Source organism: Danaus plexippus (genome assembly GCF_018135715.1).
Source record: "Danaus plexippus chromosome 3 unlocalized genomic scaffold, MEX_DaPlex mxdp_30, whole genome shotgun sequence".
In the NCBI taxonomy this organism is placed as follows: Eukaryota; Metazoa; Arthropoda; class Insecta; order Lepidoptera; family Nymphalidae; genus Danaus; species Danaus plexippus.
Window position 1 is genome coordinate 2104798 of NW_026869845.1, and position 493431 is coordinate 2598228.

Below are 493431 nucleotides of genomic sequence, written 5' to 3' on the forward strand. Positions count from 1 at the left end.
AAGCTCAAATTTTCTTTAACCAACCTTAAAATTTAATCTTGATTTTTTAAACAGTCATAAACACTTACATACCTATATTTAAAATAATAACTTTACTTACTTTGACTTCAAATGGTTGAAAATAAATAAAATTATTAAGAGTTTAAAAATGTATACGAGGCTATTTATTACTTAGCATGTAACGATTTGGTATTTCTTAATAAAATCGTTTCTTATAAAGAATATTCTTTTTCATTTTGTTTCTTGAAAATATCCTTAATTGTTATCCTTGACTGTGATTCGTCCGATGAGTGAGACATCCGGTTACCATTGCCTTGTTCCCACCCTTTCCTGTCATTCCTTATTCCCACACCTCCCTTTTCCTCAACAACTAAGGTTGGAAACGCATCCGCAACAACTATTTTGCGGATGTCCCTGGGCGACGGTCACTACTGCGCATCATGTAGGCCGTCGTTTGCCAACATTTACATAGAAAAAGAATATTTGGATCCCTATTGGATATTGCGATTTAAATAACTTTCATGAAGCGGTGATGAACAGACGTTTTAAGTTACTTTCGTGGCTCAGATGTAGTTGATAGATTTATAAAATATATAGATGTTAGTTGTGATTGCACTACTATAACTTTATCCGCGATTATTATCACTGTTTTAGAGGATGAAATTAAGGTGAAAATTTGCATTTTTTTTTCAAACATATTCTGTTTACCCTACCCCAAATCTCTGTGTATGCCCCTGCTGAAACCGTACTACCGTACTACTTATATATACAAAAATGAACTTTTCCCAGACCTACTCAGATTTCCCATCACCATCCTTTGAAATTTTATCCACCCCAAAAAGGCATTCATTCCCCCTTTATGTATGTATCTAACGTCAACAACCATCAGTAACTCAGCCCTTTGACTACTGCGAATTAAGCTAGGACTTTCTTGAAGGTTAATGCAATGGAAAAATAAAAGAATACCGCATCACTTCTCTTCTAATTTAATTTTAGTAAGTTTTACTTCTAGTGAAAAAAGTAAACTATGAACCCGTCATAATATCAACTCATGTTTCTGCCTCACTCTGTTACTAATTTTCTTCACAATAATTGCATTGATTTCATACCCTGATCGAAATTATAAAATAAATCTTTTCCTTTAGTCGTATCTTTAAAATTGCGAAACAGCTCGTGACGAAGTTCTTATCAATTGGACGAACAAATATAAGAAACTGCGTAGTATGACACGTCATCACTTCCATTTAAGGGTGAGGAGTTAAAGCGTAACGTATAAGAGAAAAAAAGATGTTATATATGTTCGTTTTGTGGGTAGGTGTAATTCATTACGTATAAAGTTTACAATATGTATAGTTTTTGTAAAAAATAAATTATTTTAATTTTTTTATAATACTTAAATTACAAAACAGTAGTGGGCCGCAAGCACATAGGTCTCGGCCTGAGAATTTCCGATAACTGATTTAAAGTAAACATTATACACGCTGCGGTGACTGAGAGACACATCTTATACGTGAACGCCTGAAGATTACTCAATTTAGGTATTTGAGTATTATCAGTAAATACTGAATAAAGGTATATGAGTATTATCAGTAAATGTCAAATATAAAGAAAACTATTCTATTCCAATGCGAATGAAACTAAGACATAAAATCAAGAGACATTTGTAGTATTCTATTTTAAATAAATATTAATAATATAGTTGGCATATCGCTAGTACTTTTAATGGAACATTTCTTTTTATTTAGCACGAATAAAGTAAAAAATATAATAAAATTATTACTTTACCCATTAGGTACGAAAAATAATAACTACTTCTAGCTCCTCCCGTGCTTCTTGTCAATCGCGCTTTTCCCTTCACATGCTGCAGAAGATAATTGATATAAACAAAAGGACTACAATAATTATATGTGTTTTCGGGAAATAATAATCCTAGATTCAAAACTGTTTGAACAGCGTACAGAAGAAACTATTAAGGTTAGAAATATATTGTAGCCTAAATAAAAACTACGCTTAAAACCAATATTTTATAAAATATTAATACCTTTTTTTATGTCAAAGGTGGCAAACGAGCAGACGGTCTACTTGGTGGTCAGTAGCCACCATCGCCTATGGATATCCGCAACATCTCTGTTGCGGATGCGTTGCCAGCCTTGGTTTTTTAGGAATAGGAAGAGATGGGAAAAAGGAAGTGTCAGGAAAAGGTGGGAATACTGTAAGGGCAACCGGCTCTCTCACTCATCGGACGAAACTCAGCCATTAAAGGCTACTTCACACCGATCTTCTGTGAGAGGGTGGTATTTCCCCGGTCGAGCCAGTCCATTTTCGATCTGTCTACAGCTAGGCTCAACCACCTCAAACTTAACCTAAATAATTTGCATTATTAACATCAATCAAACATTTTTATTTCCTTTACAAATTTATTAAATTGAAAGGGAGTAAGGTTCTGCAATGGTAGGTATGTCACTGAAGAATTAAAAATGTTGAGGTTCGTTCTTTGATACGAAAATACTGATAATTAATGACTAATATAACCTTGATTCACACTACTAAACATGAAAAGAACATCTAGTGAAGATCAATGCATAAAAACCTTATACGTAAATTTTTACCTAACTTAAGACATTTCATAATAATTTAGACGCAAAAATCTTATTTATTTGTTTCTTTTGATAGGTATTAAGAATTTAAAACGATCATTTATTATATAAAAATTAAGAATTAAAAAAATAAGGAAATAATATTTTAGAAAAGTACAAATATCAATCATTAAGATGTTTGATTAATTCCAATTTTCAATATTTCCAATTTCTCTCAATTATTGAAAAAAAAAAAGTAATAAAAACTTTACAAATCCGGAAATAACTGTTTAATTTTCCATTTTGTTCATTTTTATCAATAATCCTAACATTTATGGTGAAAGCGTTTGTTGTATAATACCTATTTTCTAACTGTCAACACTCACGACTTAAGTCTTAACTGTCACTACTCACTGCTGAATAATATAAACAAATAAAAAGAACAAATTTCAGGCAATTGACAATTAACGTTAATAATGTAAATAAAATCTCGTAATAAATGTCTATGTTTAAAAATCTATAATTTTTTTAACTATTTAATATTAAGAAGCCAATACGGAGGAATAAATGATTTTATTAACAATAGATTTTTAAGCTAGGCCAAAAGAACTGTTGGTTTTAGTCCCTTTTTTGTGAAATATTGTTTTAAATACACAAAATACTTAAATATAAAATAAAACATAAAAGTGGGCCAATCTTGAAGGCTATTGATTTTTGTGGGACTGTTCAAGTCAAAGCGTAGAAGAAAATCTCAAGTGGAAGAACTAAAACAGAAAACTACAAAACCGGGTAAAGAAAGGTTCCAGTCGCATCGTTTGGTAAATATTATTAAAAATAATCGTCATCTTTCAACTTAAATTTCTATAAATCCTTAGGCACTACCAGCTATACTTATGGTGTAACAGCATTTTAATTATTTTTTTAAAACCCAATTTACAAGTTAAGAATTACTTCTCTAAAACCTCTGTTACTGCAATTATGTTGATATATTTTCTTGTAATGTTAGTTAAGTTTTGCTTGAAAAACAAAATATTTTTATTTGTTTCATAGAAAAGATCATTATGAGAAAGCGAAAATCGGATCTTTCAAGACAAACAAGACAAGCTAGAAGAATTAAAAAAGTCCGCTCACTAGAAACAGAAGAACAGAGAATACATAGGTTAGAAGTTAATTCACAGCGTATTGCTGCTGTCCGTAAAAAAGTTGCTTGGCTGAAATCATTGGAAACATTTATTCAGCTTCAAGAAAATATGAAAGATGGTAGAGAACTAGAACCATCTTCGTCTAAAGAGGAGTTATCAATGCATAGTACCAATGACAACTTTTCGTCCTTAAAAGAAGATGATTTTTCTGAAATTAAAGAAAAAGTATTACAGAAACAGTTTGGGGTTGAAAATGATGATGATGAGAATCCCTCTGACCTTTTGAAAGTTCACCGAATCAGCCCATATAGGAAAAATATTTTGAAAGTATAAAGTAAATTTGTGAAGACAACATAATAAGAGACACTAGACTTATACTAACAATAGACTAACTTCATATGTGTTTTAACATAGCATCTATAAAAGTATTTAAATAATTTATCTTATATAGAATATACTCGTGTTATTGTGTAATATGATATGCATGTAATTAAAATTAAACTAAATACAATACATCATGTCTGGATGAACCATAATTATTGACCAAGTTGTCTTAATTAGATAAACCTTATAACTGTACCGTTATTGATAATAAAAAATCTGTTTGGTGGTAAATTATTTGGCATGCATTTTAAACCTTCCAGGTAAAGTTATAACAAATATTATCTTATTTTATACATTCTTAACCCCATATTTATATGAAGGGTAGGTTATCTTTAAAAAATACTATATTTAGGTATATGTTATTTCACGATAATATTTCGGTTTACGTTGCTTGAATTGAACAATCTTTAATTATGCATTGGATATAATATACCTGTTCTTCAATAACTGCAGGTAAATACTGTGTAGAATTATTTTAACACCAACGGTTGTAACCTTGTTCCTCGTCTAATGTAAGTCGTTTATTCTGACATATAAATCTGTAATATTCTTGTTATATTTATTAAATTGTTATTTTTTTGACATTAACTACTGTTTTTTTTATGCTATGCCTTCATTCGCACTGACTGGAAAATTATCGTAATGGATTGCTAAAAAATCGACTTCATAATGACGTGTTGTCAATAATCGCTGTCGTAATAATGGCATAGATTACCGCCAAAAGTTGGTAATTATATTAAATTAACATAACATATTTTTATGGATATTCTCTATTTAACCTAACTGAAAATACGATAAAAAGTGCACTATTACTTATATATTGAGTAAGTTATTAAAGTAAATATTTTAAGAGGCTATAAATTGGATTGATAAAAGATTTTTATGATGGACATTAAAAACTTATGTACAACTCCGATAAAAGCTTTCCTGTAGACTGTAAAGTGTTGTTAGTGATAAAAATAGGTTTCTTTTAATTTTTTTTTCATTTACTTATAAAACAGTGTCCGTCTAGGGTTTTATATTTAAATCTTACTTAAATAAATATATAGAATAATTCGAGACAACATTGTGTTTTATTATCGGATATAATAATTCCCATCACAAAAGTTATTAAATTTATTAACGGCTTTTTACTTTTTGACAAGCATTTGTATATATATCTAGTTGCAAAAGAATAAAATCTTACGTTTTATTTAAACAAAATATAAAGTGCCGTACTTTTTAAGTTCTTTATATTTGATTATACATATTTATTACGTATTGTAAAATATTAATTCAATAAATACTTTGAAAACAGATTTTGATCCCAGAAAATAATTTACGTGGTGTTGAAATAAAATATTTTAAAAGCCTGTTAAAAGCTATGTCCAGTTTTAAAACAGAATTTTGGTTTCCATTTCTAGTGTCTATTTCATGCTTATTCTGTTGGAAATTAAAGATACGAAATCCAGGCCACATACAGCAAAATTTGTCTCTTTTCTGTATCCCAAAACTGTTCATATGTGTATTGGAGATTTGATTTCTGAGCTTTAATATTTACGATAACTACGGTTTGTTAACTTCATGCTGCATACATTAATAGAAACTATTACATTTTACACTTTGTAATGATACAACATAGGTATATAACTTGTGACAATAACGGCAATAACAGAGATTACATACTTTATTGCGTAAATTGAGCCACAGTTTATAGAGCGTTATGATTGGAGTAATAGCCGTAGCATAAGATGTGAGCGAATATTAAATAAGCAGTAAATGAAACATAACTGTCTCTCTTGTATAATAATAAGTCAGTAGTAAGTAGTAGTATCTAAATATTAAAATATATTTTATGTCAGCAGAGAAACTTATCTGCGTATTGTAATTAATTTAATGTGGAATCAATATTTCCAATCGCATTTCTTTTATTGACATTAACAATTTTTATATAGTAAGTTGGTAAACTAAGTGATAGTTACGGCTTATCTTGGCTGTGATAGACCGATTATCAAAATTTATTGGCTCTGTATCAAAATATAGTGGGAGCCCTTCTTTCGTACTCTGCCGAAGACAAAGAGTATAAAATAATTAGTTTTATTAAAATTATAACATCAAACTCCCAGCCAGGCAAATTTAGCGCTTTTTTTTTTGATGACGCAGGGAAACTCTTTTTACGAGCCGTCTCACCGGCCTTGGTGGGGCCATGTGAGACTCGACCTGGGCAGATCCCTACTCACTACTCAGTGGTTTTACCACTGCGAAAGCCATCGGCCGCTATGTTGGTGCACCCCGGATCTCTCAGCGAGGCAAATTTAGCGCCTCAGTCAATAATTAATAATATTAGCTATACGCATTTATTTATTATTCATATGTGTGTAATATTTTTATTTTGTTCTGTGAAATTAACCATACCTACGGGCTAAGAGTCAAAACGAGATTTTTGATATTATTTTCCGAATTACGATGGCGAGTTTTCGTTAGCTACGCCCCTAGCAATAGACATTATTGATTAAATTAAAAACATTATTAATTAAATTAAATAATATAGTATATACTATAAAAAATTGATAATAAAACACTAGCAACATTTTGATACGAATGGTTCCCAATGTTTTATCAGAATTCGGAAAAAACATAACGTCTCCAAAAGATTACATAATTCTATTTATTCGGGATAAAGAAAATACGATATTGTATATGCGAAAAATTCCTACGCAAATGTTCAAAGCAATCAATCAAGATCATGTTATTGGAAGTTAGAATGTAATTTATGAATGGAATATTATTCCTCGTATCTGACTGTAGGTATAAGATAAACATGACTTAAAAAGCTTTTAGGGATTCAAATAACAGCAACGGCTTCAATCCCTTTACAATAATTTCCTGTTTTTAAATTTCAGGGTTATTGTTTAATACTTAAAAACGTTTGATAATTAATCTTATGCAATTGTTTGGATTTTTTTGTGTTTTGTTTTTCTTCCCACCAGTTATTACTTTATAATTACATTAAATTTTGGAACCTACATGTTAATACAAAGTTGGGCCAAACTGTAATGTCACAATAGCAGTCGACGCTAACGACCACTTCACACCGTGAGAAATAAAATTGTAGGTAATACGAGTAATAATAGTTGATGGTATTACCGTATTCTAATCGATTTGAGGTTATAATAGGTTTTTGCTAAAGTTACCAAAAATGTTCTTAAAACTCCGGTTTCTCGAATTTTTAGAAACTGCACTTAAGTTCGTACAGATATCAAGATTTTAAATTTTCCAAATTTATTTTTTTACTCTTCTATTCAATATATTATAATTTAAAATGGCAAGACAATAACATGAGATATCGACTTACCTTAAACTAGCCTGTTGAAAAACCAAAACCCGTACCTACTCAAATGAAGGTATGACACATGTTTATACATAAAGGATAATATGAAAATTGAATAACGAATAACGATTTCACTTGAGCGCATTTCTTGTTATGTTTTAAAAGGTTAAGCGACTAACTGAACTGAAAAACATAATTATCGTACCGGAGAAAATCATTTTTGGAAGACAACATTTGAATATTATATTTAAATTACAAATCATATGTTTAAATAGATAAATAAACCTTCCATTTAATGTAGAGTATTATAAAATATATAGTAAGAATGAATATTTTATTGTTGAAAATAGAAACTACGGCCATGGTTTTACGTACAGAATAAGATAAGTCCTTTTACCTTTACCTTAATTTTGATTGTAATGTGACTTTAATTAACTTTGAACTATATTCAGTGAACCATGAATAATTAAATTTTATGTCTAGAAACGTTAAATTTTGAACAATACTTATAAAAAGTTATAATTATATGTTTATTTAATAAAGATTGAGATAAACAATTATTTAAATGGCAACTCAAGAGTTCGTATTTTTTTCTTGTTACGACTTTAAATCTTGTTAATCCTATACTAAAATATAGAAAAGTCAAAAGAATTTTAAGTAATATTTAATTTTTAAACACAATAAACCTTTTTTAAGACGCTTAGATCTTTTCACTATGAATTAATCATATTTACAAAATTTATATTCTTTCGTTGGCCTTACCACAATATTATGTTGTGCTATCTTGAAGCCCACAGATTTGTGTGACATCACCCATGTCAAGACGTCATTGTTAGGTGGCATGTTACAAATGTCAAGCTCCAAATTAATGTATGCGTTGTCACTACATAAATGTTATTATTATAACACAAAAATGAGTTACAATATAATATTTCTTGCGATTTTTTAAGATACTTAAGATTTGAGCTTAATTTTAATTTCTTAACTTTATTTAATAAAATTTGTTATGAATCTTTCAAAAGATTTTTAAGATGTTTTTTTTGCAAACGTATATACATATTTTTCATTTGATTTGATATTTAGTAATGTTTAATAAAATATCCCTTTATGCAGTCTTTTTCAAAAGGTCCCTTTTTTTTATCACACTTGAAGGCCTTTATTCTTTGACAAAAGAAATTCAGTATATTATTTATTAAATGAGAATCAGAAGGGTCAGCGTCATGAGAATTGTGTTAGATTCAGAAATAATCAAGAGTTGTCACTCTCACTGCCAGGAAACAATTTTCTTGAGAGTCTTCTTGCGTTATTAAGAGCTAATGTCTGTAGTACAAATCCTTAGGCCAAGTTACAAGCCGTAAAGGTGAACTGAGACATGTAACAGTAGATGTTGAACAACATCACGCTATAATTAGTAATTTTCTCTCGTATCTTATATGTGACTAAGATATTTGGATAATTAAACTTCTCAAATAATCTTTTTCAAAGTGATTAAGTTAAATACTCAACCTAAAAAAAATATTAGGCTGTCATTAAGTATCACGTATTTCTCTTTGTTTGCTAAATTTGAAGATGTAACTTAATTTCAATATTGACAATAGATGAAACTTGTCTTCATATAATATAATAGCATAGTATATATGTGCAATAAACATAAACCTGGACTCTATAACACTTGTATAACATATACTTTCATCCTACTCAAAATAAATTGATAATATGATGATAAATGATGATGACTAGACTGTTTATATTAAAATTATACGTTTTCGTCTTCGTTTTGAACCAAATAAATCGTTAAATAAATTTCAAGTTTCTGTTTCTTTATAACTTACATAAAACTTCTATTGATTGGCTTCCCAGAAGCCTGTAAACTGTCTCATCAACATGAAATTGCAAGTTTTATAAAAAATATTTTATAGGTATCGCGTGCTCATTCAATCATTAATTAATGGAAAACATTATTTCTCATTTCTCTTTATTGACTAAAAGCCAAAAAAAAGTTTCATGTTACGAAAGAAAAAGTAATTAATTATCGATAAAAATAGTAAAATCGACATAATGCCTACCCTATTATTCAATAATTATTTTACGTAATGGAAATTTACATCACTTGTTTCAAGTTCTCGAGGGATTCTGTTTTTGTTAAATATGTTTTGGAACCACCGACGCAATTAATCACAAAAATAAATAAAAGGAAATCGTTATTAATATGTAATATAACCCTTAATATTTTTACTTATTATCTAATAATCTGTCCCCGATTTTATTAAAACAGTAAGAAAAGTTCGAAGATCAATTCGATGGAACATAATTTACATATAACGAGAGTTCAGGCCAAAACTTCTTAATTAGCAAGTTCTACAGAGATAAGCCGACAACATGACGCCGCAAATCTGAAACAGAGAACTTTAAAAATATTATATTATTACATTAATTCCTTTTTACTAAAAATGATGTAAGTATTTAAAGTAAATAGAATTAAATTATGATTGATGAACAATTTTTTATTTTCAAGGATATAACACATTAACATTTCGTTTTAAAAATTTTGTCATTGTTATATTTTAATCACCCAAAAATCATTATGGATGTGGATATAAACATATAATTACCATTGCTCTAGAACCTCAATTCGAAATTCCTTATCAATCAATGCCCAAAAATTTTATGTCCCTGTTGTCAACACGCTCATAGCTTCAGTTCCTTTTTGATTGACTCGAAGTTCAAATTAAAATGATTTTGTGAAATCCCGAAGATTGTAAATTTATAAATAGGATAACCATAATGAAAAGTTTATATGTAATTCATAAAACAAAAACCTAAAAGATTACATCACAGATAACTTTAATTATAGGAGTAGAACGAGGCTTTATAGAGCGTTATTTGTTTATGATATAAGTAATAACTACAACACAAGACCAAACGCGTTCATTAAATGAGCTGTAAATGAGGAATGACTGTCGTAGTGCGAATAGAGAATACCGAGCTTTATGTATATTACGGCGTGTTTCAAATTAAAACACGGTTTTAACAAAACATAATAAAAAACGAACGAAATAAAATAATATATATATGTAGGTATATATTTATATGTATATTGTATATATTTATATGTATATTGTATATATTTATATTATATACAATTGTAATACGTATGTATTAAGAAAAATGTTACATCTTTATATTCGGTAAATTAAAAACTTAAAAATTAAAATGTAAGGGTTTGTAAGAAATAACGTAGGTTTCATTTTCAAACTTATCAAATCTATCGCAACCCAGAAGATATTCTTAAAGTTCAAAAAAATATGCAATGATTAAAATAGTCCGACTATCCTTGAACATTCTAAAAAAAAAAAAAAAAAATATGAAATTGTATAACAAGAAATAAATATTCTAATCCGAAACAAACACACGTCAAAGGTATAAATTTATGTAACTAATATTTTTAATGACTTATTATTTCAAAGCGTTTTAATTTATAAATTATTTACTTTTATATTTTACTGATATTTTTCTGTAAATTCTATGCACAACAAGCATAAGGTAGTAAACGACAATGTCCTCCTTTTAAATTTAGCTAAGCGTTATAAAATCTTTGATTTTTTTAATAGAGTTCTGTATTTCAATGAGTAAAAAACCCTATTAGTATAGGCTTTGTTAACCCTTCGTTCGTTCATCTCTCTGAGTCATGACTATGGGTTAAATCCCGGTTTTTAGTAAAGTGTGGAAATACCAAGATGAACTTATTTGTAACTTTGAGTACCTAATGAAAGTTTCACTTTCATAAACGTTTCCGAAGTTCCCCGAACAAAAATTACCTATTTATTATTTGTATTGGTCAACAAGAAAAGCCTAGCATCATCACACAATAATTACTGTCTTGCAATTACAAAGCTGTTTATAGTTAGTAAACTCATCACGACGTAAGTCTTACTATGGGAACAACAGTTGTTGAACGAAAAAGTTTTGCTTACACTCAATAAAGTTTGTCTTGTTGTTAGGAGAATGCTTCGAACTCTCATTGCTTACCTGACGGTTTACCAAGAGGAATAGTGCCATCTGAGTATTTAGCACAGTGTTGTATATGACATGCACTGAACGACTGGCCATCTATTCTAGTTTATTAAACGTTTTTTATTATTTGTAATTTTATTAAACGTTTCTTGTAAATTCTATATTATCTTTACTTTTGGTGTTTCTAATCGATACAACTTAATGTCACGGAGGATGTCATTTGGGTATGTGGATTATTTTAATTATAATAATAATTAATATTGTAAGTTATAAACATATCATTTTACCAACTAACAATAATTACTTAACAATTATTGTAATACGAAAAGAAAAGAAATATTCAAATGAAAACTGATAACCAAGTTTCCCGGTGTTATTTTCTCGATAGAACCAACATTTCGAGGCGATTGTAGATTCAATTTATTTTAATTATGTACCTGACGTATTTCAAGTGTTTTCTTTGACCTCCATAAATGAAGAAAGGACCTTTTGACTTTGACTTTTTGACTTGAAAGCTGCGTTTAAATTATCATGGATTTATGATAATGTTATGCAAATAGCAGATCCTCGATATCAACGTTTAATTTCACTGTGGTTAGTATATTTTACATAGAACATTAAAAATTCTCACCTGCTCTACTTTGAGATTTAAAAATATTATACTCCTATGCCTATAAACAAAAAAATATTTATATACAACAATCTCTATTTCAATGACGACTTGTTCTATTTTCTAGGTTTATGAGGCCTTTACTTATGAAATAAACATTTGACAGAATAAGCGGTGGAAATTTACATGTTTGATACTCCTAATGTCGCTTCCATGTGTGGTGGGAGAGGTTTCTTATCTGTTGCAGGCTTATGCGTCTATAATGTAGCGACTTGTTTATGACAGTCACAAATTGGGTCATTAGGATTATTGTTTTGACGTATACAATTTGCATTGTATAAATTTGGAGAACCAATTTAATGTGTTATGAGAGTAAGATATTCGGACCTTTTAAACATTTTTTATATACTTTTCTGTTTTAATTATAGTAATTATCCAAATAGTTCTCTCAAAAGTTTTGGTATATATATATATATGTGTGTGTGTTTGTGTATATAATGAATAAGTAAAGTAATAGCTATTTAACGACTCCTTGCTGGGATCAGGCCTTGATTTAAGTTTTTGAAGTTTAATCTTCTAAGCTAACAAAATAGGTCTCTATGTCAGGGAATTACTACAAACTTTTTAATCTTGACTGTTAATATTTAATCTGTACCTAGTGACTCTCTTTAGATAGCTGTTCATGTTCATTTATGTCTACCGACCTCGAGTTCAAAGCAAACAAAATATACATATATTAAAATAATTTAAACGTAGACATAAAGAAATGAACCACAATTTGAAATAAAACCCCATTATACATTCCCTTGTCATCATAACCAGCAACGTTGATATAAAATTAAATTGCAGTTGAAAAACGACTTTGTAATTTTCTCTTCCGCAAATTACAATTATCAACTCTTCTTTTACTGCTATCGTTTGTAAAACTTTGGACGGATCTAAAACTTCTTTATTAGCGGGGACTCAAAAGAGCGACAGTTGAATAAAATCCTTCATTGTTAGATACTTTACAAATAATCTTTTGGGAATCTCGAGATTAAAACTTTCAAATTAAGTAGTCAAATGTAATCAATAAATCGTTGGCTGTGTTTACGTATAATGAATCTTAGTGAACCGTTTTATTTTTGACCGTTTTTTTAAATACATCATATTTATTGAAAACATAACAAATAGAATTAGAAATAAGTTATATAAGTAGATATATGTTTGTTAAATCCTTTAACAACTTTATGAATTTAATAAATAACTTGACAGGTAATAAAGCGAGGTACCTGGAGAAGACTATATTTTAAGCGCTTACTTTACTGCTAGGATCATATTACATTTATTCGACATCGATCATATCATATCAATACAATATCGTAACATGCAACCTCTCAAATAAAGAGAATCTGATATCAGTACCCAGAACCTTTTTTAATAGATATACGAAGTTATATGTATATTGTTAGAAGCTTGAATTTTGTAAACATTTTTCTTAACTGAAAAATTATTAATCGGGAGATTTTAATGTAAATATTATTCAGTACTTTAAACGTATAATTCCAATGTTTGATATATCTTCGTACTTTGTATAAACGTCTTTTTCTTGAACTTGCTTACAATTGTATGTTTTATATAAAACACCAGTTTTTGTTTAGATGCGTGTTCAGAGAGAAATATATAAATTTTGTAAAAGCAATAGATGGTAACCAATGCAATGGTAACCAACCGGCAACGATTATAGTCTGCGTCATGACTTTATACAAGATACAACTTGTTGTGCCGTGTTCCTACACAAACTATTTCGAGTTCCAGGTTTAAATGTAGCCTTTATGTTATTCTGACGTCTAAACTACAATATTATTCCTAAAGTTATTATTTTTCTTAAAATTTTCGTAGTCATTTCTTGTTAATAGTTAAATTAAAACAAAATGAAATAGTGCTTCTTTTTTTTAATATCACTGTATAGGATGAAACGTAATGTATACTATATATTTCTCGATACTCAAACTCATAAATTTTATTGGCATACGTCATCAACACACTTATATATCTGTCAAAATTTATGACAGTTCTGACGTCGCAGCTGACACACATCTGGATATTGAACTTTTATCAAAATGGCCACAGAATTGGTGACATGAGGAAAATTGAAACTCAAAATCAGAATATACTGAACCCGAATCTATGTCATGTTATTGAATACATTTTTTTGAAATTAAAGTTATATAGAAAGTACATATTGTAATTATATTTAATAAAAAATACTTTAATTAGTCGGATTTCAAGCAGACCATGCAAAGTCGGGCTATATATTGTTTTATATTGTCCTACTTTGCATCGAAATAAAAGAGTATAAATAAAATAGTGATAATGATGGACATAAAAATAAAATTAATAAAAGATAGAAGTTGAATCGTTTTACGATTACACAGTTCGTCTCTTACACGAAAGTAATTAATAAAAAGAAAGTAATAAATAAATTGCAGCGCGTACAGACTTACTGAATGTATGATTATTTAATATTAATACAAGCGTAAATAATTATTCCATATAAAGTTCCTCCTATTTGTATTCCAAGAACGGAACGGAAAACATCCCGTGATTCTAAAGCAATAAAGAATAGGATGAAGAAATAATGGACAATGAAATATCTATATTTTTACATTATAAAGGATGTATTTTAACGTCACGTTTTCTTATCTGTGTATTATAAGTAAGTTATTATGATTCAAATTGAAATATTGGTAACAAAAAAAGTTTATTAGAATATATAAATATTAGTTTAATTAGTTGTTATGCATATTATACACTAGTTACAAACATATTTTACCATCAGCTATTTTCTAAATTCTTCTATATTGTTAGTATTTATTAATAATAAAAAAATAAAGTAGTCTACTACTACGAGTAGTAATTACAATACTTTTATGTGGACTCAATAAATATTCGACAAACAAGCTTCCTGCACAAGCAACAACCTTTAAAGGCTTTATTTTCCGAAATGAAGCAAAATTTTGAACGGAAAATTGATGGTTTTTCAACTTAAAAGAGCAATCTTTCATTCACAGCATCATTGGTGGAGAGAATTTCGGATACGAGAGTGGCTTATATTTGGGAACGGCAGATTGAAATTACTCTTTAATCTCAAAGGAATCATGTGAGGAATAAATCAAAAATAATAACCAGAAATACTTTTAACGCGTAAAATGATAACGGACACTGAAGTCCATGTGTGAACTACAGTGGAAAATCAATATCTTTTAATTGTGCAGTCCGAGGATTTCATCGCGACGTGTAGGGAACTAATTGTGTCCGGGCCACGGCAATTACTGCGAGCTGATTGCCTATTAAGAGTAGTCCGTGTTGTAAATGAATGCCACTTACATGTAGTTTCATATTATATTTTGTAACATATAATAAACTCTCATAAATGTACATGTTATGTTTTTCCTTAAATTCTCTTTTAGGTATTATTTAATAAACCTAAGAGTTATTTAAGAACTTACTACCAAGAACAATCATCTTATTGAAAATTATTAAGAATAATATGCCTTTTTTATTTTCTTATTAGATTAATTAAACTCATTTCCGACAAATAATAATAATACCGTTTAGTTTTTTGAAAATGGAGAGGAAAAAAATTACTCATTTTGTTTGGTGATTAACACTTGCTCTTTTATAGTTCCAAAAACTTTTTTTGCAAATCCATTCAGTTATATCGTCATCAATTTAAACATCCAAATCACTGAGACAAGGTATTTATATCAAGAATCTCTTGATCCTAACAGTTTAAACGACTCTAGTACTCTGACATCTGACCTTAGATACCGGACACAACTAATCATCTTAAATTGGACTCTTAGACGTCCATAATAAAAAGAGTATTTTAGCTGTTCATACAACCAGAGTCGTGTCTACGAATCCGAATGAATTATCACAACTACAATTTTAAATATAAAATCTAACGCGAGCTTTAACATCTGCAATTCAAAAAGAACCGATAAAAATAAAAATGTATTTTCGGAAAAATTTCGAAAAATACAAGTTAAATAAATGTTACAAAGAGATAGCGAAACGAAAGCAAATATTTCGAGAGAGCATGATCTGGAATTTTGAATTTTATATGAAAAAACTTTAAAGTACCTACTATTCAGTTCCCCGTATGTTTTAAACTTGTGCCTTGTTTTAATATTCAGTATATCTTGTTTTCTTCACAGAGATAAATTTTATTTTTCTTTCAAAGTTTAGTTTTCTTTTATTCTTACTACAAATAATGAAGGTGAAAAGTATTATGATATTTAGGTACTTATATAACTTAAGATAGTTACAAATATCATCTATATCATGATCTTAAAATGTAATGATATATTGTTTCTTAATGAAAATTTAAAACATAAATATTTCACTGTCATTTATAATATTAATTTGAATTTAGTGACTTCTTAGTCTAAAATATTTATTTATTTATATATTTATGGGAGAAGATATAGCTCATATTACAATAAATTATTTCGGTAAGGTAAAAACCATTTGCCAGCACGGTATATACAAAAGTAACAAACACTAGTTATAATTATTCGTATCTTCAACTATGAAAAAAAATATATATTAGGATTTATTTTTTAGTTTTTGTTTTTTTTTATAATTACTATGTATTAGTTACGTCATATTTCTAATTACAGCTTCTTATATTATTGTAAATATAATTTACTAACTAATTAGTTTACATTATGCTATAACCATTGAATATTAGATTTGACTTGGAAACAAAAATATTATTCGCATTACATAAAATTTTCCACTTCAGTTAAATATAAGCGGACATATGTGTTACATTTGTATTAGAAGTGACACAAAATATATGTGATAATAATCATAGCTGGAAGTGAAACATCCAATATGTTGACGATTAAAAGGATATTATTCTTCGTCGTAACATTTTTTGCAAGTACACTTATATTGTAATATTCTATTGGGAAGTTTATTTAAATTTTTATCACTTATTACAGTAATTTAAATGAATATAGGAGATTTACAACGACTGTTATCTATCTGTTGATAATTGGTAGAATATCTATGGTTATTCTACCAATTATCCTGTTATATCCGTGAAAAATATTATATAAACTAAACAACAGCATCACATCGGTTTTAATTTATTCGAGAGAGTTGATAGGTCGTGATACTTTATTTTAGCGATTGTTTCCAGAAAGTTCTTTTTGCTAAAAAAAACCTAATTGTAATTGTATGTATAAAATCCGATATGATATTTATTTTTCCTTTCAGTTCAAGATAAAATCAATGTTAAACTTAAATTACAAAGCATAGACTGAAAAATTCCAAGGATTTTTCATTCTATATTTTTAAAATACAATTTTAATTTTATTTTTTAAGTGATATAATTTGCTAACAAATCCATCAAAATTGGTCATTGTAATCCATGCCCACCTACCATACGCATACATGGAAAGACATGTATAAACATGTGTTTGCATGTATGCGTATGTTTTTAAAATCTACCAATAATACGTTAAACTCTATTAACTCTATATGTTTGTTTTGCGGTACATCATGTTCTAGCTTCTTTCTTAAGAAAGTAATTAGTTACTATGTATGAGTTCTAGTCAATTTAAACTTCCCGTAATATCAAAAACAGGCCAAGTCAATACCTATTAGATTATCGGGTTGTGTTAATTCATACATTCATTAGCTTACAAGAACTGTTGTACAAAATAGCGTACGTAATTTTATGATACATAAAACATACTAACCTTGTGTACTAAAAAAAGAATTAAATGATAAAGTTTAAATGAAACTAATATATATCGAATATACTACGCAGATTTTATTATTTTAAAACAACATAATCCCGACGTTTCGGTTACTTTTCACCTACCGTGATCACGCAGCCACAGTTGAGCGACAACCTGCAATATCATCATATGTGAAGGGAGTTACTGACAGAATAGGCAACATCTTGAAGAAGGTTTCGATCAAGACTATTTACAAACCACATAAGAAAGTGAGCCAATTCTTGAGACCAATCAAGAGTACCATTTCTTTGTATCAAGCGGGTGTTTATAAACTCGATTGTGATTGCGAATTCTGCCGGTGTCCAGAGCGGTACGCCAGAAAATTAAGAAATCGATGGCGGTAGATGATAAATAACAAGGACCGACTGACAGACATTCACATCTTGTTTGCCCGTGATCACGGTTGCTGAAAAGTAACCGAAACGTCGGGATTATGTTGTTTTAAAATAATAAAATTCGCGTAGAATATCCGGAATATATTAGTTTCATTTAAATGAATAAAACTCGCGAAAGTCTTAGATCTCATTAAATGATAACGTTTTTTTCAGAGATTAACAAAATTTACTGCAGGTGATGATGCTAGTAAATTTGTTAAATATTACGACGAAAATCACCACATGCATTTGATCAACTTGGATGTACCGGAAGATTATGGGACTGAGCTTATTGAAACGCGTCTGTCGACAGAAGTCGAGGTGCAGTTTTGGCTCTACACCAAGTAAGAATTTGTCTTCAAAATTAATTAATTGATTCTTTAATATCTCCTAGAATTCCGGAGTTACATGGTTACTTATCAATAAAAATTTTCAGATGCAACAAAAACCATTTCGAGGAACTACACGTGAACCTAACGGAAGTCAAAAATTACAATCCTAGTAAACCGTTGGTAATGGTAACCCACGGGTGGCTCGGCTCTGGGTACAGTAATGGTACTCAGTTGATTAAAGACGCTTACTTAGCAACTAGGGATGTGAATGTTATTATAGTAGATTGGAAAGAGCCTGCCTCGTATACAAATTACATAACCTCCGCTTATTTGACGGATAGCGTCGCTGAAGAGGTATCATGCTTAGAAAGATATTTATATTTTGACTCTTTTTTATATTATCATTGCCAGATATTGATTGTGAAGGATATATGCTATGTATAATTAATAATATATAACACTTTACAAAACGCAGATCAGCGATTTTGTTTTGGCTTTATCTAAGAGATTTGAGCTGCACGGCACAGACATTCATTTGATTGGACACAGTTTGGGAGCACATGTTGTTGGGTTGACCGGAATGAAACTTAAAGATAAGAAATTTATTATAGATCGAGTCACCGGTAATAATAGGAACATAGTGAAATTGAAAATGATTAAACCTTCAGTCGTTCAGTGTAAATGTAGTTTTTTTTCAGGTTTGGATCCAGCTCGGCCTTTCTTCGAGTTTCCTCCATTTCTTTCAGGAATAACCAAAGACGCGGGTAGTTTTGTAAACATTATTCACACTAACTCGGGTGTCTTGGGATACGAATCGAGTATCGGTCACGCAGATTTTTATCCCAACGGAGGAGATTCCCAACCACATTGCTGCTCCGAGAGCGAAAGTGAGTTGACTAAAACATTTTTTTTTTCTTATTTTCTTAGAAAACGAATTATTTTTATAATAACACCTCCTGTTAATCTAAATGCAGTAGCAGATAGTTGTGAACATCGCTGCGCATTCGTATATTTTAAAGAAGCTGTTTATGGAAGAAAATATATATGTACGAAATGTGAGTCTTACCCCGACTATGTCGCTGGCTTTTGCTATTCAAATGATGAACAATTACTGGGTTTAACTACGGACACCGCCCGTGGTACCTATTATGTAACTATAATATATTAATCAAAAATTTATATGATGATTTCATATTTAGATTCAATATTAATAGAATTCTAAATCACAATTAAATACTTAGGTGCTTTACTAAACTTTAGAAAAATCAAAAAAATGTTTTCGTTAAAAATAAATGCAATACAGTTTAAAACGGAATTCATTCTGAGAATCAATAGCCTTATAAAATATGAACACTGAATGTGCTCAATATTCTCTGTAAAAGGTCAGTCAATAAATATCAATGAGCAGTTATATTATATTTCATTTAAGTACACAATCCTTGTAATAAATACTTGAAAGAACCATTACTACTACTTATTGTTCTTGTAAGTGTTTGTAAGATTGCATAAATTTTTCCCAATACCACATAGGCAACGAAGTTATTAATTTTCTTGTATCCTTTTAAGGTAAACACTTAAGTCTTTCTTGTTTATTGCCCACATTTATTATGAAACTTCGTCACAACGAAGAGCAATCACAGTGGCTATGAAATTTGACGTTTAATTTACGAAACGAATACTTCAAGAGAAAGTTACGATGAGCTCTTGAGGGAAACTTTTCTAAAGAAACTTGCTAACAGTTTGCGAAATATTACATAAAATGTAGTCAAAAAGTCAGATTTTTTTGGAATTTATTTAATTATAAGGCCCAATTCGGAAATAGAAATGGTAGAAATAAAAATTATATAAATACATCATAGAAAGGAATATTTATTGAGAAAAATATTGATTCATAATTTAATAAGGTTACGTATTAAATCATATTATATATAAGAAGATGTTAAATCTAAGAGGAACATTAGCGAACTTCCTGACTAAGACCCATCGTTAAAACTCCTAACTGCCGCTCCATATTCAAGAACAACTGCCCTTCTAAATCTTCATCATTTAAGTATGATCAACGCCTTTGCTTTGTGCATATTTTAACAGGACCGGGGCGGGTAAAGTTAAAGCGATTTTAATATAATAAATTGCCCCTAATGCTCAACGTACGGACAGTATATAATGTATTGTTTATACAATAAAGTCCCTTGCCAATTTTCCATATTCCATCAAAAATACTATAAATCGTAAAATTAATAAGCAAAAAGTTACAAAATTATTACTATTATAATAGCAATCTTTTATTCGAGAAACGAAACCATTTCTATAATTGTTTGAAGCAAAACTTTTCAACCACAATTTATTAAGGTGACAATCTTGATGACTGTGAACGGGATTTTGCGGCCAATTTTCTTGAGGGGCCATTGGGACGGTCCCTAATTGATATCAATTACTGCAGCTCCTTTATAACAGCGCAAACGACGTTGCCGATAACTTACAGAAACGAAATGCCCGTAAATATAAAAAATTCTCAGTATAAAATATGGCTAACATTTATTAGAACTTTAAATTATTTTTGCACAAAAATAAGGTTAAAATCAGACTTTTACACTTCAAATAACTACTTTATATTACAGTGTTGTATAAAATATTTTAGCAAATACAGCATTTTTAAATTAATCTTTGAGATTAAGAGTCGAGGAAGCTCAAACTAACAGTAAATCGTTTAATGCTGATAATCTTTTGATCTCTAGCTAATTGAAAGGATTACTCGTCTACCATTGAGACGTAGCCCGTCATTTATCTCACTCAACAGGAAATTCGAAATAAATATTAACAGGAGTAATAAAATATTTATTTAAAACAGTCTAATCATATCAACTCATTTATTTCATATATGCGATAGATATCGATAAATTATACATTATTATTACATCCTTTTAAAGCAATTTTGTCTACTTGAAGTGCATTATGTCCTTCAGCCTCCTCCTAAGTCCTCAAGTGCTCATTACTGGTGAAGGTTAATTGCTAAAAATCGATTAATATGTTCAGACGCGAAAACGTTATAGGCACAGAGACAATATTATTGTTGTATTTATAATATTGCTATGGATAAAAACTTGTGAACTTACCGACCACAATATTTGATTGGCACTCAATATTTTACTTAAATAATATAATTGGTAATAACAATAACCTTTTGTACTCAGTGTGCACTTAAGTACCTATCATATTTTCGGAAAGGCTTTTTAAATATGGGGATTTTAAAAAATAATTTGTAATTCCCGATGCCAAAAGAAGTAATCATGTGTGCCTGTGTGTGCGTGTAGGTGTGCCCGTGCGTAGCTTTCCAATGTACTGATTTCAATGCAATATTTTTCATTTTAAGTCCATTTTTCTTGTTGTGGTTTTTCGCTATTTTTGGTTAATATCTGGATTGGGTTTTCTAAATCTTTAATTTTATTGTGTTTATGTATTTATACGTATATTGATAGCTCTTAATTTACCTCCTGAAAGGTAGGTACCCCGGCACACATAACACGCCTGATCCTTTAGAACTATTTACGACATTATTTCGATTAATAAACCTTTTTGTATGAATGGTTATTATTTTAACATCTTCCCACAACAAACTATTACTGAGCAAATAAATTAACACCACTCATTGTTGTAATACGAATGAATCATTATATTAAGAGCACAGTTTTTCAATTCAAAGGGCACATTTTCATAAAAGATATCAATCGTCAAATTTCAATGATGTTATGAACCTCTCTGATCTTGTATTTAGACAGATTTTGAACAACTCAAGATCAAAGAACGCAATTATCTGATGAGGTCGGACTTTATGCCATCGTCATTGAAGTCTGAAACAAGGCTTATAATGAACAGGCGTTGCTTATCTTATTCTGAGCACGTAATTTGATGTTTTGGTCACTTTGATAACATTTCAACGAACATGGAGCATAACATTGCTTTGGAAATACAAATTGATAACTCATTTTTTTATATAGTATAGATAGTTTTAACTTGCTCGTGTTATGAATTTAGATTCCTAGATAATATATTAAACATACTTATACCTATTGAACATATAATGATAAATAGCTTATGATTTAAATGTGATTAAATAATGACAGGGCATATGATATATCTTAATATGAAACAGCCAAGGATCACGATTTTCCTCCATCAAGCAAAACACCTCCCGTGGGGGGGACCGTGGGCCCCACCTACTATTCATGAGGATTTTCTCAGCTTAGTTACAAAATAATACCCATACACTGATTAAATTAATTAAGTTTTTGATATGGGTATTTCTTGTTTACAACGAAATCAATTTCTGTATTTTTGCCGGGAATGCCTCGTTTGCAGTTATAGCAGGAAAAAACATAGGTACAATACTAGCTTTGTAAAATAAAAGGTTTTCGTAGAATTCAAAATTCACCTAAAAGGTTATCCAATAAATTTAATTAAAGCTAAAGAAAATATTTATAAGTAATTTTGTTTCACGAATAACAATGAAAGGGTAATAAAACATCGAATATATACAGACTTTAACAATACGGAAAGAAAATAAATATTGTTTTCAACTCTTAATAAGCCTGTTAGTTGTTACAAAGTCAAATTAAAATTTTCAGATTCTAATTAATAGCTACTTCTTTTGTTATCAACGCTAAAGAATTCACTCATGATTTAATGTTGTAGAAATAATTGGAAAGCAATCGTAGGTACAAGAACGACTTATTTTATCAATATATTTTTCCGTTCCACTAAACATCCTAACTCATGATACGTATCATAGAAATACCTTTTCGTACACATTCAAGAGTGAAAATGAAGTCCTTGGGCGTAATCATATAGATATGTTATTGATACGTTCCTTCGATTCAATTTCCTTTCCGCATTCGTTCCCATTTGATGTGAGACGCAGTGATTCGCAACGTCGAAAAATGATACAATAAAATACCTATAAAACCTTTTCATATTAAATTACATCTGAGAAAATAAAGATAGGTTTGCTCGATATAGATCGATAAAGCAATTTTTAGGATGTTTTTTTTTTTTAAATTCAATGTTACTTTGGGTAAAGCCAATTGTTAATAGTTATCTACTACAAAATTAATGATTGAATAGAATTTAATATTTTTTCCAAAATAACTTAAACATCATGTGTTTTATCTTACGTCTAAACAATGTATAAAGTAATGTGATGTAGTTTTAAAATAATAAAATCCGCGTAGTATATCCGTAATATATTAGTTTCATTTAAATGAATAAAACTCACGAAAGTCTTAGATCTCATTAAATCCACCTTCCGTCATTAAATAGATCAGACTTTTATCGGTGATAATTAGTACGTAACCTTCAACAGACCAACTCTTTATCAAGAAATATGCAAATACTGAAATATATTATTCATTACGTATTTCAGAACGCCGCTAAATAAAAATATCAGTTAACATTCTCGCAAATTAAAAATTTATCATGAGCTCCGTTGTGTAATTATTTCACCTTATTAATTTTCTTTTCATAAATTGCTTCATTAAGTTAAATTTGCAAGGACTCCGGCTACAAAAGAAATTTTATTATGTTCCTTACAAAACGAAAGTCTGTTTGAAGTTAGTGGTTCTTTCTCGTTGTGTTATTCGTTAGGTACAATGAGAAATTATTATAAATATTACACTGACATCCATTTTTCTGGCATTTATACTTTGCAAAGGACATTTATTTTTATTAAACTACTTACTCGAAATATCTCGTGTTTAAAGTTGAATACGAGTAAACCATATAAAAAAAGTAAGTTTTTAAATATTTAGAACGAAGAAACCCAAAGAGACATCTTCTGGCGATAAGATGTTTAAAGTAATCTTTAGTTTAGTACTTTATTTACCCAAAAACAACTCAATACTTAGGAATTTATTTACAGTATAGGTAAAAAAACACATAATATCGTGCTAATGTCGTGTATTTTATAATACGTGGAAAATAGTAACACTTGAACTACAAATTGAACAAGGATAATATAATTGAATATCAGTTTAACATTAAACGCAATTGATAGAGCACCATGTATATATTTTAAACATGTGACCACACACGAAAAATTATTTAATCACAGTGTAGGTACAAAGAAATGACACTTAATGGTCCCTCGCAGGCCTTACATTAAATATTAAAATAAATAATAATAACCTTACAACGAATACACTAAATATTTAAAACAATTACAAAACTGCACATTTTAGAAACAAAACACATATTTTCAACAACACAATAATTGTATTCATTCATTTAAACTTAAAAGAAATCGATTTCTTTATATTTCAATGTAAGATATTACATTTACAAAAACAAACTAAATTTATGGTTGTCTTTCATTTGTAAGTGCAATTAATATTCTTGTAAAATCACATCTTTAATATTTCAAAAAAGACATTGCAAGATCACCAAATATATTGATATGATCTTACAATTCACAGCCTTGTTGCTAATAGACAAATACTAAGAAAAATATGCTTAAAACAACACTCACGTGTAATTAAACAACATTCAAACAAATGTGTTGCTTAAAGCTCTTCAGTTTTATTTAAAATTTTGACTAGTTAATAAAAAAAAAACCAGAAGTTCAAACCAGAATTCCAATAATAAATATAATATTATTAACTGGGCAACTTGCAGTGTTATATAAATATATAGAAAACAGCTAATAAAAAGGATATGTGCAGAAAAATAATTTTAGGAAAGGATGACTTTAATTTTTCTCTCTATGTTTATTCTGCACATGGGACAGGTTTCTAACTCATTCTGTGAACAGGGCTGACAGCAACACATGTGACCGCATGGTACAAAAACTACCTCAGACTTTGAGTCCATACAAACAACACATTCACCCTCAACTACTGAGCTTTCAGTTTCATTAGTCTTAAGGACTTCCAAGGTTTTACTCTCCAAAACACCAGACAAACTTGCACCTTCTGTAGACGTAATTTGTTCTGGCTCATTCATAATGTCTGAACAAGATTCTACATACAACTTTAAAGCTCTCAAGATGCTTTCTCTATCTGATGTGAAGGAAACTCCATTTTCCTTTAAATTTTCGTTATTTATATCAAGTAAAGATATACCTGAAATTAACAGTTTAACCAAGAATGGCAAACAATGTATAACACCTTCTTGTAGCAAATGATTTGCAAAAAGAGGGTCCAACTTTCCCACATTCAACAATGACTTGGGTGCAGCATCTAACACTTTTTGATAACTTTTAAGCCAAAAGTCATGTGCATAGTTTCCTTCACTTTCTGCTTCCTTGAGGGTGTTTATTAATTGTTTCCTCCTCAAATTTTTCTGATCTAAAAGATCATCTAAGAGACCTACCAACTTCATCCGTTGCTGTAGGAACTCATTATAATTAAATGCCATATTTATTTTTTTCTTTTCTTGTTCTATAATGCTGAGTCTGGACAGATGCATAGAAATCAATGATATTTCCTGACTAAGGCTCCAACTTTTAGCATCGACCCTGTCCAACAAACTAGACACCATTGCTTGTTGGACATCTTGATCTTCCAATAACTGTTGCACCAAATCCGTGCGCATTTCATCTCTAGCATTCAAAAGTTCTTCCAATTTGAGTTCCCCTTCAGATTCCTGAATTAATAAATTCTGTTTAACATTATTTAAATTATCCTTATAGTGTCTTTTATAGTAATTAATAGAACAGTCTTTTTCTAACAACTCCTTCATCTTTGCTATGATGTCAGATCTTTTCACATTGTCATAATTTTGTCTGGCGATTTCAAGCAAACGATCATGTTCCAACTGCTCGTATACTAGTTGTTGTTGAATTACTTCTGGATTTTGTCTTTCTGATTGTAGGAAATTTCTTACTATACATTCTATCTCTTTTTCTTCTTTTTGTATAGTTTTCATCAAGTTTCGTCTTTCCGACTCCCTATTTTCTTGAATTTTAGATATTTCATCATCTAAATCTTTTTGCTCTTGTAATAATGTTGACAAAAATTTTTCCCTTTGCCTTTGATTTGCTAGATGAAGTTTGTTTTCTTGATCAATCATTGCTGTCTCTTGTTGTTCCCATGTAAGGCTTAATTGTTTACCAAAGGGATTATGAATTGCATTTGGTAACTGTGATTGCAGCTCAGTTGTTACTTGAGGAGGTCTATATTTAATATTCATTTCTGAACATAAATATTTCATTATATCTTCTGTAGTTTTGGTAGCTACCTCAACAGGAGGAAATATAAAATTTTCTCCATCTAATTCTATTGTCTGTAAATTGGTAGCAAAACATAATTCTTGACAGAGCCTATTTAAATCAATATTTCCAGTTATTTTGAAAACAGACAAGCATTTTAAATTACCAAGTGATGGATTGAGACTCTTTAACTTATTGTGGGATACATCTAAAATTTTTAAAAATTCCAGATACTTAAATCCTTCCGGTAGAGATTCCAGGTAATTATTTTGAAGATAAAGCTCAGTAAGACTTACCAAAAATCGTATGTTATTTGGCAGTCTATAAAATTTATTACAACTTAAATTGAAAACTTTAACAAGTTGAAGATCTGATAGTTGTCCTCCCTCTTCAAGTGATTGTAGTTGGTTATTGTGCAGGTATAAATTATCTTTTCTAAATACCTTACATATAGAAAATATACCGGCAGGCAAACGTTTAAGCTGACAGTCAGATAAATCAAACTCCGGATCAGGAGATTCTCGTGCGATGTACAGTTTCCTTTCTAACTTAGCGCGAACATCCTGGCCTTGAGATTGTCTCCCAAAAAGAGACATCGTACGTTGTACCCCTGATACAGCACAACCCATTAAATTTCTAGCAAATACTACTTCTACTGAGGATTACAAGTTCTAAGTCGTCACCGTCTTTGGATAATCATTGCGAATATATCTTTTGTTATCTCGTTATCATAATAAGACTTTAGATACTTGGGACGTCACATATAGTTTGAAAACAACATTTAACAATCGATACATAGAGATTTCACAACAAAGCACTATTATGATTCATTTAAATTACCTATAAACTAGAGCAATAAAAGTCGCTGTCAAATGTCATATTGAACTTTGAAGTCCAATAAAAATGACATATCACATAAAATGAAAAAAATGTGGCCTGTCAATAGGAACATAAACCATAATAATAATTAAACTGAAGCGTATATAAAAATTTAGGTTTTACATTTTTGCATGCATAATTCCAGGTGATAATTCTGAATAATTAAGATAGTTTTAAGAATGACATGGAATGAATAAAAAAAGGCACCAAATTTTTGAAATGAGATATGGTTATATTCTTCTTTTTCTCTACATTATGTTTAATCTTGATTTCTAATTGAGCGATAACCAAGTTTTATGTTATCTAAAAGCAAATTAAGTATCTGTGGTACAAAAAGCATTAAAGGAAGATATATTTTGCACTATTTGTTTTATACTATAATTGTTTTTATTGTATTTAAAAATTACCCGTTAGCTAAATGTGTACCTGGCAAAACATATGCTTTATAAAAAATAATAACAATTAAAACTAAAACAAAACAAAAAATAGAGCACCAATACAATAAAACAATTTTTTTTACAATTTAATGCCTTACCTATAAACAAAACAACAATATCTATAATATATTACAATAAAACAAAAATACACGTCTTTCATATAAACTGAAACGTAAACAAGACTTAATACAAAACGATATCAGAGCTGATACTCTTATATTATACTGATTAACACTGGTAAGTATCTCATTATACTAATTATGTTTTGTAATCTTCACTTTAGTTCCCATTAAGAAAAAACAAAACACTTAAACCATTATTTACACTATGGTTCACTTTAATTCCTGCAACGCTTTAAATGTTATTTACATTTATTGCAAAAAGAAAGTGAAGACTCTATATTCTGTAAACCATTCGTGACACATGGTTTATAGTACCTATGGTACTAGCTCGCTACGCTTTTATTGAAACAACTCATAATTATACCCTATTTTTGGTAAATCATATTTATCATGTTTAATTTGTCCGTCTTCTTGTATATAAAAATTAGGTTTATAATTTTCATTCAAATGCCATTCGCTGTCAGCAAACTCATTTGATGGATTATAAGGAAGAATTCGAGGTGAATCTTGTTTCGATTTTCCGTATAAAAAATCTGAATCCTTTTCAGAGAATCTATTGGGTTGAAAATTTAAGGTATCATAGTGAGGGTAAGCTAAATGTTTGGCATTTTTTGCTTTAATCTGTTGCTTTTCTATAATAGGTACGCTATGTGGTGACAAACTGTCACTTTGACCATAATAATATATTCGTGCTGAATCTTCAACTTCATCTTTATCCTCTTGAAGAACAGCTGGTAATTGTGAAAATCGTAAAACATCTCTGTTATCTGATTCACCTATTGAGCCTTCGTTTGAGAAGTAGGAATTTCTTTTGTCGTCATTATTCGCATCGATTATTTTTAATTCTTTATAGTCGTCTTGGTCTTCTTTCTTTTTCGGTAATAGTGACATATATTCATTTATATTATGTCCAGGAAACTGATAGTCATATAAAATTGTGTCTTCTTTAGGGCCAGTTTCTAGATTGAATGTTGGGTGTATGGTCTGCGTTGTTTCACTAAAATAACCACGTACGGGATTTTTGGGACTGTTCTGTTCATCGGCTTTAGGTAGTTTTATAATAACAGTTTTCCCCTTTTGATATCCTAGCCCTTGACCCACGAATGGTTTATTTTTAGCACCTTTCCTTTTCTTCTCCATATCGAACGATGAAATACTATCTTGAGATATAACGCCTGCATCTACATCGCAATACATTTTATTCAATTTAACAATATCCTTTTCCGAAAGACCGATTCTCTGTCCAATATCAGCGCCATTCTAAAACAAGTGCAGTAATGTTATTAACTGATACATTTAAAACTAATATGCATACATGTTGATTAATTGAATGGCAATGCCATGATCGGAATTACCTTAGGTACAAGCGTGTCTTGACCATTTGAAGAGAAAGCTTTACGGCTATAATGCAGAACGCTGTCATAGTCGTAGCCAACTCCAAAATCCGAAACCGAAAGTGAATCATACTTGCGGAAATTGTGCCGAGCCTCTAAAAAGAAAATATATATATGTTATGAATTCCACGTATGACACTATAGAAATAAGTTAGTCACTATAAAATCTTTGCAAAGTTATTCTTTGCAAAATATTGGTTGGCTTGTTGGTAAAGAGGAAACCATTTTGTATTCAGGACGTGCAGGGGATTAGAATGAAATTCTAACACAATACACTACTGAGGACTTAAATATTTGTGTTGACCTTAAAACTTGCAATATATGTAAATATATAGGTGTCATTTTATATATGGGTGTAATATAAAATTGTACCCATATTTTTATGCTCTTAATCATTTTAAGTGTACCAGTATTGGTGCAAAACTCACGTCTTATTATGTTATCCCATAATACGTCAATGAACTCGTCGCGGTCAGGACTACTCTGCATGTGGAAGAAGCCAAGAGTATGGAGTAGTTCATGGACTACAGTCCCAAGGCGGAAGCAACCTCGGTCGGCTGGATGGCGACGAGATAAGTTGAGAATTTGATAACCCCCTTGGTAACCCACTTGTGAGAAGCAACCACGCTTACTTCCCTGTACAAAAAATAGTGGAAAATCATAATTTTTTTTAAAGAATGTCACGAAAAAGATGCATTTCAATGTTTCATTAATACGGAGACGCACCGACTGTTTTATATAATTTTATTAACTAATCTTAATTAAATATTGATTGCTTGCCCACTTTTACTTTAATGAGAATCGTAACAATGTGGAAGTATAAATATTAATAGCACATTATGACATAAGGTCATAAAATCTCCGTTGGATAGATAACAATCAGTAATTACAGTGTCGATGTATTACCTGTATGACTACCGCATCAGCGTCTCCTTTCACGTAAGGTCTGAATTTAACACACGACGCTCTCGCCAAATCTTCGATACCATTTTGTATTGAACGTACTTGATCGTCGGCTGAAAACAATTAATATTTCCATATAATATTATCTCTAAGGAATATTAATTTGATTATACATATCACAAATAATTACATTACAATACATTTGAAAATGAATTTTATATTATTTATAATTTGCAATAATATATTATCGTACTCGGTAGACGTTGTCACAATTAGTAAAAAATACTTATTATTATAATAAAAATAAAAAGGGTAGTTAAAACTGGAGAGAAATATAACGATTATTTTAATACTTCAGCTATTAATTAAATGAAGAGCAAAAACTTGAACTTTTTCACCTTTTTAATTTAAATTCAAAAGAAAACAAAATCCGAAAAAAATCGCAAATTTTTATCACTTTTCAGAAATCAGAAGACTACTTTCATCAAAAATAAAGAAATTTAATATTTGCAGAATGTTATTCAAATTAGTTCCTTACAAAAGTGGTCAGGCTGTATAAAATAAATCACTTCGTTATTCGGCCAACGCTTAGTGCTGTCAGTTAGACCGTTCCGGGCAAGTCCTTCCACGACGTTGTTAACAATCATCCTTCTCTGACGTTCGTTTAGAATGAGGTCCCCTTCAAACTTTCCGCTCTTCTCCCAAGCGTGATGATCGTCGTCCAGAGATACATCTTCCTCATAATCTCCTTCTGGTAGACCTTCCAGAGATGTAGCAAATTAGTTTATTACAAATTTGAAGACAATAGAAAGTATAAACATATTTATGCATACAATACATTTTGATATACCTATGTAGTTAATTTTATTTTAGTTATTAAACCAAGAGCATACTGTTGCTTGTATTTTTTAAAATAAATCTTAAAAATGTTTAAGAAAAAAATAATTATCTTACTTTTTAAATTTTGATCCAGGCTTGATGTTTGTCTTAGAAAATTACTAAAATCTTCAATTTCGCTCTGCGACATAGCGAGACACCCCAGCGAACACAAGTGGCATATTACAGCATAACACAACCACTTCATATTTAAAATATTAATAAGAGAAAACAAAACATTAATTCATTAGTATTGACTGTTCGTAGAGTTAAAACAACATTCGACAAAAAGTGTGTCGTATTAACGGTATGACCACATTGCTATGTTTGGATACAGCCAGCGTGAATTCTTTAGGTACTTTGAGTTTTTGCACTATGTAGCAAAGTTTTTATGAAACAAAACCCACCGAGGCGGGCCGGGAATTAATATAGTCTTAGATACGACTATTTCACAAGGTGTTGACGCGGTACTGCAGAAGACTTACGACAGCGCTACAGCGGTAACGGCTCGAGCCAGTCGCCCCGTCTAACAAAGAATTGCTAAATTTACTACTCGATCTATTCTATCACCGAACAAAACCTTGGTTTCATTAATTGACCCACAATATCTGAGGCACGCAAACTTTGTAAAGTAATCTAATTAGCTGAAACTGTACCTGTTGCTTTCATAATATGAATCAAAGAAATTTTTTCACAAACGGTTTTTTAAAATGTCATTACAAAAATCAATAATGATAAGACGCTATTAGTTTAAACATGTTTGATCACAGCAAATACGTACGTAAAGATTGACTCATTTTTTTCCTTATGTATTTGCAATCCAGAGTGTATGTAAGTTAAAACTGATACCTACTTACTTCCATATATTTATATCTACATATATTTTAACCTAGTCAAGTACTTACAAAAACTCGCAATATAATCGAACTTGGTTACGCTTTCACGTTAAATTGGCAATGTAAAAAAAATGAACACAAGTGCACAATCACGGAGAACATAAAAGAAGGTTGCAGATAAATTTTTAAGACACTAACAGAAACGCCATAACTTTACTTGTAAATACATATATATTTTTTGCTGGAAGAAGTGTTGTCGTGTTCATACAATATTATTGGTAAGTAGTTGTTTCTAACAGCGGGTAATTAGATTTATTTAGAACTGGTTAATGATTAAAATTAGCAATATTCTATTATCTTATTTTAGACAGACGATCAATATCATAAATACTTTTACCGATTTCTGTGTACTGATATACAGACAAAAACTAGTGAAAATAAAATTCCTATCTTGTGACTTTTACCCCTTTTTTGTCGTCCATTTTATTACTAATATTATTTTTGTAAAATTTGCCATTGTCAATGTAGAGATGAAACAGTTTAATTTTTTTTAAGAAATGTATACAGAGTTGATGTATAGAAAAAAAGAAAAATATTCGTCATTGTATTTATTTGTCACTTAACCAATATTTTAGATCGATAGTATCATAAAGGTTATTCCATATAACTAACGGGAGCCGTTTCAGATTCTTCACAATACATTCTGTTGAGTTTTTGAATGTCGCTCTCCGATAATCCATTTCTTTGACCTATAGTAACACCCTCCTGTAAAAAAATATACACCTACTTATATTGCCTGAAGTGATAAGGATTATAACTATAGGTACTCTTACAAATTCCTTAGCCCTTTGATGTACATTATTAAAGATATCGTCATCGATTTTGAACATCAAAGAACTGTAATGCACGAGTTGCCGTAATTACATGCATTGCGTGACAGCGCTCATGATTTGAGATGACATGCGTCGGTGATCGAAGAATTGATTAAGGAATCACGTGACATAAAAACAAATTGTTTCGTGTCAAAGGCTTTTTTAAGAAATATTTTGTTACGGTAATTGTGACTTTTTTTACATATTACTTACCTTCAGTGGTATTATCGTTCTATTTCCATTCTTAGAAAATGCTTTTTCTGGATAGTGCATGACACTACCATAGTCGTAAGGCACGCCGAAATCTGTTACTGTGTCTACCGTGTACTTTGCAAAATTATGCTCGGTTCCTTAAATATGAAAATGTACATAAACTTAATAAGAATCTTTGTTAAAAAAAATTTAATCCCACAAGTAAATAAAACAAATCAGACAAGTAATAGATTTTTTTAAGTACACATATCGATTTTTACCTGATCGTATGTTTTCCCACACTATTTCCACGTACTCATCTCTATCAAAAGTGCTCTGCATATGATAGAAACCCAAAGTGTGGAGCATCTCGTGCACAACAGTTCCATGCTTAAAACAACCCTTGGAAAGATTTAGCACCTGAGTTATTTCTTCGTCACTATCATCGCTCGTTGTAGGACTGTACCCTACATTTGAAAAGCAGCCGTTGGCTGAGCCCTTTGCAATAACAAAGAGAATGATTAAAAAATGTATAGTAGGTAAATAAAAAAAATTCGCTGTTCTCGCACACATCATCCGACATGATATTTTTGGACTCTAAACGGGAATATTTTGAGAAAGTGGTTCATTAACTTTCATTATGTATATTGATCAAGTGCAGATTTTTGCGCTACTCTCAAAACTCGTTTTCAAAACAAGCTTTTACTACTAGAATATTTGTTTACATTTTATACCAAGGTTATGATTGTAAATATATTCATAACTCAAATAGTTTTACGAAGCAGTCTGAAAGTGTTAATTTAGACAATATAAAATTTTAGCTTAAGCATTGTACGATTTCGAGTTCTTTTGGTTAGAGATTTCACCTCCACATATGAAAAACAGCTCACACTACCTGAATTGTAACAGCATGTTCATCCTTTTCCTTCTTGCGAAATTTAAGACATGACTTATTCGCTATGTCCTTAATCGCCTCTTCGATCATCATGATTTCTTTATCATCTGGAAATGATATAAAAATTCAAATACTTAATCCTCACAATGCATTAATATGTATGATTTTTGAAATACTAGCCGAAGTCCTCTTCGACGATGTGATATAGAACAGTACGATTCGGCCAACGTTTGGTGCTCCCCTTTAAACCATTTCGCTCCAACTTTGCGTGTTGAATGGCTTGATGTTGAGCCGACGTTAACAACATGTCACCTTCGAAGAAACTTCCTTGTTCATCATCACCATTCACCGAGGGTAAGACAGTTGCAGGCACATCTATGTAATAAAATTTATATATACATAATTTCATTATTTATATTCTCGTAGGTTTCTTTGCAAATTCTGCAGACTTAATTGGGAACAAACACACTTCAGGATAACTTGAACAAAAAAGACGATGTAATACATATGGATTTAGAAAATTAGTATATTATATTTTTAGTTTACCGTTATATTCCTCTTCGATTTCAACCAAAATAGAGTTTTGGGCGACCGGCGCCGCAGAAACGAAAATAGCATAGACAACAACAATAACACCGCTGAGAATCATCTTTCCAAGCACTGGCTTCAGCTCTTGATTTTACCTTTTAACCGACATCCTTGCTTGTTGCCTTTATAAGTTCATCGGAACCTACTAGCTTATCAATTACCTAATTAGATAAGTTATCTAAATGCTTACTATTGAAAACAATTACATGTTTTGACATTACAGTTATCAGCGTGTGTTAAGAACCCCGCAGCGTAACAAGAGGCTGTCACTTCTAGTCAAAGAAAACTGATAGCATTGTTTTGAAATAAATATATTGATTGAGACGCTATTCTAAAAAAATATTATGGAATCATTATTGTAAATAAAATTCACACAGATAAGTGCTAAGATTTCCGTAACTTAAATATTAATATCGCCAGTTATATAGGACCATATGGTTTAGCCTTTAGGGAACTTCCTGCTCATCTACAAGAAACTTCTCAAACTAAATATAGCATATGTATAATTATCCCCATTTTTCTGTAGTAATCGTTTTGTTTCGAACCGATACAAATTCGTATTTTTTTGCGTTAGTTCAAACATTTTAGAACCCACTTCATGTATTATTTCAGTCCCCATATATCATCAAAAGGGTCGTATAACCATCAGCCATAAAATATACTAAGTATGAATTCCAAAATCAGAATCCATAAAAAGGTCTCCGATAAAGTAATCCTTAAGGTCAATCAATTAATTTAAAGGATTAATGTCATTAAAACTTACAACGACCCTGTCTTCAACTTGCATTTTTAAAGAAAGATAAACCCGAGCAATCAACCTATCAGTCCCTTATTATTACTACGAGCGGTTTGGAAAAGTAATAAAAAGGAACTTCTTTTTAGTATTCAATGTGTATGGCTGTCTTTTGCTCAATGACTAAGCCACCGATGACTAAAAATAAGTATTAAAGTTAAAGTGGAGCAAGTCTTCTAGGGGTATTCATATAAAAAAATGTATTGAAGAAATATTTACAGTATACTATTAAGTTTGCAGCTTCAAACAAACAAACAAACCAGTGACGAAGCTTTTTGTCGATTTTACTAAAGTTATCTAGAAAAAATAATTGTCCATCAATGTCCCAAAAACAACTGTTCCAATGGAATATGAAATATATACAAAATATCTCCGAAAAATTAAAGTCTCTTTTTTTATAAACTCTTGACATATTTTTATTGACACAACGTCTTATATGCAAATTATGTAAATTTCAGTAAAACCAATTTTGAAAAAGGAATTTTTCGTATTTAAATAGTCATGCCCACGATATTTTCTGTTTCAACTTAATCACACACTCTGAAATGAAAATATTTTCTTCCACAGGATCAGGATCAATCAACATTTTCAAAAATATAACTTTATAATGTCAAATATTTATTGAAGAATTTTATTCAATTTAAATTAAAGGATAAAATAAAACTAAAAAAATTATCAGATTGTAAATAACGTGCTATATTTATATTACAAAATAATTACAAAGAAAACTTGACACACAATGTAAACTGTACAATACGCATGCAATTCGAATACAGTGTTACATGAAACTAAAACAAATTTACAAATAATATGCATTAAAGTATAAAATACTAAATTGAAATTTAACATTACTGTATATAAAAAAAAAAAAAACAATCGCATATAAAACGAAATAATATAAATCCATTTGATACAGTATGGCATTTCATTTAACATAATACTGAACTTGCTAATACAACAGTACGCCGTTCACTAAAAGTGACATATTCATACAAAAAAAAAACTTAATAAATATAGAAAAACGCTAAGATACATTCCGTCACACCAGCGACAGTAGCGACACCGCGATGCAAGTGATCCAACTATAGATACTACACAGATACGATGAAAAAAACATATTGCAACTAATTTACATCAATTATAGTGAGTAATTAATTTAGGCAGTCTTTAATATATTTCAATTATATACCCAAAAAACATTTAGAGAAGATACGCTAAATAAATATAATACGATACCAGACAACAAAATGGTAACATACCTACAACTTTACTAGCAATAAAATTATTTTTACAATACAAATTACAATATCAGCCACATGTTATAAGTAAAGCACTGTAAAACATTCTAAATATATTGGTCTAGTTATTTATTGCGCGGGGGTTTAAGTCCCCGTTAAAACGTACACAAACTACCAGATCGTTGCAATTACTTTACAAACTACACTGTCATTGTTGTCAACTATTTATTAGCCTTTGAATATTATCATTTATATTCTGGCAAACCTTCAATTAAATTAAATATAAATGTGATTTATACTAATTAATATTTCAATAAAAATATTCACTTATCACAATCGCAAAATTAATGTACAAATCAAAATGACGTCATTATAGAATCGTCAGATATAAATTTCGAATAATTCGAACGTCTTAATGGAATATAACTCGAACCTGTCATTGTGATAGGCGAAAATTTAAATTTGGAAGGTTTGTCACAATATGAGGCCAGCTCATCACGATCCCATGATCAAAATTATTATTAATAATAACAACAGCGACTGCTTCCAACGTCAAGTACAATGGGGTTATGTACTCTTATACTAATATTCACCTAATATAATTTGTCTACGTATAGAGGACGTCAACCGTGTAGTAAGCGGCACTCTAGGGAGTGATCGTTATATCACAAGTGTGCAGCGATTCTACAATCAAAAAAATTATTGCTATTTCAAGAACCGTCAATCTTAAGGCAAATTAATTTAACCGTTTCTTATATAATTAATATTAAAATGTATGGTTGACAATATTTGGTACTATAAAAAACAAATTAGCCTTAACTTTAGATTACAATTCGCTACAATAGATCCCACTGCGTCTAAGCTTAAATTTAGTAAAGAGTAAAATGACACGTTAATAAACAAGTTTAGATCTCAAAAGTATGCATTATCGTAAACATTTGCCACCTTGTAGGTAGCAAATAATAAGAAAAATATAATTTCTGTTTATCAAAAATAATAATATTATGTATCAAATTTCATTAAAGAACACGCGTAAATTTTTGAGACGTTAGTTATGCATGAGATGTTGTTGAACACCGGCGCTATGTATCCGAGAATAGATTGCGCCGTCCGATCGAAGCACCCGAGAAATAGCGAAGATGAAACATGTCATAACTAAAGGAGCGTCCTAAATGATTATGATCCACAGCTTGTGTGGATTTTAGTACTTATTAAAATTTCGAAGTATTTCTTATAATGTACTATATTTATTTAGAACCACGCTAGTTTAAACACTAAGTTGATAGCTTACCGACGCTACCGACTGTTATAACCAAAGTGTAAAAGTAGACCGAAAATTAAGGAGTCTATAACTCCCTTATTACGTATGTTATTGTAGCATTAAAATTCAAGCCCGATGATTACATATAGAAGTTACGATAGTATGTCATATAAATCATTCCTATATAGAAAGCTGCTTAGTTAATCTTAGAAAATGTACTTCAGTACTACTTCAGTTATTAAATGTACTTAATTTACAAAGTCGAATTTATTTTACAATAATACAAGCAATTCCTTATTATTCTCATGGAACGGGACATTTTTGCATGATTATTATTTGGCACACAATATTTTATATTAATTTTTACTTCTGATAACCAATTCGTTACATCTGTTCGAACCGAGCCTCAATTGACTAGACGCATACAACAGTAAAGTTTCAATAACTACAATGTTCGTTGTGATGGCGTATAAATTTGTATAAAAAAATTACTAAAAATCTTATTCCTACAATACTAATCTATGTAGTGCATACAGTCGGTACATATTGGTGTTATATTACATAATGTTCAAATTTATAAAACATCATAGATTTTTATTTCTACCAATTTAATTCCAAACAACATGAAAAATGTCCCAATTCAATGTATTCAAAGCGGCCGTCGTTGGATTAAGCTAATATAACCGACATCACAACAGTTGTTACTCTGAATCAACTTATATTACTTGTAGCAGTTCATGATTGCGAATGAGCACATTAGTTGTAATTTTTAATTAATATTTCCATGTTTTATCACTCGATAGAGTGCGTTAGTAGTTGAACAAGTATTTCTTATTTAATTAACTTGTGTATTAATGTTTGTTGTGTGTCTAAATACGGCATGACTTCATTCACAAACAGTCAAAGACAATGAATCGGTCACTACCACTATTTTATAAGTGCTTTAGTGACTTGCTATGGTACAAGTGACTCACTAGTGTCGAAGTGATATCGAAGTTCAATTAATGTTCTAACATGTATCATTACCGGCGACTGGTATGTTTCACCACACACACTTAAAACTATAACTAGCTATAGCAAATCACCTACTTAAAACTCCAAAAGTACTCCCCTAATTCGATGTATCTAGCTTCAAAGTCGACTTATTATTATACAGACGTGAATGGCGAATCACAACAACTAGAAAAATATCAGAGTATCAGAAATAACATACAACTATGTCGTTTTGTTTGTAGTCTAAGAGTCACATGCTGATATGTATGACAGTTATAGTTAATAGTTTGACAGATTCTTTCGGGTTAACCTCTCTTTGTGTACACTTTCGAGAAATGTTGCACTCTGATTTTGTTTATTGACCTATTTGCTTATAAAACTCTAATAAAAAAATCGTTTACAAAAGGTACAAGTGTATACCAATTCACTGTTATAAATGTCAGCTCCCTGATTTAAATTTTTACGATGTATGATACAAGACAACAGATAAAACAGATCTCATAGCCGACTGCAAGCAAGCATAGTTATTTATCTGTCAAGCATACAATTCACAATCAGACCGATCACAGTTGAAACAGCAATATCCAATAAATATACTAAAAATAATTAGGCCATTTTAGGACAATCACAATATCTTAACATATTTAAACAATTCCTCGCAGTTAAACCTCACGTTCATGTCGATCGATTCTCTCTACTTCTTTGCCATCTTTCTTTGGATGTAGGACTCCCGCCGAGGTCCTGTTGAAATTTACATATATATTTATAAGTTATATCATCAAAATTTTCTCTATATTTTATATAAATATATAGCGTAAATTATAAATATTATGTACTTTAAGACAATAACCAGAATTTTTGAACAACAGAAACAGACATTTCAATTATATAGACAAAAAATTTAAAGTTAACCATAGCAATAAAAATATTTAACAATATAACTTAAAATATTTTTTATTTTACATAAGCATTTCTCGTAAGATGCTGTTAAACAAATGAGTATTTCTTCAATTTAATGGTATATCTTTCGCCGTACATTCATTCATTCCCATAAATGAATATCAATCAGCGAACGAATGAAAAACTATATATACCATGTGCTTGTTAGGTAGCTGCGGCTGCGGGCGGGTGGTGAGCGGGGGGCGGCGCGGGGGGTGAGGGCGCGGACGTGTTCCTCGACCGCCCTCCCCGCGGCTTGATCGTCTCCGATATCTGCCACATTGTCTCCTCGCTCAATACGTCATCGAACTCGTTGAACATCGCCTGGATGCGCTCGTTCTTCTTGAACTTGTACTGCCTGGAGATTTTACAATATAAATACAGATCAACATTCAACTCACTACAATTATAATAACACTTAACCCCACCCCTATCATAATATAAGGATGCATGACATTCTTTACTTTTGTTTGACAAGTCATCTATTGATATTTATATGAAAATTAATCGAGTAGGTATAGCAAAATATTTTTTAATTATTTGTGAACATACTCTTTGTGGAATCGCTTCATGTTTTCCATGATGTGGTACTGCTGCCACCTCTTTGTGAAGTTTATGGTGCCATCGGGTAATAAGTCAGGATTACCCTCGTGAACGAAAGTCAGGTCTTGGAGAACGAGACCACTGAAAACAAAATATGAAACGTTACAAATATATTCAACAATAATAAATAAAGTGTACTGTTTTCTTATACTCTCAAGACTCTTATTCTAGTTTCTAAAAACGGCAATTGGAAGGCGGCTTTTTTTAAAAAATATCCCTACCGTAATAGTATTTTTACTAACTTATATTTAAACGTTTATATGGATAAATTGATGACAGAGCTCAGCTATAGTAGTACATAGCAGCAAACCTAACGACCCCTAAAAAAATCAACGTTAAAAACTACCCCTGCATTTCGTTCTATGAGCTAATGTACTGGAACCGACACTCCGCCTTATTTACTTTATTTTAATTCAATTTTTTCCTTAAGTGGGAAGAAGCAAACTTAATGTAACTGCTACAGGTAGACTTGTGTCTCTCATATGCATTTGCTATATATATACATCTACTCACATATAAGGTATGCAAGGTGGCTGTGTATCCGCCAGTGCCTGTCTATATGACCGGAAGGAGTGTGACGAGTCGATGAGGGCGCAGTGGTCTCTAAGAGCGTCGGCGACCGCCCTCGGCCAGCCGAGTCGGCGGACGGGAGGACAATCCAAGGCGGACACCAGCGCCAGGTACGAATTGAAATTATTCAGTTTGCGGAGAGACTTCATCACTTTCAGCACTTTGCTAGCGTACTTCTCGCGCTCTCTAGCCTCGTACTGAAAATATTATATGGATTTAATTATTCGGACGTGTAAAATATTTTAACTTCCATTAGCGGTATTCAAATAGCTCAGCACAGGCTGAGGTGAAATACAGTTTTATTTTATTTCTTAAACATTATATCAAGAGTAAACTTGTGCTGTCCACGATTTTACAAGCAACATATACAGAAGCATTAGGCAAGTCTTAAGTACTACTTGGTCAGGAAAATAAAGTCCGACCCAATTATTTGACTAAAGTCAATAATTATTCATTACACAAAAAAAATTTTTAGATTTTTGTCTCTCAATATCGGTGTCAATCAAGTATTAAGATATATTAATTAAATCAGTACCTGTTCCAAAATTCTTGATCGTGCCCAATAGCTCATTTTATTGAAATGCTCAGTGAATCTTGTGAGGTTTGGCGAACTCTCCTCGGACTGATCACGTGGCCACGACAAAACCTCAGCGGTTGTTATACGAATAAACAAGGCCGAATCTAATAATGTCATCTGTTCCGCCAGATCACTGGCCTTGAAGTCGAGTAATGTGTCCCGTCGCAGAGAAACGCTGCCGTAACACGGAGTGTCGTATTCGTATCTATTATTTGTCTAAAAGTATAAATAATGTTAATAAAACCAAATTCATTCTATAAATAAATTTGCTATTTTGAGGAATAAATAGATTATATGCAGGGTGTACTTACGTTTTGGAAGTGCAATTGTTTCTGTTTATCAACTAATATTTGCCTTAAGGCTTTTGAGATGGGCAGCTCTTCTGCTTCCACTAACCAATAGATGAATTCCATTATTTCCTGCATAAGTGTTCGTTCCAGGTCAGTCATCCTAAAATATATAATTAATGTTTATTCATTAACAAACTGAGATACACCGTAACAAACTCAGAAACACGCAAAAATTGCAATATCTTTGCTATAAAGATAACAGACTTAATTATGGGATGAATTATCAACATAATATTGAACTACGTAACTGTTAAATTTGGTAAATTTTATGAATTTATGTTAGAAAACAAGACTCGCTATTGACTGTATAGTGTATCCATATATGTTTATAAGTGCAACTATATGTAATTGTATACTAACGTGAGATCAGCTACCACGCGTGTAAGGAGACTGAGTGTTGATCGCAGGTCGTGCGTCCTTGAGCGGAAATGTTGCGAGCGGCGCACCAACTTACGAACTAGCTCTCCTGGAGACACCCATGTACGGTACGTAGCCAGGAACGCTTCTTGGTATGCGAAATCTGTTTACAGATATACATTAATAATATACTACTCAATCAATCAGAATCAGTTTTAAACGAAACGTGACGCAGATTTTACATATCAAATTAGGAGTGAACGAACAAAAAGTAACCCTACCATTTAAATGAAACTAGTATTATTCGGATTTACTACGCGGATTTTATTATTTAAAAACTACATAATCCCGACGTTTCGGTTACTTTGCAGCAACCGTGATCACGGACACCTCGTCTGCCCGTGATCACGGTTGCTGCAAAGTAACCGAAACGTCGGGATTATGTAGTTTTTAAATAATAAAATCCGCGTAGTAAATCCGAATAATACTAGTTTCATTTAAATGAATACTCGGGAAAATCTTAGATCTCATTAAGTAACCCTACCAGTTTGCGTCGTGAAACTACATTAACAAGTTAATAGTTTTCCAATCATAAAACTACGTTGAAGATTTATGAATGGAAAACTGGAAAGTCTTCGTACGTAGCACGACGTTGCGAAGTTGGTAAGGTTACTGATGGTAAGTGATCATTATCGCCTAACGACATCTGTAAAGACGTGACATAAAGTGCAAAATCAAATCGTAGCGGTAACGTTTCGTTTAAAACTGTTGCTAAAGCGTCCATGCTCATTCCTTCAGCGATATTTTATATTTCTGTTTTGTGGCAGAAAGCAACTACAAAAATTTTTTTTGGTCATAGTGCCTTTTATCTATTCGCTAAGGACTAATCGCTAATGGTAATAAAATAAACTTACTACAGTTTCATTAAGAAAACCGTCCTGTTAAATAAAGAGTGTCAATTTATAAGCGTAAGCTCACTCGCATCGTGCGTTACAGTTGTCTATACTTAATATATATAGAAATAAACTAGACATTAGTTAGTTGCGTTTCATGCTATTCTCAAGTGTATATTCAAACGCGTGACTCCATACATATTAGTGATACCAAGTATAAAGTGATATATATTATAATGTATTTAACGTTAGGTGCCTGTAAACCATACGAAGCTATCTAATAATATTAGTAACAACCAGCTATTGTCTGTCAGCCCCAATCTAATGTTCACTTACACTCGTCCGTTTCTGTAAATTGAAAGCATTGAAGTTAAGAGGTTAGGAGTGTTAAGTTAAGATGTTCTCTCCTAGCTCGGTACAGCATGGACTTATGAGATATTTTTTAAAATGATAATAAGGGTTGATAAATTATGAATACACTTAATTAGAAATATGATTCAACATGCTTTAAGACTTGATAATCCCTTGTTCTTAATATGATAATAATGGAAATTGGTTAACTTTGAATAATATTACGTAGACATTATATTCTCATACCTTTGGTGGCTTTTGTGGCTAGTACGATCAACGCGTCAGGATGCCCGCCCCGTACTTCCGGTCCCTCCTTATTGGCTCCTTTGAGTGAGAGCCACCCAGCGACATCAGTCTGAAGTATTATATCATCAGGATCGGCTTCGCTCGTGTTATTTGCTTCAGTAGTGACCGCAGGTTCCGTACTACTTTCGCTTCGCTGGTGAATGATGTTTAAAAAATTATTACCCTTCGTACTACTTTACGTTATTACCCTTCGTACTACTTTACGATATAACACTATACCATTATAATTTAATATTTTTGCACAATACTTTGACAGAGGTGTGTTTCGTCGCATACAAACAACGTTATTTTTTTTGTACTGTTTTGTAATTACTGTGACATTGTGTTAATTAACTTATACTTCACATATAACTGTTAGAGCTACACACCTGTGAGGGCACAGGCGATGGTAGGGGCTGCACAAGTCTATCCAACTCCTCTTCGTCCACAGGAAACTTTCCAGGAGATGATAAACTTACGTACATCTCTTCCGAACTCTGCAATAATTTAAACATAACATATTAGTCCAAAATTTCGTTAAATGAAAAATAAAATATTTCTTAATAATTCGTTATATACATTATCTGTATAACTTACCACATTATTCAACATAGACTCATCAGCCAGCGAGCTGTTGTGTGAAGAGGGTCGCGGTGATGGTGGGGGTAAAAGTTCATTGCTTGAATTCATTATCTGAAACGAAATATAAGGACATTAAACAGGCTACAAAACCAATTAAAGAAATGTTTTAGGGGCCCTAAATTGTCTTACAGGAAGATTAAACACAAATAACTAATTGCTTTTTATAAGGAAAACACAATAATTATGGCATTTTTAAACATATAAAGTGATTTTGACAAGATTTTGTATGTATGTAGCTACTTATTTATAATGACATGTACACTCCTATGTAGTCTGTAAAAACTTCGTGCTTGATGGTAAATTTCAAACACTAAATGATAGAATTTCTACTTTATGTCCATAAAATATTAAGTTCAAATTCCACTACTTTACATTATATAATATACTTGTTTATAATATCATATAGTATATCTAGTAAGAGTACATTACTGTAGTACTAGTGTCGTGTCGTACCTGTTTACTTTTACTCATTTTGGGCGGTAGGGCGGGCGGCTCGGGCGGCACCGGACTGCTTCTACTAGACGTCTTCATGCTGACGCTGTCATCTGAACCACTGTAATAATAGAGTATAGAATATACGCTACACGTTTTTAAAATATATACATTTTCTAATACACAAGTAATGTTTATGAATTGGACAAATAAAAACGGGGAATAGGCTCGAAACTACCTATACGATTTATTTCTGTAATATATTAAGACTTAGATATCTATATATTTTTAATACAAATTAAGCTAATACCTTAACGGTGGCGTGCTTAAATGTTGTACGGTTAGCGATGAAGCCATGGTTCTTGAAACCTGATGATGGCCCACGCTTATAGTTCCCGAACTTGATTGTTGAGCACTGTAAAGATTTAGCCGTTGAAGTAATAACGACTTTAAGAGCGTCCTTTGATAATAGAAGTTCGCTTTGTTTATGTATACTAGTTAGTGCTTAATATTTACACACATTTTATTCTCTTTTCTATATCTTCATAATTTTTTTAATAATCATATCTCAATTTATACAATACACATTCACTAAAACATAATTTTCTAGAATTAATTAATATTCCCAGCGTTAGAACGACACTTTGAGAAAATTTCTTATTATAACATCATTGTCTGTGATTAAACGTTAACAATATATATCACCTGGTCAAATTATACGTATGTATGGAATGACGGAACATATCGGGTGGCGCCTCCGAATTGATGGCTGTGTGAGCGTTCAGAGTATGACTGCAGTTACCAAACATTTCCATGTAGGCCATTACTGAAATAACACAAATCACATTATATTATACAGTTCAAATACACGAGTAGCCAAGATACGAGAGCGTCTGAACAAAATGAAAAACAACGCGCTTTAATAAGCGCTAATTACATCTATGATCGTAAGTGATGATCAAACTATGCGAAATTCCATTTGTGTTATTTACTGACACGTAATGAAGCAAAGCCAATAAGCAAGCTGTTCCTAATGAAGCTATGCCGCGAGCTCCTCCAACCAGTCTGCCTCATGGAGTCCACGCAGACCTCATCCACGACTTAAACGAACCAGTTTCAAATACATCTATACTTAAGGTTTGAACAAAAATAAAAAGCTTGTAACGAACAGTTTGAATCATTATGTATAAAATCATTTTATGCTGTGATGTATGCACGCTTATATTTAAAGCTCATACCTGGTATCTATCTACAAGTTCAATGATTAGGTTATAGAATTTAAAAACATTAATAAATGACCTGACAAGGCTGTTCAACGTGAATTGAACTGAATGGGCGAGCAACACTACGGTTTATCGAATAAGCAATGAATCGGTAGACAAATGCCAGATATACGAGTTAATATGTATTGTTGCGTGAGTGGCTACTACCGTGTCATGCACACTCACCACTGTACGCGACGCTTTGAAACACTGCGGCGCCGCACCGACACAAACAAACATGCCATTATAACCCCCGATGTACAACCATGCAGTTTATCATAAGAAATTGCCTCCCTCATTACATGTGTTCAATTATATTTAAAATCATTACATCATCGAAATAACTGCAACCGATTATTTTTAATCCCCTTCAATCTTAATACTAACAGTCACATCCAAGTGAGTTATGACGTACTTATGTTTAAGAGTGCTTATAGGGCATGTTAAGGAACACTCGCACATTATGGACATAAAGGCTGAGATTTCTTTCATAAAATAGGACGATAACATGCTGTCAGGTTTTCAAAATAGTAATGTATGAAGAACGTTCCAGTAAGAAAAAGTTTATGTCGGTTATTGCGAAGGACGATACCAACATATAACAATGAATGTGTTAAACTAGATTTACGTATTATAATAATAATTAATTATTACAAGTGATAATATATGTGTATGTATTAGTAAATACTGACTATGTTTCTTCTTGAGAGGCAGCGGCGGCGGTCGCTGGTGGTTGTGCTCAGCGAGCGTGTGGGGACGCGTTTCGTGCAGGGAGAAAGGAGCTTTTCTGTGTATAAAAATATATATAAGTATAAAAAATTATAAAACCTATAACCAAAAAAGAGACACTGATGGTTTTTATTAGACTATAATAGAAAGAGGCAGAAGCTTCTATTTAATTACTGTTTTGTTCACTGCAGTATTGAAAAATTTTTATTTAAAAAAATATTACAGTTTAATATATCTGGTCTCATGTTTAGATTGGTTGTTATAATTGACCGAGATAGAATGACTAAAAATTCGATATTATGTATTATTCTCCTACCTAATCTCGACGTTTGGGAAGTACTGCTGCATATCAGCCCGAATATTCCGGCGAGTCTTCACTGGCAGCTCAGGCGGAGTCTCGGACTCGTCTGACGTGATGCTGGCTAATCTGTAAAACATTGTATAGGAATTAGTATTGAATAAAAAATAATTGTTTAAAAAATCTAATATTTCATATTTTTACTCCTTCAAGCATTATATATATATACAAAAGATCGACTTAAGATGACAAAATATTAGTTTTAAATAATAAATATTTTAGGCCGTACGATTATTTTGTCTAATACATATTAACACAGTACATAGAAAAAAATTAAACAATTACTGTATAACATGCAAAACATATAGTGCAATGAAGTATAAGTATTAGTGACACAAAAGGAATGTGTTCTCACTACCGTTTGAGATCTCTATATGATGCTTTCTATACTTTAACGTATGTAACAATTAAATATATTGTCTAATTCCCATGTACATAATAAGCGCATCCGCCATATCCCATAAACTGACTCACTTGTCTCCTCCACTGTTCACGTACATATTAACGCGCTCCTCAACGCTCTGTACTGTGCACTTCATTTCGCTCACATACTCTGTACTTTCAAAAGTACTGCAAACAATAACGTCAAGCATGACACAAACGAATGGAGTTAATAGTGTTCCGAAGTTAATGTGGGTAAACAAGAAACTCACGGGTACACATATTAATAAAACTATGTTTTTCTATATACTTTACAGTCACTAAAACGTAGAGTAAAATATACAATTAGGTATATTAAACGCGAAGTAAAGTTAAAAAACATAGTATTATTATAAGTTAACGGTGAGTTATACGAATCGATTTGACGGAGTGATTATTACCAAGTGTGGGAATGTTGGTAGTGCTAAATGTTTCATGCGATATATTTGTGTACTAGAGGCAAAACATCAAATCGACCGTATAACGTGTAACAACAACAAACAAACAGTGAGTGATCAACGAGAAATACGTATATTATTAAAGACGTTGCACCTATCAGTGTGGCTGGAGTAGTGGTGAGACGAGAACGTAGATACAAAACTGTGTTCTGTAGATATCTCGGAATGACCGACGGACACGAAGCCGGATTCGTTGGAGAAGCTGAAAGTAATATTGATCACTATCAAAATTAATTATAAACATAACTTACTCTATATTCTATATTCGGTTATTAAAATTCTATATAACAAAATTTACATACAATTGAATCCTGTTGAATATTAACGAGGAGTCATCTTAAGTTCGAAGAATCATATAATTAATTCCACTCATTAGAAGTGATGTAGTTTTATTTATAAATATGTAATATTAATAGTCATGAACACGAACCGGTTGTGGTTTGAATGACCGTGGATGTTGTTCATGTGAGACTCGTGGGACTCCACCGATGTTCGCATTTCGCTCATGTTATTACAGCTACATATGCCTGGAAATATATTCATCATTATCATAAATACTATTAGAAATACTCATGCCGTATTGCCAATTACAATTTTTCATGCTTTAGTATTCATTCATGGAAACATTTTGTTATTCACACACAAGTCTTATAAATAATATGTTGGAATCGTGAACAAAATAGTTTTAAAATCACCCGACGACATAACTATGTATGTAAGAAGATAACTATGAAAAGTAGTTTTTGTTATGACAATTACCCACCCATCAATTCTGAATTGTTTGGAGGCACGAACACGTCGTGGTTCAAGGAGTCGTGAGCGTCGTTAGACACGTTCAGCATAGAGTCCAAAGAACCGCTGCTATGGGATTGTAGGGAGAGTCTGAAATTTATTATAGAAATACAATTAAAAACACAACCATATACATGATTAATATAAAAAAAATATTATATTTCACAGTATATTTTATTAGATTTCTAAAGCAATGTTTGAAATTTTACATTCCATATTATGTATAAAATATTAAGTGTTTATATATACATATATATTTATTACACTGGTTTTATAAGTCTTAAAGGTCAACGACATCCAATTAACTGGATGCCGTGAATGAAAGTTGTGGTTATGGCAACATTATTAATAATGATACCTGTCTATGGAAAGTCCTAATAGGGAGTTGTCGTTCGCGGACTTGCGCTTGGGCGGTAACGGTGGGGCCAAGTCGATTTTCCTGCAAGTTGCCTTTCACTTTAACAAATCGTTATTTATTATAAAAGAAAGTGAATTTTTATTTTTCAAGGTCAACAACCTATGTTACGATATTCAAATATTATCATAACTAAATATTAATAATTAATTTTCAACACGACATTTGGAAAGTCATTTATCAGAACGTTTTCTAGTATTTTAATAAATTATGTTTATGGAACATATACACTGAGGTTGGTGATTGAGATGAATAAAAATCTTTGTAAATAGTTTATTTAAAATTTAAAACGCTCATTAATGACGTGAAAGTAATATATCGATATTATTTAAATTAAAAAAATTTCACTGAACTATAATCTTCCTACTATTTAATATATTCGTAATAACTTAATAAAATAGAAAACGTCAAGACGCCGTAGACGAATTTTATATTATATGAAATAATGTTAATTAAAATAAATGTCGATGTTTTTATCTAGGGTATTTGTAATGTAAAGTAAAAGGGCTGTGTGGATTTTTATAACATTCTATATATACATAGACTATGACAACTAATAGTATTGGTATAAATCCATGTTCCCAGGTATAGGAAGGTAATATAATTTACTATTAAGAATGCTTATCTAGTTCATTACTATCTATAGGTCGTAATCATGTGTGATATATAACCTGTTTGGTCGTGCTGGTTTAGGGGGCGGCGTGTCCGGCGCGTCCAATACAGACTCTGAGGAGTGTGAGGCGCGAACACCAGCCGCATCACCTCCCGGGGTACCCGTCAGTAAGGACAACTCCTTAGGAGTCAGGGGAATATCTGAAATAGATGCGTTTACTTTAATAAAACAATAAAATTTTACTTCATATATAAACCTTTTTGGTGATGTAAAATATATAGTGGTTTTCTTGATTAACATTTTGCATTAAAACTTAATGGAGACGAATGAACTAATAGAATATATAAACGGAACTCTAACCAGGCAAGGAGTTCCTTTGTGCGGATGCTCTTGGCGAAACGACGGCGGGTCGTGGTGACAGCGCTGGTCTGATCATGTGCTGCTGGGCGAGGCTGGCGACCTCCTCCACTGATGACGTCACACTCTTCACTACAGAGCTCACGTGTTCCGGTGAGAGGGCCGCCGTTGATGTCTCCATTTCCGTATCATTAGCGTCCGCCCTCAAACTGACAACGGTAACCTCGTCGCATAAACGTATGAGCATCGCCAGTGCCGTACATAGCCGCTTCACAGCACTCATAAGGGGTGGAGATCGGCTGCAGTATGGTTTTATCGCTGGAAATACATTTTATATAAGTATGTTATGTATTTGTAATACTATTATATTATGATTCTTGAATTATTAACAGTTATATGCATTTATCTGTACAGTAACCTATTGACACGCTTTTATTAGCACCCGCTTCCTAACGTTATAAACAAATCTCGCAAGTCATTTAACACGAAAATGTAACTGTACTATAGTTTCGAACAATAAGACTGCTTATTACCATTTATGTTGTCGTAATATTAAATTTCGGACATATGTATATATGTTCCTATATAAATTACTTTTTAAAAACAATATCCATGTGTCAGTCAACAGCATCGCCGAGAGATGTAGCTGATAATAACATTATAATGTCTACCTTTGTGTATATTCGCGATAGATTCGAACACAATGGTGCCGTTGTCCGGCAACATTTCCAGTTTCCTCTTTGTGATGACATCGGAGAAATGCTTCAAGCCGAATGTGACCTGGAACACAACGTATAATATAAAACATCGGCCGGACACCGCGCTGGCGCTCATTCCGTTCCACTTCCTGTGTAACCGGGCTCTATATTTTTAAATACTATCAAATCACTGTCATTTGTAAAGTTCCACATCGTAGATTACAAAGATGTGGTTTGTTATTCACGAGAGGTTATTTAGGACCGTATTCGAACAAAATGTTGCCAGTGAATTTTATTAATAATTAAATATTGGAGTAGGTTTTTCATTTAAAACATTTTATCGATTGAATCTATAAACATTTATATAAAATTAATTGTAGTCATTTAAAAATAATCTAAAACCAATTTCATTTTATTATAACCATTGAAACGTAGAAAACAGCCTCATATAAGGACTCCAAAGAGATGCATCTAACAAATTATACTTAGTCGACATACATACATTCTTACTTTTAGCAATGTAACTTTAAATTTGCTTCCAGACATACATACACACCGATATTAAGAAAACATAACCATCCTTTTTGCTCACCGTCATATGATTAATATTTTAGACAAATGAGTGATATATGCTAATGTGGGATAAAAAATCTTATTTACAATTATGTAAACAAAAGATAATAAACCTCTTTGACTAGCCGTTCGAGTTCTTTGGCAGGCGTAATCTCACTCTCGTCCGCAACCTTCGCCCCCATGTTACGAGGCTTCGGACTAAGTGGGGAATGCGATCTGTAACAATAACACACACAAATTAAATTATATTTATTAACAAATACCATCAACTAAGTGTTACTAAGAGCCCGGTTAAAGTATTCAAAATCATGTTGGTTACACAATATAGTTTGGTGAAATAATACTGAGCTGTAATTACGTAATGATGGCAACAACTTTTCATTACACACAAATTTTGTATAAACTTAGAAGTAAGACCAAGTAGGATTTATCACATACATTTGATTATAAATATATAACCAATTGCTGTGTTAATTCAACTTTATCTATTCCTAATAATACTGTTACTATATTACTATAAAAGAACCGAGAAACGAGCCGACGTTTATCGAGTTACGAACTGCCACTTTCACAACTGTGTAACTAAGCACGACACCGCTTAAACAATTAACTATTGGGAAATAAAGAAAAAAAATATATAAGGCAACGTTATATAAAAACTGTCACCGAATCGCTGTACTGAATGGAATACTATATTATTGCGATAGAATCCACTTTATATGCAAACCAGGTCTTTTAATAACAAACCTAAGCTATATTTCATATTCAAAGTCCCAGCTCCTAGTCTAATATACATATAATATGTGACATAACATTGGCGTAAATTATTTATACTATCATTGATACTAATATTATTAGCCTGCAAAACTTGAACTACTTATTTTAACTGTCCTAACCATTTGTTCAAACTTCTATAGGATATGGATTTTTTAGAAATACGTACATAGTACATTGTATATTATTATTAAAGTATATAATAATATCGTAGTATAACAAAAAAAACACCAATCGAACAGCAATACCGTTACAAGACTCGATCGACAGACGAATAAAAAGCAACTATTACAAATACATTTATTTAAAAGGCATACAAAAAAATCTTTTATGACCCACGACATAAAAATTATAAAATTACCGTTTTCCATTTGTAACGAGACGTCTTTGTAACTTCGAACGTTTTTTACCCCAGAAACCGACCGGGGATCTCAATGTATTAGACATATAGACAGCTATGTACTGCGACCGTGTAACGAAACACTTAAAACTTTTCACATCACATATTCACAAATACCAACACTATCAGAGATGATTACATGCGAGACGAGATACTTGGACGCGGTAAATAAAACAATTCACATAGCCACAGTTCCGCAGCTGACATTAAAATGTAATCACTTAACATCGCACGCACTCGACTAATGAGATTTCAGCGGACAATGTAATTAATGCGCGAGGGTCTAGTCGCACGTGACTCATAACTGCGACGTTTAACGCATCAGCAGTACTTCCAAAACTTTATTATATTTACAGTTTTTTTATTGTTTTAATTCTTTCAGTCACTTCGTTATACAATACTAACGCTTTCCACCCACTGTCCAAGATAATATTGTTAAAACGAGTGACACTTTCTTGAATCGCTGCCAGTTAGATAGCGGAATGATGTGTGTGTAATGCTATTATCAATTTTGATAACAACCAATATAAGACGTGTTTATTTCTTTGCTTTGTACAAAACCTGTGATAACAATCAGGTGACAGACAAATATTTATGAAAGCCATTTGAATAATGTCATAATGACAGTTCATAATGACACGTTAAATTAACGTAACCACGTCCTAAAACAATTATTTATTACAATGTATATGAGTATTTAAACAGAGTTTTGCGGTGGCAAGGATTAATGATTAATTAAGAATGTCGTCAAATTAACGCTCATAAACGTCCCCTATTAGATTATGAGTTAAATAAATTTACTAATCATTATAATGTGAATCACACAAGGTTATAATTACCGTCCAACTAACTACATTAATCGAAAACAGAACACAGAAATGTATGTAAAAGTATAACGGATGTGATAACGCTGACCTGATATTGGAGAGATGAGGAGGATGGGGAGGCTGCGCTGGAGACCTCATGTTAGAGATTCGCTCCAGTAGGTCGTCCTTGAAGGAGCGCGCCCGCCGTGCTAGTTTGTTGGCGCCGCGCAATGAACCGCGGTGCCCCGACCCCGCTTCACCGCAGACCTCGTTCTCTGTAAATGTTCATGAGCATATCACACATGTCCACTCACAACCCTGCCTAAACATAGACAACTATATATAGACAGTTATATACAATTGACATCTCATCTAGTTCCTATCCCAGGAAAAAATTCTATAATATATATATCAAATGTTCACGATCATCCCCATTTAGGAATCGGTAACATGCTGATATCACGTATATGGAATGTAGACAGCCATCCCCGTTTTAGGTTCGGTATCTTCATAGGTCGCTGGGTGACCTTACATCTAATTGGACGACTGATAATATATGTTTTGATTGTTTGCTTACAACAAGCTTAGTATCCTTGACGATATTATTTATAGAAACAAAATTTATTCTTATTACTTCTGATTATCGTTAATTTTTTAATAACATGTAAATAATGACCCCGAAGAGCTTTAACAGCTACCAGGAAAACATTATACTAATATTATAATTGTGGAAATTTGTGAGAATTTATATACGTTGCTCTTCCATGCATAAACTACTGAATGGATTTTGATTAGACTTCACTATAAAGCTTTCATATCAGAATAACACAGGCTATAATTGATCCCGGATTAACACACACCAGTTGTATTGTGTATGAAGTGACACGTGATTATAATATTTTGCTGACGTTTGGTTAACATATAATGTTTTAAAATATTTTCTCTTTGAGCGCAATTCGATGTTTGCAAACCTGCAAAGCAAGCATTGATTTGAAGTGACTCCTACTATTATTGTTAAAATTATTATGTTTTTATTACCTTAGTTCCTTTTATTACTGATACTGTTAGATAGTATCTTGTTTCATCGTTTTTGCTTACTAGACAGCTAATCACTTACTAATGTATTTGTAACTATTTCAATTAATTTAATCTATTGCTTTGGTTTGGGAATGTTTAGTTAACCAATAATTATTAACATTTATATGTTTGTGGATTAAAAATTCTTTGACTGTATTACATTATCATTTTAGAGCTGTATGTTTTTTTAATATGAACATTTAGGATATGAGACTCTTATTATATAGAATTAAAACTGCTATTATAATTATCTCTTCACTTGCGTCGTGCTTTTACAACAGTTTAAAGTTAAATATGCAATTCAAATCGAGTATCGGTTTGAAAGGACAAAACGAGAAAGATCATTCCCCTTTTTGAAACACAATTTTTTTTTATGTTAGTACAAATCAAAAAAGGTAGAAACGATGACAAAGACTCCAACTTTAAATTAACACCTAAATTGGTAACTCGAAAACGCATTACGCACTTTTATCATCCAGACTTCCTTAACAGCAACGTCAGTATATTATAAATATAAAGCAAAACTTTAAGCTTATTATTACTTTTACTGTAGTTATATACAGAAAATATTAAAAAATACTTAATATATGAAAAAATTATTGAATAAAAAATACCAAGTTATCTAAGTGAGACGGGAGATTCCAACTTACATAAGGCCGATGTCTAAATAGCAAGACCAATAAAACAATAACACTCCGTTAATGGCTTGGCGGATTGTTGACGTAATACAACCATGTACAAACAAGCCTTTGGAACTAAAACAATTTTAATACACAACACACACTCATATATCTACCCACTTTTTACTATATGTGTATTAAACACATACACGCGGCGCTTCTGCCGACTGAGGTTTCATTTGCGAAACGAGTACAAAATAATCACAATTACATATAAGGACATAACAAGCCCTAAGTACGTCATTATGTAGGGTTTACACTTAACTGGATATCATACGCAAAACATGCAATCCGTTTAAAATACCATGTACACCGAAACCACAAATAGATTTTCCTTATATGTACAAAAACAAAAATATTATTCAGCTCACCTAATACGCGTAACCTTTGGAACTCACTTCTATCACAAGTGAAAAAAAACACTACACTGATTTTGTGAGACTAAGTAACAATGATGTGAGTGATGACAGTGTGGTTTATAAATAAAAATAAATGGCGTCAGCGGGGCGCAAAGCGATAGTGAGTTCACTCTGACGGAGACACTCTACCGAGGACTGAGGACCGAGGACTGAGGATACCGTCCCGCGCCGGATGGACGGCGCGCGACGGGTCATTCGCGCTTCCTGGGCAACACTGCGAGTGCGTCATACGCATCGGAATCATAAAGACAAGATTACAAGAACAAACCGACTGGTTATATTATTTGTTTATATATAATATTATATCATTGACATATATTGTGTCATAATTTTGATTTAGCGACTAGAAACCTCATGTAATCCGTGTTAAAATATTAATCAAATACTTTAACATATGACACATCGTGTACATATGGCTTAAACAATATTTCGTATGCAGTTCTAACATAAATTCTTCACATAAAAATTCCGTCACAAAATGTTATAAATTTAAATAGCATTTCTTTAACTCAATCCTTATTTAGTCAAAATATAAAACATTTTAGTACAACAAATTAATATAATTGTATTGAGATAGAAAGATAACTATATCAGCAACATTCCTAAATAAAATATCATATAATAATGAACACGAGATAAAATTAAGATCGGAATGCGTTCTCGTATACGACCTTTGGCTAACATGATTAATTCATATCATTAATAAATAGTTAGCGTCAGAACAGACATCTGGTAACTTACAGAAGTAGTTAAATTAGATACATAGGATAAACTTAATTTTTCTTGCAGTTACAGAATTAAAATAAGTTTTTGGTGGTCCACCTTATCGGACTTCACGTAAATAGCATTTATAAAATAGTTATAGTCTCATTAACGGTCTTCGCTTAAAGTTTTTTTTTATGCAGGGTAGGTATATATATGTATATTTACATTTATATACCTATCACTATTATTTTCTATTCCGCTTGAGTAAGGAAATGCGCAATTTATAATGTCCCGTTCATTTATAACTCATAAATATTGACGTTCGAAAGAAAACTGACTATTATTTACGATCCGTTTGATTTGACCTTTAATAAATATTAGGTTAGCTATATAAAACATTTAACGAAATAGAATTTCTTGACCATGGTTAAAAATAAATTAGTGACTAGAGGAGATACGAAAATCTACATATAAATTATTTGTTCTAATTTAGTCTGTTTGTATATGTTGTGAACACACATGATCGTTTGATTTTAAGTCTGAGACGTGAGGTTTAATTCGCTAGATATTTTAAGCTATCGACCATACCTTTAACACATATCGGTCCATTGTTATCTCCGCAAATCTTCCTATAAACACCGACACCGGGTGCTGCGCTGCGCGAGACGCGCCGATGCACAGGTTTCAGTCGTGCCTCTATCACGGAATATGAATTTTTTAAATCGGCTTTTCGTGACAGGAAATAATCTTCAGCCGGTGAGACGTAATGTTTTATGCTTTCTTCACGCACTAGGTCTTGAAGGCTTTTACCATTTCTGATTTTATCCTTCACCACAACCTTTTTTCCATACCTCAGAGTTAAGTTATCGAAACTCTTACACGGTATTAATTGGGGTAAGTTATTATTGCGTATGTCATACAACTTCTTGGGATCGAATGCACTTATCCGAGGATAATTCGCAGTGAATCTGTCAGGAGTTTTACTTCTTAAAATCGGAACATAATGTGATGTCGTCGTATCGGGTCTGTACTTATTACCACGATATTTAATGTTCCTTATATTCCTTTTAATCACAGATGTCCCTCTATCATCCATTGTGTGTATGACGTCATTCGGTTCCAGGAAAGCGAGAGGGCTGTTGGATTTATAAACATGATAACTTCGTTTATTCCTTCTTTGATTCTGATTGTCATCATGAATAAAACTCTCGTCATAGTAAGGCATGTTGGAACAGTACATAATGATATCACAAGATTAGCTATTTGCTATTCTAAGCATTTCTACACATATTTCCACTTTTCACACATGTCCATTACACGGAGAGAAATGTTGATTGCAAGATTTTACAATTATTAGATATGCGGAGAAAGGGAGTGCCCTATAGAAATCTTCGAAAGTAAACAACACTCGCGACAAGTTTCTCTTCTGAATATTGATGAAATCCTGTGCTATCGATACGAGCTCTTGTAGGACACTGGTTGACATTAAAAATATCAAATCTCATATCATTAGTTACCAAAATAGCGAAGACGTAAGGTACAATTAGGTCATTATTTATTTACAGTGATCGTCGTAGCGAGCTTTATGTGCACATCCCTGGATGCTGTAGCGACATCTGTTTAATATTTATGACGACCTTGACAATGTAATATGTATAAACCAAAATTAACATAAGCAAAACTTTTCATTCTTTATATATTGTATAAAATATATTTCCTAAAATTTCCAAGTCCATTACTATATTATATATTCGGTTCACGAATATTACAACGGACTGTAAATACCAAACGATTTCTTCTCCGCAACTATTTACAAAGCCACTAAAAGAGGTTTCCTGTACTCAATACTTTCTCTATGATATAAAATGCAAAATTTTGGTCACCAAACTATTAATGAATACACACACTATCACTTAAAACGTTTTGACATTTGTAAACAACGAACGGGGACCATAAAACAATTTTTATTAGAATATTTTACCACAGATCCGAGATAATCCGGCGAGCGTCCATTTAATAAGATGTGTAACACACTGTTTGTTAAACACGATAATCTAAAAATAACTAAAAAAATATTTTTTTCACAACCAGATCTCGTTATTCACCAGAGCAACGAACAAATGAGCTGATGGTTAGCGGAGCGTGCTGTTCGCGGGATGTCTCGATAACGAACGGTGCGAACCTCAACAACGGCGCGGCGGCACTGGCCCTGCTGCCCTGGGACACTGCTGTCGGACCAACGAGAGTGAAAGTACTTGCTCCATGCATCTCCACGTCTTCGCCTGCGCCGGCGCACACCTGTGCCGACTAACGCTCCGTACTCTAATATAACATCACTAATATTATCTAAGACACGTAACTCTTAAACTCATATATTTATTGCAACATGGACGTTATTATTATAGATATTAGTATAACCGTTTTATTGCAAAACGTATATTTGCAATGTTTGCTGCCATTATTACACACTTACGTGATATTTGAGAGCGAGATATGGTTTATACAAAAATTTTGTAACAATTTTTTGCATCATGATTAAAAAATATTTTGCACTAATTTTAAAGACAGAATATAAAAAAATATAATGTTCAATGAGATTTAAAAATCTGTGTCAGAAGACCATTAACAGAGCGCCAGGGCTACACGCAAGGTAAACTGTAACTGCTTCAAACACGCTATTAAATTAATAGAATACGAATTTAGATATCAATTTAAATTAAGAATACTAATTTTCTTTTTACAATTTCGTCAGCAAGAAAAGGTCATCAGCCAAGGTCACAACTAAATAACAAAGACATGTCAAAATTAAGATCATAAAGGCAAATCAATTAAAGAGAGAGTCCCCTAGAGCAAGCAAAATTATTTAAATAAAAATCGGTGTTGGTATTTTTGGGACAATATTAGCTTGAATGTCACGTATCCATTCTATTTAATGCATTGCACCGCTATTTTAGAGAATTATTTTAAAACGGTCGTCTGAATTACAAACCAACAAGACAAATAAAGAATATCCAGTCACGAAAGCAATTATAGAATCATGGGCAGGATAATTTAATTAGGCATAAAAACGCATAATTGTCGTGTAAGTATCGGTGTAATGAATGTTAAAGGGAGGAATATATTACTTATTAATCGATGACTGCTATTAATTAATGTCGGTTGACTTTTTCTTCCAATAACTGGAATCCCACACAGACTCGGCCACCGGCCACGCTCTATGCAACTCACTTTCCAATAAACTAGCCCGATCGCGATACCTAGACTAACGGGATCGTGTCACTAGCCTCCTTATCACACCCAACTGTTATACCTGGATATCTAACAATTATTCAACCTGGACATTGGACTGGATATACAAGTTTAGGTACATGTTTTGTAAACAAAACATTTTCACTAAATTTTACGACTGATAACGCAAAATTAAGCTAATATATAATTTCAAACCTTGCACTGCTATTTGGATATCATTCGAGAACTTCTTTTCACCAAGAGTAGCGTGTCAATTTATCATATCAAATAGTTTAAGAGTTCATCTCTCAAGAAAAGCTAACAATAGCAGACGTCAGCTATCAATAACAGGAAGACAAAACGTGTGTGAAGGTCTTTCGAAACCTCTGCCGAACACCAATTAAAACACAATGTCCCATTCATTATAGTATCGAATTCTCTCTACGTCGATTTATTAATAGTAATTGGCAATGATCACAACAACTCATAGTAAAAATCATTTAGATATAACTCTCACGACATAACTAAAACGTTTCGTAAAAATGTTGATGGTGAGAGCCAACAGCTTTTCCTGTACATAATGAAAACATTAACCGAGCGCTACGCAATGATAAATCAATATTAGATGTATTAAAATCATTAAGTTCTTACGCAATATAATAAACAGCAGAAAGTGACAGGATAAACTCATTCTTAAGTCTAAATCCTTACGCAAGACGATGATGAGCTATGCCATAGACAATCAACAGGTGTTTTATGTAACTGCTAAACAAAATAATCCATTGGTTCCAGTGTTTAAAGACGAAAGAAAATCGATTCGAAAGAATATCGATTGTTTAAGACAAAATAAAATTTAGGAAATTTGTAATGAACAATATTACAAATAGCTTTATTATTAAATGAGAACAACACTAGAAAGAAAACAAAAACAGAACAATTAAACTCCTTTATTACTAGTAACACTGAATAATGCATGATCACATGAAATTTTTACACATGAGAACTGGTTACTTTGGTGATATGAATAAATTAAACATTATTTATGATATCAGTCTGATAAGTTTTTTTTTGTGCCTTTCACTTTCAACGGCAGGCCTTAACGCTAATAAAATTCTTATATCGTGTGTGATCATCGTGAGTACGATTTAAATTTGTAGGATTATGAAAACAACAATTTTGCAAAACGTTGCCTCGTAACGAGATGAAGGTAATGGTGGAATAACGACTATGTTGTGTGCAAATGTTTCCCCATAACGGAATATTCAGAAAGTTTCGATTTACAGACGTAATGTATGATTGCATTTGACAGAAGAAAATCTATAATAATAATAATAATATACAATTCACATAACAAAATGAATACATCTGTATACTCTATATAACCATAAGCTAAAAAAAAATTTAATCCGATAAAAATCTATGCATATATAGGGACAAATAAATTTCAAATGTTCGTTTACAATAAATACAAGCAAAATTCATCGCCAAGAATACAATCACACAATCAAGTATAATATTACACAATCTACAGATCAATTAACTGGTCAAATAAATTGGTTGCCTTGACTGAATATTTTTATAATATAATTCGGTCGTACTGGGTTTCGTGTGAATTTGTAACGTAGAAATCAAACATTTAATATGTGTTCAACAGATAAAAGCTTAGAATATAATAGCAACAGTACGGAAATTGAAGCTGGGATTTGAACTCTTGTCGGCAAATACAGTCCCGTTACATCGCCTTTGCAGATAGGCCAGAGCACGTCGAACTAAATGTATTTACTAGCATCGTATACGAAATTTAAGTGGCAACATTTAACAGAATACTTACCCGGAAAAACAATAAAAAATTTAATTTCGATTTAACATTGAATAATATTAATTTTGTAATAAATTCCGCCTGTCCATTTTCTTTCCTAGCAGTCATCGGCACGAGTTTCATTATATTTTATTGGTGGCGATAACATCTGAATGGTTATCTTACAACGGGGACCAGAGAAAAATAAAATTTAATGGTAAAAAACATTAGACGTAGAAGCTAAATAAAACCGCAATCACGTTTCGAGACGTTCGTGATTTTTGTTACCGACGATCTGTTAGAGACGATTTGAATTAGAAATAAATAAAATTGAAGAAATGGATTCTAAGTCCTTTTATATTATGTATAAAGAAACTTGCTTTGACTTGTAGACATCATACGGAAATAATTAAACGAAATGTCATAGCAAAACTAAGAATAATTAAAGCGAACCGTAGCATATAAATCATCTCATAACGAGAACATCTTTAACAGTATTATACAATCGTTTTCGTGGCACGGCGGTTGCGAAGCTCTAGCCACAGGAATATTAATAAAATAAGTCGGACAGTCTGCGCTCCGTTACGGACGGCATGGCATTCATAATATTACGTCCTGTAACAGCGTTGAACCAAGCCCTATATACAGAATACAGATATATACATATAATTATCCGTTATACATTACAACACGTCTATGACCTAGATACATGTTTTTGTTAATTTTTATTTTAAATCATGTAGACATACAGCATCATTGAATACCTATTATTAAATTTATTACTTATTAATGATGTTATAAAGTTACTATGGCAGTGTCTTACGATTTTGTTTCTTGTAAGTTGAATAGAAAATTTTGTCTTGTATTTTTACTATTCTATTATTGCTGTTTAATCATAAAAGTTACTTCCTGAGGTCACATTTTAATTCATATCAATAAACAATTAATGATGTTGGAAAGAGTTTCAATAAATTTTGCATGAAGAGGTCACAAAAAGATAAAATTAATTTTCACGTGTCTTACGCAATTTTCCTAGTTTGTAAAAAAATATAAAGGATAAGCAAATCTATTGACTGTTAAAATTATAGATAAATTTTTGTCCAAATAAATGTATCAGAACATATATGTATATGTTCTGATACATTTAACATGTGTTAACTCCCCATCAGTGACATATAGATTACGTTTTGTGTACTTAATACATAATATAACTATTGTGCCCCTCTAATTGTGGCCTATATCTTATTCTGATGTGTGGACTACATTACTGCTAATTTTCATTATAATCCATTTAGTACTTTTTGCATGAAAGAGCAACAAACATCCATGTATCCATATATCATCAAAAACTTTTCCATTCACATTATTAGAATGGTATTATAGGACAATGAAATTGGTTTAAAAATGTTGTATCCTAGAAATAGATTTGTACAAGAATTATGTACATATTGTTCTAAGTACACGAAAAATACCTATAAAATCAGTTTCACAAGTGTATAAGAAATAACTATCATTTATCCGACAAGCAGAATACATGTCCATTAAATTGTTACATCGAAATTATTCAACAAACAAAAACACTACTTTCTTGCCACTTCATAGTTTTCATTACAATATGTTTTTTTTTTCAATAACTACATGTTCTGTCTCAGGCCAAATCATAAGAATTTGTTAAGTTTTAATATTTTAGGCAGTGAAGTGAGAGACCCTAAATTAAAAAGAAGCAACCATTGATCCAACCAAATATAGTACAGCAATGATTAGTGTACCGTAATGACATCTATCTAAGACTTTCGCAAGTATTCCTTTAAATACAAATTATATTATTTGATTACTATGTGGTTTTTATTATTTTATACCATATATTCCCCATGTTCGGGTTACATTGCAGCAATTGTGATAATGGGCCGACAAGATGAAAATGTTTATTAATAATAGTTTTATTTTAGTGTAGCGTTATAAAACTATCAATTAGTCTAACAATATTGAATCAGATCTCAAATTCCAGTATATTCATGTAATCATTCAAATGTATTTTTCTCTAATTCAAAACCTTAAATTTAAAATATGTTTTCATATTTTTCGAATGTTGATTGTATAATCTTCTTATAACTTATTTTTAATGTAACATGTTCCATGAAATGTTTTAGTAGTATAAGTCGTCCAGGTTTGTTTACCATATCAAAAAAAAATTTAACAAAGTTACAGTTTGTAAATTATGTCAACTAAACTACCTATTTTGATGTATTAACTACATAGCCATGTATGGAAACCATTGTCATAAATTTTGTGATTAAATTAATTAAAGTTTTTTCAAATGAATCTTTCCCTCAATCACAAATATTTAATGTATTTTCATATTGTACTAAGGCAACGTCTAAGTAGTTTTTGACCCTTTAATTTGTTTAATTTCATGAATAATAATTAATATATTTAAAAAAGATAAAAACTTCACAAGAACAATTAAGCGGTACATTTTTTAAAAACGTTTAAATGTCATTAGACAATTATTTCAAACAATAAATAACGTCGTTACTGAAAAATTCCAATAATGCGATCATTAATTAGTTATTCCAAGATGAATACTTTGAATAAAGAACACACTTATAGCGTTACAATGATATATACTTTGATAAAACAAGGTATTTATTGTATATAATTTGAAAAATATTAAATAGTAAGAGAGTTTATAAAGAATAACAAGTAACACCGCAGCATAAATAATTCACTAGAATAAGAGATGGAATGTTAAAATACATATAGCTTACCTTGTATGCATTTCTCTGACTTTGGAGTCGAAGTCATCATTACTTGTAACTTAATTTAATGGCATATTAACACCAATATTGTGTATTTTTAATTATTTTAAAGATTTAAATAAAATGTTAATAAAATAAGAATCGACCGGCAGCCATATTAGATACCAAATTTTATTTTTATTCTGTCAAACTTTCTGTTTATGCTTTTCAACTAGGCTCAAAACTAGAAATAAAATAATTATATTAAATTGCTGTGCTTGAATTTTAGAAACATATTTTCATATTAGTTTAAATACACACTTATTATTTATAAAAAACTAACCTGCCATAGTCTTTTAATTTTATGTAGTCATTTTAAGCAAAACTGTTTTATTTATTTTAAGAATTATATTAATACGTAGTTAATCATATCCTTTCAAGCCATAATAATTTTATACTTTATATATATTCTTACGACAAAGCAACGAACTTATTACTGATGTCTAAAGACTAGTAGTTTCATTATATACATTGTTATAAATCCTTTTATTTATTAAGAAACCAAAACTGAGTTGCTATATTTAATCTGTACCCTATGACAGATACATTCAGCATTGACATTTGACAGTTAATATAAGGACTAGAACATGGAGAATTTGTGTGTTTGACACGGTGCCAGTATACATATATCCGAAATATAGATGCTTAGGGAGTAAAAATAATATTGTAAGAATTAAATAATGCAGTTGTAGCATTTATTATATACTCCAAATATTTAAAAGGTTTATAACAGTGATTATAAGTGCAAACACGACGTAATCATGGCGGATCCCCTTAGTTTACTTCGACAATATAATGTAAATAAAAAAGAAATTGTTGAACGTGATAACCAAGTGATATTTGGAGAGTTCTCTTGGCCAAAAAATGTTAAAACTAACTATATTATGTGGGGGTAAGTAAATTTGACATTAAGTAACCTTTTTATTTCATGTTAAGCATTTTGAAGCCTATGTGTACGATTTATTTAATAATAAAAAAACGTTATTTATAATAGGTCAGGGAAGGAAGGTAGTGACAAAGAATACTATACCCTGGAATGTTTATTATATATTCTTAAAAATATAACGCTTCCCCATCCTATGTATGTAAAGCAAGCAGCTGTAAGTAAATTTCTTGCATTATTCTATTTCAAGTGGGAGCAAATGTGACAGTGCTTATATTTTTCAGGCTGCTAACATTCCACCCGTACGACGTCCTGATCGAAAAGATCTTCTCGCATATTTAAATGGAGAAACAGCAACATGTACATCAATAGATAAAAGTGCACCTTTAGAAATACCAACACAGGTCATTGAGTAATACAATTCAATATGTTTCGTGTACTAAGTCTTTAATTATTTCCTTCAACAGAATGTAAAAATTGACAAGAATGCATAAAATTTCAGGTAAAACGCTCCCATGATCCAGATGGAGGGGAGTCAGCAGCCAAGAAACCTCGTATTGAGGAAACACATGTTCAGAAAGTTCGGGAACAACTTGCGGCTCGTCTGGATGCACCAAAAGAAGCTTCAGTTACTGTGGATAATATAAAGTATGATGCACATCTATATGATACTAACTGACTATCTAGATATGATGTGGAAAGTAACAATTTATGGTATTCTCTATTTTAGATCTCTCTCAGAAGCTATGTCAGTAGAAAAAATTGCTGCCATAAAAGCTAAGCGTCTTGCTAAGAAAAGGACTACCATAAAAAGTAATGATTATGCCGACACATTAGGAGTCGTCGGATCTGACTTAAGGGCTATTCTCGACTATGATGTAGATCTGACAAAAGATATTATTAGCAGAGAAAGACAATGGAGAACCAGGACGACAGTATTACAGAGCAATGGAAAGGTTAACAACCCCTATTGATTATTTCTTAAAATCTTATAAACATTATAAGTAGGATAACAGATTGGTTAATTAAGAAAAGATAAAATGTCCGTAGTTACGAATAACTCATATAAAAACTATAGAAGTATTATTCAAAATTCTTTAGCCAATAAATATAATAAAAGCATATTTATGTAACCATAGTTTTTGCACCAAGAGTGTATCATAAAAATATAAATTATCATTGCTTTTAGACTTTTGCCAAGAGCATTTTAGCACTGCTGGGAAGCATCAGAGCTAGAGAGGAAGGTAGGCCGGGAGCGATGAGACCCCAGCCAGTTGTGATGCCGCCACCTGCGAGTATACCAGCCCAGCAAACACAATACAACAGATACGACCAGGAAAGATTTATTAGGCAAAAAGAAGGTAATAAAAGATGCAACCATAACTGTTATTTAAATTTCATTTAACTGGATAGTTTATTAAATTATGTTTATTTTGTAGAAACTGAGGGCTTTAAAATTGACACTATGGGAACATACCACGGTATGACACTCAAGTCGGTGACAGAAGGTCCTAGTGTCCCTGTGTCGGCTCGCACACCACAAACACCAACTCACACTCGACCAGCTCAACGTAAGTAATTTAATGAATACTTATTAGACATAGAACTAAAATTTTTTTCTTTTAGAACTGCTAACTTTTACAGTATTAATAAAGTTGATGTTAGTGTAAAGAGGTTTTTACACATAAGTTAATCTGCCCATTGAATAAAATCACTTTTGGTGGTTTTGTTCCAATATTTTTTACTCTTTCATGTGACAGCTATCGAACCAATATTTATGTAAGCTAATATGAGCTATTCATTGGAAGAACATGTTTAAATTTATTGCTACAAGCAACTAGTAATTACATAATATCAAGTTTGACTTTATTGATAACTTTTTAATTAATTATCATAACCTCGAGGAAAGCAAAATAAATGTACATGTATGAACCTTACACATATATCTGAAAATTAGATCCAGGTTTAAAAGGCAAGTAGAAAAATCTATTTATATATTAAGTATTACAAAACTAAATAGCTAATAAGATTATTAACCAATTATCATATATGTACTTATTAAATATTGTTCAATGTGTTAGAGAACGGTTCCATCCCCGGTACTCCTGGTCGGCGTGAGCTGTTGCCGGCGGCTGCGGCTCGCACTCCGCCCTCGACCGGCAAGCGACCCTCGCGCACCCCCATCATCATCATCCCCGCCGCCGCCACCTCACTCATCACCATGTACAACGTCAAGGACATGTTGCAGGATCTCAAGTAATACGTCACTGAACCGTGAACAACCGTATACAATTTTCAAAGAAATTTAAACCTTGCAATAACTATTATATTCTGAGCTAAGGAGAGAATAATATTTTTATTTGGTTTTATGTTTTGATTAACTATTTGTGAATTAGTGAAGGTAAATAGTTATTGAAGGAGATATAATCATATCTTAATACAATAAGAATATAAAAGGATTACTCGATAGATTAATGTGAGAAGCATAAATATTGTAGGTGTCTTTTAAGTCAAAATTCTTGACCCTTTCAAAGAATCTCAAATCAATTGAAGACACCGGAGTTGGTAATAGATAAAATTATGTATATGACCTTATCCGTATAATTCATATTTTTTAGATTTGTACCAGTGGAGCAAAAGAAAGCGGAAGGTGCTGTCCGAGAAAATGAGGTGTTGCTTCAGAGGAGAAAAGGCCCAGCTGCGGATCAAGTTCCCAATAATGCTTCAACAATAACTGTAAGTCTAACACAATTATTATATATATATAAATCCTATACTGTGTATGAAGCTTACTTTAGAAGTTATATAACAGATGCAAAGTATCATACTACATTTACACTCTCGCCTCGTACCTCGTCTTGAGCTTCGTCTCTTATCACAGCTCGCACCTCGCTTGTTCGCTCCGGACGCGAGCGCTGCGAGGCGCGAGATAAGACGCGAGGCGAGCCGCGAGTGAATATTTACACTCTCACCTTGTGCTTCGGCTCGTGACTCGTCTCGCGACTCGCACGCGAGTCTAAATTTACACTCATTGATTACCCTACCCATAGGATAACTAAGTTATACATTGTTCAATTCTCGCACATACATTCACTCATACATCGTTCAATAAGAATGTTCACAAATGGTTTATATTTTTGTCTTAAAATCTATGGACATGTTAAATGGCAAAGCTCGCAAGTCGTAACCTGATTTATTTAATTTGTCATGAATACTGTATCGTTTATTCTAAAGGATCTATATTTTGGACGCTATACAATTTTTTTTTTCTAGAGAGTAATTTGTAAGGAGTGATTGTATTAACGAATTATTGAATCTTATAGCTGTGAGTTGTTGCTAGCGTATCACAATCATAATCATTTCACAAATAAGGAAATAAAGCTGTGTCCACATAAGAACCTTTTTGGAAAATCAGTGAAAACATTTATTAATTTTTGTTATTATCATTTAATGTATTGCTATGTGATAATGCACTTAATGTTTAATACTAATATTTAACAACTTTCTGTTTTAATATATATATATATATAATTTTAATATTTTTCAGGTACCATATCGCGTAGTTGATAATCCAGGAAGACTGTCAGCCGCTGAATGGGATCGTGTGGTGGCTGTGTTCGTCCAAGGTCCCGCTTGGCAGTTCAAGGGATGGCCGTGGGATGGAAACCCTGTTCAAATATTCGCTAACAGTAATAACTCATTACTACAAAATCATTATTGACGCGTGTCACACATTAAGTATCAACTGAACGCTATTGAACGCATAATGTTCTGACAATTTTAATACGAAATTTATCAATTGACCCATAGATTATTTAGGTAAATAAATTTGATAATTATATTAATTCCGAAAAACATCTAATAAAGAGTCCTCCATAAATAATTTACAATAATACTATCAAAGGACTTCAATATAATAACTGTGTCCTTAATGTTCATGTTGTTTTCTCTGATCAGTTTGCGCGTTTCATCTGAAGTTCGACGAGCTGAAGCTGGACGCGAACGTGGCTCGCTGGGCCGTCACAGTACTGAACCTTAGTCGCACCAAGCGCCATCTAGACCGGGCCGTGTTACTCGCTTTCTGGGAGACACTTGATAAGTATGTAAACCATATACAACCATAATGAGATCTAAGACTTTCGCGAGCATTCATTTAAATGTAACTAATATTTTTCGGATTACTACGCGTATTTTATTATTTTGAAAACTACATACTCCCGACGATCCGGTTACTATTCGGCAATCGTGATCACGGGCAGACGAGATGTGTTTGCTGCAAAGTAACCGAAATGTCGTGAGTATAAAGTTTTTAAAGTAATAAAATACGCGTAGTAATCCGAAAACTATAAGTTTCATTTTAATATAAACCATATAGAGAAACATAGACACACACGCAAACACGTAAGATTAAATGAAACTAAGTTTTTCGGATAAATACGCTTTATTTATTATATTTCTATATGTTTCCGACGTTTTGTATACTTTTCAGGACTGTGGTCACCAACAGACGAGATTAAAGTGTCATTCATTTGTCACAGATTCTTAATTACTATTACGCACACGTACACTCACCTATCCATACACATGCATATACACACACACGCACAGACACACAAACATATCTATAGCGAAAAGTCTTAGTATAGCTTACATCAATTAAGTAGACACAGTACATGAAAAGTGGTTACAATTATAGTACATATGAGCTCTTCAATAGATTATCATCATAATCTGGTGCTTTGTTATACTCTGTCGTATCTCGATCAAGCATTTCCATATGCAAGGCTGCTTTCAACTAGACCTCCTCCTGCAAATAATATCCCATACACACCCCAAACCAAACAATGGACATTAATTTAAATATATAGCTGTACTAAACATAAAGTCAATATTTATCAGTCTTAACATAACTGATGTTTAAAAAAAAATCTCAATCACGTTTCACATTACTGCTAAGTAGTTGAAACATTGGGTAAACTGTAAAATAATAAAGTAAGAGAAATAAAACCATATATCATAGTCATTTTGTATTTGTACTTCCAGAACTCAAACATTGCCTCATTATGTCTACATTTATATTTTGTACAAACACAAATAAATTACTGGTTAAAATATATATATATATATATATATATCTAATAAGATATAACACGTTATATGCGTTTTATTTGGTCTATTAAAAAAATATTACAATTGATTAAAATGACTTAATGCAACCTTAGTATATAATGATTTATATTTTTGTTTTGTTTCAGGCACATGATGAAGAATAAACCGCACCTTAGGTTCTAATACTGTTGTAGCATTATAGATTTTTATTCGATTATAATAGATTATTGTGTGAATATCTAAGACGCCTTAAAGCAAAGATAATCTAAGTCAATTCCTACCATTTAACAAATATTTTGGCTTCATCATACAATGTTTTGGTTATATTAATATCTAAATAACACTTTTCTTTTAAAGCAGTGACCTCAAGATATATAAATTACTTCTTTAATCTATTTTTAATTTCGACCTATTTGATTTTTTTTGACTGACCTTCAACTGTCTCTACTAATCCTTATACATAAATAAGAAATTGCTGGCCTGTGATATAAATACTAGATAATTAATAACATTTTGTATATAATTATCCTTCTTATACATATAATTCAGTTTCCATGTTTTATTTAATACTAAATCCCGTTGATAGTATATAAGATAAATCAGGGGCCTTATAGTCAGAATAAGGTTTCAGTCAAAATAATCAAAAATTATTTAAAAAAAAAAGTATATTTTTATACAAAAAAAAAAAATCTGAATCCATTCAAACCTTTTTTTGTAATAAATAACTTATTACAAAATCGCCTTTGTATAGGAAATTCTCTATAATCTTTACAATTTTATTACCCGACAACATGACAACTGTTCCTTTATAGTACAAGTAAGAATATTAATTTCAATTTGTGACACGCTCCGGTTAGCAACGGTCAATAGATGGGCAGCCTTACAAAATATCAATTGACAAAAGTTACATCCTTAACGAGAGTCAATCGATTTAATTACCTTACAATTTTTAATATAAGACATTTCATAATTTTATTGGCAATAAAAATAATTTAAATAGTTTTGAAGTTATATAATATATAATTTTGATTTTATATGTGAGCCAAAATCTTTATTAAATGGTAATGAAATGTTCAAAGATCTGTGATCTTTGTCTATAAACAACAATAAACTGTTGACCCTTTTGTTGTGTTTTATTTTTTAATAATATCTCTTATTTGCATGATTCTTATGAAAAAAAAAATTAAATGAATATAAATGAAACATTTGTAATTTTTAAATGTCTTTATTTAAAATTTTATTATATTGGTAGTGTATAACAATAAATAAATCTGTTTTCCATTTAAGATAAGTACATAGGTTATTTGTATAGGTATTCGATTTTTTTTTTATTATTTGTACACAAAATTAAACCATTTTAGTTTTACCCATAACAATATCACATCGTTACGTGTAAGTGTGCCCGAACGCTTAACATACAGCGAAAATTAAATTCATATGTAGTTTTAGATTATACCAAAATAGTTTGGATTTGGGGGCATTTATTATATCTAAAGGGCTTCACTACGATTTCCAGTTACAACTATTCTACAAGAAAAAACACTAGTGTTTCTCATGTTTGAAATAATTTACAACACTAAAAATATAAACAGATACATGTATAATCCATTAAACTACTGATATATTAATTTCACTCGTTTTAAAACAGTATAGAAATAAACGAAGCTTAATATTAAAAAAAATCAAATAAAAATGACGATTTAGGTTTGCCCCGGTAAGGAATGATAGGACCAATATTTACCGGTCGCAAACATCAGCAGACTTGGTAGAAATGTTAGTTTAAACTATACTTTAGTCTTTAAAAACAGATATTGTAACTCCGAGCAATTCAATCAATAATTAATTTAATTAACTAACTAATGAGCAAAATATATAATTTTCGTACAAAATAACACAATTTTTTTTTCTACTTTTTCCTAAATATCTCTTATGATCTGAAAGTATTGCAAAGAGTGAAAATATAAGATAAATCCTATACGTTTAATATTTTACAATTAAAGTTAAACTAAAAATGACGTGAACTATTTAAACCATGAGTTTAGCACAATAACTCATAGTGATGCGAAAGAGCTTCGCGCCGAGAGATTTGACACGAATCTACAAACGTCAAACGGATTTAAACAGTGACATAAATTGTAATACATTTCTGTTTCAACATAAAAAATATATATTTTTGTCAAAATCGAATATCCGTATATAAGTTTGATAATGGTCTTTCACGTAGTTTTGTTCGGTTTTATTTTCAAATTCTATCGCAAATATGCATTTTTAATTTCAAACACCTTCATCTTCATATATTGCTGTTTTTTAACAAAGTACTACATATTGCAAAACTCTGTTGAAATTTGCGTAGTATTTTGGCCAAACCTCGATGCACACGCTCTTCGGAATGATTCGTGCAATCTAATGAAATGGGAGATGTACGGCTTCCGCTAGGAACTATCTAAATTAAACGGCTTAACAGTAACAATAAGAAAAAAGGTTAAGCCAATCCTAAACATAAGGTTATGCGATATATTATTATTTTTCAAAACATTCATACTCCGATGAAAAAAATATATATAAAAACAACAACTGTATAAAGTATTTATATGTTAATTATATGATAATAATTTTAAAATATAAAAAGGAACCTGTTATATCAGTCAAAAAATAATTGATTTTACGACATGCTGAACGGTCCGAATATATTTTGTAAGGTTTAGATTACAATTTTATACAATTACAATCCATCACCGAATATTAAGAAAGAATCTCAAAGAAATAACAAGTACCCAAAATATTTCGTTTTAAAATGCCTTTTTAAAGTCCAGCGCGGACTATCAATATTCAAAAGTCGTCGACGTTGGCACCACTTCTAGAACCATCTGAAGAAACACTGTAATTTTATCTGAAAACAGAATTTTTTTTTAATGACAAGTCACAAAAATCCGTAACATTTATTTTTTACAAATTATTTTACGGATAGTAAGTAACGTTTTGTGTGTAATTGAATTTATATTTACTCTTGTCTATGGCTTAATATTACGAACAGTTTTGTGAATTTTATATATCTAATCTTTTATCTATAGTTAACTCACCCATGAAGGGAAGAGAGTATCCCCACTTGACGAACGGCAGGTAGACCAGCAGGCCGGCGAGGATGAAAGCTCCCGCGTACAAGTACTCCCACTGAGGGTTGTCTATGATCGGAGCGACCACCAAGTACGCGGACACAATCAGGACTATGTAGGGAATTATAATCGGCACCTACATAAAAAGCAAGTTATGTATGTTGAGGGTATAAAAGAAAGACAGTGTTTTTGGCGTACAATACTACTACGAGTTCGATCCGTAACTTACATTCATTACAACATATCTTTTAATAACGATCGTATTCCTTACTTTTTGTTTATATTAAAAGGTGTGATTAAATTATATATATTTACTCGTACCTTGTATGGTCTAGGCGCGTGAGGCTTGGTGTATCTCATCACAATCAACGCCAGCATTGCCCCACCGTAGAATATCCAGGCAGTGAACGAGAAGAAATCAATTAACGAATCTATGGTTCCGTACAGCACCATCGCCACCGCTATCAGAGACTATAGAGAACATGTGTTATTATCGCTAAGAAAATTTTAATATATTCATTAAAGTTAGATCCGATCTTACATGGAATATAAGTCCCGGGGCGGGTGTAAACCGACGTACATGGACATACGAAAGTATATCCAATAAATGTCCCTCCCGAGATGCTGCGAAGCACAACCTGGTAAGACATTTAAAATTAATATATATCTTGGAAATAAGTAATCCCAAAACAATAGATGACAGTCGATACTCAAAACTATACCTAAATCTATCGAATCATTAGCAAGTTGAACTGAATTTTGCAATACAATAGTATATAATAGATGGAAGTCGATTTACCTTCCCGCAACAAATAGAGTCCCATTCGCCGAGCCGAAAGTTGATATAGTAACAGCCAGCGGCATCAGCCACGCCATGGGGCCCAACAGTCTGTTCCCGAAGGTCACAGCGACCGCTTCACTGTCCGCCATCTCACTCACGGACATCACCGCCAAGTACGACACGTTCACCAAGGCGTAGCACAGCGTCACCAGCGGAATGCCGATTATTATGCTCAGAGGCAGATTCCTTACGTAACATACAAGGAACATAACAAACACCACATACGTATACATTTCCTATACCGTACGCTAACACTAACTTATTACAAGAAAGCCTAACGGTCTAATTTTTATGCCAGTATTATATAAGTGAAAAATCTCACTTACAAAACTACAGATTAAAATAATCGAGTTAATATTTTTCAAGCATTGCAGCTTTTTATGTTCGGCTTACAATATACATAGTTATAAATTATTTTTTTATTTAATATCTACATTGATAGTATGGTTACTATTATAACATATGCTACAAATAATGCTATACATATTTAAATAAACAATCGTCACTACACATGTCAGCCCACTCACTTGGAAGGATTTTTAATTTCCTCTGTAACATAATTAAGGTTATTCCATCCATCGTAGGCCCACAGCCCGGTGTAGAAGGCCGTGGCGATGTTGCCAAGCGTCGCGGTGCTACTTGCGAAGTTGGGCTCCTGTAAATGTCGCGTATTACCTGCACCATACGACACAACCTAATGTCAGTCTGTTCGCTGATTAGCCCCAAAGATTAGGATTATATGGACCATGATGTGTGAATGGGATGAATTTATGTATTTGACTTAAATAATATGATTTTTTTATATGGATCATGTCATATATATTGTATGTAATGTGGTTGTGTTGTAGTACTTGTATTGTTATATATATATATATACTTGTCGACTTAAACTATTACCTAAAATGAGTTTGTAAGCTCCTCCACAGACGATTATCGCGATGGCGACCAGTTTCGCAGCCGTAAAAATATTTTGGACGTTCGTCGCTAGATTGACACTGTAGCAGTTGACGGCAAGAATCATCACTAAAATATGTGGAAAAATATAATTTCATATGTATTTCTTTCAGTTTTTCATTCCCTGTAACCTTACTGTGGTTGGTATAGTAAAGTACACACAAATTTTAGGAATTTTTTTAGACGACGTAAACTAGTACTAAGGTTACTTCAATCTACATATAAATTTAAAATTAGGCTCGGTATGCTAAACAAATATTCATTTCCTCAGCTCACACATTAAAAGGTAATAACAATAGTACCGACAGTTTTGTAATCTAAAATTGTGCTTTATACAGGGACTCACATATTAGAAAAAATTAAGAAAAAAAATGAATAACTGTCTAGTTCTAGCATGTAAAAAAAATATAAATTCAAAAATATTTATGAATTATATAAAATTTTAAAAAAATGTCTACCAATAGATATAAGTGCCACAAGTTTGACGAGAGCGTCAGGCGGTTCGCACTCTGACACGAAGGGCTCCACCGCATATTTTGCGAAGCTCAAACAGATTATGGCCATCTGAGACGGCTTCAGCACCAGCGTTGACACCTGGTTGTGATATTAAAACATGCCTTAGGCTGTAATACATACTATATTAATAAACAGTCTATATACTATATGATTTTATTTTTACCCAAGAGAAGAGGAACGCCGGTGGTCCACCGAAAGCGTCCATGAAGTATGCGTACTCAGCTCCAGAGGAGGTGTTCATCGTTCCTAACTCCGCGTACGCGAGCGCTCCTTAATAACGACGAAATATATTTAAAAAAAAAAACACTTATAAAAAAAAACAATAAATGATTAATTTTATAAATACCAAGCAGCGAGAGCAGCCCACACGCCATCCATATAATGAAGCTTATGCCCACTGAGCCTGTACGCTCCAAAAGCCCAGAGGGCGACACGAATATTCCAGAACCTTAAACAAAGCATTGTTCGTTGTGATTGAAACGAATTTGTCTATTTTTATTAAACATTTTTTCTCTTTACTAATCAAACCCTAATATGAAAGACAAAATTATTCATTTTATTGAAATCATAAAAAAAAAAAAAAAATTCCTCTATCGAGTATCATACGTGTAACAATAGAAGTGCTATTGAACATAATTTACTGAGAATGACGTAGACCCGTGTGATTACACAGGTAAAGTGACACCAACGCATTGTGTCAGTCAATATTTTATAGATCTGTTAAGACAGTAGTGAATCATTTATACCTAATTCTAGGTCATATACATTTCAAATAGCAGAAGTAAATTGAATCGTCAATTACAAGTGTTAAAATATGACTGAGTACATCTAACAAGCCAAACAAAATATATGTATACGTTCTATAACTTTATATTATTCATAAAGAAAAACGGAAAAAAACCATTCTCATATTAATATTAATAACCATATTAATATTATTAAACATACTTATGTATAACCATATTAATATTAATAATCATATTAATATTATTAAACATGCTTATGTATACTTTGCGTAAGTTTTAATTGTGAATAAATAATACCAAAGACTCAATTGCTCATACTATTCATTTCAGCAGTATCTACAATGTGTATGAAGATTTATTTAATCCCCCGGGTATGTACATTGTTATATATAAAACGTAAATAAGAGATGACACATCTATTGTCCGCCAGAGTTATAAAATGTTAACCTTGCAAGTATAACTCATAAATATTATGTACATTATGTATAAATATTATAACAGTCAAGATTATATAAGACGATGGTGTTTTAATAAGTTTGTAAGTCAGATGTTAAGCAAATGTTATTTTTTACAATGTATATTTACTCAAAACACTTATTTATGGTTAAAATAAAAAACAGCAGATGTTTAAGACTTCATACATTTATTATGTGAAGTCCTTTATATTCAAACTTTTCTACACCAATATTATTAGTTTTTACTGTTTTTGTAAATTCTAATATATATATCGGCGCAAGCAGCTTCAATGACGGATGCAACATGGAAATAACTGGCATCAATTATTATAACAACTTATTGGTCGTCGTTACTATTGTTAAAAGTAAAACGAAATCAAAGAGAATAGAACTATGTTTGAATTCTGGTTTAAATATGACGTCTGGACGCACAACAGGGGACTGCAGAGTTCAGCGAGTGCGGAGCATAAAGAACCTTCGAGAAATACAAGAACATTTAGAAGAATTGAAGTTTCATTTTAAAATATCTGGAACTTACTGAAACAAGTGACATTAGAGACGTCAGCGAGGCTGGCGTCCTGTCTTTAAAATAATGAATTTATAATAAAATCCGATATATACTTGTTAAACATCCACTATTTTATCTGAAGTTTAAAAAAAAACTTTAATGATTATCTCATACTTAACTTTTTTAATTTGAATGTGAAAAGACATTGGCTATGATCGATATGTGTACATCCACTTGACATTTTATATTTATGAACATACATAAGTGTTCTGATTAGTAAAAATTATATAAGTACATAATATAAGTAAATAAATAAGTGCTAAAATTAACATATTAGGCACATTTACATGTCATCATGATTTAAATAAAATAAATTCGATATATTGTCCGGTTGAATTTAGGCATCGTGTGTCCTAGACTTTATTTATAATTATGGGACTCAGAATACTAAACTTGTTACATATATGATTTTATTTGTTTTTAAACGGAAACAATGAATACACAATCTATTTTATGTTATCCTACCTTTATATTATTTATTTTAGGTTTTCCCATATTTTTATTCATATAACATCTTCACCTATTTGTATTCGTAATGTTGAACGAAAATCTAAAATTATTCATTAACCTATTAAAGTTTTCGACGAACCAGACATGCACACAATAGCAGCATTAAGAAGATTCATCACCGCATCGTACACGAATATAAATTTTAAAGGTAATAAAAACTACAAAGAAAATTCTATTTTTATGTTATTAATGTCAATTTTCACATATTCCTAAAGAACCGATAGTATTTATAGAATTAGGTAATTACTAAATATCTTACAATGTTATATAAATAATAAGAAATGTGGTATTTTGACGGAATGTCGCATGGAAGCTGACATAAAGTTCCTTTGATTAACATATACATATTATAAACAATAATAATGTGTATGAGTTTATAATTCTCGCTTTTAAATTCTCGAAAAATACAAAGAAAATCCTAGTGTATAAACACCCATGAGAGCTGTTTAATATATGTGTGTACGTAAAATTCCCAGCATAAAAAAAAGATTAAAAAGTGTAGAAATTAATGTATTACTGAAATAGCTCCGACAACGCTGCTTTTTAAAATAAATGTATCTGTTATTATCTGTGACATCTGTCATCATGCATGTCTCGGCTCCATTCACTCGGAAGGATCGAAGTGATTTGTCAAAAAGTTGTAAATATATAATTATTTTACAAAGTAAATATTGTAACATTTAAACAAATTAATAAAAGTGTGTCAGATTGCTTAATATGAACACAACATATTTCGATAAGATTGTACCACTAAATATTTTGTCCTCCAAAGGTATTAAGGGATTTAGGGTTGAATGACAAGATGAATGGAGGATATATTAAGGAGTGAAGTTTTTTTAAATAATGGATTATTTTACTGCAGTATATAATATAAAAATATATTTTGAAATGTTTTTCATTCTTGTTATAAAAAAGATTATTGTCAACTTTTAATTGAATGTAAAACTACTATTAAATTTAACAGTTATTCTTTATTGAGGCACCGTAGTGTTAGGGGCTCCCCGTATTTGTTATCAATTGTATAGAAGTCGATATTCAAATGATTATAATTTCACGCATACAAATACTAGTGTAATGAATGTAGGCAAAATAACTCTTTCTTATATATATATATATATATATATATATGTGTGTGTGTGTGTGTACATTTGTGAGCATATTTAAGTGTATCTCATTCAGCAATTTACTCATTGAGTAAAAAACATTTATATATAAACTCACCGATCATAGTACCGACGATTAGAGCCACCCCACTGAAGAGTCCCACCCGTCTCTTGAGGTGAACAGGGTCGTCCGGAGCTGCGTCCGACCCCTCCAACTGTTTGACAAACACAATTAGGACCAAAACTAATATTCATATTAAATTTAAAGGAATATTGGTATTCCTTAAATGTTACGTTTGTAGATCGAAACTTTAACCTTGGTAAGTAGAACATGAAATTCCCGTTCAAGGGGACTTTAAATAATACCACCGTATATGAGAGCGGGCTCTAACATTGAAGAAGTTTTAATCCCTGCCTGTTATAAGTAGGTAGGTATACGCAGACGAGTCAGACAATTGACGACCTACATACTTCACTTATTGATTGAACAATTTAACGAGGGGGCCGTAATAAGCCTTTTGTTGATAGGAAAGTTAAGACTTTAGAGCTTTCAATTGTTTATAAAAAGAAGAAATTGTGAAATGAAACTATATAAATATATTTTTTATTCCAGATAATTTAATAAACCTACTTTCTATAATGTATTTTGATAGAGGCAAATAAATAAAGGGACAATTCTACCGCAGCTGATCTTTACAGCAGTATTTTATTCTTACACCTTGACCTGGAAAGATGGGGTCATGAACATGTGAGGGAAGATTCATAGTAATGTTAATTTAAATGAAATGATATTTACAATTATGTATGGATAGAGTTTGAAAACTATCCTCCTATTATATGTCTATCTTGAACATATTCCCAATATTATAAGGTACGTATGTTAAAAAAATACGTATTTTGCCTTTAACTTGTTGGCAATGAATCATCTCTTTTTGTTTAACAATATATATATTTAAAAATAGATTATAAAATATAAATATATTTCCAATAATCAATAAATATAATATAAGTATGTAAGGAAATCTTTTTTTGAAGCCGATTAATCCAATTTTTTTTATTGTTCAGGAACCCGCGTCTATATTTAAAATGAAAATCAATGTTTTCATGTAAAACTAAATTTTTCAATGAAATATATTACACTTATATATCAAAGAACGTATGTTAAATAATGTTTGATATGAAACATCTATCCACGTTATGATAATAGAACATTTAGCGACCTCTACCTTGTCTCCTGGGTTGGCGTTGCCATCGGCGAGCGTTCCCGCCGAGCCATCTTCCGCGTCGCAGTCCCCGGAACACCCGCGCCATACCAATCCGCCTTCGCGTGCGCTCCCTGAAGAAAACAGACTTTACAACAAAACTATCACGTAAATATAACATATGGATATCGATTTCCATTGAGTTTAAGCAATATATGATACTTCACACAACTAACAATAAGTAGAGCAAACAGTTATCAACAGAATAAAAATCTATTACCGAAAACCATAACGAACGACCAGGTTTCTAATAACAGCACCTTAATTATTGTTAATGATTGATATTTATGTTAAAAAAATTGTTCCGACGTATTCAGATATATAACTTTGCCGTATGTCGGAGACTCAACACCACTTAACTGTACCTACTCGCAGTCTGATACTGCTAATAAATAAATTACTCTTTATCTTCAACCTAAAATTGATAACAATAAAAAGTACATACGACTTTTCTCCAATGTCAGAAATAACACTTCATATATTATTCAGAAAGTCTATGTGTCTTTACTTAAAGCGTTTGTTGAAAATCTTAGTACCTAATCCAGAATATCACGTCCACAAAAGCAATATTATAATGGATTTAAACATAGAGTAATATACTTAAATGTATTTCAGAAGATTTTGATAAAGAAAATTAATGAATCTTGAAGTAATTTTAATAATTATTTTAGCTTTACAAGCATGCTCTTTTACTATCACGAAATCCAAGAATAGCAGTTATAAAGCATAAAATACAATAAGTACATACAATGCCCAATAAAAATAAATTATCACTAGATTGCACCTGTGACATCGCTTTTCTAATTATAATTTTGGTCTCGACTTCGGCCATTCACGAAAAACTATCTTATACTATAAGGCTACCTAAATACATATTTTCACTGATATCTGTTCGGTTATTGTGGTTTGATTTAATAACCATTCTAAATATACTAGCGTTACATTAAATTATGAGCATAATTAGAATTAAAGCGTTAGATTATTAGCGTTTGACCAGTTTTACCTGCAGTATCTAGCGTGTAGATGTGTGGTAAAAATTTTGTATTTTTTGAGGCTATAATAATTACATTCCCACTGTTATAACAAATACATTAAAACAAGTAAATACATTGTATATATTATAAATCTGTCCGATGATCATTGCATTGGCATTTGAATGGCATATAATCTTTTAATCTGTCCATTTAATCTAGCATTTTCTTAGCAAAATCATAAAAAACAATAGCAAATAAAAGCCATTTGAATTGTTTGCCTCTTCGTTACAAATATTTACAGTAAAACGCAATATTTATCCGTAAATATTTATAATGAATAATTATTTCATACAACAATCGCGCGAACAAAACCTTTTCTAGTTTTAATTAATAAAAATCACAAATTTTCCGTCACTATATTTGAAGGACAATTGTGTATCTAAATAAAATTCTACCTCAGACTGTGATATAAATAAAGTAAATTCTTTAGTAGGTGGAATTTCTTGTATTTTAGAATGATTCCTTTACATAAGAAATACGTGGCAAATAATGTACGAATTCCGTACTTTTGTTTGTACAAAGATAAAATTAAATTTAACGATTTCATAAATTAGAAAAGGTTATACGAAATAACGTTCCCGTTGAAATATTGAGATAATTTAAATGACAGTACGATATAAATTGTTTGTTAATGTTTTCACGTAATCCAGAAGCAACTATTGTTATATTAGTTACTTTGTTGTCTTGTGCCAAGCCGACATTATCTCAGAACATCAACAAGCGATACTTCTTACTTCTGATTTGTCAGTACAATGATCAGAGCAATCTCTTTTATAAACGGAACTACGTATAGACATTAACTTTGAATACAAACACAAATACATTATTAAAAATATTATTATTTGAAAAATCATTGAATATGAATGATTATTAATAAAAAAACGTGGTAAGTATATATTTAAATAAATTTTATTTAGTCAAATACGAATCACCCCAATTTGTTTGTTACCAGATAATGTGATTATTTTATCAAGTAGTAACTATAAATGGAAATTAAAAAAAATCATTACATTATTTAAAAAAAAAGTCGAAAATCATCATGTTGTCATATTGGCTTCAAAGTAATTTAAACGTCCGGTAAGAAATGAAAATATACGAATATAAAATTCACAGTACATAATTTTTTATTCCAAGCAACATAGACAGCTAATTGGAAGATAAAAACTATTTATTTAATTTACTCTTAAATTCAAAAATGAAATAATTCTTAAAAAGTGTAGAACCGTGTTGAAAATTCTAATTAGTAATTAGTAACTTTTAAATGAGACGTCTCAGTTCACTCATCTCAAATGAAGAAGCTCTTTCATTAAAATCGAGTCTAGGTAGAAATGTAATGTATTTTATTAAAATGTCATCACAGAGTCCTCTAACAAATTTACTCTGTATTATAAAAACAGAAAAAAAATATATCCTTTCAGAAATTTCTATTTTATAAGAAGAAAAATGAGAGAACATTATATCATTAAAGTAAAAAAAAGTTTATTACTTACATACTTATTTTTTTTACTGTACTTATTTTTTTATTATTTTACATTATAAATATAGAATGCTTAAGAGATCTAAGATTTTCGCGAGTTTTATTCATTTAAATGAAAATAATATTTTTCGGATAAACTACGCGTGATTTATTTTTGTAAAAAACTACATACTCCCGACGTTTCGGTTACTTTTCAGCAACCGTAATCACGGTTCCCGAAAAATATTAGTTTCATTTAAATATAGAATGCTTCATCCTTGTGTATTGCTATTTTTTATATATAAATCGAACATATAAACGCAAATAATAAGTAAATCTTTAAAAGAATCCTAATTTGGCTGGATAAACGGCGTATTTTCGCTTAAATTACAAATCAGATAGAAAATTTATATGGCATAATAATTTATTTTTAATCTTATATTAAATATAGGGTTTTAAAATAATCGCAAAAAAATTTAAAACTTCGTCTTCTTTATATATAGATAGTAATACTAGTGGGCTCTCATTACAGTCGTCAAGTTGCTTCATGGTGGAGGCATTAAAGTCACTCGACACCACAGCACTCCCGGACACGCAGCAAGCAAAACAATATCACACACGTCACAACCCAACATATAGATGCGGATTATTTGGAACGACTTCAACAATAGTAATTCGACTGTCTATGTACCTAGTGATGTTAATTTAATTTAATGTACAAGAATAACGCACGTAAATCACATAATAACAAAACGGTGTATAACATTGTAGTGTTTTAAATCACATAAATATAAACAATAATTATTACTAGCACTAATATTTACCTAACATTAACATAAAACAAGGTCATCGATGTTTCAGATACCATATGTTGTAATCTACCTATTATATGCACACAATTTTAGCAGGTTTTTAACAAGTATATTTTATTCTAAAACTAATAAACGGATTTACCGATTTCAAAACAAATGTTCATTACTAGATTTCTCGTAGGAGAGCAAGTAGGTGTGGCTATATTTTAAGCACAATAAAATACCCAAATAACAGTTTTTGTTGTTGTATTAGGACCATTAAAGTCACAAAATTAATGGCACACTTTATATATCTAACAATAATTATGAAAGTGTTGCAGTTACAAATAACACTGAAATTACACTTACAAATAAACCAGCAGTTTTTAAAAGTGTGCGTAATAAAATATTTATAAAATATAGATACTTCAGATAAGTTATTATTTTAACAGATAGGCTCTTTAACAAGAACACTTCATTCGTTTAATCTCCCTTTAATATGGAAAATATCATGCCAGTCTATACGATACTTAAAATGTATTTTTTTTTTTCATATCATCTTAATTCAGCAAATTAGAAATAAAGTTGAGAAATATAGTTTACGTAGTGAAAAAGTTTTTTATATAACTATTTCAATTTTGTTGATGCAGCTTTAGTTGAAAATTAACAAGGTCAGCCTAAAATATTCGTATGCTCCACTTTTGAAACGTGTAACATTTCAATAATGGCTGTGAAGACTTCATTCACATAAATCTTTACCAAAATAAACGGATGTCAATCAGCGTAGACAAATATAACTTCACACGAGAGGACTTTGATTTTATCAAAGCAGTCGTAAAATTATAAAACTGACGTAACAGTGGAATGAAATTCATAGGAAGTTTTCCCACATGACGCAATTGCACGAAGCTATGCCGTCACGTGCGGAAACAAAATAATATTGTACTAAGTTTAGAAATCGTATCTTTTGTGTATATAGAAATTTTTATTTATGACTATACCGCCAAATGAATCATTGAGTACTTGCGTCAAAAAAAACAGCAATAACCTACATGAGACAAAATAAATGCCTCCTTAAATTGGCCCGTAACCTACAAAATTTTTTCAAGCCCTTGATGATATTGATATGAACCCCAACATATATTTTATGTTACATGTATTTACTATGAATTTCACCACATGCAGGCTTTATAACAGTTATATTATATAACCTATTAGGTAGAAGTCTTGAATTGAATGTAATCAATAAATTTCTTTCAACGAAATTAATTAGCACAGCACTATCGGTGCTATAAAAATATTAATTTGCTCATTAAATTGTTACATTGAAGAAAAAAGGGTCTTTTATTTCTAGAAAGGTCTTTCAAGACTTAGATTAAAACTCTAGCGGAGTAGTGAATCCATTAAACCTATAAACATCAGCCACTGTGACAATGATAGTTTTTTCCGTCTCGAAGGAACAGGGCGCATTGGTGTCTATATGTTGTTATATTAAAAAAATTACAGATTGCTGTCGCATCAAAGGGCCCCGAAAAGATGCAATAATTTTCGGTTTTCATTACCCTTTGCTAGATATGGTGGTTAACTGGACGAAAATCAATAATAATAAATATAACTTTTTGCCTTTGCGGGTACTCAAACTAAAAACTTAACCTAAACCGGTTGCTATTTGATATGGTATTTTCATGCAAGAATTCATTGTGCTCTTACAGGATTACAAGTTATAGAGCATACAATATATACTTATCCTTAAAATGAATAAAGGCTTGAAACATAAATCTCAATAATAGACGTACGCACACTTGTGTGTGTATATAATATATTATAAGTGTGTGTCATATACCTATATGTTTTTTATTTGTCTTTGCTCTGAACGAAAATTTTTAGAAGGTTTTCTAAAATCTTCCTTACACATACATGTTTTGTAATAAAAAGTTATAAAATGATTTTAAAATATGTATTAAATATATAAGATAAACAAACTCCATGTGTTTATTTTTGCATATAAAAAATATAATTTAAATCGCCTAGCATGTAAAGAAACATATAGTTTTAATCTTGTCGTTAGGAGTATCCGACCACAAACTGATTTGTGGATATGGAAATGTACGTGACATTAACACTATTATACGCCCCACAATCGTAACACTTCATGAAACATACCCAACTCCTCGTGTTGACAGAAATGGTTGTGTGCCATATAAGTAGTAGGTAATTTTTAATTATACTAATTTAATATACAAATACCACAACAGAATCTAATTCAGTAGGTCTTCCTAAGACTATTTCGTCAGAAAATAGTCCTATTAAAACATTTATACAAAAATATTAACATTACTTATACAATTCAATTGTGGAACATAACTATACGAAAAGAATTATATACGTCCACAGGAAAATCCGTTTTTATTTAAGCTTTTAGTTTTCATTAAAAATGTGATGTGTATGTATATTGCTTCACTTTAATTATCCTATAACGAAATAATCAAATCAGAGACTAAATTTAATAATAGAAAATGTATGCAGAAGAAAACAAATTCTGAAAATCTTTTAGCAGTTATATTAATTTTTACTCAAACATATTTCAGACTTAATAAATATATTGGATAATAGAACAAAATTCTTAAACGTGAAATAATACAATCGTAGTTAGCCAAGATAAAAATATATTGTAATTTGTTCAAGCTATAAGCCAAAACAAATAATCCACATTTTACTATTCGTCACAGCGAGGTGTGAGGTCTTTAAAATAAGACAATTAAGATGTATGTTTGTTAGTTACTAATTTTATGATATAATCCTTTTGGATATTAACTACATCATAAAGTGAATAACTGGAAAGAAGCTAAATGTTTAAAAATTAAATAGTATTGCGAATTTTTTTTATTTATATAAACTCTTGAAAAGTGTATAAAATTTAAAAAAAAAAGGTTTTAAATTTAATTATACATTATTTATAAAAGTTATATTTATATAGTTATAAAATTTCAAACTAGTCTGAAAAATATTTAGGACAGACTTAAGTCGTAATGTCTCGAAAGAAAGCCGAGATTATCCTAGATACAAATTATATAATGAACCTAAATTCATGATTCATTTAACGTGTTTAGCTTCGTAATAATCAACTTGATAATTCTAAATGCCATTCCTTAATCTAAATATGATATAAGATCATATATACTGTAGATGCTATGAGGATATAGAACACGCTATGTTCACCTTCATCAGAATAAAGCAGTACAGGATGAGTGGTGCCGTTTTGAAATTTGTCCGTGGTGACTGTATGCGTCTGCGCAGCGATAGAGCCGCGAAGTAGTCTCGCGAGCTTTTCGCGCATCGCATCGCTCATACGTCGCAATGTGGCTACGGCGCCGGCGCCACAACCTTAACACTACGAGCCAAATGTCTTCTATTCTTGATATCAACGACTTTAACACAACGCCAGCGAATTGCACTACACAATCGAATTGCATGCACTGCACTTTAATTAACTATCGTTTTAAAGGTGGAATTTGAACCAAACTGCACTTTCTTGCAAGGATTTATACATTTATTTATCTTAATTTTATTATTATATATTTTGTCACAAATTAAAAGGCACTAATTGAAATAAGATAACAAGTCTGCTATGAGCTACGGCTCAGGGCGGACTGGCTATTTTGGGGTTCGAGCCAACACGTGGGCGGAACACGGAGCGCCCCCACCGCCGATCAATGGATGTGATTCGATACCTGACCCCTAAAATTCACTGAATACATCTAATATGGTCAAACGTTTTAATTGCAAACTATGCAAATACGAAAAAAATACTCATGATTTGAACACAAAAATATATATTACCATGACATCTGATATTGAATTAACTTATTAAGAAAATTCAAAGCAAAGGTAAATATATTTCAGTTATTCATTTAAGATTGTGTGATTTAAAAAAATATATGTTGCTATTGAAACAAAACGTATAAACACAGACTTAGAAATAGCTTTAGTTATGATTTAAAGTAAATATAAAAAAAATATATATACCATTTAAAAATCTTAATTAACATTTAAAGCATAATACCATTGACAGACAAATAGCACTCAAGTTTCAAGCGCTTATATATAATCATGAGTGATTGTCAATCGCAAAAGGTATTTTGTGCCAATAAATTAATTGATGTCACATTGCAAGACTGTTTCGTCTGATGATTTCGCGGTTACTGATCTTTGAGTTATATTTTTTTGTTATCTAGCGTAGTTTATTGATGGCTACTTAAAATAATATTTTAACGTTACGCATGTATCACTTTCTGTATCACTGTATCAACAGTTCTAGAAAGTTCATAACTGCAAAATTAAAACGAGTCGAAATATGCGATTAAATACTACTAAGTACCGACTCAGTAGATATTTGCAAGCAAAGTCATTAGACACGTATAATTTGATACGCATGGAGACTAGCTGAATTTGTAATTTGACGATAATATGATATGTTTTATTTTAGTTGGAAATAGCTGGCAAGACATTTATTCGTGAAAAACTTATAAAATGTTAGAAATTGTAAAATTATTATGCAATAAAAAATTCTCATATAATTTATTATGTAATAGCACCTTTCCAAATGAGGAAAATAGTTGGAAAATACTACGTAAACAATATAATGTTATAGGGTAAACGACCTTGTTTACTGATTCACCCCGACTCGTGGACTCCACTCTGTCTGAAATATCCTTTCTAACCTTCAAATGACCTTCAAGCTCACAAAAATCGTTTTCAATAGTAATGTTGTTTAAAGTTAATATATATTTAGTTTTATAATCAAATGCAAGACTTCAATTGCTAAAATGAATTTACTCATATGTTGGAAAGACCTTTCTTAGTACCTACTGTACTTTTATTTGCTAAAGCTATTTTCATATTAGGTTTGCTATTTTTAAATGTATATTTTTATCTCTTTTTATCGTTTTCATAGTTGAATGAATGGAAATGAGGACGAATATTAACAGGTACCTACTTAATTTCATTATCAAACATTACACCAATAAATTAGCTCTTTAATTCATTAAAATTCAATTCAAACATTCCTTTGCTTGAAATATAACAACGAGTAAATTACAAAAATAGAAGTTGTAAATGTGACATACCATTAAATTTAAACAGAGACAATATAACGTACTGTATGGTATCACTAAATTGATTATGTACGAACAGCATTTCAATCAGAGATCTTTCAATGTGGGACGACTTTGAAACACATTACACGTACGTAATACACACATACGTATAATTAGACGCGACCGTCGTTTATTCTGAGATCGTGTCGTCACAGGACCTCACATGACACGCTATCTACAGCCGAACGAAGTAATAATCAGAACAACGTTTCCTTGACGAACTATATTCTAATTAGCCACGGATAACAATGCGGTCTTGTTTCATACATACCTGCCTACATTAGAACAGCCAGTTAACAATACCTTGTCATCTGTACTTTATTTGTGAACCTTTAAAATGCCTTATGTATGATTTTTATTCAATAGTATAATTAAATGAGGATTTCAAGTGTTAAATAATGTTCATTATATCACGAGAACTAATTTAAATAAACTTTAGTTTCGTCATCCCGTGATTACTATTGACGTTGGGTAACCGACACCTCCGATTTTTACTTACTATTAAAATATTTATGTAAAAAACTCCTATCATATCTGAAAAATATAATTTTATTTTAAATAGATACCTACTTCTTTTAAAGTTATATTAAACCTTTTTTTTCATATCTACGTTAACCAGCTAAATTTCAGAGTAAACATTTTTTCAGATATTATGCATAACTAACAAAATATCAAAAATTTTGAAATTCGTTACTGTGAGTAAAACGTGTGCGTCATGTCCAATCTATATAGAAAATTTATTTTGACATTACAATGAGACACATTCAATTGATGTATTGATGTGTTAATGTTTCAGATACCTTATATATAATGTATTTTGTTAAGAATAGTTATTATTAAACAAGTAACATTTAACCAATGTAACGTAATATACAATACATAGTTCCGATAAAATATCTCCATTACTAAAAAAGAGAAAGATTCTCTACGGACGAATCGATATGGTTCACGCATGCGTCAAAACAGGTTTATATATTTTTCCGGCGTGAAAAACAAAAAAAAAATGATTTCTCTGTCTTGGACAATTGTTTTTTTTTTTTGTTTTGCAATTTAAGACAATTACTTTTTATAGATAGTATAGTTTTGTGACAGACCATAAACTTTGTTTCAATAGAACTGTTTAAATTCTTTTTGATTTCAGATATTTTAATAATAAAATATACCTAAACGGATATTGAAAATAAAACATTTTATTTTAATACGATCACAATTAAATATACAAACACAACGGCTTTTAATTTTTTAAATCATCAAAATAATTTGCTTCCATAGACTTTTATTGGCTGTAAAAAAACATAACATTTTAGAATATAAATAAATTAGGCAACAGGACAAGCTTCACGTTATACTTTTTCATGGATTAACTTTTTTACATCTCTTAGTCACGGTAATTGACAAGTCATTTTAGCGATAACACAAATCTTATCTAATCTTACCAATAAATGGGAAAAACATTTATTGCAATTTGTCCTTGTTAAATATTTGAGCTAATACTAACAATAAAAAAAATGAAAACCATATCTACACGGATCATGGCTACACGTCGCATAGAGTTCTTGTAACAAAAACTGACTAGTATGTAATACAAATCAAAACTTCAAATTGTTTAGTTGTTACTACGTCTTGTGTGATTAAATTCAAATCTATCTACGTAAATTTGTGTATACGTGCTGTGTGTATGTGCATACATCACACCAAAATAAAGACAATAAGTCATTCCAATTTATAGCCTTCGTAAATAAATTAGCTGGCTACAATTTATCCTTTTTTATGTTGCATATAATTTTAGTTGGAACAATTCTACAAATTATCTTAATTAATATAGATGACTCGTAATCATTACCATCTCTCAAGTGTCGGTATCATTTAAGCCTGTCACGTGTTGGCATAGTGAGTATTTTCAATACATCACATACAAATTGTAGGGCATCCCTACAATTTTTAATCACAGTAAGTATCAGAGGATTGATATTGTTATTGAGTCACATGAAAACTACTGAAGTTATTGTCATGGTATGTTAGTTTGATAAAAGTTCTAAATTCAAAAAAGCAACATAAAAAGAAAAAAATATAGAGAACAAATAAATAAAAATTTTAATTGACATAAGATAATGAGTGCAAGTTTTTAATTTCCAAAGAATACAGGTAGCTGTCTTCTAATAATTAATCAGCTGAAAGACCAATAATTGCAATAAAATATCTTTTAAATCTGATCATAAAACAATTCCTAAGCATTCTTATACATAAACCCTCTAATAATTATCTATTTGTGGAAGTAACAATCACTCGGAATCATTATAAAAATCGTAAATCATCAATCTCAACAACATAGCCTTACATTAAGGTAATGAAAATGTTTATGTTATTTAATGTACCGTAGAGGTATACATTTATAATTTATATACATAAACGCATTTTAGAAGCAGAATAATGAAATGGAAAAAAAAAATGTAAAGTTTTTCAGTTTAGTACCCTTCATCGTACCTTAACATTTCAGCAACAAAAAAAAAATTCCTAGCATTCAACAAAAGTATGACGCAACAACGTTTACAGTCTCGCAATACAAAATCAGTCTGAAATATTCTTAATGCAGTCCTATAAGGTCAATGACAGCTGTATTTTTTTATAACCAGGAATTCTAAGTAACTAATAAGTTTTAACTATTTAGCACACTTTATTAGACTAAAATATATTAGGATTGTGTGAACGAATTATTATTAGAATATTATATACACGAATACGAAATGTTGAGTTTATATTCCATTCTTGAATCAGTCACCAACATAGAACGTAAGTTGCAAAAAGTCTGAAAAACTCAGAGAAATAAATATTTAATAGAATATATAGTTATATCTATGACTATTACTCGCATATTCAAATTCTTTGAATATGATACTGTTGACAAATGATTTTGTTGTTAATTGGATATGATGACCGATGTTCACTCGTGAATACGTGACATAGATCAGGGAACCAAATACAAACCAATATTGCAGACTTAATAATAATATTGTTTGCTTTATTGAACTTTCTATATTTTCAGCGTAATCTGGTTTTAGGAACTGTTTGTTATCTTTTCAATTTACGTTTAAACATTGAAAAAAGCCTTGAGGTAATAAAAATCCATTTTTATCTTTCTTCATATCATAATCAATAAAAAATATTGAGAACTAACCAAACAAAATCTACGAACCAAACTTTACTAGTGTTAAATGAAATCAACCGCTATAAAACATTATATATAAGCATTAATTAAATTAATTCTATAAATTAATACTGCGAAGCTTATGAACTTTTACATAAAACCAATTGCTTACTTACATTATTTTGTTTTATAATTATTGTACATTGTTAAATTAAATAGTAATTTGAGAGGCACCTAAAAATTATGAAGATACTAAGACTCGAACTGAATTTAACATACTTTTTTTTTGTTTGTATTTCCCTAAGTGTTTATCTGCTAACTATCAAATTTTATTAACTGTGGAATCTAAAGGTTTAACTATAAATCTTTAGATTCCACAGAGATTTTTAGTATTTTAACCTTATAGCTTTAATGACTTAATTTATTTAATAGGAACTGTTCTTCCGTTCTCGACAGATATCCACAATTTTTTTCAGTATGAGCCTACAAGGGCTAGCTCCGGTAAGTGAGTAAATTTCCCTTAACATTCGCAAGGTCAATAAGGTCACTTTATTTTTAGTGTATTGATAATTTCAATTATTTATTTTTCATGAATAAATATTTTAAAATATGATTTCTTTTTCGATATACTTACATACAAAAACAATATAATATATATAAAAAAAATGTGTTTTTATTTTGTATCCTAAAAATCCGATTTATATTTTTACCAGTCTCATCTTTCACTGAATTTACCGGATTAAGATAAAGAGTCGTTTAAATTATAGAGTAAAATTCATTTGTACTCGTCGTTTCTTATAATCATAAAATAAGACGGAAATGGAAGAAATCACAAAATCAATAAAATATATTTTTTAATGGCGCAAATTGTGAAGGTTAAAAATATGGAATACATACCATTACATGCAATCCCAGGCGGCTGTTCATTGTGATGCATTTCTCGGAGCACCGTGATGCGTGTGAAGAATCGCGCCCTTTCATGTCACAAGCGAGACTGAACAAGTAACTGGTCTGCTGAAAGGATGAAGCTTTGTCCCTCGCCCCCTCTCCACCTCCGCACATGCGCAGACTGAAGATATTACAGATACTTCAGCAACTAGTACTTACTGACTGTGGCTTGTATATCAAATCATGATGAATGAGTTCAGTAATCAGCAGATCAGTTAAAGCAACGTTCATATAAGTAACTTATGGAATCAAAGAAATATAAAAAGTCACCATTTTAATTACTATTCTTAACCACAATAACAAATGCTAATTTACGAAACAAGTTGACGATACTAAGGTATATATTTTATTTTCTAGAAACTTAAATTATGTAACAAGTCGTTTATATTTTTGCCTCGCTTGTAAACTGATGTTATTTTTGTATTTAAAGATAAGAAGAATATTATTTTATGTAAAACTATGCTTTAGTAGGTATAGTTTGTCATTAATCTCATAAAAATATTCAAATTCATAAACGAACTAAAATATGGCGAGAGAAACTCATCATAAAAACTATACGGGGGACGTAATACTCCATGCGAATAAACGTCACTATTTCTTTCAAATCAGGTTTCCATTAAGAATAAGATATTTTCTAGGTACTTGTAAAATATTTTTTATACATTTATATAGAATGGTGTTATATAAAACAAGAATGTGATGATAGTTTTATTTATTAATAAAAAATTATAAGCAACCATTATTACAGCATGTCGTATTTTACCTTTTAGAGCTAGATCTTATAATTTATTCATAAAGACAAACCAATTAAAACACAATAACAAACCGAGAAACAGCAGTATGAGAAGCAATACATAGCATTTGATAGGTTAGATCTAGGATAAGAATAACCATAGCATTGTATATAGTAGGCCTTATTTGAAAACCAGCACTTCTAATGCTTAGAAGGCTGTTATGCGCTACTTTAATGTTTTACAAAGAGTATGAGCAATAATTATTATATATTTCTATCCTAAAGTGAGAGATGATACACTCAAGATATGCAGATTTTTTTCATTGAATCAACATATCAATACAAAATATGTCATAATCATTTCAACAATTCTACCAAACTAATTTAATTAAATGAGTAAATGGAGTATAAACCATTCAGTTTGATACTATGCATGAGTTATAACAAAACGCTGAGTTATCATATAGGTGTGTCCTTTTATATTTATTCTACTTACATCTAGAATATAAGTTCCAAATATATACAGAAATGTTTATACATATATATATTAATTGAAGGAGGAAGCATGCTATATGCTGCAAATTCATTGATAAGTATTCCAGGTATTTATTCATATTTTGACATTTAGATTCCTGAATAACTTGGAAAATTTATATAAAGATAAAATATGATATCACTGTAAAAGATCTACTGGGCTACTTGCAAATTTTATAATTTAAATAAATTTATATTATAAAAAAATTATGTGAAAATAATAAGAAGCTTGTAAAAATAACAAACAGAATCAGATCTGTTAATATTTCAATGTCTTTGTTATATTTAGATAACAATTTTCTGACCTATGATAGATTTTTGCCTAACATAGATCTATTTAATTCAACTAGAACAAAAATAAATATTGTAAATATATGTTTTTACCATTTTTATTACTCATATCCTTCAGACATTAATTTGAGGTTAAATATGATAATTAGTAATTGATTCTAAATCCTTACCAAATTAAATTTTACATTAAAATACATCACATGGAATACCACAGATACCAACATGAAAAAATATCAGAGAAAATGCATAATGTTTAATTAAATTAGCTACTTAATTCAATAACATTGAAATCAAGACTGATATAATCTCTTTATACAAAGCTGTTAATTGGTTATAAATTTAAATGAGACAGCCTAAAACATCTTTTGAATATTTCAATTCTATAAAAACCAGTTATAGACAATGTTCAATTTGTTCATTCAAATAATATATTGTACTTATATTTGTTTTTGTCTATTCAAATGAGAAACACATTTTAAAACTGAATCTTCTATGCATAATTTTCACAATCACAAGTGCAAGCCAAACAAATCACCAGATCAAAGGTGAGGGTTCCAGCTATACATTTTTTAACATATTGATAAAATATCAAATTATTAATTACTTATAAATAAATGTTATACTCTATTGTATTAAAACAAAAATCTTTATAAAATATGGAGACACTTATATATTGCCAATGAAGGTGGGTGGTACGAAGCTTAGCAAGCACAGTTATCTCCATCTCTGTTACGGCCGTTGTCATTAGCGTTTAGCTTGATTTGATCTGGGAATTCATTATACAGCTCAGCTTCAGTCTCTTGAGCTAAAGCATTACGTGCGATAGTTTGGAATGCGAGCTCAACGTTAACTGCTTCTTTGGCACTTGTTTCGAAGTATGGGATATCATTTTTGCTTTGACACCACTGTTGGGCTCTTTTAGCAGAAACAGCACGGTTCTCCAAATCGACCTTATTACCTAGTATAACAAACGGGAAATTGTCAGGATCTCGAGGTGAAGCCTGTATTAGAAATTCATCTCGCCAACTTTCCAAGGACTTAAACGTGTTAGGGGCAGTTACGTCAAAAACTAAGACGCAACAGTCCGCCCCACGGTAGAACGCCACCCCCAAAGATTGGAATCTCTCTTGCCCTGCCGTATCCCAAATTTGCATAGTGACGATTCTATCGTCAACTATTACTTCCTTCGTGAGGAAATCAGCACCTATTGTAGCCTTGTACTGATTGGAAAATTTCTTGTTGACAAACTGATTCATCAAGGATGTTTTACCGACACCGCTATCTCCTAGGATAATAACTTTTAAAAGAACCTTTTTTCTTGAAGACATTTTGCACGAAAATTTTCACAATTAGGACAAAAAATAAAAATAATAGTCACTCTTTGTCTGTAGGTACTTTTGACATAAAAACGAAATTGATAAATGCGTCACCTGTTTGTGATGTTACCATTTGAGAAATAGAACTAGTTTATTCAAACATGAACGGCAAGATTGAAAAAACGACGTTGATAAAAATAAAACGTAATCCTATTAACTTGTTAAGTAAAGTCTCAGTGATCCGTAAGAATTTAGAAAGATTTCATTATTCTATGGCATACAATAATGCTATTGTTACTTATAATGACATATATTTAATTGTACTTTAATATTACACGTATAACATTCTTAATTTCATAAAATATGTATATATATATATATATATATATAAATAAACAACTCATATTATAAAAATTCTTAAATCGTATACAAAATGTATACTCTTTCATTAATTAGTCGTATTAATGTTTAAACCAAAATAATGTTTAAACTATATTTGAATCTATTTAATAGGTAAAATTTAAACTGGTTCTTCAAGCCAAATTTATCGATTTACTTTACAAAAGTTATACCTATTTAGTTTTTATCTATAAATTATTCAAATTGTAAATTTGACTATGAATTGTAACCTCATAATCACATCCTTTATTTGTAAAAGTAAAAATTCTAATAAATTGTTTATTTTTTGGACTAATTTCTAACACATTCATATTTAAAGCATTGAATTATAACATAACTAAACTGTTAGTAATCTGTGGATAGGTCGCACAGTACGAAACCATTATTTTTTTTTACCTGTGAAGTGCGCTGATTTCCGCAGATTTCCGTGTTTCATGAAATACAATATTGCTTCAATACGACTAATAATATAACATATAAATATACGTAGTTTACAAAGTTGTATAAAATGCGATACTAGTAATAATGTATTCCAAAAAATAAGGCAATATTAAGTAGTTACTGTTAACCACAGGGAAACAGGAAGGTGAGGCTGATCTGATTCATGTTACTCTTGTCCGTTATCGAATTGTAACTTAATTGAAACTTTCTTATATTTACAGCATGGAGAATAATTTAAGCCGTAGTGGGAGCCACTCGAGCTCCGTTTGCGAGTTAGAGAAAGATCCTAGTGATATTGAAATTCTAAAATCTAGGACGAATCGACGCAACGTAATGATCCGGTCACAACCTGCACGGAAAGCGAAACGAATTAGGTTTTTCAGAAATGGTGATAAATTTTATTCAGGAGTAATAATTCCAGTCTTGCCAGAGAGATACAGGTAAGCACTTAATGTATAGAGATCTTATAAGACTTTTTGCAATGAACTTTCACTTTCTTGTTTCGAAAGTATTATTGTGTTCTTTGTAGACAAATGTTTGTTAATATTGTTTGTATATCGACTCTTTCAATAAAGTGAATCAAATTATAGGCTCAGATAAAAATCATATACTTATTAATTTAAATACCATTATTTTGATATTATTGCAATAGAAGTCTAAATTTACTAAACACTTAATACAAATTGATTTATGTTTTTTTATTTTATTTTATTTAAAGTGCTATAAAGTGAGAATAAAAAGCAAAGACAAGAAAATGAAAAAATGGGTCATTTCTTATAGTTTTTATTTAACAATCTATGATGAATATTTAATATTAATGGTATACAACACTGACTCTTTTTTGCAGATCTTTTGACAGTTTAACTGCAGATTTAACAAGAGTTTTAGTTGATAATGTGACATTGCCGAGCGGTGTTAGAACAATATACTCTCTAGAAGGTAGAAAAGTAAGTTAGTTTTAAAATAATAGACAAAGAAATGCTTGAGACAAACTATTTAGAATGTTTATAAATATAAGCTTTTGTTATAACAGATAGGAAAGCTTGATGATCTTGAAGATGGGCAGTCATATGTGTGTAGCGGTTTTGGAGAACCTTTTAAGAAATTGGATTATGAAGCTAGTGCAGTCACACCACAGTCCTTTAGATTAAGCGGTCCCGAGTCACTGAGTGATAGTTCAAGTCCTGCCCCTGCTAGAGCTAATAATCGTATTTCCCGCTACTTGCAGGTGATAATATTTTGATGAAATATGATATTTAGAATTAATTTTTCATTTTTGTATACTTATTTCAATATAAAAAGGTTATTAAAATAGAAGAATATATTTTAGACAAATGGCAGTAATTCAACAGGCAATGGTTCACCAAGAGTAAGTCCTGCTGGTGATAATGTAGTCAGGCCACATATAGTTACTATTATTAGAAATGGAGTAAAACCTCGCAAGGTATGTTGTATTTAATGTATAGGAATGGCCATAAACAATGAAAGTTATTCAAATTATATAGTAAAATGTAGTATGATAAATGAATTAAAAATAATTATAAACATTTTTTTTAGGTATGCAGGTTGCTATTGAATAAACGCAATAGTCCAACTCTAGAGCATGCTTTAGCGGCTATTACAGATTGCATAAAATTAGACACAGGATGTGTCCGGAAAGTGTTCACTCAGTCTGGCACTCCTGTCACCGCTTTGAATCAGTTTTTTGAAGAGGAAGATGTATTTTTTGCTTATGGCAATGAAAGGTATCATTCGTGTTATCTACCTTCAGTCTTTATGACTAATAAACAAAGGATTGTTGATGAGGTTTTAGGTGTAATACAAGCTAATCTTTTTCAGAGTAAACCAGGAAGACTTCGAACTCGAATTTGAGGAAAGCAAGGCTGTTTTGCAATGTAGAAAAATTAAATATAATCCAGTCACTCGAAATACAAGGTTCGTTACAGTCCACTAACATGTAGAATAGTTACGCAATATAACATTTATGCGTCCATTGTGTTTCTGATAGAGAAACTTTCTAATATTAGTATGTTTTGTATTACGAATATTATTTTTAACTAAATATTATTTTAAACTTAAAAAGAAAATAATTATGCCATATAAAATTCCTTTGCAAATATTATATTTCTATGTCTAATTTGTAACTTTCTAATGAGTTTATAGAAAAAATGCCTCAAGATATAGCTAGCCAAACTGTATTTTGAAGTTGATGTAATTTATTGTGTGATTAAAATCATAAATAAATATTAAATGAAGTCAAAGAAGGTTCTCTTTGTCTCATAAATATCACTCTTTTGTTCTATATATTATATTATATAAATGTTTGTTTCTAGGAATGGTCCTAAGCCTCGTATGCCAGTGAAGGCCAGTGGAGCCCGGGCAGAAGCTGCCGCCGTGGCGGCCGGTGCTGGTGACGGAGAAGCCGCTCTCGCCCTGGCCGCACTTTTACCACATCCTTTGAGACTCAAGTACAACGTCGGCAAGATTATAGGTACTTTATGTATTTTTATTAGACATATATAATAAGAAATGATATATATTGTATATAACCGAACATTCAATTGTACTAGGATTAATAATTACTTAAAACAATCTTATCCAATCATACTACCTGAAGTTGTATGTGAATTGCTGTTAAAGTATCTGCACTCAAAAAGTTTAATAATTTATACATAAATTTGTACACTTTTTAACATTGGTAGCATATATATCCTTATATTCTGTAAGACCACTAACATATTTCTAAATGAATTGCTAAGCTAATTATCATTATTCAACTGGTTGTTTAGTAAATTATTTATTCTATTTCTATAACCTCTCAAACAACTGACCATGTCTTGTTTATTTTTACATTGAATCCGATTTACTCATACCCCTAACTTTGTTGTATTGAACACCCTATATGTAGAATTCAATGATAATGTAAATAAAAAATAAAATAAATGCTATTTCCGACCTGCTTGTTTGGTCACAAAGTAACAAAAAAAAAACATTATTCATATGTCAACAGAAACATTAAAAGGATGTATGTACTATTGTTCATTGCATTGAGTGTGTTGATGATAAAATCAAGTGTTTGAATAAGTACAATGAAAGCTAGCAATTAACTTTGTATGTAGCCTTCAGTTATTGATTATTAGACATATATTCGTATTATAACATTTAAATTGCAAGTAAATTATTTCTTTTTTTAAAAAACATAAATTTGATTATGAAATAAACTAAATATAAATAAAATATATATACATTATTATTTTTATTATTAAATTTATAGGTGATGGCAACTTTGCTGTTGTACGGATATGTAAAGACAAAACAACTGGCAAAGAGTATGCTCTTAAAGTCATTGATAAAGCAAAATGTAAAGGGAAAGAACATTATGTTGAAGCGGAGGTAATTTAATTTAATAACTAAGTTCATTTTATTATTTGCTACTGCATTCATATTTTTTTTTAAATAATTTTTGTACAAAATTATTATAATTTTATAATCAGGTGCGTGTCATGAGAAAACTGTGTCATCCTCGCATCGTTTCCCTTATTGAAGATCAAGATAGCCCGGAATGGCTATTTCTCATTATGGAACTTGTCAGCGGTAATTATATAATTTTTTCCTTTTGTATCTTATTAATCATAACAAAAATCACAGAATTCATAGTAAGTCTGATCATGAATGAGGTTTTATAGAATTGTTGAACTGCTATGAAAGGTATTTTCAATTACGCAATAACTTAAGTATCTGAAAATATATGACTCTTAAGGAAACAAAAATTATATTACATTTTCTAAACATTTTTAGGTGGTGATCTATTTGATAGTATTGCAGTAGCTTCAAAGTTTTCCGAGCCTCAAGCCCGTTTGCTGATAGGTCACCTAACCTCAGCTATAGCGTACCTACACTCACTATCCATCGTACATAGAGACATCAAGCCTGAGAATTTATTGGTAAGCTAACAGAGATATGAAATAATAATTTATATACAATTTTAGTAATTTACTAATAATAAAAAAAAATTACGTCGACTTTGAAGGAAGCAATAGAGTTATAACTTTCCCCAAAATTAAAGTTTCACATCATTACTTATATAAATTATGAATTTCCATACTCTTGTAGGTGGAGGTAGGTCAAGATGGGAGTATACGTGGTCTAAAGCTGGCTGACTTCGGGCTAGCAGTTGAAGTGTGGCGGCCGCTTCACGCTGTCTGCGGAACACCTACATACGTCGCGCCCGAGATCCTACTGGAGACTGGATATGGGCTTAAGGTGAATTTGTATACTATTTTCTTTTATAAACAAATATTGCAAGTCACCATCGCACATTGCTCTTGATATTATATTTTATTTTATGCTTAGCTTTCACGCTGAATAAATGAATGAATGAATGATGAATAAAGTCCATTCTGAAAGCAGATGGATTAAGAAATAATATATTTTTAATAACAACAAAAATATATAATGTTTATAAAGTTATGTAAATGAATAGTTATCATTGTACTATACAAATAGCTGTTTTGAGTTTATTTAATTTACAAATAATGGTTTTATAATGAACAGATCGACGTGTGGGCGGCGGGTGTTATACTGTATATACTATTGTGTGGCTTCCCGCCATTCTCATCGCCGGACGGTGATCAAGAAAAGTTGTTTGACGCCATCTTGTCCGCACGGCTGGAGTTCCCCGCACCGCACTGGGAGCGAGTCTCGGCCGGGGCTATAGACCTCGTCGCCAACATGCTACGACCACAACCAGAACTACGCTTTGCCGCTGAGGACGTACTTGACCACGCTTGGATGTCGGTTAGTCTATTATCACATCTATTAATTATTAAAAAAAAAAACCAAAAAGTTTTTATTTTGGAACACTGAATTACACTTGTAGTTGTTTTTTTTTTATTGGTGATGTTAAAAAAAATACTATTGCTTAATCAGAAATTTGATTTCTATGTATAAACATGATTTGGTATGCTTTGTTAAAAAATCTCACAATTATAATATTTTAAATGAACAACAAATGATGCATTGCTTATTTCTATTTCATCAGGATGACTATGATGAAATGTGCGACTTTCGTACATGGTACGACGAGGACTCCTCATAGCCTTCCCACACATAAGCTTCACGACGACTCAGCGGCAGGCGCTATTATCGCTACTGAGTACTGCGTCCGCGCTCTAGCTATGCCTTCATATTGACACCAATACCAAAGTTATTCCATAATATGTAATATAAATATAAATACTGCACATGTGTTCAACTTTTTAAAAAAAAAATAACTATTTTCGATCAAATTAAAGTTGCAGTATCATTGTTGATGTTCCGGTTTTTATACAGACGTCCCGACGTAGATATGTTAATCATCAAATGAATTATCTATTTATTTTTCATTACTTATTATTTTGTTAAGATTTAGCCTTAATTAGTATTTATTTGGCTGTAAAATCAGTTCTTATTTAGTATTATTTAGGATAATATTTGATTGGCAGACAAATTTCATTGCATTTAAATTATAAATCATTGATTATTCTTTACTATCCAAGAACGATCTCCAATATTGCATTCTAAGGCTCTATATATTTATATCTTTATAAATAACATTCAGTATACATATTTGTAGAATTGGTAGGTTTTATATAATTTCCCTCATGTCCTGTCGATAGCAGGACTAAATTATGAAATTATATTGAAATCTATCAGAAACTCAATATTTAAGTTACTAATTTAATTAAGTCTATTATAATCTAGCTTTGGCTTTTCCATAGGTGCATTTATTTATTTACCAGAAATCACTTAGCAATTATAAATAATTTATTAAAAAATGAAAAAAAAAATGAATTCAAAAAATATGTATGCATGTTTTAAACACAAATATGTAGTTATTTTTGCCATTTAACTTTTTAGGCACAAGTAAGTTATGTTCAATGTATTTTTTTTATTGTTATTTGGTACCTGCATAGAACTATTACTATTGTGCCAAATTCATTTCATGTCACAGATTAGTTTTCCTCAGATGGTAAATAATTTCTTGCTATTGAAATGTATCACAGATAACATAATTAGACTGAAACACATTCCTTTATTCTTTTAAATATTCTCATACATACAACATTATAACCACACATGTATCTTTGTAGTGTTCCAATCCAATGTGGCCAAATGCAATATTTGAGTTGTCAAAATATTCTCACTACCTTGTGTTTAATAAAGCGATATGAAGATTTATTTGCTTACAAAATAAATTATTTATTTTAAAATATGCTGAATTTTGTACCTTTTATTTCTTTTTCATTTCGGTTGACTTAAATATCTATACAAACATGTCAAGCATAGCTGTAGTATAGATATTTGAAAAATTCAAACCAAAAACAAATTTATTTCCCACAAATCCTATACAATCTAAGGACAGTGAAATAGTTAACTTTTTTGTCCTCTTTTTTTAAGGTGGTGAATCAAGCTATATCAATAATATAATTTTTATTCTTTTTACACTCAAATAAGAAATCCATACATTCATTTCCTAGCTTTTACAAATTTTAAGTAACATTAATTGGTGTAAAATATGTTGTGTCGCCTATATACGATTTTATTGTTTATTAGTTATAAGACTGTTTTGATATACTGGATTTTTGCATGGGATTTTAGAGCAACCTGTGACAATATTTAATAACATGAATACAATTATTTTTACATGGTTTGTGAATTGTTTAAATAAATTGAAAAAAAGGCTTATTTACATGTCTTGTATGTTATATGATCTCTTTTTGGGATTACGTTATTGTAATACATATCCAGTCAAAAGAAATCCACTCGAAGAATTCATCATTACTTCAGGATGTGTTCTTTCAGGAAGAATCTGAAATTGATTTAAAAGTTTTAGTTAGGCAGTCTAAACTGTGTCATATCTCAACTTTGGTATATGGTAATTCTACACTCACCTGATAATTTCTCATCCAATTACAAGTTAATTTCAGTGCAGCGACATTACTTAAACATTTCAGAGTAATATAGAGACTTTGTAACGGTTCAGCTACACTATAATATATAACAAATGGCCTACCGGGCTTAACAAAAGGCAGGAGTTCTAAGAAAATATTTTGAGGATCTTCCTTTGAGGCAACAACTAAAGAATCTACTTTATTTGATAGTACTTCCGAGGCAGCTATATTATCAAAGTGCCATTTAGGTTTTTTAGGACTTAGTAGTTTATTTTCATCACCAGTATTCACAATATCAACATTAGATGTTGCATTCTCTGTATTTTCTAGCTTCGATACTTTAACATCATGTTCTAACTCATCTACAGCTTTCCTTTTCAGTGTGCTGTCTTCTTTTTCTACAGTATGTGTATCACAGCCTTGGTAGAGCTGTCTTAATACTGAATATACATTGACTGATATACATTTGTTATATTGTTCTGTCTCAAAGTTCATAGCTAACAATGCTTGCTTTTGTGACATATTGCCTGGGTGCATGTGTACTAATTTACCATTAGCCCGTGAACCCATTGCACCCAATAAAGCAGCAGCTAGAAGACCGTTTGATCCTGAATCATACAACAGATGATTACCTTCACAACTGACATTTGATAAGGTAATTATTTGAGACAAGGTATCCAAACGTATACCTTGTATTTTATTCGGCTCAAGCTTGTACATTATCTCACTTATATTTCTTAAATTAGGTTTTAATATTTGTACATATTCAAAATATTTCTTTTCTTTCTTTTTTAAGTATTTCTCTTGTGAAAATTCTGTTTTATTATGAAATGTTGTTGAATTTGTGATTATTGTTTCCACAATATCAGATGCTTTATTGGAGTCAAATTTAAGTTCATCAATTTCTACAGCAGACAATTTTTGTGATCTTCCATCATCATATATATTCCTATTGTCAGCTCCGCTCGCTTTTAATGTTATTTCTTGTTTTAAACTACAGGTTTCTTCAGCTAACTCTAGTCTATACTCTTTATTTCTTTTTGTGCCATGAGGTATCATTTTAAATATAGAAAAATATCTATTGCCCTCTATACCTTTCAAGTTAACAGCATCTTTTCCAATGTTAACCACAGAGTTAGGTTTATTAAATTTATGGAGCTTTTTGTAATTTTGTTTTTGAATAACTATATATTCTCCAAGTTTTATTGTATTATCTGCCATTTTATGGGATCTTATTATGCATACGTTGTGTGAAATGTGATTTAGGCCAAAATATACGATTTCATAAAATTTTTAAGGTTAAAAAATAACCAACTACAACTTTGTACCTCAGTATAATATCAACGCTCAACTCTGAAGTGACTAAATGTCAATGTTGAATGCAACCAAGGTGTTTGACAATTCTTTTGTCATAATTACTTTCCGTTCCGAAAAATTAAGAATAGCGGTTTTAAAATTTTAATAGGGTCCTTAAAAACCTAATTTATTCTGGAAGACACTTTTTGGACACCGTGTGCAGAATTTCCCAAAATATACATATTGTATATAGGGTTAATATGGTTCCAGTCAATTTACACGCTAGCTTTATTCTGATCTGTCATATCTGAAATTATTTTGTTTCATTAGTTTTGTATACCTATGAGGTTAATTCTTCGGTGGACCATTATGAAGATATATTTACTCGACTTACTCAAAACGGTACTATTAGTATTTCATATTTATTGTTTTGCGAAACCTGGTGTAATTTTTTTGTTTCTTTAGTTTTTGAACTGTCTTTTTTAATACTTTGATAGTATCTTGTTACACATAGGTGTATTAATGTACCTATGAATTTAAAATAAAAGTTTAGCACATAACCATATAGGTTGTTAAACTGATTGTCATAATATTTGCAACCGGCTTTAGAGTTGAGACTCGAGATAAAGTAAAAGGTACTAGACAGAACTGGGTTCGGTTTGCAGTAGATGAGTTCAGTGTAGCATTAATTATATTCTCTGTATTTTCAAAAAAAACCATTGTCCTCAATTTTAACATGTGTTAACTGTCTAAATTTATTATTGTAACATACAGTTTGAAATTTAATATATATCTTGTTAAAATTTTGTTAACTATACCATCTGATACTGCATTAATTAAACTAAAATTTAAAGCTCGAAATATTCACAAATATAATTATTTTCTGAAATTTAAAAAATCACCTACAATCTCAAAAACATCCGTCGTATCATTGTAATGTAAAATGCCAGCATATTTTTTTAATTGCTATTTTAGATTTGTCCTGGACAGAGGGATTCTGAGTTAATAACAATTAATATTCTGATGTTAATAACAATTATGATCAGAATTTTCAATTCTGTGAATTCGACGTCTGCCTAAATGTTATGTTACTGATATATCTTAAAAAAAGAAATTCAAAACTCGAGCGAAAATACTAAAATATTAGTTAATAATAATCTGTTAAACTCGACATATATTGATATATACCCATAAACAAAAAATATTGTTCTTAAATATTCTATGTCTCACAATCGCACAACACTAGTCAGTACTCATACCTAATAAGTGTTATCCTATATTATTTTATTTACAAGTGACTTTTGAACTCGTAGATTCTTTAGATAAATAAAAATATACATACTCTCACTTATTTTTACTAGTTTTAAGCTATAATTTAATTCACTTCAAAGTGAAACTTTGTTGAGTATCTGCTAAGATAAAACAATAAATTTAGAAATAGTACAGGTATAATTTAATCTTTAATGATGTCTGCGATAACCAAAACTAGTAAGATATTTCGTGTACTTATGCATCAATATTCACCACGTGTTACATGTAAAAGAAATTTAAATCTTCAAGAATATCATAGCAAAGACCTGTTAAAAAAGCACCAAGTTTCTATACAAAATTTTCGACTTTTGGATTCATCTTTGGACTCTAATGTGCTCTCCGACTTTAAGGCTGATGAATATGTAGTTAAGGCTCAAATATTGGCTGGTGGAAGAGGAAAAGGCCATTTTAACAATGGATTTAAAGGTGGTGTCCATTTAACAAAGAATCCTAATGAAATTGTAAACTTAGCAAGAAATATGATTGGACATAAACTTATCACAAAACAAACGCCTAAAGACGGCATATTGGTGGATAAAGTAATGATAGCAGAAAGTGTTAACATAAAGAGGGAAACATACTTGAGTATAGTGTTAGAAAGAGCATATAATGGTGCAGCTTTAGTAGCATCTCCAGCGGGAGGAATGGATATTGAAGCGGTGGCTGAAAAAACTCCTCATTTAATAAAAACTGTTCCTATTGACATATATGAGGGCATAACAGATAAAACTGCTAGAGAAGTTGCAGAGTTTCTAGAATTTAAAGGGCCTCTACTTAATAAATGTGCTGATGAAATTAAAAAGTTATGGCAGCTATTTTTAAAGGTAAATTATGAAGTAAAAATGTGTTTACATTTCTTAAGTTAATCTTAGAATGATAAGTTTTATATATTTCTTATTATAGGTAGATGCTACACAACTAGAAATTAATCCTCTAGTTGAAACTGATGATGGTAAAGTTGTAGCTGTTGATGCAAAGATCAATTTCGATGACAATGCTGAGTTTAGGCAGAAGGAAATCTTTGCACTTGATGACAAGTCTGAGACAGATCCTAGAGAGGTAGTGTCTTTAGTAAATTTTTTTTAAACACTAAATGTATGAGAGCTATTTTGTAGGATTATGAAATATTTATATATAAATAATCTTTATTTGGAAATTGACTAAATTTAATCATTCTATTTAGAGAGAGGCAGAGGCTCATAATCTTACATACATTGATATGGATGGTAGTATTGGTTGCATGGTCAATGGAGCCGGCTTGGCTATGGCCACAATGGATCTTATAGTGTTGAGTGGTGGGAGACCAGCTAATTTCCTGGATCTTGGAGGTGGTGTGGGACAAGCACAAGTTTCGACTGCTTTGAAGATACTGGAATCAGATCCTAAAGTAAAGGCAATATTTGTAAATGTCTTTGCCGGTGGGTTCTATTGTATACTAATTGGCATGATTTTACTAAAGCAGTACATACAATTACAAATAAACCTTAAATGAATATTAACTTTGCAATCATAATTTTTCAGGTATTGTAAATTGTGCTATGGTTGCAAAAGGTATTGTCGCTGTATGCAAAGAAAATCTACCAAAGCATCCAATAGTGATTCGTTTGGAAGGAACAAACGCATCTATAGCCAAAAAAATCCTGGAAGAATCTGGCCTGCCTTTGCACATAGTAAATGATGCTGATGAAGCAGCAAAAAAAGCTGTTGCATTGGCAGAATCAAAATAAATATTGATTATCAAGTAACAGATAATGAATTTATATTCATTGAATCAGGGAGAACATGCACAATGAAATAAACTTACATTTTGTAATCAGGGAAGGATGCACCATTTGTATGATAAATATTGACAATTTTAATTCTTATTAAATAAAAAAAATAGATGAAATATAACATGTATAAGATATAAGTGTATGACAAACAATTTTTATAGGAAGTATATATCAAACTATGTAAATTAATAAATACTAACATTTTAACCTTCTATCAAAGACTGAATCGTGACATTATCATTGGACAAATCCTTGCCTGCAACATTGTTAAAAATTGTTTTATAGAAATATAATTATGATTTTACTTATAAATTTTGTTAAATAAAAATGCTGTTGAGAATAAGCTAAAATATTTTTATTTAATACCGTTATAATAGACATATATTACAATTATGCGCGGAAGAAATTAAGCCGTCTACCGCTCGTGTCGTTTTTGACGGTCATGTTGGCTTGAATGTCTTCGAAGCTGGGAAGGTTTGAGAGTTTGCCTCTCGCAGCTACACATGGCTTCTTGCTGAGCATACGACGAGCGACGCGAATAATGTCTTCACCGGTTATTTTTTCTAAAATTATATAATGTTATTCAATATCTTCTTAAAAAAATATATAACCTTTGCTAGCGTATCAAGAATTATATTCATGACTTGATATATATATAAATGTATCGAAAAAACCTTATTCGAGAGTATTAAAAAAATAATTATCAATGTAAACATGTAATGTATAATAATGCTATGAACAGAAGCCCTTATGAACCGATAAAAAATACTTAGTGGGATTAGTTTAAAATGAATTTAATACAAATCAAACTTAAAGCAACACCAGTTAAAAATATTTCACATAGCGTTGTAATGATTTAACTTTAAAATTATTTTCAGTCTCTCGTTAACTTTAAAATAATTAATTTTGATAATATGGAATAGAGATATATAGTACCTATTTAGTGCTTCTGCCATTTTGATAAATTATTATATATTAAAATGTAATAAATGTGATGTTAAACATACGAAACTTGATGTTAAATTAATTTTATTCGTGAAGACTATTAATAATGTAGTAGAAGTCTTTAGAAAGAATGGAAACATCAAAGTATAGCTCACTTAATGTAAAATGATTTTAACAAAATTCTTCCATTGCTATTTCGTCACATAATTATAATTAAGAATACATTTTTGTTATATATACATACCAATTTCATTAATGAAGAATGATGGTGGTTTTCGTTTGCCGGTAGCCAGCACTTGTCTCCCGATGTCCTCAAACACGACCGGTCTTGCTTCGAGATTCATCAGTAACATCGATTGCAATTGCGTTTTGGCACGCTTTGGCAAAAAAAAAAAATCTTTAATATGACACAAATTATATGTATATATATGTTACACATGTATAATTTACATTAATTGTACATCTTACGCGTATACACAAGAATAAACAGAATTATAAATTTTACAAACAGGTGTATAGACTACGTTCAGGAATATATATTTTTTTCCGATTTGAAAGGATAAATAGTATGAAAATTGAAGAATATTATTAAATTTTATTAGATTTGAATCATCAAAATAAATAATTCTAGAGATTCTTTTATTCCGCTTGTCTTTTACATTTTATTAAATTGACGAAATTCTGTATTATATAGATGATAAGGTAGCAAGAAAAAATACTTTCTTTTATGGTTTATGATATCTTTAAAAGGGTTTTGCCATGCTAATGAAGTACGGGCAGGTTGTTGATAGTAAGCGGATGTTTTTCAAGCTGTAGTTTGAGGAGCTGCAGGAGTTTACAGAATAGGCAACTTCTTGGAAGAAGGGTTCCATCAGAACAATATATTAATCACATAAAAAAGTTATAAAATTCTTGGGAAAAATTAAGAGTATTTTTTCTTAAGAACAAACAGGTCTACAGGTCTACAATCTTGATTATGACTGTGCTTTCAATAACAAGTAACAATATTAACCACTATTACCTCCTCACAATAGAATAATACATCAAAACTGAATTCAAATCAAAGTAGTAAGATTATCAATTATTATTAATAACACACGTACTCTGAGTTCAGTCTCCCCGACGTGTCCAGCCATGTTTGCCAGTTCTCGGGCAATAACTAGCGCAGTGTCATGTAGTCTAGCGGGCGGTGAAGCGGAGTGCACACACATCAGACCAGTGTCGCCATATGCGTGGTTGTATGATGTTGCATTGAACATCCAGTGATAACTGGCAACACAAAATCAATTTTATTATTATCTTTTAATAACAACATGAAGATTCTATTTTTAAAAGCCAATTTATTACATTTTCTTGATGATTTAATATAAAATTGCAAATATTATATATTTGTATAAAAAAATTGATCCCTCAATAATTCATGATTGTGGTTATTATATAATATCGGTTTATTATACTATAAAAGATAACAAATTTTAGTAAACTATTAATATAAACTTCTCACCGATTCAATACATTGGTATAAAGGCGAGTGTACATTCCCTTGCCTGGACCACCAGCACTGAATGAACCGCCACCACCCATCATCATATTCAACACACAGGTTGCCACAAAGTCTGGATCGCTGTGAGAGCAACCTAAGAAACAAGTTAAGTACAAAGTTAAAGGTACTTATATAAATTTAATAATAAAAAATATATTACTTTAAGTATATACTCACTCTCCAATCCAATAACAACATGGGACAGTTCAGGTAAATCCGATCCTGGGTACAATGGAATTTCACATTCCTCCTAAAATGATAAAAACGATTACATCACAACTGTTACTTCAAATAATTTTACATATAAGCAATGATATAGCATAATTTCAGTAATACAAAAATTACCTTTTCCAATCCACCAGTGTATTGTGCAATGGATTTGTCGGTCTGTGCTTTGAATGTGTCACTGTCTTCTGAATGCCAAGTAGGCTTCATGTCTACAAAATACTTTTGAACATATTCCACAAAGGGCTCATGGTCTACCTACAATAACATTTGACAAATTAACAACTACATTTCATGTTATTTAACATTTTTTTTCATCTGATCACTCACTCCAACAGCTGCAACAACCATTCTGTCCGGTGTGTAATGATTCTTCAAATAGTTTAGAATAATGCCTTTATCAATTTTATAAACATTTTCCATGGGACAAATTTTTGGTAGACCTAATGTATTCCCCCTATAAGCAGCCTGTATAAACAAATAATAAGTTATTTCCGTTAACCTATAGAAAATCTTGCGAGTACCAACATATTATAAAACTGGAGTCACTATGTCAATTTGTTATTAAATCTCACATAAACAATAAATAGCATTTTGGTTAAAAACTTGTATGAATATTATTAGGCAAATTGTTGCCTAATGTCTTACAGAACAGTGTCTGATTAAAAAATTGTCACACTGTACTCTGAGAATAAGAATTCTTTGAGAAATTACCTCATATTATGAATAATTACCTATAAAAAGTAATGAAATATGGATTACATGTTGTACGAAAAATATATTTTTTTTTTAATTTAAGTCTGTCAGTATCTCTAACTGTTTTTGTGACTCTATGAAATGGTAGAACCAAATTTGACAGGAGTTATAATTTGAATAGCCAAAGTAACAAGAAGTGACTAAAGCTTTTTCCTTCTTAGAAATTTGATTTATTCTTATTAATATTTAAAAGTGAACGAGCAGCTGAATTGTTATATGATTAAAGTGATGCATAATAAAGGACTTACAAGAACTAATAACAAAACTTTTCTTTAATATACTTGTGAGCAAATACATTTGTCTAAAAATTCTTGACAAAGGATGTTCTGTATTAAGAAATAACTTCACTGAAGGAGTTCACTGTATATTATGATTGTTGTTAGCTATTTTATGTATGAGAATAACACAAAGCCCCATATTATCCCTATTATATCCTAAGGTAAGAAGGGAAGCCTCCAGTAAAATTAAATAAAACTACATACAGCATGTATCATATCCATCAATATTGTCTCTTGTTCTGGTCTCATGGAGAGTGTTTCCAATTCAAATGCAACAGCCTGTCTTGCTCCTTCTATTTCTTCACTTGAAAGCATGGGTCTTAATGTCACTTCAGCGAGCACCTTGAAATATATTATTGTAATATTAATTGTATTTATCAATAGAGCTCTAATCTATACAAACAAATAAAATACAAGTGTGAGTTTATCAATACAAACTAATAGGTTTTCACACCATGCATATCGTCGGGGATAATTCTATCTTCATTACAACCAGATTAACAGACGAAGGTTTAAATTTAATAATTTTCAAAATAAATAACTTTCAAGAATTTTTTTTTACAGTGAGTAATAAATTAAACTCATAAATAATTTTAAAACGTCATTATTTTCTTCTGGCTTATCTCTAGAGTCAACAGGCCCAGTTTATGGGTCTTTCATTTGGTGGTAAGTAATGTAACTTATAAGTTATAGGAATAATTTAGCTCTTTTATTAACCAAACTCAAAGTGAAGAAGTTCTGAATATGATTTATATTATACTTTTGCTTATACTCTTTTAATTTTAGGCTGATTTTGCAATATATATATATTTAAAGTTCATTGTGCTACGATATGGTGACAGAATTTTTTAAATACAACCAAAACTCATAAAGATGGTTTGTGTATCTCAAAGAACATGAGGTCAAAGCCATGAGCCATAGCTAGTTTAATAATATATATTTGTATTGTTTTCATTAGTCAAAATATCTTTATTACAATATATTTGTAAAACTTGAAAATATATCTAATTAAACTCGTTTATAGTACCCAAAAAAAGTATATATTTGTTATTTTCATCACTAATCATGTGTTTACCTGAGTAACAGCTTCCAAGCCTCGTGAATCAGCACTGGTTGCATACACTGTAGTATCTCTGGAGCCCTGACAGTCACATATACCTCCATGACGCTCCAATTCCCTCAACATCACATCACGGGTTGGATATTTGTGGGTAGCCTAAAATTTTATTAAAAAAATTATACTCATTTCAACTTATACTTATGTAATATGTATGATGACTTACCCCAAAACTTAATTTTTCAAGAAAATGGCAGATACCATTTGGATATGCAACTTCATATCTTGGGCCAGAGTCAATAACCACTTAAACAAAAGCATGACATATGTGAGTATAATCATGTGAATTAAAAAAAAAGTTATTTACTCTGTCATACAACATTCCTTAACTTACCACCAGCAGTACAAAATTGACCAAATTTTTTCTCAGAAGCCACTCTTAATCCATTGCTAAGAGTTGTTACCTCAGTTATATAGTTCTCTGATTTTGAAGAAGCATACACTACTGGAGGGAGATTTGACATTGGTTCAGATAATGGAGGTAAGGGTGTGACACTCTCTTTTGGTAATGGCTGAGGTGGTCTTTCGACATTCTGACTGAATGTTCTACCATGTTTAAATGTAGGTAACCTGAATAATATGAAAAAGCCGTATAAGCATCTCGTATTATAGCACTAAGTGTATATGTAATAATGATGTAAAATTGTTAATATCGGTAATAAGAACAATTTACATAATTTTAACAACAACATAATGGTAGTGTTAATAAAATGAAACAAACCCATTTTTAAACGAACACAACCTAGAAAATAAAATTTTCATGTCAGATACATGAGACATTTCTTAAAACTTAACAATGCTATGTAAATATTTTTTCTTTGGTAAATAATGAAACGATATATATTTAACAGAAACTCCTAATTTGCTAGTAGCACTTTTAAATGCAAAGGAACATAAATACGGACTTGCAATAAAATTGATGGATGGGTTCTTGACAAAAATTAATAATTATACAAGGAATTGACATACCATTTGACTTTGACAATGACGTTCTCTGATTCCTTTTTTTAATAATCCAGCAGTGCATGTCTTTATATATTAAAGTGATAAAGTCCATAAGTACTGAATAGAAATCACAATTCTCATCAATTTCTCAGTTTTATAATTAAATGAAGTATTAATTATAAATTATAATGTATTTAAATATTGATGTAAGTATCAAAATTAGTGTAATTTAAAATGATTTAAACAATGAACCAAATTTTATATAAAAACATTTTATATATATATATATATATAAACAAAATAATACCAATTTGGATGTACTTAATGTACAGACAGTTTATTCATTGAACTTTAATTAAAATTATAATAAAAATTTTAAATAACCAGTTGTTGGTGATAGTGAGTGATAAGTAAAACCGATATTTTTATAATCGATTATAAATATAGGAATATACCGTGTACATTTTTGATCAAACTTACTGAAAAGATTGAAAAAATAAGACGGTTTTGTACATTAAAAAACTTATCAATAAATTGTTTTTCAGTAATTTCTGAATAAATTTTAAACTAATCCCACTTTATGATCGAGATATTTTTATTTTTTACAAATGTGAAGTAACTCACAGCTAGTAAAAAGGAAAATTAGTAAATGCTGTACAATAATATTATTGTTAAAAATGCATTCGATTATTGTACTACTTATTAAGATTTTAAAATAATGAAAGAATCTTTTTGTACCTAATATGTAGACGGTATTAATTTACTGCATGCGATGCTTTAGTGTTAAAATATGTAAATAACAAAACAGTTTCTGTAAACTTGCTATATTTTTGCTTTACATATAATTAAGTACTGTTAAAGGAAAAACTGTTTAATATACAAGATTGAACAATATATTTCGTAGGCTCTTTTACAAAACAATGATCAAACGTGTATATTCAACTTATAAAAGAGTTCCTCAAGTATGTATAGTGGGAGCTGGGCCAGCTGGCTTTTATGCGGCGATGCATATAACCAAGCATTTCAGACCAGTCAAGATTGACATTCTAGAAAAACTTCCTGTACCCTTCGGGCTTGTAAGGTTAGAGAGATATGAATTGGGGGAGGTTTTTTTGAGCACCATATTCAAATGCTTATGCATTATGTTTTTTCTACAGGTATGGTGTGGCTCCTGATCATCCGGAAGTTAAAAATGTTATCAATCAATTTTCAAAATGTGCTCAACAAGATAATGTAAATTTTTATGGTAATATTACATTAGGAAAGGATATTAGTTTAAAACAAATAAGACAGCACTATGATGCTGTATTGCTGGTAATTGTTTTTTAATAATAAGTAGATCAAACAATCAGTAGGACAAGTAAACAAATAAACATTTATAAATATTTTTGTTACAAGACTTATGGGGCTGAGGAAGACAGGATTCTAGGTATAGATAATGAAGATGCTCATAATGTTATAGCAGCCAGGAATTTTGTTGGATGGTATAATGGACACCCCAGGGATAGAAATTTAAAGGTAATGACTATTTAAATTTGAACTTTTTATAGTATGGTTAGAACTAGGTTCTATGCTCATATATTTTGTTTTTTAGGTTGACTTATCTCAACCAACAGCAGCTATACTTGGTCAAGGCAATGTTGCTTTGGATGTGGCAAGAATACTTCTCTCACCTATTGATGAGTTAAAGAAAACAGACATCACCGAATATGCCCTTCAAGCATTGGCTGATTCAAGAGTCAAGGAATTATATCTTGTTGGCAGAAGAGGACCCTTACAAGTAGCATTTACTATAAAGGAACTTCGTGAACAAATCAAGTTAAGAAATTGTTCAACTTTATGGAGAGAAAATGATTTTCAAGGTGTAGCTGATGCAGTCAGTCAATTAGAAAGACCAAGGAAGAGGTTGACCGAACTAATGCTCAAATCATTAGCTGAAAATAGCATAAAAGAAGGTTATGAAAAATGCTTTAAACCGATTTTCTTCAGAAGTCCAAAAAGATTTTTAGTTGATGGTGATAAAAACCTTACTGGTATTGAATTAGTGTGTAATAATCTTGTAGGGGATAGTATAGAAAATCAGAAGTGTGTGCCAACACAAATTTAGAAATTTTAAAATGTAATCTTGCTTTTCGTAGCATAGGATATAAAAGTATTAAGGTTGATAATGATCTAACATTCAATTCATATGGGTATGTTCATAATTCTAAAGGTCGTATTGAAGATTTGGAGTGTAAAGGTTTGGCAAAAGTCTATGTCTCTGGTTGGCTAGGAACAGGCCCAGTCGGTGTTATTTTACACACAATGGGAAATGCATTTCAAGTTGCAAAAATGATTTGTGAAGATTTAAAACAGGATAAATTTGATATGGATAAAGGTGGGTTTAATGATGTTAAGATTCATCTAAATAATAGTGTTATAATAGATTGGCATGGTTGGGAGAAAATAAATAAATATGAAACAGAACAGGGACAGAAATGTGGTAAAATACGTGAAAAAATAACATCTGTTACAAAAATGATAGAGATTGCATGTCAATAGTGTTCCTAAATTTGTATATTTTGGTTTGAGTTATAAACCTTATTATATTTAAATAATGAACATTTAATTTATACTGGTTGTAAATTTGTTTATATAAATTGTCATATATTTAAGATAATCTAAGAACACATGTTTTGAAATATTTATAAAAATATATTTTTATACGCAATACAGTTTCTTAAAAGGTGTGTGTATAAGTATGCATTTGTTTTATTTCCAACCTATAATAAGAATTGCTACAACGAACAGAACATGACATTACGTTAATAATATGGAAACAATTTTTAAAGTCATTGAAGCCGCAAATGACTCCAAATCTCAATTCTATCGTATATAGCGGCATAAACAATCCGAACAGTTTGACAATAAACTGTCAAGAATCAAGACACTAATATTGATCTATCAACGCTTATAACTAAAAGAGATATCTGTAAATAATCAACTGTGCGTATAATAAAAAAAAACATTTAATTGTAAGTGTAAGTTTAATATTTGTGAAAATAAATTGCAATATTAAGAACGTATTTTTTTTTATTAACGTATTATTAAATTATTAATATATTTACTATATATTTCTTTAGGGTAACACTTTGATTATGGCAACACAGATGTTCTACGTAAAATTAACTTCCTTTTACTCGTGTTCTTTTGACAACACGAGGTTATAACTTGTTAATTCTTAAAAGGTTGGTTTATTTACGATAAAATTAATGTGTATTTTGTACAATTAAGTGAAATAAGTGTTATAATTACGATTACGTTAATATTTTAGGTGTTAACAATGGCCGAGGAAAATTGGACCGAAGATGGCGAGGCAGGCAGCATGGCTGTCGATGCCATGCCCCCGCCACAACCGGCAGATATCCCAGAGATCAAACTCTTTGGAAGATGGAGTTGTTATGATGTCCAAGTTTCGGACATGTCCCTACAGGATTATATTTCTGTGAAAGAAAAGTACGCCAAGTACTTACCTCACTCAGCGGGCAGGTATGCACACAAACGGTTCCGCAAAGCTCAGTGCCCAATTGTTGAGCGTCTGACCAATTCCCTGATGATGCACGGCAGAAACAACGGCAAAAAACTTATGGCTGTTCGTATTGTCAAACACGCATTCGAGATCATCCACCTTCTGACAGGTGAAAATCCCCTTCAGGTTCTTGTGACAGCTATCATTAACTCAGGCCCTCGTGAAGATTCCACTAGGATCGGTCGTGCTGGTACGGTGCGTCGTCAGGCCGTGGATGTTTCTCCCCTACGTCGTGTGAACCAGGCTATTTGGCTGTTATGCACTGGCGCTCGTGAAGCTGCCTTCAGGAACATCAAAACGATCGCTGAATGTGTTGCTGATGAGCTCATCAATGCCGCCAAAGGCTCATCCAACTCATATGCCATCAAGAAGAAAGATGAGCTGGAACGTGTTGCTAAATCCAACCGTTAAGTGTTTTTAAGAAAAGGACTAAATAAAAATGTAAGAAAAATGTTGTGTTTCATTTCAGCATAACACTAATAAACGTATCTTAATTATGTAAGCAGTGTAACTTTTCTTATTCTATGAAAATATTAATTATTGCATTGTATTGCTTTGCTTTGTTTTAATAACATTATTATGTGTACTAAAAATCAAGTTATAATTTTGTCATATGTATGAATCTTCTTATAACATAAAAAGACATTTAATTGGAAAACAAAGTATTGTATGTTGGGATGTAAAGAAAATCTTATTTTGACCACACTGTCCATTGTAAATCCTTTAACTATGTAAACCTATTTTAAATTTCTGATAAAAATTCATAACCAGGACTTATTTCCTAAATCTATTTGTTGTTTTTAATAAAATAGTTTTGTTAAGAAAACTATCTAGATTGAACCAGGAAGTAAAGTGGGTAAGTAAATACTTAGGCAGGTACAAAGTATGTATAACTACGAGCATACATATGATTAAATATAGGATTGGTTGTGACTTTAATCAAGTCTTATTAGATATCTAACTCAAATAGAAATTCAAAACAATATAAAGTAAAACTTTATTTTCTTCATAAAAATATTAATATTGAACAGAATTGTGTAAATCAACGAACTCATTTTAATAAATAAAAAATGAGGATTTATTCTTTTTCATTTGAGAATCGTTATTTCTATTAGACAATTTTTCGTTATGCTTAACCAGCATCACATAATTTGTATGCAAAAAAGTCGTTAAGCTAATAAGACAGTTACATTTTTTAAATTATAATATATTTTAGATGATTTTTTTCTTAAGAAAACTAACGTATTTAGTTAAACATAATACGTTTTTCTATTAATTTAATACCTTACTATAATATGGCTGTTTAGACAGTTTGTATTACTTTCTTTTATATTAAAAAATAAAAGCTAATTCTAGCAATTTTACTCTAGCACAATCAACTATTTTGAATGGACCTAGGGATCTTAAAACTTAATTATCTTATTTTATGGAATTATACTTTAACCTCTCAGATACCGAACGAACAGACATATCTTTTGACGTAACTAATAATTATTGACGGCTGTCACTCGACCAACAAAAATTGTATACACGACTCCTATTTGAGAAAAAAGATTTAACTTACTTTGTAATTAGTCTGTAAAAAGGATTCAGATTTTCAAACACTACTTGTAACTACTTTTTTTTGATTTTTATAAGCTGTATCATCCTGATAAGTGTTTTAGATCTTTTAATTCATCGTGTAGAATGATAAATAACTATTGAAATTCTGCAAGTAAACATACTTTCACTGTTTTAGATAGTCAAATATTTTTAAAAATGATTCACAGTTTATTTATTATAAATCCTGCTGGGTAAGAAGAAACTTTTAAACTTAACAGCTTAGGGGACAACTCAATATGATTAATTAATTTTCATTTCCAGGGATGTGTTTTTAGAAAAGCATTGGCGAAGTGTTATTCCTAGATCAGTATGTGATTATTACTTAGAAGCTCAGAGAGCTTCGCCTAATGTAAGTGCCGTTAAATATTTAAATTTGTAGTGTAATTGTTGAAATTTTGTTGATTACACAATTCTTTTTAAAATCGTCAGGATGTCCCTCCAGTGATAGCTGCCCCCCATCATTATTTAATTTCAATTCAGAGAGGAGGTGTTGCCCTAGTGGCTGTTAGCAAACAAGAGGTGCCTCCTCTTTTTGTTATTGAATTTCTACATAGAGTTGTGGATACATTCCAGGTAAAATGCAATATTAAAATTATACAAATTTTGTTTTAAAATGTATTTATATTTAAGTCACCACAAATTTATGTTTCTAATTAATAAAATTTCTTTTATAGGATTACTTTTCTGATTGCACCGAAACAATTATTAAGGAGAACTATGTTGTTGTTTATGAGGTAATAAGGACATGTTTCTCTTTTAGAATGAATAAAAGAAATCTTTTTGTTAGTTATTAATTATGTTTTAATTAAACTTATTTTTTTTTCATGTGCGTGACTTAAACATTATTTAATATTTCAGCTGTTGGATGAGATGTTAGACAATGGTTTTCCATTGGCCACCGAGAGCAACATTTTGAAGGAATTGATAAAACCGCCTAATATATTTAGGACAATAGCCAACACTGTGACAGGCAAATCAAAGTATGTATTTTAGTAATTGTATTATTTATTATAAATAAGTTGTGGTGGCCTGGAGGTTAAATACCCGGCTCTCATATTGAGGGTGCAGGTTCAAAACCTGGCAAGTACCTATGTGATCTTTTCCAAGTCATATGTACTGTTGGAGAGTATTTAGACATCACTGATGGATGGTGAAGGAAAACATCATGAGGAAACCTGGTCTTATAAATTCAAATCATAAGATTGAAATCGTCAAATCCGTTTTGATCATGTGTGGTGATTAATGCTCTAACCTCCTCCTTATGAGAAGAGGTCTTTGCTCAGCAGTGGGCTCCGATGATGATGATGAATTATAAAAAATACTTATTTGCTGCACATATGTGCATTGAAGTGTATTTGTCAAAATTATGTACTGCTTAGCGTCAAAGAAATAATCCAACATTGTTTTTACATTACAGAACATAATTGTTATTTAAAGTTAATGACCACCTTTCTAGTTTACTGTTACTCCCCAAGTAAGACGTTCTATGTATATTGATGTAAAATTTTAATGAATTCCAGTGTATCATCAATATTACCTGGTGGACAACTTTCTAATGTGCCATGGCGTAGAACAGGAGTGAAGTATGCTAATAACGAAGCGTACTTTGATGTTATTGAGGAAGTTGATGCAATTATAGATAAAAGTGGATCTACTGTATCTGCTGAAATACAGGGATATGTAAGTTTATTGCTAAAATTATATTCGTATATATATAATATGTTATTTGATTGAAATTAATAAATTTTTCTCTTAGATTGACTGCTGTATCAAGCTGAGTGGTAAGCCAGATCTGACCTTGTCATTCGTGAATCCAAGGCTGTTTGATGATGTATCTTTCCACCCTTGTGTGAGATTTAAAAGATGGGAGGTAACATCAGTTTTTAAGTAAACATTTTTAAGTCAGTCTATTAATTTATAGTTAAGTATGAAAGTATAGAATACAAAAATTTTCAAAGTAGTTACATAATTTCTCATTTGAAGCTTAGCTGAGAGTAATCTATATTTTTTCAGTCTGAAAGAATATTATCTTTCATACCACCGGATGGTAACTTCAGACTGATGTCATATCACATTGGTTCACAAAGTGTTGTGGCAATTCCTATCTATGTGAGACATAATCTATCATTACGAACCAATGGGGACCAAGGACGATTTGACATGACTGTTGGTCCTAAACAAACCATGGGCAGGACCTTGGAAAGTAAGTTATTTCATAGTATCAATATGGGTAATAATCAGGGCCGTGCACAGAGATTTAAGGGTTAGGTCAAGCAGAATATGTTTGAAAAAAAATACCAATTTTCATCATAATTTCCTCCTCTAAAACATTGATAATATTCGCTGATAAAGTTACAGCAGCGCGATCAGGACTAACATCTATATATCTTATAAATTTTTCAACTACCACAGATCCACGAAAGTACCTGAAAACGGTTACGAGCTGTTCGTGACCACTAACATCTGGGATTTTATCGACCATAATAGCGACAATATCGATTTCGCTTATTTACTTTTTATCTCGACGTACATTACTGACGCGACACTGGAAATTAAATCGTCGTTAGTTCTATTCCATAACCCTGTAAATGAGCTAGTCCATGTTGACTGCACATCGGACGCCATATTTATATCATACTTACCTAACAAATCCACAAGCTCAAGAAATTTGCCTTTTTTAAGGATGAAGTGGATTCGTCATGCCCGCCAAGTCTTGACAAATCTTTACCTGTTCGATAATGACTAATACGAACTTAAGAAACATATTGTATATTGTGAGTGTCTTTTGATACTATTTTAAGTCTCTTTGATTTCCTTTTATTTCAGATGTAGCCTTAGAGATCTGTATGCCAAAATGTGTTCTCAACTGTTCACTAACTGCTAATCAAGGAAAATATTCATATGATCCGGTTAGTAAAGTATTGTTGTGGGACATTGGACGTATTGAACTACCGAAGTTGCCGAACATACGAGGAACTGTAAGTTATTAAAGTTTAATATTGATAAATAGTTTTACAATAGAAATGTAGATGTTAAGAATTGATTGAAGATCATGTGTCCCTGATAATATATGTTTAATTGCACTAGTTATATAGTTTGGCAAAATTCATTGCAATTAAGAAACATTCCAAAAACTTTAATGTATCAATTCCTCTGGTGCTATTCTGAGGAAACTAATAGGAGTTAGAAGAAAAGGCAAATAAGGAAGTTCTAATATCTGATATTGTATAGCATATGTATAGATTTCTTATAAGTCACTAAAAATAACTCAATAATTGATCCAAGTCATATATGTTCCCCAGGTGTCCCTAGCATCAGGATCTGATACCTCTGGCGCTAATCCCAGTATCAACGTTCACTTTACTATACCCCAATTAGCGGTGAGCGGTTTGAGAGTCAGTCGGCTTGATATGTACGGCGCTAAATACAAGCCGTTCAAAGGTGTCAAATATGTCACCAAGGCTGGCAAGTTCCATGTTAGAATGTAAACTTACAAATATATCTGAAGCATAGAGTTAGCCTTAATTTTAAGTGACGTATTGAATACATTTTTATATATCCCTTATGTTGTAATATGAGTAATTTATCTGTAAATACTGAGAACAAAAAAAAACCTTAAAAATAAATAAATTACTATAAAGAAGTATTTCTTTGTCTGAAGGTGAACGATATGTCTTTTTGAATAAACTTACTTTTAAATGGAATACCAGGAAACTGCTTGCTTTTAGTTGCACATTTATTTCGATTATTGGCTCTAACATCTAATGTCACATTCCATGGCTACCTATAATAATACATAATAATATAGTGTCCTAATATGAGCCAAAAATGAAATATATTGATCGTTGAGTATTGATATACGTTATGCATGTTGCGTAGATCAGTACCTGAGTGAATACTTTATAAAAAAAATAGTAATAATTGTAATATTTTCTTATAATACTAGTATTGTAAGAAAATATTACAAGATAAAGTTTCACCTTGTGTCTATCGAGGACTTAAAAGTAACGGCTAATTTTAATGCTTTAGTTAGTTTCCCAGGGCGCTATAGATTAAGTGACAAATGACATTTGAATTTTGAAATGACAGCCAAGTGTATGGGAAAATTAAAATGTTATCTAACTTTTTATTCTTGTTAAAATATTTTAGTTACATTTTTTTTATATAAAAATAAGGCCCGTGCAATCAGAAACAAATTTTTTTATTGTACGAAAAATTTGTTGAGTTTTGATTTTATTTCAAAATAAGTATATTAAAATGATAAACATTTATGTACACTTTTTTATTATATATGTAAAGCATGACCTGTGGTATATTTTTTCACCCTATTTTTGCCATCTTAAAACGCACATATTTATAAGTAATAAGGAAATCTTAAGAGATTATTTCCTAGATATTTCAAAACCTCTTTATTTTATCAAGATCATTATTCTTATAAATTTTTAAAACTTTTTTTAAATTTGTAAAGAGATAAAGTCATATTACATTAACCGAAAGGAACAAAAATACAATGAATTGTATGATGAAATGGTTGTTTTAAAAATTATCATACTGCACTACTACTACAACTACTGCACCGATTACCAAACAGTTATCACCACTCGATAGCGTAATTCTTGAGGAAGGTTTAAGTATATAATTTGTTAAGTTTTTGTATTTACTCGTGTGCACATTAACGATATTTGTTTAAGATGTCGGGAAAACATGAGCCGCCTGAGAGCTTTTAACGAAAACGCTGGCTAAAGCCTTTGAGATATAACAAAATAATATATGGTGAAATTGTGTATCTTATATAGGTCTACAGAATTTAAAATGACATTTGATTCACGATTTGTTAAAAGTATCATCTATTAATGTAAAAAAGAAAGATTATCGATCGGCCGCAGCTAACTGCTAACGCCGCTATGCAGCTACAGCGGCGATATGCACAATTACTCAGTGCTTATTTTCCATAGAAAAATTTTCAAGGACGATCTACAAATCTCGTGTTGTATAAGAAAATGTTTGCATGTGTGAGTGCAAAAACCTATGCATGTGTTTTATTCGAGAAGCACTTCATCCTTTTTATCGTTTAAAATGTCGTAGAAAGTCCATTAATTGTCAAATGAAACGGAACTCTCTGATTGGTTGTTAAACTGTTCATATTTTTTTCGCCATTTTATTATTATTGAATATTGTCATTTGTCTTTCTAACCGCAAGTGAATAAGTATTTATCAGTTTATTAGTAAACAGTGCATTCATTTATTAACAAATGATGGCAAATTATAGCTGTGAGTTCTGTGCTGGTGATGTGTGTTTATCGAAATTAATTACGAGTAGATTTTCAATATTGTCGTTTGATAAAAAAATTAAGATAATTACAAAGGGAAGGTGTGTGACCGGTTGAGACTGAACTAAAAGAATGGTAATGTTATTCGTTTTAATAAATAGTATTATGATAGTTTTAATTAGCTAGCAGGTTGTGTAAACACAAATAAGTTATTTTGTTTTCCTTGTTTGTTGTTTTCAAATAATAATAATAAGAATCTTTGGATCTCCACTAGATATTCCGATTTAAATAACTTTTATAAAGCGGTCGTGAACAAATCGTAATCGTTTAAAGTACTTTCGTGTCTTAGAGGTAGTTGAGAGATTCATCAAATATATTGATGTTCGTTCTGATCGCACTGCTGTCACTTTATGCGCGAATATTATCAATTTTTAAATGAAACGAATATTTTAGGATTACTACGCGTATTTTATTATTTTAAAAACCACATACTCCCAACGTTTTGGTTACTTTGCAGCAATCGTGATCACGGCAGACATCTTGTCTGCCTCTTTAAAATAATAATTGTGAAAGATCTCATTATTATCATTGGTTTAGAGAAGGAAATTATGATGAAAATTGCTATTTTTTTTTCAAAGATATTCTGCTTACCCTATCCTAAATCTCTCTGCACGCCTCTCAAATTTAAACACGCCTCTCAAATCTCAAAATTAAATAGATTCCTAGTTTTGAAAATAAACTTTTAGTGAATAAGGTTTGTAGGAGAACCTAATTTAAAAATATTATTATTCTGAATAATCTCTTTGTAGTTGCATTATTTAGAAAAATATTAATGATAACGACTTTTTTGCGATTGCTAAAATCCATAGTGGATAAGTGACAATGAGACATAGATCTAATTTATGTAGTTTTTTTTAAATTTCGGTTGTACATTGCTTCACTTTCATTCCGCCTGTTGATAGGTGTAAATAAAGCCGTAGTTGAACGTTCTACCTCGGTAACAGCTTATAAACTTTAGATTTGAATAACTTTTCGGCTGTACTGAAGGCTGTCTAGACTGGATTTAAGCAAGTTGTGGCTGTCAAAAAGCCTTTTTGCATGGAATCCACAGCGGTGAGGTGACATTTGGCAGCGCTTATCCAGATGTAACAGCAATATTCCACAAGCGACTGGACCCGTGTTTTTTAAAGACATTGAGTTTTGTTGCAGATGTCCTAGCTTTGGACTCGGTGAGCCGACCGTGGATACTTCAATTCTTTGTGACCAAAGGTTGTTAGAGAGTTTTAAAGATACATTCTCTACAAATGGGGTTGAGTGAATAGACTTCTCTTGTTGGTGAAAAAATATGATTTAATTTTGATGACATTTTAGAAGATTTCCATAGCCCCATTTTTTTCTGAAGTGGGAAATAAGCACACTATATTATGGCCTCTGTTTCTAACTCTAATTAATCTCATGGCCCTCGTAGCTGGATTGATACAATTCACAACTATGCTGTCTTCTGCGTAACCCAAATCATCCGCTAATAGAAGATCGTTTTTGGGCAGCAAATATTGATTTGTGGAGAGATCAGCCCTTGAGGAATCTCTGCATTGGATGCTAATCATGGAGCTATTAACAACCAGTCAAAAAGCGTGGTCTACGAAGAAATTCAGGCAATCAGACCAAGGATTCTGCCATAACTTATAGAAAGTTTACGATTAGGCTATCATGCCAGACCCTGTCGAAAGCTATCGAAATGTCCAGTGAAACTGCAAGAACTTCATCGTTATTCTGTAGAGATTTCACCCATAAAAGCATATCATATAAAAAAAGATTTCCTGTTTAGTGATTTCCACTTTTGCAAGAATAGAAAGATAAGGAAAAATGTTGCATCTCATTTCAATCTGTGATTTGTATCGTAACATTTGCCTTTCATCGTGAAGCGAACTTAGGAAACGTCAATAACCACTAACCCAGACAGTGGTAAGGGATTACCATCGGAGATGAGACTTCAATGGTCCGTCTGTCTAGATATGTTGTCAGTAGGATATATAGGCAATTGCTTGTATTATTATCCACATCTTGACTTTACAGATGGGAAAAATTTAGCGTTATAGAAAAAATCCAAGCTTCTTAACCTCCGTGGTAAGTCAACTTTTATGAAAACAGAGAGTCTTGATGGTAGTCTCCTCAAAAGACCATTTTCTTTCTTCGACCTCAAATTTTAGTTTGAGTTCACCAATTTTCAAATGTGTTCGCTTAAAATGATGTAGATTTTCCTGCTTTTGCACCTTTAAAGTTACCTAGAGATGAAAAAAATGTTTTACAACTTTGTAACACTCCCCAGACTTGAAAACAAAGATTTAGGGTAAAATTGGCAAACGAAATATCCACGATAGAATCGCCGATATGCAATACGCACATTTTCCAAAGGTTCCTAAGGTTGAGATTTTTTTTCCTTCTTGTTAAAAAAGCCTTTTTCTAAAAAACTTACAAAGTTCTGATAATCATAACAACTACATTCATGAAAATGAAAACGACAATTTCATATCATCTCCATGTCTTCACGGATGCTGCAAAGAAACCGAGACATTGGGAGGATGCAGTTTAAAAAAAATTAAATAACGCGTAATGTATCCGAAAATCTTAGTTTTATTTAAAGAATCAGACAATGTCTCAGTCATTTTTGGTAAAAAAATTGGAAATCGCGATACATATATACATGAAAAAAGTACCTATAATGTAAAAACATGAGACGAAACCTTAAGTTATGCTCTTACGATTTTATCATGAACCTAATGCAGATGTTATATATCTTAAAATTTGCATAATAGATCGATGTTGCGAGATCAGAGGGTGTGAGGATATTGATCTTTATCAATGCAGTGAAGTTTGATCCTTATCTTATAATATTTTCAGCTCAACTTTTACCAAATAATGAATTTACATCTGCTGCTTGTTCATGAAAGCCTGGTACTCTGAAATAAACGTGATTTTCTCAACCACGAGAAAATTATTTTGCTATTTTGCTTATAACAATCGCCAAAACTTTGTGACTCCGTCGTATTCATCCGCCATCCTAGATTTTAATGGACATGAGGAAAAAATGATTTCTTTTGGTATAATTACTTCCCTAAGCATAAAAAAATGGAAATAATATATGACAGTATTAGTAGTCTATGTCATTATTAAATATGTAACTATATTATATATCAAATTTCATTAACTCCTTTATATAAAAACTAATTATCGGGTTTTTCATCTGACTAGTAGAATAAAACTATGAAATTAGATAATCACAAAGATACTTCAAATACATACTTACATATTATATAAAGAGAAAAGTGTGATGAAAGTTAAAAAATATTTGGTTAAAATCAACTTAAATCAAAATTTATTCAAAGTAAAAAAAAAACATAGAAGACTTTTGAAACCGTGCTCCATTTATTTTTTTACATTTAACAGTGTCTCAAGTTTAGAAACGTAACTTTTAACCTGTCACGCACGAGACTTGTAAAGTTATATCGCGGTCAGTGGTGGAATAACAAATGTGCGATTATTTTTATGCAAGTTGTGATTCTTATTCAAGCTTAACACTATTTAATTCAGGCAAATTGTAAGATAATTTCTATATAAAAATAACAACAATTATTTTAGACAAAAAGTATTTTTTTTTATTACCTATGTATGTGGATGGTAAAATGAGTAAATCGACGTAAATATGCATACAAAAATTAAATTATTTGAATAGCATTTTATGAGATAATAAAATGTATGCAGTCATTCACATTTTGCTCGTAGTTAATATTTAAGAAATATTTCGCAAGATAATCAGTTACACTTTGGATTAATTTAAAAAAACCACGTGAAAGTTGAAATGCGGTCATTTCCCAAATGTTTTAATACTGTTATCTCTGTTTTGTTAAAATGATGTGTCACATATTTCCTTTTTTGAATTTAACACCATCAGATTTTTTAAGGCACAGCCTATTACAGTCTACAGACCACATACAAAGGACTTAAGAACAGCCTTCGACAATGTTAGGTTACTTAACCTCCTATTTTGTTATTCGATAAATATAACGTTTTCTTACTCTCTATTAAATTTATCCGCTTTGTTCTCATTTTGGTGAAATTATCTCAGGACGTAGCGAAGACACGCGTTTTCAATAAGCAATTTATTTTTCTATCGGCTTTCACTCGCCACTGTAATTGTCTTTAGATCTTGAGTTAAATATTTTAGTAATTTATTATAATTTAACAATGCTATTATTTCATATTTTATATTTATTGAAAAATGTAAAAGAGATATACGTATGAATAAATGAATAAATTCATGAATATTATAAATTTCTAGCAGTATTGTGTTTCAACTTTGTCCACATTATGTTTTATTAAATATCTTCAACTCACTCTGATCATTTTTCCAAACATACACGAAATTTTAAGGTCACTTAAATGGTATTTGAGTTTATCCGTTACACACAAGAACACGAATTTCTTTTCATTATATTAAAATAGATGAATTGCTTCTTTTTTAAATAACTATTTACATCTGCAGCTTTAACTGTTTATATATAAAATGCAATCGCTTCTACATTTAATATTAATTTTCTTACTAAATATATTTTCTGTTTATGAGGAATTAATATTGAAATTTAAAATTGTAACGAAAAGTTCTCAAAAATAGAACATAAATTGTGAACGGATTTACGATTTTTTTAAAAATAACGGTAGACAAATATGTTTCTTTGTTTTTTTTTTAAATGTGAAAGTTTATAAGAGTCTATAAATATACTGAATTGCTTCCAATTAAAATAATAATAGTATCTTATTCATTGTGCAGTTTAACTCGGTGGATTAGATTTGTTTTAAGGTCAACTTTTTGGGTCAGCAATGATAAATATGTTCTATCGTTTTGTAATATAGTTAAGAATTGCTGATACGGCACTTCACTGATATATTGCAGTTACTCATATATAATTGTAATTTAAAGTAAAGACAACAATATTTAAATTGTTAATAAATAATTCGAACAAATAATTTAAACATTAAAATTACACTGAGTATTAAATAAAGTAAAAAAGTAGGGACAAAATATAATGGAGTTAGCAGTCGGAGGTATACTATCGCTCTTTTTATGTGCTCAAACTCAAACCTCCGTCAGCTAATTTTATTTGAACTGGTTTCGTTCACTTTTTCCCCCGTTTTTTAATTATAAAATTTATGTTTTATTTGCACTTGCAGATATTTTTTATTCACAAAGAAATTCATTTAAAATATAACAAGACACCAATGTACTTAGCACTCTTGCGACCAATGTATAGAAACTTTAAAATAGCCAAGCGATCCTCCTTATTTAATGCAAAATTCAACTTATTCTTGCAACAGGTGCATTTTGTGCAATTTTTTTTTATTTATTACATGGTCTGATATGAAATGTATTTATTAGACAAATCAAAGATACTTTTCTTAGTACACCGAATTTGATTTGTCTGACAGCTATCGATATTATACCTAACTTAACTAACTACTTATAAATTACTTTTTGTAAAGGAATGCAAGATCAAGAAGAAATTTAATACTTATAAGGTTTCACATGTTATAATATGATAATTGAAATGTAATGTTGAAATTTTGTTTTTTATTTGTTTCTCTATTCTAAGCTGATTTATCTGATGATTTATCATACCTTACTACAATGCTTTATTATATTATGTGGACATAAACATTACATATTCGTGCTTTTTAGTGACGCTTTAAAAAAAATATTTTTCAATACGAAAGCTACATTTTCCGACGGCTTTATATTTAAGTTTGATAGAAAATTTAATGTAGAGTCTAAAGTGATTATCAAATCTCAAATTTCAATGACGTCTTTTAGAATTGATCACAAATGAATTTTCATATGAATATATAGATACATACCTGCATATAAATTCACATAACTATTTCCCTCTAGTTTCATCACACTTGGGCATCCAAGGGAACAACTTGTGAACATTCATATATATAAATTAGGTACATTAAATTATCAATGCAAGTATTCTGTGAAAAATTTTCTTTTTTTTTGGTTAAAATAATTTGGATCTGTTCTGGGTCATGGGCTATTAAAAAAAAACAAACAATGACTATCAATAGATGAACTTTCGCAATTATAATGCGATGCGAATATTTGCGTTTGCGAGTTTAATTCGCTTTTTTTGTTTTATTTAACTGTCATTTCATTAAAATTGTATTTATTGCTATTCATTATTTCTAAAATGATATACACCGTGTTTTTTTTTATCTGTATTCTTGTTCTAAGTTTTCCAGTATGCTTATTCTAAGTTTGTCTAGGTCTAAGCCAGCCGTTGCTTGTGTGTGTGTGATATATGAATCTGAAACTGTTACGCTCCGTAAGAAGTTGCAAGCTTAACTAACACTAAGCATACTAGTTTGCCCAAAATTAATATTAACGTTATTTTTGTATTTTTTTCAGAATTTCCAAAGAGGTCATATCTTTGTGTCATTAAAATATTAAATGCTTTATTAATTAATTAATTTAATCTCTGGAGTTAACACAGTGTTTGGGAAATAGTTTACGGGTTCCATATCCTCCTAAAAGACAGCTTTGGTTGTGTCTATTTCATTAACTTTAAACCCAATGATCATACATAATAAATCTTATTAGAATATAGGCTACTCATTTCATTGGATAACTATTGCAAGAAAGCAATAAGCACGAGTTAAAAAATAAAGGTAAATGTATTTATTAATTTCACTAGTTGTACTCCAAAACTGTCAATCAAGAAATTACCAATCATAATAATGTGAACTGATTACTATCGAAAGTTGTTCATTGAGTAGCGAATGGGTGTTTGTTTTAAACACACAAGATGATAGTCGCCTCTGGGCCTTCCTTTCCGTTGTACTAAATAATCATAACAGTTTAACGTTGGCAACCCTTGCGTGGTTGTAATTGCTGCGATCTGTATTACTATAAATGTACATAATACATTTATAATAGCAAATTATTGTTGCCTGGATATGATTTAATGATCACTTTCAAATCCTATTTAGCATTAATAAAACTTTAAGTGAGTCAATTTATTGCTATTTTCAAAGCATTTCATATTTATGTCTTTCTTACATTGAAATTTGTGTGAGCTACTTTGATTGAGTAGAGGATATAAAGAAATTTAATGTTCGACCTTTTCAATTGCCTTAGGTATTTTTATAATTTAGTAATCTATGAAATACATACACACATATAGGTACAATATTTTTAAATACACATGTATGTCTTTTATTTATAAGTTTTAAAGAAAAATTCAATTCAATTATATTTGAAAACGAAAAACTCACTATTAATGAAACTTGTTGTTAAAAACAGCGAATATAAGAAAAATGGTAGGTAAAATAATTTATCGTGTTATTTAAGGTCGAGTGATGGAAGATGAAGGATAAGAAAACGGTTTATTTCGATTTTTCCTAAAATACAAATCCTAGCAAAAAAGTAAAATAGAAAAGATGTAGGTAATGAAAATGTATATCTATATATAAGTAATATGTATATATTTATTTTTCATTTTGTTCGAATCATGTGTTTTGAATGCCTACTTAAAGCCAAAGGAGTTCACCTTAGTATATTTTCTCATCATCTAAGGCTTCTGAACTTGTGTAAAATACCAAAAAATTTAAATAAATATATACATTAAAAATGTTAATATAAATAAAAATTCACCATGTCAATTCACAAAAACAAGTAGAGAGTATAAAAATATCAAGTACGAAATTAACAAAAAGTCCTTTATTAGTCAAAGGTGTTATTAAACTGAAGTCTTAATATTGATCACTGCCCTAAATATCACTGCCTCAAAGCATTAATAAAAAAAGGGAAAGAAATTTTTAAACATGGATTTTTAGTGAAAGTTAGAAAGATTCATTAAAGAATGTTTTTAATGTTATCAATACGACGAAAGGTTAATGCTTATCGATTTTTTTTGTTTGTTTATTTCTTAGTTATTTAATATTTTTATTCATTTAATCTTAGAAAAGCTTAGTAGATTTTTACAATTTGAAAGTGTTTTTATAAAAATATGTTCGTGTAGTTAGTACAAAACGGAGATTCGTAAGAATGGTTGATAAAAAAATTATTTCAAATATTAGAGTTACGTTTTAAATCACACTGAAAATTTAAAAAAGACTTTTTTACGGAACACAGAAGTATATTCATCACATATACCGTAATGAAATTAATTATATTTTACAAAGCATGACGCTATAAATTCTTTGTATTGTTATTTAAGAGATACAATGCATGAAACATGCACACGAATGATTTTAAATTTCCTATGAATTTGAGGGTCACAGCCTAGATCATTGCGAATCAATATGATTGATGTGAATACACTATCTGTGATTAGGGATTTATATGTGATTTAATATTATTTGACAAGCAGGTGCTTTCTAAATTAGTTACAAGTAATGTCCCGGTAAATTACATTTGATTTTGCATTCAAATAAATGTTTGTTTGAGACTACTTAATTTGTTTACCTTTAAACGGAAAATATTAAATAAGCATAACCGGCAAATTAAATTTGAGATTATTAACAAATTTTTAGTGTATATCATGAGATCCGTAATATTGGTATCTTTATTACAAGTTTTAGGTAACTTTACGAATGTAGAATTATTTAAGAATTTGCCGCTAGAGATGGCTGTGTTTCGGCAAATTTAGCACGCAGCCGCGGTCCATGGAGCGCTTTACAGTTGCCACCGTTACGCGATTAAGCGCACGCGCACCGTGGAAGGTACCGTCCCGATTGCAACTCCGTGCACATGTCACACAACGTCACCAGCCTACGAAAACACATAACAAAAACATATTTATTTGATTTCAGTTAAATGTGAACAAGTATTGCATCACTGCTACGAAAAAAACGCGGCCACACATTGCAACCTTGTTTGATGTTTATGGCAATGTCCGCAACTATAATGTCTAGTTAACTAATTTATACCATTGGCTGTTATTAATCGGAGCGTTTTTATAATATATTTATTACAGCGTTCGTCAAGATCTGTTTTTTTTTGGGATATTACTTATTTAATTTCTGAAAATATGTTAATAAGAAAACAAATCAAATAAACTAATTATAAGCGTCTTAATCAAAAGAACTGGCATGTTGATATTATTAAAGGTCTTAAATGAACTGGCAGCACACATTATTCTATATTAAAATTTACTCAACCGTAATTACTTTTTGGTTTATTAAAATCACGTCTTTAATTATAATATTCAATTCTATTATTTTGTCTGACAGAAATCGGTTAAGTGCATTGCAGACGTAAGTTCGGTTTAAAATAAAATTAATAATTGTCGATCTCTCTTAGTAAAAGTGCAAAGTATTATCAGTGTACGGAAGAGTGACCTAGATCTGTTCATTCACGCAGATTAAGAAAAAACGTCTCACCAAGAATGCAAAATAAAAGGTGTGAAAAGCAAGTGTTATAGATGATCTGATCGTGCATACTGTTAAAGGTCTATAAAAAATAATAACCAAAATAATTGTGAAAGTTAGAAAACAATGTCGAAATAGTTTAAAGACATGTGACATTAGTTGATTTATGGCCGAACTTAGATATAGCACTTGTATTTTGTACAATCCTTGGCAACGCTCTGCCATGTATTAGTGCGTACATTAACACGATAACCTACTTAATATTAATATCATTCAGTAAATTGCACCTCTGATATTGCTTACCAATTTACTTTCTTGATATCTTAGTGATGTTCGATATTAATGTTTGTGAGAGTTTGTAGTTTGTGAGCGTTTATTGAATAGGGGTAATCTCCAAATGGTCGTGAATAAGCAATTCAGAGTGCTTAATATGGACGGGTTTCATGGAAAAAAATATAGTCTTTGTAGCACGATATGTGTATAAATGTAAATAAATTGTACAAATGCTTTGGTTTTATTTGAATGAAATAAGAAATGTTGAAGTAACTAATAAGTTTAACACTTTGACATTTAGACTTCTTTAGATCTAACACAGTACTATAGTGACAATAGCTTAGCCCAAATTAATTAAAACGACTGATTTTAACAGTAAATCCAATTTATGAGACAAATAATATCTAACGGCGCAGTTTTTACAAAGTATCACTGCCTCTTTAGAAACAATATCACGCCCTAATTTGAGAAGATTAAAACTAGACAAAACAATTCACGAGCTTCTGTACTATTAAAGGTTTATTTCTTCTTATTACTTTTCAAAGAGAGAATGATTAAAGCTGCAATGAACTCCGTTCTTATTCAGTTACTAAGACTCATCGGCCAGGTGTAATTATTTTCAACAAGGTAATTGAATACCAAATAAAATAGAAAAAAAGATGAACGCTCCGTGAGCGATGTAATTTAAGATTTTCATCTCATAGATACGTGACAATGAGAAATATGCGAATACACACATTAACTTTCACTAGTGTATCGTTTTGAACTTGGCCTTTAATGTTTGGGAAACCGCATGATGCTTGTATAAAAATGGGATTGCGGCTATTTCAAATTAGAAGCATTAATATCGCACACTTGCACCGCTAATGATATTAACTACAAAGTCGTAAGCGGATTAACACAGAAAAGATCCTTTCTTTTGAGATACTTGTTAGTAAATGCTTTGTTGTTTCAACTTTTAGCATTTAACTTTTTACAAAGACTCTGAACTCTAAGGAGAAATACAGAGTGCATTCTTGTCGTTATAATGTTTTTTAAATAAAATTATTTAACACTCCAACTAAAGATACCTAAAATTTTTTGTCGTATAATATTTTTTGTTTCACATTACCAGTGCAGGAAGCAGCTAATTAGCATGTTCGAATTGATTTGCCCGTCTTTCTTAAACATACAGTTGCTAAAGAAAAAACCTTTAAGGACGTCATAGGTAGTTTTATTTTAATGATATATTCATATTAATCTTAAATTAACCCTCAATTCATAATTACAAATATTCATTATTGATATCTAGTAAAACAATCACGTTGTCTTAAGTAATTTTTCTTTGATCTAATTAAATATCAAGAAGCCAAACAAACATCTTACCAAAGTGAAAAAACGTTTTCTAATATCATTCATGGACGTCTTTCATAATAATTTGCAATAGCTTTGCCTTCCTTGTGAGGATTTGTTTAAACACGTACATATATATAAAATAAGACTGATACTAAAGGAAGTTCTTGGATGCCAGCTTTAAGCTTTCTTGGTCAAATGAAAGGTAGTTGCAATAGCTTTATTACTACGAAGAGAAATACTTATCTGGCCGATATTATTAATGAATGCGGATTAAGTTTGTTGAGCTGGACACTAAGATAAAAAATATATATTAATACAAACGGAAACTTTTCTATGTATGTGTTACAAAGGGATCGTCATATTTGTGACTGCATATTTTTTTTCGTTGTTGGCATTTTATTTATATTATTATTATTTAAAATAACTTTATTTTTATTTAAAATAACTGAATTTATTTTTATTATTTAAAACAACTTAATTTATTTTTATTATTTAAAATAACTTTACATTTTGCTTTTAGATATTATTTTATAAGGTAGGTATTAACTAGTTTAATAAATATTCTGAAACTATTAAAGCGTAACTGATCTACATCTTATATGTGAACAAACTCACATTTCCTTCGTTAGATCTGTTCATTAAAGTTATAGGGAAGAACATTTATAATTAAATGATCTATTTTACTATACCTTTAATGTGAAACTGCAGGTGTAAATGAATTACTAATGGCATATAAACGTTGAGAGTTAGATGAAATACAATTGATTCGGTATTATACTGCTTATATTAATGTCCATAAAAAAGCTTTATTACGTACGGATCTATCAGTTAACCTTCAATTAATTGTATTTTATTTTATATAAGGATTAATGCCAATCATGTACAAGATTTAATGAGGTGGTTTTATTTTCGTATTAGGATGCTAAAGATAATCTAAGGGTCTTTGTATCTAGAGAAAATCTTGACGATATTTAGAGTTCCGTTGTCCTGTGCCTTATTCAGACTTAGAATCAGCAAATTGCTGTGTTCAGCTTCGGGCGTTTTATTGAAAATTCGATCTTTCTGTTACAAAGGGTTCGGATAATAGTAAAATGTTTGTTGGTGCTCAGTTAGAAGAGCTATAGTCGCATGCCGCCTATGCCGGCTGGAATCCGTTATCCGGCGTCAGGTTACGGTCATGTCTATATAAGAGAGCGGCGACTTCTTCACCATTTCATTTCGTTTGAGACTGTTCGGTTGCGTACTGCTGTGCGCGCCGTTCTTCAAGTGTCGATCTCGTGAGCTGAACCGAAGCCTTCTTACCCGGCTAGGTTCCAAGCTCTAGTGTTCGCGGTTGAAGGACAGTATTGCGTGTTGAACTAGCGCTTGTTTTGGTGACCCTAAAGCTTAACAGGTATGTTTTGTGTTTTTTTTTTAAATATAATTAGTGTAGGTTGTATTATTTAAATTTAACGTTATTAGGGCCTGGTCTATGTGGGAATGACTTAGTTGCACTAATTAAGTTTATGAAGGTGAGCTTGATGGGATTTTATGTACGCTTTAAAAATTTATGAATAGATCATTAAATCCCTTGAGTTATAACTAACGAATTGGTATTAGAAGATTTTTATTCGAAAATTCGTTAAAAAAAAGGAATTAAGGCAATGATCTCGTTTTAAAATATTATTTAATTTTTGATTCGGGATATTTAAAATTTCATTAGAATATGAAAGACCTTTATACAAGTGTATAAGTGTGGTTTTTGAATGTTTATTAAGTATTAAGGAATAGTTAAAAATCCTTCTACTATAATAATAAATGACAAATCAGAGTTTTTAATTTTCCATCCAAGACTTTACCGTATCTAAAGCAATAAACTGCCTTAATTTTATACCTTTTTAAATTTTCATGGCTCTAATTTTACAGTTAAGCTCGCTGAATATCAGCGGATGAATTCAGATTTCACGTGTTTGATGGCTAGTGCTTGTCAAATGGGTTGTATTAAAAAATCTACTTAGGATTCCATTATAACTTTATGATGTAATTCTATAATGCTATAAAATTAAATATAACAGCTATGCGTTTTAAATTGTATTCGCACGGTGAGCGTTCTATCCGGGTAAGTGCACGTGCATTATTGGGACGAAGATGGTAAAATGATTACTGTCATTACAGTTGAATTACGTGACGTTGCCATTACATGCACTCCCGACTGTTACAGCGCCATTGTTGATTAGACTTTTTTTTTATAGAATACTACTAAATGGATTCGGAATTAGTTTTACGGAAAGTTACAGAAAATTCCCCACTAAATCTAATTCTAAATTTGATATAAAATTATAAACAAAGTAAATAAATAAATATATTTATATAATAATTTGAATGAATCTGTTTTATAATTTTCTTCTTAAATCATCACTTTCATGCCTTGGAAATATATGTATTGTGTTTATTTATTCAAAATTGCCAAAATGTTCATGTCGTGTAGTTAAGTAATATTTTATTTTCTAATTAATCCGAACGAAAATTTTGGCAGGAAGTATTGTAATCTTTACAAAAGTCTATAATGAATGTAAACTTTCACATATGCCTCTTTATATTTGTGAAAGATTTTGTATTATGGTTTGTGATTTCTTACTTGTTTTTTAAAAGATTTAAATGGACCTGTTAAATCTTGTATATTAAATGTATACGTGTATGTATTTGAAAAAAAGAATAATCATAATATATATGTTTAAAAAAACACTCAAAGTTTATTTGATATTTCTTAAGTCTGCCATGAAATAAAATGACACCAAACAAGTTTATCAAAATCGCTATACTGATTCGCTTATATCTAAGTTTGATAAAATAAAGAAAGACTGAGCGTAATATGAATAATAAGTTCAATGATCCCAGTTACGAAGGTAAGGTGTGGCAAAAACGTAACTATGATATGATTATAGTGTGTAGGCACACGGCACAACCAGTTGCTTTTTTGCGGACAAGTGCATGTGACCTTGACCGTGTGTGAGCCCGAAACTCGAAACGGCCCAGTTTTGATAATACGTACAGCAAAGACCAGTTTGAAGACAAATGATTCCATACAATTAAACCGTATGTAACTGATAACATTTAATGAATGAAGTAGTTAAAATAAAAGTTATGAAGTATCATTATAATATGTAAAATTTTTCATCCGAGAATCCAAAAGTTTTCAGTGTGGAATAATAATAAGGATACTCATAAAATTCCACTTATACACTGGAATTTTTAATATTCTGTCATTATTATTAAAAGACAGTTTTAAGGAGAATATGATGAATATATCCTTTGTATACCTGACAGATATCATATTCGAGGTTCAAAACCACTTCCTTAATCGGGTTTACACGAGTGATTGATGAGGTTGCGTACAATTTTCAGTTATATCTACAGTAGACACTTTACATGTCATCTACCTTACTGTAATTTATTGCTCCCTTGTTGTCGATCTTTGTTACCTTAACGGGCAAGTAGAAATTACTAGGAATATCAGGTTTTTACTATCATCATCAATGATTTAGACCCACATAAGGATATTTTAGTATTTTCTATTCATACAGGCTATCATTATTAAATTATACAGAATAGATTAACAATGCAAATAATGAGCCTAGCAAATACAGTTATAACGATGAAGAAGATTCAAGAGGATAATTGTCGAAATGATTTTTTCTGTCTTTTGTTCTGTATATAATACAGAAGTATTTATAGCAGTAGATTTTTATTAGGTAATAATTACGGTGGTCGACTGATAATTAAAATGTCTGCTATATTTTTATCAACAATATGTATGATATACCGAATTTATATAATGAAATACAATAAAACAATCTATAAATTACTTTAAATCTCATCTGTCTTATAGCATGACTTCCAAAGATTAGTCTAAATAAAAACGAGATATAATTTATTTGATATCAAATATTTGAATATTACGTGACAAAAAAAATACCTATTTTTAGTGCTTTCTCAGAGAAAACCGTATCAGAATCGCGTGGTTAAGAAGTAGGCGGAGAAATAAACGATCTTAAGGTGAACAGCGACTGTTTTATACAGTTTTCTTTTACCTATTTTATATTTCGGCACCAATTCCTAAATATAATGAACAATTCTATATCACTCATCCAAAAAAGGTTTTAGAAAGTGCTATCTAATATATAATTTTGATTATTTCGTACGATTTTCAGATTTTCGTAAGCTTTATTTTTTTGAGATTTATTCTTAATCTGGGCTTAATAATTTATATGGGAGTGATAAAATAGTAACAACTATATAAAAATCGTTATCGAAGTTTTGGTGAAGATATGAAATAAAGAAAATTCCATTATTGTTAAAGTTAACCAATAGTGTAAACATCAGAAAACCTCTTAAAATTAATTTCTCTCATCAGTTTTTTGCATATAAAACAAATTCACCACGAACTGGAGCTCAACTCCTAAAGTAATGTTGCGAGTGCACTTTCACGTTTATTCATTATTATATTAGTAGGTCGTGCAGAGACCAGGGACTCTGTAGCAAATCCATTATACTTTACAATACTAATGTTTCTGCCAGCTACGTGATCCGAACAGCCAGTGAAAGTTACATTGGTGTCGTTTTGTCAAATACAACTACCGTTATAGCATGCCAAAATATTTACCAGCTAATAATTCGGATATAAAAATGGAAATTACATTTATATACAGCCCTATAAATATTTATGGTAAAGGTAGGACTATAAGGCAAACTTGTTTATTATATGTTGTATATGAATAACGAATTGGAAACAATTCGTGTAGTTAGTTTGACCGTGCGCTTCATCACGAAGTCTTGCCCACGCGCCGGCGGTATTGTGTCGCTATCCAAAAGAGCGGAATGCTAAAAATCTTGTCTAACTGTACATTTTAAACGCAGCAAACGGAGATGTACATGATAAATTGTTGTAGCATTTACGCGTTTAATGTTTTACAAGTCAATAAGTGAAAATGAAATGTGTAATATTTGCGTCTCAACAACAATTTAACTGTTTTTGCTTTAAATTAAAGTGTTCTTGTATTCGTATCCATTTATTTTAACATTCTAATATGTTTTTTGGAACGGTTTATGAAAGAAAATTTCTTAACTATACTTCCAATACAAATTGGACATAACATTTCGAGTAAACTTTTTATAACAGTATTTTGTGAAAGTATGGTTTAATTTTTTTACTAATATGGAAGGGTCATTTTCGCTCAATCCACTCATAATCATTAAGATCTGGATAGTTGTTGGTTATGAATATGGTTCTTGTAGACTGTAAACGTAATCAATGTTTGGTAAAATTTTTTTCCTGAAATTTATTTTCATTTTAAGGACGGCCTGAAATTTACAACAATTTATAAACTAAGGAGCCTCACAACTATAATTTAAACTTAAAAACCAATATGAATTTAATACAAACTGTAATTTTAATAAACAAGAATTTTTATTCTCTTGTTATATTTCGCTTTCTCTGCACAAGAAAGGTTTATAGTCTTTATAGCCCTGAGCTTGTTGCAAATGCAACTAAAATACGTAGGAGTGCAAGGTGTGTGAAGGTTGTTTAAATGATACGTATTATTGAATAAGATTGTGGGTCGAGTAAGCCTGGTGCAGAGAGGGCACTGGGTCGAGGGAAAGTAGTGGGGACGTACGGTGCATGCCACAATTACATCCGTACATTACGTTGTTCGGATTAAGGTCGCTCTCGAATGACATGCTGCATTGCAGGCAATTTCAATATCGTATGTTTTGATGCTGCTAAATTTATCAACCAGTTCTACGCAACTAATGCCTAAGAAATTGTTATAAACGATTTTCAAGTGTGATGTGTACGGTGTTTTATTTTATTATAATAAAAAAACGACTGGTAGTTATTATCGTAGCTGTTTTATATTTTACAATGATAAAGGATAAGTCTTATAATGTAACAAGCATGACATGTTAATTATTATCATATTTATTAAGATATATTTTGTTTAGAAAACTCTCTCAATGTCGTTGACGTTTTATTTCGATTAATCATTTTTGATCATTAATAACAAAAAGCTTCGACTATTTTCATTTGAATATTTACACTATAATATTTATGGACGTTTTATATTGTTGTGAACACAATCACACTCAATCAGTAAGGTACTATTAAAGCGATGGCCTAACACACATCTTATATGTTAACAACTTCATAAACCTTTGAATAGCCGTCAAACAATAACATTGGAATGCATACAATGGACCACATGTAGACCGCTCTCACCTGAAAAGCCTTAGCAATCACATAGAGAATAAAAGACCCATTACATAGTAAGTAAACTTTCAACGAACTGCAAATAGTTTGTTTCGTATTCCTTCGGCATGGATGTTGCAACTATGTGTTTAGACAATAGGTCCATGAAGTGATAAGTAATTATTACAAAACATATAATTCTATATGAATAAAAAATATATAGCTGAGATAATCAGTAAATAATCACAGCTGTACTGGTGGTTATAGTTAAAGAGTACTCTCGGTAAGGAAGTGTGACGCTACGGTTGCATCGGCAGTGACGCGTAGCAAGGCCTGAGAATGGTGTCGTTGGATATATCAATACATCTTAAACCTTATATCCTTATAATAAGACCTAACATATACGTAATAAAAGTGTCTCTCATGGTAACCAGCTCGCAGCTAGAGCATGACCAGGTTGACCGACGGCCCTCCTGTAATTACGATTTCTGGGAAAATGTCGGACAGAACGTATTGTCATATCGATTAAAAAATATTAAAACTACACACGACTGTTCTAAAAACTCAACCATTTACCAATATTGTGATTAATCGTACAATGGTGATGGACTCTGAGCCTCGGGGCATCGATTATCGATTAGTGTGTTGTATAAACATGAGAATAAATTATGTAAAAGATGTAATACCCGTTGTCCGACGACCGGTAGCTTTCGTACATGACTCTCCATTAAAGACTTGTTTGAGTGATGAACGACTATGAAACTAAATGGATATATCTCACATACATGACGAGTTCTGTATTTAAAAGCTTCTTATTTAAAGTGGTACACATTTTGTTAAATAACTAATTAAATTGAAAGACACTGTTTATTATTGAAAAAAATCTCAATTACGATTTAACAAATAATTTCATAAGGTTATTAAAATGGCTTTATAACATCATCAGTGTGAATATAAAAAACTTGTCTGTTGAGATCTAGTTCGACCACAGGACTGCTCTCAATATTTTCTCACTCATCGAATATAGAAATCATAAAACATTTTTTTCTCTAGCAACATTTCTTCCTTGTAATACTAGACTATGTGGTTGGGATACCGCATTTAGTTTTAACTATAAATAATGAATAGCTATTACTATGACGTATCGGATTCCTCAATACCAATCAACAATTTTGATTCTCCACACATTAAAACTCATTACTCTACAAATTAAATCTTATTTAATTATCAAACATATAAGAAGTATCGATATTAAATGTAAGCGTCCGTTAATAAGATACCAATTTAAAATTCAATTATTTTTGGGACGGCATTAATAAAACCACGTACACATCGATGATATCTCCTAATGGGGAAAGCTATAATATGTTTATGACATAGTACATGTGAGGCGCAGGATGCTAGTTATGTAAGAGGTCAACGATCCCAGGATGTTCCAGCTCCAGCTTGGTTCATTATTTATTGATGCAATTAATGTTACGATAACACTGTCATATAAATATAGAACAGCTGTATGTGATATATCTTTACCTATAAATAGAATCGGAGTGTCTGTATGAAATATAATTATAACAGCTTTGTCTTAATTCACTGATGTATATGTACCAATATATATACATTTTATTTTATCGGTAAAATAATAACTATTATACAGAAGACGTTATGGTTACTGTCAGTATAATACAAGTATTTGTTAAAAATGAGATCACGACAAGGTTTTTTTGTATTTACTACAATTATAAGTATTTTTTTAAATTATCTGTATATGATTTTGTTGATAATAATAATAAATTTAATTTATTAAAATAACTAGGACTTATATTAACAATATTAGTATAAGTTACAAACTATGTTAAAAACGATCGTTTCTGAGTTATAAAGCCTTTAGTCATGATGCTCATTCGCTAAGTAATTGAGTAAATAACATTAGCCTCCTTAACTACGAAAGTCCATTTGACACTTTCCACTTATAATTTAATATAGAAAATTATAAAGGAGAGACATTATTTACAGTAATAATTTTTTTATTGAATTACGAATATAATAAAACGATAAATGTCTTAAAAACTTTTAATACCTAATAAAAAGACAATGAATGTTATACGGGATCTACAATTCATTAATATGCGACAATACACACTTAACACGTTAAATGTGATGGTATTTGAATTGGTAATACTATTATTTAAGTTATTAAATGTAATGAAATAGTCAATGTTTATAATTTCATATAAAAGACATCAACGAGATCGTTAACTAATAAAAATAATTTTCTTTCGAAATTAGCAGGTATTTTAAAGCGTATGAAGTAAATATAATAATAGTCACTGTCATTGATATCGTTGGTATATATATTAAATCAAAATAATTATAATTCATTGATCCGAGCACGAGTACCTGAGCACTATAGCTCACATGGTAAAGTACCCGCAGTTACGGCTTCGAATCCTGTTCGTCTGTGAATTTTAATTCATGTAATAGCTCAATATTGGTTCAATGTCAAAAAACTAATTACATATATTAATAAATATAAAAATATATATTTTAAACCTCGACATACTGGTCTAGTCGTATTTATTAAAAAAAAATTAAAAAAAAAAATCTTTACATTCTAATTATAAACGTAGAATCGATATACCGTGGCGAGACATGTCACCGCTCTAAGATACATTCTAACGGACCGCCTCCATACAGATAGTAATATTAATAAAACGGTGATTGTGTCAGTCATAATTAGTACATCGTGATAACAGTCAATATAATTGTGCGTGACGTGATTTAACACTAAGTTTTAAATAAACAAAGAAAGTGAAAAGTAAAAAAAAAATTTTGTTTATTTGGCGAAAGAAACTTTATATCATATGAACTGATAAATCAGAAAATCATCGTGTTTGTAATGAACCATTCAAGTATCGAGCTAAATAAATTGAAGTTACTCTAACATTTTATGTTAGTTGTGATTGAAACTCATTACTAATTACAGTAATTAGTGTTAGCAAGGTTACTTATAACTTCTAAACTTTATTCCATAGACTTAAGTCTATACACGGAGTTTCATTGAAAATAATTTGTTTTTTTTGTAGTACTTTTTAAGATTATTTTTATCTAAAGTTATAAAAATGATTTCATGTTTGTTCGTTTCTTTCTTTTCTGTTTTTCTCTATTCTTTTTAATTTTATCTGTATTGTTCTTTTTTGGATTTTTAAACTAAAGGTTTATCCTATTTCTCATCTTCAAAGTGAGTTATAAGATTTTATATCTTTACTCAATTACAAACATTTGTGTACTTATAACATTAACTCAACCTATAAACGTCGTAATCTATTTTTTCACTAAAAAGTGCCTTGAAAAGAATAAAGAAGAATGAAATAAAATCAAGAAATATTTTAACAATTTTCTATGTTAGAGAAAAAGCTGTGATACTTTTACAATATTGCCCGAGTCACGATGTTTCAATGTCAATGCTCTTTGAAATTGCAAGTACAGAAGTTTGAGATCTGATCGTGGATTGCTTTAGTCTTAATCTCTATGTAGATTATTTAATATTTATTGAAACTAACTGATATCTACCGACTGTTATACATACGAAAAATTATTGTATTTGTTACTTAATAACCAAATACTAAGGTATTTATTTAAATTAAAGTTTGTCTTAGAATAATAGAAAGACTGATTTTTGGTCATCAATGTTCGATAATAAAGTTTAAAATGTTGTCCAAAAGTAACCAAAATTCAGACATGCCAAAGCGTAAGGTAATAAAATTTTGTATGTGACGTTCGATACAATAGCTGGTTCGTTCCAAAAATTTCCCATAGCGTCTACGGCAACTATTCCATGTCTATGAAACGGTTCGCATTCTTCCGTGGTTTTGATGATTTTAGTGTAAACCGTTAGTTTCCGAGTAGGCGCTGTTTTACCTTTAATTCACCGGTGTAGGTGTGTCACGGGTGATTGGGCACGCACTAATACGGTTTCGTATAATGCTATTATACTGTATATTCGTGTTATCTAAATTAGTTTTACAAAGTTATAGATTTTTCACTTTTTATGACAGAAATGTTATTTAACTTAAAAGGTAATTTCCAGTGGTTCACTTCCTTATGTTAGAATTATTTTGTAATCAAAAATTTTGCAAGTTTGTTAATTTACTTTCTTTGTTGAAGTCTTGTGCTGCTATTAATATGTAAACTACGTTAAGCTGCACCCTCAAGACTTCGAGGCTTATTCGTTCTACTTTGACTGTATTTTTCTTATTTATTCAGTTCGTATGCTATACAATGCCTACGGAGGTTAATAACCCAGTTTTTCTTTCTCATCTATTGTTTGAATTTCATTCAAGAAATTTATATCTGGCGTGTTATCTAATGCTAGTTAGAAATACGAACTATAAAATTCAACTTAACCTAGAAAAAAAGGTAAAGATTTGCAAATGATTCTTATCTCCGGACTTATATATAGACTAGATAAGTCTGGAGAGTCGCGGGAGTCTTCCTAAGAGCGGAATGCACGCAAGGTCATTGCGCCCAGCGCGGTCATGCACATACCCTTCCCCTCCTTCCCCTCCTCCCCGGCCGCCCCGTCTGCCCAGTAACCCGCACCCCTCACCCCGCACCCTGAACCTACACCCCGCACCCCGCACTTCCTACCCACCATCATATTGTCTAGTGATCAGCTTCGGAATAAAAGGGAACGAGCTGAACACTGATAGGAAACGTTTCAATGCAAAACATCTTTTTTTATTTTCAGCCATCACGAACGCCGCCGGTGCTTATGTTCCCTTCTCTAATCTACTAAGCGGTACAAAAAGGCTATGCAAAATCCTCTGATTTATTTACAGTGCTTTCCTAACAACCATTTATGTCGAGCGTTGTGCTTTGAGTGCACTTTATGTTAGAACTCCACTAACATCTTTGCAAATATTAATAACAATTACCATCTAATACTTAATTTTCCCTAACAACACAGCACATTTAGTTTAACGACTTACTTAATTTATAACAGTGTAATCATAATATTTAGCATATTATAAGGACATGCAAATCGCTTTAAAATAAATTACAATAAATATTTAATCAGTCAAAAGCAGAAGTTAAATCCTTAATGGCCATGACTGCTGTGGATCTACGACTTATTAATATAAAGGAAAAAGCATTTTACGAATCATTTATTACTGTATATTCAATAAAAATGTTGATGGTTTCAATTAATGAGGTGCTAAACGGCGATGACGGGGCAGGCAGAGGGCGAGTCGTCGAGTCATTTGTTCGAACATCGGTGCTCGGGTACGCCACAAATAAATAACTCGAATACCTTCGTTTCTTATGTTTTCCTTATAACTATGGGATTATTTTAACTACCAGAAGAAATAGAACGTAGTCTCAAATGATTTATTAACATTTATATTTTTATGTTCGGCCTAAAAAAGTTCTTATCGGTCAATAGATAGAATAATAATTATAGAGATTCCTATATGATGTTTTTTTTAATCAAAATTATTTAAATTTAAAGCAACTTTCTATTTGTAATTGATATGTATGAATTGTTCTACATTTTGGTTCATCGAATATACATTCGTTTGTGGACCTGTGAAATTAGACTGTTTTACAATAAAGGAGAAAGTAGAGCTTTATTGACTTTTGCAACAGAGTAATGTAAACATGATCCACTTTTGTATGATGTTCTGTTTATTCAGTTTACAATTACTTATTTTTTATTGTAACAGTTGGATTAACACGTCTGTTTGATTTTAGAAAGTTTCGACAGATTTTTTATTACATTTTTTAATATTGTATGTCCATCGATCATCCATTATTGTCCATCCATTTATTCGTAAATTTTTTTTTCTCATTTGCAATCCTTATTTTGGGTTGGATGTCGCGATAAACCTGAACTGGTCTGCAAACTGTTCAATAACCTTTTAGTGTCCTAAAAGTTGAGGATATCACGGTTATTTAAATATATTTAGAATTTTGAAGTCACTTCCCTGCGAACAAAAAAGACTCCTTTGTTTAAAGGCAATTCACTTTTTTTATAAACGCTTTATACATTTTGGAAGATTGTTACAATTCCCTGAGTTCATTCGCTTTAAAACCATTAAAAATATAAAACAAGAATGGTTAATTTAAAGTATCTTGCACCTATTCTCTATAGAAATTTACAAACATCAGTGGGTTTATTGTTTGAATCTCAACTGTAGTCAGTATTTCAATACACTGATATAAATTTTCATGATTTTTCCATGAGTTATTACATCAATATTTCAAAACCAAAATTCGTATTGTATTTTTTTAAACTTCTAAATAATAATGACATTTGGAATTAGCTGCAAAAGATCAAAAAGGAAACCCGAGGCGAGCGTGACTATTCATAAGCCGTAATAATATATTAGAATAGACAACACCAATCCCACGTTTCTGTCTATCACAGTTGTGTAAGTACGGTAGTGTAGAGAGATATTTATACTGATAAAGTTGTTAAACATACCTTCAAGCTATAATATCATGAAGTATAAATTACGGCGCGAAATATAAAGACATTGTTACAATCAGGTCGTTAAAGCAAAACTGCATCATTTGTATTAAATTGGAAATAGTATTTTTTTAGTTTCTCCAGTGCTCAGGCACTGTTCATAATATTTAGCGGAATTTTTGAACGTCATATAATATTTTTTTAGAAAACTTATTAGATTAAGTAATACTTAACTTACAAAATTTACTGACGTATTAAGAACCTCCTTGTTAAAAAAAGAAAATTCTTATTGTTTCTAGTACTTTTAAAATTTTAATGCCGTTTTGTATCCTACAGTGATAAATAATTTGCTAAAAATAATTCACTATCTACGACGAAAAGAAAAACTGCTACAACCTTGTGGATATGTGCAATTAGGGGAAAATCTAAATATAACCCCTTTTACGTGTGAACAATTTTAAAAAGTTAGATAAATGATGGCTAGGAAAGGAAGCAAAGAGAAATGTTATATTATTATTATTATTATACATACATGCATATGAAATAACGTTTATAATAAAAATTGTAAGTAAAATATGAGTTATTTATTTCGTAAGCTAGTTTTTATTTTACTTGTTAACTATCTGTCTTCCAGGGATTCCAGCCGGTTATGCTCTTTTTGCAAGGGTCTAAAGATTTATGTATGTAAAATATTTTACCGATACTTTTATAACTTAAACCATAATAAAATCCATTCATCCATTGCTAACTTCATTTTATATTGCCTTATACGATCTGAGATAAAAAAAATATAGACGATTGTCAATATAAAATGATTTTTTATTTGTGATGCTTTTCCCTGCCTAAGTGTTTGCAATATAATTTAACTACCTAGAATGCAAAAAAAATCCATCAGTTGCTAACATCAATTCTGTAATTTATACCAGACTAAATATTATACTATAAATCTAAATATTATACTGTTCTTTCAATAATACTAGCGTTAAGACAATCTCTTGTTAACAGCTTGTGTAATAAATACATAATATGAAATCTGTATTCTCCTAAAAATACTTCTAACTTATAAGAGCCTAGAAAGAAGAGTTCTAAAGAGCTCTTCGAAAAGTACAAATAGAAAGTAATAAAAATAACAAAGGATATACATTGTTCCTTTCCCATTTATAAATGCCAACGCTATCCGTAAACTGGGCAGGCCACGTGTTAGATGTCAGCACGGGGCGAAGTACCAACATTCCTCGCAAGATAAACATCGGATCTCAATGCAAGCAAATAAGTGCAGGAACTTTATAATGTAGGCATGCTAAACAACGTACGCTTCAAGTGGAACTTACTGTTCTTGTTGAGCGTTTAATTCTTTTTGCGACGCTGTTTGAGAGGAGGTGCTTATTTGTCACTATTCAAATATCACTGTTGAACATTTTTAACTTCTTTTAAAGCAGGATAAATGAGCACGAAAGGTCCTGGATCTCAGTTTTCGAATTTAACATGAAAGAATTTTTGGAACTTACGTGACAACGCTGATTTAATACAGTCGAGTTAATGACCTACTTTAGAATTTCTGTCTAGATTCGTTTCTTGATACTTTCTTTTAAAAATGGTACTTGGCTTATTAAGTATATATCAAAAAGAATTTTTTTTCAATCAATGTTTTATGTAAAGAATTTGTTAGCTTTAGTATTATATAATATTTAAATTACAAAAAAATGCTACTTGCGACTTGAATGTCTTAAGGCTGTTATTATTGAAATGTGTGCCGCTTGAGATAATTAGGTCAGTCTGGCGACCCGTCTCATTGGTACCGTAATATACTATTCAGCTCTTTGTATGACCGCTATTGTTAGTTTTAATAGCGAATTGTGATGCTATTACCGTGGCTATTGACCGTAGGAATGCCTGAAATGGCAAAATGTAGTAAAATAAGTATGGGAAAATTTAAATATAAACGTTATTAGAAATCGAATCGTTATATCTTACCGCCCATAGCTAACCTGTACTCCTTGAATCTCTTGATGTATCTAATCGCGCTTCATCTGAACCGTCATTAAACACATATATACTATTCCTATATTACACGGGTCAACATGAAATTTGACTTTGATTGCAAAGCATTAAATTTCGGTAGTTTAGGTAGTAATAAGACGGAAAAAAAATATATGGCATGAAAAACTTTGCTTTTGTGCGTAGAAGACTGATTGTACGAAATTTTTAAAAATCTCGGATTTTAGTTTTTGATTGAAAATAAAACTATTGAAATAAAAATGTTTATTATTTTTATTAAGTTTTACTATCAAATTAGCTTACAGAAAAGTGGAAAATAACTTAAAAGTGCACACTTTTACTTTTTCTTTTATGTTCACAGCTACTTTCTCTCAATAAACCCCAAATATAGTCGCCCATCATGTTTTCATTGTATTGGCCTTGATAGCGTTGTTCAAAATTCTTGATGTCCTGATGGAAACGTTCTCCTTGCTCTTCGGAATAGGCTCCCATATTGTTTTTAAATTTATCCAAATGAGCATGCAGCATATGTACTTTTAATGACATCCTGCAGCCCATGGCCTTAAAATTTGTAAGCATATCCTCAACCAACTTTTCGTAGTTTTCAGCTTTATTATTTCCTAAAAATCCAGAAACTACTGCTTTAAAACTGTTCCAACTTGCTTTTTGAGTGCGATTCAGCAACGTTGGAAATTTTTCATCGGCGAAAATCTGTCTTATTTGCGGACCAACAAAAACCCCAGCTTTAACCTTTGCTTCCGATAACTTCGGAAAAAAATTTTTTAAGTATCCAAAAGCTTCTGAAGTTTCATCCAGTTTTTTAACAAATTGTTTCATCAACCCTAACTTAATGTGCAAAGGCGGCATTAACACTTTTTCCGCTTCAACAATCGGCTCAAATTTGACGTTCTGTTTTCCGACACACAATTCTGTTCTTACAGGCCATGACCGTTGAATATAGTGTTTAGAATCCGCTCTGCTATCCCACAAGCACAAATAACACGGATACTTTGTATATCCACCCTGTAGCCCCATTAAAAATCCCACCATTTTAAAATCTCCAATCAGCTCCCAGTTATACTCATGATACTTTACAGATTCAAGCAAAATTTTGACACTTTCATAATTTTCTTTAAGATGTACTGAGTGAGCAATTGGAAGAGACGGAAATTTATTTCCGTTGTGCAATAGAACTGCTTTTAAACTTTTTGTAGAGCTGTCAATGAATAAACGCCATTCGCTAGGGACACAGGGTATGCCAATTGCTTCAAACATACCTTTAATGTCATTACAAAAACAAAGTCCATCTTCCTTCGTGAAAAACGTTGCAAACATTTCATGCCTAGTCCGCTGATCCGTGATCTTAACATCATCAAGCAAATTCCACTGTTTTAACCTAGAGCCTAGAAGCTCTGCTTTATTTTTTGGCAAATTTAAATCTCTAATTAGATCGTTAAAATCTTCTGAAGTAATGAGATACTGTTTTGGTTGTTCAGGTGTAGGCAAAAACTCCTTATCGGAATTACTTTTATAAGAACTAAAAGATGAGCTACTTTTCGGCGATAATTTTTTTGGTGGCTCAGGTACTGGTCGTGTCAGGTCGTGAGCAATTGGAGCAGAAGAAGATTCGAGGTCAGGATATTCAATAAGTTTTGCATTTTTACCTACGTCTTTTACTCGGATTCACCATACAAAAGTAGCAGTCAGTAATATGGTCTTTTGGTTCTCGCCAAATCCTTGGTATTGCAAATTTCATAGACCTTTTCTCACCTCGATACCAACCTAAAAATATACGAATAAAAATTAACATGTCTATTATTTTGGATTCATCGCTTAATTAAATAAAAATTGCTTACCTTCCAAACACCTTTTACAATAACTACAAGCAACATGTGGAGCCCATGGCTTATCTTGATTCCGTACAGGACAGTCAAAATATGCTTCATAGGCTTCACAGAGAACGTGAGATGTCTTTAGTTCATATTTCACGTCTCGAACTTTAATAAATTGACCACATATAAAACAAAATGCATCAGCATCGTATTTGCACTTTCGTGACGACATTTTAAGTTATTCTGGGCTTGTAAATAACACCTGATGGTTGTTTATCACTCGGGTGCCATCTAGCGGCACAGTGTAAACGTTAATACCCCACTCTCAACGCACGATCTTTTTAAAAATATTAAAATCAATTAAAATTTATGAAAAAATTGAAAAATGAGTATTATTATTATAACTATCCCAAAAGCAAACATTATACCGAAAAAAGGTATTTTCTTTTCGTTTTTGTGCATAACTAACTGGAAAATAATAGTATAAACTTTAGGACAAAGAACGAAAATTTTTTTGTAGAGTCGTGTTATGATAGAGTTGCAGATAAGATTTGATATGAGACTCAAGTAGAATATTCATTACAAAACTTGAACAACAGTAAAGTTTTTGTTTTTAGAATACGAGAGTGTATATAACGAAAGGAATGCCCCATGTTCTAGAGAAATGATAAGACGTGCAATGAATAACTAAATACGATTAGCGTTGACCCTGTATTAAGATACATTTTTAACTCTGAGTTATGTTAAAAATATAAGAAATTAGAAAGGATTCTTTTTTAAGTTTTGGCGTACTATGTAGGAATATTTAACTACAGTTTTATTTTCAGACATCCAAATTATACAAAACTATCATGGAAGTTGTCTTAAATTAATCCTTTACAACCGAAAGTCGTATAATCCGACTTAATTGAATGGCCATGACCGCTACCGTTCGTTGTACTAGTAACTGGCCGACACACCAGCCGATAGGCCGACATGCCGACATACGACCATTGTTCTGAACCCAGCTGACGGTCACGGTCAGTAATTGAGCGATTTCATTTTGGGGTCAATTGTCAGTCTTTGCTGCCTATTCCAATTATATATGTTACTCGATTACAGCTTCTCGACTTAAGATTGAAAAGAGCATTTTAAAAGGAATTAAATATTAAATTTACTGCGAACTCGTCTTCACATAGCATTGATTCGACTTAACAGTAAAATGTTTAATTACAGACTGAGCAATAACCTTTATTTACTATAGTAGGTGTGATTAGATAGAACGGGACATGATTAATTTTATTGTTCTATAAAGCAACGAGGAACAAAGCATGTGTTACTAATTGGAATACACTCTTACAAGAACCGCCTGGGACTATGAAGTTTCTATTGTCTTATTTGTCAAAGAAAATAGTTCTGCTTTTCAGGTTTTTTATAATTAAGTGTGACTTTGCGAACAAAATTATTGATCTAAATAGGTTTAATGTCATGTTTTAAAACTTCAATTCCATTAATCGTAAAAACACTCTATTTATGTATATTTATAACAGAAAATAGAAATGGCCAGAAGTGTAATCATTATTTTATAGAGCTCAGGAAATGGTTTATGATAGAAGTGATCTCGAAATCAGTGCGACGGATTCACCGTTAAATTGGTCAATTTGGTAGAGCATCTACACGGTGGTTGCATATGCGTTACAGTGACTTTGGTCGGAACGTGACATAACTGTTACAACAATTAACTACGCACTATGGGTTTGTCATCAAGGACGACACCACGAGATCAATATTTAAGATTAACCAGACAGTTATTTGTCTACAGCTCTATTGTTTTTGCGAATGAAGATAACAGTTATAATTTCTGTCTTTTTTGAATAGAAATAAGGATTACTGAAAATTATTTTAAAGAAAAGTTTCAACCTCTAACCAAAGATTAATATCATTGATCGAGTGCATTGTTCTGTAAATGTCATAAAGTAATAAGTCCCTATTTATATAAAATTTTAACTAAAATTTACGAATATATTTTTTACGTAAAAATAAGTAAAAGCTTTAAAGTTTATCAATTTAAAGTAAATTAATGTTTTTGAAATGGATAATCTGTATTTATTATGTCATAATATGCGAAGTTAAAAAGTTTCAAAACCTCTCGTTGTCGTACCTAGTTCATAATATAAAGTAATGCCATTTGTACTGTTACCAACATTATAAGGTTCAGAGATGTCTCATAAGACTCGTCATACACTTATTGTAACAACGTTACGGCCTGTTTCCTTTTCTTAACGGTTTGCGATTGTTATAAAATTTTATTTCATAATACAATAGCTTGTTAATTTACTGTTTACTTTCTACATGGCTATAATAAAATAATTAATTTTATTGCACATTTACAACAATTAAGCACACAATAGCTTTAAGTCACTTAGAGCTCTTTTTTTTATAAATTAGTTAACACAAAAAAGAACTCGCTAAATTGATACGAATGATGATATCTATTACAAATTGTTCTTTATCTATTTGCCGTATGTATTTCGTTTTTAATAAAAGAATTCTATGAACCTAATGACAATGAAAATTGCTTTCACCAACCGTTTTCGTATCTCAGATCGCACCTAAATCTTTGTAACACTTCCAACTTTTAAAACAATGGCAATAAAATGATAAAAGTGCGAAGGTGCGGGAGATTGGGATCAGAGTTTCCAATGAAAGGATATCGCGGCTATTTCATTCATTTGTTATTTTAGTAATAACTGTTTATTTAAGTAAAAAATATTTAAGGATATAATTATAATCTACGGATTGTGTTGTTGGCGTGTAATTTTAGGTGTTACTACTATTTTCTTATTTACTGCTCATTGAGTTTATCTGTTAAATGCGTAACCTACTTCTTAATGTGTCTAAGTCTATTCTGCGTCATATCCAAGATTAAGCACGTGAGTAGAGACGTGCGAATGACTACAAATTGTCGTTACCTCAAGACCGTTCTATTTGCGGTTCGTTAGTCAGTTTTACCGCATTTCGCGGTCACTTCCGTTAAATTTTGAAACTCATGGTATATAATACGTGGTCTCTAGACTTGGGTACCGTTTCGAGAAGTGTGCATTAAACATGTGCCATGAAAGACATACCGAGCCGAATAAATGTTAGTCGTTAAACTAAATTGCTGTTATTTATATTATATTGAATTAAAATTGCATATTCTTCTGCATTACCTCAAAATTTTATAATTTTCTTTTAATGTCATCTTATAGAGATTACAAGCATAAATTTAATCTGATCTTTGAGTCGTACGTGCTAGTTATTTGGCACGTACCACGCTAATGTTATAAAATCTCTTGATAGAAATCGGCGGCGAGAACATAAAGGTCGCTATTTAAAAAGACTGTTATTAAATATGGTAGATGATGCAGAACATCGATAGCAATCGAAAGTAGCTCTATTCATTAAACATGCACAAGAATAGTTTTAGTTGTTCTCAGACTAAATAATACGATCTTACTTTCACGTTTGCTGATGGTCATTTTGTTTATAAAAAAGTTCAGTGAAAGCGTTATTGAAATGTAAAAAACGGAAATTCTTGCTAGGTGTATCTGACCTGTATTCGTCTCATGATTAACGTTGTATTTACCCCAGTAATAAAATTAATCGTACTTTCTATTCCGCAGAAGTGACGTTTAGTTTATATGATAAAATATTTTATGTTAATGTTATAATGACATCTACATGATGAAATTAAATTGTTCATTATAAAATTTAAACGAATACCTAACCTATATTGACACAATACAGGGATTTATAGAAATGAAAGATACAATATCAACGCGCAGGACGACCGAGTTTAAAAGTAAATATGTAGCATGCGTTGTCATGTCGCTGTATTTATTTTAATTAAATAGTTGAGTTTAAACACAAAATTTACTTAGAAACTTAGTAAATACTATAATTTTATAATTTTTTTTCTTATTGTTCTAGGTGGACAAGTCACTATGAGGGGGAAAATCTTGGGCTTGGCGCGGCTAGCAATTTTACTTCTTCAATCATCGTTAGTATTAAGTAAGTTTAAGCATTATATTATTTCTTTCTGATTCCTTCAGATTTAAAATTGAAGGGCCCTAATGAATATATTGGTGTATTATTCCATCACAAAAATTGAAACTAAGATTTTTATAATTCATAGTTTTTTAAAAAACACCTCAAACGTAGTTTAATTATTAACGATTCTAGTCTTTACTATACATATATGTAATATTCTTAAGTGTGGATCCTCAGGAATGTATCAATATCATTAACATGTTATACATAATTCCTTGCGAGTATCAGCAAGAAAATATGATATTACCACACAATGGATGGGATCACAAACCCGGGAGCTGTAAGCTAGTATTCCATTGTGAAATGTTTAGACAATTCAGTAGACACCACTTGTTCCCAGTGTCTGCTTCCGCAAATAGCGGTTCGGTTCGACTTATCAGCCTTATTTGTTTATAAAGATCATGCTTGACATACTTCGTTAAAAGCTTGTTAGGATTTCCATTTGAATTGCATATGCATAATTGATCACCGACTTGTTTACGCAAATATGGTTACAACGATCTGTTCTCATGAATGCTTTTACCTGTTAGCAAACTTTATCATAATAAATTTAGGGAAGTTCATATTTTATTATAGCCTTACAGTTAAACCAAAAGAAGTTTTTAGAGGAAGAATATTTTATTATGTAAATAAAATTACTGTATATATTTTTTCAACATTTATAATCCCAATAACATGACATTAAAATTAAATATTTTTTTCAGGTCGTAGCGCGTTTGAAAAACTGACTGATGTAGATTTTGCTGGCACCGCTTACTATACCGTCCGCAATCTATCGCTGTACGAATGTCAGGGTTGGTGTAGGGAGGAGCCCGATTGCCAAGCAGCCGCTTTCAGGTACAAAATATTCCATTACTAATATGAAATAATTTTTATAGGACATAAAAGATTCTTTTAGCGAGATTGCAAACGATAATGAGTACTAAATTGAAATTATTATAACCATCAAGTGGAGATCATCTCTAGATTTTCAATCAAGAACATGACTTGTCATTCTGAATGGTCATAAACATCAACTCTGGTCACGGTTAACCTAAATGTCTATGATAAGATCCGATTGACGTTAGTATTCACCGATCGACAGACATCAGGGAAATCGGCTCTGAAATTTTGCTACAAGGGTCAGGAGTTAGAACGTGTCTTACTTTAATATCCGATTTCAAATTTAAAATATAAAGATTCCATCTTCTCCGTCTACTAATCTATTTATTCATTTCTTACCAAAAACTGAACGAAATTTTAAACCGGTGGTCCGTCTAACTAGCCTGGTAATAAAAGTTACCATACACGTTCAAAAGACCATTGCCATTGAGGCATTTGGTCGCATATCGTGACTATTGCATGTTTAAATTCATATCCAATTCGGTATCTAATTTGACTTTGAAACAGACAACATGTAAATTTCTTTAGGTTAATTAAATGACAATTACCACTTCGCTATAAATATAAAATCTGATAACGAAAGCATAAACTAATATAACTAACGGGGATGTTCGTGACTAATTAATAAGTAGAAATGTGAAAAACGGACTAACATATGAGATAAAAATTATTTTTAATCATTGTTGATATCATTATTATCATCACTTGGTGATATTCTTTGTTGAATTCTGACTACAATTTTATTTTATTTTTTATCTAGATAACTAAAGAATTATTGGTAATGTTTACAGAATAAATTTGGAAGTTTAAAAAAAAAATATTTTCAGATTTAACTGGACCAATGTAAAATATTTTTGCTCATTAACATTATTGTAAAGTAATTAAGTCGTCTCGATAAAACTAAAATGCGCGCGCTAAACCGAGATGTGAAGATTTAACTGAATGTGTGTACTACATTTGAATAAAGCTATTACAGTAGCTACGAAAGCTTTAAAATCATGACTTATTCATATTACAACTAAATAGAAAATCTCTAAAATACACCATTGAAAGAAGCAAACAGTCCGCTTCAGCTTCGTCTAAGGATCATTGCACTCGTATCCAATTCAATTAAACTAGACGGAACTTTCCTGATACTAATTTAGTATTGTAAAATAACGTATCTCAAATCGACCTGAAGAAAAAGCGATCTGACAATGGAACGGGACGATGGTATTAACAATTGTTAACTGTTAGCCTCCGCTCGAAGTCTTATAGAGATAACTAGCTAGCGTTTACTGGAATAACATACCACCATTCTTATCTTGTATCAATAATCGCTTGTCATTTGTTTATCGTTTCTGAGTAAAAAAATACTTAATAGTGCTACAATATACTGAATTTTATTGTATTAAATGGTTATTTGGCGGTAGAAATTAGTCTTTGAAATAACAGTAAAATTTTAAGAGACATTTAGTTATTTTTATTTCTAATATCGTGATCTTTGTCTTCGTGCTGTCAATTCTGATAATATCTCATTGGAATCATAAGATCACTTTGATTTATGTTTGGAACGGACATATTAAATTGCCTTCATTACAATTTCTTTTTGAACTCAATTTAGTACTTAATTAATTTCATATTGATATGCATAAATACTGGAAAACGTCATGAAGTTTAATAATGATTATTTGATAGCGCCACTTTTGTCCATTCACAAGAAGCAGTAGTCATTTATTAGAGCACACAAGTCATTAATTCGTTTCAAGATTAAAACTTATTTGAGATTTTAGAGAGAAAGATATTCATCAATGCGAGCTATTTTACAATTTCAGTGATTGATGTGATGTTTAGACAAGATGAGGCGTAGTTATTATGGCCTACAATATCATAAAAGAAGCATAATTTGTTTTCAAGCTACTTCGTGTACTATTTATGCTGTTTTGTTTTTATTTAGCTGCATAAAATTATGGTAAAATGTCTCCTAACGGGGATATTTTACGTTAATTTGCTATCAACAGAATCTACAGAGAATCACTTTAAGAGTTTATCAAACTAAACGTCTATTGGCCCTAATAAAGTAACATTCATTTTATTAGCAATTTAAATAAACCTTATAGATTTGCATATAAATTTATATATACATAATTTTAATGAATAAACATAAATATATTATGAATAGACTATAAATTTTACCAAATGGCTTTCTTCGCACAGTGTGCTTAGTAGCTTAAGATTTATTACAGAAATTGCGAAACCACGGTCAAAAACGGTATCATTAGTTAAAGGGCTTTGGGCATTAATCATTTTATATTGACGCGTTGGTATTTTGTTCTTCCATATATAATGTACTTATATTGTTGATAGTTTAACAAATGAAAAAAATATCATGGAAATGAGCCAATAGACTTTTTATAAAAGCTTAACTAGAAGATACTGTAATAGCTAACGAAGTTTATATCAGTACATAAAGTTAATTAAAGGTTGTTGTTATTTATAAGAATGATATTTAAATTAACCGGTTAATTGATGATTATTTCAATTGGTCTAAATCTGGAAATATTTAACAGATTTCTTCATTATGATTTTCGATTGAAATTTAATAAGCCACAAACTAGCAGTTTCAAGGTTGATACATATATGCGTAAATAGGATTTTAATGAAAAAAAATTACAATTTTTAATGAATATTGAAATTATTTGATTTTACGATCAACTGAAAGTGTTGTTTCTATCTAACTCCGTTATCTTTAAATTCATCAGATATTTTATGACATATTATATGAGTCGTAATTTTCTATAGACATTAATTTGTAATCTCACTTTATGACTTTTATAAATATTAAATCAGTTTCCTTTAAATATATAACTAATGTACGTTGTATATATTTTATATACATTTATGTTTAATATTATCCTGTTAGTGGCATAAAATATTGAATATCAGCTTAGAACGGTAAACAGATCCGTTATATAGGTAAAGTGTAGCGCGGTGTCATTAACAAGAGTATAGTGGATTAATTCTAAAGAAAATACAGATTGTAATTGACTGAACGTCTTGTAGAAAACACTGTGTAAGATCATGTTTTGCTCGTCAATATACTTAAGTATTGTCTGCTATTTTTAATAAATGACAAATGGACAAGAAACACATTTGCTTTGTATGTCATTGATCAACTCAAAAAGTTTACAACAGAACGAAAGTAATTTTGAATTAATGTTGCGTCGAACAATTTTCGTTTTTACGAACTATCTGAAAAATTATTTAATCTTATATATTTCTGATTTTCATTAACGATATTACTTTATCGTGTTTATTTAATTATATTAAATTCAATCAACTCTAATATGCTTTAGAGGGGAAAATTAATAAATAATGAAATTTATGCTCTTACATACTTTTGCTACAATGTTTTAAACTAAGTGATTACTGCATTATAATAGAGACGAAATTTTTTTAACAAGAAACACAACACAATTTCTTGATACATATTACTATAACTGTAACAAGAAAAATATTTTTCCCGTTTATCCCAAAACTTAAATTTTTTTGCATACTTAAATATGTAAAATAGAAAATAGTTAATCATGTAGACCTAGGAGTTTATGCATTTAGTCCACTACGTATTATGTTTCTTGGATAACGTAAATAACATTAATTGCATCCGTTATTGACTATTGAAGTAGTATTTGCCTGCCTCTGAATAGATTAATGTTTTCTCGGTGTCTTAGTATCCCGGCGCATTGCTCTTCTGAGATGGAATGTTATGTTAAATGAATCTCCACAATATAATACGTAATTATATGTATATATATATATATATATATATATATATATATATATGCATATTATATTGTGGATATATATATGTATTACTCTAGAATGTTAACATTAAATAATCATTATATACTATAAAAAATAAATAAATAATTAAAAGATTATTTTCGGTAGACATTTTAATGTTACTTTTTGTTCCAGTTTCGTATTAAATCCGCTTACCCCGGTGCAGGAAACGCGTTGCTTGTTGCAGAATGATACCCAAGCAAATAATCCCATGGCAACTCCTCAGGTATGTTTGTATAATATATTTTGTTTAAGATTTCCTTTATCGTGCAATGCTTTAGGATATAATAGTTTAGTAGACCCTAGTTATTAGTATTTTAGTTGAACTGTAACCAATTAAATGATAGATTTTAATTTTATTAATAACAAAGAAACAGGCATTCTTTATGTGTTATTTTCAAATTGTGTAATAATTCACTCATCTATAAAAAAAAATTAAATATTTTGTATTGTTATATTTCTTAGATTTAAATTAAAATACACAACTTATGGCAACACTATAAAAAAGTAACCAACAAAAATATTTATAAGTTGTTTATAAAATACGCTCGCTTAAGATTCTGGTGTCCTTGTTAATGTTCTCGTTTTTGTGATTCAAGAGAAAGCGGAAGCACTCATTAAATCCCGTATCGAAGTAAATAGTAGCAGCATAATCCGTTACTCGCTTTCAGACCTAATGAGCGGTACGACAGTAAATTGTATGCTAACAGATGCATTGTAAAATTGCAACTTGTTTTCTATCTAGAATGAAAATAAAAGGACGCGTGGGTAAATTTATACAGCCGCGGTTTAATATATTACAATGCTGTTGACAGCTTGTTGTAGATGAGATGACAGATTAAATAAGTAATGGCCAGCATGTATGATGCTAATTGACTACCGCTAAATTATTAAAAAGTAGAAATTCTTATACTAGTTTGTTTTTAGTTGTTTTTTTATGCAATGAACTGTTAAATTTTATTTGCAGCGTTCTGTAAACACCTATTATATGGTTAAAATTCAAGTGAGGTCAGAGAATGTGTGTATGAGGCCCTGGGCGTTTGAACGTGTACCCGGCAAGGCTCTAAGAGGCCTCGACAACAGTATTATCTACACCACCACCAAGGAGGCTTGTCTTGCTGCTTGCCTTAATGAGGTAATAAAACCACTTACCTAAAATTACACTGTCATTTCCATGAGCATTCCGTTTCAGGCATTATGTTCTTCTATTTATAAGTGAAACGCCTTTTCAATGTTGTCTCTATACATAAATATATATTCAATTTATATTTATGGCCCTGTCCTAGTTCGCGAGATAAAAGGGAATGTTAAAAGTTCTCGGAGTACAAAGTAGACACTTTGTTTATGGTAAATCGATTACAGGTTTAAACGTATTGTTGTCTCGTAATATTTAAATAGATTTCATAGAATTTATATTGGCTGAAAGCTAAAAATACTTTTATTCTAAGAAAAACAGTTTATTTTTATAAATTTAAACTTAGAGATATATTTTAGTTCCAAATATGACTGGTAAGAAATTTTATGTTCACCCGACCCTTTATAACAAGGTTCTTTTGAAGAAATGGTATATTAAGAAGATATTAAATTATGCTTTTAACAAACAGAAAAAGTTTCCGTGCCGTTCAGCGGAGTACGAGTATGGCAGTATGAGATGTTCTTTGAGTGATTCAGATCGTCGCACCGGACAGCATTTTGTACAACTAGTCGACACACCCGGCACTGATTATTTCGAGGTAACGGTTACAACTACTAATAAGTTACTTAGTTAAAACGATTTGTAATGGATTTTAACATACATAGCTCTTTATTTTAATTCACCGTACAAAATGCTATCGAACTAGGAAGGAAAGGTGTCTTAGTATTGCAATGACCGTACGTAGTACAAGAAAATTATTCATTCCAGTAACAGCATTGGACACCGTTGTTGGTCTCATTTCGATAAATTGAATTCTGTGAACCTTAACATAATTTGTACTTGTAGTGTAAATAAACAGTGTGATTATCGGTGTTCCTCGCTTAAGTGATTTGTGTGTGGTCGTTAGAATCTATGCCTGAAGGCGTCCCAGGCGTGCAAAGGAGCGAGGGTATTCACGGCACCACGCGTGGGCGTTGCTGAAGACAAAGTGGCACAATATGCTGGCTTGCATTATTATACTGATAAGGAGCTACAGGTAACATTCAAGATTATAGGATAATGCTATATTCGTTCTAAGTGATCCATCGCTTTCTTTGTAATTATAAGAACATTTTACGAGTCTATAATATCATAAAGTGTTTTACCGAGAATTTCGTTACTGTAGTTATTTATGGGGTTCTGGACTTAATTGGATATCTATGGTATATGTAATTTAAACGAGCCATTTATTACTTATATCCTGTAGAGATATATTATTCATATACTATAGATCCTTAAAAACATCAAGCTGCAGTCGTAAAGGACTTTTTTTAAACCTAAGAATAGTTTTCGATATAAGAACATTATTAGATAATAAATGAATTGTTAAAATATAAGATAATTCTATGGTTCCATTACTTAGCCTACCGAAGAATTTAATATATATTTAATTGAATGTATGTATTATTTAGGTAACGTCGGAGTCAGGATGTCGACGTGCTTGTGAGATAGAATCAGAGTTCCTGTGCCGTTCCTTTTTGTACCTCGGAGCGCCGCATTCGTCCATCTACAACTGCAGGCTGTACCACCTCGATCACCACACGTTGCCTGATGGGCCTTCAGCTTACCTGAACGCTGAACGTCCGCTCATCGACGACGGCGAACCGATCGGCAAATACTTCGAGAACTTCTGTGAAAGTGAGTACCTATGACAAGTAATTCCTCGTTACCATTTAAAATATTAATTCAATGTATTAGATTTGATTTTATATTATTTGACATTGTCTCATGTGTTTAATTTCGGAGAGTTGAAAATACATTTTTATTCATATTTGATCATTACATTCTAAACAATATTGTGTGAGTTTCATTCTCAGTTTCATTGCATTACTTTGTGGATGAATATAATATCTTGGTGAGTTAATTAAAAAAACTGGTAGTGTTTTATAATGTCGGTAATTATACGACCGGCGCCTGCGCATCCGTAGTGAGTCGTTGGTAAGCTGGCCGCAGATTGGTATTAACGCGATTAGAGTTGAACATACATGCATTCGTAATATTAATTTAAAGGGAACATTGATGAGAAATGTCTTTCATAACTTTTTCTCGTTTATTTTGAGATACCTTGTTTTATTAGAATATAAAGAAATAAATCTCGTTACACGGACATTATATATTTATTAATTAATGTGTGTTTCTATTTTATGTATGTCTTTCTTACAAAAATCACCGTCTAGCGTCTTGCTTTATTATTCTACGTAGCACTTCAGCGAGACAGACCTAATCTACACCTCGTCAGAGATTTATGAGATTAATTAATATTATTAACACGCTTATCCCGGATGTGCAAGCTGAATCACAGATGAGACGTGAATAAAATTAATGTCAGCTGCGATTAGTATGAGTAGAAATGTTTTTGCAAACCAACAGAATCTAGGAACGAAACCTGTCTTATAACTTCCAATTCTTTATGACTTTCTTTCGAGGTTATATTTTTAACTGTTTAGAAACAAATAAAATGTTTAAAAATATTCATGTGTGTTACGTATTTATGAGGAATTGAAATTTATTTACATATATTATCACTACTGGAATAAAAAAAAATTGGTATGACATATTGCGAAGTTAATGTCTTACCTGGAATGCTGTCAACACAACGACCTGTACAGTTAAACTTACAGTGTTAGCGCACTTTAGATATTTAGAAAATAACTTAACTGACTTTACGTTCTATTCCACTGTCCAAAAAATAAATTAAAATAAGTAAATTATTGTGAAATAAAGATTTAGCAGACAAAATAGTGCTTTTAATCTTTAAAAACACGCTATAAAAGTGTTGTAGTGTCGTTTAGAATTTATATTTAATTGAAAATGTCTTCATGACAAAAAACGGTTCCATCCCGAACATTCAGCCTGACAATAGCGACCTCGGTGGTCTATTAACGGTTTACAAACTACAGAAATTGTCTTCAAACGGCATACAAAAAATATATCTCAAGCAATTGTGTAATACAGAAAGATTGTTCTGATGCTGTACATTGTATTGTACGATATACTTTATTCTGCCGAAATGAAATATCATTATAAAACTCACATTATAATTAATTTATTTTAATGTACCCGCCATACAAATAACTTTATTAATGCACCGTAAGCTTACGGAATTTACCTTTGAAATGAGAGCAATTATACAATACTTCTCACCTACAGTTCGTGGGAACGTTATGTAAAAATTGTTTTTATATGGTGTTCATATTAAAAATTGTGTGAGTGTTACTTTTTCTAATGGTTCTTAACAGCTACTGTGCTTTCTTTAAAGCACTAGATGTGAGAATAAAGTGTCAAAAGGATTTAATTGTTGTTAAAGTAATTTTATACTGTGTTTGATATTGAGATGTTTGCTAATTATTTACGAGCAAAATTGGATAACTTGGAAAAAACATAAACCTTTATATATATTTAGTTATATGTATGACGATAGACGGGGGTTAATCTTAAGATCAATGAGAGGTCTGGGTCAGCAGCAATCAAGTCATCAATTCCGATCGTAAAGCCAGGATAAATGGCGTGCAATATATTACATGTTACAAATACACGTTTTCTTATTTGTACAGCTTTGCTTAGTCCGTTGCAAACGGTTTACCTTATATGTTACATTATCAACTGTTACGGATGATTCTATGAAACATTTCTTTACTGTGAGGAGTTAAAAACATTGATGTCATATTAAGAATGATAAATACTAATTTAGGTTTATAGGAAAACAAGCGCTGATATAAATGTAGGCGGTAACTCTGTCTATTACAGTTAGGTTCCGCTATAGGAAAGTCTGGATAGCTACTCCATTACGTGGGCCTGCTTGTACGACATTTAGATTGCCATCTATTGCTAAAGGCCGAGTTCACTGCAATGTCAATAACATTATATAAAGATACAGATAATACCGTTACATTAAAATTCAAACCCCCACATCCAACGTAATAAGCAAAGTAATTGAACGCTGCTAGCTTATCTAATATTTGTAATCAATGTCTCGTAATCGAATAAAGTCCGTCTGTATTGCAAATTGATCGAATTAATCGAATAATGAATAGGCGCATCGATATCTATTACATGCCCACAAAATTTCGTTATGTTTACAATGTACAATGTGCTGAATCATCGCGCAGTTGCATTTTGGTGCAAAAAAAAAACGTGGCGCAATGGCGTCGCTCGTGCGTGCTTCATAACGGTGGTGTTACACGAAATTGAAAATTAGTTTTTTTAAAGTCGGCTCCGTTTTAGATGAGTCCTAATTCATCCGTAATTGAATCGAGATAGCATTGATTGCGAATTGAAGAATTATTAACAGAATACAAATTGAATACCTACTTACGAGATGGTATGCAATTGATTACCTACTAATTATTTACATAAAGCTTGGAAAATTAGGGATTATTTCACACTGCAACTAAATATCTTTGATACGTATGGCTCTGTTTCCTGTTTTCTATAATTAGGTATTTAAAATAAAAAAAATACTTAATACTTACTTCAATTAAAATCACAAACAGATCACACAAGAAAAACGTAATCTACGAATAGGAAGGAGGTTAGGAACTCGCAAGTTCGGGAATATTCTTGATATTACTTATGATTAATATTTAACTTGTTCAATATTTCTAATGCCACACTTTTTCGATCACTATTTTATTTAATGACTGAAATGGTTATCGCTATTAGCACATATAAAAAAAAATAAATAAACAAAAAAACATTTATTCTAACTCGATTTATGTCATGACATTATAATAAAGTAGCGTGTAATTGATTTATTAGGGTTTTGCTTAATGTGGTCTAAATTTAACGTAATACATTTGGGTAATCACAGAGGATTTAATCGATGATACTGTTGGCCTTGGTTAGCCTTGGCCTTACAGGTCAATGCCCGCTCTAACACGTTTCGTGACATTCGCGATTCAGAGAAAGTATACATTAACAATACACAGCGTATAAAATCACACAGGATGAAAAAAAAAAACGTTGATCTTTTTCTAATTATATATTATATCATATAAATCGCTATCTTGCTACTGAATAAAGAAGAGCAACAAAGGTATTAATCATTGAAAAATGTAAAATCGTATCACATACGATTCATTACGCAAGAAATTTAATGCGTTTTTAATACGCGTTGGTAATGAACCTCTGTGGCCTTGGTTATCCTTGTGTTCAAGTAATACAGGTTACCGCAGTTATTTTTATTACACGTAATACTTAATAATACTATCATCTGTAATAACGAACTAGAAACAGCGAACGTAATGGCCGCTTCGACAGGCCGGCGACTGAGTTAATTATTATATAGACGATATAATCTATGATTCTAAATATACTCTAAGATTAAATATTTTGCTGAGGTTGGTCGCGATAAACTTGGCGATGAGATTTATTTTTATTTATAATGTATGTAGTCGTAGTATCATGTTTTCAACTTATGGACAGACTACTCCGACATATGTTATATGTTGCGATAAAAATATGTGGATTGACATAGTTTTTAATATGGTTTCAGCATAAATATTCGTTGTAATCGGTCATTTAACTGTCAAGATTTTTCTCCATTTTTTATTTCATAAACATGGTTTAATGGAATTCTATGAAAATGCAACGGGAAATCATCTTTGGCCTCGTCAGTAGTCATTGGTAACCGTTACCGCATTCTGCGGTAAAGATAACAATATCTTAAGATTCATAAACATTGTGCTAGAGATAGAATAGGTATTATTTCATTAAAAAAATTATTACTGTATATAACAGTATTAATAGACTATTATATATTATGTATATTTGTATATATTATGTATAATTATGCCCATTTTCGTTTAAATTAATCCTCCGTGGAAGTTTCCATTCAACCTAGATAATACGTTTGAAACTTTTACAGTTGTTGTTGCTGTTTGGTACTTGAATTATTTTAATATATTCAAAAGGGACGCTGAATCAGATGCTAAGTCAAGTTAAAAAAATAATATTAAGGTCTAATAAATAAATCCCGTAATCTAGAATGTTAACACAGTTAATGGAAAGCCAATAGTTTTGGTTACAAAAAAGGAATTATCAATTGAGAACTGATCAATAAAAAACCACGATCAGCCAACTTTCTAAAAAAAAAATTCCAGTACGGGAACATTTCTTACAAAATATTGGATATTATAAATCGAATACGCTTTGATGGTGATACATATAAATAGTATGGAAAATGTTTCTAGTAAAAGAAAATTACTTTGTTCTCGAATAAGACAAAACAATATAAGTACTTTTTTTTTTTAATTTATGATTTCATTTTATATTCGCAATATCCTTTTTAAATACAAAGTCGAGAAATTCCAGCGTGGGAAAAATTCATTCTAGTTATTGAAGCGTTACTAATTGAAAACGTAGTTTCATCGACTTTATCTAGTAAATACAGGCATAGAATAAGTTCTACGTGCGCAACGCTTCAAGTAAAAAATTTATTGCCTTAGGTGACTATTATTTAGGAATCCATCTAACTTATTTGATGTTTAACAGACGCTCAAATAACCTGTAATTGCATTTTATTTTCTTTGTGATAATAGTTTTTTCTAGATAGGTACATGCCAAAGTATCTGATTTATATTCTTTATACAGCTAATAAGCAACAAGAACAACTTCTGTTTGATATTTCGTTATTTTCCTTTGTTCTCATTTCACTTATAATATTTATATCTATGAAGCTATATTTATTATATCGTTAATAAAACAAATATATTCTAGGCAAAGACTGAGAAGATTAAAGACGCCAAAAGATACGATGCTTTTCCTGTACGATCAAGTTTTATTTGAAATTTTGTCTTCCATAGTGCTTTAACTTGATTAGGGCGGGGGTAACAAACCATTGTTTGACCGGTCACTGACACAGAGTAGGTATTTGAGACACTGGAAGAGTGCTAACGAATCGATTCAGCACGGTGTACCGGTCGTTCCGGTAAAAGATTGTGTCATTAGCAACATTTTATGTAAACATTTAGTTTTAAACTTTATATAAGTTAGACAATATAAACATTGTTTTACGTGTTAATGCGACACGTTTGATACGTTTATTATCAATTTAATGAGTGTTAAACTCTTTCACACGCTATGCATCAGGCTGTTAGAATTTTAATATTTTCTATTGTGGCTTTCTATCTAGTAAGAAAAAGCCTTAAAGAAATCCAGTTTTAATAGTATGTTAATGTTCGTCTGTGTAATAACCCAATGCTAGTTACCAATTGCGTGTGAAAATATGGAATTGCGGCGGTCAGCTTTGCCTCGTCAGTAATTACAATGCCTACGTCACATTTGGTATCTTTATGATGCACATACAAGCCGATGCATCCGCTGCTAAATAGTAACTGTCTATAAATACATCTGCAGATTCTATGGAAGTATGTACCTAAGTTTATCCTCTTTTGTTTTAGAACCACCAGCCAATCCCAGTGGAGAGCTGCCTGTTACTATAGACCATCAACAGGATGTCAACATGTCCAGCAACTTAACAAGAAACGATGCGAACTGTGACAAGACCGGAACTTGCTATGACGGTACTATAAATATAAATTATATCATTGTTCCCAGGTTCTATACGATGCTAACTAATGATTGCTATTTCAGTATCCGTCCACTGCAAAGATACCAGGATCGCGGTACAAGTCCGTACGAACAAGCCTTTCAATGGAAGAATCTATGCACTAGGCCGCTCGGAGACATGTAACATAGACGTAGTTAATAGCGACCTATTCAGACTTGATCTTACAATGGCCGGTCAGGATTGTAATACCCAGAGCGTCGTAAGTTTAGATTTTCAATTATCATCGTAATTACAAACGGCATTCTTTCTGTATTGACGTTGTCTTTTGGTTGTAGACTGGCGTTTATTCAAACACTGTTGTATTGCAACATCACAGCGTTGTTATGACGAAAGCGGACAAAATCTACAAAGTGAAGTGCACATACGACATGAGTTCGAAGAACATTACATTTGGAATGGTGCCCATCAGGTTGGTAACAGTGAACTGACACGATAACGTTGAAAGCAATTGAAGATGTCCATATAAACTGTCTATGACTAAAGCGATTGTCTATGCAAGACAAACAACGGGAGACTTAGATAATGCTTCTGGGAAATGACCTTAACAGATTTATACATAACATTGTTGGTATTAGAATTTATAGTACCCTAGAGTTCTTGCTATACGTTATTTATAACAAGACAACATTTTTATTTTCTTTCATATTAAATTCTTTAACTATCTAAATGACTTAATAGCTTAAATACGGATATATATGAAATACAATATCAAACATTGATTTAATAAAAAAAATATTTAAAAAAAATCACTTTTCAAAACGACGGTACTTCCCCGCCTTAAGAATACATTCAATTCTATCGTGAAATACTTTTCACATACCAACACACGAGTTAAATTCTGATGACCTAAATCAGATTCTGAATTATACATAAAACAATTAGATTCAACTATACTAGCGGAATGTCTACGCGTCAGGAATTATAAATGACTTTTACCACCTTGTATGGATTTTTAAAAGCCTTTGAACAAATACAATAAAATCGTGAGTTGTTATCGATACGGATATGTAAATCACATGTAGTTCATTGATATTCCTGTGTATTGTTATATAGGTGTTGGGTTGCAAATTATATGTGCCCATAATAACAGTTTAAATTAAGAATAAATAAAACGGTCCACAGCTATTAGTTATTCCTCATTTATTTTAAGCCAAGCTGATCTAATTCAATATTCTTTCCAGGGATCCGGAGATGATCTCCATCACTGCAGCACCTGAGGCACCTCCACCGCGCATTCGCATTCTTGATAGCCGACAACGCGAGGTTGAAACTGTCCGTATTGGAGACAGACTCACCTTCCGTATCGAAATTCCCGAAGATAGTACGTAATGATTTAATACTATTTGATTAAATTTTTTTTATCTTTTGGGACATCAATAAAACGAGTTCTTAGTAATATAAATAACTTTGCTGTTCATAATACTAGAATGGGATACTTATTGACATCCGCTTGGAATGTTTTAGTGGAATTGATAAATGTATGTCGTTACAGCTCCATACGGCATTTTTGCACGCAGTTGTGTCGCTATGGCTAAGGATTCTAAGAGCACGTTCCAGATCATCGACGATGATGGGTTTGTATTAAAATATACTAAATAACTGCTATTTCTAAGTGTTTATACTAAATTATTATTTCTTGCCTTACAGATGTCCGGTTGATCCATCAATATTCCCAGCATTCAATCCCGACGGTAACGCATTGCAGTCCGTGTATGAAGCCTTCAGATTCACCGAATCTTACGGTGTTATATTCCAGTGCAATGTGAAATACTGTCTGGGACCATGTGAACCTGTAAGTACTTACGTGAGAATTAAAACCTATTAGGACTACTGATATAATTATGCCTTAATCGATTTTCTAAGCACGATAATTATACCTAATCATGTCATTCTTATAAAATTTTAGGCGGTTTGTGAATGGGGCAGAGAATCAATAGAGTCATGGGGCAGAAAGAGACGTTCTTTACCTAACAACGAAACCAGTGAAACTCATTCTCAAGAGGAAGACATGAATATTTCTCAAGAAATATTGGTTCTTGACTTTGGTGATGAAAGACAGAGTACTGACTTCCTCCGATCCGATAAACCTGGTGGCTCAGCATCTGAGACCAACTTTGGAGGTAAACATTTTTCATATGAAGTAATTAAGTTTTAATCTCAAAGTACATCGTTTGGAAGTACCTTGATTAATTCAATTCCACTGTATTTCAGAAAAAACAGTAACCATTGTGGAGCCATGTCCTAGCAAGTCATCCGTGCTGCTGCTAGGAGTTGCCTGTGCCTTACTGGTACTTTTGTACATCGCGACCATCTTCTGTTACTACATGCGTAAATGGCTGGCGCCACCTAAGCATTTGTCGTAATTCGTCCTAGAACTGTAGGACTAACATTACTATGCCGTCCATATTGAGGTTCGCCTGTTTATCAAACTTGTGATACGAATGACTGATTTCAAATTCCATACACTTCACGTCATTATATCCGTCCATTTAGATATAGAACGATTCGTGGTGACAGAATGTTCTTCAAGAAATGTAACCACCGCGTCTTTCGATTTACGTAATCGTAATTAATTGCGTTTAGAAGCATTTATTAAATGTAAGTAGGTATACGAATAGGTGAAATATGTGGCTTATTATTGATTATAATAATTACGATGCCGTATAACTTGTAGCTGTTATAAGTACTAATTAAAAGAATATAGTTTTAAGGATTTTCAATATTAAATTCAGAATATGCATTTATTACTAATAGTACTTTTAAGGAATAAAATATTATATTCTATACTTTTTGGAATAGTCCCTGAAAATTGAAAATGTGCATTGGTGATTCAATGGGATTATTCTGAATAAATATTTCAACTGGTATTTGATTGGCGAGTACAATTAACGTTAAAATACTAACATTCAAATTTCTAGAAGAAAATCTTGTAAATATACTGTTATTTGTCAGAGGCACTAACAGTTTTATTTGTCTCATCGCTTTTGAACTTTCAGTTGGGTTCCGTAGAAATATTATAATTGGTCATGAGACGTTGAACTGGTGTGAAACTGTTTCTCCTAACCCAACTTGAGATTTCTACTTTATTTATTTAGAAATACTATAACATCTATTTATTTTTTATACTGTATTAATACAAGAAATAAATTTTGTACAAATTAAAATATATTTTTTTATTTCATTGCATAACAAAGGTATAAATATTCAACAATTTTCTTTTTTAGGTAGACTTATGACATTAATTTGTTTCTACTAATAATTCACTACAGACGTCATTAAGGATTTCTTGTTGTATACTTTTGCTCAATTCCTCTGACTTGCATTGAAATACATCTTCAAAGTTGCGGAGAAATATTGGAGTTATTTTCTCTGTGGTACAGTTAATACCAGTTTCTTTGCTAAGAGAGGTAACACCCTTATCAGCTATACCACAAGGGTCAATGTGCTGGAACCATGACAAATCATTGTCACAATTTATAGATATTCCGTGTGTTGTGACATATCGAGATGCATGAATTCCAATTGCAGCTATTTTATTTTCTTCAACCCACACTCCTGTATGTGGAGATCGTTTTGCTTTTACACCTAAAATAATTAATCATAAGTTAGTAAGATAATTAATCATAAGTTAATTACATAATACTTAGTTTCTGTGTACAAACACACAATTCAACCACTCACCTAATTCTGCACACAGCCTTATAACAGTTTCTTCTAAGCTATTAACATACCATTTTACACTGGTTTTGTAATGTTTGAGGTTAATAATGGGGTATGCTATAAGTTGTCCTGGATTGTGAAAAGTGATTAGACCGCCTCGGTTAGTTTTCTTGAACTCTGCTCCAAGGTTTTTTAGTCTGAAGATTTCATCACTTGGTGTGTCATCCCTAATACCTGGAATCAATTCCATTCCATTTTTTCATATTACACACGTAAAACCAATAAAAAAAAGGATGAGGCAACTACTTATTATATTAAAAAAATATTGAAATCTTAGGTTATATTCTTACCCACAGTATAAACCGGTTTGTGTTCCACGAGCAGTAGAGTGTCATAGTTTGTAGTAGTTCCTTTCATCATTGCATCTAAATGCTTTCTTGCTATCGCTAATTGGATATTTAAAGCTGTATCATAATTCATAAGGCCCAATTTCCACACTTTTACCATATTTAGGTAATTAAAACGTTATAACAAAAACTTAAATATTTGATTAATTTACAGGAAATAATTAAAACATAGGTATATGTGACTTTTTTTATTATTTTTGTAATTATTTAAATTAAATAAAACAAAACAGTGAATGTGTCATGAAGACATTTTTTTGACAACTATTGAGTAAGCCCAATGTATACTGGCCCTTTGGATATTTAAAAAATATTATTAACTAAAATAATTAAATCTAAATTAAAGTATCCTGAAAACGAATGAACAAATATGCTATTTCCTTTAACATTTTTAAATTATAAATAAATACTTTTATTTAAAGGCTCTATGTGCTGTCATCCTGTCTACGAAACAACAATTACGTATTTGTTAAGTTTTGTTTCTAGTTCAGGACTCAAATGCTAGATGTCACTTTCGTAAAAACTGTTTATTTCTTTTACCTAAGATACTATTATGCTACTACACTTAACGCAGTAAGCGAATTTCAGTTGAAAGCAGGTTCAGTTTGTTACGAGTTTCTGCCTGTAGGGTGGTGTTTCTTCTGTTACATAAACCAGCTGATAATATAAACAGTGTGATCATAACAAAAATATTTAACCTATAACTTTTTTCACTTTTGAAGACCAAATAAGATCTTGGACTTTGGAGTGATATGCGAGATTTCGTTTGTTAAACTAAACGTTCTATTAGGATTAAACAAGATACGATTAGAGTGCGTAAATGATTCGCGGCAAAAGTGTTTTTATTTATTAACAGTTAAAAAAAAATATTTCATATGTCGTGTTTAGATAAAGTGCTAGTGCGATCAGAAATGTGGAATTCAATAAAACGATGACAACGGGGGTATGATTTTTATAAACTATATATATTAATATGATATGGTACATTATAATTATTATCTTTACATTAAATAGTATCTCCGTGATATTTTTTATTTAGGTAACTGCTGTTATTATACGTTTTTTGTTGTTTCCTAGAACATTTATAATTTTTTTCACAGGACATTTTACATTATAAAATAAAGAGTCGTAAAAAAGTCCTTAAGGCTAGTCACTTTCAAAAAGGTAATATATTATAATAAATAAAATTAAAAGTACTCTTTGCACCCTCAGACGCATCTTACAGAGCACTGACATGAATGTATTTTTAAAAGACCCTTGTTTACTTCAAGTACTATTGTGTTAGCATATTCTGTAAGGTCAGGTCTAAGATTTTTAATAACATTAGTTGTCCCTGTTTAAGACATTATTTTTTGGAGAGTATCTTTTTAAATTAAACGAGTAATGAACAAATCATTTTTCAGTGGCTAATTTTATGTTATGGAATTAATTTATTTTCAAGTGTTAACAGTATTTAAAAGATGTAGTAATAATAATTAACTACTTGTTTTGGAATTTCGAAACTGTGAAATATATTTCAGACGATGTTTTTGATAATATATTCCAGGCATTACTAAGTCATCATACTTCTTATATTTACTGTATGAAATTAAAAGCGATCCATTTATTATGAATATAAACAGCGTTTGGGAAAACAATATTTGTTTATTTTTAAAGTTTCGTTTCCTAAAAAAGTAGCCAAGGGATAACAGCTAGAAGTTTTCTTTTTCAGGAAACCTTATGAGATAAGCACAGCACATAATAAATTTGGCACAAAAAACACATTACACTCAATTTATTATGTATTTATTCTGTATACAAAAGCATTATAACTAAATATTTCAATAATACGTTATAGGTTAAGAATCAGAAAGAAAAGAAATTATAACTATGTAATATGTTGTGTGTTCTATAAAAATTTGAGAAAAGAATATTTAGCGGTGTTTTTTGGGTATGACTAAGTAGGCATCACATTAGATCTGAATACAAATATGACGTATTTTATGAAATTCAAACCTGATCATGTGATGAGTCACCTAAGCAGATGGGAACAAGATTGTCAAGTGGCTATAAAGTGCTAGAAGTTCCCTTGATTAGCAATATCTAATTTATCATTTTTATGTTATAATAACGAAGGAGTTATTTTCAGAAAATGAAAGATATTTCGTCTTAATATAATTACAACACAACAATTTTGTAAAGTAAATAAAACTTATACATTTTTAATAGTTTTTTTTTTTTAATATAATAAATAGCCAGGCCGTAACTAAGTTATGGGGTTTTCTCAAGGAGAAAAATGTTGAATGATATGTATATTGTATATGTGACGCAATATTAAATAGATATGAGACGAGATATTAATGAACGTAATTCCTAAATGAACTATAAGGTTCAATATTTCAGATATTGGAAATTCTACACAAAATATTAAACATTGCTATATTTTATTTTTACTGTAAAATAAATTCTAATTTATTCTATGAAATGTTAGACTTGTATAGTGGATATTCGAAGACAATTATTGTTATTTGAATGGGCACGGGGAACAAAAACTTTAAAGGTTTCGCTCGTTAGCAGTGTTCTTTAAATAAGCTTGTTTACTCGATTGAAGTAGAATAAGGGTTAAAAACCGCTAGAAAGGTAAACAAGTGTCTCATAGGTGATGCGGGAAGGCCGATGTTTCCGTCCGGAGTATTTTTAGGTGGGGTGTGCGCACGCGCAGCTACATGTGTTTAATGACTTCGAATCGTCAAACAGAACGCTGAAAGTTTTAATATAATTTTTTATACAAAATATTCCTTTTGTATTAAGCTGATAAATCATGAATCAAATATTTTAAAAATTTCGATATTAAAATTGTTGTATAAAATTTCGGCCTCGACACAGTGCAGACACAGTACAGTGTATTCATAACTAATGTACACTATTTTTATTAAGATATAAAACTATGATGTAAGGCGTCAACAAGCAAAATCAATTTAAGGTGAAATACCAAGTCTAGCTGGTTGAATTTTATTGAACTGTAATATGGAGTTTGTATACATAATTGATGATTCCTTTGTAAATTTCAATATTTTTCGGAATAGCTTAAGTAAAGTTAAACGGAACGTGATAAATGTTTGCTTAAAGCGAAAGCATGGGGCAAAGTTTGCGGAGTAACATTTGGTTAAGAACTTTAGACAGTCAGTAAAATAAAGGAGTAATATGGCTTTATTTATTAGTCTTAAATGTATTCTAAATAACAATTAATATAACTTAATCGAGTCCTTTAAGAATTATATCTGTTTTAGGTTGGAGGATGATAATTCATTGAAATATTTTCATTTTAATAATTTCTTTTTTTCTGGCGGTACCACCGTTGCCATGGCGACGGCGCAGTAGGCTGCAAACCGTGACGGGAATGACAACGCAGTGGATCGATGTCGGACCAGAGATTTTTTTATCACCCCACAGAGGCTGTGATCTCTTGTAAAGCCTTATTTGGCCAAATCTTTCCTACATTCCCCAATTTTTAGGGATTTATATAATACTATGTAAACAGAACGAGGTTCGTTGAGATCATAAAGTTATCCATAGGAGTAAACTCTGTTGACTTCAAATATTTTAGATTTAATCCAAGAAAATATATTTTATATTATCTATTTGAAAGATATGTCTTTTTCTACATATTGATTCTCGATTTCAAATAGCTGTAATGTTTTGCTTTATAAACACGTAAAAAGTTCCTTCTTAATTAATTAACTAAATTTTTTTTTTTTTTATTACTTGTAACACATCTAAGACACACATTTATAAGTGGTTTTTATTCTAATTCTGATGAATTTATCCACAAATGGGTTTGTTTGTTAGTTTGTGACTAATTGACAAAAACTTCCACAATTGTAGTAAGTACAATCATTCATATTGCTTGGACCAGTAATTAGCAATATTATCAATAGTAAGTACAGAAATACTGACTACCGAGAACTTGAAATAATAATCCTTTCAGACAGTGATTTAAAAATTAGATTGTCAAAATAACAATCTCACAATGTATGTAGGTAACCTTAAAGAAGTCTCAAGTCAAATGCTGTGTGGTAATAATCTAGATATAGATAAATAAACTTTCTATTAAGAATCTAAGTTAAAGGCTGTTGAGTGTTACCTAATATTCAGGATAAGATTACATGTTTTTAATGGATCATATCAGTTTTTGATAGCGCGAAAATATGTCGCAGCTATTTTGTTAGGACTCCAATTGAAGTTTAACTGATAAGGTGTTCCAGCAGTCATTTATTTGAAACCAGCCATATAAAAGAGATTGTGTTCTGTTATATTAAAATCTTAGAGATCATTTAATAACATGTTTTAAATTACCTTAATTTAATGTATATCACATTAACCTTCTTAACATCGCAGGCATGTTGGGATAATTATTTGGACAATAATCGTAAATCGTAAACTTCCTCTTGGGCTCTTGCGCTTACTCACATTTAACTTTACCATGTGTTTCTTGTTCTATTTATAATCAAGTAATTTTATGGAAAGATATTTTTTACACAAATAATTCAAGGTTTCTATTTTTAATTTTATTAATAGTTTACGTAAATAAAAACACATCATTTTTTTAAACAATACCATCATTAAAGGAATATTTTTTTGGATATAGTTGAAATTGATTTGCAAATGATAATAAAAAATAAAATAACTAAATGATATTTAAAACTGCGAATGGCAACACTCAGAGTTGTAACTAATTAAGTCATAAAAAACGTTTCGTCGAAGTGTTACTCCGCAGACCGCGACTCGCCCCGGCTGAGTTATCGCCTCGTTTTAATTATTCATGAGCCCTCCGACTTTCAGCAACTTTGAACTGACATCTGCCTCTGTTTAATTTGCACTCACTTGTATGGCTTCTAACCGTTCCTGTTGAGTTTTTTTTGTACAACTGTCAATAAAAGCAATTGTGTAATTTGTTTCTTGTTCAATTTCTATTCTAAATTTGTATTTCACCGAACTTTTTTTTTTGTTTTTAGTATTATTCAATATTATAACGAGCAAAATAATCCACGAAATTGATAAGAATATCAGTGCAATGGTAACACTTCGAAAAACAAAATATCGAAAAAATATTTAACCAACGCTATTGTATATTTAAGTTTGACATAAAAATGCTTATTAAGATAATAACAATTGAATAAATATATTCAATTATAAATTTTAGATGCAGTCGCCGCAAACGCGCAGGCGGCGGTGAGATGAGCTTTGCGGTGTCTGCCCGCAGCTTCTCCTATGATGAAACAATACAGGTATTTATTACATTTGCACTAATTGGTTTGCGTGATCCTCAATCATTGTTATATGGCATTTGTAATAATTCATACACTACAGATAGCTTTATACAAGGTGAACCCTCTGTATACACTACAAATAAGTCTTACCCTGGCATAGGACAAATGTTACACAGCATTCATTCTATAAATGTACATATATAGTTACGAAGTCGATTGTAATTTTATAAGTAATATTTATGTTCTAATACGAATTCTGTTTGGTTAACAAGATTTATCGGGACTTTTTAAATATTGGAATATTTACTACTTTTAATCATAATTTTGTTAAATATATTTAACCGCATAGTCATCACTTTCGCTACATCGCTGTACCAGTTGGTCGAAAGAGCGGTAAACTGAAAAATTATCTTAATATTATACAAATAGAGATCAAAATCAAAGAGAGGCTCGATAGATGAAACGACCTGAAACTTCAGGCTGTATAGTGCTATGCGTAATGCGATTTTGCGAAAGCGTGTATAGCGAGATTTATATGTTAACTCATTATATATAAGGCTGTTTTTCGTTTGGCAATAGCTTTATTGGGGTGAGACGAAATTTTTCAGGACGGCCCATAACGACACATTAGCCAACGCATTCACCTTTATTAATGTGGTACAGAGGTTCTCGCTTACTTCTCATGATGTTCTATTAAATTACCCTTTCAGGTCAATAGGAAGTGTCAAGTGTTTATCATTTACGTATATCAGACAAATATTTAGTAGCATTAATGAAATAATATTCTATTTATTTAAACTTCATAATAAACCTATTAAAAGCTGAAATCGTGTTTCACTGTTATTCAGGGAAAAAAACAATAACATATTGCTAAGTCCTATAGTTTTCATTTATAGCACTACGTTTGCGGGATTCATGCAGTATATACAAAGCCAATCCTTTATTTTGGAGATAGGAGGCCATTATTTCGTAGATACGATATTCCCCAGAGCTCGCTGCCATTTATCAGCCACGACCCACATTGCAACATCTGGAAAATGCCACCCCCACATTGGTGACTTTGAGATTATTGTGGAAAGAACTTCACTTATTGACTTTGTTTACCGGTTCAACGGCCTTTGTCTTGTTTTGATTTTGTGATCCTGTTGTGATTTCATCTTCCGTTTTTTGTTTGATGGAAAACAAAGTTATACGTATCTGGTAAACAGCAATATTATGCTTCTCTTGCTATTGACCCGTACTATAAATATATTTTCATTTACTATCAAATTAAAGTAAAACTCATTGACTTTGAAATACTGCTCTATGGTATTTTAAATAATGGATTTCTAAATATTAAACTTTCAGTATTTTTATTAAAGTTCAAAGACTTAAGTGAAACTCGAATTTTGTTCCGTGATATATTGTTCAGCACTACATTAGGGCCTGATAATATATGGTCGGTTTGTCTATGTGACGGAGATTGGCTTAGTTGATTTGATTAAGAGAAGGGTTGGGCGTGCGGACCGCGCATTAAGGAGGCGCGGGCCAGAAAATCGAATTTTCTGCTCTATGCCTTTGGGTCTTTGTCGAGCTTTTCAGAGCGTGACTCAAACACAAACAGTGACACACTTCTCGTTTATTTATGAAGTGACAAAAATTTTTTTTAGAAATACATACTGCAGAGTCAATGCTTGTGTACTTGAATCAATAACATACAAATAAGCACTTTGTTTATTATAAAAAGTAAAAAATTACTAACATTACAATAATTAAAAGAAAAGTAAATACGAAGTTCATTGGAACAGCTCGTTAGATTTAAAAACATAATGATTGCATAATGTTTCCGGATGAAATGAATGTTAAATAAAGCACAGAAATTGAAAACGCTTGCTCTGTTAAGTCTACTCAAAACAGTAAACAGATAGCAATTTCACGAGCGCTTGAATTAACGCAGTTTACATAGATTTCAGAGGCCCTTTTAATCCGAATTCAAATTTTCCGAAAGATAAACCTTAAGGGCCGTGAGAGCCTTTGTGTTCCGCGATATAACCGGGCTTGAGAAAAAATTCAGGGAAAGCAATTTAAAATGTTGGAAAACATCTTTTAAACGCTTTTTACGGTGTTTAAATTATACAACATTTTCCATTACTGAAGTATATCTATGTGTACACTTAATAAATAGCATTAATGAAAAGAGTTTAGCCGTGTGTTTTAGCAGTGCTATAAATGTTATCGAGAAATAACAACTATGAAAGAGTATAACGTAGAACGTTATTTTTCTTACGCAATATGACATATTCACGTTAAAAGTGATATTTCATTTGGAAGAGATTTTTTATCTTCAATCTCAAACAATAACATTTTATAAAAGACATTTCTTACTAATAAGAATAGAACCGTTTTCAAATTAGTTTAACGCCCACAGATGAAACCAATAAAGTCTTTGAAGTGTTTAAAAAGAGGGCAAATTAAGGAAAAAATAATATGTATCAAATGGCACTAAAAATTTGTCATTCATATGAACTTATTCAGAATATTGCTATATATTGTCATGTGTATAATATGATGCAAGGCTTAAACTAAATTTTGCCGCAAAACCTTAATGCAATGGCTACTATTATTTCTTAAATTAAAACATGCAGTCAGGCCTTTTCTTCAGTTTCGATTTCCAAACTGTTTAAAAAAGCTTTTCTGTTGATAAAATGTTGTATGTGACTTTTTTAAATTACTTAATAAAAGAAAAAATTAAAAGTTGAATCGTTGAATAAAGCTTTAATTGTTCTATAAGTGTGCCATCTAGTAGTGAGTAGCGGCAATAAAGTTTGTATTGATTACGAATCAATCAAACAGAGGGCACAACTTATTCAACCTACAAAAATAAATTGTGTTTAACTTATTTCTTTGCACATACTATATTACAAATTGGTAACAAAAAGTTAGAGTAATATTATAAAAATACACAACATTCTATTGTCTCCCAAGTTCCCACTTACAACTGATTGAAATTAACGTGGACAGGAAATAAAATCTCCTTATTTTATTTCTTGTTCACGTCTCTCTTTTCCAGAGAATGCGGAAAATAACTTGATTAACTTTCATTGATTAATTACTTGTTCTAAATGTTTTTGTATGTTGCCTAATATGTAACAATGAATATAAAATCGCCCGAAGAACTGCCGAACCAAAGCGTTTCTGGGGAGAGTTATAGATAAATCTTAAAGTAAATAAAATAAACAAAAAATTCTTGTTGAAAATCTGAAGAATTAGACAAACAGCAACTATAAAATTTAATGTATAATGATAAATATTACTCATCATAAAAAAATAGTTTCTCGGTAATTTAATTGCAGGTATGAGATTTTTCGGTTCTAATTGTGCTAATACCTATATCAAGCAAATAGATGCTTTAAGTTTGAACCATATATTGCACGTAAGTAGAATTATTTCCGTGTTTTAATGAAGAATAGACATTTTACTAGAAGCAGATATTTTAAAAATAGAATTAGAAGATGATATCAGTTTATTATTTAGAATGTGACTGGTCTATGGCTCACGCTTTAGTTTAGTGCAGGTAAAAAAGCTGACAAAATTAGACAAAATCAGTAGCGCTGGTTGGTTATTAAATAGTATTCTAATGAGAGCTTATTATACATAGTTCATGTATTTGATAAAATACATTGGGGACATTCGACATAATGTCAATATAATGAAATAAATGTTACATCCGCATTATGTTGCGAGCATACAACGTTTGCGAGCAATAAAAATAAAATAAAAAAATCGCTATCCCTTTTAATGGGAGGCAAAGAAGTAAATCTATTAAAGCACAAGCGCCAAAAATTAATACGATTATGCATAAACAGCTTTAATCTATTAACTGCATTGGAAATACTAAGATAGTTATCAGCATAAGCAGAGAAGATATACGGACTAATATTAATGTGATCCATTCATAATGTCTCTGTATTTATATGTTATTTTATTTATATAATAATATAACGTCATATTTATCTCTTGTAAATAAATCCTAAAACAATTTTTCCATTACCTTTTGTAATTCGGAATCTTTTCTGTATGACTACATCAAAATAGTTAAAGTTTTAGTTGTTCGGAAATTTACAAGGTAATGCTTCACCAAGCACTGTACATTGTTTCTGTCTTGAAGCAAATCCCAGTTAAAACTTTTATACGTTAGGTTTGTATAGTTGTATAATGTATTATGTATTCTGGGACTAACAATTTGAATGATTACACATGTTCATACAGAGCGTACAATTACCTTATATATACCAATAAATTACTTAATAACTATAAAGTTGATTGGGAAATAAAAATGTTTTTTAACATCTAATATCACTGACAACATCGATTACCCACATGTATACAATAAGTAAACTTTAATAATAAATCACTCCGTCTTATCGAGACGATAATGTTTAATGACTTGGAAATATGATCTGAAGAAATGTTTTTGCTAACTGTGATATTCGTTTACGAGGCTTTAAAACAGGTTCTGCAGATAAACCGCTGGAAATACAAACTGCGCAATTTTCTGAATGCAGAGCATACGTTACAAAACCGAAACAATGTAGCGACGCGGTTGTCGTATTGTTTTTAACTGAGAGTTCAAAATGTATCCTTGTTACCTATCAACTGCAGGCCGCTTGCCAGTGATTTAGGGCGTCGCGACGCGGGGCGGTAGATTAACTTTCGTCTGTTAATTGCGACAAATGGTCATTGAACGCATATATCCGTTAACAAGCTACTTTATACGTTACATGATATTTGATATAATTTTATATCAAACTGCAACATTCAATTACTTAATTCACAATAACATTACATAATGTCATGTATTGTCACACATTTGAACGTTTTTGTGTTGTTTTGTGACTTGATCAGAAGAAGGCTATTTGATTTTTTTTCAGTATTTCGGCAGCTCAAGTTCTTAAACAAATGAGTTCCTCAATAAAATTCTATAATAGAAGAACTCGTTACTTAACTTTCATATAGTCAACCGAATTCCATAAAGATATCTAAATTTCTTTAAATAATATTATATTTATTATTTTTAATTAAATTGTTAGTTAATAAACAGATAATGAGATCTAAGATTTTCGCGAGTATTCATTTAAATGAAACTAGTGTTATTCGGATTTACTACGCGGATTTTATTATTTAAAAACTACATAATCCCGACGTTTCGGTTACTTTGCAGCAACCGTGATCACGGGCAGACGAGGTGTGAATATCTGTCAGTTGGTCCTTGTTATTTATCATCTACCGCCATCGATTTCTTAATTTTCTGGCGTACCGCTTTGGATGCCGGCAGAATGCGCTCACGGTGTCTTGAGGTCCTGCGGTGTGGTTACGGACATGGGATTTTATATTTTTAAGAACGGGGTCCCAGGTGTTTGATAGATTCCAGCCATCTTCTGTATTGAAATTGGGATGTTTTTTAATTTCAATAGCCTCGCGAATTAATCTCGGTATATACTTGTCTTCCCGAGCGAGGATTTGAGGTTTATCAAACCGAATGTAGTGGCCTGGTTTGTCCATTGTGTGTTCACACACTGCTGACTTCGACGCGCGCCTGTTTTTGATGTCTGAGATGTGTTCTTTAACCCTAGTACCGATGCTCCTCTTCGTCTGTCCAATGTATGACAAGCCACAGTCACAATCGAGTTTGTATACACCCGCTTGTTGCAAAGGAATGTTACTCTTGATTGGTCTCAAGAATTGGCTCACTTTCTTCTGTGGTTTGTAAATAGTTTTAATGGAAACCTTCTTCAAGATGTTGCCTATTCTGTCAGTAACTCCCTTCACATATGGTGGTATCGCAGGTTGTCGTTCAACTGTGGGTGGCTTCAGGTGGTTCTTGCGATGCTGGCGAGGCACGGGCAGGTTGTTGATGGTGAGAGCATGTTTTACATGCTGCAGCTCGGCCTCTAGGTGGTCAGCATCACAAAGATGTTGGGCTCTCTGTAACAAAGATTTGCCAACGGTAGCTAACTGGATAGGGTGGTGGTGTGAGTAACCATTGAGGTACCTGTCTGTATGTGTGGGTTTCTTATAAACAGTATGTCCCAAAGTATTGTCAGTAACCAAAGTATTGTTGCTGCAAAGTAACCGAAACGTCGGGATTATGTAGTTTTTAAATAAGAAAATCCGCGTAGTAAATCCGAATAACACTAGTTTCATTTAATAAACAGATTTCTATTAATACTTCCTTTACGCTGCTTTTATAAAGCATAAAATAATAATAAATAATAAAATAAAAATTCTGGAATCTGTGAATGCTTCTAGAAGATGGTTTTTGTGGAAGCTATTTATTAACGAACTAATATCCAAGCTTGACAGCCCGAGGTGACTCAGCCCTCTAAAGTTTCTCGATTTCTTTCATCAAATCCTAGCATTGCTCACTGCAATTATTCACACGATAAACCAAAGCTTCCCAAAATATACTACAATATATGCTACTAGGTCCATATTAATATTAAAGAAGAGATAATTTTTTTTACTGTTTTTTGCATTGTTTTAAATAATTTAAAAGATTACTTTTTAGCCCTGGAAAGGAATTCTTCTTACGTATTTGCAATTTTTTTTTTTTATAATTTTTTTCTGTCAAATCGTTTAGGTAAGGTCCGTACAATAAAGCAAATTTATCGAATAGTGTAAAGGAATTCAGAAACTACTCCGAAGTTCTCAATAAATTTCTCAATTTAAAAAACTTTCTTAATCTTGAGTAACAAAAGTTTTGGAACACTTTCTATAGAACGGAATTATTAGATCCCCTTCTTACAATAGTAATCCCGTAAGTAGATGGGCATAATGATACAGGTTGTCCTTTTTATAAAAATAGAATTTATATATATATAGCATAATAATAATAATAATATATAAATGTAGTACTATCAAAATATAAATAAATAAAATTATTAGTTCTTTATATGTTATAGTTATTTTCTAATCGTAAAAAAAGAATTATATCTACATTTTAAAAAATGTTTTAAATAACTATTGTAATATGTATTGAAAATTTATATTTCAAGAAAATTAAATAAAACAATTCTATTTAGAGAACACCCTGAGTATAGCAATGCATCGATGCACTGAGGGCGGGCGCCCACTGCAGCGCCTTCATCAAACCGAGCAATTTATGATCACGGCACCACGCCTGTGACACTGTTCCACTATATTACTATGGTCTGACGAATTCGTAGGAACGTAAAAAAAATTATTTTATTTCTTTCGTTCGTAAAATTTTCACTGTAATATTAATTAGAAATCGCAGTTATTCTCATTTACTAGTTTTCATTTAAACAACCGTGATTTGTGATATTTGGTACATAAACTACAGTAATTTAAATGTTGATAGATTAAAAAAATTACCACAAAGTTAAAATTATCAATTCGATAAAGAAATAATGTTTAGTGACATTTTTGTAGAACGACCCAACTTTATATTCTATGTTAACCTTTAGGGTGGTGCCCCACAGAAAGTGCTCACATTAAACACTTGCATCTCCCAATACATCCGATTGTGTTGAGAATATTTGTAACAATAATATTAAGATTTCCTTTAGAGCGTATTTAAGTTTTAAAAATATGACTTGAAGCAATTTATGTCTGACGTATGTTTTAATTTCAAAAAAATTAACGGTAACATTAGAATGGAAAAAAGAATAATAATATTTTATCGTGCCAAACTAATTATCTCTAGTAATTTAAAAAATTTTTTTTAAGTAAACAAGAATGTTTAAATACATTCTATTATTGCGAGAACCTAAATACATGAAATAAGGTATAAATTAAAAGAAACTCTTTAGAAATTTAATAGCAATGACGTAACGCGACAGAATATGTCTTAACCATATCCTGTCCTGTTATTATTGCCATATTATTCTATAATAGTAGCAGCGTAATGGGATTACCGTCCGTAATCTCACAGGATATGGAAATTGAGAGACACCTGCAATAATTTAAACATAATAAAGATTACTATCATACGTAAAGAGTTGGCATACGGCGTCATTCCTACTATATAATCAATATTTCTGATTATTTTTTTTTAACTTTATGTAAAAATTAAGTAATAATTATTTTTTTAAGATACCAATACTCATTTTTTTTAAGTGCCTCAATTAAAACGATGACGCAATCTCTTCTGCTATTAAAATATTATTATGAACTCATGTATGATGACTGATCTAATTTTGTATAGCTCGTATAAAAAATGAAGGAATGTAGAGAAACAATTTGCTACCATTAAAGTACCAACAGGATGTACAGAGTCCATTAATGCAAAACGCAAGTCAGCTAGGGTGATAATATTAGCGTTTGCAACTAGTATACGTTTTCTGTTTACAACGTTCGGAACATAACATCAAAGCCCTTGAGAGAATATTTTACATATTGAATGTTATTAACATGATGGTTATCGTACCAAAATAAATTTCATTTAGTTTAATTCTGATATTATTGTTATCACATTTTTTTAAAGAATATAATATTAAGCAAACCTTACATCTGACCCGGGGGTCTCTATCAACAACAAAGCCTTTATAAAGTTCCTAAACGAGATCAAAGCCTATTCCTTGCCCTCTTTTGTGCGTTGTCAATTTTAGTTATCCGGCTACGTGACTGTCCACGTATCCATTGCTAGAACTATGGCTGCTTATATTGTAACTGTGCCTGTATTATGGATAGAAATCACTAGCGTTTTGTGTTAACAATTATAATAAAACCTTCTTTATGAGGTAATACAAAACGAGTAAATGAAAAAGTATTGTGTGGTATTCTCTGCGGCTAATTAGAAATACTCATACTTAATCATTTCCAACACAACGCAGTAATGGAAAAGCAGCAGGAAACCCTTTATTTCCTGTGGCTTTTTAATTCTTCATTCTAACGTGTTGCTATGTTTTTCTAGTTTTTTATATTACTCATAGTTTAATTGTTTTTGTATATTCGTAATATATACGTATGTAGGTGTCGACGAAAGATAATAATTGCATTAGTGTTCGATGTTTCTTGACAATTTACAGTTTTCATTAATTTAAATTAATGTCTTATCACATAAATCCAGTAGCTACATAATATTGAAGGCAGCTTACATATATTTTTTACACATAACGTATGAAAAGTATTCAATGGCTTTTCGTTTTCATATTGCGGCATTCAATACATCGAATTTTAAATAAACTTCACTAGCCTTGAAAATTCGATTTCGTTCATGCATTAACTTCAAAAACATATTCATTGTGGCATAAAAACAACCTGTATTTTTTCACTTCTTCGCATATTATGAATTGAATTTATCACTTTTTGTTTGTTAATAAATGTGTCACGTTTTCAGTAATCGAAAACTACCAACGTGGTATTTAACACCGACGTAAATAGGTTAATAGACTTATGAGGCTAGACTTTCAAAAGGTAAATAACTGCAAGTGCGCATTCGGTGGGGCGGGGAGGCTCGGAGGCTGGTTGTTTTTCCGACAAGGGCGGCAGTGCGCTGTTCGCGCCCACGCCGTCACACCGTGACCTCACGCCGGTCTATCCCCCAAATTCGCTATGAGAGTGTGTAGTCTGCCTTATACTTGATGTACGCTTGAACTTAATTAGTGCTGTTAAAACTTTATACGAGAATAAGGAATGATATACAGTGTGAAAAGTTTTAGTGAAAGTGTTAGAGAAGACGTGATACGGTGATAGTGAAGTGTTTAATTATGTTTTCATGTTGTCAGAAATATTTATGGTTGGTGTTATTAAATTTGGAGCACATGGTGGATTTGTTGTTGGAACAGCGTACGTTTGGGATATTTATGTGTGTTTCTTTAACTTTCCCGGTCCTCCCTTACGTCATTTGAAATGGGCCAGAATCTTTCTGGGGGTTTATTGTTTGTTTTATGACATTACGTTGGACCATTTGTTCTATATACATTTTGAGAAAATGTTGTAAATTATAACGGAAAAAATGAATGAAAAAATATTGACTGAAATGTATATAAAAGTTTAATTCAAATAAAGGAGTGTCCAAACAATATTGTTTGCGGTTAATTATTTTTAATTTACGTACGAATATGATAGCGTACTGATTGGATAGATAGAAAATATAATGGATGGTTTTTACTTGAGTCATGGCAAATATCATATTATTCATGGTAGTTTTTATCATACTTTTTTTATTTCTATACCGTAGCGTGCAACGGACGGCGTCAAACCTTATCTTGTATATCAATTTATACCGGCGACTTTTTGTGTAGAAGTCATATATTTATATTCAAATACAGTGAAAATATATGCTATCAATGACAACATTAATACACAAATACCTGTTAGCTTTCAGTTTTAATGAATTATTAGTTTTTGATAATGTTTTACTTTTTCAATTGTTATTAGTTTAAATAATATGCGGCAAGGAATGCTCATAATACATTATGGTGAAATATCCTATTTTTATTATAATTGTAAGTGAAATTTAATACAATAATTCGAATTCCTTTGAATTTATTTTAAATTTTATGTTCTTAAAAATAACAAAGACATATTTTGATATTTAGAACAATTTTTGTCTCAATAATTATAATTTGTACAATCGTGTTGATCTGATATGATAAAATATCAGCACTTTATTTAATTAATCTTATAAAAGCATATAATATATGAAAACTCCACAGTTTCTAGAACTTCTTAATATAATTATTCATTGAAATTTTCCAATTAAACCACAAAATAAACAAGTTAGCCGATAATTACTTAATTCTCAACCGCGTTATAATTTTATACGGATTATTTGATATTCTCAAGTGAAAATTGCGAGATGAGTCAGAGTAGAATTATTGGATGCAGACGTGACCAGGACGCCGTGAGACGAATAACAATACGAACATATACCCTCCCAAAAATACATACATATATTGACGGTAGTTTAAATTGTGTGTTCTGTTATGCATTTCTTTGCTATAACAGAAAACGATCTGTTTTCTTAAATTTTTCATGTAGTATTTTAAACATAATTCGTAATGATTGATTTATTTAAAAGTTACTTTTATACATGGAGTGTTTTTAATAAAAAGGCTTCATACTATCTCTGTACGACGGTTTTCAATAAGAGCGTGTGTGTGTATTAGCTAACACAAAACTATTTTCAAACTGTTAGCGCTGTTACATTATAGAATAAAATATAAATGAAAGTCTTCGATATTTCGTGCTTTTATCACGATATGAAACTCAAAGTAACGAAAGATAATATTTATCAAAGATCCGGTTAAGCTCAATTCATCTTTAAAGACGCAGCTCATTGTACAGCAATTTCAACCAATCATGCCCGTTTTGTTAACAAAAGCATTGAATAAAAGCCAATAGGAAACGCAATTACTTCGTTTCACTTGTGCAGTTTAATCGTCTCGCACCATCTTCTCGAGTCATTTTCTAAGTGCCCGCTACAAAGACGTGGTTTCTTTTAAAATAATGTTTACACATTTTCTGATTACTGTGTACTATTTTTTCTAGTTTTTAATCTTCTACTGTGAGAAATTTAGTACCCTATATTATAACAGAGCGCCATTACACGGTTTGAAGTTTAATTAGAGCCAAGGTAACATTGATATAACTTTAATTGTTTCGTATATCGATATTTAAATTACTGGTTTAAATTGATTAACGTCATGAACATAATTGACATAAAAATGCAAGGTTACACAACTGGGTTGTCGATAACAAAAAAAAAAAAGAGTAAATACAATCAACAATTGAAGCAACAAATCAAACAAAACAAACCTAATTTGATACAAACAAAAATAAAGTATCAAGTTACGGATGGGGGACGTACGTACATTTGTTTTTGATTAAACAAATTGTCCACGCAATTTATTGGTCCCCAGCGCTAGATCGCTCTTGACTCATCAACTTATTGCCAACATCAATGTGAAACTAGATATCGACTGTTACAGACTTCGATGGTTTTTATACCTTTTGATTGTTTTACATTAAAAATGCTGTTGATATTGTGATGGACATGGACTTATCTAATTAAATTATTGTTATTCATTTAATAAATTTTTATATACATTTTCTGAGCATGCGTTAGGAAAAAATAAACAAAAACCTAAAACTAATGGAAGGATATAACATAATGAATAAGGATAGACATTATAAAAGTGATAACATTCTTGTTTCATATGAGCATAAATGAACTCCGTCAACCATAAATACTTCCGCATTAAATAGAGTTTTAACTTTAAATTGAAACACGTGCCGTAGAGAATTCGAGATGAAGGTCCTAGACAACGCCAATAAAATCGTTCCACTGAAAACCAATGCTTAGAGGAAATACCTCATTCAATAGCTTATGAAATATTCTGTATGTTGAAAAGCGTTTTATTAATATAACGTTGTTGATACATTTTGTTATAAACATATGAATTATTCAATAAGCATTATTTATTGATGAACGAAAATCATTTTGATTTTTTATTTAAACGCGATCCATAATTGGATGTCATATTAAAACGAGACCCTTACAATTGTAAATTGTCAAATAAAATTCGAACGTGACTGACCCTGAGGTTGACTGAGATAATGTTTTGTCCAAGCAATAAAAATAAGGTATTGGGAAAACGATTCTCTGAAGGGATCCGGACCTGAATTTTATCTCTTAATTGTCTTTACACCTGATTACGTTAGAAGACGAAGTGATTCTGTGAGAAGTTAAATATATTGGTAGTACAAAAGGTTTCTATATATTAGCGATATAAAAAGTCGTGAAAATATTTAATGATTTTATTCTAAAATTGCATTTATGGATTCCGATAGTAGCTTGTTTATTTAGAAGATTATTCCTATTATTATTTTATTGGAATATATATCTTGCAGGTTCATATTTCAAGCGAAAATAAATTATTTCCCAATATTAGTGAACGTATTTTACGAGGTACCAAATGCATAAAAGCGTCATTATCTTCCCGGTCAAGCGAACAAGCTTACTCTGTAACAAACTAAGTAACTCGGAAAGTGACGTTAAAGCAACAAAGTTATCTTGCTCCTTGTCAAATTATATTACATTAAATATTAATTATATTTACAAAATAAAGTAAATTATTTGATACTCTATGCATATAAAATAGTAAATTGTTGCTTTATGTATCATCTCATCACATTTCTCCAATAGATTTTCTGAATATCCGCAATATAAGACGTATTGGCATCGATCCGAGCAGACACGCTCCGAGGATAAAGTGATATGTTGACGTAAACGCTCTCCGTTAACTTGTATACTATAAACTTGACGTTTATTATGGGTTATTTAGTTTTAGTATAAAAGAAACGTAAATTAAATTAATTAAAATTTTATATTCACCTTCATAATAATCGTATTATTGTTTTTCTAAATAAATCACTAAATTTCTTCTGATCAGTTCAAAATAATGAACCGATTATAAATATGGGTATGTAATCATAAAATGGGACGAAAATTTAAGTTTCCTTTTCCTGATAATAAAGTACTAAATAATAGAAGTTTGGTTAATTGTGGTCAACATGGTTTGTTAGGTCGGGTGAAAATGAAGTTGATCACGAGACTTGATTACGAACTAGGAATTTGGATGGATTTTAAGTCTTAGACCATCCCGAATTAGGATTGGAAAGCTAATAGAGGGATGGTGGAGTATTTCCTACGCCAATGTCACTTCCTATCGCATAACACTGTCTCACTGTTTCCTTATTCAAATCTCTTTAACAGGCAATTACTATGACACTTCTTTGTCTGGTTCTAGCACCCTCAACCCTCTATTACTTATATTGACTTGAATTTTGTCTTTAATTCTTTATTCGTGACGGGCATAAAATCATTTCGTTTCTTTACATATTATAGTAATATTTTTTATATATCTTCCTATTATTTTACAATTCACATAATGTAGCTTCTAATCACAATGGCAAAGTGTTATAAAAAATGTATAATCAATACGGAGACCAATTTTATAAACGCGGCTGTTGTTTATATAAATTCTCCATACTTAAGTAGGGAATTTTTTAACGTGCTTGTTGCAATAAAGTGAAATCGCGGCTTTTCTTTCCTTAAAGCGTTCAATTAGTTAGGTTGAACCAATTAAGAATTATTTACAGACCTACTATAAAAGCCACATCCCCTTGCGTAAAAACATTCCCGTGGAGTTTTCAGTACTGAATGAAAAGGGCCGGTAGTAAATATTCATTATATTTTTTATAGACTTTCTTACTTTTAAATTAAGAAGAAGTTTCTGAATTTCATGAAAAAATATTTTAATACCTTATATAATTTACCATTATTAAAGACGGTTTGTTTATTTTATGTTATCACATGTTTTAATAAGTTTATATAATAAGTAATACTTAATAACAACGTCTAATAAAGTATTAATTATCGTAATGAATTTCTCAAGTATGAGGTGAACATGTGAAAATGAACAAAATGTATAAACTCTAAATATGAACTTATAAAAGTAAACGACTATTATTTAACCCTTTACAATAGTATAGTATTATGACATAAAATGTTATCAGAACTTCCAAAGTATTATAGCTAGTTTACACGACCATTGCAAAATACTCAGTCATCTGAGCGTCGCGTGCGGGGACGGCATTAGGCGGGAAACGTCGTAGAACCCTTTGGCGTTATTTATCGGGAGCAGCCGGTCGAGTCCCTAATGTAGAATACATATATATTTAAAAACCAATATATTTCTATGCAATTAGATTAAATAAATATGTATAGATAGATTAATGTTTCTGATAGTGAAATAATATGAGTATATATCGCTGTTTGATAAATTAATTAAAATAGCCTTAAGAATGAAACACGAATGTAGAAAAGCCTTAAGAAAAATGGTTTATGCTATTATAAAATCAATCACTTCAACCGTTATAAATTCGCGAAAATTTTTATTAATGTTTCCACAACCCTGACTCTATCTGTGACACCTTGATTCCTTAATGCGTGTGCAACGTCGATTAAAGGTAATTATAACGCGATATATTTACGATGGTTCAGACAAACTGGGGTGACTTATACTTAAAATTAACGAGCGTCCTTGATTTAACCCCGTTTCGCTTACTTGAAACATAAGTTTATTGTTGAATAACTAGCCATTTATGACTTATATAAATTTTAACTCTACCAATGTCTCTACAAGTAATTTTATCTTCAAATATATAAAATAATGTAATAATAACAACTTATAATTTGATGAGAATATTGAGCGGATTTTCTAAGCCTCTTAAAAATAATGATCGTAATTTTGTTGAGATATTTTAATTAGGGTATTACGGTGATAAAAATAAAACGATAAATATTTCATAATACAGCACTAGTATTTTTATTGGCTGTAAAATAAAAGAAGATTGTATATAAAGATTTTTATTAATATTGTTTTATGTACTGATTAAATTTTATCGTTGATTTAAAACTCGAAAGTAGCCCCTGTAAACTTAATTATAATTAATGGTGCTTACTAAAATGTTTGTAAAAACAGAAGTGTTTATTATTTAAATTGAAACTAATGTATATATGTGTGTGTGATAACGTCAGAAATCCGACTTAATACTGTAATACTCTTACAGTGTACAGGCTTTCTCATTTCAGACAGTTTTACTCCAACAAGCTATTGATTTACCATCAAAGAGCTACCGTTAATTTTTAACGACAGCCTCCGTTACACCCTCCAATTATATATGCATTAACCAAAAAATATCTGTACATTTGTATTCCATTACGAATTCATTAATGATGTCTCACATAAAAGTTTTACATTCGTATTGAAAGTTCTGAATCAATATTATATTCTCTTTCACATTTGTAATGTGTCGTCCTTTTTTTTTGTTAGAATTGTTAGTTTTTTTTTTTACTATAATTAATATTTTTTTAATTCAGTTACGTAGTTAACTCTATCGTGACAATTTATTGTTGACTGTTGTCATGATCTGAAAACTGCAATTTACTTCACAATATTTAGAAACGGATAAAATTCCAAGGTATGTAATAACTCTTTCACCTCCCCGTATTTTAGTTCAGGCTTCGTCCATTAGGGAAATCGTTTTATCGCTATCCAGTTAAAAGCAGTTTTCCGTAGTCCGCGGCTCGAACTCTGCTATAATTTACGATCTGACGGACATCGGTCACTGTGGATCAGGGTTAATACCTGTTGAATAACAACTTGTATTATAGCTTTTACGACATTAATTTCATCCTGTAACAAAGCTTCCGTTTTATGTTAAAAATGTTCTTTAAATTGAGTTTAACTATTAGTTGTTAAAATACTATCTGTTGTGGTATTTTATTTTTATTAAATAGATACTACAGATGTATATATATAAATCTGATACCCTCCTAATAGCTTATAGAAAAGTCTTGGACAATCTGTATTATAGATTATACAAACAGACTCACGATAATGTATCCTTTAGGCACCAGTCCGTCTGTAGCGGCACTAACGTAACTGAAATAGTATTAAAAACGATAGATTCCCTTTTAATTGAAATACATAGTATTCTCAAAAAGTTTCAATAATTATAGTATAAACTGTTTGAAACCGTTTTCTCATTGACTGTGAGCCCTTTGATCAAGAATTAACAGATATTTTATACATTCTAGATATCTATGTGTTATTTGTCCTCAGAGCGACTTGGGTAAGGCGCAACATATAATAAACGTTACAAGATTGTTGTATGTTGTGAAACAATGGTTTTATCTCTCAAAGAATTACAGTCTTACAAGAAAATATACTTCCACTCTTATACTTTCCTGAAAAGACACCAACATGTTGATTCTTTATAAAAGAGAAGAAATCTTTGTACAATAATATTAAACATTATTTCTCTAAGTTTTCGGTAAACAAATATTAAAAAAAAAATAATCTAATTTCTTTCGTAATATCATCAAGGTTTCATTATTTTCCCCTGTAACGTTTTGTTCCCACTTATCATCGAATAATTTAATCAAAATCAGCTTAAAGTTGTCCATAAACCACCGGTTTGAACATTAATTATAACATCACATAAAATAACATTAAGTAAAGTAGGGGGACAAAAGTAATAACGACAGCTAGAAACTGAGACTGTCATTTCAATTAGATCAGTAGTAGGTATAAGATATACTTTTTCTAACAGGTACAATATTGTAATTTTCTTACAGATAGCAATTATAATCAAATCAATTTATTGCTTGTTTTCTAACAATGAAGGTTTTTATTGATAAAGAATATTTTAATCGGTTTAATAATTACGGAATCAATTATGTACAAAAAGCTGTTATTTTCTTTTTTTAATATTTGAATCGTATTAGATAACTGTAGATTTGTACAAATTATAAATTGTCTTATCAAACCAACTATACGTTGAATCTACATAATTATAACGCAGTATTGTAAGTAACTGTTGAATTATTGTAAATAAACTTAATAATTTTTATTTGTTATTTCAGTAGAAAATCGTCTTCATGACTTTAACATAACATCACACGGGAAACAAACAACAAACCAAATGTCACTAATGTTATTAATCCGTCCAATCCCCTTTACATATTTTAATAATAAGATGAGGCGACGCTATTAATTAATTCCGCACCGCCAACTCACTGTGAAAAAGTTCCATGTTAGACAAAAACGCCCTATCGAAGTACTTTTTCCGTTTACACGTAGTCATTAAGGGAATGATCCGGTAGCTTGAACGGATAACTTATGGTCGGCTTTGGAATCTGCATATAAATAGGAATGAGGTTCATATCAGAGGGATTACGGCTCTCGGTAGAAACGTGGCAGTGTGCCAGCGAAGGGTTGCTAAAACATTTTTAAATAAATTTAATAACTTTTATTGTCAGCCAGTTATTACCGTTGCTTTAATTTCCGAAATAATTTCAATCTTTTTTTTTCTGTAATAACTAATAACATTACAAAAATAACAAAACAATATGATTTTTTCGCTGGAGTCCACGTCAAACGGCTTTAGCTAAGTAGAAAATATTGTTAGGGATACAGTAAAATAAGGAAACATTATAAAGGAAAATGTTCAAGGGAAATATTTTATCTTAATATTTTATATTTATTGTCACATTTCCAAACCTACTTCTTTGTATAATATTGATCTGTTATATTTGTTGACTTGACTAGATTTTACCTTGTTTTGCTCGCGTGTAAGAACTTTACTGGAAAGTTCTAACATTTTATAGATTTATTTGACAAAAAGTAAATAAATTCGAAACCAGTGTCGTAGTTTCATCGTCATTAGAAAGACAAATTCCCACACACCAGAATAAAAATATTATATTTCTTAGTAGGAAGTAGAGTGAAGAACATTTAGTTTATTTTAAATAAATTTAACAAATTTCAATATCACTATTGAAAAAATCGTTCTCAAGAGTGAAAAGATTTTTTGCATTGCTTTTAGCTCATCCATCGTAATGTAACAAACGGGGCGGAGAAAAAATAATTGTGGGGCGGTTTTAAAATTTAATTACGGCACCCTGCTCTTTGGTTATTTGGGAGTCACAAAACCATTAATGATCTGTATCATCTATTGACAATATTCTAGTTCTTCTTGTTTAGGATTAGATTTGTTTTTTCGGGAACGTAGAGTCTAGTAATAATAAATTTTATTGGTCTTAGTTTAAAAAAAAATCAAAATATGATTGAATATAAAAACGGAATTTGGGAGAAATTTTAATAATTTTTATTTTAATAACTTATGAAAAGATTTTTTTTTATCATTTTAGTATTGCGATAGCTTACGAGAAAAAACAATGATTGTTTAAAATTATATAATCATTAAAAGCAAATTCGAAACGTGTGTTATGCGGAGCCTTTAAATAATAAATGAATAATGAATCAATCAAATATCTAAGTAAATGTAAACAGTCCGATATTTTAAAAACGAAATATCTAACGAAATATCGCTTATGTCTAAGAGATATAACTTCACGTACCGATAAGTTATATTTTATCTTAAAGCTAAAACGCAACTATATCTTATTACATTATCATATCAAAGGCTTACCGGATCTTGGGTCAGGTCCTCAGAGCGCGTCAACCCTACACAATTAGACCGTGATAAATGGATCTCGAAAAATCTCATCTAAATATTTAATCGAAAATTCCCCCACATGCATTCCCTTGCATAGGGTAGATATAGGGGGGATAGTGGAACGAAAAACAACAGATTATGCAGTTTAAACGATGATGATTGGGTTTGAGATGACAATAAGATAGTGTGGTCAGTGTTTTAATAAAGACATATTTTAATAAATTCACACTTACAAGATGAATCTTATGCACGTGCCGCGTTAATTTAATTATATTGATATATACGAATTAAAATTTTGAATTAATTTATTATCATAGTGTGTTGTTTCTTTTACCGTTTTGCAATACTGAGCGTTATTTTTACAGTACCCAATGATTTTAATAAGTCCATGGTTTTGTATGCATTTTTTAAACACAATTTTGATGCCATTTCGCTTACAAACGGTGTATTAAAAATGCAGTAATATAAATGTATGCCCCGTAACATCTTACAATGCACATATGCGACCAATCGAGCAAGTGCAGCGGAATGTGGGGTTGTCGCCCCAATGCAAATGTCCCGACAAAACATTTCGGTGTTAATGCTAACACTAAAATGTCGAATACCCTGAGTTCTTTCTGTATTGGTTTTTATGAATTCCGTTTATTGACCGCGTGAGGGGCATAACTGTTATTGCCTTGTATCTATATTGGTTGTAACGAAATCGGATTTGGTATAACATGTTTATTTTAATGATTTGAAATAATTACGAATTTATTAAATTTATATTACATGAATGATATTTATGAAAAACGAATAATACATATCCATTTGTATCCTATCATAGATGATGTTAATTAAATTGCTTATAGAAATAAGGAAGCATTTTAAATATCTACTTAATCTACTTTATACATATAATTTCAACTCTGGATTGCTTCAGTCTTGAATAATTTTCAAATTTACCCCCCAAACCGTAGATTTTATTGCCTTTCGGTTTCCCTAATGCCAAATTGCGACGTAAACTTCGCCTTCCTGACCTATTTAGAAGGATATAGCAGAGCAAGTTCAATTTCGGTTTTCTCACTTCTGTCCCGTTCTATTTAATAAATTAAGAAAGAGATGTTAAATTCTAAAGGAGTAATACAACGAGTCTTGAATTGTTCGACTTTCATAGTATCCGCTTATTTTAAGCTTATTTCGGAGGCCATTGCCAAAGGGATTTGGTTTCTTTTTCAACCATTAACTTTAACGTATGTTAATAATTATTAGATAATTATTTAATTGCTATTTTATACTTATAAACATTTTTATATAAAAAAATATTACTCATTACATCAACACATAGAAATATTTTCTATCTTGATCATCCAAACGTTTAAATTGTCTAAAATATTTTATTTTTATTGATAAGACAATTCAATAAAATTGTTTCTGAAATATCTAAAATATAAAAACTTGAAATTCTTTGCTGCGTTTTTGGGGGTTTATGTGGAATAGGTCGCAGGGCGCTTGTAAATCACTTAAGGAGGACGAAGGTAGGCAGTTTAAGTTACTGTTTTTGCTCGCAAGGGAATGTTACCAGAGATACAGCTAGCGTATATACTTTCTCTACCAATAATACGAGACGGTTTAAAAGACTAGAAACTGACTGATTTGATATTATTATACTAATATATACTATATAGTACATTGTCGCAACGCAAAGTATTTGTGGATTGAACTTAAGATAGAGATTTTTCGTTGATGAATTACAATTAAAAAACTTTCACGCTGTATAAAGTCTATGAGAACAAATTTGTACTTCGCAGTATGTTAAATGTTTCACAACAGGTTAATGAGTAATATTTTATATTCGTGACTCTCAATTTTACTTACAATGATATTTAGAACCGATGTAGTCATTCTATAGTAGGAATATGGATGATAGATTCATTTTTCTTTTCAAACGCACGAAGTTTCAGTTGTACACAATACTATATATTCTGCTTCCAAATCCAAAGAATAAAGTTCAATCGTAAAATTCAGAAACCAACGAGTCTTTATACCTACTTTGGAATATATTATCATAAGAAAAGATATTAGAATGTTTTAGAGAAAAAAATTGTTGTGTCTAGTAAAAATGTACGCAGTAGAATAAAAATGACTCACACCGATGATCGGAAACGCTATATTTACTCAACTTTATACTGTTTTGTTTTACAAGTATTTCAATGTCGCCTACATGATAACAAGATCTCTTTTATTAAAATAAAATTTACATATGTACTTTGAATAATCAAGATGCCTAATAGACTGTTCATATATTTCAATATACGTTTTCATTTTAATAACTTACCATTTATCTTAGTCAAGTAAGTTCAGCTGTCATATCCGCAAAGTTATTTATTGTTCCCACTTTTCCAGTTATTAGATTACAGCAAGGACACTGTCGAGTAATTTGTCAAAATCTCTTAGGAACTATTTAGAAGTTATGGTTATTACTTTAACTTTGATGTGGCAATTAAGTGAAAAGTTTTTGTAACTTATTCACAGTTCTGTTTCATAATCAAATTATTTTGTTTGAGTTATAGGTTATAGGTTGAAATAAAATCCTAATAATGTTCGATTTAAGGAAGTATGTATTCTGTTATTTCTCATAAAAAATATTTTATATATGGTCGTTCGACTAAACTTCTATTTAGATATGCGTCTGTCGCTTTTGTTTAGTATTTGTAGGTAAAAAAGTAAACATGAAAATAAAAAGCAAATCATTTTGAATAGACCGACTGCGAAATAGTTTTACGATGCAAACCTTATTCCGGTCTCGCCGCCGCGCTGTCTAGCAGTTTTTAGAACCTTATTTCATTTCATTTCACTTTTCATTGCGTTGTCTTTTTAAATGTTGGTAACATTCTAAGCTGTCATTGAAAATATTTAGCATCAATTAAATAAAGATACAATTAATTAAATTATTTGTTTTATATCCGATAGTCACTTCCTTACAGCCCACTTACCGCATTGACATATATTGTTTCGTAGTGTCACATTCATTACACGTTCGTAATTAGATAACAATCAAGTCCGACATGTTCGTGTTCGATTAAATTAATGACCACTATGTTACCAAACGCTATCGGTCTAATCATGTATTTACAATGTACCGTACGCTGTTCCAATGTTGTTATAATTATCAGGAACGAAAGTCATGTATGATATAAACATGTAAGAAGCTAATAATGACTAGCTTAAGACGTATCAAAAAAAGTGGTCCATGTCCAATACAAAGTTTAGACTGGGACTCGCCGTCTGTTGCGACAGGGACAGTGAAAAGAAGATCCTCATGTCCAGAGGATTCAAAGAAAAGTGGAAGAAATGTGGACGCTGTGTTCGATGAAACGCCTTCGGATTCTGGTAGTGGCACATCCAGAAGCGTGGACGACGATAAGTCAGATGGACTTATCGATGTTGAAGAAAGAATATCTTCTATGATTAATGAAAATAGATCATCACAAAGCAATTCCGACACTAGTGATGTCGACATCATTTTTGAAACTATTTTGGAAAATCCTATAGATGTAGACTTACTTGCTCAAAATAATTTATCAAGATGTGATAGTAGCAAAACTGTGTTGAAGTCAGAAAATACGTTATTAGATAGCAAAAACTTAAATATTCAAGATGGACTAAGCAAATCAAGAGAGAAAAGACTAAGCAATCCAATAAATATCAAAAAGCTCAATAAAAATGTAGATGTAAAGAGTGGTAAAGCTTCAAAATTAGGTAAATTAGATGCAAGTGTGTTACCTGTTTATAAAAGCACGGTACAAGAAAACACAGAAGATCTAAGTAATGTACAAAAGAAAAGAAATTCAAAATTAAAACTACCATTTTCACCTGTCAAAACAATGGATAAACCGAAAATAAATTTTTTTCAAGGCAAAGCTACTGCACAAGAAAGTAAACCTTCCCCATTGCTATCTTCGCCAGTAAGAAGAACAATATCTAACGAATATGTTCGTCTGAAGTTCAATAACGATACGGTCATTCGAAGAACTATCGGAGGAAAATCAGTACAAAAGATAACTCCTAAAATCCAATCCATTATACCCGAAAGTCCTATAGACAATGAAGATCCATTTTTAAACTTAAGTCCAAATAAAAAATATACAGTAACCGTTAACAACAAAGTAAGGTGTGACAAGGATAACTATGTTATATTTGACCCTTATACTGGTTTTAAATCAGATGAAGGAATCAAACAATCAAGGTTACTATCAAAAGCTGGAGACAGGTCGAAAATACCTCTAAAATCACCCGTTGGTGAAAAATTAATACCTCCGAAGACTCTGAATGTTAGTGACACGGATAGCGGTATTCTATCACCGAATTCCCCCGGAGAGGCTAGTGAAAAAGGATCAGCTCATTATGTTAACGCTGCAGTTTTTAGTGCGTCTGCAAAAAAATGTGCCTCGGCCTTGGACGTCATAATATTGGATCCTGCAGTCGCGAAAAAGGCAACAGAGCAAATTAAGGTCAGTTTTATATAATTTTAAAGGTATTATTAGAATCTAACATTTATCACTCGTAAAGGCATTTAAATTTTAATCAAATATTGCAGTTACATTGAATTGTTTTTAATTTTAAGTGGTAGTCTTTGTTTTGAGTATGTTTGTAGGGAAGATATATTATGTGCATGTATATTAGTTTGTAATTAATGAAATTTCGCTTCGAGTTAAAAAATATCATCAGTTACTAATTTTGTTATTTTGAAGTTTCTTTGTATGCGACAGAGCCATCTGTTAGTAAAAAGAACACAAAAATTTCCATAACATTATTTGGTTCTTGAATGGTAGCGTCATCTATATGAGAATAGTAAAACTTTGATGGTTAACGAGTTAGTATTCAATACTATTAAGAAAACAAAATTTTATAATTCATATAACATAGGTATAAATGATATTACATTTTTGTAAAATAATAAAATACTTTTTTTCTTAGTGTCGCTTATATATGTCTTGTTTCGAACAGTGCCCCCTATGGGCTTCGGTTGATACTTTTCCATTGCTTTATAACTTTTCCTATTTTCTAGAAGATGGCGTTGTTCAAAAAGTTTTAGTTGGTTACAGCCCGAAGTACTATTATTCAGATCTCCCCGCATTCAACAACTTCCATATATCGCTCTACACTGGCGTATTATTCGGAAGCAATCGAGCAGTTAATTTCCAAATGGGCCCATTTAAAGTAAATAACGAACGGTAACCGAACATGGTTCGCTTTTGTAATGATTGCGGTTGCGTATGTGAGAGCAATTACTTCATCGCTAACAATAATTCAATGAGGACCTCAAAGAATTGACGAATACTCTAGAGTAAATTAAGTATAGTTATGAATAATTGAATCATTGTTTTGAGGTTTTATTTTATTTCTTGATTAATACGATCATGTCTTTTGGTGTATGGTATTGGATACACAATTAATGAGAAATTGGTTAAGTTTATTTTATTGTAGTTTAGTAAAAATGACGTTCAGTTACGGAATAATTGATCTGTAACGATCTCTCTAAGAATAGTTTCGTCGTAGATTTGTACGCAATAGAAGTGAGATCGAGAGGTATAACAGTTTAATCTCTCTACAACCTACTGAAAGACGTGGGCTTGTCTAGTACCGACATCAATTCGTTCTTGAAACGAACTTCAAAGGCAGCTCTAATAGGCTCTTTTCGAATTTGGTTAGGTAAGGAGAGGAGCTTGGACGGTGAAGGTGAGCGTTTAACGCGCGGTAGATAGGGGCCCCTTAAACTTACACCTGGGTCGCAAGTCCCAGGCACTGTTGAAACTCCTCTCCCTGCAACACGATGGACCCGTCACCAGCTCGGTGAATCCATTGAATGCTAAGAATTTTTGTGTCACTTGTTTTTTTTCAAACCAGATTCCATTTCTACAAAAAGAATTCTGTAAAAAAAATCTCTATTCAATTTTCTCTAATAAAAATTGTAGTAATACAAAAAAAAAAATTCTGAAATCTATGTCATTATGTGAAACAATGAATTTCCTACAAATCAGAAACAGGTTCTCGGAACTTCAGACGGGTATACCACATTATATATGGTAAAATTCACACAGCAAGTTCAAGAGGAAAAGTGAGTGCAAACAGTGTGAAACACTCGGCAGCACTCGACATTACTCGGCAACACTTACCTTGCAGGCTAAAGGACACGCGAGGACACTTCAGGTGAACGGGAAATGCTTTCGTATATTTGATTTTACTATACTTGTTACCCATTTCAATCGAAGCCATGTGGTGATCCGTATAATAGTAAACGTATCTCAAATATCAGAAAAATATTCATATAGGATATTTAGGAAAATTAAAAAGGAATAATAGAACTGCAGAACAGCAATATTTACTGGTTATTTTGTCACTGGAAATGGTTTAGTTTGATGTGAAATCAAGGGGGGCCTGAGGGTATCAGAGTTGCTGCTCACGTGCGGGGACTGTAACCTAATTATTGTCTGCAGGCTTGTTAACGATTGACAAGGAAATTGAAACAAATGTGGCTCTTCGTCCGATTTTTCTATGATGTAAGCAATGAAAATTGTAATGTCCATACAATTCTAGAAGGAAGTGAGTTCTTTCAGTTGATAATACGTTTTTTTTGTAATAATTTATATAAATATAGAACTAAAATCGTGGCATAATATTTAGTTATTAATTTTTAGTGTATCTAGCGGTATTTAAGTCTTGGTGATCTTTTTACAAGTAATTTTTTTTTTGAAGTAATTCAGGGTTGAAAAATATTAAATAAACCGCTAAAACAATCTCATCTTCTAATTTACAGAGGTGTTGCGTGGAAGAGACGAAAATAAAAGATTTTCTATGATAATTTCAAGTCAATGTTTTGGATATGAAATTATTAACGTAAAGCAGATAGTGTAACCGATTCTCTTGGCGAATTTCCAATATATTGTTTGTTTTGAAGTATAGCCTCAACAGTATAGAATTACAATATGACCACATACGTAAAAGTGTACAGATGTATTTTACGAGACTATTACGAATTTTAACTATAATTTGCGGTCAGCAACGTAATTTGGCACCCACTAAAATAAAGTAATGAACATAAATTTTCATAACTGATAACCGCAAACAAATATTCAGTACCGATAGTTATATTAATATAATTGGTACGAGGCATCTGTGTGAAATTTAAATATATATTATATAAATAATTCTTTAAAATTATTGTGACTGAAATCTAGCCATCAACATACAATATTAAAAAAATATGAATTTTCTTAATTCGTCGCTTCTCTGCAATGCAAGCTCTATCCGTCGCATCACTCCTTCCGGCCAAACTTTGGGCCCTTAGAATCTATTTTTCAATTGGAAGAGGGTGCATTTACTTTAAATGTAACAAGCTTTAAGCTTTCCCAATGCAAATTTTTAAAAATGCGGACAGTCAAAATATATCGAGAATGTATGATTTAATACAAAAAGTTTTTATAATGATTTATTCGTCTGTGTGTTACATGATATGGGTATCAAATTGTTTTGCAGGGAAAATTAAAAAAAAATACGAGAATGTTCTTTAGCTTAAAACTCTGTGAAGAATAAAATGAACTTTAAATAGCCGACATCATTTTTTTTAACTGTATTAAAATACTTTATGTCTGGATTGTCACAAATATCACCTTTTATCTATTAAAGTTTTTCTAGGCCAAGTTTTTAAGTTCAAAATAAAAAGAAACCTATCCAGCAATACTTTCAAAGTAAACATATTTAAAAATGATGCTTTTATTTAAATGGTTTAAAAAGTAAAAAATTTTTTTAGATTTTAATCTTTTAGTCTACTTAAAACTTCTTCATATAACTTATATGATAAAAAAAATACTTGTAAAATTTTAGTGTCCTTATTCACTGAGTGAATTTTTATTAGTTACAATTATTCATGTCACGTTATTTCATTTACTTGCTTTTTATTCGTAGGTTTTTTTACGACTAGACTTGCTAGACTTTTTTTTTTCGAATTATCCTTAGCATCCCCTTTCATTTTATACCCATTTTTTAAAAATGCATTAAAACTAACTACTTGGCCATTTTTTAAAAAAAGAACTACGTCTCTTTAATCTCACATTGTCGTCCAAAATAAACTGGTAGATTGTAGGTATTCAAAATTTCAGCTTAAGTTGTTGAATATGACTTCTTCAAAATTCAGTTTAATGAATTCAAGCGATTAGATAAAATTCATAAATACATATGCACAAACATTGCAAGGATTGTAAAAGCTTGTAAAAAGCTATAAAAGAACTACATTTGTAAGGAAAGATATGTTAATGGCATTTTCTAAATCCCACCAATACCCTTGTCATAATACTATGCGCTTCAAACTTCTTACACTAAAGTAGGAAGTATTCTGAAGATATATTTATTGCCATCTTGTGTAGTAAGAATAAATCAATGTTGAAGGTGAAAAGTTGGAGACATTTGGTTAGGGGTGATGGTTAATAATGTATTGAGTTTACTTTGCGTATTTGAGAAGGGAGAGCTCATACTTTATTAAACTTCAGAAGGACTAGCTGCCAACCGCGGTTGCACTTGCAGGGATACTCGAGTTACCAAAGAGTTGTAATACTGAAAGAAAGTGGTACATTTCTTATCTTTATTTCTCTTTATATCTAATTGGATGTAAACTTCAGGTGTTACAATATTTCTATAATTTGGATATTTTTTTTTTCTCAATGCATTTAATACTCGACTCCAAAGCACATATTCGAATTTTTTTTTTCCAAATTCCTTGAAAGCTCAAAGCCCCGGGAACCCTTATTTATGATACCCCACATGTGATACTAAATATTAAGGTCTTTGATATATTAAGTCGTATTTTCTTAGAAATAAGTAACGAATTATTATTATTTTTAGTTTTATTCAATGAATTATATATAAAATAAATTTATCTTCACAGGTATTTTCAAGCACTTTTAACGTAACATTACTTTTTTATATCTACATTATCTATAAAAAAGGCATAAAGTCATTGAAATATTTTACGAGCATCGTTGATTTTTGCCGTCCAAACAAGGATTCATTGCATTTCTCCTTAATTTATTATAGTGACCAAGATGTTTAAACAAGGTTAGCATGAAAGAACACAAATATTACGTAGTAAAAATATTTAGTATATAAAATTTATGAGTCTATATTATTTCTTGAAACATAGTGTCCAGTTATTTAAAAAATATAACATAAAAATTAAAGATCATTTTAGGAATATTATTAGTATTTTAGAAATACATGAAATTAATGATATTTATAAAATAAATTAAATTCGCTCTATTAATTACATTAAAAAGGTATTCGTATTATTTAATTTTAAAATCTCCGTCAATAGCTCTCGAGTTGATTTCATTCTTTTCGCTAATTGGATGTCCGTTGTAACTTAAATTATATTTATTTTTTACTATAACGAAACATAGTTACATTTTTTATAGGAATTAATATATTATTGAAATTGAAAAATTATCTCATTAATTAAAAAACATATTTTTGGTACTAGAATATGAATATTATCAGATAAACAAAAATGAAAACTCAATAATTAAAAATTAATTGTAAATAATAATTAAAAAATAATAACTAAATATAGTATATTCTTAGAAACAAGGTAGCTATTGACTTTTTAAAAAATAACATTCGATACAATTCCACCGCTAATTTATTAAATTTACACAAAAATAAAAACAATTCTAAATGAATAACTTTCAACTATCTTGATTTAAACTAATCGTTACATGAAATCCGAATATAACACAATCGAAAGATTAAAACACACTTCTAAAATCTACTAACGACTAAACTATCACACCAACGCGCGTAACGAACAAAAAAGAGCCCTGATGTCCTCTGACAACTGCTTATATGTCGTTTGAGTCTCTCCTACCCTCTCATATTCCTACAATATTATATTATACTTATATACACACTTTATTACTTTTAAAATATACGATTATATTTCACAGTACATTTCGATATCATAATTTAATATAGAATACAGCAAATAAGAGAATAATTTCTATAATCATCCTATTTGATAGATTGCATTTGTCTATCTCTCCTGACGGATGACGGGGGCGATAATTAGTATCATTGTGCTATACCAAGCGTCCCTTCCTGAAGCTAAAAGTAGCTCAATCAGTCAAACGGTGCGTCCGTTACGTTTTGAACAACACTTCTTTAGTCGTATTCTCTCTCAAATCTTCTGACAACGGTCACTTCTCGTTACGTACAGTTAATATAAAAAGTGTTATAAAAATTTATCTATATTTTCTTTAAGAATTACTTAATTTTGTGATCATAACATATTTAGTATTTAAAGTATTTATATTACTTGAAATTAGTCTAGACTATACTTATCAAACAAAACGGAGTAATGTTTTGTTGTTTTTTATTTTGTTTTATTTAACGAATAAACTCAATTAATCATTAAATTAATTATAATTTAATGCTATTACTATGTATTTTTTTGTAAGCAATTAATTTCTAATATTTCTTACTAATAACAGATACAGTAGCTTATAACATTCAATCAAACAACATAAGAGGCATTTAATTCATCCTTTGTGTACAAAACTGTTTACAAAATACACAAAGGATTCTAACCAAGTCAGAACACCTGTTTAATCTACGTTGAAAGCAGAAACGTACCGGTACAATCTCACGTAGAAGTGAACAATCCTTTTGAGGCTTTACAAAGAACCTTAGGGGTTAAAAACGCTAGTTTTGAAATAACAGAGAAAGTTTAAAATTAAATGTTTAACATCGGAATTGTAGAATTTATATAAGGTAATAAAAAAATAATACAATTTAAATTAAAGTTTAATCTGAATGGAATGTTTTATAATGTTTTTCTGTTACCTAATATGGGGTAAGATTAAAAAATTAGCTATATGACTTAGACCTTGTTAATTCAATAAAATATTTGTCATCAATCAAGTGTAAGAAACGATTATTTTTAAAATTAAAACAATCAAACAAGATTTAATAAAAATAAACCGTCGATTGGGTTCAAAGAAAAGACGTTGTAATTTATTTCTAAATGTAATTTGAGACGAATTGTAAAATTTCAGTGCGATTTTAGAATAAGATTACTTTTACCTTTGAATAAAAGGAAAGGGAACGCTTCCGCGGTAACTCAATACAGTCTCCAAAAGGGGACGCTCTTAGATAGATGGCCAGTCGTTCTACGAATTCGTATACGTGAACTTTCGTTAGTTATTCAATTCGTTTGGTTTATATTTACTTGGTGTGGGGAGATTGACGGATGGACAACTGTTTGATTCTTGAATGCGCCACTATTTTATACAAATAGACAATTCACCGAGTCTTTGGATCAATAAGTCAACTACTAACATAACATTTAACGTACCTTACGTACGTAAAATATAAAAATTAAATAATATATATAAACAACAACAAACATAATAGATTTAAAATTATAATTGATTCTGACACCAACGTAATTCTCAATACCAATTCTATTTCTAATAATGAAACTCTGAAATGTATTCCCGAAAGTTTTGTAAAATAATAAATATTGTAAGTCACATCCAGTATCCGCATCCGTATCCTGCGGAGGGCGGCATCGATCCGCCCCGTGGCAGTCGTTGTTCGTTCCTCACACGCGCTGCCGCCCTGAAGCCTGCGTGGCGGGAAAATTACGATCGCAGCTAACTTAGGAAACGTATCCGTTAATAACACGTGCTGAATAAGTGTTGCTTTTAAATTTTATTTTTGATATTTTGAATAAAAATTAAATAAGACTTTGATATTTATAGTGATCTCTGAACTATTGTATCAAGTATTGTATTAATAAGAACTTTTTAGTGATAACGTGTAGTTTAAAGTGACTTATATATAGTTATTTTTAGATTGTGAAGTTTATGTATATTGAAGGGATTTATATACGGTTTGTTTATATATTGTTGTTATATTTTGCGACGATTTCTTAACCGAATACTAATTTTTATTAAACTTAATATATATTTATTTCCTGTTTAACATTTTATATCATATTTATGTATGAAATTATTTGTTTATGTACCTATTGTAATACATTATTAATAAATTTTTTCGCACAAATATTTGTATGTAATTATTTTCTATTAAATTATTTATTTCCACTGAGATAAGAAATATTTTAGAGCAGGTTTATATCAAGTATATAAGGTTTGTTTTTATTAAAAAAATATCTTTTGCAATATACTTTAGATTCTATCTTAATTATATTTATCTAATAAAGGTGCAAAATGAACTCCAAAATTTATTTTGCTCCCCCTCAAGTTAAAGCTTTCGTTTGTTATGAAGTTCATTGGAAAATTACTAATTTGTGGATAAATTTCGTTTTCCCGCAGGTAATTTTTTGTTATGCGATTTCGTACCGATAAAGTTTTTCACCCTGAAGCGTCTTATTTTGACTCGTTTTAAACGGTTCGTTTGAAATATGATTTGAATTCGTTTTAGGGTAACAATTTTATATAACTCATCTTTAATTTACTGTTGAGTAAAGAAGTCACGTTTATTTCACGTATACAACATGTATAGCAATCGATACCCATATGAATACTACATTAACTAAGCTTCAAAGCATACATTAGAAGACATTTCTACGTCAGGAACATGTCGTGCGATTAATCCCCGCATTCCCACTTAATCCCTACAACACGCGAGCCCGCACCAAATTAAGCACAATTTCATTTATTTCGTAGTAATAATTTCTTCTTTAGAATTCGTATAAAAATAAAATTTATGTTAATCTTACCGTATAACTTCAGTTGTTATATTCTCTTTATATTCGGACATAACATTTTAGGGTTTTAAAAATTTATTATTACATATTATGTTTAAATATGGACGTACCGTTAAGTTGATGGAGTCAGTCATAAAATACTTCAACAGACTCAATGTGTTACTATAATCTCCTAATTATAAATCGGTCCGGAAGCTGGTTCGTTTCACCCGAAGGATACCATCATGTTATTAAGCTCCAACTAATATACAAATCGATATCATTACAATGAAACGGGTATGGAACCCGTATATATATATGAAATAACTATTAATTTAAATCATGACAAATAGTTTCTTCTGATTCCTATGTTCATTTATGAATATTTTGTTTCATCATTGTATATTTCCATGCATTCGAACCACAACAAAATTTCAAGACTTATTTGACGAAAAAAACAGAAGTAAGTTTCAGTTCTGAGATGTTACAAAATATGTTTTTGTTGAAATTCTGAAAAAAATATAAAAGTATCTAAGACTATATAAACTCTAACATCTAGAATAATGGCGGCATTTTCAAAACACTTAAACTCGACTACGATTCATAATATAATAAAATAACAAATGTAATTCTCAACGATTCTGTATTGAACTTGGTGGCTGTTACGTCAAATAAATAATAATTGTAACGATAACACTCTCATAACGTAGGATTCGATTTGAACGGAATAATATAATTGTCAGCGGAATTTATTACTCTTTATTGTGTTTAGCGTCCAAATAATTTGTCAAAGTATTTATTAATAAAGTTTGTGTTCACACAACAAATGATTTACCGCATCAATTCAACTATAATTTATAAAAATGTTAGACCTTAGAAAATTGTGTCAGATTATATATATGTTATTAATTTTTTTATCTTTTATTTTCATTGTGAGCGACTATATTTTCGTTGTTTGTACATTTATTATTTATCATAATTTTCAGTAAAGTAAATCTTTGCGATTATTCATGGGCTTTGTACTTAATAATCACATAATTGCTGTACGTCCAGCAAAGGGCGGCTGTATGCATTTTAATGAGGTGTTGATTTGAACTAATGCCTACATGCATGCGTTACGAATATTGTGTTTATTTTTTAATATCCATACTTTTCGTCTCCGTTTGAACAAATTTGTGCTAATACTAGTACATATTTCATAAGCAACATAGCAAAATTTAATTTCTTACAATTTTTGAGTTGTTATTAAAGCTATAAATAATATAAACTTCAAAATGAAAATATACTTCAAACATTATATTATCAGTTAACATAGCAGTATTAAAATATATATGACAGTCCATCGTCATATATTTTTTTCATCAAAATGACTTGCTTCCATCTCGCTTAAATTATGTTGATCCTACTTACCCAGTAAGCTATGACAATAACTCATATTGGACTAAACCTACCGCATTGCTCACTACTGATATCTGCTATACATCTTATATAGATGGCTTAAAGGCTATAATAGCATGACTCCATCTCGTCTGTTTAGTGAGTTATTTGAAAGGGTTTCCCTCGGGTCTCGTGGAACATAATTCGGTTCTTGACGCGACGTCTTAATTAAAGTTGCCGTGTCACTAAGCTTGCTGTTATTCGGTACAACTCACCAGTATAAGTTTTTACAATGTATTGTACGAAGTTGATTAAATAACTAAGTTTTGTTATATACGTCATAGTTGTGGAGGCAGATTTTAAAATATACAGACAAGTAATGTTTTCTATAAAATGATGTTGTAATTATTGTTTAATTATAGACTTTATCTTCATCGAAAGATTTGTTTAATTTCAAATTACATTTAGAGCCATCAAAGGCTGGTATATCCTGTTTATTTCCGGATCCTACAATAAGATAGTAAAAATAACAGCTAAGTTCGCGGCTGGGGTGCGCGTCTATTTCTGATTCTAGTTAAAGCATTACGTTGACATCTACCTACTAGAGTTCATTGATCTGAAGTAATTAAGATTTTTGTTTATCTTTCTTCCGAAATAAAGTTATTTATTACCGTATCTAATTTTAACTTACCAAATGTATTGTAGAAGTGAATATGATGAAACTTCAACGCTGTTCTACATAAAATAATTTTACATAGTAACTACAATGCAATCAGTTTTACTTAAAATAACACAAACAATAAATTAAATCTCTTTAAATATTTAAATTATCTTCAGAAAAGAGGCTTGAGTCAGCATTGAAATTTATAAATTATCATCAAATTCAAGCATTTTATTGTATATAATAAATTTCCTTAATTTTATTCGATATTGTCAACAAAATTTAACGAGAAAAATTTAAATCTACATGTCTGTTTGTAATGTACATAATATGTTAACTTAAATTTACGTAAAAAATAGAAATATCAGAAATCGGAACAAATATTCCCAATAAAACCCCACGAACAGTAGATGAAAAAGTAAATTTTTCTTCGTGCGGTCAATTGTACTGATCCCAGTACGTCATCTCCAATTCGTCATTTCATCTAAATGCAATAAGTCCCCCTACCGATCGGAAAGCTATTTACAAAGGGGATGGAAAGTCGACTGGGAATAACATTTCTACCTGAGGTCTATTTTAGTTGGAAGACAGAACTCCTTGGCTTAATGAGTTGGCATATAATTTTTATGCCATTACTTGTTGTATTTGCAAAAATCTTTCAGTATTTTCTGTTTGCTCTGTTGAGGCCCGCACTCTCTGCTTGTTTATATTTTAAGCGTAATAAATAACTTGGACAGTAAGAAAAACTGTCGTGACGATTCAAAAATTTTTCGGTAGCTTTTTTTTATGACGACTTATTTAAATTTATAATACCTTAGGTTTTCATATAGATAAGTGTAGTTACGATAAACTGTTAGAATCTTGAAGTGACTACGGGCAGTATATGTTTAATGTGTCCATAAATAAACGTAACTAAAAGTTTTATTAAAGGGTTTAGAGCTTTATACGTTATGTTTATAGCGACAATAATATCCAGTGAGACTGAGTGTACTCTTAGCAATCAAAATAGAGGGACAAATTTGTCATTAGTTTTATTTTTATATTTATTTATAAGGTAGACAACGAGACAACATGCCCAGAATTAATTGCATAATTTTTCTTATAATAAAAAAGTTCTGATGTTGTAAATGTAAGTCACAACTTTGGATTTGTATAAATTGTATCGAAATTTATATTATTTCTAGTAAATTTTATAACTTTTTATGACATAATACTTTTATGTCACCGAACTTAATCATCACTTGATATTAATTTAATAAGACAATACCTCCCTGCCTACATAAACTTTCAAAATGACAGCTTAATTGCCACTTTCAGTTAATAATTGGGGGAGATAGTAACTTTATAAAACGTAGCTTTGAAATAAATAGGATTCTTAAGTATTTTTTTAAAGTTAAATATTGAAATTTTAATTTCACTTAAATGATCAACTAAATATAAATAGTGATAAAGATAACTTTTTCACTTCAAAAACTGCTCCTGTTTCATCGCATCTGTATGAATATCGTTTATCATGATTTATATGGATCTTGTGGGGACAATTCGCAATGTAAGACGTGTTATACCTACTATTTTCATCACGAAAGAGTTTTACCAAATTTGTGAACACTTCTATTTATAGGAAAATATACTTTACACCGTTGTAATACGGTTATTAATATTGTTTTGTGTGTTTTGCAAAATATTAGGGAACAATGTTTACCCACGCACAACGATCGATCGCTAGAGCCTCCGCGTGAAAATTGCAAGCAATGCCTTTAGTCACGGATTATAATAACTAGATGTGTACTTAGAATTTTCAATTCGTATCATTCATATTTATTTATACACATATCTGTGTAATTTGTTTTATGATATATATTTTTTATAACTTTATTATATTGAGTATTTTCTAACAATGTAAACCTTTAAATAAGACGTAAAAAAAATAAGTTTTAATGTAATATAAGAGATCGTCGCAAAGATAAATTTCTAAATTTAACTACAGTGATCAATGTTCAGCCATAGTTGTAGAAGTGAATAAACTATTGTAATTTGATTTGTAAATGGTATGGCAAGAAAATACATGGAGCGACGATTTTCAAAGTCACACCGTACAACAATACCTTCAAGTTTCAAAGTTCCTGAGCCGTTCGAATTCTATAATAAAGCAACTCCATTTGTACAAAGAACTTTACTATTCGTTGCCGACGAAAACTCAGGACCTAAAACCTCGACAGTAGAACATAACACACAAGAAATAACCGAACAAGATGTGTCTGAAGCTAGCACATCGAAAACAAGCGATGAACAAGAAAAATCGCCTAAAAAGAACTCATTTTTTTTCTCCCCCTCGAAAAGTTGCAAGATTCATGGGCGAAGCTTTTTCCGGCTTCAAACGAGCCCTAAGAAAAAGACCGAAAATGACGTAACAACCGAGAGCAAGACAGCAGCTGGAGGGTTGATTAGCTATGCCCCTGGCTGGTCCCTTAAAGGAGAACATCTCATGAAATGGGGAGCTTCCGGGAAGACAACTATTGAGGTAAATAATGTGATAAATGTCATATAATCAGTAGTGTTTCCAATATTTGCTCCAAAATTGTATTATTTATTGCACAACAATACGCAACTTAGTTATATATTTCATTCATAAAATATAAATTTTTATGAAATCTTTGTTATATCATATCACACATGAATATAAATTTTCCTAGTATGAGAGGAAGTAAGCCGATTAAATGTATGGTACATTTCATGTTTTGATACTGAAAACGTTTATCTTATACAACCTTTCAGGGTATGGCAAAGTGGGAATTTAGAATGTAAATCTGGTAGGGTAAGAACGGGGCGAGTGTTTTTAAAAAAGAAAATGAATATTGCAATCTAAATACGCCCCCAGGTGAATCCAACGGGAAGGAATATTGTAGCTGTAGAATTTCTTCAAATTGAATTCTAAGAGAGTATAATACAAGAGCAATTAATAAATCTCTATATAAATCAAAACAAACAATAAATCAACATAAGACGAAAAACACAAAATGAGTTTTGTTTATAAATTACGAAATCGAAAGACGAATTTCATTAAACTGAAAAGCAATGCTTCAGAAAAATTTTATACATCCATCGAATGAGATGCATTTCACGTGTTCATCCAATAATCGGAATAGCTTTACCATAATATTGCTAATGCAATGGCGCGTATCGGAATTTTCCGCTTATTACTGAACCGTTTGTCTCCGGTGTACAGATCGTTGGGATTGAATTATAGAATCTATGAAAACAAAACGAGGGATAGGAGGAAGGAGGTTCGTAGTCAAAATTATGAATGATATTATCGCCCTATAATATAACCATCCATGTTAACAGTTTTAAATAAGGAGATGAAAATTTTGAGCTCATTTTTATTTATCATTTCTTAGATTTGGCAAATGTTCAAATCATAATAAATGTCATAAGATTTCCCGTATAAGCGAACGATTTCTCCTATTAGTTCCAACGTTTTGCCAACAATAATATCGAATTAAACGACTCGTCACCCTCGCATTTTGCTTCTTTCTATCTGCTACGCGGAAAAGAGCGGTATTAAAGATGTAGATCACTGTTTACTAGAAAAAGAAAATATTTTATCATTTCTAACAGAGCTTGTATGAAATAATGCTATAAGTTATGACACGATTTTAATTTTAATTCATGAAATAGCAATATTTTTAATACATACATTTTCTACGCATCTCTTCAAATTAACAAATTAAAAAAAAATATATATATTTTATTCAAACATGAACCAAAACATAGAAAACCATCAATGGAATTACAGCGAATCCGCAGCGGATAAAATATTAAAAAGTCCAATAAAACTTCGTAACATCATATCCTATTAAACATTTCGGAAAGTGATATCGTACAAAGTTCAACATTGTATTATCATCCAAGCAAAGCAAAGTACATTTTGCAAAATTAACTCAAAGTAAATTCAATGCAGAGGAAGCACGTAGAATTTCATGAGGTAACTCGTTTTAGTGTCCTTATATCGTAGATGTAAAGCCTATATTGCTCTGTTATACCGCCGGTATCCAATCAGCTTTGAATATGCATGAGGAATTGAACCCGCATGTGTGTGACGGTTGTGATGAGCCGGGGATGTCATGTGTAATGAAATCTTCGTTATCAATCAGTTTAATATATTAGAAAATTAAACAAACATGCAAATTTGTATGTTCAAAAAATTAACAGTTAAAATGTTTGAGATGAATCAGGTAAATATGTTTGTATATAAAAATTTATCTCATATGTAGATATTTTCGAGCATATATTTGAAGCATATAGTAGATTCAGAAAGGAAAATAGTAGTGAACGATTTTTAATAATAGTGAAAGAATAGTACAGAACATAAGAGACGAAACCTCTCAGCATTCCATGGACTCATGGTGCGGGTGCCGGGTCCATCGCGTTCCAGGGAATAGTAGTGAAATTTTTATGTAATTTTACAGTGATGTTCGAGGATACAGTATGTTTAAGCATTATCAAATGTCTACAAAATATAATAATTATTAATATATACTAGTATACTTTAGTGTAATTGAATATGTACTTTTGATGTAGTCTTAATGAATATATTAAAATTTATTATCAACTGTACTATTTTCTCGTGTTCTTGCATTGTGGAATTAAAGAGGAATAATTGGCTAAGAACTATTGCAAATATTTGCAGCTTCGACAGACGATCTTCGACAGCGTAATATCTACTGGCCGTTAAGAGTATACTCGAGCACAGAAGGTCGTTGCTCGGTAAATATTTCAGGGCGGCTTATTAGGCAGCTAATTATACAAAGGAAGTAGTTAGGGTGCAACGGAAGAGGGGACCGCTTTTGCCTTCTGTTCGTGACAGTACCTACATTGCCAGCGGCTTCTTGATTTTCGAAACTGAACTTCAATGTATAGATATTTCTTTATAGAAATTAATTTGCCTCATTATTCCTTCCTTAGACAACTTTAAATAAAATGCCTTTGCAAAATTATTATAAAAAACGACATCTTAGTGACAAATGTTTGACTCGTCGCGGACGAAACCTTTTAATAAATTGGTGCTATTCCAATACAGAGTCGGTCTTGGTGCTATATTGTAACTGACAATAGCGCGGAATATTAATACACTTCCATTGACAACAGCTAGGATTCTTGGTTATTTAAATTTTAAATAAATCTATTGGTATGTATGTTTCCTCGGCTTTGTTCGTGACGGTTTATGTTCATAGTAGTTGTTAAATAAACTATTATGATTGTTATTTAAGTAAATATTCTTTTTGAATTCTTTTCTTTAATTACATATAAATAACCAATTAGTCAGGATAAGTTTTGAAAGTATTTCTGGCATTTATAGATACGACGCTATATAAATAGCAGCTTTTGCACATGTTGTATATATAGTTTTTGGAGGCTTGAAATTACATACAAATTGATTTTTATCTGTTGATGTAAGATAACAATCGAATAAATAGCTCACTTTGAATGACAACACTACGAAGAATATTAATGTGCCGGTCATTGAGAACAGTAAGTTATGTTTGCACGACATAAGACGGGTTGGCCGTAAAATAACTTTAATATTATTCGAATAAATATATTATTTACCACTTTGGAGTTATTACGAAGTATTCAGGTTACTTTCAAAAGTTTTTTTTATTACGTCGGCCAGTTATGATGACCAAAAAGTTTTGATACAACTTCAAATCATACAAAAAACTGTCATGACGTCACACATACCGCTGTGGTCAAGCCGGGGTATAAAATAAATTGAAAGAATGTTCGGATTGTGGACAGGTGGGATTGCGGACCTTCCAAAATTGCATTGGCATTCATTGGCATGATCGACTAAGGGTCACATTCACACTGGAATGAGCTTTGACTTTTTATATTGCCATATACAAAGATATGGATTACTGTTTGTAATCTATGATGTAGTAATGATTTTGGAGTAGTGATTTTTTATTATTATTATAAAAGGAATACATTATTGATTATTTTGAATTATATTTTGATGTAGATAAACCATTAATAATTTTTATATTATATAATACCGGTATTTTGTATTAATTTCTGTATTAAACATATTTGAATGTGGCAACAAACAATAAAAATAAACAAAAAGTAATAATAATTTGAGAGGTTACCATCGTACAATATCAGTGTGAAAGGGATCTAAGGGCTGGTTTCGTTTTAAATTTGGAACATGGCATCTTTTGTACAAGAGCCGAATTAATTTGCGATGACGTGTAAGCGTAACTCTTATCGCTCATCTTCAATTTAATTTTATTAAGGACTTCGCTTGGAGGTTTTCATAATTTATTGCTACTGTTTATGTAATTACTTTTTATTGCCTCATTAAACGACATTTACGTACAACCCGGTAGAAGTACCATGGTTAGACTTTATAAACTTTAATTTATTGTTTACATCAACACACTAAATAGCAATTAAAATCATATAATTGATTCGTTTAACGAAAATGAAAAGGATTTTTTAAGTCTGTTAACATGAAATGTTCTAGATCGCAATATTTATTCGCGTTTATACAAAATGAACAGAAAGACAGCGAGTTTTAGCTTAATGGAGACACCAATTCGATAACAAAAGTCCTTCCACCCAAACTGTTTACGAGGGGAAACGGAGCAAAATCCCCTGTTATTCTTACATTATGGAGGACAAAACCTACGTGGAAATGCGTTTTTATTTATCCATTGTTTGAGAAATGAGATACGGACACAAAAGGATTTGTGATGTTTAGTTTTATGTAAGTTATGTATATTCCATGCGTCATTAAGTATTTTATTCTGTATGTATATTTTTTCTTTGAAAATCTTAGTGATTTATTTTTAGGTCATATACCATCCACTAAGGCCTTATTTTACTTTATTTTTATTTCTTGCTATTTTTTTAATATTTTCCATAACAAAAAATTGCTTAAATAACAAAAAAGTGTTTTATTCCAAAAACCAATAAAACTCGTAGTCTGTAATCTTAAATTCCAGAATCCAAAAGTAAGAAAAACCTTAAATCTTCCTTAAACCAAAAATTTCATACGCAGTGCCTCAGTATTTAGAACTTGTTTATCCTCCCAACTTTGTATCCGCTTAAGGAATATTAAAACTATGATAAAGTATCTAGTTCAGGATTTTTTAAATTTATATTTGGTCTATATATAAATAGATTTTTATATAAATTTTCCATCTTAGTGAAATTGTAATATTGATGTTTAACAAGAGAGTCATTTTGGTACTTTCAGTGAGTGTGTGTGTGTGTGTGCAAAAGCTATTTTAATATACTTAAAAATTTTTAGAAAGATTTGGATCTTGAATCTAAAATCTTAAACCGCTACAATTTACAATGCTCCTGTCGCATACTGCTACCGAAATAGTCAAAGAAATCCTCCAAATATTTTGAAAATCTAATTTTACACTATGACACCTAACCATCCAGATGATAATGTCGTCATGACCACAGAGTGGGCATTCATCAACTGATGTGAATGGTATTTAATTGCAGCGAATGAATATTAACTACGCTAATTCAGTAGTCATGCTGATTGTCTCGTCGTAATTAGTATGGATCGTATTCCAGTGCTTTTCACTTCGGTTTTGCTTAAATTAAACGTTAACAACTATTTCTACGATACTTTTTTCCTTGTCTACTAATATTTTTCCATCCTTTAGTTACTAATTGCTCGTTAAACTTTCAGCAATTATTTCGTGGTTGAAATGGCATTTCATTATAATCGCTCGGCTGTCAATTTTGAATGATTCCAAACATTATAACGTTTACTTAGATACGAAGTTTTATAATTGATAAATAAAAGAATATGAAAGCACAAAAGAATCACTCAGAAGGGTTATTATGATGTCGTACAACGATTTTGCTAATATGACGTATTAGTATACCTACAAATGTACACAGAAATGATCCGCACATAAGATACACATGGCTCGAGTTTCACATCGGTCCAGTAACCCGTCTATTAGCAAGCGTCGGCCTTCATATAGATTTATGACAGGGACTAACTGAATTATTGTTAATCGCGATCCATGTGTGTAATAATTCACTAAATCGTACTAGAAAGTTCTATTAATAATTTTGAGATTGATCGTTAATCAAACATTTTTCAAACAATTCAATGGTTTCATTTAATTCATTTGTTAGTTGTTATAGACCTCGTTTACCAATCTTTGTCAAAACAATGGAAAAGTAATAAATAAATTTAAAGGAAGAAGCATACATTAAAATATATTAAAAAAATAATTAAAAAATACCTATTAATGTTTGTTATTAAGGGTTTTAAAAACATGAGTAGTACTGGAGACGCATAACCTTTAAGTAATAAGAATGCCTTTGATCGCAAGCAATTCCCGGAGGTAATACGAGTATAATTCCGAAGAAGTATTCAGCAATGAATAGTCGCGGCACGCTTTTTTAACGGTTCATTACGATTTTATATCAGTTAATTGACTTACCGTTGCCAGACGTGCGTCGATTTTTAAGTAAATTTTTATATTAAATTGTAATTAGATACTTTCATTAAAACAATCTTCTCTCGACTTGAATTATATTGTTAATTATAAAATAAATAATACGTATAATACGCACCAATATGAATAAAAATATTTAAAAAAATATTCCATACAGTAATATATGAATGAGATTATAGACATCTTTAGAAACATTTAAAATATTATTTATATAGAATTGGTCATAAATAAATAATTTTAAACAATTTTTTTTTGTCATAGTATCTACCGAGTATTATTTTATGTATAAAAATATCAAAACATATTTTAAAACCTCAATATATTTTTATTGTTAGGATATTTTGAAGTCCAATAATTCGTAGATCCTTAACTAAATAAATCAGCTTTGAGTTTGCAATAATAACTGTTCTTCCAAACCAATTCAATATATGGCAACCCGTGTAACGCCTGCCGTTTAGTGATTTAATTGTTTTAAGCATACATTATTATTATTATTTTGATTTATAAGACAGTCATTGTGCAACTCGATTATGTAGGGCCTTCGAGGGACATTAAATTGAATGAAATGAAAAATAAATTAAGTCGATGTAAAGTGGAGCGACGGGCACCGAAGAATACATTTGGAAGTATTGTGTTCGGTGACAATAAGGCTAATAAAAATCGAATACAGAGGCCATTGAAATATTAGGTTACAATAGATATGAGTTACGGCTGTATATAGATTTGTTTACAACATAAGTTTGTTCAAATAAAACGTTTTCAATCAATTTTAACCCATGTTCGTATTATAAGAGATTCTTAAATTATTTCAATGAAACTAATATATTTCACGGGCAGACGAGATGCCCGTCTGCCCGTGATCACGGTTGCTGAAAAGTAAACGAAGCGTCGGGAGTATGTAGTTTTAAAATAATAAAATCCGCTTAATATATTAGTTTCATTTAAATGAATAAAACTCGCGAGTCTTAGATCTCATTATGATTCTTAAATTAATCTGCATTGTATTAAATTGCCTGTGAATAGTATTATCACAGAAATGATTACGTCAGCGTCATTAGAGCGATAATATTCGCAAAATGCAATACTGAGGACGTGACTTCTAGTACAAAATTTGTAGTTGTATTATTGTTTATATTGCTAAATCCATAATATATAATTCAATTTCATCACAATATCGGATAATCATTATTGTAAATATAATGATATGCACCATTTATCTTGAAAAACAAAGTATTAAAAATCTAGTCACGTTCACTTTAAACTGAAAAGCATATTTATATAAATAAAAAAAATTGATGTAAAATTTCCTGTTTAATTTCTTTGATTGAGTGGGAATATATAAATAAAACGGTGTGGTTAGTTCTGTTGTAACTGTGGTTGTTTTATCACCAGGAATAGTTGCTAGAGTTTAATTCAGGCTAGTTGAGTCAGTGTTCTGAGTCAGCGTACTGTTTACTCGCCACGGGTCGACCTATCTCCCAGACGTGAATAAGCGAAAAAAATAAATTTCCAGACGACACGTGACGAAATTTTAAGGAGGATACGTTAGATTTATATATTTAAGATTAACGTTATGAGCGTATTCATTTTCTAAACGGATTCTAGTTAACTCAATTGAAATTAATTTATCAAAAATAAAATATATCATTTTACTAGATTCTTATCTATTTTTTTGTTGCGTCAAGTTGTTCTATTTTTAAGAATCCAATATTTTTCTACTTATATTCCAACGAAATACAAATCATCTTTCAACTCCGCTCGATAGTTTTTAAGAATTTGATTAAGAAATACACAAGCAAACTCGCTCTATAGATGTACCAAATTATTTATTGTTAATGTCATTCGTGTTTTTCAATTGTATTTTTGTATAAATTTGATTGCCCTCGTCCATTATTCAGTGTCGTTTTCCAGTGTCCGTCATTTTAATTGGCACACGAGTCATGAACGAACATGATCGTTGTATTAAATTATTTTCCTGTCGCTTCGGGAAGATCCTGTGTCTGAATCGTATTTCATTTACGTTTTTATGTTATAGATTTCATTTCCTATACTTTATAATGTACGTATGTAAGCGAATTACAGACTGATATTTTTATTGTAAAGAAGTAACTTCTGTATTTTCTAATGAATAACTAAAAACAAATAGAATATGTTAAAATTTGTGACATTAAAAGGCACTGAGATCAAAACATTCAATGTTATTTTAAATAGTTAATTCTTTTGACTTTGATATTTAATTTAGTTTTACTGATTTGGTTGAGGATATTGCTTCTTTTGTTTCGGGAAATATGAAAGGTTAATAGTTGTTTTGTTACGACACATATTTCTAATATTTTAAATCTATAATTATATATATATATATATATATACTTCATTATTCTCTAAACGATTTTTTAGGGGAATTTTCTTAGGGGAAAACATGTCAAAAAACTAAAAGCGCAAATAAATAGCTTTCGAAATATAAATGTATCCGTTTAGTTGCTTGCCTTATATATTTCTAATTAGAGAAAAATAACCTAAATCATGGGACCGAAAATAAACCACAAACATCTGTACTATTTATCTGTGCTAGACATCCATATTACTTCATTTAGACTATAAATGTATTAACATCAACAAACGTAAGGTATTTTGCCATAAACCCAGTTACACATTGCTTACTTCGGATCCCAAGTAACCGAGCACGCATGTAAAACTGAAATAAAAAGTTGCAGAGAGTATAAAACAGTCATAAATAATAAAATAAGACCATCTATTTATATCTGCGGCTTGGCTGTAACAAACTTGTCTTGATAGTTTTCATTGACAAAGCTTAAATATCAGGTATTTAATATAAAGGCATTGTAAATATGTTTTTTTTTTCATTTCATCAGAAAACCTCTATGGCAAATTTCTTATAAAATGGCGATCGTTTGCATTAAAACTTAATATAATGAAGTAATTATTTTTAGATATATAATTTTCTTATATTTCAATAATATTTTTTCAATTTTCAAATGTTAAACAAACATGACTATGAAATATAACCACCATATATTTTTTTCAATTATTTAACAGAAAAAAAATGTTTGTTTTATCATACGAAATATCGACGAAACTTTCAAGAACGGTTGGTGCGTGTAAATGGAAGCCGTAGGAGTAAAAGTCATTGAGTAGACGACGGTGGCGAAATTATTGTACTAAAATAGTTTCCTGTGCTTTTATTCACTCAAACATGGCTCCGAATTAAGGAATCTGATTGAAAAACATATGTATTCCTTTCCTTAGAGTTAAAAAACTGACATGTAAATTTTAAGTAGACTTTTTTTGGCGAGAAATAAATACGAAATGGAGATAATTTTTACAGCAGAAAAGTTGTTTAAAACGGATATGTTTGATGTGTACGTTAGTTTTAAATCGTTTTTTTCGGTTCGTTCTGTAAAAGTTTTTTTGGATAGATTCATAGTTCACAATAAGACGAGATGAAACTTTCATCACGTCTTCTTATGAATATGGTTACAGCAAAGTTATTTAAACTTGTAAACGTATAATGAAAACTTTTTTAATTAAAACATTTACAAGCACCTCATTTGTACAAGCATTTCGTGGCTTTCTACCTTCGCTTTGTTATGATTATTGTGCTAGATTTATTATAGGAGTCGTATTATTCAATAAATTTTGTCAATCAAACAATATATATATATATATATATTTCTGATCACAAAAAATATAGTACCATAAATATTCATAAAGAATATTAAATGTATCACGTAAAAAATATTTTATGCCTCAACTCATATTTTGAATAAATTATAAAACGCTGCGTCGTTTTTATCTGGTCGATGTCAGGTTAAAAGTTTTTTATGGTAAGTCACGCGTCCCTATACCGAACACAAAGAACTAAAACGGTAGGTCAAGAGCTGGTTTCCCGGAGGTGTGTCCTCGACAATAGACCTTAGTTTTAATTAATAAGTGCCAGAGGGTAGTGCTAGAGGGTAGTGAACGGAAATAGCACGGGCAATTAAATCTCGAATTTTGGTGTGAAAATTTCGTTGTCCCAAAATAGTTTTCTTGTTCTTGATATTAGATTTTTTAGTGAGTTTATCCATCCTTTCGAATTGTTAGAAGTAATTAAGTAGTTGCAGTTCGTATCTTGCAGGCAGATACATTTTATTATCAAACATAATTAAAGTTTCTACAATGCAGGCAAAAATAAAGACTTTAAGTCCGTACGAATAAACTTTTAATAATATTAAATAAAATTTCCGTTCACGTTAATATTAACCATTGAAAAAACACTTCCAATTAGTGTAAAACAACTCTATTCTTTGATTTCCACGTCCCGTCTATGAGAGCTTTTGTGGTGCTTTCCGCTTAGTCAGAGGAGCGCGCGCGCACGGGACGCGCGTGTGTAGCGCGACTTTGTCACGTGGTATTAATAAGTCGCGAGTGTTTCTGGGTGCTAGTTAAAATTATAATGTTATGCAATGTTGGGTGTAATTAGTTATCTATTAATTAATATTACTAATATGTATCAGCAAGGATTCTTTTCAAGAAATATTTAAACAAAACACATTCAAACTTTAAATTTATAAAATAATCATAATTTTTGATGAAATATATAGGTTCATTTATTTAATGTAATGAACAATTGAGTACAGTATTAATATGCTCGTATTTTATATGACAGATTTTTTATTAAAATAACAACGGCGGTCAGGATTAAGTTTACAATTATTGCTCTTTATATTACACACGTAAAATGTGAATAATAAATTGTACGAAAGGAGATAAAGTTAATAAGTATTTTAAGGAGATATAATAAATTATATAAAACACAATACGCTCAATCAAATGTTGATAATGGTCTTTAAAATAAATTACAAACAGTAGATCGTGAGTGCGTTCGGACGATTTATTGTAACGACTTTAAAGGATCTTCTCTTTGTGAATACAATTCCATAAGGTTTATTTTGTTTTACACCGATGTACTACGTACATACAAAACTTTATTTTTTAAATCCGGTCCCAAAACAATTTCACGGCTGTTGTTGTTATACTTGTTGTACCTATACTTTTAAAGTTTAGATTTTAAAAGTACTTTGATCGGAATATTGATAATTAAATATGAATAAAACAAATTAGTAGGTCATAATAAGCATAATATTTATGAATGTAAATTAGAAAAAGTACGCGTTCTACATAACTAGTTTTAGACCATAGTTTATTTATGATACAAACCACAGTATAAGTAAATAAACATGTATAAATTATTTATTTACAATACAAAACCCATTCGATCGACACATGAATGTAGCCACCGATCATTTACCTACATTTAGACTATTTATAAGAGTCGCCGGAAATGCCCCTACATCCATGAGACGATATAAATCTCTTCACCAAAGCGTTTCGAAATTAGTATCATTTAGCTGAATTAACGATTCTGTTATTTTAAATACAAACCTCTCAAAATAATATAAATATTATTGATATATAAAATGGTTGGATTGATAAACTATTTCTTTTTAATCATATTTGCGATATCATAACATTTTTGTTTCAGTACGTGTTATAAAGACTTTCAAGCGACAATTATAGTAAGTTAACAAGAAGGATAATTCATGATTTAACAGTCCTCGCCCACGTAACAAGTAACATCTGTGTCCCACATACCATGCACATATATCATAAAGACCGAACTTTGATTGATACCTTTATTGTAATAGTAAAATAATATTATCGAACATATTGATATAATAGTATCAATTGAATCCCAACTATGACGCTATTAGACTGTGTTATGAAACAACCTATGGGAAAATAATATAGATTGAGACTATTTAAAAACAATAGTCAATTTATAATCGTCAAATCAAAGTTTCTGGCTTACGCAATGAATATCTTCCCAAAAGATCGGGAAAGAAGTCCTAGTTATACATTACAATAATAATTCAAGCACTACAAAAATAGTGATTCGTAGTATTAAAATCATTACCAACGTATAAATTGTACAGATCTGTTTGCTCCACAAAGACGAATGATTAATTTATCGGATTTGTTCTTTGCTGTTCTTTATATAGTCTCAACCGTTACGAAACATGTATGCTAATGAATAATAAACAAAGCGTCTTCTATTTTACTATTAGATCTTTACAACGAACGGCTATAAAATAAACGATGATTGTTTTTCAATTCACTTTTTTGCTACAAATGTAATAGCTTCGTACACATCCAGAACTGTTTTGTAATTTTATTAGCGACATTATAGACATACGTACATAGTTAGTCGGAGTTGCGCAATTCCTGGATTATGTTTTAAATGTATCGTGATAAGCACGAGTTTTCTTTAAAAAATCGCGGGATTTTTAATTTTAACGACGATTTTAATTTTATCAATGAAAAAACATAGGAATTGTCGGTGTTTAGTTAACAATGCAAAAATTCGTACTAATGGCAGTAGATAACTGTCACATAAATCCTTTTACGCTCGTTTCGCACTATCGCGATTATCTGTACGCTTTTAGGCACGTTTTGTTTAGTTTGTGCTGTTAGTTTGTTCAAGTATTATAATCCAGATACAGTAGAAAACTTGTCAAAATATATTTGTTTTTAATTGTAATACATATTGGCCGACATTTTGATCATAATTACTAAATAAAATTCTTCGAAGTTAAAAATATGTTATTTGAATGATATATTTCAAGTGTTTTTTTTCATTTTTTTTTTCAAAATTCTATCAAGCTGTTATAAAAAGTGCCGCAGAGCCTTATTAGTGGAATCGCGTATTCGGACTCTAAATAGTTTTATGATTGTCACAAGTTCGTTGCTCCGGCGCACCTTCCGCTGTTATAAATACACCGTGTTGAAGTTTTGACACACAAACACTGTGTGCTTGGGCGTGTACGGTGTAACACAACTTTACGATCGCCATTATGCCATTTAAGACGTAATATTGAATAAGTCACTAAAATTACATTGACACATTTTATACATTTCAGAAATACAACTTCATTGACAATAAATCTCAATTATAAAAATATTTAAATGTAATTTTTTGTCGGCATATATTATACATAAATGTCCTTAACGAAATTTGTTCTTTATATAGTATGCACCTGTATAAATATATGTATGTAGCTATCTCAAAACATGATTTATGTTCACAAAACAAAAACAGACAATGTTGTCACTTCTATGATGACTGTTTTAAAACGTCTCAAGCAAAGTTCAAAGAGGTGTTAGAAACGTGCGGCCTCTTTATTTCTTCCTCTTAGATTTTCTTTTTATAGAGACCATTTTCAACCAGTAACATTATACACGTGAAGATGAACTGCACGGACCACGGGGTATAAATAAAAGACAGGAAACTATGAAAGAGTCTGTATTTATGTTTGTACAATTTTTCTTTGGTCTATGTGAGACGCGTCGTTTCATTTTTGTTCTCATTCATAGAATAAATAATATTGGAAAAAACTTTTTAAGTTTAAAACGTGTACAAATCCATTCAGAGTTCAAATATAAACAAAATGATTTGTTCTATGGACTCTAATTTCATGAAACTAAACTTGAGACAATCAAGCAATTTTTTTTCAAGATATTTAACTATGTCACCATTACAAAAAGGATGAATAAAGCGAAAATCAAAATAAATATTTATCGAAATTCCATTACTTTTAAGAGAACATCAAAGACCATTGTATTATACTGCCGGTAAGACACTTTAACCTCGTGACGAAGCAACTATAAACATAAAATTACCTTCCCTCCCACTAAACGGTACTCCGTCATTGTTTCAAGCTAGTATCTAGTATTTCATTACGATGTAATCATTGTTGCGGCGCCTACACGAAAATTATGCATATTTAATTAAACAAGATAGACATGCTGTTATTTCAGTGTGATTGTTAATCTAATTTGCGCTTCGGTAATCGATCTAAACACACCCATTTAATTTCTCAACAATAAATTTTAAGCAATCGCTAGCGATTACAAACATATTTCCAAGTAGAAACATCTCAAATCATACAAATTTTATCTGATTATCAAACTGATGTGTTTAAACAATGAGTAAGTTGACGCAACCACGCAAAATTCATGGGAGGTTTATTCTAATCTTCCCGCACGAATCGTCTCGAATGTAGGCGTAGGCGCCAACCGTCAGAGTAAATATTCCGAGAAGACTATCGTACGTTACCATTCATTCATGTACCGTGACGCACGCTGAAATACACTTAAAGTAATTCATCGTATTTGTATAAACATATATAATGATAATATTGATGCTTTAATACTTATTTTCGTCACAAGACCCATAAACTTTTGTAAGGAAAAAAAAAATTGGTGTATACTGTATTATTTATTAATTCAGAGAAAATTTTGGAAGAACTATAATTTTCCATGTTTCCGCAACAAATTTAACAAAGCGAAATAGTGAACCCTAGAAATATATATGTCGTATTTGTAAAAAAAGTTGGTACATACTAAATCTTAAATAAAATATACAGTTTAATAAGTAAGCATTGTTCTGATTTCCTGGAACAGTGCCTATGTTGCTCAGAACCTTAAATAAGCCCAACAAAAGGTTGCTTTATTATGATTCATAGTGGTGAAGATGTGTTAGTGAGAAAATGATACCGACTTGCATCAGAGCCCCTCGGTCCATTCAGGGCTCTACTGATGACGTCACGCGGCAGACGAGGTCCATTGTTCAGGTAATCTTCAAAAGTTTGGTGTGAATCCATTACTTTTGACCCTACTTCAAGTGGTTTAATTCCAACAAACAGTTATGTTATAAAGTAGCCTGACTTTTATATGAGGTTATAAATATTATAAGTCATTGTGTTAATAACAAATCATCATATAAGAAGCCTCTCATAAAATCGTGATAATTAATCGTTACTGTGATGGTAAATTTAACTTATATTTCATTAATGACGCTGTGTTGGTAAGCTTTTTTGAAGCCTTGGCTTCCAAACTAATAACGACTGACATATTACTCATAAACTTGGACTCTTTCCAAAAACATTCATAGCATTTTAAACATAATTAAATATATGTTTAGATTATAGCTTTTAATAGATTAAACAAATCAGTTACTTTAGGAATGAGGATAAATTAAAATGATAGTATCATACATTCAACTTTGTTTGTATCAAAAGGGTTGTTGGTAATCAAACACTGAAGCAGTAAATGTTGAAGCCCTTTAAATGGGGAAGCAAGTTACGTTTTCTGTCCCACACTGTGGGCATTATTGGAAATCTAGAAAATAGTGGGTAATGTTGGCGAGCGGTATATTAAAAGCTTGCGACCTCATTTCTGTTCCGGTTGCATTGGTTCGGTTTTAAATACATCTGAAGGATGTAGTCAACTAATGATATATATATTTATATATAAAATAGCTTATGTTTTGTAATGTAACTGTAATTGAAGTATTGTATTGTAATACTAATTGTTGCCAACCTATATTTAATACTGAGTATATCAACTTTGATTGGATATTTTAAAGGCTTTTTTATTGTCTTTACAAAATTAAATGATAAACAGAAATGTCAAAGTCATAATCATAAATTATTAAATAACCAACCTCTTAATTTTGTATTTCATGTTTTATTATGTTCAAGACTTGTAGACATTTATTACACTCATACATTTGAATTATCGTCTCGGTTGTATTGAATTTCTTTTTTTAGACATATCTTACACCCCAACTACTAAAACGAGGAATCTGTGTGACTTACAATAAAAATGTCAAAAATTGGTGCCATTACTTATGCACCGGAAGGAAATGAGAAGTGTTAATCTCTCAACGCCGACACTATATCCCCTGTAATACAATAAATAACTTTAAAACGCTGTGGTAGACCAAAAGGCAGTTCCAATTAACATTCCCTCTGTTATCATAGATGAATATAAATCAAGGCCCGATATAATTTATATCTTTATAAGGCCTGTAAAATCCCTTCAATTAAACCATTAACGAACATGTTAATAAAAGTGGAAATGATTAATCTTCTGCTGGCTCCAGTTAACTTCAAACCCTATGGCGGAATTCTGGCCACTGGTCAATAAAACAAAATTTTTGGTTTCCGTACATTCTCATTCATTCTGAACGTAATAAATGATGCGATATTAATCATTTTCCAGTTCAATCGGAACAGCACTGATCCGATTAATGAAGTGATGGTCCATTACGTAGTACATTACTGATATCAAAATTCTAAATCAGTCATCTGCCATTTTGCAGACACCAGCTTGCAATAAGGATTATAATATAGTACCAGACCAAAATAAACTAAAAACTGAACAGACTACCTAAATAATAAAAAATTAAAAACTACTTTTGAAGTCCTCAAAATAGACGTTAGTTTATTCTTCAAAGTATTTTTTAGGACCTTAAAGTATTTTATTGGGACTATTTCATTTATTTATTAAGTATTGTTATTGGATCATTTTATCCTTTTATACAATTGTTACTGTCACTAAATCGATGTGAGGTCAGAGAACCAAATATGAAACAACTTCATTGGCTGTTAACATCGCAGTTTGGCTAGATTGGCCCAATTGTTGAATAATTTCTGTAATTGCATTTAAATTTGTCTATCATGCCTAAGTGGTTTATAATGACCTGGTATTATTATTAATAGACTACGTTACGATTTACAGACTGTAGTTAGTGCCTTAATTATATGACTGTAAAATATAAATAATGTCAAGTTATATCCAACATCATACTAATCCTGTAGGTTGATTACAGCCAGCCATCTGTTATGATTTATCTCCTCGGAAACCCCCTACGTAAATAAGATAGACATTATCGAAATCGTCGATACAAAATTATGTTATTATAATATTTTATTGCTTTTATTGTATTTTCAAGTAAGAAATAAAATAATAAAAATGTATACAAAAAGCAATTTAAACAATATATTAATTCGCCCCTGACTTTTACATTTGAACATTTTGATGGTTGTGAAAATTTTATTGGTTGGAAATATTAAATATTACATGATTTTGAAATTGGAAGCCTTATTCCATTGTGATATGCTTTAAATTTTCCTAAACATTAAAGTTTACACAACAGTCTCGCCTCGGGAATACACGAAAGCTGAATGAAAGGCTGTATGTTTACTTTAGCGTCACATTTCAGGGCCTACCGAGTTTACAGACAATTAAATTGTTTACAAAACATGTACATTTACATCATGGGATCGCGTTTATAATGGAAAAACGTAACTAGTTATTGGTTGTACTGGTCATGAAAACTTTTATCTTTTATTTGTACTGGTATATAATAAAAAAAAAACATTTAATTGTACGTCCTTGCATAGTGTTGAAGTGGGCATCATCGGATAGTCCTGTGTATATGGATCTTATAATAAAGATACAACAATTTTGGATTTCACATGTTTCTGTTTATATTGCAGAACTCATGGTAATCATTCAAATCCGTAATTCATATCATGCCTATAACACAAAAAATATATAGGTATGTATGTGAGACAGATTGCAAAATAGACCCTATACATTAAATTTTATTATTCACAGGGTCTCCTCGCTGGCTCAGTTGTTTAAAAGCCTCTATCATTAAAACTAAGCTAAGTATAATGCGCCCGGCGGCTAGACCTCATCCAGTTTTCAAATTTATGATTATATTTTGAAATGAACGTTAACTATTTACAAGCGTCACATAAAAACAAGTAGACGGTATGGAATATATGCTTGAGCTAAAAATGTTTTTATAAATCATTAAGTTTAAAACTTAATAAAATAGAACCCACTTCGTCCACCTTTAGGGATATTATTATTTATTATCTATTATTTACACACGCGTTTACTCTGACTGCTGAATATAAAAATGTCATTTGAGTATATTTATGGCCGTCAAAAGATATTCCTGGTTTGAATAAATAAATATAACGATAAAGATATCACTTAGTTTTGAACTCATAATATTCATTTTGGAAATATTATATCAAAGGTTCGTACAAAATATTAAGTCTATCGGATACAAATACTGATTTTATACTTAAATTAAGCAATATAAATATCAATTTTATTAATTTAAAATGTAAAAAAATCAATATTCTATACAATAGTTTAATAGAAATACCATTAGAAGAATAAGAATCCTTTAATAAAAAAATCAATACAAGCAATACTAACAAAAAATTACGTATGTATATATTTTTGGGGATTAAAATTTTCAGACCTCAGAAAGGGGAAAAAGATCCTTTATGGAATTATTAAGATACTTTGTGTCCGTCAGTCGGGGACTTTTATCTCACGAACAAAGATATATGGATCAAATAAAGAAAAGAAAAAGTATCTCCTTTGTGCAAGATGGTCGTTTTGTTGAAGTAAATTTTCATTTAAAGAATAATTACAAAAGAACCTCTAGCGGTTAATCTGTTTTTCGATATAAACCCTAAGATATCCAGTAAATTTTCCAATTCTCCAGTATTTTTGTCTACCAACAACAAACTAGCATAACTTAAAAAGTTGCATTTGATTTTTGCATGAGTTTATAGGTATGTAACGGGATTCATTCATTTGTGTTTGCAAAAAATATTATAGTTTTAATCAACAGATTACTTGTAACTTATTAGCTTATGAACTTCAACGAATTTATTATGACAAAAATATTTTTTCTCTTAAAGCAATATTGTTTGTGAAGAAAGTTGCCTTTAACTAATAAAATGTGTTTGCTTAATAAATAGAAAAAGTGTGATATTTGGAGGGGAAAGTAGTCAGGTGGGGATTTTAACCACCCTTATGTAGTCGAAACTCGAATCGGATGTTCTGATAACATCGATTGATTTAGATGGACGTTATTAAGGGAACACTTTTATTGTACTAATATACTAAATATTTAAGCGGATAAACAAGCAAGCGTATAATGTTTTTGTTAGTATTATATCAATCTGACATATTTATAAAATATTTATGTACTGAAATTCCTCCTTCGTATTGAATTAATTATATAATATATTGGTAAATGTAAGAAAAATTCAGGTTCTAGCAATGAAGTCTCTTAATTCTGTTAAAGCATAAGTCGAATCTGCTGATTTCTATTAAGAAATGTACAAAACCCATTAATGCCAACATCATATACGAGAGCAAAATTATTAGAGATTACTAGAAATAGAAATTAATAGAATAAAGGAATATTTTGATTAATTTATTTTAAGTTTTGAAAGCCTTTACGCATTTTTTATGTACTAGTATAGTTTTATATGACTGAATAGTTTCACTTTAATGGATCGAGCTATACTTTTTTCTTATTTTTCACCCGAGGATTATTGTAAGACAATCATTTTGAAAAGCAACAATTTCTTATACTTACTGCAAACTATTTAACGCCACTGAACTGATAGTATTAAAAGCTATTGTGAAATAAAGGAAAAAGTATGCATAGTCTATGATATAAAGTTAAGATATATATAAATATAATATGAATACAGAAACGTATTTGCAAGACATAAAACGTTAAATGCTAATACAAATTAGCCGTCATAAAGATTGGGATGTCAATTAACGAGTGAGATGAGTGAATTGCTTCACACTGAGGTCTGAGCTGTGCACCGGCGTCGTACTGGCGCGACTCCACCACTTGTCCCCATTCTCCTGCAAATTGACGCGAATATGAGTTAATCCATTTGAGAATATACTACATCACACTCGTTTACGGATGACTTCACGCCAAGAAACACATTATCGATCTCAAAGCGCTATGAATGAACTAAGTGCCCATGTTCCCGATAAAATCATAAAATAAAAATCTTACATTTCTCGCTCATGATTCAGCCTTTTCAAACAATGGAATATTGAATAAGGAACGTTTATCTTGGATTTCTCTTTTTCTATAAAATTCTTGGACATATTTACATGAAACGTCGTTAAACTTTAAGTAGCAATTTCACATCTTACGAGCATCGCCTTATCTACCGCTCTTTGTGCGTCAAGATATCTTGCGAAGTACTTTCAGTACCTACTTGCCGGCTTAGTCAGACTACTGTCTGGTTCTAATGATAATGCCGTCTATATAGACTCTGTTGCAATAATGTTGGCCTGAGAGTCCTATAGTGACATAGGTACCATAGTACGAGTGAAATTCGACAGCACCTTGATTGCCAATTGTATTTATCTTGGTAAAATTTGTTTCAGATTTACACTGACTGGGCCAATCACTACCTGGAACGAGCCAGATCACGGCGTAGAGTGGGCACTTCTGGAGGAGGCCTAGCTAGAGACTGCGCTGATGGCCTACTTTTGGCCGATGTTTTAGAAGGAGTAACAGGTCTCAAGGTACCACGTGCTCATCGAAAGCCAAGAAATCCACAACAAATGGTAGGTTTCATTATTTAAATTTATATTGTGGTCGTGATTATGAATCATGTGTAAATAACATAAGAAACAATTCTCTTATAGTATGTAAGCTTTCTAATGCATTACTTGGAAAGCTATTAGGAAAATTACATTTAAGTCTAGAATATATCGAGTGAAAAGAGGTGGTATTAATTTACTTTCAGTATGTGGTAGTATCAAAACCTATTTTCTACTTCTCAGCATAATTTATAAAACCGCAGATAAGAAGTGGTAATAAACATTTTGAATACTTGCAAGAATATCTATATCTGATCACTGATGGATATTTCTTTTACAAAAAGAAATTTTACAAAAGTGTTTATTCATGAGCGTAAATTTTTTTATAACATTGAGTTTCATAAAAATGTTTAAAAAAAAATTGTGTACACAATATGCATAAAAACAATGCAGGGTTATGTCTGCCTTTCATAAATATAACTTTAAATATTACTTCTGTGTTATCGCATTTCCCACTCTAATCGCAAGTTAAACGGAACGTTTACCCTAATCTAAATGACTTCAACTTTCAAAACATAAAATTACCGAACGAAGCCGCAGAACTAGAGTGCTATTTTAAATGTCTACAAAATTTTACGATATCATTAGTCTTTTACAAGATAGCCGAAAGAAAATATGAATCCAAACTTTATTTCATAATTTAATTTGTTGATAAAACAATTTTTAAACATAATATAAAATTTTATATTAATTTAAATTTTTTTGAGTATATTTTATAAATTATCGTTTTTTTCACAACTTTAGACATTTATATACAAAAATTTATTCAAATGTGTCTAGCAGTTTTGCACGATGAGTTCATAAACTCATACAATTCATTCTAATTGCCAGTTTGACCTAAATATTGTATACATATTTTTTTAATCTTACAATTCAATACATCCTAAAATGTCCAATTCATTTGTTTATTAATTCAAACTGAAAAAAAAAAATGCGACGTAGAATTTTTTTAGCTTAAAATAGCTATCGGATCAACATAAATCATTTGGGCAGGTACATGGTACTATCTTCTCGGTATGAGTATACGTTCGGCAACACTACTATAAACATCACAGATGTTATATTTGTTCTGAATACAGCTCTTTGCTTAATGTATAAAGATGATATTCGCTTATTATTGATCAGTACTATTTAATGCCTGTGGCGCATGGATACGTTTATGGGATAGGTAGCCCACAAACCCGAATCCTGTTGTGTACCGCATTGCTTCCGGCACGCGTTGCATTTGAGAAAGTGCTGATAAGATTTATTGACTCTTTAAACATTTGACGGTTCATAATATTCTTCATGGCTAGTTGTCATTTATGTAATAATATTGTCTTTTATTAGTATTTACAAGGTCATATTTTTGAATTTATGTATATTGTATGTATGTAATTACATTTGTGTTATTGGAATCTTATACCTCAACTTTAAATGAAATATCTTCATTCAATTGAGCTCAATTTCGGAGATATGTTCATCTGGTTTTGAGTTAATGGCAGGCAATATGTGGTTAAGTTAGAGCAGTGATGTTGTATAATTTCTAACATGGAGGAAAACTAAACGCAAAGCAGGTCAAGAAATATAAAATAAAAAAATCTCAGTACATAAATAACTACGTTTAATAAAATCAATTTCGATTTCATTAAGCAGAAAATGTTTAAACCACTGATTCGTAGTAAAGTTAGTTCAAAGTTCAACGAGCCCTTTACAAGAAGCCGCTGGTTAAGTGCGCTACATTTGTAATCCTATCTACCTGCGGTAGAAGCACTGCCACAATGCGACCACATCCGCAAAGAACCTAGTGCTTGAAGGCTTTAATAAAAAAAAAAAAACAAAACTTCATGTGCTAACTTGAGCGTAGACTTCAACAGGTACGAAGATTTAGAATCCTAGAACAAGCTTGATGCTTTTAAACGAATACCTTTTTTAAATAAATTTAATATGTTACAAAAACTACAATTTTGTGTATTTATATATGTAGTTACACTTTAGATGTATATTTTAATTAATGTCATCATATAAATCACACATGTTTAAGCCATTTACGGACTCTAAGGCGATGATTTCAATATTTACATTTAGTCAATTCTTATGATTTATCCAATTTAATCGTGTAGGTAAAATTACGTTTTGTTCTCATGTTTTTTTGTTGTAAACAACGAGTTAGTGTTGTTGGTAATTTACAAGGTAATATTCCATGCATTTGAAGTAGAAGCTATTAGAACCGCTCCCATAACATATTTAACCATAACACCATGAGAACAAGAATAAGTCGTTAACTTAACGATAAGTTGAATGGTTTTAAAGCTTTCAACTTTCATAAGTTCACATTCTTACTGGGTAGCGACAACAAAGTATCGGTTGCTATAATATAAATTACTTATTGATATAAATGTGTTAAGTTAAATATGTATGAATATTTCATTTTGATTTGTATTGTTTTGGTTATTGAGATCTTATCGTGGAATTTGGTTTTAGCATATTTTATGGTAGATTAGCGCTGTTACATCGCGATATATGTACGTTATGGTGTTGATTGTTTTTATTAAGAATTGAACAATTAGAGGATTTATGAAATCGGCATTTCAGATTCTATTTAAACTAATACTATTAAATCCTGTATTATGTGCGTATATACTGCCTCTGACACAATGCAACCAATGAAATAGTAAAAGAAATGTATTGCAGTTATAGAGGAATGGAATAATTTTTTTTTTTGAAAAGACAGTTCAGTTGAATGTTCGATTTTTGATTTTTTGAATTTGCTGTTACTTGACAGTTGTTATAAATGTTTGATTGTGTCAAAGAAAAATATTAGTTTCTAAATGTAGGCTACATGTTAAATTCGGCGTGCTCATTTTTTTTTTGTGTGTGCGATTTGTAAAACGTAAATGCACTTATCCAAAGTAGGCTTGCAATAATGAACTTACTTTATATTTTATTTGATGCTTCAATGGTATTATTTGTTTCTTAACTTGATTCCGTCGTTTTTTTTTTATATTTTTCTAGCTGTTAAAAATACTATATCATATTCTGTCTCGCTATTTGCAACTCTTTGGTTTAATAACAGTTCAACTAACAGTTTTTTTACAACTCCTTTTAAAAGCTATGTTTAGTTTCAAAACAAATATTTTTATAAAAAGTTGCTTGGAATCTCAAACCATCATAATTAATTTCAAATACCTTGTGTATAAGACTCAACTTGTGTCTGAAGGAAATAATAAAGGAACCTTCTGGTATTAATGACTCTTGATTTTCGATATAAAAATATCATCATTGTGTCCTTAAATAAGTTCAAATATAATTTAGCAATAAAAAAATATGTGAACAAGTTTTTTTTTGGACTTCCACCTCCATCACCATTAACATGTTTGTCTGACAGTCTGCGTATTGTTCAGTCTCGGACGTAATGATTTATTACATCTGTTCTGCCTTCGGATTGAACTAGATAGTATGTTATTAATCTATGATTAACCCACTTTGTGATACTGACATTATTAATGTATTGTTACTTTGCTTTCATGACAAACGTGACTGCTTCCTCGCAAACTGCTTTACGCATTGGTATGTTTCAATGTGCCTATTCAAATAGAAACAATTCAAGCGAAAAATTACTGTCTTTTAAGTGTTCTATCCTATTTGACTCCGTCAATTCTTGAAACGATACTTCTTTAGTAGTTTCATTATACTTCATAATTTTAATTAACTTGCTCAATGACTGATTAAACTGTGTATTGGTTATTCAGTTGCGGCTAAAGTTGTTTCGTGTTTTTTTTTTCTTTTTTAAGGTATCATTAATCTAAACAGAATACTTTCATTTCTATTTATATTTTCAATATTTTCTAGATCCATACAGTTCTTAAATATTATCTTCAGTTTCCAACAATTTTAACATACACTGTTAACTGTGAATATGGTTATAATCAACGCAATTATTTTTGAACAACTGTATTTGATCACAAAAAGTTTTTGTCCATACCTCAATTTTAGTCATTATGAAAATAATGATTTGAAATTATAAATAATAATAATAATAATAATTTGCTGATCCATAACCTGTTTGGTGTTTTTAAATTAGTTCGTTTTATTTTCTTGTATAAACTTCCTTATGACGATAAATCATACAGTTAATTAAATATACCATGTATATTTTCGTATTCTTGATTTTTTGTAGGTATTGTTAAAAGATCCTGTTTTTTAGAGATCGATATAATAATTTGATCGTTTTGTTTAACTAGTTATAAAATGTATTAAATTCTAACGCAACATATTATCTTTGATATTCTTGTTATATCTACTGTAGTGATATGCTATGGATAGCTTAAAACTGAAATATTTAAAAAGTTTACTGAAATATTGAATACTTTAAAATGTTATATATTTTAAAATATGTCTTCGAATTAAGAACCTCAACCTTTCTTTAAGTTATTTAAGATAGAGTCGTTTATTAAAACACGACTTTACAACATATACTTAGTATTCTCCTCATAAAATTGATTTTAAAATTGTTATAAAAAATTTAATTCACTTAATTTTATAAAATGGATAGCCAATAAAGATAACTTTAATATCATACAGTAAAAACTTCATTGGTGATAAAAATTATAAAGTTTTAATTCATTCTTTATTAGTGCTAATTGAACGATTACTCGACCACAGCCTTTGCTGTGATGATTGTTTAATCAACTCAGTCAAAATCTCGACTAGTCAACTCTGAAGTCAACCCATTCGCGCGTCCGCCTCGCTCGGCCACGGTTGTGTAGCCGATTATATTAAACGATTAAAATGTTCCGGTTTATCGATGTTAGTTTTTCGATCAACCGTCTCGATTGTCACATAGCTTTTTGAATTTGACGGTTGGTATCACTTTTATGGATGTTTATATATAAATCAGTGTTTCGTTTTGTGTTTTATTGATGTGAAAAGGATAATAGCAACGGTATAGAGGTCAGTAGAAGCCTTGTATTATTAGACTTTAAGAGATTGTTTGTAAGAATTAAGTTCATACGAACCTCGGTGCCGTTAATTTTGAGCACGTACATAGTCACGCTACACTCATTTGTCCGTAAATATTATTTTTTTCACACAATGTTTTGTGTTTTCTATCAATATCAAATAAATAGCAGTAATATATTGACCCTTAAATAGCAGTTCATAACTTAAATATTATCCTTAATTAAATATTTATTAGTAATTAATTTTGAAAAATTTTAATGGGATTCCAGATAGTTTGATTATCATTCGTACAATATATTATGATCACTCACAGTTGGCACTTGTTGTGAAACTTGGTCTTAAATTTTACATAAATCATCGAGCAACTTGTGCTCAAGACTAGTAATGAGGTAAAGACAAGCTCCAGATTTATTATTGTGTGGCTGGCAACCCTGCATATTCCCATGTGAAATTATTTTATGTCGATATTTATTTTTAGAAAATCCGCGAAGGAAAATATTCTTCATCCTTAATACCACATTTTAATAAAAATGTCTATATCGAATGATCGGAAGATGATGTCTCATTTTATTTCTCTTAATAACTTTTTTTTTATATCTTAAATTTTTCCGATTTCTCATATAAAATATACTGTATATAGTCTAAGAATGTTGATATTTCGTAATTCTTGTTAAAACACTCAAAAAGGTGTTAAAATAAATCTTATTGTATAAAAATTAAACTTATTAAAAAATATGTATTATTCGATTTCTAGAAGGCATATGTATGTATTTTAATATTCAAAGCTCACGGAATATAAGCGATAGGTATCAATCAGTCCACGTAAAAAGTGACTAGACCTCAGCTGTAAGTAGTAGGATTGTAATTGTATTAGAATATTTTATATCACCTTAGTTGAATAATCAAGGAAAAGAATACTAATACAAAATATTTAAAATATGACATACGAAGATGTTCTTTGATATCGTCTCGTTTTATAGTTTTAATCATTTCACTTGATTCTAAACACATCCTGGTAGTTTTCACACTCCTTAATATCAGGGTGGTCTGTTTTTGATTGCGAACAAAAGCAGCGAGTAATTTCTGAGAAGTTAATTTCTCGTGTCAGTGTCATCGTGTTTTTGTTTCATTGCCTTTAAGATACGGACTTTGAATAACATGCTTCTAAAAATATGAGAAGTTCATTCGAAATAAATATTATCTATAATTTCGATCAGGACTTCAAACACAATAAATTAGAGATTGTAAGCGCTAAAATGTAAAAAAAAAAGATAAAACATGATTTTTATAATTGTAAACTTCTTTATAACTGTGTCCAAAACCAAAAAAAAAAAAAAACGCTTTAAACAACCTCGACTTTTAAATAACAATAAGAATATATCATTATTTTTGTCATACAGTAACTCGCCGTGTGAAAAGGCACAATAAGGCGCCACTCACATTCGCCTTGAACTGTCGTCTACATAAGAAGCAACAGTCTGTTGCTCATTGTAATACATACTTAGATATTATTACCATTACTATACGTTAAATAGGACAAATTGATTCGCTTACATTAATTTTTTTTTTATCATAAATCGCGTCCTCGGCCGTTATTCATGCGAATAACTATTTCATCGTTGGTCGTTGACAGTTCTAGTTGACACACATGGGACCACCCACTCTTAGCTTAGAATTATTTGTGTCATTTCATAATTCAAATAAATTTCTTATTTTTATTTCAATATCGTTTTTACATAAAAGTATACTATGTTTTTTTTATGATTCTCATCTCTACCTGAAGATAATAAATATTGATTTGGCAGAAGACTATAGTTTGTTGTGATTAGATAGTGTTATCGTCGAAACTTGATGCTTTCAATAGTCAGGAAGCCGGTAATTTGTTACAAACTATTAGATTCATTATTAAAGTTCTTGTTAATGAATATTATTATAATGCGACTATATTTTAGTGTTTTCCTTACACTTACAAATAATAATTCGTTACAGTATGCCACTATGAATGATTCATCAATTCAAATCTTTAAAGGGATTGCTCACGTTTTCAATGACATACACTTGTTTTTGTACATTACAATTAACCCGATCTAAACAAAGATTCTCAGAAATGTAGCGTAAGATTACAATATTATGTCATAATTCAAAGAATATAATGTGCGTACTAAATATAGAACATAAAATATATTATTTGATTATATGTGTGTCCGTATTTCGTTAATAGTTTATGAATTATATATAACAGCGAATGAATAAAATTTTATTAGACTCATATTTTTGCAATTACGCTTGTGTATTACAAAATTTTGCATCAAAAATTCTAACATTGGACGGTCGGAACACATAACAAACTGCTTTACGATATATATAAATAACATCTTATCGATAACAATTTATCATAATAAAAATGAACTATAAAATTATTTAATAAATTCTTCAGCTCAGAATTTCATCAAGCAGTTGAAGTTATGCATTTATTGCCAGCATTGTTATGCGTGCTCAGATAAACCTCATTTGAAATAAATAAAAAATAGTCATTTAGCATACAAAATAGAATTCTTTAAAAAAAAATCTCCTCTCTTACTATTTTAGTGTTTTATTATATCTACCATACGGTAAAAATTATTATTAAACATACGAGGTTCGTTCCGTTTGTTATAATAACATTGAAAGAAAGACAATTTAATCTTAATTTGTTTTAAACTACTGATAATAGCCGGCCATTAAGACAAGATAAAGGTGACAATTATATTGTACGTGATATAGTTAGCAGTTTAAAGAAGCCGTATTTAATTTGATGTAACGGTACTAGAAATCAGGTTTTAGATTCAACTGGCAAATAAATTATGGTGTTATAAATTGGTTTATTGCAATAGATTATTTCAATTGATTTTTCATTATAAATATTGTGAACTGAACTTGTTTTATATTCGCTTTGTTACTATTAAATTAATTGTAAGTAAAAAATGTTTTACTTCGTTTCGGACTTTAGGGTGCTGCATAGTATTTCTAAGTTTCTATCCTAAACTATGTTTTCTGCGACTTTGTTTTTGTCTGTATAACACGGTAATTAAAAATATCATCGAAGATATATTGTTTTCATTGATATATATGTAGGCTGAAAATTTTAATTGTATAAAAAGTGACTTGATTTTGTGTCTGTTGATAAACGCTCTACGCTGTTTTTATTTTAGCGTAAAGTAGAACTAATTAAGAACTATCTATTTAAGAGGTCATTAGCTCAGTCCTTGGCTCAAAAATTAGGTATGATTTTGCAAGGTCTTGCAAATTTTAGTTCTTAACTTGTGCAAATTTTCATCTATACAATCAATGTTATAGGATATTTTCATTTAAGTTTAAATTCTTTTACTGTTATTATAAACTTTAATTGTCCTATTTTAGCTATTGTAAGGTGATTGCGTCGTCCTTTGTTAAGTCAAGTTACATACGAAACTTTTTCCGTTTTCCATTTAATAACCTGCGTTAGTACAATAAAGTGCAAAGATTTACCAATGAAAAACTGATAGTCTTACGGTGCAAATATGGCTAAGCATACAGATCTATGGACGTGTATACACATGACCTAATTTTATTTACTTCTTATAGTGGATTTAACGGTAGTCATAAAAGAAGGCCTTCTATTTAAGTAAAAGGGAAATTTTTTTAGATAGGATAAAACAAATATGAATAATAATTAATTATGCGATTAAATGTGTGATTATAAAAAGTTTTATTCACATAAAATTCACATTTATTAGATTATAAGACGAATGACCTTTAAAGTAAAGTTATGGAAGTATTGTGTTGTTATTTTATCCATTTCTGGATGAGTTTGTATCCGTCACTCACGTGTGGTCGTATTGCGTTTGTAATAATCAGCAATTATCTCAGTCTTTATTAGTTTATCGACTTCAATTGTTGTTGATAGAATAATCAATTATTGAACTGGAAGTAGCGCAATTTTACACCACATGTAATTGTGATGTTATTTATTTCGCCTACATTATATTTAATATAAACCTATACGTATTTAAAGGCACATAAAATTTTATTTTGTTGAATATAACATTTAATTTTTCATTGAGCTTATTATTCTTAAGAATTTCTTTTAATTTTGGTTGTATATCGAGCAATAAATAATTTAGTCACTCCCGTGCAATTGCAATAGCCTTACCGTCAAGTAAAAATATATAATATGTTATAAATTATACGCATCATACTCTTAATACTTTAGCAGGAAAGATTTATTCCGAGAAATCAAGTGGGTCAATGTAACTGATGATACGAAATAATGATGACTTGAAATTTATTAATGTCCCATGAGAAATTTTTGTAAAAGTTTGGCATAGACAATGTAAGAAGATTTAATATCGAGCTATGTATTTTGTAATCAAGGATAACTTTATTAAAGTAGAGTAATTCGGTTCCGAACGTGATAAAATTTCTGTTCAGTAACACATTGATACGATATGGCAACAATACGTGAGGTACTCGGAAAATATTGCAATTATGCAAACCTTGCTTACCATGCAAAAGAATATTATAATATTTTTATCTAGACATATTACAATAACATGAAATTGTTGCCTTAAATAAGGCAAAGAAATATGTATTTAGTAATCAACGTGTTTTTTTTTGTCAATTTTAACTGTAAAATCAGATTATTTTTAATGTTAAAAATATTGTAATATAATTTTTTCAATCAAGATAAAAAATCTTAAATCATATGAAAATGCTTTTGATTGCATATTTTAAAGCCGCTTGGTAATAATTGTTTGCATCTCAAAATATTACTCTTTCTTATTGTGGAATGCAATGTGCTTTAGAAGTAAATTTATTATGAAGGCTATCTGGAGACGAGTTAGCTCTGTATGAGATCAGTACGTTGGCGGCACGTCGCCGCCGCAATTGTCACGTCCTATAAGAAATCGTCGCTAGTCATAACCTCGTACTAACGTCCGCTCCACTTTACTGAACATCCTATACTATCTACATATCATAGCTAGTTGAAAATTTACGACATATACAGCACTAAATGATTATTGAGGGTTTTACATGCTTCGGATCCAAAGAAGCAGCATATTATATAGGGTTGCCGTATAAATATCTGAAGTCCTGATAGTCTGATTCATCAGCGCCCCTTGCATAGCCCTGCAGCGAGTCATGTAATTTGGGGAGTGCATTGCTCCCTTAATGAAGCCATCGCATAATATACCGCAAAGATTTTTGCGAAATTACGGACGAAAGGAAAGCAAAAATGCTGCTAGGTACTGAAATCCCATCAGCTAATACTGGTAAAGCTACTAAAAAGTACGTTGAACACATAAAATTAATTAATCAAGCAGATTTCTTAATACATGACATTGACAATATTAAGGAGAGGATCAATTTTTGTTCTCACGTATTTTTTTGCTGTTACTACATAAAAGTACTTTTTACATAATTAAGTAAATTGAGGAAGATTATTTTATGTATATAATTAAAGAGTTTGGTCTAGATTAAAAAGTATCAGTTTTGTAATCTAATAGAATCTTAATTATTTATAATCATTAAATATAAATCTTTTAATATCAAAACCACACTCACAGGTAGTGTGATATATCTTTAAATGTTTTAAATACAATGTTTAATATAAAGTCAGTTTTTTCATATATGTTTTTGTAATCAAAGCAAAATATAAAAATATTTAAACATTAAGCCAATCGTGTCGGCCATATGTGGCCGAGAACCTTGAACTTGTGGATTTAATGAAACTGTCAGTTGTCATCAAATAACGCGCCATTCGTTATCGAAACGTCGTAAACGTTGTACGTCGATGGGCGCTTGAACTTGGTTAGGTTTTTGCATTTGCTGGCATAGTGCATACAATATACTTGTTTATATGTTTAATGAATTTTAATTAGAATAAAAAAATTGCTTTTACACAACTCTAAATACAACGATCTCTTGTTAAAATGGCACAACGTGTATTCGTGGATGTTATTCGGTATAATATATGCCATTAAAAGGTTTTATTTTTCTAAAAAAGTAAATTTTTCACATTTTTGTGGTATTAGGTATCAAATTTATTTAACTACTAAATTAATATTTTACTAACAGAATATTATCTCAATACAATAATCGTAGAAAAAAAATAACACAGTAGATTTTTTGATATAATGTTTGTTTTTTTTAAAAAACCTAAAGATAATTCTTTATATATATTTTAATCATACACTAGGGTGTCCTAGTTTCTACATTGGAACTGCAATCAAAGAATCACAGAAACAGAAATGGTAGTGAAACTACAGAATGGGTACGAAACCATTCTTTATTGTTTTGGATATCCGGAGGTCAATTAAAATTTTTCTTTTGTTTATTGTTTTGTGCCGACTCTCGAGCCACTTTGTACATTTGTCTTGTTACCACAATGGTTATGAAATATAAATATGTTTGTTTTTATACTGTACTAAAAAAATATTTATCCGATTTTAGTTACAGAATATAGATAATTAAATAATCTTTTGCATTGCAACAAGCTAAGTACTGTTTAAAAAATATACGTATCAGCTATAGATAACTTGAAAATTTAAAGAAATAGGTTTGGATGTCATACAACAAATAATTTATACGTAATATATTATAAATAATCATACAATAATGAATTAAATTTTAAGGTGTTTTTCATTAAATAACTGAATCGTAGCCTTAACATCCAGGAAAATGATATTTTAAAATACCCAATAAGGCAATGTCTGGCCGCAATAAGAATAACAAAGATAAATCACATACAGTTTGGTACCAGTGATAAATTATCGAACGGTATTTTTGATCACGATTTATACACAATTATATATCGTGGTTTATAATTTTAGAATCCATAAGCCTATATTGACGTCAAATTTGACCGTAACCAAGCGTTTAAAGAAGATCTGCTATCACAATGATTATAATTCTTTTAAAAGCTTTGTCACCACCAAAACTTCGTCGTTTTAAAAACCGTTAAGTTTTACAAGTACACTTATGAGTAATGAAAGCATATTTCTCACGATAATCGATGTACTGACATTGCAACAAAATATGTCGGCCATACAGTGATTTGTTCCGGCCATTGGTGGGTGAGAAAGAGTTAGTTTATTTTTATATGACTGATTTATGAGTTCAAGGTGCTTGTAATATTAATAAGCACGTAGCCGACATAAGTCATTCCCTAAATGACTTAATACTCTAGATATATTTGAAACAAACTTCATTGTATAAAAGTATATGTTGGACTACAAGAAGAAATATATTGATGTACAATAGCAACCTAATCTGTTAAAAGCCTTTTCCAGACAGATCTTTGAGACAGAATCTGTTTGTGTTAGTTAAAAGCAAAATAAAATTAACAATTGTAAGATTAAAAGTGGATGGTTTAAAGCAAAATGTACACATGAGTTGTGACTAAATACAAGTATTTATTTTTATTAATAAATGGGTTTTGCAAAAAAAAAATATGGGTTCTGAAAAGTCCTAAGATAATTCTGTTTATATCTATTTTATCTTTCTGTTCACAATCAATAAAAGGGAATAAATTAGGCTTTAAGTTTACATATACATATTTATGTATTTACACTTCACAGTTTTTTTTACGAGCGTTAATTGATAGACCCTAATAAACAATGAAGTGTGTCCTGAGTTGCTGTCGACAATATAGCGTTACTTACAAAATTATTTCGATCGTCAAAGCCTGAAAACTACATAAGATTGCATGACAAATAAACATATGCATGCAATTTGTAACTTAATATATAATTCATAACCTAATGGCATTTAATTGTGTCCTTCATATATTAATCCTTAAAATTTTTACCAACAATGGGTTTCACATAAATTACACATAGAACAATTTTCCATCAGAATATAATAGTTAATAACGTGTTATTATTACCTGATGGTCGCGTGACCATCACTGTTCTGTTAAATTGATATCTTTTCACTTCACCGGGAAAGGGGGACTTTATCTTGATTTATTACGGGGTTTAAAATGAAGGAAAATGTTTAGGTGTTTAGCGTCGAGTCGTAAATCAAGGATTCCTTGGTTCCGTACACTAATTTAGGTGCCTTTATGTCTGTCACCTGTCCCGTTTTGAAATCGATAATCGCTATCACTGCTATACATTTTTACTGTATTTTTATCATTGACCTAAATCTGCGCTTATAAAATGCAATATCTGTAAGATAAGATATAATAAGTTCATTATAAAAAACCAAAGATTACAGTTTGTTTAGATATTAATAAATGTTAATCAATTCCAAAGCTGTTTTAAGCAAACAGAAGTGGATAATCGACCCTATTATATTAATTCAGAATACCTTTACAATTAATTTTTGTTGTGACGTCTGACACTTGAATACATGAGAAAGAGGATGATATGAAAAGGAAAATTCCTTAACAATCACATTATATTAGGATAGGTTTCGTTCTGAAAAGTAAAAACGTGGGCTGCGGTAAGCTATGTACGAGAGTTGTTTGTTAAAATTGACTGGCTATCAAGTTAATTACACAGGTGACCGGGCGCGTCGTCGCTGCGAATTTGCGCATACGCAGATAAGTTTTGGATAGGGTTGAACAGTAGTTCAAAAGTAACATCTAGGGCGTGACATATCAATGTATGTATCATTTCGCTTTTTTTTAAATATATCACTAATTAGCCTGATTTTTTTTTGCCAAGGACACTATATGGTTTGTTATTGCTGAGTACATGTCGTATGTATACTATGTTTATATTTTTTAGATTACAACCAAGTTAATGGGACCTCTAGTTGCATGCTTGTGCAATAGCAAAGTGTATTAAATGGGAGTTTGCTCCTTAAGGTACAATTTTTTGTAAGCGTGCAACAAATATGGAAGAAATTATTATTTTTGTTTTACAACCCTGCTTAGTAGTAGGCCTCGACATACATCGCTTGTTGTGTACGGTGACCTCAGTCCCAATAACGGGATGCACTTGACTTTCAGTCTTTATTACTTCAGACCTATAACTATAGACTTCCAGTGATAAGTTCTCGAACGTACAATTTACTGTGTACGAATTATATGGAAAGTTTTCACTGTTGTATACTTGTTTTAATTATAGTCACGTTATCGTTTTATTAATAAAACATAATTTAAAGTTTATAATTTTATTAACATGATAGTAATTTTAGGCCAACGATAAATGTTTGAGTTGGGTCCAATTCCACAGGTATCGCGATTCGCACGTGCCTTTTACGCGATACGTTAGATTAAAATATTTTATTTGGGTCATTCATTCGATTTATGGTAAACAATGGGATATGATTAAAGAGAGACATATATTTATATAGTAAACAATATAGTTAATATTTAGTTGATAGGTTTAATTTTAAACTGTATGACACGAAATATTAAGGATGTTTTTTTTTTTTAATCTTTAGAAAAATCACGAAACAATTTTACCTCAATGATAACAATTTTAATTAAATCGTTTAGTTGCAATTAAATAAATTGTTGACAGCCTCATACTGTTTTAATTCGCCAGATGTTTGGTTGTGCAACGAAATTATATTCATTTATGAACGTGCAAGCGATTTTTGTTCTAGAAAAATAGTCTTGATTTACAGCTTTCAATGTTGCAATTTTAAAATAAGTTTACAGTTTTTTTTTTAACTTCTGGTAATGTTTACGACAAATAAAATATTGAATTACAAGACAAAATATTTCTTTTTGTATTACCATATTCAAAACACTTCAAATCTTCTATAGGCTTGAAACACATTACACAATGTCAATGTGACATTGCCGGATGATATAATCGACAACAATAGGAATTCTTTTGAACTAATTATTCGCTCGCCTTGTTTTGCTATTTATGGGTCTATACGGATAAGCGATGTAGAGGTGTCATATGGGACATTTATTATATTGATTTTTTTATGCATTGTTCCAAAAAACCGTTAAATTGCCAGAAGGTAAATTAGCATAATCGATTGAAGAAATACTCAATAAATAACAATCAAAAGACAGCTTTAAAAATGAATTTAAATTTCTTCAGTCGAATTTAATTACAATGTTTACTTTTGGTATCCGTGATCTTAAAAGGAAAGCTGAGACGATGTTATCTCGCTAAGTTACGTCTTGGCCACACTATTGTTGTGTTGCAACGTCAGATGTCATTGAAGTACACGCGATGTCTGCGTCACTGCGATCCATTCGGTAGATACTCTATTGAACATGACATTCAATATGTTTTGAATATTTTGTTAATCCAAATGTGATCTTGTCAATATGTTGTAATGTTATTTTAATCAGGGGTGAAGTAATTTATGTATAGCTTTGCCACTATTAATCCATACAATTGAATCGAACTGAAGTAGTAATTCAGTACAATATTTTTTAAAATATTTTGTATTATATAGAGTAATATAAATTCTTTCAATAGTTCCGTATATCGTTCTGGACTGGAAGATTTTGGGTTACTCAAAGTTATTTATATTATTAGTGAAGTGTCAATGTACTGGTTAATATCGTATGGTCTCATCGTACCGTCGGGTACAACGTTGACTGTGTTTGTGTGTTGGTGACCTATGATCGGTAGACTTGCCTTTTAAAGGCAGACGCCGTCCCTTAACCAAACCGAACCAAATCAACTAATATGAAACCGGCTATGAACTATAGGTACGTCAGCTTCATCTTGATTTAAATTCTTACTTAATATGCAAACTATGAATTATCATAAACTGTTAGATAAAAAACTGTAATATTGTTCTTAATTTGAAATATATGAATACTGTATCGAGAATTTTTTATGGGTGTTAAAAAAAACAAAAACGAAAATAAATTTAACATTACGAAACGAGATCTCAGATTTAAAACATGAAAGAACAAGGTAAACTTTAAATCAGTAAAACGAAAACCTTTAACACGTATATGGCGTTTTAAAGTGATTATAAAATAAGGTATTATAATAAAAAATCGTACATTTTTTACATAACTGTTCCTCGTTATGTGTTAATACACTCATTATACGTAACTGATGTATAAATGTTATTTTATGCACCGACTCAGTCGTTAAGACGTGTACACCGTGTTTAAATGCAATTCGAATATACTTTTTCATTGGACATTATACAGCCTTTTATTTGAGATGTAAGAATGTTATATAAACAACTATAATAATTAATTAAACGAAATTGTTAAACAGTTATGATTCAATGGACATTTTAATCTTTAAAAAAAAATACGTTTTATGCAATATTATTTAATTTGCACACGCTATGAGGTGTTATTTGTATATCTATATTTTTTTGACAATTAAAGCATAGCTTCCTCAAGTTTGTCTTTATTCATACATACTCTAAAATCATTGATTGAGTAAAAATTACATTTGGATTTAGAAGTCTCAAAAGATGTCAATTAACATTCAAGGGCAGGTAAATAGACGGTGTCAACATGACTTTATTTATTCTTGAAGGGTCATTTAAACGATAATCTCATTTCGTAGGCGACGCGCGACCCGCAATGCGCGTGCGCATACTGATATTTATCAAACTTATTAGTATCAGTGATGCGTTCGATGCAAATAGTTTTAAGTACTGAAATACTTTCCATTTTTGATTGTGCGAATTAGGTTGCATGCACTTTTGATATGCCGAGCATGATAAATATTTTGATTGGCGTATTATAAAAAAGTAATTACTTTAGAATTATGTTACCTAAAGATTTTGAAGGCCTAAACTTAACGTATTTTCATTTAGAGTAGATGTAATTAAAGGTCTCATTTTTATAAATAATAATATGTTACAATTTTTTTATAAGAAATATCTTATAAATATGTCTTATACAATTACAAAGGCCGATTACTTCATGATTTTACTTTTGTTTCCAGTTGGAGAACGTGCAGTGTTGTTTGGACTTTCTACATACACAAAAAGTCCAGGGCTTAGAACAAGTAACAGCTGTTGACATACGAGACGCGAAATTAAAAGCTGTGTTAGCTTTATTTTTTGCTTTGAGTCGACATAAACAAGCTTCAAAACAACGAACGCCATCTACCGGCAATGCAACAAACGTGGGGAGAAGTTCAAGCGAAGACGTGTCTTTGAGTTCCGTCCAACGCATAACAGGTGGCAGCAGCTGCGATGAAATATTGACTGCTTGCGGAAATAACATCGACATGACGACTTTAACAGCTAATAGGTAAATATAATTGACAAAATATTTTAATATAATGAAAAGATGCTAGATGATTTTGGGTGAACATTGTGAAGTTATTTTCACGCAACATATAATTTAGTCCATGACTTTAACTAAAGATGGCGTTAATAAATTAAATATTAAGATCATGTTTCGTTGGAAAATAGAGTGGCAAATACAATTTTTGATTTTTAATTTAAAAATATCTTTAATTACAAATTACATTTATAAAAAATACTAGGATAGAGAGAACTTGATTACATTAATAAATATAAAGGTGATTATAATACTAACAATATTGAAAAAGTTTTTAAGTAAATAATATGCTTCTCAAAATGTAAGAAATATGAGAAACTCTTTATCGGTTACAAATTGAGAGCTAAATAAGTCTTAGTAGCAACAACTAGCTTATTGAACTCTGAGGTTGGACATATACTAAAAATATATCTTAGAAATATAAGAATAGTTTCACTCGCCGCGATTTCTCAACGAGATGTATCACGTGACTTGCGCTACTCCTTAGGGATGACGGGTGATTAATAAAATTAGGGTTAGTTCTTATCATTGAGAAGCCAATGAATTTTATCTCCCTTTAAAAAGATTCTTTATAAAGATTCTTTTGATACCATAATTAGTAAAAATGAATATGGATAAACAAAAATGTAAGAAAATTAGCGAAATTGATTTTCTCATTCATTTGTTATATATAAGACATTTATTATAAAACTTTACTGATAATAATAATTATAATAAATTTTATGAATGAGAGGAACAACCCTGTGCATCGACAGCTAATTCCCGAACTATAAATAGGTGTTCCAAGTTTATGTCTTCACGCATCATTTTAAACGTACAGACGTCTACTGTGACCGTTGTAAGTTTGTGAACCGTCTATAGTAACAAGACATCAGAATGCCCACCACAGTTTCCATAGGATATGTAACCCGAGGTCAATATAAAGGTGTGCCAAATTAAAGCAAGTTTGGAAATACATAAAAACATGTTTTTAGTCTCGAAACGTTTGCAGTGAATTAAAAAGTATTTAGAATAGGACTATTAATTGAATAGAACATCCGGTAGCTAGTACGGCTTTGCTGATTAATACCTACAATCTTTTATCGAATTATGTCATGACCAATCTGTTATTTGTTTAATTTACTCGTGATGCACGAATAGTTCTGAGGGACGGACTTGCGAAATAGATGTTTAACTTGAAATAATCCCTTAAAAAGATATCCAATGTTTTTAAACAATAAGATCTTGGGGCCAATTCTAATCACCGAAACTCATGGGAAATGTCTCATGCATACGAAATGTCTCATGCAATTGAATTGTTTCACGGAAGAAATGGTTGGTGAAACCATCTTTTTAAAACCACTTATCGTCTTAAACCACACTATCAAAAGCAGAAAGTGTGTTATCATTTCTCTATATAAAGCATCAGTATTGATAAAATGACAAGCCTCATTTTCAATAAAGTAACGTCTTATGAGGCTTCCAGCTTGAAATCTGAACCAAACAGTGACTGGCTGTGAATGCACGTATTTTTTATCTAATACATGTGTGTTATTTGAACAACAAATGCGGAATTTTTGGATATTAACAAAGCCATGAAGGTGAAAATGTGATTTATCGTTTGTGATGATTTTGATTGAAAAATCATTATCTAATTGTTGATTTTTAGTAATGCATTCAGCGAACTCTTTTCGCTGTATATGTTTATGAGGCTTCATTTGTTTTGTTAATTGAATTTTGTAAGCATGAAAACTCAGATCTTTAGTGAGTGCGGGCTGAAGGTATCATGTTGATATTTACAATTTTTGTCAGTAACTCACGCGTTTCTTCTATATTGAAATTTGAAAAGTGAGTCCTTGAACGACCAGTGTTTTTAACATATCCAAATCATACTCTTTTCTTGAGTTTTTCCATAAATTTTTTAACAGTTGATAAAGTTATGACACACTTCCGACCATATTTTTTATGTTCTTAGAGTTCGAAGTGAGTCAAACTTTCATGTTTTTAAAATTTGCATTTAATAATGGAAATACGTTATAATATCGCGTAAAGCTCCATTTCTACAAACCCTACTCTGTTATCTGTAAAATGTTTTTTTAGCCTCCAGCATTCTACAGCACAAATAGTTACGTATTTAAATCTTGCTTTAATATTGGGAGACTATATGACTTTAATTCTTACGACAAATATGATTAAAATGGTTTCGGGTTTATATTGAAAATATTTTAAATGTATAAGTAATAATTTGGTTATTATTATTTTTGCTTATAATTTATTATTTCCTTTATTTACGTAGAAATTTAAATGTACTTGGAAAGATACTTTTATTCCATGTAATAGCCATAGCCTATATCTTTCTACATATAATATTCATAAATGTATTCCCGCCACTTGAGTCAACTTTATTTGAAATATAATTGTTGACTAGATTTATAAATTTATTTAGTCCATTAATATGTACCAAAATTTTTTTATAATGTAAGTATGATAAAAATAATTTTATTTTATTTGAATAATAGTAAAAAGTAGAACCATTACCGTTTCTTAAAACGGTTTTGCTCTGTACTCATATTTAATGATTGTTTCAAATATAAAATATATAGGTACATTAACATTTCATCTAATCTAAACCTACTTCGACGTTTATATCGAGTCTATTTTGGACAAGCGCCCTCTATTGGCGAGTTGCCGAGTTGCACCGCCATTATGGGTTTACTCACGATCTATGTTTGTAAACAAAGAGGTCCAAAGTGCAATACTGACATTCGTTAAAATAAATCTTATTAAGCATCTCATTATAATTCATCGTGGGCTATGGTTTATTTGGTGTTTTGGATGAATATATTATTTTAATGTATCAACCTAGACAAATTAATAATAAAAACTATTTGTGCTTTGTTTTAGAGATTTATATGTGGAAGCTCTCGCTAATCCATGTGTAAAATGCACACGACCTCAAAGCCATAGGTGTGTTCATAGTCACCCTTGACTCCCGGACCCGGGTCCCGGTCAATGCTTCTTGATTACTCAGACAATGAGGATGTCACGTGACATCCCAAAGCTCACGACAGAAGACTAACAAGCTATTGTTTATTTTTAACGCTTCAATGCATATCCCATATCACCTTTGTGCTTAGAAAGATAATTTGGAAAGGTGTGTTGTTATACATTAATATTTTATTGTTGTGTTCTACAATCTTTGGTTGTGATATGCGTCTTGTAATAAGAGTATGTTTCCAAGTAGTTTTGACAGAATTATTAAAATTTAAAACATGCTTCTATTTTAATAGGTGCTACTACTAGAAGACTGAAACTACAAAGTTTATACAAATAGCTACGTTCGTTTGGCCTTAATACTATGACCATATTATTACGAGTTGTGTTTGTATTCCCAAATTTCTTAAGCTGCGTGTGTTTTACAATAAAAATAAACAAATGAACTTAGAGGATAACTACACTCAAAGCATAGCGCACCCTGTATTAAGTGTATTTAGTTATATATTTGTACATGATATACATGTTTTTTTTTTTGATACGAAAAAAGAGTCCTATTAGTAAATCTTTCGAACTTATTATAGCCTAAGTATAACTTAGTTTTGTGACTAACAAAAACGAAAAATAATAACGATTTCTTCAAAGTTTTCCATAATATTCGTAGCATATCATAACACAAACTAATATCTCACATTATTTATGATCGGGATGTTTTTTTAGAACGGTTGCTTTAAGCGTCTCAATAAAAAACGACGTAGATTTATGAAAATTATTTTGGAATTCCATAATATTTACTCCTTTTCATATTGAGTATTTTGATTTTATCAAAGACCGCGTTATTTTAAGATCTCACGGATATTCGGATTCTATTTTGACATTCATTAAAACTTTTTATATAAGCACTTGCCACTTGAATAATTTAAATCGCTGAAATTGGCGAAACATTAAACAATTCCAATGGGAATGAAGATGTAGCAAAATAAAAAAAACATTCTTCGAGAAAAAATATTGCAATAAATTTACTCATTAATATTAATTAACGCCACCATGACTTTTGATTCACTTCACTTCAAGTTTGAGTTATGTGACTTCTTTTCATTTTATAATCGTTTCACTTTTACTAACTGACAGTGTGTCCGTTTTACTTAAAAAAGAATATCAAGCATCTCCACTTTTTCCTTGTCAGAATATAAATTAATGATTCTAACATTGAATTTTAATCTGTTTTATAGCTCATTTAACATTTTTGCGAGTATTTGAAACCCAAAAAATAAATAATTTAACGAAGGAAATACATATTTAGCGTTTATGTATTCATACAAAATATTTAATTAATTAACTGATACCAATGTTAAAAGAGTGAGAGCATTCCCTGTGGTCAAGATCAGTTTTGATTTAGAATTCAGTAAGTTCTTGTGGGTGAACAACCGTGGCGTACAATGGGTCTACTTTCCTTAGCGGGATACTCCAAGTATGGCTCTGTGGACGGACGCCTAACGTGAACTTGAACTGGCCATATAAATAAATGTCATTATTACGTATTTTTTTATATTATATTCTTGTTTATTCTCACATAATTTTTGTTGTCTATTTTATTGTCTATTCTATCAAGTTAATTATCGCCATTTCAGAAAATTCTAATTTCCATTAGAGATATTAGAAACTTCTTTGTGACTTAAATCTTAAGGCAACTGAGAAGATAAGAAAGTTTAATAATTACGTTGACATATTATAATAATTTATCTACGAAATACTTTAAATGATTGGAGTTTTTTTAAGGTCCTATGTTTTATTACTTTTGGTATACAAATGGCAAAAGTTTGTTGTCTGATTTAATTTGGAAAGAACTTTTATTTATCAGTGAGGGTATTTCTCTGAAAGCTTCTTACAATAGAGATGTACGGGCTGATTAGTTTTGTAACTTTGGTTCGAGTTTTTCAGCTTTTAGAAACGTTCTTTTTACGAGAGTACTTACATTTGAAAGAACGGAGAAAATTGGTACGATCTCTTATAAAATCTTAGTTATATATTTTATAATACATTTTTAACAATTTAATTTGTTTTTTATGTTCAAACAAAATTAAGTGTATTTAGGTTTTGAAACTATTGAACGTTGATTTAGTTGAAATTAGTTTAATTGCATTTGTATAAAAAAACATAGCAATACATTCCATTTTAAACTGTTGTCGTCTCAAAAGCGTTTCCTCTTCCAAGCGATAACTTGAGACAAGTTTCGAGTTTCTTGGGGCGTTTTGTGAAAAGTTTTTATCGAGGGTAGATTAGGCAGCAGCTGATATTGAAGTAGCTAATAGGGTGTTAACGTCGAGGATGCTTGACAATCACTCATAACGACTTCCTAAGGCGATATGAGAGGTTTTTTATGTTTGCCGAGTGTTGGATGACAGATATGTAAATATTTGTGATGAGGATCCATGTCTCCTTATTTAGTTCTTAGAATGATAAATGAATGGGAATAACATTGAATATATGAGATAAATAATATTAGAAGTCATGCCACAGATAATTCATGACAAAATACATAAATATTTTTCATTGTTATTTAATTTGATTCATTGCGATGTTTATAATAGAGAAGAAAAATCGAAATTACAAAACGATCAATTACAGAGAATTAAGTGCAAAGAAACGAGGAATATCAATGGAATATACGCAGTAGAATTTAATTTTGTTATATGAATTGTCAAATGTTTGCGCAAACCAGCTGGTGGCATCGTTTGTTTACGTTTGAACGCTTAACGTCGATCAATTCTGTCAACACTACGGAAGCGTGTCCAAAGTCGAGTGAATTGTTTATGGTAGTTTGCAAACGGTCAATGCACCCAAATATTTAATGTATCTTTACTGTCTAGCCTAACAAGTAGTACTTTTTTCTTATAAAGTTCTAAAAATATTCTTTATAAAATAAATTAATTAAATTAGTGCTATAGTTTTGATTGTATAGATGATAAAGGTAATCATTGTTTAATTAGGAAAAAAATATCACAAATATTACAGTCAAGTGTGAATGACATATTATGAATTCAAGCCAAAAAAAAGTTCTACATAAAAAATATTGTGAAGCAAAATCAACAAATGAACAGCTTTTCCTACAGTTCTCTGATTTCAGCTCCGACATATTTTTTTCAAACAGACTGCAAATACGACATCCACACATTATTCTGCCTCAGTTTCTATTCTCTTTGCGGTTGGTTTAATGATTTCTTGCTCCCAGATGCATTTATTCATTCAACAGAATTATATTATAATGTAACTAAAACTGTATTTAATACATTTTTAAAAATAATTAAATTTATTATCAAAAAACCTTAAATTATTTATATTAAAGTATAGGTAGGTTAAGTACGACATTAATATTAAAAAGTCCTCCAAATTTACCAAAACAATCAATCACATATATTGAATTTCAATAGGAAGTTTAAGTAACCCCGTTACCACCATTAGGGTCACGGTTCATATTAAACTTCGCCCTTTGTACCATCGTAAATAATAAGTTATGGGTTCAATGCTTCATTTTATCCCGTTCTTTTGAAGTAAAGGCGGATACCTATATAAAAAATCAATGAGTAATTAAATAAGCAACATGAGAACAGGTTGCGCTCTTTCGCTGATTTAATCGTGCTATAAAGAGGTTAACGAGGACCATCCGTATTATGGAATTCAGCAAAATACTTACATTTATATGAAATCAAATATATATTTCGCGTGTTTTTATTTTATTTATTTATCGCGGACATATTTCGTTAGCCCTTTCATCTGGACTGTTAGAGAAATCATATACTTAATTTAAATTTTCGTTGTCTTTTGTCTTTTAATATGAATGTACCGGTTATAACCGACTACGATTACCATAAAATTTATCGCTCAATGAACTAATATTATATGAAATAAAATATTCAACAAAATTAACAAGCCAACAGTCTAGCGTCGATTGAAGCTATAAAAGCAAACATAATATTTATAAATGCGCAGTCATAGCCTGCGATAAATCTCAAGCTTTTTAAAAATAAAAGCTATTATGAATAGCTCTCGTAATTAATATTTTCTACACAATGCAATATTGCTATTCCTAGAACACAGTCCGTCATGTTTATTTCAAGTCTATATTTATAATTTTAACTGAATCGTGAATTATATTTATATATTTATATTATATATTGTGATTGTTTTATTTACGACTTGTTTACGCCCTGATGGATTTTTTATTCATTTTTTTTTGCTTATTATAGTCAGACGTCTAATATTTGCATATCCAGAAATTAAAAAGACTTTATTAATATCTATATATAAATCAGTGATATGAAAATAAGAGTGAGATGCTTTTTGTACGTATAATATGTTATTATAATCAATGTATTCCTCATGTAATTTATTTTTAGTTAACTATAAATATGTATTAATTTGATAAGCTGGGAACTGTGACCTCATTGTTGTAATAAATGACTGGCCACGTCTAGATCCAGTCGAGTGTAGATGTGTGATAAGCCGTACCTAACTTCAGTAGGCAGCTCATAAAAGCCGGCTTAAAGTAATTCGGTCGGTAGTTTGTACCACGGTAATTTAAATCAGATTACCTTTGCGATTGAGTATCGTTTTATATTTCCAAAAAACGGTTGATAAAATCTTCAATTGATCTAGAAAACACTCTTCATAAAAGTCTAGCTTAAACAGATCGCTAATAAAATAATCTTAATACTGCTATTACAAAAACTATTTAAATTTTGTCTACATATTACATTGTTACTTGTTCATAATAAAGATAGCTTTCATTAAAGCAAGTGAAGTTATTAAAGAAATACGCTTGATACATCAATACAAGAACGGTATTCGAACGCTTTAGTAATAAATCACTGGTTACTTTTAGATGTTCCACGAATACTTTAATCTCTCTAACAAGCGAATGGGGAATTAGTTGATTCTTGAGCATTTCCGGGATGCATTTTAATGAAGTGTAGTAAAAAATTAACACTTATTTTTATATCAATTCTATATTTATAGGAATGAACAGTGCACATCTCTAATGAAAATATAAAAGCTTTACACTAAATGAAGAAACTTTTATAACAAAGCGTGTTTGTTATCATGTCAGTGATGAATGAATCATTGTTGAACCGGAATAAAAAGCCATGCATAATTACTTTCTAGTCTGTTGCGCAAGTTGGCATAGTTTGAGCAAGTACCAAGTAGCAAGTAGATCTGCAATTCTTATCTGCACTGCAGCAAATGGTAGATTCAGACGGGGTTCCTTTGTTTACTTCGCACTAATAATGTTAATTTATTCAACATAGTATTGCGATCTATTCTTAAAATAATAGATCAATATAAAATTCGTAATAAAGTATAAAATTCTTTAGTTAATATTACTTGGATCGTAAACAGTTCGTTCGATCAAAATAATGGCGGTCATTATCGATAAGTATGAATAGTGATGCTATGGGGAGAACACCCTCTTATAACAATACCGAATTATATTTAGATGCAAGATGGAACCATTCACAAATTATGCCCGTTAATATTAGTAAATTTTCCCACCCATAAAATCAATTTTGTTTATTTAAAAAAATGTGCATATTACTATCGCTATACGCAAAACAAGGTTGAAATATAAAAAGTAATTGAATTGATACTTACTTTATCAATCCTAGTTTGTGGAACACTGCATAAAAGATTGCAGGACGGGACGTGGGTGAGGGCGTAGGATGTTTATAAATGAGGTAAAAGGAAAAAATCTTTGTATCTACTGAATATTGTTCAGTGAAGCCCTCAGTGTAAATTATTTTACTGTAGCGAGGGACTGATCTAACGAGATAAGCCGCGAACCCTTCTAAAGGTAGTGCATAATGTCATCCCGCTAATGCAAGGGCTCCCCGGCACAGATGGCACCAGTGTTTATCATACAGGATGTTGCAGTACTGCTCTTTTCGTATCTTAAGGAATTCAGTGAGGATTTCGTGAGCTTAATCTGAAATTTGTTTTTTTAATCAAAAAATTGACAAGTCATAATCAATTAAAGAAAAATGAGGTTATGTTTTTGTAGTGAAAATATTTTTTTTATTCATTATCTCGTTAATATTACGATTCGGACTGTCCACCAATTAAAATTTCTCTAACGAATGCAAGGAGTAATTAAAAGCAAATATTGTGCCAAGTTAAAATGTTGGCAGCATGTTTTATTTAAATTAAACGGTCTCTCAGTTAGTAACGTAAAACAAACCCCGTTCACCACGACATTTTAAACACTATTGGCACTTAAGCATTCGTAAGTTCGATTGCGGTCGAGAAGTTGCTTTTGTTTACACCCTGTGGCGAATGGTATTAGCATTCGCTGCATCCAATGCGATCACTCGGAAGGGGAGAACGGAGAAGGCCCTTGTCGTTGAATATCCCTTCTATAGTGCGGACGCGATGTTGGTGCGTGCACGCGCTTCGAGCGACCTGCGCCTGACTCGACTTACTCGTGCCTACCAGTGACAAATCGTATTCGTTACTCGTGTATAAGTGTGAACCTATTTATATCCGTAAACGGTGTCTAGTCTCAAGTGTACTAAGTGGATTCAATGAGAGATGGTTTGATGTTTATCTTACTGCTGTTCAAGTTATTTTGTTTACATAGCCGCGTGATTCACGACAACTTCGCGATCTGACATGAAGCCGGAGATATTTAAATCCTGCAACTTGTTTATCAACAATGCTCGCTTTGTAGAATTCTTGGAGTTTCTAACATAACATTTCCTTTTTGATTAAAATTTTGTTTGCTGGAATTAGATACCTTCCTGAAAATTCAGTCGTTCGTACACGGTTGTATTATTACATGTTTGTTTACTTATTCTACTTGAATACCATTCTATTTCATTAAGTTGAGACTTAAACGGGTCAGTAAGTTAAAAAATTATATAAAGAAGGTATGCCACTTTTACTTATAATTCAGTTAGATATTACTTGTAATGATAAATATTTCGAAACTTAAAAGCTATTTTATAAATTTATAAATAACTAAAAAAATACAACAATTTAAATAATACTCTTTAGAAAATCTTTAGAATTAACTGTTCTATTTATCCCTCGCGAACTCTGTTCATGTTGTTTTGTGATATAATGACCGTAGGTGTAAATTCGCATCGGTAAAGTGTTCAAGACGGCTTGTTCTGTATTTGTTTTAACGAGGCTTTAGATTTCCCTGTATATTGAATCCACCATCGAGACTGGTTTTAAATTTGCAATTGTATGCGTTTGGTTTCGATGTACGGATCCAATCTGTTGATTATCGTTTCGATGGTTGATTTTCTTATTGATTTTTAGACAAATAAAGTAATGATTGTTCATAAAATATGAGCAAACTCAAGACTGGATCGATTTAATACTTAAGTTTTATCATAATAACAAAGTTGCTCAATTAAAATACAAATGATAGTCAACTTCTGCACAGCTTTGAGACCACCTGTGGCGCGATTTTGCATTGATACGATTAATTTATGGGTACAGATATTAATGAATTTACTTTCGCAATTCAAAAGACTGTTACAAAATATTATTTTATATTTCATACATATACCGCAGTTTCGTTTACTTTCAACTAAGTGTTATTTTACAATAAAATAATACGTTTATAAATCTATATAGTGACAAAGTATTGAACATTCACAATTAATTTTTTTTCTATCAAATTTCGCACTAGTATTCATATAAGGTGGATAACTGAAAAGACAATTTATTACTTCGTTTTAACATTAATTTTTAAGCAAGTTTTATTTTCTGTTACCTATATCTTCTAAAAAAATTATATTTCAGTCGAAATAAAGTAAGACCATAATACATAAACACATTTTAAGTACTAATTTAAGCGCTTAATGACGCCGAATAAATTACGTTAGTTGTATGAAGTACCGTGTTATTTACTTATCAATCATATTTCTAATATAAACTTAAAATATATGCGTATCATTAAAAATTATAAAGCACCCTTTTAATAAATATAAATGTTCGATAGTATGACTGCAAGTGACGTGCTTTGTGCTAATATATTGTAGACAAGGCATCAGTTTGTCAATGTTATCAGTCCATATAAACAATCTGTTGTATCGAGCAAGAATATTCAACCGTGATTTGTACTCTTTAAACATTAAGTGTAAAATTTATTATAATTTGTATGTTTATTGTTAAAAAATATATGTTAGTAAAGAAGTCGATTTCTCTTGTTGAGTAATAGAATCGTTAAACGTTAAAACGTTTATTCGAGTGTAGTGTTTTAAGTCTTTGTAACTATATACTTGGTTTTGTTTTTTTGTACACATAGTATATACTGTGGTATATCTCTTTATTCTAGGAAAGAGAAATTATAAATTAGTATATACAAAATTTTTCTTCAGCTCAGTCTCAATTGAATATTTTTTTACTTAAAAAATATTTATTTCAAAGCCCTAAACTCTTTATTTCGAGTTTTTGAATACACATGTCGTGTTTACTATATTTTTTCTGAACGTCCGATGTTTTAAATATTAAAGATGAAATAGAAGTCACACAGTTAGATACGGATATAGTCATAAATATAAAATGGTTACTTCTAAGACCTACATTCTCTTTTACGGGTTATAAAAGCTCACTTGGATGAAACACATCATAGTTTTAGTTTCAAAGAACTATGATAGCGTTTTGTGCTCGGAGATATGCGACTTTTGTTAAAGTTTAAATAGAAAAAGTTGTTGGGACTTTTTTAAATTGCGATCCTTTTTATGTTTATTTTATTTTGGCCTCTTCTTTACATTTACATTCATAAGTAGTTCAGTGTTAAAAATTTCACAATCGAGAAGGTATTGATAAACGACAGAAACGACATAGTTCCTAGTTCATTTTGAGATGGTCGTTGATTAACTAGACGAGAAACTATGACAGTTATATGAATTGTTATTAATTAACGAAGATGATGGTCTAAATTATCCATAACATCTACAAATAGTCACATACGAGGTGACACCAGAAATCGCTTAATTAAAGCTATTCAACTGAATAAACTTGCTGAGAAATGTTTTCTTGTGTAAAATTTAAATCCGAACTGATAGGAATTCGCGATTTTGAGAAATTGTTACTATGTAAAACAGAGTTCATTCCTAAACCAGTTTCCACAGCGTGGGCGCGGAGCTGCCTATAGCAAGACTAAATGAAAATAAAATGCCTAGTGCTTTTGCTCCAGTACGCTATCTTGTTAGCATTTATATTACTAAATTTATACAGCTCTAAATAAAAAAGTTATGACCCTTTTTATTATGCAGCACGATTTTAAATCTGAAAGTTGGTATTCGGTTTTTTTACCCACAACAAAATTGTATGCAATTAAATAATGTGTATATCAGTGGGAATTTTGGTTATACGAAAAGTAATATGTGTGAAGAAGTAAATAACCGCTATTAAATAGTTTTTGTGTAAACAAAGAATATTCTTCTTTCTTAAGACTTATTTGAACAACCGCCAACAATACAGTGTTATTGTCCAAAAAGAACATTTTATAGTCAGACACAAAACCGAAACGACATGTTTATGACAGTTTTTAATGGCTGCACGAAAAGTAAATGTTTCACGTTTTGTGGGGTATGGGGTCACCACCCCATAGACTCTGCTCTCCCTTCATAGTAACAATAGTTCACACGAAATAATCGATAAACGGAACATAATAAGGGTCCAAATCTAATGTTGTTAGTGAGATGTGGATGTACTAAATAATTTGTTGAGAATACAAAAATATTTTTGAATCTCACATGTAGTTATTTTTATGTTTTAGCTCGTCAAGTTGTAGTTGGTACCGTTTGCTAATAAAAAAAAGCTGTTTGCAATATTTGCAAAAGTACTGTTATTATTGCAGGTTAGAGTTTTAATGTAAGTTATTTGCTTCTATAAATCAACTCCATCGGTCATCTATCTTGAGATTGGTAATCTAATAAGAAAGTTTGAGTGGCAAGGAGCGTAGGGGAACACGTGATAAATACAAATTAACGTCACGAGATCACACAGACAGAAAGGTACATAGATCTTTGCTAATGAAAACGTATGAGCCGAAACTATAGCTAGAGATGGTGAATTATTTATATAATACATATTTTAAAATATGAAAGATATATATACCTAAAGTACCATTAATTTCACAGTCAATTTATAATTATCAGTTTTTTCTTATAAAAATCTACAACCATTTTTATCAGTAACAGACTTAGCAGTATAACAGTTATTAATTACTAAATTTCCATGACATTTATAAAAGCGTTCCGAGAAAAAATATGAAAGCAAAAGTTATAAATGGATGGCAGGGAAAACGGAAAAACACCAGCGTTTTAATAAAAAAAAGAGGTGATTTAAAAGGGATACTGTGACGAGCAATTTTTTCATAATAACGGACGAAGATTTTATGCAGTCGTAATTTCGCAGAAAAGACTTAACAACATTAAAATAACGAGTATTACAAGTAGATTTCGCTGTATAATATGGTAAAAATAATAGATGGATAACTACGTATATTTTTATACAACAAATATTTTAGAATTAAGAATCTATTCTCGTAGCTGGGGTTTTTAATTCAAGGGCATTCGTATCTGTTATCAATAATATGTGTTCATAATGTATTTTTATTTTCATAATTGGATATAACCACTAACTTCCTCATTGAATCAACTGCACGCGAGGTGTGAAAACGTTTTGATTACAGGAAATATGTATTATAAATAAAAATGTAGACAAAGATTTATTCTTTACTTTAGTTTTCGGATTTTCAATTTACATTGAAATTATAATGTATAAAATTATGATAGGACGAACACAAACAATACAATTTAAATCTTGCTTAAACCCTTCTGCTTTTTCTCCCTTCGTGTAAATACCCATTCTGTATTATATGGGCTTAATTAATTTGCTTTCACATTTGTGAACAATATTCCCATACATTGAATAATTTTCTGCTGAGTTTCTAAATGATGTTGCCAAACAAAAATTAATTTGAAATAGATTTACATACAATGATCTAGTCGTTGAATGTCAATGGAATTATAAATTCTATTAGGAATTGATCCACTTCCATCTAAATTGTCTTAAACATTTGTATCTACAGTCATAAGACTTACAATCGATCAAACCTCAAATGTTGACTATTAAATTTATGAGGGTTCATATTACTGTATTTCTCATTGTTGGTAATATTTAAATCCAGAATTTCTCTTTAATCAGTGCTACCAACCGAAGCAGTATATTATAACATTTACGATTTAAGCGAGACATTAAGCACATCCAGGTATAGCGATGTAGTTCTGGCTCAGCGAGCGGTCCGCACTAAATCCGTACTTAAGTCTTCTTGCTCGTGTTGTTTTTCACTTGCAGCTCTGGCATTATAGACGTAAAGTTGTTATTATTTTAATTTTTAATAAAATCGTTGTAATACTGAATATTAGATTATTGAATTGAGAAATTAATTGTTATAGATTAAGTCTCCCTTCATCTCTTGATCATTTAAACTAGTCCCAAGTTTGTATTTATTCTAAACATATTATTTCTGAAATAAAATATAGCACTCTTTAAAATAAAGTTTCTTTAATAATCGACAAATAACATGTTACATTAGTGGAGTTCCTATTACTTTTATTTGATACGATACTACGCTTCAATATTTAAAGTCAATGACTTCGGTCTGTTTCCTACTAAATGTCCAATGCTGAAGTTCGGCGGCTAACTTAAGAAAAGGTAGATCTTTTATAAACAGAGGAGGTATCGGTCGTATAAACTTTATCGGACGGATTCTCTTTATTTTGCCACTTCTATAAAAAGAAACGATGCAAACAGAATGTCAAACATTATTCTTAAAAGTATATTTGGGTGCGGATGAAACAATGGGTCTAGACTACGGACTGTGCACCAAAAAAGTAGTCATGACATTTCTTTTGTATTTTTATGATCTAGCTTTTGGAAGCCACTGCAATTGATGCAGGATTTAATTTTGATGTTACTTTTTAACAATTAAATTATATAAATTTTGTTAAATCATAGTTATCATTGATCTTGGTACATTAAATATTGAATATACGAATATAAATAAAGATTTTTGCTTGACTTATAACGAATGTTAATAAAATACACTATAAGCCGAGCGTTACGTGGAGTTAAAACCGCAATACCTTTGTTAGTTATTCCGTTAGTGTATCTCAGAAAAGCTTTAGTGACTTTCACTAAAACGGACCTTTCAACCACTATGAATCACACTAATCTAAATTTTTCCCCTTTGACATCTCACGAGCAGTTTAAGGCTTTAGCTGAGATCCCTTTATTTATCTGTTGTCATACATATGCAGGTATATATGCACACACGTACACACAGAATAATACAAAGGTATGATGCCGGCGTTGTCGGCTTAGGTGAGAGGCTCATGAATTATTTAGACATGTAAGCATCGTTTATCGGAATTTCTCTTGTAAATCTTAAGTAAGTTAATTCGTTATAAGATCTTGTATCGGTCAAGACAAAATGCATTCAACAGAATTTATGCGAAAATTGAGAATGTCATATGATTACATATACAACGTAACATTTAGATATATAAGGTTACATTTCAAATAAATATGGTATTTTTTGTTCTTTTAATGTTTATCGTTACGAGGTTTATATATATATATATATATATATACCTACAAATTACCACGTTTAATGATTAAGGAATATGCGAAGACGTTAGAATAGACTAGAGTATTTATAGCATCGAAGTTTTCTTATAGCTGAGAGCGGAGAGATTAATGTAAAAACCTCCTTAAAATATGTTTCTGGACAGGATTTTTGAACAATGCAAATTAAAAATTCTTTTGAAACGGAAGAGCTTACAATTATATAATGGACGACTCACGATTGAGTTGTTCCGTCGTAGTAAACAGTGTATTATAAAAACACGATATTTGATAGTTCAATGAATCCGCTCGTTATGAATGGGTTTTGGAATCGGATGTAACTGTCGCTATAGGTTATTGTGTGCTTTTTTACTTTTATGAGTTAATCTTGTCTGTAAAATCCAATATTTTATTATATAACTTCAGAATCAATCGACATGCACCATTAAACTAAATGATTAAATCAGTATTACATTGACTAACGCCAGCTCAAATCAATAATTTTGTATTACTTGAATCTGATACGATGTTTAATAAATTAATTAGTTAACTTCTGAGAAAGTAAACATTTAAATAGCTAAAAAATCCTCATAACGCTGCTATGATGTAATTGTATAAAATTTAAAAATTAAAATATAAGTAGACATACTTTATCATTAATTCGGCTGGATAGAAATCAATACTTGTTTTATATATGTTTATATTATTGAGAGCTGAATAACATAAACCTGAATAGTACAGAATCATATGGAGTGCTCACAAAATACAACAATCAACCGCACCTTTATGGTCAGTGTACGGGTTTGTCCTCTTAGTGGAGATTGGTTAATGCACTCAAATGACCGATCTATCAGGTCACATGGCAACGGATGATTATTAAAAGCAATTAAACTAACTAAACGTAAACCATTATTTTTGTTTTTATAACTTATTACTTATTTGCATTAAATTTAAAATTTAAAAAAAATTATAGCAAATTTTGCCTGGTGTACATGTCTTTAAGGCTAAAACGATCGTTCCCTTCACATGTCAAAATGTGAATTTCATTTTAGGATTAACATATTAAAAGGTTAACGAACCATGAGCTCTGCGACACCGTGATCATTATTTTTTTGCCTTCAGTTCTGAGACGATATCTTTTGGTCCCCCTTTCAATTTATTAACTTAATTGTTGATTGTTACAACAGAACGATCCCTGCACACAATAACCATAAAATATTTAAAGTAAATACTCTCACGTCTTTAATGCATTAAATTATACCTTGAATAAATGTACCTTTCGAAAGTATAAAAAATAATTTATAAAGGAGTCCAGACTTGTCTTACAACTTGACCTTTGGAATGCTGACGAGAATCGATGGCGTACGATGGTATTTGCGGCTTCGGCTCTGAACGCTCTGAATATACAAGGCTCCAAGATAATTCAAAATATTTCCTCTAGCATAAAGTTGACGGCCTGATCAACCATAAAATCCATAACTTTGTAAAAGCACTTATTGATATTGATAGGAAAGGTACGAATCAGTAATTTTATATTATATACAGATATTAAAAATAATGTAAACAAATTAATAATTCTATATTTATGATTACCATTCCATCAGTTTTTGATACGAGACTCTATTAATTTTTATTCAGTTTCAAATATAGTTCAGAAATTTGAAAATGGCTAGTTTTTTTTTAATTAAAATTATACAACAGTGGTGTAATTTGGAACGCTATCCTATTAATACATTTTGTACTATTTCACATAAATTTTAAGAAAAATTTGTTCAAAATCGTTTCAGAATTCTTACATTTTATAACACAGTTAACTAATTGTAAAAAGCGGGGGCGAACGTGCCGCTTTGATTTTTGGCATTTCCGAGATAGAAATGAAATTGTGAGTTGCAACTACCTTCAGTATTGATTGACTCAATTGTCTTTTGACCTGTTAGTATAAATCATTACTTCATTTAATATTTAGAGTTAGGTATTATTATATTAAAAGAAATCGATGCCTTACTTGTTAATTTGTTATAACATCAAACCATTTTTCGTTTATAAATGATGTACATGCAGAGAAGTGAACAAAATGTTAGTGACAAAATTATGTGATATGATTTTTAAGTGTTAGTATTTAAATAATTATTAGCCATGGGTAATACAAATTCGGGGCAAGGACATTCACGTCATCACAACAAGAGTAGGAAATCGAGGAGTTTGCCAACTTCGCCAGAAGTGAGAAGGTAATGAAATATGCGCATATTTATACAGGTTCTGTAGTAATTTATGATAGTGTAGGTTGAATTATAATGTACTTTTACTTAGTTGGAGATATAATTAATGATTAGTTTTAAGTTTTACTTATGTAGTGGTATAAATAACAATTGCTTGCGAATTAATATGTAAGAATGTGTTCTATATTGAGAGCAAAAGAAGTGTTTCTCACTGTATAAAGAGAAATTGGAACACCTTGTTAGTAGGGTTCAGTCAGTCTAAAAATATTTACGCCCGATTTAAGTCGCAGTCCGTCTATCTTTCATGTTAGCTGATCAATAAAAGGATAATCTTTGATCTCCGCGTGTGATCCGAGCTCGTAAACAATATTTTTTTTTTATATGGAGTTAACAAGAAAAAGAAAAGATTGATGTAAACTGAAGGCTGAGAACGTAACTTGGGATAGATTAAACGATATTAAATTATATAACATTGACTATATGTGGGACATTTTAATAGTGAATTAAGTTAACATTCGTGACCTAACGAAGTTCAATACAAAGAATATAAAAAAATATTCATGTTTCTCTGATCTATTCATATTTTTAAATTAAACTTCCCACACCGTCGCTTGCTCTAAAAAGTCTGCCTTAATTTCCGAACCAAACCGCCCCGGAAGCGAATGTCACCTATGTCACCTCAACTTTAATAAACTGCGGTCGCGGTATTATAGCAATATTGCATATATTTAAATTATATGTTTTTCGCTTCCCTTTCGAATATTTGAAATCACACAGGTAAATAATAGTTAGTTTAGAGATATATAGAACTTGTTTCAAATGGCTGTTTGAATAACGTATAACAAATTGTAATTTCAATGTAAAATCCTTATTATGATTAATTTTTATTGTGTTTTAACGAAGAAGGCGGCTTTATTAACACTTGGTCTGACGATGCCTATGATAGTTATACAATTGTTATAAAAAACATTTAGTGTCTTCATGCTCGAGGGGAAGAATATAATAGTTAGACCATAACAATTGAGATCAGAATCATTGGATCTGATAATTAAATTGAGTTTAATTGAATGACACAACACGATAAAATAAAATGTAAGAGGAACAAAAATTACAGAGAAATATACCTTTTTGTTAACAAAAAACACAAACAGCGATTGTAAATATTATAGTTAATATGTATCTACTATTGAGATAATTTTTATGGCATAGGTTGTTATCAATATATTATTTTATGGAGTGTAAAGTTTCATTATATAGGTTGACGTAAATTATATAGTACGAAGTAGGTACTTTATAAGGTTGTTATAATTAATTATTATTATTAGACGGGTTAGTTGTTAGTGTGCTTTGTATTACGCAAAGCCCTCTCGGAGCACAATGCGCCCGCGCCAGATGTTCATTGTTTTGATTCGAATCTTATCGTTCTGATCAAAGGGCCCTAGTAAAATATACTTAAGACATTCTCACCATAAAGTGCGTCTACGGTTACTTGATAAGGACAATGTCACATTAAAGATGCCAAAAATATGTGTATCGTGATTCTTTTAAATTTCTTTTGTGTTTTATACAAAATTTAACGAATGAACTCATCGTGTTATAGCTTGATTTTATCGCCTCAACACGAATATCATTTACTTGTAGGTGATGGGTTGATCTTTTAGAGCGCCATCTAGTGTGAAGTAGCTATATTACTTTGATAAATGTAGGTGTATGCGCATGCTATATGAATATGAAAACTATATTTTAAGAGCTCCTATTGTCGCCAAGTACCTGTTAAAATAAGAATAATGTAAAATACGCCACTATTTCTGGAGCAACATAGCAGAAAGTTATAATGAATTATAAATATGTTGGAAATGTGTTAGTTCTACATGCTTTTGGGCTAGATAATGGATCCCCTCCGTTACAATAGAAAAAAAAATGATATCTTTTCATAGGTCAACCGATTTGATTAATTTCCTTTTAATATGGAGAGAAGTTCAGAGAAGGTCATATGCAACTTTTAGACGACATCGGTCTCACTAAGTAGCAGTGAAGCTGACACATTCATTATTAAAAGTATTTTATATTAGTTTACTGTAATGTTTTCTTGTCTTTTAGGTTTGCGAACGAAATCTACATTTTTAAAGGTTTATCTACCAAAAAGTAATTTCTGTGTCATTACCGTACAGTACAGTATTGACGTTCTGTATATACCGTACGGCTCCCTATAACTAAATTCATAGAATTGTTTTCGTATTTTTAACTTCTTATTTAAAGATATTAGTAGCTAGAAGGATAATTTAGCATGTTGACCTTATTGAAAAAAATAAATATTCTAGTAATGAAAAATGAAATAGCTTTCTAATTTTGGCACAAAAATATAAGAGAATTTTAGTCCAGATGTAATAACAAAGTATATTATTAGTTGTATAGTTTAGTCGAGCCAGCTTCCGAGCCAGTGGTTTATTGTGGATTCGTGATCACGAACCAGTGCTACCTACTCGTATACACTGTTTAGATTTTCAGATGGAATTTCATAAGAAAAAACCCACAAAAGTGTTAGTTAAGTCACATAGGATATTGTAAGCTGTGACGGGCTTGGAAATAAATTTCCCTAATAAAGGCTCCTGTATCTAAACCATCAGAATAAAATCTTCTAAATAATTTAAATGAAAAAATATAAGATATAACCCGTTTAAATTGAGAGAATAACGTTTTCGTGATAAGGATAATATAATATATAAAATGATATATATATTTGTTAAATAAAACTTACGTAAATATTATAGATTACTTCAGAAAAATATAAAAATTAACAAGTTATAACCATTTATATGATAATTATTAAACATTTTTTTCTGAGTATAGCTATTTTGTTACCAATCAAATCGTTATGCACATTTTACGATGTCTCATTCTTTTCACATCACATCTATTTGTAAGGATTTTCTTTCTTATATTTGTTTATTTATTTATTTTTTAATGAATAAATGAATAAAACAGAACTTAAGTTTTATAAAATTAAATTAATAAGTATTGTGCTCAAAAATAGTTAGATCGGAGACATGCTATGAAAATATTTTCTAAGCGTAATTTTATCTAGGAATTTAATATTATATTAGCAGGTAAAGGTTGTCGCCGCTATATGAGAGGTGTGAAATAATAATCATGATGTGTATTTATAGCACAGCAAAATTTTACCTGTATTCCGCATTTCATACAAATAGTATAATATCAGTTGCTTTGCAGGTATCATTTGAGTTCATTACGAAATCGATTTAAATTATGTTAAAGCAAAAGTCGGATCCTACATTGAGGTATTGTTGTGTTATCGTCAGGATATAATGAGAGATATTATAACAGCGTTCCTAACATGAATATAATCGATTACGTACTGAATTCACAGATTCCGTGTTCGTTAAAAGAATATTCGACTACCTTCACTCTGTCGTTGAACAATTATATAGATACGTTCTTTTTTTGAATCATGTATCTGATTGTTTTTGCTCTTCCAGACAAGTCTCTGTGCTGCAGACGTCTATCCCTCTGCCGGCGTCTGCGGCGGCGGTGAGACGCGCTCCACCCGACAAACGACCTCTGCCAGCGACCCCTGTACACGGTGAGATATAAAACATATTTCATTTTTAAACTAATAATATGATTAATTAAAACCCAAGTTCCTACAAGTGTTGAAATTCATCAATGTTTTGACTTTTGGCATTTGCCAGTGTTCATCCAAACGCGTACTATCAATAGACACTTCGATAGTCTACTATCGATCGGCAACGTTAGTTTGTACTACCCCAGTACGTGCATGCGACATTTATACAATGTTAAGATGAATGGGTTATTTGTTATTTACGCTAACCGTTATATACTCGTTCGATTTCCTGCAGATCCTTTAATCAGATCCTGACTTTGTGACGGTAGAACTACTCGAGCACAATGCCCTTTCCAATAAACAGATCATTTTAAAATCATCTTTTAGTGAAATTCCTGTCAAAATAAGACTAGCTTCCCACGGATTAGCGGGTATAAACAGATAGAAAGACAATATATATATATATATATATATATATATATATATAAATTGCATTTTAGGTGTTGGTATCGCTTATCCTCTGACCTAACTTAACGTAATACTATCAATTCTATAAAATACCCGATTATTTGTGTATTATAAATATAATCGCATACAAACGTGAAATGTGTTTTATACCATATGTAAAGCTTTAAGGACTGCTGTAATCATTATATTATAGCATAGGCATTTCTAATTTAAATTTTTAAACAGAATAAACTATCATTTACATAGTACCGTATAGTATTATGGAACTGAATTCTATAACAATATTTCATATAATGTGAATGTCGTTGAAAGTTGTAGCCCCAATTGATGTTTCATCGACATTGGGACCGGTCAACTATTTCATTTATTACTCATAAAGTAGAAACGACCACTCAAATTGAACGGAGATCGGAGCAACAACATACCTAAAGCTTTATTCACTTTTCCGCTTATCCCGATGAGTGGAGTATAGCCCATTTATTGTCCGGTGCTAAAAGAGCAGCGCTCTTCAGATACGTCTTGAGATAAATGTCGGTTGTTGTAAAATTTTGTCATATAATTTTTCAATTTACGAAATTGGGTAGTATTTAGTAGCTCGAATTAATAGAATTTAGAATATGTTTTGTCTTATAATTGTAATTCGATGTAGACCTTATCAAATTGTTAGACCGTTAAAATATAAGAATTTAGTTATTACCATAAAAAACTTATGCTTCTTTTGTTTTACCTGTATAAGATTTATGATATGATTTTTAATTGACACATTTTAAGCTTTAACTAGAAATTTGATGGTCCGAATCCTGCTCTTGTCAATAAATTTTTCAATCACTATTATTTTTCGAAATTTAATTACTATATAAGTTTAATACATTAGATAGACTAAGCGTAGCCATTCGGTAAAAAATGAGATCCCTTGTTTATCATTAAAGAACAATTTGTATAATACGTCTCGATTGTTATGTCTCATGAATGATCTTCATTTTATTGTGATGTTTCACGATCGTGTGGTCCTCAGATAGATGCATCGTCAGTTAATGTGCACTTCTCGAGGAGAACACTACTTCAACAGGCGCATTTCGAATCCAAGAGGATTTTCAAATTAAAATTTAATTGACGTGGCTTATATCAATTATGATGTGATTTATTTATTAAATTAATGATTATAAATTAATAGTTAAAGTGTTTGAAGTTTTTAAAATGTGTGAGTGTTATTAAATATATTTTAAAAATGGTTGAAATAAATACGAAATGATCAAATGTAATTAAGTATTTCAGAACTGATTCAGAATAAACTCGTGATGGAAGAGATAAGCATTGTAAGTTATTTATAGATAGGGCATGTGTGAATAGTGTTTGTTTTGTACTCCTTATTTTGAAACTTAAATGCACCAATATCGACTGTTCAACAAGTTAATATGATAATTTAATTATAGCAAAAATTTCAAAGTAAAAAATTACATATTTAGTTGTTTATAAGTATATGTACCTTAAGATAGGTATATATTGTTTATCACAATATTTTATCTTTTACTCGTAAGTCTAAGAGAAACATAATATGGGTCATTGTTAAAGATGCGTTGCATCTTGTGATTCATCGCTTTCTCCAGACAGATTCCTTGCTCATTTACAGCACACAATAATGAACGCTAATTTCGGTACATAAATAATTTTTTTACTCTCACTTAGCAATTAAAAGCGCTCATACATTTGTTAAATTCTCCATACATTTGAAGAAACTTCGTTGAATAAAGAGGATAAACCGAGTGATTATATTGTTTATGTTGGACTAGATATTATTCACGGTGACTGTAGTGATGGATTGGCGAATAAAGGACGGATGCTAGTCTTGATTGAGATCGCTTTGATGACGACAGACTTCCTTCTGACTCCTGTTGACATTTCTACAGATATATAATACAATATTATATATTTTTCCCTTTTGTAGGCTATCTATAATTAATGTTTTTTATAAATTTTCATTAAGAAAAATGAATTTTAAATAATGTATTATGAATTCGTAGTACGTCATAAGATTCATTACTTAAATAGTAAACAATTGTTACCAGCAAACAATGCTGCATTGAATTTTGATTATAGCATTCCTAAAACGCAAATATTTATGGACTGATTTAATATTTATATAAATATTTGAACATATTAATATATATATGTATAAACGAACTATTTACTCAATTAGATAACTATAACAATACTGTCTAATGGTCACAAATAAAGTTTGTGCATTACTATCACATGAAATTGGGTGAATCAATAACAAAAATAATATTTAGTTTATTCCCCTATTGTCCCTCTGAGGGTCAAACAGGGGTTGTGTTTATGTCCGTGACGTCATATTATTATTACTTTTTTAACATTGAACAGTTCGATATGTTAAACCATATATACAAGGTCTATCGAGTTGCTTAATGTCGTAGTGTGCGAACTAATTTATATAGGGTCTCATGTTGATCCCTAGTTCAATGTAAATTTGATGGTATGAACATTTCTGTTGACCTCCCTATCAGTGCATTACTTGCGTAGCGCGGGCCACCCGTGTCGTATTAATAGTATAAAATATAAGTGTTCGTATCTTTTGAATTGACAGTAGATGATAAAATAAATTTATCGCAGTGACCTTTGAAGTTTTTGTTCTTATAAAAGTACCGTGTCTAAATTTACTTCTGTTTGTTTATTTTTAGGAAAGAGTGGGCTCTCAGCGAGCTCAAGTCGGTCAACAAGTCCTCTTGGTCAAGGAGCAGTAAGTTTTATACCTCGGGCGCCTGCATCTTCTTCAGGGTAACTATTTTGACTATTATAAACTACGAAAAAATAAAAACAGTTTTTTAATAACTTAATGTGCGAATACTTTTGATTTTATTAGTGTAGACATTTTTTTTTTTCAAAATATTGCAATTTTTTTTCAGTTCCAGACCTAATTCGTCGTTACTTGCACCCGGTAGCAAAATTCCTTCGGCCTTATCCCAACCTCAACATTCGCCAAACATAACTCATCAAAATGGTGCTCCAAATAAACAGTCCATGCTAGATAAGTTAAAACTCTTTAATAAAGACAAAGTTAGTAGTGAAAAACAAAGCAGCAAAAGTACCGCGGTATCAAAACGTACAAGTTCATCAAGTGGATTCTCATCAGCAAAAAGCGAGCGATCTGATTCTAGTTTGAGTCTAAACGAATCTGCGAATGCTACAAACACACATATCAAATCATCTAGTTTGATAGGACCTAAAAGTGTCAGACCACACAATGATACATTAACAAAAGATAGATCTGGTAAAAACGTGAAATCTAAACTAGTAAATTCGAAGATTGTGAAGGAATCATCGACAACTTTAAATAAAACAAATGTCAAATCAAGTAATGAAAAGTCAAGGAGTAGTCCGAAATTACCTGCGCGTGACAAAGAATCGAGGTTAGCTGCTCCAAAGTCTGTTAGTAATACGAAACTAAATCAAATAGAAGACCATTCAAAAAGTCCGAAGTCGAGACTGGAGTCGAAAATGGTGAAGTTGTCTGGGAGTCAAATGAAACTGTCTGAACGAACTGAGAATAGTGACGTTAAAACTTATGAGAATACAAAAAATCATTCTCATCAAATACAACCACCTTCACCAACTAGTGCTTCCCAAGTGCCTCTTCAAAATCAGACAGGTATTCCTAAACCTACTGCAGCAGTAAAAGGGACAACGAAAATATCAAAAGATGAAAAACACGGTATCCATAAAAGTACAAATAGTCAATTAAGTCCTATTCAAAGTAATTCTAGCTTAAACTCTACCAATAATGTTAGTGCTCTTCCATTCTCTAGAGAACAGTCAAATCTGAGCAAGGAAGTAAATCAGAAACAAACTCTCGCTGTCTCTCCTATGCCTGTTATAAACAGTGGAATTCAAAATCCACCATCCCAAATGTCTGAGAGTTCGCATTCAAATTCGACACATAGTACCACTGGCCAGCAATCTAATTCTAGTGATGGCAGTGTCATATACCGCCCATCAAGTGAATCGGGATCCGAAATTTCAAAAGGAAGCAATTTAGTGTGTAACAAAAGAATAGATATGAATACAACATATATCAATGACGTAATAAATGAAGCAGAAATATCAGAAAAAGAAGCTGCACAAAAACGAACTACTGATAAACCTAGTCCCAAGCCAATATTTGATGCTAATAAAACTCTTACGGAATATGATAAGAACGATAGTCGTTCTAGTACCCCGTCTCATTGTAGGGATAACTCCCTAGGAGAAGATGAAAACCCTTTAATGAATGTTCTACCGATGAGACCTTTACTCAGGGGATATAATAGTCATTTAACTTTACCAATGAGAACAACTGGGTTGGCGCAAAAAAATATACCTGGATACCCTCATCATGCAAATACTGTCAAAGCTAATTTTGGTAGGGACAACATGGCATTGCGTGAGCGAATAAATTATGGGCCTGGATTTTCTAACCCTGACTATTGTGACCTTGATATTGCCTCTGGTTACATGTCCGACGGGGATTGTCTGAGGCGAATAAATGTAAATGAAATGGACTGTGAACGTAATAATGATATTATGGACGGATATATGTCAGAAGGTGGAGCATCTTTATATGGCCGGAGAATGAATTATCAACAATCATCACAGTTCCAACAACTTGATGAGAGGTATGTAATATTTTTTATACATTCATTGGATTTATTTATACAATTAATTTTAAATCAGAGAAAAGTATTTTAAAAGTTGGAAAGCCTTTCTAAGTGAGTTTAGTGTTCTGCTGGTACAAATTAAAACAGTCCCTACAGGCATAAGATATATTGCCGCGTTGGGAACTCACAAGTAACGTTTGCGCTTTTATGGCGACGCGACGATGCTTGCGGAACAAAAGGAGTTTTAAAGAAATTATTTCTCCCTTTTAATGTTTGAAAAATAAATTTACGTTTTAGTATGAGTCTACATTTTAAATGTAGAGTATAATAGGGGCTTCCGTTCATAATGTTGTGTTTTCAGACGCTTTTCACTATAATTGCACTTAACTCATAATGGTTCTTGTATTAATAACCTCACTATATATATATGTAGGAACTATTTAATAGTGGATCAATATTCTTTATTCGGAAAAGTTGTATCACACAATCCACAAGTGGTCGGCCCACCCTCACTTTCAAACATATGGCAACAATGTTTGAATGCACGTACCTAGTTAAATAAATATATTTAATGCATAGCTGAATTCGTTATATTGAGTTTGTCATAAAAAATGTGTATCTAAAAATAAATAAGATGTTAAAGTTAACAAAAACAAAATTGGTTTAAATTTTACTCTGGAAAGTATCACAGAAGTATAAACTAATAATTGTTTTATAGTAGTAAATGTTGTACTAGTCTCTTTTGGCGTAATATGAACATTTGTTTTTATTAATATACTCTCAGTATTCCGTGTATCTTCCAACGAGGACTCGCATGCCCATAGCGCACTCACACTGTCGCATCGTTAGGGGAGAGGGCGAGGTGGCCAAAATCGATATTCCTACGTCTCACGCCGACCCCCGCGCGTATTTACCACGCCTCGACCCTAACCACCCACAATGCTAACTTACCAATCAGGACCTTAACTGTCATGACATAAAATTCTACTTCGTTCACTCACGAATTACTATTTTATCGTTTGTTGCAAAAATATTTTAAATCAACTATTTAATGGTGTTCTCTTTTTTTAATGATGATATTTCTTTTACTATGTACCATACTTGAAATTTTTAATCAACTATTCTTTTACGTATCCACCGATGGTGGATACAAAATGATAAGAGGTCGATTTTAATGGTATAGGTTTAAGTGATTATGTAAATCGTTCGTGAGTCGGTGAGGTCTGATGGTCCGGTAGGGGCAGGGCGGGCGGCACTCGGCGCCGCGCACTCCGGGCGTGCGGCCGCGCCGTACCGCCCGACCATAACACGTGACAAACTTTTCCCGATTTTCCGTACGGAATGTAAATCCGTAACCGGCATCGATCGACTGTCGTGAGACGCACGCTCGGCCGGTTGTCGATCACAGCTGGCGCCGTTCATCTGGACCGCGCTCACAAAGACTTGACGGGAATGGACTTGTGAATCCTGTGAACTGCTACCGATAGCTCGTCGCTGTTGAAGTGTGTTGTAGGTGTTGACTGTGCGCTGTGCCTTGTACCGTTTGATCATCTGAGCGGGAATTTTCAAAGACATTAATTAGAATATTACTATTTATGTTACGATAATAATTTTGCAGTCATTAGTGTAAGGATAAGTGTTGCCTTGCTATGTGTCTTCGCTTCGCTGTAGACGTTTAATATACAACGGTGCTTGAACTTTTATACGCATAGATAAATAATCCTTTTGCATTAGAAAATATTCAAAAAATATTATATGAATTTTTTTACGTGATCAAAATATGGAGTCGGTCCGAACATAATTGGTAAGATGTAGTGCTATTATTAAACTTCATATTACATATTAAAAAACATGAGGCAATAAACTCTGTCAGCATCTGGAATATTGCGAAGTCAATGAATTGTGTGTGACATGTGGTCACCAATCCTAGCCGTAAGTAGCTAACCACAATTTAGTCAATAACAAATTAATTTAAATTATTCTATTAAAATTTTTGGTTCAACAACGGCTATTTTATGATATTACGTTTCAAAGCAGTTGATCGAAGGTTATTGCTTCTGTGATGGTGGGGTCCTGGGTTGGGGCGGAAATCCCTAAGCCCGAGCAGAATAACATCTATTTCTAAACCGACTTATAGTTATTTTATTATATAAATTACCTATACATTTATTTGCACCTAAGAAACCTATTAATAATTATCAACATTTTGTCATACATAGATCTGTCAACTTTATTCTATAAAAACTTTGCCCACTATAAGTCGAAAACTTTGATATGTATTCTTGCCACTTACGTCTCATCTAAATTAACCAATTAAAATATAACCAAAGAAAACAAATGACTGCCAAGAAAGGTCGGGTGTAACGATTAAATAAAAGTGTATGCTCCAGGGGCTAGTGGGAATATTGTTTGCATGTGTTGTGTTGGCGTGTAGGGGCGAACTGTTAGTGAATCATGGATTCGATTGTTTTGTTCAAGTACTTCGTCTGCTTTAACCCTCTAAACGAATTTTATTTTTTCACTTTTTTCCGTTTAACAAAAAATATAGTTAATACGAATGAAACTAGTGTTATTCGGATTTACTACGCGGATTTTATTATTGTATTGTATTGTTGTTGTATTTTATACACCTCGTCTGCCCGTGATCACGGTTGCTGCAAAGTAACCGAAACGTCGGGATTATGTAGTTTTTAAATAAAAAAATCCGCGTAGTAAATCCGAATAACACTAGTTTCATTTAAATGATTACTCGCGAAAATCTTAGATCTCATTAGTTAATACGAATATAGTTTTAAATTTCAATTAAATAGAATTTAAAATAATCCAATATAATTTTTAAAACCAGGCTTTAATTGAATAAAATTAGTATAGCAGTACTAATTTAAAATATACTAATATTTATTTAAGTTAATGAATGGATGAATAGTATATAAATTTATATGCTTGGGTGTGTTATTATGTAGATGATATGTTAGTAAATATGCCACCATTGTGAGTGCTAACAATACATGTGAACACCATAATTATCTTTTCAATTGAAGGAAGCTCTATAAGTTCGTATATAATGCTATCAAGAATAATAGAAGGTAATATGTTAAATATAAATCATTGCGATTTCGTTTAATGAAACCGTATGTCTGCTTATTATTTTCGGACCACAAAATTCATTATAGTTTTACGAGTCTCCGACAAAGCGTAAAGTTAAATTCAATCCAGAAATGTAGAAAGTTAGGTTCTGTTTTATTTAAATTATTTTTATGAAGGCACCTTGCTTGAAGGCTGCAATAGTATAATTAAAATATATCAAGATTAAGTTTTTAATTATTCGTTATTATAAGTGTCCAAATTTGTTATACATTTTGATGTATTGCTATAATAATACATGGGTTACTAATGAGGAACTTTGAATTGGGAGACTCTAGGATACGCGATGGTACGCAAAGTTTGTGTATTTCGCATGAAAAGCTGGGAGTGTAATGAGAGCCTGGCTGTGAAATAGCAACTAAAGAACAATAAGACCTTTGCATCATATCCAAAGGCAATCGCCTACTTTTTATTTCTTAATATGTTATTATCAAAATATATTCCTATTGAGATTTGTATAGACTTCGTATGTTATGCATATTAAGGGAGACAAAAAATATCTATATAGGTAATTTTTAAACGCTTAAAAATAAAAGTGCTAATAAGTAAAGCCTCTGGGATTGCTGTAAATAGATTTTGACTTAATTTTTTTTTCTCATAAGAGTTCCCTTTTTTCTCTAAACTACTTAAAGTAAACAATAAAACCCTTTAAATTTAACTTTATCAGATGCGAAATTAATTTTATCAAATAGTATAATTGAAAAAAAAAATGCTTGGCTTGGCTTGGCTTGTAATATTTATATTATTTGAGTTCTTAGGAGTTATTGCTCTTGTATTAAATTAAAGTTTCATTGTAGTATGATGTTAGAACGAAAAAAAAGGAATGGTCTATTTGCTTGACCACAATTATTACAAAAAGTTCATATCTGATTTGGGGTAAGGTTATATATTTTTTTGAAAACTTATATCAGATACGAGCAGACTTTCTCTCTATAGTAAATTTCTCCATGATTATATTCGATAAAGTAGAAAACTCTGGTATTAATTATTTTTCCAAATCGATTTTCAGAAAAAAGATTTAATACATTATAACAAGTGAGTTCGGATTTACAAATACAATATTCTTATATAAAATCCAATAGCAGATATCCATCATTAATACCGGCAGGAAATCGTCAGGAAATATGTATATGTTAAATTATGCTTAAAGAAAAAATCGCGATAACGAGAACTGCTCAGTTTTCATAATGAGTATGAAGGGTAGAAGTTCCATTCAGATCTGTCATCATTAGCAAGGGCTTCAGGCGTGAAGGTTTCATTAAGACGGCACGTAGTAACAATAGGGGAATTGACATACCTTATGGTTATACTCCAGACTGTAGAGCAATTTACCGTAATGCATTGCACTTAATGCTAGGGTTTATTGGACGTATATTGAACGGGCATCAGACGTATTACAGGGATAAAGATAGTAGGCGATTTATTCATATTCAAGATGTGACTGATCATATAGTTTACTTGTTATTCAACATATAACTTAAAAAATTATTGCTTCAGTTTTGCCAATAGACTTAGTCTGTGTGTATTGCATTTGTAACTGAACAAATACCTTTTATGTTGTGTATATTATATTATATTTAAAAATGAGCGGAATATATTTTTCTATCTGCTTTATATATTTCCCTCGACACTATTACACTTTTGATCCTTGAGCTTAAAGCGTTCTGTGAGGGAAGTTAGCATTAGTCGGCTTAAAACAAATCGGCTTAAAGCATTAAAGGCTGTTTCGAGTGTAGTGGTGCCTTATCGAACAAAGGTCAGGATAAATGTGTGTTGACTGTATTTCTGTGAAAACATTAGGCTGACATTTGAAAAGGCTGAAAAATGTTATATGTTCAATGTTTTTTTTTACATATTATTAAAAAAGAAAGATAGCAAAACTGAAGCTTTCCTTTGTTCTAAGTAAAGACGCTTACGTAACTTATCCCAAGTTACACGCAAACTTCTTAATCCCATTCCGAAAACGAAACATAGACCTTTTTAATTTCAGTTAATGGATGTTCGAGTTCGATGCTTCAAGTTCCTATTTGTTGTTGTTGCTATTTGGTAACAAGAAATTTTCTTTCCAATTAAAGATAGAAATGAACTATTCATTGCAGAGTCAATGTACGAAGTTCAAATTATACCTATTTATAGTAACTGTACTAAAGGGTATACTATTAAATAAATAATTGTTACTCATTAAAGATTGAAGTTCTGAAGAAATATTTATAATATCTTACAGTATATAATGCCTTATATATTAAGAAATAGTCTTAAACTAAGGGGATTTCATTGAATTTTTAGACAAATTCTTCACGAAGTTGTCAGAAGTAGAGAAAGAAATTTTAAAATTTTGAGGCATTGCCGATATATTCATTATTTATACCGTTTAAATAAAGTACTGTTACCATAAGATTTGATCGATGATATTTTAAATAAACTTCATTTTTAAAATGGTAAGTGCTTTAAGAGTATCGAATTAAATTAGATTTATTTTATTAGTTGCGTTTCTATTAACTAAAAGGCAAAATCGGTGTAGATTATATTTTATTTTTTGTTAAAATAAATGATTTGTTTTTTTTTTTTTATTAAGATGTCAAGTCTGTTAATATAATTTAATAATTATGATATTCAGGAAGAGTTGCTACTCTTAAGCACTTAATCTGTTCCTGGACCTTAATTGATTATGTGACATGAAATAAGGAATGATTGATGATTACACTGAATAAGTTCCTTGTTGTCTTGAATTACGTGCCGCATTTTCAAACCCTTTATGGAGATTGTTTGAGATAATGCTATCTTATATGAAATTTATTGCGTAGTATTGACAGCGCTCCTAGATAATCATTATTGTATATAAAGTATAATGATTATATTAATATCAATAAAGCGAATTCTATAAAGTATTATACAGTAGTACATATATACTATTTATGAATATATTGCAAAGGACTTTATTCTTTTGATGTTGATTAATATTCATTTTGTTTTTAATGTGCCATATAATTTTTTTAATAGCAAATTTTAAATTAGAGGAAAAATATTATACTAATAGCATAATATATAAAATTATTAGATATTTTTTTTATGTGCCCCTGCCATTAAACCAGCAATATTATCCCAAAACAGGAACCGCTATAGCATTCTCTGCTAAACAACTATCACTATTGTTTATATACGTTTTGTATTTTGATTTCGATATAAAGCATCTCAAAGTAGGCCAAAACATGTTGCACGTTGTGAACACCCTTTATCAGCTATATCAATTGCCTTTGTTTCGCCCTAGGCTCAGAACTCTGCAGACCCACTTTCATTTCAAACAAAACACACTTTTAAAAACAGACGCTACGTAATCCAAGCAGCAACCCTTTAGAAATATGCATTACATGAGCAGTTGAGCACAAATTACTTTTTTACTATTAATACTTCGAAGTATACATACATATTTGTTACATATGCACATTCAAGTAAACAATTGATTTTATTAAATTCATTACAAGTTAATTTCAACTTTGATTGTGAAGTTTGCGTTTGTAATATTTGGTATATTTGAATTTCATATTTCTGATTTTGTATAGTATGAATCATGCAGGGGTAGCGTCCCTTACGATAAGGGCTACAAATTAAATTTCTACAAACTGAAATGAATCAGTCCTTTAAGTAATATTTTTATAAATATGTTGTTGTATTTTGGTTAATACCTAAGCTACATATTAGCATATAAGGAGAATTTAATTATACTACATGGATGGACAGAATCATTTGGTGTTAATTGTGGGTCACCTTTATAATGAATAGATTAACTACTACAATATTGTCTCCATAATAGCACCATTGATCCCTTTGTAGACAGAAAGGGTAATCTCTTAGTTAATTGTGCAAAATCCAAAATGTCCTATATATGAATGTGGCAAAGGTAATCGGATAAATTATCCAATAAAATGCAAATGAAATGCGATGGCCGTAATTATTGCGAATCGAATCAAAAATACTCATCTTTTGAATGATTTAGCGCTTACAACGATTACAATTGCATACTATTGGGAGAGTCGTTTAATTAAAAATAACAAATAAATATATTTTTTGTGAGGGTAGATGACTTTGGTTAAAGAATATGTGGGTTTTCATTGTCTTTAAGTAAAGTTTAAAAAATATGTTAGGAGTTTATTAACAAATAACTTTTCACTTCATATGTGTATTATTTTCTTGCAGACGTGGTCGTAGAGGCATGGAAGGCGGAAGCGGTGTGGTGTACCGAGTGGTAGGCCGTAATCGCAGTAAGGCTGACTGCGGCCAACAAACCGAACGCCAACCGCCAGCCCCCAGACAAGATACCACCTGGAAGAAATATACCGACTCACCTGGTGTTGGAACTCCACCTTCGGTATTAATACTATCATAGTAATGTTAATACACGATAATGAAATATGAAAAAACTCATACTTTTATTTTTATAGTCTCTAAGCCATTAACGATATTTTACCAACTATCTGCAATAGATATAGAATATGAAGAAATAAACATAACTTTTTAGAGATAACGCGTGATACAGGTCACACATAAACAAAACATTTAAGAAGGATTAAGGGATACACTTGAAAATGTTTTTTCGTTGAACTCAGAACCAGCCAACACCAGCTCCACCAAGTCCATCTCATGGTAGGAAAGGCGAACGACGTGCTGGACACCATTCGCCACAACATCACAAAAGAGAAAAGCTCACTGCTGCCCAACAGTTGGGAATCGCACCACATCCTCAAGTAAGAGTCTTATCTGCTTACATTCGATTTCATATTTAGATAATTTATTCGCTTTAAGTACCATTGTTATACATACATACCTCTATAACTATGACTGTTAGAAGCAGTAACACTTACTATGTAATCAATAGTACTTCTTAACTAACTTCATAATTTAGAATACCTTGGCTTTCATTGTTTATTATCAAATTTTAATAAAAATATTTGCACCAATTTTCAAGTCTATTAGAAATTTTAATGGCAACTTATCCATTTATAGTATCCAGCTTCAAGCCAATCAAGTCAACATTCGTCAAGAAGTGGAGGATCGCAGGTAAAAGAGCGTTTTATTTTGACGACATACGTAAAACATTTACAATGTACTTCTACGAACATAAATACAGCTGTACCTACTGTTTAACAACGAAGTTTATGATATATTATCCTGATACATACACTTAATCTAAATATAAAATTAAAAATATCAGACCAACAAAATGAGTACCATATGCATATTCATTTATATAGCACAATTGTTTCATTAATATTTACTATACATTTCAATAATACACTAGTGTATCTGATGATAGGTGATGATTCACATATTTTTAGTTACAGTCACCTAGTGGTTCATCGCGCCCGTCCAGTGGGAATGGTAGTTGTTCCAACAAAGCCAAGGTCCCACAGAACTTTGGTTACGTCAAAAGACAAAACGGCCAGCCACCTCCGCCACCTCCAAATGGACCTCCACAACATGCACACGGTAATAATAGACTCTTAATATGAAAAGTTAGAAAATAGTGAATTAATATGGAATGCATATAATTTCGGTTCAAGTTAGTTCAGGATTGGCTTAATACATTCATAGTACTTAAAAACAAGATAGTTTTCCACTTATACCGATAATTTAGTATCATATAAAATATAAATTATTATAAATCAAAATTAAGATGACCAGTTGTTCATACATTTCAGGTGGAAGAACAGCTCAAGTATCAGCAGTGCCCAGAACAAAAGTTAAAGTTTCTGGCGGAACACAAACATGTACTCAAGACCTCCAAATACACAGTGAGTGCCTTTAAACTTGATTATTATATATATATATATATATATATATATATATATATATATATATATATATATATATATGGTTTTGCATAGGACCAAGACTGTTCATTATGTTATAATTAATCACTTTGTTCAGGATTTAAGAGAATTAATTTAAATTAATAAAACAAATCAAGCTAAAGCAAATTATAACTAACATTGTGCTAGAAGTGTTTTATAAGTCAACGGAGTTGGTATTGTTAAGTTATTAGTCCACATTTAATATCTTTTAATTTGCATTACACTTACATACACGGTTTAAACATTACCTTAGCGTGTGAAAACGAATGTCACAATAGTGTTTGTCACATATTTAGTTTACTTATTAATGCCGAGCGTACTATATCAAAAAAATAAAATAAAAATATGTTTCAATAGTAAATCAAAAACATGAGAGTGTAATGTAAAATATTGTTTCACTAAAACTGAATACAAACGATGTGTTAAAATTAAAAAATAAAATTCTGAAGTCTTTATAAGAGTTATAAATGTAAATGAAACTAATATTAAAACTACATACTCCCGACGATCCGGTTTCTTTGCAGCAACCGTGATCACGGGCAGACGAGATGAGACTGTCTGACATTGAAATGAATACTTGTGAAAGTCTTCGATCTCAGTTATAAATGCATTTATAATATTATTATAATAAACTCCACAGAGAATGGCATAGGTCCGAAGTCCTTCTCCCTCCAGGGCACGGCGGCGGCACAGCTCTCTGCATCAGTTCGTGAGAGACTCCTCGGCTCACAGTCACTACCAAAGCCGGGGACACATGAATTCGCCGCCCTCTTCCATCATCATAGGTATGATATATATTTTAATGTATGTACCTTTATTTATACATATGTGTATATATAATTGTGTTAACGTATTTTTCGTCGGTATATATTGCGTCTATATTGGTATACCTAAAATACCTTAATAAAAAACATTTTGAAATTATATACATAAATATATTATATACTAACATTTGTAAACTCTTAAATGAGCAATCCGGAAAGGCTTTGTAAAGTTGAACATAAAATTTATCTTTTCAAATTTTATGTTCAGTTTAAAATAAATTTTATACGCGTAATATTAATGACATCATCCTACAACAGCTGGGGTCTTAGCTGCGAACAATGTCCCATTCAATTGTAACACATCAATTAATTTATTTAAGAAATACTATATTTTCGAAGGATACAAGTTAGAGCAGGATAGCGTTAGTCTGAGCAAGAAAGCGCAAGATAATTCTTGGCAGAGATGTATTAGATGTATTCATTTGTAAAAGGAATTCTATTTCTTGTGTATGTGCAAAATATGTAATGAATTAAAATTTTATAAAGCGCAGTTAAGAGTAAAATAGATTATCTTTAAATATAGAGTACATTCATATAGTAATAATTACTGTTTTTATAAAAATCAAGACGAAAAAATACAGAGAATAAAGTAGTAGTCAGTAAAATTTATGTCAAAATAGGCTTAAATAAATGAATCATATTTTATTGCAAGTTTTTTTTATAATTATTCCTGTTATATTTGTTAATACGTTCCTGAAACATTTTAATTGAACATTATCATGCTTGTTTACCATTTCTCACAATGACACGTAAAATTCTTTAATAGGTTGCCAGCTGAGACTGGACATAAAATTTATTTTGTTAGCAAACAGTTGTTATCTTACCTTCGGGTCTACATATTTGACAGGTTCGCAAATATACTTATCAGTTACGTTTGTGTGACATGTAAGTTCATGGGAATATGACTCAGTGTTGGTTTAAACTTTGAGTGGATTGCTATAGTTCGTAACATTATAGGCCGTCGCCGAGGGGAGGTATGAAGATCAGCGATGGAAGTCTCTCCGATACACAAACGTACTCCGAAGTGAAATCCGACTACGGCATACCGTACGCTCCATGGCTGAGACATAGGTAACTATCGCTTTGTTATTAGAATGTGAGTGTCCCCATATCATCAATACCCAAGTATCATGCTTCCGCATACCTTTCCGTCTTCCGAGCATGCTTCATACGTGTCGACCATTTCAGTAATACATACACAAGTGGAAGGCTGTCTGAAGGCGAGTCTATGGAGTCGCTAACGTCGCTGCACTCCGCGCAACACACACAATCCCCTAACTCACGCAGCTCACTCACACATAACAAGCTCATCATGCATCGAGACGCACAGAGTACGAGATTGAACAGGAGCAACAGCATCAGGTAACTAGTTAGGAACCTCCCTTTCATCGATCATTACTCTGTGCTTCAAGCTCTTCTCTACCAAATGTAGTTATAAGTTATGTGATATGATATAATAAGTGTATTAATTTTTAGCTACCTCAGAGATAGGACGTTCCCAAGGTATGCCACAAGGTTGTCAGTTATGTTATAGCTTGGTGGCACGCTTCATTTTTGATTGTTCAGCTGCATGTTAAGACGAGGCACGGCTTTTCATGATTTCAGAATTATAAATCTTTAAAAGCTGTTAATTTCCTTTCTTACCGTGTAACAATTGTATGTAAATTTTATGTTACTGATATGAAACAAATCATAACCATCTATCATGCAGTCATAGTTTACATAATTTTTATTTATGATCTCATCTTTTATGGCTATTATTATTTGTATCATTTGCGGTATTTGAGAAAAATGTATCAGTGACTTATGTTCGTAAGTAACGTATATTCCGAGATATTTTTAAAATTTTTTGTTCACCGTCATAATTATACATTGAGTTGCAAAAATTATTCGCAGTTTTGTGCATACCATACGTAAATGTTACTGTTTGATAGTATACATTAATACTTGGTTTGACATCATCTTTATAGAAAAAGATAAAGTTAAATTCAATTATCACAGTCAACGTATATATGTATATTGTCAGACACATCTTCAATTATGTTCAATACGTCATTGACTGTTTGTATTATTTCAGATCAACGAAATCCGAGAAACTATACCCGTCAATGCTTCAAAGGTCGTCCGAGAGTGACTATGAACCGTACTACTGTTTACCAGTTCAGTATGGACCGAGTGGACAAGGTAATAAAAGTTATTGATATATACAAATTAAAACAGATATAGAAATTTACAAACATATGAGTAACGGTATATTTTAAGAACATGATCGCTTTTACCTTTGACGTTGTTCCTTTATATATATAAAGGTACGTTTACGGGAAACTTCACACAGTAGATGTCCTTCTATAAAATCTACTTAATTTAATTTTCAAAATAATTAATTTCAAAATTATTTCAAAGTTCACCATAGGGTTCAATACTTAAACAAAAATATATATATAATTAGTGTGATACTTTTTTAGTTGTATAAATATGATAAAATTATTATTTATTATCATATACATATGTGATAGCTATGACTTGATACATTTGGAACTAGTTTATTCTGTCTGTGTTTTTAATCACACACACTCACATATATACATATATATATATATATATATATATATATATTTATCCCTGTATGTAGATTTTCTTACAATATTATAATATATGTCATACTCCAGGTATAAGTTACGGCGTGTCCGAGCCGCCGTCTCCGTCGCCGCGGTCGGCTCTGAGCCCAACACATGCGCCTGCCATCCATACGCCGAGACACTCGCACCATTATCCTAAGAAAAATGACGACGGTAATAATGTTAATATAATGGTCATATAACAATGTCCTATGGATAAAATTTGTAGACATCTATTGGTGTTCTAATACAACTTTTACTCTTACACTCTTCTTCTCTTCGATTCTGCACCTCTCTTTCTGATTACGTCTCTTTCTTTCGTCCTAATTATAAATTAAATGTTCTGTAGGACAGCGAAACGAAAACTGAGATTAAAATATAGAATAATAAATATTGAAATATAGAAGCCCACCATTCCTACAATTAATTTTAAGTAGAAAACCATTCCTTTATATTATTCCTGATCTGGAGTTGTTACATAAGGTGTATAGTTTTGCTTTAAACAATCCCATAAGTCGATATATAAAATCAATCAATACGTGCTAATATTTGTTTGTACCAAGACTTCATATATTTTAACTATGTTTGTTTTTAACTTTTTTCTTGTACATATATGCAATTATATCTTTGCATGTCATTTAATTAATAGTTTCATTGATAATATTTGAATGATATAATAAATGAATATCTGTATGTTTGTAATGGTGATCTTGTATAACATACAAAGAAAGCTGTCTTTTTGTCTTTCTCAATGACCTTTGAATGGCTGACGGTATTTTAATTATGTTGTTCTCAAATACCTAACAGTTGTGACGAGAGAAAGCGTCTGTAAAAGCAATTCAGTTAGATATAAATTGTGACTATAAGTACCAGAGTTAGCTTTTGTGCGATAAAATAAGGCGGTATATATCCGAAGCAATGTGAAACTACTATGTTATTGGAAGATAGATGATGTCAGAATAAGATGAGGTTGCTATCAACATCACGGGCAGAGGCTAGTATGAAATGTATTAATTATTCTCTTTTTCCTACGCAGTTCACGGTTCAACGGCGTCTCTGGTATCAACGGCGTCATCACTAGCGGCTGGCGCGGGATCAGACGAAAGACATAATCATGAGGTAAAATACAATATAAACATTTTATATATAATTAAAACATGACTTTCATATCAAAATCATTGGTGCAATGACACTGTTAAAAAAAATACCTAAATTCCTTTTTTAAATAGCAAAGGATTTTATCATTATCGATTTTTTACAGCAGTAGTATAAACATTTTGGTTACTTATTCCATATAACTTTGTTTTTTAAAAAAACATAAGGCTCTGTATTATATTCGATTACATATAAAATACTTTTATTGTTGTCAACTATAGTATTTATACTATTAATATTATGCTTTAGGAATAAATTATTTCTATATGAGTCGCTGTTACATAAGGTATTTTTCTTAATAAAATTTTATAAAATTTAGATTTCGGGAGTATCAAATGTTTGGCTGATCCTAGAACGTTCCTTGATTCGGAGCTTTTTAGAACAGCAACAGAATCAAATTACGTTCTGACAAAATATATAAAGGAAGATGAATTTTTACTTAAATCAATATTTATTGTATATAAATTTTAATTCTTTGTTTATGTAATGGGAATGTATATATTCTATAATGAGACTTATATAAATATATAAAATTTTTCTCTAGGTACGTTGTTGTTGAGTAAGTTGTATATAATTACCTATTAAAATTAACACTCGACATTTCAATGATATCATGGAAAATCAAATTTAATTTCAAACCCTATCTAAATTAACAAAAAGTATATATACGACGCACATATTGTCCGCCATATTGTTTACACACATATTAAATGCAATTTAAAATTGAGAACGAGTTGGTTACCTAAGATCAATCAAGAAAATCATAGATAAATCAGGTCAACTGTTGACTGCTCCTCGGATACGTTTGAAATGCTCATCCGTATGTATTTCCGACCAGCTATTTGATTTAAGACAAAATTTTACGGGTTTTATTATATGAAAATAATTTATTAAATTAAATACATATAGATACATATTTAAAGTTTTATCTTAAACTTTAAAGCATTCTTTTTTATTTTTGTTGAAAGCACCATCTCGCGTCCAAGCTTGCTATTTAAGAATAACCCTACAACAAGACAGACTTTTTATTACGAGTATATAAAAGTAAAGCATATCATCATAAAAATTCATTTAATTTCCATGACACATAATTTTCAATCTGGTCGTTTTAACGGGTTTAATTTATAATCTAGGATTATGATTACGATACAGACTCGTAATAAGGGGTTATTAAATTTAAGTAACATACGATATTAAGTTATATGAATATTTTATTTTTGCCATATAAATTTTTAATTTAATTTTATTTTATTTACAAATCTTTATATTATGAATGTCATAAATGAGAAAATTTATTTTTGTTACTGATGCCGGCAAATATACTGAACAGATTGCGGTACTAACAATCATTATTGTTATGGCTAACCAAAGAACTGTATTTTATAGAAACAGCATAAAAATATAAAAGCGTATACCTAAGTAGACGTGCTCTATATCAGTGAAGTTGCGGTCGGAAACTGGTTATATAAAAATCTTATTAAACATACACATGCGTGATTTAAGTCGTAAATATATTTACAAACACTATCTATTTCAAAGGTTCGAAAGTTACGGAGAGAGCTGGCCGACGCGAAGGAAAAGGTGCACACCCTGACGACGCAGCTGACCACCAATGTAAGTACTTTCTATTACTTATGACGCAGAATGTCAGATCATTTTATAGACATGTTAATGGAATTAAAAATTCATATGAACTATATACCATTTTCACCTGTTCTATGTGAACAAAATTTTACGTTTCTATTTATATTGAATGTAAGCTGTGAGTGGATAAGTAAATTTTAAATTTTTGTTTGATCTCTTTCAAAATACGATTACAAAATATCATTCCAGACAATCATTAACGAATGCATAACTAACTCTCGTATATATTAAATCATCAAATATAACCTTCGTTTCAAAAGAGTCGTGCCTTAACAATGTTTCATAAATATACATTCACTTTCGTATGAAGAACAACGATAAGAATACAGTAAACAACGACACCTTATACGATAGAATAGATAATAAAATGAGTCGTCATGTTTATAATGAAGGGCAGATGCGTTATGTGTCAAACACATAATGTACGCTTCATACAAAGTTGCACTTTCAACCGTCTTAACTACCTAAAGAAGCAATTAATTCTGGCTCTATCTAATAACGTCGACTGTTAGCTAAATCACTGAGTTTCGCAAATAACATTTTAAGCAGCTTCTGTGTGCTAACTGTGAAAGAGCGACAAACATCAATCCTTATATATATATTTGCTTTTACGACTATTTGGATGTCATAAATTCTGATTTATTGCTTCAAATTTATTACCAATAACCTGTCCTATTAAATTTATATGACAATTTCTAATTAAGCGGCACATATGTTATAAAGAAAATAAATCCTATCCTATTTGATGTCTATAAATTAACAAAGTTTTCGATAAACGGAATTTCATACTAACACCGATCAGGTACGGAAGCACGAAATTCCAATTACATATAAAATTGATGAATTGTCACGAGATCAGATAATGGCTGTTCGAGTCTCACGGCCCTTTACATCTGACGGTATGTGTGTCAAACGCTAACACTGTTTTCAACTGAAGGCGTTCTAACTGTATTACGAGCCTTGTGTATTTCCATTAAAATCAATGACAATAATAATATCACAGTAGTGATAGCTTATAAAATAGTATTTAAGATTTTTGGCGCCTCTGATTTCTTGTCTATGAAGAACTTCACGAAATCCTGTAATCGTATGAAGAATATTTAATATGTTTTATATAAAAATATGTAATTGAGTATTTCAGTTACCAAATACATACATGTTTTTTTGCGATACCATGTTGCTTTTTTTATGCGATCCAGCAAAAATCTAAGAGATAAACGAGAAAAGAAATAATATTCGAAAATATCCACATCAAAAAGGTTTTCATGTCCTACGACATTCAAATCAACAGCATTGGTATCAAAAGAGTAAAAGAAAATTTAAATCGAGAAAGTTAAACTAATCGAGATTCCGAAGTAAATACAATGTATGAAGTTGTCTTTGATTCTTGTTCAGCAGTGCCAACTTTTTCATACAATTTGAACAAAATTTGTACATCACCGATTAGACAACAAATCATCGAATTATAAAAGACTAAACGGTTTAGGTTCATATAGCTATGAACGAAACTAAAGTACATACGTACAGTCGGATTGAAATTATTGTCGATTTTATAGTCGTTATTTAAAATGTAAATGTAACATAAAAATTGTAAAAAAAATATCCTATTACATATATAATTAACTATTAATTTATGGACCGTCTGTATGTTTCTTGATATCTTGCGTTACGATAAAACAAAATGCTTTTCCATATTCGGAAATCACATGCTGCTACCGGGAGCTGATGCTTTCCTGAATTCCTTTATCGTTAGGGTGCATTTATTTTAATCTTATTATGACCTTCAAAGCCTAATTTGGTAATTATCAAGAACCGGAGTGAAATTGTTAAGGAAAAACGAGTAGTCTACACAGAAAATAACGCAATATGTATATTATGTGTTATAAATCATTTGATTATTGAAATAATATAGTAAATATTTTAAAACCTTTTTTATTTATTTATTCAAGTTCTAACGGGATATGTTCAGTACTAGCTATTCGTTAAACTACATCAAGTACCAAAAAAGTTGAAGGCAATAAAAATAAAACTTTAGGAACGTAGGCCGAGGGATAAATCAATCTCGTAACTACGAGTCGTAAAAAGTGAGTCCCTTTGAACCCTTAAGTTTTTACCTCAACTAAATATTTCTTAAGGTATACTTGTTACAAAGAGGTACGATTACACTAAATGATTTCTAAGTTGCTCTAGAACTATGATTGACGTTACTGCAATCCTAATGACGCAATTTTGATGTGAACCACTGGTACAATAACATGAATGTTTTACTGATTACGAAGTTTGTATAGCTATAGAATATAAACTGATTACTAAGTTTTAATGAGTTATCACAATAATTGGTAGAAAGTATGTCGCAGTTACTCCAAAACTACATTAACATTACGCGTCGTTTATTCAGATGAAATAAAATCTGTAAAGTTTTGTTTTCTCTATTGGCATATAAATTACAGATAACATATTTTGATTACGACGTCTATGTCTTGCAAAATAGTATCTAAGTCCCACATTTTATTAAATAATACTGTAATAATATTACAGTTATCATTACTATAACTTTTATTGGCTAGGATAAAATCCTTCATTTGCCATTTAATGTGTCTTGATACATAATTTATTCGATGTTTAAAAGCGGCCGCCTTCTTGATTATTTCCTCTAATGTTCATCATTCTCTTAATATCCTCTCATTTAAGAAACAAAGAAGTTCAGTTCACAATGAGATTCCACTCGTTTCTTCATACACTTTTAAAACACCATAAATAATTCAAACTGCGAGCTTGCGTCAATCTTTGTATTTATTATATAGTTGAACATATTGTCCTGGCAAATTGTATGTATTTATTTATTTTGCTTTTGTTTTAAAAACAACCTTTCTTAATTCTTTTCTTGTTTCGATATTTAACTTGATTTTATTTTGTTATTTTGGTACAAATTTCGCTTTCAGATAATTTTGTATCCGTATTTAGTATTCCGTTACTGGATGCTTTTTTGTTCGTTCCCCATATTGGTCTTAATTTTAAATTGAAGTTACGATCAATTGGAATTCAATGACGATATAATTAAAATCGATATCACGGAGCTATTGAAAAACATATGTGTTGGTTTTATCAAAATACATTTTAATTAGTATTAAGAAACAATGTAAATACATATTATAAATATTTATACACTATCTTAATTATTCGCGTAATGTAATTTACGTAATACATTTAACCAAAATAATAAGAATTCGATAAAGTGGTATTGATTTTCTGTTTAAGGAAATAATTATGTTTTATTAAGATGTTCAAAAAATTTTTAAATTAACCTTAACAACCTTATAATTGAGGTGTGAGTGAATAACAATTATTACAGGTACGTAACTTCAATTTTAAATCTTAATATTGTCACATGCGTTCGGTTCTCACCCAATGACAAAGAAGTCAACATAAAACTTTAGTGTCGTAATCAGTTATTACTACCTAATTAAGAAGACACGCTTATTTTCGCTAGTAAATTTTTTAATTCTACAATATACCATCCGTAAAAAGGTGTACGTAAAATATTTTTATTATTCAATACTTTTCTGTACAGGCCCATTGTGTAAACCGTAAAACTCTATAAGATATTGTTTACTTTTGTTGACAATAAATAACGACTAACATGAAACCACTCAAAAGACTGTTTTTGTATGTGAATTTATTTTTTATATTTGAAAGAAATGTTCTAGCGTCGTGTTACAAACATCTAAAAAACTTATCAAACGTAACCCGATCGTGGCCTATAATCATTAAAACTGGTCCGCACTTACGCAACAATGTGTTAGAGCGACAATTTTAAACTATCATCAATTGCTCATTTAAAAATATAAATAAATAATATCACGTAACATTATGTCATTATTAAATAAAATTTGACTCCGTCTACTAAAGTCTGACGTTATAACAGCGTATAATAAAAAAAATATCTTCAACATTGGGTCCAAATCCTATATCATCGTTCCCCTTTTTACGGGCTCAATAGATTGTAGAAATATGAATAGTGATCAGTCCGGGTTACACATGGTTCCGTGAGTAAATTTTATTCAGTTCTTGTGTTTGTCCGAAGTAACCGCAACCAGTTTGTTTTGAAACCCCGTCTGGGACGGACGCGCGCGCGTCGCTCCGTTTTATATGCGCGATTTTTCGGATTATAAAAACAATCTTGAACTTTTGACAGTGAGTTTAATTGTGATAAGTGTTACGTATTGGATATATTTAACGTGTTCCGTGCTCATTGATATATTTGGTACATGTTTTAAACTAATATCAAGGATCGTAACATGTTTGATTGGTGCTTGTTGTTTTGTTACCAAGACATTCGAGTCTTGATGTCTACATTGATTTAACAAAAGTCTCCTTCTATCTTCAAAAAAAATAGAAAAGCATTGGTTATAATAATAGAAACTATTAGTCGTTAATTTAGTAGCATGTCGTGTTGATATAATTACTTTATATGATATTATGACTAGGCGAAGTAAATACACGGCATTTATTTTGTGTTGAATCATATCCCTAAACATTAGAAGCAGGTATTGGCATCCCGTTTTTTTTTGCTATTTACGGGTCCCTATTTAGTCAATTCTCAACGGGCAAGACTTATTCATTTGTCTCATTCTCTAACAGCCATTGTCCATTTACCGGGTTTTTAGGAAAGCTTCAATTTGTGAGATTCAATAATGTGTTTCTAGGTATACCTAATTTTTAAATAAGCACTTCTAAATTGAGTTTGACAAAATATTTAACACATGGCCCATGCAAAATTTTTCACGCATACATGTTGAAATAAAAATAAACATCAAAGTAACTGTTAATAGTTTTTACATTTTACTTTGAAATCAACACCTTTTGATGTGTTTTATGGTAATATGAATGGAGTAATCAAGCAAGGTTTTTTAAGACGACAAATTGAATAAGCGTCTCTATTAACCAGCTGCAAACTGTTGTAAAACATAATTAACTTTCTCGAGTTTACTTTCTTAGATATCATGTAAAACATAAAACGTTTATAAAAATAACATTATGAAATAGCACCTAATGTTTCTTTAACCGTGCTGTAAAGGTCAACAAATTTTACAATAAAAACCAGTCCCTGTCCAGTTTGTCAAATCATTAAATAAATAAATAATTTTATGTTACTTTCCAGCAAAAAACAATGGGCAAAAATATTAATTAGATTGTTTTTCATTAAGGACTAAGAAATATTAATACTATATTTCAAATATTATTTCATACTTTATAATAGTAATACAAGTCCATTAAAAATGTATCAACAATTACGTCTTAAAATAAGTGTTAATTAAACAAACCGAGATAGCAGTTATGTGCTTCAGTCGTAGTGATGTCGTATCAGATATACGTAAATGGAACAGCCTGTTCCATTTACGTAATGGGTATACATACGTTTTGTAATAAAAAAATATAATTAAAATAAGAAATGCTAATGTTTTTTGTTATTATTTTCATCCGTTTCATCCGCTTAGTAAATTAAGTCCAAATACCGATTATTCAATTTGCCCTACAAATAGTTTAGTCATAATATCAGTTTGTTGTTTATAAATTCTTATCGAAACGCACGATACTTAAATATCTGCCAGATATATCTTATCATTTATATAAAACACTCCCTTTGTAGTTTAATATAGCGTTTTATTGCCGATAATTTTGTCATTGACTTTCTTTTATATTTTGATTCAAACAAATGACAGGAACAGTGCTTACTCGCTGTTGGAATACGCCATCTTCAATCAAGCAAGCGCCTCTACATTTTCAATTGAGGTTAATTTATACGGAGACAGAGATATGTAGCGCCCCTGCTTTATATATACGTTCAATAAGTTAAATGGCCTATTCATAAATGTTATTTACGTTATGATATCTAGACAATAGGTTTTAAGGCTATTGAAGGAATCTTCCAAACAATAACTCTAATATTTGAGGACGTTATGTGGTGATCTGTTCCTTTATAAACAAACATATCTATGAGCATGCTACTGCTATAACCGGGAAATACTCACATAATCAAAATTCAAAAAAACTAGAATTCGTCCTTTTTATTTCAAATAATGGTGTGTCTCAGTATACTACTACGGTTGTTGTCTATTATTTCTGTAAATATAGCCAGTGTTTACACGACAAAAGACAACGAACTCGTTAAATGTATGTAAAATAATTAAAACTACTCGCTAGTTTCTTCGCTGACACATGCATAAGACCACGCCGGCTTTGAAAATTATAAATGATGCGATAAATCAATTGTTATTATCAAGTATATTCGGTTTATGAAAATATATTTAGTATTGAGATCATTTTAACAAAATCGAAGGTTAACAAACGGCATCCTTAATTCCATAATTGCTCACATTAGAGAATAATGTAACGGAAATCCAAAATTAATTGTGTTTATTACTCAAGTCGTAGTAACTTTCTACTTCACTGATACTGGAATATAATCAGATTTTGTTGACTATTAAATAAACTATAATTTGAAGGTCTCATTACCGATAATTGATAGCCAATAGCTTTGTTATCAATTTCATTTGACATATTATTCTGGCAATTTAAGTTTATTTGAGATCATGAATTCAAAGTTACTTATAAAAGTATCTTTAGAACGCATGCATCAAGTCGCAATCTAAATTCATAGCGAACGTTGTCGAATTTCCTTGTATGATAAAATTCAATTACATTGTCATACCGCCCGTATTTATTAACCATTACTAATGCACTAATAAATGGCGACTGACATTGCAATAGCAATCTCTTCCATCCATTTGAAGTAATCAAACTTGGTTCTACTATTATAGAATTTTTAGATATTTAAGACAATTTATTCAAAGAATGGAACTAGTATTTTTCGCATAAACTACGGGTGATTTATTTTTGTAAAAAACTTACTTAAAGTAACCAAAACGTCGGGAGTATGTAGTTTTTTACAAAAATAACTCACGTGTAGTTTATCCGAAAAATACTAGTTTCATTTAAATGAATAAAACTCGCGAAAATCTTAGATCTCATTATTCAGAGAATATAGATTTAATTTTATTCATAAAGATACAATATAATATTTGACACTTAACATGATAAATAAATAGTTTTTTTTTTTCAATTATTATGTAAATTTACCCTTCCTTTAAATGAAATCCACAGTCCGACGATTTATTAAGCTGACTATTTCTAGCTACCTAAGGTCATCAAGGTTATACTCCAATCAAAAAACCTGCCTTAAGATAATCATAATTTCAAATTACTATTGTATTGGATAATACGTAAGATACCGGTTCAATCCTTGAACTTTAATCGGAATAGACGGATGCCTTCTTTGACTATATTTGCTTTTCTTTAAAAATTTTATGGATTTTAAAACTTTCATGTGATACGTTTTAATGGAACGTCATCTTAAGGACACGATAATCACAATAAATAAGAAGAAGTAAATTCAACAACAAACCAAGACATGTACTTTTAGTGCTTACTTCTCTCTTTTTCAATGAATACTTCGTAACAGAGTACGTTACAAAGCGTCATATTTTTATAGCTTGCTTTTTTAACCTTGACAGGATACTTATTTCATAACGGCCTTCCCAAAAGCAAGTGTATGTTCACGTTTAACCGTCTTCACGCATATGTCGCTAATATATTAATTCAACGACCACTACATTTGTTACCAAACACGTATAAATATTGTTATAATATTAAGCCTTTTGACAAATCGTTATGGGGTTTCAAAATTACTGTAATTGGCTCTAACTAGCGTCTTTGAGGTTGTATTCCAACGGGCTCTTATTAACATCACGACTTTCCGAGAATATGGAGGCTACCAACAGGTTATGGAGTAAACAGATGTTGTAGGAACATCCGTGAGTAGTCTCATTGTGAGGTAGAATATTAGTATAAATGGAAGGAAGCTCTACTAGGGATCAAGAGATATCTAGCCGGGAAGTGTCGAGTATCCACTTAAACAAGATAAGCAGGGATCTTTTTGTAAGCGTAATTATAATTTTGCTTACGACATGTTTGTAGGACGAGGTGGTCTTTACTGAATCGGCTTAAAGTTAAAGATAACATGGCGTCTCTTGGCCGGTCGGTTTTGTCTTCAACGTATTTATAATACTACCTTTATCATATTGTATCTACAATGATAATACTCTTTTGTATTGTTATCTTTATTCGGTTTCGTCATGGAATTCCATAATTTGGTGATTACAGATTTTATTTTAATCTATTCAACAATAAACATTACGAAGTATACATAAAAATTTTCAATTATTTCTTGATTATATGGTTAAGATAATTTTAAATAAAATTGTTGTCCACCCCTGGGAGCTAAAGTCAAAATAAATGTGATCGAAATGCTTTGAATGATGCAAATTTTAATTTTAAGATTAGTAGTTCGTGATTACCATAACAATAGACCCCGATGGATGTCATAGGTTACGGATATGAACCTGAGACTTATTGCCTTAGTATGAGGAAGACAATGCCCATCCCACGCGATATTTGCTCTTTGTTACCGTTGTCTAGATCTATATTTGTACACTGTCTCGTTTCAATGGTTTCCGTTTCACTGGCTTACCATATGACCCATAAAATTAATATTTAGTACATTTGGCTTTAATACTGATATATTCATGATATTCTCACATGCGTTAAAATCGTTAAAGCGTATCTTTCGACCCCGTTTAAATTTGTAATATTAAGATTAATAACGTCTACCTTGTCATTGCATCATCACAATTCGCAACACACATCTGGTATGACAGTACATATTACGTTTATAGCAATTCCGGACAAATTTTAAACGAAGACGTAGTACGGACGTCTCAAGCGTCATGTATTTCAACGTTTATGTTAATGGGAGACAATATATTGTAGTATTTTACTTTTAAATAAGTTACAACGCAAATTGGTACGATGAATACCAAATGTAAATGTTATTATTATGGATGATTTTATAATTATCTTTAAAAAAAAAAGACGTAATAAGTCGCCTTCAGTTGCATCATAGTGAGTCAGTTATTAATTGAAAATGTAATGGTAAATTAAACGTCATAAAAAAGCCGAATATAATCTGAAAACCCGTTATTTTCGGTAAACTAAGCTCCTTGACCGCCTTATAAAAATGAATAAAAAAAAATACTGTGACGCAGTATACGATCGTATGTCTACGGCCATGTGCAGCGCAGATGGGCTCCTTGAACCTACGAGATCGCTCTACTTTACTCCCTCAATATAAGTGTATTATAACTATATTTTTATTATGTTGAACCAAGCGTAGTTCCGCTCAAAGTTAACAGTATTATCTTTTTTAAAGCAAGGACATGGTATAGAGGTTCCTGCCGTTAAATAATTGACATGTTTTCCTCAAGTGTGAAGGTCGCATTATAAGTATTAAGATCATTATTATCTTCTCTGCGTAAGCGGTTGATTGATGCAATTAATTCTACGGAAGATTTACTTTGAATACATAACATGTGTACGATCATAGGGCCGGCTTCCTTACCATATTTTAATATGAGCCGCAACTTCATATGTAAAAAATATTCATGTAAAATTCTAACGTATGTTTGAGTAATAAAATCCAAAACTGGAATACATTAGACATGGGAACGTTTTTTATTTCACAGTTTAAACCTGTTTAAATAATTTCTATAGGAAGTTTTAAAACATGGAAGGATTTAATGCGAATGTTATGAATTAAGTTACGTAAATAAAATTAATATTTATTAAATTTTCTTTCCTTAAATATTCAATTAATAGATCCGAATACTCGTATCAAAAGATAACTCTTGTTGAGTATTTATGAAATAGACAATGCCTATATTTTCGTAATCTAGTGATACCAACTTAAATAGAATATTGCATGTTCGGACAAAGTTAAAAAAGATAAATTAGATTATAAGATTATCCTTCCGAAAATGTAGAACAAAATATAATGAGATCAAAGTAATGGGATATGAGATATTATATATATTTCATTGTGTTAAAGATATCTCGCTAACAATTTGACCTTTCCGACCTGTGGTAATCAAAATCTTTCTACGATAAAACCCGACTCCAAGCTTTATCTCAATACGGACTTCTCTGTTAGAATAACAAATATCTTTCTTTAAGATTTGGAAAATAATTTTCAAAATTTATATCAAATTGTTTGTTAAAAAGAACCGTGTATGTCGTTTTAATATTAGAACTAAAAATAATAATAATGTCTTGAGTATGATCACTTTACAATGCATCGTTAGAGGATTATTTTTTAGTTAGGAAACAATGATATTAGTAAAGATGATAACATGTCATTTCTTTCTCTCCTATATCGGAAATCATGTACATACATCGTTATTTGGTTTATTTGCATAAATAATAAAAATGAAAGGCTTATAAAACAAAATAGAAAATTATAAATTTATAAAATAGGATATACATTGTAATTAGTGTTATGTACACCTTAAATACATTACCTAAATGTACAATAGATTAATAGTCCATCGATAACATAATATTTAAATATGGCAAATAATTTAAATGTAAAAATAAAAGAAAAAAATATTGTTTGTTCATTTTGTAATGACCAGCTTAACGGATAATTCATTCTAAGAATTTCTTTTGCAATTGTCTATTCATTTATATGCGATAGAGATCCTTATACGGGGAATTAAAATGCTGCGAACTATTATTCCTAGTTGAGTTATAAGTTATAAAGAACAAAGAAAAAACTTATATGTAATTATATTTAACAAAAAAACAATTTAATATTGTAACGACAGCGTGTGTATTGATTTTCTATACACACTGTATTAAATCATAATCTTTGTTTGTTTACCAAAACATAACTAAGAATATAAGAGAAAGACTGTGAAATTATATTTATGAGAACCTCTGTTACTATAACTCACTACTAAAAAGCGTACACTATTTCAAACAGCGTTCTACCTTGCATAGCAAAATAGTCCGTATTCTTTTATAGTAAGAAATAATGTTGAATGTATTTATACATGAGGGTACAGGGTACAGGTCGTTGAATCAAGCAACGATGCATGCCCCATCCGCTAGTAGAAACGGGACGGGTATAAAAACAATCTTCTTCCTCACTCTTAGCCCTTAATGCAGTGCTCTACATTGCGAAAGAACGGACAACATTCGAAGTAGCTATTCAAACCAAGTTCAACTTGATTTGAAAAACAAACACACTTAATTTTTTTAGTATAGATACATGCACGTACTACAATATATAGATATAATATATCATATGATTTACGATACTTTAAATATTTATAATTAGTGTAGAAATAAAATCTGAAGTACGAATAAAATCTTTAATCTGATTATTTATAGTTTATGTTATGATTCGTTTATAGCGTTGCATTAAATTAAAAAGAAATAGATGTTTCTAAAAATATAAAACATGATGTCTTCGAGGTCTACAATGGACCCATTCCCCTTCAAGAGTAGCTGTAGTTGACCCTTATATAATTTATCACTTAACCCGTATGATATCGTATTGAATATCACATTTAATATGTCAATAAATGTTCTTTGTGTTATAAAAAAATATGTATGTTAAAAATCATATTATTATTATTAATTTAAAAAAAAACAGGCAAGCTCCCTGTATCCGATTCTGTCTGCATACTAATAAAGCTCATGGGAAAAAGCCTGTAAATGTAAACAAAGAAATTAGTTTCACTGAATAATTCTTAAAAGGCTTTTGTCATTTACGCGGTTAATTGTTTATAAGGCTAAATAATTCCTTCTGAAATTATGCGTTTACTTTGTGTGCATACCGAATCGAGTATTGTTTGTCTCATAAATGAATAATTCAAAGCTCGTAATTCCCGAGCTTAGACTTTATTTATTGCCGATGAATCATATATTTGATGGAAAAAATATCAATACACGAGTCGCCATTAACTAAATTTCTAACAAATTCTTTTGATGAAAAGAAACTCCTTAAAAATATATTAAATATATTTACCTGTTAATAGGGTAAAACGTTAGTTAACGATTAAATATTGAAAAAAAGTGAAGTCCCCAGGAGTAGTAAAGTACAATTACAATACGAAATACAAATACAATACAAACAAAGTACAATTACAATATTCCATTGCAGACTTCCCATATTCCGCTTGAAATATTATAAATAGTAAAGCGGGCCTTGATTTTAAACAGGTTGTGTATAACAATGACTAAAGTTATCTAAATGCAAGTTCTATAACGATTACATAAACATTAGCAGGAATTTATCTTTAATTGAACATAACAAAACCAATTAATTTAAAAAGTAAACAAAACTACTATCATTACAATTTCTATACTGAATCGCTTTGTTTTCATATGTCGTCGTAGAAAAGTTTCTTATGAAATGTTACTTTTGTGAAAGTAAGTTTTAAACATGATCAACTGATTCTCATGTCTTAAGATAGATAATGGACATTCGATTTAAAGATAAAAGTAATTAGAAACTATTTGCTCACTCTCTTAAATCGTACACGATCATAATTCTATGGAAACAATTGATACATTTCTTTTATTTATTGAAAATTGGTATAGTTATATCATATGTTAACACTTAAAAAATCCTTATTTGTTTAAAAAAAAGTAATAATCATAAAACATAAAGTACGTAATAATTATTAATGAACATTTTCTTACCATTAAATATTCTCTTGACTTAAAAAGCTTCCTGAATGCATTACTGCAGGGAAGCAATCCCTTCGGCTTATAAATACATTTATTGTAAGTAATCTATTAAAGTCATACGGCAATGTGTTTTTACAAGTGCCCTTATTGAAGCAAGCCGATGCTTTATTGATCTATTCGGAATACAAACTGAATATATACTCTTAAGCAGACATTCGAGATAATAATCTGTTCTATATTTAACTTCATTACTTTAAAAAAAAGTCTAATCCAATACAGTTGCTTTCTATTATAATCAATGTTTTTTTATATAAAACACAAATGTACCAAATATATTTTTATTATCATTACTATCATTATTACTTCATTGATAGATGCTCTAGGTAAATAAAGATGTTATGATCTTATTTAGAGTAGTGTGAAAAGGTGTATCATATAATGCATGGTACAACATAGTGTTGCCATTATGGCAGTGACAACGTCTCCAACGACTTTTTATGGATCTCCAATCCACGATGGATTTGCAACTATTCGTGCACCCAGGAGTCGAATAAAGATAAGAAATCTAGTTGAACCAAATACCACATCTAACCTACCTCAAAGGCATTCCGAATATTTTACATTAAATAGATCAGCCAAAAACAACTTCTTAGAGAGCAGTTGCGGAGTGCAGTATGCAACTAATGGGTCACAAAGTATATATGTAGATAAACCTTCAAGAATAAGTTTTACTGAATCTATTTATGCCAAAGTATCTCCACCGCCTTCAAATAGGACGTCTCCGGCAAAATTTCTTAATGGTAGACAAGAAAGCCATTATGATTCTATAGATACTAAGCCTCGTAGGAGATTAAAAAGCCTAGAATTACCGAAAGAGACAGATCAAGAGAATGAGGAAAAAGTTATGATTGCTAGTTTCTTGAATAACGGCGAAGTGAGTCCGTATGAAATGTATATAGCTAACCAGGATACCGCAGAACAACATTCCGTCCGCACGAACACTACTGGATCATCCGTTGACTATAGAAAGAGAAATAGCGACCGGGATAACTGCTCGGAATCATCTTCATACGTAACCGATAACGACAGACCGATATCAAGTTACAGTGATAATTCTACGATACCATCCACCGACACGGAAGACGTATTAAAGGAATTACCGAGCAAATCAAGATTTCATAAATCACCCCAAAAGTATGCGACGTTAAATTTAAGGCGGCCAAAGTTTATAGATCTTAAGCCGCCGGGAGTAAACGATAACCCGTTTTGCGGCAGCCTACATCGAAATAAATTGGGATATCACTCAGAACCAAGCACTCCTTTATCTGGAGACAGTAATGATTTCACCGACACTAAAAATTTTCAAAGTGGAGTTGAACAAATACCTAAAATGCCGTTACAGTATAATAGAAATGGCTTTAAAAGATCTGTTAGCGAATCAAATGGTTTCTCGAAACGATTAAATTATCGTCATTCCTTCAGTGCAGATTACAAACCACAGTCTGTCGTTAGACGACCTCATAAATGCTGTGAATGTGTAACCGGCGTACCAGCAGAAGATGATATCGATACTTCGCAAACTTCAAGAACTTTAGGAACATTATACGAATCTCAAGACCCAAAAGTTGGATGTCAAACAATCCTTAGATCGAAACCGCCTGTGCCTTGGTGGGAATTGGCAATAAAAAAATCTCGCTACAAGAGCTGTCCTATTTTAGAAGAGGTATGTCTTTAAAAAAATTATGTATTTTTGTAAATTAAGCCTTCTGTAGAAACAAAGTTGAACGTCTTTAATATTAAAGATAATCACACTATTTATATTTAAAAAGGACTAAAAGATCTTTGGCAGCTGTAGTACTTGTTTTAAATACAGCTTGAATAGACATTAGAAGATAATTGACATGCGCCGTAAAAAATATAATTGATTCAGATGTCTTAAGTAGTCTCTGACAGCTGTAAATATACTCTTTGAAGTTTTGAGTACAGGTTGAAAAATTAAATAATACTCCAATAAGAATCACCTACATCTGCCTTTCAAGCTATGTTACTTTGTGGTATATAAAACAAAAAGACTGTGGTTTTAAGTATTCCTTGGTAACATATATATTTATTTAATATGATTTATACATTTTGAAAGCCTTTAATAGTATATGATTTCGTAAGACATGTTAAATAATTCTTAGAGATCTTCATTTAGTGAAAAGCAAGATATAAAAAGCTTAAATCTCAAATATTAAATGTTGCCACTAAAAAGAAATATTAATCAAAAGTTTTTAGTAAGCCTGTCATCGCTGTCTCGTCTACCATGATTTAAATCTGTATACTTTGAACTTTTGTCAAAAAAAATACAGCGTAAAAAAAGGACTACCTGATTTGTATTACGCTTTAGGACAGGTGATTTTTGAGATTCGGATTAATAAAAGTCCATCGGTTTTTAAAAATATACTTTCTCACGGTATTTAAATAAAATAGATATGTGTAAGAGTTGGGTAGGCGGTGACAATTTTTTTATAAATACACAAAGATAACTAATATTTTTTAAACTTAAAAAATGTTTTCATAAATATGTGAAATACAATTTTTACTAACACTTATTTTTTTTATATATTTGTAGTAGCAAGTAATTACGGTAGCAATTTTATTAAACTAAACAGATTACATCATATGACGACGGTGATGATGATGAGGACGATGAAATAATTTTATAGTAAAATAGTGTATGTTTCGATCTAGACGTCTAGACTTACGTTTTTTTTTTTATTTGTCTAATACAGTCAATGAAGAATACCCCATAATAAGCACTAAAGTGCGATATCTAAAATTTTATCTCTCCTTTATTAGATGTCTTATTCATACTCCCCGTTCTAAGGCTGCACACATTCCTTACAAAGCTGTATCCGCTTAAAGTTGCTCGTGTTTTATGACGATATTACACTTATATTACTGTTATTGTCCTATCTAACCTTAAACATCAGCTCCTGGAGGGCAGCCAAGTCTCGTACCCTATAAAAAGTATTATGTGAAAATTCTACGAGATGGCTCTATAAAACGAATTGAAAATATTAGACTTATAGAAATCGCTGCAGTAAACTCTGATTTACAGTTGTACATGTTTTAAAATTATAAGTTAACGGAAAGTATAAGCAATATTTTTTTTCCAAACTACAGGTAACGTATGTAACGTTATTCATTATTGCAGGTCCTATTATATATTATAATAAATAACATTTTAAATAACAGACAGTTTATATCGTCAGTAATGTTTGTTTTAAATACATAAGTACCATCAACTTACGAATTCATTTAAACTAAATACTTTTTCTTATATTATCCATCGTGTATTTTCCTTATGTATTAATCTATCTCCTCCCTTAGAATTCTGTTTTATTATATAAAAAAAATACAGTCCCCCATATCTCTACACAATGTAACCAAGAACACGTGTAGAATGATGTCCATAAAGGTGAGTTTTAGAGGGCATTGTACTTTGCTTTAATGTATTAGTTAATTGTTTTGCCTCACATTATACAGTTTGTTTTCCCTGCCCTAACATATTGCGTATATGAATAGATATGTGCTATGTAGGTGACCCGCGTGTCTTGTATATTATCTAAATTATGTAGCTTATTGACTCATTGGAATAATATCGGCTGTCATATTTCTACATTCATTACTCTTAAACGAAAATGGTTTCCAATGGCATTCCAAATAATTTTACAGTTATTCATTTATTTAATTGACAGAAATGTGAGAAATGTTTTTTTTTTACTTTGAAGCACATTTTAATAGTAGAAACTAATCGCTGAACTGAGTCATTATAAAGCGCGAGCACAGCTGTTGAAGAACGTAATTACATCTCACCTGTCATGCAACCTGCGAGTTGTATTGTCACCCCATAACATAGCTATGTTAATGGATAAACTGATTTTACTGGAAGACCGCTATAAAGCTAATTATTTATGTGAGTTTTATGGCTGTTTCAATTTTAAATTAGGCGCGTAAATTTTTTGTAAATGTTCACATTTTAAAGTGGTTTTGCACATTTCGTTAACTTCGTCACCTTGGTGCTCATACGGCAAGACTGAAAGGGATATAATTACGGAATAAATAGCCCAGCCAACTTTTATTGTTTTTATATCGTATTGTTAATAGTTTTCTTACAGGTGTTTCGCATGTTTAGTTTTTATTAAACCGGCACGCGCATGGCATGAGATCTATCAATGGAGACACAGTAATTGGTTAAATATCATGCGCATGCGCAGGTGAAATGACCCGTTCAGAAAATAGTTGGATTTTTATTTATGGCCACATTGCAAGTCGCAAATGTTATTTTAAACAGTTAAAGTTTTATAGCATACGCGTTTTATTTTCGTCTCGTAAGTTGGACATTTTTATCGTTGATAAAATTAATACTTTTGATACAGAGAGTACAACTTATATTGTAAATCAAAATCAGTGTTAGATTATGCTGCTGATATACTAATTTTTGTGTTAAAATTAATTGATCAATAATTTTCATATCAAAATGTATCTAAATGAAAAAGCAATTCATTCGTTAAGTGTCGCAAACAGAACATTTTTTAAGCGTTTATGACTTAATAGCGTGATATTAATTCGATACATGGCCTGTCGTGACTTTGGATATTAAAAGTGAATTTTCTGAATGATATTTTAAGTTAATAAAATATTGATAGGGATCGCGAACCCCCCTTTAATCCCCATTTAATTTAGGTGAGTACCCCTGCGACTAGCAAACAAAGGGCCCTGAGTTCAGCTGCACCCATGCTATATTAAAGTAACCGTATAGTAATTCCTGTGAGTCATATAATTGTTATATGTACATACTTTCTGCTACTATTTAGAGAATCAAACTAAAATAAATCACTTGGACAGCGTAGTGCTACCTATCCAATTGCTTCGTATTAAATCCGCCCACGTGTTTTGTTCTCCTTAACTAATTACAGAGATTGATTCGATGAAGTCATATTTAAAATAGTGATGTTACTTTATATTATTGAACCGGAACGACGGCTTTGGGTTCATGTTTATGGTTACATTTTACTTGTAATTACGCCATCATAGCATCTACATAACCGGTTCTTATGCGTTTGTTGTATTATAAATTATCAACGAACAAGCTGACCAAAAAAAAAAACCTCATCCTTTTCTGGTGATCTCTAATTTCGTAACTGCCTAGATGCCACCGATTCGAAAACGGAACTTGATTGATCGGTAAATACGCCATTCATACACTCCTAAAATGCTCATTAGAATTGATTACTTAAACAAACATAAACATCAAAGATACATTTTGAACGTGATTGCAAAAGGTAGTTCAATTTTGTGATGTTGTTTTAGGGAAGAGTATTTTTAGAATTATCTACCTTTGAAATATTTTGACATTTGTAATAATATAGAAAAGAATTTTGTGGTAAAATTGTATAACAATTATTATCAATAAACTATCGTGTTTTTTGAAAGACATACTTTTTATAAATTTTATTAGACATGTTTTCCTAAAACGTTAGGCATTACAGAGGTCTAAAAACATTAAAGCACCATTTAGCTTTATAGAGGATCTTACAATGATAACATTTAGTTTATTCGCTTATATTATTACTTATAAAAAATGCAATAGAATTAATATGTTAACAGGAATGTATTAACATGTTCAATGTTGACAATCTTCAATATTAAAAGAGTATTATTACATTTTCACCACATTAAAAAAATACAGTTTTATATTAAGTATATTTTTGTTCTCCTATATATATATTTTTTCCTTTTTTGTACCTTATAATGCTTGTATGTACGTTGTTGGTGTTAAAAACAAAAAATTCCATATTAGGTGTCTGGTTTCAACTTATTTTTTATCAGTATTTTTTTTTTCTTTGTTACAGGCTCATGTCGTGTCCGCCTTTGAACAAAGTTTATCGAATATGACCCAGAGGCTGCATCAGCTGACGGCAACTGCAGAACGCAAGGTATAAATAATATAAATATTTATAATAAATATGAAATTTCATCCCAGTCTTAATTCCTCACTAAGATTTCATCCTTAAATCTTTAATATTTTTCATTCTTAAATCCTAAATAAGAATCCAACAATATTCATATACAACATAAATTATTTTAGTCCGTCAAAAACCAACGTTTCAGCAAATATTTATTTGGTACAGATATATATATATATATATATATAATTGTTATTTATTATTAATAACTTATGATATTAAATATTCCTAGTTGTTCCCACATGATTATTGGAATGACAAGTGAAAGTTTTTTTATCATCGACGAGTTAATAACTCCAACCTTGGAACTGGATCTAAAGTTACTTTACTAGTCCTTTCTAAGTCAGGTATAAGAAACGGTCTTTATTTGTATGAAAAAGTTCGGACGATAAAGGAAAGCAAACCTTAAGTAAAAACGAAACGAATTTCAACCAGAGACTACCTTCCATACTTGATAAAAAGTATGACAGTTAATTCCTGTTCAATCACAGAATGCGCGGCTTATTAGCTTTGTAGCAAGGATTATTATTTAAAATGTTACTATACTAAATTTCTTTTTATATCACTACTACAACACAGTTTTTTCATTATATTATCGTCGTAATTTATTTTTATGTCAAGCCTATATAAAATACTGAGTCTATGGAATGATTTATAATAACTTCATCAAATATAGACATAGTTTTCTTACTTCCTTTAAATGTATTGTATGATTGCAACATGATAAATACTTTACTTTAACTTATAAAAAATACTGAAAGACCCATACTGTAATCAGGATTCTGAGCTAACTGAGCTTCGGCAAACAATTGAACTGCTTCGGAAGCAATCAATCCAAGCGGGTTTGACGACGGCGCACATGCAGTCCATGGGCATCCGAGCTGATGGCGTCAATGTTACCGGCCAGGTATGTTTTAGATAATTTACTATTTACCTGTTTATTATTTGCTACATAAATATTTATTAGTTGTCACACTGTTTCCTAATCTACTAGGAAAAATATATAACATAGCAAAATACGTATGGCGATATGTTAAATTCCTATTAATGTCTTTTGAATATAATATAGATCAGCTTATTTCTCCAATTACGTACTCATATATCTTATTTTTTTGTTTAGTCGTATATCTTATTTGTAATTAAATATTCGAGTGAAGGGCATAGAATGTATTATTATGTGTAGTGTATTATTTTGTCACCGTTATCTGTCACTAGGCTAGGTACACATCAGTGAATGTATCAGTATTGTTTTATTTTGTCACGTTTACCTGTAATTAGGCTAGGTACACAACGTGAGCACACAATTTGCGGCACTGCTCAATATGCCTCGTGATTAAATTAACGTCGTTATGTGGGTCAACCATCAATCATTGCGTCATATCATTAAACATATTTAATATGAGATCAAATATACAATCATTAGTACCAAAACTGTAGCATCATATTTAACAATTTCACATTCAATGCATGCAATATAATAAAACTTTCATGCACAAAAAAGTAGGCAATGTTCTAATGACGTGAGAAGTAACAGTTATTTCTCATATGTAACAAGCGTTCTTTTTATATTTAAAACCAAACGGTTACGAGTGTTCGTGAAAGTCAAAACATACATTATAGCTAGCATACATATATTTTGTTTTTGTTCTTTAGTACAAATAAAAAGACAACATTTCCACGAGATTGTTCGACTTTTAGCTGTATTATTATTTTAATGGAGCATCTAATGTTTATTATAATTACGAAATTTATTAATTAATCAAAATGTTTTATGTACGAGTACATGTAACTTGTTATCGGATTTAATAATCAGGAAAATAATTTTAGGAACCACCTCAAAATCAAACTCAACAGTCATCACCACAGAGATTGGCTCAAGGCAATGGTGCTATTACCCGCCACCTCTCTACAGATAGTGTCTCCAGTATTAATAGTTTGAGCAGCGGCTCATCAGTTCCTCACGATAAGAAACACAAGAAGAAAGGATGGGTAAGCATAAAAAATAGAGTACATGTTAACACAGCTGATCGTGTATAAGGAATGAAAAGAAATTTGATGTTTCCCCAAATGTTACTAATTTTATGTTAAATAATTATAGTTACGGTCGTCGTTCACGAAAGCATTTTCGAGAAATGCCAAGATATCAAAAACAGCAAAGCATTCGTCCCTCGGGCAGCTGTCGTCACAGGACAGCTCATCGGGATCACACCATTATGATGACCCGCACACGATCCGAGAAGGAAGCAACGAAAATAGTCTCGAACATTCTCACGAAGTTCTTGACAATAGCAAAGATAAAACTACATGCCCTCCAGCCGTCGAAGAACAGACCAAAGGTGAGGCCGGTTCAACAAACTTTCGGAGAATTTAATATTGCTAATCTCAAAATACCATATGTTCGATGCATTGGCTTTATTTGCGTTGCAGTTATATTTGCCTGAGAAATTAGGTTAAGTGTAACCATATAATAAACCACTTGTTTTTAATAGGTCATATGTAAATCTGAGTAATTTTATAATAATAAAACATATAGAGAGAGCCAGGTACAAACTGTACCCAATTCGTTTTATTACATGTAATATTAATTGCAGAAAAAGCTGACCAAGCCGGTTTAGTGGATGAACTAAAACGGCAATTAAGAGAAAAAGACTTGGTGTTAACAGATATAAGACTGGAAGCGCTCAGTTCAGCGCATCAACTAGAAAGTCTCAAGGACACCGTAATCAAAATGAGGGTATGTGTATATGAAAAATATTAAAACTGTGCCATTGTGATATATCGCTACGTTTGCTCAAACTGTTAGTTAGTCAAGCTTTGTTCATGCAATCTACATGAACTAAATTCTTTTTTAAACACATGCTTTTCAAATTGTGTTATTTATATTTACTGTCTATGTATTTATTAACATTTAGAAGATCTTTTGATTAAAAAAAATTATAATTGTCTTATTGTCATGAAAGTAGAGCAATATAGTATATACCTATTCATTTAGAGATTGTGACGTTTAAACAGAACGAAATGCTGAATCTGAAACAAAACAATGAGCGGTTACAAAGGTTAGTGACATCTCGGTCGCTGGCCGGCAGTCAGAGCTCGTTAGGTACAGGCGGCTCCGCGGTTGAGGACCCCAGACGGTTCAGTCTGGCTGACCAGGCCACCATGCATCAGGTACTTATGTAATTTTATTACTATTAGATGATTTATTTATTGATAACCATAAATCACTTAGTTATCAACAAATAAATAACCGTAACTATAAAAGTCAACTTAAATACAAATTGGTTATCATTTATCATAATGAATTTATATTCCATTTCACAGGCGGCTATGGACATTCACTCACAACCTTTAGATTTAGATTTCAACTGTATGACGTCTACACCTTCTCGTGATCTATCTAAAAAAGGATCACCCAAGTCTAGTATGATGGAACCAATATACGGTAATAAAGCTGTTTGCGAACTAAACGAAAACAGTGAAGCCTTACTTGGAGCGCTAAATGGTGCTAGTGATATGTTTAGTAATGGTTTAAGCGGCGGAGAAAGGATAAGCGGAGATTATGATATCAATACCGTTTTACCACCACCCAAGAGCCGAGAGCTGGCGATAGGGGAAAGTTACTCAGATATCGGTGAGTAATTTTTTTTGTTAAAACAGTAGCAAGCATATTATTTAATCTGTCGAAGTATTAATTGCAATATGTCACATTTCAGGTGTCGCTGATAGTCAAGGCGATACAACGGACGGTAAGAAAATTGCGATAGCTGTGTATTTGGGCCAACCAGAAACATTCCAAAGATATTTCGAGGAAGTGCAAGACACGTTAACCGAATCAGAATGTAGATTTTACGCGAAACAGAGCGCCAACGCTTTTAATAACCATTTCGATAAACAGCCCAGCTTCGATTCACCGAGGATGTCACAGAATCACAGTCCGGAAATAGAAACGCTGGATTACCAACAAACTATAAACAAATCCAACACCAATAGCCTCAAAAGCAATAAATCTACGCACAGTAATTCCTATAAGAACGTATATAATAGTGATTCGACAATAAATTGCAATGAGTTTACTATTGCGTTTACATATATATCTGGCAAAACAACTTGGCAGAATTTAGATTATATAGTTAGGAAAACGTTTAAAGACTACCTGTCGAGGATAGATCCTGGCACGAATCTTGGTCTCAACACCGATTCGATAACGTCCTACCATTTGGGAGAAGCGACGAGAGGTCCGGAGATATGTTTCCCTGAACTACTGCCTTGTGGCTATATAATTGGAACTGTAAATACTCTATACATTTGTCTGCAAGGAGTAGGGAGCTTAGCTTTTGATAGCCTTATACCAAAAAATATAGTTTATAGGTATGTACGAAGTAAAAACAGCAGACGTTTTTAGTGAAGGTCAACGATCAAACGGAATATTAATTAATTATTTCGTTTGTAGATACGTTTCGCTTTTGTCGGAACACCGGAGGGTAATTCTTTGCGGCCCGAGCGGTACTGGAAAATCATACTTGGCAGCTAAATTGGCGGAATTTTATGTACAAAGGACGCAGCGAAGAGGAAATCCAGTAGAAGCCGTAGCTACATTCAAGTATGTGTTTCTTTTTCTGTTTGTTTTTCCTGTAGTATAGGATATAACAAACTCATTTTTATAATTCCATTTTACAGTCATTCAAGGTAGTTATTTAAATGATTTCAGACTGTTTTGTTCTGATCATTTAAAAAATATTACAATATAAATAAAATTCATCCATGATGAGTGTTAAAATTTAAACATAACAAAAAAAATCTTTACATATTTGACCGGAATTTCTATATTTTATTGTATTTTTTTAACCGACTCACACAATTTACTTATTATCTGGTTTGGATATATATATATATATGTTTAATTCTTTATTTTACAAGGAACAATGAGCTTATTCATGTCTATAACATTGTACTGTATTGTATATTGCCATTCGACCGGAACTTGGCTGTACCGGAATTTCAATTCGCTCTTTACTTTTCGTATGTAATATAAATATATCTTACATTTAACTCAAGCCTACATAGTTGTTTACTAATTAATAGTTATAAACTAATTGACATCTTTTTCCATTTTTTACGTCTTTCAATCTTAAATGTAAATCAATTTCATCAAATAATTGCAACACCATATATGTATATACATATTTCCATCGTAGATAATATTCAGATAAACAATGTATAGTTATTCTTCTATATTTTAACCAACAATAGCGTGGATCGGAAGTCGTGCAACGAATTGCGCGCGTACCTTGGGAACATCGCAGAGCAGTGCAGTGGAGCTGCAGCTGGAGAGGAGGCGCTGCCCGCCGTTGTAGTGCTCGATAATCTGCAACACGCCTCGGCTCTCGGGGACGCCTTTGCGGGTCTTTTGCCGCCAGACAACAGGAACATGCCAGTCATTATAGGTGACTGATTGACGGTTGCTACCTAACGTTTACAATAAGATTTATGTGATGTACTAAATAGGTTAATATATTATAGATAGTTACGTAAAAACATTTCCATCGGGTGACTTTTTTTCTTTTCATTGATCATTAAAATAAACAACAACATAAACCTTAAAAAGTTTCATGTGAGCTAATATAATCATGTGAGGCAATGATATATTAAGGTTAAATGTTTTCAGCAGAAGCCCTGCTGTCATTGAATGTCTTTCCTAGTTCTATTTTTGTTTTATGATGTAATTTTTTCACACTTAAAATATAAAACTATGAGCCTTTTTGAGCCTGTTGAATAAAAGTTTTGCTAATCTGTCTTAAATTGTGTAAACGCGACATGATAAGGAAGAAAATATTAAAGCTGTATTTAAAAGTTAAAAGTTCATTACAATAAGTTTAAATGGAGAAAACAAAACTTTAACCTATTTAATATTTATGTACAGGTACCATGTCACAAGCAACATGCAATACGACAAATCTTCAGCTACATCATAACTTTAGATGGCTGCTGACCGCCAACCACATGGAGCCAGTTAAAGGGTTCTTAGCAAGGTACGAAGTTCACATCAAATATTGATCACATCTAGCGTTCAATTGGAAACAAATGCAAAATGTATCTCTTAAATATTTTCTTCTCGTAACTTCCTTTATTTATTAAATTTTAATCTATATATAATTGTGGTAGCTTTGTGTATCATACTTTCATCCGGATGAATTCTTTGTTAAAATTTTAAGGTTTTGTTTGCACCAAAGCTTTATCCAATATGGTTATCTTTAGATATCTTCGTCGAAAACTATTTTCTCTGGAACTGAGACTGGGTCGCCGCGAGCCAGCCCTTGCAGCGGTTCTGGAATGGCTGCCCGGTGTGTGGTCAACCCTTAATGCCTTTCTGGAAGCGCATTCCTCGAGTGACGTTACCGTCGGACCTCGGCTGTTCCTTGCTTGTCCCATGGACTTAGAAGCTAGCCAGGTAAATCCTATTTTTGAACTCAAAATAACATATTATACCTCCTTACTGTGTTTAGGTATACGGTACTGTAGGCATTATATTTATCGTCGACATATTAAATACGTCTAACATAGAATATATTTATTCCGGAAATATAGAAAAATTGCATGAGATTGATTACAAGATATTTTCTGTAAAGGCTTGGTTTGCGGATGTATGGAACTACAGTATAGTTCCGTACGCATCGGAGGCTGTACGCGAGGGAGTTGCACTGTACGGACGACGACGACATGCCGCCGTGGACCCTCTACAACACGTCAAGACAACCTATCCATGGAGAGAACCAAACCATTCACATGTATGATATTTTTTTTATGAGAAAGGTGATGAATGAGCAGACGGGCTACTTGATACGACACCCGCAACATCTCTGTTGCGGATGCGTTGCCAATTTAGTTATTTAGGAAGAGGGAGGGATGGGAATAGGGAAATGGTCGGAAAAGGTGGGAACAGGGAAAGGGCAACTGGCTCTCTCACTCATCGGACGAAACGCAGCCATTAAAGACTACTTCACGCCGATCTTTTGTGAGAGGGTGGTATTTCCCCGGTTTAGCCAGCCCATGTTCGAGCTGTAATTACTTGACCGCAGTTTGGCTCTACCACCTATAGAATAGTAACTCGTTTTTAAGTTTTCTATATAAAGTAACCTATTAAAATACTTTTTATATATACATAAAGAAACAGTCTCAACCTATATTTTTTTATCGTTAGCATTTCTTAGCAAATTACTTTAAAAAGTTATATTTCCCATTATAAAATCATTCTAGTTTGTAAGGCGATTTCAATTCTAACATAACTAACTTATAAAAACGATTCATATATAGCAAGATAGTTATAATAGATATTCTCGTTTCACTTATGTTGTAGACGTTACGACCGATATCAGTGGAAGAAGCAGGTATTGAAGAATCGAATCAAGATGTAACTACTACCAACAACCAAGATCCATTGGTAAATATATAATATTTTGTCGAATGATGTTAATTGCTAGATTTTTTTACAGCTCGTGACTGTTAAATGTTTGTTTTAGTTGAATATGCTAATGCGGCTACAGGAAGCAGCTAATTACAGCGGTAACCAAAGTCAGGATTCCGACAACGCTAGCATGGACTCAAATCTAACACATGACAGCTCCATGGGCAACGAGCTTTAAGATATAACGTCCGGGTCACAAAACATTATAATATGTTTTTTCCTTGTAGGATAAATGACGTATTGTCTGCGACAACTAATGTTTGGCCCAAATTTCTACACATTTGGGCCAACTTGTATAGATTATACTTTAAGTGACATCTTTCACGAATAATTTCTAGTTCCTTTAATTTTGGATGTATATTAAAATGCTTTACATGCACTTCAATATCTAGGAGGTATATCGTTTTGTGAATATTCATAGATGCGTTTATGATTTTTTAATTTTAATTATTTTACAAAGCCAAATATTTGCCATATGTACATTATTTATATTTATTTATCAAAATAAAATGCTTTAGTTTACGTCCTAGGTGCTTAATAACCTTGATTTTTTTTTTTGAAAAATAAATAATATTATATTACTTTAATTAGAAAGGAATTGCTCTGCATGTTTGTGAATTCTAGCAAATATCATAAGCGAGAGTATCAGCCTTTCTGTAAATGAATGTTTAATATGGACTTTTTAACATTTTTGTTAAAAAATTTAATACGATGATCTATCTTTCGAGAAAATTCTACTAGTGCCTGGAGCGAGGTATTCCATTTTTGAAATATTCGAACAGCAAAGAACTTTTGATGTTATATTGAAGCATTGTGGCTTTTACTATTGTTATATTTTTTCAAAGTTAGGATACGAACATGTGTATTACTATGATATTATATGTAATATATTATGAAAGTGTAATTTTTATACCATTTTCATATTAAAACTCATGTACCTAATACAAATATTAATCTGTAAATAAAAATTGTTTAATATTTTTTTTCTACTTGACTTCACTAACCGCCATTTGCAATAAATTATACAGCGTTAATTTTGTATAGAAATTAGTAACGTCAAGTTACTGTGTTCGGTATGTTTTTACTTGTGTGCATAACTGAAACGTGATATCTACAATCTATGCTTTACAGATATTGTGAAATAAACATTGATTATATTATTATCTGTTTTAATTACTTTTCACCTTACCATTGAACTGTCAAAATAAAACAAAGTGTTCATATCGAATTTCTTTACAAATATAATATAAAATTCGAGGAGGGAATTAAAAAAACAACATCCATTAGACACAAATATTTAATGTCGATTATAGATATAAAGCAAAGCATTTTAAAATTAATTATATAGTTACGAGGACATCACAATGACTCCTTGCCATTTCACTGCAACCTTTCTCTTTCCATCTTATATTAATTTTTAATTTTACTTACTATATCCCTCATAATAGAGCAGATTTTTATTATAAGCTTGGAAAGTGAAATTAAACTTTAACATAGTCCAGTAGAGGTTGTATAAGAACAAAAATAAATATGGAGCAATTTGGACGGAACTGTGGTGTTCTCAAGAACTTAGGACTAGCTTTCACTGAATTTCAGAGGAACAATATTAGAATTTCCTTAAATCAATTAAGGCACAACCAGTAGCAACACAAAACATATTAAATTCTAATACTAGATGTGTTTTGAAAATTTACAACTAAAGATTTATTTCTGTAACAGCATATAAACCACGGAACTGACAAGACATGGTATTTCAGTAGACATCTTACATTACAACACAAATTTTATTACTCTTTAATATAATAAGATAGTTATACATACATTTACCTAGACAATATATATATTTTTTTAATAAATATGAGAGGCATTTGTGAAAAAAATTTTTTTACTAATCAAAACTATTTATATAAAGTTTTTTAATAGGAACAAATTTAAATATATATAGATTAATAAAATAATTGGCTATTTGAGATAATATTTTTTGTTAATATTTATTTTTCTAATTAGCATAAATAAAATCAACTACAATTAGAGACTATCTATATTCCAAAGATAGTTATTAGAATATTGAGATGTAGTTTAAAAAACATATTTTACATATGAATAAATTAGGCTTATATACCAATATGAACTAAGCTAGATTTTGTAAAGGCCATTAGTCTAAATTTAGGTTCTTTCAACATAGATTATTCTCATTCTAAAATTCCATAAATTCAATTTTAATTTTTTTCATCTTAATTTCGTAACCACAAGTGAAAAAAATGTCATGATCTTCCTAGGCCTTACAACTACAATGCAAATGCTTTAAAATGTGTTAATTCATCATTTACATAAGGAATTTAACACGGGTAAAATAGTTAATAATGTAATATTAGTAAAGAAATATTTAAATAATATTCAATAACAATGTGTATTAGCTATAGCTATTCACTATGTATGTCCAAACTGAGATTAGACAGTGATGGTATAGGAGATTCCGAGAAATCACCCGAGTCATCACTAAATGTCTTACCCTCTCTCGGACTCTTGTTATATATGTTGCTGTTAGAAGTTTTGGATTGTACCGACATCCTTTCGAGATGGTATGTTTTACTGTTGTTCTCACTTATTAAATCAGCAACATCAGATATGGAAACTGAACTTTGAGAACTCATTGAGTTTTGTTTAGGACTATGAGTATCCGTCTTGATGGCATTATTCACAATCTCCTGATTTTTTATATTTCTTCCCGAGCTTTCTTTTCGATCCGATAATGGTGAAGTAAAGTCATAGCTGTATTCTGTAGGATTATTTTCTATTTCATGATGTGGTGATTTTTTAATACTGTTTTTACTGGAATTCTGGTTATTTGATTTCGTTATGTTTTCTGATCGGCTAGACAATGTTTGGTTTAAAGACAATGTTTCTATTTTAGAGCTTGTGGAGTTTGAATTGTGTTGAGGAGAAACTTGGTTTACTTCTTTCTCCAAGCTCAAAGGTAACCCGGTTGTATTGAGAAGTATTGAGTCTCTGGAGTTAAAGGGTTTTAATTCTGCATATGATGTGGAATCACTGCTATTGTTAGCCACTTTGATGTCTTGAAGATAGTTTTGACTGCTTTCATTGTTAAATTTAAAAGAAGTTATGTTTTGAGTTGTAGTTTCATTTATATTATTCTTTTGCTCTTTTATATTTATTTTGTTAATGTTTACAGATTTTTTTGTTATTTTATTAGGTATGTATTCCGAGCAACTTTTTCCTTTTGATGAAGATGAAGTATCTGTATCAGAATTTTCAAGTTGCAATCTGAGATCAAGTTTTTCTGAGGAATTATCGGAGTTAGATTGACTAGATGCACACGAATCTTCTTGAACAGTATAAGTACAGTTTTCTTCAGTTCCAAATTTTTTTTTTATTTTGTTTTGGCTATTATGGTGTTTATCATTTATTTGATATTCATTTTTTTCTTCCAAATTCAATGTTCTTTTAATAAGAGAAAGTAAAATCGGCTCCTTGACGTCGTCACATTTTGATAGATATAATTTCTCTCTGAGGATATTTTCATTCTGGTATTCGTATTCATTGCCTTGTCTCGTTTCAGATTTGTAAACAAATAAAGTATTTCTAAGATTACAGAATTCTAGAAACTCATGAACTATAGAAAAGCATAGTTTCCCTTCTGGTAAGTTAAGAATTTTATCTAGAGCCTCATTTTGTTTTATATGACATTCATCTTCAAAAACCAAAAAAAGGTTAGCCCGCAACAAAGCGCGAATTTTGGCAAGGGATCCATTCTTTTCTAAGGCGTCTAATACTAAATCTCTGAGTTCTGTATCTTCATTCTGAGCCATTACAAAACTGTGATAAATATGCTTTTCAATTTATTTGTATACGCTAACTCGTGAGAAAATCACAAACAAACGCAGCTATCGACGTTTGACATTTAATTTATTGTCAAAAGTCATGACATTTTATCGTCTGCGTTCAAAAATTTTGTTGATTACAATTTTAATATCGTGAAAAAATAAATAAAAAGCTCTTATAATAATATAAATTACAAAAACTACTTATCAATCCTTTTATTTTATTAACATAATCAGTCCTTTGCCATCAATCGTCTTATATTTTTGTATCTTGAAGACAATTTTGATAAAAAAGTAAATAGAATTTAATGAATATCAAGATAGGTAATATTAATCGATAGCGTCTTTACCACTGAGTTTAACTTCTGTTACATTTTCTTTAAAGGATTTTTATAATCTTGTAGGGTATATTCTAGAACATCTGAAGATTCATCGTCATTTTATGATTGACATGAAAAATAAGTAATAGTAATCGATTATTTTCATATTTTCCATAGATCTCATAATTGTTAATAATACTCTCTGAGTTTAAAACGTTACGTACTTATATCTATACAGCCTTAGAAATATATACGTCTATGTACGTATTGCGAACGTGCTCGATTACAAGGGGTGAAGGCTTGCGCCGGGGAAAACGTAGGAAACTCAGTCAGTCGGGTCAAGCGCGCGCGGGAGGTTGGTGCATAAGACGCCATTATTTGTAACGGTAAAATAAAACTTTAAGTCTGTTTTTCGGTTATATCCTTAAGAAAAGATTGAAAATAATTGTGTGTTAATAAAATTTATAGTATATATTTTAAAATTTTATTTTAGCTTTATAGGCGTACAAATCTTAAAATACCAGTGGCGGGAAACCGTTTGATATCTCGCTTGACGTGTTGTGTCCTATGTGTACATAGAGAGAAGAACCGTCTGCCCTAGAGGGCGGCCGACATGCTGGATTCGTTGTGAATCGATATTTTTGGAACGTTATAGAGTAGAAAACATGATGTTTTTAGCTCAATAAAGGTAAGTTAAAATAATTTCCTCGATTTATAATAAGATTGCCCTCACTCCCTCTAACAAATTTCATGATAACCTTGGCCGCACGTTGGGCGCCAATGTTATTCTGCACTTGTCCTAATGGACTAAAAATTATCGGATAATGATTTTCAAATTTAAAGTAATAATTACTTAAAAAAAGTCTATTTTTATAAATCAGTAATGGCTTAAGTAATACATTTTTTTCTGAATCCAGTATACAGGGGATTTATTGTAAGCTACTATTAATAATTGCTAAAAAATATCCTATTATTTTAAGCCTATGTTTTTTTTTTCCACAAAACTTAAGTGGATGTATGCTCGATAAAACGAGGACACACTAGGGCATAAAATCAATGAAAACGTTTATTAAACTTGTTAGGTTTTATTTATCGGTGCTATTATGAAATTTAAGGCAATTTTGCATATTACATACAACTTAATGATTAGGCATTTGGACCAATACAATACATGCTTTGGTATACCAGAGGTATGTTTGATTCTCACCATAAAATTAAATTTCATATATCCTATGTAAGGTCAATATATGGCGGTTCTAGTTTCATGCACTCGTATTCACATACGTACCTATATATATGGCAGAATATATGTTTGTAATTTCAACGCGAACACCTTATACAGAACCATGAACAAAAGATTTTATACAATATAATATTCAAGCTTTAGATTTTACAAAAGGTAGAGTTGCAGAAATATTTTTGCAAATAAACTACCCAGGCGGCCTCGGCAAACTTAAAGAAATGAGAACAGCGAGTAACTTTGAAAAGTACGCAAAAGGTGTACACAATACTCAGTAGGCACTAACGCATGTAGGTGCAACTTATAGTTGATAAATTTAAATTTATATTGTAGTAGCAACACAGGGATTACAATAAATAATTTTAAGGTCCCGTTTTTCTATACACGTAAAAAAGAAAATAATATACTGTCTTTAATATTCCATTCTATCTGACGTATAATAAGTAAGTTATCACAATTTGGCTCACAATTACAATTACTAAATATAGTTTGGCATTTAGTAAACAAAATTAAATGAACTGTCAGCAGTAAAACGTATTTTGCATAAGGTCAGTGAAGTCTGTAAGTTAAAGTTTCTTACAGTATTATGAAATTTCTGAACTGATGTAATTAATAATGCTAGAGATATACTTCTACGTCAGTTACTGAAATGTTATTGCAATTAATTTAAATGAATTGTGGCTTTGCCTCATTCATACATTCAAATCTAACCATAACTTAAGCTCTTTAAAGATGTTTTAGATATGGCCTATTTGCGCTTGAGTATCCGAATCGATTTTGTCGTCGACAACTTGGTACCTAACGGGGTCGAAAGGTTTTGTATGTCCGTCGAATCGATAGATATGACAATTTTTATTCTTCCCAGCAACGTGTTTCTGCTTTATATCTAAGAACTTTTATATGTTATTATGTAACAACAGCGAATATTAAGAGAATTTAAATAATACTTTAAGTCTCACTCTATCTTTTTAATAAGTTTTTTTCTAGTCATATAAAATTAATTAAAAAACATATTGGTAAATATTCCTACAGGCTTACTCGGCAGCTTAAACAAAATTAACTGAAAAAAAAAACAGTTTTAATTACTTAAAAGCTTATATTGTTCAAGTACCAACAATAAAGGAATCCTTATGCCACGCAACATGCTTAAAATATTTTTACAGTATATTTTTACAGTAATTCTGTAATAAAATAGGTGTATTATAATTAAGTGGTTAATTAAGCAAACCGCTGATTATGCTGTCAGTCGCCAATGTACGCTTACCAAGGCACGTTGAAGCTATGTGGAGCGACCACAATCGAATGAAGTGAATATTTAATTACACCAAAAATCTGAACTACGTTCAAGTTTAAAGCCATCAAAACGATTTTGTGGTGATTTAATAGGATTATTAATAGTTTTTCTCTTTATAGAAACAGTTTTCCTTATTCATATATATGAACAAATAAAATTTGACGAACCAACCGAATTCAGTTTGTGCGCGCTTGGTTTTAGTCGTGATTATGCCCTGCATCCAAAGCCGGAGTAAATATAGCTATTGTCATAACCGACGTTACCCACGAAACTAATGTTTGCACGTACGAAAACACAATCTTAATAAAACGAGAGGAAATTCAGGGTCCATACTTATAATAAACTTAGCGAATGAGTGGGGGAAAAGATTAGTTGCGGGATCCCTTTTCATACTAGGATTTCATTTGTTGTACATGGTTATACACATTGAGAACATAAAATTGGGTTTGAATTATAATAGTTTTAAATTAAAATAGTTTCGTTGCATAATATGAAAACCATCGACCTGATTTTGAATGTCGGCATTCAAACTATTTGATGTGTAACAAACGTTTGTTAATTTTATTAAATGAAATTATAATTAAAACTGTGGTAGGATGTATAAAAAAAGAATAGTTATTATTTTAAACATCTTTTGAAATAAGTACTTATAGAGCACTTGTATTTTGCAAACTATTTTAAGGTTTTAGAGGATTAAAGAGGCTTCAGACATTTATTATCTTTCACTGACATTTTTAAATAGATATGTATATCAAAAGAAAAATTGTGTTCTTTGACTAAACAGAAACAGACCAAAAGAATCGAAAAGAACAAATGTCACCCGCGTGAAATTGAACACTAATACTTTAGTGCCAACATCGGAAGTGATTCGATTCGGAATGATTTGATTTGTGATATTGCTATCATGCAAGCGTTAGATTACAAAAATAGATTCTAGCGAGCTTGAAGCTATGTTGTAATGGTTATTATTCACTGGTATTAATATTGGAATGACATGCAATTGGAAACTTAAAATCGATATCTCATGCTTTAACCTCTACTGAAACATATATTCCTGGGTTATAAATTTCTGAAATAAAATTTATTTTGCTGTTTGATATATAGTGACGGGTTCTTGGTTGTGGAATAGAAATAAAATAGTTGTAGCGTATATTAGGAGTTGAAACAATATTTACAGCCACAACTTTTTTAGGAAATTCGCATAACTAAAATTAATTTTGAATCACAGTGTACTTTAAAATACCCGGGTCGAGTTTTTTTTATCAAAGTTTAAGCTGTGGAACATTTACACGCTACCCGTTTCTGGTTTTCCCAACGAATGGGCGTTATTCTCGGAGACAATCAATACTTCTGCATATTTAAAACTTTAATGAGGGAAATTACTTGTCGCTTGTGATACCATCAAGGCAAATAAAGGATTGTGAAAATTAAAATTATGCAAGAACTTAATTATTACTAATTTATAAAATTTAGTTCTATTTTAATATAATTTTCGTTCACATCGTAACATAGGTAAGTAGAAATTAACTAGAAATAAACGCTCACTAAAGGTTGACTGGCTTCGAACATCATTCAGCAAAGACTTGATTTACCAAGTAACGTGTGATCTGAAAAATGTTACGGTCTCAGTTTAACTTGTGTGGGGAATATCAAATGACGCAAGAAACTTACACGGAGTTAGATCGGGAAATAAGTTTAAATTCCTACGAAGAGTTTGGATTAACTTTGTAATAAAGATATCTATTTATACAGTGGAAGAGCCAATGAAGCATATATGTATCAAAAGAGATTCTCTGGAATAATATACGAAAATCAACAAATTAATTTTTATATGGGCCTAATAAAATAAAATATTTGATCTGGTTTCATATCACACTTATTCGAACTTCCTTATCGCGGTTAGAATTTTACAACACAACAACTGCGGCATCTTAAAATACACAAAATTCATGCTAAGTAAATTAATATTTGTAACACTAAATTTATATGCGAATTCTCTAAAAACCTCCCAAAAACTTACTTGGAAGTATAAATATACGAGATAGTATAATAATACGAGATGTATCGACGAACGGCATCTCGTCTGCCCGTGATCACGGTTGCTAAAAAGTAACCGAAACGTCGGGAGTGGTTTATCCGAAAAATACTAGTTTCATTTAAATGAATAAAACTCGCGAAAATCTTAGATCTCATTATATAAATATAGTATTTTTCAAACGATACAAGGAGACAAAATTCCAAAGGCTATTAAATAGTTTGTTTGAAGGTTCTGTATTGGCAGCTGAGGAAGAAGTATGCTTTAAAATTATAATAAATTTGATATTGTCTGCCTAGATATCGAAAAGAGACAAGCATTTTATAACATTCAAAACATCTTATCTAAAAACATAAGGTAAAGTGAATTTCGTAACACGAATGCTGGGCAAAAAGCATTTACAGGGGAATCTGTATTCATAACGGGCTAGGGGTTATCGTTCAGTCCACAACGCAACCAATAAACTGAAATTACCGATACAGCTTGTTGTCGGTACCGGCTGTCACTTACAACTAAAGTTATGAATTTAACTGTTCAAAACTAAGTGAAACTTGTTAACGCTTAATGAAAACGTTGTTTACTTCAGCTTATATTTATATGACGGAAAAATTAATTTTAAAAGTTAATCTTGCTAAACTTTTTCAACAAGTAAAAATGTTAAACTCTAGATTGGGAATAAAATTAATTATTGCAAACCCCAAAAAATATTCGACCTTAGACAGCCTATACATACTGAAAATCAAAAATAGAAAAAGCCCTTTGCTACTTTTTATTAATCTCTAAGTCAATCTTATTTAAGAGTATTGAACGTTTTTAATATAAAGTTCAGATTAAAGGCAGTTCCTTGAGCCCTTGGCTTATATAAAGAGGATTTTCTTTAAAGATCTAACATAATATTATCAACTTTTTTTTTGATTAAGGAATATGACTTTTGTACATAGTTCTTAAACAAATTAAAGATTGCTGTGATGTACATTGGAATGTATATATTGAATCCTCAAAAATTCGGTAACAAATTGTTTTAAGTCATTGTATCTTGAAAAAAGCTTTAGCATTAAGGTCATTAGCAAATGTCAGAGCTAGCTAGACAATTTAACACACTTTTTATTATGAGATGATCTATTTTATGTTGAAATTTATAAAATATAATTTTATAAAAGTATTTAAAATATACGTAAAAATGAAGTCGAATGAGTTATTAAATTTATGACAGTTTCAATTTGTACGCCGCTTTAGAAAACCGTTTATTTTAATATAACGAGCTACAATTAAAGTCCATCATTGCCAAGAAATATTAATTTATCAAGGAAATGTAAACCAAATTAAAGCCAAATCTACGATAAGGATGTTCGAAAGCTATCATAACAATGGTTTTAAATGATTTAAATTTACTTTGACGTCAATAAGGTTAATCTACACGTTATATTTTTTATGAAATTAATTTCGTTTATGTGTTAAAAGTAAAATAGGAGAATATATATATATATATATATTATATGATGATTTTCGATGATTTTTATACCACGTCCAACAATGTTAATATAAAATCATTTAACACACAATAAATATAATAAGTTTCAAGTAAATGCTGACTAAATTTAGTTATTTCACATTAAGATGACGTATGTAACAGAGATAATTCTTTTCAGTCACGTACTTTATACAACCGTATAGTCGTACGTAATACTCAACATCATACTCTCCGTCCGTCTGTTTATATGAAGCTTATCTCGAGGACGAGTGACTATAACGTTGATGAATTGGATGTAAGGAACCTTTTAGTATGCATTGACGGTTAAACAAGCGGTTACCTTTTGACATAATTTCAACGTTCATTGATATGAATATAAATTGTTGAATAAAATTACGAAATTGTCATAGCTTAGTGATAATACATAGTACCGATGTATTGCTTTCGTAAGTTGCCATTATTTTGGGGAGTTTTAAGAAAAGTCTATTTGATAAGCTAAGTAGATCTTTACTCCACTGTTAATTTTTTTTACACTAGTTTTGAGAATTATTTTGAAAAAAAAACTTTGTATACTTCATATTTGAATATTGTATGTGTATATTATAAGAATATACTAGAATGCTTTAAAGCCAAAACGAAAGCTTGTCATATGGTGGTCAAATGAAAGGGACTAAAAAGGCGTATTCCATTTCAATATTTTACTACGAAATGAATATCAGAAACATCATAAATATTTTAGTGGGTTTGCCGGCTTTTAGATACGCGTTTGCATAAACCAATACGACATTAAAATTATTTACATCAATTTTGACAATGATTTTGTGATGTTAAAGTGATTTGTTAATTTCTAACTAGGTTTTATTTTTCCATTCTATAATATTTTGAATTCAGTCCGCTTTTGGAACATTTTAATTAAATTTTAGACAATTTAAAAGGGTCGTTTGGCGTCCTGACCTGTTCACGGTCGGCAGGTCTGATGCGAACAGGGTTGAAGCTAGCGAGGGTTTTGAGGGCGTTAAATTACAATTATCATGTTTACTGCTTTGCTCTTTCATGTGTGGGGTATATGTTTTATCTTTGTTTCATCCGTATTAATATTTTTGTTAGCTTAATAAAATTATACATAATAAAATTAAAAGTTTTATTTTGTTTGTTGTGAACAATAACTAAAGTATTGCAGTTTATCAAACAACAAACGAATCTCAAAAATGTTGTTTCTCGTGTTTCCAGAGTTAAGTCTGTGCGCTCATAATCTCACAAGCGAATGGCACAATAATTCACATTCCTTGTGACCGACGACGTGCTCGTAACAAACGCGCAACCCTTTCTTTTTAATATTTCACCAGCTGAGTTATCGTTGGGTTTGTCTCTACATGTTTGTACAAACGCATTCTTATGTGTTTGCTATGAGATTTAATAATTTATTCATTTTTATGGCCCTAAATTTGTACCCGAACTGTGATTTCAGTTTTTATGTGTACATTACTACTAATAAAATTGAAAACAAATATGAAATAAATTTGAGACGCGTGGTTATATTTCTTGTGTTATATAGAAAATTTTAGTTTTTCTTTTGCAATCTTTACTGTCAGTAATTTTGTGTGTAAAAAAACTTGCAAATGAATATCTAACAACCAGACAGCATCATTGTTATCTATGTATGTACATTGTATATATACATTTCTAAACGTATAATAGCATGACTTGTACTACTGGTGGCAATACAAATCGAAATAAATTATGTCCATTAATCTTAATGTTGTCTATATTGAGGATGATTTGGTTAGAATTTTTTCATTTCAATAATTCGAATCCTAACATGTCTAATACTGACCATGTTTTATTCTGAAAATATGAATCTTTGAATTTACATTCGAATGTTCGTAAGGTACTTTTATATACATCCATAGAGTGTCGTTATGCAGCTGTGGTTGGTTTTATGTGTAATTTAGAGGATAAGTGAAATTAGGTATTATTTACTTAATAAAATTAATATCAACCATTTCACATTTACTTTGTCATACAGTAAATGTATAGGATTTACCAGACAAATGTAAACTAGTCTCCGACATTAGATGGAAGAGATGCATGTCTGACTACTCAACTATTTCTTTTGATACGTTGTAAATATCTCTGAATGTCTAAAGTCTGTTGATCCAAAAACAATAATAATAATTTACGGTATTATTAGAATATATTTCTGTATCAGAAAATTGCTAAGCATATTTTATTATGTTTATGATAAATGATTCCGTTCAGGCAGATTAAATACAATGTGGTTGTTGCCTGCCCCTGCAGTATGAAGACGCGACAACACTTATACGTTACGTTTACGTTTTAATGCCTCTATGTTACCTATTTTACCTTATTTTTATATAATAATTCAAGTAAAATATGGCAACACTTTTTTACTTTCACGCAGTTAAGTAAACATCACCGACCACAGTTTGAATCAAGAATAAGTTAACTAGACCAGTATAAACAAATTTTATAACAATGTAAAATGTGACGTCAATTAATAGTTTAAATTTTTTTAGAAAACGAGTTTATGGGATTTGACTAATTTTTAATTTTCTAATTATGTAGAATTATAATAGTATTTCTTTAAAAATATCTTATTATAAAATTTTATATTTGATACAATATTGAAGAAATTTCTAATCGGATGGGAATTTGATTTGGACTTAACATAATATCCTTCTACGAAAAACTTTTAAGACTTAATCGCCACATATTTGACTATCTAGCATATGGTAAAGATTTCTTAAGAAGTATAGTTTTGTGTTCAATGCAATCATTTTAAGTGTAAAGTTGCGTGGTAAAGGTTACCTAAAAGATATTTAATTTAACAAAAGCACAAGGAATGGATTTTTACGTGATTGCTATAAATAAGACTTGCTGACGGAAACTAACTATAATAATTGGGGTTCTTATTAGCTTCGTTAACAAGAGTCCTTCGTCCCCTTTGGTTGACTTTGTGATACTTTAGCCTCAAAGTTATGGTCACCTAAAACTTCAGCCACCGAAATGATCAGTTCATCAATTCTCAAGAGCTATTGAAATACGAACGTCTTAGTTCAACTTAGTTAAATATTAACGGTCACTTTGACAGCTATTTTCGGTTGGAAATATCAATTTAGCTGTTATCACACAATTGATAAACGACAGAACGTTAGTAAAAAAAGTATTTTGATTGACAATTATAATGTTAGTTGTGTAGTTTTGTAAGTAAATTTATTTTTCTTGTGATACGGTTTGTAATAATTCATAAAAACAATTAAAGTAAATTGTTTTTGAAACTTTTGTCAAACCAACTCGTTCGATATGCTGTTTTTCATAACATTTGTATGAGTAGAGTGTATGGACTCAATAGGGTACTAAATATTTCTCCAGTGCATGAAATTTGAGTAAAAATTTATATATGAATACTACCTAGTGCTTTTGAATATGTTCTACAGTGTGTAAAAATGTGAAGTTTATGTGAATAAATATTCTTTTCAAATAGTAAAGAACAAAAAACAACAATTAGGATAAAATAATACACCAAATAGGATATGATCAGTTGAGATTTAAGGGTGAACCTGATAAGTAGCATGTTGCTTGCCAAAGCCAGTTTCAATGGTCTATAAATAATATAATGACACCCGTATAATATACCTTACATAATCTCCTATATATCCTTAGATGGGATTATAGAAACTTCAAATTTTAATTTATATAAGAAGATATATACTACTACATGTTTGTTAATATTTTACTTATTTTTTTGTTTAATAATATTAAGCTAAAACGTAAAGAGATCTAAAAAGGTGAAATATTTGGGTTAGAGATGTTCACAAGAAGTTGTAATAATAATAAATAAGAACTTGTAATTCTGTTATATTTCTGGTATTTTTTATCCAATAGAAGTAAAACATTACATATAGAGATGTGCCATTACGGTTGATTCGATCATGAGATTTTATACTCGTAGTTTCCAGAATTATCCTGAAGCTTCTCCTACCGGTGTCCATGGGTGGTAGCAGTTGTTAGGTAGCCTTTCTTTTAAATGAAACTAGCCTATTCTTGTTTGTCTGACAATTTTTTTATTATTGCTTTATATATATCGGATTTTATTACAAATTCATTGTTTTAAAGACAGGACGCCAGCCTCGCTGACGTCTCTAATGTCACTTGTTTCAGTGAGTTCCAGATATTTTAAAATGAAACTTCAATTCTTCTAAATGTTCTTGTATTTCTCGAAGGTTCTTTATGCTCGGCACTCGCTGAACTCTGCAGTCCTCTCTCGTGCGTCCAGACGTCATATTTAAACCAGAATTCAAACATAGTTCTATTCTCTTTGATTTCGTTTTACTTTTAACAATAGTAACGACGACCAATAAGGTGTTATAATAATTGGTGCCAGTTATTTCCATGTTGCATCCGTCATTGAAGCTGCTTGCGCCGATACGGCCATTCTGGCAGGCGGTGCGTGCTCTGCACCTGCCTGGTGATGTGTTCTCTCTTGCTTAGCTTTCGTAATGTTCTCGTACCCGTTGCAGGTCTCGTAGAGTATGGGCCAGGTTCAAGAATTGATGCTTCATCGTCCGAAGTCATGCCGATACGGTTATACTGATGCGTGCTCTGCATTGTTTTCTGTGATAACAGAGAGATACTTATGTAGTCTAGGTACTTCCACAGTAAACCTAGATAACTTTATATTGTTATAGTTATGGTTAACAAATTTGTTGTTGTCGTATGGGTTTACGTTGTTTATTACGACTCATCGTGAAACGAAATCATAATATCAGGTCCAATTATTTAATCTACTTATGGCTTTGGGGCGTCACACGAACATTCATAACATATGTCATAGGACGTCTCCATCCGTCTACATGATTGTATTTTTTTTTTTTTTTTTTTTTTTTTTTTCTTTCTTTATTTGTTTGGCGTAAGACGTCTCCACCCATGTACAATATTTTTTTTTTTTTTTTTTTCGTAAGACGTCTCCACCCGTCTACATAATTTTTTTTTTTTTTTTTTTTTTTTTTTTTTTTTTTTTTTTTTTTTTTTTTTTTCTTTATTTGTTTGGCGTAAGACGTCTCCACCCATGTACAATTTTTTTTTTTTTTTTATTTGTTTGGCGTAAGACGTCTCCACCCTTGTATAATTTTTTTTTTTTTTTTTTTTTTTTCTTTATTTGTTTGGCGTAAGACGTCTCCACCCATGTACAATATTTTTTTTTTTTTTTTTTTTTTGTAAGACGTTTCCACCCGTCTACAATATTATTTTTTATTAATTATTATTATTATTATTTTTATTATTTTTTTTATTTATTTCTTTATTTTTTTTTTTTTTTTTTTTTTTGTTATGGTTCGGATCCGCACGCCAAATGCATCTTTATAGTAATATATCTCAAACTAAGTGTTAGACAATCACATTGCTAGCAATGATTAATTGTAATGCGTTTGAATGAAGCAATTTGAACAAAATGAAATACGCTCACCGGATAACTATTAGATAGGCGAACCGTCCACCTAACTGCTTGCTTAGTAATTCTGTGTCGTCCCTCAGATGCTGTGAAGTCGCATCGTAGCTGGTCATGTGTCACATTCGTAGCTGGTCATGTGCCACATTTCGAAGTCATCCACGGTCTAAAATCACTTTACAAGATATTAATCATTCTCAATTATTTTCTGGATTTTGTATAGTTCACAAAATTTTAAATATAGGGATATCCGATTTCTGGGGTTATATTTTTATTATTACAATATCTCCCTTCTGGAATCTTTTAATCGTAGCTCGACCTCTCAAAAACCTAGCTTTGTATCTTCTCTCCGCCTCGACCATCCTGTTTTGAATGTGTTGGTGCATTACTTCGATTTAAACGGACTGATTGTTGAATTGTAATCTAAACTGTCAAAGCATAATTGACTTGTTCGTATGTGCAAAACATCGGCAAGGATACTAAATTTTCCACATGTATTCTTATCACGTAATAAATTTGCTCCGGTCATATATCAGTAGTCGTTTCAAAACCTGGAACTATAGAAAATTATTTCTACATTAATAACTATTTAACTATTCATGGAAATAGTAAGGTCCGATCTCAATCCACGCAAATAGTTTACGATTTGTTTTCTACTCCCAGAGTTTTTATTTGCAATTGATTCTTTTATACGCACCACTGCAAACTTGCTTTTAATTTAGGGTACATTTACCAGTCGATATTGAATTGAAATTCGGCGTCATCTTCTTTTTCTCGTCGGAAACACGATTCAAACGCATGATCACGGTTAGCACAAAAGGAACTGAAATTAGTTATATTCGCAATAGATGTATTTGATCAGGATTTTGGAGTCGAGTATGCTTTCGTTTGAATTACAGCATCGTTTTTGTAGAGGCACTGCCGTGTGTTAACCAGACATGTTGCAAATATTACTGTGAAGAGTATGTCTATTGTCGTATTTAAATAAAGCAATGGTCTTAGTAGTTTGATATTAAAATCATGCAAGTTCTTATAGATCGAGTGAGTACCTTTCTACTCAAGTCTTCCCAAGGCCTCCCTACGTCATCTCATGGTATTCTTAAGGATACAGCAAGGACCTGTGGTTGGCTCAAGAGTAACACGCGATTAGTTCAGAGGTACGCTCTCCACATCTGTGGTGTAGACTTGTCTTCTCACGGCTCCACAAGGCATCCCTACGGAATCTCATGGTTCTCTTATGGATACATCAAGGACCCGTGGTTAGCTCAAGGGTAACACGCGATTAGCTCAGAGGTCACGCTCTCCAGATCTGTGGTGTATAATTGTCTTGTCACGGTACCACAAGCCTTCCCTACAGAATCTCATGGTTCTCTTCAGAATACATCATGGACACGAGGTTAGCTCAAAGGATAATAACAAATGTTAGCTATGGTCTCACGTAATGCCTCTTGTGTAGATGTTGCAACTAACCAATCGTCTGCACACTTTCTAGCTCACTCCTTTAAAAGACTTTAATTCGAATGTCGTAGTTACTGATTTGGTACGTATTTACAGCCGTAAAGATGCGTTTGAATCAATCTCGAACACACACACTATCACCGGGATCAAAAGATGATAAAATTAATATGATCTTGTTAGTAATTTTAATCGTATCCCTTGTTTTTTTAGTAGCAAACGTTCGGTCACGCTCTGCATTGTTGACATCATTTGCATGAAAGACTGAGGAGCGTTCTTCATTACGCAAGTTCTCCGGATGATTATTTTCTTGAGCTGGATCAGGATTTACAAATACACTAAGACCGGCAGTAACTGATCACTAGAGCGATCCCACTTCTGATATCGGATTTTATTACAAATTCATTGTTTTAAAGACAGGACGCCAGCCTCGCTGACGTCTCTAATGTCACTTGTTTCAGTGAGTTCCAGATATTCTAAAATGAAACTTCAATTCTTCTAAATGTTCTTGTATTTCTCGAAGGTTCTTTATGCTCGGCACTCGCTGAACTCTGCAGTCCTCTCTCGTGCGTCCAGACGTCATATTTAAACCAGAATTCAAACATAGTTCTATTCTCTTTGATTTCGTTTTACTTTTAACAATAGTAACGACGACCAATAAGGTGTTATAATAATTGGTGCCAGTTATTTCCATGTTGCATCCGTCATTGAAGCTGCTTGCGCCGATATATATATTATGGTGCATTATAATTTAAAAATACTGCATCACGAATTTTTTTCTGCAAAATCATTTGAAATAATCGTCATACTTTTAAAGAAAAATATTTTGAGTTGTCAGAGATCAGAAATCAAGAAAGGAATTGTAAATGAATGAGAATAAAAATAAAAATCAATTTAATTATGTAACTCTTAATTTCTAGAAATATTACATTTAAATATGTCTTATATGAAATGACTTAAATACACTATTAAAAGGAATGATAAAATGCTATTCACACAAAGTGAATTAGGGATTGGTCAACGTAGCTACACCTAATAAAATTTGATTATGACCAATTATCAGTGCCAATCAAAAAATCTAGAATACTTATAATTGTAAACAGCATTAGTCTATTTTATAATAAATTGTGTCTTGTTACGTATGAAATTACATGAGTTATATTTTTTTACAAGAAAATATAAAACATTTTAATGTATCTTAAAACCAGAAACACAATGAGAAGAGCATGTTGCTTAAATATAATTCGTTAAAAAAACTTTCTACTGTTTCCCAGAGGAAAAAACTTTCTCGCTAATATACTGAAAAGGCAGCTACTTAGGTAACATCAAAGTTGATGTTAAGTAAATAGAGACTGGTATTCCTAATTGGGTTGTGTGTCAGCTTATACCAGGATTGTCTTTTTATTTCCAACGGAGATTTATTCAGTGATCCGGTTTTCAAGACGCCTACAAACTGCTTTCTAGTAGAATGCAATGCTTTAAAAGGATTAATTTCGAATTACATCTGAAACTTTGCACAATTTTTGTCGTTAAGAATTCTATGAAATAAAATTCTTCAAGTTCTATTTGCGCAAGAAGAAATGTAATTGCCTTTATAAATGGTTTTTTCTGTTTATTATTTATCCATATGCGACAAGACCAAATTATATTTATTACGCACTAGAATGACTATTTGTTTGAACAATAGGAGCAGTGAAGACTTGACATATATTTGTTTTGCCAATTGAGTATAAATTGAAGTTTATATTGGATACATTTTCGACATCTCACATAAGCCAATTCGAAAGCAGTAAGAAATATGCAGCGATTTTATACATTGATGGCTAATATTTAATTTAAATAAAGCTTGTTTGTTTAAAATACGAACCAATAAATAAATAAATAAACAACAAATGATGATATAAAGTTTTTATATCTAAGCTAATGTGAACATTTAATTGTAAGATTTGATAAATAAGCGCAAGGTGGTTCTTATTTTAACTAACTTTTTCTATTTATTGAAGATTAATCATTCATATTTTTCAGCATCGATGAATTTTTAAAAATAGCAACAGAAATTATCCTTGTTAAAAGTTTTTTGTTCAAAATCTTAATAAGTTTTGTCTTAATTGCAAAAATTAACAAGATAAAGAGACACAAATGACCAGCATGAAAAAATTGTTACGTCTCATTTAATTGTAAACTGAAAATGCACAAAAACTACTTTTAATAGAAATAAGGAATACATACTTTAATGACGACATAAAAGTTGTTAATTTTATTAATGACTTCATTAATTAATTTTAAATATTTTTCAATTAATTTAGTATTTTATTGATATAATGTTTAATTTCCATCATTTTAGTTTTTATTCCAACTCCTTGCGGATACATTATCGGGGAGGGCTAAAATTAGGCCAACGTTTCAGCGGAAATAGAATTTGAAACCATTAGCTAGTGATCTTGCTCTATTATCCGTTGAGTAAAGACTTGCCGGTAATTACGGATATTGAAGTTAGCATAATTTATAACGAAAGCTATTTTTATTATTTTATTTTTAAAGGGTGGCGTGACTTTGTAACTTATATTTCTATTGCCTTAAATATATTAGGTATGTAACTAATATTTTTGTCTAAGTTAATGAGTTTTACCTGGTTTATACCGGACAGTAACTTACAGTTTCATTCTCGGTTGCTTATTTAGAAAATAATTAAAGCACGGGTGTGAAAACGCAATATAAATTTGAAATAATGAACCATATTTTACGATATGATATATACGTACCCCTCCAAAATGTTTGAATACTGTCTCTATATACATTTATAGTGACTATCATAGTTTTTATTGCTTAGTAATAAAGGGCGATTTAGAGGTTACTATCAAGCTAATGGATTTGGCTACAAATAAATGAACACAATCCAGCATTTTCTTACTTCTTACAGATGGAAAAAATTCCATCTATTGAAAATGGTTAACAAAAGAGAGCTCAGTCCTAATATCCTTATGCAAGCATAAACAACAGTGTCCCCAAAGAAATTCTTTGGGACGGATCATCTCTTATACTCAAAAAAACTTAAGTAGAAATGAAATTGATTTGGGTACTGCATGGAAGGTTAATAGTCATGATAAGAACAATAGAAGCCGTAGGTATACGTATATATTTTTTGATCCGTTTGTTTACTTGTGTCGCTTGCTTATTACATATATATAAATAAAAAAGAAGATGTAAGTGCTGTAATCTTTTTCGTTTTCTTTCTTGGAAAATCTTAGTCTGGAACTAGAAATGGCTGGCTGTAAAATGAATTACTCTTTATTTAAGAATTATAAATCAAATTAATTTATATTTGAAATAGGAGAGTAGTGAACATCCCTCACTTGTGACTTTCTAGACAAGGTAGGTATTAGAAAACTTTAGTTTTTGACACATTACTATAACCGTTTTCCAAAATTAAAATGATGTATCTGATGAATATTTATGACCTTCATTTAAAATAACTCTATAAATGTCACATATACGTTCGCGTTCCACTATTCTATATCTTATATTTGTTCTATACTCTTGCAAAAGTCTGGAGCTAAAGATGTTTCGTTACGTTTCAGTGATTAAAACAAATCAGTCCTCAAGTTTATCGCAAACATTATCTGTTTTTATTATAACCTTTACTACATAAGTCACTAAAAGCAGTTTCAGGCTATAGGATTTTTTTATCAATTTAGTCGCCATTGTAAGCAAAAAGCGTTTAAATAAAAATACTATTTTAAAATCGGTCGAACCATTTTTGGAATCAATTCAAACATTCGCGTGCACTAAGAATGTAAATATAAATTTGAATAAGCTTCCAAAATAAGAATGTACATATTTAATAAAAATTTAAGTCAATTTCCTTCGTCTGGTATTCCATGTATGTATATTGTTTATTAGTTTCAGCCTAAAATATTAATAGGATAATAAATACAAGATATATATATTTTCAACATCATTAAAAATAAAAAACAAAAATATTTTTTATTCATTTATTCACAAAATATATATATTAGATTTGATATAATAGAGTTCTTTCTAGAAAATCCAGCAACCGCTATCGAAGTAACTTTTATCGGAGCACTTATATACTTCATAATTTCCATTAAACCCCTGCCACGGCGATATATGAAGGTCACATATATTTAACCCACCCGAGCTTGGATGTAGTGCTAAATTCGCCTTAATAGAAACGCCAACTAGTTTGTTTAAACTTTATCATAAGTGAGAAATTATGTAAAATGAATAGCTTGGTTTTGAACTTCTCGGAAGAAACTGTTACGCTTTTTGTGCCATTAATGCAGTCCTGCTAATGTTTTTGTTAATAAAACTATTAAGGCCCCGCTAATTATCCATTAATAACTAAATTAAACGAGGGTTAAGAATTAAAAATGACTAAAACTCTACGATTGATTTCAATTACCAAAGTTTCTTTACCACAACAGAAAAGATGAGTTACTGTTCAAGATATTGATATCTAATTGAATGGAAACTGTCCATAATTGCTTATAAACCTTATAACCTAATTGTAAAATTATTCTTTTATGCAATAAGGTAAAAATTAATACGTCAGATGATTTATAACTTTATCCATAGGTATCATCAGAACGATTAGTAGTAATATATAATAAATTTTCTTGTAACCTCGATACGATACCGAGATCTTTCATTCTTGACATACATAGATATTTAATTAAATTGAAGTCTAAGACCATTTGAGGATTAGAATAAGTTATTTTTATAATTAGGTATGTTGTGACGGTGTAAGATATCTGTAACAAAAATTTATAAAGAAGAAAACAATGATTTAGTATGTTTTCAGTCGTTTCAGAGTAAAAATGTTAATTTCTTTTTTGGTTTACTTGGGAATAGTAACAACTTAATTATACGACGGATGTTTTAAGTAAAAGATTTTAAAATTTTTGATACAGTCACGTTACATAGTTGTCATTTTATGTCCGAAATTATCGATACCAAATAATGATATAAATTTCATTATTTACATTTCAATTTAATTAATAATTACATAAAGTTATGTCAGGATTGATGGGTAGTTATTTTTATATAAACCACAGTGACTGTTTGTATTTCAAAAGTTTGCTGATCATAATTGTGGATGTATGATATATTTTCATTAATTGGATCTTCCTCCCTCTCTTATCTTAGTAATTAATTTAGACTTGATGATATTACAGTATCTCTTATACTCCAATATTTATCATAGAATACATTATAATCACATATAACTTAATTTTAAATACCTTAGAAGTCGCATCTGGCGCGCGGATTATATAACAAGTTTTGTAATTAAATTCATGTTTTCATATAATTTAGATTTATTAATTAATGATATTATTTATAAAGTACATCGAGATAATAACATTGTAACTTTGATTTTTTTTATTACTCATTGTATTCAATATTTTAATATGTCATTGCGGATTCATTAGTAATTCAAACATTCTGTGAATTTAAGACGCTCTCAGTATAAAACAGTAAAGTTTTTTACCGTTGGGAAAGAAAGTCAACATTTTCCTTCTCCCAAAGTCTTTTAAAGTACATACTTTGTTACAGATTTTGAATAATTATATTCAAATATTTCGCTCAGCAACAAGAATTTGGGGACGAAAAGATTTTTTTTTGTGATAATTAAATTAAGAGCTTAACTTCATACCATACCTTAAATATAATAATACATAACTTTTTTTCAACGTATCGGGCTTTTAATAAAAGGCTTATGGTCAGTCGTGAATGAGCCTTCCAAACAATGCACCATGGGCTTTATAGTGAAGTGGAGGTTTTAAATGATTTAAAAATTTCATCTATTCCACTCTATACTCAAATTTTATTAACGCACCATTCTGTTTGGGTAAAGAGAATATTTATTATTATTATTAAGTAAATGAAATTAAATCAAACATGACATCAAGAAAAAACTTATGTAAAGAAACAAATTATAATATAATCCAATAAAATTATCTTTGGATCAACACATGACTGAATGTAACAGTAAATATTTTAAAATAAAGAAAGTTTCCCAGCTGGAACCAGTAAAACACCTTATCTCAAGATTAATGATCTCAAGTTCCTTTACTTTTTCTATACAAGTCCAGATCAGATCCCGAGCTATTATTAGACCCAGTGGTGTGGAAACGTCAAAACTTTTAGTATTATATCGTTAGGTTTATTGTTTTTTATTTCAATTAATATCAAATTTACTTCAGCATAAATGCTGATTCCTACGAAAACAGATCAAATATTTTTTTTGTTTAAATTAATGGTATTATATTAATGTCACCGTAACTGTTATGCAAAATAATAAAAACTTCCAATTTGTATTAAAAGTAGAGTTATACTAAACCAGAATGTTATTGTAGGCTTTAAAAATACAGCTTACACTGAGTTTGCCTTATAAAAACTTCAAACTGTTGAAAATGTTACAAGTTTTAAGTAAAAATATATCATTTTTAAACAGTCTGTAAAACGACAGTGAAAGCATAATATTACAATAAGTCAGAAATGTGCTCAAGATGTTTCATTCGAGATGACTTTCCCAGCGGTACAACATTTTAGGCGCTATAAGCGAGAGTGCTATCGTAATATTTTATACAAAAGGTTTTATATCCTTCCCCGGCTATTACGTTCATACAAACAGCGTAGCGTGAGTCCCACTGTACGTAGCGTGAAACCGAACGTTACACGCCACTGACGTCATTCCAGTGTTATACTCGTTTTCTATTATTACGAACCAGTGCACGACATCTATTATAAAATAACTTAGCAATCAGGGGTTAGAGTTTCAACAATCCAAATAATTTATTCTGAAAGGTCGACAATACTGTAAGAATTATTTAAACAAAATGTAAACGTTTTAGAGGTGACACCCGACAAAGCTTTTTATTTCTAGCTGGAATTACTGTCTAAATTTTTCATACTCTTCGTGTACCTATATAACCTCATTCGAATTTTATAGTCAGTGTAATAAACGTGCCGGAAAAAGCTTTACCTTTTCAAGTGAAATTATATATTTAGATCCTCTTTCTGTTGCAAAAGCAGATGTATCAGAATAAAAGTAGATATTTTATATTAGTAGCTAAAATAGGCTTGAATAGCTTATCTGAGATATTGTATGACGTATTTAGCTTTCCTGTGCCTGTCGAATTTCAAAATAGAAAAGGGCTAAAATTAATGAACGAAAATAGTGAAAACAAAAATAAACCGGCAAATTTTTACACCACAATCCACTTCTGTCGGTGTTGTTAGATTTAAGAAATATAAAAGTGGGAAAAATTGTGAAATTTGGGAACAGCGAAAAACAAATATAACTGATCGAACAATATAAAAAGCTGTATTTATAATATATCATTTACAATAGAAAACTTATTGTTTTCATTTCTTAATTACTAAAGCATTGCATTGATATTCGGTTTCTTACTTGGTCTCAATACTCTTTGACTCAGATTATATCTCTGAGTAATGCGTTTCTCTTAGTCTCCGGAAAATATTACGGAGGGACTAGCAGTTTCTCACACTTCCAAAGCTCGAAGCAAAGTAAATACGTACTCATTAGTCAGCTCTGTGCTACAATTATGTTGATGTTATTAGAATGATTTTATTTATTTGAACGAACTCTAGGTGTATACGTATTGATAAACTTATTTCTATATATTAATCAATCGAGTAAAATAAACGACATCTTTTATGGTTGCTGAAATATAATGCTTAAAGCTTTCCACTTAAGATTCGTTTCTATAAATTAAATATAAGCAAAATATTATACTTCCAAATCATTATGACAAATGTATGAAATAAAGTCTGCATTTACACTAGAATTATTCTCAATTTAAAATTACTGATACATTTGGACCGTGATGCGATTTGATTGGATAATCGAGTCTCGTCCGGTGCAGGTAACATCGCTAATTGTCTCCGCTCCGTCACTGGCTAATTGCTTCGTATATCATCAGGTTATATCGTATAATGGCTGGCCTATGTTCATAACTATTTATATTAACATGAATCTTATCCATTATTAAACCACTAAGATGAGTGCGGATTCCTGCAAGGACATAAGTAATAAACTAATAGCTTAATTGTATTATGTTTGCTATTGATGAAAAATAATATTTCTAAAAACTATTTACCTATTGCTTAAATACCAATTAAACATTTGAATTTGTATATTTTTTATCCATATCAATATTTGTTTTGTATTTTTCTGAAAAAATCATTAAATATCTTATTATTTTGCAAATGTCTTGGTTGCGTTGATCTTAGCTTAGATTGAAAGTAAAAGTCAAAGTTCCTTCATTAACCGGTAGTTGGAAGCAGAAGTTTTATTTTGAAATATCTTTTATGGTTTGTTTCAAATATTGGATACTCTTGACCTACAAACCTTGTAAAGCAACTTTATCAAATTGTTTCTCTTCAATACGTTTTTCGTTATGCTTTCTGTTAATCGACCGGAGCCCCTGAAACTTTTTTGGAAATTCTTAATTTGCTGGTTATACAGGTACCGTCTGAAAAGGCTTAATCTTTCAATAGCTCCATAGAAGTTAACGAAATTTGAGGTTAAAATTCGACCTCTTACCCCGCTAACAAAAAAATGCTATAAAAGGTACCGATTTTTTGTGGTAACACTTTTTTATGTCCTGTAACATGTATCATTTGATTATAAATATTTTTATCAGTATAATGTATGAATGAATGGCCAAACTTATAAAATATTTAGTAAATAATGTCTTTTGTACAACGTTAGCAGCAACTTTACGGCTAAGAAAGTACATGTTATAATTACAAAATTTATCATGGACTGAGAAATTATAACGGTTAATTAGCATAACAAGGCTTGTAAAACTTAGATTACCCTGAGTTAAACTTGGGAGGTTCAGATGGATATATCTCCTAAGTAGTTAAGTTGTTGCTTAAACTTAAGTCTCCAATGTGTCTCAAGGCAAATACACTATGAAAAGCCATATTTACACGAAGATAATGGAGTAATTTTCATAGAATAATATGAAAGGAAAAAGTACGTCTTACATATAAGAAACAAATAAAATAACCGACTCTATAATTTTTTTTAACTGTATTAGGATTTCATGGAGAAAAATACGCTACTTGTAATACGTAATAAATTTTGGGAGTAAATTGCAAAAAATCCTCTTCATTTCATCAAAGTAAAGTCTCAAAACTGTTGGCATTCCTCCCAATAGCTGAATATCATAGAAAGCTCATATTTATGTAACGACCAAGACTGGCTAATATTACAAATGATACATCTCCTAAATAGAATATTTTGATGGTTTGAATTGTATGTTATATGTATATATCGAAATATTAGGCTTCAACCATTGAACTAATAAAATAACGTATAGCAAAGACCAGTTTCATTTTAACCTATAAGTTTGACCTTGCTATAGTAACGGTAATCTGAAGTAGAGGTAACATTGTATATTATTAAATAGTTATTTATCTACTACGTCTTTATTTTACAGATCAATAGAGCTGCGCTGGTATATATATGTATGTATTTTTTGTAAATTCCATAAGAATAACATTTTTGAAACACACATATTGTACTAAATACGTCATATTTGCAGTATATGTGTGCGTTTTCATTAAAAGATGTGCAAAAACTTTCGTCTCATTTTTAAATAGATATACATAATATCTTTTGGATAAATAGACAAGCAATTCGACAGAAAATTTACTTTTGAACCCATAATTTTATAAAAATAACAAAGTCTCAATAAGTATTGTTCACTTAACTGATACGTAGGAATAAAAAAAAAATGTATTTATGTCGGAGCAGTGCAAGCAAAGTAAATTTTGTTGAACTTAAAAAAAGCTAGTTGTGTTATTAAAAAATAATAAATGTTTGGCAAGGATGAAGGTTTTCTTTGCCAAAGTAGGAAGAAAGTTGTTAACTCTTTAACTAAGTTATTTGGACTCATACTACAAAAAATACACATTTTAGTGGAATGATAAACGTTAACTCAATAAAGTGAATCTTTGGAAGACACTCATAAAATTTAACACTTAATGGAGCAGGTTTTTTGTATTGATATTTTTATAGAATAGTTAAAGGTACCTTACAGTTAAAAAGTAAAGATGTGAATTTAATCCTGGTCTTACAGAAAATGAGAATATAAAAATAAATTAAATAGTCTAATATATAAGCAATGTAAAGCTAATTTAGGAAGTAAAATCCAAAGAGTAAAGCAATATTTTGTTAGCATACATAACAATAACAAAGGTTATAAAAAATTAAACTAGGACTTACAAACCATTGTAATACACATATAACGGTTAAGTATTTATTTAACCGTTTCACTAAAATAAATGTCTTGAAGGATTTTATACAAGAAAAAACAGCGAACAATGACTCTACCCTAAGAAAATTGAATTTGAAAAGAAATAGAAGAATCCCGCCGACAAAATATATTTATGAAACCGAATGTGTTATATCTTAATTCAATTGCAAGTATTTATTGAATGGTGTCATAGTATTTTTTGTGATGTTATGGCACAGATCTTTCTCCAACCCCTTCACAGTTAGAACAGATGATTGGAAAATCAATACAATCTATGTAAGTTTTTTAATGAAATGGAACTGTATAAACCCAATTATCGTATGTCCAGAGTTAAAAAAAATACATTTTTGTTATGTAGGTATTTACTTAAATTTTCAGCTCTGAACACAAGATAAAATATTAATAAAATTATTTACTTTACTGCTGACTTTACACTGATTTAAAATTGCAGACCCTTATTTGTAAAAACTTATCTGGGCAATAAGTTGTATAATATCTCAATAGCACAAACTTTTTTTTTTTATCAAATTCATAATTCAGTTAGTCGCTCGGTCGGCACTTACTTAAACATATCACTTCAATATCTGGGGACGAAGGAAACACGGCTATGAGATAAGGAAGTATTCAAGCTAATCTTTTCCAATATGGGGCTTAGACATGCGATATTGGCCCGGCTGCAAGTAAGAATTTTGGTCACAACAAAACAGATGGAGAAGATTATTGTAATTTAGTTAATATTATTTGTTTTTTTTTTATGTTTGTAAATCTTTTGTTCAATTAAGTACTTAAAGAAATATGTTACTATACATTTTCTATTTCTTAACATCGTTATTATATTTTCCTGATTTATTTTACTTGTATTATACTCTAAAATTTTAAACAAATTCGTAACATAGTAAGGAAAAAATTGAAAAAATAAGCGTACAAAAATATAAATAAGAAGATTGAGTTCAGAATAAAAAACAATTTAATTAATTTCATGAGAATTATCTCAGAAACAATAAGTGGCCTGAAGCAAGATGTTGAGTTGAAGGTACCTTAGGGAACAGTATATTTATACAAAATGGTCTCTATAATTACTGAAATAAAAGCGACTTTAAAATCCTGTTCTATAAAATTGTTCTTTGTAGTGATGGTACTTCTATGTAGGATTAGAAGAAGACTTCAAAGTTATGCCGCTAGCAGTACAAACACTGAATGTTTTGACTACTATTTCACTTATACTTAATCATTATTTCTTTTATTTCCCACCCACAATATAGATTTCACTTATAAAATGTCCTTATTTCTCTGGAAGAGGATCCCAAGCCTTTTAAAGTGCTCTTGCTAAAGTTTAACATGTCTTGTCAGCAATAAGTGATCCAAACACCATTCTAATGTAATTGCACAACACTTAGCTCTCCTTTTCAATTTTCTAAAATATAACAAGCTTCCTTTTCAATTTTCTAAATATGTCTCCTTTTCCAACATATTAAACATTCTTGAATCACACGTGTTGGCTTCATCAATCATCCATTCATCTGTAGCCATGATGAAGCTACTTTAGGTGAGAATGTTATTTTCAATATAAATAGTATTATCTTTGACAGTGACCCAGTTTTTCGTTAAAGCTCTAGAAATTTATGAATTAGGACAATTTCTATTTTGCGTGACAGTTCTACACTAGTAAGTATATATAATGGGTTATTTGTGTCATGAACAGGCATTACGTGGAATGTTTAGAGGACAAATTCTGGTTATTTCAAACATATCAAGTTATATAAAGTTTTTGATATAATAAACAGTTAAAAATTTAAAATTCATAATTATTAACTATTATTAAAATATAAGCACACATTGTGATCCCAACTAATCTTTTTCATAGTTAAGTGAGTACGAAAAATATACATTTTCTTTAAAAACTATGTACAAATAACAAAAACAATTAATGAATTAAAATACAAGTGATTAAAGAGTATGCAGTGAAACTAAAAATATGATTAGTGTAATATTGTTAGAGAATAATAAGATATAGTGCTGTTGATAGGATCAGCTCTAGATACGAGTGATCTCTTTTACTAAAAGTACGATAATCAACAGATCTTGACTTAATTTGAAATGATTTGGTGGAAAATAATAAAAATTTCAAAATGCTCGCAAAACATTATCGCACTATAGTGTCCTGTACACAAACTACCTCACATACAAATTAATTCGGCATAAGTATTTTTACTTACATATAATTATAGATAGACCGTTTCTATTGTTAATATAACCAACAGACTAAATAATTTAAATTAGTTATATTCTATAAAGATATTTTAAAAAATAAGCGGTATTTGAATATTTGGATAACAATTATAGGGAAAAAATGAAAATTAAAAAACATCGACAGTGCGTGCCAAGAAGTGAGTGAAGAGCTTTTAGGGAGATGTTTTCCGCTAAGGCTAAAGGGATATCTAAAAATGTAATAAATTGATATTGATATGTTTGTATATCTCAAAAGAAACCGCCATATTACCATTGTTCTATCAAGGGCTTCTCTTACATTTTTAACAAATGCCAGTAATACAAAAAATATTTCTCCAAAGTTTTTCTTGATGTGAGTTTTAAAATCGTATTATTACACCCTTGTTCTATTTAAAATATATTATTTTGATTTATGTGAACACATAATTATCAGAACAATATATTTATTCAGGAGAAGAATATCTAAATCGATCAGTTTTCCACAATAGCATTAAAGTTTAAATAGTTTTACTTCTTCTTGCATATGAGAATTGAGATAATAATTATATTAAGAAGAAGTCCAAGTCTTCAAATTTCAAAAGGACGTTTACTAAATCACCAATTGAATCGTAGTATACAAGACTATTGCTGTATTTAATGAAAATTTTTTAGAGTGCTTGTATTATAATGAGATCTAAGACTTTCGCGAGTATTCATTTAAATGAAACTAATATTTTTCGGATTAAAACGCGTAATTTATTATTTAAAAAACTATAATCACGGTTGCTGCCAAGTAACGGAAACGTCAGGAGTATGTAGTTTTCAAAATAATAAAATACGCATAGTAATCAAACAATTTTTTAGTTTGATTTGCTTGTATTATAATATAAAGTATGGTTATTTCTAACGCCTATTAGACGTATGAGTCTAGGGGCAATGTTATAAATTTTTTAAGGAATTAATAAGGACTTAAAGTGACATTTCCACTTTGAAAACATTAAATTACATTAAACATTTATCGGTTTCAAAACAAAAAAATATTTTGATAATTTAGTAATTGACTTCGGGTCATTGAAATATTTTAAATAAATCATGTGTATTCGATGGGCGCTCATGATTGTTTTTGATTGTAAAAAGTTATTTTAAATTCTAGAAATGGCATGTCATTTTACACATATTTACTATTTCACATTTATAACAATAGTTCCCCAAAAAATATACATATATCACAGACTCTTATTTAAGGAAATATATTCTATATATTCTACCTATTAATTAAGACAAATAAGATAATGATATAACCGGTATTAGATTAATTGGTGTAGCCGAGAATTAAATTAACCCAGATCAAGTGTCCCTTAGATACGATCTGTTGTTGGCCTATAACATTTTTTATGTTTTGGATTACTTTGAAATCTTTTAGAGCTGTAATTATAATAAATAGTTATTTTATATTGGTATTATGGTGTGTCATTTTAAGGGTAGTTTTACTTGAACCGTGAAAGATCAATCAGTTTGTAATATGAAGGCCTCCCTCTTAATCACACTATGTCCAAATTTGTTTGTCCCATCTCTCAAAATACAACGTTTTATGACATATTGTGACTCATCCGTATCCTTAAAATAACTCTTTATGATCGATGGTCGTTATGTAACAGGTTTGATTAGATTTATAGAAATATTATGTTAAAAGGTACTGGTAAATAAATGTTTTGCTTTTATTGTCATAATAACGTTTGTTATTCAGTTCTTTACATAGATAAACTATAAAAATTGGGTGTTGCAAAAAATATTTTAAAAAAATTCAGAAAAGTCTTAGATGAAATAGATTTTAAATCCAAAATTTATCATACAAGAATATCATAAAATAGTTCATTGAACTAGAATTTAATCAAAAAATATCATAGAAAAAAATCAATCAAGTAAAGCATATCAATTTTTTGTCATTAAAAAACAGAAAGGGTAAAAGAAGGTATGAACTATGATATCTAAAGCATAATGCCATTCAGATAGTGCTTCAAACTCTGACATTGTTTTACTAAGCATCCACGGTGATTCATCATGCATACTATTTAATGCACTACTACGTGATTCGAAGCTAAAGCTAAATATAAATTGACATTTAAAGTTACTCCGTTCGCAAATTTGTATTAACTTACAATAAATATATTCGGTACCAGAATAAGCTAAACCAAAAATAGTAACAGCTCTTAGTTGGAAACTAATTTTAGTAAGAGCTTCGGAAATGGTAAAATCTACTCCAAATAAAGCTAATAGTAACACAATCAATGAAATTCTACTGGCGGATCGAGAAACTCCCATGCATATTGATTCTATTGAGGAGTTTACTTCACAGTGAATTAGAAATGCATAGCATTTCTTTATAATTATAAGGTAAGTAAAAATAGAATACAGTCCTTTAATGAAATGAAATACAGTGAAGGTCACGCCTTAAAATATGTTACAGTGCCGATGAAGGCCTCACGAACATGACAATAAATACTTACAGTGTGTAGGTTTCATTCAAATAATTCTTTACTATATCTATTTCATATTATTTTAGGATTTCAAAATTTATATTAAAAGACGTGGTCTGAAAATGGAATTTTAATTATCCACATACAAACAGATTTCTTTGAACGTATTTATTAAAAAAAAATGTTTAATCAGCCGGAGTCGCACCATGTGCCGTCAAAATCAAACCGCTAACATTTCAAGGACCGTGTCGCAGTTCGTGAATATTAATTCTACTTCACTAATCAAATAGAAACAGTATAATTTAACTACAATTTTCGAGCGTACTATCACAGTTTGTGCAACTTTCGAAATTTACTTGAAGCACTTCGGTATCGTAGATTCTCCTTTTACAACATATTTCAATTACTTTTCATGTATGTATTGAGAGGTCTGTTAATTCCGTAATATGTTTTAATTAACATTTCTGAGTTTTCTAAAGACATATATATATATATATATATACATACTTTTTCTATTTTAAAAGCAAATAAAATATATATTGCTAAAGTGTGTATATGGAACCTATTAAAATACATTGATTTTTACAAGTTTTAATGAGTTTCCTTCTTCTTTTCTTTTTATGTTCTTCATTTGCTACGAATTGTATATATCTTAAATTATCCCTATTTGCATATATTAGTTGAAATATTTATTAATTTAAATATTTTTATCACAATAACTTTTTTTTGATAATTTGATAAATCATAATTTTAATTAACTTTATATTTGTAGCCACTTTAAGTTATAATGACTTGGAAAGAGCAGTGACAGTCTTAAACGATTACAATCTTCAAAGGATTGGGTTATAAAGGTCAAAGAGCAGGGGTTATCGATTATCTCGGTTTTATATGTCAATTTTTTAATTAAGATTCAACATTTAAGTATTCAAAACTTTTATTAAGAAGTCTTTAGCTAAAAAAAAAAAAATATAAATCGAATTTCTTTTATAAATACAAAATAATCGAAACGGTAACGAGAAAAGTACATATAATTGAGTCTTAATTTATGACAGTATGTAGATACCAACAGTCAAAACAGTCAAGAAAGAACTTCAATTCTGATTTTTTAAAGTAATTGTATTTCTTAAACTAAATCCATCATATAAAGCAACAAATTTCGATGTAACGTTAGATCATTTAGGAATAAACATAACTCATGGTTACTACATACAGTTTTAAAACAAATGTATTCTCTTTTATTTAAGATGGAAACTATATAGTTGAAATTGTGCTACGACATACTTTTAAATTGTAACGATGTATTTTGACTAAAAGTATTGTAGCGTTATAAAAAGAACGGAATGTATACGACTTAAAATTAATTCACTTTTTCGTTTAATCATTCAGTTATATATTTTTATAGCTAGAATAATAAATTAATATTTATGACATCACCAGTATTATACCCTCTGTATATCATACAACCTTACAAACGGTTATCTAAATTATTAATGAAAAACAATATTTTTCCTTTGCGACAATTTCTTTGAAAACGTAACGAAAGGCTTTGTAATTGTTTTAACTACAAGCAAGGTATAATTTAATTTGAGTGTGCCATTTTGGGGATCCTTTTAAAAACACTCTCAGTAACGCCTGTAATAAATTGATCTGACGTATTCCTAATATAATTGTGAGTGAGTTCTTTTCTCATCCAGAATTGCCTTACAGCAAAATGTCTTTTTTAACTCCATAGTTACCAACGAAAGAAAATTATATACTTTATAAATATTGTAATTTTTATTTAAAACTATATAAAATAGATTAGCGTATGCCAAATTATTATATTCCTCGAAGTATGAACAAATAAATCAAGTAGGTACACGTTTAATTTTATTTAAATTTTATTAATATGAAAAATATAAAACAAATTACCAAAAAAATTCCCAATTTCACTGAAATGATTCTTCATGATAGTTCCCCAAATTTTTTATTCCAATTGAATCGGACCTTCGTTCTGTTTTATTGATAAAGTTAAGCCACTTTAAATCACCTTTATTTATGTTGGAGGCCTTGCATTTCTGATATATATGAATAAAATGAAAAGTTGAAATAAACAAAATATATTAAAAATAAAATTTTATCACACGTTGCAAACGAAATATGTTCTTATTAAAATCATACATATTTTATCTGAAAAATTACCATTTTCACGTCTGAAACTATGTCTTATTTACTTTATGAAAACGAATATTACTTTAATTTATAATTCTACTACGTGATGAAAACATTTTTAAAAACGATGTGCCAATTATGATAATAACAAATTCTCTAAAACTAAAAGTAAACTTACATGAATCCAGACACTCTTGATGACATTATTAGGTTGCAGATATGTATTTTTATGTTAACCTTAAGAAAGATAATTTTCTAAATCTCAGACGTATTAAAATATGAACATATTGTGAACGAGAGACTAATCACAGTATCAATAGTAATTTAGCTAACATTCGTTCATATCTTTCAGTAAATTAAAAACCTCCACTTAATTACGTTATAGTGAAAAGAACTCGCTAAATGGCGAAAGTCAACATTAATCTGGCTACAGGTAAATGGACGTTTACTGACACTTCAGTTGACCGAATAGTTACGCTTCACACATGCTGATCCGAAACCACACGGGAACAGTAAAAGCAACTAATTTAACTTCTCAACTAAATGAATAAATGAAATAAACGCTAAATTTAGTTTGAATTCTTGTTGTTTGCGAGTTTTAGCTCTTTAGTCAAAGTTCCGGACCGCATCCCGACGATAGCTGATAAGTATGACAGTAAGGCTTTTATACATATTCCCTGGTATTAAAGCCCAGTAACTGATAAATATATATTACGTAGCAAACAATTTTATATACAGATCAAATAATTTTATATTGAAAGTCTTGAATTATAATGAAAAACACTTATAAAATTCTGATCGCGTATCAACTTTAATTACTTAACCTACATAGATGTAGGTTGCACCTGCTATGAACGACACGTCGTTATGAGTAATTTATGCATTATCCAAATGCTGCATTGTAAGAATAAAGAATTTGCGATAAAGCTACATCACTAACGGGAGTCACTTGTGCGAACAAGAATGCTACCATGCTATAAAAATTCTTTCATGCAATGCAATTCTAACGTTTTAAAAGATTTTCTTTGTTATACCCGTAATTATTTTACTTAAAAGATTCTATTACAGCTATGAAATGTGCTTGATAAATGTAATTGATGTTTGTGTTTCGTTACTATTTCGACACGTATACAAATATACATAATTCCATTAACATGGAATGTTATTTATACGATTATTTATACGAGCGATGACTGCTATTTACTGCTATATATTATAATTTTATGGTAAATACGTATATGATATTATTAATAACATAAAAAAACTTCATGAGGTCCAATTAGCAAGTCATTGTGGTAATTTATGTCTTTACAATTTTACCCACAATTTAGATGTCCCTGTCATTCTGCTATACTACTAATCAGTATGGAATTAAACTTTTAGATATAATATAAAATGAAAAACAAAATATATTTTTCATGAAAGATATATATTTTTAATTACTTCGATACCAGGTTACAGATGTATTTATAATTATATTATATTTTATTCTTTTAGTAAGTAGAAAATATTTTATTTCATTTTGTGTATACTTCATGCAGGGAAATAAGAATAATTTCTTTTTCAAAAAAACCTTTTTTTTATGTGAAATATTCATATAATTATGCGCTTTTCATAAAGATCTTTTTGAAACAGAAAAACTAAGGGAAAGAAAAAAATATTAACTGGATTTAAGATATTTATCACATTTGGATGTTAACAAATAAAAAGTATTATGGAAGGTCAGTATTAAATATAGTATCTAGTGTAGGAGTATACTGTATCTACTTTATACGTCTATATGGTAAAGAATGTATTAGAATAGTAGTGCTAAGTTTATTGAAATAAATAAGTAAATATACTTGAACACAAATATTTTAATATATACAATAAGTTAGGTTCTTAGGATGGAGACAAATAGCTAAGGACGGGATTCGAGTGAAAAAAATCTCCTTTAAGATGTCAAAGAAGAAGCCCCAGCCCAATACGATCCAGAGTCGAGCAGTTTTCACTATAGAAGAATGTGTAATAGATAGAGAAATATACAGGAATGTCTAGGATAAGGTTTTTCTTAAAACGTATAGATTGTAAATGAGAGTCACCCAAGAAAACTAGTCTTGATCTTAAGATAAGGAGAATTAGAAGAAACAGAATGGAAAAAGATTATTGGGAACATAAGTATTCTTTCGAATGCGAATTGAGAGTTCATCCACTTGAGTAGAATGCGAGTTTGAGATTCGTGGTCATATTTGAAAAAACAAATATGAAATGGATACAAAAAAATTGTGGGCAATCAAGTTTGTTCAAAACTCTTAACTGCTGATTAGGTGGCATATATCAGAGTAATCAAGAATTGGTGAGAGAGAGTTAGTACAAGTTAGATTTTAGAAGAGATCGGAAGAAAGTTGCGCAGTTATATGAGAACCCCAGAAATCCGATTATTATTAATATTATAATTAGATATTGATGTAACGTAAAACCAAAATTTTTCACGGTATTACTCTACGAGATAATAAAAGTTATGCCCGGTAACAGACCCTGATTTTAATGTTTCAATTGTTTGAACCCAGCAATAATTATATATCATATCATATACTTATTGCTGATCTATCTAAATTCTTAAACCCAACTTCACAATCCCATTATAAACTTATCTCTGTTCTCTCTATCCTTTCAAAATTCTTGAAAATACTGTTCACAATATTGTGCAAATATTTTGTTTATTATATTATGTTTAGAAAAATAGGAATCCTGACAAAATAATGCCTTTTAAACATTTTTAATTTTGATAGCTTCTTTAGGTATATTTAATTAAGTAACAAGTATGAGTAAATTGGATTTACGTCGTAGCTGTTGTTAAGGCTAAAATAAACTGAAAAGTTTGCCTTTTATTCAATAAAACAAGGAAACAACACCACTTTATATCTAGTTATATGACAAAATCAGTAATATATAAAGAAAATTTAAAACGGAATTAATCTTTGTTACATATATGTGTATATACTGTTCTAAGTTCATTGGACATGTACGGTTGTTCATAATCAAAAAATAATGATAAAAAATGGGGGTACAAAATAAACTTATCATTATCATTTTCATAATATTACATGCTGATATATAAATATTCCTTGTTTCCTTAATTGCCATTGCATAAAATTAACAAATTGTTACACTTTAAAAGATATTTTTTAAAGTTAAATTAAAATAAAGAGATCTAAGACTATCGCGAGTATTCATTAAAATGAAACTAATATTTTTTGTGCACCTCGTCTGCCCATGATCACGATTACTGCAATGTAACCGAAACGTCGTTAGTATGTAGTTTTTGAAATAATAAAATACGCGTATTATAATCCAAAAATATTATTTCATGACAATAATGAGAATTTTGTGAATTATTTCTTAAACATTGCTCAATGACTGGACTCGTTTTTATGATATCAATTTATTTTTAAAATTGGTGTTAGAAGAGACTTCTATAGTGATTCTGCTTTTAAAATTTTATAATTTAAATTGATATGGCTTTCGATAACGGCGACTAGAATTGTTATGTTAAAGTTTAGAATCATGAACTCGCACCATTTTCAGTTTAAAAAAAGGAATTTTCGGATTGACGTTATAATCGTATCTCTCTATTTGTAGCATAAAAATACTTTTATATTTTACTAAGTCATCAAACCGAATACGAAGCAACAAAATATTATAGCTAACTAAGTGTATAAAAAAAAAGATGAAAATTTCACTATATTTTGAAAGTTTCTAGAGATATCAATAAATGGAAAAAAGAAAAAGTTAGGAACATATTGCGCCAACAGAATGTATATTTTAATACAAAGTGGTGTTTACTAGTATTTTTTTGTTAGTTGACCTTTTTTGTATACCCGACGTGCTTACCTGGTTTATTATCCATACTTTTAAATTTTAATTATCTCCAGTCCCACAGTTGTAATTTTTAATCTGTGTCAACCCGATAAGCTTATTTTCGTTTCCTTTCGGCATGTGACTTTTGTCATAACGTATGTTATACCTCTATTATACTTCAATTTATTTTTTTAATAATTTTTCTGTAATTTTGATACATTTTTTATACATAAAATTTATTACATTTATAATTTTACGTCACTCTTAACTTTAAAGCTTGATTAGGAAGCCGTATTTTAAATTTGTTTGAATATTTAGATGTTTGAATGTAATTGGTGCATATTTGATAACTGAATATACCGTGACATTTTACTGTATTGAACACCTCTCAAAACTTCAAATTTTTAAGAACACAATCGAACTTGAATACCCAAATATAAACAAATGAAAACTAAAACCTCTGTTCATTAATTATTAATTCTCACAACCTAATGATTATTATTAATTAGCACACTCCACTTTTGATAAATCATTTAACAGTGGTTTAGAACAAACCTAATATTCGTTAACGGTTGTTAGAGCCTATAGAAAATATACTATTTTTCTGATACTGATTAACTGATCGCCATGGGTCATACAGACCCATTCACTTTGTAGCTTGCGATTTTTTCTTTCAATATTATTATTATGAAAATAATATTCTGGAAATAGAATATTTTATTATGAAGGACGAGTGCATGTCGTTGTGGTGACCGGACGTGTTGTTTACGCTTTGCGCATTTTTATAAATATACCCAACGAAATTGATAGTGATGCGGATATAAGCGACGATAATGTACTCTTGGAAAATAGCATTTGTGAGAAACGGGTGAATAAAAGACACTATGAAGGTAGTGATGAAAACAATAATAACGGTCTATTTATTACGGTTTCACAGGGAAAGCTAGACATTGCATAAGAAGTGATTCCGTGAAGACGAAAACTAAATCCTATTCAAGGTCACGATAAATTCGAATTTTGTATGATATCCAACAAAGACTTAACCAAGGCGTTTGAAATGCAAAAGTATTCGAGAGCTGCAGAAATTCAAATAATCAAATTACTATTGCCCTTATAAAATACCATTAAAATTTAGTTCAGACAAAAGTGCAACTGAAGTCGTCAAGAATAAAAAAATAAAGATTTAGGCTGCAAATTTATGATAACCGAAGAATTTTTTCTTTTATGAACTCGACTGAAACTTATTAAAAGGTTTCTTCAACAATCATCTCCAAATATTACTTTTACGTCTTCATTGCTTATATACAAAAAGTATGACTTTAAATTGTAATACCTAGTACAAGTCCTACTTATTTGTACCTATGTAAGCAATGAAAATACGCATATATATACCTATACCTATACCTCGAAACAATTTCGAGGACGAGGTGAGTAGAAGAGTTCAGCTGGGTTGGGCAGCGTTTGGGAAGTTACGTCGAGTCTTAACATCGCCGATCCCACAATGCCTAAAGACGAGTCTTCAATCAGTGCGTCCTACCCCTAATGACACACGGTGCTGAAACGTGGAAACTAACGGTACGGCTAGTTCACCAACTCAATGTCACTCAGCGAGCTATGAAAAGGGCTATGCTCGGCGTTTCTCTGAGGAATCGCATCAGAAATGAGGCGATTCGGCAGAGAACCAAAGTCATCGAAATAGGCCACTTGATTAGCAAGCTGAAGTGGCAATGGGCTGGCCATATTAGCCGCAGAACCGACAACCATTGGGGTAAACGAGTTCTTGAGTGGAAACAGCGTCTCAGCAAACGTAGTGTAGGATGTCCTCAGGCAAGGTCGAATGACGATTTGCGCAAGATGGCTGGCAGGAGCTGGATGCGAGTAGCAGAAAATCGATCTCACTGGCGTGCAATTTGAGGGGCCTATGTTCAGCAGTGGACCAATATAGGCTGATGATGATGATAATGACATACCTATATAAGCAATGAGAATCGAGGCAACGGTCACTTAAGCGTTAATTTTAATTTACATTATAGTGATAACATGGCTCATTGGGTCATTGGGGATATGACAGCCTGAATCTAAAAATGCTTTGATGCGTCATTTTTATTCAATTACGTGCAATTATGTTAAAATAGATTTTTTTAAAAATTGAAGTAAAAGTACCTTTAGACCGGACAGCAAATTTCACAACTAGGCAATTCTGAAATGTATTTTTTTCTAAAGCAGTTACAGAGAATATATTAGCATTAAGTAGGTTTAGAAGAAATTCCATTCCATAGTCTTAAGCGTAAAGAAGAAAATTTTATTTTATTATACACTTCGATATAAAGACAAATGTTATACTTAGCAAAAGTTCCTCAATGATATAGATAAAATAGAGTTACATTAACAATAAATAATTAATGATTCGATTGATGCATTTTTCTGAATGAAGATATTAAATACAAAAAGAGTTTTCATACCTCTGATGACAAAAAGAGGAATAACTATTTTACCTTGATTTATATGTAACAAATCAATCGCAACCTGCTTTTAGTTCGACAGCATTTAATTTTAAATGAACTGCTATAAAACTACAAAGAACATTTGTTACGTGAATTGAACTTACTTTTTTTTTGACCGGTGTCGTTTCAAAGCAATGACGAAGTATCCAAAAATTAACAAAACATGAAAGGAGATTCCACTTATGTAGAACCAGTTTTTTCCTATTTAACTCATGTATTGTATCTGTAAATTGTAAAATATTTAACTGTATGAGCGCAAAAAAGTTGGTGTGGTTCACGGAAAAACAAGACTTTATCACTTGTTACTAACAGATTTTCGAAGAAAGTCGTGTTTAGATTGGCTAGTAGATTGCTTTCTAAACTCAGAAAATACATACGTTAATATAGATAGAGTAATTCAGTAATCAGTTAAGATTTTAGATAAATTACTTAAAAATGATCAGATGTGTAAATCTTTATGGTTAATTCATATTAAGAAAAGATTGTAAATTGAAATATAACCAAGGAATAAAAACTAGCAAATCGGACTAATAAAGAACATAAGGTGATGGTGAGGTGTTACCTCTTTTATTTAATGTTGTCACTTATTAAGTCAGCCAGCTGTCACAGACAAAGGGTCACCTTGTAGCCAAAAGTAATGTACTTAATATATATAAATATAGAAATATTAGACATTTGGTTTCCAAGAAGGAATATTAAAACTTGTATTAGATTTTATGTGAAGTATCAGTTATTCAAAAATAACTATGACCCAAAAGTGATTAAATTAATGTACAAAAAGACTTACATGAATTATGTAAAGGTTTTATTTACATATTTATGGATCCGAAATCCTTGACTTTTCTGGTGCTGCTACATATAAACCAATCAATACTTATAAAGAACCTATCACAATTGAAAAGAATTTTTGTTTATTATCTATAGAATAACTAGCAATTTCAAAAGCGCTAACACTTATTCAGTCTACGGGTATACAAAATTTGCTTATATTAACAGACAACAAAAGCGAACTACAACACTTTAATACATGTACTACAAGACAAAGAGGATTATCCGTAGCATATAGAATGTACGTAGGTAAATTCTATATATTTCAATGCAATAATCTTAATATCCGAGTATGTTTGGAAATTTATTCCATTGTATTGCATTAGTGGGAAAGAGGAGGGTGACCGATTAGTTAAAAAAACAATAGCCTCATGAAGGCACATTAAAGTTAAATTGAATCTAAAATGTTGACGGAAATTTCAATGAAATAAAAAGTATGGGATTTTGTTATCGTACTATTCAAAGTACACATTTTCTGTACCTCGGTTTAGCAATTATAAAAACAAATATTTTATATGTTCATATAACTCAACGACTCAGATCCAAGCATATTCTATCAACATTTTTCGATTTCCTTATTAAAAAATGATTCTCCTAATTTCGACAGGCGTGTAAAGACTAGACAGAAGTTTATATCTCTTGTTGATGGAATGTGTAAACCCAGGGTCAGAAATAATAATTGACAAATAATTTAAATCTGTACTTCATTAATATTGATTTTAACAACGCAATATATCAAATTCTTTGTCGTAATCTTCTAGAATGCTTTTTAATTTTATTATGTTGTCCATTAATACGTTATGTTTTTTTATATATGGGCTCAATGTACACAGTATTCTAGGGTATAATTTCATTGATTATTATTACCTATGAAGAAGAAAAGTAAATGAAAGCGGAAAAAAAATATTACATGAAAAATGGTTTTATAAAGATTATACATCTTATATACACATGCTCAATATTCAATTTTAAATCATATAAAATAATATTTAAATTTTGATTAATTTGTTTTTATTTATGATTTGATAAAATTAATTCATATTATTAAATGGAAATTCTTCAGATTTTAGAGCAATCCGGTATTTTTTGAAAACATTATATAACAGTTATTATTAAGTAATGTATGAATTGAACTTGGAGTTATCCGTATTTATAACAATAAATTCAAAAGTTCTTTTATAAACAACTAGGCTGAGTTCATATATGGATACGCAAAAAGTGACTTCAAATTTTTTGTTCAATCAAGCAACGTTCCTGAAATTACTGAAAGCGAATTCATAAAAAGTATGACTATCAGGTAATGAATAAAGTTTTGCCTTTTACAATCCTTGAAAAACTCCACGATACATAAATATTGGGATTTATTTATTTATTAATTTTTTACACCTGTGTCTTATATAAATTTTACGATATAGTACTCAATAATTTTGCAGCTTTAAATTCTCCGAATTCTTTTTCATTAATAAATTAAAATTCTCAATTTTATTATATTACAAATAAACCGCTTTACAAAAATACTTTCTCATTCCTTTACAATGATTACTTTTCAAATTCCATATTATATTTGAATTTAAATTATAAATATTATAAGACCTGGCCAGCTTTAGGATTTATAATTTTACCGGAGTAAATTTTTAGGACAACAACATTTTTTTTAAGAAATATTAATTTTTCTTGAAAAAACCAAAAACTTGCAGATATGCCACGAAATCCAAATGTATAAACAAGTTGCTATAGATATGTTTATGTTTTCTAATTAAGAAAAAAGACTTGAGTTTTATGTTACTTTTTTAAATTAAAAACATAATATCTATTTGAAATTTCACATAAAGAATGCAATATGTCTTCTGCCTATAAAAAGGTTTAAGAAGATCAAGAAATTTCGTTTATAAAGCCTTGACGGTTGTTATCTTTCTTGTTTTGTTAGTCAAAATATTTAACAGTTATCAGTGAAAACGTCCAAAATTCATTGAAACCCTACGAATTCATGATTATTAATATATTTTAAAAATTCTGTCAGACAAAAGAAAACTAAATAATGTTTCTCATCGTTATATGGTATAAAAATATTAATAAATGTTTTACAACATTAGGCTAATAATTTGCTAAAGTTAATTCGGTAATATAATATATGCATTGTAACATTACTTCTTTGACATTTATGTTTCGTTATGTTTGATCACTTTTCAACCGTAGTTGTGGTAAAGTCGTCCTCCAATTAAAACATTTCACTTCTGACAAACATTTGACAACAATACGATACTTATTGTAGCAATCGAGATATTAAACATTTTAACAAATAAATTTTTAGTATCAGGTATTCAGGTACATCATTAAGAAGTTATTATTGTCTAAATACACTAAATTTAATTTAATTCGTCAGATACAATAATCATCTCTACAGAAAAGTCTATTCTAAACAAAAGTAAATTGTTTAGAATTCTATACCGTTAAAAGTAGAATGAGCTGTCAAAATACAAGCTTAACTAAAAATGTGTTTGTTTAAAATTATAAAATCAAACATCACTGAATTTACCAGCAGTACAAAATATTATGAGATCTAAAAACTTTGCGAGTGTTCATTGAAATAAAACTAATATTTTTCTGATTTACTACGCGTTTATAGTTATTTTTAACGTCAGACATTCACATCTCGCCTGCCCGTGATCATGGTTACTGCAAAGTAACCGAATCGTGGGCAGTTTTTTGGTAGAAATAATTATAAACGCGTAGTAAATCCGAAAAAAAAATAATGTTTTATTTCAATATCATATCATATTATATCAATATTGGTTTTACAAAGAAAAAGAAATCTGAATTCTTTTAACTTATATTTTTTAAGAATTAACATGATAAGCCTTTCGAATTAAAATACTTTCTCAGTTTCATTTTCCCTAAAATAATAGAATTTAAGAACAACACCCAAAACCCGAAAACTAGAGTGGACTTGTAACCAAGCTGGCGCCTGTTCACAAAATTGACGCAAATACCAACGCTTCATTCACCCATATAAGTAACTAACCTGTCGAATAGAATGTAACTACAAGACCCACAATTCTCTATTCTTGCATAATCAAGCTCTAGGTAAAATTATTTTTTCTTCTATAATAAGATTACTCAATATTTATAGTATAGATAAAAAAAATTAAATGATTAAAAGACGTATTTGAAGCATTACTTGTCAGTGTTAATGTTATTGTGACTGAAATAATTACAATCAAAAGTAACTCTTATGGATGTAAGTTAATAAGAGTGTAGGAAATAATGAATCTTATGGCAGCTGTTTGTTTACGTACATAGATTATAATGTATTACAACGTACTTATATTAACTTTATATTATCCATGTACAATTTTCGAGTTATTTTATATTAAAAAAAAACTACAAGTCAACAGAAACTTTGGATAGTTAAGGAAAGTTATTCGGCTAAATAGAAATAGATCTTACAATTAATTGCTTTGATGATTTGGATAAAAACCTTCAAAATAGGAATCATCTTTCTATTTTATATAGCTGCAGAATGCTACAAAAATAAAATTATCGAATATAATATCAGTTTTTACTTTAATTGAAAGAGCTTAAATGACATTGTGTCTGTGACGTAATGATTTGATAAAATATAAAGAAAAAATAAAAAGTTTAGTCAGTCAGTCACTACCACAGGTATAGGGTTGATGGAGTGTTAAAAATCCATGGAAAAGCATAATAAAAATAATTTTATATCATGCAAACCAATAATAAACATATAAATCAAAAACCTCTTATATAATCTGAATAGAACTCTCAGATCTTTCCACCATAGCTTCGAGGAAATAAATATCCACAAAACAAAGGCCGGGTTACATAACATGAAATCCGGTGTGGTACCTCATGTGTCCCGAGCCTAAAACCAGGTAAATGCGGTGGATACATTTTAGATGAGCCATCTCAGCATGTTTGGGGCAGCTAGGCTCACAGCGAATTTAAAAACGTATAGTAATGGGATTATTAAAATTCCTGTTTTGTGGACGACAATTTATTTTTATTGGCTATAAATTTCTATTGTTCCTGCTGAATTGCTGTTTTAAATTTAGATATATATTTTACACTACGAAATTACATTTAAAATAATATCACCCTAAAATTGCTATTTCATGTCTTGCTATAAAAGAGAAAGACATTTTAAATGTGGAAGGAAGGAATTTAAAATTTATGATGGAAATAAACCATAAAATTGAATTGTAACATTACAATACGAGCAAGGTATTCGGTAAGAAGAATGTGAAATGCGGTGTCACAAAATATTTCAGAATAGTTACGGGATACAACTTATAAGAAAAGTGACACATTCGACTTATCAAATAAACAGACCTTCATAAATATATAAAATACATATAAATATAACACGTGTTATATGATATTTCGCAAAACGTTTAACAATAAAATTATTCGATAGTTTTTTTTTATGTAACACTAGTTTCAACCCCTGGTTTTGTTTGCTTGTTTGAAGCATTTTAGTAACAAACATTGCACTTTTGCGGACCACAGCACATCCACATAAACATTCATGATTATGAAATTCGGATATTCGTATATAGACATTATTAGTCTTTTTCATTAAAAAGTTAAAAGGCTGTCATAAGCACCATATATTTTATTTATGTTAAGCCATCAAACTTTTATCTGAAAGAATAAACTCAAAATTTACACAGAGTAGGATCATGATCTTAAACAGACTAAATAGCGTTGTCTTTATTGGTAGGCAATAACTGTCTGTAACAGCCAGGAAGCATGTATTGTTGAAGCTGTATTTGCATTTAATTGCACTGAGCTCACCCTCGCTCGTTTCTGTTCTTCGTCTTTTGTCTCTAGGTTCTACCGTTTATCATTTAAGTATAAGTGCCCGACAGAAATCCCTCGATACTGTTAGAGAGTTAGGAACTAAGGAACCCTTGTTAGTATTGATCGAATTTTTTTTTTTTACTTGTTTTTACTCATAAGAACTTTTTAAAATCTATTTTTAATGAAATATTAAGTGTTGAAATTAAAAAATGTTTTTCTCTTCAATTAAAATCGCAATTTAAATTTTTGTCACATTGTTTATATATAATGGTCCATGAGTCTTTGTTACTTTTCTCTCTTCTGGGCACGCTGTCAAAACCAATAGAGCTGAGAGCAATAGTCAAGTCGAAAAATTGTTAATATCACATCGTGATATTTTAGACATATTTCATTTGTGTACTCGTTTATTCACAGCATATTTATTCCGCAATTAATTTTCCACTATTATATAACATAAAACTATTTTACTGCACCTACCTATTAAGAAAGTGTACGTCTCAAGACTTTTGCTTTTCAAGTCGTTAACAAGACGTTTCTCTCTAAGATCGCTCAAGTTCTCGCTGATATAAAAGCTCTAACTTACTTTCAATAAAAAAATGTGGCACGTTTTGTAAACCGAGTAATTATGAAAACATAATTTTATTATATATATTGCATGTGCTGGTAAAAGGAATAGTCAAGAATAATATAAGGAAGAGAGTGCAAGGATTATTGTCATAGAATAATTAATGCAGGCCCAGACAGCTCGGAGTATTAAGATGTCTTGGAATTACGAGGTATACAAAGAGCCATCTCATGTCTATTCAATTACTGAACGGGGTCAACTCAGTTGTCACTCTGTATTTACAATACAGCGTTACGACGTCCTATAATGAATAATGAATCCACGGAATAACCCGTTTGTAATCAAATGATTTCAATTCTGCTCAGTAGTAAATCTGTAATAATATTGATAGGTACATTTCTAATTGTAGTATTAAAAAGTTTATGTGTATTAAATCAGTTTGAACTGAAAATGTTGAATTTATATAATCATTTTATAACCTACGAGGTTAATGAAGGCCTAAACGCCAATACTTTTGATTTTTTATCCACGAATATAAGGACGGATACCATAAATACTTTAAATACTAAATATATATATAGTTAAACTGGTTTCATTAACTTAATAAAATAAAAATATATTTTAATAAAAATAACAAGTATATTTTAATATATCATCTTTTATGATGAGATCAATCAGCTTAACGTGAAAACGACAATGAAAATATGTCGTTAGCAGGAGGCCTCTCCGGCGCTGCCGTCGCTGGCTCTGACTCGACAAAAGATAATAAATGTCTGGTCGGTCTGGCCTGGCGCGGTCCCTAGAGTGTTGAATAAATTTTTCTAAAATTAAAGTTGCCTTTTACGTCGGCTAAGGCCACTATCTAATTTTGTAGTTAGGTTCTGGTAATCCATTATACATTTAACTATTTATTTTGTATTTGAAGTTTTAATTTTTTTTTATAAATACCATTTCAAATTTATTATTGATAATAAATATGAACAGTGATTTGAAGAAATGTATGATTGATAAATATTTTTAATGATGTTAATATCTTTTTAAATATCAACGCTTAGTAGAAGGACACCGTTTGAGTACTAGTTACCATCGCTTGAGTTGTAAATGGCATGAAGCTATATATAATTATCCCTGTAAATATAAAAATAAAACAGGTAAAAGTGAAATTTTTAATAAAGCGAAAATAGCGAGTATTCAGTTGGTAGGCTGACTATTTAGTTAGTTGCAATAAAGTTTACTATCAGCTTATGTGCAGTCAAAATAGATAGCATTTAAATTTGTAATCTTAAATCTTTGTTAAATTCATGTTATTTTGAATTTATATACAAACGAATGGTTTAGAAATGTCCTTAATGTTGTTTAACTATACACAATAAGGTCTAGTTTATAAATAGATTCTGATTTTAATTGACACACTTGTTGGCTTTCCACTATATTGCATACAAAATTTATGTTAATATATTGCGATGTATGTTGTAAATATGCACACTATGACGCTGTCATCCAATTTTGTTTATAAATATAATATGATAATATATTAAAATTATAAATTAGAATATATGAATTCAAGGAATATATTTCAATACACATGAATTTATTCTCAAATTCCTGACTTTTTCATGTCAAACCAAAAAAACTCAGGTATAACAAAAAAATATTTGCGAGTATTAGCTATTCAAAATCCTTTGAATCTCTTTGAATATATAGTGTTCATAAAAAAAGCTTTATGGAAGCAAACTATGACGTCCGCTCGGCATACATTGAACCCGATTGATTTTGGCCTCAATAATTCACGAGGATGTCGTATCGCATCCCACTGAAACAGAAACTAGAGCATACACGCGGAAAACAAGATTAAATGTATACTAATAAAACTATCCAGATATTCTATGGTTTTAAAAAACTGACAAACATTTTAAATGCAATTCTTTTTAGAGCGTTAAAATTACAAAATAAGATGAGTTATATCTAATAACAAAGTATGATTATTAAAATTAGTCTATCTAGGTATGAAATAGGTCTCACAATTGTTGGCTCTAATTATTTACTTTTATTAGCAATAGATTTTATGTTATCGACCCACAAATCGTGATTTGTAAAATAGGAAGACATGACAAGGTTGAAAGTCCATGACTTAAATTTCGAACAAAAAGTTTTTGTCACGCTCCCAAACACTCTAGGTGCGTATAACTCAAAGAATGCTCTAATAACAAAAAACTAAGGTTTTTCTCCCCGACTTTTATACTGCTTCAGTGTAGTCTATATACTGGCTTGGAAAATAACTGAGAGAAATGGGCGTTTTGCTAAAGTTGAAATGTATAATAATAGTTTAAATGTATGCCATAGCATTATATACAGCAGCATCTTTTTCACACATAGTTTTAATTTTTCACTGTGATAAAGAGTTTTCATTTTTCACTTCTCGGTAATAACATACCTTGAATCAAATAATGTAATAGTTGATTCATGCTAGCATAACTGAAATGTTATCATTATAGAGAACTTTAATCAAGGTATTTTTGTTGTAACATGTTATGATATAAATAAGTATAAATAAGAAATAACAATTAGACGTAATGAAATGAAAATTACCTAATCTCATGAACAAGGCCGGCAACGCACTCTAGAGTCTTCAGGCTCCACAAGTGTTCATGGGCGGCGATGACCACTTACCATCAGTTGGCTCGCCTGTTCGTGTGCCCCCTGTAATATGAAAAAAACTTTCACAGAAACACGATATACATTTATAGTACATCGTTATCAAATATCGACATAAACTAAAAATAATCTCCAAAATTAATCAGAAAAATACACTGTATTTATTAATTTCTTAAACTGTATCCAAATTCAAGTTCAGAATTCAATCGGTTGTGACTTTTAAAAATAATATTTCTTAAATTATAATTTTAGAGACACACAAATGTGATCTATTATTATTCTGCCATAACTTATACTTTTGATTATATTGAGTAACTCTTTAACGTTACCTCGTATGAATTTGAGTAACAATGAAATATGACTTGAGCCTCGAAATCAATGAATGACTAATTAATATTTACACCCCGGAGGTTGATAAAGGATTGATTTGCAAGAATTCATTATCCATTCCGTCATAGTTTCAATGTAAATTGAAACTATACCATGAATAATAATTACCTTAATCCAATACGCCGAATTAAATCAACAATACTATTTAGAACATTAGTAATAGACAAAAATTTGTACCAAAAATTACATAAGGATCATTTTTTTATAAACCAAATACAATGCTCGGTTGTGATATTACTTTTATGCAACTCATTTAAAAAAAATGATAAAAATTGTATCCTTTTAAATGAATTGCACAATGTTTCGATATCCAAGCAGCGTTCCACTCGCGAATTCTCCCGCATAGTCAGCTTATCATCGGAATTTATGTACTTTTTTACAATAAAATTTTCTGTTAAACGAATCGAACACTGATCGAAGTAAAATATTTTCTTTACGACATTGCAATGCAAGAGAAATGTTTCTCTCGCTATTATTAATAATTTCATGTCAAAGACTGGGATCGGTATTCGCAGACAAAGATTCCGGTAGTGAGAGCGACTTCGGTACCGGTTTAATATCATCTTTGAGGAATGATGCCAACCTAGATCTTTCTGTGGACGAAGAATATGAGGATTTGCGAGCGGAAGCATTAGCTTATCATAGCGCTCTTGCCTCACTAACGTCTCGGAGTAAGTCATTTTAATTTATATTTCTTTGAAACTAGTCATTTAGAATTAAAAGAATTCGGCTTTGAAATTAGTTTTGAAAAATTTCTTTTAAATATATGCACCCATCCCGATACCTTTTATAAAAATCATTGCAAATGAATTATGTAAGGTAAATTCAAAATTAATAAGCGTAAAATGAAACGTCAAGTTGAATTGTACAACGAATGGAAAATACTTTTTCTAATAAATGATTGGTAAACACACAGTTCGTTAACTATTGAAATATCTATTTTTTTCATCTTTTAGTAAATAAATATCGTACTGTTTATTATTAAAAATATTTTTATGATAAAAATATATAAAATATTTTCATTAGACTGAAAACGATTTTTTTTCCTCCATCAGTCTTATTTGACATCGAGTTCATCAGACAAAAGATAGACGTAAATCAGAGCACTTATAAAACTAATAGATTTGATCTTTTTTTGGCGTTTAAATTGTTAATATTAATGGGTTATACTGAGAAATAGTGACTGTATTTGGAGCTAGGAAAGACGACGTCGCTTTGTCGTAGTTTTTATTTTATCATAAAATTTGAAAAAAATGTTGTAAGGCATGGGGATGGGGGACTTACAATAGACTTTTCACCAAAAATATGTAACTGTATATGTCAATAAAGTAAGTTAGATTATTTCATTATACATTTTTATTTTTATGTATATATTTTCGAATAATCAGGATCTTTAATAACAACCGAATGTTGGAAACATGGCGGTATCTGCATCAGCTTCAAACTATGTCCCGGTTATAGACAACTCACAGAAATACCTGGCTGTAAAAACAGACATAGAGTTTGCTGTTTTGTATGGAATCAGTTTGAAGTAAGGGATATGAGAGATAAAGGTATAGGAAATCCAGCGTTTCCATGGAGTCTTAATCATGAATATGGCGGTGAAGGGATACGAGAAATAACTACAAAGCGCCCTAAGAAGAAAAAACGTACAACTGTTAAGGAAATTAAAAAAAACTCCTATAAGAGATTATAACTGTTTTCTTTACCATCTCATGACATATCGTTCATTAACATTATGAAAAAAAAATATCGTTAAAGGAGAATATCAAGAATAATAAAATTCGTAGTCAAGTAAACTAACTTATCTTGTATTTCGACTCATTGACTGGTTACTCTACAAAATAAAATTAAATCAAACTTGTCTATTCAGTGATAACAAATACAATCCAAGTGAATCGAAATGTAGAAGCCAAGAAATTGTTATCTAAACCAATGTTTTCTATCGAGTGTGAAATCAATTTTATAGACAACTGAAATCATTTGACAGAGCACAAACTGATCGAATTCTTTTCGTAGCTATGTTGCTTGTCTTTAGTTTTTTTGTATCTATACCTATTATTTCCATAGAGGGAGATTTTATAGATCCCCTAGAAAGTATTCCATTATTACCACCAACTTATAAAGACATATTTATTGCGAGCAAAGGAGGCAGGCCACAGCTCGGTTTGTACTACATTGTATATAAATAATAATTATATTGTGCATTGTAAAAACAAATTTCATAACCCATCATCTTTAATCCCCCATAAGGAACTACCTCTGCGACTTGTTGGGCTCGCGGCGGCATTTGTATACAGGTCAGACACTGCTCTAGTGATAAGGGTTTTGATGCAACAGTTAGCGGTTGTTCAAGCAGATTTAAGGTATGCTGCAGAGTATTTAAACAATTGCCACCAACCGTTGGCGTTCAAAGAAGTCGTCAAATCGAAAAGGATGACGATGAAGAAATTGAAGATATTGATAAATCTTTGGGATCTGGGTTTTTAGTGTCTTTATCTTTACCTTGATGAGTAGTGTCTTTATCTTGATGAGTAATAAATCCAATCCAATCCAATAAAAATAAGTTTCTATCCAACGTATAAAAGTTAGATATATTTATTCTTTAAATTTCATGACAAAAAATTGCTAAAGATTATATAATTCTAAGTATCAATACCACATTTTCTTCAAAAAAACTTTTATTATTTTTGTAGTTTCATAGCACCAAAGAGACCATATAATTTTTAATTGAGTGTCCTCTATTCCTGTGAAATAGATATAATCGTACTCTACCTTCACATGGGACAAATTGATGTTGATGGAATATTTCATCTCAACAAAATTAACAGACCTGGAGACTGCACTTTGTACATTTTGAATGAATTATTTATGTATCGGTTTCTGCTATTTTATTTGTTTTCTACAAATTTAATGCAAATTATTGTTAAAGTTTGGAAAGAAACATATTTTGAAATATTGTAAAGTAACACATACATTTTTAATAAATTTTCTGAAGTTCTAAAACACGAGAAATAAATAAGCTTAAACATACTTGATTCTTAAATTACCCTCAGGCTCAGCCGCCATCTTCTATGGCTAGATAAAAAGAGGCTTAGTTGTAAATAGTCTTTAGTTTGAACGTGTGCCAAATTAGTTTACCTTCGCTGTAGTAACAAATACACGTGGCCTAGAAAATATATTTCTTTTTAATTTATTTGTAGATTGAATTGTCCTTAGTTCTAACAAATCACTTAATAATTGTTCAAAGCAATTAAAAAGCATTATACAAATATATTTGCTTAAAACAATATCATTTATGTATTTCGAAGTTAATGTGTATTCTTGTATATTTTAACTGTACCATATTGCCAGTTATGTATGAGGAAGTTGTACAGTTAATGAAAGAGAATTTATAATATTTGTGACGAAAACATTTTTTTTTTTACCAAAGAATATAGAAACTATTTCTGTATTTAACACTTCAGATCCGAAACCTCTTTAAACAAAGCTAAGAGTTTTCAATTCAAGAATTTCTTTCTAATTAAAATTTTTAATGGTTAAAGCGTTTTTGCTATCAACTTTTATTTAGTTCTTTAAGATTTGTTTTTAAGTTCTCTAAATGTTTCTACAATAGTATAACGTACCATATGACATCTTAGTCTTAAGTAAGCAAGTTTTTATGTTTCTTATTAGAAATATTTTGACATTTCAATATTTTATACCTTGTGCCTACTAAAAATAAGTATCTTTTTTTTTCGACAACATCAAACTTGAAGTTTTTATTTTCTTATCTTGATAACTGGGTGGTACATAAAAAGGACATAGATTACTTGAAAAGACAAATATTTTTTTTACTTTATTTCGTTTAGTCATTATGTATGCTTCTCATGAAAGGTAAACCATACATATTATAGGTAAATACTCTAATGTTAAAAAGAAAAAGTATCTCTCTTACAAATTTATGTTCAACACCACAGTCAATAAACGTTGTACCAAATTACTTCAGACATCCAAGGGTTGAGTAATAAATCGTGGAATAGGCAGGTTAATTAGACAATTTCTTCAAATGGCACCACGTAAATTGGAATAGCGTGAATGGTGAAAAACCGTCCTACGTAAAACAAATTACATCTTTACAACCACAATTTATGTCAGGTATAATGAGTCGCTCGGAGTTATAAGTAAGTTGTATTCATTTGTCCTCTTCGTTGGATGGTTACAGTGAAAGAATAGTACTAAACTTAAAACCTGTTTTTAAGAGTTCATTTTGTTTATGAATCCTCAACTTTCTAATGCTTTAAGAAACAATGAAAATTATAGTTTAAGGAAGTGGAAAATTATATAATAGAAATGGCTTCCAAGAAAATAAAATATCCGAAAATATAACGTACCCTTGTACAAAAAAAAAAAATCTGCAGAAAAATCAACAATGCTGTAGATAACGGAATAAAATATATTTAATTAAAGTTAATTAGTTGATTTAATGATATAGAAATTGTTCTGTAATTTTATTAACAAAAACAATCACCAAACCCCACAACAACTCTCCGATGTATAGCGAACAAACAAGTTATAAATAAAACTAACCATAAAAACGCAATTAATAAAAGCTAACAACATGAGAAAAGTTAACACGGAAACTAATATAGGTCTAGCACGGCTCCTCGGAATTCCGATTTCGCTTTCTATGCAAATGCTACCCACACACAATAACAATATATTTTATTAACATTTCAGCTAATTGGTTCTCCTCCCCCTAAAACTCATAACCTTCCAATGTTATAAGCCAAACAACAAGGACCTTAGACAAAGTTTTATTTCCTTGAGGAAAATGCTTCTAGTAAATGTATTAATATCGGTATCAGATTTTAAGAACTTTCATTTAACAATATAATTTTTAAAATCGATAAGAATTCTGTCGGTGCTGTAAATATTTCGATTCCTTAAGCCAAAATATCATTAAAAGATTCAAGGAAAATAAAAATGTTACGATCACAGAATACTGATTCTTTTCTTGTTACTTGGTTTCGAATAATATTAGGCATGATAAATTACGTTCTTAGTGAATACCAAAAATATAACGATACAAAATAATAAACTTGTATTCTTATATATTGATGCTGTGTGATTTGCCAACATAAAATTTATTCTCCATCGTTTGTACTGTATAAAAGAGGTGTTGAAAAACGTCATTAATTAAATTAATTGGTTGTTAAATTGTCTATTTACAGTTTACAAATGTTAATTTAACCTGAACGCGAACATTCATTTCATTACAGAGATCATTACAAATACATCAGCATGGAGAGAAGTTTTAATTGCGTTTTAAATTACCTAATAATGTGACGCGTTATCTTAATATATGAAGTTTTGTGGAGGGTGGTACAATCGCAGTTATAAAGACGAATTTTGTGATGGTTCTTCTCAAACATCTTTATTATTCATGCCAGTTGAATGAGGAAGTTGGTGTTTCAAACAATCTTCAAGATGTAATGTTAGCAGGTGTATGAAATTACAATTTTGATCGAATATCACTAAACTTACTAGGCTAAAGTTAACCTGCCTCGGCTTTTAGCATCTTGTCAAAATATTGAATGACATAACAGTCTAATATATCTTATAGACAAGTCCTTTACTCCAAGAGTTTGAGATATATTATTTTTGTCTTACAGAACATTAAAAATAATTTTGGACAATTCTTGAAACAGTGAACAAATATTGGTATAAAATATTCATACAATATCCTTTAAATAAAGGACAGATATACTATTATTTTACCAAACGTATCTTTCTCTAAGCTATTTTTGTCTACCTCATAAATAATTCTTTAAAAAGCCACAGCCCATTTCTTAACAGTAACAATTTTCTATAACGTAGTCTACGTTATAGAAAAATTTTCTGGTAATCTTTTTTAGTCAACAATAAAAAATAGTCAAATTTCATACACATTCTTTTCAAAGCAATAGAAAAATATTGAAAATTCAATAACAGCTATGGAGTTGAGATGCTTGCTGGAAGTTTCGAAAACTTTTATAATTTTAAAAGGTTTTAGAATTTTTTCCACTATACACTTTAAATTCTCATTTCGAAAAAAAAAACAATATAGCTAATACAGTTTAAAGCCTTTCTGCTAAAAACAACTTAGGGTTTCTAGTTTTTTTTCTGATTGAAACACTGAAAAGAAAAACGAAGGTTTTTTAGTAATCAATTTGTATTAAATTAAACCTGATGAGATCTTAAAATGGACCGTTGATAACATTTATGATAATAATCATTTGGTAGAGCTGAAAAACATATCATGTTTTTTAGCTTTTAAACAGAATCATCGGACGGAAAAGTTATTGAATGTGTATTAAAATATAAAACACTATCTTCCCTTCCAATCATAAGAAAAATATACGTATTTATCCGACAAATTTGCTTTCGCCCCCTGAGGATGGAAAAGCAAACATCGGTATCTGACATTGCACGAGACAGCCGCCGTCAATTGCTATAAACTCAGATTTTGTACAATTGTTTTTTGTCTGAAATTTATTACAACTTTTATAAAAATAGCAGAAAGTTTAAGACAGCCAGAAAGACAGAAAGACAGAAAGTTTAAGTGTAGGTTTGTTTCTATAAATTAATTAAATGCTTGACTTCAAAAAATGGTTTCATGTAAATGTATCATTTGTAAGTAGAAAAGCACTATCATGCTAGTATCTTTTAAAATGTCTATTTCTTATTTTTATTTTATCTATTTCTTATTTAAATTGTTGTTTATTTTCTTAATTATGAAATAATTGACTACATTAATAGTTTAATGAAATTGGTATGAATTGATTTATTAAAAATGAGTTTAATTAAAATTCTTTTGGCAAGTTGTAATAAATTTTCGAATAATAAATAAAAATATGAAATTAAAATGTTTTATTTTATCAGTAAATATATATATATATATATATATATCCGTAAGTAAAGGGCAATATAAAGAGATAGGAAGCGATTTTAGCGAACAACAAGTCAAATCAGAATTAGGGATGAATTCAACAATGTAGATTTTTTCAGGTTCTTCAATATAACATCATTAAAGTTTTGTGAGGAAAATAAATATAATAAAAACTGTTTCATTTCATATTATTTCTGATGAAGTTACAATTTATACTTATGCAATATTAGACTTCAATTATTTAAACTAATAGATATATCAACAAAGAGGTAATAACAGGATTTTCTTAGAAACTTAGAACCAATGGGCAAAATATTTATTAAGAATTTCATGTGGAGAGTTTAATGAGAGGGCATTTATTTGTTAAACCGCCAACCAGAGTGTAGCGGTTTCGAGGTCTCAGTTAAGAAGGTCTGACTCTTAATGCACACGGTTCTTTAGGTAAAATTTGGGTTCAATAAATTTTTACGATGTCCTTCTAAAAGGTTAACCTCATTACTAATTTATATATATATGTACATATATAATCCTATAGCATTTTGCCGATGGAATAAATTACGGTATATTCTTCAGTAATTTCCTTAACGACGAGCGTTTTGTTCTCGACAAGGAAAAGAAATATTACAGATACGTTTCGTGGTAAATTGCGTTTAATAAATAAAGTTGAAAAGATTGTAAGTTTGCACGTCTTTCCTCTTATTGAATATAAATAAAGAAATAATTTTTAAATCTGAAAATATCAAAAGCCGAAAGCTCTATAGATTATGAGCAAATTTTCTTTGGCGCTTTCGGTGTTTGGGGCCAATATCAATATTCACAGTGCTAAATTACATCAGACCATTTTCACGCTGTATCGTAGAGGCATGCCCTCAGGTGTTGCCGAAGAGCCGAGCTTCGCCGCTTCCGGATTATAAGTTATTAACCATAATTTTATATCTTCTTGGTGTTCAAATCGAATATTTTTGTACAAAAATCTGCTTTAAGGAAACGTTGAATTGAATACTTTTTACGGGAAGGAATTTAGTTCGTTACATAAAATTGAATCTATTTAATTTAAAGCTCTTATTTCAATATATGCGCACGTTTACACGTCTTTAATGTCTGGAAATTTTAAAAATAATCTTATCGAAATTACAATTTCATATAATATAATACGTAATCTCCGTAAGTAACGAGCGGGTTCAAGTACCTTTCCTTCCGCAATAAGAACGGTAACAGGAAACGTGTTATTGCACAAATAAATACGTTTCCAGTATAAAACAAAACCTATCCATACGATTTTATTCTTATCATAGAATTAAATATAAAATAGAGTTATAAAACTTCCTGAATGGCCTTGTGATTGTAATGATTTTGTCTGGTAAAGAATAATTGTTGGCTGAAAAGTTACCAACAAAGGGTGGTCATACAATCAAATATGATAGCATAATATATACAAATATACTTCGACAACACAACATTCACTTACGTATTAATTATTCAAGAAGTCTTCATCCTCATCCTGGCATAACATACGATCCTACTTTACGCATAAATAATAACGCTGGCAACTGTGTCGCAAACAGTCTATGCGTCTCAAGAAGAACCGGAATAAACACAAAATTTTCTATACAAATTTTGAACATAACATTCTTAAAGTACAATAATTATATTAAAAATATAAAAACTTTTCCCCATGTTACAGATTAAAAAACCAATATCAATTTAGTAGCGGGAAAATAAAAATACATATAAATCCATTACGTATAGAGGTAAACTGCCTTTGTGTTATTTCCATGAAAATTGCCTATATAGTCGGACTTATTGCATTAGTCCTTCAGTCGAGAGCTTTAAAAGGTGCTCCAGTTCATATTTTTTATGGTTTTTTACCTATCGATACCGTTTACAGTGGCAATAGATTAGAGAACAATTATGCGTATAATTTACATAACATTAACTTGTTTAAATGAATTAATCAAAATATTTAATGTTTATGTCAATCAGCACTTTTATAGATTTCTATGAATCTTGTTTATTCAATACTTTAAAATTATAAATCACAATTACCTACTAAAATTCACTAATATCTATAGAAACAAAGAAATTATATTTTCTCACTCACAGGAAAAGTAGAAATGCAATAAGAATGGTGACAACTGTTTCTGTGACAGACTTCCTGATAACTGATCGTAATTCACTAACGCTTTTATCATAGAAAATTGAAACCTATTCACCCACCTTGAAATATTGCCTCAAAGGGAACAAATTTATTTTCACATTCATCCCACTCTTGATGTTTGAAAATTGAACAGAGATAGAAGTGACAATAAACGTGAAATTTAATTTGTGAAAGAATTTTTCCAATAAAATACTAGATATTATCATAATTTGATAAGGAATTCACTTATTTTTATATTTTTGACATATCTAGTATATTTCTAACAGATATAAAAAACTTATTCATGACACAAGACATAATCCTTCAGAAAATAATGAATAGCACATGTGTCGAGGCCTTTAAATAAAAATAAAAGCTGCAAACAACAAACAAGAGATAGAGTCAATAGATAATAGTAAAGCGAGAGTCCTTGGTAGTTAGAGAAATTATTGAAAATAAATTAGAAGCTCCTCTTATGTTCATTCGACACACTTCACACAGCTGTATATAACAAGTTTATCTTTTATTTTGTATTTATATAAGGGTTTATTAACCTTTGTTTTAAAAGAAACAAAAAATTACTTTAATATTTTTTTATTTGAAATATTAAAAAAATCACCTAGACTGTTGATATAAAAACATGTATAAATAAATAAATTATCTTAATCTCATTATTAGAAATACTCAAATTTGTTATCTCAAGTCCAAGTATGTTTCCATAAATAATATTGTATGTACATCATTCAATAAAATATTAGAATGACGTAGATAGTTGCAAGGAATTCTATTCTAGCTTGAGACAAATATGTAAACTTCTTTAACAAAGGATCATAAATCATGACCTCTGGCGGAGAAGTCGCAAATGGGTAGCGATATTAAGATAATGGGACGCTTTCAATTTGCATAGAACTTTCTAATTGCTTTTATATAGATATAGAAATTAATCTTAGAAGTTCCTATAATTAAATGTTGTAAATAACTACTACGGTAGTATTTTACAGTTTGAGTGTTTAACACATTGTATGTCGATTACATGAAACAACTGTGATGAATTAAATGTTGTAGGATTAGATTGACAGAAATAATTGAAGCACCCATTATCAGTTTTTTTTTTAATAAGAAATGAATATAGTTTTGAGTTATTCTACTGGCATTGTAGAATTCTTCCTTCGCTCGATTGATGATGATGACAAAAAGAGTCAGAACATCAGAATAAATTTAAATTGTTCGGAATAAAGATCGCTCGAGCATTTTGAAATCTAGTCAATAGTCCCAAAGGAAAGGGTAAGCTGTTTTCTTTCCTTGGCTGACTTAAATTATGGTCTAACCACGCTTGAACAGTTTCCCCCTCCCCACCTCCTAATAAATTTTCTCCCTCAAGCAGCTCTTGCGGAAGTTTTCATAATAGTTTTTCAGACACCCGTTCTTGATAATAGCTAATTCCTAGAATTCTTTTGTTTTTAACATTTTTGTCGACTGCTTTATGTTCAAACTTCCAATTAAGTTGGTATAGTTAGATAAGATAAGTATATTTAAAATTATTATTTAAATTTAAACTTGGAAAGCTGTTTGTATTTCTAATTCTTTTCCTCACATATTTTTTGCATAATCAGGCATAATAGGAAGACACCTAACAATATTAGACGGAAACAAAAATAATATATATACTTTGAAGTGCTCGAAATAACAAAAAACTAAGATACACAACAAGCAATCGTTTTAGAAGTTTGACAGAAGAAAACTGCACGTAGTTGCAATATATTCAAAATTTTACTATTTTCCTGAAGATCAATTAACCCAATAAAGGCGTATATAATCATATTTTAGGTTTTTTTTAAATAAATATTGTCAATAAATAAGGATGTGATCTAAAATTATTCTTTATGATAGTCTAGCAATGTTAACCTTTACTAAAAATGTTTATTTTTTCTTAATAATAAAGAATGATAAACTTATTTACATGAAAAGATGTTTACAATACATGCATACATGCTTAATTCATCGTCTTCAGGGAGAGCGCAAACGCTTCACAGGCAAAGTATCTGGAACGCGATATCCTGGAAGTCACAGGTCATAGAGGAATTACGGTATACGTTTTCTCTTTATAAATATAAAATTTTTTATGAAAAAATATGTGCTTCATTAAATATAAGAGCCGCAATAAAATTACGAGTCATGTTATACAATAAATAAAAAAGATATATTATGTGCTACGAAAAGGTTTTTTTCTGTTTATGCATATTATAAAAATCGTATTCTGAATAATTTCTTTTATCAAAATTTAAAAAATGCATAGCCCGATGAGAAATTAAAAGTTTTACCTATCTTATTTATAAAAATAACTTATTATATGAAGCTTATAACTTTGACCAAAATGAAAAAATGAAATATGTTCATTTAGTGCTAAGCCAAAAGCCCGGATAAGTATTAGGGGAAAATAATCTACGAATCATTAACCGTTCATTTCATTACTGCGACGCCCTGGAGAGGCGATTATCGGCTCTTTGTCCCGCAAATTCCCTTTGATACTACATTCTACATGCGGTTTTCGATCGGATATTGCGGGATAAAGTTAGAGGTATTGTCTCACGTGTAAGTTGATAAACGTGACGTAATTTTCTTGAAAATAAGATATTTTTATACGTGTTATTTTAGTTACGTAAAAAAGATTAATACTATCGTCTGTATTTATAATTTCCAACTTGCATATGATTCATGAAATATTTAATACATTATATTAAATTGAAACTATCAATGCATTATATTAAAAAAAATTATAAACAAATAATTTTGTGTATGCATTTAGCAATATAATGAATAATCTGCAACACAGTAAGATCTTATCTCGTGTGATCTATTACTAAGAACCACATTAACAATCCAGGACTTGATAACAAGAATTTCTCGTTATTGGTAAACGTATGTAGATAATAACAGAGTTAGACAGGAATTAAAGTAAATCTTTGGAGATATACGTTAAAGTTCACTATAAACTTGATTAATAACTATATAAGGCTGTATGCGAACGATGCTGAAAAGATAAAATTAATAGAAAAACGGTCATATCGATTTCAATTATCTGAAGAAAAGACGTCATTGGTTACATATTATTTGATATATTCGAGAAATATAAAAATATATCTTCTTTTATATTTTCTCTTTTATAAAAGATATGAAAACTGATACTTATAAAATATGATATTCCATTCATCTAGCCATGAATAGTTCTAACATGCTAAGTATCTACGTAACGGAGGCGTGCACTTGCAAATAGCTTTGTGTTAATGATGCTGCATTGTATAAAGTTATTAACGTCTCTTGTTACAGGATAGAGGATGGAAAATGAGAAAGGTGAACAATGACAGCATGTCCCCGCCGCGAGCGATGACCCTGCAGGGCGCCGGGGGTCGCGAGCCGTCGGCGGGGCCCGTCAGCCACCACGCGGCCCTAAACACGCACTCAACACAACATTTTATATGGAAAATCACGCTTATTAGGCTATATCTACAGTTTCTAAAGGTGATATCACATTTCCGCGATACCGCATTCCCGCGAGCTCTCGTGAACTATAATTTTCCAAAGCGTCCGCTGGTCAAATTAAAAGCGGCTGTGAGTGATTTTGAATTTCGAACTAGTACATTGTGCGATTATAAATCGTTATTAGTGAATGCTCTAGTGCAATTATTCTTTGTTGCCAAGTGTATTGTGTGCGTCAGGCGTCATTGGGCTCACCGCTACAATATAGTACTTCTGTTACTTTTGAGTGGATTTTGTAGATATAGTGAAGGAAAGCGTGATAATGATCTGCACATTGGTGGTATATTTCCGATGGAAGGAGAAGGTGGCTGGCAAGGAGGGCAAGCATGTAAGCCAGCTGCTGAATTAGCTCTTGCTGATGTCAACGCTAGATCAGATTTACTATCTGGTTTCAAGTTGCTACTTCATAGCAACGATAGCAAGGTAAATATTATTAAAGAAATATAATTCATTGAAAATTTAACATTTACTTTTTACAATGTTTTCATAATGATACTGTCTTGAAAAGCGACTGCTGGTAATTTATAAAATACTTATCACCATCATCATCGGACCCCACTGCTGATCAAAGACCTCTTCTCACATAGAGAAAGTTAGAGCATCAATCACCACGCTTGCTCAAAACGGGTTGGCGATTTCAGTTGTATAATTTAAAATTATAAGACCATATTTAGTATATAATACTCTTAGAAAGTACATATGACTCGGAAAAATCACATTGGTAAATGCCAGGTTTCGAACCCGCACCCTCGCGTATGAGAGGCGAGCCTTTAATCTCCAGGCCACCACGACTATTCTTATTAAATACTTAAGTTCCTTAAAAAAAACCTTGAAAAATAAATAAAAATAGAGGATTCACTCCATTAAACTGCTATTGTTTTTCCTTATAAGTACCAATGTTATTATTATACTAACCCTAAACAAAGCAAATGTCCTCAGAATTAGATTTATATTCTATCTTCTACTTGCCGCTTTACTACGTAAATCTCAGTAACAACTTCAATCAACGTAATGTCTATAGCCTCGTCTTCGTTCATAGTGACGAGTATAATCTATTAAAATTGATGATTCTTCTTGATAAAGGATATGAGTATTGACGTCAAAGCAACCGTTAGCGTTATAGCTAAATTGCTCCGGTAAAGGATTCCAATTTTTGATACACGTTAACCCACGTCACAAAGGTAATTTAGCTAAACGTGTATTAAAGAATACAGAAGCTTTAAAATTTTTTGTCTGACTGTGATCAGATTGTAAAGTTAACTTTGTCGTAATAAATTAAAAATTAAAAGAAATCTCAAAAATTTTTGAATTTGTGATAAAAACTACAATTTCAGGCTGACGCGAGGGTGAATCTGACACTCAATTCAATTATTGAAAATTTATGAATGGTCCATGGCAAAAATTTTGTCGGATAAATTTTTCGATTCATTCAGAAGTGATTTTCCAATTTATATATATTAATCTGACACTTGGATTAATTTACAACTTAAGTGAAATGGGATAAAATGGGACTGCGTTTTTGTTAAATGTGGTAAATGTACTAATTACCTTTTAATAAATATTAATTAAATATGAAGTTCATATATAAATCAATACAGTATTGTCCAGTTTTAAGTCAATACTTTATAAAATTTCTTTCTGTTTTAATAATAACTGCCACGATACTACCTTGGCCTAATTTGCTTGGGTACCGAAAGCATTAAAAATAAATCATTAATTCTACCTACTGCATAAAGGTGTTAGTAAAAAAAATCCCTTAAATTTTCAGACATTCCTCTCTTAATAGGATTGACTCCCATACCTTAAAACTAATAAGTGTTATTATTATAGAAAGCCGGTTGCACCTCTCTATTCCTAAACAACCAAGGTTGGCAACGTATATCTATGGGCGACGGTGGCAACTACCCACCAATTAGGCCGTCTGCTCATTTGCCATCCCCATCAAAAAGAGACTTAAAATATAAAATATGTTTAAAACTTCATTTAACTATCAAAAGGTGGCACTTACAGGCGTATCTAATAAGAAACTACGAATTGCAAAATAGCCTACTATTTTTATTTAAATTATTTATTCAACTCAAATAATTGGTGCTTCTATGAGACGAATACATGAACAATATGTTATTCTTTCGTAAAATTAACTTAAAATCTAAAATTTTAAATTACAACTATTTTTGTATTTATTCAGAGCGGAAACTCTTTAATAAAGATCTATTGTTCGTTTGGTGCAATTTTGAGCAAAATTCGAAAACCTTTCAATTTATCTAGGTCAAAACTTAACTGTTTAAAACTGAATAGTTTGGTAAAATTATTACTTTTAACAATTATTATATAGTAAATTATTCATAATCTGAATAAAATATAATATTATACAAACCTTCAAACCATCACTTGGGTATTACAAATACGAATGCATTGAAAATATATTATTCTATAGTCACACAATGATCCGATGATCATGAGGAATATCCGCGTTATAAAGAGACAGTTAATATCTAATTATATTTTTTACTGTACAACATAATATTAAGCATAATAAGATATGATCTGAAAAATCATTATTACAACTTAAACTAACAAAAGCAAAGTTAAAGAGTGAAAAGTATGAGAAAATGAAGAACTGAAATAAGATTTTCTTTCTCTACTTACTTAATACTTAAGCTGGAATTTGAAAATAATTTATTTTTGTATTTACTTTAATATATTTATTTTTAACCTATTACTATTTGAAGTTAATTTTAAACATAGAAGTAAATTTTTACTTTCTTTACTTTTACTATATGGGCAAACACTTATAGATTTAAATAATAATTTAATACGTTTGCGTATTTAGTACGTATTTTAAATTCAACACTGCTACGCCCATTAAACACGATATCGATTTTTTATTGAGTTTTAAAGTCACTCCATGAGGAAAAATCTTATAACAAATTAGTTAAAATCATACCATATTTTACCCATTTGGATATATAAAGACTTTTATCTACGATTTGCTTATAAAACGTGTGGTTACCAGTGTGAACCGGGACTCGGCGCAAGTGTAATGTACAATTTGCTGTACAATCCCCCTCAAAAGTTGCTGCTCCTGGCTGGATGTTCAACGGTCTGTACAACAGTCGCTGAAGCTGCAAAAATGTGGAATCTTATGGTTGTAAGTACTTTAATGGCTTTTACATTCAATACTAATGTTTTCTATCTTTTAGTCTTTCCATTTCAATTCCTTATCACAATTAATGTTTATAGATGACTTAACATCGTCTCAATAGAAATCAAGACTTAATAACTTTAAATTATGTCAGATTTCATGCTAATCGTTATTTAAATGACAATGGCTGTGTAATTACGTCCTTGTCCAATATACATTTGAATGTAGTCCCAAGCTTATTCAATAATATTATAGAATTATTAATCAAAATATTGTTTTCTTACCTTAGGTTAAGTTATTTATTAAATTCGCTTCAAAGCTGGGATTCAATCTAAAATTTAATTTAAATTTTGACAGAGCGCTCGTGATTATCATAAGTTTGTCTGTATAAGAACTTAATGTAAGTAATAAGTATACTCCGAATCTTGTAACGTATTCATGAAATTCTGTTGGAAATTAATTAAAACTATTACTTTATATAACATCTTTAGGCAAATAATAATTTGTGATAAATTAACCTACTAGTGCAAATTTATGGACTTACTCCACGCCTCTTGCATTTTGGACTTTATATTTCAGAGAGGCTCCTTTTATGCGACTTCAACAAAATGAAGTAGAATCCGAATAAATTAAGACATTAATTTAGAACGTTCCTACTAAATTTTATCCATATTTACTTACAAAACTACTTATTATATAGTAGGATTAAATATCAATAATTGGAAATGTATTTGAATATTATAAACAAGGAAAATATCAAGGTTTCCATCATATATATATTAAATGTATATTAAATATTAAAATTTCAAAAATTTACGAATTCTCTCATGCTATAAAAGGAACCTTTCAAAGGAAGGCGTATTTGTTCCCAATGGAGTCTTTTGTTAAGAATTTTTTGTCATTTGACAAAAACGTTAAGTATAATGTTTTGTCTTATACAGCTATGCTATGGGGCGTCGTCACCGGCACTATCAGATCGGGCAAGATTCCCTACGCTGTTTCGGACTCATCCATCAGCAACTGTACACAATCCAACCAGAATCAAGCTAATGCAAAAATTCGGCTGGTCACGTATAGCTATATTACAGCAAGCTGAAGAAGTGTTTATTTCGGTAAGTGTCATCCATTTCGTAATATTAATGCAAATTGCTCACCTTTATTAGGAACCTCGATAGATTTTGCAAGCGGCTTCGCTTTAATGAATTTCAAAATTCAGCCATATTTTAGGTAAAACTAGTCAACATAAGCGATAAATTCCGCTCAAAATGTCTAATAGATAGTTTTAATAGGTCTCAGTAACAACCCAATAACACGTCCACTATATTTTAACACATGTTGACATTCGATTGAAAATTTGAATGTGAGTAGGAGGTAAGGAAATTCAAATTAAAATACATACATATATAAAATACTATCCATGGCATGGCTTTTTTTTATAAAAACAATATCAAAGTATACAGCACCAGTAATTCCATAAAGTATCAGCCAAGTCAGTGCTTAAGATTTTATAAATTTAAGTGAGTAATTAATCGTTCTAGCAAATGTTTGTTAGCGCAGAACACGGTGACGATGCTGTTTAAATTTATAATGAGATCCCGAAGCACAGAATATACTCCTAAATTCGATAGATTCCTAATGAGTCTAAACATCAACCATATTGACTTTTCTAGATTACACAGAGATGTTGTGTAAAGATACATTGAGATGATTAATATACATTAATATGTACGTATTTTTTAATTTATATTTAACTCGTTTTAATTGGAGAATGGATTACAACTTGTTAGATTTAATATATATATATATAAGTAAACCTGACAGAATTTGCCCTGTCATATCAAGGATATCATTCAGATCAAGGACCTGAGTGCAAAATATTGTTAGTTTTGAAAACCATTGATTTTAGTAGTCCTTATTTCCGACTCATATATTTCTAATTAAAGCAAAAAAATTATACAACGCCACTTTAGAATTATGAGTTCTTGGTAAACTATATTGAAAGTGTGCGTGTGTGTGAAATATTTTAATTTTTTTTCTGCCATAAAAGCTTTCTCCTGACAATATAAACACAACAAAAAAATTTGAGAAATCGGTCTACTCTTTCACACGTGATGGCGTGACCAAGGGATACAGGGATTCATTTTTTATATATAGGTGTACAATTAAAGTTCATTCAAATATCAAAAAGAAATATTTTAATAATTTAACAGATAAATAAATAAAAATAAAGAAAGAAATAGATTAGTTCAAGTGAAAATAATTTTAAGACACAAACGCAGATAAAATTTTACAAATTGTAATAGATTTTATTACGACGAATATAGTAAATAAATTATACAAAGTTATTTATTATAAAAGAATTTTATCACAGAAACTAATATACGTTACAGATATATTAAAACTAAGCTAGTAGAGTATTTTATATCTAAGTCTGTTATTACTAAATAGGTATTTGTAGACAAAAATAAAATAATATACAAGGTTGTCTTCATAAATGACTCTAGAGATCAGTACAGTATAATAACATTATACCCGTATTAGCCTAGTAAACATGATATAAAGAAAAAATAAATATGAAGCTATTCTTTTTACAATATGTATAAGATTGTATTATCCACTGTTCAAAATCTGTTAATAGTTTATGTAAAGTTTTGAAAGGCTACGGTAGAGTAGCTTGCCGTGAGCTGAGCTAAAGGCTTTTAAGTTGGCTTCAATGTAATTAGAACGACCATGGCTCTGCATAAGTGGTTAGAAGGTATGACACAGCTATATTGTTTACAATGCTTTGACCAGATGCTTAAACTGAACATATAGTAAAGTATACTATATATTTAAATTATTCGTATACCTATAGGGTTTCAAATATTTTCAAGCAATATTAAAATACAATAACTGTTGTTAAATTTATTCAATATATAACAAATCAATTGTATCGCTTTGTTCTAAAAGTAAGTCGTAATATATACAAGTAAATGATTCAATATACATCAAACCTTAAAAGAAATAAAAAGAAAAACTAATTAGCAAAGAAGACTCTAGCGTCAGGACGGGAAATTAATATACTTATAAGCAGATTATTAGAAATTCTAAGTTATACAATAATAAAAAAGCACCTGCTGTCTTGAGTACAATATTGTGGTACCTGTTCTCCGTAAGTTTAAGTATTCGCTATGCCATTCTGATTTCGGTATTGGAAAAGCTCTCGACTTATACGTCTATACAGCTGTGGCTAAGAAAATAGAAGCATCGTTCCTAAGAGGCTCTAGGTTTCTCTTGAAATTACAACGGCTTAGAGTTGTAACAGAGTTTGTAAATGGTAAATTTGCGATAATAATCGAAATATTGTTTCGTTATAATCGATAAATAGTACATTGCGGTTAGAAGTACAAACATATAATTATCAATTCAATTCACTGATTTCAAGAGAAGTACCACTTTATAAGCTATACAAAGTACCACAAAAGCTCGGCAGTGAACAGGTTTTTACGTGTCTGATAGCTATCATCTTTGTATTCTTGGTCATTATAATATGTAGTTATTAAGAATATTTCATAAATTAATATTTAGTATTAAAAGTTTTAAAAGAATTAAAAGTTAATATTTTTTTAATTTTCATAGGCAACATTTTATCCATTTAGAAAAAAACTTACCACTAACGGTAAAAACCAAATAACTACAACTATATGTCTATTTTACCGAAATAAAATAAGAATGCATATATTTGCAAAGGTTTCTTCCTTACGTAGAATTTCGATTCCTATCTGAAGTGTTAGGGCAAATAAAACTAGACCTCTCTAAATTCAATTACTTTGGGTCACGGGAGCTACCGGGCCAAAAACTCACTGTTATTCAACTCTTTATGAGGTCAGTGTGGTGAGTACCGAGAAAATATATAAATAAATGTTAAGTGTTATATTTTTTTTATATTTTTAACTCGCATGGTTATTGAATTACAATAGAAAAAACTTATGTATGAAAAAAACAAATTAAAGAGAGTCAATTCAAAATATAAGCATAGTTCGGACAATAATTTATTCTCATATACAAAATATTTAAAATTACTTACATGACTGACTAACCCATAGCCCAAGAGCCCACGATAGGTAAAGCCTCAGTATTTTATAAAAGTTGAAAGTTTCTCTGTACATGTCTCCTATACAGGCAGGAACGATCCACGCTTATTGAATTTGGGTTGTGTTTACCTGGTCAGGTAACAAGTAATAAAGGTTTCTAAAATAGGGAACCTTACTCTTATAAAAGTAAAAAGCTTAATATTTTATATTTTCATCGGGATAAGTTTAAAAATCTCGTCATCCATCGCTGGATACTTCTGACGGTTACTACCGCTGCTAGATAACCCCAAACTTTAAAAAGTTATAATTACACTTCCGTTATAGTATGAAAGCTGAATTTATAAATATTACCTGGAGACCTTGCAAGAGCGATCAGTTCCAGCAATATAAATTATATATACACCATTTGATATAATGCTCATTTGAAAAGTCCATGTTTATAGTTCTCTAGGTAACTACTACTCAAACTCAATAGTCGCTAATCGTTCTCACCTGTATAGAAGAAATGTACAGAGAAACTTTCAACTTTTACAAAATACTGAGAGTCTGGCCGTCGAGGGCTCTTGCTCTATCACCGATTGACGGGTTGCTTGATATATTTGATAATGTTCATAACTAATATCAGAAACTCTTAATGTCAAACATTTCTTAAACACGTAAAAACCATCTGACTAATAACTTTCCACCTATAAAACGCCAGACTGGCATAAAAAGACTGTTAAGAAAAAATATATATTTTTAAATTTACTTATAAACCAGTACCATAAAAACAAATTGTTTTTTTTACCTTATCAGATGAGGTATAAACGAACTATGATTATGCACAAGAACTGGTAATTTAAGAAAAGAAAACTAGGAAAGCAATAAGAATAGAATAGTAAAATTTTACAAGTATTAAAAAAAATATCTTAAAACAACCAATAAATTATTAAAGTAATTAAATGAGGATCCAACCCACTTTTGAGATGAGTCCGAACATAAGTTTACTAATTAATTATTCAGCATAAAAATAATAATCTTCCCCCGCTGCTTATAACGGCTCTGAACATTTGATATTTAAATTAAATTAATCCCAAATGCTTTATGCATGCTTAATGAATTAAAAGAATAATTTAAATAAAAATTGCAATTGGGATCAGGAGAGATTCCACGTGGCACAAATGCAATGAAAACCGTACTTGCCTTAATAACTTAAGTAGCGATAAACACTTAGTTTTCTTTTTCGTATTTATACTTTGTTATAATAGTTTTGTGACAGACTGTTTAATTTAACATAATACATAAGATAATTGTCATTTTTCTCTGAAGAAAATTCCCAATCACACCAGACAAGATAGCTGAGCAAAAAATAGGTTGCTGGCCATATGCACACTACTTGCCTTTAGTTGCTTTAAACTTGATCTTTCTGAAATTAAAAAAAAACACTTGTTTCAATAATATAATAATATTAAGCTTAATACTTAGTTATAAGATAATAATAATTTTCGATTAATTGCACCTTTTAGAACTATTTGAAGTGCTTCCAAATCATCGAACGAGAAGCCATGTTACTTACTCAACTTTCATAGTGAAAACATAAAATATGAAAACAATACCAAAATTTGTTTAAGTTTACCCGGGAACCTTCTGATGATGTTATGTAATTTCATATTTATTAAAAGTAACCAAGGTAATATAAAGTGATATTATATATTTATTTAACAGTAAATTTAAAATATTTTATGTGAAGTATATCCATGAACAAATATAATATTAAATCGCGACGATTAACACGATCATGTACTTTTAACCTTACTTAACGGCTTGATAGGTCTGACCATGGTCAAAAGCTATCTGGTGTAGTGATGTCACTCTTTATTCAAGGCCAACAATTTTTTTATATTTCTTCAATTTCCATCGCTTTACATACGATTCTTGAGCAGAAATATCAGTCTGTGGATATATCTCAAGTGATTAATTCCTGCTCTGTTATTGCTGCTTTATTCGTCTGTCAGTTTGTAATTGAAGTGATATCTTCTTTGAACCTTTTCGCAAAAGAACGCATTATTTGGCCTACATTAGAACTACTGCAGCTACAGTCAGACCGTCCAAATAGAATAACTTTTTATGATGAGTTGGATCATGCGAATGACTCCTTTAACATATAAAAAAAAATCGAATTGTCTGTTGATATATGTAGGCTAGATATATTTTGGAATACGCTTCAGCCACCACACATATGATAAAATACCTCCACAACTTTTTTTATTTTTACTGGAAAGTATTTGATGGTGAAAAAGAAAAGATTTGAAAAGAAAGGCTGTAGACCGGCTGTGCATCTCAGCGTCTTATAGTAAATAGGTTCGGGGAAGTTAGATCTTGCAGTTCTTGCGCAGACTTTGAATAATGTACCTTATAGAAAACCAGGGGTCTAAATAATTCACGTGTCTATCTAAGCTGCCTAGATTGGCCTCAAACAAATTATGATCACCAATAACAGCCTTGTAACAAATGTGACATTTAGCCTCGTTGGCCCTATTATGACTGCATTAATTTATACTCGAACGGATCTGTGCTTTTTATAAACAAAAAGATAACCGAGAGTAGAATTCCAACTTACTTTGATAAAGACAACAAGTTTCCCTGATTGTGCTTTAGACTTGAACTTAATGAACGGTCTAAAATTTAGTTTCGATGACACTTCAAATAATTGGTGACGGGTCTTGTTTTCCAAAGATACATTCTAAAAAAATTGAGTTAAGGCGATGGAACTTTTCTTGGCGGTGGAAAGACACGCTTTTAGTTTGGTGGCATAAAATTTTACAAATTTTCATAGGCCTATTAGAAGACTTCCTTACGCATGGATTAATTATGATCTACTAGTGCCATTCTATCCAACTCGATTGAATCCCTTTTGATGCAAAGCTGGATTGATATCACTTTACAATTGTTCTATCATCTGCTTATCCATAAACAGCCCGTTATAGCAGATCGTCAATGTGCAGCGAAAACAGCTTTGCGTAGAAACAGGCCACTAAAGAATACCTACAATGACCGCAAATAAAGCTATGTTGCTAGATCCTGTCGAAAGCTTTTGAGACGTTAAGTGAAACTGTGAGAGCCTCAGCGTTGATTTATAAAATAAATATTTAGTGTTCACAAAAAAAATCCCAGTCTATAGGACGAATGACTGATTTCGGAGAAAACTTTTTTATCGGTAAATGAAAGATTATTGTCTTGTTGGTTTGGTATGAGGTGTCCAATATACTACTTATAGTCTTGAAGAGTGCAGAGGTATTTCAGTCGTCCAATAGTTATCATCGCCTACATGGCTTCTTTACTTAGGTAGAGGTACCATGTTGGCAAGCTTCCAAGGTTTAGGCCCGATAGCAGACATAGAATGAAAGTAAAATAGTGCCAGAACAAGGCAGGTGCACATGTTGTTAACACAATGCCTGAAATACCATCCGGTTTACTAGTTTTTTTCCCTTCAAAAGTACGTAGACTTTTCAGTGTAACATGTTTGTTTATTAGTAGTAAAAACTTCTGTCCTAGAGTTTGCTACTTCTATACTTGGCCACCAATGGGTTCTGGGTACCTCATTAAGCGAATAAAGTATTTCATCACCTGACGTGATCTCCAAGAGGAAAGCTGACCTGTTGCAAATTTGCTTCTTTGTATTACCTCATTCATTTTGCATTGTTGCATCGAGTTCATGATGATGGTGATGATGATGATATCGATACTTTCATAGACACATACAAAATTAACTAAACAGAAGTCCAAGGGGATGTCACTTCGATGCTGTATCTATATGAGTACATTTAACAATTTGAAATATTACGAGGACGCTCGAACCATCGGAATGTCGCCCTCGGGTCTTCTCGTCAGGTAGCCACTCGGTACCATGAAGTCACACTGAGTATATACCGCGTAATAGAACAGCGTAAACTTCTATTACTAAGCACCCGACACAATACAAATTAGCGTGACGCACTATATGACTGATGATCAGAGAGCAAATTTAAACCCATAGAATCTTTGGTGTCTTATATATTTATAATGAGTTTATATATAATAAAAACAAGCATTTTATTTTAAGAAATGGCAATGTCATTTCTCTTCCGCATTCATTTTCTCTTTGTGCAGTTAACTCTTACTTCACAAAATTCATTGTACTCTCAAATAATTTAATTTTTTAATGTTACAATCATTTTAACAAACATTAATTCTACGGCTTTCTAAAAATAATTATTGTCTCGAAATTACATCTGACATTTGAATAACCCCTTTCTACATTTAACTTCACAACAATTATTATTTATTCAATTCCATACATCAAAGGAAAATTATGTTTCTTTGTTTACTCTTCTGTTTACATATGCTTCTTTTAGATTTTTTATAAAACTTTACTTCAAGTGGTATATTTATTAAGAAGACTTATATTTAGAGTATAGACAATTGGTTTTCTACAATAATTAAATATAATACATCAAATATACATACTTAAAAAAATATATATTTATTGTATTATTTTAAAAATACAATTAATATAAAACATATTAATTAAAACTTAAATATTTTAACAAAACCTAACTCAATTTCTATATTTATCTCTATGTCCTGTAACCTTGAGAAAACTGGAACAATGAGAGGAGATTTGTTTGTCGTCAAGCACTTAGTCTTATCTAGACACCTCAACAGAGTTCATAAAACTATTTCGAAGAATAATTTGTATACCTTTGGTTATTATAACAATGTCCAAGTGCGTTAGGAGTTTCATTCAGAGTCAATCCTATTCAAAGAAATATTCATAGTCTCTATAATAAAAGACGCTGCAATTTTACCTTATATATTTAGGTACATGTGACCATATTTTAAAATTCAACTCTTCACACTACAGAGTCGAATCCAAAAACTATTTCGTTGTATGTGAATTAAGTAATTCATCTCATAACCTTCCAATAGCATTTAAAATTTTCTTTTTGTTCATTACATAATTGCAAAGCTACTTCTTTATAAAACTATATAAAACCTTATAAGGTTAGATTAGTTATAGAACCTATGTCTATAGACACCAGTTGCAGTTGTCTATTCTATTTGACACACTAATATTTCTGAAAATGACTTACTCATCCAATTTAAAACTCCTTTCATGAAATACAGCGACAAAAGATGCAGTTTTAACCAGTAATTCAAGTTATTATTATACCTATTTTAGGTGCAATCATATATATTTCCATGTTTGTACATTTTGTGGTTTTGTTTCGATAAAAGTCGAATTTTATATAAGATATATTTATTTAAGTGGAACCTTTATTATAAAAAGACATCGTGTTGTGATTTTTAAATTATAGCGATAAAGTAAAGATATTTATTTGATATTTTATAGTGTTTAAAATTGTAGTGAAGTGCGTTGAGGTGGCTTAAAGTAAAAACTCAATAATTATGTTTTCATGTTACAAATTATTGCATTTCGTGTTGTAGATTTTACAATCGAACTGTAAAAATTATACTAACTTGATTTAGTTCATGTAAGTAAATCACATCGTTGAATACGTGGATGAAACGAACAAATGCGTAGAGATTATTCAGCTTAAAAATATTCCTTTATTTCACTGTTAGAAAAAGAAAGCACAAAATCTCCCTTAAACTAATCAATTTTCTTTTATGATACTATATCAACCTGTTACGTTTTCATACAAACTGCAATTTAGTCATCGGAATCGACATTTTCTAAATTGTTTGTGCCAGACCTTCTAAATTCCTCTAGAGTTCTGATTTATGATAGTATATTGCAGCTATTACCATCTGAAAGTCTATAATCAGATTCATGAAAATATTGAAAAGTGATCAATTACGTCGTTATAGGAGGGTTTCATGGACATTCTTTGAAAACTTCGCCTATAAAAGTCCGAATGGTAAAGAAGATATCCTCATAATTATAATATATTTAATATCTCGAGAAGTGTTAAGTTAGTTTAACAACTGGGCTTTTACAACCTATAATGTACATACATACATATATAATAGTTTATTCACTTATTTAAAAGTGTGTTGATGTGACTTTGAAGTTAAAAATTTGATGAATTGTTTAAATTATTTAACTTAAAAAAAAAACAGAAACGGTAGATTTAATAATACAGCTCAAATAGTAGCCCTCGCTGGCAATCGTGTTTATGGTTCATTGCATACTGTCAAGAATATTGACGTAAATTTTTATAGACAGAAGTAAATCTTGGGTTGGGCAAAAATAAAACTAGTAAACATAATGCTCCCTATATTATATTTTCTGTAGGCGTTGAGAAGCATTGCAAATATGGCTAGGATAAAGGATGACAAACCGAATTTCAAAGGTTTAACATTTCATACGCTTATAATGCTTTTAACGACACAATAAAATTGATGTTCTATAGGGAGCAGGATTACGTTCAGCAATGAAATGCGATCGGTTAGTGATTATGATGAATAACTGAATATTTTTCTTTACAATGGATTAATTCAATTAAATCACTTCAAAGTATTCATTATTCAAATTCATATTAAGAGTTCTTATTTCATGCTAACTATTGAATAAGAATTCATGACTTCATCATATGTGACATATGTTGAACTATTATATACTGATGAACTACTATGCCATGATGCCATAATTAGCCTGTTGTTGTCTAGCTGGCAATTGAAAATAAAAATTCAAGCAAATCTTTAACATTTGATTTTATATCAAAAGTTTAGATCGAAACCATATTATTGAAAATAATTTACAAAATGTGATCTAAGACAGATTACAACTCATTTTAGTAACCGAAACATCGGTATTATGTACTTTTAAAAATAATAAAATAAGGCGTAGAAAATGTTAGTTTCATTTAGTATACAAAATCTAAAGTATAAAATTCTTGGTTAACGATATAATGAGCAGCGTGCTTCCGAGAACATCTTCCTGAAAAAAATGCTCAAGTAGCTTATACTTGTCCCATTAAGGTATTAATTATTCAGCAAATTTTAATCACAAAAGATTATTTCTAAACACAATAGATCCTGTATTATATAGTAGCTCGTTATTCTTAATGAATTTGTTATTAAATGGGAATATAATATCAAGAATATAAATTTACACTCTCGACTCTCAATTTGTTAAAGTTTGACACAAAAACACATGTTAAGATAAATTTTCATTTTTTAAATTTACATTTTGGCTACAGGAAAAGTATTAATTGCAACTTATATAAACGAAACCGATAATCTTCAAAATGAAACGAAACCATAATATTGCTGGCTTGACCTATTTTTTGTTTAGTACTTTTAAAACTACAAAGTCATATATGATTTAATACAATATTATATATCTTTTTCGGAGTCTTCCTAATACTAATTAATAGAATTTAAGGGTGAGTGTTATTTAAAAATTCCGAAGTATAGTGAACATGCCACTTGCGTGACACATGCAAGTCTGTTGGTGCTTTGATACATGTTCTTATCGACTTCGAGTAGAGTTTGACATGCTAAAAGATATTGGTCGATTGACAGAATTACATGTTTGACCTTCGGAATCGCTGTGATTTATACTTATTAATAGTCAGACACATATCGTGACGCGCTAACCCATATATAATACTGAAATAATGACACGTAAACATTACTGAATATAGTATAACATTTTCCATGAAGGTCTTAGAATTATATAATTCCATCGTTTTTTTTTCATACATATATGTAAGCTATAATATTTGTGTTTGTGTATACATTCAATTTCGAAAACTCATTACATTTCCTTTATCCCCGGAAATCAGAGCTGTATCATATGTTAGTGAAAAGGGGAAATGAAATCCAACCATCTAATCTCTTCTAGTCAGATCGGACTTGTAATTTCGAACATACATTGCTAAGCCCCTGTAATCCAGATGCAAGTCCACTGAGTGAGTGAAACATTAATATTGTAGAATATTAAGATTAATCTATTAAATGTATATTTGTATCATATCGTTTGGGAAACATTATGCACTGTAAATATAAAACACGATCTACATTTAGGTATATACATTAATCCTTTGCCAATTACATTAACTGGCAGAAATATGAACTTATACAAAATAATGAAAAACCTACCGAACCTATTTGAATCAACCTCACCGAACTTTACCATCATAGTTTCTCGGTGAGAGGCCATAACATCGGCCGCCTGTATAATTACCACCCATCGGATAGAGTCATCCCGCCAACCAATTTCTCGGGTTCCGGCATGTTGTCTGATGAAGCCATATGGAGGATTTGTCTGCACAGTTGCTTTGTAATTTCATGAGGTATGAAGTAGATTCTATGTTCTATAGATGCGGAGTCCGTACCCAGGTTACACTCTTGAATATAATTTACTTCAGCTCGCCGAAGAATGTGTGTATATCCGCAATAATATCTGCCGTCTGCATCTACGTCACCTTGAAGATCCCAAATTATCTTCTATCTATACGATACTAGTGTAGACAAAATAGTCTATGCTGGTGTGCACCGATCCCACAGCGGTGACCAATTAACGTCACGTTTATTTGAACATCTAAATAAGGCTGTCGAAGTGGTTCTACTTCGTTACCCTTCAGCACAACTGGTCTTTCTAGGAGATTTAAATGCCTACCATCAAGACCAGCTGTTTCTATTTAAGCTGACTGACCGCGCTAAGAAAGAAGCTTGAAATTTCGCCTTATTGCTAAGTCTTTCTCAACTGGTAAAGGAAGCTACAAGGGTGCCAGATATAGATGATCACACAACTAGTTGCCTAGAACTATTGCTGACAAGATATCCGGGCAGATACACTATCGAAGTGTCATCCTCATTGGGAACCTTTGACCACTGTCTGCTTAAATCTATATCGACATATCCTCCGCCCGATCAAAAACTTCTCCGTGAAAAGCGAGTTTGGCAGTACAAGTCAGCAGACAGAAATAAGATGCGACATTTCTTTGCATCTTTTCCTTGGCGATGCCAATCTTGTAAAATTTAACGCCACCAAAACACAAGCGTGTCTTTTCACCGCCAAGAGGTGGCCGATCAACTTGACTCCAAATTTTCGGGGTTCAGTTTTTGAATAATATACAGTTATTAGATATTGAGATGTCCCCGAACCTTAACTTTGGACGGTTTAAAGAGTCCAAATCTAAGACATCAAGGAAATTCGAATACCTTGCAAAAGCGTGGCAGTACTTCACGCCAGGACAGCTTCTTTGTTTTTTAGAATCGTGTCGATTGTGAAATACTGGGTAAGCTTTGGGCAAGCCGTGCCCAATGTCATCTTACTTGCTTAGACTCTGTGGAAAGACGTGCAAAAAGGATCATTGCGGACCACAAGTTGGTTAAATCTAATCTGGTCAGCCTAGAGCACAGGCAAAAGGCAGCCGGTCTCTCGGTATTTTATTTTACTCTGGAGAGTATGCATAGGAATAACACGATTTAATTTCTGCACCCCCTTTCTATCATTGGGCAACCAGACGTACAGTGGGCCTCGATCCTTTTGTTGTAGATCTTCCTGGCATCCGGACGAAGCGGTACACTCCCTTCTTCCTTATGCGGACAGCAAGCGATTGAAATAGTTTGCCTGCGTCTGTGTTTCCTTCGATTTACAATTTGGGTGTCTTCAACAAAAGGGTGAATAGGCTGATACTGAGATAGTGCGTTCATCACGTATCACTTCATTTCTAACGGGTGTAATTACAGTAAAACACTATCCAGTCGAATTAATCTAAAGGAAAAGTTTTTAAATAAAACTAACCAACTTTTAGCCAACCAATTTTGCTTGGTTGAAAGCGCGGTCACCGGGAAATAACTAAGTTTGAATAATGACGTCATAGTAACATCCTAACTGATGGTAATTTTTAGCACACAAGATTGGAAAATACCTCGTTTAGGTTTTTATAAACCATTACTTCTTCTCTTAAAATGTATTATTCCAATGATAAAGATCTGTACTGCTTTTAAATAAAATGCTCTCTTTTTTAACGTAGGCAAGTACTTTACTCCAAATCAACCGATATCACAAAAGTGTCGTTTGAATAGCAGATGACACTCAAGTCAAGGAAAAGCCTGATGTGGATGATGACACTGCTCCGCAACAAATCGTTCCAATTGGGATAGTGGCGTATTATTCCGAGCTTTGTGCCTAATTGTTCCGTACCACGGACTACAATGTACTGTTCTTTGTGTTACTTCTCGCCCGAGACATAGTAGATATCGTAAATCCTATCAGTAAAGCCCTGGTTGTAATAAGAAAAAACACCCCGGTGCCAGGACAAGTCGACAGGCCCGATGGGATTAAATATATATAAGATATATTAGACATTTGTGACAAAAAATATTATTTAAGAAATGTTGATCTTATACATTTTCCATAATAAATTAAAAGTTTTGATCTAAATCAACAAAGCCGTTTTGTACTTAAAATGTTTGGATAATTAAATGATAATTTCATCTAAAGAATTAAAAAATGTATAATCCATATAAATAAGAATATATGATTTTATGTATACTTTTATACGTATATAAGTATTAAGTTATAAAATTGATGAAATGAAACTCGTATGATCCTAACATCTATTTTATTATCTGTTTTCCTATACGACTCAAAATAGATGAAGAGTCAGATATATGACCGTTAAAATAAAAAACAATGTCTACTTCTATCGGTACCCTTTAAATGCAAAACCAATCTCCTGGTCAACACGAACACTAACATGAATTAAAAGTATGTGAAACAATTGTGGTAACTGATATTTACATGTTACATATTCAAAAGAATTATTTTAAATTACCATTCAGTATATAATTTATGATTTAAATTTATAATTACCATTGTGAATTCAAATTCATTTATTACTTCAAGATAATAATTATTTCAAAATAATATAATAGTACTTATTATCACAAAATGTAATGGATTCTTCAAACGCATGGTGAGCTGCATCGAGTAATCTTTCATACTATGAACATGCAACCTACTTGAGGATCAATATCATACGTTCTTTATCTACTCGTACGTATAAAAGACAAAGCACATTCGGAGAAAGTACAGTGTCATCTCTCTACGGTCTTCAATATCTTGGTATTTGGCATATACGTCTAAGGATTAATTGTTTCTTGAATTAATATTTTAATATTATTGTTGTAATTAACTTAATGAACTTTGTAAGCCCTTTTGAAAATATACTACAAACTGTGGTTAAGACGAAGAAAGATTTATCGTAAATCATAGTTTTCTTTTACTAATTAAATATATACTCTTAAAGAAAAACTACTTTGTCAAATCTGATTCTGATGTTATAACTTAACGAATAAACAATACTGTATTTTTAGAACGAAACTACAAACAATGTTAGAAAGGATTATGTGTAGACAGAGCTGCAGGGCCATCAATTTGGGGATTACAGTTTTAAAATTCAGATGTAACAGTCGCTAGTAATAAAAAATGACCTAATCTCTTCTTAAAAGTGGATTGAGTACAATTTAACAATTCGCTTACTTTTATCATGCCCCTTAATGTTGTTTTGGCATATTACAATATTTACTTTGTGTATCTAATTCGAAGTAATAGCATATATTAAGATGCATCGTAATATGGAGTATAAAATTGGATACGAGTGGAATTATATATTGAAACTTCTAAACTTATTTATATATTTAGATAATTTCAGATCGACCTTTTAAAAATTACGTACACCGCTTTTTGTGAGGATTTTTATCACAGTGAGATTTTAATAAACAGGCAAGTAATAATTACAGTGTTTGTATATAATATCGTGTAGCTTAGAACACATAGTATGTGCTAAAGTAAAGTAAATTATGTGAAAGTATTCATTAAAAAAGTGATTAAGGTTTAATATTACTCACATAAAGCGGGCGTGATGACGCATACCAAAAAGTTTTACATTCTATAACGAGAGCAAAGTAAAAAAAATTGTTAATTTAAACATACGGAAGTACTAAAGTGCGGGTTTTTCCGGAAATGTAATGCGATGTAGATAGTTCTTTGACTTCCTACCAACGAAATATTATGCCCATGGAAATGTCACATAAGTATCTTACATATACACTATTAAAACCCACGAACAGATTGTAATAATAGAAAAAACTTCTTAAACCATCAATGTTGATGAAATCTAAATAGCTTCAATATATTTTGTATTGGACGGGATTTGAATAGTCCGTTTATTCATTACAATGGGAAATAAGTTAACCTTGGCGTGCTTAAAGTATTGTCAACTTATAAACGATTCGACGGTCGATAAAATATTTATCAATCATTGTAATCAAGCCCGAAGGAAAAGAATTCTATTTTACTGTAGTTATAACTCCTATTTATAGAATAGAACAGTGGGTGTTATTTGAAAATTACTAAGTATTATTGACGCGCCAGTTGCGTGACACATGCTAGTCTATTGGTGCTTTGATACATGTTCTTATCGACTTCGAGTGTAGTTTGACATGCTAAAAGATATTTGTCGATTGACAGAATTACATGTTTGACCTTCGGAATTGACATGATTTACTGATTATAAAACGTCTAATATCAGGTTGAAGGATGTAACTTGAGGTACGATAGTAACTTTAGCAGAAGAAATATAATTTACCATATTGAACAATAAATAAAAAGTTTGACCATTTTGTCTAATAACAGAAAGTGGCAAGTTTTGTTTTTCGATATTTTTACAAATCGTCTTAAGAGATCAGTGCAAATCTTTCTATATAGGAAAACTTGTAACATCCAGATTGTAATCTTCTATTATATTGTATTACAAAAGCTGTGTTATTTCCTTGTTTTTCTCAAAAGTTCACTATATTTCTGTATGCCAACAGTTGCATGTACTCGTAATAATGACCAAGAACGAGGCGAATTGTAATCTCTTATTTATGCTGACAAATCATACCTGCATGTTCTTTGTATGTACTTGCAAGGATAATAAAAAAATGAACACGCTAAACCAATCGTTAGGCAATGATTACAGTCACATGTTACATAATGACATGGAATTGTAATTTTTAAACATTACCGTACAGTCGCATGACTTATATGCTTTAAATAAAATTTAAGTCTAATGAAAATTCTTTGTGTCCAATATATGAACAAAGAATTTAATCACATTCGTATAACATTTATATTTATACCGGTATTCCTTATAAATGTACATACCTTCTTATATCACCTAACATTTACTTTATTTTTCTTGAAAGGACGTTTTCTCAGAGGAGGCTAAAGTAAGCTTAACATTAAATATAAGCTTTAAGCATGTTTTATGTTCACAGATATTTCAAATTCATAAATCCTTAGGTATCTTATCTTGTACCTGATGATAAATAATCCGTAAATAAAACTGCAAAATCAAAGAAAATAATTTTTTATACACTTACATATATGTCTAACTGAGATACTTAAAGAAAGGAACGTAATATGAATATGTCACATTATTTTCTCTTGTCATAAATTCTTAGTGACCCACAGAATTAAACGGTATTGGAACAAACTTCTAGTACATGGCTTTAGGATTAAATTATAAATTAAAGTAATATTTTTCGTTTAGCATTACGAACAGTTGACTTACAAAAGTATATTTTAATTCAAATTAATTTGGCTTGGGGATTGATTTCTATTTAATCTTTACCGTTTGATCAAAAGAAAAGAGTAGTCTAATTCAATTCCGTTTTGGCTCTTCTAACATTAAGTCAAAATATAAATATAGTATATCAAAGAAAGACTATAATTGAATTTTGGGTTTCACGAACACTTACTAGAAAATTGAAAGGACTTGATTTTAGAAGCACTTTCTGAATTCAATTTCCTCACAACGGATTAAGGGTTTATATTTCAGTGAAATACAGAGTAGCGTTTTAAATCAGAAAATAATATATTTCTTCTCTTACATAAAACTCTAATATATTGCCTTCATATTTGATATCGAAGTGAATTTTAAGATGTTCTTATTAAATTCTTATTAAAAGAGAGAAAATTTAATTAAATTTAACTTCTTAATTAAATGAAAATAAAAAAAATCACACAATGGCCTTTTAAAAAATCTCTAAAGTAATATTTTATATACATAAAAAAGCAAAAAAGAATAATTGAGCTAAACGGACGTTTTTATTTTTCGGACATAGTTATATAGAAGTTGTATTTGAATTCGCAGGCCTAAATTTTGTAGCCTTCCATAAAAGTTTAATCTTCCGTACTGACGTGAATAAAAATCCATTTATCACTGCATGCATGCTACTGCATGAAACTTTTTATAAGGTTTGCTGGGTTACTACGTACTTGCGGAGATGAATAGAGGTGGAGGCTTTCACGCTAGCTTCAATGTAATTAGAGCGGCCACTGTTTTCAGCATAAGTGGTTTTCAGACATGACACGGCATTTTTGTTAATCATATGTACAAATATCAAAACAATGTCCAGAGCTCCACGTAAAAGACCCTTGTTTCACGTATTTAGTAATAGACGAATTTTTGATTTTCATATTTTGTACTAAATAGAAATGAGACCCACAGGAGATTAGAATTTGAAAAATAAACTCATAAATGCTTAAGTAATATTCTTTAAAACTAATATAATATTAATTAAAAATGTAAAATAAGTCTCCAGAAACTATATTTCGAATTATGTCGAATATTTGACTTAATTTTCCATTTTTTTTATTTAATTGGTTCTCATTATTACTCGTATATACATTGAACATACGTATGTATGAAAAAATAACGTATCATCCTAATTTGAACGAAATTATGGGTGTATTTAGGCAATTTTAATGTAATAGACAAAAAATATCTTAAAAAAATCGAATTTATATACATCATTTTTGTTCATAAAAACATAACTTGATCTCTTCTAATCCATCAAACAAGTGAAAGCAGAATCTTCATGATAATTATATGAAAAAAAAATCCTTTATGACCTGACAATCTTGCCCGGTAAGTGGCTATTTCTGAAGAAGGTAGCGAGCGGCTTTTTATTTATATTCATAAACACAAATAATATTATGCTTCTTTGATAGCTTTTATGCCAAAAAAAATGGTACCCCGAAGTCTAGTGCCGGCAGCTGCTGCTACTGGGCTTAATTAGAGAGACTGTACGGAGCACATACAATTTTTCTAGATACATGCTATTTGACGACCTAGAAGTATACAATACATCAGAAAATCCGATAACCCACTTTTTATTATCTCGTCTGAACCACTATTAACTGTCAAATTGTTAAGGTCCTTTATTCATTAAAAGGACAAGGAGTTAGCTATACTTACCGGCGTCAGGCATAGGTGACATTCATGAATACGAAAATAACCATGAACATGCTTGACCTTTGATTGTAGAACTACTACGCTTTCTGAATATACATATGTCTCTGTTATGACCTTTACCTACTGTCAATATTGAATTGTCAATGGGGTGGCAGATTTACTGTGATTCTGATTCTAAATTATTATTGAAAAATTGAATGTTACAGTTTCTTGATTACTATCAGTTTGGGTAGCCTTTCATTACTAATCAAAATAATAAATAAAATTCTGTAAACGTTTTCTGAAAGTGTATGTGCTACCATAGTTGCAGTTTGTATTAATTATGTAAAACACAATTTTCTAATTGCATTAGTCAAAAACTGTTTTTTATATTTTCATAACACATAAAGGATATTCTTGATCAATATAATAAAATAATATACGTGTTTCAGACTGTTGAGGATCTGGAAGCACACTGCAAGAAGTCTGGTATAGAGATCGTGACACGACAGTCCTTTCTCTCAGATCCAAACGACGCAGTTCGGAACCTTCGCAGACAAGATGCTAGAGTTATTGTTGGTTTATTCTACGTAGTGGCTGCCAGAAGAGTACTATGTGAAGTGTACAAGCATAAGCTGTACGGAAAATCCTATGTGTGGTTTTTCATAGGTAAGTTTATGCTATTTATTTATAAGTCTAACCGTCTCTTCTTCTTCTTCCTGGCAATTTATCCCAGCATTAGCCAGGGTCTGCCTTCCTGCTCAAACTCCTCCACTTTGCACGATCTTTAGCATCCTCGGTGGTAGGTCCCGTAAGTCTAATAAGTCTAACCGTCTATTATATGTAAACTAATACTATCTGAAGATGCCCCAGAAATGGCAGTACGATCTTTTAATTTCTTTTTAAGCGGTCTTTTTTAAATTGGTAGAAAGTAGAAACGTGCATTACCTTCATCTATCTAGAGCAAGACTATCCCATATAAGAGACCAATGCTCTTTCATTTAATGTTTCTTATGTGCAACAATACCTTTTTAATGTTTCTACTGTATTTTTCTATTCTATTTTCCTATAAAAGCTTTGTACTTCATTATTTTGTATGTGATTAATGGACATTAGTAAGATTTCTATTCTTAATTTAACGTATAATTGATTTCATTGTTTTCTCCTTGCATAAACACATAGGCAAGTTTTATTTACATAATAACATAAACAAATATGCATGATATACTTATTAGTTTTAATACTTTTAGTCCCAGAAATATCTGATTGGAGTATTAAAGGTTTATTGATCGTCGTTCTCCAATTTACGGCCATACTAATATCTCGTGACGCCCTTCCGTCGGATGAGGTTTCCGAATCAGAAAACTCATTGAAATATACTACACTTTATAGAAAATTTCATTTTATTTAGGACTTAATTTAAAAACAAATATATATTTTACTTGGATATAACAAAACACTTAATATAATCAAGATATTGCTTATTTTATATGTGTATGAAAATAACATTTTATTTCGTCAATTTCTTTATTATTTTCCTTAAATAACTATAATTTATTAATTTACTGTAACATGAACTATTTTAACACACTTTGTGTGTTTTATATATTTGTCAGACCATGACAACGTCATCACACCCCCCCAACACCTGTTATAAATGGTAATTCCACACTTCAACCTTCAAAGTAGACAGGTTTAAAACAATGTGTTCTATTATGACCTATTCTTGTGCCTATTCTCACTTCAATAAACTGTCTAACCAAGTCACGTGAATCATGATTAAATATACGGCAAAGAAAATGCGAATATATTTTTAAGGAAAACGATTGTTCTCTTAAAGTGTCATACCTGTGAAATCAAAGTTCTCATATTAGATAACTCAATTAAATGTCATGCTATTTACTTTGCTACCAAATAAATTAGTTAAACTGATTTAGTGTAGAGAATTTCATAATTCTTATACAGTAATTACAAATATAATGCAAGACAGTTTGTGCGAATGATAGATAGAATAAAATTTTTAATGGTAGCCAATTACTTTCAATAGATATTGTAAAGAAATAATATATGCCGAAAGCATTACAGAATGTGTGATAAATTTTAAACATCACATGTTATTATATCCGATGAATCTGTGAACAAAAAGTTTCATGAAAGCAGGTGAATTACGAGATTAACGTTTAATGAATACATATTTGATTAAATTTATTGAATTGTATCATTAAAGCTTCTGAACTACATTTTATTAAAAATTATATTAACATCACATATTTTAATTTAGTTTACTGAAAATTATGGAATAAAATATATAAGGAATATATTTTATTCCATAATTAATTCTTCTTATTTCAGTATACTGTATTGATATAAAATATTCGTTTCGTTGACTAGAATAAGAAGTTACATACGAGTGTCAGTCAACCGATGGCAAGTGATTATAAGAAAATAAAATTTTGGGAATGACTTTCTTTGTTATCATATTGAACTAAAATTGCTTGAGATTTCTCACTAAAATATACAAAAAATAATATATTTTTTTAAACTATAAAAAAAAATAAGAATTACAATTTTTTAAAATTATAAATTAAAGCTCAAAAACCACACTTTATGTACAAACATTATAATTTTTACCACAGGCTTTAGCATTTCAATATCACATCATTGACATTTAAATACAGATTCCTTTGTCTGATAAAAAGTATGTCAAATATGTTCATAAAGAAAGAGTAATATAATATTTTCTATTAATTAACACATTCTGTAGAATAATAGGCAAGACTGAAAAACCATAATTACCTCATCCTGCCTTAATTGTATTTAAAATATAATGTTTCCTTTAAATGAGCATTTTGATTTATAAATCATATTCTCTTTCTGAACGTTATTTTGCAGTTATTTAACGTATTTTCGTATGTTATTTTATTTTGCTCTTTCGCTAAACAAAGGAGAAAAGTTTATACGACTGCGGAGCCCAGAGGCGAATGATAAGAACATGTATTTTACTACAACCCAGTATTCAGATCTCTGTCACTTACTTAAATAAATATTATCTTCTATCAACACTCCATACAAATACAGAGAAAACTTTTACAGATAAATATATTTTCCTAATATTTTGACTTGGCCTATAAAAATACAGGATTTCAATGGATAACGAGAAACAAAGTTTTTGTTCTCATTTGAGTTTAAACGATAAATATTTTTGAACATACTCGGTTTTTTGGAACAACAATCAAAAAAAAAAGTCGAACGGTTCGCGGTTTGAATATAAAGCAATTAGAAATACGTCCACAGTAAATGAAAATTTCATCTATAAACGCTAAGTGACATTGTGACATTGTCTGATGTTTCCAAACGTCAATTATAAACAAAATTAATTATAACTTTCGTAATTACTAAGGAAAACAAGCCACGCTAGCAACAAACACAGTATGATTTTAAAATTAAGAGTATATTTACTTGTTATAGCTGTGATAAAAATATTAAACTAAAATTAAGCATAAGATTGATTAAGATTGATTCCCATTAATATATATATATATGTATCTTTAGGTAAAAATCAAACGTATTTCACATTTTTACTGCGCCATAAATTCTATGTTTAAGTAACAAATTAAAATTTCCTTAACAAACTGTATTTCCTTTGTAAAATTTACTGTTAGCGTGTATTAGGTATGGAAAGTCGCGAAGCATCAGTAGAAAATTATGGCTTGTATTTATTTAATGTAATATCGAGCGTTGAAATTTAACTATCAACCTTTTCCATTTCTGAGATTAATGAGGCATTAAATAACTTTCATTAGTCCATAACTTTAATAACCTAAATATAATTAAATATAGAGTGGACTGTGAGCTTAACATGATCAATAATTAAAAACACACACGCCCACACAAGGCTGTCTTTTCCGTCTTTATTAGCATATATATCTTTTTCGTTTATTTAGCAGGAAAAGACAAACGAGGATGACATTGATTATGTTTTTTTTATTTATAAATTCGTTTTGTTTTTCACTCGCTCTCCTGGTTATGTTTTTTTAATGTATGTTTAAGTCCTTTATTTATTAAATATTTAATTCAAAGCTAACTATTAAATTAGTATACAGCTGTGTCTTCATTACTTAAATATCAAACACGTGCCCCGAGCGCAATATGATACAAAGCTAAATAACCTCCGCTCAACAAACAATTACAGAACAAACACAGCGTTAAACTATTAATTACATTCAATCACTAGCTCCAGCCCGTGGTTTTGTACCTTATAATGCATATTAATTTCACTTTGATACTCAGGTTCTTCATTTTATATCAAAATCTTTATTTTTTCTCTCCATCCTACGACATATAACAATTTACTAAGTTTTTACTTTCAACAAAGCAAAATAAAATTATAATTATTAAAATTCATATCTGTTCATTTTTTACATATAATATATAAGTCAGAAATAAAATTTTGTATTTACGTAACTGCTACTTTTCTACTGGAATAATATACGCTATTTCTACTGGAAGTTCTGTTTCTGCTTTTTGTCCCAAGAATTAATTCCGTATGGAAACCTTAGATATAATTAATTATTTTTTGAAGTGTAAACTTGAAGTGAGGGCTTATAATTTATACGTATCATGTCATACATGAAAGGAATAAATGTAAATATTAATTAAAGTTCAATATGATTACTATATAAATATAGTCATATTAAAACAATGGAATATTTCGCTTATTGTTTCCCTTTTTAACCTCAGTAATGATAAAAGTGATAAATGATAATTATCTCATACGGTGTTCAATCGGAGCCTACCATCAATCCACATTAAGAAAGACGCGATGGTACGCGTTAGATAAATGACTAGTGATTAAAAGCAACATAACTCACGTTGAAAAATTGCAACTTTTATTATTAATATAGAATTTCTTATATACAAGTACAAGCTAACTAGTAATTTAAATTTGTATTAACTATAATATAAGTACTTTATATCCAAGAAAACTTCCTGCATAAACTGATATGTTTATTGAAACATTCATCAATGAAGACAAAAGAAAACGATTTAAAATATCAAAAATAAACTAACCATTCAATAAATAATGTATGTACTTACGTATTTAAAAATATATATTCGATAATTCACAAATTGTCTCATCTAACTCCATTATGGAAGATATTTGACTACTAGAAATTACTAGTGGCTGCATTGGTTTAAGACATCTGCTGTAGTGTTTGGTATATAATCTACTTTCAGATATACTGAAAACCCTTTTACCGTTTTTTAATTAGGAATTATCTTTTGAATATATCATAACTAAATGAAAATGGTTGTAATAGAAAATCTTCATCTAAAAATATTTAAACCTATTGCCTAATAAATTTGCGTTCTGTATTCAAAGAGGTTGGAGAAGATAAGGAGTTTGTTCCAGTTTGCTTTTCAGACGTCAGTCAAGTCAGCTTTTAAGTAATGAAAGTTTTTTGTTTTTTTTTTTAATCATACCTGCTATCTACCGATACGTGCATCACCATACAATGTTCACCACATTTTAGAGTTATAATAGGTCGAAATATGAAATAAATGAAATCATGTTTGTTGTGCTTCTGCTAACTTATTTAGTTATATAATTATAATTGTGAAATCAATCAACCAATGACATATAAAAAAGGTAAATAATTATCTATATTTATTGAATTTTAATAGTTAAATTAAGGTATTCTAATGGCACATAAGGTACATTTTCGCATTTAGGACTTTTTAAATGTAATATAAATAGGAGAAAATCCAGACATTTAAGGATACGATATAATAAATTAATTTTATGCTTAAAATACGAAGTGGATTATATGATTTGTGGTTAAGTAATATGTGGAATATTGCTTAACTTTAATTATTTATACGAAACATAGTTTGTAATATTATTGTTTTCTGTGATAAAGTTCCGAGACCCTTCTCTACCCAGGTGAATAATCGGGGTAAACATGCTAATTAAGGGTATAAGCTGTCTCTGTGCCAAATCGCACTGAAACTTTTTAAGCTCGGGCTTACTTGTTTAGCAAACCTTCAAACTTTTGTATTTATTATTATAGGATCGTATAAACTATGACAATGACTCATAAATATTACACATACATGTGAAGATATACTCTGTTTTAGTTAATAGATTTTATACTACCAAATTAACATATATGAAATTCCTAGAAAAAAAAAATAATTACAGGCGAATGTTTGTTTATATCATACAAATACCTTTGAACCGAAAGCTCAGAAGCGGTAATTTATTAACTAAAGTTTATTTTTTAGATAAATGAGCATCAAGAACCGTGATTAATATTACATTAATCATCAGTTATTCCCTCGCTTTTCTACTTGAATAACGTCGAATGAAATGACAAATGTCTATTCTGTCGTTGCTCATCCCAAAATATATGTTTGAAAACAGTGTTAATATCGAGTAACAATGGGTTAGGATTCAATAGAATCCGACAAATCAAACATGTAAAGAATTTTTTATGGCCTATTTTTAATTGATCTGCTTTATGATTGCTATCTCATTATCAACAAAAGGCTCTTATAGTTTATAATGGAAGAAGTTTTTATATTTTTGTTTTTAAAGTATTTTTTTTTACATTAGATAGTCGTTTCTCAAATCTGATCAAAATCGTCCGATCTGTACTATGAATGCATCAATGAGATTTTATTTCACAATTACCTCGTTGACTTCCTCGTGGTACAAATATTCATATTTCTTTCAAATCTGAACAGATATTTAATTTTTTCTCGTCATTGTTTAAGGTCTGGATTCTTTTACTCCACATAAATTAAACCTTACTCTACGTAAACTAACTAGCGTATATTGCATTACGTTTAAGTAATTAACTTTGCGTTGCAATACTGAGAAGTAATCGAACCGCCGGATTAAATGATCAAAATGAAATAAATATTTTAGAGTTACATTCTCAAATATAGTTTCAATGAATGCTATATTTATTATTACTTTTTTATTTGAAATGCGAAACCGATTTAATAATATTTACATATGCATATATATTAAACATTCGTATTAAACAACGTATTGCTACATTTTATATATGTTTACGTGTTCAATGCACAACAGCACGTATGTATTTGGAGCTAAAAGCCAAACAAAACCCTCAAAGCCGCAATGCCATTTCCGTTTCACCGTGCTTATAACATAAATAAACAAGGAAATGGCTATTTGTTACTATTAATTTGGGGACTTTGTCGCAGCTATTTTGTATTCTGGTCTCTGTTTTGTCTTGTTTTTTTGTTTATAACATCATGGAGTTACGACGATTTGCCAAAATAAACCTGATTAATTTGTACATATTTAAATTTGTTATTTTTTCCTCGATTTCACATTATGCTATTTATAACTTAAGGGCTTAACTTCATCGTTTATGTGCCGATTTGTTCTTTTTAATATGCCTTGGTTTGGTTTATTTACAAATATTATTGAAAGATGAATCTAAATATCGGGAATAAAGTCATGCTCAGCAGCTATATGGACAAAGTCGTAAGAATTGTAATATTCGGCTAATATTCCAGAGGAATCGAAAGATTTTTTTCTGAAATTAAGTATTTGGAAAAAAGTGTGCACTTATCTTATAATTTAGCTTTATGATAGAATTAAACTACCTACTATTGCACGATAAATAAGTAATATATCAAAAACGATATTTTCTTACTAGATGTTGCGCGCGACTTTATTAGCGTGGAATAGATTTACGTGCTTGGAATAGAATATTATGTAGTGGTAGAATGCGACCTATATTTTAAGTTACATCACTAATAATAAATGGATGAAAACGGCTTTCATTTCCATATAATTTGTGCTCGATACGTATAAAACATACAGGAACTCAAACATTCTAAGTAGATTACTTTTTCTTCTGTTGTTGTTCTAATAAAAAAAATCTGAAGCAGTATTTTTTCAATAACTATAACTTTTATTTATAGAAGCTTGTCGGTCGGTTGCAGTATTATTATTGTTTGTGAAGATAATTCATTTTTATCAAGTAGTAATAGCCTTGCATGCTACCACTTCTACCAGCTACTATCCTTAGTAATAACTTTATTAGAAAAATTGTTGTATCTACTGGAAAACAATTCTGACATCATATAATATTAAATAGTATGAAAATTTTTTATGAGCCATAAGATGAAAAAGACCATAAAAAATTATATTTCTGGTAGTTTGGATAATAATTGACTTACTGAGAAATTTTAATTTTAAAAGTTTTGCTGTTAATCTCAATTGTATTTTTTTACCATTATTATTCTTCCTTTTTTGGTTACAAGTGGAAAGAAGTGTTAGTTATATAGAAAACTTCAGCACGTACCACAGCTTGTTTACAACGCAACTTACCTATGGAAACTGTAATTTATCAAACCGTTATTACACACCAGGATGTAATATTTCTTATAAGATGACAGTAATGTTATTATGTTCCTTATTTTAACTTTTTCATAACCAACGTAAATATTTATATTACTCGTGAGAAATATTCTGTTATGCAACTGCAAACGGAATGATGATTTAATTTTCATACACAATTAACTTTTTAATAGGAATTCAAGGGATTTATATGCTTATTCACGATTTTAAACTTCTACAATTATAACGATGATTTAATTTTCGAAGTCCTTTGACTTGAAACCAAATGCATAATTATAAATTTTAGCGATATATTTAAAAGCTGAAACATTTTCATTTCAATACACTGTAGATAATATGTTAGTATGACATTGATATATAATCTTATTACCAAGAAATTAATTTTTTCAGATGTATTTATAGAATATAATATAAACTTTGAATTCAATATCAAAGATACCGAGTCATTTGGCTTGAATCCAAAAATTACATGCCTGTTCAGTCAATCGATGTCCAACCACGACGTAGGCTTCCAAAATCTTTTCCACCCTTCATAAAATTTTATTACATCCTATAAAATTTCCTGCTAAGAGATCACTTCACATAAATATAATCGACACATTCGTTGACTCAGAAATTATGTGTTTTCTTTTGCATGCTCCTCTATTACATGCCATAAAACATTATTACCATTTTATACTTATTAAAATTTTGCCCTCCGTAAAGTATGAAACGGTTGAAATTTTTAATTTTTGTACTAAAAATATTTTACTCACTGTTTACAAAGATATTATACAAAAGTCAAGAGCAATTTAAATAAAGGACGTCCAAACACTTGTTCCAGTTTTTTTTGAGATGTAAAGAATATTTCCTTTATATCATATTTGTTTGATCTGTTTTAAAATAATTAATGTTCCTTTTTATATGAAGTAAGACTTAGTTTGTTTTTTTTAAAATAATATATTAAGGCAAAATAATTATAGATTTATAACTACATTCAGATGTAATACACGACATATTATCATAATATAAGTACCAACAACAATTTTATAATGATGTTCAATATTAATTTGTAAATAGGATGGTATGAGGACAATTGGTTTGAAACCAATTTAGAAAGAGAGGGTATTGAGTGTACAGCGGAACAGATGCGGGAGGCTGCGGAAGGTCATCTCACTACGGAAGCACTCATGTGGAACCAAAATGCTAACCAGACCACAATATCTGGCATGACTTCAGAAGATTTTAGGTAATTGTAGTTGTTTTTGTTAATTTTTCTATAATTACTAAATTATTCTTTTAATTAAAATAAATAACTTTAATTCATTATGTATCAACTAATTGATACTTTTTAACACTTGTAAATTACAATCTCAAAGTTTCTACAAAAAGTTGAAAAACGGCTTTTATTTTAATTCCTATTTAATTTTTTTACTACTTACTTGCACGCAAATTGAAGATATAAAATTACTTAAACCTAGTAATATAAACATCATACAAAATCCTTAATGTCTTTTAAATGTCGACAAGAATTGAAAAAAAAATCCCTAAAGAATAATAGTAATCCAGGTACTGGAGAATTACAAGAACAAACCGTTATTTTTAAAACAGGTTTTAATTTCATCCTAAACACTAATTCTTGTTATTTCAAAAAAAAAATGTCTTATTTGTTTTATTTTCCAATGCATGGAGTAATGATTACAAGAATCACATTCTTTTAGGAAGAAGTTAACCTTAGTTTAGGAGTTTTTTGATTTGACCTACAATTTCTTTCATATCCTTTACTGTTTTTATTTATCTGAAAAGCGATGTCGCAAAACCCAATTTTATGTGACAACGATTTCTTTTGTACGGATTGAGAAAAAGGGCGAGAAACATTTATGTGGTCGGATCCCGAATAAAACCGCTTGTCACAACTTTTACGCGTTGAGAGATAATATTCCATTCCTTTGACGAGCGACATTCAATTGAAAGCCTCCAGCGATACCTCAATTCACTACATGACTTTATCGCTATGTCACTTCATCAAGAAAGAATTTTTAAAAAAAACCTCCCTTTGTCTAAACAACATTCCTGAAAAACAGTAAAACGGAGAACATTTTTCAGCCATTGTGGATTCCATGCAAAGTTTGCAAAGCCTTTATAAAATTTTATGAAATTGTAAAAGTTAAACTCTCTAAAACATTTTTTTCGACATTACAAAATTAAACTATAAAAGCAATACTTGTTCATTTAGTGAGAACAGAATGTGTTATAAGCTACCAAAATGTGAATACGCTTTGAATTCCAAAGCAATGAGAATTTTAAATGATTGATTACTTAACAGATCGCGGCTAAACGAAGCACTTCGTGAAGCCGGCTACGATATCGACGGAGAGAGATTTCCTGAAGGGTATCAGGAGGCCCCTTTAGCTTATGACGCGGTTTGGGCGGTCGCCTTAGGTAACTCATGAATACAAAGTAAATTAAATGAGGAAATATTCCTTTCTTTTTCTACTGAAACTGAGAATATATACACGGCTCTGCTTTCTAAATATTAATGTAAAATTTAAAATATTTTATCTTTTGCAATATTACTTGTTTTTGGATGTTAATAAAATGTATATTGTAGCTTTTAATAAAACAATGGAGAAGCTAGAAAAGAGTGGGTTAAGTTTAAAAAATTTTACTTACACCAATAAGAAAATTGCTGACGACATATACGAAGCAATAAACTCGACATCGTTTCTGGGAGTATCGGTGAGTCTTCTGTTACATATAGTATTAATTTAAAATTAGATCCCACAGAAAGAAAAGACGCATTTATACTGTAATCTTCGAGGTAGTATAATTATGTATTTAAATTCAGGACATCTCTTTCATTAACCTCTTTATTACATGGAAAAAAAGGAACAGAATATGAATATTTTATCATTGCTAAATAATCCCGTAGAGTCATTAATTTCAATATGCTATTAAATTAAATATAAAATTTTACAATTAAATGTTAATAGTACAAAAAAAAATTATTATAAAAAAATGCATTCTATAAATAGCTACAATGCAAACATTACATTGTCAAATATTACATGGCTCAAGTCAATTTATTTTTTTTATAATATGAAGTTCTTTTACATAGCAAACGTGGCCCAGATTTTTTAGGTTCTTCTCGGATCCAAGACTTCATAGAAATACTAACAATTTCTGACTATGAAAAAATTTTAAGTAACATCTTTGTTGCGTGTCAATGAGTTATTATTTTTTATACCGACATTTACTTTTTAATAAAATTTTATATATTTCACATCCAGTTCATGAAATTATGAGAGAATATTCACATGTTCTTATAAAGCCTTTAATAAAACATTCTTATCTAATATTTCTCTAGGGTCTAGTAGCATTCTCGTCTCAAGGCGATCGCATAGCGCTAACACAGATAGAGCAGTTGACAGATAACCATTACATCAAGTTGGGCTACTATGATACACAGGCGGATAATCTCACCTGGTTAGACAGGGAACGGTGGGTCGGTAAGTAATTTTAATGTTTTCAACATAAGCTTCAGTTTTCACATTGCAATCAATCGACTTCTAAATTAAAATAAACATCTAAAACCGTATGTAAAAATCTTGGAAACGTATAGCAAAATTCAAATAGAGTTTCAATTCTATAATCTAATAGAATTTTCTAGAACCAACGGAGAGTGCATACAAGGTTGCAGTATACAGAGAGTAGATAAACTCCGTTTTACCGTGCGGTATTTTCTATGTAAAGACTAATATACTGGTTGAATTGGTGAAGCGTAACTAACTCTGCGGTTAGCACTTCCAAATATTATGCATCGGAAACATAGTTAAATAACTGAGTAGATTCTGCAAATATGCTGTAAAAATCAAAAATAGAGAAAATGATAGCAACTTTTAATTCATTTTCGTGTTTGCGCTCCAGGATTTTATCTTTGACGATACTACCGGACCGTCATTAAGAATTTAAGAAGAGTAATTTACGCTCAGTTTTGTTTAAAACAGAAATTTCTCTGGAGATTAGCCAAATAGCTCAACGAACATTTTAATTTCGATTCATCTCATTCAATTAACAGTACATTAGATAAATGGAAAACAACGCTACTGATGTACAAAGTTTTGTAGGTGTATTTATTGAAAAACTTTTTTAATAACTGTTCTTGTAAGGTGCTCTTTATATTTATATTTGTTCGAAAGAAATTAGCGTTTACATATATATATATATATATATATATATATATATATACATTACATGTTTACATATACATATATATATATATATCTTTGACTAGTTTTAATAAATTCCAAATAATAAATGGTATTTTTATTTATATACAATTTGGTTTGTTTATATGAATTCACGTGCGTTTTTACTTCACCTTATGAGTTTATTTTTCATTTGGTAAATTAAGAATGACCATTATCTTAAGGTAAAGAAATCATTAAAAGGATGATTAAAAGCGGTCGTGCGAGTAAAAGGTAGCAAGAAAATACAAAATGTAGAATAATTTCTTTGTCTGAGAAATATGTATATAACGCTTATAAAGACCTCAACAAAAAGAGAAAATGAGGCTAAATAGGCGTATTGCAATTTACCGTTTAATTTTTCAAAAATTGTTTACGATTACTTATTTTCATGATATATAGTTTTGCACTTAAAAATAAGACTAAATAACAAGTTTTGTCGTAGGTGCAATGGTTTTACGACAGAAGTTTTACGATGGGACAGCGAAAATTTTATTGCCACTACCACTTACGTAGTTACAATGTTGGTGTTTCTTTCAGAAAGTTTTGATTTAAGTCATTTAGCTTTGAAACAGTTAAAATATATATTTATATGGTAACTGTTCATGATTTTAAGATCTCCAGGCGTTTAGGGCCATTAAGGATACATAAAAGTAAATTTAATTTTACTCAGTAAATACATTAATTTTTTTTTTATTAGAAGAATAATTCACGACGTTTGTATATGTATTAGAAAATTGTATTACTCCGTTTTTAACGTTTCAGTTGTTGTCGATAAGAAAAGTGTTTTAAGATACGCATTTTAATATTTCATAATTTCCCAGGTGGTAAGGTTCCGCCTGATCGAACCGTGGTGGTGAACGAGTTACGAACGGTCTCATTGCCGTTATTCGCTTGCATGACGGCTCTTTGTATAGCGGGCATATTGGCAGCTATTGGACTTATAGTATTCAATATTCTCCATCGACATAGACGGTAACGTTACTAAAAAAATGATGTGCTGTACTTTTTAAACAAATTATTTGCTGTGGATTCCACATACTCTATTGTTATCTATTATTTAAAATATTTTATCTCACTATCACTATAGCAGCGCAATTTAAGATTCATTTAAAATTTCAATAAAATGTATAAATCGCGAGTTTTATCTAGAATCGCATTATAGCATTGAATCAAGTTGGCTCAAGTATCCAATTATAGTCCAACTTTCTTTCTGTTTTATTAAAAGAAGAATGATATAAAATTTCTTATCTTATATAAAATATTTTGTTCGCTAGGTATTTGTTGTTTTGAACGTTATTAATATTTTTTTTTCTTAATAAACTTAAAGTAAATCGTGAACGTTTGTATAAGCAATCAATTGGAATTTAATTGTCATTATATTTAAGAGTAAAATACCGCCTCCCTTATAACATGAGAAAGGTGTCTTGAATGTCATGATTATAGTTATAAAATTATTAGGGTTATCCAATGGTCACATCCCGCGTGCAACACGGTGATGCTCTGCGGATGTTGCATCTGTTTCGGAGCCGCAATCGCGCTTGGTGTCGATGGACGGTGGGTTCAGCCAGAACACTACCCTGGACTTTGCGCAGCCAGGTCCTGGCTATTAGCCACTGGCTTTTCAATGGCATATGGAGCTATGTTCACGAAAGTCTGGCGTGTCCACAGACACACGACGAAGCCAAAACCAGACACGAAGGTAATAAAATTTATAAAAATTATAAAAAAGTGTTTTCAGTAACAAGTCTTGTTTTGGATTTATTAAAATTATGTATATATAATGGAAAGATTGATGTGATCTATTTCGCAAAGTTACAAAAACACCCGATGTTACAAACCCAATATTTTTACTGGAAATAGAACCATATGGTACGTTCCTGTTTTTAAAGTCATATTTACTTCTAAAAAGCTTTAATATCTTTTCCCAAATTTGATCAACACTTGAGAGATTTAGGTTTTCTAGGAGATTTAGACGGAATAATTAAAATAATACTCTTCATTATCACTAAAAAAATAAACGATTGGACTGGAGGTTCCATTCATAATTATTGCAATACGAGCTTATACTTTGTTTGAATGGCACAAATTTAGAGCAATTAAAACCCAGCACAGTAAAGATTTTCATACTGTATATTGACACATTATTCCAACAGACCAGTTCGCTTTTCACAAGATATGAACAAAATAAATACGCGCGCCTGGCGCTGCGGTGCCCCTCTTGTCAATACAACCCATAAATCTAGAGAGAATATCCGTTTCACACAATTTATGCTGATACAAGAACCGCATTGTTCTCTGACATGCTATTATGTATGTGAGCAATTAAATGTTAAATTTGTATAAGGTATAGTTATAATGAATGTTTGCAAACACTTTTTGTCAAAAACATCAATTTCGAATAATAATAACTATTTGTGTCCCCATTAATATTAGTGAGGTTCAACTTAGGACATGATTTTCTGCAATCTGCTAGAGTGTTTGAATTATCTCCATAATAAGTATAACTTCAATAAATAATTTATATTTTAGTTTAGTTCCACTAAATCATACACACGAATATTATGATACAATAGTATTCCAGAAGTTTTTTCCTTACTTCTGTTATTTATGGTCTCAAATTTTATATTGTAAATATCAAATACACATATTTTTAACACTAAATATAACATCATGTTTACTCTTTTGGAATAAATAAATAATAAAATTTATATACTAAAAAACTTTATTTATAGAAACAAATTTATCTCTGTAAATAATAAAAATTACCAGAATCTTCGTCCTTTATATTAATATAAACAATTTGTCAACTTGTTTACCGGTCTTGCTACAGTAATCTCGCTTCTGCCGGATAAATTTAAATAATATTTTACATAGTTTATGATCGAGATAACATGGACTATTTATCACAAAACAAGCCATTAACGCAGGTTTGCGTTCTGTATTACGTATAAAATATTCTAACCGCTGGACTTTTATGGTTCTAAATGCCTCTCTAACTGAATATAGACAAACTAAGATTAACAGTAATTGCTTTTACTCTTCCGAGCCGTGTCCCCTACCCTGAGTCGCTCATTAAAATCGTTGGACTGAAAAGGCCATTCTGAAAAGCTAATAAACAACCCCGAATATTGAAGACAAAGTATCAATTACTCCAAACATAATATTAGTAGGACCACAAAATATTTTATTTATGTTTTTGGTATAATAAAAAACCATGTTACCATTTTTTACTTATTTAAAAGGCTACGATCTAGTTGCATGTGTCTTTTACAATTTGTATAATGTAATAAAAAAATTCTTCAGACCGTCGTAATATCTAACGATGCAACACAGCATTTATTTTCAGGACAGTACAATAACGTTTAATAAAAAAATAGTTTAGAACCGACATAGAAAATTTCTCTGTTTCACAGTAATTATTTTCTCATTTATGACGTAAATTTTTCCCCCTAAAAAACGCACATAGTTTTTAAGCTTGAAATATTATGCCACACACAAATTATTTGTTCATTTACTTAATTCAAATATTGAAATTTTGGAGGTTCCTTATATTGCGATGGAGAACGGTATCTCACTGAGATACAAAATTTTATAAACCACAAACTGACCGAACTGATATTATAATATTAATTATGTAATATATATTTATGGAAACATACATATATATTAAAGAAAATTTTCAACTTAAGCAAGGACACAAGCAGATGGGGCAAATATAAATATAATACGTTAAAATTAAAGTATTACGGGCCATTTTCGTTTATATGTCAATGATGAATGAAGTTTAAATTTAATTAATAAAAATTCACCATCAGTACCTTGGCATCGGACTATTTCTTAGTGTAACGGAGAATTAACGATTAAAATTTCTGAATTTTAAAGTCACTTTCTAAGTGTTGCAATATATTCTGAAACACCGTAGAGATTTCTTGCAGTTTGTTTAAAATAATTGTTTTTTCTGTCACTTGTTCTTAATTGATTAGTGAGATCATCAAACAAAGATATTAAAGTTTCGATTATTTATTGTTATCATAAATATAACTTAACTGATCATCCTAAATTAATTTTGGTAACCGCTGCATGGTTCTTTCACTAACACCATTGGTGACCTCAATTTATATCTTGTTTTTATTATTTGTCATATATCTTCATATATTCTATCTTTAATTTGGTGACGACAATTCCTTTACGAAAATGTAACGTTAATACGTGATGACAATTTTGATTATATTTAAGAAGCTGCTCTCTACTTAAATAACATATACATTAAAATTTATATGACAAAAAATTCGCTGCTTGCTTCTTCTAAATTGTATGACAAACGGTAATTAATTTTAGCGGTGTGGCTTATAATAACTATTTGTATAGAGGTCACCATGAAACATGCGGTTCAATGCGTTGGTTTAGCTCAACAGCTTTACATAGTGTGACAGTATATTGCGAAGGTTTGCGAAAGAAAGAGAGAAAATGAAAGCAAAGTCTTTATAGAACAATAAGAAAAATATACTGAGCCAAAAAAATAACTATCAATTAAACTATCCAACCCTACTATACTGACTACAGACTTACTATAAATAGTACAATTATATACGAAGCACGCTTTTATTCCAAAATCTAAACGAAGGTAACTTGTTCCCAGAAACGTATGCATGGCTGGAAATTATATACGATGGTGGGCGGTCTTCTTTTAGTGGACATCACGTTGTTAACAGCTTGGCAGTTGAGGGATCCCTTACAAAGGCGGGTGGAGATATTTCCATTGGAAGCACCACGTCATCATGATGATGATGTACACATACGACCTGAGCTGGAACACTGCGAGAGTGAACATAATACTGTATGGCTAGGTAAGGAATATATAGCAATATCCATTCAAAATATATTTCAATTGGCAATGTGATCTTTATACTGTTTAATCGAGGTACATTCAACAGTGTTTACAATTATTATAGCCTAATCAAGTTGCACAGGCTTGAAATGTAGAGAATAGCTGGAGAGACACTAAATATTAACTTGTTTTAGTACGTATTAAATATTTAAGAAAATAATATTAATCTAACAAAACAAATTGAAACATAACAAACGAAAATAAAATCAATCCAATTAGACGTCTGGTCGTGTAAGCTGATATATACAGTGCAATTTTTCAACTTCGGATTTGCACTAGCCAAGCGCTCAGAAATACGAAAAATTTGCCCAAAGCAAAAACTATACTGAAAACGTGACAATACGGGAGTTGATAACTTTTTTAATCACAGCTGACACCGCTATCTCGCTTGCAGTTACGGTTCGGACCTCTGATGATATTTTATTTTTGAACCATGAACACACTATATGAATACAAATGTCACCAATGTGCACCTTTTAGAAAATAGCCTTAACGATCAAACTAATTTAACTATTCACATTACTCAATAAATAAGAATTTCTCATGTTGTTGTCAAGCTTGATCACAAATTTGATTTTAAAAGCAATATGCATATGTATTATTGAAAACACAAACTTTTCTGTGGGTCATAAAAAAGTAATAATTATATTATAGTGTTTTAAATTCAGGATAATATTAATGTAAAATATAAGCTGTGTTAGTTTTTTATGTATATCCTAAAAAACTAACTCGTTATTTTCATAAAATTCCAAACGTAGTTAATTCATTTATTAATTACATTTTTAAACACATTACCGGATATTGCTAAGTTTTATAATGAATAGTTTACATTATCGCGGTACAAACCGTAAATTCCTAAAGCAACTGTTACAAAATTCGCCATGTGACATTTTTGTTTTAACTTTGAAACATTTGTTAAACTTGAAGCAAAGGTTTGAAATAGCTTTCTTAAGCCTCGCTTTTTCACCTTTTTATACAAAAGTTTTAAACGACGGTTCAGACTGAGGTATACAATTACAACCAGGCTCGAAGAGGTTAAGATCATTATAAAATTTTATATTGTAGTGAAAGTAACAAAATAACCGTAAAATGTTATATTTTTATTTTGAAATCGAACACCTTATTTAAAATTTTGATCGCTATAAACATTTAAAACGGATCTATAATGAAGTTCATTTTACTTAATCAATTAGCGGTTTATTATCTTAATTACATTAACTTCACCGTATCTTGTTCGCCTTTATAACAAGTTTATACGGAGCAGCCGTGAATGTTCCTTAATTATACAACATAATTCAATCTGTTGTCACAAAAAGATTACAATTTCTATCGTAAATGTAAGGAATATATAATCAATTCTCTTCAAAGTCCACCGCGTCATTTGCGTTCCCAACTTCGAAATGAAATTAAACTTCCGAGTTGTTAATCACATCTGCCTCACTTCATTGCCTTGTTTAACATTTATATTTTTTTCGACAGCGAATTTATGCTCTGAAATCAAAAGTTTGCCTAAATTGTAATGAGTGAAAGTGGAGGAACAAAGTATTGCCTATATAGTGATTTTCATTCAAAAACAAATTTTATTTAAATATGTCACCATGAGACGATTGTAACTTTTGAAAGTGAATTGTTTAACGGCGGGTAAATTAATAAACTATAATACATAAATGTTAATTCAAAACCTTTGTTTCAGGCGTGATGTATGGTTATAAAGGTCTTGTCTTAGTATTCGGACTATTCCTGGCCTACGAAACCCGATCTGTAAAAGTACGTCAGATCAATGATTCTCGATACGTTGGCATGAGTATATACAACGTGGTGGTGCTGTGCCTCATCACGGCACCTGTCACCCTTGTGATAGCGAGCCAACAGGATGCCGCCTTCGCGTTCGTGTCTCTCGCAATTGTCTTCTGTTGCTTTTTAAGCATGGCACTTATATTTGTACCGAAGGTGAGTTCCAAAACTATTTCTGTTATCGAATAGCGATGTCACGTAAAGTGCATTCAAGTAGAATATTCCGCAGCACAAGCCAAGAATGGTAGTTGGAGCTTTTTTTCAGGTTATTTTTTTAAGTTATCAACTTTTCATCAACTGATAAACACCTGTGTATAATAAGAAAATGTTGAATTTCAGTTATGTAAAAACATAGCTTTGTTTAAGACATAAATAGTACTCGTTTAGTCCTTATTCTGGAAACTATGACAAAATCAAAACTGTTATAGAGATATTTGAAAACTTTGTAGAAAATAATATTTTTCAAATGATAATTTGTATAAATGTATTATAAACAAGGTATGTGTGCTAAGTTGTAAAAGCGACCTTTTGTAATATTTTTCTATTGTACAACATGCCAACAATGAAAACATTAGTAAGAATCAGCGTGCAAGAACTTATAAACTAACGTCCTTAGATATTTATAATCTATCTTTATATTCAATATATATATTTTTTAATTATTACACTCAGTAAAAATTTTAAACTTCGATTCCTCGGGAATATACTCGTATAGGAAACAAGATGCAAATAAAGTTAATCACGATTCATTACCAACTTAACTTGTTACAATAAGCTTAAGATAATGGAAGTTGAAGTTTTCTTCAATTATTAAAAAGTTCATAACGTTCCCTCACTGAGTCTAAGTGCTCTTTTGAAACGACTTTACTGACACAAGTCTTCGCAATAAATTGGAGTGCATGTATAATGTCATCCTGAAAACGTAATCCAATTATTTATTCGGTTCCAAAGTAAGTGCTTTAAGAAAGTGAAAATTAAAATAGCTTAAAATTCAATACTATACTAAATTATATTATTGTAAGATACTATGAAAGCATTAAGGTCATTAAAATTCGTTTGGAATCAATTTTACAGCATTCAATTTACAAACACATTTAAGTACTAAGTCACATCTTTGCCCAAATTTTCTTTATACTACGAGTATTTTGGGATGTGTAGATATTTTTCCTCTATTTTGCTGTTGTCTCACTTGTACGTAATAAGATAAATCTTTACAAAACGTACACGTTTGTCTTTCTTTGTAAATAGTCAAGGAAAATATTCGGTAGTTGCCACCCCGCCTTTGCGTGTAGTTTTTGATTAATGTTAAACTTTGATATGTTGTAATGTAATTAAAGTACCTTTGTTATATTTTTGCCAAAATTTCATCTTCCTACATTTTAGAAATTTAAAAATATTCCACCGTTTTATTCTATGCCATCTCAATATATATTAAAAATATTGCATATTATCTTTTTTATATTACACAATATTTTTAATTACGATCATAAATAAAAAAAAAAATAAAATTTGTAAACATCTAACATAAAAGATGAAAATTCGAAATTCGATGAAAAAAATGTAGAATGTCACCTGTTTACGGACACACATATTATAAAAAAAATCCCATTAAAAAAAATGTCCGTGACTTTTGAGGGTTATAAAAATAGAAACGTATTTAATTAAATTCTGAGCAATATAAAATGTTTTGCTTATTATTTTTATCAGAAAATCTCTCGAAAACATTTCAATTATAATTCAACCATTGTAAAATACCTAGAACACTTACTAATTAATTCAAATTATTTTATCTCTAATATTATTTTACTATGCTTTTTGTTTGTTAATTAGATCATAGAGACTGTATTTCTGTGTTTTGTGTATTTGTTTCATTTCAAAAAGTCACTTTTATATGGGTTGATTAATTATTAATAAATTCGTTAAAGCGAAACCTCGAAAGGGATAAAAGGAACTACATCAAAATGAAATTTAAAAAACATTTGCTCATAATGTTAGGGTCATGATAAAAACATTAAACAAAACGATCTCGTTACTGGTAATAGGCTGAAGAATCTGTTGGCGAGGAATTTTTATAAGTTTGAAATATAAATATTTTATAGAATAAAATTGATTGATCACATGGTATAAGAACTATATATGTTGTGAATTATTTTTAAATTTTGTTTTGTACTTCACTATCTCTAAAAACTTTCGGTTTCAGGTACACATATATATATGGGTATCTATCTTTTGTTATAAATGATATAAATAAAACTTACAGGAATATAAATTAATTTCATAACTTTCAACGTCTCATTATTATGAATACTTAAAGTAATCAACATTATTCCCATCTTAATGGTCTAGAAAGCGTAATTCTGAGATACAGAAATTCTAAGCTAAAATTTTACGACTTTCGTAATTTACTCGTCGTAAAATAAATCTAGCAAATGATTAAAGATTTTTTTCCCTAAACGCTGACTTTAATTCATTTTATTGAGTAATATATTCTAATCTCTCGAAATGACAACTTTAAAATCTTGCAAATACATTTTTTTCCAGCAAATTCGTCCGAATGAGCCTCGAAATTGCGTAGATGTGTAAAGTATGTTAAAACAACACACATGTTAACCACACGTCATCGATATCGATAACTAATCTATTTCACGTGACTTCATGGAAAATACAACTTATATGTCCGTGATTCCGGCAAAAACTACGTTAAATTCTATGATAAATTATAGCTTATCTCTTATTTTGAGTTTTAAGCTACATTCTGTAAAGATTCAACATCATTTCTAAATCTTTTTTCCGTGAAAGCAACGAACATCTATACCAGCTTACATAAATCCATTCATCCTCACAAAACGCGGCATTATAGTATTTTTCGTAACATACAAAATTGATAAAAAATTAATGTGCATCTCAAATGTTACGCTTTCTTAAAATTAATACTTTAGCCTTTTTGAGACTGCTTAAAGTGGGTGTGTGTTTACTTTCTATATCTATAACTGTGAACAAACTATGTATGTATATATAATTATTAATAAAGCGTTAGAAAAAATCCCTAAACATCTCATATTATCTAGCCGATGTATATTTTTTGTTGAACAGGTTATAGAAGTGATCCGCCATCCCACTGAACGTGTTGAGAGCGGCCGTGGCTCAGGCTCGGGCTCCGCCCCAGCCGACGAGGAGAGATATCGAGAGCTTGTGAAGGAGAACGAAGAACTGCAGAAACTTATTGCACAGGTAATAATTTTTTAATGATATATTTAAGTAATCCGGTTCCGTTTTTGTAAATATTATATTTTTTATGTGTCTATAGTTATTTTTTGTTTTGTCATAATAGTGAGCTTGTTAGGATTTTTTTTTACAGTTTTTACAATATTTTTAATGACGAACGAAAGTGAAAAAGGCTGCATCATGTGTAAAGTGCCACTTAGACATTAAATCATGGCACAACCCGAAACACTTATATTAAAAAACGTTTATTTATTGACATATAAACTCCATCTTCAATTTAAAAATAATACCTTAACAAGCCGGCAATATTTTTAAATATTTTTTAAATATATATTCGAATATAAAATGTGACTACCAAAAATGGTCATATCAAAAAGAACAGTATATTGCGATGGATTAAAATTTTACTCAGGTGTATACAATAAATATAGTGACAGGATGACGTTTTGACATTTTTCATACATTAGATAAAGCGTTTCAATTTAGTTTATTGGGTTTTAGCGCCAACGGTGTTGGTGACTGCTGCGAAATATTACCTCTTCTGGGCCAAAGCCAACAGTTTTAGGTTAAGGTTTGATATAAAATAGACTTACTTACCTTTGAGCTGCTTGTTTGACGTAAAGATATATTGTTACTGGCCGACTTGCGGTTCACTTTTTTTTAAGTGTACCCGCATTTCTTTCGACATCGGTTTTGTGGACAGAATTATTTAGTGCCTTAGCCTTTTCGCTGAAAACGAGATCAACCTGCCTTTTTTTAAATTTAAATCAATTTCTATTTAGTTTCTTAATGTATATGTGTATATAAGCAACGTGTGCCTACAATTAGTTTCCCAGTTTTATGCCTCTAATAAATGAGTTAAGTACCGCTTAGATTAAAATACGGTACAAACATCTTCCGTAGATGTTATGTTCCGTACGATAAAGCACCTCCGTAATGCGCCATTACAGCAAAACGTGCTTCACTTATACCATAAAGATGACACCGCTGATTGCGAATGCCGTCTAATGTCCATTCATTTACAATCCCTTCATACAATTGTTTCAAACTGTTTTCCGAAAAAGGCTGACATTGGTAATTTGGAACGGTAAATTAATAATTTTTAACGAAGTATTTTAATTTTTATCGATTTATAATTATTATTAAAATTGTAATTTTAATTATATTTTTAAATAAAGTAATAAAATATGCACAAGTAAAATGTGTAATTCTTTGTAAATAATTAAAAAGAAACAAATTATATGATCTCAGTAATTAATTATTAATATTTTTCATAAAATTAGTCGAGTTCAAAGATAAGGCAAAAAGACTTTGTAAAAAACATCTATGGAAACTGAAGAAAAATATCAACATACTTATCGATTATTTTTCATAAACAATATGTCGGTAACCATCGACTTCATTTTAGGCGATAATCTGTACAAAATAAAAATAAAAGTTGAAATCACATAGTAAATAAAAATTATTAACTATTGGTGAATTAATTATTGAACAAAGAATTAAATATAGGCTATATTGCTCGCTATGAAATGAGAAACATCGCTCATTCTTAGACATTAATTTACATTCTCAATTAGTAATTAGGTAGAAACAGTGGGAACGAAAATGAAGAGGTCACCGATTGTAAGCCCTTCTATGTCCTAATTGTTTTATGTAATAAAAATATATGAATACTAATCTAAGCATATACCTGCAGAAAGAAGAAAGGATCCGAGTGCTGAAACAGAAGTTAGCTGAGCGCGAAGCAGCAGCTGCTGATGGTGTAACTCAAGGTACGGTAGTAGCAGACCTGGCGACAGCAACCTCAGATTACGGCACGTCTACCAATTACACGCGCTCTTCACGAGCCTCAGTCTCAGATTTAGACTTCTCTGAGAGCTACCTTTAAATTTAAAAATTTGACGAGAAAAGTATTCTTATTGTAGGGAGTTATTTCAATTATTCATTTTAAATTGTTAGCATCGTTAATAATATTAAATCAATATGCAATGTTATTAACAAAGGATACCGCAGAGAAATCCGTTTATTAGCAATTTTAGTAGATTGGTTATTTTTAAATAATACGTAATATTTAACTCACTTCGTTGGAAAAGGTTACAGTTGGCATATTTATAAAAAACCGTGTCAATAGATTTTTTTTTAGAAGAAACACAAAATCTTAAAATTACTTATTTTAGTTCTAAATGGTTATAAATAAATATCTATGTTTCTTTAATAATTTATTTATGTATGTAAAATTGCAACTAGCAGATATAATAAGATAACGATACATGAATCAAAGATATAGTCTTAAGAGTTTCTGACCTACCATCGTGTCTGTCTTTCCTTATAGCCTTTTTAATTCCTTTCCAATCCGGATTCTACCTCACAAATGCACGTTTTACCTAATTGTATATACCCTACCTTTACTTCTCACTAGACTGACTTAGAATTACTCTTAGATTACGGGATAACGGGAAACCGTTTGTAATAAAATCTTTTTCTAACTGTATTCTCTATTCTGGCCATTATTATGGCACTAGCAGTAAGTATAGATGCAATAGCATTAAGTCACTACAACGAGACAACTTTATGCTTTTTAAATAATAAGAATTACACGAATGTCTTCAAATTTAACACTTTCAAATTTAATTGGCACATAATATTTATAAGATAGTATTAGTTTAGAGTTGTCAAATAAGATTTTATGTATACCGTTATTTATTTATAGATTAAAATTGTTCTTGTTAAAAAAATATATATTTTATTATATATATTTATGATTTTTTAGACGCATAGTTCAATTCATGCAGTCAAATCTCGTTAATGCATATTATAAGTGATTATAATAAATTTATATTAAGCTATACAAACATTAAATATTAATTGGGAATGTTTTCTTTTCAAAATTGATTGATGAGGACAAAATGGACATTGCGACATGATGTCGTCAATTGAATTGTAAGGCTGATAGTAAGTATCTAGATGGAGAACTGTTCCGTATCCCGTAGAACCCCATAAATGTTTTGTTCCTCAGCATGGCACCCCACACCGCACCGCCCTAGCGTCACTACACCTACTGTTGTTACTGAATCCAGCTTATTCCAAACTGTTGAAATATGTTAAAAACATTATTTTAATGCTATTACTATTCATTTCTGATGTGTAAATAGTTAATTTATAGAGCCATATCGTTTCTATATTTAAAAACCGGCTGTTTGCTCTCGAGTTTTGTAAATGTCGTCACATTAAATACAATTTCGTTATAAAAACTGTTACCATGTCATTAATTCTTTTCACGAACGAAACATAATGGAAATTTGAACTTGATAGAATCTTGGCATTCTTCCAGTGTAGCTGGACCTAGGTTTCAATTTTTCTAACATTAAGCACGGCCATTTAAAACTGTTGCAACACACCGACACATCTATTTTAAGACATATATTTGATAAAAATTGATGAATTTATTAGAATAAATGAAATGCTGTGTAACGAGATTTCCTTGCATGAATGTTATTGGTTGTAAATAAGTAATTTATTGGCTTTGTGAAAGTAAAGTAATGTAATAATTATATCCTATTTAAATATGCTTCCAAAATATGAATATATTGTGCTTACTTCGAAAGAGTTTTCTGCTTAACTTTGTCCTTAGTATGAGACTAATAAGTTTACCAAAACGAAAACCATTACGGTTTTCGATTTTCTTCTTTCAAAGCCATTTATTATATTTCAGTATAACGATTTTCGTAACGTAGGTTTACGTACATATTGATGGTTGTGAATAAACAATCTCGAAAACTTACTATTTCCATTATTAATAAAGCTGATACTAAGGGTACTGTTTCCCGTTATTGCTTCTACAATCTTTGGCTTTTTGTGTTTATAACAGGTTAAATCTAGCATATTAATATATTAAATGTTTTCTGTTGGCAGATGTTCAGGACGAACAGATATGATCGACCTACAGTACGGACAGTTATAACGGATGATCAGTGAAATAATAACTTTTGATTTGTTTAGAATCTTTATGTACATACAGTTGAAAAAAGCCTATGTTATTAACACATTATATAAGCTTCTATTAGGTACTAAATATATTAAACATTCTCTATGCTCATTACCATTTCCATCCCCTAGTATCCTAATATCAAGTTTAAAGGCGGTTCATTCATAAATCTTTGTAGTCATTTTTGAACTATACTGACTCATAATAAGCACACCGTTCGTGATAAAATATAGAACACTAGCAACTTCATAAATTAATTTCAAATAAATAGTTTACAAAGAATGTTTTTACAAAATACCTTTAAGTCAATTTTGCGAAGAAGTGTTAATAACATAAGCTCCTTAATTTATTGCGAGTGGGAAAACGTTTAAGGTGATGATTCTATCGATAACATAAAGTGTTCTTATAAAATAGAAAATCATTAGATATATCACGGCTATTAATTTTAACAGATTTATAAGTCTGAATCATTTTTAATGTTCAGTTAAGTTTGTTGTAAACGGCACCGTTGAATTTTATTATTATAGATTTTTCATTAATCGTATTATTGAGGTTGTTACAGTGTTTGCTCATAATTTGTTATAACATATAATTTTAAAAGTCACACCGACTTTAATTTTTTTTTATTTTGAATTAAAACAATTCTTCTTATTTTCCCATCAAAGTAAATACCGACTAAGTAAAGTATATATAATGATCACATTTTAATATATAGAGGAATTGATCACTTAAAAAAAAACTTGAATTACACACAGAATTTGGTGCATAAAAATATATACCTATACGAACTCGCTCGATCATATAGTACATATCAGAGTATCCCCTAGTTAATATGATGGCTTAATACCACCTATATTTATAATTATATATCCTTATTCTTTATTAAAGATTTTTTAAATCCATGTACAAGCAACATAAAATCGAGATAACTTACAGAAAAATCTATTGGCTAGGGGCGTCTAGATTAACTAAGAACATTTTCGAGTTTAACCTCAGGCACTTATATATGAAAAATCTAATGGCTCTAAAGTGATAACTGATGCCAAATATAATGTTTATGATAGATAACATGATCTAATTCTCATTGATTTCATCGTCATACAAAATAGATGAAACTAATTAAAAAGTTTAAGTACCTAGAACGTTACTTTTAAAGCACTGCCAATTAAGTCAAGTTAAACTATTAAATTAGAGGTAGGTTCGTGATGAAATTGTTTGTATTTGTTCAGTAAATACAAATTACGGCTTACGTTACGTTTAGGTTTTTTGTTTACAAATTATTACCGGACCGTAGAATTATAATTAAATTCGGCGTCAAACAGAATCGTGGATTTTAGAGAAGAATTTATTAAGAAAACTCATTCCAATCACAATATATTAATTATTTGCTTTTATATTATTTTATCATATAATTGTAGAAAAAAATACTTTTTTAAATGTTCACAGTTAAAACCTAAACAATTTTGTAAGCAAAGTGGAAACGTTACTGCGAATTCAATATTTTTTTTATTATTTGAATTTAAAACAAAAATAAAAAAAAAATGCTTTCAAATAGAATAATTGAATTGCAATCCAGAATGATATGTTAAATTAAGGAACACAATTGCCAAAAGTGTTGTATGAATATCGATTTTCATTATCTCCTTCTTCTGTCATATTATTGATATCTTTCTTAGCTTAAACAAAATTAATGAAAATCTCTAAATTAATTAAATTTAGATTTGACTGCATTGAGTTGCAATTAATAATGATTAATTCATCTACATTATAATAAACAATGTTTATTTGATGAATCCTCGATTGAAGATCACAATACGTACTGTTGATGTTGAAAACTTTAATAAGTGTCCGTCTATTATTTAAAAAAATAATAATTTTAAATGTTGTTGTGAATTTTCCTCCCAGTTGTTTGTTAAGTACTTTGTTAGATGTTTAACTATGTATAAGCTTTGTAAGAGGATTGTTAATTTAATTTTCTGTGATCTATAAATTTGGTTGTATGTGTCACCACCGTGTAAATAAAGAATCATTGAATGATCTAAATGTATGACATTGTTTTATTATCACATAACATATATAATACATTTTGGATAAATGAAAAACAAATTCCTTACTATATTCTATAAAACCGTTTATAAGCTCATGTCAGTATATTGATTAAATAAAATAAAAATATACTTACTGTTACTTATTTCAGAATAAGTTTCAGACTCAGCTGAAGTTAGAATACCAATTTCCTCAATCTAAATCTGTTCTAATGACGAGTTTTTATTACAGTAAAAAAAAATCATACTATATATTATTGCCGAAACTTCGTTCTGATATTTTTTTTATATCCATGTCGTTTGACATCCTTTGAGATTGTAAAGTACATAAAAAAAATTATGAGTCCTCTCAATTAAAACGATCTATCCTATCACGAAAACAGATTGTTATATATCAATTCACAAATATTTAAACCTAATGGTACTTTCGTAAACCAGAAACCAAATGTAAACTTACAAACTACATTCAAGTTTCCAACTAGATTCAAGAGATCAATTCAACTAATTAAAAGTCCAAGCAAATAGGTACTAGTAACTAACTCGTGGAATTACTCTCGTTCAGCTGGTAGGCTTGGTTCGAGCTTAATTTTACATACATGCCTTATCATTTATCAGATAGGTCGGTGGGCAATTACCATCCGTCACATTACGACAGAAATTCAAATAGTTTCCACCTATATGCCCTTTTTAAACATAAAACGTTACAGATTAATACAACAAAGGATTATTCATTCTGCTCACGAGACTGTTATTAGTTTTTATGCTAAAGGATAGTATAGAACAGATCGTTCCCTGGAGGGTGAATGCTTGATGCACGTTGTACTACAGTATGACAATGTGGACACTCTACATTTGCAGCAGTTTTCAGTTGTTGTCAGGTTTGTTTTCCCATATCTCTAAAAGGATTAAATGTGCGAGGATGATCCACTAGTCATCGGGTACGAACGCAACTTATTTTGTGATAAAATCGAAGTAAATGAGCTTATGTCATACTCCGAATATGCTTAGTTTATTCTAGCCCATCGTGAAGTCTTTGTTATAAAGAGTTTCAAATAAATAAAAATCCTAAAACAAACACTGATAAAAAAAATATTCTAAGTATGGAATTTACTTAAGTTTTTTTTAGTGAAAGCTGTTTGCTTGCAGACTTCCTCTTACATTCTTTCATAGGCTCGGTTACCGAAACTAAGATTTGAAAATTCATGCAATAAATAGGTTTTGCGTAACAAGATTACGACCATCTATTCTTACTAAATAGCTGCTCAAAGATTAAACTAATATGCACGACTAAATTTATAAACTAAGGCAAAATTAACAACTTTCAGGGATAACGCTTTTAATTAAGTCACCTTAATAACGTTTACTGTGTTAGCGAGAAAAATAATAAAATCGAATAGCCTCGCTTTTCATTTTCAATGAAACCACATTGTAGACTTTGTAAAAAAAAATATTTTTTATGACCAGTTCTAACTAATTAATTCAACCTACTTATTTGTTATGATTAATTATTTTTTTTAAACCAAAAACTTAAGTTTTGTTCACGACAGTAATAAGTCCCATTATAGTGAAATTCATTACTGCTTTATAATTTCTTATACAATCTGACATATGTGTTTGTTAGTGGTATAATCTCATTGCCAGTCTTAGATATTCATATTTAAATATATATTCTACATTTAGTCACATAACTGGTGATAATAAAATATTTCTTAATAAAAAATTTTACCCACTAAATAAAAACTTTAAAAATATTTCAAAGTAGTAGTCTTACTTTCTAAGTTACTTGAAAATCAATATTTTCTGCTATAAGTTAATTAATATAAAAATAATAAGACGAAAATCTAAATAACAGTTTAGTAAAATAATAGAACGAGTTCTATTTTATCTGGATAAAATAATATTAATAATGTAAGCAACTAATCTAATTTGTGATTCGCTTTAAGTTTTTAACATACGACAATTTAAATTGCAAATAATTTTACAACCGAATGAAAATTATAACTGCAACAAAATTAGCACAGGCGCTTTAACGACGCAATGAATATTCAAAGAATTTAAGTTTAATTTAAATTAATATACATTTTATCGTATATAACGAACAATAATTACATTTATTACGCTCTTTAATATTTTCAAGGCAAACAGAGGGTTGTTTAACTCCTAAGTAAATAAACATTTAATAAGTTTGTCGTTTCATTTATATAGTGACACAATTCTCCGATAAATTAATTAATTTCTAATTTTAAATAAACAGTATTTGTATGAAAAGTAGTTCACTAATATTATTTTAAAACTTCTTATTTAGTGTCCTCGAAACATTGTAAGTAACATTTTTGTAATATTATAAATAAACGATAATGATTTATCTAATTTTACGAGAACAATATTATATATTCTACATATAATCCACAAATGACTTAAGATTTTTTGAGATAAATACTGAAGTAAAAATTATTTCTCACAAAAGTAAAAAAATAAAGTTCTGAAGATATTGTAACAAAACATAATATATGTACAGTTACGTCCACATATAGTATCAATATTTTTGTAAGAACTTTTGCTTCTCCTTATTAAGTTAAAAGGAAATCAAATTCTAGAATGTTATAATTTTGTATGTTTAAATTTACCATGATATGATTCATTTTATTGAAATTTATGTTATAATAATAAAATATACAATAGAAATCGTTGATTTTAAAAGAACGAGTAGTAGATATAAATATATTAAAACTTTATTACTTTCACGATTATATTTAAGGAGACTTGAATCATTTAAACATCTCACCGAGGCTGCTGAAATGGCACTGCGAAGGTAACCTTCAGAACAGCTGGTCTTTGTAGTAGATTTTAATACCCATAGACTCTAAGTGTTCGTGACGTGAACAAAGCTGTGGCCCGGACGTCATTTCAGCCACAACGCTAAAAACATGTGCATCCAAGTTGTGTCCAGTTTTGATACAACTGTACTAACTTTCTTTAATGATATTGGGCAAATCTTGGAAGCTAAACCAAGTGGTTCCTGTGCCGGAGAAAAGGAAACTTTTAATCTGTAAGACTGTGGAGATAACGTATATTGAACAGATAAAGCATGAGATCCCTAGAAAACAATAATCTTCTCAAAGACCGACAAAATGGGTTTTTAAGAAAACTAAGAAATAGAGGTTTTCTGGCACACACTACACACTGACGAGAGACAATTCTGGAAAACAACGATGAAGCTCTTGCAGTTTCACTTGACTTTTCGAAAAAATTATGACACGGTATGGCAGATTAGTCTTATTAATGAGATCTCAGACTTTCGCGAATATTCATTCAAATTAAATTAATATTTTCGGATTACTACGCGTTATTTTATTACTTTCTAAACTACAAACGTTATTGTTAAGCTTTCTAAATAAGGCATTCCCTGGTGTGATTGCCTGGATTTTTTATTTTCTTAGGGCCGTACTCTACGAATAGATGTTAATGACTGCTAGTCTGAGCCAATGGCAGTCTATGTAAGTATTACTGAGATATTCACGTTCATCACTTACAATTTTATTTGAACCTAGTAAGTGGTGGAATGGCTACCAAATATTTTCTAGTAGGAATAAAAAAATAACTTTATAAATAAATGATATGTCACTTGGGTACTCTAAAGTAATCAATATCCGTAATAATTTTTGATATACCTGTCCTATAAGTAGTAGTTAGTTAAATACAAGGTATATTCTTTTAATTGTATGAACACTCAATCCTAAAAAGATTTTATTCAATAAAAAGGTATACTAAAACATAAAAAATAGTTTTAAGAGCAACAGAAAAAACAATATAATTTTATTGTGATCATACTATTATTGTATTATTAAATTTATGAGCACTTATTTTATTATTTTTACAAATAAAAGGATTATGAAACTTATAATCAAACAGTCAATAATAACAACTGTACCAAATCATAATATATAGAAGATATTGCTGCAATATTTGTAAACATTTCAGCCAAACTTTCACAGCTTTTCTACCAAAATAAACCAAACAAATATATTAAACGACCTTCCCATATTTTATGATGTGAAAATATACTTCTTTACAATTATGTAAGTGCCAATTGCTTCAATTTAATTTTTTTACGAAGTTTTGTTTATTACTTTCGTTGAAAAACATTAATTTTAAGATACACAAATAGCAGTTAACTTGGTTTTTAATGACATTATAGTTTTTGAAGAAAAATTAAATAGAAAATACAATAAATGGAATGTTTGAAACTGAAATCAGAAACAGTAACGTTGGTAAAATATGTACAAAATTGTTTATAAAAAATTTAATCGCATATTAATGAATTTATTAATTCGAAAATTTTTTGCAAAATAACATTTCAAGCCTGTAAAAAACAATCCAAGCAATCGTAAAATACATAAAAGCAATTCTATATTAAACAGAATGCGTCCACTTTTCTTATCATCAGTATACAGACGCTCTTAACTTCTGACTCCGTTTGACTGAATTCGGAAATCTAAATTCGGTACCCAATAAAAGATTCGGGTAAACCGACATTTTAAGACTTGATGAGAAATCAGTAATAGAAGGGTTTAGTACTGACATTCTTTATATATATATTTTCATTTACTAATTAAAATTGCTTTCAAGGCATAATAAAATTTTGTTTTATCCAAGAAAAAATACATATGCTTGAAAAAAAAAATTGTTCATGGTATGCTTAATCAATAAGACATTGCAGATGAAAGCTAAAAAGACCCAAATAAAAAGAGCTGTCAAAGAAACAATTTTAAATATATAAGTAATTTGTTTTCTAAATGCTTTGAAAGATGTAAGAGACTGCTTTGTTAACTTACGTTGGTTATTCTATTGAGTTTAGTTAGAATTTATTTTTATATGCCTTAGTGATGTAGAAAAGGTAAACTTATAGCGAGGAATAAATTATTAATCCAAATTACTTCTCCACGGGTTTTAAGTGTAGCATCAGCGCTACGAGGTACCCATAAAGAGACTATCATAACTACAAGTTTTCTGAACCCTTGTCATACTTTTTTTTTATGAAAGGGAAAAAGAATCATCAGGGCAGCATTTGCCATACAATTACATCATATATTATGACTCCTCGCATGTGAAACTGTTTTTGATCCCAAAGGAATCCCAGAACGAATTAAAAGCTCCGGAAGTAAAATTCCAAGATCACTGCTATTTGTGTACTTTCAATAAGGAATGTTAAAATATCTTTGAAGAGAACATTTGTTGAAAACTTGAGAGTATTAACTATATTCCAAACGCAACGATTAAGTATTGATGATGTAAAAAATTGATTAATTGTATATATGTAATTATTATATACAAGTTTACGTCCGTAAGTTCGTCCGTGTTAATTTCAGAATTAGAAATATATAGCTGATCGGGCAACATCTGTTTCGCCAAAGAGGATGTAAATAACCAGATTTCAGGTATTATTGAGTATACTGTTTTTCTTTTTCGGTTGGACACGGTAAAAAGTATCCTATGGCCGCTTCCTGGTTCTAACAAGGATATCTAAGATGTTCACGTGTACTAATTTAAATGAAACAAAGTTTTTCGGATACTACGCGTTTTGTACTAATTTATAACAGCCTAATCCTGAAAGTAATGAAACTTTCATCTCGTCTGCACGTTATGTCACGGTTGCTGAAAATAAACGAACGAATGATTTTAAACTAGCTCCTCACCAGTTTTCAGCCAATTCTGTACAGCCGTTCTGGTAGCATAAATAGTGTAATTAACCCGACTTTCTTTATATATATAAAATATATTATTATTAGGAAAACCTTGCTGACGTTATTTTGTTACGTCACAGAGACCACCAGGAAGCTGTAACAGGGATCCGGTATAATTCTTTTTTAATGCCGACCATTGATTTCTTACGCAAAGTTCTTGATTTCTACCAATGCTACTAACTTACTCAAACATAATATGAAACTACGTTAAAATTATATTTTTACGATATTTTTAAGCTATATGACCTGTATGCCACCTGTCGAAACAATGGAGACATGTCAAAGCTCAAGCTGTCAAGAATAAAACATAAAGTAGTAAGTGTCTTTTTTATAGAAAACATACGTAAATACATCCAAATGTTATTAAAGAAATATCTTTCGAGTTTCACTATAAAACAATTTATATGAAATGAAAAATAGATCGACTTTAGCTGGATTGGAATCAGCGACCTCCGGAATACCGTGTTCCAGTCGCTTTACCAATTAAGTTAACATGCCCAATTAATGATAGTATAAAATATTATAAAAGCTACAGCTATTTAAAGCAACAGGTTCGAGTTCTGCTCGTGTATATAATATTTTCATTTCATTTTTAAATTTTATGTATTAGCTGCACATTTCTTTTCATATTTAAAAAAAATATTATACGGATAAACTTTATGAACAAAGAGTTAATTAGTTGTGTGTAAAATTGTGGTTTATTTACTTGAATATTTAAATACTTTGTGTTCGAAAAAGAAAATATGATTTTTATGATATATTTTCGATTAGAGACGAAATTAGATAAATGATTTGTTTTAAAAAGTGAATTTTATCATCCACAACGTTGTTAATGGCTACAGGTCTCGTGTTTGTTTTTTGCTTTTCATCGCCTACCATATTTGAAAATATAATTATCAATTCCATAAATGACTAGGTTTCTCAATATATCAAGAATATTACTTTCTACAAATTTAACTAAAACAAAAATCGCAGTTATCCTCCAAGACACATTTTAATTTATATTTAGACATCGTAATTTTACAATAGAGAGCTCAAGTAATAAACAGAGACGCAATTTAGGTTGTTGTATTTTTAAAATTGTAAATAGGAACAGTTTGTCTGTCAGAATCTAAGTATGTACATACGTTCGTTAAGTAAAGATTTCAGTCAGATCGTATGTGTTTAAGAGGAATAGATGACGCTGAAACAATTAAAATGTCATCGAAGATTATAGTTTAAGAAAAAAACGATTGACTTTATTATTATACATATTATTTTTTATTTATTTTTATTATTTACATATTTATATATTGAAATAAAGAAGCAAAGCCGCCAATTCGAATTATTTCTAATAATTAACTTTATTAAAAAAATACCTCCTACAGTGTTTTCGATCAAAAATAAGATAGGAAATATGTTTATGACAAGTTATTTCCTCATTAATACCACTGAAGTATTTGTATTTTGTATCATTTTACAGATACAATAAATATATTGCTTCATTTTTATATTAATAAATATAAAATTAATAAATAAAAAACACATAATAATAAATGTTTATCTATTTAAATTAGTAAAATATTCAAATTTAATTTTTTTCTCTCTATTTTAATTTTTATAAGACGCTTAACTATTAACTATAAAATTTCTTGGTAAATTCAAATAAGTTCCTTTATAAAGAAGTACTCAATATTTAAGTAAGCTCTTTATTATTATTAAAAACTAAATTGCTAAAATATTAAATAGAAACATTGCCAATCTATGAGACGTACAAGCCTTTGTTATATTCATATGCATATAAGAAAAAAAATATTTTAACGACCTAGTAAACTACTTTCCGTACATATACGAGTATAACCATGCAGAAAGAAATTATGAATTAAACAAAATAAACAATGCTAGCTGTTCTTTAATAAAAAAAAGTTCCTTTTAAATCCATCGTTTTCGTTTATATATTTTAATACCCAGAAATACCTAACTATTGAAATGATGTCTTTTATTTATTCGATACACAAAGAACTATAATAAAGGTCACAAGAGCCGGCCAGGAAAAACAGATAAAATATATCAAATATTTTCTGGCTTTTCCACCTTCTTTGAGAAGATCAGAAAAAAGTACTTATTAAATTTTTCTTCTTCATGAAACCTGGGGTATTTTTTTTATGAGCAAAATATATAAAAATATTTATTTTAAAAATCAAGCTGTGCTGTACTTTAGCTCTTAAGTTCTTGTTATGTCTATTTAAACAATATTGATAGTACGTCGATAATAGATCTAAACATGTAAATATCTACAAAAATGTTAAAAACCATTTACTATATAGTGTCAGAAGGACAATAATATCATTTTGTTTTACTATACAGATGGTATTCTAAATCGTTCAACTGTTTCAAGTTAAGAAAAATTACCACAAGTCACGATAAGGATTCAGATGAATTAAATGATTTTTGCAATTTATCGGGCAATATATCTCATTTATAAATAGCATCTCAACCCCCACATCGGAAGTCTATCGGAAACTGACACTCCACGTTGCCAACAGTATCTTATCCTTATACCCTTAGATGATGGCTCCTTAATTACAAATTTCTTGTATAAAATAATATTAAAATTTCTTTTTAAAATTAATTTGAAATGTTTGTAAACTTTTAAAAATTAATAAACATGATATTTTTGCTTATAAACCGTAAATATAAGTGAAAATTTTTTAACAGCGAAGTTTTCAATGTCATGTTACATGCATAAATTGTATATTTATTAGCAATTTCATTTCTATATGTAAAATTTATATTGAATACATTAAAGGCTGCAAAAATTCTTCATGAGGTCACAACAAAAAGTATATGATAACATAATGTCCATCTATTTGTTGTGTCTTTATGTTAGCGTATCACTTAAACTAATAAACAATAAATCGATTTTTTGATAAAATCATTTAAAACATTTTCGAAAGGAAATTATAAGCGAAAATAAGAAAATCAAATGAAATATGTACTGTTTTAGTGAAGGTATGTGTGGGCGAATTAACAAGATGATTCTCGATACTTGAAGTCTGACTCAAACAAAATTAGACTAAGCGTTGACCATTTGTGCTCTATGTTGCTTCGGGCAAGTATCGGTCGGCAACATCTCTAAAACGCCCCGACCACTTTTGTAGTGCCCCCATACATAGTACTCAAGCTATATTAAACAGCATCCAACCGTGAATTTCAATATCTACGTATAACTTGTATTTAAATATATATGCACCCAATTTAAAGGGAATAAATTTTGTAGCTTATCAGTATAATTAATAGATGTATAATTAATGTTTAAAAAAGAGTTCAAACTCTATAAAAATACATTAAATTAATGATAACAATAAACAATTTTATAAGTATCCATAACAAATTAATGTATTTGGATTTATAAATCTGTTGCATTGCATTTGCATCCTAAATTCCGTGACATTTAAACAGTCGATAAAGAAAAGATTATGGGATACGTATAAATATTTTTATAATAACACGTATCTTCTTTATCCATTTTAAAAATGTGTTTGGAAATTTAAAAAAAATATTCACCAAAGCATTCAAAAAACTTCATGTACTTATATATAGCATTTCTATATATACTTATAAAGGACGTCGCAACATACGTATTTAATATTTTCATTTTATACCAAGTTTTTAATGACTTGAATGTCGTTTTTTTATGTGAATCATTGTGCACTCTATTTAATATAATAGTAATTCCAGGTATAATTATAAAACGTTTAAACAAATTAAAAAATAATGCATTAAGATCACAAACAATCTAGGTAAATGGGTCAGATGGAAAGAAAAGAACTGACGTCACTCGCTCAAACTCAAAATTCAACAAAGAATCAAATATGTATGTCGAAGGCAGATCAAATATTCTAAGATGTTGCCAATGAGGCATTGTTTGGCATAGGTACGAAGAAACGAATTTAAAATAGAAAAATATAAAGCACTCTGTTAGCTGAGGTAGGCTCTATAATATAAGGTATATAAAAGATATGATTTAATTAAAAGAAAGATATACATAGACTATATACATTTCCAAGTAATTTTTTTTAAGAAAATTATTATATTACCAGAATGTATAGAAAAAAATTGTAACTTTGGATAAATTTAATGTAAATTAACCTTCGAAAGTAACGATAATTTTTTGCTAGAAGTAATGTTTATCAAATTCATCAAGAATAAATATGGTAATACTAAAGTCGTTTCATACGTATAGTAACAGTGGTATGCTTAGCACAAGTTTGCATCGTCACAGTACATACGAAGCCTTTCTAGTTTCTCATTTAACAATCTATATTAATACTATAATGGATGTATTGTGGCGATGCAAATTTTTAGTAAGCAGACAAAATCATGTTGTTATTATCTCCTAAAGCTCCACTCAAGCTTAAAGTTTTAAATTAGACTAATTAAATGTTGATATCGTTGTTTGTGTAAATAATTAATAATGGCTATAAGCAATCGCTAGAATAAGATAGAGTACAGACCAGTTCAAAATAATAAATACGTATACATATAAATCACACATTTCATGTGTGATACATACATAAATAATTTAATAACGCAGCATCACCATAACCTCTCGTAGGCTTCACTTCCACTTCTGTAAAATACTTTAAGCTGGATATATATTCATGAAGTTGCGCATTGCGTTCGAAAATATGGATGTAAAAGCAAATGAACTCGAAACTCTTTGGTTAGTCGTAAGTGAACATTTTCCAAACCGGATACCCATCAAAGGAGACGCTTCTTTTATTATTATTTTTATTAAAACACATTTTTCCAAATTTGATATTGAAACAAAAACTACAACGTCTTAGATCTCACTAACTACAACGTCCAAAAAGTATATATCTCGGAACAATTTTTTAATTTTCTTCTCCTGTAAACCACATTAAAACAGGGAGCTGCTTAATGCGAATTTTTAAATAGTTTGTTTTTTAGTTTGTGGGATAGGAGTGGCCGAATTAATACTATAAGAGATATTTAGTAGTAATTTAAAAAATAATCTTATATTTTGTGCTATTCTTCTATAATGATTTACAAATTTTGAAAAACCATTGAGGCGAAACAGCATTCCTTGAATTCATATTCACATTAACATCTCAGCATTCCTTGGATTCAGAGTGCCGGTGCCGAGTTCATCACGATGCAAGGAGAGGAGCTTCAACAGTGCCTGGGACTTGCGACCCAGGTGTTGGTTTAAGAGGCCCCTATCTAAAGCGCATCAAACGCTCACCTTCACCGCCCAAGCTCCTTTCTCTACCTAACCAAATTTCAAACGAACCTATTAGGGCTGCGTTCGACGCACGTTCCAATAATGAACTGATATTTTCTTCTTGACAGGCCCAAGTCTTTTAGTGGGTTGAAGAAAGATTTAGCTGTTATACCTCTCGCTTCCACTTGTACCGCGTACAAATTTATAACGAATCGATTCTTAGTGAGTTCGTTAGTGAGCTCGTAATACTTGTTGACCTTGATGGCATGGTCTTTGAAGATGTTGGTTTCTCAAGGAAATGTAAGCTCTATCAGTACAACGTGCTGTAAAATTCGCAAATATAATAATTTGTCTGATCTGGCCGCCGACGCACAAATATCCTCTGAGATTTTATATTGCTGCTCATCCGTATCATCATTATAGTCCAATCCGAAACCGCTTTAATGATGCCTAGTGCCTTTTCTCACAAAACCTATTGATCGCTGGTTTGTGTTATCGCTGTTATTTCTTTGTGCGCTCTGGCTACCGAAAAACTAACCGCTTCACGTATGATTTCTAAAACCCTATCGTAACGAAGCGAGTATTGACCGCTATCCAGGAGTACCCTACATCCCACCAGCAAATGCTTAGCAGATCAAACTACCTCCCCGCAGATGTAACAATTTTTTCGGCATATTATTAAATTACTCTGATCTGAGAGAGTCATCAATACATTACTTGAAAACTCTTAGGTTTTTGATAGAGCTCCGATGGCCTTTTTAGATGCATTCCAATATTATTACGAACTCTGAATAACGCTGACGAATCAATCGATAATGCTAGCCCCCGCCACAACTTCAACACCTTTCTGACGCTTGCATCTATCCTTGACAAAGGGGTTATTAAAATCATAGACGAGGAAAGTCCAATTAGGACGTGATATTAGATAATTATCATATATCCAAGCTTTTTTAACCTTAATTATTGCTTGGTTTTCTACCTTGTTCAGATCGCTGAAAAAGCTATCTACTATTCCTTCTAAGGATGCAGTACGACCAATACTCATATTATCTATCTTACTACCGATAAATTTAAAAGGAGCATTTTCCGTAATCGTAGGAACGTATTTGACCTCCTAACGATAATCCCGGATCGTATGAGGTATATTTTGTATTTGGCCTACCAAGAGACAGACAGTGACATTTATTTAGTATTATCCTCAATCCATCCGTCCACTCACAGACTTTATCCACTTCATCCAATAGAACTTGACAGTGTTTGGGGTTACATGTTAATATTGCAAGGTCGTCAGCGAAGGCTAGGATGGATTATGTGTATTTATTATTGAACTTGAACTTATACCCCCAATTTTTCTAATTACTTATTAGTTTATCTACTAAAATATTAATTTCAATATTAAATATTATTGGAGACAAACAAAAGCTCTGAAGTAGTCCGACATTGTAAATCAAAGTTTTTGAAACGTCGTCTTTAGTTGTTATAGAGACTTTTAATTTTGTGTAATATGACGCGAACATATCACTAACTAATTTTTTTTTTGTCCCAAAGAGGCGAACGAGCAGACGGCCTTCCTGATAGTAAGTAGTTATCGTCGCCCATGGATATCTGCAACACAAGGGGTGTTGTAGATGCATTGCCGGCCTTGTTTGTAAAGGAGCCACCTGAACCCCATGTTGTAGCTCTCTAGGAAAGCCTCGGGCAGAAGATCATTCTACATCCTGCACATGCGTGGATAAAAAAACTGTGACACATGTACAGTCTTTTAACTGAATGCATATAGGTGATGTGGACGAAATCCTACCCTACTGCGAGTAGTGCGATGGTGGAATGGAGACGATGGCACTACATCAAACAGTTCCTCGGAACATTCCCCATTGTACAGACGATAGAATACATAGAGGGAGCTTACATCCCTTCTTCGAAGTGAAAGTCGAAGAACTTATCAACGATTGTCATGCCTCAACACCATTGTGTTTTTAGGTGTTTGATATACAAGGCTCGTCTTTTGTACTTTTTCCCGCACGCAAGGCATTTCAAGTCCGTATTCGCTCCATTTTCGCCGTTTGTATCGACCGGTGGACAGATCTTGTCCCCCCCCCTCTTTCTCGGACTGTACGGGTATTTCTCTTTTTTGGACTTCTAGCGGGATAATACCGGGATGAACCTGCTAGGCCGTTGCCCACCACTGTCGATCCAGCAGTCGTCCGTCTTTCCAGCGTTAGGTGTCTTTCTAGCATCAACCCGGGCAGTCAATAATAATTTAATTTATCATGTAATATGTATTAAAATCAAATTGAACTTTCACAAGTGGATTAAACTAATCTTTATCTAGTAACCTTCTTAAGTAACAGAAGTATTAATTATGTCATAAACACAAATATTACCAAACTAATGACAAGATAGTTTTATACGTGTGTTTATTTTTTAAATGTATTTGAATAATACGAACGCCAAACGAATCAAAACTGTATTAAGTATTCAGACTTAAAAGCGTATACATAAATGTTTGTAATAGTCTTAACTAAGACCTCCTTTATACAATTACATTAGAAGACCCACTTGAATTAAAGTTAATTAGCTAAAATATTCTTTTTGATGTGTGGAAACCAGTGTACAAAAAAAAATTGATTGTAATTTTATGTTCTTACTCTGCATTCAAAATATTGTTATAAAAGTCCTCTTAAAAAACAATTCAAACAAAACAAATTTATAACTTCAATAACAACGGGTAAAATAACTGCGGCTTTTCCCGCAGGTGGAATTGTTAATTTTACAAGCCAAGTTATATTTCAAGCGAATGAAACTTCAGATGAACTGAGAATAAAGACGTTTATATATTGCATTGAAACGAACCGACGTATCACTGTAATTCCTCATTCTGAAATATTATATTAAATATTTTTTCCGCGTTATTTGTATTCCTTCAAAAAAGTCGTCCTCGATCTCGAATCGAGGTGAAGCATAATTTTTTTTAATTAAATGAACAATTCCAAAAACGACAAGATACATTTTATTAATAATATAGCTTGTATTAATTCTTCTTATAGTTTTTTAATTTGTTATTAGCATTTTACTTTCTTCCATTATATTCAAAATATAACTGAAAATGTATTATATTTGACATCGTGCGTATAACTCAATTTCTCCATGTCAAGTTCTGTTTCTAATGGAATTATTTTATAAGTAATATCCGTTGACTGTATCCCCGTGGGTTACACGGTATTCTTTTAAATTATTGTACGCGGACATGATGACTTGTATACATATTTACCCAATAAAATATAACATCTATCTGGAAATACTAAGATTTTTTCTATTCATCGAAATTAAACTAAGTTCAAAAGGAAGGTTGAAAATGTTGAGATTAAATACAAAGTAAAAATTCAAAAAATTTAATTCTTTCACAGCAAAATTCTTGAATTTCATAGTGTTTAAGATTAGATCGTGGTTATGCAATATCTAACTGGCAACGGACTGGTTCCTGTTCGTACTTAATACTTGTGGAAAAAGCTAATAAGTACACATTAACCTAATCCCAGTCATCTTTTATGAGAATTTTAGATTAAAAGTATTTGGAAGAATAAGATTATTTTTTAAACATGTAACCTGTACTGTAAAACAAACGTTTCAATTAATTTATAAATGTCAACGTCATTATAATAACTTTGTCTTATTAATTTCATGTTCTTTAACACGAAATCTTAAACTTTATAGTCTTTGCAGACATAAACTCAACACTCAGGTCCTTTTTATAGAATATAATATTATATATTTATATAAATTTTACTAACATTAAGCCATATCAAAAGAAAAACTGAAGGCCAGACCTTGTTTTGCCACGTACAATATAGAAAATATTTTCTCTCAAAAATATGATCACGTCCGAGTCCTTTTTGTAATGAAATTATTATAAAAAGCATTACCCGTCGAATCAATTCGAATAGACTGAATAAATTTAACTTAAACCTATAGAATTATTTTCATATTTATTCCTATAATAAAAACAATGACTAAATGTTTTCTTTATATAAATTTCATAACGTGTGGTTATCATTTCAACTGCGGTAGGTAGAAATAAAGGTGAAGATGGTAGACGCACTATTTCATTATCTTTTGATTTATCTTCCAATTTTATATCAATCCAATTATAAGCTACCAAATAAGAAATAAGGATTAAACAATTTATGAAAGTTGCTTCTGTTGAATGAATAATTGGGGTTAGTATTTGATATATAAATATTTGTTTCAAAACGACATTAACAAAAACTAAATGAAGTTAAATTATACTACTCCTATTTACTTACTTTGTAAATTTTATTACTTAACATCAATCACATCAAGTTCTTAAATTTACTGGTTAGTCTACGCAAGTAAATCTCGCGACGAGTTTTTATATATATCATTAAAATCATTTTTGTGAAGGTGTTCTTGCTTTAAACTTATTTTTGGCTTTTAATTATAGCTGCACATGATTTTCACTTATTTGATTTGATTAAGATTGCAATTAAGTTACTAGTCTCTATGTTAAATTAGGAATAATATCACTAATTTATCCCTACTCTGTCATTCAAACTGAGCTTTGTACATAAAATTTAAGCTAAGAAGATTGAAGACTTCTGCTTCAAATTTTTTTTTTCAAGAATTATACTTACATTCAGGCATATATACATAGTTGTCAAGTTTGACAGAGACAGCGTCCTGCAGACGCTAGTAGAACGTGCACTGGACTTATTCCCTTCCCACTGTCAACCCTACCAGGCTTCCATTAGCTAAATGACACATTTTACTTATAATGTATATATGTATTATATATATACCTATGTATGTACATTGCAAGTTATTTAGACCTTTCTAACCAAGCAAAATTACTGTCGCTATACTAATTGATTACTATTAAATGACTTAAATATACGCAACGTTTGTATTTACGAAGACTTCTGTAGTCTCCAGCTTTACTCCCAGATACTCATTAATCTTGACATTAACACGCCATGACGTGATAGTCATTTATGTAAATTTGTATCATTCTACAGACAGCCTCAGGAATAAAGCACGTTGTGCATAGACATATATAGCAAAATATTTTATTCATAAATAATAAAGATCTCTTTTATTCCTGTTACTTAAACTTTTTTATAAACAAAGACCTTATATTATAATATTGTTAAAGTATCTTGACTGATGATAAAGAAATTAAGGAAACTTTTCACAAGTCCTTCGTCAGTATTTTTAGAACCTTGATAACTAGATATAGAATTAAGAAATGGCCCAAAGCTTAAAATTAAATCCTGTCTCCTTTTAAAATGATTAAACAATTTTTTTATCACAGAAATATCCTCAAAAATTAGACCTATATAATTACATAAAAACATTCGCTGTGTAAACGAGATAAAGACAAAAGAAAATGGAAAAGCGTGCTTTGTGATTCCACAAGGGTTTTAAAAAGAAATGTTGACTCAAAGACTTAAAAACATTAAGAAGAATTCTTCTGGTGATACAAACTAATGGGCCGAATGGTGAATTAATTTTTTACCGTTTAGTAAACATTAATAAATAATTATTTATATTTAAGAATCTATTACTTCGATATATGGATATCCATACATTATTTATGGATTATATATACACTAATATATGCATATATTTCTAACATTATGTTATATACATAATGTGTATCCATACATTAATACGATAATTAAGATTAATTGCTCGTAGCCGATATATGGTCATCAAAGTTAGACCATGAATTACTTAGCACAAATCCGACTTTGATGTCATTTTGGGTATAATATCAATGGTAATAGACAATAGTATTGAAATAAATAGCAGAAGTTAAAAGACTAGTAAATATTCTATTAATATAACAATTTTATTAAATGTTTTTTTTTTTTTTATTTAAAGATTACTTTTCTGTATCTTCATATAAATTTGAAATTTATTATAATTTCTATAAAGACTAATCTTATCTAAAACAATTTAGTTAAGAGATTAGCTATATATGGATTGAGTTTACAAAAAACACTCACCGCCATTGTATTTACGGAAGTAAAGCGACCCACATAAAGTGATATAATAAGACATTTCAATACAACCTCCAATGACTGAAGATTGAGATCGATAAAGTATGATGGAACTTAGTCATATACAACCTTCAAAAGTAGCTGAGATATAATAGTCATTTACCATTTTACTATCATAGTTTAACATTAAATTAAGATGTAACTATAATGTTTTAAATGTGAGTTATTTAATAAAAATTCTTATACTGAAGTAAATGAAAAAGTTTAATGAGAAGTAAGTAAAGAATTTAATACAAAAGTCTCGATTTATCTCATATCTTTAACAAGCACCATTAAATTTATCCTTACTATATTGACTCTCACGGTATTCCAAAAAGACCAATGGGAATCTTCTCTAATTGGGTGACCTCATTGAAGTCACGTCTCAACCACTATTCAAAATCATGATCAATCATCATGCAATTAATATTAAAAACAAAGGTTATTTAACCGACGAAAACTTATTACGTAAATTTTAAAGTAGAGTAGGATTTATCTACTAGGTTTTTAAATAATCCTACGTACATAAGTATTTTATCTTAAACAGTTAATAATCAAATCCGATTCTTTTTATGACAAGAAATAAAATAGATTAATCTAAATATTAAAATATTACTAGTGGCATTTGTCTTGTGCACTTTTAAACTTTGAATTTCTATCGTTATTCTTTATATTAAACGTATATAATAATCTCGTTTTATTCAATGATTTTAAAGAAAAATACTGAATAGAGAAAATACTGTTACGACTCCATCGAACGATTAGGTCTCGGAATACTTATAACGTCATGAAGGTTTTCAATTTCAAATTGCTTGACTGTGATTGAATAATTTAATTACTTGGAAGAAATTAATTGGATATATAAACTTGTTTTAACAGCTATCGAAGTACATAGGAAACAAGTATTATTCAAATCCATTGCTATATTGACACATTATGCACTATGTGAGTTTTCTTTAAAATCATTATGATTTTTTTTTTTTATATTATTAAAAACTACACTTGATATAATATTCAATTGAAGAAGAGATTCAAATTCGATTTTACAAGGGAACGTAAGTATATCAGGGGCTCCCTTAAACATATGGTAAATTTTGTCTTAAATGAACTTGTGTTTCAAATGATGATTACAATAGTTTTAGGAAAGCGGATGAGAAGAAAGGTAAAACAGCGGCTAAGATTAAACAATGTTTTAACTTACATTTAATTTACTCGAACATCAATTATAACCTACGCGATTATAAAATTAACACAAGCTACCAACTGAAGTATCAGTTTATAAAACCACTTTGTATTTATATAGAAACTTATATTGTTACGACATTAAAAATAACAAATTTTAAGTAATTTTACTCTACAACCAACAGTCCAATTTTAGTTTAAAATTATAAACGTTAAGGTATACATTAATAAAATAACATAATATAGACTAAGCACAAATAAAAAAATAAAATAAGTTCAAAATTTAAAATCATAATGTTAACAAACAGAAAATATAAAATAATGAAATAGACGTAAATCTCAATTCACCATTTCATTACCTTATTATTTATTTAAAATAAATTTTAAAGCACTAAATGGGTTCTAAAGCTTTCTATATAAAGCCTCTAATGTGAAATCCACGTAAGAGCTATTTAAATATTCATGTTAAACTAGGTTAAAACAAAGATAACTTTCATCTTTGTCAATAGATAACAATAATATTGTTAAAGGGTAAAATAACAATTCCAATAAAATTGCCCTCTTAAGTTCCTCTCATACGATATATACTTTACTTTCAAATAAATTATATTGCTCTGTAGTTTTATTACATTTATAAATAAAGTTCTCGATCAGCCAATTCTCTTTACAAGGGTTTATCTATAAACATCTTTAAAGGCGTTGTCATTACAGCCAAGGTAAAGGTATTGTTAACTTTTATATTGGGCGTGGTTTTTTTTTTATCTTTTCTCGAGAACCGTCTCCTATATTGTTTGTTTAGATTCACTAGTTCATTAAAGCTTAGAATAACCTCGATTTGTTCCAATAACAAACATAAGTACGATAATAGATTTACGCTCCAAAATTCCATTTAGGAAAATGTAAATTCATTATATGAAACAAAAACAGTATAAATGTACAATATGTTATTAAAAATAATGACGAAATATGTATTATCAATGACATTATGGCGGTATTCACTTATTGTATGCTATGATAATAAATTATTTTTAAACAACAGACAGTTTCCATAATGTATTATTGGCCTTTTCTTATTTGAGAATAAAATGTAACAATAGCTGCGTATATATTACAAGTGAGCAAGTGCCAATGATATGACATGTCTAGTTATAAAAACATTATGTTTAAAGACATGACGGGTGCTGGGAGTGTTTTAAATTATTTTGTCAATTGAAATGCGATACAAGTTATATAAAACAATCTGATTATGACATCACTTTACAAGTTTTTTTATAAATTGTTATACGAGGTGACTTAAAATAGTCGCTTACTTATTATTTAAAAATAATGAAAAGGTTAGAAAAAAGTTAAGAATTTTGAAAATAATAAATGATAAAGATATAATCTGTTCCCGCTACCACTAAATAACTTTTAGCCTGGGCTTTCGAGTAAACTGAGAAACAGATTTTTAATATAAAAATATATGTTCAAATTATCACACAGACATTAATTCAAATATTCTTTTAGAAAACAATTTTCGCTAGCAGTTTCTAGTATTCACGTAATATTTTATTGAATTTAAAAATTATTACGGTAACTTAGAACATTAAATAGAAACTAAAACTCTATAGATAAACATAATAGCTTCAAACATAATGTTGCACTAAACAATACTTATCCGTACACTTATTCAGTAAAAATCACTGAGACAGTGGATAACCCATACACGTAATAAAATATAAATCAAATTCTACTTAAAAAGAAAGAATCAACAAAATACAGAATTAACATAGTCTAGACTAGTAATCAAACATACAAAGCTGTATTATTATTTTTGTTATTCTGTCAAGCAATTAGCAAATTGAATACAAAGTGAACCTAAAAGAAAGGAGAAACAAATGAGAAGAAAACAATTGTTTTATTTTCTATTTAACTTGTATGATAAATATATATGTATGTATTGAAATAACAAAACCATAAAATAGTTTTTCTTGGTTTCCACTGGTTTACTTTCTGCGTCTATCATCCACATAGTGGAAAATGTTGTTTGAATTTTAATGCACTTGAGTATTCTTCTTTTCACTCTTTGAACCAATTGATATCATTTACATTAAGTGGGTAATTTTATTGGTTTTGATACGTGGATGCTCCATTCACACGCGTTCACGATATGGAATTATCTTGATCGAGAAAATTTCGTAATCTACTCAAATATATCCCTTCCTTATAAAAATTTCAATGGGTCGGATTGATTTGATTGACCTTAAGGAGAGTGATGGAAAAATATTATAATTTTATTCACTCTACATATAAGGAGTACTTTAAAAAATAATATTATTGAAAGAGATCGCTAATAACTGTTTTTGACCACAGATAATTTATTACTTTGGTAATTGTCATACTTTTTATATCAAAGTATTCAATTTAATTATTGTTAAATTTTATCGTAAAAATATGTCATAGACTATGAAAAACATTCTAGGAAAATGTCTGATTTTGTTATCACCACTGAGAAGACGCTTTTAAGTGTTCAATTAACCTAATTAAATCAATATTCAGCTCTGTATAAAATCACGATATGTCGAATTTAAAGTAATTTAAAATAAATATTTTTTAGCAATTCTGAAATCTAACAAATCAAATGAGAAAATTACAAATTCTAATCAAACTTAAATAATCAAAATTATACAAAGAATATTTAAAACCCATTCAGTAACGAACGGCTCTCCCGATGAAATTCAAGTAACTTATTTGGAAAATCCAATTAATATAATGATTAACAAGAAGTCTGCTACCGACTTGAAAATATCACAAACATGATTTAAAAGATTCGAATAACAATATACTTGGAAAGTGATTAATTTTTTTTAATATTTCAACTCTTTACTCATTTACTACAATACATAATAAGGTTATAAAACATTTGAATTTAGTAGCAATATAATAACTTAATCCCATGTTATCTAGATGTACACTGTGTGTGAAAATTAAAAAGTTAGGTATATGTATGTTACAATGTAAGTATAAACAACATTAAAAACTCTAATTCTTTTTAAATTATAATTGAATTGCAATTAACTTATGCTTTCTACAAATATTCATAAATAATACCTTTAGTTCAACTCAACTCAATATTATGCTTTTGTAATGTCTTCGGCTCGCAACAGAGGGTTCAAGAAGAGGCTGGAAGGCGTTCGCCAGAACATTTGTGCCACATTGGACGGCATTTACCTTTGGATCAACAGTTCTATCTAGAAACGTCTGCTTAAAGAAACGATAGAAGCCGGATCAACCTTACTACACTGTTTATAAAGAATCTTACATTATTTCGCAAAATTAAATAAGATTTCTATCTAAATATACATGTGAAATATCGTTGTAATAGCGTTGATACAATAGGATATAGATAGCAAATAAGATGAACGGAATTCAGTTAAAGGGGATAATCACATTCCTGTGAAGTGTAAAATCTTTGAGACGTAACCGAGAGTATCCATGTATGTTTTGCAGTCTATTAACTACAGCTAAGCTGTGTCTCTTTACTAATATATTTGGTATAAACTTTAAAGGTTTTGTTACTTGTATATTCCAAAGCTAGTACACAGCAACTGATCACGTCCACGCTTTGTCTCCGCACCGCTACGTCCGCTATGTGACCGAGGCTTTAGATGATTGCCGAAATGGAACTTCAGTTGTTCACGAAACGTGGGCCGCATAACGATGAACTCCAAAACTTGTTAGAAACGAAACTTTAACATCCTGAGTAAGTGCTTGATATTAAACCAAAACTTGATTTACAGGCGTTCTTTGGAGTTGTATACCAAATTCCTACTATCTATTATCTGTGCTTACAACAATTTTAATTAAATGAAATTCACGGAAATTTTATTTAATCTTACTGCATTCATATCTTTAATAGTTTTTAATATAAAAACTACCAATAATGATGATTAATAAATCGGATTAGAATATATTGACCAAATCTTTCATAATATTTAAGTTATAGAGATGTACAAAACGTCTTCCATGGTTATTACTTTTCTTTATACACATGCATACATACGTACATACGTATACACGCTTTAAAAAAAAACATAAACATTTTGAGACCGATACAAAATTGTACAGTTTCATACATTTTTTAATTCAAATATGCGAGTCTTTCTTCAATGGCACATAAGAACAATATAATTCAAAGCTTTATACGTGTATAATATTCCCTTGTTGCTACAGAACCTAAAAATACTCAATCAATAGAACTAACAGTTTTTAAGTTTTCTGATTTTATTTAAACTATATTCTCAATACTATTTAGATTAACACAAAGCTGGAACCCGTGGACTGATCCGCATTGTTTGATGTATTAACATAGTTAAGAAAACATACATCAGTGAAAGTTTAGGGTTTAATAAAATTATTTTCTTTTAAAATTACATACATTTTTATTAAATAAAAATGTAGTTATATTTGAGTAAAGTGAGACAGGGTAAAAAAGAAATGTAGAAAATTTTATTAAAGTATATTCACTCTCATTATTCAGCAGTTTTTCTGTAATGATCACACAGTTGCAAACTTCTGTATCGTTTATACATATATGTGTACGTATAATTCTACCGTATAAACCGTATAAATATACCGTATATATAAATGTCATTGAACTCATTATAAACAGCTTGACCGATTGGAATGAAGTTTTTTAAGTGGCACCCAGATGGTTTAGATTCACAAACCAGACCAGCAGACGGCGCTGCAGTAGCTATCTAGGTTACTTAAAATTAAAAAGACTGTAACTTAGGTTATATGTATTGCTTTAACACACTAAAAATCTTTTGTTACATCATCTGTGATGTTCACGCGGACCGAGTTTCGGCCAAAAACTAGCACTACATATAACTTTCAAATAGTAATACTCAATTTTTAACATATTCATATATAAAATGTATAAATTTTATAACAAAATGCATAAAATTTTAAATTTTATTCTGTTTAAATACATATTAAAATGGATAGAATAAAAAAAGAAAAAGTTAAAATTTTCGGCGACTTCTTAGAAGATAAAAGAGAAGCTTACTACAATCACACAATAAATTAATAAATACGTATACATATATACTAAGTTGTTATGAGAAAAAAAAACGTTAAAAAGTCACCCGAATTCAGTATTTGCCTAAATAAATCAGATTTTCTTATCTGAACTGTACAGACGCCATTTAGAGCAAATCTACATTTAGCTCTGGATTGAAAAAAATATTCCTGCCATATTTTCACTCTGAATTATAAAATATCTACCTTCGTCATATCCACAAATTTCGACTACAATGTGTGACAGACAAAATTTTTTCAATTCTGGAAAAACAAATTAAATAGACTTAATTATATTTTTGGCTGCTAAATTCATGTGTATGTTCGTAACAATTCGTAGTTTTGCCGTTTCTTTAATGATTAAGAAAAGTACTTTTCCTATTAAAATATAACCCATGTGAGATCATCAATTGGGAAAGCCTACAACTACTGTTTTTATACGATGTGTTCTATCCAGAATCATTTTTAAATATAAGACAAATTACTTATTTTAATATTCGAGTAACGCAATCCACCATTTAATTTTATAAATACTAGATTTCATTTTTAATGTTAACTAAAATAAGGAAAGTGGACCTGAAATAGTAAATTGCTAAAGTTGAAAGGCAAAAATTTATTAAATCTTTTTTATGTTCAGAGAAACTCAACATCCATTTTAATAACAGTCCATCAGAAATGAGCGCAATGAAAAATTTTAAATGAATAGTTTTTTGCCCCAGCGTTTGTTGTTCACAGAAAATATCAAAAAGTGAGAAAGTTTAACAGAAATTATTAAAACTCGTTATTTCTTTAACGAATTTAAATAGATTTTTCTTTAGATGATACGGAATGGTAAAAGTGCTTTGAAAATATTTAGTTATCATTTCAATGTTTTGTTTTATTATTTTGACGATTTTATTAATTTAGATAAATCTGACTAGTTCTTTAATATTTGAAGTACATCAATAGAAGTGAGCGATGGAAACTATCATTTGCTTTATACAGAATATCTTTTGAAAATATCCTTAATTTTATTCATAATATGTAATACTGAAAGTGAGACATAACGGAGCATTTATTCAGTGTTCATAATTTAACTTTACATGATAAATGTAAATTTATATTTTAATAATATTTTTTATTATAATTTTATGTATACAAAGATCGCATTGAAGAAAAATCAATGTTTCAAAATCATGTTTGAAACATGAGAGCAAACATATTGCAAGCGTTTGAACTATCTCATTGGAATTGCAGATTAGCTTATTGTAACTATCTTTGTGAGAGTTGTACAATAAACATTTATATAGCCTCAATACAAGCATTTGAATGTTATACATCTATATTTTATGATTTTTTGATCAAAAATTATATAAATAGTTTAACAAAGAAAAAACAGATGCTTTATAGCAAAAAAATAATATAAAGGTCAATGGATAAATCATATCTCAATAAAAGATGGGTTTAGTAAAATTATAAAATGTTTGGGGGCTAAGATTTACAATACAAGAGATTACTTATGTAACCTCTTCTCAAAATACATAATATGTACTCTTAGCCTTCATTATAAATATATCCTTATCATAGATTGTTCATGATCACCTTCTTTTGAATAGGCATGTTTATAAATATGGTCCTAACTGCAAAGAAAAATCAATGTTACAAATGGCGCTATCCGTGCCGTACTAATTATAATATACTATAATCCTTAGAATAATTTTTATGACTGATTATAATTTATCATAATACTAAGGCATTGTAATTTTCTAATGGCAACATTTAAGTATCAACTTTTATTTGAAAACTATAAATACTGGCTTCAGCCTTTTTGTAAGACATTACTGGAAGTAACGCTGAACATTAAAAATAAAGACTGTAATTGTACCTCGAACACCAACCCAGCTCCAAAATGGTAATATCAGAACATCACGGAAGGTAACAGAAATTGGTAACCTTTAGGTCTGAAACCTAATTAGAACTGATTGAACAAAATAATATAAGTTTAATTAAGGACAACTTTTGTCTTAAATGTATGAAACGAGCCAAACTCGTATGCCATAGGTGATCTATCAATTCAAATCGATTAACAAGTGTATGGGATCGAGTGTCTTTCATAAATTCGTCTATAGGTTCATAGACTAGTTTTGTCGCCAAAACGTAACGAAGCTGCTCAAAAGTTATTTAAAAATACGTAACCTATTCTAAAAAACTGATATTACTTCCATACTATTTATTTATTTCCGATTAATCATCACTCTCAGACTCTTCAGTATAACCCTCGAGTTTGTTTTTTCTTATCGTCATGCGGCAGACGTATTCAATTTCAGGTCAATAATACCTTTGATTTTTTAATAAAGGAATCAAAACAAAGGAATTCAATGTTTATTATCAAATTAAAAATTCATTTTAGGACTTTTAATTATAATAATTTTTCTTTTAAACCGAGAAGTAAGTCTTTGTAAGCCTTGCTAAAATTAAAATTCTAAAACGTCTATTAATAACATTTCATTCTATTGATAATGTTATTAAGTTTTTACTAAGTTCATTTCAATAACAAACATAATGTATTTTTTTTACTTCATATTATTAGTCTATGTATACTCAATATAAATACATATCTTTGTATCATTATACGTCTACAATTTGTAACTTATACACTTAAAGGTATTAGCTATACGTCTGAATAGATCAAAATAGGTGGTATAATATAATTAGGGGGTCAATTAATCTATCTATTAAATTACAAATTATGGCAGTTAGTTTAATTGAATTAGATATTCACTATTACAAATATTCCTAATAAACTAAAAATATATATGGAAGTTTATATCATTGTAATGAAATTGTAGAAGGTCAGTTCCATTCCTGCAGGTTTATTGAAGATGGAAGTTTCTAAACATATATGAGTGTTTTTTTTTAAATGAAAATAATAATTATTTATTGTGCCAAATCAAATGATATCATTGCAAAATAATTTACTTTCTAATATAATAATTTACCACTTTAAATTCAATCTAATTCTCAAATAAAAACTTATATCATATTTTAACATTGCGTTATAATAACGCTTATATATTTATCGTACAACTAGTTTTAAATCGAGCTAATGCTATTCATATAAATATTTTCCTAGTGTCTTTCCTCCAATTTTTTAGCGAATTTGTAATTTGTTAAAAAATACCTCTATGTATTAAGGGAACTACAATACGTTGTCCTCGTAGAAAAAACACTTCATTCATTAAATTTATCTCTAATAGTGTAAAAAGTATCCATAATACCTTAGTCCTTAGGATTCCATCTAATAACAATAGTTATATAAGTTTGGAAAACGTGCAGTAATACTTATAAAGAATTATGGGCACATGCACACCTTGATTGATAGTGATTGTAATTTATTCAATTTTTAATTATTAGATGGAGGTAGTATCACAGCAGTTAGGCTGAATTTTTTTTGCTCTCCAAGACACATAACGTTACGTACTTTCACCTCAAAAGGTCGGATTCTAGAAATTTTTGTGGTTACCTGCGTTCAATTTCAGATTTTTAAGAGTTACAATTAAAAAATTGGTTTTAAAATATGAACAAAGAATATTCTCGATTTTTTTTGTAATAAATTCTTCGTGATTCAATCACCTATCTCCGACACGCCGCCTTACGAAGGGAACCTAGGACAGCGTTGGAGACCTACATAGTTCTCAAGCAGCTAATCTGATGATGAAGAGTAATCTTCTCAGAAAATATATAAGTGTCGTTCGGCTATTCCATCATTATCCAACCTTTTTTTACCATCTTTGTAATGCAACAACAGGTGACAAATAAATGAAAATACTTGAAATTTAAACAAAAAATCCAAAACTGTTAGCAATATATTTTTAATCTATTTGTAGTATATAACAGAAATTATATTTATAGTTTTATACAATTAATTTTAATACGGAAAAGTGTACACCTGAGCAAATGAGGAATGGCTACAGTAATTGATAAGCTTTTCAACAAATTCGCTGTATGAGATCCTTTGTGGACATTTGCATCTTCAGGATTTTACAGCTGGAAGACCAATGATGAATTGTGGTGCTTGGGTAACGCAAACTAGTTTAAATGAAACTAATATTTTTCGGATAAAATACGCGTGATTAATTTTTGTAAAAAAATACATACTCCCGACGTCCCGACGTCCTGACGTGAGTGCCACTGACACCTCGTCTGCCCGTGATCACGGTTGCTGAAAAGTAACAGAAAAGATCTGTATGAATCTCTGACTCAACCTTGTAGATTAAAATTTGAAATTCCAGATAATAATTCTGTCTACTTTAAGCGATATATGCAAGTCCGAACGAAGCTTTATTTTACAAAAACACTAACATATTCAATAAAGACTCTTATTTAATCATTTAGTGGGCCCAGCTTCCGTCTTTCACCCCCATATAAAGATATCTATATATTTTTTAATACATTAAAAACAGATAACGTGAACCAAATGAAAAATCCACAAACAAATCTGAATTACAAAATAAAAATTATTTTGGAAATACCCATTTCAACGAAACAAATCAAAAAGACATATGAAGTGAAATTGGTGACAAGAGACGCTTACACAAAACTGAAAAATCGTCCTCTCGAGAAATAGAGAAAAAATTCCTTGCTGGGATTCCTAAGAAAAGTTCAAAATCCGTTGGCAATGCCCTGTTGCCATCATATCTATAATATCATCATCAATTACTGAATTCCGAATAATAATATACTTCACAAGAAACCTACCTGATGACAGATAACAGAAAACGAGAACAAACCATCAGTCACAATGTGAGGCATAATCATAACTCTTTTGGCTCCAGGTGTACTACAAACAGTTTGTGCTTAAAAACCCAGTTTTATTTTTGAGATTTTTCTCTGAAAGAAAAGCAATGAAACAAAGCTGCCTTATTTCGATCTTTGGGAGTTTTTTAAGGACAAAATCTCTCGAACTGATCTCTCACAGTGTAGCCAAAAAATATTTTCAAGACGGGGACTTAATGATATAACTTAATATTTACAGCTTATTTTCTTCTACTGGTGGATGTGTCTCATTGACTTTTTTAAAGAAATAATCACGTAAATCACCCTATAGTATTGATATTTTCACCGTTTGACTTTTTCAACTATAACAACTTGGATCTAGGAGATATTGCGTATAAAAATATGTCTTATTATATAATGATAACTTTCTTCTAGTCAACCAAATGTCAAGTTCCATTGTTAGAAAGCGAAAACACTTACAACGGCTGTGTTTTCAAGTAATCTACAATTATATGATAACACTCCCTCAGAACTTAATTTGTCTGAGCAATCATACAAAAAATTAAACAACATTGCCAGTAAGGAGAAAACGCAGAGTCAACAATTCCATAGAAAAGATGAAGTCTGAAATAATTCTAGACATGTGTAACTCTGTAACTGTAACTAAACCTACCTACTAGAAACTGAATTTTTAAATTCTTGTTATTCCTCGTGGTAGAATGCGTTGTCGCATATTAATGTTTCACAAGAAAACGCCTTTAAAATACCAACAAAAATATTACTTATGGTTCAATCTTACATTTTCTTCAAAACATTTTTTTTTAATTCTGTATACCCAAAACTGCAGCAAATCCATTTTGTATTAGATAATCATTACATGAATTATGTTTTGATGTGATGGATTTTCATCAATAACCACTTTCCAACGAAATGTACGTATACCACAATCTTACCCGCGATAGTTGGTAGTAAAGTATTTAAAATTAAATATTTACAAACGTTTTTAAACAATTTCCATTAAGCTGTATCTTTATGTGTCTTGCATTAGAAAAACAAGAGTTTTTTTATACTTTACCATTTTGAAATTTTCAGGATTAGAGTTTCAAAACGCTCTTGGCAACGAAATGTTAATATAAAAATTCGACTTCGCTTGCATACTATAGAATACTTCCTATTTTTGCTTATGGCTTAAAATTAAAAAGTTCCAAAATTATTTTCAATAATTTTCAATAAAACGAAAAATAATTAAAATTATTACGTTGTGTTATATTTTAATTTTCTTCACTATGTTTATTATGTATGCGTGGGCTCAATATCATTAATTGTAGTTACTAAGGAATATTTATTTTTAAGTGTTTAATTATTAAAGGCGTGTTAGTTTATTAGTGATTTATTAACTGCATTATTAGTTATACAAATCCTTATATGATTTGTGTGGAAACATGGAATGGCAATTGATATCTTGATTGGCGGTATGTGATAAAAACAACAAAATTTTTTATAAAACAGAATAAAAAAAAATATTAAAAAAAAAACAAAAATAATAATAATACTATATAAAAAAAAATATTACTTTTAATGTAACGGTTTATGATTATAAAAATTTAAATAAATTATTAAGTTACTATGAATTATTAGAGTAATTGATGTAATGATTCATCGTAACTTTATAATTGTGATAACAGATTAAGTGTAATAACGTAATAAAAATATTTATGTATTATGAAAAGTTTTAATTGCGAAGTCATGCATAAACGCGGTCTCTTTAGAAATACAACCTAAGGTATAAAAATTATACAATAATATGACATTAAAAATAATTATGTAACTTGTTTCAGAAGTAAATTGGACACGATGCTTCGACATATGTTATTAATATTTTAAAAATGTTATAGAGAAGCAGGTTGCCGATCGGTTTATACTTAGGATTTTGTTTCGGTAATGTAAAATAAGTCTCCGGTAAAACTGAACATCATCGAACAATTTGTTATAAGTTTAATTGTTAGTAACAAAAACATTTCAAGATACGGTGAGTTAATATTGGAGCATTGATTTAAATAACCGGCCTCTAGTAATCGGAACGTTAACTTTCCCCTTCATATCAGACTAGTTTTAGCTTGCAACTTCGTCTACGTGCAAATCGGCATTAGGCCCAAATAGAAATATAAAAAGTGTTGTAACAATAGATAATGTAACCGACAGTGACATCTACAATCTGCGACTCTTTACGATATAAACAAAACAACTGTTATGCCTTTATCGAAAACTACAGGGAATTTCAAAAGAATTATATCCTATGTGTTATTTTGATATCTAAGCTACATAATTTTAAAGTTATATCAAAATTAATCAAGTGGGTTTTCCTTGAAAGGGCAACAACTTTTGGCATTTTTCATTGTAGCTAATTTAATTTTTATTTAAACTATTCAATATTTTACCTACTTCTATAACCCATTTCTTAATGAAGTAAATTACAAAGATGATATTTTGGTACCTTCTTTCTAATATTAAAGAATTTCATAAAATACGAAAGCTTATATCGGATCTCTATCGTTTTGTAGCAGATCTTCCTCGCATCCAAATGATACGCTTCCTCCTTCCACTTGAATACGGCTAAGAATTGGAACAATTTGCCTTTGTATGTGTTTCCTTCCAATTATAATCCGTGTCTTCAACGCTAAACTCAAAAGGTTGTTACTGAGATACTGCATTCACCACCTGCCGCTTCATTACCTACTAAAGTTGGAATAACTATTAAAGTACTATTCAATAGGCAATAAAGAAATTACTTTTTGAAACAACAATTCAATTTGAATTTAGACCAAACATGAATAGCACTTACTGAAAGTTGAGCAACATCAAGACCAATTAATATAAGAGCATCTTGATCAATCCATATATATGATATATCCATAAAGTGCTATTCTGAGTACTGAAATTGATAAAATATACTATTTTTTATAAAGTAAAGCTGAATAAAAGATTTATATATTTCTTTTATGTATAAAATAATATAACGCGTACAATGTGCTACTAGCTAATAATAGAAAATCCAGAAATACATATTCTATGAGTAAATTAATCAACTAAAATTTTTTGTATGATAAAATATAAACTATTTCAACTTTAACAATTATTTCCCAATAAAGGTCTAGGTCCATTAGTCTCAATTTATATCTAAATCTCAGACATCTCAGTATCCAAACACACATTTATAAATTTTTGTTGTGGAATTGTTACTAAGTCACTCTTGTGTAAAATACTAGCAATATAAAAAGAGTACTTGCAACTCTCAACTTACAAATCTTATAAAGGATGACAAACGATAGTTAATCTCTCGTTTTAAAAATATGTATTTAAAACAAATGTATTTAATTTAGTCCTAGAAAACCAGATAAAAAATTTGTTTAGACATCGCTTCTATGAGTGAATAATCTCAATATATAGCAAAATAACGAACGCTGCCAATATCGCTTGGTCAAGGTAATAACTGTACAATTTCTAGATACAGATAACGAAAAATCCCAAACGTACCATATTATATTTGGAGTACGAGATGAAAACATGCAAAACCAACCTGAATATTCTTGCAACATCATTGGGTAACCAAAGTATTATATTTATAAAATTTAATATCGAGTCACAAAAAAGATAAATGGAATGTTTTCAAGAACGAACTTACCAAGATAACATTACTTCAACGAAATATTATATCGATTAAAATAAGCCCAAACACTATCATCTGCTTCTACTTCTCTAAAGTTGATTATATATCGATATATTCTGAAAGCATGAATTCTGGAAAATATTCTATTATATAGCATATTCTCATTAAAACATGTGATTTTGAAATCAATATTTAAGAAAATTATAATTATACCTTGAAATATATTAAGTGAATATGCTTTAGATGTATTAATTCCGTTAAGGAAAATATAAAAAAAGACATTAAAAGACATTTTCTATTACATTTCTTGTTGATTTTATCCAACACGGGATATTGGTTATAATAATTGAAGACCTCTTTTAATATTTACCGGAATGTCCAGAGGGGAAGCCGTAATTGGTATTGACTTACTTTACTATATTTTTCATTACTTCGAATGGTGGTTTCAGTGTGGCTATATACATTCATACAAACAAAGATATATTTCTAGACAATAACTAACGACTCATATATAGATTGCTTAAAATGAACATTCGGAAATTATTTGAAATGTAAAAATGTAATATTGACTTTTCTTCATAAATGTGTGACAATTTCTTTCACATATTAAGTTTAAAATTTACTATTAAAAATTTTAAAAATAATATTAAATTATGTCAATATAGGTTATTCGTAGATATAGTAATTTAAAAATTAAAATCCTACAATGACACATATGTCATTTCTTAGATCAAGGAAATTTATGAATTGACTTACGAGTATAGTTTTAATATAAAAAATCTTTAATTAAAAAGTCATCTATCATATAGTCATATGTTTACATAGTCATGTATATGAAATGATTTATTAACACAATTATTTGAAACTATATGTTAATGTTGCAAATACCAACTAGTACAAATGGTATTGTCCGTACACATAATTTTATTTTACAGTAGCTAATTGCAAAAGGTTAATAATTTTTTCATATTATATTTTTAATTTAATAACACGCATAGAATAAATATAAAGACTTTGAACACTTATTTTACATTTATGTCATATATAACACGATAAGTACGTATTTGCCGAAAAGATAATACACACCTAAATAATACAAGTAACAATATTGTCTGAAATTGTGCCAACCATGGGAACCACTTACACTGAATCTCAAGCGGTATAAAGACGATCTAGACTACCTAAATATAATAAAGTGGTCATTGAGTGCGCTAGTATCATGTTTTCATTCTGTTTAAGTATTACAAAATTAAAAAACAGTTCCTTAAATTGAATTTTTGATAATATTGTGGCATACATTTACTATTCTTTAATATGATTTAATTGATTTGTTTTGAAAAATCTAATCCTATTTCCCTAGGTACGAAAGTAAAAGATGGTCAGATTATAAAAAATTGTTTTAAAAATTTAAAAGAAACAGCTACTAATGAAAGGTACGTGTTCTATATAAAAATGAAAAAAAAATCAACACTGAAAAGTCATCGAAACTTTCGCGTATTAAACCTTGGTTGTTTATTAAGATGAATATAAAATAAAGTTAATTAATTAATAAAGTTAGTTAATATATATGTCTGTTATATTATTATGCGTATTTTTAAGTGGCATTTGTAACTTTTGATCAAGCAAAATTAATATGATAAACAAATAAACCTCCCATATAAAAAGAATTGATAACTAAATATTGCAAAAAGGATTAAGTAGTGAGTATTTAAATATTGCAATAAAGACTTTTCCTGAGCCCGTTTGTCCGATCACCACATTTTGTAGCATACTTTTAGACCAAAATTTGGCACGATACGTCCCATGGTTATATAGCATGAGACTCTCGAGATTCATAAGTACTAGTCTTTAGGAGTGTCGATTCATTCAACTTTAAAAATGCAGAAGTTCTCTATTCGACTCTCAAGAACACTAAAAATATATAGGTTGTTGAATTTGATTGATCTTTTTTCTCCTAAATCCTATATAAATTTGGTGTTCATCTTTTGAATACAATTAAGAGATAAATTTAATTCATTTTACAAAATTTTTAGATTATATTTAATAAAATTACAAATTTTTCAAGGAAAATAATAATGGAATCCAATAAAAAGGATGGAATACATTGCAAAAGAAAGGAAGAATATATTAAAACTTATAGCAATAAATAAAGACAAGCATGGTTGATAACAAACTGGCGTCTTCACAAAATGGATCATAAGCTCAATATTAGATAAGAGAGACAAGCCGAATACTTCAAATAAGAATTCAGAAATTTTTCCTGTCTCTCGCCCTTGCGTGAATAAAGTTTGATGATTGGTATTCTAAAATAATCAGAATGAGTTAGAAACAATGCAATTGATAAGACGAGGAAGAATTCTATTTTGCTATAGTTATATCTAGGCCGACGTATAGAAACTGTGTAAAATATGATTCAATTACTTCGTTATCTGTGTACTCCACTAATACAAATAGCTGAAAATAAATAACAGCTAATTTATACTATTCTGACGGTACTAAACAATACTGTGTCTATATGTATTATTATTTTAAATAACGGTAAAAACTAAATCACGAGTATAACACGTTTAAAGAAACACCAATATAAAGAAAAAACAGGTTTTTTTATTTCATTTGGAATAGCTACAATATGTCGTTACCCAATTCTGACAAGCCTTCCAAAAGACTAACAATGTTCTCTGCCTTCTAAGATGCAACCACATTGTAGCACTCAAGACTTTTCCTTTCACCCTCACATTTTACTTACAAATTGTATTTAGTACAGTGAGTTCGTTTCCTCACTTATAAAGTTACTAGAAAACTAACATTAATTTAATAATACATCCAATTGCGACTTATTCTACGGATGAGAGTGGCTCTTAAGTTTAGTTGATATTGAAGTTTGTTTTTGCAGCATATATATCTGATTTCCAGCATTGAGATACTAAAATTTATTGAACAGATACATTTATAATACTTTTATTACACCTGGCTTTTAAAGTACATATAACATTTTATACGCTGTTTCACAAAATTTTCAATGAATGTTCATATGTAATTTGTTAGGGTGAAATCTTGCAACTCAAAATTTAAGCATATATCTTCAATCGTTTCAGCTGACATTTTATATAATATCTTAGTTGGCTAATAATACGTGGTCATCTGAATGACCTTATTCTTTATCCAACATGGTGGCATGTCCAAGATGGCGACTAGTTATTTTGATGCACTTGTATAATACGAGTATCAAATGAAAGAGTTTTGTAAGAATAACTCGAAAAATAAAGTGAAATCAGTCTTATTTATCTAATTCAGCAGACTTCTAACGAATAAGGCTCAATTTCTAAGGGGATTTGCAATCGATTGAGCCCGTGTTAAATCTGAAATCACATTCAGTTAGCATGAAAATGAGTGAATAAATTCGTGATTTAAAAAATCTAGTTCATTTATTTGAGTATTAAAATTACTGAAGGAAATAACTTGATTTGAATGATTTTATAACCAGATACTAAAAGTATTGAAGTGAAACAATTTTCATTTCATTTTTTAAAGAATATCTTGCTATATAAAAAGGAATTTTATTTTTTATTTATGATAAAAATTTCTTATCATAAAATAAATAATACTAACGTGCTTATGTTATAGTTATGTTTTTTAAATAAATTAATTATACAGTGAGTGAGCGAGCCAACGTTGCATATTTATTAAAATAACAAAATGTATTCTAGCCTCCGGCCTATCGAAGTATAAAAATGACTCTCCTGTGTGTTGTAACGATGGTCTGCAATATCTTTAAAAAAGTTTAAAAACCTTTACAAATTAAAAAAGACTATTTTTCTTAAAAAATTCTTTATAAGCCTTTTTTGTATTTTCATACACTAAAATAGTAATTTACGACGTATTTTTTAACCAAAACAATTAATCGCTTTGAAGCAACAATTCATTTTGAAGGAATTCTTTATTATATCAACTCCTCAAATATTAGATGTCTTCGCCTATTTTAATCTTATATCCACATAACTCATATTTTTAATTGCGATCTACCCTAATTACTGTTTGCTTACAAACTCTGTTTGAAACTCATCATCTTACTTCTTAAGTTCTCGTCGGTAAATGTTTATCTTATGTATTTTCTTTTAAGAGTTATGTCTAAAATCGATAAATATCGCTTTCTCTCAAGAATATCGAACTACTTAAAAAATATATATATTAAGATTCAGAGACTTATCCGGATAGTTTGAAAATGGGTTTTATTAATTGTTAAAGTTTGAAACTTTTCTTCATCTCAACAAATCCTCGGTCTGCTGCATTACATAGCTTCTAGTATACTTTTTTCCTACAATCACTCAAGACATTTATAATAAATTGCTATTCAAAGCATTATTATTTGAGATGATCTTATAAATATTAATGAACAGTAAAGCATTTATGGAATCCTTCATTGTGAACTATCCCTCACAATAATCACAACTAACAATGAGCAATCAAAATCATAATAACTATAAATTAGTTGGTTATGTCAAATTTATCTTTTTAGATAATTAAAGAATGGTACTAAGTCAAGTATTCACATTATGCGATTTGCATTCTTAACACTATCTTTAGTTCCGATTTAATTTCTATTTAGTGAAAAATATAAATTACGGATACATCAAGGATTACGGTTATAAAAACTAGAATTAATAAATGCACTCCTCGCTTCTCAAATGTTAATAACTTAATTATTTTATGAATACGTTGACAAATCTCATTTACAGTAGCAATTGGATTAACGAACCTGACAACTTGTAAGCTCTGTAAATTGGATTATAAATTAATCACTTCCCTTCATAATAATTTTAAGTCTCGTGTTCGATAAATTATTGACAGACATTAATAAAAATTAAAACAGTAATTTCGTTAATACAAATTATATTCACGAGTGACAAAGTTAAGGCTAAACACTTAAAAATTTATCTGAATTCTTGGAGCATGCAGGCCACAGCAATGCGACAAATAAGGACTATCCCGTCTGTTTGCTTAATTTTAGGATGCTCTTTGAGATGCCAAAACATTTTAAGTATAATTTGGTTTTAATTTTAGTTACGTTTCGAAACATCTATTAGGACAAAATACTAAGAAAGCCATACATCTAATACAAAATAATGTTTAGATTTTAACGTAACTATTTCATATCTAGATAGAAATATTTATGCTACTTTAAATATTTAAACATACATACTTGAATTTCAGTATATAACTCGAAAGCTTAACACAATTGCTCGCCTAGGGAATAAAGGTTCAGCCAAAGTTAGGTCTGGAACTAAGAATACATTAGATACATAATTAAAACGAAGTCTGTATCCCATTTAGTTAATGTATAACACTCCAGATAAAAAGACTAGATGTTTATATTGAGACTCTTTAATCTGTACATAATAATGTATAAATTTAATTATTACGCTTCAAATATTATTGATTAAAATATGAAATAGCACAAATTTTCATGTTATCAAATACAGTCAATAAATACATATAGCTTGTTATATGTTTTATGATAAAAAAAATACTATTTTTAAAGCCTCGGAGAATTAAATAAAAACCTTTTTAGATGGACTGTCTATTCGTATCTACTTATATTTTTGCTTTCCTTTTGTTTGATTTTAAGTCCCGGATGCCCTTGGGTGAACACAATTTTTCGCTATGACCTTTTTGTTCATACTTTACTTTCTAGCAGGTAATTACGTCTATAATATTTAACACAAAATTTACGTATCTCTAAACATTTGCATTTATCAAGCTTCTTAAAAACATTACATAATTTTTTATTTGTGCCTTTTAAATTCTTTTCTATTATACATCAATAATGCGTGATCACTCCAATTTATCAAAAATAAAATTGCATGCGTATATTTTTGGAATGTGACTTACACACTACACATGTGACACATACATATTCTTCTTTGTAAACTCTAATCGATGAGATTGATTACGACAGTGATGTATTACTGTCAATAAGTATTTTGGTGCTTTCATAACAAAACAAATAGTTTGTATTAATATTAATATGCTTTTATTACTAGCTACTAACCCCGACTATGTCCCTGAAATATAAAAGAATCATCAATGTCCTGATCAATTAACTAACAAGTGAACCAACAACAATACTAAACAATAATTCTTTTATCGCATTTAACAATTTATATAAAAAATAAAGTGATTATATATTTTATGAAAAACATTGTATAATTACTAATTACGATATCAAGTATGAAAGTATTGACTAGATTTGTATCGAGGATTGTGGAATTTACAAAAAGTCAATTCTAAATTATTTTTTTCTTATATTTATGTTCTGTTAATGTGCAATTTTGTATATTTAGTATGGGTTTATACATTTTACAATTTAAATGTTATTTATAATAATACAGCGTTTTTCGGTTACATAAGTTTGACATCAGTATCTCTATGTGTGCGTGTGTGAATAAATACGTCTGTAGCATCGCAGCTCTTAGTTAATCGCAGCAGTTAATGGCAGTCCAGTAGCGTGAGTCTACCTATCAGGTCTTTACCAAAATCATGAAGGCATTGTACGCCTATCACTAATCGATTAAACGCTTCACGTTTGCAAATATAATCGTTAAATAACACTGAATACTGTTTTTTTTTATTTAGTAAAATGTTGTTTTAGACCGATTCAGGATAAGTGCCCGTCATGTAGAAATTTCCTTTAGATTAGATTTTTAACGAAATTTGAAAATCGATAATAAAAAATTGAGTGGCTTATTATTGTCAATAAAATAATAATATTAAGTAACAGGTCTATAATCTGCGGGTCTTTAGTATGATAGAGCTAAATTTTATAAATTTATGGCACACGAATAAAAAGTTTACATCAAAATTGTTTAGGCAATTTAATGTGAACCAATATTAGCATATTGTTTGAAACATAAAATGAACTCTAACAAAGGGCTCAAACGAGATCGTTTTTATACATGTATAAGAAATCAGGAAATGAGACATATGTTATTGACATCTCCGAGAGAAAGTTTCCGATGTGTTTCCAACATACTGTGATTCGAAGGTACTATACATTATTAATGCTCTATTTCATACTGTGTAATTTATACACAGTTTATACAATTATTACTTTTTAAAACATTAAATTAAATTTATTAATAGCATCTCGCTTGTACGGTGTTATAAGTTTTATGTCGATGGGTGCATGTGTACCTTTCCGTTGGCCCCAAACCGATCTATGGGTTTTGATTAAGTTTTTTTCATCTGAAAACCGGATTTTTCTAGGTGGTTCTTACTTATGTTTGGTTATTTTCGGTCCAGCAGTCTACTAGTTACATTATTTTAGTATCAACTGCAATGTATATTATTGTTATATGAATTAAAAAAGAAATTTCAAAGAAAAAATCATTTTCACAAATTCTGTTTACTTAACAAACAAAAAATTTACTTATAAGATAAAATTCTTTAAAAAAATATGCTTCAGGTCGTGAGAAATTTTATTCTGTTCATTTTATTTTACCATTGTTTTTTTCTATTTTATTCCAATGCTAAAAAGATTTTCAGTAAAAGATGGAAATGAAAAACCAATACTGTTAAGGGACTATTATACTTTCAATAAGATTTCATCTTCACACAAATCAAGCCTGATACACGTTCAGAATATGAATATGATCCGTCTTTGACACATAGTTGAAACGGTTGAATTAAAAGTTCTAGTAGAGACATGGCTTCTTTTCTTATATCAAACATTTAAATGACTTAGTCTGAATTCGAATATGATCTATATTGGCCGTAACATAATACAGATATATGTTTATATCTGGACATGTATTAACACACACATATATATATATATATATCACCTAAAGCAATTCTTTTTCAAAATGTTTTTGATGAATAACCATATAATTTAAATATTTAAATATTCATTACATTGTCAAAGCGTCCGTTATAATTTTGCTAAAGCTGTGTATTACGTACGCTTGTTAAATTATTTGCAATTCAATTTACCCTCCAAACTGCCTAATAACTCAGATTACATCCAATTACGAATTGACATAGTAAGTCCTGTTATTAACTTTCTATGAATGTTTCTAATAATGTTTTTGGCAACTAAACATGCACATGTAACAGTTTACTATAATTTAATCAATTTAAAAGTTACAACAAAGCTATTTCACTCCACTGCTCTCTAAAACGAGTTATGGAATAATAAATGATTTCACTTTTAACTTTTCATCGCTCTCATTTTTTACAAAGTTTTATAAAAATGAATGAAAGATTTGTTTCCTAGAATACAAATATGCATTAAGCTCTAAGGAGAGAAGAAATTATTCAAATTCTGATTATTTATTCTTTTGTAAAGTTTAATTCACTATAATATCGTTCTTTTATAATATATTTCCTTTATATCTTCTTTTATCATTTAAGTATAATACTTAAGAATATATTCATATTATAATCAAGAGCTTATTGAAATATATAAATATCTGAACTTCTAAGAACGTCACAAAATTCAAATGTTATAAGGTATGCATAAACTTATTTTATAGTTAGTTTTTTTTTACGTATTCTGTGGTTTTATTCAGAAAAAAATAATTACTATGCACCTTTTTATGTTGTATATCAAGTTTGACTAGTACATTAATATATATTTTTATTGATTTTGATCGTTTTGTAAACCCTGTTGAGCATTTAAAATTTCCAAACCATGAAACATAATCTCTGATATTCCTTGCTACCATGAAATGGGCTGTTTGTGCATCGTGTTATATATCTCGTTTGATCGAAAATCAGAACGATAATATAAATATGTATGTGCATGCATGTTTTTTTATATTTATAGGTATGTTTACTAATAACAAAGCACTTTGATATTGTATAAACATTATTAGATTTTTGGGTGTTGGGATTTTAAAAAGGAACTAGAGTAGGGCATGTTTCTAGGATTTCATTAAATTTATCCACAGTTTTTTTTTTTCAATATTACGGTTTCGAAGTCGAGTTAAAAATGCGTAAAATATTACTAATTATCTTTATTAGTATCAGGATTGTTCATATTAATTTCATATATTAAAAAAGAAAAACACTTCTACTAACAAACGATTCGTAATTTATATAAAGTAGAGCTGTAATTTAAACTTATTAACTACTAGCTTTTAACATTGTTTAATTAAGTGAGGGAAATGTATTTTAAAATTTTAACCATCTCAAAAAGCGAACATATAATAATTACGAGTACCTAACTTCATACAATATCACAATAATATATATTTTTTTTACTGAGAAACTCATATAATCAATGTAAAATTATTGCTAACTTTAAGTTTATAAAATTATTGTTACAAAGAAACTTTTATTTACCAACTTAAGTGATGTGTGTTCAGTAAACAAACGTGCTAGATCCGTTCTGAACCGGATAAAGAGAGCTTAACTCTACACAATAATATGTGAAATATACCATAAAAAAGTAACTCTTTATTTAGACATGTATATACTTTATATAGTTCCATATTATTAAACACTTGACTATCACAACTTTTAAGTTATTACTAAGGGTTCTTTAAAATTAAGATGCCTCTCCTAACTCTCAGAGTTCCAAAGATCATCGTTAATTATAAATATCATCTAACTCTAACGAGATCATGCTACCAATATACAACCTCAGTTTCCTAACTATTAACGTAAGTGTATGTAAATGTTGGAGCCTCAAACTGACGTCACAAGTCATGAATGCTCTGCATAAGGAAAAGATACTCATATTTAGGGCACTGTGTCACCGCCGCTGCTTATGTATTGGTTGACGTCAATGCAACCAGCTATGGTTTGGAGGAGGTAGTGTGGAAAGAAGAAAGTGTAACGAGCTACATGAACATAAACTAGCTCGCACTGTCTCTGGTCGCCAGAGCTGAAAGCTGCTTCATTACTTCGTGACGAGATATAACCAGAAAACTATAATCAATGAAAATACCCACTACATTCAATATGTGAGTTGAACAAGTAACTGTTCCAATCCTTAAAGACTTTAACCATGCCTTTAAATCTTGTTACTTGTTTTCTTTTATCCTAAATATAAATAATGTTTCCCGTTCGTCTACAATTCGTCAGGTTGGATAAGATTTTGTTTATTCTGAGGTTTATTATATGTACTTTCACCTCTTTTATATCAGCATAAAATTTTTACTAAAATGCTATTTACTCTTTAATTAATTATTAAGGTGTATTATTTAAGTAATACATAACTGAATTCTAGTAATTTTTCAAACAAATACAAAAAAAAAAAGAATATACAACAGCGGTTTCATCCTGGAAATGTTTTTTTAATAATATCTTTGTGGGCCAACTCCATTCGTCATTTCTGAATGCTCTTGGTGCAATTCTGTGATCAGCCTTTTCTGGATCAATAAAAAAAATCAACACGACGTCTTAAATTTTTCATAAATCAAACGTTAGCTCGCTGTCCTCTCCTTTCTAGTATTGATTCTGCTGACGCACGCTTTCAAAGTTAAACCGTGAATTATCTTTATAGGTGGTGCAAATATGACCCTATGGCATACATCTGAATGCCGTGGAAAAACCGTCTCTGTATATTTAATTTTAATGTTTATATATTATTCAATCCGTTTGTTTAAGCGTGAGAAAACTTATATTTAAATACGTAAATTCAAAATACGAAACCAATACGAATAACAAAAGAATGAAACATAGAAATACAGTTGTTATTTTATTTAAAACTACCGTTTTTATAACAATTGTAAAAGTATTTTGTTGAACATAAAAAAATACACTATTTTGCATTTTTATAAAAAATAACAATTTTGCAATGTATTTAGTTTAACCTTAATTGAAAATTTTTATATCTATATATAATATATATCTTAAGTGAAAAGTACACTAAGTAAAAAAAGTGTGTGTGTGCAAGTCACATGCGGTAGAAGTAAAACTTCTGAAAAGTCCCTGATTAAAAAACTTATTGGCAAGTATTGAAAAAATGAACAGTCGCTTCATGTAAACTGTATATTTATAAGTAGAAAAAGAATTAGAATTACTGAAAACAATCCAAATTTTATTATTTTCAGTACTCTTCCACAAGTATTTTGAATCAGGGGTAGGCTACGAGAGATTGAGACAGATATAGCCAATCAATTATCATTCACTTTAGAATTATTATTTTCATTTTGTACATAACTTTTTTTGACGTGCACGAAATTCTCAGACACGTACCGTAGAACTTTTTGCGGTTTTTTAAATTTTATTTTCATTTTTTTCGGCCAGTATGCACTATTCTTTTCAGCTTTAGTTTTTTCGGCATAATTATAAAATTAGTTTATAAGGAGATGAAAATATTGACACAAATAAAAATTCATCAACAATCAACACACTTATAATAAAACTTTCTAATATGCAGGTGCAAAAATGCATTAAACACATACTAACATAACACGTAGAACGCTCGGACCTGGAGCAAGATATAGATATACATAGATGTACTGACCATCTACTACTCAGGAGCATAAATTTTGACAATGTTTAGTAGACGATAGTGGGGATGCTACGAAGAGTCGCGCAAAGAGAGACCCAGAACGTCTAATGTGTTCTATCTCATTCTCTCGTCGACTGAATCGTATACATTTATGCGTTTAGACACAAGTCTCTATGGACTTTTTTATGGATTTTTTCGTTTCATCAAGTTTGAAATCAAACGATACTAAAGTAGTTTCACTTCAAAAATCAACAAAGGTTTTTCGTGAAGTAACTTTAAATGTCATATCTAAGAACCATAAACAACAAAACAATAATGCATATTTGATGAGTCTTATCCTTTGATACAAAATACCCCAGCAATATACTAACCACAATGTTGAAACCACTGATACAAAGACAGATTCAACAAAGCTCATCTGTAATTCAAATAGCAGTTCAAAAGTGCTATTTCATGCCTCTTGCCTCGTAAACTATGTAGCGAGACCGTTTATTGGCTTACTTCTTGGATGAAGCATGCATCCCAAATGATCGAAAAAGTTCATTTGGCATTAAAAAAAAAATAAAAAACACGTTTTAACAATCTTTTTCAAATAATACTATTTTAAAAACTATTAAAAATGGTCTTTAATAGTATGGGGTTTTCCAATAGGGACGCTTGAACTTTGACAGCTGATTGCGGCCATGTTGTTTGAGTGACAGCTGTCAAATGCAGTGTGTTATATTCATTCCGTCCTCCCAAACCACCATGGCAGGTTACAGTGTCGAGCAGCACGTGCAAATCATAAAATTGTTTTATGAAAATGGGTCTTCAGTTCGAGCAACGTTCCGCGCACTTCGCCCGTTTTACGGTCGCGATGATCGTCCTGCCGAGTCGACTATCCGTCGATTGGTGGACAAATTCGAGTCAACCGGGTCAGTTAACAATCAGCCGGTTCCCGTGCGTCAACGTAACGCGAGATCTGCCGAGAATATCGCCGCTGTGCGCGACAGTGTCCTCGAAAACCCGCGGCAGTCAATTCCGCGTCGCGCACAGGAACTCGGCCTTTCGCAGACGACAACTTGGCGAATTTTGCGTTGTGACTTGAGCCTGCACCCGTACAAGATCCAGCTGACCCAAGAGCTCAAGGTTAATGACCATAGACAGCGCCGTGTGTTCGCTGACTGGGCATTAGAGCAGTTGGAAGTTGACGCCGATTTTGGCAAAAAAATCATCTTCAGCGACGAGGCGCATTTTTGGATGAATGGCTATGTCAACAAGCAAAATTGCCGTATTTGGGACGAGACAAATCCACACGAGGTTCACCAAGTGGCAATGCACCCGCAGAAAGTGACTGTTTGGTGCGGATTTTGGGCCGGAGGCGTGATTGGTCCGTATTTTTTCGAAAACGATAATGGTGTGGCCGTCACCGTCAATGGTGAGCGATACCGGTCGATGATAACCAACTTCTTTTGGCCTGAAATCGAGAATATGGATCTGGACAACATGTGGTTTCAACAGGACGGCGCTACGTGCCACACAGCACACGCTACGATGGAAGTTCTGCACGAGCAATTTCTGGACATGGTCATCTCGCGCGGAGGCGACGTGAACTGGCCACCGAGATCGTGCGATTTGACCCCGCTGGACTTTTTCTTGTGGGGTTTTCTTAAGTCGCAGGTCTATGCCAACAAGCCGCAAACCACCGATGCCCTCAAAGTCAACATACGCCACGCCATCGATCAAATACAGCCCGATTTGTGCGCCAGAGTCATCGAAAATTGGACCTTTCGTGTGCGCGCCACCAACCGAAGCCGTGGCGGTCATTTGAATGATGTCATATTCCATACATAATGGGGTCGATAGACCTTCCAAATAAAAAAAAAAATTCGCAAATATCTTTCCTACATGTATTTTTTTTTTGCATTTCAAAGATCAAGCGCCCTTAATGGAAAACCCTATATATCGTAAAGAAATATTTTTATATTTTTTGAAATAAAAATTTAGAATACACCCAAGTAGATATATAATAAATAATTTTTATTTATTTTTAACTAATTCCCAAAGCATGAACTATAATTCTTCAAACTGTTTGTTGCCTGGCGTAATACTAGACGACTTGGTAAACATCTTATAATTTAAAAACGAATATCCGTATTCAATTACGACTTTTCAGTAATTTTTAACGAGATTAATGAACAGTACTGATGTTATAGAACTCCTTACACCTTGTATACTAATTTCAGGGAGGTAGAAAGGGAACATGTATATAAATTTTGACTGGTATAACATGCTATTAGTTAAAATGTTCTTTATTTACTTATCCATTCATTTCACTAAAATTATCTTCTGCTTTGTAGGAACAATCGTTGAAGTAGGCAGTCGGAAGTGACATTGACTAAGTGTATAATTTAATATTCACACGTAAGTAAAATGGCTTTAAAATATTAAGGTGGTTTCCGAGTTGTCAGTTAATCTTTACATATTCTACAAGGTTCACATGTACATACATATAATTTTAACCCTAATAAAGGGGCAACCAAGCAAACAGCCCTGGTGTAAATGGTTAAGATCTCCCATGGATATCTGTAATGTTAGATGAATTTCAGATACGCTGTTGACCCTTTTTTACAGAAATACCCTACGTTCTCGATTTATGTAAGATGCCATATATATACATAAAAATCTCTTAGAAAGACCATCCCATATGTATCATGTACATAGAGAGTAGGGACTAAAGTTAGTATAATATTGGAAATTCTAACATGAAAATACCACTGTAACATTGGAAAAGATTATTGTGTTTAATTTCGCTACTCCGTAAACTACAATACTTTAATTAGGGTATCGATTTTACTACATGAATAAAATAGAAAAACCGATCGTTAAAACTTACCGCTGAATCATTATGTCAAATAATTATCATTTAACTGTTTAAACTTCAACAAATTACTTGTACATATTATATACTCCTATAGCTACCCGCTTCGGCTTCATGTGTCGTAAACATCCGAAATCTTTTCAAGAAACCTATCTGGCATAAATCCCTAGTTCAAATTTAGTTCAGAAGTATTCAGACATTTTATGATATGTAAAATCTTTCCGAAACTTTTAAATTTATAAAAATTCTTACGAATGATGAAAAAATTTTGGCAAAGAATAATCTCAATATTTTTAGACATTATTTTGCATTTCGAGAATTTAGTTTTCAAAACATAGTGTATTATTGTAGATTCTAAAAGTAATCACCGGTAGACGAAATGAGACTGTATGTTTGTTAGTCTTGTTATATGTAAACTGCCGCAAAAAAAAAATCTGGAATGAGAATGGCTTAACTGTAACTTGAGGTCTGACAGTGTTGTCACGGAGATCAATTTTCATTCGCTTTGTAACTGATTTCGGTAGTGGATAGGATTTCTTATTGTACATTAAACGCAAAAATTTTGTCAAAAGGTAAAACAATAAATAATAAATCGTGAAGTATATGCACAAAAACATTTTTAAAATTAAATATGTTTTCGAAAAAATGTTAAATAGCATTTAGAAATGACATTTATTTGGATATGACGAAGTCGTGGGCACAGCTCGTATTTAATGAAATATATTTTTGCATATCTCACCATAATTTTTAATACGATGAATGTAAGGAAAACCAAGGCATATGCCCAAAAGACCCTCTTGCAAAGAACACAAAAGATTGCAGAGCCCCATATAACGACCCCGTTCATCAGGACTGGCCGGCGGGCATGCAGCAATGCATATTTTCCTCCGTTAATAAAAAGGCACATGCCCAAAATCGCGTAGTTGATAAAGACATCATTGTTTTAACCAAATTAACAAAGAATGAACAACATTCTCAACTTAAACATATTTAAAGAAAATTAAAGAATTTCCCAAAACCTATAGCGTCTAAAAAAAATATTTTTATTTTACTGGTTAAGAATATGTAGATAAATATAATTAAACCTTATGTTCTTCGCCTTTAACATTGTATCTATCAACACAGTTTGTTATTAATACATTATATTAAATAGAAATGTAAAAACAAATAAAAATTGTTTTAAGACATGATTAAAAGTTTAAATAATAGAAATGATTATTGGTTTTAAGCAACTTATGTCTTTGCCCAAATCAAAACTATGTTTTTTTACTAACGACATCATGAAGTCATAAATACTTTTTCAGGTTATTTTATCTTTATGAGAATTTGAATGAAAAGATAGAAACGTAAAACTAAGTCCGTTACTATCCACTTTATTGGACTAATCAACTAAATAGTGTTCTGACAGAGCATAGAGGATCTTTTATCGTACGCTCAAGATGTCCATTAAGTTCAGGTTGAATGTAATACAGGACCGAGTAAGCAAAAAATTTGAATATTTTGGTGAAAGTTTACAATACTTACTTACCTACTGTTTACTGTGTACCTAAGAAAGATATGGTTATGTTTTTTTAATAAGAAAGGGGCATATTGATATATTTTTGTTTGAATTAACATACAACCTTTCATGTATATCTATAATGTACTAAGAATTTTGTTTTGTAATATGTAAAACCCTAATATAGAATTAACTCTAAGTTATATACCTCTATTCCAGTAGGGACAACAAACTTGTGAACTATGAACTTTGCTATGGCTGTACCTCACACCAAGTCCCTATCCCTCATAAATATATAAAGACCCACTGTTACTCATATAAGAGTTATTTAAATATTTACTTCTGAGGAAGATTAATCTTATTTGCCATAAGAAACTTCTTTAATATGGATAATACTACTTAAACATTTTATTTACTTGGCATGAATATTATATTATAATGTCATTGTATTGTAAGCTGTATATTTTTTTTAAACAAATTAGTTCCGTAAAAAATCTTTATTTATCTAGATGATTATAGAAAAAGTACAAGTGGTTTCTTCAAATTATCAAGAATCATTTTGGTCTCACGTCCCTCTAGTAAACATACACAAATATCAATATATTTTCATTAAAGAAATACAAATTTTTCTATAGGTGAAGACCTATTTATATACCATAATCTCAATCTTGACATTATTTTGAACTAAGTATCATTAAATATTACAGTCATCTAAAGTAAAATTTAAAAAGAAATGTTTCGTTTGATTAAATTACAACAAAAAAAGGATGAAGGTTTTTTTCTCAATATCTTCAATTGTTATTAGGAATCTAGAGAGATGCTTCGTTTACTTTGTGAATTGAGCGCCACTTAACTGTACTGCCTGTAATAATAGACGATCAGACTTAAAAAAGAAACTGAATAAAAAAAATTGAGAACTGTAAAGATGTATAGTAAATGTGAGAAAAATTTAATTTATATCCTCTTTAATTTACAAGTACTTCTTGATTGTTTCAAACGTGTCAACCAATATGGAATAAACGCTGTATAATAAACATGTCAAAACAAGTTTTTAGGTAAGTCAATTCATCTTAGAATCATTCATTTAAGAAGTCATTCATCAGAAACGCATTTTTCTGAACTCCTATTTAAACAGCCGACTTATATACGTTTTAAAACAGAAAACTTTACTTTTAAAAATCAAAAGATTATATGATATGTTATATGATTGCAAAGTACTAAGCAACACATTCAGCTAAGTGTGAGAGTCCCTATTAACACTAACAAAAATACTCAGTGACTTCGAATTATCATTCCTAAAAAAAATTTAATTATTAAATAATTATCGAAAGCACAATTTCTTTTTGGAAAACCATAACTTAATTCAAATGTTATTCCACATAATTAAATCACTCTCGATGTATAATTAATTTTAATTAATTCTATTTCTGATCGTTGTTTGACGAAATACAAGATGTCAGTTAATTTGATTCCAAAATTATATTAAATCGCAATTGAGAATATTAATGTATCATATCAAATATAGTTTACAAAGTAAACAATGAAATGCGAGAGAAATAGCAATTACGCCAAAAATATAAATGGCGTTCGTACAGAAATGACTAACTAGAACGTCATTGCTAAAACAGGAAAATTGTAATGCAAAATAGATATTTCATTAATTTATTCATGCATAACAAAACAATAATTATATATAAATACGTTTATCCGAAAATATGTGGAATAAATATAAATGATTACAATTACGAAATCAAAGAAAGAAAAAAAATTAAACATTCTATTTTATGTCTCTCTTTTTTGTTTTTTAAAAGAAACTATCATTATTATTATTTATAAAACACTATTTTCTGATAATAATTTGAGAAACTATACAAATAATTTTAAAAAATATATATATATATTTTTTAATCATAAGTCTAAAGATTCTACAAAAAATGCAACTTTATTTAATTTAAATAAAAAAATAACTCCTTTTAAAAGCAGATAAGTTCGTAGGTGAAGTCACACTCGGGACGTGTTAAGGATTTGTATAGAGTTCTTCCGGAGACTGTGTATAACTTATTCCATAACTTAGATAATATTTTTACGTAGTTATTCCCAGACAAACTAAATTAGAGCGAAGTCCAGTTGTTTCCGAGTAGATAACTTCATGCTGACTATTTCGCAACAACAGAGATAAACACTTCTGCAAACATTTAACAAATAGTTCAAACAATCCAAAACTGCTATTCACATTAAATATGAATTTAACATGAAATAATTTAACATATATGTAGGTACGTATAATTAATTATGAATAAAAAGAAAAGTAAATATAAAGTCTTCGTTTGCTATATACAAAAATATCCCATGTAAAATAATTTTTCTAATTTATAAAACAAAATGTTTAATATAAATATGAATGAAAATTAAGGTAGTTAAGGAAAATATCATTCCTTTTTTCGATTAACCATCCTACGGCGAGATGTGGGATGATAACACTGTTTATGTATTGTATTATGTATCATCTTTTCCAACAAATTCTATCAACAAATAAAAGCATGGTTTGAACGACAGAAGACATAAAAGCAATTCAAATACCTCGATTTTTGGGGAAACATCGAAAAATTAGATGCTGTGAGAAAAGAAGGAAAGGAGATTACTGCATGTTAGAAGTCTATAATTTTTTAAGCGTAAACAGATACATTATTTTGAAATTCAACTTCGATTTATTAATCTTATTTTATTTCTTCACTTTTTACTATGTCTGTCTACACACCAGATCACCCAACAGGGAATAAATAACTTTGACGGCCATTTTACTGAAGCTAGCTTCACCTAATGGAGTTACTGGAGTTTATATTTTGGAATTAAAATGACATTTATTTGAAAAGTTTGTCAATCAATATATTAATAAAATAATAAAGTTTCTTTAAAATACAAAGCACAGACCCAACTGCAAATCCATTTTTACAGTAGAACTAAAGCATTGTGCTGTGTAATGTCAAGTGACTTTGAAAGTTTAAAAAACATTTTTATTATTGAAGAACAAAGTTATGTTCTTCCATTACATTTCGCTGGTAATATTTATGTATAGTCACAAAAAATCGGAAACCTGTGAAAGGACGTTTCGTTGCTGTATAGCGTTTAAATAGTCAGAAAGTTATTTTTGTTAAAATTATTTATTTTAAGCTTATGTAATAAAATTGCGGAAGTGTTATAATGACCGTTATAATTAGAAATGCTTAAAAAATCATGCATACTCCCTATTCAAAATGAATTCGTATCGAAATTAAAATATTGTACATAAACTTCTCCTATCGACATAACCTGGCGCATTTTCTAATTCACATGAAATATATTTTGAAGTTATCTAACACTATATTCAAATGTTTTTATCTGTTATAATCATAATATTAATACGTAGTGTGAAAACTTTATACCCTTTTTTACGAGAATTACGCGAACGTATTAACATGGAAATTAACATAGTCAAAGTCAAACAAAACAAAGCATTTTTTACAATATTTATTAGAAACATATTAATTTATTAAAAATAAAAATTACAACTACATTGACTTTGACGCACGTCAGTATGTGAAGATTATTCCATGTGTGTATTGTCACTAAATGTCACACGTAATGACATTTCTATTCTACTATTGAACTTGAAGTAATCAATTGATTATGGTCGAATATCAACGGTATGCATTAATCTCCTTTTATCAACGTCTTACCGCTTATGGTTTAACAAAAATAGTAAATAATTTTCATATAACAAAATATACTAATGTAAAAATGCTTTTAAGTTTATTAATTATAAAGTTAACAAAAAAAACTCAAAGATATTTTTCATATCAACATTTTATGTTCTATAATTGGTCAATTAACTTTTAATACATAAAAATAAATACTTTAATTGTAATTGGAGGTGTATTAATTAATTATTTAAGAGCATACAGTATTACCAAGACTCGATAGTTAAGAACGAATATAGCTGATTGCTGGAAATTGTGGGTGCTTTAAAAGCAACGAAACGTTTCGGGGCGCACAAATATATTTTAAGTTCATAGTGAAGGCGATCTGAGTACCAATCCTTATTTTTGCAAAAATATATTTTGTTTAATTTTTTTTAATTCCTTCATATTAAATTTTCAACATAATACCAGCCTGGAAGACTTTTGGTTTAGAATGAAAATCACGTTCTATCATTTTTATTATTAAAAGCCGAAAACAATTCTATTCATGACTTTAAAACATCAACGTTCCAAATACAAATATTTATACAAAATTTGGTTGTTTTCGTCAAACATACGTTACCAATTTAAAAACTAGATATGACTTTCCGTTCATGTTATAACTTAAACAAAGGAAAGTAAACATCAATTCGAAGAGTTCTGATTGGAAAAAGTTTCTGAATCCAACTTTATATCACATCAAATACAAGCCGGTAATTGTTCTTCCTCCCTATCTAGCCTTGTTATAACTTAAAACTACATTAAAATTCATTTTATGTTATATAACAGTGTAAGAAGTTATTCAATAGTGTTCAAGGTGGATCCATGACCATGGAATTTTATTTTGATATCAACACGAATAGACAGTTTGAAGGTCCCATTAATATGTCAAATACGATAAATCACCCACACAAATAAACGATGATTATGTAACTACCTAACAAAGAACTTAAGTGGGTCAGCGATAATTATACAGATATAAAAACAATATAACGAATATTGTTATTTACTATATACTACAAACCAATAAAGTCTAAAATATTTGTTAAATTTTTTTTATTAAAAATCTATTTGATGATAAGTTAATCAAATTATAAATATAAAGTGATTAATTTTGAAAAAGAAACAAACACATATTCATTATTTTATTTGGCTTCTATTAAGTATTAAAAAAAAGTACTTAGTATGTTCTAGCAAATGTAGTATATTTTTTATTGGAGTTTTAATTTAAGTAGTCAATGTTAAATACACATTAATATTAAAAACTTAATTACAGCTATATTTAAACCGGTCTTTTATATGTTATTACTAAAGAATAGAAACAAACAGATTGTATATACAGATGTTTACCCCTGGTATGTATCGTCACAGGACTTACGGAGCGTGGACAGTGTTTCATTCATAAATCTATGCACATAACAGTTTTAGCATATGTTATTGTATTAAAAACGATAAACCCTTCGTTTGCAGTGTGTCAATGCAATCTAAGCGACCTAGGTGGTTACAGCTACATAGACAACTTAAGGAGTTTTTTAGATATGTGGTTCTTTAATATAAGGAAAGAAAGCGTTATGTAATAGATATTCGGGCACTTTTTACTCAAATGAAATAAATACTTTAAGCCGATCCTCCGTAAAAGGATGGTACTTCTAAAATTCTATCGTCCAAAATACAAATTGTAACCTTCAGTACACAGTTACTATTGATCACCGATAACGGGTATTGGCCCTTATTCATTGATCTCTAAGCTAATTTATTTTTACCCTTCTTCCTTTTTATCGCTTTCAAGACTTTAAGACTCAAGATTCAGTAAAAATAATACGTAGTCATAGACAAAAGTATTTACCATCGAGTAAAATGTGAAATAAAAAATGAGTGTCATATAAAAAAAGTGTAATGTTATTCATATTACATGGTTCGTGCATCAAATCAAAGAGACCTTTTGAAAAATGTGTTAATATATTGCGTCTCTAATTAGATTTTATTTTTCAAAGACGATATCCATAGTTTTTCATTAATAAAAGTAAAAAAAAAACACAAAAATGTTTCTCCTTTTTCCATCACTTCTTCTCAAACAACCTGTATTTTAAGGCAAAATATGTAAGGCTGTACAGGAAGGAACAAAAGCATTGATCATGATGAATAATAAGCTAAAGTATTGAAAAAGTTTAGTTTTCATAAAAAGAAAGATTATATAAAAAGCCGTTTTCTTTATAAGCCAAAAAGATCCGGTAGGTTTTAGGTGAATAGCAAAAACCACCTACAATATATACATTTGTGTAATATTTGTTACATTCATAAATAAAAACCACTTCTTCGTCTGAAGTCATATTTAAAAAACAAATTAGATATTGTAAATGATAAAAATCCAAACATGTTAACTAAAGTAAGGCAATGAAAATAAAAAACGAGGAACTTTAAATTATGTAGATGCTATTATATTTTTAACATCAATTATATTCAGCGATATAATCTTCCGACGAACAATTATTGCAATTCGTCCTCCCAACCTTGGGCCGTTTAATGGTATCATCGTAACAGCAAACCAAATCTCGTTTATAGCACACTCGGGAGATATAAAGTATTTTCCTATCGCGACATTGCTCCCTCTTAATACACTCCCCCCTTTTTTTCGCACAAGATGGATCTAATGAAACAGAATAGTAACAGAAGATATTGAATATAGTAGAAAATTTAATTTTTAGATTATATTTTACTTACGTATGTTGACGGCAAAGAACATTTCCTCGCCGTTCTTACTTAAGGAGGTATACACATGATCCCTGTAAAGTAACGGATAATTATAAGGCTTACCACACATCAGCCTTGTGTTGTATAGAATGTATACAGCGATAGCTAATAGCACTCTCGCTCGCATCTTAAATAATAGTGAAATTTTAATAGCTATGCGATGGAAAATCATCATTAACTCGGGCAAGGCGGAAAATGGTTTAACGTTTAATTAATACTCATTTAATTAAAACGGCTCATTAAACGAAAGTTTTTGTTATGTAGAGGTTTTTATTTATACGTTTGGCTGCAATAAGTTAAACACGTCGTAATTTACCAGTTTATTAATGGAATATCTATACGAGATTGTTTTCATAAGGAATTTCTTTATACTATTTTCTGCAACTGAATCTTTTCTCACATTAACATAGTATTAAAAAGCAACATCACAGTACTTTTTCCCTTAAGTTCTAAATTTATTACTGTTACTATTTTTAAAAAAATGTTCAAATAATCCCACAGTTAAGGACAAACGAGTTACCGAATGTTTTTATACAAACATCAGCTTAAATAAAGCTGTTACGAAATATCCAACTGATTGATCATAAAATAATCTTGCCAAAGCCCATTACTTTTATTCAAATTTATTATAGTGTTCTTTGTTTACCTTTAAAATGAATTTATTGTCTACGTCTGTTATTACAACAATATTTGAAATACAAATTGGGCAAAGGGAAATTTCGTAATTGAAGTTTAGGAACGTGTGTTTTCAGATAAAACATTAAAGATGTATATTTAGGAAGATATGCTCTCATGAGAAAAATAATTGTATTGTTATTAAATTTCGTAGATTTTTGATCTGCAGATAAAACATTCTTGTTATTGAATTACGTAGAACATTGATCAGCGGTAGTTTAAGTAAGACTCGGACAAACGCCGGGCAAACAGCCAGAACGTATTAAATTAAAGCCGTTACATTCACGTCACGGTGGCAACCATATAATTAATTATATTTAAACCTTCTTCATATTTAATTTTATAACTTTTTACAAATAAGCAAAAAAAATAATAAAAAAAATAGCATTGTTACCTATATCTCCGAAGTTATGCATTTGAGGGCAAAAAATAATAAAGATCTTTACCGCAGCGAATAAAATTTCCATTTTTTTACTCAAAACTTTTGTGTAAACCTCACCGTTTCCGATTTTAGGCCCATTTAATAAACATTTTTTTCTATTTTGTCAATCAAACTATCCATTTTCTTCTGATGTCTAATCTGCTGAGTTATAAAATGTTGGACTACCTTGTAGGAAGTCGAAAATTACAAGGTAAACTCTATCAAATCGAGTCAAATGTAAAACACATTAATAAAATTTAAAATAAATACAGACTGTTTATAAGATATTGTAAAACTGAAAACTGTGTAATATTTAGTACATTTTAGATTAAGAGTTTTAAAAAAATTATACTATTTTATAAATAGTCGTTTTTATTTTATTCTAACAACTGGACGTAGAGTTATTACGTATTCAATTCTCTTGTTTAACTAATTAGTAACTTGTATGCTATAGATAATATAACTTTAAATAAGGTCGACTTTATTATTTAAAACTTGTCTCTTCCTTTATCCTACTAATAGTATACATTCAAGAGGTGTATTGATTTATGTATATTACTATTTCAAGCAATATTATATGCTACTTGACGAATTTTTATGTAATTTTAATTAATGATATAATTTCAACATAGGCTATAATTTAACACTTCATTTTATTTATAATCATCAAGGCAATAACAATAACAGTTGTATTTTGTATGAATTCACGAAACACATTATAAATCTATCTGCCAGCTGGTTCCTACATCTATTGTTTTACACACCTTATAAATTTCTCTCCGAGTCCAACTACAAAGTTCAAACGGACAAAGCCGCTGGCAAGAATAGTAGTTTATAAAATAAACAATACGTTGTATTATTAATATAGCTAAATTAGAATAATGCGTAATATATAACACTGATAACAATTGCTATAAACATGATCAGAACAAAGCGATAATGATCCACCAGAGAGGTTTAAATGTCAAAGCAACCTACCCTACGTACGTCACTTGTTAATATTGTTATTATAACATTTTGATATTAAATTGGCACAGGTAATATAATTATCGAAACAGTTAGTTATTCTTAATAAAATATTTATTAAAAAAGGGACTTAATATTTTTTTCTATTAAATATTGTAATTAACGACGAACATGTCGATTCACAAAGACAATTGTATGAACTTAGCTGTTTTTAATTTAGGAGAGCATAAATTTTAGAGCTATCGGACTCTAAATAAAACCCTCTCACAGAAGATCAACATGACGAACTTTAGTTCTTAAAATTAGTGTTGTGACAATCTTCTTATAGCTAATAATAAAAAGCAACAGTTGACAAAAACATATATCATGCTGTTAACAAAATGTGTTATGTAGAATAACACAGGCTATTTTGAATACAAAAAGATTTTGGTCTGTATTTAAGTTCTGGGATCAACTTCCCATAGTGGCAAAAGAATAATAAAATATTTCTAAAATTAGATGAATAGTATAAACGAGGTTGAAGGACTTCCATAGAAAAATTATTTAAGAATCCTGAATCTCTATCCTATCCCTAAGATGGGTGATAGCACTTATTTGAATATGTAGAGTCCTATTACTAAAAAGTATTTTAAATTGTTGCATTAAAAAGCAGTTTATTAATAACTGAAAGATTTTTATTATCCTTAAAAAGTTAGCACTAAGGTAAAAATGAAGTTGTATGTGTTAGCCAATAGATTGCAAAAGTCTTCGATCATGTCTGACATAGGATACTTCTACCGAAGGAATCGTAGTGTGGACTATCTATGGAATTAAGCACTTAGAAAGCTAATTTTTTGTTTTGGATTATAGACAATAACTATCACTCATCTCTAATCCGGGATTCGTTTTATTTTTGTAGCTTTTCTTAACGATGCGACTGACTTATCAGTCACCTATGTATATAACACACGAGATATTTGAGGAAAAATAAATCAACACTTAAAGCTGAACAAAAATATTATATCTCAAGAAGTAAATGAAAATATTAATTTCGCTGTTCAGCACTATATTATAATATTTATGAATATTTCTTCTTCATTACTAAGACATTTTCGTCCTCTGATTGCATAGTCCCTTCAGAAACAAACATATTTCCGAGACTTCTTTCATCTATCAGAATATCAAATTACAAGTCCTGATCCGAATTTTTTAAATTATTTGTACTCGGTCATCACATTTTTGTAACTTTTTTGCTTAAAATTGGAAAAATAACTGAATTGTTTTTTATGGTTTACAATGAATGGAAATCAATGAGTAAAATCTTAATGATAAGGCGAAGAACGATATTACGAGTAGGTATGCGTTTTTAAATATTTCGTTCAGAGTATAATTTTTTCGGTGTAAAGTTTAAGTTATTAAGTTATGTTCGTGTAGCCATTTTGGTAACATCGTTTATTAATATTCATATCAGATATCTGTTCCATACCGTTTTTGGAGGCTTTTGTTTAAAAAAAAAACTGTGAACGTTGTAAATAACATTATCACATATATATTTGTAATATATTTACACCCTATCACATAATATCATATCGTGTGCTCTAGGACTATATTAGTAGTAATTAAATCATGTGACCGTCTTGGTTAACGGCAGAAAGAGTTAGATTGTGATTACCCCTTCCATCCTGACCTTAAGGTGGACCTCAAAAGGTGGCTAACATTTTATACAAAGACAACATCTGCCATATGAATTAAATAGGTATCATTCGTTATTACTTTACAAAGAAGACTGAAGTAAGTAATAAGAATTTATTTAAAATAGTAATACCTAAGAAGCTTAATAAATTTGCATAGTGATCAAATTACCAATATATGTCCTCCTTCTATGCTGGCTACGGCGACTGGACATTCTGAGATCCTTGTCTTTGTTGTTCCAGCAAGTGGTTAGTGTACCCAAATATATTAATAAAAGAAAAAACTGTTATCAGGTACAGACCATTGCTGTAATTATATACGAAGGTTGCTAAAGAACCCACTGCATCTTTGGAAAATATAACAACCAGTATCACTTAACAATTTACACGTATACATAAAGCACCTCTTTAAGTAATACGCTCTAGTATGCAGGCTTAGTAAAGTTTCTTTCTCCAATAGCTTTTGTAGAACCCATTTTCTTTCATTATTTTTTGTTATTAAGTAATAAACGTTAAGTAACATTGTTACTGATCGTAGTTGTTAAAATAACTCAATAACTGAGGAATTCTGAGGAAATAACTGAAGCTGTACTTTCTTGTTCCTGTCAAGAAAATTTGTAAAATGGAAGGGTATACAAAAGCATGTAATAGAAATATCTGCGGATTATAAAGACAACTAGTATTATACTTCTCTTTAAGACATGTTTTCTTTTTAAACTCCATTCCATCAGAAGAACCTGGAATATTATCATCAATATTTCTGGAAAAAGTTAAAAATCCAACCAGAATAAAGAGAAGTGCGACTAAAATTGATTTTGAAGTAAATGTGGCATGCTTTTTTTTATTTTGACAGATTTAATAAACTCATCTCTAACTGCTAATAGAATGCGCTGTCATATTTCATAACTCTTTTGTGATTATATTATTTAAATAAATTACCATCATCACTATAAATAGCCGATGATTTATGTCGCATTTCAGTTAAATTATAATTTTAAGTTAAAGTATTTTAATAACCTTTCCCATTAAAACACATTATTTTCTAGATCTGATGAAATATAGCAAAGTGGTCACCTTTTAAAAAATACTGATGAACCTGATGTGCCCCAATGCGGATCATTTTATATTATGCTATTTACTCACCTGCTAGTAAACTTTGCGTATCCTAAACAACCAAAACAAAAAAAGGTCAATAGCTTCCAAACCACAATTATAAAGTATGATCAGTGATTTATCTAGTTTCTTTGTTTGGGGAGACAATCAAACATTGTCTTTTCAATTAAATTACTATTCAAATGCAGAGTATCCATTGATTTTTTCTCGTTATTTATACTATTATAGTAAACTCAAATAAATTCTAAGAAATGTCTTTTTAAAATAGGTATTCGGCAAGGAACTCTCTTCGCCTTGTTCTATGTATGTTTTGTCGGGTCGTGTATTGAAGTCGTGATTTAGTACGAGCCAAAAAATGTCCCCCCACTTCTTTGAACTTAATGGAAAGACATGAACAAAAACCACATGGCTAAAATCAATCAAGTCAGTCTTGTATATAGTTGTAAAGTAGCTCCAAACTTTCAGTGTACATTTCCTCGCATTCGGACGAACCCTCCTTCCCGGTGTACATAGCAAAATACTGGAACCATTTGGCTAGCTTATGTTTCCACCCGCATATTATTTGGATCTCTTCATGTCTTCAACGTACCAGTGAAAAGGCTTTTACTGGATTTCAGTGCTTTGGCATCTACATGTTAATTTTTACTTACTATCGGTAAAGATAGTGAGGTAAAATTAACATGCTAGGCACTATCCAGCCTGTGGTGAAATATATATATTTAAATTTAATCGTTACGGTTTTTCGTTCAATACTGAATGCCATGACAAACGAATTTAAC

General features: G+C 30.3%; 21 protein-coding genes and 3 long non-coding RNA genes across 44 annotated transcripts; 12 read left to right on the forward strand and 12 right to left on the reverse strand.

The window, feature by feature from the left end:
- The first annotated feature begins 2873 nt into the window (after positions 1–2873).
- LOC116768592 (uncharacterized) lies at positions 2874–5166 on the forward strand. The gene is made up of 2 exons (XR_004353380.2): positions 2874–3394; positions 3627–5166. It is a non-coding gene; the product is annotated as an uncharacterized LOC116768592 (long non-coding RNA).
- An 11652-nt stretch (positions 5167–16818) lies between these two features.
- On the forward strand, positions 16819–19885 carry LOC116778579 (lipase member H-like). 3 transcript variants are annotated; one of them, XM_061526937.1, is made up of 6 exons: positions 16819–16965; positions 18383–18552; positions 18645–18894; positions 19016–19163; positions 19239–19427; positions 19515–19885. In XM_061526937.1, exons 1-6 carry the CDS (start codon positions 16921–16923, stop codon positions 19706–19708), a joined length of 996 nt encoding a protein of 331 aa, XP_061382921.1. In that variant the 5' UTR covers positions 16819–16920; the 3' UTR covers positions 19709–19885. The 3 variants fall into 3 exon arrangements, with proteins under 3 accessions (XP_061382921.1, XP_061382923.1, XP_061382922.1); XM_061526939.1 differs by having other exon boundaries at positions 16874–16969; XM_061526938.1 differs by lacking the exon at positions 16819–16965 and adding an exon at positions 17171–17266.
- Positions 19886–24472: 4587 nt separating this feature from the next.
- On the reverse strand, positions 24473–27609 carry LOC116765710 (E3 ubiquitin-protein ligase LRSAM1-like). Its single transcript, XM_032655295.2, has one exon. It carries the CDS (start codon positions 27364–27366, stop codon positions 25261–25263), a length of 2106 nt encoding a protein of 701 aa, XP_032511186.2. The 5' UTR covers positions 27367–27609; the 3' UTR covers positions 24473–25260.
- A 542-nt stretch (positions 27610–28151) lies between these two features.
- On the reverse strand, positions 28152–32005 carry LOC116765720 (uncharacterized). The gene is made up of 6 exons (XM_061526936.1): positions 31427–32005; positions 31011–31232; positions 30476–30585; positions 29998–30205; positions 29531–29664; positions 28152–29435 (listed from the first exon to the last, which is right to left on the reverse strand). The coding sequence occupies exons 1-6, from the start codon at positions 31554–31556 to the stop codon at positions 28515–28517; spliced, it is 1725 nt and encodes a 574-aa protein (XP_061382920.1). The 5' UTR covers positions 31557–32005; the 3' UTR covers positions 28152–28514.
- Positions 32006–32777: 772 nt separating this feature from the next.
- LOC116765206 (zinc metalloproteinase nas-7-like) lies at positions 32778–34862 on the reverse strand. The gene is made up of 6 exons (XM_061526880.1): positions 34690–34862; positions 34324–34518; positions 34144–34250; positions 33530–33746; positions 33270–33406; positions 32778–32949 (listed from the first exon to the last, which is right to left on the reverse strand). Exons 1-6 carry the CDS (start codon positions 34790–34792, stop codon positions 32839–32841), a joined length of 870 nt encoding a protein of 289 aa, XP_061382864.1. The 5' UTR covers positions 34793–34862; the 3' UTR covers positions 32778–32838.
- Positions 34863–36196: 1334 nt separating this feature from the next.
- LOC116773696 (guanine nucleotide-releasing factor 2) lies at positions 36197–64498 on the reverse strand. Of its 7 annotated transcripts, none has more exons than XM_061526999.1 (27): positions 64346–64498; positions 53780–53945; positions 51804–51906; positions 51091–51199; positions 50423–50737; positions 50121–50262; positions 49393–49473; positions 49006–49124; positions 48673–48769; positions 48337–48444; positions 47839–47934; positions 47323–47433; positions 46970–47064; positions 46464–46487; positions 45721–45841; positions 45326–45430; positions 45037–45136; positions 44539–44634; positions 44331–44438; positions 43903–44095; positions 42416–42575; positions 42017–42155; positions 41664–41921; positions 41072–41325; positions 40508–40639; positions 40111–40313; positions 36197–39757 (listed from the first exon to the last, which is right to left on the reverse strand). In XM_061526999.1, exons 1-26 carry the CDS (start codon positions 64383–64385, stop codon positions 40121–40123), a joined length of 3465 nt encoding a protein of 1154 aa, XP_061382983.1. In that variant the 5' UTR covers positions 64386–64498; the 3' UTR covers positions 36197–39757; positions 40111–40120. The 7 variants fall into 7 exon arrangements, with proteins under 7 accessions (XP_061382983.1, XP_061382980.1, XP_061382985.1 ...); XM_061526996.1 differs by lacking the exon at positions 64346–64498 and adding an exon at positions 57140–58736; XM_061527001.1 differs by lacking the exon at positions 64346–64498 and adding an exon at positions 55799–56051.
- Positions 64499–64939: 441 nt separating this feature from the next.
- On the forward strand, positions 64940–71491 carry LOC116766952 (parafibromin). The gene is made up of 12 exons (XM_032657102.2): positions 64940–65267; positions 65370–65475; positions 65543–65662; positions 65761–65906; positions 65989–66214; positions 66448–66619; positions 66698–66829; positions 67340–67514; positions 67877–67994; positions 68806–68947; positions 69216–69357; positions 70514–71491. The coding sequence occupies exons 1-12, from the start codon at positions 65137–65139 to the stop codon at positions 70548–70550; spliced, it is 1647 nt and encodes a 548-aa protein (XP_032512993.1). The 5' UTR covers positions 64940–65136; the 3' UTR covers positions 70551–71491.
- Positions 71492–71572: 81 nt separating this feature from the next.
- Positions 71573–93073, reverse strand: LOC116766562 (b(0,+)-type amino acid transporter 1-like). Of its 4 annotated transcripts, none has more exons than XM_032656468.2 (13): positions 92915–93073; positions 80400–80509; positions 79292–79388; positions 76138–76239; positions 75955–76061; positions 75734–75869; positions 75219–75344; positions 74849–74996; positions 74280–74507; positions 74022–74118; positions 73802–73951; positions 73448–73616; positions 71573–73257 (listed from the first exon to the last, which is right to left on the reverse strand). In XM_032656468.2, exons 1-13 carry the CDS (start codon positions 92952–92954, stop codon positions 73190–73192), a joined length of 1578 nt encoding a protein of 525 aa, XP_032512359.1. In that variant the 5' UTR covers positions 92955–93073; the 3' UTR covers positions 71573–73189. The 4 variants fall into 4 exon arrangements, with proteins under 4 accessions (XP_032512359.1, XP_061382988.1, XP_032512352.1 ...); XM_061527004.1 differs by having other exon boundaries at positions 80394–80509; XM_032656461.2 differs by lacking the exon at positions 92915–93073 and adding an exon at positions 86936–87375.
- Positions 93074–93662: 589 nt separating this feature from the next.
- Positions 93663–95955, reverse strand: LOC116767259 (ras-related protein Rab-7a). Its single transcript, XM_032657520.2, has one exon. It carries the CDS (start codon positions 95849–95851, stop codon positions 95225–95227), a length of 627 nt encoding a protein of 208 aa, XP_032513411.1. The 5' UTR covers positions 95852–95955; the 3' UTR covers positions 93663–95224.
- A 671-nt stretch (positions 95956–96626) lies between these two features.
- Positions 96627–102939, forward strand: LOC116779730 (serine/threonine-protein kinase GA29083). Its single transcript, XM_061526864.1, has 14 exons — positions 96627–96824; positions 96901–97119; positions 97527–97626; positions 97713–97907; positions 98010–98123; positions 98237–98424; positions 98519–98614; positions 99013–99170; positions 99954–100072; positions 100174–100273; positions 100478–100623; positions 100793–100942; positions 101234–101476; positions 101721–102939. The coding sequence occupies exons 2-14, from the start codon at positions 96902–96904 to the stop codon at positions 101775–101777; spliced, it is 1884 nt and encodes a 627-aa protein (XP_061382848.1). The 5' UTR covers positions 96627–96824; position 96901; the 3' UTR covers positions 101778–102939.
- A 196-nt stretch (positions 102940–103135) lies between these two features.
- Positions 103136–104985, reverse strand: LOC116779722 (tRNA (adenine(58)-N(1))-methyltransferase non-catalytic subunit TRM6). 2 transcript variants are annotated; one of them, XM_061526865.1, is made up of 3 exons: positions 103612–104985; positions 103411–103529; positions 103136–103324 (listed from the first exon to the last, which is right to left on the reverse strand). In XM_061526865.1, exons 1-2 carry the CDS (start codon positions 104830–104832, stop codon positions 103449–103451), a joined length of 1302 nt encoding a protein of 433 aa, XP_061382849.1. In that variant the 5' UTR covers positions 104833–104985; the 3' UTR covers positions 103136–103324; positions 103411–103448. The 2 variants fall into 2 exon arrangements, with proteins under 2 accessions (XP_061382849.1, XP_032530018.2); XM_032674127.2 differs by having other exon boundaries at positions 103136–103529.
- Positions 104986–106155: 1170 nt separating this feature from the next.
- Positions 106156–108333, forward strand: LOC116774276 (succinate--CoA ligase [GDP-forming] subunit beta, mitochondrial). The gene is made up of 4 exons (XM_032666990.2): positions 106156–107042; positions 107122–107277; positions 107402–107636; positions 107740–108333. Exons 1-4 carry the CDS (start codon positions 106371–106373, stop codon positions 107943–107945), a joined length of 1269 nt encoding a protein of 422 aa, XP_032522881.2. The 5' UTR covers positions 106156–106370; the 3' UTR covers positions 107946–108333.
- LOC116774187 (mitochondrial-processing peptidase subunit alpha) lies at positions 108324–113794 on the reverse strand. Its single transcript, XM_032666871.2, has 12 exons — positions 113576–113794; positions 113189–113424; positions 113021–113100; positions 112813–112953; positions 111942–112079; positions 111034–111171; positions 110824–110961; positions 110656–110728; positions 110440–110572; positions 110039–110204; positions 109180–109312; positions 108324–108553 (listed from the first exon to the last, which is right to left on the reverse strand). Exons 1-12 carry the CDS (start codon positions 113632–113634, stop codon positions 108381–108383), a joined length of 1608 nt encoding a protein of 535 aa, XP_032522762.1. The 5' UTR covers positions 113635–113794; the 3' UTR covers positions 108324–108380.
- A 430-nt stretch (positions 113795–114224) lies between these two features.
- Positions 114225–116489, forward strand: LOC116766626 (NADPH:adrenodoxin oxidoreductase, mitochondrial). Its single transcript, XM_032656549.2, is given in 5 exon segments — positions 114225–114880; positions 114957–115113; positions 115198–115317; positions 115394–115901; positions 115904–116489. Coding segments are annotated over 5 exon segments (1383 nt in total). The 5' UTR covers positions 114225–114719; the 3' UTR covers positions 116341–116489.
- Positions 116490–116513: 24 nt separating this feature from the next.
- Positions 116514–117818, forward strand: LOC133318695 (small ribosomal subunit protein uS7). 2 transcript variants are annotated; one of them, XM_061526984.1, is made up of 2 exons: positions 116514–116525; positions 117113–117818. In XM_061526984.1, exon 2 carries the CDS (start codon positions 117122–117124, stop codon positions 117776–117778), a length of 657 nt encoding a protein of 218 aa, XP_061382968.1. In that variant the 5' UTR covers positions 116514–116525; positions 117113–117121; the 3' UTR covers positions 117779–117818. The 2 variants fall into 2 exon arrangements, with proteins under 2 accessions (XP_061382968.1, XP_032512437.1); XM_032656546.2 differs by lacking the exon at positions 116514–116525 and adding an exon at positions 116921–117026.
- A 1058-nt stretch (positions 117819–118876) lies between these two features.
- On the forward strand, positions 118877–123273 carry LOC116767531 (AP-3 complex subunit mu-1). The gene is made up of 10 exons (XM_032657897.2): positions 118877–119160; positions 119231–119318; positions 119399–119542; positions 119644–119703; positions 119828–119949; positions 120490–120649; positions 120726–120839; positions 120983–121172; positions 121796–121947; positions 122272–123273. The coding sequence occupies exons 1-10, from the start codon at positions 119126–119128 to the stop codon at positions 122455–122457; spliced, it is 1251 nt and encodes a 416-aa protein (XP_032513788.2). The 5' UTR covers positions 118877–119125; the 3' UTR covers positions 122458–123273.
- A 13204-nt stretch (positions 123274–136477) lies between these two features.
- LOC116779052 (uncharacterized) lies at positions 136478–172481 on the forward strand. Its single transcript, XM_061526895.1, has 16 exons — positions 136478–136666; positions 155750–155830; positions 156574–156706; positions 160709–160799; positions 161541–161708; positions 162178–162306; positions 162616–162744; positions 163160–163385; positions 169148–169270; positions 169341–169516; positions 169593–169726; positions 170499–170638; positions 170810–170891; positions 170965–171109; positions 171224–171437; positions 171529–172481. Exons 2-16 carry the CDS (start codon positions 155764–155766, stop codon positions 171678–171680), a joined length of 2109 nt encoding a protein of 702 aa, XP_061382879.1. The 5' UTR covers positions 136478–136666; positions 155750–155763; the 3' UTR covers positions 171681–172481.
- LOC116765466 (putative lipoyltransferase 2, mitochondrial) lies at positions 172476–173644 on the reverse strand. The gene is made up of 3 exons (XM_032654920.2): positions 173328–173644; positions 172999–173211; positions 172476–172902 (listed from the first exon to the last, which is right to left on the reverse strand). The coding sequence occupies exons 1-3, from the start codon at positions 173482–173484 to the stop codon at positions 172556–172558; spliced, it is 717 nt and encodes a 238-aa protein (XP_032510811.2). The 5' UTR covers positions 173485–173644; the 3' UTR covers positions 172476–172555.
- Positions 173645–178568: 4924 nt separating this feature from the next.
- On the forward strand, positions 178569–321517 carry LOC116779750 (protein sickie). Of its 8 annotated transcripts, none has more exons than XM_061526875.1 (34): positions 178569–178648; positions 235089–235271; positions 252113–252423; positions 273791–273894; positions 277044–277140; positions 277269–279014; positions 286335–286506; positions 286745–286882; positions 287142–287195; positions 287474–287624; positions 287837–287929; positions 288630–288774; positions 289771–289884; positions 290002–290175; positions 290290–290316; positions 290891–290997; positions 291483–291605; positions 292468–292550; positions 294126–294200; positions 312782–312865; positions 313674–313802; positions 314723–314884; positions 314994–315231; positions 315487–315629; positions 315908–316063; positions 316217–316526; positions 316609–317263; positions 317346–317495; positions 318146–318339; positions 318816–318924; positions 319151–319343; positions 319522–319680; positions 320250–320333; positions 320413–321517. In XM_061526875.1, exons 1-34 carry the CDS (start codon positions 178598–178600, stop codon positions 320533–320535), a joined length of 6837 nt encoding a protein of 2278 aa, XP_061382859.1. In that variant the 5' UTR covers positions 178569–178597; the 3' UTR covers positions 320536–321517. The 8 variants fall into 8 exon arrangements, with proteins under 8 accessions (XP_061382859.1, XP_061382856.1, XP_061382857.1 ...); XM_061526872.1 differs by lacking the exon at positions 178569–178648 and adding an exon at positions 229538–229636; XM_061526873.1 differs by lacking the exon at positions 178569–178648 and adding an exon at positions 229538–229636 and having other exon boundaries at positions 287849–287929.
- A 119-nt stretch (positions 321518–321636) lies between these two features.
- LOC116768775 (type-2 histone deacetylase 1-like) lies at positions 321637–324271 on the reverse strand. Its single transcript, XM_032659591.2, has one exon. The coding sequence runs from the start codon at positions 324185–324187 to the stop codon at positions 322781–322783; it is 1407 nt and encodes a 468-aa protein (XP_032515482.2). The 5' UTR covers positions 324188–324271; the 3' UTR covers positions 321637–322780.
- Positions 324272–324823: 552 nt separating this feature from the next.
- On the forward strand, positions 324824–433828 carry LOC116778936 (gamma-aminobutyric acid type B receptor subunit 1). Its single transcript, XM_061526934.1, has 18 exons — positions 324824–324905; positions 325013–325207; positions 346976–347003; positions 382608–383240; positions 385834–385968; positions 386904–387074; positions 405712–405928; positions 414720–414888; positions 415966–416081; positions 416251–416378; positions 417007–417148; positions 418711–418861; positions 419348–419588; positions 422529–422736; positions 424471–424727; positions 427665–427802; positions 429493–429568; positions 431709–433828. Exons 4-18 carry the CDS (start codon positions 382623–382625, stop codon positions 431729–431731), a joined length of 2790 nt encoding a protein of 929 aa, XP_061382918.1. The 5' UTR covers positions 324824–324905; positions 325013–325207; positions 346976–347003; positions 382608–382622; the 3' UTR covers positions 431732–433828.
- On the reverse strand, positions 367862–370479 carry LOC116778971 (uncharacterized). Its single transcript, XR_009753543.1, has 3 exons — positions 370342–370479; positions 369778–369888; positions 367862–369001 (listed from the first exon to the last, which is right to left on the reverse strand). It is a non-coding gene; the product is annotated as an uncharacterized LOC116778971 (long non-coding RNA).
- Positions 370572–373115, forward strand: LOC116778955 (uncharacterized). The gene is made up of 3 exons (XM_061526948.1): positions 370572–370904; positions 371622–372399; positions 372487–373115. The coding sequence occupies exons 1-2, from the start codon at positions 370691–370693 to the stop codon at positions 371927–371929; spliced, it is 522 nt and encodes a 173-aa protein (XP_061382932.1). The 5' UTR covers positions 370572–370690; the 3' UTR covers positions 371930–372399; positions 372487–373115.
- A 53644-nt stretch (positions 433829–487472) lies between the features above and the next one.
- Positions 487473–488037, reverse strand: LOC116767915 (uncharacterized). Its single transcript, XR_004353346.2, has 2 exons — positions 487778–488037; positions 487473–487703 (listed from the first exon to the last, which is right to left on the reverse strand). It is a non-coding gene; the product is annotated as an uncharacterized LOC116767915 (long non-coding RNA).
- Between the last annotated feature and the right edge of the window lie 5394 nt (positions 488038–493431).

Excerpts from the sequence above, each read along its gene's own strand:
- LOC116765466 (XM_032654920.2), bottom strand. The coding sequence starts at position 173,484 with ATGGTAAAAGTGTGGAAATTGGGCCTTATGAATTATGATACAGCTTTA. Across the intron at positions 173,212-173,327 it reads CAAACCGGTTTATACTGTGG|GTATTAGGGATGACACACCA; the intron begins GTAAGAATATAA and ends AATTGATTCCAG. Across the intron at positions 172,903-172,998 it reads AAGGCTGTGTGCAGAATTAG|GTGTAAAAGCAAAACGATCT; the intron begins GTGAGTGGTTGA and ends TAATTATTTTAG.
- LOC116779730 (XM_061526864.1), top strand. The coding sequence starts at position 96,902 with ATGGAGAATAATTTAAGCCGTAGTGGGAGCCACTCGAGCTCCGTTTGC. Across the intron at positions 98,124-98,236 it reads ATGGAGTAAAACCTCGCAAG|GTATGCAGGTTGCTATTGAA; the intron begins GTATGTTGTATT and ends CATTTTTTTTAG. Across the intron at positions 100,274-100,477 it reads CATTATGGAACTTGTCAGCG|GTGGTGATCTATTTGATAGT; the intron begins GTAATTATATAA and ends AAACATTTTTAG.
- LOC116779722 (XM_061526865.1), bottom strand. The coding sequence starts at position 104,832 with ATGGCAGATAATACAATAAAACTTGGAGAATATATAGTTATTCAAAAA. Across the intron at positions 103,530-103,611 it reads ATTGGATGAGAAATTATCAG|ATTCTTCCTGAAAGAACACA; the intron begins GTGAGTGTAGAA and ends AATCAATTTCAG.
- LOC116778955 (XM_061526948.1), top strand. The coding sequence starts at position 370,691 with ATGTTTCTCTCGCTATTATTAATAATTTCATGTCAAAGACTGGGATCG. Across the intron at positions 370,905-371,621 it reads TGCCTCACTAACGTCTCGGA|GATCTTTAATAACAACCGAA; the intron begins GTAAGTCATTTT and ends TCGAATAATCAG.
- LOC116766952 (XM_032657102.2), top strand. The coding sequence starts at position 65,137 with ATGGCGGATCCCCTTAGTTTACTTCGACAATATAATGTAAATAAAAAA. Across the intron at positions 65,476-65,542 it reads TGTATGTAAAGCAAGCAGCT|GCTGCTAACATTCCACCCGT; the intron begins GTAAGTAAATTT and ends TATATTTTTCAG. Across the intron at positions 66,620-66,697 it reads ATTTATTAGGCAAAAAGAAG|AAACTGAGGGCTTTAAAATT; the intron begins GTAATAAAAGAT and ends TTTATTTTGTAG.
- LOC116767531 (XM_032657897.2), top strand. The coding sequence starts at position 119,126 with ATGATTCACAGTTTATTTATTATAAATCCTGCTGG. Across the intron at positions 119,704-119,827 it reads ACTATGTTGTTGTTTATGAG|CTGTTGGATGAGATGTTAGA; the intron begins GTAATAAGGACA and ends TTAATATTTCAG. Across the intron at positions 120,840-120,982 it reads TGAGATTTAAAAGATGGGAG|TCTGAAAGAATATTATCTTT; the intron begins GTAACATCAGTT and ends ATATTTTTTCAG.
- LOC116765720 (XM_061526936.1), bottom strand. The coding sequence starts at position 31,556 with ATGAAGTGGTTGTGTTATGCTGTAATATGCCACTTGTGTTCGCTGGGG. Across the intron at positions 30,206-30,475 it reads CTGATGCGGTAGTCATACAG|GGAAGTAAGCGTGGTTGCTT; the intron begins GTAATACATCGA and ends TTTTTTGTACAG. Across the intron at positions 29,665-29,997 it reads ATGGGATAACATAATAAGAC|AGGCTCGGCACAATTTCCGC; the intron begins GTGAGTTTTGCA and ends TTTTCTTTTTAG.
- LOC116768775 (XM_032659591.2), bottom strand. The coding sequence starts at position 324,187 with ATGGCTCAGAATGAAGATACAGAACTCAGAGATTTAGTATTAGACGCC.
- LOC116765206 (XM_061526880.1), bottom strand. The coding sequence starts at position 34,792 with ATGATTCTCAGCGGTGTTATTGTTGTTGTCTATGCTATTTTCGTTTCT. Across the intron at positions 34,251-34,323 it reads CATCGTCGAAGAGGACTTCG|ATGATAAAGAAATCATGATG; the intron begins GCTAGTATTTCA and ends TATCATTTCCAG. Across the intron at positions 33,407-33,529 it reads GTGGGAAAACATACGATCAG|GAACCGAGCATAATTTTGCA; the intron begins GTAAAAATCGAT and ends TTCATATTTAAG.
- LOC116767259 (XM_032657520.2), bottom strand. The coding sequence starts at position 95,851 with ATGTCTTCAAGAAAAAAGGTTCTTTTAAAAGTTATTATCCTAGGAGAT.
- LOC116765710 (XM_032655295.2), bottom strand. The coding sequence starts at position 27,366 with ATGGGTTGTGCTGTATCAGGGGTACAACGTACGATGTCTCTTTTTGGG.
- LOC116779052 (XM_061526895.1), top strand. The coding sequence starts at position 155,764 with ATGAGGGGGAAAATCTTGGGCTTGGCGCGGCTAGCAATTTTACTTCTT. Across the intron at positions 163,386-169,147 it reads CTTCGAGAACTTCTGTGAAA|AACCACCAGCCAATCCCAGT; the intron begins GTGAGTACCTAT and ends CTTTTGTTTTAG. Across the intron at positions 171,438-171,528 it reads ATCTGAGACCAACTTTGGAG|AAAAAACAGTAACCATTGTG; the intron begins GTAAACATTTTT and ends ACTGTATTTCAG.
- LOC116766562 (XM_061527003.1), bottom strand. The coding sequence starts at position 87,065 with ATGAGCGATGCGATGCGCGAAAAGCTCGCGAGACTACTTCGCGGCTCT. Across the intron at positions 74,119-74,279 it reads ACTCTATTTGTTGCGGGAAG|GTTGTGCTTCGCAGCATCTC; the intron begins GTAAATCGACTT and ends ATGTCTTACCAG. Across the intron at positions 73,258-73,447 it reads ATACTCTCTTCCCTTCATGG|ATAAAATTACAGTGTTTCTT; the intron begins GTGAGTTAACTA and ends TTCTGTTTTCAG.
- LOC116779750 (XM_061526872.1), top strand. The coding sequence starts at position 229,553 with ATGATACCGACTTGCATCAGAGCCCCTCGGTCCATTCAGGGCTCTACT. Across the intron at positions 277,141-277,268 it reads GCGCCTGCATCTTCTTCAGG|TTCCAGACCTAATTCGTCGT; the intron begins GTAACTATTTTG and ends ATTTTTTTTCAG. Across the intron at positions 318,925-319,150 it reads GTTAAAGGGTTCTTAGCAAG|ATATCTTCGTCGAAAACTAT; the intron begins GTACGAAGTTCA and ends GGTTATCTTTAG.
- LOC116778579 (XM_061526937.1), top strand. The coding sequence starts at position 16,921 with ATGTTGACGATTAAAAGGATATTATTCTTCGTCGTAACATTTTTT. Across the intron at positions 18,553-18,644 it reads CAGTTTTGGCTCTACACCAA|ATGCAACAAAAACCATTTCG; the intron begins GTAAGAATTTGT and ends AAAAATTTTCAG. Across the intron at positions 18,895-19,015 it reads CGGATAGCGTCGCTGAAGAG|ATCAGCGATTTTGTTTTGGC; the intron begins GTATCATGCTTA and ends TACAAAACGCAG.
- LOC116774187 (XM_032666871.2), bottom strand. The coding sequence starts at position 113,634 with ATGTCTCATGTATCTGACATGAAAATTTTATTTTCTAGGTTGTGTTCG. Across the intron at positions 110,205-110,439 it reads TATACCAATGTATTGAATCG|TTATCACTGGATGTTCAATG; the intron begins GTGAGAAGTTTA and ends TTGTGTTGCCAG. Across the intron at positions 108,554-109,179 it reads ATTCTTCATTAATGAAATTG|AAAAAATAACCGGTGAAGAC; the intron begins GTATGTATATAT and ends ATATAATTTTAG.
- LOC116774276 (XM_032666990.2), top strand. The coding sequence starts at position 106,371 with ATGATGTCTGCGATAACCAAAACTAGTAAGATATTTCGTGTACTTATG. Across the intron at positions 107,278-107,401 it reads CTGAGACAGATCCTAGAGAG|AGAGAGGCAGAGGCTCATAA; the intron begins GTAGTGTCTTTA and ends CATTCTATTTAG. Across the intron at positions 107,637-107,739 it reads ATTTGTAAATGTCTTTGCCG|GTATTGTAAATTGTGCTATG; the intron begins GTGGGTTCTATT and ends ATAATTTTTCAG.
- LOC116778936 (XM_061526934.1), top strand. The coding sequence starts at position 382,623 with ATGAGAAAGGTGAACAATGACAGCATGTCCCCGCCGCGAGCGATGACC. Across the intron at positions 417,149-418,710 it reads AGACAGGGAACGGTGGGTCG|GTGGTAAGGTTCCGCCTGAT; the intron begins GTAAGTAATTTT and ends ATAATTTCCCAG. Across the intron at positions 424,728-427,664 it reads CACTTATATTTGTACCGAAG|GTTATAGAAGTGATCCGCCA; the intron begins GTGAGTTCCAAA and ends TTTGTTGAACAG.
- LOC116773696 (XM_061526996.1), bottom strand. The coding sequence starts at position 57,791 with ATGTACTGTTCCAACATGCCTTACTATGACGAGAGTTTTATTCATGAT. Across the intron at positions 44,096-44,330 it reads CATCGCCTGTGCCCTCACAG|CGAAGCGAAAGTAGTACGGA; the intron begins GTGTGTAGCTCT and ends ATCATTCACCAG. Across the intron at positions 41,326-41,663 it reads GATCAAGAATTTTGGAACAG|TACGAGGCTAGAGAGCGCGA; the intron begins GTACTGATTTAA and ends TAATATTTTCAG.
- LOC133318695 (XM_061526984.1), top strand. The coding sequence starts at position 117,122 with ATGGCCGAGGAAAATTGGACCGAAGATGGCGAGGCAGGCAGCATGGCT.